General features: G+C 39.1%; 3 protein-coding genes across 4 annotated transcripts; 1 reads left to right on the top strand and 2 right to left on the bottom strand.

Moving 5' to 3' along the window:
- Nucleotides 1–32,937: 32,937 nt before the first annotated feature.
- On the bottom strand, nt 32,938–386,254 carry DCHS2 (dachsous cadherin-related 2). Its single transcript, XM_043972284.1, has 20 exons — nt 384,125–386,254; nt 220,173–220,364; nt 184,244–184,475; nt 128,394–128,630; nt 126,709–127,725; nt 122,883–123,070; nt 120,360–120,459; nt 115,780–115,937; nt 113,819–114,659; nt 110,212–110,451; nt 95,660–95,794; nt 95,111–95,320; nt 90,912–91,769; nt 65,937–66,050; nt 56,292–56,503; nt 53,520–53,671; nt 47,614–47,744; nt 45,782–46,068; nt 44,522–44,660; nt 32,938–39,452 (listed from the first exon to the last, which is right to left on the bottom strand). Exons 1-20 carry the CDS (start codon nt 386,252–386,254, stop codon nt 36,826–36,828), a joined length of 10,200 nt encoding a protein of 3,399 aa, XP_043828219.1. The 3' UTR covers nt 32,938–36,825.
- An 85,275-nt stretch (nt 386,255–471,529) lies between these two features.
- PLRG1 (pleiotropic regulator 1) lies at nt 471,530–505,245 on the bottom strand. Of its 2 annotated transcripts, none has more exons than XM_043972510.1 (15): nt 505,125–505,245; nt 493,748–493,854; nt 490,395–490,537; nt 489,625–489,678; nt 485,805–485,898; nt 482,543–482,633; nt 479,914–480,015; nt 478,717–478,809; nt 477,775–477,924; nt 477,569–477,670; nt 477,250–477,352; nt 476,245–476,353; nt 473,302–473,441; nt 472,363–472,556; nt 471,530–471,742 (listed from the first exon to the last, which is right to left on the bottom strand). In XM_043972510.1, the coding sequence occupies exons 1-15, from the start codon at nt 505,131–505,133 to the stop codon at nt 471,683–471,685; spliced, it is 1,551 nt and encodes a 516-aa protein (XP_043828445.1). In that variant the 5' UTR covers nt 505,134–505,245; the 3' UTR covers nt 471,530–471,682. The 2 variants fall into 2 exon arrangements, with proteins under 2 accessions (XP_043828445.1, XP_043828447.1); XM_043972512.1 differs by lacking the exon at nt 505,125–505,245 and adding an exon at nt 504,579–504,702.
- A 10,011-nt stretch (nt 505,246–515,256) lies between these two features.
- Nucleotides 515,257–529,809, top strand: FGB (fibrinogen beta chain). The gene is made up of 9 exons (XM_043969873.1): nt 515,257–515,402; nt 515,676–515,705; nt 519,804–519,998; nt 522,690–522,873; nt 524,552–524,779; nt 525,709–525,822; nt 526,987–527,112; nt 527,425–527,710; nt 529,146–529,809. The coding sequence occupies exons 1-9, from the start codon at nt 515,301–515,303 to the stop codon at nt 529,375–529,377; spliced, it is 1,497 nt and encodes a 498-aa protein (XP_043825808.1). The 5' UTR covers nt 515,257–515,300; the 3' UTR covers nt 529,378–529,809.
- Nucleotides 529,810–541,213: the final 11,404 nt, after the last annotated feature.

Here is a 541,213-nt window from a genome sequence, read left to right on the forward strand (position 1 = left end):
TTGCCAGGAGAGAACCCTGGCCATGTGTTACACGATGGTATTTCAATGGACTTGTTTCATTTTCAGTCAAATCTAGACTCAAAGGTAAACAACTTAAGCAAATAATAAGCAATTGAAGTTGACCGTTTTTTAATGGAGACAATGACCATAAAAAATCAAGATGAATGCATTGCTTCAATTCCATGGACAAGAGGAATTAAAAACAGGCCACTGTCATTCGGCTTTAATTTGGCGAATAAAATGTTTTCATTGTCTCAAAAACCAGTTTATTTTCAATAACACTCAAGCCATATTTTTCTTGGTCTGTGTGAATCTCTGGAAAAGCTGTACCAACAGTGTTGGCTGAGGTAAAACACAATTCACTTAGCCATTTACTGAGCTCTGGGGTGGTGAAATGAGAGCCTTCTGGAGATGAATTGGTATTGGCTATTGAAAATATACAGTGACTCTCCTCAAAGCGGCAGAATTCACCCACCATGTTTGTTTGCTAAGACAAGTCCCTGGCGAATGATAGCATGGAAATGGGTAAGATCCTTCACATCGGATCTGTTATTCAGCTCCTGTTTAGAACTACACATTTCCCAGACCAGTTTGCAGCAGCTTAGAAGTACCATGCTTTGTGACCATAGAGACTTAAACTTCCCTCCAACTTCCATTCTGAGGTGAAAGATGGTAACAAGTTTGAAAAGGCTACTGCAGTAGACATTAGCTTTTTCTGTTCATTCATACAATTCTTCCATACACCGAAAGCTGAAGTGGGAATATTGTATGGCCCTTTGGTGATATTCTTTCTCCATTATTTATTTTTTTCAAAGGGCTGTAACAGCAGATTCCCATAAATGGTGTTAAACGTAAGGGATCCTGAAAAGTAAAACCTGCGCCCACACTATCAACAAAAGGGAACATTGCATAGCTATTTTTAAATGGCACATGGGTGGAAAATAGCCATACATGGAAATGTGAATATGAAATAGATTAATAAAATATTAACGTTGGCTAGAAGAAGACTTGGAGCTTGCCTAGTCCAATCCTCTCTATGGATGGGTAAACAAAGGGCCATAATAATGAATAAAAAAGAATAATACTCAAATTCAACCACATAAAATATATCTATATGCATTATGAAATATTGGAAGGGGAGTTTGGATGGTGAGATGCCAGTATTGCTGGAGTGAATTGAGCAAGGTAGTCAAACTTTGTAAGTTTTCTCATTTGTAAAATGGAGATAATAATAATTGGGCAGCCCAAGACTCCACAGAATGAGAAAACCAGGGGTCTAGCTATTCAGATAAATAGGGATATGTTCCCAGGGTAAATAGAAATGACAGACTCAGATGTATTATTGACACTAACTATATTATTGTTATCAGTGACTACTATATTGTTAGTGATAATGTTATGGGAGTATTATGGGCCCCGGTTTCCCCAGAAGTTGTCTGTGGAGGTCAAGGAACTTTTTCCTTGAAACCCCAGGAGATTTCCCCTGAGATCAAGTAGGCCTCTCCTTGAGCTCAACCAAAAGACATACAGACCCAAAGAGATAAGCAGCATGGAATCTAACTGAGCAAGTTCGAGGACTACCACCCTGCATTTCAGTCTTCCTCACCACCACGATGAGGTAATCCTGTTACTCGTGACTGCACCAGGAGAGGACAAAGAAACCACCCACCAGCAGACTGGTTGGACCCACCAGGATGGAGTTAATGTCCATCACCAGATTACCCATGAGGCATCATCAAACTACCCCAACCCACCACCAGACTACTTCCAACCCATCACCCAATAAGGGACATTTTACCCATGCCAATTTAGCCCTATAAAAGGGCACTCCCCAAGCTAGTGGGGGGGAAGTGTTTTTAAACCTTCCTCCTGACCAGTTTCTCTGGTACCCCAATAAACCTGTTCTTTTATTCCTAAATAGGACTTGCGTGAGAGTGTAATTCTTTTCAGAGGAATAGTAAGGACCCACATGTTTTCTTCCCATATCAGTAACATTACAGACAGTTTTATATTTATTCATTATGTTATTAATCATTAGGGAAAAGCACAAAAATAGTTAAGAAATGAACCTTGACCTTCCAGAACTAAGAGTATTAAAACATACACAAACATAAAATTACTAAAGTACAGAAGCAGAAGACATGTACAAACTGCTTTGTGACTTCTTAGGAAGGAAAGATGGTTTCTAATGAGGGAGATCAGGCAAGGCTTTGTGAATGAATTCCTGTTTGAAATGGGACTTAAAGAATAGGCAGAGTCTCAATATGCACTCATGTCAGTGGTTCTAAATGTAAATTGTATATAGGTTCATTAATAAAGAAGGATATAATAAAAACCTAAGCCCAGGCTTCACACTGTCATACTATTCATGTAAGCTGGGTGCAGAAAAGTCCAGAGATTTTAGCAGCAATGGCATTGTTCCATGAATCCACACTATCGCAGCTCTGCTCAGACCAAACCCTTCTTGACTGAGAATTCAAAAACAAGCATTCATTAACTGCCCGTTATCAGCCTATAGAAAGGCTTTACAAAGTAGTCTTTTCCCTCAAAAAGCGTGAATTTTATTTGGGGAGGAATCAACATAAATGTGGATAAACAAATACAAAAAAATGTACATAAAGTAAATACAAAATAATGGGTAGGGTACTAGCCAATAGAGAATATTGAAAGGGCTGTGCAAAGTCATCAGCCTCACTCTCTCCTCCAGAGTCATAAGAGCCCAGTGGCAAGATATAGGTCAAGAGGACAGGCAATATCCTCACAGTTAGTTCCTGACTTGAGATTTGAAGGAGACTAGGAATACTAAGATGTGGAGAAAAGGCTCATCCTGAGCCATACAAAAGTGTCTTCTTTTCAACTCATCTTTCTCCGAAATTCTCTCCTCCCTCCCTCCAATTCAGTAACTCACTTCAAGTCCTCCAAAGCTCTTCAGTAATAAGGAAGGATACAATTTGAGGAAGGTTATCCAGAGCAGAAGGAGCAGTAGATTTGGATGCCTTTGTATCTCAGTGTTGTCATTTATAAAACAGAGTAATGACATGTTCCCTTCTTCACAGACTTAGGAGTATTATATAAAACAATATTTGTGAAAGCATTCTGAATGATATAAAGCACAACACAAACACAATATTTGAAGATCAGACAAAGTCAAGTCAGTGGGAGAAAAACAGCAAGAATGAAATTTCCCCCCTTCTATTACCTGAGAGTGTACTCTGAATCTCAAATCTTTTAAGGGCTTACACTATATGCATCAGCTGAAGCATAATAAATTCTACTCCAACCCTCCATTTTAACTGTGTGTATCCCTCATTTTAATTATTTTTTTTTTGGTAAATAAAACATTGTTGGATCTGATTTTTAATCAATTCTGCTATCCATTTCCATTTTATGGGTGAGTTCATCCCATTCACATTAAAAGTTATAATTGCTATTTGAGAATTTCCCTCCATTTTATTTTTACTCACCATTTTCCTCTCCAGCCTCTCTTTTCACCTTATCTTTATCTTTTTTGTTTTCAGCCTTACCTTATCTCCCCCCCTTACCCTTTTATTCCTTATTTCACCTTCCCCTCTTAAAGTCCTTCCCTTATCTATTTACCCAATATGATCTAAGTTTGAATCCTGGCTCTATCATTTCCTGACTCTGTGATAGTGAGCAAGTCTCCTTACCTTTCTGGATCTCAGTTTCCTCCTCTGTAAAAGAAGAGGCCTGGATTAGATGATTCCCAAGGTCCCTAGCATGAGAAGAGAGTGTTCACCTTTGGAAGTTCCCTATATCAGTGCAACCACAGGTACAGTTCCTATCTCTATATGAGGGCAAACTTTGGGAACACAGCAAAGTGAAAGTCATGTCTCATAGTACTAGCTCAGAAGAGATCATCAACATAGCAATGGACTTGTTTAGGGACTGAGAGTGAATAAAGAAAAGGAAAGAACATCAAAAGCCTCCTTCATAGAGCATCTTTCCATTCTGGCTAGTGGAAGAATTAAGAATCATATAAATAAGTGTTGTATTTTGTCAAAAGTTAAAAAAAAGAATCAAGAGGAGGGGGCAATTAGGTGGCGCAGTGGATAAAGTATCAGTCTTGGATTCAGGAGGACCTGAGTTCAAATCTGGCCTCAGACACTTGAACCTTACTAGCTGTGTGACCCTGGGCAAATTACTTAACTCTCATTGCCATGCAAAACAAAGAAAGAGAAAAAGAATCAAGAGGAAATGAGGGACATATGTATCCTATATGAAGGTAATTAATAATATTGTTAATTGATTAATTGGTTGTTGTTTGTCTTTCATTCTCCAAGAGGACCATGACATCAGGGTAATGTCATGACTTGCAGTAAATTGGATTTAAGTGAAAGGTCACCAACATCACTTTGTCCTCTGGAGCCATCTGGGTCCAGTGGCAAGATATACATCAGGACAACTGGAGATGGACTTGGATGTTTAAGGCCATTGGGGTTAAGTGACTTGCCCAGGGTGGCCACTTGGAGAAATATAAGTGAGCATGTAAAGAGAGAGGGAAAAGTACTGAGACTATGGATTTGAGAAGGGCTTAAACTTTTTCTACTCGTGACCCCTTTTCACTCAAGAAATTTTTCCGTGACCCAGGTGTGTAGGTATATAAAATAGGTATACATATGAAACATTTACTGCCAAATTTTTTCGCAACTCCCACATTCAGTTATGCAACCCCATATGGAGTTGTGGCCCACAGTTTAAGAAACTTTGGATTTGAGTGAATGAGTTTTAGCAAGAAGCTCATAATTAAGACAAAAAAGAAAAAAAAAACAACAAATCAGATTCGGCTAAGCAGAATAAAGAAGGTCAGTAAAATGATGTACTGGACCAAATCCTTGATCTGAGTTCTAATTCTGGCTATAAAACTATGATGCTGGGCAAGTCAATTAACCTCTCAAAGCCTCAGGTTCCTTATTTATAAAATGAGGGAATTGCATTGGATGCCCTGTAAATTCCATTCCACCATTAGCCCGATAGTCCTAGGAGGAAAGATCCAACTAACAAGCATATGTTAAGCATCAGTTATGTACTAGGTACTGAGGATGCAGAGACCAAAAGGAAAACTTTCCTTGACAGAGAACTTGCATTGTGCTGGGAGGAATAGAACATAGAAACAGATAAGGATGAAGGAGGCAGCCCTGGCAACAAAGAGGATTAGAAAAGACTTCTTAGAAACAATAGTAAAAATTAAATTAATTAATTAAGTAAATAGTACAGAAGCTGAGCCCTGAAGAAAACTCGGAATCCTAAGAGGTGGCAGTAAAGATGCATTCCAAGAATGGGGGACGGGGGGGGGGGGTGGTCCAGGGCACAGGTGGAAAGTTATAGAGTCCCTGGTTCAAGAAATTGCAAATGGGCTAGTCTGACTGGAAAGTAGAGTAGATGATGGGGAGTTACATCAAGCTAAGTCAACAAATATTTATTAAATACCTACTATGTGCCAGGCATTATACTAAGTGCTGGAAAGATCTGTTGGAGCCATATGGTAAAGAGCTTTGAATGCCAAACAGAGGAGTTCAGCAGGAGGAGGGAACCATTAAATACTCTTGAGCCAGGAATTGGCATGGTTCAGAAAGATGATTTTATAATTCTGTGGATGATAGATTAGAGAGGGGAGAGAGTGGAAGCTGGAAGTCCAATGAGTGGCTGTCTAATCAGTCAATCAACTGACAAGTGCCTGCTATGTGCTGGGCACTGTGCGAAGTACTAGGGATGGAACAAATAAAGTGAGATAGTTTCTACCTTCAAGAAGCAACTAGGGGGATGCTATGTGCCCATTCACAAGTTCATATAGGATGTATTTTTTAAAGTACAGTGGAGGGTTTGGGGGGGGCTTATTTTTGTTTTTGTTTTGAGACTAGGTTGAACTTTATTGTCAGAAGAACCACTTGGGTAGGAACAGAAGGGATGAGAGTTAAACTCAAGTAGCTAAGGCCCCAGCAAGCCAAAGGGCCCCTCCCCCTTCTGTAGAGCTCTGATAAACTACCCTGAAAGCCCAGAAGCCAGGCTTTGGCTACCATTTGCCTTTTCATCAGTGGCAGTTTCTCAGAGGGCCCTAAGCCTAAGAGGAAGGATATCCAGGCCTGCTCAGATGACCCTACAGCCCACCTCCAAATGCCTTATAAAGGAGAAGGAAAAGACAGTCCAGGTTCCCTTGCACATCTTGCTTAGGCTAGTCCCTGAATGCATAAACCCCCTCCCCACCTTGGGAGTACTCCTACTGGCCTAGGCAACTGTTCTCTCACAGAGAACCTGAAAAACAAGGAAAACTCTCTTGAAAGAGGCAGTCCTTGAGCTGAGCCTTAAAGGGACCTTGGGTTCCAAGAGGTGGATGCAGATGAAGTGGAATAACACTGAAGGTAAGGGGAACAGCTTACACTATATACTGTGTAATCAACCAGGAAAGATAGACTGGGGACAGATTGTGAAGGCCTTTAAATGTCAAGCATAGGAATTCTTATTGTTTTTTAAAGGCCATTGGGTGGGTGGGTGGGGGAAGCACTGAAGCTTTTTGAACAGAGGAGTCACACAGCCAGTCTTTTGCTTTAAGAATATGAACTTTGAGGGGCAGCTAGGTGGCGCAGTAGATAAAGCACAGGCCTTGGATTCAGGAGGACTTGAGTTCAAATCCAGCCTCGTACACTTGACACTAGCTGTGTGACCCTGGGCAAGTCACTTAACCCTCATTGCCCCACAAAACACAAAACAAAAAAACAAAAACCAAAACAAAACAAAAGAATATGAACTTTGCAGCAGTGGGGAGGATACATTGGAGAAGGGAGAGACTGGAGGCAGAGATACAAATTAGGAGGGTATAGCAATACTCCAGATGAGAAGGGATGAGGGCCTGAACCAGGTGGTAGATATGTTAATAAAGACAAGGCTATGGGGAGTGGTTGATGAGGAGGAAGAAGAATCGCTAAGACTTGGCAACTCTTTCAGATATGGAAGTAATGGAAAGTAAAGAGTGGAGAGGCAGGAAGTCAAGAAGAAGAAATAGTGGTGCCCTCAATAGTTAAAAACAACAATGGGGGGCTGCTAGATGGCCCAGTGGATAGAGCACCAGTTCAGGAGGACCTGAGTTCAAATCTGACCTCAGACACTTGACACTTACTAGCTGTGTGACCCTGGGCAAGTCACTTAACCCTCATTGCCCCCCCCCCCCCACACACACACAAAAAAGAAATAAAAAAACAACAATGGTCAAATCAGAAAAAAGCTTCTCACTAAGCAAAGTGAGGGAAAATACACAAAAAAGAAATCACTCCAGAGCAAGGAGAAGAGGGGCCTTGGCAAAACCTCAAGTTGAATGATAGAGACAAGGAAAACTACATACAGAAAGAGGAAAAAGAAAGAGACAGAACAGATGGGGGAAGTAAATAGAGCCAGAAACACATGAAAAAAAGATTAGCAAACATGCCTGTTTTATTTAAGTCTTAATAAAAGCATGAGACTCTGAGAACAGTACCGTATTATTTACTGACTCAAGGCATGCTTGCTTTATAGTTTTCATCTCTGCCGGAGGCTTAAACATTTCTATTTTCCTGGATGACAACCTCTTGTCACTGCCATTTCACCTAATTCTCAAAGAGTTGTTGTTGTTAATGATCACGTTGTTAGATCTTGACGCGTTTTTGTTCCTGTGGAACCGCACTAAACACAGCTCATTCATAAGTTAAGAGGGTAGGCGGAATTGGAATTTTAGATTCTGGAGGTGAGATGTATCACTTATTTACCTAGGTATCCTCAGGCAAATCCCTTTCTGGGATGAGTTTCTTCATCTGTAAAATGGAGATAATGATCATGCCTGTTGTACAAGAGCCAAATGAGATGATGAATGTGAAACAAGTTCTAGAGACCCCAGAGATTGGTCTTACAAGTCAGCTCTTAGCATTTTTGTCATTTTGGTGTCTCACTTGTGTCTCCATTTTTTTTTTTTTTGTTCTGATGAAATGTGATCTGTATGGCAAGTCTTGGATCAGAGATTTAATGATGCCATGCACTTTTTATATACAGAAAAGTTTACAATGTGCTTTGCACACATTACTTCATGTGACCATCACAATAAACCTGTGAAGTAGGTGCTATTACCATCCTCATTTTGCCAATGGGGAAACTGAGGCTTAAGGAGTTTCAATGACTTGCCCAAGGTCTCCTGGCTACTAAGCCGCTGTGGCAGGATATGAAACCCCACACCCACCACTTGATCTGCTATGAAATGCTGCCTCTCATAAAGACCAGTGATATAAATTTAAAACCAACATGCAGTTAGAATTTGAGACCACTGAATAAGGTGACCATACAGGTCTACTATGACACCAGTAGTTTGATGGAGACAGCCATGATCCTCTCCATCTCTCTACCTCCCTCTTCCATTATAATATTCCTCCTTGGCCAGAGGAGAGCCTCTAGTCCCTGGCCATTTTGACATTCCACTTTTTAAAGACAGTTGCCGAGGTTCTTGACCCTCCCCTTGAACCCCCTCTCTGGGATTCTGTGATTGTCCATATGTATTCTTTGGAAAGAGTCCCTGTGAACTTCTCCTGGGCTGCACTCTGATATCGCATTTCCTCTCTTTCCTCCCTCTAGGAGTCATTGCTCCAGAAGATCACCATCCCCAGGACTCCCCACCATCTGCTCCTGTCAGATCCCCTTATTGCAGATTTATGAAATCTCCACTGAGACGACCCTCTTGGAAAGGAATCGACTATCCTAACGTTGGGAGAATGTGGGTGCAATCTAGTACTGAGGCTGATGGATGGACAGATGGCCTTCTGGAGTGCTTCCAAGACCCAAAGGACAAGTGCAGAAGATGGTCATCCCCTACTTAAGAACATTGTTTCCATGGAAAGAGTAGGCAAATCGCTCAGCCAAAGCTCACGCTGGCCTCAAAATAAGAACTGCTACAGATGGCAGGGTTTACCCAGTGCGGAAGTCACTCCTACATTGCAAGTAGGAAACTTTGAGAAGGCAAAGGAAATTGTATCCAAATGCTGGAGAAAACTCAGTGGCTGGCTTAATGCTGCTCCAAACACTAACCTTTTGACACTGGGGCTGTGTGCATGGGAAGGCACGGTCTCTGACCTCCAAGAGTTCACCCTCTGGAAGACACAAGCCATGCGCATGTGTCTGGAAAAGTTGTTTTGGCAACTTCTTTAAAACACGTTTAATCATATGTTGTTTCCCCTCCCTCTTTCCTCCTAAGCATCAGTTGAGATCAGCCCAAATGCCATCATCTGGTTAAAAAAAAATCAGCTCTGTTATGGGCCTGGGACACATCCTGAGAATCTCCTCCCTACAGTGGGAATCTCCTGCTGTTGATTTGTGGCTGACTCTTCCCACAGGCAGGCAGGGGGTGAGAGGACGACCTGCTGGCTTCCACATGGGACCCAGGCACCACTCCCACCACTGGAAACTGGCCAGTAGAGCCCTGGGGTGGCCCCTATTGCTGTAGGCCCCAGGAGCTACAGAGCAGCTGCCCATCCAGACAGAATCAGGACACTCAATGCTTTCTGCCCCCCTCTGTTTATAGGCTGTCACCTCCGTCTCTGTTTCCATCTCTCTCTCTCTTACCCTGCCCTAAATGAAAACACAGCCAGAGACCTCGGGAAGGGAAGGGAAGGGAAGGGAAGGGAAGGGAAGGGAAGGGAAGGGAAGGGAAGGGAAGGGAAGGGAAGGGAAGGGAAGGGAAGGGAAGGGAAGGGAAGGGAAGGGAAGGGAAGGGAAGGGAAGGGAAGGGAAGGGAAGGGAAGGGAAGGGAAGGGAAGGGAAGGGAAGGGAAGGGAAGGGAAGGGAAGGGAAGGGAAGGGAAGGGAAGGGAAGGGAAGGGAAGGGAAGGGAAGGGAAGGGAAGGGAAGGGAAGGGAAGGGAAGGGAAGGGAAGGGAAGGGAAGGGAAGGGAAGGGAAGGGAAGGGAAGGGAAGGGAAGGGAAGGGAAGGGAAGGGAAGGGAAGGGAAGGGAAGGGAAGGGAAGGGAAGGGAAGGGAAGGGAAGGGAAGGGAAGGGAAGGGAAGGGAAGGGAAGGGAAGGGAAGGGAAGGGAAGGGAAGGGAAGGGAAGGGAAGGGAAGGGAAGGGAAGGGAAGGGAAGGGAAGGGAAGGGAAGGGAAGGGAAGGGAAGGGAAGGGAAGGGAAGGGAAGGGAAGGGAAGGGAAGGGAAGGGAAGGGAAGGGAAGGGAAGGGAAGGGAAGGGAAGGGAAGGGAAGGGAAGGGAAGGGAAGGGAAGGGAAGGGAAGGGAAGGGAGGGGAAGGGAAGGGAAGGGAAGGGAAGGGAAGGGAAGGGAAGGGAAGGGAAGGGAAGGGGAAAAAAGTCCAAGGCCCTGTACTAGGTCCTGGAGATGGGAAGACAGCCATGAACAACAACCTTGTTCTTAGGGGACCTATAGATTCAGAATCTGATGAGAGGAAATGACATGTTCACAAATCATCATAATATAAAGGAATTTGTGATGAGCACAGAGGGGAGGTCCAGGCAAATTGTAATGTCCCATGAGATATTTCAGGAGAGAGAGAGATCATTTTCAGATGTGGGGACCTGGAGAAGCCTCAGGGGAAAGGTGTCACTGGAGTGGAGCTTTAGAGGAAGGTGGGAGGGGCTGGGAGGGGGTTTCTGTTCCAGGAATGGGGGATGATAGTGCAAAAGGCCAGGAAACACAAAAGAACAAGATGAGGACAAAGGACTGTATGAGAAAGGGAGTCCTGTGAGATGAGTCTGGCAAGGTTGGCTGGAACCATCCATTAGAATGGCAAGGTGTGAAGAAGACCTAGAATGGGCTAGGGACAGAAGTAAAAAGGAGAGAGTAGATGCAAAATATATTGGCAAGGCAGAACTTTGCAAATAATTGGATATGGGAAATGAGTAAGAAGGAAGAATTAAAGAAGACAATCCGTTATGGGGACAGCTAGGTGTCAGAGTGGAGAGAGTACTAGGTCTAGAGTCAGGAAGACTCATCTTCCTGAGTACAAATCCAGCCTCAGACACTTAATATCTGTGTGACCCTGGGCAAGTCACTTAACCCTGTTTGTCTCAGTTTCTCCATCTGTCAAATGAGCTGGAGAAGGAAATGGCAAACCACTCCAGTATCTCTGCCAAGAAAACCCTGGATAGAGTCACAAATAATTCTACTCTCGACTGAAAAACAACTAAACACCAATTATTGAGTTGGGGGTGACTGGGAGTATGATAGATTAGCAGAATCAGAAAAGTTAGAGGGAAAATTAAGTTTAATGGGGAAGATAATGAATTCTGACTTGGACATACTGAATTTGAACTTCGAATAGGTGAAAATATTCATCAGGTGGGTGGAAACATGGCATGGGGACTCCATGGATAGGTTTGGGAAGGAGATTCAGATTTTGGGAGCATTTTATTTAGAAGTGACCACTGAAGTCATGGGTTTTAAGGAGATCATTGAAAGCGAGATCATATATAAAGGAGAAGATAGAGTTAAGGAGGGAGCCTTGGGAGACATTCACATTTAAGGGGAGGGAGAAAGAAGTAGTAGGAAATAATGCAAGAGACAAAGGAATATTCAGAGAGGTAGGAGGGAAACCTCAAAACTTCGGTGTCACAAGTCAAGGAAAGAGAGAATAGGAAGAAAGAGGATATCAGTTACTAATAACAATAGTGCACAATAAATGGTGCTAGTTTATAAAGTACTTTCTTCACAATGACACCATGAGGTATAGACAGTCAACAAACATTTATTAAACTCCTGCTGTTTGTCAGGCACCATGGTATGGCTCAAGTATATAAAGACAAAAATGAAAGTCTTTGTCCTCAAGGAACTTTCATAACTGAATTTAAATAGCAACATGCAGGATGGCCGAGGGGTCAAGGATGATGTGGACACACCAGGGGCCCAAGACCAGATGATATGAGGCCCTTATTGATCTCAGAGAACGCAATGTCAGCAGAGTGGCAGGGAAGGAAGCCAGGGCACAAAGGTTGGCAGAGTGAGCAGGTGATGAATAAATAAAAGGCATCAAACTTAGGTGACTCTTTCTAGAAGGTTTGCAATGAAAGGGAAGGGAGATAAATGACAGTAGTAATCTAGGAGAATTTGGGAAATAAATCATTACCAAGAATATTCTTCTATGAGTTTCTCCGTGAGAACTAGGAACATTTCTTATTCTTTCTCTCTTTTTAAATTCTCTGAGACTACCTAGCTCAGTCCATTATCATTGGAAACAGCTCACAAAACAGTGACAGGTCACAGCCACATAGCATTGTACGGTTTATAAATATCTATTGAATTTATTCCTAAGAATCAAAGGATGACCATTTTTCCTTGTTTTCAATTGTGTCTGACTCTCCGTGAGCCCATTTAGGGTTTTCTTGGCAGAGATACTAGAGTGCCTTGCTTTTTTTTCTCCAGCTCATTTTACAGATGAGGAAACTGAGATAAATAGGGTTAAGTGACTTACCTGAGGTCACACAGCTATTACATGTCCGAGACCAGATTTGAACACAGGAAGATGATTCTTCCTGACTCTACTGGCATTGTATCCATGGCATCTTGTAGCTGCTACCTGGATGACCATAAGCTAATAATAATAATAACAGTGATAATGATGGCGGCTTACATCTATATGTCACTTTCTCTCTACCAGGCAATCTGGGAAGCACTTGACAATTATTATCTCATTTGATCCTCACAACAAGCAATTATTATTATCCCCATTTCACAACTGCAGAAGCTGAGGCAGGCCAGGGTCATAAAGCTAAGTAAGAGTTCTGAGGCTAGATTTGAACTTAGGTCTTCCTGACTCCAGGTTCAGCACTCTATTCACTATCCCATCTGGCTGCCTATGATAAAGAACCTGTGATTTTTAATACGTGGGACCTCCCAGCATGGGAGTTCCTTCACAGACAAAGATCCTCTTCACAGTTACAGATCACAACCCAGGTGTAATTTACTGTTATAAAGCTGCATTTGAGATGGAGAGAAGTAAGTGATTCGTCTATGGTCACTCAGCTAATGTCCTGACTCCCAGCCCAGCACTCTGTCAACATCCCAGCTGGCTCTCTCTGCTGTCTATAGGTGTAAGAAAATGATGTGCCACACTCAGTATGTGCATACCGGAAGGAGAACTTCTATTTCTTCTCCTTCATCGGTGGCAGATTTCTGAGATGCTCTTTTTCAGGAGTTTGCCTCCTCCTTTGACCATGAATGATGAGGGGATCAGGTGAATCTCTGGGGAGAGAGACTAGAACTGGAAGGCCCAAGAACAAGGCTCCCTCCTCTCTTCCAGCTCTGCTACTGACAAATTGCTTCTGCATGGGCATGCCACTGACTTCCTGTAATTTCATTTCTCCATTTCTAAAATGGGAAGAACCATTCATCCCTTTCTCTATTTCTCCACAGAGATGCTGTAAAGACAAATGAGAGATGGAAATTTCTGGCAAATAAGAATCACTCAATAAAAAGTGTGCCTGAAAAATTGGCAGTCTGGCATCTTAGTGCATTCATGGCTCTGGTTGGGATCCATGCTCAAACATCCTATTTGCCGTTGCCCATCTGGGGATCATAAATCAAATGACTCGTGGCGTTTTTATCATGCAACATGCATGCATGCCGTCCAGGGTATTTTTTTTTAAAGGCTGGCAGACATTTTAATGAAAATGATAGTCCTTATTTACAGAGCCTGGAGGTGTTTTAGAAGAGGGTGACAGAAAACAAGGCCCATTTGAAGTCACTGTTCCTTCGATGATGTACCATTGGCATCTCCTTTCACATGACACTGCGCCATGTGCTCACGGAAATACACTAGATAAACACATGCATGATCATGACATAAAATTGACCCAATCAAGGCACCACCTAATACACCTGCTGAAATGCTGACATGATGCCAAAGGCATGCACCTCTGTCAATGATCCTTCACACTCTAGGGGGAGGCTCCAGGGCAGATCACTTTCACCTGGGAGTACAGACTGGCACCAAGCCAAAAGATACAGGCGAATGAGTCAGTGATATTATTGAAAAGCAGTCAGAGGACCCTTTTCCTCTGGGCTAGCCCATGCCTCCTGGTTGTCCTGTTGGTATTTCCAATTCAACATGTCCCAAATGGAACTCAGTGATTGACTCAGAAAATGCTTTTTGTCCAATTTAACTCCCTGTCTGAGAAAGGCATGTAGCATACTGCAAAGAGACCTAGCCTGAAAGCCAAACGGACCTGGGTTCGAGTGCTACCTTTGACAAACGCTGACTATGTAACACTGTCCCCTTATTATTCCCATCCCATAATTAATTTAACCTCATAGTACTCATGCTTTAGGCAACTCTCCAAGACTATGAGTGAGAGAGAAGGTGCTAACCTGAGTTGGTAGAAAGATTTTCCTTACCTGGGAGATCTCCATAGCAATCAAATCACAGGTTCAGTCCTTATCCTATCCAAGGCAAAGCCTATTGGAATATGGGGGTGGGGAATAAGGGAATAAGCATTTATTAAGCACCTTCTATGTGCCAGACACTGTGATAAATGCTTAACAAATATTATTTTATTTTATCCTCACAACAACCTTGCAAGATAGATGCTATTATTATCCCCATTTTTACCATTAAGAAAACTGAGGGAGAGAGAGGTTAGGTGACTTGTCCAGGGTCTAATAGCTAGTAAAGTATATGAGGTCAGACTTGAACTTAGGTCTTCCCCACTCAAGACACAGAGCTTTCTTTGCCATGCTACTTAGTTGCCGATAGGAGAATAGACAACAGAAACAAGGAGAAACTTTGGAAACTTGTGAGGAAAGTATTATGTAAAACTTAAAGCACCATTTAACTGTGAGATTTTGTGAGCCCCAGTGGACAGAAATGCCAAGGAATGTCTCAAGTTCCCTGTGGTTCCCAGATGCTCAACAACCTTTTATCCTTCACCTCCTGTTTCTGTGGTCTGATGCTGACCCACTATTGATTCTGTGGCACCAAGCTGCTTCATTATTACAGATCTGTGCACTTCAGCATTTACTATCCCCAAACATTTCCATTTACAGATGCCTGGGTGGCCCCCCCGGAATGAACTTACAGGGAATATGGACAGAAGTCACACAGGCTGGGCAGACACAGAGGGCATATGTTCTGAATTGCTGAAGGAAATGCTCACATTGAAAAGATCATAGATTCATTTCAGAATCTGAGTTAATCCAAAACTCACGGTAGTGGAAGGAGCTTGTGATTCTGAACAATGTGGCCGGTCTCTGGCTGTTCTACAAAGGGAGCCATCAGGAATTGGATTCGGTTGCCTTTTCCTGCTTCAGTCACTTTTCTCAGCCTCTCCAGCCCTATAATCGAACCAGGAACCTGCTTCTATCTAGGGTCACTTGCTAAAATCATGTCATGAGAATTCACAGAAGCACCCAGGCAATCCCTACCCCTCTGATAACCAGCTTGCTTGTCCCTTGCTGCTCCTCCATCCTCTAAAACCTTTGGTGCATTGTCCTCTGCTACACTCACCCTCCCCAGGCAGCCAAACCTTGGCCACTCCCTTCTTATCTCCCATCCCCTTAGTCAAGGCAGGAAGAGTAGGATGAGGTGATGGTGCTATAGATATTTAGCAGGAAATGGCAACACTGGGCTCTCCAACTGCTATAAATATTCATTACTACTACTTTCACAGGTTCATGGAGCAGAACCAAGTAAGTCTGAGAACATTAGTACAAAAAATACCTGCAAAGAAAAGATAGCAGCTGGTGTTTTTTCTACCTATGAGTCTGTTTCAACTTGAGTTTACTCAGTCTCTATTTCCTGACTTACTTATAAAGCTACCCTACTATTCAGAAATCCAGAAGCCTTCAGTGAATTCTAAACTGAAGCAGGAAAGGGAGGAAGCCTATCTGATCTATTTTGTATATCAATAGTTTTCTGGTGTTGCTATATGACTGTGGATCATGCAACTCAAAGTCTCCAGAGAAATTAAATTAACTTCATCATCGAAAAGTCAATGGAGAGGTTCTAGCGGCTATGAGTAGACTTTAACATGTCACAGACAAGAGGCAGTATGGTGCATTTGAAAGAATATTTAATTTGGAGTCAGAGGACCTAGCTCAGACATTTAATGCATGACCTTGGGCAAGTCACCCAACATCTCTGGGTCTCAGTTTCTCCATCTGTAAAATGAGAGGGTTGGATTCACTAACCTTTAATAGTCTCTTCTACCTCTAAACCTCTGACCTTATGAGGAATTATGAAGGAAAAGTGGCATAAAAGATACCATTGAGAAAAGTATGAGTGAAAAACAAGATGGACTGGTCAAATGGTAAGATGGGAGACTAAATAGCTGGTGGGCAGACTATGTACCCTACTGGAAGACTTGAAGTAAATCAAGATGAAATAAGAAAATAAAGTAATAAGGGAAGAAGATATAAGGAAGGGACCCACCCTGTTGAGTGTATTCCCCGATGTGAACGTATGGGGGACATGGACAAAAGCTGTACAGGATGGGTAGGGATAGATAGTTTGCCATCTGAATTGCTGGAAGGAATACTCACATAGATAAGATCACACATCCATTTCAGATTCTTAGTTAAGCCAAAACTAAAAGAGAACAGAAGGAATCACTAATGTCATTAGAAAACTGGAAATTAAAACCATCATGGATTGAAATTTTCATGTGCTATGATCATACACCCAGAAGTCTTCTTTTCAACTCAATGAGCATTTATTAAGTAGATACCATGTGTCAGGTAAGTGCTAGGGCTACAAAGAAAAAGGTGAAGTGGTTTCTACTCTCAAGGAACTGATATTCAACAAGAATCTTTCTTCTTACTGGTCAGTGCCCTTAGCCTCTTCTTTATTAAAGCCCCTCATCTCCTTGGTACATTAACTCCCACCCACTAATTGTTGCCTCTACACTTAATCTCTACCCCCTCCTGATAGCACCATCTGCTTCTTTTTTGTGTCTGGGAGTCTGGGCAACATCCTGCTCTTCATGATGAATATTCCTTCCTCCTCCCCCTCCCACCACAGTTTTCTCGGTCTTCAAAAAGAAGATCCTGCCGAGGCAATGTATTAGGCCTAGTGATGCCAACAAATTACAGGTTGGGAAGGAAGCTAATGAGCCCGACTGCATGTAGGAGCAGACACATGGCATGTGTTCAGAGGGCTTGGCTCAAGCAAGCACTGTTGGCCCTTTTTTCTGAGCTCAAAGCTTACAGAAATGATTTTGAAAAGCAGAAGAAATGGAGAGCAGATGGTTTGGGGGATTAGTAATAGGCTAGGACATCTTTCATCTGCAGGGCACTAGTTCAAATCCATCCAGAGCTGGCATCAGTCGGTGACTGCAGCAGAGCGGTCAGTCCGTGTGAAATGAGTTTCTGTGGTATCAGGCAACGTCTGAGGTCAGAAGAGACCACATCATAAAGAATCACTACCATTGCCCCGATGGAAGCTGAATATAGAAGACAGTAAGCTGCTTGCTGGTCTCCCCCATGATAAATTTGTTCTTAATCATTGGAGTCTGTGGGTAGTGCTTATGAAGACTGAATTCACAATTTCAGGCATTCCGTGCTGGGAAAAAGGAAATTAATCAGGAAACTCAACTATGGCTATGGAAACATGGAGAGGAGAATGGGGCCAAGAGACCCAGGAATTGTATGAAGTTCCTTCAGCTACTTCACTATCACCATGGCCATAGGCAAGTGCTAATCAACAGCATTCCCCTGCGTCAGTCTTTCCAATAAGAGATACTGATATACATACACAAATATATTTATATATATTACATATGTATGTAAATACATAATGTATAAATATAAATAATATATTTATACACTGATATACATATACAAATATATATGTATATAAATATATTATAGAAATATAAATAATATATTTATACACTGATATACATATATAAATATATTTATATGTATATGACTATATTATATATTAATATATGTATGTAAATATACCATATATAAATGTAAATATATTTATACACTGATATACCTATATAAATATATTTGTATGTGTGTATTAATATATATTTATATTTATATAGGTATATCAGTGTGTCTCATCAGAAAGATTGAAGCAGGGGAATGCTGTTGATTAGCACTTGCCTACGGACAGCCAATGTGGGTGACTGCCATTAGCACCATTTTGGGGGGGGGGCGAGGCAATGAGAGTTAAGTGATTTGCCCAGGGTCACACAGGTAGTAAGTGTCAAGTGTTTGAGATCAGATTTGAACTCAGGACCTCCTGAATTCAGTGCTTGTGCTTTATCCACTGCGCCACCTAGCTGCCCCCCATATTAGCACCATTTGTGAGCACACTGTGTATGTGATACATATTTATATATAGTAAAGTAATATTGTGTATGTGATATATATATACACACATACATATATGTATATATGTATATGTGTGTGTGTGTGTGTGTATACATAAATCACATACACAATCTTTACTTTACCAAAGCTTTGCTTAGGCTGCAGCCTCTATGACCAGTGGTTACAGAAGCTGCAGCAGGGCAGTCCACTTAGATGGGAAGTGTAATTGTCCAGTGTTGGAAAGAAGAGAAGGGATTTGTCCAAGGTCACACAGATAATACAAAGCAGAACTGGGATTCCAGCCCAGGTCTGCTGACTCTAAAATCAGGGCAGTTCCTGTGTGAAAAGAGAACTGAATTTTGTGTCAAGACCAGGATTAACATTCTAGCTCCGAAATTTGCTGGCTTCATGACCTTGGGCAAGTCATTTATGCTTTGGGGGCCTCGTTTCTTTCATCTATAAAATGGGAAAACTGATGTCTGAGATCCCCATTATCTATAATCCTATGATCAGCAACTTGCCTAAGGTCACACGGGTAAGGGGCAGAGATAAAATTGACTATTTACTATGAAACTCTTCACATTCCTTTTTTCCTTCAGTGTTCCCCAGAGTTACTGAATGCAAGCTTTCAAAGTAACTCTGACCCCATCTTGTCAAGCTATCCCCCTGCTCACAGCATCTGGTAGACTAAAGAATGGGATAGTAGGAAAGCTCCAATCTCTGTGTTCTTTTTGTCTGTGAACCTGCGTGTTATTTGTATGACTTTGGAGGTCCCAGCAAATGGAAAAAGCTTTGAGTATAGACCCAGTAACTAACTATACATCTGACATCTTGACTATCAACCTAGCTGAGTTCAGAGAGATTCACCACTATACTGGTTCCAGGACTAGCCACAGTCACTCTTGACAACCATCAGTCACAGAGGGGTTGGTTTCTGTGGCTGTGTAATTAGTACCCACACTGACGATGTCACAGAACCTTTAGATATTGAAGCAAGATGTAAGACCCCAACTGGTATATTCTACAGAAGGTATATTCTACAGAAAGGCCTACTCAAAGCAGGCCCCACTTATTCGAGAGGGAACCCTGAAGGAGACAGCTAGGAGCCAGTCAATAGAGCCCTGGGCCTGGAGTCAGGAAAACCTGAGATCAAGTCTGATCTTGGATGCTTGCAAACTGAGTAACCCTGGGCAATAGGAGTTCCTTGAAAGTACTGATTATCCCTACATATTGTTTTAGCACTTGACACATAGTCAGTGCCAGAAGACTGTAAGCTTCTTGAGGGCAGGGACAATATTTGGTTTTGTCTTTGTGTAGCCCTACCACCTAGCTCTGTTCCTTGTATGTTGTTAGCAGCTAGGGGGCACAAATCTGTCCTCAGGCACTCACTAGCTATGTAACCCAGGGCAATTCACTTAACTCTGTCTCCTTTACTCATCTATAAAATGAAGATAATAATAGCACCTCCCTCCAAAGGTTGTTGTGAAGATCAAATGAGATAATATTTGTAAAGTATTTTGCAAACATTAAAGCACTTGATAAATGTGACAGATTTGAACTTAAATCATTAATAGCCCAACTCTATATTAAAAAGGCAGAATAAAGGCAGCATTGGTTATCTGAGTTAACTTCTAACTGAGAAATCAATTGATTGACATGTTTTTATTAATCACCTACTATGTGCCAAGTACTGTACTAAATTCTGGGAAAAAATTTTTTTAATGAAAACAATCCCTATTCCCTTGCAGTTTACATTCTAATGGAGGAGAAGGCAAGAAAGACATACGGGTAGATATAGATATATAGACACATACATATGTGTATACAGAAAAAAAATAGAAGGGAGGGGACAGCTAGGTGGTACAGTGGATATAGCACCAGCCCTGGATTCAGGAGGACCTGAGTTCAAATCTGGCCTCAGACACTTAACACTTACTACTAGCTGAGTAGTGACCCTGGACAAGTCACTTGACCCTAATTGCCTCACACCAAAAAAAAAAAAAAAAAAAGAAGGGAGTTAAATCTAAGATGGTTGGTGAGGGAGGGCACTAGCAGTTGTGTGTGGGGAAAGGAGAAGACATCAATCTCTTCTCTAACTATGACAGATCTGGCTTCCTCTTAAGACCTCTAATGCAGGAGACTGACTACCTCCTTTGAACAACCCACTCCCTTTTTGGACAGTTCTGATCTTTAGAAAGCTTTTTCTTCCATCAAGCCTCAAACAGGCTTTGGGAATGACTGCTGAAGTGTGCATAAAATAAAAAAGGACTGAAATTTCCAGAAAGACCTAGGAAAGCTTTAGTGCCACGGAGAAGTCTGGTGCTGCTAGGATACTGAATTACTACTGTCAAACAGACCCCCTTGTGCCCAATTTGTAGTACCTTGGAGAGAGTTCCCTCTAACTCCCTTTCACATCTAGAGGGGCATTAGAAAAAATGCTGGTTCAGGAACCATTTCAAACTACCTTAAATATTGATTACTACCTACTCCTACCTAGAAGGCACATCGTTTTGGGCTTTAGTTTTCTCATTTGAAAAAAATGAAGGGGGTGGCCTGGATGCCTTCTGAGGTGCCTTACATGTAACTCCAAATCCGTGGTCCTGTGAACATATAAATGAAAGCATGTGGGATGGAGAAGTCAAGGGCTCTGTTTCATACAAACACAATTAGGGGTATGATCAAAACCACACTTGGAATGTTCCCCCTCCCCAATCTTACTAAGTACTTTCTGGGGTCATTGACCAATTGGAGCATGCCATATCACACTCATCAGAGAACCAAGGGTTCCTTTTGCTCAGTAGAAACCTGTGCATTTTTTTTTGACAATTTTCAGTTTCTGTGGTTTACCCCAGAGAAAAACTCAAGATATTGTACTGTTATACAATTACAGTTAGCCCACTGTAATCTGAAAGAAAAATAAAAATCAGTGGTCGGAGATGTCGATTAAAGTTTTCTTTAGACTTAAAAAAACGTCCATGGTACTTGTTGAATACTTAAGAATTCTTGCTCATTGTCCATAAAAGGGTAAAACTCCAACTTGGAAGACAGACAAGGATATGGTTTGCCTGAGTTACAATTGATGTTGGCTCTAGAATAAAGTCAAGTGCCAGGGAAAGTGAAATATACCTATGTAGCATTAAGGATCTTATTTTGCTTCCCCATGCTATTCAACTGGCCATCACTGTGGGTGCGGCTTAAAAGTGATCTAGAAAAGCAATGTGCAATAATGCAAGTAGTCATTAATCTGTTCCTTCCCTTTGACCTAGTGATCCCATTCTTGGGCACATGCACCAAGGAGGGCAATGGCAAAAAGAAAACTCGTGGATATGCCAAATATTTTGGTGCATACTTTTTGTGGTAGATAAATAAAACCAGAAAGTGGGCACCCATTGGGGAGGGGACTGGCTGAACAAATTATGTCACATAAATGTATTATGTATTATGATATAAGAAACGATCAGTAGGAGAAATTCAGAGAAACTGGGAAAGACATGAATTGAGGGAGAACAGATTAAGCAGAAACATGATGACTACAATAATACAAATTAAAAGATACTAAAAGTTAATTAAACTCATAATAATGATAGTAGCCAATCTTGGTCAGGGAGGAATGAATGACCACTTTCAAAGACCCACCAACCCATGTCCCTAACCTGTAAGCACCTTGGAGAGAGATCTTACACCATTTCTCACCTGCTAGGGCACTGGAATAACAGAGTGCTGGTCAAATAAGGGTGGAATTTATAGGATCATGGAAATGACTGTGGAAATGCATGTGTTACAATAGTATCAATAACAAAAACCCCTTGAGAACAGGGACTGTTTCATTTTGGTATCTCTATAGTATAGCACAGAGTTTGATGCTTAGTAGGGGCTTGATCAACATTGGTTGATTGAAAAATATTTAATTTTTAAAAAGCCTTACATTGAAGGGGGAGCTGCTTATCACTTGTTCAGTAGTTTGGCAAGGGGCAAACATGTATTCATTTATTTATATGTTTTAAAATTTAAAAGTCCAACTTTAAAATTTAAGTCATTTTAATTTCATAAAATGAAGCCCATGGACCCACGCTTTAAGCAGTTATCAATAAAGACTCTCAACAGAAACTCTCTGTTGAGAATCTTCAGACCAGAAATGAGGAAGTGATGACAAAATTGAGTAAAATTGGAAGAAAAACCCCAAAGCCTTGCATGATATGGAAGCTGCAAAAGCTAATGTGATCTTGGGCATCATGTCCAGACATTAGGAGATGATGGTGCTGTTCTCTGCCCTGGTCAAACTACTTCTGGAATACTGTGTTTAGCTCTGGGCGCCACACTTTAGAAAGACTATTAACAAGCTGGAGAATATTAAAAGAAGGGTAACTAGTATAGTGAAAGGCCTTGAGTCTGTGACAAATCAAGATCAGTTTAAGGAATTGGGGATAAGTCTAGGGAAGAATAGACTAAAGGAAGCTACGATAGTACTTGAAATATTTGGAGAATCAGAAAGTGGAAGAGACATCATACTCCTTCTGTCTTACCTCTGGCAGAAGAACCAGATTTAACAGGTAAAAACTTAGTGTAACCTCTATTTCAAAACATTCACAGATAGTTACCATAGCTTTAGGGAATATTGAGAAAAGTAGTTTGTGTTGGAAGTTTGGAAGTCATTTGAAATACGTCTGTTTTTTAGAGTGCTTCTCCATATGGAGTCAGGGAGAAAGAAAAATTCCGTTTTAAATATGATGAATCTGTAGAGAAGACACAAAGAAGGTGATGTGAAACTTCTTCCTCAACAAGTGACATATTATAAAGAAATATTGTAGGGGGCAGTTAGGTGGCACAGTAGATGAAGCACCAGTCTTGGATTAAGGAGGACCTGAGTTCAAATCCAGCCTCTGACACTCTACACTTACTAGCTGTGTGACCCTGGGCAAGTCACTTACCCTCATTGCCCTGCAATAACTAACTAACTAAACAAACAGACAAACAGATAGATAAATTAATAAACAAACAAAGAAGCAAATAAGTAAATATTGTAAAGAGAATTTTATGAAGAGTCTATAAAAACTGGCAAATAGAATTAATTTTGGAAAGACTATGTCCTACAATTACTGAAGACAAAAAAAAAAAACCCAACCACTCTAGCTTATTTAATGAAATTAACTATTTAATTGAAGAGAAATATGAAGAAAAGTCTGAGATTTTAATCAGTATTTAGAGTAATAGAAAAATGTAAACTTTCCCACTTAAGAAAATATGAGTCATTTATTAATAAATTAAGGATTTGAGATAACTGGTGGTGACATTTATCATACATGCGGTCCCAAAAGTCATAGTGGAGTTGTAAGTTTCAATAGCTTCAGAAATATAAATGCTACAAACTTACAGGAAACATCATTTGAAACATGATGACTTAAATTTATTAAATACCTATTTAGTTTTGTTTTCCTCTATTTAATATGTTTAGTACACTCATTTAGCTTTAATACAATTTTAACTTTAACAAAATGGAGCCACCATCATTTATTGCATATATGACACTTTGTCAGACTAGCAGATTGTTAGTGGAAGTCCTCTTCCTTGACCACCTTAGTTACTTGATTTGTCTCCATTAGACTCTTTCTTACGGGGGTCACATCAAATTGGTTGTATGTGTATAAAAATCTAATTCTCTGGAAGATCTTAAGGCTAGGATTACAAGTGTAATCCTTTCAGTCACTGAACAGTAGTTAATGAAAGTTTTTACAAAATTCTACAATTGACTAGAGTGGAGGATAACATGAGATAGTGGTCATATGGAATTTTAACAAGAAACATGTCAACATTTTAAAATGCTAAATTATTAAGCTTTCAAATATTTTTTGCAAACATGTAGAATTTATACTTCTGAAGTTATTGAGCTACAAATGGCAGTAAGACTTTTATTGTAACCTGTATAGTATATCTTGATGCTTATTAATTCCATTTGACAATAAATTGCATATATTCAGTAATTTTAATATTTATTTAAATATAGAAAAATAAGAGTAATTACCTTTTGGAAAATATAGTTAATCCACTGGGGTGGAGGCTCAAGTTTAGCAGTTAATGAAAAAGAGATTATAAGATCGTTAATTAGAAATAAACTTTACAACATGCTGCTAGACTTCTTTATAATTTGGAAGGATAAAAGTAAAATAAGAATGAGTCTAGTAATAGATCAAGAAGGTGACCTGTAGAGGACCATGGTCAGATCTACATTCATTTTAAATTTTTTCTACATTGGAAAAAGAAGCATTTAGGTTTGATGTCAGGAGAGGGAAAAAATAAAACCACTTCCTAACAATTTGGATCTGCAGAGATATCTAAAAATGGAATAGGCAGCCTTGGAGGTAGGATATGCCCTTTTCCCTGGAAGTTTTCAATCAGCTGGATGACCAATGGTTAGGTTGTTGTAAGAAGGAATTCTTTTCTAGTTAGGGCCAGACTTGATGGGTGTTGAGATTCTTTCCAATTCAGAAATCCTGGGATTCAGAAATCATTCATATACAGAAGCTTGACTATAGTGCCTTGCATACAGTAAGCACTTAATAAATGCTTGTTGAATTGAATTAAAAATTCAATCTTTGTTGCTTTTATGATTTATAAGCCTTAGTTTATAATAGGAGGAAAATCACTTCTTCTGTATAAGCTAAAAGGAGGCTCTGAATGACAGATTAGAAAAGACAGAAAAGGAAATGAAGAAACTAGAAAATATAAAATCAGAAGGCCAAGAGAAGATCCAGTTTCTGAAATAATAATCATGGCTCTAACCTTCTTCCTAATATACAACCAGACTTTCCCTTCCATAGACAAAAAATAAAGTTCAGCCCTATGGAGGAGGCCAGTCACTCTGGCAGATTAATGGCACTTCCAATGAGATACATGAGAGATTAGTTTAAGAAGTTAACAGACCATGACAAACAAACTCATCCAAAGAAATTAATCAGTTTTTATTTAATGGAACATGAGTCTCTTGCCTATTTTAACTGAATACTTTATTCTAGTACAGGAAGAATGATTTTTGAAAAAATAGAAAGGGGGCAGCTAGGTGGCACAGTGGATAAAGCACTGGCCCTGGATTCAGGAGGATGTGAGTTCAAATCTGTCCTCAGACACTTGACACTTACTAGCTGTGTTACCCTGGACAACTCACTTAACCCTTATTGTCCTGCCAAAAAACCAACCAAACAAACAAAATAATAGAAGGCACAATTTAGTATGGCACCAGAAAAGAAAACGATCATTCATTCAAATGATATTATGATTATAAAGTGCTTAGTGCCATGCTCGATATATAGTAGGCATTTTATAGATGTTTATTCCCTTTCGTTTTCCTCCCCTCCCCTTTCTTTCCTTCATTCCTTAACACCTATAAAATGCCTACTATGTGCTATGCACGGTGTTAGGTGATGGAAAGAGTGGTGTATTTGGAGTCAGAGAACTTGACTTCAAATGTTAGCTCTGTTACTTACTATGTGAGACTCAGACATGCCAAGTAACCTTTCTGAGTCTCAGTTTCCTCATCTATAAAATAAAGGGGCAGAACTGGACAGCCCCCAAGGACTCTTCCAAAGCTAGATTTATGATCTCATGACAAAAAACAAAACAGAGCCTGCTTCAAGAAACTTAGATTAGATTGGGAGGAAACAATGCACATAAAGTTAAGTAAACAGACATTGTACCATATAGCTCCACAGCAATTTCAGTGAAGGAAGGGATTTGGCACCTGGGGGAAATAGGTTAGGCCTCCTGAAGGAAATGGTACTTAAATAGAGCCTTGAAAAAGGATAGGCATTCTAAGAGGCAAAAGTGAGGAAAGAGAATTCCAGGTATGGTGGCAGCCTATATAGGCAAAGGCATGGAGATGGGATATGGGAAGAAGCCATAATTAAAGCCGATATAGTCTGTAAAATTACCTGGGCAGGAGCCCAGGCTTCAGAATGTCTTGAGTGACATATATGTGGTCCTATTTCACTATTAGACAATATCATCAGGCTCTATCCACATTAGAAGAGAGACCTTTAATGGCTAAGAGTAGACTACAGACCTGTAGTTAGAGGTAGAACAGGCAAAAAGAGAGGACGCTTGGCTTGTTGCTGAAGTATGGCCTCTGTTTGGAGTGTTTGTACCAAAATAGTGAGACGACCCTGGATATAAGGCTGGATCCTCAGCTTAGTGTATTCAGAAACCTATTCCTCAATTCTGTGGGTATGCTAATAAGTCTTTGACTTGCCCATAACAAACAAGACCTGTGATCTTGTTGATGTTGGCTCTTCCACCACTGGTATAAATTGCAATTCATCTGAGTGTGAATCTTGTTCACGTCTTCCCATACATCTTCCAAAAAGGATCTACCCAATATACTGCAGACTTTTCTGAGTGTTTTACCATTCATGGTTACTGACCCAGACCTTGGGTTATCCCCCCGTCAGTTCTTATGCCCATCTCCTTTTCTGGTCCCACATGTCCTTCATGTCTTGTGTGCCGTGTGTGTGTGTGTGTGTGTGTGTGTGTGTGTGTGTGCACAAGTTACCGTTGGGAGTACAAGACATCATGAAGGGTGCATCAGTTGGAAAAACTGCAGCTCTTTGGAGATTTTGGCATTCCATGATGCATAGCTGTAAAGCACCACAGGGAGAATATTGCTGTCTAGACAAGGAGTTGTTTGTGTCAGAGCATGTCATGAAGTCACTGAAAGTACTACACATTTTTTATATACACTCTGACTTGCTTCCTCTTGTTGACTTCTGAATCACCTTCTTGTTCCTTAGTGTCCAACTAATTTGTGGTGATGGACCATGGTGGCAACCCATCTAACCGCATGACAGAGTCTGTGCAAGATATGCTGTAGCTACCCTCATATAGCACTTCAGTTCCAATATGCACTGATTACAACCCATACCCAGAATGCTTTCATCTTAACCTTAAATATGTAGGTGATGTCATTTCTATTAAAAGAGCCACCTTTCTCATAGCACTTAAATGATGAAGATGCTTGAATTTTTGTGGGTAGAAAGAGAATCACACTGATCTCTAGCTCACCCACCACTGCCTTGCTACTCAACCAGAGCCCTTCAAGTACATGTTTTATATTGTCTTTTGAGCCCAATGTCAGAATTGTTGACAGCCTTGTAGGTAAATAACCACTTAGTCTTAACCTGGGGCAACCTAGCTTTCGAAGGTTTTTAAAGTTTCTAATGAGAACCACCCACTGTGTTCTCCTGAATGAGATCATGTGTGTGACATTAACCAATGACAAACTTTAAGAAACGTATTTTTAAGTGAAATTTTATGTTTTAAGTAAATACTAAGTAAATGCCACACACATCTTTAGGTGATGATGAGATATGAAGAATAATTTCTTTTTAAATTTTTTTGTGTGTGTTTTGTTTTGTTTTGTTTTGCAGGGCAATGAGGGTTAAATGTCTTGTCCAGAGTCACACAGCTACTAAGTGTCTAAAGCCAGATTTGAACTCGGGTCCTCCTGAATCCAGGGCTGGTGCTTTATCTACTACAACACCTAGCTGCTCCCATGAAGGATAATTTCTAACAAAATCCAGAGAAACATGATGGTTTTCCTTTTCCATCTCATTCACATATAAATCTGAGTCTTAACTTTCACTTGATATGAAGGCTCTGATATTAAAAGTCCTAGATGCCATGTACCTATTCCTATGTATATACGTATGTCTGAATGGATGTAGGATATCAATATGTCTAATAATATGCATCAATGTTACCTAGCCGCTAAGTATCTAGAGTATCCCAAAATACTTAAAGCTAAGAATAAACTAATGAGGAATTGTGTGGTGTCAGCAACATTGAGTCCAACCTAAATACTATATTCTGTCTTTTCTGATCATTCTCAGATTTATGAAGGTTCATTGGAATACTCTGATTGTGAATGTGTCAACTTTTTCCAAGAAGTCTTTAGGCATCAAAGCCCAGCCTGGCATCATATCCAACTATTGTCTGCTTCAGCGGTCAGCCAAATTTTATATAAACTCAAGTACCAGAGTTCCAATTCTTGAATTTTCAGATTAAATAATAGTTAGAGATCACAACATGTGCCTGATAATTAGTAAAGGGGGTGGGGGGAGAGACAAAGCTATCCACACTGGTGCTGCAGATTGGAATTACTGAGCACAGGCAGCCTGTGAGACAGAGTTTACCAAGATGTAATCCTTTTCCAGGGGATTTTAGGGTCAAGGGCATCATATTTTCATGAAATCATGTATATTGTAGGATCATAGATTTAATGCAGAAAGGCATCTCAGAAGTTCAACTCCATCTTACGGGTGAGGAAACTGAGGCCTAAAGATGAAATAACTTATGTGCCCAAAGTCACAATGTAGCCAAGTCAGGATTCGGACCAAGGTACTCTATCTCTCAATCCAACATTCTTTCCATTTCGTCACTCTAGATATTCAGAGTGGATCAGGAAACTGATTAAAGCTAATGGGGAAATGGGAAGAAGATTCTAAGAGTTGGATTCATCAAAGTATATTTGGACTATCTTTCATAGACTTCAATGTCTGTCATTTTCAAGCACCTACATTTTAGTGACAATTAATTTAATTTAACTAATGTTCATGACATCAGAATATCAAGTGAACTAGAAAGGTATACCTAGTTTCCCTAGAATGCCTTAAAGTCTTAATTTATAATTCTTCTGCTCCTTCAGTCTTGGGTTGCTTTTGAAAGATGCTTATGGGGGCGACTAGGTGACGCAGTGGATAGAGCACCAGCCCTGGGGTCAGGAGTTCCTGAGTTCAAATCCAGCCTCAGACACTTAAGACTTACTAGCTGTGTGACCCTGGACAAGTCACTTAACCCCAAGTGCCTCACAAAAAAAAAAGAAAGAAAGAAAGAAAGAAAGAAAGAAGGAAGGAAGGAAGGAAGGAAGGAAGGAAGGAAGGAAGGAAGGAAGGAAGGAAGGAAGGAAGGAAGGAAGGAAGGAAGGAAGGAAGGAAGGAAGGAAGGAAGGAAGGAAGGAAGGAAGAAAGAAGAGAAGGAAGGAAGGAAGGAAGGAAGGAAGGAAGGAAGGAAGGAAGGAAGGAAGGAAGGAAGGAAGGAAGGAAGGAAGGAAGGAAGGAAGGAAGGAAAGAAAGAAAGAAAGAAAGAAAGAAAGAAAGAAAGAAAGAAAGAAAGAAAGAAAGAAAGAAAGAAAGAAAGAAAGAAAGAAGAAAGAAAAAAGAAAGAAAGAAAGGTGCTTATGGTCAAATTAGGATAATAAGACATGTAAACAAATAAGCATGATCTAAATATAATGTGAGAAAGGCAAAGGAGAGATGCAGACAAAATGCTCCAGGAAACCTTGAGGGAGAAAGGGTAATTTTGACATAGTAGCCAAGGGGAGGTTGGAAAAAAAGGGGCGGCAGAGCCTGAAAGGGACACTTTCACTGGGGAACTGGGAGGAAGAAATTGAGCCAGTGGAGATCAACAAGCACATAGCTGGTATTTAATCAATATCAGTGGAATTAAACTGAGAAGCAGCAGCCAGACAGGAAGGAAGAGTATCAGGAAAGGGAAGCCAAGAAAGGAAAAAATATCAAGAAAAATAGGGTAGCCAATGGGGCAAATATCACATGGAAAAGTCAAGGATGATGACTGAGGTCTTTGGATTTAGAAATTAAGGCCATAGCGGCAGCTAGGTGGTGCAGTGGATAGACCCTGGATTCAGGAGGACCTGAGTTCAAATCTGGCCTCAGACACTTAACACTTACTAGCTGTGTGACCCTGGGCAAGTCACTTAACCCCAATTGCCTCACCAAAAAAAAAAAAAAAGAAAGAAAGAAAGAAAGAAATTAAGGCCATAGCTGACCTTGAAAAAGGCAGATTCATTACCTTGGTGTATTTGCATTGAATTTTTTTTTTCTCAATGGTGTCCCTGCTATATATTCTGCACAACTCTAAAGGATGAAACTAGGGAAATTGCCTCCCTATAGAGAGACAGATTTTGCTCACCAAAAGGAAGACCTTTCTATAACTTAAAGTTGCCCCCAAATGGAACGGGCTACCTCCTTAGAAAATAGATTCTCTATCACTAGAAATGTTTTAGGTAAAACATGGAAGACTACTTGTTGGGGCAACTGTGAATGGGATTCCTGCCTTACCTAATCAGGTATTGTTGGTCCATGGGGTGGGAATTGGACTTGGTGACTCCTAAGGTCCCTTCCAACTTTTATTTTTAATATTTTATAATTGGCTAAATAGATCTGAGAATTGCTACCCTTTTTATTTCTCTTGCCTTCTGTATCACACACATGCACTCCCAAGAATACCCAGCCCTCGGATTTATTCTTGTATTCATCCTAAAATTCCTTAGCCTTGTACAGTAAGGTTGAGTCCCGGCTCTCACTCTGAAGGCTTACTATCTGATGTACATCCAGGGCCATCTCTAGTTGTCCTGATCTATATTTTGCCACTCAACCCAGATGCCTCCAAAGGAGAGAGTGAAGCTGATAACTTTGCACAGCCCTGCCTCACTTAAATCCAATTCACTGCAAGTCGTGATATCACCTAACTGATGTCATGGTTTTCTTTCAGAACAAAGTACAAACAACAACTATCTAATGACAAAAACCCCACTTAATTATACAACCAAAATAGCCCTAACTCATCAAAGAGATGGTCATGTATATCTGCTCCTAGTTTAGCAACACCCCACTTCCTGACCTATCCCTGTTAATCACTTCTCAATTTGTATTTAGCAACTGCATTAGGTAAAATGAGAGAAGTTCAGGGCAATAGGAAGTCTGAAATAGACACATATTGATCTGATGTCAAAAAGGTGTTATGTCTGTCATTACTCCCTCCCGTCCCAAACATTTTAGCCCAAATCCTTTCAAGATCATGCTCTATACGTAGTCCTAATAGACAAATCCCATTTAACTCACAGGTAATCAATACAATTCATGTCACTACTAAGACATGAATTCAAATGAGTATTTATTGAAAGCCAATAATGTTCAAGGTACTTCAAAATATGTATATGTATGTATGAACATATATACACATATATACATATGCGTATATACTTGTAAAATTGGATGTATACAAAATTAGACATATCTATATTTATATATTGCAAATCACGTCTGTATTTGCATACACTCACATGCGTGCCTGTATTACATACAGCCCATATTATATCATACCTACTTTGAGGTACTTTCGTTGATCACATCTCATTTTCTGTATTTAAATTGACTGGATAGAGTTGTCTGGGCAACCTGAACACTGAGGTGGGTGTCTGACCTTTGGCACCTCAATTAAGCTCTCTAAGCCTCAATTTTTTTTTATCTGCAAAATGGGGATGGCCATATACTATTTACCACAAAGCCTAAAGCACTATAGAAGTGAGAAAAATGGAAGTAACTAGGGAACTGGATATATGGAGACTCTCTTATTGAATCTAAAAATTGAACCTGAAGGGAGATGCTGGTTCAGCAAAGGTCCATTAATAGCATTTTAAGGTTTTCTCCCTCCTTTCCACAAGTTTTTTTTTCCCCCCTCTGGGTTAACCTGGATGTTTGCAGCTTCCATCCTTTGACAGATCCTTGCATTTCCCCAGTGGGTCCTTTCTTTTCTACTTCTTCAGCTCTTGAAGTGGATGGGCAAACATTCAGGGATGACCACACCAAGTAGCCATGGGGTGGGGATGGGGAGCTGGTTGCATATAAAAAGGTTTAGCAATCAAATGGTTCTCAGCCTTCTCATTGTTTTTTTAAAAAGTGCTCCATTTTGAATCTCCTTAAACAGACTGGTTTAAACTTTCGCACTCATCCAAAACATTTAGGTAGATTTTTTACATTTGGCTAGGAAGGACTGCCCATGCAACCATACCAGTTTGTGCCCGTGTGGGGGTTAGGAGTGAGTTAGTGAGTAGTAAGAAAGTGAGTAAAAAGATGGGGATAAGATTTTTGTGGGTATTATGTCTCCTTTTTACTTCACGTAAAGGTATGTGTAATAATAGCAAGGGGGAAAAAGTCATGAAAAAGACTTGTGCTTGAATGGAAACAAGAAATCTTAAAATTAGCAATTGATACTTCACCAATAGAGATGGCCCTGGAATGCACAGTAAATGAGGTCTTAAAACTAAGGGGAATCATTCTTAGGAACACTCCTGTCTTCAACTAAAGATTGATTAGAGATTAAAAATGTAAATGTATGTGTAGGTAGCCAGTGGTTTATGGTAAATTTTAAAATATTTTTAATAACCGCTGAATGATCAAATCCCTAAAGGTAAGGAGCTTGACTTTTCTTCTTCTTCTTTCTTTGCCCAGGAATCTGCTTGGATGCCAGGTTGCCGATGACTGCTAGGATATGGAATTTTGATATCCATTTGGTCCTGATTTACACCAGGATTTCTCAAGCTGCCAACAAGCAAGTCCAGAACTTCAGGCAGCCAAAATTCCACCAGAGACAACTGTCTTTTATTTTATAGCTTATGAATTTGGGGCTTAATATGATTTTCCACTAACAAGTTCTGTACCCCCTCCAAAGTGCTAAAACCGGTGTGCAGATCGGCAAAGTAACCCAGAACAGATGAGGCAAGTTAATATTAAACTTGAAGGAAAACTGTACAAATTATATTGTTTACTTAGGAAAAGAAAAGGACCCAAGTTGAAAAGGCTGACACATGATTTATTGCAGACACTTAACTCACATATTCACATTTTTAACCTCAACCACACTTGAAACAGCAGCATGTTGGCCAGTGTGGCTCTTGGTATTTGATAGGACATTAGTAAAGCGATCAATTCAAAAAACAATCCCCACTGGGACTTGGTAACAAGTGACTCAAAACAATGAGCATGTTAAGCTCTTACAAAATATCTAGGAAAAAATGCAGACTCATATCCAGCATGAGTAATAAATTGCAAAAAGACACGCTTAGATGAGCAAGCATACTATTTGTGGAAGAGTAAGGGAGAACAACGGTATACAGACATGAGGAAAGAAATGTTGGTGCTATCTGCATGACAGAGCAAACGATGCCTTCCTTGTAGCTACAAGCAGAGTATAAGGCCAAAGAGAACTTTCATAATAATGAATTTAGACACAAACACTTTCCTCCTCTCTTTTGGTATGTTCCATTGAAACTTTGAAAGGAATCAAGGGGAGATTAGATATTGTAAATTTGCCAAGGGATATGGTAGAAGCTCCTTCCCTAGAGATGTTTAATGCTTCCATATGTCAGGGATGCTTGAAATGCAGTCCTGCCTTAAGCAGAGCCTGACTGCACCTTGGATCAGAGTTAGGACTATTATAACAAGAGTAAGTCTAGTCCAGATGTACTTATCCTCTTTTGTGTCATGGGCCCCTTAGGCAGGCTAGTGAAACCTAGGGACCAACTCTCTCAAGATTTTTTTTTTTAAATTCATAATTAAGAGATGCTAAATTTCAGTCAGAGATCAGTGAAAGTAAAGATACAATTCTTCCCCATTCAATTTCATAAATCCCCCTGAAATATGTCCATAGACCTCAGATTAAGAGCCCCATTTTCTCTGACCTGTAGGCATTTATTTTGTGGTTCCATCAAAGAACCCGTACCATAGTGAAAATTCAAGACACTCAATTCATCCTTTAGATGAAATATTGGGTCAATCATGATGGGTGTCCACAGATCTTTTAATAATGACTCATTCTGTTAACTGAATTTGCTAATACCTGCATGGAATATTTAGTGTTGCTCAAAATGTATACAATCCACTGTCTGTTTCACCTGCAAATCATTGTGTTATTAGTAGTGCTTTCTAGTAAACAGAAGTATCTCTTGGATAGTACTAACTACGAAGAGGCAGTATGTCATGGTGTGATGGGTACCATACTTGGAGTTGGGTGAGGCTTAGATTCGAAGCCTACCTCTGCCCCTTACTAGCTGTCTGATTATGAACATCACTTTTACCTGAGTTCATTTCCTTATCTATAAAATGGGGACAAAAATACTTGTAGCACCTACCTCACAGGGTTGTTGTGAAGACTGTATTATACCATTTTGTAAAGAAGGAAAATGGACACAGTACAGTTAGCTATTTTAGCGTGTTAGTGGAACAAAGATCAAAACTCGGGGTGTATTCAGTTTCTGTATGTAGCCTTGCCTACTGAGTCCTGTTCCCATGAATGTCAATGAAGGAATAAGACACAGTTGTTATTGTTTGGTCACTCAGTCATGTCCAACTCTTCATGAACCCATGACAACACACAGACACCTGAAGGATTCCATGGGTAAGCTTTGAAGGGAGTCACCTCATGTGTCCTGTAAATTTTATTTTACGATTCTGTAAACTACTGCCATGATGTCCTGAAGACTTCCATCATTGGATCAGCATGATTAAGAGAAGGATTCTTATGCCAAAGGCAACCACCCCAGAGAAGTAGTGAGGTAGGGAGGTGATGTTCTTAGAAGAATGCTTATTTCTGGCAGTGAACGGACACAGGAACTCTAGGTGGCAACAGGGAAAAGAGTGCTAGACAAGGAACCAGGAATTGTGGGGTTTAGTTTTAGCTCTAGAAGGAAATAGTGCTCTTGACTTTGGGTATGTGATTTCCCTTTTAAGGGCTGAACTGTAACTAGGTGGAGGGGACTGAGACTTTGCTCCAGGGCACTTGCAGTATTGGTATCACTTTAGCAAGCAGAAAGAACTGATCTTAGCATCTAGTTATCATGAAGAATCCATTCAAATAGGAGGCTGTAAAATATCCTGCCTTCTCCCCCATGGAAGCCACACCCCAGCTTCAGTACTCTTATTTCCTCTTAGGTTCAGTACAGCCTTGCATCTTCCTCCAATGCTTGATTTCCCAGCACTCATTTGGAGTGTTCCAAGGTATTTTGACTCTTCCTGACAGGGTGCTGTCTTAGAATTTCTCCCATCAGGGGCACCTAAGTGGCACAGTGAATAAAGCACCAGCCTTGGATGCAGGAGGACCTGAGTTCCAATCAGGAACAGACACTTAACACTTACTAGCTGTGCCACCCTGGGAAAGTCACTTCATTGCCCCGAAAAAAAAAAGGGAAAAAAAATTTCTCCCATCACAGAACCTGGTGTCCAAAGGTCTTTGGTCTCTGCCATCCTTGTCTAAATTTGCTTCAGTAAGTTCATTTGAGGAGAGTGTTTGTGTTGTTGCACTGGAATTGTTGCATAAAGCTCTCCTTGGGTCTCCATTTCCACATCTGTAAAATGAGGGCATTGAATTAAGTGATCTCAAAGACTTTCCCCTTCAACTCTAAGGAATTCTAAGTTCTCTTCTTGATCCTGTGAAACAGTATTGAAAACAAGATAATCAAAGGGCAACATATGCCAGTAATCCAACACCATCTGCTATGCCTACAATCCATCTATACAAAGCCCAAGTACTGATTGCACCGCTGAGCAAATGGTAATTAGATTATACCATGAGAGGACAGAAAGTATGCTTTTGTAGCTCATTTTAAACTTTTAGTAGAAAAAATTTATACAAAAATCTTAATTTTAAAAAATACCATTAAATCATTCTAACTAGGAAATTATATGAATAGCTAATTCCATCACTCTAGCTTGTTTTATCTACATAAATTTGTCACTGTTAACACAGTGCATAAATTATTTGTTCTCTGTTTACCACAAGTAACTGCAGTGTCTAGAAGAAAAATAAAATGAGTTTCCATAAATTAATCTTCAAAGTTTCACATCTATACATGTGTCCTGTCATAAAGAAGAAGCAAGAAAAGAAAAAAAACAAACAAGATAAAAGAAAATGTACTCTGATCTCTTTGGAAAGAAGTCCAAGGAAGTTTATCACATGAGAGGTTTAACCCAGTGGTTTAGGCTAGTATCACCCTTGGGCCCATACCAAGAATGGACATGCTTGGTTCGTTTAATCAGAGAAAAGCAACTGGGAAACACTCTTCTTTTTTGGCATTGACTGATGGCTACTTCCATTCTTTTTTTCTCATTCATCTCCCTAGAGATGATGGTGCCTTTCACTTCTACAGTCATGATTAGGCTCTACAAATGGAGTAAGATGGCATGAAGGGTCGAAAAGGAAGGGAAATCCAGAAGTGGGTCTTTAGGTGTCAATTATCTTGATGTGAAATGTATTGTCAGAGAGCCACTGGAAGTCTATTTACCCAAACTACTTGATCTCTACTGTCACGCCAAGCAACGGCAACTCTGCTATGCTCTTGCCTTGTGTATTTTGAAGATAGACCACTTACTAAGAATGCTTTAAAATTATTTGCAGGTCACTCTTGTCTATTAGGCCATTTCACCTTCTGAACTCATTTCTATACAGACTGCAAAGTACAAGAGTAGTAGTGGCAGGTGAAGACAAGGGTTAGGCATTGGGCAGTTTCTCAGTAAGTCTGGGAGTGAGTATATAGGAGAAAATAGGGAGCTATAAAACTCAGATTGAAATGGATCATATTCTCTCAGCTATGAAAAGAATCACCCCTGAGGAGTTTGGTTCCAAATGCTTTTTGTTTTTGTTTTTGTTTTTAGTATACTCCTTCTTGCCTAAAAGTATCCTGGGGCTCAATGCCAAGGTTTCACAGCCTGACTTCTTCTTCTGCCCTGGGCCCATGGGCTGTCCTGACTAGGCATGTTCCTAACAACCCAGCATCTGGCAACAGGGGAGACATAGCAGGAGACTGCATGGTCAGCAGGGAGAGAGAAGGAGAAAAACTGGGCGTCATGGCTGCTGGTGGATAGTGAAGATGCTGGTGAAGGGGAGAACGTGGGTATTTCTTGAATGCTTTCCCTGGTGGCAGACTCGGCATTCGTGGTGGCACTGCCTTGATGCCAGGCTGTGCTACCGATGTGATTAAAGGTGGTGGGAAAACAAAAGATTTCTTCCCCTGTGGTAATCCAGGCACCTGCAAATGTTCATCTTTCAGCTTTGCAATATCATTGAAGACAGAAGAAAGAGGCTGAAATTGGGGCTCCCAGTTGAGGAGGTAATCCCAGTCATAGCTGCTTCTTGGATCCTTAGTGGGAGCTTCTAAGGTTGTAAGAGAGCCATACCTTGAGTCCTGATCATTTGACATAAAGATATAATCTCTCCCACTGTCTTCCATGAGGGTTTTCTCTTTCATTCCCATCTTGTGAAGTGGCTGGGATAGCACCTTGTTTTGAGCATAGATGGCATCACACCTTTCTCCTACACCCTCAAAGGTGAAACTGCTCTCTAAGGTTTCTGTGGTTATCACTACATCTGTTTCCCCAGACAGGCAAGAGAGCTGGTCTGAGTCTCTGGGTACTCCAGAATCTGGCACCCGAGACCCTCGGTCACTCAGAACAGAGCCAGAACCCTTCCGGCATGGGTGTTCATTGATCCTCTTGATCTCCTCATCCTCAGCGGTATCTCCTTCCACTGAGCAGTGGCCACTCGAGTCTGAATGTCTACATGGATTCACCATATCTTTTTTCTCTCTCATATCTACTAAATTCAACCACTCAGACACGGAGCCCATCGGAAGAATGCTGTTGCCCCCATCCTGAGCTTTCTGGGAGTCCTTGAGGATGCTGGGATCACTAGCCAGGCTCAGATTACTAGGTGAGGATGAGGATACCTTTTTTTCTCCACAGGAGTTCACTGTGTCTTTTCTTTTATATCTTACAATCAGGGCAACAAGGCTGATGACCAAGAGCAAAAATATGATGATGGAGGCTGTGAGGCTGATTGAAAGGCTGTTAGCAGATAGTATGTAGTGATCTCCTTGAGGGAAAGAGGACATATTTACAAAGATGGTACAGGAAGAAGACTTAGAGTCCATCTTGGGACTGTGTGCTATGACCTTCATTTCAACAATGCCATCTTTCATAATGTTGCTTCCCTTAAAGGGAGGTTCTCCAATCCAATAGATATCTCCATTGGTTTTATTAATGGAAAAGAATGTTGATGAAGTTGCAAGGGTATAAAGCACAAGTCCATCAACTCCAGCATCAGCATCGGATGCTTCTACTTTGCCAATAACCTGTCTTGTGTGATGAATCTCTGGAAGACTAAAGCAATACTGGCCTTGTGTGAAAATAGGGTCATATTCATCAATTCCTTCAACATCCACTTGGACCATCAGAGTGGCTTTGGCTTCACCTTTATCTTCTGCCTGAACAATGAAGCAGTGTTTAGTTTCAGTTTCATAGTCTAGGATTTGCTTGGCATAGATATCCCCTGTTAATGGGTCAATAAAGAACAGGTCATGATCACGAGAGATTCCATGATTCATCAGACAGGATGACGGAATGGAATATGTCAGCTGCCCATAAGGACCAGCGTCAAAATCCAAGGCATGCACTGTACACATAATAGAAAAATTAGGCAGATTTTCAGGGACAACACAGTTCAAACTTGAGAAAACAAACAGTGGGGCATGGTCATTGTCATCCAGGACACTGATAGACACCACTGAAAAGGCAAAATTATTTGTTCCTCTATTTGAGGCTTGGACAGTTAAAGTGAACATCAATGTGTCCTCGTAATCCAAGGGTTTAATCAAATCTATTACTCCAGTTTCCCCGTCTACTTGGAAATGTCCTTTCTCATTTCCTGAGATGATAGTGTAGGTGACTTCAGAATTGGCTCCAGTGTCATGGTCTTTTGCTGAGACCACAATAATCTCACTACCAACAGGTAGACTTTCCTTGACATGGGCATGGTATTCTGGAGAGCTGAATATTGGTGCATTATCATTGGCATCCAGCACATCTATTAATATGGTGGCTGTAGAATTCAATGGGGGGTGACCATGATCAGAAGCTAGAATGATAAGTTCATGAGAGGCCATAGTTTCTCTGTCTAGAGGGTGACTCAGCACAAGTTGACCAATGTGCTTGTAAGGGGATCCTGAGGGAATTACATGAGTTTCCACATGGAAAGTGTTCTGCAAATTACCACTGATGAGAGAATACTCAACATGTGTGTTTTCATGGGTCCAGTCATGGTCAATAGCTGACAATGTGAGCAGGGTGGTCCCAATGACTGTATCTTCACTAACAGTGATGTTATAGTACTCAGTGCTGAAATGAGGGGCATGGTTGTTCACATCTTGAATTTCTATTTCCACCAAAGTAATGGCTGTCAAACTAGGGATTCCACCATCTTTAGCTTCCACAAGAAGTTGAATTGTTGATGTTTTGTTCAGAAGCATCACAGGTTTGACCGTAAATATAGAGCCTGAAAAATAAGAACCATTGCCATGATTTCTATGAGTTTAGATTTATTCATTCGATGCAAATATTTACTGAGAAAGAATTATATGTACAGAACCATGCTAGATACTATTTTATTTACCATTAACCACTTGTAAAAGCATAGGACTAATTGTGGCTCAATTCTTATTAGATTTTTTTAAAGCATATAAGTTAGATTCATTATATGTGCACATTTGCATGTAAAAGTCTGATTATATATGTATGTATATATACACACATTTGTATGTATATATACACACATTTGTGTATATGTGTATGTCTGTTTGTATATATGTATATAGGCATGCATCTATGTATATTGACAGCTAGGTGGCACAACGGATAGAATGCTAGGCATGCAGTCAGGAAGACTCATTTTCCTTAGTTCAAATTTGGCCTCAGACACTTACTAGTTGTGTGACCCCCAAAAGTCACTTAACCCGGTTTGCCTCAGTTCCCTCATCTACAAAAATGAGCTAGAGAAAGAAATGGCAGACTACTCTGGTGTTTTGCCAAGAAAACCCCAAATGGAATCACAAAGAGAAAGACACGATTGAAATGACTGATCAACATTTGGTATGTATGTTTGTATATATGTATATGTACGTGTGTGTGTGTGTGTATGTTTCTCTAGCATAAAATGGGTTTGTACAGAAATGCTACTTTCATGAGGGGCAATATGGCATAATAATGTCAAACTAGTAGTTAGACCTGGGTTTGAATTCTGCCTCAGGTACCACATGGGTCATTATGGGCAAATTATTTAACTTCCCAGTGCCTCAAAGCCTTCTTATGAAAGAAGGAATAACAACATTCTTAAACCTGTGGTAAGGAGAATGCTTTGTAAGCCTTAAAGTGCTATATACATGTAGGCAGCTTTGGCTGTGGTTATTCTATTTTGTTTAGCTAGTTCCTTCACCCAGCTGGCTAGAATTCATTGAAGTACTTCATGAGAAATCTAGGGCATGGGAGTGGGGTGGGGGTGGTCAGTGATATGGAGACTGAAGAACTGTTTAGCTATGTGATTGACCTTAAGTAAACTATTTCATTTTTCTGGTTCTCAGAACCCTTATTCTATTAAAAGCAAAGGGTTGAGGGGGCAGCTAGGTGGCACAGTGGGTAAAGCTCTGGTCCTGGATTCAGGAAGACCTGAGTTCAAATCCTGCCTCAGACAGTTGACACTTACTAGCTGTGTGACCTGGGCAAGTCACTTATCCCTCATTGCCCCACCAAAAAAAAAAAAAAAAGACTACTTGGGGCAGCTAAGTGGCTCAGTGGATAAAGCACCTGACCTGGATTCAGGAGGACATGAGTTCTAATCTGGTCTCAGACACTTGACATTTAGTAGCTGCTTGACCCTCATTGCCCCGCAAAATTTTTTTTAAAAAAGCAAGGGGTTGGAACTAATGGAGTCTAAGGTCCCTTCTGGCTGTGAAATAATTTTGTTCTGTGATCTGCTTCTGGATCCTCTGGCATGTTATACAAGCTAGTGAATGGAAGGAAATTCTATGGATAATACTCCTATGCACTTAGGATCATATAGTCATTGATATGGAAATAGCAGGGACCTCAGAGTTCACCCAGTCTGACCCTTTAATTTTACAGATGAGCAAACTGAAGCCCAGGGAGAAAAAGTGACTTGTTCCAAGGGTACCCAGGTATTAAGCACCAGAGTCCAAATTGGAACCCACATCTTCTGACCCTAGGGCCACAGGACACTTTCCTACCACTGTACCTACCACCAAGGGTAAAAACTTTTCATATTTTTAATAGTTAATTTAAAGCCAAAATTATGGGCACAGGCTAGTTTTGGGGGAGCTAAAAGTCATCTTGCATAGCTTGGAAAAGGTCTCAGGTCATGCCTGCATATAAAACATGCCAACATGGAAATACTTTGTAAAGACTACAGGAATAGGAACTGTAATGTAAGAAAATGATGCTAACTTTTGAGGAGGGACAAGATGAAAGGAGATAGAGAACAGAGTAAATGTCATGGGGAGGGAATAGGAGGCAGGGAAATACAGTTAGCAATAGTAACTGTGAGGGGCAGCTAGGTGGTGCAGTGGATAAAGCACTGGCCCTGGATTCAGGAGTACTTGAGTTCAAATCTGGCCTTAGACACTTACTAGCTGTGTGACCCTGGACAAGTCACTTAACCCCCATTGCCCTGCTAAAATAAAAAAAAAATAGTAACTGTGAAAAACTTTTGAAGCAAGTTTTTCTGACAAAGGCCTCATTTCTCAAATACAAAGAGGATTGAGTCAAATTTATGAAAAGACTCATTCCACAATTGATAAATGATCAAAAGATATGAGAATTTTCAGATGAAATAATCAAAGCTATCTATGTCTGTATGAAAAAAGGTCGAATTCATTATTGATTAGAAAGATGCAAGTCAAAACAATTTTGGGATACTACCTCATACCTATTAGATTGGATAATAGGAAAGCAGAAGAAAATGACAAATGTAGGTGATGTGGGGAAAAGGAGATGTTAATGCATTATTGGTGGAGTTGGAAATTGATCCAAATGTTCTGTAGAGCAATTTGGAACTATGGCCAAAGGGCTATAAAACCATGCATACTCTTTGACCTAATAATACCACTACTAGGTCACTATCCAAAAAGAGATAAAAAACAAAAAGTCAAAGGACCTATATTTACAAAAAATATTTATGGCTGCACTTTTCTGGTATAAAGAATTTGAAATTGAGGAGATGCCCATCAATTGGGGAACAAATTGTGGGATGAGATTATGCTATAAGAAGTGATGCGCAGGATGCTCTCAGAAAAACATGGAAATACTTACATGAGCTGATGCAAAGTGAAATGTACTGTGTACAAAGTAACAGCAATATGGTAAGATGAGAAGCTGTGAATGACTTTATTATTCTCAGAGACACAATGATTCAAGACAACTTTGAAGGACTTATGAAAAATGTGATCCATCTCCAGAGAAAGAACTAATGGTGTCTGAATACAGATTGAAGCATATTTTCTTTTTAGTTTCTCTTTCTTAAGTTTTTTTTGTCTGTTTTCTTTCATGACCTGACTAACATGGAAATGTTTTGCCTGACTACATATATATAATTTATATTTAATTGTTTGAGTTCTTAAGCGGGGCAGGGAGGAAGGAAAGGAATTTGGAACACAACGTTTTAAAAGTGGACATTAAAATTGGTTTTTTTACATGTAATTAGGGGAAATATAAAATTCTAAAGAAGTGGGGGGAAAAAGAAAATGATGCTGAAAAGAATTCTTTAAATTTCCTAAAACAACTCGCTTCTGAGTAGATATGAAAATTCATTCATATGATTATTTTTGCATCATTAAAATATGTTTTCTGTATCTCACTATGGATAGAAATAGGTAATAAATGACATAGTCACACGAAGTCACTTATATGAATCATACAGAAACATGGAAATGTATTTAGGTTAAAAAATGAAATGGTCATTATACGAGAGTTTCATTAATAATGAAATCAAATTTAAATAGTTTTAAAGTATTTGGCTTTTTACAAACAGGGTCCATTCAATTGTATCTGTATGTAAATTTGTATAGTACACCTGTCTTTGGTGCCAAAAATTGCAAAGTTCAACGTGGACCCAAAGATTTGATATAAGGACCAAGAAAATAGAGTATAACTTTCTCCATCAAATAGGAATAAAAGATTCAGTGCTCATCAGGTGACTGAGGAAAAGGAAGGGAAGGGAAGGGAAGGGAAGGGAAGGGAAGGGAAGGGAAGGGAAGGGAAGGGAAGGGAAGGGAAGGGAAGGGAAGGGAAGGGAAGGGAAGGGAAGGGAAGGGAAGGGAAGGGAAGGGAAGGGAAGGGAAGGGAAGGGAAGGGAAGGGAAGGGAAGGGAAGGGAAGGGAAGGGAAGGGAAGGGAAGGGAAGGGAAGATCTGACATGTTTCTATGCCTAAAAATGGCTTCTTCCTCTTTCCTCCCCTCACCCACAAGACCTAGGATGGTTTCTGGAAATGCCATCTGCCAAGCACACCAATGCTCAGGCTGTATGCTGTCTTTTGTGATTTTTCCTTTTCAAGTTATCATTTATATTTATTTTAACAATATTTCCTTTACAGAAAGGTTTGGGGGCAGGCCATATTGCAGGATTTTCCCTGGGTCATTTATTCCACCCCCATCACCCAAAGGGATGGTTTTGTTGGAGAAAATTGTATATTACAAAACTCAGTTTCAAGTATCTACACATAATTTTCACTGTTTAACCATCTAGATGAAGTTTTAAGTATGTCAGTTATCAATCAATAACTACAAATCTTCCCATGACCACAAAGGCATGTGTAATACAGCAATAATATGTAAGAACCTTAGTAGGAAGCACATAAGCCAGAATACCAAATGTTACTAAAGATTTCTGCTTTTTCCTCTTCTTTCATTTTTTTAATGATTTAAAAGTAAAATTTTTGGAAGGTTCATCTTTGGAAGAGACATCTAAGGCTTGATAATTTATCCCCTTCGTTGTATGGATGAAAAAAACAAGGTGCAGCGAGGGCAGTGACTTACCTGAAGTCACACAGGTAATAGATGTCAGAGGCAGGATTTGAACCCAACTCTTCAGACCCTGAGCCAGTGTTCTTTCAATTGAATCACATTGAGGATGCTACAATTGACTACTTTGTACCTGGCTTGAAAGAAAAGAAAGTCTCTAGGAACATTCGTGCTTCAGCTTTAAAACAATCTCTTTGATTGCAGAGGTTCACTAGGGCTTAGGTTTGCCCCAACATCTTAAGATGTTTGCTATAATTGTGCTCAGCTTTATAAGCAAACAGAATGTTCCTGTCTTGGATACCATGAGCCTTTGTGCACTTATGATCCAGTCACCAATCCTTTATGTCTTTCCAGGTATGGCTAAGGTGTAAGAGAGGAAAGACAGCACTAGATCTGGAGCCCTGGACTTCCAGATTAACAGGAATTTTGTGGCTTTACTGCAGTGAATGTCAGCCAAGCCACATTTGGAAGAGAGGTTTTCCATTTCCCATTCTGTGATAGAAAATGATTAATTTTGCAGGCTCCGAAAACAACTCACCATTCTGGGGGTCAATTGAAAATCCTTCAGCAGAAGAAAGGATTTTGTAGGAAATCCTCCCATAGGTTCCTGTGTCCTGATCTGTGGCTGACACGGTCAAGATGGAGGATCCTACAGGTGTCATTTCAGGCAATGTGACCTGTATCCAAAAGAGAAACAGACATTAAGAGGATATAATTTGCTTATGGGCTAAAGATATTTTCCTGGGCAAATGATAACTGTGGTGTTTTTATGAAGGAAATACAGTTCTTTCTTTAGAAATGCTGCTTCTGATTTCCTTAAGCTGAAATAACTTTGCTGAGTTGAGATGTTAAAAGATAAAAGCAGAAAAGGTCTAGGATTCAGGGTGAATTTTGTTCTATTAACTCCATCTTCTTGAGATTTCATTTTGACCTGTTTTCTTTCCAAAACAGCTCCATGGGTTAAATTCAATCTCTGCCTCTGTCTCTGTATGTCTCTCTGTCTCTCTCTGTCTCTGTCTATCTCTCTCTCTTTCTTTCTCTCTCTCTCTCTTTCTGTCTCTCTTCTCTCTGTGTCGCTCTCTTTCTCTGTCTTTGTCTCTCTCTGTCTGTCTCTCCCCCACACACATAAAACAATAAAACGTCTCAGAGTATAACTACAGAAGTTAAGCTTTCTTTCCATGTTGTCTTTATACTTGCACTGTGAATTTATGATATGGAAGAGTCCTGGGGGTCATTTTGAAGTGGTAACATTGTTGTCTGCCATTGTCCCTAGTCCTGAAATTGTTTGAAAAATCAAACGTGACTATGTTGTTCATCCAGTAGATTATGCTCATAATTAGTTGCTTCTGCAATAAAAAAATTTAGAACATTCACAAAATATGCTGAGAAAAGAAAAGATTCTCTTCACTCCAGCATTTTTAAGGATGCAAAGCCTGAATGAATAGCAGATGACACGACTGTCCTCAATTTATAATTGAAGTGAAGCAAAAAACCTGTTAGTATCCTGGCAAATGTTAGGCATTTTACTAAAAAACGTGTTGTATCAAAAATAATCTCTCACAACGCTGGGAGAGCCCTAGACATGTGCAAGCAGGTTGGTGTAGACATTGCATGAGAAGGACATTGAATGGAATATTCAATTCCAGCTGTAGTCACATTAACCACACCTCCTATCATATAGAATACAAAACATTCAGAAGAGTGGCACCTAAGCCATCCCTCAACAATAGAGGCCTTGGACTGCTCCTGATGTTCCTGAGTTTGGGCCATGGTATCCATAGAACTGTAACCTCGTTACCTGATAGAAATCTTGGGAAAAGAGTGGGGGGTTGTCGTTGACATCCATAACATAGACCACAAGCACTGCTTCAGTGTGGTGCACAGAGTCCGAAATCTCAACCAGTAGTTCATATTCATGTTCGCCTTCAAAATCCAATGGCTTTGTCAGCATCACATCTCCAGTGTTGTGGTCAATAGCAAATCTGCTTCCAGGGTTACCCCCCTTAGTGAAACTGAAGACAAGAGCGGGACCTGAATCTCCATCACGAGCAGCCACTCGAGTCACAACAGAACCAAGTGAAGTACCTGTAATGGTGACAACTGTGGTCAGCAATCATTGAAATCCACCCACTCATATGATCAGAAATACACCTTTATCTTGACCCTTTCCTGGCATACTTTCTGGTGTCCAGTTTCACGTGAACAGAAAAAAAGATTGTAAAGTGTAAACTAAAAGACAATCTTGTCCTTCTGGCTCTGAGAATTGGAAATAGAAGTTTTCATTAGGTCTACATTTTAAAATACCCTAGGGACCCAAGATTCATAAGACATCCCAGCTCAAGAGGGCCCAAAACACTTGCCGTGTACCAGTTAGGACACAGGGTTCTTATATCAAAATTCTGAATTCCTTAGATGAGATTCTCTATGCTCTAAAGTAGTCCTATATAACAAAAGGCTTTAATGACGCCAGTGGACTGAGTTCCATGAACACCAATGGCAAGCTACCCTCTCCTTTCTTGGAGATATCTCTAATATATCACCTTGTGGATAGGGAGGGGTCTTCTTTACATTAATTGTTTGAAAATTATACTGTAGGGGCAGCTAGGTGGCACAATGGATAGAGCACTGGCCCTGGATTCAGGAAGACCTGAGTTCAAATCCAGCCTCAGACACTTAGCACTAACTAGCTGTGTGACCCTGGGCAAGTCACTTAACCCCAATTGCCTCACCAAAACAAAAAAAATTTAAAAAACAAGAAAATTATACTGTAGCAGGCTCCCCCTTTCCCTCTTCTTAGGGATGCTCTAGGAAAGGGCTGGGGGAAATGCCAATCATGTTGGCACTTCTGTTGCAGGGTCTGATAGATTTTTGCCTTGGGAAGAGGTTGCATACATTGACATGATGGGCATAGGGCATAGATGTAAGACCCAAATCACCTACAAGGAGAACTAGTACATATTCATTAATACATCCATATATAAGATATATACATATATACACATGTACACATATATAAATGTATGTGCATAATTACTTAATATATATTTATGAAAAATTCTCAGTCTTTACCATCAAAATAGCATTATTGTCTAGCAACTGCTCTCGGGCTATCTTGGGAGAAAACAGTTGACAAAATGGTCCTGGAGGCTATTTGCCCTCCCACTTCCTTGGCCTTTGTGTAACTGACCTTTTGTATTGACCCATGTTCCCAGAGGGCTCAACTCAGACAGAAAATTATATCCCACTAGTAGCAGAAATACTTAATCTGGGATTTTAAAATTTTAAATATATATATATATATATACATATACATATTTGTGTGTGTCCATATCTGTATAGAGTTTCATTTCAATATAATTGTCTTCTTTTTAATTATATTTCAGGCACTTAAAACATTATATTCAAAAACATTATTCTGATAAAGAGTCCACAGGATTCATTACACTGCCAAAGAGTTCTATAACCTAATTAGATCTTTGGATATATGATCAGCCAAATATGGCTCTCTACCACTAACTGAACTTTAACTGATCTTGGTGAGGGTAACCCAATAAAAACAAGGACCTTCATTTTAGGCTCTTCAATTAACAGGAATCAAAACCACCATCTTATGATTAGTGATTCACTTACTTTCTGGAACTTCCACTCGTTCAGAGGGGAGAAAGGCCGGGATATTATCGTTGAGGTCTACCACTTGGATGTTGACTATAGCTGTAGCAGAAAGCCTGGGCATCCCTTTATCGGCAGCTTGTACAACCAAACTAGTTTGAGAAAGAAATTGCGATGAAGAAAAACAACATTAATATTAAATATCCAAAAGAAAATGAAAAATGAGCTGACAAGCTACTTATTTTTCCCCCTGGTGCTACTGTTTCCAAATCACATTTTTTTAAAAAAAGAAATATATATTTTGACACAAGAATGAGAGACTGGAATTTATTTTTTTTTTGACAGGTTTGGATAATCGAGTCCAACAAGCCCCAAGAGGTTAAAATGTGTTTATGTGAAAACAAATGAATAACTTCTGGGAAATAGTCTGTAGAATTTATTCTTCTCCCAGAGAATGCTCAGTATACTGACTGGATAAAGAGATGCCTCCAAGAATGTTTTTCATGCCTTCTCCAACACATCAGGTTAAAAACATGACCTAGAAAGTGCTTGAGATATTCATCTCACTGTCAAAAATATAATTTTTTGAGCAGAACCAGAACAGTATACAAAGTAACAGCAATATTGTACAATGATCAGCTATGAATGACTTAGCTCTTCTCAGTAATATAATGATGTAAGACAATTCCAAAGACTCATGATGAAAAATGCTCTCCACCTCCAGAGAAAGAATAGGTCGAGTCTGAATGAAGATTGAAGCATATTATTTTTCACTTTATTTTTTCATGTTTCTTTTTTTGGCCTGTGTTTTCTTTTACAACATAAATAATATGGGAAATACATTTCATGAATGCACATGTATAACCTATATCAGATTGCTTACTATCTCAGGGAGGGGGAAAAGGAAAGAGGGAGGAAGAGAATTTGGAACTCAAATTTTTAAAAAGGATGAATGTTAAAAATTGGTTTTACATGTAAATGGGAGAAAATAAAATATTCACAAAAAATTTTTTTAATGACTTCAAAAGAATTGTTTTGCTTTGAGATTTTTTTCTGATTCAAACCCAAAACAATTTAAAAAGTGAAATTCAAAAGATAAGACCATCAATGGAACCTAATATTTTCATAGCATTTAAGAGTTTTCAAACTACTTCCGTATAACTCACCTCAATGAATCCTCACAGTAATGCTGGGAGGTGGGAAGAGTTGGTGTAATTATCATTCTCATTTTACAAATGAGGAAACTGAGGCTTGGAGAGGTGTTTGAAATCCAATATCCAACAACTGCTAAGTGGCAGAGTTAGAATGAGAATTCAAGTCTTCCTACCTTTTGTCCTGTGCTCCTTTTTACTATCCCATGCTGTTATACTTAGATGCAATTAAATGTGTACTATTGGACTTCAAAGGTTTAGCTAGCAAGGATCAGAGTCCTTGGTCTTAAAGAATTACAATTTAGCAAGAAAGACAAGAGGAATGGGAGGCACCATGCTGAACTTGTAAATCTGAATACCAGGACCCCAGAGTCAAGGCCTGGCTCTATTGTTTATTGCCTGAGGAAATTTCTTTTGGGGAAATTGGTTAATGTCTCTGGGCCTCAGTTTCCTTATCTATAAAATGAGGTTAGATCAGATGATCTCTGAAGTTCCTTCAAGCTATAGTTATTTTTTTTTCCTAGCTATAGTTCTAAGATTTCTTGGGCCCATGGAATTCACAAGACATTTACAAAGAAATGATAGAAAAATGCCTGGTAGGGCAAAAGGCTTGGAAAGGCTTCACTCCCAATGAATAACCTCACGGCCAATGAAAACAACACTGGCAAATGGCATGGCTCTAGAAGCGAAGGGCAAACATTTTGAGGGGACATTCATTCAACAGTTGAGGTCATTAGAGGTGCTAAGTCAACTCAGAGATTAACCCAAGAAGACTTCGTTCTAGAAATGGGCATTAGGCTCCCCTTGCTGCCAAAACTGCTTTTAGCAAAACAGGTACTGTCCAGTTGTCACACCTACTTCTCCTGATCCCTTTCCATCATTAAATGCCACATGATATTTTTTTCCTTCCACATCATAGACTTCTAAATGAAACAACAAAGAGATATTTGTAATTTTCTCCATATTTTAATTCTATGTTTGAGTATCAACGTATTGGTGATCTAAGCCCTGGGTACTCCTGCCATTCACTAAAAACCCAGGCTGCCTACTGGATGTTCACAGGTTAGGGTCTTTCAGTAGAGAACAGAATAAAATTGCAGAATTCTGCTCAACTGGGGCACAGGAATAATTCCACATAGAAGGGTTTGTTTTGTCTACAATGAACATCAGTAAGGTACATATGGAAATATTTTACTAAAAATAATCACCTTCTAATGTTTCTCTGAAGAAAAAGAATCTTACGCTGGTATCTTAGCCAAGACATCAAAGTGGATGTTCTGTCAGCCCTTCCCCTATAACCAGCCCTATTTTCAGGATCTTACAATGTTTTTGGGGGGGTTGAGGGTGGGAGAGTACATACAATGTCTATGTCAGGTGAAAAAAAGTAGAAATCTTTGATATAGAGAAATATATATTATTTAGTTTTGAAGTAAGAGGACAAGTTCAGGGTGACTCAGAGTCTCAGGGGATGCGTGAAAATTATGGCTGCAACTCTGTCGACAGACTGTACGACTTCTGAGAGGCATCAAGTCATTAATGATACTTTCTTGGCAGCCTCTGGGAAATGAGTTGGTTGTCTTCCATCCCATTGGTCATATACACAAGAAGAACCACTGCCATGATTGTGGCTTCAGCAGAGGCTACAAATGAAACTGCCTGACTTTAGAGGGGCCCCTTTCCACTTAGGTTCAGTCTTATTGTTTGACCAATGCTGGGAAAAGCTTCTCTCCATGTCAAGTCAACACCCAAAATCAGAACTGAAACTGGACAAGGTCTCAATTATCTTTGCCATAATTCCCCACCTCACCCCCCAAATCCACCGTTAGGTTGCGATGGGGGAATTGTCAAAATCCTCTCCTTACAGGAGAAAATAATCTAGCTCTAGTTTTACTTTAATATAAACCAAGACCAGAGATGATTAATAAAAGAAGGATTATTCTGACTGCACTAAGAAATGCAGGGGCAGCTAAGTGGCACAGTGGATAAAGCACTGGCCTGGATTCAGGAGGACCTGAGTTCAAATCCAGGCTCAGATACTTAACACTTACTAGCTGTGTGATCCTGGGCAAGTCACTTAACCCTCATTGCCCCACAACACACACACACACACACACACACACACACACACACACACACACACACACACACACCGAAATACAGTAATTTCTGGCTGAGTCAGAAACATACTCCTTAGACACATCATAGTAATAACATGCCTCACTGAGTAACCTACAACTAATGTTGTATCTATACAAAAATACTCAAGAGTCTGTGAGCTCAATGATGTGGATATTTCCATTAATGAAACAGATCCCAATCCCTACTCACCTGCCCATCCTGGGTGGCTCTTGGTCATGTCCTCCCATAAGATTGAGGATGTCAACCCAAAATGTTGGGAACATTTTTCACCTTGGTATGTCATAAGACTACCAAGAAAACACATGGATTGGCCATCAGCCGTCCTTCAATCTCATCGTGTGACCCATTTATTTTCTTTTTTGGTGCTACATTTCTTTAAAGACATTTTTTTTAACTTGGCTTCTTTCATGTAGTTGGTCCCATGTTGAAGACTGCTACCATGCACCCTGAACCAATTCTTTGCCCTCCTAGTGATACTAATTTTCAATTTTTCAGAAAGATTCATGTTCCATGATTTGACTATAATATTCATTAATGAAATACATAATTAACATGGTTTTGCCTTCTAATATTTAGGAGAGCTTTGGGGGAATGTCTTTAATGGCTTAGTTTTCTTTTTTTATGAAAGTTGTCTGGGAAAATTTAGATTGATACTTCCTTTTCTTCTTAATAAATTTCCCTATAATAGGAAGATCAAAAAGTCATCCGTGGATCATTCTTTTTATGCTAGCTATTAGTCAATAACTTGAAATAAGGAGTTGAGTTACAAAAGTTGAGTTTTTCTATTCATCTCCTTTTCTTTGCTCCCCTAAATGGAGGTCTCTACCAATGATCATGTTATACTACTAATGCCTTATTAATATCTTGAGGCACTTGTTATTTTAAAATGCAGTATATTACTCACATCAATCCTTAGTATAGCATCCTCTCCTGTAAGATTTTTGATGCCTCAAAATTCTGTTACAAAATGAAGGCACCATTTCCTTTGACCTCCATTAATTTGGTTTATGTTTTGTTTTGTTTTGTTGTCAGGGCAATGAGGGTTAAGTGACTTGCCCAGGGTCACATAGCCAGTAAGCGTGTCAAGTTTCTGAGGCTGGATTTGAACTCGGGTCCTCCTGAACCCAAGGCCAGTGCTTTATCCACTGCACCACCAAGCTGCCCCGACCTCCATTAATTTGGGATCCATTGATCCCATCCCAGGGTTTGCCAACATTCTTGCTTCATCCAAAATTAGAAAGCCCTTCCCCAATTCCTTTAGGATAAGTCCTCCTTTCTGGTTAGTTATTTTGCTGGCTTAAGCAAAGATTTCTCTTACATAATAGGCCTTGAATGACCCTCTGATCTCAGGGATGGATCAATAATGTTTCACTAGAAACAAGAAGATGACCTAAATGTTAGGACAGAAGTCACCAAGGGAATTCAGATGGCCTGGGGCATTGTCCAAAATCAACAGTGCCTTGAGTTTAAAAATGTTATTTCTACACTTCTCTACAGATGGGAAAATATAGTTTGAAAAATCAGTCCTTAAAAATGATGCAGTAACCCAAGCTTGGAGATTATATTTCTAAATCACTGGAATTCTGCTCCTCACATAGCCCTTATGTGCCCTAATGTTTTACAAATGAGAACCCAGCATAGGTTTTAATTAGAAAACATTGGCAGCATTGGATATTGGCCATGGCGTTCATCTATCCTTCCCCGGTTTAAATTCAGGAACTGATTTCCCCTTCTTGGCAGTGCAAATCTTAGGGAACATTTTTTCTTCTTGTTTCCAAAAGAGTCCCCTGTTGTCAACATTAAAAATATGCCTGGTACATAACTCTCCCCAAGACCCCACATCCATCCTCAATGATTTCAGTTAATTTATTAGGAAAAAACCCACTAGCTGCCTCCACATCACTTGCTTCTTTAACCTGCACGCTACAGTCTATCTTTCCAGATTTATTATACATTATTCCCTTTGGCGAACTCTATCATCTTGCCCAAATGGCTTAGAACATTCCAGCTCCTAACTCTGTCCTTGAACAAGCTGTTCTCCATGTATAGAATATACTCCCCCATGATGTCTGCCTAGAAAGATCCACTTCCTTTTAATGACTGATTCAAGTGCTATTTCCTCTAGGAGACTTTCCTGATCCCCTAGATGCCCCTCTCCATTTTGTAAATATACTGTATTCACTTAAAGGTATATATGTTATTTCTTCCAGATGATTGTAAGCTTCTGCAGGGCAGGAACTATTTCATTTTTGTTGTCATGTCCCTAGTGTCTATCAAGGAGCTAGACACAAGTAGCTGCTAAAAATGTTTGTCAGTTAGTCGATTGATTGGGAGATATAAAGCAAGTTTTCCTCTAACTAGGAAAATTCTCTCAGGGAAACAATTCCCCACCTTCAACCCCTCAGAGCTATATATCATGAGATATCTAAAAGGAATGAGGAAAAAAACAATGGTTCAGGTTCAAAATGGAAATGTTTCCTGAAGAATTAATACGTCAATATGGGCAATCAAAGAAGGGGAAAAATGCCTTTCAACCATTAAATGAATATGATAAAAGACAAGCTCCAATCCTAAGCAACAGGAAGTTCAGAAACAAGGGCAAAGTCCACACCAAAGTGTTCCAAATCCTAGACAAACCTGTAGGAATTGGTGAGTTCATAGTCCAGAACTGTATTTGTTGTTATCATACCACTCACTGCATCAATCTGAAATGCTTCATCCTGGTTGCCTGAGAGGATTGAATACTCAACTTGGCCATTCAATTCACTGTCAAGGTCAGTGGCAAAAACCTATGGGAATACAAATCTTTGATTAGTCTGTATGTGCTTCCATGTAACAAAGCATCTATGAGTTCATTGATGTGAGTATTCCCATAACCTTTCCTGTGTGACTCTATACATGTCACGACAATTACAACCAAGTTGCTTAGCATTGAGGTTTAATTTCATACAAATTTTAGTGACAGATGAGGAAATTCTGTGGGTAATTTTATCAAAGACCCCAGGAAGACATGAAGCCTTCTCAGAAAATGGTATACGTGCTGACCCAGAATTTTGGACAATGGAGAAACATAAATGTTAATTTTTTTTAAAAAGTAAAGTCTAACTTGCTTGAATATGCTTCTGTTCCTGAACTGAAGATTCGAATGGAACAGTGGCCAAACTAATACGTAGCTCTAGAAAAGAAATCAATAACAGGGTAGAATCATAGAAGGTTAGAGCTAGAAGGGACTTCAAAGGTTTCATAATTTAACTGCCTCCTTTTTGAGGTGAAGAAACTCAGAGGACAGTAAGGTTGACTTGAAGGTAGAAAACCTTGACCTGAGTACCAGGTTAGCTGATGATGTGAATCCTGGCAGTTCTATTTATCTTTCTAGCCTCAGTTCCCTGACCTTGGAGTTAGACTCAATCATCTTTAAGTAGCTTTCCAACAATATTATTCTTAGGGGATAGGCTCGCTTTCATTCTAGAGACTTACCAGAGGTGGCATGGTAGGTAAGTGAAGAAGCTAAGAGTAGAGCACAGGTCTTTTGCCTCCTATGAAGATGCTCTTTTCCTTAAGTTCAACTACTTTCTTGATAAGCACATGAAGCCTTAAAATAGTAGAACACATATTTTTCTTCTCATATATATTTTCTTCTTAACCTTTTTTCCTTGGGTAAATTAGTAAAAGTATTGCTAGTACAATAAGCAAGGTGATGATAGGTTTTTATTCATTATGGAAGTTTAAAGTGATCTCTAAGGAAGTGGACAAAACCCAAAGAAATTGTGGGGTGTATATTTTAGAGAAATGTGATTCTCAAGAAGCAGTCATTTCTTGATTTCTTCATGCTGGGTTGTAAATAAACACAATGGGCTTGCATCATTCTCCACAGGCATTTAACATCTAGACTTAATAGAATCTCAAACATGGAAAACTAATGATTTTTGTGGATATGAGAACCAACAATGCTTGACAACTTTCTTCATTTTTAAGATTTGGGTCCTATAAAAAGCAAAAAAGAATCTAATAACATGGTAGTTTGATTTTCCACATTTGGATTTCATAATACGGTCTTGGACTGGGTGGCAACCAGATTTACAAAATGGAAAAAAAAATTGGCTATAATGTGAAAAATGAGCTTTACAAAGTGTGTTGAAAAACCTCACAGTGAGGTAGGAATAGAGGGTATAAATATTTGTTCCAAAGCACCTTTATTATGTAAAGGATACAGAATATACAATAAAATAGGAGAATGACAAGACCACAGATTCTCCTGGGATTGCAAACTCCTAGTGAGGAAGCTCCCTCTATCAATGCAGGTTGTTCTATTTCAATGTGCCTGTTGAAACCTCAGTTTCCTTATCTCTAAAATGTTTAGGCTAGGCTTGATTATCTTGAAAGGCTCTTCTAGAGCCTATGAAACCTCCTCCAAAATAACATAGCTGGAAGTAATGGAATGTAGATTTTCCACCCAGACAGCTCCAGGATTATACCAGCATACTGTACTAGCATAAGAAGGTGAGTTCTCCACAGTAATGGAGTGGGAAGGAACTCCTACTGGGAATGGAAGAGGAAGACTTCTTTTTCTTTGATATTCTGTTGGGGAAGAGGGCAATGTGAAATATATGGTGCCAAAAGGGGAGAATTGTGGTAATTACTCTTTTAAATTTTCCCTATAGTCTTATTTTTCCTGGTGAGCATAATTTCCTTTCATCCTTAAGCTTTGCTAAAGAACTATGCTACCTCTGTCAGTTTCTACCTTTGTGATTTTGGGAAAATCCCTTAATCTCCCCAGACCTCAGTTTTTTTCCTTTATAAAATAAGTGAATTAGATTAAATGTTCTCTGAGTTTTCTTCTAGTTATAGTTCTATGATTGATTGTGATTTGCACACATACCAGAACAATGAAAGTTTCATTTCAAAAAGCTCTTTGCATCATGGAAACATTGCAACTTGTGTTCTCTCTGGAGGTCTTTCTAGGCAGCTCCATATTGGCTTGAGACAACATTCATGCAATAAGAATCTGATGAGTATGCTGGTGTAACCCCAGATGGGAGTCATCCCACCCTAGGGATGTCTGGGTGGCCAATCTAGACTTCCAGGCATGTTATTTTGGAGACAGTTTCATAGGATGCAGATCAAGAAGAGCTCGCCAAGACAATCAAGCCTAACCTAAACATTTTAGAGTGAAGAAACTGGTTTCAACCAACATGCTGAAGATCACATGAACATGAAAGTTACCAGAGCCAGGATTTGAACTCGATTCCCTTACTCCAAATTCAGTACCCTTGCCACTGTAATGCACTAACGTCCTTTCAAACTTGTAAAGATGCTTGAAGATTTTCAGTATTACAGAGTTTCATTTGATGAATATGGGTCATAGGTATTTTAATAGGAAAAAAAGTTTATACAATCATATTGTGTTACCTGCATGACTTGTGTATTGAAGGGTTGTTCTTCTGATACTGAAGCTCGGTAAGTGCTTGACTGAAAAACTGGTACATTATCATTCACATCTTGTACTAAGACTGCCAGTTTGCAATGGGTTGTATGCCAGCTACTTTTAGCCAAAACTATGAGGTTAATTTCATTTATGACCTCAAAATCAAGAAAAATAGGCTCCTTCACAGTGAGTTCACCTGTAAGAAACAAAAGTATGCTATGATTGTACACCGATCTAGTATGGAAATTATAGGAAAGAGGCACTTTTTATGTCATTTTATACATTCACAATGTAATTTTAAAACTGGAGATATACCTGAATGGGAGATTAAATAATAATAATCACATTTGTCCAGTTTTTCAGGACTTACAACGTCCTTCCTAAAAATCTTGACAGCTATCCCCTCCAGCTCTTGGCCAAATGTCACCAAGCCAGGCTAGCTGTAACAACAGCAAGGCACCCTCAGAGAGAGTGAGGAGGCAACATGTGACACTTGTGGCTGAAATCCTCCATATTTGTTGTTTTCTCCATTAAAATGGGAGCTTCTCAAGAGCAAGGACTCTCTTACTTTTCTTTTTGCATCTCCAGTATTTAACACAGTGCTTTACACATGGTAAATGCTTAATGGGGGCAGCTAGATTGCTCAGTAGAAAGAGCACAAGCCTTTGACTCAGGAAGACCTGAGCTCAAATCCACCCTTAGACACTTACTAGCTATGTAACCTTGAGTAAGTCACTTAACCTCTGTTTGCCTTTTTCTATTCGAGAAGGAAATGTCACTCCAATATCTTTACCAAGAAAACCCCATAGACAATCTGGTCCACGTGGTCTCAAAGAGTTGGACATGATTGAACAACAACAAAAAATACTTAATAAATGTTTCTTTTCTCTTCCATTTTCCCTTCCTCTGTCTCTCTTTTCCTTAATCTTATCTTTATTTATTTCATGACAGAATAGAATAAGCGAAAGGAATTAAAGATAGGGGGAATGTGATCTTTGTATTCAAATATCTGCAGGATTATCTCTTAGAACTTGTTCCATTTTGCAGCAGGGGGCAGAACTTGGAGCAATGGGTGAAAATTGCACAATTTTGGCTCAATGTTGTGAAAACCTTCCTAATAGTGAGAGCTACCCACAAGTGGTATGGCTTGCCTTGGGACACAATGGGTTCCTCTTCACTGGGGGGTGGGGTGGGAGTGGGAAACTATAGGCCAAGACTGGACAACTACTTGTTGGAATGATGAAAAAGACATTCTCATGCAGGCGTGGGTCAGACAATAATGGCCTCTTACATCCCAACTCTGGAAAACCATACAGAATCACAGGAGGGTAGCTCCTATGCACATGTCAGTCTCCTTGAGGGAAGTTGCATGAGTCAGTGAACTGACAGAGAAAGACTTCAAAAGGCAAAACCTTGCCCCCCTCCATTAAGGTATTCTAAATCCTGCCTTTCTACTTAAATATGTCTCTTTTCCTTTTCCCTTCTCAGGTACAGCGAAATCGGGGGTGACATCCATCCATCCATGTCTTTGAGACATAGAGGGTAATGAAATGACACATTTATAACTGGAAGGAACCTCAGGAGTCAACTAATTCAAGCCCCTCATTTTACAGTTGAGGAAAATGATACCAAGAGAAGTTCAGTGACTTGCCCCAAATCAGTCACCATTTGCACCCAGATCCTCCTGTATTTTCTTCTACTCCATCTTGCCTTATTATGGGTTCATGGGATACAATGTGTAGATGGGGTGTGGTGACAAAGAAACTCAAGTCAGCAATCTACTTGGAAATTGTGATAGGAAGCTGGCTGCTCCAGCTCTGATTCCTCTAAAACTCCACTTCCCTGGGGAACCCATCCACCCCTGGATTCAATTCAATTCCAAAAGCATGTATTAAGCTCCTTCTATATGTCAGGCAATGTGTTCAGTACAAGTGGTAGAAAGACAAAACCTAAAACAAAAGTCCTATCCTCAAGGAACTTGCTTTCTTTTAAAAATTAGATTTTAGTGCAACCTTTTGTTTTCACAACACCTAGCTTTCCACCTCATTCCTTCCAGAGATCCTTCTTAGAACAAAGACAATTTTGAAAGAAAAAAAATGAGAAAATAAATTCAGCAAGACCAGTCAATAGGTTGGGAAAAAAGTGCCATTATATGCAATCAATGATCCACACCCATTGATAGCTAACATTCTAATGAAATAAAGTATCAAGGTAAGAAAATATCAAAGCTAGAAAACATTTGCTGGGACATCTAGGGAATAGCATGCCTACTTAGATAGAGTTTCTTTGTTCCACTTTTGAAACAGAGAATGTTTTTAGGATTTCATCATTTATACCCTGGCCTTGAGTGCTCAAAATGCTATTTTCATTTTTTTTCTTATCATTAACCCTTATTTTTTGCATTTTCATCCAAATCCGCTGCTTTTTTAGAACCAAAATCCAATCATTTCCCCTAAGCAACCACAGTCAATTGTTACTAATGTCCCTGACGGAAAATTTGGAGCAGACCTCACATGTGGCAGCAGTAGAATCTCTAAGATCTCTGGTGATGGGTTGGTGATGAAAGCAAGTGGTCTTCAATACATTGTGAAGCCCACATGGCTGAGGGGTGCACAGGGAGCTCCCCCAGCTCAGAGGAGCTTGAGTGGGAGGCGGGTCCGAGATGGAAGGCACCCAGCCTAGCCTTTGTTTCCATCCACAATAGAGCCCTTGACATGGTATCATACCCTGTTACTGTTTATGGAGGAAAAATAATAATAGAAATGTAATATAAAATTGTTGCAGTGTCACTTTGTAGAAAATGTGCCAATGACAGGGCAGATCAAAGGGCATTTTTGAAAATAAAAGGCTTTTGCTAGGGCTTTGATAATTGGAATTTTGCACTTGGAGTCACTCCGCGGTTTTAATGCTTTCCTTGTTCTGCTTTATTTTTGGTGTAACAAGTGGCATATGCCGTGAAAGGTTTGCAAATCGAGATAGGCAGTCTGTGAAAGCTTTCTAGGCTGTGACATTCACTAGGCTGACATTCTCTCCTTCGATGGCCCTAAAAAATTTCTCAGGGACTTCAAAGGGGAGTTGTAGTCAGTGAGTTAAAAGCAGGATCAGGCTTTGCATTACACCAGCAAAAAATACTGTTGTTATTTATCCTGTGTTCTCAGAGGACCATGACATTGGGGTGATGTCATGACTTGCACTAAATCAGATTTCAGCGAGGGAGAGTTGTGCAGCGTCACTCTCTCCTCCAGAGCCATCTGGGTCCAGTGCTAAGATCAGGACAACTGGAGATGGCCTTGGATATTTAAGGCAACCGGGGTTAAGTGACTTGCCCAGGATCACACAGCTAGTAAGTGTCTGAGATAAGACTTGAACTCAGATTCTCCTGACTCCAGGGCCAGTGCTCTATCCACTGCACCACCTAGCTGTCCCCTCTTCCCCCCAGGAAAAATAGGGTTCAATCAGAAGACCAAACTCTCTATTTCTCCAGGAGGGAAGAAGACATCATTTGCCACAGCTGCTGAGTAGTGTTGATATACAAGAACTGGTTCACTGCTATGTGTTTTACTGCAAGTAAATTGAATGTAACTGATATCTTTCTCTTAAAATACACATAGAAATACATACATACACAGGGAACTATTCCAGTGTTAGTTTTGTTTTTCTTTTTAAAAATGTGATTAAACAAATATAGCAATACATATAGAAATGCAGATGCATGCATACATTATGTAATATTGTATGCATGTATACAGTAAAAAAATAACAAATTGTGTTCCTATGGTATGTATGTAATATATGTGCATGTGTGTATACATGCAGATATTTATTTAGTACAGAACTGTAATCTCTTCAGTGCTGGAAACTCAGCATAGAAATTTCTCCCACTGATGCCCATCAGCAAAACATCTCTGGGTTGTAACTTCAGAAAGTTGTTTGGGGCCCTGAGAAGTAAAGTGCTTTGCCCACGGTCACTCAGCTAATATGCGTCAAAGATGAGACATGGCCACACTATGCCATTACGCAACTTATTTGATGCACATATGTGTATTGTGTGTGTCATCTGTAGATATAGTTGTACAAGCATGTTGTTATACATATGTACCATTTTCAGTGAGGGCAAAACTAGTAAGACATGGTAAAAGAATGAAACCTCCATGGAGGAGTCACCAGCAGAACAGAGCTCCCCTAAATCAGTTTCACATAGCACTGGGCTAGATTGCACATCTCTCAAATCGGTATGTCCATGGACACAACTCACTTGAGAAATATTTCTATTATTCAATAAGTCCCTTCCCCTAAGATGACATCTTTGCAACACTGGCCATTTATGTTTCATGTTAATATACCAAATAATATGATTAATTTTACCATCTGTTATTCACATGAACATTCAAACAACTCTCAGAGCCTCAAACATAATCCCTGCTGCTTTAGTTTGTGAGTCATAGATTCTCTGAAGCAACAGTGAAGCATGAAAAGTTTGGAAACAGAATTAAGCCCTGCAATGATGGCTAGGGAACAGTAGGTCAAATTTGGCTCAATAAGGATAGAAAAGAGTATGTTCTTCATATACATACACACATATATTCATGACTTCTTACACTGATGACATAGAAAATGTTTTTCTTTTTTTAAATCACATCCCTTTCTTAAAATGAAAGGCTAAAACTGAAGAGATGTCAATGCTGCTAACTTAGTATTGCCACTTACATAGTACATTACATTTGGCAGGACTGTTGAAAATTTGTTTGAGGGGTACATCTAGAGAAGGGATTGGCAAGCCATGATCCGTGTGCCAATGAGATGTACAAAATGATTTTCATAACATGGTCCAAGTTGTAGTGAGATGTTTGGGGAGGAATGGAATGCAAAATGGCAAACTATACCTTAGGGATCATCTCTCTTAGGGATTCCCTTTCTATTCCCCTTTTCTGTCCTCCTTCAGGCACTCTGATCTATATTCCATTCCTACCAAGTCATGCTATGGTGTCAGCTGATAATGAAGGTGTTTTGCAATTAGGGAAACACTTGAAGACTGACATTCCTGTTTCTGTGATCAGGCCCATATAGCTGGGCTGAGATTCTGAAAGAACAGGGAAAAAGCCAACCCAACAAAGAGAAAGGCCTAGATCTGGAGACCTCCCTTAAGCATGTCTCATGTGGAGGCATGATGTCTTCTGCTATCCATTGAATGGTCAGAAGAAATCAATAACAACTCAACTCTCTGTAACTGAAGTAGCCAGTGAGCCAGTCAACAGGCATTCATTAAGTACTTACTATATCCTGGGAACTGTGCTAAGAACTATGGACACAAAGAAAGGCAAAAATGGTCCTTGCCTTCAGAGAGAGAAGGAGAGAGACAGACAGACAGAGAGAGAGACAGAGAGAGACAGAGAGAGAGACAGAGAGACAGAGAGATACAGAGACAGAGAAAGAAACAGAGACACAGAGACAGAGAGAGATTATTTCTCTTATAATCTTTGTATTTTCTTGTATTCATATAAACACAGATGCATATACTTGACTGACCTTTCTGTAATGTCCCTGACATATGAGGTACCTCATTTCTACTTTATGACCCTTCCTTTGCCACATTACTCAGACACCTCACTTCCTTTGAGATCACTCTACCCATTTCACCCTATTTAGATCCTACTTGCTCTTATCGACTGTCCCCAGGTCATTCTCTTACCTTTCTCCAGGAGTTTACTAACTCATTCATATTCTTCCTTCTCTACCCCAACCCTTCTCCCCTATACTTGTGAACCTCCTTATATATTAGTGTCCCTGACACCATGGCATCCTAACTCATTAGCATCCTAAACTACTGTGACCTAAATCTTTATTTCCCATCAGTAGCTCACAAGGATGGTCATAACTCACTATCACCCCAACTGTGCTCCCTCCCTGACTAATCTGGAACTTTAGAATTCTTCTCTGATCATGACTTTCTATCTTTCCATCTCTCCTTGTACTTCCTAAAACTATTATTGATTTCCTTTTTTGTTTGTTTGTTTTCAATATTTATAATTTTATTTTCCCAAATTACATGTAAAATATGAATTTTGACATCAATTTTTAAAATCTCTGTGTTTCAAATTCTTTTCCTCCCTCCCTCCCCACTCCCCCTCCAAGAACTCAAGCAATTCAGTATAAGCTATACATAAGCAGTCATGCAAAACATTTCTCCATTAGCCAGGTTGTAAAAGAAAATAGACAAAAACAAAACTTCAGATAAATGAACTAACAAAAATTATGCTTCAATCTGTATTCAGTTCTCTCTCTGTAGACGGATTGCATTTTTCATAAGACCTTCAGAGTTGTCATTGCTAAAAAGAACCAAGTCATTCACAACATATCATCTTACAATATTGCTATTATTTTGTATATAGTACACTTTGCATCAGCTCATGTAGGTCTTTCCAGGTTTTTCTGATAGCATCTTGCTCATCTTTTTTGTAGTAAACTACATTGATATAGTACTTTTTTTTTGGTGAGGTTAAATGGGTGGGGTTAAGTGGCTTGCCCAGGGTCACACAGCTAGTGCCAATTGTCTGAGGCCGGATTTGAACTCAGTTCCTCCTGAATCCAGGGCTGGTGCTCTATCCACAGCACCACCTAGCTGCCCTATATAGTACTTGAAAGAGAGATTGCCTTACAATAAACCCATGAGGTTGATTATTGCAACAACAGTAATAGATAATATTTATATAGTACCTTATACCTGAAAAAAAAATTTCTTCAGCAAAGTACCATATGTCTTGTCATCAACATCAATCAATCCTCCTCATCATCAATCAATTCTCATCTTCATCAATCAGTCCTCATCATCAATACTCATCTTCATCCAATCATCATCAATCAATCATTATCATTATCATCATCTTACATTACTCTTGCCTCTGCTTCAAAATTTTTTTCAGTTACTATTGTTAATTGTTTTCCTCCATCCTATTCCCTTCCCATGATATTTACTCTATTTTCTATCTTCTTTCACCCTATCCCTCCTCAAATATGTTTTGCTTCTGACTACCCCCTCCCCCACTCTGCCCTCCCTTCTTTCCCACTATTATTGATTTTCCTTTTTGTGGGGCAATGAGGGTTAAGTGACTTGCCCAAGGTCACAGAGCTAGTAAGTGTTAAGTGTCTGAGGCTGGATTTGAACTCAGGTCCTCCTGAATCCAGGGCCAGTGCTTTATCTACTGTGCCACCTAGCTGCCCCCACTATTATTGATTTTCACTGCAATCTCCAATCCCTCTGGCTCTCCAATTTCCCCTATCCAGTTCAACTAGACTATAGCTAGGTGGTCCAGTGGGTAACAGTACTGGACTTGGCATTATGAAGACCTGAGTTCAAATTCTACCTAAGCTGTGTGAGCCTGGGGAAATCACTTAACTTCTCTCAGACTCAGTTGCTTCATCTGTTAAAATGAGATAAATAATGACTCCTCTTTCTTTTTTTTTGTGGGGCAATGAGGGCTAAGTGACTTGCCCAGGGTCACACAGCTAGTAAGTGTCAAGTGTCTGAGGCTGGATTTGAACTCAGGTCCTCCTGAATCAAGAGCCGGTGCTCTATCCACTGCTCCACCTAGCTGCCCCTCGAATGGCTCCTATTTCACAGAGTTGGATTTTGCAAACAGTAAAAATCTACATAAATTATTGTTATTATTATTATCCACAACCCCTAAATCCCTTCTCCACTTGTTCTGCCACTGTTTATGTCTTGTCAAATCTCTACAGCTGAGTTACCCTGAATTGGGTCTCAAAGGTCCAGAAATGGCAGTGTAGTAAGATCTGGAGCATGTGCAGGGAACCTCTGATGAGTGGTCTATATGTGAAGACACTAAAGATCCTCCTTTATACCTCCATAAAGTCTTTCATAGCCATTGACTTTTCTTTACTCAAGGACAACTGCCCAAGTTTAGGTCTTCATCATCCTTCATCTGTAATAGCTTCACAATAGTCCTCCTTGTTACTGGTCTTTTCCCTCTTCAATCCATTCTCCATACAATTCACAAAACAATCATCCTAAAGTATAGGTCTGACCAGACCCTTCCCTTTCTAAAAAATCATTGATAATTCCACATTGTCTCTAGGATAAAATACAAATGCTCCAGCAAAACATTCAAAAGCCCTGGGACATGGTACCAGTTAATTTTCTAGATATATTTCTTGTTACTACTCTTCATGCTTTTGATATTTCAGCTAAACTGGAATTCTAGTGATCTCTGAATTACTTTTGCAACTCCCTTCTCTATATTTTGGCCTCAGCTAACCCCCTTACCTGGAGCAAATACTTTTCTCATTTCAACCCCTCAAAATCCCTGGCTACTTTCAAGGTTCACCTGTTATCATCTCCTACAAAGAGACTCTCTGGGTCTTTTCATTTTTACTCTTCTCCTTCCTCAATGCAATTTGTTAGTTCTTAACTATGTACATGTTAAAGGCTCCTGGTACTATGTGAGCACTTTACTGTTTCTGCATTCCAAGTGTCTAGCACATAATAGATACTTTTTATCAAATTCCATTGAATCATTAAAGTTGTCACTAGCTCACAATGGGGTTGGTGGATAAAACAGTCAGTACCAATGCCTTTCCTTTCCTCCTGATCGTGTGTGTGTTTCTCTCTCTTGGCTCTCAAGAATCTGGACAGGTAGAATTCAAGGCTTGGGAGGGCTTTTAGCTGAAATGTTCCTGATACCATCTCTGATGATGGGCCAGTGTAATGGAGTAAATAAATGATGACTTTGCAGGCAAATTTGAAAAGTTTGCTGGCCTCTGAGACAGACTCCAAAACTCATTTTACTCAGCCTGGTCCCCTACAAACTGGAATGAAATTGAGGGGGGAGGAGAGAATTCCCTAAGTCAAAGTGCTCACATGTGCATATAATCTAGATTAAATAAGACAGTTGTATGTCAATAGAGTAATTATTAAAAGCATTCTCCTTGAGGTTTGAGAATGAAGCAGTAGATACAGATCTACTACATAGTTGTTAGTCATCAAAAGTATGTTTCCAATAATCAATTGGTATTCATTTAAAACACAATAATGGTCTCATTAAAGCTAAATTAAATGCATACTGTATTTGGGAATAATTTCTTTACCACCACACAGTCCTTTTTTGTTGCATTGTTGACATTCAGTGGCGAATTAGAAAAATCTCAAGAAAACTCCCCATGGCTATACATATGTACTTATTTTTAATTCAACCTGGATACCACTGAGTTTTCCAGTACATCTCCAAGTCTTCACAAAGGATGAGTAACTATAATTAGAAGCTAATATATTTAGAGTTTTTTAAAAGGTAGGATAGATCTTTCCTTACGTAAAAGCATAGGGAACACACTTGTGGAGAAGAATATGGTTGGTTTACCTCAGTGATAAAATATGATTATTTCAAATCATCCTTTGTTAATTACTGAAACCTATTTTACTCACTTGGAGGGTCCAAGTCACCAGATAATAATTATGGTTGCTAAGAATTTGTAACTGAAATAGCACAAAGGCAGGTGGGATGCATCTATGATTACAAATGACAAGTTCTACCCATTTTTATCCTTGGTCTTTGAAGTAATTCTCAATGTTTTTAGATGGGAAAAAATGAGTATAGTTTAAAATGCAAAAGGTTTACCTGTTTTAGAGTTTAAGGAAAATACTCCATTTTCATTTCCACTCAAAATCCAATATTTTATGTCTTTCTCATTGGGCTCCGGAGTGAAGGCTTCTACAGTCACAATGGAAGTTCCTGCAACAATTGGATACATAATATTTCAGAAAGGGAATATTTCAAGGAGAAAAGCAATGAACATATAAGAATTTATTTAGTCCCTACCATGTTCCAACCTACATTAGGTATTTGGGGAGGTGAGGGTGGCAAAAGGGGGAACACTAAAAAAAACCTTTTCAATGATTTAAATGATCAGTGTAACACGTGCAGGAGACCATAAGGGAAATATGTTTCAGGAACAGAGAATATCTGATGGGAAATAGGCAGAAATAAACTCAGTTAAGTAAGCAGAGGTCAATTTATAGAGAACTTTGGCAACCAATTTGGATTTGATAAGGCAAAAATGGGAAACTATTATAGGTTCATGAGCAGAAGAGTGACATAAGGGAGGGATGAGTGCGTGAGTAGCATATATTGAAGTAGAGAGGGATTAGAAGCAAGAGGATTAGTTTGAGGGTGCTACAGGAATCCAGGTGTTAGGTGGTAAGAGCCTAGATTATGGTGATGGTAGATTAGAATACAATATAGGCATTTTAAAAGGAAATAACTATAAGATGAAGACAGTAGATAGATGGGCTAACTTTCTTTCCTTTGTAACCCTTTAACATTTGGGGCTTACCACTCATGACACTTCACATATTTAGTCTTATCTTGTATAAAGGGTTACTCAAGGATGTCTTGCTATACCTTTGGGATTCCTTGTATATCTGTGAGAGTGCCATATATCTCTTATTAGACTTTTATAAACATAAAAGAGAGGCTTAGCTCATGAAAATATTTTTCCAGAAGTAGCAGCCATGAGATGGCAATATATAGATAGAGCAGAGCAATTAGACTACTGGATTTGGAGTCAATAAGAATAGGATTTATAATATGCTTTAAGGTTTGTAAAACACTATGTATATTAAATTAGGTATCTATAATAGACAATTACACACATATATAATATATAATTAGATATATACATATACACATGCACATATACATATGCATATTTAGATGCTTGTATATACAAGCAGGAGTATACTGTCAGTATGTCTTAAGAGCCAAGACTTGAAAGCAGCTATCTCTGACCCTGGTGGTATGCTCTTCATCCCCTGAACCACACTTCCTTTAATTAACAGGAAATAGCTATCATTTGCATAGGGCTCTAAGTTTTACAAAAGTAACTTACATACATTATTTCATCTGATCCTTGCATTATAAGCCTTTACACATCACACAAAAATACCAAGATAATGCGCTTTCTAGAACTTTCCAGAACTTGGTAATTTATTGGATTGTATAATAGTTCAACTTCCTAACCTCTGTAAGAAAAACAAAGTTTTTTTTTTCTTCTACTGCATTTCCCAAACAATTCCCAGCTTTGAATTTTTAAAAAATTTAAATAAAGAAAAATAAGTGAGCATTTCTGCTGACCTCCCTTTCCTGTTATCCCCTGTTCCCCCAATAGTTTAACAACATGCTACTGGAGAAGTCAAGGCAGACAGAACTGCTGCCATTTTTATCCAGCCCTCCTGAACCTTTAGATATTGGCATCCTTAGAGCTGAGGAAAGGAACACTCAGTGCTGTAACATGCCCTTACTTACTAGGACCTAGTAGATGGGGTGGAGAACAGAGGGGACCTCCCACCAGTTAAAAGTTATATGTTGTCATGGTATCTTTAACACAGATCTCACCAAACATATAAAAGTGGAGCAAACAGACCAGGAAGGTATTTCCTTCCAGAGGCTCGGCAATGCTTAATAGCACTCCCAGAAATATTCAGAGATGGCTGGCTATAAATATAAGAGGGAACAAGGATGCAACACTGCTGGGAAAATAATAATTTCAAAGAAATCTCTACACAGAGAGGCATGGAACAGAAAGAACGCATTGTGGAGAAAAGAGCAAGAAAAATGTGAAACGGAATCCATTAAACTCTTAAGAAACTTCATGTTTAACATAAACTGTGACAAAGTTTAAAAAACATTTATCAAGATTTCCAAATGGCTGTTCATTTCAAGCCAGTGATGAAGTCATTTAGCACACATGGTAATTGATTTTAACCAATCATGATGGAATCAAGTTACTGCCCAACCTGACCCTTTCCAAATTGCATTTTGAGCTGATCCTTATTTTATTACATGACAGGAGACAGGCTACTAATATGAAATATGAAATGGGCCTTCACAGTAGTATACCATGCTCCACCTTCAGCACACAATCAGACATCCATGCTTCCTGATGCAATTTGTTTTTCAAACACAGGAAATTTTACTTCATCTGCTTTGTCACCGACTCTTAAACACGGCAGCAGGCCGAGAAAATGCCATATAGGCAATTCAAACCATCCCACCAACTGAATAACTTTTTCTGTACAAAGTATGGCAACAGCTTACATTTATGTAAGAAAAGAAAGATGAATAATAATGATGAAATCATAGACAAAAGAAGTAATTTAAAAATTGCTCTAAATCACTAATAATTAGAGAAAATACAAATGGAAGTAACTGAGTTCCCACCTCATACCTATCAGATTGGCATAGATGACCAAAAGAAAGGATAATGATAAATGCCAGAGAGACCATAGGAAAATAAGTACATTGATGCACTTGTGGTGGAGCTGTGAATTGGTCCAAAACTATTTTCCAAAAGTCACAAAATTATGCATAACCTTTTAACCCAGCTATATCATTGTTGTTGAATCATTTTCAGTCATGTCTAACTCTTCATGACCTCATTTGGGGTTTTCTTGGCAAAGTTACTGGAGGAATTTTCCAATTCCTTCTCCAGCTCATTTTACAGATGAGGAAACTGAGGTAAATAGGGTTAAGTGACTTACCCAGTTTCACACAGCCAGTACATGTCTGAGAGCTAAATTGGAACTCAGGAAGATGAATTTTCTTGGCCCCAGGCCCAGCACTCTATCTACTGCACCACCTAAAATAATACTATTGTTCCAGCTATAGAATTACTAGGCCTATAATTCAAATATATCAAAGAAAGTGAAAAAGGATCCATATCTAAGAAAAAAATTATAACAAAGGTATAAAAGGTTTCTTTTTGTGGAAACAATGGAACGGAAATTACAGGAATACTTGTCTACTCAGGAATGATTGAACAAATGATGGTAAGTCAATATAATGGAATATTAATGAGCTGTAAGAAATGACAAAATGGACAGTTTCAAACAAACTTGGCAAGACAGGAGTAAATAAAAAATGAGCAGCACAATAGATACAGATTATATTCTATACAGGTATATTTATGGAATATGTATAGAAAAATGTTCCATTCTATTTAGTTTTTGTTAAGTTTAAATTTTTTTAAAGAAAAAAATGGAATCACAGATTTATAGACTTTTAAACCGGGAAGAAACTTTCAGTCATCTAACCCAACCCCCTCATTTTATAAATGGGGAACCAGAAAATTAGAGTGGCTAAATGACTTTACCCAGGTTCCATAACTAGTAAATGAGGAGAGCCTGAACCTGTTTTCTGATTAAAAAATAATGAATGTTTCTAAATTTAAAAGTTTATTTTTAATAATTCCTTGAGGTTGATATTGCAAATATTCCTATTTTCACTTTTATAAATGAGGAAATGGAAACTTAGGTAAAGTGACTCACCTACAATCACACACCTTGGCAATGTCTCCACTGGGACTAGAGTGTATGACCTCTGACTCCCTGCCCAGCCCTCCTTCTGCCGGAAAGCGGGGGGAGCAATCTAATATTTCTCCCTCACATAAGGAAGGATCACATTTAGGAGAAACAAACAAATACTCACTGAGCATTTTTCTTCACAATTTCAAATTAGAGTTCGAAAGAAAAGATTTGGCTAATTATGAATATTCTAAATTAGAAGATGCCCCAAACCAAGAAATAAGGGAGTCATGTTTCTTGTGATGAATACCACGATAACTAAAGACATGGAAAATAAGAACCCCGCAGAAAAGTTAAAAGAAAAGGGATTTTTTTATATCCACCTCCCAAATAATAATAATAATAAACCCCAACAACAACTGATTTTAATTATGTCCATTAGATACATGGGAATTATAAAGAAGATGAAAAGAAGATCCCTAGCTCTACTGAGGACAGAATAGGAAACATCTTAAATTGAAGATAGAAAGATCTGTTATTTTCATATAGAAAAGATTGGCACAATGTTGAAATGGGTAAATCAAGAATAGATTCTAATTTCTGTAAGGGCAGAGCCTGAAATCTTAGCTAAATTTTGTATCTCCTCAGATAATGAGGAGTCCTGTACTTGAATTAGGTGCAAAATGCTCTCTTGACAATTTTTGTGGAATGTCTATTTTGGTTCTCAAATTTATTTTGCTCATAGAACAGTATTTTTTTTTCATGTGAGGAATCCCTTTAAATAAGCATCAAAAAAATGATTTGGAGGCAAAAAGTCCTCCAAACTCATTGCCCAAGCCTGGGGATGTGTCTACCTCTCCTTCCCCTGTCTCATCCCTCTCACTTCTTCCTTTTCTTCATTAGGACTAACATTGAAGAAAGTGGTCTTATGACCCAACACTACATTTAATTTGCATAATGCTAACTAGTCAGTTCTACTGTAGGAATTCAACTTTTCCATTTCTGGGATTGTGCAGGTTTCATTTGTAAATATATTTCGTTAATGGAGTTTATTGTATTTAATTTCCTTGCATGAATGTTTTTTTCCTCTGTTTTACCAAAAGAAAGGAAGAAATAAATTTGAGGACTTACAACCATCTGCAACAGCAGTGAAAATATCGGCAGAAAACCACAGCTATGCTACTATCAAATAATATTACATGTTTGTGAAAATCAATAGTCATGGAAAGAGTTCGGTATAGTAATTGTAAACAGTCATGGAACTCAGTGCTATGCGTGTGTAAATGATTCTTCAGTCACTTACAACCTTCCTTTTTTGTTCCCCCTAAATTACCCTGACACTTCCTTCTTGAGGACTGACTATAGAGAAACTTTGATTTTCAACATTTTGTTGACTGAAGAGTCCTCATTTCTCACCCTTTCCGTCCCTCTTCAAGCCTTACACTCTTAATATATTTCAAATTTTTTTTAAGGAGAAACATTCTTTCTTCCCTCCCACCTTTCCATAATTCAAAAATCCTTGAACATATGTTGCTGTAATTTTCCACCAAAAAAAAAAATACTCCTGGAATGAGACAATGCATGGAAAATATATGCTCAAAAGGAATAATTTTCCAAAACTTACAAACAAATGAAAACCATGCTACAATGAAAGTGATATAGGCAATCGTGAACATGGCATCACTTGCTGATAGGAAGACCTAATAGAGGAAGCTTCACAAACTGCAGTGGATGGAGTAGCAGATTAGAAGGCAGGAGACCTGGCTTCAACAAGTCTTGTGGCTGATATGTAATAGTATCTGCTAAGAGAATCAGACTTGAATAGTGATCGTGAGCAAATGACTTACCCTGTGTGAGACTCAGTTTCCTCCCTTATAAAATACTTGCCTCCTATGATGATTACAAGTACTCTGTAAACTTCATTCCCCTAGACAAAAGTAAACTATTATTATTTTTCAGCTCTAGTGGCCTAGGACAGTGGTTTACAAAGTGTGATAACATGATAGCGCACATGGGGTGTGAAAAGGAAATAATATTCCTCTTTATGTTTAATTTTATCTAAAAAAAGTAAAATTATGTTTCAATAATATTTAGCATAGACACTGAAACCAGCTCCCTCATTAAGTCTGTATATTAGATGGTCATTCATCGCAAAAGGTATCTTCAGGGGTGAGCAAGTGGTTGGGGAAACACAGGCACAGTGTTAAGTACCTGCTTTACAAATATTATCTCATTTGATCCTCACAAAAACCCTGCGAGGTAGGTGCCATTATCCCCATTCTACAGTTGAGGAACTGGAGGTAAACAAAAGTTAAATGAGTCCCAAGTAGCCTGGAGGATTGATAGGATTTTATCTCTTATTTTGTGCATTTGTTTGATTGTGTGAGAAAATAATTAATAAAGAATTTCTCAGAGAAACCCAGAAGTGATAGTGTTAGCTGCTCTCTTCCCCTCACCAGAAACCAGACATACTGGGATGAGCCTTCAGCTTAACAAAAAGGAATGCAGATTGATCCTTCTGATTGGCTAAGGGAAGAGGCACTCATTGATGGTTGGAATTTGATCTCTATACCACCCCCCAAGTAATGCAATCAATGGAGCTGAATGATCCTAACCAATGTGTGGTGACCCCCCTCTACTGAAAAGAGAATAAAATCCCTGGGCACACCAGGGTTGTTCTCTTGTCTCCTGGCTCTTGGCTCTCTTCTTCCTGGGACTCTCTTTTACTCTCCACAATGGATTATTTAGGTCTTTAAGCCTGTGATTAGAGGGGAAGTCAGGGAGACACATGGTCAATACTTTATTAATATGTTACATTAATAAATAATAAATGCTTACTGACAAAAACTGGTGCAATGGTCATTAATTTATAAGTAGCAATGTTATAGAAAACCCAGCCTAGTCCCCAATAATTTAATTAACACATTTTTCTGTGGAAAGTTATTCAATTTATTTTAAACATGTAATGGTAAATAATTAAATTTCACCTTCTAGGAAGCTCTAAAAAAAGAACAGTAGTACATAAATATCATATAGTATATAATGTATATTGTAATGGCTTATTTATAATCATATTTAATTTACATAATTGCAGTTATAATAACTGTATAGTAGAATATACTTTATTTATGTGTATGTGTATATACATTTATATAGGCAACTCAGTGGCATGACGGATGAAGTATGCCAGCCTTGGAGTTAGGAGGACCTGATATCAAATTCAACCTCAGACATTTAATATCTGGGCAAGTCACTTAATCCTGTTGGTCTCAGTGTCCTCATCTGTAAAATGAGCTGGAGAAGGAAATGGCAAATCACTTCAGTATCTTTGCCAAGAAAACCCAAAATGGGGTCACAAAGAGTTGGACATGACTAATCATCTATCTGTCTATCTATCTATCTATCTATCTATCTATCTATCTATCTATCTATCTATCTATGTCTGTCTATTTATCTATCTACCACTGATCTATATATCTATCTGTCTGTCTGTCTATCTATCTGTTTATCTATCCCCACACATTATATATACACACACATACATATTGGGAGACAGGTTCGAAATCAAACGTAATCAAAAAGTTTTGAGATTTTTAGTTTAGCTTATATACATTTAAAGAGTAAACATGAAACCACAATATTAGATTTAATATTTAACAGTTTAATATTAGATTCACTTTCTGTTTATAATAGAACTATCTAGAAAAAAAGCTTCTTGAAGGCAGGGAATATTTCTTTTTTTCTTTATATCCCCATTCCATTAGAATCATACTGTGGAAAGTCAACTGAATCTGAATTAAGACTATCTGTTTCTGATGCTTGTGTTCTATATAATCTTGGCAAAATGACTTGATCTCCTTAAGCTTTAAACATCTCATCTGTAAGATGAGGGAACTGGACTGCATGGTCTTTAAAGTCCCATCTCTAAGTCCTACAATCCTATGGTAGGCATTGTTTTAAATGTAAAAATTCAGAGTATTCTAATATTTCGCTACAAATCTGTGTTAGCCTTGCTACTCACCATCTAAACTATATTCTCTTTTCAGTGAACTTCCGAGGAGGTCTGGAAGAATTTGGTTGTATGTCATTTCAAGGATTCTAACTTGGGTTTTTAAACACACACACACACAACATGAAATTTGGCTCATTACTTTCCAGTGTAAAGGACATATTTCTTTTATATTTTGTTGCGCCTTTATTCTACTCTGGTTAATATGTTGTTTACACCATAAGAAACATACACCAAAGTGAAAGGTATATACATCTTACACATAGACCATATAATTTCACACCCAGTGAAAGGTGTGAAATCATAAGGCTCACAGTATCATGGATTTAGAACCAAAGGGCATTTAGTCTGTCTAGTCCATCCTTTTTCCCCCCACCATGAGGAAATAGTCCTATAAAGACAAAATAACTTTCCTAAGGTCACACAGGCAATAAAAATCAGATGCAGAATTTGAACCAAGGACTTCTGAATTCAGATTAAGTATTCTTTACATGGCATCACCAGTCTGGCTAGGAATAATAAGACAGAAGAAGAAAAGGAGAGGAGAAGAAAGCAAAGGAAAGAAAGAAAGAGAGGGGGGGAGGAAGGGAGGGAGGGAGGGAGGGAAGGAAGGAAGGAAGGAAGGAAGGAAGGAAGGAAGGAAGGAAGGAAGGAAGGAAGGAAGGAAGGAAGGAAGGAAGGAAGGAAGGAAGGAAGGAAGGAAGGGAGGGAGGGAGGGAGGGAGGGAGGGAGGGAGGGAGGGAGGGAGGGAGGGAGGGAGGGAGGGAGGGAGGGAGGGAGGGAAGGAAGGAAGGAAGGAAGGAAGGAAGGAAGGAAGGAAGGAAGGAAGGAAGGAAGGAAGGAAGGAAGGAAGGAAGGAAGGAAGGAAGGAAGGAAGGAAGGAAGGAAGGAAGGAAGGAAGGAAGGAGGGAGGGAAGGAAAGGAAAGGAAGAGAAAAGGACATACAGTGCTACAACATATCTGACAAGTTGTCCTTCTGCTTCTGACTGAAGACCTCCAAAAACTGGGAACCCAATACCCCTTGAGGGAGCTCATTTCATTTTTGGACAGATCTAATTATTAGGAAATTTTTGCTGATATCAACTCTGAAGACTTTTTTCAACTTTCATATATTGCTCTGAGTTGTGTCCCCCGGGGCCAAACACCAGATTATTCATTTCTCCACACAAAAGACCTTCAGATAAAGTATTGGCCTCCTTGTCCACCCTTGTCCTCCCTTTTCCAGGATAAACATTCGCAGTTCCTTCAGCATGGCCTCAAGGCTCTTTTTCTTTCTAAGCAATATACTTTCTTCCCCTGTGAGCTCATCCACTGCCATAGCTTAAGCAATTTTCTCAAAATAAGTCTCTCCAAATTGTATTTTTCATTTCACCTGTGCTCTCAGCATCCCTTTCAGATTACCTGCTGGACATCTCTACCTGGATACCTAACTGAAACCTCAAACTTCAGTAGCTTCAAAATGTAAACTCCTCAAAGGCAAGGGCTGTCTTTGCTTCTATATTGTTGCCCCCTGTGCTTAGCCCATAGAAAGAACTAAACAAATGCCTTTTTCATTCATTTCATTCCTTATCTCAACAATGTACATGTTTCCCTCCATCAGGGCAGATCCAAAGTCGTATGTCTTTTCAGTCTACGTACCCCTTGTCCATACTCCACTGTAAATCTCCCCATGATCAACCCAACAGGACTAATATCTTCCTCTAGGTCTTTTTACATTTCCTGGGTAACAGTGCAATATTCAGTCTTTCCATCTATTATCTCTTGGTCTACTTACATGACTAACCCATCTCCTGACCTATATTACATCACCTTATTTCAAGGCGAGTCATTATTTAAAATATACTACAGTCTATTAGAACCCTTCATTTGTCTATTACCCCACTGGGTCACCCTCAACTTTGATTCTTTTTTTTTTTGCGGGGCAATGAGGATTAAGTGACTTGCCCAGGGTCACACAGCTAGTAACTGTCAAGTGTCTGAGGCTAGGTTTGAACTCAGGTCCTCCTGAATCCAGGACCAGTGCTTTATCCACAGCACCACCTAGATGCTCCCTCAACTTTGATTCTTCATGGAATTTCATGGAATCAGCCCATCTTCTATAAAGAGGATCATGTGGAGAACCTCATTATTTATAGGGTCTCTCTTCCATTTTGAGCCAATGTAGGACAATCTTCATGACAGTAATTAATAATTTTGGTGACCAAAGTCTTCCTTGTTTTATGATATTAATAAGTTTGTCCTATAAGCACAATTATAAGGGATATTGTATCATCTTAATATGCATGAAAGGCTCCTTGTACTCTAAGGATGAATTTTGCTGGACTGAGTCAAATACATTTGTCTTTCTTTAATGAATAAATAATAAATGCAGAAGAATTGAGTGTGTACTAGGCATTTTGTACAGATAGGTAACTTAAGGTAGTCTAGTATAAAAAAGTATTTGCAGAATCTGCCTGTTTCCTTCTCATGTTACATTAAGGATTCTCTCAGTATATGTGGAGACAATTCTCATAATTATTTTTGGAATGATGGCAATATAAGCATAGGTGTCAGTAATTGTTAATGCTCTCCTTATCTTTTTTCTTGGCTAGTAGTTTTCTGAGTTAGGTGTATGTGCGTTCAAATCACATATTACTCCCCCCTGCCTTTTCTTACTAGCTATGTAACCAAAGTTTTTTCATCTATAAAATGGGAACAGTAATACCTGTAGTACTTACCTTTTTGTGAAGAATCAAATAAGAAAATATGGGATCTTTGTAAACATTAATATACTCTATAAATGTGAACTCATTATTATTAACATGATCATTTTCATAAGTGATATCTTTCTTATCTTTTTCAAAAGAATTCAGATAAAAATATTCTGGGGGCACATTGCTATGCCGCTATTATTGTTTTATAGAAAGTAAAGTTTAAGGTGTCCTATCAGACAGGTGGATAACAGAACTACTTTTTGTAACCATATAAACATTGAAAGGAACATGAGAGTCATCAACACTAACTCTAAAATTGACTGTCATCCAACCCATTTATCCTTAGGAATTTAATTAGGACGATTATACATCATGCTATGATGTATAGTCATACATAGTCAGGAATGAATGAATGAGTGAGTGAGTGAGTGAGTGAGTGAGTGAATGAATGAAGCATCTACTATGCAAGAAGCCCTGTGCTAAGCACTGGGGATGTAAATTAAGCAGGATATCCCTCCTTTCAGAGAGCTCACACTCTAACAAATGAGAAAAGTGCTCAGCACAGTAGCTGGCCTATAATAGGTGTTTTTATTATATTATTATATATTTATGATATTATTATAAACATTTATTAATGTTTATTTCCCAATGTCATTCCCAATGATAAAATCAAATCCCTTTCTGATGTTGAACCATTTGACAATGCCAAGGACTTTGTGATAAGAACTTTCTTTTCTTGGGTGCTCAACATATGTGGGTCTAACTCCTGCAGGAAAAGTTGCCAGGCTGAAACTCCTCAGGGGTTACTTCCCAGGATGACAGCTGTGAGAACTGGGCTTGGGTTCACAGTCCTAGGCTGTCTCCATAAGAGTATAAAGGGAGATGGTGGTCTAGGTGGAAGTAGTGGTGCTGGTTTGGACTGCTTGGTTCATACTGCTTCCCACTTCCCCCTCAGTATGTCCTGCTTCTGGGGCAGCTAGGTGGCACAGTGAATAAAGCACCGGCTATGGATTCAGGAGGACCTGAGTTCAAATCCGACCTCAGACACAATACTTACTAGCTGTGTGACCCTGGGCAAGTCACTTAACTTTCATTGCCCTGCAAAAAACAAAAAGTATGTCCTGCTTCTTCAGCTAGGCTGGCTTGCCTTCCCTGTGTGTGGTAGTTGGTGGGGATAATAAATTCTTTCTCTTGAACATCACCATTCCCAGATGACAGCTGTGAAGGTTGAACCAGCTATAGGACTAGTGGTCTTTGGGGTCGGGGGGTTGTTGTATTGCCACTCCTAAGTTTCCTGTGTTTAGTATTGATGGACAGAAATTGTGGATGGTGGTGATAAGGAAGGTGGGCCTCTTCTCCACAAGTGATTTTTCTCCTCAATTATGTCTGGAAGTAATTCCAGTGGCCTGGGGAACATTGCTATTCCCAAGGCTCTTGGATTCGGGGTTCCAGATTGTCTCTATCAGGATCCAAGGAGGAGATGGCACTCATGGTGGTGGTGGTGGTAGTGTGACCCATCTGGCACTCACTGCTTCCTGTCTCTCCCCCAGTATGCCTCACTGCCTCAGACACATACTAGCTGTATAACCACGAAGTAAGTCATTTATTTTTTCAGCTACTCTCTAGGACTGTAAATTATAGAAGGGTAAACAATTTGCATCAATAAGGGGGTTTCTGTGGAATTTCTAGTGTTCCCTACATCAATAAAATCATAGGTCTAGACCTACACTCCATCTCTCTCTCTTTCTCAAATCTGGCCAAATAAGAAAGGGTTTGTTTTATTTTAGGGTATTTAACATATCTGTGTGTGTGTGTGTGTGTGTGTGTGTACCTTCATAAATATATACATGTATATACATAATATAGAGTCCATATATTATATCAAACAAAATTTTATTATATGTCTGACTGATGATAAAAGATGTCAACAGAGATTATAATATAGTCTGCCTTAAGAAGAGAAGAGAGGATGGATTTGGGGCATATACCAAATTGAAAAATGATAGCCCTAAGGTATGCTGGGAAGCAAGAGAAAATATTGACATATGGATAAGTGAGAATCTACTATACTTCCTGTAATATTAAACAAGAAGACAAATTAGGGTTATACTCTCCCAGACCTAAAAAGGAAACTCAAAGTCATCTGATCTAGTAACTCCATATCGTGGACAAAGATCGGTAAACACTACGGTATGTTGCCTAAAGTATTTCACAGTGAGAAGACTCAGAAAAGAATTATTTTGGCTACAAGGTTCAATTCCTTTCCACCATACCGATATGTGGCTCTTAAAAAAGAATTAAATATTATCCCTATGGGGAAAGAAAGACAATGAAAGGGTTGAAAACTTTCATCTTGTAAAAATCTCAATGCTAAAATACTCTTTCTAAGTCAAAGTAAAGAATATGTTGGCAATTGCCAAGGTACTGTATCATATATATTTTGGTCATTTGGACTCAACAGAAACATTATTTACTGGGCTAATGAAAAGACATATCAGATGCCAACAATTTGGTGAGGACATTTGTCTCCTTTTCTGGGAGTTTGCTGTCCTAAACACTGAGCTGGTGAGTACCCATAACTAAGAATTTTAATTCAAATAGAGTCGTAATTCTAAATTACATTGCATGGGTCTTGAGCTAATATTTGGCCTTCTAACACAGGAATGTGATTAACTAAAGACTGTGCTCCAGCCAAAGACTATTAAATTTTCAGTGGATAAGCCACTGATATTTCAGGATCTATAGTTATAAGGAAATGGACATATTGGAAACTATGTTCATTCATTCATTTCTTATATTTGGAATCAAGATTATTCCATTTGAGTGAGCAAGAGATTATCTAATTATGTTAAGGTACATATTAGGCCTTCCCCATTGACAAACTGGGTTCAATGACTGTGTTTTGAATTAACAAAAGCCCTTCACTGTATCACAGCAAACTTTATTTTCAGGTATCTTTAAATAACTATGTTCTGCCAGAATAAAATGGTGCAGAGAGGACAAAGATGACTACTACTACTCTATGATATGCTTTGAAACACCCTAGAGAACAAGGGTGATGGAAATGACCAAAGGTTATATGGTTAACCCATTTAACAAAAGTTATACGTATTTGTCTGAAAATGGTCCCAAATAATCCCCCCCCTCCAATTTTAATATCTATTTCATTTATTTTACTGAACAGATTTTACTGATTAGAGTGCCCTCATGTGTCTCCACACTGTAATACAATTTTGGACAATGGGGTGGAAGTGGAGAGACTAGGGGATTGGTATCCAGGAGACCTGGAATCTGGAACACCTGGCTTCTAATGCCATCTGTGCTAAATTGGACACGTCACTTAACATCTCTGTCTTTCAATCTCCTCAACTGTGAAAAGAGAGAAGTGGGTTAGATTACCTCTAAGGCCCTCTCTGTAAGACCTAACTCTAAATAGCTCTGGTTTATATAGTCTTTCAAAGGACAAAGATAGATCAAATGTTCATGGACATTTTGAGGGATATTTAAGGACACAACTCAGACCGTAAGCTAAAGAGCAGTTGTTGACCTATATTAAAAGAGGAAACTTTTTCACTAAGAGTTCCCTATTCTGTCCAAAAAATGATCAGACGAAATCGATGATCAAGGTAACTTGTAAAGACATATTTTGTAGCCTTTCACTTGTTCCGAGGGCAGCATGTAAAGGGACACCTGTAGACCCCCATGGTTTGTTCGACCCTCTGGTTGACCTTTTTTACCCTCAACATTCAGTAGTCTATAGGAAAAGCAAAGTAACTAGATTGAAAAAAAAAAAGGAATCAACAAAAGTTGGTTTGGTATGTATGTTATATAACAGACAAAGTCATGGACAATAAAATGGTTGGTCATTAACACCTAAGTGTACTATAAAGATATAGATCTTGTGCTGGAAGGAACCTCAGAAGACATTAAGTCCCATTCTTTCCATTTTACAAATGAGGAAACTGAGGTCTAGAGAGGTCACATGACTTTCCAAGGTCACATTGGTAATTAAGTATCAGAGACAAAATTTTAATGCAAGTCCTCTAACTTTAGAGCCAGTGATCTTTCCACTGTACTTGGTTAAGTTTCCCCTCCATATGAAATGGATACTAGGCCATCACTCATATATCTCACGCTGATTTACAATCCTCGTAACTCGATTGACTGTCTTTTCCTGGAGTTGATTGTCTCTATAAACAAATTACTGTTCCAGACCTCAGTTTAAAGAGGAGTTTTAAGGCAGAAATGCTATTGTTCCTTCATTTTAACACTTAATTTTGTCTCTAACACCTTGGGGGGGGGGAGGACATTTGAAGTTAAGTTCCTTAAAGCCTTGATACTCTGCATAATGTTAATAGGGTTTTCATGGGAAAATGCCAATATTCATAATATTTCCTTTTGACATTGATATTTTTATCTCATCAATATGGGTTCTCTTTCTAATTTTTCCCATCAAAACCAAGCCATGCCTACCCATGCTGGGTAATTCTTCTCCATGTTCTCCCACCAATACTCCCCAGGGAGCTCCTACCTAGGAACCTTTTTTCTAGATCTCTAAACATTATGCGGATACCATACAATGGTAAATGGGTATACAAGGAGACTTGTAGACAGACCATCAGTTATACTTCACTCCCACTATATGACAGGCCCACTTATACTTGTGACAATTTGTGACACTTCAGTACAAAAACAGACTTAAATTTCTCTATTTTCTCCAATATTTCCCTGACTCTCCTTATCCCCAGGGTACTCCATGACTCACAGGTTTCCCACATCAGAATTTATATGTTTTATCTACTTATTTCAAATCCAAAAGTGTTCTATGGGCAAATTACTTTCAGTAACACTGATGTAAGGTGTGAGATTTAACACATAAATGGATGAAAACATTGCTATGCAAAATGTTTCATCAATGGATCCAACTATTTTCTTGTTGTTCAGTCATGGTTTTTTTCAATTGTGTCCAACTCTTCATGACCCCATTTGGGGTTTTCTTGGCAGAGGCACTGGAGTAATTTGCCATTTCCTTCTCCATCTCATTTTACAGATGAGGAAACTGAGGCAAATGAGGTTGAGTAACTTGCACAGAGTCACACAACTAGTAAGTGTCTGAGGCCAGATTTGAAATCAGGGATATGAGTCTTCCTGTCCAGGCCCAGGGCTCTATCTACTGTACTACCTAGCGATCCTAACTGCTTTCTAGTAAAGCTATATTAAGCAATTCTTAACTTTTGGGGGCTTTTGCTAGTTCTCTGATTCCTTTACTTCTGTGACTCTATGATCTCACTGATATGGAGACCCCTGCCCCTTCCAGTACGGAAGACAACTCATCTATACCTTCTCCATTTCTGAGATTTTTGTTCCTTTACTTCTCCATGTCCTCTATAAAGTCCCTATCCATTTCACTGGAGGCTTTTCTCATGGATATTAATTTAACACATTCACTGACCATCTTGGTCAAGAAGGAACCCATCTCCTTTTCTGTCCATCTGTGTCCTTAAAAGTGACCTTTAGGGGCAGCTAGGTGGCACAGTGGATTGAGCACCGGCCCTGGAGTCAGGAGACCTGAGTTCAAATCCGGCCTCAGACACTTAATACTTACTAGCTGTGTGACCCTGGGCAAGTCACTTAACCCCAATTGCCTCACTAAAAAAAAAATTAAAAAAAAAAAAGTGACCTTTAGCCTACCTGCTGCATATCATTACGAACCATTTTTGTGCATATGGTGCTGTCCTTGTCCCTTGGAGAACCTTCTCAGATTATAGCATTTGATTATTTGTAGTCATAAAGAATTATCAAGGGAATATTTGTATTAAAAAGGTCTGCTTTTGTGGTAGGGAGGAATTTGGGTTTGGGGTCATCAAAGGTGCTGAGGAATTTCCCCAATCTAGTCTGTCCTCCTTCTATACAATGGTAAGATAAGCCCATTGTTCATTTGAACTTCCTGCCCCAAATATATATGGATAATGGACTGACTCAATGGACTTTCTATCCAACTACATGTCATAATCTTGGCAATAAGCATTCTTCATCTACTCTGGGTTTTTTTCTTATGTGGACCAGAAGACTGATCTTACTTGGAGAGGCCATGGATTGCACAGAGGAGTCTCTGTAATATTCTGGAACAAGTACAGTGTAATATATAACCCTCCTTTTCCTGGAAGATAACTTTAGATCTAGAATTTATACCTTGGCACTTCCCTCTACCTCCTGGGGGCCTTCCCTCTGAACGTCCATTTAAGGAGAGTACCCAGACCAGCCATCTCTTCATTTCTCAGCAGGCTTTTCCATCATGCCCTTAGTAAGGTATCATCTCTGCACCCCTTCCACCCCTTTTCACTTTTCTTTTATGTGTTTTCTTCCCCATTAAGATATAAGCTTCATGAAGGCAGGGCCCATCTTTCTTTTAATTTGCATTTGTATACCCAACACTTATTATAGTACCTGGGACTTAATATGCAATTAATAAATGTTTATTGATTGACTTACCAAAAACAAGAACATCTGGAACTCTGGTGTCAAACATAAATAGAAACATTTGTGCCACAAATGTGAAAATCATAAATCCATATTATTTATGTTGCATTGCATTTTTATTTATTCTGTTAAACATTTCCCAATTACATCTTAATCTGCTTTGGGAGCTATACTTAGGAGTTTTGCAGGCAGCCCGTGGAATACTTTTGGATTTGAAATGAATTGATAGAACGTATAAATTCTGATGTGGGAACCCTCTGAGTCATGGAGTGCCCTGAGAGTAAAGGACAGGTGGTGAAATATTAGTGAAAATAGAGAAAATGAAGCCTATTTTTGTAATGAAAAAATATTATAAATAGAGGTAAGCCTGTGATATAGTGAGAGCAAAGGATAACTGATGGCCAGTCCACAAGTTTCATTGCTTTCCATATGGTGCAGCCTGAGAATTTGATACCAAACAGAATTTCACTTTTATGAAAACTCTCTCCTCTCATTTGGATTCTGCACAAAACATTCTTCAGAACAGTGGCTAGCACACATCTCCCTGTTTTATGCTTGACTTGGTGCTGGTAATCACTGACTCATTAAGCATAGTTATCTCGAGGGTATCAATTAATCTTTTATAATGTGAGAGGCAGCATGGCATAGTCATTAAGTATACTGTACTTGGAAACAAGATGACCTTGATCCAAATTCTGCCTTAGACATTTATAAGTTTTGTGATGCCTGACCAAGTCACTCAGTCTCGCTCGGTGCCTTGGTTTCTCTATCTGTAAAGTAGAAATAATGATATTTTATTTCTTACATTATGGGATTGTTATATAAAATGAGATAATGTATGTTTAAAAGTGTTTCCAAACCTTAAAGGACTATGAAAATATCATTACCATCATTATTATTATCATCTTGACATGCACATAGGACATAAGTAGTTAGAACAAAAAACTTTTAATGCTATGTTTTGGCCTACTTAACCAAATGCTTGTGAATGGATGGGTATGTAATCAATAAACAATAAACCCAAGATTATGTATTCTCTAAAGCTCTCAGTCAACTATGCAGCATGGAAGATGTGGTCTATTGTAAAGAGTAATTCACAAAAGTCTGCCTTTTTAATAATGATTTTGATGATGCTTATTAAGCCCCTTAAGATTTGTAAAGCTCTCTACATATGCTAATTCATTTGATTCTTATAACATCCCTATAAGGTAGGTACTATTATTATTCCAATTTTATGTATGAGGAAACTGTGGTGAAGTGATTTGCCCAGGATCACCCAGCTAGGTTGTGTCTGAGGCAGAATTTGAACTCTTCCTGACTCCAAGTCCTACCGTCCATCCATTGGTTTATACAAAGCTTATTCTCCTTAATCTTATCAAATTGATAGAGTAAGCTTATGGAACAATTGGTACCAATGTTCTCTTGGTTGCTTGTCTATTTTTTTTTGGTTACACTAGCATCTATGGAAAACTTTTTTTAAAAAAATTATCTTGCAACTTCCTGGGCTTGAAAGCTACCTTCAAAAAAGAAACAAACCAACAAAATGGGAGGCAATGTGGTAGGAGGCTGGCTCTGAAGTCAGGAAGCCTTGGGTCCAAGACCTATCTCCATTATATACGAGTGGCATGGGCCCAGCCAAGCATCTCAACTTTCCAATGCCCCAGGCAGGCTCTCAGACTCTGAGTTACTGATCAGTCAGTGGCTGCTCTGCTTTGGTGAAGGGAGTTTCCATACTGTGAGTTCTCTATACCCATGAAATCACAGGTCAAGTCTAACTTCTTGGGGGCAGCTATGTGGCACAGTGGATAAAGCACTGGCCCTGGATTCAGGAGGACCTGAGTTCAAATCCAGCCTCAAACACTTGACACTTACTGGTCATGTGACCCTGGGCAAGTCACTTAATCCTCACTGCGCCCCCCCACATACACACAAACACACACACACATACAAAGACTAACTCTCCACCCCCCAAAACAACACAGTTTCCTGAGATTTTTTAAATTGGATCAGCTCTGGCAAGACGTTCCCTTCACTATATTTACTTAGGTCCCGTTCCCTTGATAATTTTATCTTCTTGAATATACTTAACTTAAAGCACATTGATTCCTAAAGCATTTAGGAATGGTGATGGATCCAACCTCAAGGGTTATAAATGCATGTAGATCACTATGGATGTGAAATAGAAGATCTGCACACATTTCATACTTTTTTGTGATTTTTTTCCCCAAAAGGTAGAAGTCAAAAAGCAGTTCAGGTAAGAGAAAAGAATTCTGGGAAATCACATTCATCCAGAAAGTCAGCTGGGATATCACTGTTCCTAAGTGATTTGAAAAGTATGATATGAATTTTGAGCGACCCCCAACAAACCGAGGCCCCTAGTCAGGATAATGACTTTTTAAAAAATGGCAGCCAACATTTTAAAACTACAAGTGTTTTTGAGATCTATCATGCTGGTAGTAAAAAGTTCTGGCATATACTGAAGGTCAATGCTATATCCAGAAATGATCAACAGTTCTCCAGCTTTTTGGAACTAAAAAAATTTTTCAAGGAAAAAAAGAAGTCTGATAAAAATTATGTGATAAGATCTGGCAGCTAATTCTGGTTTCATGTGCCAACCACAGCTTTGGCCAGTTTGCGATGTCAGTCAATATTTTATGAAGCTTACCACTCCCTCTTTCACTGGGCTCTAGGAAATACTGTCAACCCAGATGCAGGTTAGTTATATCCCATCAAATTCAATAGCCTTCTTAACGATCACTCTTCTTCATTTCTCATTTTTCTCTTTCCTCTATAATTTGCAGCTTTTAGCCAATTTTTACCTCTCAACTTAGACTTTAATGCCCTTTGCATATGTCATATTTATGCTTCAAGGAAACATTCCAGGCCACTGCTTTGTATGCCTTGTAATATATACCTACATTCACATTTATGGATGCCATATGCTTGTATCACTTCCAGAACTATTTCAAAGTTTCCTTACGTGTAAAATTTAATAAAAAGGATTTGGGGAGTGTTTTATTCCTTTGGGGGTAAAAGGAAAAAAAGAGAAATATCAAACTGAATGGAATTAAGTAGATCTGAAAATAAGTGGACTGGGGGGGGTCAGTACTCATTGGGGTCAAAGGTCAAAAGCAGCAGATAGCAGCAATGAGAGCTTTTGCTTCAATTATCCATCAACTTCCCTGCCTTAATCTTAGACTGAAGGGACCACCTCCAGAGGCAAGAAGGTAATTTGGTCTTAACTGTCTTCTATCCTTAACATTTCATCTGCAACCAAATTGCTCTTAACTGTACTGATTAATCCCAACTGTGATAGCTAGAAGAGGATGGTGAGTGGGGAGAACAGGCAGACTACAGATTGGTTGTGATATTGCCTGAGTGATAGAAAATCAGGTGAAATCAAACATGGCAGTAATGATACTCTTGTAATGATCTACTGTTAGGGGTTCTGACTTGTCATATATAGGTGAGTCATAGATACCTAATAGCAATGCTATACACTTAAGAGTAATGAGAGCAAGAACTTATTTTGTCCACAGAATTGGAGTCAGAAGGGAATTTAGCAACTAGCTATACTCACCTATTCTTGAAAAAGTACTGCCACTACAATATATCCAATAAGCTGCTCCCCAATCTCTGTTTGAAGATAACCAATGGGGAAACAGACACAGCTTCTGTAGAAAGACTATGAATTTGCTGAGATTGAAGAGTGGAACAAAAAAGATTACAACCACATGAACTCAACCAATAAATAATATGTATTAAAGCATCATAAAATCTGTTATTCAGATTTGGATGGAGGGATGGAGGGGGATCAACTGCTTGCCACCAGAAATTATAGAAAGGTTGTCCTTAAGGAGCTCAGGTGGAATGGACTATTGATCAATATAGATTATTCAGCAAAGTGATTTAAAAAAAAAACACCTGTATGACATATCCCTTCAGGTTGCAAAAAATGTAGAATCCACAGGATACCTTTAAGGACATGGTAAATTTGTTAGGATTACACAGCAGAAGCCAGTTACCCTTCATAAACTAGCAGGCGGTAAATCTCCATACTACATGCAAGCCCTAAAATGTCTTTAAGAATTCAGCAAAAAAGTTGTATTGAAAATGGAGCCACATTAGAGACACACCACATCTTCCCTTATATGACACTGACTTGTGAAATTTAAAAATGTTATTTATAGATATCACATACTGAGTACTCACAATCCCCAGATTAAATGGAATAAAAAACTTTCAAAGAACAGACACCTGGCAGAAAAAAATTAAAAACATGTGGGAACAGGACAAGGTACATGTGAGGATTCCTGTTGTTCTGCCTGCTACTGGAATTGTCAGAAAGATGGTTTCAGTGAGTCTACAAAAGGTGACCTTACCTACCTCCCAATCCTTTTTTTGTTGTTCAATCATTTCAGTCATGTCTGATTATTTGTGACCCCATTTGGGGTTCTCTTGGCAGAGATACTGTGGTTTGCCAATTCCTTCTCCAGATCATTTTATAGATGAGGAAGTAAGGCAAACAGGGTCAAGTGACTTGCCCAGGGTCACACAGCTAGTAAGTGCCTGAGGACAAATTTGATCTCGGGAAGAATAGTCTTCCTAATTTTAGGCCCAGCACTCTATCCATTTCATTGCCTACCTGTCTTCTCAATCCACTTACTTGGCCACAAAAAGCAGTCATTTTATCTACCTGCACAAGAGTCTTCAGAATATTCAACTTAAAAGAATATTGTGGGGGGCGGCTAGGTGGTGCAGTGGATAAAGCACCAGCCCTGGATTCAGGAGTACCTGAGTTCAAATTTGGCCTCAGACACTTGATACTTACTAGTTGTGTGACCCTGGGCAAGTCACTTAATCCCCATTGCCCCGCAAAAAAAAAAATATTAGGGGGCAGCCAGGTAGCACAGTAGATAAAGTGATGGCCCTTGATTCAGGAGGACCTGAGTTCAAATCCAACCTCAGACACTTGACACTCACTAGCTGTGTGACCCTGGGCAAGTCATTTAACCCTCATTGCCCTGCAAAAAACAAACGATTTAAAAAAAGAATATTAGGACAGTGACTTGTTCTCACACTGTGTCTATCTGAACCCTATCAAAAAAAAAAGACAAGAAAAATGTTTTAATTGCATCTATAGATGAGGAGCTCATATCCCAAAGCTTTCACTCAATTACAAAAATCAATTATTTTATCTACCTGAGCAACGGCATATGAGATATCAAACATAGTAACAGTAGTAAAATAGTAACTTGTCTTAGGATCATTTCTACCCAAACTCCATCAGACATCAAGATGAGAAAGATGAAAAAATGATAATAGCAACATCAATAATCAGAGGATTGAGAACAAAATTCCTGGATGAGGTAAAGTCAGGAAGAGCTGGCTTCCAATACTGCTTCTGCCACACACTGACCATGGGATTCTGGACAAGTCTCTTGGTGCCCCAAATTTTGTGAAGTGACAAGATCTTATACCCTCAACCAAATTCTCATAAGGCTGCCATCATCAACTCCCCAGGAAGATATCTTGTATAAGTATCTGGAACCTTGTGGGATAGGATGTGTGTGTGTATACACATTCATATTTATATATACACATATATGTATATATATGCACACATATCCACATACATATATGTATATATGTGTATGTATATTTAAACACACATATACATATACATCCACATAAATGTGTGTCTTGTTACATTGTATTACTAGCCCTTAACACAGTCCCTAGCACATAGCACTTAAATTCTTGCTTGCTTGCTTGCTCAATTGACTAATAACTAAAGAGAAAGCCTCTAGTGAAAAAAGATACAAATTATTTAATTTCATGCTTTCCCAATATGTCATACAAGTTGATAAGGATGGAACATGCCAGAGACATCAGTGTTACTAAGAGAACTTAAAGTCTATCTGAGCTTAGTACTTGAAGAGTAGGCCCTGAAAAGTATCAGCCTTTGATGATATCCAGACATCCAGTGAACTATTAGCCAGAAATCTACAGATGCTAAGGTTTCCGAGAAACACAAATGCCAGTACAAAAAACATCAGAAAATATCAGAAGCAGAAGATAAGTGTGTGATTCCAAGCAGAAAAAAAAATTTGGAACACGAAGACTCAAAATTAGGCTTTACAAGCAATATTCAATTCAACTAAAGAAACATTTACGCAAAAGGCATTGTACTAGCTTTTGTTGTTGTTGCTGCTGTTTGTCCTTCGTTCTTGAAGAGGACATTGGGGAGGTGACGTTATGACTTGCAGTGAACTGGATTTAAGTGAGGGAGGGCTCTGCAAAGTCACCAGCCTCACTCCCATCCTGAGCCATCTGGATCCAGTTCATCAGGAGGACTGGAAATGGCCCTGGATGCAGTGGAAGACCTGAGTCTTTTAAGCTAAGGTTTTTCACAGTCCTCAGTTTGTCTGAGGCAACACCCATTCAGTGATTAAGGCTAGATAAGAAAGGAAGCAAAGAAAGACCTCTTTTATATAATAAAAAATAGATTAAAGGGGTTTGGGGGAGAGCAGCTAGGGGTTTCTGACCAAAAGAGATACAATTGCTATTTAGGCCACTGATCCATTAAGAAGCCAATCAATGAGGGCCTGAGTTATTTAAGTTTAAGGAGTGGTCCTTAGAAGACATCTTACAGGTAAACCTCAAGAAATCTTGTGAGATTTCTGCAGATAAATTTGTATTACTTTGGGCAAAGTGCCTGCAGGTAAGGCTATGCTACCCTATACTGAAAGAGGGAAAGAATAGGAAGGAAGGAAGGAAGGAAGGAAGGAAGGAAGGAAGGAAGGAAGGAAGGAAGGAAGGAAGGAAGGAAGGAAGGAAGGAAGGAAGGAAGGAAGGAAGGAAGGAAGGAAGGAAGGAAGGAAGGAAGGAAGGAAGGAAGGAAGGAAGGAAGGAAGGAAGGAAGGAAGGAAAAAAAGCTGCATTGCCCAACTGGAGCTGGCCAGTTGGGTCCACAGTAGGATAGCTGTTACTAGTGGAATCTAGGTGGTACAGTGGATACAATAACAGCCCTGGAGTCAGGAGGACCTGAGTTCAAATCCAACCTTAGATACTTAATATATATGTTATCTTGGCCTAGTCATTTAACTCTGATTGCCTCAAGGAAAGAAAAAAAAACTAGCTTTTAGAGATGCAAGATTACCTAAAGAATGGAAGCCTTAGAGCTGAGTAGAGCCAGGCAGGAAAGCTTGCTGAAGACACCTGGTCTTATCTTTGATATGAAAACAGGGCAGCAGGGTTTTGTTTGATTTTGAAGGGGGGGTGGACTGGGGTCTTGATATGTATTTCATTTGTGCAGGGAACTCCTGGGGAGGAAAATCCCTTTTTTATCAATAATTATCTTTAACTGTTTAGCAACTTGAAAGTCTTAGAGAGTAACTTGGGGAGGGGGGACTAAGAGGTGAAATGACTTACCCAGGGACACATGACAGTATGTGTCAGAGCATATACTTAAACCCACATCTTTCTGACTCTGAGGAAAGCTCTCTATCCACTCTACCACATGGCAGTCCTGAAGCAAGGCAATGTTTTTCTTTTTTAAAAAGTATATTTTATTTCCCCCCCCAATTACATGTTAAAACAATTTTTAAACATTTTTTAAAAATTTTGATTCCAAATTCTATTCCTCTCTCCTTCCTTCCCCACCCCCCTCCCCAAGATGGTAAGCAAGCTGATATAGTTTATACATGTAGGGCAATGTATTTTCAACATTATCACGGTGGTAAAAAGTGTTAGTGGCAATGCTTTGAGGCATACATTGATTCCTGTCTTGCAGGTTCTGAGATTCAAGAAACAGCTGGAAGTTAAAGGTGCCCTAGATTTGTGTGAGTTTCTACAGCTAACTTGACATTTTATATTTCTATTTTTAATTTATTTCAACCTAGGTTTCTTTTTCTATATAAAAATGGGAAAAATGGCTGACATTTTGCTTTATGCTTTGCTGGAAATAAACTCACAGAACAAGCCCCAGTGTAAATGAAAGTAAGAACTGATCAATGAATCCACAAGATTGACCCACTTTTGCAACAAATGCATTTAAGCAGCTTGTCAATAAATGTAGAGCACATAAAAAATAGGACCAAACACTCACCAGTTTCACAGTTTTCAGTTACAGTTGATGTATATAATTGCTGACTAAAGGAAAATCTTTCATCTTTTTCCTGCATGTGGATGACCAAAAGACCAACAGCTGTCCTGGTGGGGATCCCCTGATCCATAGCCTTTACCTGCAGCCAGACAGGGAAGTGTTCAGAGGACAGCTGTGTTTGAAGTCGAACCTCTCCCGAGTGTTCATCAATATGAAACATAGACTGGGTCTCAGCAAAATGAAAAACCACAACTCCATTGAGCCCCAGGTCTGAGTCATAGCTAATTAGTGTGGCAATGGTCTGGTTCACAGACATTTGTGAAGAGACAAAGACGTCCAAAGGGTTCTGTCCAAAAACAGGACTGTTGTCATTGACATCATCGACATTCACTGTCACATCAACTATGGTTCTCCTTGGACTTTGGACATTACAGTCACTGGCCACAGCCCTAAACACATACTGGGACCTTGTCTCCCGGTCAAGGCCTTGGGTGAGTCTCAATGTACCTGTCATTCTGTCAATGGTAAAGAGACCCAGAGCATCATTGGTTAGGAAGTATTCAACCTGCCCATTTAGGCCACTGTCTTCATCCACAGCAGAGAGCTCTAGGATTACGGAACCCACTTCGAGGTCTTCTTTCACACAGGCTTGGTAGTGGGATGTAGGGAAGGTAGGGCTGTGGTCATTCTCATCCAAGACAGTCACTTTTAACTCTGTTATGGAGCTTCTACTTGGGTTACCCAAATCATACCCCTCAATAATGAGGGTGAAATTACTGATGTGCTCCTTGTCTAAGCTACAAGTTGTGGAGAGCTCTCCGGAAGTTGTATCAATAGTGAACTGCTGCTCATTGTTTCCTCCTATAAAAGCAAAAGGAATGAAAAGGTGAGAGTATACCAAATGACAAATATCTTAAGAGAAGATGGCTTTCCTAGCCTGCCAATCAAAAGAAAAAATAGTCATTAATAATCCACTTGCTTACAAAATGATTTATGGTCACTTAATTTTAAATACCACAGTCTAGTGCTTTCGTAGACTTTTTCCCCATTCGTAATGAAAATCTGAGCAATAGGGAGTAGAGATAGTATGCACCCAAAATTATAGAACTATTATTTCAACAAATGAACATCATAGGAAATGTCTAGTTTCCACATTGGTAAACTTTATTTTAACTTCACTACTGCAATAAATGATACTTTGTCCTCCTTGGTAGGAAATGAAGAACGAAAAGAAGTAAATAATGCTTACCTTGTTTTCGAATTTGACTAATACCATGGGGACAAGTCAGGGAAAAAAGGAGGCAGAACTTTCATCTTGGTCTGGATTTCTGATAAATGGGTGGAGAGAATTCTTGATATGGAAAACTTCTCTGATATACATTAGCAATCCATCTGCATTTATTATAGTCTTAGAGAGTAGCATGGGGCCCTGGGAGATTCAGTGGCCTTGCTTAATGTCAAACAGATTTGAATGCAGCTTAGCCCATCTCCATGGCTAGCCTTTTACTGACCAGACCACAAGGTAGGACACCAAGGCATAATGTTTTGGGATAAGTTAAAAAAGAGTAAATTTGCTTATTGGATAAGAAAAGGTATTTAACTGGCCTGCTATCCACATTCTGGAATGGTAGGGACTGGGAAGAACCATCAAGTTGGAGGGCATGGAACACAAATTCAAGAGACATATTGGAGTTAGTGAGCTGGAGTGGCACCAGTTAAAATAGTAGTAGATGAGGGTAGAAGATAATTAAGAGAATACAGAATTTGTGGGGAGAAGATACCTTATTTCAAAGATATCTGTTTTATCGTGCTATAAGAATGATGAGCAGGCAGATTTCAGAAAAACCTGGAAAGACTTACATGAACTGATGCAAAGCAAGGTAAGCAGAACAAGGACATTGTACAAAATAATAGTAACATTGTATGACAAATGACTTAGCTATTCCCAGCAATACAATGATCCCAGACAATTTCAAGGTTCTCATGAGGAAAAATGGCTATTCATATGCAGAGAAAGGACTGATTGAGTCTGAATGCAAATCAAAACATACTATTTTCACTTTTTTTGCATTATTTTTTTCTTTCGGTGTGTTTCTTTTCTTTTACAGCATCATTAATATGGAAATGTTTTATATGATTGCACATATGTTAACTATATCAAATTGCTTGCCATATTAGAGAGGGAGGAGGTGAGGGAGGGAGAAAATTTGGAACTCAAAAATTTTAAATAAATATTAAAATTTATATTTAATTAGAAAAAATAAACTACTATATTAAAAAGAAAGAAAGCAGGGACTATTTTTGCTTTTCTCTGCATTCCCAGCTCTTAGAGTAGTATCTAGCATATGGTAAGCACTAAATAAATGCTTGTTAACTGACAAATTTTAGAAATCAGACCTTTATCAGAAATATTGGCTGTAAAGATTATTTCCCAGTTTTCTGCTTTCCTTCTAATCTTGGTTACATTCGTTTTGTTCATACAAAAACTGTTTTAATTTAATACAATCAAAATGATCCATTTTTCATTTCATAATGTTGTCTATCTTTGGTCATAAATTCTTAGAGATGAAATCTTTTTTAAGATCATCTCCCCTAATTGGTATCCTTATTATCCATTATCAAGCAATATGAGATACCTCCTGGCCAAAGTAAGAGGTATGTCACAAAAGAGGTCATGGGAATCACTGATTTGGAGTAGCAAAGGATCTTAGACAGTTAAATAAACAAACCCTTCACTTTACAAATGAGGATGTTAATTGGCTAGCCCAGGGTCACACCAGTTAGCAAGAGGATTAGTTAGAATTTGAACTCAGGCCCTTTAATTCCAAATTCACCAATCCTTCCACTGAACCAAGAGCATAACAAATGTCACTAATTCCATTAGTGCTGTGTAGATTATATTGTTTTGGCATGTTACTCCAGTGACTGTGTAACATAATAATAAAGAAGACAATTAGGACTTGAAGCTATCAGCAAAAGCTGTAATTAAAAAGAACAAAGGAGAGGGATATTCAAATGCAAGAAGGCAGAACTCCTAATTCTACCCCTAACTAGCTATACAAGCTTCTCTGGATCTCAACTTTTTGTTTCATCTGGAAAAAGAAGTGCCTAGTCTATCTTTTTATCTCTAAGGTCCCCAACATCTCTAATACTGAATGAAAAATCTATGTAAGTCTATGAATGTTTATTAGTTGAGTTGAAATTTTTTAAAAGAAAATGGGTGGTTTTTATTACAAAGAACTTGGCTTGGTCACAGAATTTCTAGCGGGCAGGTAATTATTAATTACAGGTACTCCTCCCATTAGTTATTCTCAAACTCAGCTTTAGATTTTGTCATTATAACACCCTCGTAACACTTTTATGTCCCACCCAAAAGGGGATACTATAAATAGTATTTTCTAGATGCTGAGTATCTACTCTTTATTCCACACGTTTTGCTGGATAATTGAGAGCAGAACTACAATGAAAAGAAAAGTATTAACAAACTCACAAATGTTACCTCTTGCTAACTTCACATTAACTCAATCAAGGGCCCTTATCTCAGTCCCAAAGCCAGCACAATGAATAAAGCACTAAGCCAAAAGATCAGAGTCTTCTGGCCTCAGACACTTGTAGATATTAAGTGTGACCCTGGGTCACTTCTCTGTGCCTTTGTTTTCTCAATCAAATGGGATAATAATTATATAAAGTTCTTTAAGCACAAGAACCAACACATAGTAGGTACTATATAAATGTTATTCTCTTCCTCCCCAAAGGCCAAAATTATTTTACAAGTAGCAATTCCTTAAGAGCATAGCATGTGGGTAATGATTGTGTAAGTCTGTGCAGAACATTGGTGTAGTACATTGGTTGCCAATTCTAGGAATCCACACCTTCTGAGGAAGACCTGAACCAATGAAGCCTTAGTCAAAATAATAAAACAACAGAATACAGAAAAGACAAACTTGGAAAAACAACTATCCTATCCGTATTTTGGTTCAAGGCCGATTAGTCAAAAGTCCTGGGAAAGTTGGAGACCAATTTCAAAGTAGGAAGGGGTGGGGGGGAAATGCTAACACCAAAAGAGCTTAAACTGGACAGTGATGGTTCCATTTTGTGACAAATTTATATGGACATTATCCTACAGACTCCATAAGAGATCATCATAAGTCACTGGGACTAGGTCCATCTTGGGGGACATTCTGCAGAAGTCTATCACTTACCAATTATGCGATACCGCACGGCTCCATTGTTGTCAGTATCCATGTCCACAGCTAACACAGTATAGATGACCTCAGGCTCTTGGTTCTCTGGAACTTGGATTTCAGGGTTGTGGATAATAAACTTGGGAGCATGGTCATTTTCATCTTTCACACTGCAAATAACAGTCGTGGTGCTGGATAATGGAGGGATTCCCTGGTCTTTCACCAGTACTGATAGGAGATAGAAAAAGGGAAGTTTCACATTAGTGAGCTACCGGTTTTAACTGAGACCTACCCTGTGCCCTTGACAAATTATTAGGGGAAAGAGAAATGAGAAGCTTCGCAAAGCTTGTTGGGATTTATTGATGAAACTATCTAAACTTGACTGGCTTTTGTAAAAACAGCTGATGGTGAACCAAAGGGCATGGAAGGTATACTGAGTCCTTCAACAACAGTCTTAAGAAGAAATTGGTGACACCCATAATAACGCTGGAGGAGGGGGTAAATAACAAGACTATTGAATTAAACACACATGCCTAACTGAATATTTCAGGAATTTGGATGTGTTACCTCTAAGGGTGAAGAACTCCTGGGTCTCTCTGTCCAGTGCAGCTGCTGTTACCACCTCTCCAGTGCTGGAATCGATCTTAAAAAGTCCAGATATGGTGGTTGGCATGATTTCAAATTGCAGTTGGGAGTTGATTCCTTAAAAAATAATTTTGTTTGGTTGGTTTCAGGAAGAAAAAGAAGAAAGAAAACCACATAAGTTATCTCTTTGGAATTCATTATTCCACTTTCCCATCCTTTTCCCCATGAACATTTCTTAGAAGACAGATGTTGAAGAGAAAACAAACAAGAATTCTAGGCAACTTTTAAATAAGGTGAGAAAACTGTTAGTGTAGATCTTTGCCAAAGAAAAGACTCATGGGATGAAATATTTGGTTTTTCAAAAGCCTCTTGAGATTTTCCCACAGTGAATGTTTAAGATTTTTTCCCTCTCATAAAAAGTGTCTTATGAGTTTGCACTCTACAGTGTATTCCTAATTACTCCATGGAACACCCCTGATTGTGATTTAATGAGACAATAGGAACCTTGCTGGGGAGGCTGTGATTCTCCATGCTGTTCCTGAACTTGGGTGCATGTGCTAAGTAACAACACCCTGTGTCCTTTCAAGAATCAGGAGGTTTGCACATGGCACCACTAATATGTGTTTGTGTGTGTGTGTGTGTTTGTGCATACACACGATGTGCTTAGCCTTCTACCTCCTGTGTAGGGTAAGAAATCTGGTTCCACAGTCTTACCCATTACTGATCCAAAATAATTTTTCCCATATTTTTTGGTGGTTTCAGTACTCCCTTGAGAGGCGTATAACATCATTTCCATCACTGGTTATAGAGTAAGATCATTCACACCATTAACTTTAATGAATTTAATCCTACATCATACACAAAGGGTAGCAGGCATTCATCTCATACCATTGCATGAGTTTTATTTGCAGCTCGCACACGTTCCATTCAATCACTTTTCTGTGTTCCCCTCTTAACAAACAATCAGCCTTTAAGTGTGACCCAAGACTCAGGCCATGCACCTGGAACTGATGTTAGACCTTAATCAAAGGCTGGAAGAACTTGGGGGGAGGGGAAGGGGTGGACCTTCCCAATAAAATTTTAATTGCAAATCTCCACCTCATCTGTGGTAAATCATCTTTATATAATACATCATATTTTAAAATAAGGCTTGAACCTACTATGGTCAAACATATAGAGCAATTGTCTTGGAGTTGGAAAGTATGGGTTCTAATCCCAGCTTTTTCATTTCATAGGCTCAGGCTTTTAAAGAAAACACAGAAATATGTCATATATAATATGCATACATACATATATACATATAACATATATTGTTCCTACCTTAGAAAGACATTATGAATAATAAAAGAAGTAATAATAGTGAATTGCATTTCTATAACTGTGTTTAAAATTGCATTGTATATCATTTGATTTTCAAAACAACTGTGAAGTAAATAATATAAGAATGAGAGGCAGTATAATGTAGAAGAAAAGGAGCTTATATTTTAGAGTCAGAACACCTGGGTTCAAGTTTCACTCTGATATTGACTTAATTATGTTACCCTGAGTAAGTCACTTAGCATATATTTAGAACTGAATGGGTCTTTAGGCTTAATATAACCTCCTTATTTTGCAGAAGGAAATGTCAGTCAGTCAATAAACATTTATTAAGCACTTACTTTGTGTTAGGCACAGCTCTAAGCACTGGGCATACAAATACATAAATGAAAAACAATGCTTGCCCTCAGGAAGCTTAAGGAGATAAAACACAAAAGGAAGGTGGAAAAGAAGGAGTTGGGGAGAACATACCCAACTCAAGATAGAGAGGTCCATTAGTTGAGCAGGAAATGAGGAGATGGTTGGTCTGGGCACTCTCCTTAAAATGCAGCTTTGGGAAGAACCTCTTTGCTCTGCCCTCCAATCACATGTGAATTAGTCATTTATTTCACTGTTATTCCCATTTTATAGGTAAGAAAAATAAGGTTCAATTGAGTAACTTGCCCAACATACATAATTAGTAGGTGGAAGAGAATGGCCTCAAACTAGGGTTTTCTGACTCTAAAACCACTTTACTATAGGGTATCTCCAGCCCTCTTGACTTTTATCTTGCCACTAGACTTTGATGACTCTGGAAGAGAGAGTTAGGCTGATGGACATTGTGCAACTCTGCCTCACTTAAATCCAATTTACACACTAGTCAAGACATCGCCCCCTGATGTCACTGGTCATATTCAGAAATGAAGGACAAACAACTTCAGAGCATTTATACTGCCCTACACACCGTGCTGTGATTATCTCAAAAGAAAGATACCATAGAAATACAAAGTGGGATCACTGATACAAACTCTAGTAACATCATCCACCTGTTGTAGTATTGGGGGTGCTGCTGCTACTTCTGGACAAAGCAGAAGTATTGAGAGTTGGCATTTACACAGCACATATCCCGCTTTACAAAGTGCTTCACACAAATGACCTCACTTGTTTCTCACAAGAATTCTGTGAGGCAGATACCCTGGAGAAATCAGAACTGAAAGAGTCTGTGACAAATGCACAATTTCACAGCTACTGACCAAGCTGAGGCTTGAGCCTAGGTTTTCTTAATTTAATTTTGAATTTTTTTTGGGGGGGGGTGCAATGAGGGTTAAGTGACTTGCCTAGGGTCATGTGTCTGAGTTTGGATTTGAACTCAGGTCCTCCTAAATTCAGGACCAGTGCTTTATCCACTGTGCCACCTAGTTGCCCCTTGCCTAGGTTTTCTTAACACCAAGACTCTCGTTTTTTTCCTTGACATTGGTAAGAAATAATTTAACCACATATAAGATTTCCTAAGGGAAGAAAATGTTTTCCATTTCACCATTTGACATAATTATTACTTTTGGGGTGGGGGAGGAAAAAGGTGGTACTAGACCTGTTAATTCATATAAGAAAAGGTTTTTTTGTGTTGTTTTCCACTGTTTTTATTTACTTATATATTTTTAAATATTTCCGAATTACATTACATTTCAATCTGATTCTGGTGGAGGTCCACGTTTGACACCCTATTAAAAACTCTTTAGCATTGCAAATCATATCTTTTGTTTTTATATCACCGTAATTTCTCATTCTACTTTCCCTCCCACACATGTACACATAAATGCCCGAGTAATCCCTTATAACAAAGAATCAAAAAGAGAGGAAAAAACAGTTCATAGGAACTGACAAATTCAGCCAAATATAAACCAGGTCTGGCATTATATACATAACAGTTTTTAATAGACTCAGATACTCATTCTTTCCTATTCTGTTTTTATCTCCACTTTTCTATAACATGTTTACCCTAGAAAAGCCTTTTTTTAAATAGCAAGGAATAGAAAATAGATTCCAAGATGTTAACTTTAAAAAATACGTAAGACAGACAAACTTCACATCCTCATCAACACTTCAGACTTCTGCTCTTTCAGGATTTCCAAGTCAGTCACTCAACCTCCAAACCATACATACATCACAAAGCTATAAAATACGGTTCTCTCTTCCACATCTCAGCGGGGAGGAGAGTGGGTTAGGGGCATGGTGCCCCCGCAATCCAGGAAATCCATGTAAAAATCTTCAGCCCTCCCTTCATACCAGAGAAGTCTGAATTTTTTTCTTTATCTTTTATGGGGTGTTTATAGTACTAAAAGATAAAATATGTTGATATTATACAGTACTATACATATATTTTGTGCATATCTGAGTTTCTAATTTTTTTCTGTCATCTGTGGCTTCCACAAAACTCCCCCCAAATTCCCATTTAATTTCTTATGCTGACCCACAATATATCAAATCCTTGATGGGGAAAGTTGCGATGTGGAAGGGATAACTGTATATTTCTCACCCATCTTCTCTTCCTAAATAATCTCTTCTCTGTGTGTGTGGTTTTTTTTTACACTTTTCTCTTTGTTCTCCTACCTCTTTGAATGTCCCTTCTTAGTCTCTTTGGATGGTTCATCATCTATGTCACAGTTAATAATAGGTGGATGTACCCCAACACTCTGTCCTGGGCTATTTTCCTCCACACTCTTATTTGGTGATCTATTCAGCTCCCATGGAACCAATTATCACCCCTAATGTAAAAGACTCCCACATCTATCTATGTCAGCCTGACTATCTATCTATCTATCTATCTATCTATCTATCTATCTATCTATCTATCTATCTATCTATCTGTCTGTCTGTCTGTCTGTCTGTCTGTCTGTTTGTCTATCATCTATCCAGTTTCATTCCCAAATGTCTGGTATTGCCAAATCCCTTTGAAGACCTCAAACTTGACATGTAGAAAACTGAACTCACTATCTTTCCCACTCATCCAGACACCACGCCTAACCCTCTTCCAAACTTCTCTCAGGATTGCTACTATGGTGTGATACTTGCCTCTCACTTTCATTTGGCCCATACATCCAGGTAGTTGCCAAGCCTTGTCATCTCTACAACCCCTTTTGGATATATCCCATCCACGACTTTAACAAAACCAGCACTTTTTTTCAGGCCCTTATTAGTTGTAGCTCGGAATATTGCAATGCCTTCCTACCTAGTCCCCCTGCCTCAAGCTTCTCCTCACTCCAATGCATCCTTCAGATAACTGCCAAAGTAATTTCCCTAATGTCTAAGTCTGATTGTGTCATTTCCCTACTCAAGAAGCTCCAGGAATGTCCTATTATCTCTGTAATCAAATATAAACTACTCTGTATGGCACTTAAAGATCTTCACAACTCTGTCCCTCTTATTTTTCTAGAACTCTTACACATTATTCCTCTTCATGCACCAGATTGGCTTTTCTTATTGTTCCTTCCCCAAACCCTGCCCTGCCAAAGACATTCTCAATCTTCCATACTCACACCTTTGTATCAGCCGTCTCCCATCCATGCAATACATTCCCTCCTAACCTCCACTCCCCTTGGAATTCTTGATTTCTTTCAAGACTACACAAAACCTTTCCTGATTCTACCCCTGTTAGTGATCTCACTCCCCAAACTGCCATGTATGTCTGTCGTGTATTCTGTTAGAAGGTTTTATTTGAAGATTTTTCCTTACCCCTCTAGAATATCTGGTTACTGAAGGCAAGGATAGTTCCACTCTTTTTTTTGGGGGGGGGGGGCGGTATATCTTCAGTACTTAGAACAGCACCTGAAAGTAGGTGCTTAATCAACTGATTTGGGGCAGTTAGGTGGCAAAATGGATAGAGCACTGGCCCTGGAGGCAGAAGGACCTGAGTTCAAATTTCACCTCAGAAACTTACTAGCTGTGTGACCCTGGGCAAGTCACTTTACCCCAATTGCCTTAAACATTCAGGGTCATCCCCAGTCGTCCTGGTGTATATCTTCCACTGGACCCAGATGGCTCTGGAGGAGGGAGTGAGGTTGGTGACCTTGAACAGCCCTCCTCACTTAAATCCAATTCACTAGAAAGTCATGACATCACCCTGATGTCATGGTCCTCTTAGAGAAGGAAGGACAGACAACAACAATCAACTTATCAATTGACTGAAAAATCTGAACTGATGAATAAATCCAGTTTGAGAAACCTGTACACACCTCCCTTGGTGGGGACTTTTCAATTGAACGTTAATATTCCACTTTAGCAAAGGTCTTTTTGTTTATTTTTAGTTTGTTTTAAAATTCCTAGTTATCCTTTTTAGTTTTACTTGGTGTTTTTTGTTTGTTTGTTTTATCCCCAGCTCTGCCATTTTCATCATGTTAAACAAAAATTCTCTTTTCTAGAATGGAGACACATTGGCAGACACAATTTGAAGCCCCAACAGCCTTTCTTCCACTCCACCCCGCCCTACCCCCAGCCCCATCACTGCTATCATCTCCTTCCAAAAGCATCACATTGTTCTTCATAGACCAGTACTCCCCCTCCCTCCTTTGAGGGAGGCAGAATCATCTTCTAAGTTCTCATTGCTTTTTCTTAGGACCATAAAAATAGTAGCCATTAGAAAGACCACACATCCTGTTGGTGGGAGCCCTGTATAATTACTGCCTGGGAACCTGGCACCAGAAATGGTTTGATCAGTGTGGGATTGTATTTCTAATTTCTAACTTCCAAAATACTCTGCATGTTCACTCTCTTTTTTGTTCTTTATTTGGATTCCACAGTTTCTTCAAATTATTCCTTCCTTCCCAATGCAAATATCAAGAATTGTCACTGGTACAGGTTCCACTTGGTCCTCTTAACTTATCCCCCCACACACACACACACACACTTACAACTTTCCAAATCTCATGAGAACTGCCATTTTTGTTTCCTTGACTATTGCTTTAGTTTCTCCAGGCACACTCTTTATTGACTTTTAAAATATATGGTCCCTTTGGATAGTACTAGTCCAATGTCTTCTGCATTTGCTTGTTCACAAGGGCTCAGTTTGCATTTCACTGCACCCATTTTCATCACTTCGTGGAGGTTTTCCCCCACCCCTAGAGGGGTATGATATACCAATGACATACCACACATAGAATCATAGAGCATGGGAGATATTTGGAATCTAAAAAGATCACTTAAGTCTGACCCCTGAATTTACAAATGAGGAATCTGAGGCTTAGAAGAGTAAAATGCCTTGCATGAGGTCATACAGAGTGATTAGCAGAGTAAAGAAGGGACTACATCATCAACATCTTCACTCTCCAGTCATTTTGATTCATTTTTCCTTCTTCCCAATGACTCCATGTCAACAATCTCCCATTCCAGCAATTTTATGGAATGTCATATTTTCATATGATCTTGGAGAGAATATCATGGTTTGTACAACCAAGAGATTCCTTTGATCTAATAAGCTATTAGTGCTTCTTACTACCTCAGAACAGTAGCACTGCAAAAAGAGTGTCTGGGTTCAAATCCTGCCTTTGGTACTTATTTCTTGTGTACCTTTGGGCAAATCATTTGGCCTCTTAAGGCTCTGTTCCATCACATATAAAAAGAGAGAGTTGTATTAGATGGCTGATGTCCTTGCAGCTCTAGAATAATTGACCCTATGATCTTCTTGGACAATCCATGATTCATCTTAAGTTAAACAAATGTCATCAGATGTGGCCAAGAGCAAGTTACATTTACTATTCTATTAGCCTGACCAATTAAGAAACTCATTTCCCATGAGGTGGACCAAGTCTTTGAATTTCTTTGAGATATTGGGCCAATGATGCAATGTGTCTGCATGAAAATAGTCATTTTAAGGGGGGAAAGGAAATAGAAACCAGGTCAAATAATGGAGGACCATCCATCCCAAGTTATGGAGTCAACTAGGAGCAGATTTACACTATAAGGAAGATTAAGGGACATTAGGATTCAATGAAAATTGTAATCCTTTGTCAATGAAATGTACATGAGATTGTTTCTCTATTTGTTTGCTAACTGTTGTAATCCCAATTAAATATTTTGCCTTTATAATGTGTGTCCTTTGGCTGGTCTCCTAACAAAGATACATCCTGATTTTCAAAGTTCTCTGATGATCTTGATTGTGCACTCAAGCCAAATGAGGACCAATTATTATCTGAAATATTCTACATTAAGCCCAGAAGTCTGTGTAATTCCTGAGTTGAACCACCCACTGGCTTCACTAAGATTCAGCTATTTTCCACACTTTAATAGCACACATTTGTGTGGAGTAAACTCTGTCTTTTCTCTTCTCACTGGGCTTTGAAGCAAAGCTTTTACAAAATTCTTGTCATTGCTATTTGATGTTAGCAACTTCCAGTATTTAATAGCTTCTCTTGTTTTCTTTTGCTTTCTCAAGCTTTACTCATCCTCTCCCATGCCATTGAAAATGCAGCCCAAGATTAGATGGGGCACATCTCAGAAGACTTGTAGAACTCTGCAGTGTGGCCATCAGCCTTAGGCCATTCTCTTTTTTCATGGTTTGGTCATAATTCTTGAGCCACATGGTTTGCCGCTAAATCCTTTGTTTCTTCCTGCTTTAAACTGGTACTCTGGCATTGGCCCATATCCTCACGTCTCTGACTTTTCCTGGCTCTTCAAACAGTGCTTTGCAAACTTTAAAATGATGTATAAATGTGAGTTATTATTATTCTAGAAAGAACCCCTCCATTCCTTATGGCTTTTCACGAGGTGGGATCTTAAGCTGTCTTTTTTTTTCTCCTTAGGGCTATAGTCATGCTCTTGTTTCTTCTTTCTCCACAAACACTTCAATTGTCTGTTAGAAAAAGTTTGTCTACTTGGCTCACTATTTTTTCCCTTCCTACTTTGCCCTTGACTGAGCACACTTCCCTCCCTGATTGATCTTTGATTTTCTTTATTTAATAATCCAATTTCTTGGGGCAGCTAGGTGGTACAGTGGATAGAGCACCGGCCCTGGATTCAGGAGGACCTGAGTTCAAATCCAGCTTCAGACACTTTACACACTTACTAGCCGTGTGACTCTGGGCAATTGACTCAACTCCAATTGCCTCACCAAAAGCCAAAAGCCAAAAAAAAAAATAATCCAATTTCTTCACTAGAGATTTTTCTTCTTATATTTCAGTGAATTTGTGATCACATTAATTTGAGCATTCCCTCCAGTTACTACCCCTCCAAACCCATTCATTCTGTGATACTCTTACCTATGCCTTCCTATAAATCTGACATAGGAGGTCAACCCAACCTGCACCAGCAATGGTTCTTCTAGGAGTGTCTTTCTATCTAGCCCCATTCCTTTTTCCCTCCCTCCCTCCCTCCCTCCCTCCTTCCCTCCCTCCCCTGGCTCACTTTATCTTTCCTGGTCTGGGAGTTCAGTGACCATTCAAAGGCCCACTCCCACTAATGAACAAAGCACAGGAGAACTGACCTGCTCTCTTTCTTACCTGAAACAGCCTTATAGTTCCCTAACCCCCAGGGCTCACCATATTGGTCATGGACTTAGTGTGGACACCCAATTGGCTTAGCACCCTGCAATTCAGAATTCTTTCATTCAAGAGATCCATCTGCCACAGCCTTCATGGTAGCAGAGATCACAGGCTTATGCCACCACGGCCCAATTCTAAGCCTCTTAATATTTAATTAGCACCAGTACAACTCATAGGCTTTACTCTTATTATCTGCCTATCTCTATTTTTGGTCATGCATCATCACATTCATAACTTTTATGCTACTACTTGTATAAAATTCATGATTTTAAATACTTTTTTTCCTACTTATACTCATTACACATTGCTTCATTGACCTTGAGGTGACTTATAATTGATTATCCAGAAATTATTATATTAAAAAATATGAAAATCATCAGAAAAATATAGTTTTCAAACAGTGGATTTTTCTTTCAAGGAGAAACTTAGGGTCAGTGAAAGTGCTGTACAATTTCTTCAATGAAATTTAACATCTTTCCTCATCATTAAATCTAGACAAAACTTAATGTCCGTGTTTTTGTTGTTTAGTCATTTTCAGTTGTATCTGATTCTTCATGATCCCATTTGGGGTTTTCTTGGCAAAGATACTGGAGTGGTTTGCCAATTCCTTCTCCAGCTCATGACACAGATGAGGAAACTGAGGCAAATAGGGTTAAGTGACTTGCCCAGGGTAACACACCTAGTACATGTCTGATCCAAACTGAGGAAGTTCAAGATTCAGGACTATGGCTCTATCCACTCTGCCACCTAACTGCCCCTAGAGTCATAACTCATGTTTAAATAGTTGTTTTTCCTTCTACTTACTACCTGCGTCACCTTGGGCAAGTCACAGCCTCTCTAGTCCTCAGGTCCCTCATCTGTAAAACGAGGAATTTGGACCCCATGACCTCCAAGATCCCTTCCACATCTAAATTTATGGTCCTCTGATCCTAATGAGAATAAAGACAAAGGAACAGGAAAATGCAACCCATGTACAGAGCCTAGGAGACCAGTATGTTTGTAATATAGAAAACACAAAACGTGGTAGCATAAAATAAGGCTAGAAATCAGTGATGGTACCAGATGATGAGGGTTGGGGGGGAGGGGGCTTAAATACCAGGGGAAAAGGGAGTCTGAACTTCACTTAGTAGGCAAAAGGGATCCGCTAATAGGTTTTTAATAGAGGTCTAACTTAACTATTTTTTACTTTTCTCCTTCTAAAAAGAATTTTCTCATTCTCCATAAATATCTTCTGTCAAGTTGTCCAGCTTTTGAGAAACTAATTTTGACCATTGTCATTGCATGATCAAGAAGATGGTATTTCTCACTTTACCTATCCCAGTCTCTATTCTCCCTCACACATCAATCTTGTCCCTGGGCTACTTTGATTTCCTAAATATATTCCAGATTGCTAGCATGTATGTCTAAATAAACCATTATTTGATTTTTTTTATTCTCATAAGCCATTTCTAAATATTTGGCTTTATCAATTACCTTTTGGCTATTTCTACTCTTATCTCTCCTTATTGAAACTCAGTCAAGTTTCTCTTTTCCTTGTCCTCCATATAACACTACCCTGTTAATAGTGACATAGGTTCCCCTCTTATATAGTTTTTTATTCCTTTTACATTTCTTGAGAAGGAAGTGGTACTCCATATTGCTAAACTTGACCTTTCCCCTCTTCATAATTCATATCCATCTAGGACTCATTTATGGTCCCCATCAAATACTAGTTGCTTGACCTATAGACAGTGCAAGAAAATCTGCTTTCATTCTTGGAAATAGACATGGCTTGGATTTACCAGGCGTTGTGAAAGCTTGTTTGAGTTTAAGAAACAAAAGATTGTCTGGGTGAAGAGATCTGCCTTGATCACCTCTATTTAGTGTATAATATCTAGAAATCTTTGCCTCAGTAACAGAGAAAAAAAAAAAAGCTTTTGATATAGCTGATCTAGTAACGCAGATTAGCATCTGTGTTACTTTAAAAATGATCCTTGAGGGGCAGCTAGGTGACGCAGTGGATAGAGCACCGGCCCTGGAGTCAGGAGTACCTGAGTTCAAATCTGGCCTCAGACACTTAACACTTACTAGCTCTGTGACTCTGGGCAAGTCACTTAACCCCAATTGCCTCACTTAAAAAAAAAAATGACCCTTGAGTCTACAGAGGCATAACAGAAATGTCATATGACAAAAGAGGTATTCACTGAAACGATAAGCTTGCTGTGCTATAGTTGGACGTAGTATATTCCTGGCTACTTCACAGGGCTGATATGTGTGAGAATCAAATTATATAAATAGTATAGAAAGTACTTTGTGGGCCTTAGCACACTGCAAATATGCTCAAAGGGCACTTTCAGGATAGGCATATGAACAGTGCAAGAAGATTCTAATTGTGTACTTGATTTAAAACCACAAAAAAAATTAATAGGAAAAATAGAAGAGACTTTTGAAAGACCTTTTCCTCATCCTAATTTTCTTAGTGGAATAACCATTAAGGAGCTGTGTAGGTGTGTGTATAAGGAATATTGACTTTTCTTCCCCTGATACATTCTCTAGGGATTTTTCCTGAAGCCAAATATAGACCCTATACAAGGAAGAGAACTTGGATCCAGAAATATTACCTGAATAAATTGAGAATAAACTTCCATTCTCTATTTCAACACACTTGTATGATATTCAAACCGTGAAAGTATCATTTCAATTTAACACTGTTTTATCACATGAAAGGTACACAGGTACCATCCATCCTGACTTGTTGGGAATCTTTCCCATAGCAAGGTAACTATAAAGCTGCAAAGGATATTTTTTTTGACCTATGCCCCCAAAAAACTGTTGGTAGATTCCAAACTTGGTGCTGATATCTTCATTTACAACCTACTATAGTGTCTTCTTTTTTTTAATTCAAGAAGAAACTTCTGTTGAAACAGTTCTGTTACTCCATAAGCCTTCATTGCTCCAAATTCAATAAGTTCTGAGTACAAAACATACTGCTATAGTGTTCTATTAAAAATATCATGGTATTGTTCAATACTATAAAATATATTTTTTTCAAGATGAGGAGGAAGAGAAAGAAACAGGAGGAATAGGAGGAGGAAAAAGAAGAGAAAAAGAAAGCAGAAGAGGAAGAAAAAAGAGGGAGAGGGAGGGAAGGGAGGGGGGAAAGGAGAAGGAGGAAGAGGAGGAGGAGGAGAAGGAGGAGGAGAAGAAGAAGATGATGAAGAAAAATAAGGCAATTCTAGAATCATGAAGTAAAGGGACCATTGGACAAAACTATTATTATCATATATAATCATAACCTTCAAAGAACTATTCCTGAAAATTGCTCTTTTTCAAATATGATGGAAATAAGATATTTCCAGTCTGGTCCAGCCAACAGAAGAATTTTATATAGACTGTTTGCAGGGATGGGGGCATGAAATGTTTGTATAAAAACGGGCAGTTTATGGTGTTTTATTTTTGCGTATTAGTACTGTGTTCAAATACAACTCTACATGGATTTTACATTGCCCATTATATAAAGTTCACCTTACAGAACGCTAATACTTAGTTTCTGTGTTACCTTTCATCTAAGAATGTGGTAAGACAATCACTGGTTATCATAATAAAGCAATAGCTCTTCCCTGATAACTGGAGTAAGAAAAACTCTTTGATCATGCTGCCCCACTCTGGTCAAAAGTGAGAAGTGCAGAGGAGAAATACCAGTTTTAATCACCATTGTAAAAACATTTTTAAATGATGCTGACTTGAACTATCTGCAAAGTTGTAAGGATTCGATGCAATGCAATATAGAATCTATGCCACATTTATGTATAGCACTAAAATGACTTCCTACAAGCTCTACATCCCAAATGTGTTTATCACATCCAATAGAAACATGAAAAGTATGTTTTCAAATAAAGTAGGAAAGAATTAAGGGGGGGAAACCTTACCCATTTGTCTAGAACACACGAATGATATAGCAGAATCACCTAAGAGATTTTAAACTTAGATCATGTGGATTAGGTCAAAAAAATTGATTAAACATGTGTGTGTGTTTTTTTTTTAATTTAGAAGTTAAACAAATTCATTATACGTTACTGCTGGAATATTTCCAGTGTTCTTTCATCTTGATTATACAACATTGTGTTATATAGGTATACAATGTATTTCGTTATATATAACAACTGGAAAGAAAGGGACTGGGGGCAGCGAGGTGGCCCAGTGGATAGAGCACCAGCCCTGGATTCAGGAGAACCTGAGTTCAAATCCAGCTTCAGACACTTGACACTTACTAGCTGTGTGACCCTAAGGAAGGCACTTAATCCTCATTGCCCCACCCAAAAAAAATTAAAAGGAAAGAAAGGGACTGGGGTTGTTTATACTATATTTTACTAACATTCACAAGTGAAGCATATACTCAATGACAAAAACTGCATATTCTGCTGTTCTGATTACTATTATAGCATCTAGATCATAGTTATATCTCAAATAATGAGAAACTCTTATAGAAGTCTAATTCATGAAAGATGAAAGCAGTTTTATTGATAAGCATTGGGCAAGGGGGATGATTCCAATTTCTTTCCATTTAGAGTGTGAGTTCCTATCAAAGATATTTTCCTGGGCATAGCAGATAAGAGCTGGGTAAATAGAATCCTATTTGTCTCTTTGACACTGTTTCTTTAACTATTAAATTTTAAATGTAAAGAGGAGACAGATTGTGTATACTTCTCATGGTATTTATCAAAATTTAATATGGAAGTTCCTATCATGTGCTGGGTACTCCAAGAAAATGAACAGCCAGGTAAAAGCAGTGGTGTCTTATGCGTACATCTTTCTATGAAGAGTTAAAGAAGAATATCCACTAAGTTTTATCCCCCTGAAGTCTAGGTATTTTGAGAACTACACTTTCTAACCTCTTTGCATATATATGCACAGAATGGAGCAGTGGATAAAGCACCAGCCCTGGATTCAGGAGGACCTGCATTCAAATCTGTCCTCAGGTACCTGACACTTAATAGCTTGTGACCGTGGGCAAGTCACTTAACCCTCATTGCCCTGCCAAAAAACAAACAAACAAAAAACCAACAACAACAAAAGAAGTGGTGAACCATTCCAGTAAGGAGTCAGACATGAGGAAAATGACTGACCAACAAGAAATGTATCCCTTGAATTAGAATGTTCTCCCTCCTCTCATTTCTTCCTATTTAAGGGGGGGGGGAAACCTCATTTATACCTTTTAGGTGCCACTTCCTCTAAGAAGCAGCTCCCCATATGAAAGTGTTCTTTGCTTACTTAAGTTTCCCAGAAAACCCAAGTGTGGATTTGTCATTATTTTTGTTTTGTTCACATGATGCTCTACCTCATACTAAGCTTCTCTGCAAACATATTCTATTAGACTTAAAGCTTCTTGAAAGTACAGACTATGACCCTTTTTTATCTTTGTATCACTTAAATCACACAAGTGCTTTGCATGCCTAGGCATTTAATAATTCTTTAAATGAATGATAAAAGAAAATCAAGAATGCTAGAGACAAGTGCTTCTATGTTTCTTGGCCCTTGTCTAACTTTAAATTTAAGCCAAGTACCATTTTCTGAGCATTCCTAAGTTACATGTTTACCTCTGCAGAGAATGAACAAACAGTGTCTTTTAGAAAGCCATTCTCAGATGGTTAAGCCTTTTTCTGTAGAAACAATATGCTGTTCTATAATCTAGGTCAAACAGCTAAGTATAAAGAGAATGAAAGGTACCTGAATCTCTGTCCACAGCTTCCACTTTTGTAACATATTGCCCTGGACCTTGGTTTTCTGCAACTGTAGCTTCATAGAGATGTTGCTTAAATTCTGGTGCCTCATCATTTACGTCAAGGACATAAATTGTCAAGGTCTGCGTTGTGGAGAGTGCCGGCAGGCCAGCATCCAGTGACAGGAGGGTCAGTACATGAAAGGTTTGAGTTTCATAGTCCAAAGGATAAATAGTTGTTAACAAGCCTAGGTGGAGAAAGTTAAGCAATAAAAATGTCATCAATATCCCCAAAGGGGCAGGCAGTTTTCACAATTCATCTATCTCACTGGGACATTTTGATGAAAATTCGTTCAGGTTCTGCAATTGTGAAGGAAGGGTGAGGGGATCTCAAACTCATTCGACATTTTGATAAATGTTCGTGACTGAAGCCTAGAAATGAAGAAAGAATAAGAAGATCCAGTTCAATGTGAAATTAAAGAAAAAAAATACACCTTCAAGAATCTATCTAATGCAGAGGGTTTTCATCTTTTTTGTGTGATGGATGAATCATTTTTATCAGTCTAGTAAAGCCCTTCTCAGAATAACTTTTTAAAATTTAATAATTGGAACAAACACTAAATATTATTTACAGAGTAGTAAAAATAGAGACACATTATTTTTCCTGTCCAAGTTCACCAACCCCACCCCCCAAAATTGATCCATAGACTCCTTGGCGTTAGCTCCAGGTAAAGAACCCTAGCTCTAGTCTCTGTCCCTACCTATAGACAGGGCTATAATGAAATCATCCCAGAGATCTTGTGTAGTCTTCAAAGACCTCCAGGGCATTAGCAGTCTAAATCAGTATCTCAGATGGTACCCAGGATGACCACAGGTCAAATTTATATCCCGCCTAAATAAGCTGGTCATTGAGAATGTAAGCCTGGCTCTGGTCTTCTGAAATTCTCAGCACTGCATTATAGAATTATGTTCTCTTTGTACTGCCTATCTGTTAACTGCCTCTTTTACTGATAGTAAAAAGCAAAGACTTTATGAGGAAGACAATAAACTTCATGAATAAAACATGCTTGAGCATCCAGCCCACTGCTGTTCTCTAACTACCCATATGCTGAACGTGTGATGAAGATTTGCACTGGGACAAGGGCTCCCTGGTTCCCAGGATCAAATGTTCCTTTAGGGATGGGATTTTCTTCCATAAACAATTCAGCCCTCTAAGACGGTTTATTCCAAATAATTAAGGAGGAGGTTTTCTGGTTTAGGCTTCTACAAACCCACCTTTAAATTCCTCTTGAGCACTTTCCCCACTTTATAGCCTGGAACCATTGAAAAACCCTTTGGCTAGAAGTCTGATTATGAGAAATAGGAACCTTGAGAGAGAGATAAACCTTTCACACACGAATGTACTTGGCAATTATCATTTTATGTACCAGAAAAATGCCTAAGCAATTGAAAAAGCATCACCACAGTCGAATATCCATGACACCTTTTTCTGGGACACTTATCTGTCTAAATTTATCCATCTTTCTCTCATTGACAACATTGAATAGACTGGACTTAGTCATCCCAGGAGACAGTGGCAGGCCCAGTTCCAGAGGAAGTCAGGAGCCTACATTTGCCACATTTCTCTATCAGCTGAATGTTTAGGTCAGATCCACATGCCCTCAGAAGAGAACCAGATGTGTAGGATTAGTAAACACACAGAGGCAGAATATAATGAGGGAGAGATTGTGATTTCCAAATGCTAGCCATCTATTTCCACTTCAATCGGTGCACTCATCCACAGGAGCATCAAATAGGTACCGGCCTTGTTATGTCTGGGGCAGTATTTCCAGGACTCAAGCAAAAGCACCTCCCTTTCTAGGATATGAATGATACACCAATTCAATTGCTTTCCGTTTTATTTGGAAACTAAGTTATTGTGAGCTTCCCCATCACATGAAGCTTCTTACCAAAAGAACTCAAAGCATTTGGCAGGTAGTGTACTGCGACCATGTTCCAAGTAAAGAGGAAAAAGTGAGTTTGAGAGTGGAATGGAACACCATTTCTGCCATATTTCTTTTACAGTTAAGGCAAACGGATGCTTTTTGCCACAACAAAGCAATGCAAATCTACTCAGTGTGAATCTTGTGTAGACCTATTTACTTACATGCTGGCTTTGCCCTAAGAAAATAACCTCCCTGAGGGCAGGGACCTCATTTTTGCCTTTCTTTGTATCACCAGTGCTAAATGTAGTCAATGGTAAATGCTGGATAGATGCTTATGGATTGGCTGACTGACAAGTAGATGTGAACAGTAATGTTTTCATACCCAGATCAATCCCCGGATCATTTATGTGGGATTGATGTCAAGACTAGGTCTTCTCACAGTCAGCATAAGTTTGGAGAGGCTCACCAGCAGGCTGGCCACAGGCTGATCAATCATTTTTTTTTTTAAAGGCAATGGGGGTTAAGTGACTTGCCCAGGGTCACACAGCTAGTAAGTGTCAAGTGTCTGAGGCCGGATTTGAACTCAGGTACTCCTGAATCCAGGGCCGGTGCTTTAACCACTGCGCCATCTAGCTGCCCCTGATCAATCATTTTAACCACTGCGGTTCTCAAATACCATCTCCTAATCTGAGCTGGCCAAGGCAGTATTCACACCAATGAAATTCTGGATGCTAGGAGCACCAAAGTACCTTCACATGGCCTTGAAGTAAAATTTCTAGATTAATGTCTCAGTGGACTATTGGTGATTCAAGTTCATAGCTTAACCATATTAAAATCACCATCTCCACCTCTGGAGATATAAACAAAAAGCAGAGGAGGGAGTCAACTATTTGAAAATACTTAGCTTTATATCAGGGATTGTTACCCTGGAGTCCATGAACTGTATTTTTAAAATATGTTTTTATAACTATGTCAATGTAATTGCTTTGCTTTTTATTCGTTTAAAAACATTTCAAGAAGGGGTTCATAGGCTTTACCAGATTATCAGGAGGGTTCATGACATCAAAAAGAACCCCCTTTTTGCTTGCTTGTTCTCTGTCTCTGTCATCTTTTCTCTCTCTGTCTCTCCCTCCCTATGTCTGCAGCTCTCTGTCTGTCTCTCTGTGTCTTTCTCCCTATGTATCTCTCTTCTTTTCTCTTCTTTGTATTCTCTTTTTTCTCTGTGTATGTCTGTCTTTCTGTGCCTCTCTTTTTTCTCTTCTTTCTGTTCTTTTTTCTCTCTTTATGTATGTCTCTCTCTCTTTCCCTCCCCCACTCCATATCTCTATTTTGTCTCTGTCTCTCCCTTTCTCTCTGTGTGTCTCTGTCTCTGCATTTGTCTATCTCTCCCTCTGTCTTTTTATCTCTGTCTGTCTCTCTGTGTGTCTATCTCCCCCTGGTTGCCCCCCATATATTAGCCAGCCTATGATTTGGAAACCAAAAGTGGTCACTAGTACTCTTCCACAAAAGCTGAAAACCAAAGTCAAGCACTAAGGAGAATGACATCCAAACAATAATGCTATCTTTCCAAATTGTAGCTCTCACATCTTGAGAACTATAATTCCATAAGAAAACATTAAAGACCTTGAAACATATGAGTTTACTTGGTTAAACATAAATTAAGATTAAAGTTAACATATTCCGCCCATACCTGATTTCTCATCCAACATAAAGGTTTTGTTTTCATTTCCTGAGAGAATGTGATATGTGATTCTTCCATTCCTTCCTTCATCAGGGTCCTTAGCAACAATATGATGCACAAGAGAACCTATTTCTTCATCTTCTGCAATATAGGCAATGGGAGAGGACACAAAACTAGGACTGTGGTCGTTGATGTCTAAAATGACCACCTTGGCTGTCATGGTTCCCAATCTCCGGTCTGTTACATTCACAGCCTGGTCTGATGCTGTCACTGTCAAGACAAGGGACTGAATGGTCTCTCTATCCAGTGGGGAGGCAGTGACCAGTGTCCCATATGAGGGGTGGATGAGGAAGGGATTTTCACCAGGACTGTTCATTTCAATGAAATACTGGACTTTGCTGTTTAGAAAACTGCCATCTCCATCTTTGGCATTAAATGTGTAGACCAAGGTACCTACGGAAACGTTCTCCTCTATGCTGATCACTATGAAATCATCTTGGAAAGAAGGAGAATGGTCATTCTGATCTTCCACATCAATGCTAAGGAAGATGGTGCTGTTCACAGGAGGACTGTGGCTGTTATCTTTCGCAGTCACCCTGAGAAGATAGTGAGAGGTCATTTCGTAGTCAAGTTCCCTGGAGAGAAATAAATCCCCTGTTGAGCTGTCAATCTGAAAGTGGCTATCCTTGTCCTCTGCAACTATACTTAGTTGTAGCTTTCCATCATGTTGCTGAAGATAGTCAGGGGACTTTACCAAGCTCATTACTTTTGCAGGCTTAGAGTTTTCTGGTATGACCAAATGCTGAATATAACGGGAAACGGAAGGCCTCTCTTTGGAGAGTGGAATCACCTGAAACGAAAATATAGGAGTTGGGTTTTTTTCATTGTTTTTGTTTTGTTGTTTTGATTTGTTTTTCACTGTTCTATTTCAACACTAATTTGGGGGGGGGGGATTCATCCTTCTTGTGTACTCCTCAGAGAAAGTCAGCTCTTTTTATATTACATCTGGGCAGACAGCAAAGAATGCATAATACATAGGAGGTGAAGCCACTGCAGAACTTACTTACACAGTTTGGTTTGTTCCAACATCTGAAATGGGAATTTAGTGAAGTCATTCAAGGCTTAAACTATGCTAGAGTCTCATGATTTCTTCACTGAGAATGTGGGATGACTAGTGCCTTCTTTAAAGTTACCCAAAATTATCCTTAATCCTAGGGACCAATATATATGACAACATCTGTGTATATTTTAAGTATCATGTGTTTTTGTTTGTCTGAAACGAGAGACTTGAGGAATGATGATAGACGAGTGTTTCCTAACCCACACATCCCTAATCAATAATGAATTGGATTTGGAAACTGAGCTCTCAGGGACTTATTCTCCTTTCACATTTGTATTAATGGTAATTACGTGCATGCTCAAAAAGAATCTATTTATTCATACCCCACTTATTTACTGCTTTTTGTTGATTTTATTTATTTTTCCCTTTTTTTCCCTCTAAGGAGACTACCCACAGCTCATTTACTCACCATGATTAAAGTAAAATCCAAAATTGCAAGTACTAGAGTGACTTCTGTGAAACTTTTTTTAAAAAGCAATGGAATTTATTATGCAGGCTCCGTTTGTGTGCAATTCATCTTTCATAGGTCCTTGGAGTGGGAAGTACACTTTTAGAGGTAACCCTGGAGACATTTTTGTCCAAAAACAGCTGGGAAGAATTCTCAGACCATACAATGCACAACAAACCTTTTTACAAAGATTTTCCAACACAGTTAATTCTGACAAAATATCGCCTACCTAATTCATCCAATTGCTACCAGTATGAAGCTGCACCGTTCAAGTGCAATGAATGAAATTCTCCCTTCAAAGAACACAAATAATTGCCGCACGTTCATTCCACTCACTGGGATGAGGAGCAATGAGACCCAAGATCTATGAGCTCCACAATTGCAGTCATGAGAGAACCCTACCTGAATGTGAATAACTGCATGTCCTTGAAGAGAAGGCATCCCTTGGTCACTTGCCACTACAGTCATCCTGTAATGTGGCCTATGGTTATACAAGAGTGGGGTCGTTGTTCTTATTTCTCCACTGTTGGCATCAATTTTAAAGTGCTCTGAACTGTCTTCTGAATGGAAACAGAATCAAGAGCCTAATGTTAATTTACAAGTGCAAAAGAAGAAATCCATTTGCTCAAATGCATGTCTCTTTTCTAAAATTAACAAACTTTAAATGCTATACCTATATAAATAGAAAAAGAATATTTCAAATAGAGGCAAAAAATATAGTAAAAATGCAGTTAAAAACATCGTACTTGAAATTTGGCATTTCCAACAAGCCAAACAGCTCTGAGAAAGATTAGTATTATAGATGACTGTTGGAAACACAAACCCCATTACTAGTACTTTTCTTCATATTTTTCTTCTATTTATGATGCTTTTGTCAATGACTTAAGATAATTATTGTAGACACCGTTATGAATATTTTGTAGATTGTGTCATATGTAATATATATCCATCCATCCACTTATTCTTCTATCTATCCATCCATCCATCTATCTTTTCGCTTGAACTTTTCCATAGAGGATTTCAGCACAGAGTACAAGTAGAAGAGGAATTCCCAATAAATAGAGAGATCCTCTAGATGCTCTTGTTTGTAAATGGGATTGTGCTGGTTGCATTAAATCCTAGACTACTCCAGAGAATCTTCAATGAGATTTATAATCACTTAATAATTCAGTCTGTTTGCAGAGGAACTAGATAATAGAAAAGAATAGCTATTGTCTGGACTGATATGCATTTGGATAGCCACCCATAGATAGGGTTGGTCTTTGAGGGCATTTATTTCTACAGACACTACTGATTGAGAAAGGAACTAGGTCCAGAATTAAATAGGAGGGGCAGCATGCTCTGAAATGCCTTTGCGAAATTGGACAGGGATTTTACTGACCACAAATTTCTCTTTGAAACAAAGAATTATCTTTTTTTATGTAGATATTGGGATACTGGGAGGAAGTAGAGAAGCATAAATAAGAGGGGTTTCTAAGACTGTGATAATGGCATCTAGGAACCCAAAAGTCCTGGCATGTTCCTGAAATGCCAAAGATTAAGAAGAAACTATGTCTGAGAGCAGAGAGATAAACTGGAACACCAAGACCCCAGCAGATGGAATCTTTAATCTGCACTAAATGCTATATCCAACCTTATTCTAGTTACAAGGCAAGAAAGAGAGATAGTGAGATCTTCTCCCATGGGTTTCTCTTCTGCTGAGATTTGGGGATTAAGTTTCACTCATTTGGAAGTAAGTAGTGAGATATACATAGGATTATAAAATCGTGGATGTTTTCCTATTGTTTTGTAAATCTTTCTCAATGAAATATTTTACTATTTTAATATATGAATTTAGATAACCTTTAGAAGTTCCCAAGAAACTGGGTGAGGGCTTAAGCCATATGAGATAAATTATAATGATCCAAATTCCCACTTTGAACCCCAATCAGAGTGTATCTAGAGTTAAGTGGAAAATGGGTTACAGAAGCACTTTAAAATTAGATAATGTAGCAGAAATTCCATTACACTAACTATAATCCTACTGGATCTTTTCATAAAAATAAACATTTTTTTCTGCTTCTGAAAAGCACAGCTGTACCAAGAACCAAATATTTCTTAACATGCATCAATCATTGGGAGGCTAAGAGTATAAGTAGGCTTAATCCACTAATTGTTCTAGAGATTTGTAACTTAAATGATCTCTTATTACTCCCTCCTAGAAGTCAAACACCCAAAACCAAAATACAACATATCCCATAGAAGCATGGTAGCAACTGCAGTCAATTCCGTGAAAGCATTACAAGAGTCTCATTCCTTCCCTTTCAGGGTGAGAAGTAATTCTATTTTATGATAGTTTACTTTTCATTATTTCCTTGCCAATGGCAGGTAAATAATCACAAGTATAAACTGAATGGCCCATGAATGTGAGCTACAGCTAAGAAAAAATAATAGCCAGTGAGAAAACTTAGAATAAATGTGCTATTGGACATATTGGTTATGTTCTCTTACACAATCTCCCTTCAATCACACTATAAGCTGTCCAAGTCAGTCATAATGGTTTTAAAAATATTAAACATGGCGGGGTAAGGGGGGCAGCTAGGTGGCAAAGTGGATGAAGCACTGGCCCTGGATTCAGGAGAACCTGAGTTCAAATCTGGCCTCAGACACTTGACACTAGCTGTGTGACCCTAGGCAAGTCACTTAACCCTCATTACCCCGTGCAAAAAAAATAAAATAAAATAAAAATAAAAGCAATGCTCTTGTGTTTTATTAAACAAACAAAAAACACCTAACTAAATAAATAAAATATTAAGCATGAAAATTGTTAACTTCATCAATCCTCTGAAATAAAAAGGCAGAGAATAAAAAGCAAATGAAATGGTCTTTGGATTCAAATACTACTCCCTACCTCTCCTTTCACTCCCACCTGTCTCCAGCAAAGCCTCACTATTTTTTTAAGCAAATTAAGGTTTATTGCTAACATTTAATACTAAGAACCCAAGAACTTTGTCAATAAATTGCTTTAAAAAGTGATTACTTGTTTGCATATATAAATAGAATATGTTTTTGGGAAAATACAAAAAGAAAATTTCTATATTCTATTTAACCCCTGAATCACAAGTAAGACAGTTGAGAACTAAAATTAGAATTAAAAAAAATTAATCAGCAAGCATTTATTAACCACTCAGGCACTGTCTTAACCTAAGTGCTAAGAATATAGATAAAACAGGGGCAGCTAGGTGGCCCAGTGGATAAAGCACTGGCCTTGGACTCAGGAGGACCTGAGTTCAAATCTAGCTTCAGACACTTGACACTTACTAGCTGTGTGACCCTGGGCAAGTCACTTAACCCTCATTGCCCCACCAAAAAACAAAAACAAACAAAAAAAAACCCCCAAAAGAATACAGAAAAAAAGGCAAAAAACTTGGTCCCTGTATTCAGAGCTTGTGTTATAAAAAAGGCAAAATGTAACAACTATGTTTATTTTATGTGTATATAAGATATATATATATATATATATATATATATATATATATATATATATAGTATAAACGGAAGGGAACATTGGAGAAATGGCCATGACATACATACTCATTAAATAATATGGTATACTACTATTTTCTGGAGAACTATTTTTTTAAAGAAAGGTATGACATAGGAACTTAAATCTATATTTGATTTTAAATCTTTTGATTTGTAGGGGCTTTTTCCCTGTGTTTTGGCCACAGGTTATATGTGTCCACATAGATCTGTTTAGATATGGCTCACAAGGAGGCATGAACAGATATATCTAGAGTCTCCTTCCCTACTTTTATTCAAGAGAAACTTCAATTCCTCTCAGGAAGGGAGGCAGGAAGTTGGGGCCAGAGGCTCACCATTCTGTTCTCCTCTGAGAAAAGCTACCAGGATAGAATTATATCTGCTTCCTTAAATATTATTTGTCAAAGAAAAATAATTTTAAGGTTCAAGTTGAGCTCCTGTTCACTATCCTTTAGTGAGGAAGATGTAACTCAAGCAATATATCCAAAGTTGGACCTCCTTCCCAACAAAAGGTAGTTCCTCAATATTTAACAAATAGCAAACAAATCCATTTAAATAAGTCAATAGCAAAAAGAGATCAAATAAATTCTACAGATGAGAATATATACTAAATGAGAAACAGAGAGAATGAGCTCTCCCATTAAAGTAAGAATGCTCAGTTTAACCAAGACAGAGTCCAAGATGTCATCCAAAGAGAGATTTCTCAAAGGCTCTAAGTATACCAAGCTGGAAATGGGGCCATGATCAAGATGCTTGCTATTCTATGAGTTGGCTTCTTCGCAGGGTCTATCTTTCCCTTTAGGGACCTGAAGAGAATCTGAAACCAAGCCTCTTCTCTCTTAAACCCAGAAGCCAGAAGACCAAGATCCTTCTTCTCTGCCCTTTACACAAATACAGAGCATTGAGTGAGAGTATTATGAAAATGAACTTTGAGCCATTAGCTGCATATCATCTATCACATATGCATGAATATTTATATCTATATCTATATAATGAATGATTTTTCCTTTATGGTGTTATGTATTTTATTTTATGCATTTAAAAACATCATTCTAAGAAGTGGTCCATAGGTCTCACCAGTTTGCCCAATGGGTCCATGACACAAAAATGGCTAAGGACTCCACTTCTAAAATCACATTCATCACAGTGAGGTAGTCAACTTTTGAGGCATTTGGGAGACACAATGGACTGAGAGAATAGCAACCAAGATGGAATAGCTGGAGAGATTGCTCATATGATTTCAAATGTCCCCTCCCCTCCCCTCCTGTCCCCTCCCTTTCCCTCCCCTCCACTTTCTTCCCCTTCCCTCCCCTTCCCTTCCTTCCTCTCATCTCTCCTTCTTCCTTATCTTTCCCTTCTCCTCCATCTCTAGTATAACATACAAACTACACAATCTGTCAGCCTTCAAGTATTGCTAAAGATTTTACGTAATTTCTCCAAAGCAATCATAAAAATCTTACCTGAAGATAGTGAATATAAAACTTCTCCATTGTTTCCTGAATCAAGATCCTTTGCAAATACAGTGGTAACCAACATATCTGCAGTCTGACCTTCCAGGACCTGGAAATAAAAGCAAATGGCTTACAAGTGTATGTTTTATAATTAAAAATAAAATGTATTGGGGGCAGCTAGGTGGAGCAGTGGATAAAGCACTGGCCCTGGATTCAGGAGTACCTGAGTTCAAATCCGGCCTCAGACACTTAACACTTACTAGCTGTGTGACCCTGGGCAAGTCACTTAACCCCAATTGCCTCACCAAAAAAAAAAATGTATTAAAGAGCCTTTAAATGAGAGAATCTCATCTGTTAAACTCTTCTCATTTATTTTTTAAATCGACACGAAATTCAGTTTTACTCTCTATAAAGCTATCTGGGTAGAGGCCATGGAAATATGCCAAATTGCATTTTTTAAAGAGCTACATTTAAAGACAAACCAACTACCCTACTGGGTATTTGAAAGGTTATAGTAACTCTTTAAAAGAAGGAAATCAAGGAAATTGAAAACACTGAGATTCTGGATTTCCTTTGGGGGCTCTAGCACCTTTTCATTATAGATGCTCTTACTACTAAGCTCTTTTTGTCAAGTCACTGATGAAAAAGTGGCAAAAAGGTTTGCCCATAAAGGTTATATACACAATGGTTGTCATGGACAATCACAATGGAAGAAAATACAAAACCTTACTGCAAGAGAAAAGTATATGCCTCCTCAAACATGGGTAGCTTGCCTTGAATCTCCTGGCTATGTAGATAGATTTCATGTTTCCACATTTCTATAGTTCATACACAAATCTGGACAATATTTCAATGACCCATAGGGCACAAAGACAATGACTTCTAGGGTATTTTTGTGGTCCCTACCCTGGAGAGCTGAATCAGAGATATAACTTCCTTAACAAATTTAAGCATTTAGTGTGAGGAGGTCAGGATTCATCCAGGTAAAGTAAGTACATACAATGATGTGGATACTGACCCATCAAAGTGTGAAAATAATAGATTTTGGGGGCTATTCAATAAGTTTCTAAAATAATAGAATGACTAATAAGGTCATTTTTTAGAGTATTATGTTACGGGGGCAGCTAGGTGGCACAGTGGATAGAGCACTGGCCCTGGATTCAGGAGGACCTGAGTTCAAATCCAGCCTCAGACACTTGACACTTACTAGCTGTGTGACCCTGGGCAAGTCATTTAACCCCAACTGCCTCACCAAAATAAATAAATAAATAAATAAATAAATAAATAAATAAATAAATAAATAAATAAATAAATAAATAAATAAATAAATAAATAGACTATTACGTTAATAAGATTTGTTAGCATGAGATGAGTTATGGGAGGTCTAGTTAGCTTTGACTAGTTAGGTGTAGGGCTCTTGAAAATAAATGCCATTGGGTGGGGGCAAGGTGAGACTGGAGGGGTAGCGTGGGAATAAGGAGAGAGAAGTACTAGATTAATAGGCATAGAGAGATGGGCACAAAGCTTCCAAATCTCCAAATAAAGCAGTTCAAGCTTTATGCCTTACTACTGAATGGTCAGTAAGGTGAAATTTCTTTTTTTTTAATTCAATTGATTATTTATTTATTTCATTCTATTCTTTTAAAATTTAAAATTCCAAACTTTCTCCCTCCTTCCCCCACTCCCTGAGAAAGCAAGCAATGTGGCATCAATTATACATGTGAAATAATGCAAAATATATTTCCATATTAGCCATATTTCCAAAAAAGCAAAACATAAATAAAGTGAGAAAATTATACTTCAGTTTGCATTTGGAATTCATCAGTTCTCTCTCTGGAGGTAGATAGCATTTTTTTTCATTATAAGTTATGGTGATCTTTCTAATTGAAGGTCAATACTCTATGATTATAAGAACAACTGCCTTTAATAGCCTCTAAATGGTAAAATATTTATATATATATACATATAGACACATATATACATATATATACATGTGTATGTGTGTGTATATATATATATATATACAATTGGAATTAATTTTGCTAAAAAATTGCAAATGATTTATATGGTATGATAATATTTTATATAATTTCACATGTATAACCTATATCTGACTGCTTACTGCTCCGGGGGGGGGGGGGAGGGAAAGAAGGAAGAAAGGATAGAATTTGGAACTCAAAACTTTAAAGAAAAATGTTTATTATCCAAAACAAAATTGCAAAGTTCTGACCCAATGGTTCCTTGTTGTTGAACTCTTCATGGAAATAGTATTTGGAAAAATTCACATTTTTTACCACAAGATGGTGCTCAAAACAAATGATGCATAATCTATGTGACTAATGGAATCACAGGAAGCTCTAGAGCTGTAAGAGACCTTCGATAGTATCCTCTAAATGCAATTCCAGCATTTTATAGCTGAGAAAACAAGTCTGAGAGGCATGGAAGTGAGAGCTCCCCAAGGTCAACCAGGTACTAAGGAGAGTTCCTTCTACTACACCAGAGATTCAGTTAAAATTACTTTGCTCCACGCACCTTAATCTTGAGCTCTTTTCCAGGGAGAAATTGGGGGAAAAAAGGTTTATTATCATTGAGGTCTGTAATGGAGATATAAGTTATCATAGTGGCATTTCGTGGTGGGGAACCATGATCAGTCACTAGAACTATCAACTGGTGATGTACTTGCTGCTCCCGGTCTAGCGCCATCCAATTTATGATTTCACCTAAAAGATACAGGATAAAATAAAACAGATCAAGACAATCAATATCAAAATCTTTATATTAAATATCAAAACACAAAAAATCCTAGAGAAACAACTACTATCTCTAAAATACTATATAAAATAATTAATATTATATAGCACTTACTATGTGCCAGGTAATAAGCTAAGTACTTTACAAATATCCTGTTTTTATCTTCACAACAATCCTGGGAGGTAGGTACTATTATTATCTCCATTTCACAGATGAAGAAACTGGTTAAGTGACATGCCCAGAACAACATTGCTACTAAGTATCTGAGGATGGATTCAAATTCAGGTCCTCCTGACTCCAAGGCCAGCACCCTATCCACTGAATGACCTAGCTAACACATTAATAAATGTTTGTAGGCTATTGACTATATGATGGTTTTCTTGCTGTTTTATTTTATTTATTTTCTTGCCATTTTAAGATGCTCTGCCCCAATTTAATAATCTGACAATACACAATGTTGGCTTAGCTGAATACAGACTCACCACCAACAAAACCTTGATACTTCATTCCTTGGCCATGGTGCCCCAACACGCTGATCTCTTTAATGGATATTTTAAGGTAAATTACTTTTCAGAAATTTTACAATAATGGGATGGTTTTAAGGGCCATTCTTTTATCTCCCATATATTGCAGTATTTTTAAGTACCACTAGGGGTGGGGAAGAACTTACTTGTAGCACCCTAAGTAGTGTTTTATCTTTAGCCCACTTATTAATGTTATTCATCACTTCACAAAATGTGTTGCATCCTTTAGTGGTCATCTTAGTGACAAACAGAAAATACTTCATATGCAGCACTTTCTGAATTCTTGCAATTGTCCCAAAGCCATGGCTTCTGTAGGATTATCCTCATGTTTCAAAGGCCAAGATTTGGGTATAAAAAGGTCAAGTACCTTGACCCAGAGTCAATAAGAGTCAATAATAGGCAGAATCTGAGGAAAGTATTTTGATCCTCTGTCCCTAGCTCCACCTAAGTTGTAAATTTTAGGAAAATACTCACATATAAGAATATTGTTATGAAGGCAATATTTACTCTAGCCCTTGATATTCTCTAGTATTTAATAATAATAATAGTATTCTCTAGTATTATTATTACATTAGCAAGTAATAATATAGAGGCAGTGTAGTGTGGTGGATAGAAAGTTTGCCTCAGGGTCAGAAAAATCTGGGTTCAAATTATATTTTTAGTGTGAATTGACTATATGATGCTAGGCAGCCTTCAAAGACTACAGAAACTTCAGGGCAGGGAAATGCCAGTGTACATTGATAAAGGGAATTTCCTTGTGGAGTTGCCTACCCCAATAAAATCACAGATCCAGACTTATTCACCCCTCTACATATAACAATAATATCTAGTTATAGTAACCCTTTGTAGGGCCAGAAGATTGGGAGTTATAATTTTATTTGTGTAATCATTTCCTGCTTTGGAAATTTCCTCAATCAATATTCCTACTCACCAAATGTAAACAGGCAAATCATCCATAACTTAATATCTTACAGGGGTGTCTGGGGCACCAAGAGGGTTAGTAACCTGCCCACAGTCACATAGGAAGCATGTCTCAGAGTCAGAATTTGAACCTGTATCTTCTTCACTCTAAGGTTGGTCCTCTATACAACTATATCATACTACCTATCGATACTAAATAATAATATCACACAGTAGCTATTATGTAAGTAATGTAAGTTTATAACTCTATAGTTTTCAAAGAACTTTTACATACTCTTTTTTGGGGGGGGGAGCAAAAAGTGACTTGCCCAGGGTCATACAGCTAGTAAGTGTCAAGTGTCTGAGGATGGATTTGAACTCAGGTCCTCCTGAATCCTGGGCCGCCAGTGCTTTATCCACTGTGCCACCTAGCTACCCTGCCTGGGAAATAGTAAGTGCTATATAAATGTTTGCTATTGTTGTTGTTGCTGTTGCTGTTCTTCTTATTATTCTCCTATCATTCACCAAACTCATCATTTTCATTCATTCCCTTTTTATTTTCTCCCATTCACAGGCTTCATGCTTCTACTCCACAGGTGGGTCACAAACCTAGAAACTCCCAAGCTCCTGGCCCCTGCTCCCAAGCCAGCAAAAGTGCTTCTCCTTCACAGTTTTGTTCCTGTTCTTCAATTCATCCATACTTCTGGCCTCTGCACCAACTCACTCATGCTAGTTCTCAGTCTACACTGCTTTCTTCATTACAGCCTAGGACTTGTTTCTACCTCTGTGCACTTGGAGAAGTCCAGCACCAGGGATATGTTCCAATACATCTACAAAAGAATAGAACCTAACATGGCAGACACAGGCTGCCGTGTGCCCTTGCTCAACCTCCCTTTAAAAGCAATTTCCTTTTATTGTCTTTGTCAAACTAAACTAAATTAAGTTTTATTGGCATACTCTCAAAACATTGGGGATCGAGGACCTTTTTCCTGGATGTGGGAGGGAAAGTAGTTAACAGAGGTAATGCTACCTGGTGTGTTTTTATCTTTAAAAAAGATTGAGAGAAACAAAAGGTCTAGAATTTTGTCCTGCTATCTGACAGTTATACAATGTAAGTCAACTTAATTTCCTGGCATCAAGATTCATGGTGCTAGGTGCTGAAAGGGACCTTAGAAATGCAATCCTTATAGAGAATTCACAAACTTTGTACATAATAATTCATTATTTGCAGGATGAAATGTGTATGTGATTTCATGGGTTGTCATATGTGTTTTATTTGGCAAATTATGAACAAATAACTTTAAATAATAAGATCAATGAATCCTGGAAGGTAAGGGGAGGGACCTCAGAGGATGAGAAATGTGTGTCTCCTCATCCCTATGCCCACAGACCATCACGTTAGGGTTTATGAATGTGTGTGTTTTCTTACAAGGGCATAAATAGAGATATCCATCCCTAGGATTATTTTGACATCTGGTCAGTGGATTTATTTCCTAAAGCTTGACACTGATGAGGATCATGTGTGGTGGATAAGGATTTTGACATTTTGCAAAAGATTTACTGAAAGAAGAATACCAAATAGCAGGGAGGAAGGGTTGGGAGTGCAGACTAGAAACTAAAAACCCTTGAATAAGTCACTTAACCACCCTTAGTTTCTGTTTCCTTATGGATAGAGTGGGTTGAACAAGATAACCTTTCTAAGGTCCCTTCTAGCCCTACCTACAATCTGAGAACTTGTACATGGGGCCTCACCAGATTGGTTTCTATCTGTGCCTCTAATTCAGGTGGAAAATGTTATCAACACAATCAAATGCTGTCTACATAAACTGGAAAGCCTGTGTGAATAATAGTGTTGTAATCTTTGACTGTGAAGTACAATTGAGTGTTCCCAGTTTAGATGGTATGATTGCTAAAGTGCCATTCAATTCTGCCTTCTTAAATTCACACAATAGGGGAACAATATGTGTTGTTCCCCAGGCCCCTGCTATAATCATATATGCATATATGAAGCTCTACCTGATCGATCAAGTGATCAAAAGGCATCATTCAACACTTTCCATATACCCAGCATCACATAAGGAAATAGGACTACAAATAAAAATAGTGAAACAATTCTTACTCATAAGGAACTTGCCAACATTTTTTAATGCTAAGAGAAAAGGAGCAAGACAACAGAATCCTACCTGTGTTGGGATTTATCTTGAAGAATTTTCCATCAGACAAAAGGAAATATGATAACTGTCCATTTTTTCCTGAGTCTTTGTCAGTCGCTATAATTGTTCCTATTACCCCTTGGGGTGTAGGGTTCTCTTCAACTTGCAAAAAAAGGACATCATGCAAAAAGGCTGGACAATTGTCATTTTCATCCAGAACATGAACCGTTACAGCTGTACTCACATTTTGCCTCAACCTGTCCTCCAGGCTCCAGGCAAATACTTTGAAATTGTATATTTGGGTTGTTTCATAGTTCAACTGCCTCCGCAAAGAAATCCAACCTGTAGAAGCATCAATGCCAAATGCGACAGATTCTGTGGTGGGTTCCAGTGAGTATGCAATATCGGATGTCTTGTGATGTGACTCTAGTGAGAAGGCCCAGACTTGAAGTATCTGAGTTGTTGGTGGAAGGAATTCACTTATTTCTATCTGATAAACTAAATGTTCAAAAGCCAAGGGAGGCTTCAAGTCTGGTTTTTCAACAGTCACTGTCAACCTCAACAGTGATGTTAAGGGGGGAACTCCTAGGTCCTTAGCCCTGATGTACAGAGTCCAACCCTGTTGTATTTCTTGCCCAAGGATCCCACTGAGGTATATGACACCAGTGTCTGAATCAATGGTGAAGATGCTTGACCACTGATTTTCGATGGTATATTGGACAAATCCATTCTGGCCACTGTCTTTGTCTTCTGCATGAGCAATATATAAGGCTGTGCCAGGAAGCGTACTCTGTAATAGCCTCACCTCATCTGAAGCCATGCGAAAAATGGGAGGGTTATCATTGACATCAATCACAGTAATGTTGACTTGGGTGCTACCATAGACAGGAGAGCTGCCCAGCTGTGACTGGATGGTGAGGATAACTATAGGCTGTGTCTCATGATCCAGCTGCTTCCGGGTACGAATGACACCAAACTTAGGGTCAATAGTGAAACTACCATAGGAATCCCCAGAAGAAATTCTGTAAGACACTGTCTCCAAGGAATCTGAGGGGAAGAAAAGGGGGGGAGAGCAAAGCAATCAACATAAGTCATCAAATTAAAGCTATACTTATGATAAGCAGAAAGATTCGGCTGCTATTCTAAATGACATCTGTGAAGAATAGAACGCAATCTGTTACTCCTTCCTAAAGTCTTAATATTTTCTTGCTTATGGCCTTGGAGTCTCGCCACAACATGTCCTGTTTACCATATAAAACTGAACACAGTTGGGTCATTCTGGGAATGTTTGGTTTTTCCCTCAAACATATGATGAATAGTCAAAGACCAAACCAGTGTTCTCTTTTTTAATCTTTCATTTTTCTTGCATTAGATAAAAGGGATGAATATTCAGAAGATCACTAGTTCTTTCTAGTCACGAAAACCCCAAACAATTTCGTTTATATATTTCTCTTCTTCTACTTACAGATGGATAAAAATGTTCATTTTCTATGAGTAAAAAAAAAAAAACCAACAACAGGAAGGAATGAAATAAATTAAAAGAAAATGGAAGCTTAGTTCCTCATTTTTTATTCCTCTTTTGAGAAAATGCATTCTGTAACGGAGGGAAACATGGGAAGAAAGCAAAAACTGTCTCATAGCTTTAAGATGCAGTACCAAACAGAAAACCTCTAAGCACAAGAACTCTAAATGCAACAGGAGAAGTGACCACTTACTTAAAGGTTCTCTTGCTTTCACAGTTCCGACAGGACTACCTTCAGGCACATCTTCATGAATGGAGAAGGCATATTTGGACCTTTCAAAAATGGCAGGTGCTAGAGCAGTCTGGAGGATGTGGATGGTGACATCCGCATTAATTACAGATGTAAGCCCACCACCATCTCGGGCAGACACAGTCAAAAACACACTGGTAGACTCCAAGTGACTAAGAGTTGATATTAAATAAATAATTCCTGAGGGAAAGGAAAACGAAAATCAATGAATAAAAACCTTGAACAATGATTATAATTGGTATCTGAAAAGTACCAAAGAGGAATCTGGGATTCTTTGTAATGTAATCACCAGGTGAGAAAGACAGCCCTTGAGGGAGCAGGGGAGGGTGTCTAGAAAGTAGGTCTCTTTGGAGGTGCTGTAACTCTCTCAAGGAAAACAAAACATTCTGTTGAAGTCTAACCTGTGCTACCTACTGACTATAGGGTCAATAGAAAAGACAATTCAGGTGTGCTCTAGGCAAGATGCCTCAAACATAGCCTGCAGAGCTAAATGTGGCCCACAGCAGTCCCAAGTGTGTCCCTAGAGAGATTAAAATGTAGTTCCTATCTAATTTTAATGTGTTGATGATTAATAAAAATATACATATAAGTATACATGTGTGTATATATCTGTATATACATATATATGTACATGCATGTTTGCTACATCAGTATGTGGCTTGTAGGGATCCTTATGTATGCTTTAGTGCCCTCCATTTCTATTTGACATCTTTTCTCTGAACAGTGCTGGATTGTGGGTAAACATGATGAATAGCACAATAAGCAAAAGGACTTTATGGTGGTTTTGTCCCTTTGCCCATTAGGCTGACCCAATCTAGTGGTGTTGCAAACAATACTTCTTAGGCATCAGGATCTAGGTCCGGCTACACAGAAGCACTCTACCACTATACCCCAAAGTTCCAGATCATGTTTACCCTGCAAAACAGAACCTGTGTGTGTATTATATATTATTATTAAATATATATGTATATATACATAAACTTAATAACTGTATTACCTTGGGCACTACCTAGACTGCCTAGTCATCAGTTTCCTCAACTATAAAATGAGTAGTTTGGCCCTGACATACCCTGGAGGACCTTTCAGATTGAGCTCTAGGCTCTTGTGAGACTCTGCTCACAAAGTGTACCACTGGAGGAAGTACCAGCATCAATGACTTCACAAATCTATTGGAGTAACAGTTTCAGTGTGATACAGAAAGCGCCATTTGTGAGAGATCCCTCTCTCCCGCTGGTCCCTTCTCCCACCTGCTTTCTCCCTCCCCTCTGACCACTCAAATCCTACTAATCCTTGAAGGTTCAACTCAAGCCCCAACTCCTTAATGAAGCCTTCCCTACCCACCCCACCCCACATTAGGCTCTCAACCTAAAGGTGACCCAGGCAGGCACATTATTGTTCTGGGCTTATTTCATATTTTACTTTTAACTCCCCCAACTAAACGGTAGGTTCTTTAAAGGCAGGAATCCTGCCATAATGATTTTTCTGTCCCATGGCATACTGTCCATCTGCCAGGCCCACCCTTGTTCCCCCTACCCTGTCCACACCAAGTGCTTAATGTGTCTACATTGGTCCTGAAGCAATGACTTGTCCAGTAGCACAGAACAGAATCTGGGATGGGGTGGAGGTATTTCTTTTATCTTTTGCTGTTGCCTATTTCTTGGAAATCCTTGAGGGCAAAAATATAATTTCTTTTATATCAGTCAAAATACATTAAATTAGTGTGATTGCTATGTTTAATTAGAAGCATTTTGAACTGAGGGGGATAAAGGATCAGAGATTTTGTGCTGGAAGGGACCTTTAATGTTATCAAGTTCCATGTCCCCATTTGACAGATAAGAAAACCAAGTCTTGGAGAAGTCAAGCAACTTGGCCCAAGGTTAGACAGCTAGTAAGTATCTAAGGTGGAATTTTAACCCAATTCTACTTGACTTTAAGTCCAGTACTCTAGCCATGACACCATTGTTTCTTATACTATACAAAAATATGACTTCTTCCATCAATAATCTCATTGCCAGTGGGGAAAATCAGATACATATATGCAGGACAAAGTGGGGGAGAGATATTTCTGAAGAGTGCTACTGCTACCCAGCAATGGCGCCCATGAGGGAACACTATCCCCAGATCCATGGGCAGGCTAGTTGCTTGAAAATGCACCAAGATGCATGCTCCAATCCCAGATCCCCCAAACCACTTGGTACTCAAACTTTGCAGAGAGTTTTAGACAATATTGCACTGATAGGAGACTGTCCCACGTCCTATGAGGCAAGGCAGTGAGGTAGTTACATCAGAGTTTCTAAACATGTGTCTGTGGGTGACATGCATCCCATGACACTCCCAAGTGCCTCCTGCACCAGATAAGAAAATGCAGTTCCTAGCTCATTCTAATGTGTTGGTATACTAATAAAAAAAAAGACAGACATAAATATGTGTGGTTTTCTAAGTTAATATGTGGCCCAAAGGGAACCTTATGTGCAGCTTGGTGGTTGCCATTTCTATTTGAGTTTTTTACCACGAGTCTAGAACACTGAAATAGGGGTATTCTCTGAGTTGCCTAATAAAATGAGGAATGAAGGGCAGGGACCCAGGAAACTTAACTCTAGCTGTGACTCAGAATCAGTCATTAAATATTTGCCAGTATACCACTGCCTAGGGACCACAGACCCTGAGTTCTGTGGATAGATTTCAGGGGATCTGTGAATTTGGATGGGAAAATATGGCATGGTACATTATGGATACTTTTCAACAAATATCTGTTTATGAAGGTAACTATACTACCCTCTCATTGATTTCTTCTAAAAAGCTCTCCCCCCACCAGAAATATTATGGAATATACTGAAGATCCATTTGCTAAAGCCATAGGCCTCAAATGAAGAAGGAAATAGTGGTTTTTAGAAACCTACAACCCCTTTCTTAAAATGTTAAAGGTATTCAGGGGCACAAAGTGGACAGGGGAACAAAGCACAGCGCAGCACAGCAGGCCTCCTTACCTTCAGCTGTGTAGGAAGCAAGACCGCATACCAGCCAAAGAAGGTTTAGATTAGGCCTTTTGATTTTCAGCCTTAAAAGTAATTGCAAGAGACACCTCTCTAAAAATAGAATTCATGCTATGTTTAAAAGCTTTCAGTAATGAATATCAATGAAGAGTTCAACAATAAGCTAGCAAAGCTCCTTAGGGATCCTAGTTCTAGCACAAGAACTTGCAAAGTTGGGATTAACAAGTATTCTCAACTGACTACATGGTGGGGTGTGTGGGGGGGGAGCTAAAATAGGGAAGGGATAGCAGGAAGAGCAGTAGATCCAAAGGCAGAGGACTCAGGTTCAAATCCTGTCTCTCCAGTTTCCTTTTGGGACTCAGTTTCCTCATCTTAAAAAATGAGTGCAAAAACTAAATGATTTCTAAGCTTCTTCCTAGCTCAAACTCTATGAACTGAACTCTATCCATAGATATGTGGAAGAAATATTAAATAAATAAATGAAAGAATAAATGAACAAATTCAAAAAATGAACAAACACAAAAAGAAACAATGGTAGATAAACTCTTCGAACCATTTGGAAGACACCATGAATAACAGTAATGCTTTAAAATAGCCTTAGGAAAATGAATCATTGGTAAAATTTGGCCCCAAAAAAGCCTCAATCAAATAAATATCTGGATTAACCTGGACTATCAGTTAAAAACAGTGCAAGGTTTTGGTCAAAGCCTGCTCATAGTCACCACCTTCCAAAAAGTTCATCTTTCTAATCAAGATGTTTTACCAGTAAAGGTTCAAGTTTTCCATGATTTGGCAAGAGGGAGAAAACCCACAAGAAAGAGCCAAGGCTGGCTGGCTATGTTCCACTTCTCACACCACTCCAGGGTGATGGTTCCCATTAGCAAGAGGAAAGTTAGCAGGTAGGACATGTTAGTTTGAAAACTCCAAGGAGGACTCGTGCAGGAAAGAGAGCCCTTGCTTGCCAAAAGGAAAGTGCTTTGATAGTGGGGAGGGGGAAGTTTTTCAAATTTTTCTCAAGCAGCATAGCATATAAAGAACTTGACAACACCGGGCACATCCCTCCCTTCTCTGTCTTTCACTAGGTGTTGCTTGAAAAGGCCATATGTGTTACCAGATAGACCCAGCTCTCCTTTCACAAAAGAGCTCAGAAGCTGAAGCCAAGCTTCTGACAGCCCCCAAACCAAGGGCAGACATCCTTACTATGTAAGCTCCCCAGCCAAAAAAAGGACTCCATAAAGAGAGGCAGGTCAATTTGGAGTAGACAAAAACCTTGTTAAGCATGTCCACCAAAATCTAGCCAAACTTTTTTTATAGGGTTCGAAACTCCCACTGACCGACTTGCAGTGTGGCCCCCCTAGCTGGTCACTCTTACCTCTCATTATCTGTACTCTTTCATCTGTGAAATGTGAGGGAGGGGGGAGAGGTTAGACCTCAGGGGTCTGGGGTATTCATTAAGGTTTGTAATGTGTTCAATTCTGGCACAGGGAACTGTTGTTTCTGGATGACTATTCTCTCACCAGATCAATTTGCCACCAAACTCCACACAAGTTAATCATTATTACTAAGGAAAGGACTTCATTTGCAAATTCTCTTTTCTTTGTCATGGAATGGCTTTGTTCCACTAGTGGCAAGCAGAAGAGGGCTGGAAAATGCCTAAGATCAACAAAGCCTTTTTTGTGTGTCTGGCACAAGGCTTGGAAAAACCTGAAATATCTAATTAAAGACTTTTGTTTCAGTAGGTGGAGGACGATCAACCCTATTGTATTTCAAAAGAGAAGCTAGACTTTTACTGATGTTTAGTCTCTGGAAATATACTGTACTTTACATTTTGTATTAAGTTGACAGATTTAAATGGGAATATGTTTCAAAGAAAAGGGCAAGGTGGGCTGGGAGATGAATAAGGCAAATTAAAAAAATGAGGCATACAGTTAGTGGAAGGCATGAGGCTGAGCTGATAGTAGAGGAGACAGCATGGTGCAGTGGAAAGAAAAGAGCTGGGTTTAAACCCAGGATGAGATATTTCCTCCAGGCATGACTTCAGGAAAGTCACATAAGCTCCCTGGGCCTCAGTTTCTTCATCTGTAAGATGAGGAGGTTGGACTCCATGGCCTCTGAGGTACCTTCCTGTTCCCATTGGGGTAGGTACTATTATCACCCCCATTTTAAAGATAGGCAAACAGAGGCTGAGAACAGTTAAAGGGCTTGTCCAGGATCGCATAGTATATGAGGTGGGATTTAAACTTGGGGATTTAAATGTGACTCCAAACTCATTCCAATTCCTGCCAAAGAAAAGCAACTAGAGGCTAATTTGGGGGGGGGGAAGTGGGGAATCATGAGAGGGAGTGGTGGTTCTCTGCTGAGTGATACAAGGGAAAATAGTTATTTCTATAATGGTTTTGTTTGTTTGGGGGTTTTTGTTTGTTTTTGTTGTTGTTGTTTTTGTCGGGGCAATGAGGGTTAAATGAGTTGCCCAGGGTCACACAGCTAGTAAGTGTCAACTGTCTGAGGCTGAATTTGAACTTGGGTCCTCCTGAATCTAGGGCTGGTGCTTTATCCACTGAGCTACCTAGCTGCCCCCCCCCATAGTGTTTTAAGGTTAACAAAGTACGTTCCTCATAACAACCCTGATGTAATTGGAAATATTATTACCCTCATTTTTTAAAGAACCTGGGTAGTGAAAATACGCCCAAAGCCATACATCTTACTGGAGGGAGTGGCAAGATTCAAACAGATTTCCTGTTTCCAACTTTCTTTTAACTCTTTAAGAGTCCTTAAGGTCTTCCAGGCAAAATGGACAGATGGTGATGATGATGGTGGTGGTGGTGGTGACGACGATGATGATGGTATGGGGCAATTTCTTAACAACTTTGACTACAATTAGTTCAACAGTCAGAGAAGTTGAATCATGAAAAAAAATGACAATCACTCTAAACCATTAACATAGATGAGTTGATATGGCTGATTTCTATCTATTTTTCACATCGTAGAGGGAAAGTTCCTAAGGATAATTTCTAATGAGCAGATCTAATGATATCAAGTGTTTTAAACTCTGGAGAGGATCTCCCTAAGGGTACATAGATAATCCAAGGGGGCAGGAAGTTAGGATGAGAATAAGGGGCAACTAGCACTGAGGAAAGTACCTTATTGGCAAATAAAGATGCTTAGGGAGTATGTATGTATGCATGTGTATGTATATGTACATATATATATATATATATATATATATAGTGTATATATGTATGTGTAGGATGGATGTATGCATCGATATAGATCTTTATCTATCTATACACATACATGCATGCATGCATACATGAATACATATATACATACTGCTCCCTGTGCATCTTTATGTGATGTTTTATAAGATGCTTAGGGAGTATGTATATATGTGAATATATAATATGTGTATAGGATGTATGTATATAGATAGATGTAGATTAGATTCCTAATTCATATCTGATGTAGCTCTCTATCTACACATACATACATATTCCCTAAGCATCTTTATGTACACATATATGTACGTGTGTATTTGTGCATGTGCATGTATGTATATACACACATGTTATATGTGGCTATATAGAAATCTATGCGTATGTGTACATACATTATATATGCATGTTACATGTGTATGTCCATGTATTCAAGGCCTCATCAACCATCTTGTGGATCCCAGAGACCTACCTATTCACGAATGATCGATCTTTCTCAAATGGATTGCAATACCACTATTTGTCCTGAAATGATCAATGATAGCCATTATATTGCAATAAAAATGTTTGGCAGTGCTTGAGGCAGGTGGCTAAGGCAATCCAAAATTCTCTCTTGTGACCTTATATGAAGGTCACTTATTTCAGTGTTTGAAAGCCACCTTGGCTAGGTAGATTGCTCCAGATCACAGGACCATGTTTGCCTACAGTCTGAGGCCCTCCCATGAGCCAGTTGGAGTAGGAACCTGGTGCCTGACTGCACCAAAGGCAGGTGTCACCCAAAGACTAATGGATCCAGAGTCAGAGAATCTACGTTAAGATCCTTGTTTCTGTCATTTACTACCCATGCAATCACGGGCAATTTCCTTCTACTCCCTGAGCCTCAGTTTCCTTATCTGTAAAGTGAGAGGATTGGACTAGATGACCTTTAAGGACCTTTTCAGCTTTAAATCAATAATAACATGATCTTCTATATAGCCAATGCATCTCTGTTGCACAGTAGGCTATGCGGACCTCATTTTTTGTGGAGAGGGTCAGGGAAGATGTTGAGGGGGAGAAATAGAGACAAACCCTATCTCTTTCAGTCTTTTCCCTAAGGCCAGCTGTATAATTGGAAAAATTGGAGAATGAGACAGTCCTGTTCTTAAGCCTAAATTCAACAATAAGCATATATTTCCTTTGAACTGACTGTAGTTGAAATCCAGTGGTAATTTCTTTCTAGTAAAATACCTAGAAGCAAATAAGTCCTCTACCTATAACTGGAATGTTAAGCACGTCAGTGTCACTCTAAGACATTCAGCAAGAAACTGCCTTGAGATGACCACTCTTTCTAGACAAGATGTCTCCCACTTTAGAGACAAATTTCCCAAGCTTTTTTAAAAGCTCCCCTACTCTCCCATGGACTCTTCAACTGTCCATCTTATACCAGTTCCCTCTTCTTGACTTCAGCCTTGTGGAATTTAAGACACTGTATTAAGAATATAAAATTTCCATGGCTTTGGGCTTAAAAAGATTCAAACAAACAGCTCAGATGCCAGGGTCTACATTTGGCTTTCTTTCCAGCTCTCAACTCCATGCTCACTCCAAATTTAAAAAAAAGGCTTTTTGCTTGCTACAAACACTGATGTCAACAAAAACATAAAAAAGAATGACATGCTGGAGTATAATGGAAAGTGTACTGGATTTGGATTAAGAGGACCTGGGTTCAAATCACAGCTTTACCTTTGACTGCATGGGTGACATTGGCCAAACCCCCTGATTTCTCTCTAAAATGAGATGGTTAGACTTCACTAGATGATGATCAAAGGTCCTTTCCAGACATAAATCTATGATCCTATGGAAAAGAACTGCCCTTAAAATTGCCAGACCTTGAATTCAAGTGTGAGCTCTGTTGCCTCCTACTTGTGTGATTCTGGGATGTCAGTTTACTCACTTGTAAAATAATGGCATTAAAATTATTGATCAAAGCTCTAAGAATCTATTACAATTCTGTGAATTATGTATAAATCCCAGTGAATGAAATTTTTCTCTTTTTCTGCACCTTGCCACCATTTTCTATACTCTTCATTTGCCATATTTTGATTTTTATCCCCCAATGCAAATTATATTGAAAATCTATATTCTCTGAGGTACGTAAATCATATTTCTTGATTCGTAGCAATCAATTTTCTAAAGCCTGTTAGAGGGGGTATTTTGTTCCTGAGAAACAAATGTTCCCCAATGGCCAAAATGAAAAGTAAACAGAGGTATTAAAAGCATCTTTTTAATATTTTCCAAATTATACTTAGCACATATGACTTCATCCATTAATACTCATGATCTATGTGTATAGGCACATAGAGGAAAATGAATTGTTCTCTGAAAAGGAAAAGACATAAATTACCATAAGCTTTACTAATCAAAACATGAAGCTCTTAATTTTTCTTATATATAGCTATTGGCTCAACAGTTTGCTATGTACTTTTTAGTTCATATAAAGAGAGTGGTTAGAACAAATAAATATCCATGAATGAAATATACCGACTGGCCTATATTTAGCATTGATCTTTCAGATGAAGTCATGGCCCAAAGCCAAGGGCACACTTCTGCTCTGTGTACTCTGTGCCGGTTTACAGAGAGGACTTGACCTCAGTCTCAGACAGTAGGCAGATGGCAAAGGCTGGGTGTGCATTCTTAACCCCAAGTTTGCTTTCCATCCATCTGGCTGCCATACTTATCATTTTAAACCCTGCAGGTCAGTCCTCTACCCCATAAATTCTTGACCAGGTGGATGTGTTTTATATTCTGACTGGATCTACTGAGGATACCCATTGGTGGTATCTGTCATGTGAGACACCTGAAACTATAGAATAGAGGAATGTTTTAGTCTTTGACGTGGGATCATGGGCTGCTTTTGGAACTAGAAACAAGAATACATTTTAAAAGTAGGTACGAGAGACTGGCAATGTCATTCATATGACTTTAACAGTGCTGTGGGTAATGAATCTCATTTTCTATTTTTGTCTTATTTAAAACAAAATGAAGATTTAGGTTTGTTATTTTATCAATAATCATAGGGCACCTATCTTATTGAGACTAATTTCTCATGCTTATTATGTAACCATAACAACACGTTGGAATATATGTCATGTAGAGCAGGAGCTCAGTAACCCCTGTCAGGGTGGGGGGAAAGAGAGAAGGAAAGAGATTCTCCGTGGAGACCATAATCCGCCTTGGCCTTTTTACCTTTTATAAATAGACCCCTGGCCAGGTCTGAATGTAATCATAATCAAAATAAGTACTTACTCAGCACCTTCCCCTCAAGGCTTTCAAATCATGTTGTGCCCATTAACTCATTAATCCCCAGAAACTGTCTTTATGAAATTAGCAGGGGGTGAATGGTTTAAAAAAATGCTCTTAGATGAAGGAACTGAAATTCAAAGATTAATTTTATCTAATGATAAGAATTAGCATCTGAGGGAGAAATGGACTCTACAGTGATACAAGTGTGTTCTTTATCATACCATAAAATATAGGGAATATTGCTTATCCGGATACTTTTTTAAGAGTTAAAGGACCATATTTCGCAAACTCTGGTGGTGGGGAGGAGAGGGAAGGAGGTTGAGAAGAGAGAGATAATTTACCTTAAGGTAAAGGAGGAGGTAGAGGCAGAAAGAGGGCATTGGCCCTTGAATCATGGATATTTGGTAAAGAGATGGGGTTAAGGTTGAAAATCACTACAAATTTCCTTTGTCTCCTTAGGACAATAATTCAACTCAACAATGATTAAGAGTTTACTAGGGGGGCAGCTAGGTGGCACAGTGGATAAAGCACTGGCCCTGGATTCAGAAGGACCTGAGTTCAAAGCCAGCCTCAGACACTTGACACCTACTAGCTGTGTGACCTTGGGCAAGTCACTTATCCCCACTACCCCGCCAAAAAACAAACAAAAAAAAGAGTTTACTAGGTGTAAGGCACTGTGCTCAGCATTACAAATATAAGGACAAAAATGAAATGTACACTCCATTGGAGGTGAGGGTATGATAAATAAGTACATTTAAACACTTAAGTAAATACAAAGTAATTTCAAAAAGGAGAGAGTGCTAATAACTGAGGGTGGGGATGGAGATCAGGAAAGATTTCATGAGAGGAAGGAGCACCTTCCAATTGGGTAAAAGTATGGAGTGATGGAATATGGTGTACAGAGAATGCCCAACAGACCACTTTGACTTGACTGGAAAAGATATGAAGAGGAGGACTATTGAAAGCAAAGAGAATAATGGTCTTGTCTTCTAGCCACACACTTCTCCCCTGATACTTATCGATTGCAATGGGGTTGTGGGGGAAGGTGATTGGGGGATGGATGGTCATCATGTTGACTGCTAGTCTTCAATCAACTAATCAAGTGCAGGTGGTTAGAGACCCTATAATCTTCAGTAGGCTAGGGACAGGGAGGACATATTTCAAAATAAGAGGGGAAGTATTTAAGTTTCAAGTACTGTCAAGAGAGAGTACATTACAGAGGTTGACTTTTAGAATACTGTAATTTAGGGAATTAGGGGACACCCTGTGAAGTTCAGACTATCAATGAAGTTATCAGATATAGTTTACCTTGTGCCTGTTCCAGAAGAAATTGTAACTAAGTTCAAGGGAATCTTGGATAAATTCACAAAAGAGAAAACCATGTCTTCTTATAAAGAAAAACAAGGACTGTTATGGGTACATGCCTCTTTCTTCTGAGATTGACATTATGGAGGGAAACTATGACCTTATTACAGAATGACCTGAGGCACCTACCATCCTGGAGAGAAGGTATTGATATGAATGAATCATTGGTCTGCACCATTCTAAGATTTCATGCATAATTAAATAACCTGGAATGTCACTGGTGCTATCATTCCATTCACTATAGCTGTTTTATACAGACCTTCCCCAAAGAATAATTCCAACATATATGTATACATGCATGCCCATGTTTGTACATACATATGTGTGTGCACATGTGTCTATGTGTGCATGTTTGTGTGTATGTATATGTGTATATATATAATATATACATACACTGTACTTTTCAGTGTGAACTATTCTCTTAAGATTACATTTCTTTCCTGTCTTTTAAAGAAGCAAACACCATATGGAAAATATCTAAGATATGTAAAATGTATGCCAGGTTAAACCAGGAAGTCTGGTTCTGCTAGAATATAATCAAAATCATTCCTTTAAAAGCCTGACACTGGCAACACATAAATTAGCATATTGAATCAGACAACTGACTGATAGCCGGAGTTTCTGAGGCAAGCAGGGGGAAACCAGCCAGATTCACCCAATGGATTATGTAGCAGTGAATGGTGGAAGCCAGCTTGTTCAAACTCTATAAATGCTGACATTGTGCCCAGAGTGCATCATGGTGATTAGAGTACCCATCTTATACTGACTGACCAATGTCCACAATGCAATGGAAAGCATGATTGGGTAGAGTTAGTCTAGCATTTTCATGATGATTCCAATCATGAGCTCAGGTTGAGGCATATTGTTTTGGATGCTCTGGTCTGCCTCTCCTAACCATTTCTTCATTGCCATTGTCACTGCCCAAGTTCAGGTCTTCATGACCTCTCCCCTGGTCTATCACAGCAGCATGCTTCTCTCTGGTATCTGTCCCTTGCTCTTTCCCCCAAGTCTATTCTTCACACTGATACCAAATTAATCTCACTAAGGAACAATTTTCATGTTACTAGCCTTTTCGAGACTCCTCCCCTCCCCCCACCCCAACTGCTTCTTATTGCCTATAAATCAAGTTAATTTCCTCATCAGCAAAATTAGTTGGTAGGATCATTAGATAATCCCTGAGGTCCCTTCTGGCTTGAAAATAATATAAATCTATGGCTCCTGAACATGGCACAAGAAGTCTTCCTCAAGTTGGGTTGCCCTATCTGATCTCCCCCGATTCTACATTGCTGAACCTCGTGGACCACTTGTGATTTCCTAAATATTTCCTATCTCAGTGTTATGTACATCATCTCTCTGCCTGGAGTGTCATAGGATCATATGGATGAATTTAGAACTAGAATGGACTTTTAAGGTCAAGTCTGACTTCCTCATTTCACAAATGAAGAAACTGAGGCTCGGGGAGGGTTAGTGATTTGCCCTGAAAGGCTCACACAGTTGATGACAAGAGAGGGGGGAGGGAGTAATATCTTTCCCCAACAATCTTTGCCTTCTGAAATGTTACACATCTTTCAGAACCAAAGAGAAATGCCACCTCTTTCTCTCAGTCAATTAGTCCATATACTTTTATTAACCACCTACTTATGTTAAGTGTTAGAGCTACAAAGACAGGCAAAAGGCAATCATTGCTCTCAAGGAGTTGACAGCCTAACAACGGAGACAACATGAAAAACGACATTCAAACAAGATATATTCAAGATAAATTGGAAATAATTAACCAAGGGAAGGTACTAGTAGTAAGAGGTAACAGGAAAGGCTTTCTGTAGAAGCTGGAATTTTCACTGGGACTTGGAGAAAGCCAGGGAAGTCAAGAGGTGGAGATGAGGTGGGTGGGGAAAATGCTAGGCATGATGGACAGCCAGAGCAAATGCTCGGAGTCAGGAAATGAGGTGTTTTGTTTGAGAAATGGCAAGGTGATTAAGGTCACTGGATCTCAGAGCAGATGAAAGAGATTAAGGTGAAAAAAGATTGGAAAGGCTAGGGAGGCAGGTTGTGGAGGGCTTTCAAAGCTCAACAAAGGGTTTTATGTTTGATCTTGGAGTGACAAGGAGCTACTGGAATATAGAGTAGGGAGAGGTCAGACCTACACTTTAAGGAGATCCCTGTGACAGCTGAATAAAGGATGGGTTGGAATGGAGAGAAGCTTGAGGCAACCTGACCAGCTAGCTGATTATTGAAATAATCCCAGGTAGAGGTCATGAGGGCCTGCATCAGGGAGGAGAGAAGATATGCTAGAGATATGTCAACTCTTCCTACTTTCCCTGAGCCAGAAGTGACCTCTCCCTGCTTTGGACTCTCAGAGAATGACAATACAACTTATTATCACTTTATACACTGAATTACAATGATCTCTGCATGGATACTATTTCTCCCTGTGGACTTGTAGCTCCAAAGGGCTAAACCCATAACTTACTCATCTTTCTATTCTTCCACAGCAACAAGCACAACATTTTACATCATTAGCCAACAAAACCCCAAATGCCCTATGAATGAAAGAAAATGGGCTTAAACTTCATTAGTTATTGATTTGATATACTCAACCAATACTTGACTGAATGCCAACTCTGTTCAAGATACTGTAAGGGAGAATAAACCTGCTCCCTGCCCTGAAGAAGCTCACGGAAGAAATAAGACTTATTTACCAACAACTAACATACAACATAAATTTATGAAAGGGCAGTAAGAGAGTAGCATGATGATTCAGAAGAGGGACAAGTCACTCCCAATTAGGGGTGTGGATCACAGGGTTTAGAGTAAGAAAGCACTTCAGAGATCTCCTGATCCAACCCCTTTATTTTACAAATAAGGAAGCTGAGGCCAAGAGGTGGTATGACTTGGTCAAAGTCACAAAGCAGAGACAGAAATCCCAACATAAAGAATTTCAGTTAGAAAAATAGTAAAACTTCTGACAAGCAATACTATTCTATATAAGAATGCGTTTCTAAGAAAGAATATATAGTTTATGTCTTTAGATATTTGAAAATACAAAATATTGTATATTCACCTTCTAGGAATGATTTAAGTAGAACTCTGTAGCAAAACTACAAAATCTCCCTCTCCTTCAAGTCCTGAACAGAAAGGAGTTGACTTTTTCGTAGATCTTTCATGAAGTAGCCCCAGGATAATTTAAATAATTCACTCTGATGCCCCAAGGAAATATGGGATAAGAGGAAGAGAATAATGGAAAGAGAGAATTCATTCCTTTGATTTCAAAGATCCAACAGAGAGGGTATTGAAGCAAGCAGAAGACACCCTACTAGGTGTAAGAAAGGAAACAATTACTTACCATGACCCAAAATTGAAGGTTGAAAATATGAGGACCCAGAGATAACTTTTTTTCTAAGTCATGCTGACTCTATAGGTTTTGGGGGGAAAGATTGTTCACTGCACAGTCTGACTCACAATAGAATCAGATGTTAATCTTATCTCTGTTTGGTAATTTGTCAATTTAATTATTTTATGTTTTGAGCCTTGTAAGCCTAAGTGTTTCTAAGTGCCTACACTTGGTAGGCAGGGCTACGTGAGGGTGCCAGGCCAAAGAAAGGAGAATCTTCCTTCAAAGTGTATCCAGATCTTTTCTATCACAACACAATGCTGGTGGACTTGAAATCAGGAAGACATGAGTTCCAATCCTGCCTCAAACATTTACTACCTGTGTGACCCTGAGAAAGTCACTTACATTCTCTTGGCCTCAGTTTCCTTCTCTGAAAAACAAGGAGTATAACAGCAGGTACCTCACAGGTTTGTTGTGAGGATCAAATGACAGATATTTGTAAAGCAAGTTGTCAGCTTTGAAGGGCTCTATAAATGGTATCTATATCACTTATGTCTTCTACATCACAACTTTCCTCATGGTGGTTTTGCTATGTTGTAGGTTGGCATAAGAAATTAAGTGGGAATTTGGGGGTGTTTTGCAGAAGCCAAGATGACATGCAAAAGCCAGCAGATGACACAAAAAAAGTTTAGAAACTCAGAAATGCACAAAATATATGTATAGTATTGTATAATATCAAGAAAAAAGAGAAGGAAATACCTGAAGCCAGAAGACTTTTTCTGATATGAAGGGAGGGATTTTTCAGATCACAGTGGGGCTGAGCCCCTAAGTCCCTCAGTATGGAAGTGATGACTGCATTATTATAGAAGGGGCACTTTTTTAGGGTGGTATGATGGAATAAAATGAATTTTAAAGGTTTCTTTGATTCTATTTCACCAATGCAAATTTCTCTTAGCCCGCTTCAAGGCTTAAATCAAGTGCCATTTTCTCCATGAAACTTTCCGGGTCTTTACAGCAAAAAAGTGATGTCTTCCCTCCTCAAATTTCTGAAGAGTTTTGCAGCCATTTCCTTTGAGTCAAACAAATCTTACTTCATAATTATATGCTTGTATGTCTGAATTTTACCCCCATTCACCTCCTAGAAGAGTAATTTTTTTTATTAGTAACAAATATTTATTTCATTTTCCAGTTACATGTAAGGGTAGTTTTCAATATTCATTCCCATAAGATTTAGAGTTCCAAATTTTTCTCCCTCCCTCCCTCCCTCCCTTTCCTCCCCCCTCCATAAGATCGAAATCAGGTTATATATGTACAATTCACAAGTGTTCTTTTTATCAGTTCTTTCTATAGTGGTGCATAGTAAGCTTCCTCATTAGTTCCTTTGGATTGTCTTGGCTCATTGCACTGCTGAGAGTAGTCAAGTTATTCACAATTGCCCAGTGAACAATACTACTGTCACTACGCACAATGTCTTCCCAGTTCTGTTCATTAGTCTTTCCAGGTTTTTCTGGGATCATCCTGTTTGTCATTTCCTGTAGCACAAGACCATTCCACTACGATCATATAGCACAGCTGTTTCCATCATTACTCAATTGATGGACATTCCCTCGATTCTCAATTCTTGGCCTCCACCAAGAGTTGCTATAAACATTTTTGTACAATTTTTCCCCTTTTTTCTGTTTTTCATGATTACTATTGTTAACTGTTTTCCTTCCATCCTATTCCCATCCCCATGATTATTCCATTATCCATCTTCTTTCATCCCATCACTCTTAAAAAGGGATTTGCTTCTGTCTGTCTCCTCCCCGACTCGGCCCTTCTTTCTCTTGCCCCACTCTCTTTATCCCCTTCCCCTCCTACTTTCCTGCAGGGTTAGAGAGATTACTCCACCCAATTGAGTGTGTACATTATTCCCTCCTTGAGCCAATTCTAATGAGATTGAGGTCTTTTGAGCCAATTCTGATGAGTGTTAGGCTCATTTACTACCCAGATTAAACAGATTACTCCACCCAGTTGGGTGTGTCTGTTATTCCCTCCTTGAGGTGGCTCTGATGAGTTTAAGATTTTTGAGCCTTTTCTGATGAGTGTAAAATTCATTTACTGCCCTGCTCCTCTCCCATCTCTTCCCCCACTCTATAAGACTTTTCCTGTTACTTTCATGTAGGATTTCATTTCTGCCCTTCCCCCTCCCCCAGTGAATTCCCTTCACCCCTCAATTTAACCCTAAAGATGTCATCACCTAGCTAAGTGACACAGTGGACAAAGCATCCCCCCTGGACCCAGGGGGATCCCAGCCAAAACCTGGCCTCAGATGCAGGACAGTCGCCCATTGTTTGACCCCAGGTATGTCCCCCAGATGCAAGTTTTTATGGTTCTCTAGGGTCTTGTATTTGAAAGTCAAATTTGCCATTCAGTTCAGGTCTTTACATCACAAATATCTGAAAGTCTTCTTTTTCATTAAAGTCCTATTTTTTCCTCTGAAAGATAATGATGAGTTTTTCTGGGTAGGTGATTCTTGGTTGTAATCCCATTTCCTTTGCCCTTTGGAATATCATATTCCATGCCCTCCGGTCCTTTAATTTAGAAGCTGCTAGATCTGTGCTATCCTGACTGGGGCTCCACAGTACTTGAATTCTTTCTTTTTGGCAGCTTGCAATATTTTCTCCTTGACCTGAGAGCTCTGGAATTTGGCTATATTATTCCTAGGAGTTTTCCTTTTGGGACCTCTTTCTGGAGGTGATCAGGGAGCTCTTTCAATTTCTATTTTAGCTTCTTCTTCTAGAGTTTCAGGGCAATTTTCCCTGAGAATATCTTGGAAAATGGTGTCTAAGCTCTTTCCTTCATTATGGTTTTCAGGTAGACCAATAATTTTCAAATTATCTCTCCTGGACCTATTTTCCAGGTCAGCAGTTTTTCCCAGAAGATATTTCACATTGCTCTCTATTTTTCTATTCATTTGGATTTGCTTTATTGTGTCTTGGTTTCTCATAAAGTCACTGGCTTCCAATTTGTTCAATTCTAATTCTTAGGCAATTATTTTATCAGAGAGCTTCTGTACTTCCTTTTCCATTTGGCCAATTTGACTTTTCAAGCTGTTGACTTTTTTCTCATATCTTTCCTGCATCACCCTCATTTCTATTTCCATTTTTTCCTCTACCTCTCTAACTTTATCTTCAAAGTCCTTTTTGAGCACCTCTATGGCCTGAGACCAATTCGTATTTTTCTTGGAAGCTTTAGATATAGGGGCCCTGATGTTGACATCTTTCTCTGAGGGTGCCCGTTGGTCTTCCTTGTTACTGAAGAAACTTTCTATGGTCCTCACCTTTCTCTGTCTGCTCATCTTGCCTTTCTTTTACTTGACTTTTAGCTCCTTAAAGTGGGGCACTGTTTCCAGGCTGCAGTATCCCAAGCTTAAGAAGTCCCAGGTGGTATGATTTAAGGAGAATCAGGTTCTTCACTTGCCCGACCTATTCCCTGGTCCTTAGATGGCCCCAGACTAACTTGCTAATCAACCAGCTTTGTGTGTTGTAGTTGTTAGCTCTGATGAGTCTGTGCCCCTCCCCCACCTGGCCCACTGCTACTCTACTCGCCTAGCTCCTGGTTCTCAGCAGGGGTGTAAAATCCAACTTCTGCCTTTGCACCAGCATAGACCCCTGTATTCTCCCCTTGCCCAGGGCTCAGCCCACTCACCAGACTGTGAGCTTAGTTCCAGACAACATTGGTGCTTCAGCTGATTCAGAGGCTCTGGGGGTCTCTTTCTCTGGTGAGGCCTCTCACCAGAGTCTCTGGGACTGGATCTGTGTCAGGGTGACTGTGGGGTTGGGCTCAACTCCTATATTAGTACAGCAGCTCCCTCCTTCTGTCCTTCCAAGCTGTTCTTCGTTAGAAGATGATTTCAGCACATTCTTCTGTGAGTTTTGCTGTTCCAGGCATTTTCCTATGGCATTATTTGGATGTTTTTTGGAGTGATCGTGTCATGAGTTCAGGAGCTCACTGCCTTTCCTCTGCCATCTTGGCTCCGCCTCTCCAAGAGTAATCTTCTTGAGGATGGCCATTGTACTGTTTTTCATCTTTCTATTCCCAGCAACTCCCAGTATGGTTTCAGCACTTAATAAATGTCAGTTGAATTGCACTGTATTACCTACTTTCTCTAAATAGCTCAGTACCAGTTAATTTCCTAGTGAGTTCTGAGAAAAGAAAAAAAAATAAAGTTTCCACATCCTTAAAAGGCAGTGTATACTCAAGGCTCTGGATGGAGGGAGAGCTAAACTATAGCACATCATGGATTTTCTCCTTTCTTTTGCCCACACCCCTCACTCTGACACGGCCTTCAGAATCTCTTTCAACTCTAGGCCATCCTCTTTCCATTCAAGGCAGGATTTTGGGGTCGCTAGCAAGAAACCCATTCTTGAATCTCATTTTTCATAGAAAGACCAGTCAATAAGGAGCGACATTTCTGACTAAAGCTCTGAAATCCAGTTGTGTTTTTTTTGTTTTGTTTTGTTGTGGGGTTTTTTTGTTTGTTTATTTTTATTTATTTATTTATTTTTGCGGGGCAATGAGGGTTAAGTGACTTGTCCAGGGTCACACAGCTAGTAAGTGTCAAGTGTTTGAGGCCAGATTTGAACTCAGGTCCTCCTGAATCCAGGGTTTGTGCTTTATCCATTGCTCCACCTTACTGCCCTCAATCTAGTTGTTTTTTAAAGAAATTAATGCAAACACCAAGTTTCATTAACTACAAATAATATACCAAAACAGTATAAAGTTTATATGTATATGCAGGCATGGACATTTACATATATGTATACTTATATACATACAGACTTAGTAACAGAACATGTAAAATTATTTTAAATATGATATTTATTTTCTTCATATTCAGGAAAGAGCAAGTCATCTAACTTCACCATGCTCTGAATAACTCTCTAGTATTTTAAATTGCAGAGAGGGATCTTCCTGATTTGCCAGTTCATTTGACCAATGAAATCACAGGCCCAGGCCCTATCCCTGTTTAGTAGGTTTATAGTTCTTATCTTACTTCATAATTTCTGCCATAGACGAGGAAATTCCTTCTTGGATCATGAAATTCAGACTGTTTTTGGCAGGGAAAAAATTTCCATACATATCTTTGATAAGTCTTGCACTCATCTGACTTTCTAAGAAATTAATCCAAGGAGGTTCTAAAATATATTGTTTTCTTTCTATATAGCAGACACAAGGATTGGAGATCAAATTGTTGGCTGCTGCTACCCTACTTATGAACTAGTAGTTAACCTTGAACTCTAGCATGCCTAGATAGGTAAGCATTCCTGCCTATAAAATGCACTAGACCTTCTCCAACTTCTCTTAATTCCAATGCCCTTTCTCTCTAAATTACTTCCTGTTTTATCCTGTATTTAGCTTGCTTTGTATATGTGTTTGCATCTTGTCTCCATTAAACTGTAAGCTCCTTGAAATCAGGAACTGTCTTTTGACTCTTTTTGTATTTAGCACGGTGTCTGGCAATAGTGGGTGCTTAATAAATGCTTATTAATTGATTGATTGGTTGAATAAGTCACTATTTACCCTGAATTTCTTTGGCTTTGACTATATGCCGGATTGTTTCACTATATTAAATAACCTCTATCTTTTAATTTCTACCATAGACAAACAGAAATAAATTTCTTTCTTTTCTTGCCATAGGTGTTCCATTTTGTCAAGCTACCACTACAGCATTTCCAATGGTGTTGAAGAACTTGGAGTCTAGTTCTACCTCTGCCCCTGACTAACCATGGTGCTGGACAAAATGCATGTGACTATATAATAAATAGACTTTTTATTCTGTTGCTTTGTAATAAATAGACTAGGACATACATATCCATGTAATTATATGAAATATTCTTGCTGGGAAACAGATTATTTTTTATTGACCTGATCTAAGATCTTTTTGGTGAGTGTGTTGGAGTGAGGGTGGGAGAGCCAGTTCCCAGTATGGGAACTTTCTCCATTGAGAAAAACTCATTGGTAAATTATAATATTAGAACTATGCCAAAAGGGCTATGCATACCTTTTGACCCAGCAATATCACTACTAAGTCTGTATCCCAAAGAGATCATAAAAAAGGGAAAAGGATTCACACGTACAAAATATTTCTAGCTGCTCTTTTTGGGGTGGCAAGGAACTGGAAATTGAGGGGATGCCCATCAATTGGGGAATGACTGAACAAGTTGTGGTATATGAATGTAATGGAATACTATTGTGCCGTAAGAAACGATGAGCAGGGTTTCAGAGAAACCTGAAAGGATTCACATGAACTGATGCTGAGTGAGATGAGCAGAACCAGAGGAACATTGTACACAGTATCAACAACATTGTGTGTTGATCAATTGTGATAGACTTCACTCTTCTCAGCAACACAATGGTCCAAGATACTTCCAAAGGACTTATAATGGAAAATACTCTCCAAGTCCAGAAAAAAAAAAAAAACTGTGGCATCTAGATGCAGATTGAACCATACTATTTCTATTTGTTTCTTGTTTTTCTTTTTTGAGGTTTTTCCCTTTTGCTCCGATTCTTCTTGCAAAACATGACCAATGCAGAAATATATTTAATGTGATTGTACATATATAACCTATATCAGATTGCTAGCTGTCTTGGGAAGGGAGAGGAGGGAGGGAGAAAAATTTTACATGAGAAATCTTATAAAAACAAATGTTGAAAACTATCTCTCCATGTAACTGGAAAATAATAAAATACTTTTATGGAAAAAATTATAATATTTAAAACATTGAGGGGCTGAGAGGTTGGATGACTTGACCTAAAGCCAGTCGAGGTCAAAGGCAGGAATTGAACCCTGGTCCTTCTGACCCCAAACACTATGCTACCCACTCTGCTCCTCTTAAAAGACCGTGTACATATTCCAAGAACGCTTTCATTGATCCAAAAAATCTCTAAGTTTCAAACTGGAGCGCTTTTCCTGTGAACCTGGCCTATCATAAGCGGGAAGAAGACCGGCTATAATAGAAGCGAATTCTGAACAATGGGAGACAGTGTTGAGGAGGCGGCATCCGGGAAGAGCTGCATCCAAACACTTGTGTGATCTAAGTAAATTATGTGAAGTCCCTGAGCCTTCATCCTCTCAGGGACAAAGAAAGGAATGGATTAGATGGCTTCTCCGATCCCTTCCAACTCAAAATCTATGACCCTCTGATGGAAGAGGGAAACAGAAAGTATTCCCAAGTGATCTCTATCTCTGAGCCCCTGCTGTAGGACTCTCTGGGTTAACTCAGAGAGGATCTCTGTCACTTACCCAGACCTGAGTCCTCAGTCTCTATGGTGGTGTTGTGCAATTGTTTTAGTCATGTCTGACTCTTCAGGACTCCTGTTGGGGTTTTCTTGGGAAAGATACTGGAGAGGTTTGCCATTTCCTTCTCCAGCTCATTTTATATATGGGAAAACTGAGGCAAACAGGGTTAAGTGACTTGCCCAGGGTCACACAGCTAGGAAGTGTCTGAAGCTACATTTGAACTCAGGTCTTCCTGACTCCAGGTTTGGTGCTTTAACCATTGTGCCACATCGATGCTCCTTAGTCTTTATACTGAAGGATATATACTGAAATAGGTAAGTGAATACTCAAGAAGGCAAGTTGTAGGAAGCATACAAGAATACACAGACTTCAAGCCTTAATTCTGCCCTGTTGTGTCTTTCTTCTAGGGATGACAAACCATGGAAGCCTCTCTCTGGTTTGGTATTTCCCCTTCTCCTTTATGGACATTGTATATTTCTGGCCTGCTCTAGGTCCTTGATGTTAAAGTGAAGGCACTAAAGTCAAGGACTCCCTGAATGATAGTTCCTCTAAAAAATAGAAAGTTTTTTATTAGGGAAAATAGTGAAATTTGAGGGGTTTTTTTGTTTTGTTTTGGACCAGACCTATGATTTCACTGGCATAGGGAACTCCCAATGAACAAACATCTCATACCAGTGCAAATTAGCATTTACTCTGCAATTTATAATCTTACTGATTTGCGAGGGGGTGGGAGTTACCATGGAGTTAAGTGGCTGGTCCAAGGTCATAGCACCTATATGACAGTCAGAACCTGAATCCAGGTCTTGGTCTTCTTGATTCTGAGCCTAGCATGCTATCTGGTATGCTGTGTGACTTCTTGGTTCAAAAATTATGATTAGAAATTTGGCTTCTAAATCGCCACTGACAGTTTCTTGGCTTTGAGAACCTGAGATCATTAGCAGAAATAGCTGACATCTATATATTGCTTTAAGGTTTTCAAAGAACTTTACCTATGTTAACTCCCTGCAACACAGGTTCTATCATCAAGGTCAAGATTACAGAGATAAGGAGACAGGATTTGAATTCAGATTCTCTTGATTTCAAGTCTTTTGCTCTATCCACTTATAGAAATATTTTGAATTGACTGGGCCTGATTTGGGGGGGACTAATATGTGGAGGACTAATCTGTAGACTTTTGACTGTTTGGCTATCTGACCGCTATTAACTTAGCATGGGCCATTTATAAAGTTCCACCACACTGCTCCCAAATTGATAAGCAAAATATTAAGAATCCTCTTAACCAAATAATCAAAGCAGAGTTTATTTATGAGATACTATTGAAAATTAAGAATACAGGGAAGGGGCAACTAGGTAGCACAGTGGATAGAGCACTGGCCCTAGAGTCAGGAGGACCTCAGTTCAAATCTGGCCTCAGAAGCTTGACACTTACTAGCTGTGTGACCCTGGGCAAGTCACTTAACCCCAACTGCCTCGCCAAAAAAAAAAAAAAAATAGAATACAGGGAAATAAAATGTACAACCTGACTGCTTTACAGCACTTCTCTTTGCACTAAGTCTCTTTGGAACTTCTTGAATACAATAGGGCCTTAGCCGCCACTTGCCTTAGGGCACTCAGGTCCTTTATTCTAAGTCTGAGCCCCTTTCACTTTGTAAATCCCCTTGCTTCTAACTTTCCTCTCCTTACTGCTACTGCTGAACCCCTGTGTTTCTCTCTCACCGACCTTCTGTCTGTCTGCTCTGTCAGTCTGCCCTTCGGCCTCTCTTTTCTCTGCTCCTAGTCCTTCTCATCTTCTCCTGCAGTCTGCCGAGCTCCAACCTTTCTAATCTCGTCAGCTGCACCTTGACCCCTTGACCTCTTCTCCGCCTCCTCTCCTCTGTCCAAACTCTGAGTCTTGTCGGCCGGCCTCCAGTCCTCCTGTCAGCCCCTGTACCTTGTCAGCCCCCCCTGAGTCTAACCCCCAGGTCTATATATACCTTTTCTTCTCTCCACTCAAATCTCGGGGCTTCTTGCACCCACACACCAAGCTAATCTGATAGCCAGGGCTGCAGCTGGTATGTGTGTGTGTGTGTGTGGGGGGGGGGGGGGGGGGTTGCACTCCAGCTTCACCTGCTTCAGCACAGGCTATGCCAGAGCCCAGCATCTCTCAGATACCTCCACTCAGGTCGGAGGGAACTGGGGGCTCTTTCCCCCCAGCTGTCTGACCTGGCCTCTTGTACAGCCCACGGGGGGTTTTTTGACTCAGCTGAAGCTGAGGAAGAGGGGCACCAGCACCTCCCACACAGAAGAGACCCTGAGGGCCTAAGGCTTTCTAATCTCAGCCTAAAGGTAGGGTCCCCAAATCAAAATAAATTTCCACATACTGCACCACTTACCTACCTAGTAGTAGTACCACTGGTAGTTGTGTTAGTAACAATGATTATAATTAGGATTATTATTCACATTTATATTGCATATTTGGTTTACAAAGCATTTGACTTGCAAAATCTAATGGGGGGTAGGGGGGACAATAATGATCCAGTTACAACTTCAGGGAATGTAGGTAAATAAGGTGTTCAAAGTGTCATTGTCTTCTGGGATTGAATATGGGTGAATGAGCCTGAGAAGTCAAGCTGGGATAAGGAGGGGAAGAGAAGAGGAGAAAGAAGGCAGGGCAATAGCAATAACTCCATGGTACCCCACCCCCCTTCCCAGGCAAGTCAATAAGAATATAAATTGGAGAGTAAGTACTGCTCTGTATTGGTGGGAGATGTTTGCTCACTGGGAGCTCCCTGTGCCAGTGAAATCAGGTCTGTGCCAAAACAAAACAAAAACTTCTTCACTCTTTTCCCTCGTAAACAACTGCCATTCATTCATTCATTCATTCATTCATTCATTCATTCATTCATTCATTCATTCGTCGTTCATTCATTCATTTGATTGTTTATTTTAAGGAATCATTCAAGCATTCCTTGACTTTAGTCTCTTAACTTTGACTTCAAGGACCTAGAGCAGGCAGGAAATACATAAGGTTCCTAAAGGAGAAAAAGAAATATCAAACCAGAAAAAGGCTTCCATAGTTTGTCATTCATAAAAGAAAGGTATGGCAGGCTAGAAAGAAAGATCCTCTGGTTGTACAGTCCAGTTGGGTGCAGATATTCAGCTGATGTCATTGCACATCATCATTCCTCCATCTACCCCCAACTGCCCTTATTTCTGCTCTAAGTCTGGCCAAACTTTCAACTGGAACTGAGAAAGGAACTACCCTAGTTGTATTGTATGTATGTATGTATGTATGTATGTATATGTGTGTGTGTATGTATGTATGTATATGTGTATGTATGTGTATATGCATGCATACACACATATGTCTAGTGGTAACAGGATACATCTATATCTACATCTACATCTACACCTACACATATATGTACATGTACATCCATATACACATCCATACACATCCATTCACACATGCATGCATATACACATATATAAATTGTGTCTATCTATCTAAAAATTAAATTTTGATCAGTAGAAGGGTACCCTTGACCAAGGAGGAAGGACCTCCAGAGGTAGTTAGCACCCATTCTCTAGATCCTTTCCTAAAAATGAGCAAGCAAAGAACCAGGAATGTGGAAGTAAAAAAAAATGGGTAATTTTCCCAATATAGCCTGGGTCTTTGCATAATCTGGCAATATACAATAAATATGCATATTGTTATTATCATAAAATAAAATGTAATATTATAACATAAAATGCAGTATAATAATGGAAACATAAAAATAGTATTATAAAAATGATCAGAGATAGCTTTACCTATTTCCATCATTGGTGAAAATAACCCCAACTGCCTCACAAAAAAAAAAAAAAATACATCAGAATTACGTGTGTGTGCGCGCGCACACGCGCGCGTGTGTGTGGAGAGAGAGAGAGAGAGAGAGAGAGCTAAATCTAGATTTTTCTAGATCTATCTATCTACAAAGCACTGCAATAAACATTTATTAAGTACCTACTTTGTTTCAGGCATTACATTGAATGCTGAGGATACAAATAAAAACAGAAATTCAGTCCCTTCCCCTCAAAAAACTTTTAGTCTAACATGGGAAGACAGCAAATAGAAGCTAAAATGTGTAGGGATGGGAAGAAGGAAGATAGAGGGGGCATGATGATGGTGATCTGATGAGTGGAGCTGATGGGAGTTTAATTTTATTCTTTTTTTTTTTTTTTGCAGGATAATGAGGGTTAAGTGACTTGCCCAGGGTCACAAAGCTAGTAAGTGTCAAGTGCCTGAGGCCAGATTTGAACTCAGGTCCTCCTGAATCCAGTGCTGGTGCTTTATCCACTGCACCACTTAGCTGCCCCTATTTCATTATTTATATTATCATTTTACATAATATATGAATATGATATGTCACTATTATTTGTAAAAACTATGGTCGGTCAATGTAATAAAATATAGGCATTCCATTGAAAGTGATTAAAAATGAGAAACAAGGAATCGGGGGTGGGAGACAGACAAAGTAACACAAGTGATGGAAGCAGAACCAAAGAAATACTATATATACTAAGTATGGCTATATGAACTGAAAAATGTATATGCAAATTCAGACATAAGTAAGATGAAAATAGAAGAAACGATAGAAAATAACTAATAAGCTGTTATGGGTATATTGTAAGTAGAAATTGTTAAGTAGAAATATTTCAAGTATATGTTCATTTCATTTTCTTATTTCAAGTTAACTGCATAACAAATTATAAATCCATATAAAGAATATAAATAAATGGTAACTAGGCTCTTGTACAGCTGTATGGAGATAGACATTGAAATCACCACCTTAGGTCAATCAGTATCCAAGGACCAAGTAGTCTGTTCTACCATCCCCAAAGCTGCCCTGATTGGTTAAGCAGAGTATTAAGGCAGACAGTCAGGTCGGTTCATAGCTCACTTAGATTATTTAGCTCTTCCTAGGTAGCAGCAAATATCCTTTAGCATGGAGGGCAAGAGCTTGGGTCTGTTTGAGTAGTTTAGTTTCTCCCTTGTTTGTAACCACAAGTAATCTCTAGACCCAGGGTATATGCCTACATGAGGGTTCATGAGGGACCTTAGCCCTAATCACAGCTGTCATGTTATAGCTCAAAGTTCCTCCCCCACCTTTCCTCCCATGTGCTCCTTAAGCAACTGATGACCATAGTAAATATCTATGTTTTATAGTCTTAGTACTCATCTCCTATTATCAAGCCTGGTGTGTTCTGGTGCTATAGTAAAGAAATTATTGTGCTGTGGATTTCAAAAAAACCTGGAAAGACTTACATGAATTGATGCTGAATGAAATGAGCAGAACAAAGATAGCATTGTACACAGTATCAGCATTTTGTGATGATCAACTGTGATAGACTTGGCTCTTCTCAAAAATGTGATGATCCAAGACAATACCAAAAGACTTATGGTAGAAAATGCTCTCCACATGCAGAAAAAGAACTATGGAGTCTTAATGCAGACTGAAGCATACTACTTTAACTTTTGTTGTTGCTTTCTTGTTTATTTTTTCTCGTATTTTTTCTTTCCTTTTGTTTGGATTAATGTGGAAATATGTTCAACATGATTGTAATGTATAACCTATATCAAATTTCTTACTGGCTTCCTGAGTGGGGAGGAAAGGGTGGGTGGGAGAAAAATTTGGAACTCAAAAAATATCTTTACATGTAATGGAGGAAAATTAAAATAAATTAATTTCTTAAAGAAGGAAATTATCCTGCTTACCCTATGGCAAATACCTAAATGATGGACTAAGACTAGGATACATATTGGATCATCAATAAGCATTTTTAAACCTACTACATGCCAGTGCTAGGTACTAGGGCTATAGAGATTTTTTTAAATGAAACAATTCCTGTGAAAATAACAGAAGGCTATCCCACTGCTCTAGTTAGGGAGCCCTAGATAGTACAGGCAAAAGCAAGTATGCAATAAGAGTAAACAGGGGAATACCCTCCTGACCTCCCAAGCCCCAGTCATCTCTGGCTAGAGAGAACACTGCTTGGAGCACACTTGGAGTTGGATCCCATCAGGTGCCACATGTGCTGTCCTTGCAGCTGGGCCCCTTCAAGAGACATATCTTCCGTGGCCCTTTCCCATTGTTAAAAGACATCTAGAACCGGAAGTTTCAGGTTGGATTTGATGGGCCGCTTTTCCCCATCTACCCCACCCCACCACCTCCACCCTTGGGGAGGGGGCTGAGTCAAAGATGAGTCAGAAAAGACTGGCCATTGAGCCAAGAAGAATCATCTCAGCAGATTTGTGTATGAAGTAAATGCTTGATAAATGTTTGTTCATTTATTATATCGTTCATTTAAAGTATTAAATAAATGTTAAGAAAAATTTCCTCTTAAAAATGAGACCGCCACCCTGATGGTGGCTTCAAAGGTCTTTCTTGGCTTAGTAAAGGTGTCAAGCCCAGTGGGATATTTGGACTTTGTCTCTCTGCTCTTCCTTATACCCCACCTTTCTTTTATATCCTCTTCCTAGGGTTAATCAGAGGCTTGACCAGCATAGGGCCAATGGGATATCCCACGGCAGTCAAAGCCCCCTGGGCTGCATCCACCATGGTAGTTCCTCCATTAGTTCATCTTCTCCCCCACCCAACGTGGTTGCAGCTCCCATTGGCCACCACTTCCTTAGCACCAAGTCACTGACTGTTTTTCACTAGTTACAGCTCTGTGCTCAGTGACAGTGGAAAAATAGAGAAGAACAGAAAAAGCATGTGAAAAATGGCAGCCTGGGTGACAGTAATCAAAATTTAATTAGAAAGTTGTCTAAATTCTAAAATATACCTCAAGAATGTGTCAAACTACCTATTACTAAACACACTCATCTCTTTCTCAATTATTTTTAGATACCTGGTTTTAGGCCTATGGCAGGAATTCTTAACCAAGGATCTATGGAATATTTTTTATATTCAAAATCTTTTGACTTTAAAAAAATGTAATTGTTTTCCTTTACAAATTGATGCATTTTCTCTTATGCATTTAAAAGCATTATTGTGGGAAGGGTCCATAGGCATAAACACCCAGGCCAAAGGGGACATGGCACACAAGAAAGGTCAAGAACCCCTCTCCTACTAGAAATTCCCATGGTTATCTGTGGAGATGAAACAGGGCACTACCAGGCATAGCTCCCCAAAAGAAGGCTCTCTCACTCAGGTTCTCCCAAGGGCCCCCGACTTTTCCCCACTTTATCTTCTCCAGCCTCACTCTGTCAGCAGCAGTAAAGCACACTCAGAGTGCATTCAAGTACATAATCAATCTTTACTACAGTGTGAGGGAACCTTAGCATACAAACTACACACAGTTGAAATAAATCACAAGTTCAGATTTGGAGGTTCCTCGGTTAGTTTAGCACAGGTTGAAAGCACTAAGCAGTTTTGTCCTTGTTATTCTTCTTTCTTCTGGTCTTCTACCTGTCTCCAACCTTGGGGGGATAGGACGGATTGGGAGCATGGTGGGTAGGAGTCAAAGACAAGTGTCTTTTTTATTGGCCAAGTTTACTCTTAAACCCAGATTTGGGCAGAGTTCTCTCTATCAAACTGTGTCCTTATTAATTGACCAAAAATGTATAAAGTGCCTACTGTGTGCCAGACATTGTGATGGTCCTTGGGCAAAGTAGACCAAAATTAAATAATCACAAAACTTTACATTCTCTTGCAGAAGAGGTGCACATATAACTATATATAACTAAATATATATGTATATATATGTATACACACACACATATATATAAAAACACATATAACTATATATAAAATTAAAACATATACAAAGTAACTCAAGGAAACATTTGTGGGGAAAGCAAAGGTTTTACTGAGGAGGTGTGTCCATTGGAGGGGGGTATTAGGAAAGGTCTCCTGTAGGAGGTGCCAGCTGAGCTCAGAGACAGAGACAGAGAAGCAGAGAGGTAGACACAGAGACAGACAGACAGACAGAAAGAGACAGAGAGACACAGAGAGAGACAGAGACACAGAAAGAGACAAAGACAGAGACACAGAGATACAGAGTGAGAGACAGAGAGTGAGAGACAGAGACACAGAAAAAGACAGAAAAAGACAGAGGGACACAGAGAGAGAGAGATTACAGTAACCTAAGTATTCAAGTCATATCCCTTGCCTCTGCATGGCAGAAACCTCTGAGTCTCCTTTCCTTTGGCTCTGGACACAGTTCTCAAATTGCATTCTTTGAGCAGAGTCCATCTTGATCATTACATTTCTTTGTTACCTTCCTCTTTCAATTCCCACTGAACCCCAGCTCCCCTCTCCCAGCCCCAAGTTTCCTCTCCACCTTCATGATCCATCATATTTCCATCTCAGGGAGGCACCTAGACCCACTCTTTGTTCATGAACAGCATTTGCATAAAGCAATAGCACCGCTTAATTTTAATTGCATTGCAGTTCCTTTAATTGCATTGCAACCCCCTTTTTGCTTCTCTCAAGTGGATCATCCTCAAAATCTGCCATATCCTGTAGAGAGGAGGTGTTTGTTTGCTTATTCACTTATTTGTAACATTTATTTCTTTGCTAATTTCATTTATTAGATGATTAATGTATATGCCAGCAACACACTGAGGCAAGAATTTACTCAATGGACCTTAGTGAGCCCTCTCCCCTACATAATTTAAATATCTCTGAATGAGTTATTTATTTTACTCATTACTATTAGACACTTACAGAGCTAATTAGTGTGTAGTTTCTAAGACATATTACAAATAACCTAAAGAAAAATTCAAGGATACATGGAAGACTTAAGTAGGATCATGCTACCAAGTACATTTTTTATACTCAACAAATGGTTTAAAAGACATCATTGAGGATACGTATGATCAGAAAGGAAGAAAGGTTGGTCCTTTACTAAGAATATAATATATTTTGGTACCCCTTGATTTTTTAAAGCAAAAGGGTCTTTAGTATGTTGGATGGATCCATTATGATAGATTCATGTATAGACACAGATATTCACACAGGAAGAAAAGGCATAGAGGGGTGTCTCTCTCCATCACTGAATGGGGATTATTGTACATAGATGAGATTCCAATTCCAAAAGAATACAAAAGTATTCATCTCAATATTGTTGTGCTTCTGTGGCTTCAATATGATATAAGAAGATCTCATTTCACCAGAGGCAATGCTATGTGATCTATGCAATAGAATAAGCAAATGATTTGGGGTCAGAAGACTTGGTTTGGGGACCTAGCTTAGAGACTTGACCATGGGCAAATCTTTCAATCTCTTTTATTCTATTTCCTAATCTATAAAATAAGAATGATCAATGTCACACACCACCCAGGATTGTGGTTAGGAAAGTACTTTGTAAATTATAAAGCCCTATTTGTAAACTATGAATTGTCTTGTTTCTCTTCTCCCTCTTTACAACCCCACCCCCAACATATACTCTCAAGCCTAAAGCTGACCTGACAGCAGGACTAGATGGAACTTGATCTCACTGATATCATCATGGAGAGGCAGTGTGGCATAACAGATTGAATACAGTTGTCCCTTCCATATCACAGGGGTTAGGGGCACTGCACCCCTATAATCTGGAAAATTCACATGAAATTTTTTGGCCTTCTCTTTGTAGGAAAGAAATTTGAATTATTATGGTATTAAAAGGTGAAATATGTTGCTATTATACAATAATATTCATCTATTTTATGCATTTCTGAATTTCTAAACCTTTTCTGTGTTGTCTGCTGGCTTTTGCATGTCATCTGTGGCTTCCACAAACCTCCCCCAAAATTCCCATTTAATTTCTTATACTAACCCCTGAGATATCAAAACTGCAATGGGGAAAGTCGAGATGTGGAAGAGATAACTGTATAGGACTTGGAATCAGAAAGACCTGGCTCAGATCTCCCTCTCTCATTAGCTATGTGACAATTGGCATGTCACTTGCATTCTCTGTGACTGTTTCCTTAGGCCAGTGGGGTACAAGAGCAGCCAGATCATATGCTCCAGTAGAGACAAATACCCCCCAGATGCTGTGGTGACAATAGCAAGGGAGAACCCTATTGTCTCTAAGCTTCCATGACTTCCAGTTTCTTGGACACCAGACACTGGATCTTCTCACTTTGGGTAACAAACTCGCTGTTCATCATAGCTGCTGACTTTCCTAGAAAGCTCAAACACTTCCCACACCAAGACAAGCTGGTCTCAATCAGCACCCCCTAATAAGGAGCAATCTGCTGATTTCATGGTGCTCTTAAATAACCTTGAAGAATTATAATCAACTCCACCCCACCCTGGACCCTCCAAGGGCTTTCTGGCCCCTACAGCTGTGGAGAGAACTTAACTCAAATTGACAGCAGAAGCCCTTGCCTGTCCTGCCTTCTCACCAGCCTTCAACTTTGAGATCTGACGATTTCCCTTTAGCCATTGTTATTACTGGATACATGTCTTTATTCTGGCAAAATTCAGCAGGGTGAATAGAGTATCTAGCCAGTAATGAAGTCCTGAGTTCAGGTTATGGCCATTGCTCAGACGTTACTAGAGTGAACCTGGGTAAGACCCCCAAATGGGGTCATGAAGAAACAGACTAAAATGACCAAACAACAACCACCAACTTGCCTTTACACTACAGTAGGCACTGAAGATTCAAAGACCAACATAGAACAGTACCTGTCCTAATGAAATTACCAGTCAGAGTGGAAGCTCTCAGAGGGCAGGACATATTTCTCTTTTTTTGTTGTTGTTTTGGCATACCCAGCGACCAGAAAATGGCACAGGGTAGGCATTTAAATAAAATGTTTGTCAAATTTAATTGAATTCCCATAAGGATAAGAGAACATTTGGATGTTTTGGTGAAAGAAATGTGAGATGACTCAAATGGAAATCCTACCAATGATCTTTTCTTTCTTTCTTTTTTTTGTGGGGCAATGAGGGTTAAATGAGTTGCCCAGGGTCACACAGCTAGTAAGTGTCAAGTGCCTGAGGCTGGATTTGAACTCAGGTTCTCTGGAATCCAGGGCTGGTGCTTTATCCACTGCTCCACCTAGCTGCCCCCAACCAATAACCCCTGAAGGGAAAGAGAAGCAAGCATCTTTCTCACCCTTGAGGATGGACTGAAGTAGATGGAAATTAAACATCTACCTCATAAAATCCCAACTACTTTTAGAAATGCTTCAGAACCACTTCCTCATTCATTCAGACTGTTCTTGCTTCTCTACATTGGAAACTGCCCTATATTCAATCCTTTAATCTAGACTATGATAGGACCTCAAAACCATAAATGAGAAAGACCGACAACTGGCATGCTCAACTTTTCTATGGGCAGATTTGCATAGTGGATAGAGAACTGAGCTTGAAGTCAAGGAGCTGTGGCTTCAAGTCCCACCCACTGATACATAATAGCTATGTGACCCTGGGTGAGTCATTTAACTTCTCTCTGCTCTAGGCAGCTCCCTGACTTCAAGCTCAGCTCTCTATCCACTACAATGATAGGGGGAGTTCCCTAACCTAAGATTTTCCTCTACTAAGAAAATCATAGGCCCAGTCCCTATCTCTAACCCTGTCTGTAGATTACAAACTTATCCCCCTGATCCTGTATTTGATAAAGCACATAATCTATCTATGGATTTCACTCCCTCTTGGCAATCTGAGCTGTCCTAGTGAGGAAAGGCTTGACTACCTATGCCTGCAACTGGGAAAATACCAAATACCATTGTACAAAATTTAAATGAGCTAAGAGCTATTGTCTTGGCAAGATCCTGGATCTAGAAGCAACCAGGTATTCAAATATTCCATCGAATGAGATGGACTTTCCCATGCCTTTCTCCTTTTGTAAAAGAACTAGGCAGCTGATTCTCAGGTACCATGCATCACTCCACCAGCCATCACATCTGACCAGCATCAGCATCATTTGCAGATAATCCAGCAAGACTGCAAGCTGCCATCACCAGATTCGCTGTGCTCTGTAATACTGATGTCCCCTCCTGGCTGCAAGCCAATGGCAGAAGCAGCTCTGCTCACAGGGAAAATATGCATCTTTCCATCTTGGTACCAGGCCAACAATTTCATTCCTGACAAGGGTGGGAAACCGTATCTGCGCCTTACTCCTTCACTGCTATGGCCAATGATGCTTAGCCTACACAACCCCATTCAGATCTTCATGTTAGATGTGTACTTTAGGACCAGAAGAAGACAAATACAGCCAGTCCCTAACTCCCAAATGGGCCTGGTTCCAAAAATTCATTTGTAAGTCAGTTGTTTGGAACTCAGAATGCATTTTTCCATGGAAACAATGTTATAAACGGTTGTTAGGTTTCCAGGCCAACCCACAAATGCCTATTTAACCCATAATGCTACTGAAATGTACATTTGCAATGAAAAATAACAGAGAACTGCTGTAGCCATGCTAGTACTTGGAACAGAAAAAAAAAGTTAAATTGAATTTTTAAGGTTCTCTATTCATATTTTAAGATGTATGAGTTAAGTATATAATGTTTATGTATGTTAAGTGTTGATCAATGGTGCTTGGAGAAATAGAAATGTACTCCTCAGGGACTCCCCCTTTCTCCCTTATTGTTGGAGGTCTGGAATCTTCACCAAGTCTCTGGCTGTTCAAGACCACCCTGCCTGACCAATTTTTTTAAGTGGTCTCCTGATGAGAGGGAGTTGCCTCATTTAACTCCACACTTTCCCATGATAGTAAGGAAAGGAGGACAAACCTGGCATCAAGTGGTCCATACAAAGATCCTGGGAAGGCATGGAGTGGGCACAAATTGGAAATCCATCACAGGCAGTTAGGAAGAAAAGAGGTTTTTAGAGAAAGAGGAAAAGCTACAACACATATGTGAATGAGGGTCACTGGAAGGAGGGAGGGAGGAGGCAGGGGGGCAAAGGCCTGCCTCCCTAATTAGCTAATATCTTTCCAGATAGACATAGGTACAAGGAATCCCCAAACATGGTGTCTAAGAGACTAGAGTCAGAGGAAGCAATATTTTACGGACAGGAGCACAAACAAGCAGGTCACGGTCATCTTTCCACACCTGTATTCAGATGTGGGATAATGGTGGTGGAAGACTACGACGATGATAAGGACAGTGACTGGATCAGTGATTTCATTGGTATAGTGAACTCTGTTAAGGAAAATCCCTCTACCAATGCATGCTGGCACCTTCACTACAACTTAGAGAATTGCCTAGAAACATTAGGAGTGAAGTAAATTGCCTTTAGAAGTTAAGTGACAACCAGTAGTGTCAAAAGTAGGACTGGAACCCAGGTTTTCCTGTGTGTAAGGTCAGATCTGTCTCCTATGCCACACTGCCTCTCTGGAGGAGGAAGAGGAAGAAGCAGAGAGGAGGAAGAGGAGGAGGTGAAGAAGGAAGAGAAGGACAATTCATACTTTCATCTATTTTCATATTTCATAATGATAATCACATTAACATATACATTCTCATCAATAATCTTTAAAGTTGTGGAATACAGGCAATATAAACCCTAACTAAGGAGACAGCAGAGGCGGCAAGGAGCCTGGAAATCTACAAGGAATCATTAAGTCAGGGCAGAGCATGCACATATCTTGAGAATAAAATGATCCAAGTTTCTGGGAAGCCGATTGAGTTTGGGCAAGATATTACTTTTCCAATAGTCTGAATTATAGTTCCCTAATATGTGGCTTGTTCCCCACTTCTGACAAACCCTTCCACTCAACACCTTAGATACTGGCACCCCAAAGTGTCTCTGGTACCACCTAGACTAGATTCTGCATGATACATTCTTGCGTCCTACCTACAAATCCACTGGTAAGAACATCGTTTTCCAAAATTTTCCCAGAACGTGCTGCAAGCCTAGAACACCAAGATAGGTTATTATTTTTTTGTTTTACATATATATGATGAAACTGAGACTCAGACTAAAGTAGTGTCAGAGTCAAAATTATAACCTGGATCTCTTGATAGCAAAGTCTAGTGGTTTATATTTATTTGTAACTCTCCATTTTCCATCAGCAGCTCTGATGGGCCTTTCAACTCCATGGAACATGGTGCCTCATCCAGGATAAACTGATCACCTGAAATCTCATCACTGTGTAGAATCACCCAGTTTTTGATATGCAAAACCTTCTTCAACTCCCTCAGTTGCCTCTCCCCTATGATTGGAGGGATGGAGGCCAGAGCAATAAACTCCTTCCAAAGCCTTCCTTTATAGGGGGCTCAGAACTTTCCAGGTAACTAACTCTTCATTTTCCATCAGTGGCTCTGCCTGCTGGGAATATCACAGCCTCCTGACCCCCAGTTTTCAGCTTCCTTTTGTTTTGTCTTCCTTCATTACACATAACTTACGGAGGACAAGAACTGTCTTTCTTTACTTTGTTTGTACCCTAGGCGCTTAGCACAGTGCTGGGCATAAAGTAGGTGCTTAATAAATATTTATTGAATTATTTGCTGAACTGCTCTCCTCAAAAACCTCATTGCCATTAATTACCTTACAATGCATTGTGAAGCAAAAAGTTTAAGAGCAGCATAGAAAATGCTTTTTAAAAAAAATAAATGCTTATAGAGTACAATGCTTGAAGTTGGAGTCTAGTCAATTGCCATGTGCTCATTTTACTTTTGGTCTAAGACCATGTATGTCTACGGTATAATAATTTACATGGACCCAAAGTGTTAGGTTTAGGGAGTGGGGTGCATTCTTCAATTCCATTTTAGAGGCTGCTGGCAGAATAACCACAAATGCTCCCCCTGGAATCACTCAACTCTGCCCTGTCTACTGAGGTCATTGTGACACTGACCACTCTCATTTACCTAGATGTCATTGGGTCCGTTTGGAGCAGTTCAAATACCAGCTCTATTGTTTTATTTATTGTTAACTTGTTTCAGTTGCGTCTGACTCCTCATGGCCCCATTTGGGATTTTCTTGGCAAAGATGCTAAAGTGAGGGGGCAGCTAGGTGGCACAGTAGATAAAGCATCAGGCTTGGATTCAGGAGGACCTGAGTTCGAATGTGGCCTCAGACACTTTACATTAATAGCTGTGTGACCCTGGGCAAGTCACTTAACCCACATTGCCCTGCCAAAAAAAAATTTCTTAAAAAGATACTAGAGTGGGGCAGCTAGATGACGCAGTGGATAGAGCACCGGCCCTGGAGTCAGGAGTACCTGAGTTCAAATCCGGCCTCAGACACTTAACACTTACTAGCTGTGTGACCCTGGGCAAGTCACTTAACCCCAATTGCCTCACTAAAAAAAAAAAAAAAAAGATACTAGAGTGGTTTGTTGTTTCCTTCTCCAGCTCATTTTACAAATGAGAAAACTGGGGCAAACAGGGTTAAATGACTTGCCCAGAGTCACATAGCTAGTAAGTGTGTGAGTCTAGATTTGAACTTGGGTCTTCCTGATTCCAGGCCCAACACTAGCCATTTAGCTGCCCCCTACTGCTTAACAGGACCTTACAGTTCTTCCATTGTTGACCAACTTAATATTTCTGGGTCACAGTTTCCTCATCTGCAAAAGGAGTGGGGAAGGCTCGAATGGCCTCCAAGTTCCATCCCTAAATCCATGATCCCATAAGCTAGTCAGTATAGGGGTATATTCTGAGATGGGGAAGGGGAAAGAAAGAGAAACAGTAGGGACTAGAGGTGGATAAGACAGTAACTCAGGGGCTGATGCAGACTAAGGGGAGGGTGAGAAGGGAAGGATCTTTTAGCATTATTGCATAGAAATAGAAATTTTCAGTGCCAGAATATTGTGCCTTCTGTGGCATTAGATATTTGATGATCCTGACTGTCATTGTTACAATGAAAACAGAAAATGATTTTTTTTTCTTTTTATCAAATGCAGGGGAGTGTCAAGGAGTAGAAGGGAATTATTAGATGTATTTCAAAATTCCCAAAATGCACCTCAGGCCACTCTCTTCCTTCTATCCAGTCCTGAGTTCAGGTCCTTCATTCCCCAATCCCAGATACATGTACAGATGGAGTAACTACAGCTAGGTGACACTGTGGAGAAAGCACTATGCTTGGAGTCAAGAAGATCTGGTTTCAAATCCTGTCTTGCTTTGCTATGTGACCCTGGGAAGGTCAGTTAACATCTGACCGCCTCAGTTTCTTCAACTGTAAAATGGAGATAATAGCATAATAGCATTTACTTCATAGGGTTGTTATAAAGATCAAATGAGAAGGGGGCAGCTAGGTGGCGCAGTGGATAGAGCACCGGCTCTGGATTCAGGAGGACCTGAATTCAAATCTAACTTCAGAAACTTGACACTTCCTAGCTGTATGATCCTGGGCAAATCACTTAACCCTTACTGCCCTAGAAAAAAAAACAATTAAAAAAAAGATCAAATGAGATAATATATCAAATGACATAGTATATTGCGTTTGGCATATGCTTTAAAATGATAAATATATGTGTGTATGTATACATACATACATATATGTGTATATGTGTGTGTGTGTATATATATATATACACACACACACACACACACACACACATACACAGATACATATGCCTCAGTTTCTCATCTGGAAAATGAGCTAGAAAAGGAAATGGAAACCACTCTAGTATCTTTGCCAAGAAAACTCTAACTGGGATCACAAAGAGTCAAACATGACTGAAAAATAACTGAACAACAACAAATAACACATACATACATCTGTGTTTATGTATGTGTATACAGACATTAGTTATTATTAGTCTGACCATGCAACCATATTCACACCATATTCTGGATAACAGGTATTCTTAACCCATTTGAAGTATTAGGCTGGTTCTCCTATTATAGGAGAAGACAAATAGTATAGCTGGTTTCCAGACACACATTTGACAAAAAAAAGAGGTATAACCTAGATCAGTATCCCCAGTGAATAAATATCTCCCCTTTTGACTTATGCCTCATCTAACTCTTGGCCCCATGAATTAAATTTTACCACTACTGAATCACATTGGGAAGAAGTAATGTGATGGGATTTCTCAAAGTATTAAAGTTTGATGGGGACCTCATAGGTCATTTAGTCCAACCTCCTCATTCTATATAGGAGGACACTGAGGCCAGAGAGGTCTCAATTGGGACTTGCCAAGGTTACATAGGCACTAAATAGCAAAGCCTAAGTCTTCTCATTCCAAGCCAACATGTTTTTCATCTTGTAACTTTTCCACTATACCTACAAAGAAGTCATTTACCTCTCTGGGTACTGGAAATCAATGGGAAAATGACCAGGAGAAAGAGAATGGGCTGAAATGTACCTGGGGAATTATGCAGTCATGGAGTTGTTGGTCTTGTGTGCCATGATCTCCTGTGCCAATGACTTACTTATCTGGCTTCAAAGTCAGTTATAAGCCCTAGCAGTGGAGACCATGTAGCAGCTAACAAATCCCTTTGAATGAACACTCCTCAATCAGCCAAGTCAAACAACACTCTTTGTAATATTTGCATATGAACAGCCCCTAGTAAAACTGACTTTCCTGGAGCATAAAACAATAAGCTCTTGATTCCCTAAACAGTTATAGGGACCAGGACATATAAAATGAAATTAATGGAGTAGCCTGGTTTCAAACAAATGTTGTCATGTATATTTCATACAGTAAGTAGCTGCTTCTTTTTCCTACTGAAACGTTAACTTATTTATGCTGCATTCTAAGATTGCTGAAAGTGCAGCAGTTACATATAGATAGGTGGCATTTTCCATTTAATTTACAAATGAAGTACAGTAACAAATTACCATTAACCATCAGAAATAGGACCTTCTTTCATTGGGAGAAAAAAAAAAGATGTTCAGATTAATTTGAAAAGACATTGATTCGTTTATGTTTACCTCATCATGTACTCTGAGTTACATATTATGGATGGCGATGTGTGATAATATTTACCTATGCTATTCATCTTGTCTTTTTTCCTATTAGTTTAGAGACAGGAAGCTGCTGTGATAAAGTCCTTTTAAAACTGATTCAGCTAAAATAACAACCTAAAGGCAAAGACTTGTTCTGAGTTACAACAGCATGACACCTGAAATAGGAAAAGAGATATTGTTAGGTACATCTATTAATTAAGTAACAGTGCTTTTCAGTGGCAGGCATGTTCTGGCTGTTAATGACCATCTGGAGAAGATGAGGCGCCCTTGAACCAGTTGGTAATTTACAACCAGGAAATGCCCTAGCTGTAGGTCATCACTGACGCCATATGGGCCATGGAATGTTGAAAAGAAGCGGGGGAAAAAATCTCAGTGTAAATGAAAAAAAAAGTTCTACATGAGGATTATTATTAAAGCTGAGCATGCTAGATGGGGCCAGAGAATCTGCCTTTTCTGTCACATAGGGAGAAAAAGAACTTCAACAAATCAGTAGGAATTCTCCCTTTGTAACATCTCTAGTATACACTTCCTTCTTTCCTCTGACACTGCCACCATTCAGCACCTCACACCTGGATGGCTGCAACAGCCTGCTGGTGGGTCTCCTTGCTATAAGTCTCTCCCCACTCCCATTCATCTTCCACACAGCTGTCACAGTGATTCTCTCCAAGCTTGAGTCCAGCCACTAACCTCCTTATTCAATAGATCCCAGTGGTTTTCTAATACCTCCAGGATCAAATATAAAATCTTGTCATTGACACTTAAAACTCTTCAACCTGGCCCCTCCCTAAATGTTCAGTGTTTGTGTATTCCATTGCCCTTCAAGCACTCTGTGATCCATGGATCAAACACTCTGTGATCCATCCATACTGGCTACCTTGCACTGGCTATTCCATAATCCCTTGCCTTTCTCCAAGATTCAACTTAAATGCTACTTTCTGCAAGATCTTTTTCCTGGTTCCAATACAACTTTTCCAAGCTGCTAGAGCCTTCCCCTTTACGATTACTTGCCATATATCATGTATGTACCTATTAATTTATGTGCTGTGTTCCCCATTAGAATGTAAGGTCCTTGAGGGCAGGAATCATGTGTTTGCCTTTCTTTATATCTCCAGAATTTAACATAGCACCTGGCCCAAAATAAGTGCTTACTAAATACTTGCTAATTGATTGGTTGATGAATCATTAAGTTTATGATAAAGTTAATTTCATTTGTAATTTTTTAAAAGTCTCATGCCTTTCTCTTCCAGGAAGGTGAATCGATTGTTATCTCAGTATTGTTGTATTAAGTTATCTAATCTCCTTCTTTAAATGGAGAGCAATGTATTACCTACTTTAATGCTAATTATAGTCAATATGGCATTTTAGGTGTGAAAACCACTTCACACGCGGGATTTCACTAGTTCCTTCTAACAATTCTTTTTTTTGGGGGGGGCAGGGCAATGAGGGTTAAATGACTTGCCCAAGGTCACATAGCTAGTGTTAAGTGTCTGAAGTCAGATTTGAACTCAGGTCCTTCTGAATCCAGAACTGGTGCTTTCTCCACTGTGCCACCTAGCTGCCCTTTCCAACAATTCTAAGAGGCAAATACTATGGATATTATAATCAGCCTTACTTTATAATTGAGAAGTTAGCAATCAAAGATAAGATTCAAACCTAGGCTTCTACTGGCTCCAAGTCCAGCATTCTCTCCACTATACCCAGCTAAGCACAGACAGAACTTATATGGGATCCAGTGATTAACGAACTCCAAAGAGACTCAGAAAGATAGCTTTATGCGTTATTGACTCATTTGAATCCAGCATTCACTATAGATTAATGAAGTTGATTAAATCTTTGGAAAACTATTTTGAAAATTATTTGAAAAGAACACTGATTATTCAATTTATAAATTATGCAAGGAGAATAGATTGGCATAAGAGACATTCTGGAGAATTTTTCCCATTCTGTATGTTAGTACAGAGGCAACCTGTTACTAACTGAAATTCTACAATAAAATGAGGCCAAGAGTAGAAAGAGCACTTGGAAAAATCTTAATCCTGTTACCAACTAGATGTAGGACTTTGGGCAAATGAATAAACCTCTCTGTCTCTTAGTTTCTTTACCCATCAACTGGGAATAATAATGAGGATTTTCACACATACACACACATGTAAAAAGGTTTTGAAAAGTGCAAAGCTGCCATATTAACATAAGATATCATTGAGTCGTGGAGAGATCTGTGACTGTTGTCACTGGGAATTCTCTCTACTCCTCTATATCTTACATTCTTTTCAGAACTCCTCCCCCTATAACTTATAGGCCAGTGGCCCTAAAGGATCAAGGAGATTAAATAACTTGCTTATGGCAGGACATGGACCCAGATCTCCTTGACTCCAAAGGTTGCCCCTCTATCATACACTACATCATGCTGTCTTTCATGTTAATATAATGTAAGGATGGGGTAACTGATTTACTCAGGGCCACCTCATTTAAAGTGATGAGATATCTAATCAATCACTCTAATTCTTAGACCTTAGTTTAAATGTCAAAAAAAAGTCCATCCAAATGTAGTAATGTTGAGCAAAAGTCATATTGAGATAGGTCAGGGAGACCTGGCTGAGTCCTAGAGCCCACCTATCAATTAACAAGCTAAAGAACCAGTCGTGGGGCAGCTGGGTGGCACAGTGGATAGAGCATTGGCCCTGGAGTCAGGAGGACCTGAGTTCAAATCCGGCCTCAGACACTTGACATGTACTAGCTGTGTGATCCTGGGCAAGTCACTTAACCCCAATTGCCTCACAAAAAAAAAAAAAAAGAAGCAGAGTCATTCCAAAAGTTGGGACAAAAATGACATTCTGCTCAACATAGTAAGAAGGAATTGCTTGGGGTGGAAGGAAAGGTCACAGCTCTGGCTTTATCCTGGGTCTCCCCCTACCCCCACCTATGAGAGGACTTTGTAAGTTTCAAAGGGTCCAGGCAGTGGATTTAGGGCTTCATAGCTTCCTGCATGTATTCTGGTCCCATCTCCAGATCAACTGGTGGCAGTGACTGCATCAGGATAGATGGACCCCAAATCACAATGCTTAAGGGGAACTTCTTGAGTACCCCATGAATGGGAGGGAAAGACTTTTAGCCACTAGGGACTATGATATCCCCTTCTGCTGCATGTACTTTCTTTTTTTCTTTTTTTTTCTTTTTTTTTAGTGAGGCAATTGGGGTTAAGTGACTTGCCCAAGGTCACACAGCTAGTTAAGTGTTAAGTGTCTGAGGCCGGACCTGAACCCAAGTACTGCTGACTCCAGGGCCGGTGCTCCATCCGCTTCGCCACCTAGCTGCCCCTGCATGTACTTTCTAAGCTTGAGTCCACTTTTTATTGGACTCCAAATTCATTTGTGAGAGAGTGGGTCACAGACTTTGGGGCATGGGGGAAGGGATATTTTATACCAAGTGTGTTTATAGTACTACTTTACCAAATACTCCTTTGTAAAAACCTACTTAAGCCTATCTGAGGATATGAAAGCACACTAATGGGGACTGGAGCCAATGGCAGTAGAGAAGACAACCCCTGGCTCCCCACCAGGGAACCCTAGAACACTGAAAAGGAGAGGTAGCCAAGTTTTGGGGACCCAATTCATCAGTGATTGGAGTTGGAATAAGGATCCTTAGCTCTTATATGGGAGATAATGATATAATATTATCATTTTTATTCTACTTAAACATCCTTATCTCAAAGGCATACTGAAAGGGCAACTGATATCTTCTATACCATATGCTTGATTTATACAACAAGTGCAATTCAAATTAAACAGTTTGGTTTTTTATTTTTCAATTTATAGTCCCTGACTTGCAGGAAAAGGCATGTCTTAATTTATTCAACAGCAGAACTTTCTAAATATAGGCTAGGATGGCAAAAGTCATGTATATCTTTGGGAGAGACATATTCTTGGTGTAAAATAAGGGCATCAAACCATCATTACTACTAAATGTACTTTAAAAATTAAGTGGTAATATATCCTGTGTCATGGATATAAAAAAGGCTAAGCCATCTCATCCTCCCCTCTACCAAAAAAGAAAAGATTAAAAAGGTGCTACTGAGCCTCTCCGCATTATTTCTGCCTGTCTGGTGTCACGCTGTTAGCAGTATGCATCTTCTCTGGTTTAATTACCTATCATTCTGTGTCTATAAATACTCGGTACCTCTAATTGGAGATGTGGTATCCATTATGATGTGAATAAACACAGAACAGACAATAGGCCTGCCAACACGAACTCTTCCTTTGTTTTTTTTGCGTTGGCTAGCCACGCTAGGGATGTTTTTCTGCTATCACAGATGCTGCTGCTAGAAAAAGAAGAAAGCCAAAGGAATTTCTTGTGGAAGGAGCTGGGGATGGTGGGGTGACAATCAGACCCAAATGTCAAAACTTGTGGTGAAGCTGTCCCCTTAAAAGAGTCTGTATTGGAAGCAAATAAAGACTGTAATAGTCAAGGAAGTTTTGTCAAATTGAACAGGACAGTCTCAAAAGTTAAAGAATGGTCCTTTTGAAACTACTAAAGAGAATGTTACAATGAAGAGTTTAAAATGACATCTAGCCTATAATGGTATTAGTAGTACTTTAAAAAATAGAGCTAATAATAAATATGCCTCTCATGTTTCCTCTTTTTAAAACTCTAAATAGTGTGGTTTGCCTTGTGCCCACATCAAAGGAACCCAACTAACTGAGGAAAAAGAAAAATGAAGGCCCAATTCAACATCTCCCTCTCCTGGTGCCTAAACACATTTTCCAACAATTTTCTTGGAACCAACAACAAACTTAGAAAACCAGAAACAGAAACAGGAAAATAAACCCACCAGAGCAAAGCAACCACCCCAGGGCCCCGCCCCCTCTAGCCTCTTCTGTCCCAGGCTTCATCTGAACATGCACACAATGAGTCAAAGAACTGGTTTTTTTTTTTGTTTGTTTTGTTTTGTTTTTTCCAAGGAACCAATTGCTTGAATCTTGGTCATAGTACAAACAAGCAGGGGCAAAAGATCCCCAGCCTCCAGAGGGCTGGGTTTGCTAGCTCCGTTGGAAATAGTAGCTTGCTTCAAAGAGGACTAAGATAAATAAATACAGCACTCTGGGAGAGAACTATGGACTAACCTGGGAGAAAACACTGCCTATATTTTCATATTTACTTAGCTGTATTACGTTTTCTCCAAAAAGATGCAAGTTCCTTGGGAGCCAAGCCTGTTTGACTTTGGTCTTTGTATTGCCAGCACATATCATAGTCCCCCCAGCATACAGCAGGCGCTTAATAAATGCTTATTGGATTTAATTTAGTGATGGCTCAGAAATTCTTAGTGTCTAGGATCTATCTTCTGCCCCCTCTACCTGCCCAATCAAACTTTATATGTAGGTGTTACTGTAGTCTTACAGTCTGAAGCCCAGAGGCAAAATCAATGAAAATGTGTTCATATGTCCCCACATGAACACGCATATAGACATATGCATATAAATATCTGCAAATGTATACATGTTGGTAATACACACATATATATATACACACAAATGCATATGTACATATGTGAATAGCAGCAAACTTGGGGGATGTTTCCCCAGTTCAGGATGGCCCCAAATAACTCATTCTGTGGAAGAATTGGTGAAGAGACCCCCTCTGAGCCCCCTCCCCATTCTCTGCATCTGCCCAGCAGGGCTTCTTCTCTTAACCTCAGGACCAGAAAGACGTCAATGTACCTTTAGGTGCTCTCTACAGCGAGGGGCAAATAGAAGCTACTCACAATTACATAACACTTTATAGGACACAGAGCACTTTTTTTCCCATAAAAGCCCTGTGAGATAAGTAGGGTGTTATCCTCATTTTTACAAATAAAAAAACTGAGGTTCAGGGGCAGCTAGGTGGTGCAGTGGATAAAGCACCGTCCCTGGATTCAGGAGGACCTGAGTTCAAATCTGGCCTCAGACACTTAACACTTACTAGCTGTGTGACCCTGGGCAATTCACTTAACCCCGATTGCCAAGAAAGAAAGAAAGAAAGAAAGAAAGAAAGAAAGAAAGAAAGAAAGAAAGAAAGAAAGAAGAAAGAAAGAAAGAAAGAAAGAAAGAAAGAAAGAAAGAAAGAAAGAAGAAAGAAAGAAAGAAAGAAAGAAAGAAAGAAAGAAAGAAAGAAAGAAAGAAAGAAAGAAAGAAAGAAAGAAAGAAAGAAAGAAAGAAAGAAAGAAAGAAAGAAAGAAAGAAAGAAAGAAAGAAAGAAAGAAAGAAAGGAAGAAAGGAAGAAAGGAAGGAAGGAAGGAAGGAAGGAAGGAAGGAAGGAAGGAAGGAAGGAAGGAAGGAAGGAAGGAAGGAAGGAAGGAAGGAAGGAAGGAAGGAAGAAAGAAAGAAAGAAAGAAAGAAAGAAAGAAAGAAAGAAAGAAAGAAAGAAAGAAAGAAAGAAAGAAAGAAAGAAAGAAAGAAAGAAAAGTTCTGAGAGCTTTTGACTTGCCTGGGAATACATAGCTAGTAAGTGGCAGAACCAAGATTATAAGACAGGTATTATATCCTGGCTCCAGCCCTTTCTCCAGTATGTCATGCTGTGTCCTTAGTCTTTACCTTCACTTCCCTCCTGGGACCTTGGAGGGTTGGGATTGTTAACAGGGACACAAAAATGTCACGGGACTACTCTCCATCAACTTCCAGAGAATTGTTCCATATGAGTGAGTTCAGTACTGAGAAGGAGGGTGGTACATGTGCTTCTGGTTTATGCAGTTGGCATTATATGCTACTAGTGGAGAATGGCAGAGGAAGGAATTATGGTATTCTGTCTAAATTCAGACCATATGGCCATCTGCCAAGGTGATGGATCTGGAGAGCAAGAGCAAAGTCCAGAATTTTCCCCACATGCAAATCTGCTTCGTTAGAATCCAGAAGCGATGCCTGGAGCCTTTGTCTTAAGATAGTTGATCCCCAGTGTCTCCCCTTATGCCACACACAGAGGAGAACAGGACAAAAAACACAACACTGGGACCAGACCAAGGCTTGTTTCTACCTCCCCAGATGACTGTAGCAAAGATTCCAAGTGGGATGAAGCTTTTCCTGATGCCTTCACTTGCTAGTGTATAACTATCTAGTTATTTTGTATTTGTTTTCTTTGTAGTTAACATTCTATAGTAATTGAAGATTTACAAAACATTTCCACATATTTGAGTCTCACAACAATTCTGTTTTTATTATCCCCATTTCACAGAAGAGGAAACTGAGAGAAGTTAAGTGATTTGCTCAGTCTCACACCCACTAAGTATCTAAGGTAAGATTCCAACCAAAGTCTTTCGGACACTAAGACCAGTGATTTATCAACAACTCCCCCAGCTACCTCCATGAAAGCATTGTGTAGTGTAGAGAGCACTGATCATAAAGCCAAGAAGACATGGGTTCAAATCCCACTTCTAACACATACTGGCCATATGATATGGGGTAAGTCAAGCCTTTCATTGTTCTTCCAGTGGTGTCAAACTCAAAGAGAAACAGATCCTTGAAAGCTGCTCGTTGACTTAGAAAATCACAAATTAACATTATCATTGTTGTATTATATTTTTATTTAGTTTGTTAAACATTTCTCAGTTACATGTTCTTTTTTTCTTTTGTTTTCTTTGTGTGTGTGTGGGGGGCAATTGGGGTTAAGTGACTTGCCCAGGATCACACAGCTAGTAAGTATCAAGTGTCTGAGGTCAGATTTGAACTCAGGTCCTCCAGACTCCAGGGCCGGTGCTCTATCCACTGCACCACTTAGCTACCCCTGAACTTCAGTTTCTTTATTTGTAAAAATGAGGATAACACCCTACTTATCTCACAGGGCTTTTGTGGGGGGAAAAAGTACCCCTCAAAGTTACATGTTAATCTGGCTCCAGTGGCCCTCTGAAGTTTAACACTTACATTGTAGGCTACTCTCAAAGACTGTCAATTGTATAAACCTCAAGTTTCACTGGTGAAGGGAGTTTCCTCATTGGGAAGTTCCTTATAGCAATGAAATCACAGTTCCTCTCCCCATTTCCTTTACATTTTATATATGTACTTGTGTTCTCCCCAGTAGAATGTAAGCCCCTTCAGGATCAAGATCGACTCTATCTTTCACACCTAATAGTATCTGTCACCTGGTAGGCTTTTAATAAATGCCCATTGATTGGGTGAGGAGCTGGGGAAACTGGCAGTAATGTTGGAAATGAAAGCACCAGCAAGCTTCAATTTTCCCTTAGATTCTATTTACCTCAATGAGCCAAGGATACTTAGTCCACTGGGCTGCAGTTTAATACCAATCTAATCAATTAGACCAATAGTCACTATTAGAGGAAAAAAAAGTACACTGGAGAAACAGAATGGAATACCCCTGATTGGCAACAGTAGGTGAATCATTTAATTTATACCAGCTTTAAGAAGAGTTTTCATCAAGATAACTAATCAGTTATTAAATTGAGAAGCTACTCTCATTTTACAAGTTACTCAAATACCAGGAGGATAGCATCAATAACCAAGGTTATTGGTTTTGACCTTAGAGGTCTGTGTTTAAATTCTGACTCTGTTATTTACCTGTGTGACCCTGGGCAAGTCATGTAACTGCTCAGCCTCAGTTTCCTCCTCTGTAAATGAAAGGGCTGTACTAGACAACTTCTAAGGTCCTTTCCAACTCTATCCTCACATAACTACTATAATGTAAATGGAAGCAATTCTAAAAGGCAGCTGAACTGAAATTAAAGGCAATGACTCACTTTTCCCTGGTTGTGAGAGAGGCAAGAACTGCTGTGAGCTATCAGATGGAGAAACCCCTTCCCCACTAGGCTGCCATATGGCCAGGAACTCAGGGTGGTACCTCTATTTTTTTCTGCCTATGTTGTATTTAACTTTTCTGATCTTGGGTGAATGTATATGCCTTAATGGAAGTACCCGAATCACCATTAAAATTTATCACAGCCATCCCAGGTCTTATTGACAATTTAGTGAGTTAGTCAGGCAATAAATACTTCTTGTACACCTATATGTGTCAGGTCCTGTGCTAAGCACTGGGAATACAAAGAAAGACAAAAGGCAGTGCCTGCCCTTGAGGAGTTTATAATCCTATGGGGGAAGACAACACATAAAAAGAAGTTGAAAAGGCAGGGGGTGGAGGAAGGGTACCCAGATGATGAAGACCTTACTGGGCACCCTCATTAAATGGAGGACCTGGGAGGAACTCTCTGATGCCCATCCTCCACCCTCTCAAAAAAATAGGAAAGAAGGGGTCCCAAGGCAAGGGGGAACTGAAGAGGAGTGAGTTTGAGAGCTGACTACAATGGTCATCCCAGAGCCAGTGAAAGCAGCTGCTAGTTGGATTAAGGAGCCAACCCTGATGATTGAGGGAGCAATTCATCCACCAGCTATGCTCCACCAAGAAGTGAACTTGATAAAGATCCCAAGGGAAGAAGACAAAGACCCCTAAACTGGGAAGTCCTCACCCAGAGAGATTAGGAAGAGACTTCTTTGGTTTGGGTTTTGGGTTGTTTTAATAACCACTTTAAGTATGAACCCACTATTCCCAGGGTCCAAGGTTTACAGAGGAGAGAATGTTAGTGAGATGTTACTATACTACAATACTTGCTATACTTTTCCAGTGAATATCCCCTTGTAAAAGCTAATTAAAAGAAAAGAAAACAATAATGGCAATGACCAATATTGGTTCCCAAGGACATAGGGAAACCCACTACCTCCTACTGGTAGGGAGGTGAGGAACATAGGTGTTAAATGAGGCATACACTGCTAGATGGGGTCACTGTGTAGGTTCACTTTGCTTAATTGTTTTTCTTTGTTATAAAGGAGGGTTCGGTATATCAGGAATTGTATGTGGTATTTAAAAAATAAGGACACCAATGGAAGTTTCCAATAAAATAAAATAAATTGTCCAAGCATTCTGTATGTGCCTGGCCTTAATTATCTTGAAAATAAGTACAACAATATATCCATTTCTTAATTACTCATGGTAACGGCAGAAAAAAACTCTGAGTACGAGAAACTCAGAGATAACTGAGGAACCCAATTTTCTGCAATGTCTTTATCTGCTCTCCTACTAAATCCTTCAGTAATTCTGCAAAATAGACTGATTTGAGTTTCACCTTCTCCTTCCCACTTTCCAATATGACAAAAAAAATTAATAATCATTGCTAAGAGAATAAAGGGGATAAGATAAACCACCAACCAGATGGTCTATTCCTAAATATCAGAAACTGAGTATTCTGATTTATCTTCTGAAGAAACAGTCAAAATATTTATATTAGTAATTAGAAATATGAACTTTCACTAATGTCAGTTGCTTAATGTAACAAACAGGCAGATTGCACCCTACAATAGCTTCTTTTCACATGAATATTCACCCCAGCTGGGGAAGGCTGGGACTCTGCTGCCATTGCAATTTCACTCCCTTCCTCCTTTTCCTACTGTAAGCCCTGTTCTGCCACCACTGGACACCTCTTCCCTACTCTTTGCCAGAAGGCCCTCTCACCCTGCCTTGTCCAGGAGTAGGATCGCTAAGTTTTGGGTTGCAGCCAGTAGCAGAGGGAAAAGAGAAGAAATAGTAGAAGAAAAGTTCTCAGTTCCAACACATTCCCTCCCATTAGTTCCTTCTTGTTACTACAATCCGGGAACCAGGGAGGTTGGGCTATAGGAGTGATGTAGCTATCAGAATAGCAGCAATTCTTTCCTTCTGAGGTTGCCTCATAACAGCATCTAAAAGTGGAGAAGCTTTCTGGGCTGGTGTTCCCCACTTGGCCTTTATATTGTAGCTGTAGGGCTGGTTATGTTGGAAGGAGAGAAAGAAGAAAGCTAGGTGAGACCTCTTTTCATAGCTGAGCACAGTAGAGAGTCTGGTTACCTGAGTGATTTTCTCTGTGTGTGTGTGTCTTCTTGAAGCAAAGGGATATTGGCTATAGTATAAGAAGTAATTGTTAAGAGAAAGGGGGAAGAGCAGCTAGGTGGCACATTAGATAGAGCACCAGCCCTGGATTCAGGAGGAACTGAGTTCAAATTCAGCCTCAGACACTTGACACTTACTAGCTGTGTGATCTTGGACAAGTCGCTTAACCCTCCTTGCCCTGAAAAAAAAGAAAAGAAAACAAAGAAAAAGAAAAAAGAAAAGCAAAGAAGAGATAGGAATTCACAAGGCAAAAGCACAGTGAGAGGACTTTCCAGGCAATAGTAATTGGTATGTAAGCAAAAGCATGGAAGGAAGCAAGAGCACAATATATAGAAGGGTAGAAAGTAGCATCATTTGACTAGAGCATAGAGTACATGGAGAAAAGTAGGATGGCAAAAAGTGGCAGGCATTTGTTATATAGGGCCTTGGATGCCAGGTCAAAAAAAAGTTTTAACTTTACTCAGGGAGCAAGAGAAAAATGTCAAGATCTTTCTGTAAATAACAGCTGTGATCAAATCAGTACCTAAGGAAGATTAGTCTGACATCAAAATAAAGGACAGATTAGAGAGGGAAGGAGAAGAGCCTAGAAGATGTATTGGATGCCCATTGCAAAATTCTGGGGAGAAAATAATGAGGGTCTGCACTAGGATGATGGTGTTGGGAATAAAAAAGAGACAGATGTCCCCAAAAATGATTCTAGAGACATGGTAACTGATCATACATGGGTAGCAAGGGAGAGACGAGCCCAAGATAGTGGTATCAAAGCAAAAAGAGTGAAGTCAGAAGAATGGGGTGATGGAAATAGGAAAGAGAATTATTTAAGTATTGGATATGTGGGTCTTGAGGTGTCAGTGGGACATTCAGGTAGAATTTCACATATTCTGCCTCCTAACTGTACATTTGCCATAGTCAAATCCATGCTTGGGATCCACTTCCTTTCCACTGTCACCTCTCAGAAACCTAATCTTCTGCTAAGGCTCATCTTGAATGTGGTTTCCTCATTGAAGCCTCCCATTTCTCCCATTCTTGGTGTTCTCAGCTCCTTCACCTTCTGCTACACTTATTGGTGTCCATTATGGCATGCTCCAAGTGGAATGTAAGATCCTTGAGGCAGGAACTATTTTTGGTTTTGCTTTTGTATTCCCTTCACCTAGCATGATACTCAGCACATAGTAAGAGCTTAATAAATGTTTGATCCAATTTTGGTCTAGACCAAAGATCAAGAGTAGAAAAACACATTTAAGAGTCACCCTTCTGCCCTGAGGCAATAGTTAAGTTGTGGGACTAAATGATATTGCAAAGGAGTGTTTATAGAGGTTAGAGAAGATCCTCTTCTGCAGAATCTACTATGCCTCCTTTGCTGACTCCACTCAAGGAATAAGGGGAAGGAGCAACTACAGGAGATATGGTAGGATCCAGGTGAGAGGCAGAGAGTGAACCAAGAGAGTGGAATATTTCATCCCCAGCACCTAGCACAAATGCCTGTTGCTTGGGCAGTTAAGGGAACCACTGTAGCCAAATGTAAAAGAGCTAGTGAAGAAGACAGTGACGATTCACAGGAGAGAGAGGATGACTGCTAGAGCAAGGCCTAGGGAGAGAGGGAGAGCAGTTCAAATAGGCCAATTGGTACTTGTTCAGAAATTATAGTCTTAGAGAGCTGCCTATGATACAGAAAAGTGACTCACCCAGAATCCTGCAGTCAGTCTATATCAGAGATGGGAGGGACTTGAACCCAGGTTTTTCTGACTCAAGCTAGCTGTCTATTCGCTCTTCCACAGCTGCCTCTCATTTTTTTTCTCCCAAATCTAAGACTCAGAGAAGTCAGGCAACTTTTGGATGATCATATGGCCCAGGAAGTGGCCAGAGCAAGACAGACTGCTAGTCTAGTGCTTAACAGAATGCCTGGCACAGAAAAGGAGCTTAATAATGTTTATTGACTATTCTTCCCATTCTACCAAATTATGTCTCTGTTGTGTTTATTAACTTCCAATAACCAACTTACAAACAAACTGTTAGCATATAACCAGTCCAAATTTGGGGAATTGCCTGTGTACTAGATTCTTTTCTCTACCCTCAAAAAAAAAATCAATAACTATTCATGATGTTGTTTGATACTCTATAACTAAAGGTTATACTAAAGTATTACCAGACTTCATGAATTACTCATGAGCCCTGATTAAGTACAACCAGATTCCAAGTGTTGTAAGGTTGGGAATAGTGTCTTCAACCCAAATGCTCCCACATCAAAAAATGCCAGCAATAATGACCTCAGGGCTACTTCCATTACGAATCGGAGTCTTGCTTTTATAAAAAGACTAGGATACTTCCATAAGATAATGACCGCATCAAGTGTTCCCAGCGATTAAGCTGAGGCATTTACCTCATACTGAATGCCAGAACTAGAAGCGTGTGGCTAACCATGCACTATTGGACCAAGCCAGGGCCCTTTCTATAAGAGTCCAGTGCATCCCATTCATCTCCAATGTCCAACAGAGGGAGCCGAGGGAAGCATCTCTGATGTTGTTCAGAAACCTTCAGCTAAATGCTTTTAGAGATTGTGCTCCCTGATTATTGATTGACCTATATTTTTTTGGCAACTACCATGCCCTAGAGGGTCTGATTTGACAGGGAGTTAAGGTCCATGGTTAAAGTAAATTATGAAAAAGCCAAGATAAGCAGTCTGACTTCCTAAAAAGATTAGTTTCTTCTGTTCTTTGGAATGTTTCAGGGGCTACGTCACTGGCATTGTTTTTGAGCAAGGAAAGATTTGCCTTCAGATGACAGCCAGAGTAAACATCTAATCCCCTGGACAGTCCCACACAAGACACTGAGATTGCTAAACCATGTGAAGTAAACTACATAGGTTAAAAAAAAAAAGAGACAGGTTAATTCCAGCCCCCTGGGACTTTCTGAGAAGATGGGGTATGAATGACAAGCAGGAAGGTTGAGAAAGCACAAACCTGAGGCATGACCAGTTTACCTGCCTCACAGTCCTATTCATCTAAAACGAGCACAGTATTCTTTGCTATTTGCCCTCTGTGGGAGCAGGAGGCTGCCATGAGCGGGCCAACAGCTGCTGTTACTCTACCTTGAGACATGGCTCCCAAACAGATGTTTTTTAGCAAAGCAATAGCTAAAGAGTCACGGGATTCCACAGTTCCTAGTCATTATAAGCACGCATCCCACCCTTTGCAAAGGTCAAACTTTCAAAAGGAATTGAGAGAAAAGGCAAATTTTACTTCTTTTTATTAGACTTTTTACTCCTGCTAAACATATCTTAATACTATACACTTTGATACTTTGGTATGTCATTGTTCTAGATCTTAGAGGTCATCTAATATAATCTCCTCACTTAGAAGGAAAATGGAGGAAACTGAGGTCCAGAGATAAATGACTTGGCCAGAGTGGGGTTAGGGGAATAGTAGTCTTTCTAACTCACTATAGGATCATAGGGCTACAAGGGATGCCAAAAGGTCTAATAGGACTCCCTAGTTTTTTTTGTTTTTTTTTAGTGAGGCAATTGGGGTTAAGTGACTTGCCCAGGGTCACACCGCTAATAAGTGTTAAGTGTCTGAGGTCAAATTTGAACTCAGGTCCTCCTGACTCCAGGGCCGGTGCTCTATCCACTGCACCGCCTAGCTGCCCCTGGACTCCCTAATTTTATAGATGAGGACATAGACTGTGAGAAAATCCAGAAGAGATTCAGACATCAGTTTGTCCTTTCTTCCCCTCACCCCAGAAAGTTTAGGTCCTGCCTGGGATGAGCCCAGGAGAACAAAGGAAAGGCAGATTGATTCTTTTGTTTAGCTGGGGAAGAAACACAGCTAGACACAGGAATTTACCCTCTTGTATACTCTTTAGACCACTCTCAGGTCATGTCAATCAATGGAACTGAAGGATGCTGTAACCAATTATCTTAGATCAATGTATAGTGACCCACCTCTATCTAAGGGGGATAATAAAACCCCTGACCACCCCAGGCTCAGCCTCTTTTGCTCTCTTCTTGCTCTCTCAGCTCTCTCTCCTGCCTTCCTGGACCCACTCCCTTGGTTCAGAATGCTGCTGACTTGCATTCTTCCTCTTAGGACTTGAGACAACGAGCTGTCTGTCTCTCTGAGAGACAAAATGGGTCTGGCGCTTTTCTCCTGCCTGTGCTGTCATGCAGTCAATTCTTGACTGGTAGATATGATATTAATTAATAATAATAACTGCCAAAATGGGTCAATAGCCATTAATATAAATAGTAGCAATTTATAAAACACAGTTAAGCACAAATAATTTTTTTTTGTTTTTTAGTTTTGTTTTTGGTAGGGCAATGAGGGTTAAGTGACTTGTCCAGGGTCACACAGCTAGTAAGTGTCAAGTGTCTGAGGCCAGATTTGAACTCAGGTCCTCCTGAATCCAAGGTCGGTGCTTTATCCACTGCACCACCTAGCTGCCTGCCCCCCCCCACCCTGCCAATATTTGTAAAAAGCTTACTTAGCACAGGACCTGGCTTCTAGAAGATGTTATAAAAATGCTTATTCCCTCATCCCATCCCTTCTTTCCACTCATCCATGGCATCCCCCCACCCCAGTGCAGAGCACAGTCAATTCCCATCTTCTTGTCAATATAATCCATGTTCATGTCCTTTCCTTCTTTTGTTTCCTTTTAATTTATTGTTGCATTTTGTTTTCATTCCATAATCATTTCCCCTTGAGTTTCCTTTCTACCCCACCCACCCCCGCACTGTCCTCTAAGCCCCTCCTTTGTAACAGAACATTTAAGCAAAGTCAACCCACACAGCAATCCCCTCTGACAGGTATACCGCTCTCCACTTTTGCCCCTCCTGCTTCTCCATTCCATGTCCTTTCGTGAATCTCCCAGAGAGATTCTATTCGCAATTCTAGCGGCCTTTCCCTGGGTCAATTAATATATTATCATGTAAGTAGTGGCGAAGGTAAATACTTGGAGCTTCAATATTTCCCCATTTTCTAAGTTATTTAAAATCTTTCCACTAGTGAAAAACAGAGGTAATGTTTTACAGAAACCAATGATTCTTTAAAAGGAGAGATTCCTTTGGGATAAAAGTCATCCTATACCTGGTGTCCTTTAGAATAACAACTTTTTTTTTTTAAACTGGAAAAGACCTTAGAGATCATCTAATTTATTGCCTTCATTTTACATACAAGCAAAATGAGATTCAGACTAAAGCGACCCATGTGTGATTTCATAGCTAGTTAGGGATCCAGTTCTTCTGAGGCTGGCCCAGTGTTCTTTTCATTAATATTATTTATTAATACCTGAAATGGATGCTTCCAAGTATGGAATGTTAATAATAAGCAAGACAACCTTCCCAGAGAGGGTATTTTAATACACTATAGACTGCATGAAAAATAATGGTGGCATACTTCATTTAGAGGTTATCTACTGGCAAAATAGCTTTTTGGCCCATCTTTCCTGAGCATTAATTACATGTCACCCAATTCTTTATATCAAGATATCATTTGCTATAAGAAATAGCTCCTTCTTTTGCAAACAATCCAATCTAATTTTCTGGTTGTTGCACTTTTACTCTTACACAGAAGGCATAGTTTTCAGAGGAAGACTGTCCTGAGACTGACTCCAGGCCTGCCCAAACTTCTCACGTACCTGTGGCAGAGTCAACTGTGAAGAGAGAGGAGAAGTCTCCTGGCATGAGCTCATAGGCCACCACTCCATATATTCCAGCATCCCTGTCAGTAGCAACGACATTGAGAATCTCCGTGCCTGGCTGTGTGTGGCCACTGATGCTTGTCACGTAGGAGGCCGGGTTAAAAACAGGTTGATTATCATTCACATCCTTCAGTTCCACTCGAACAAAAGCTTGGGCACTTAGTCCACCCTGTAGGATAAATGAGAAACTATTAAAAACACAGCTCTACTAAATGATGGATGGCAGGATAACTAGCAAACTGAAACCAGAATGGAATTCTTAAATAACAACAAAATCCAAGTTTCAGGACTTCTAACCTCAAGATACCAGTTCTGAGTAACACTGTTTAATACTTTTGCTAGTCAATAAAATACTAAGCAGATTATCCACATAATATTTCCTCAAAAGGTATTCTGTCTTAAGAGTGCAGATATTTAAGTGATCCTGTTCCATTGCCTAATGACCTCTCCTCGCAGTTATGCATGCCTTTTTCTTTAAGATTACCTTGAATTTAGTCTGAATGTATTTTGTATGTAGCTATTCATATTCAGGCTGTCTCCTCTTTTTTTAACTTTTTTTTTGGGGGGAGGGGACAGGGCAATGAGGGTTAAGTGACTTGTCTAGAGTCACACAGATAGTAAGTATCAAGTGTCTGAGGTCGGATTTGAACTCAGGTTCTCCTGAATCCAGGACCAGTGCTTTATCCACTGTGCCACCTAGCTGCCCCCATCTCCTTTTTTAGAATGTGAGCTTTTTGCGGGGAGGAATTGTTTTCTTTTCTTTCTTTCTTTCTTTCTTTCTTTCTTTCTTTCTTTCTTTCTTTCTTTCTTTCTTTCTTTCTTCCTTCCTTCCTTCCCTCCTTCCTTCCTTCCTTCCTTCCTTCCTTCCTTCCTTCCTTCCTTTCTTTCTTTCTTTCTTTCTTTCTTTCTTTCTTTCTTTCTTTCTTTCTTTCTTTCTTTCTTTCTTTCTTTCTTTCTTTCTTTCTTTTTTTAAAATCACTTGGCATTAGGGGGCGGCTAGGTGGCGCAGTAGATAAAGCACCGGCCCTGGATTCAGGAGTACCTGAGTTCAAATCTGGCCTCAGACACTTACTAGCTGTGTGACCCTGGGCAAGTCACTTAACCCCCATTGCCCCGCAAAAAATAAATAAATAAATAAATAAAATCACTTGGCATATAGTAAGGACTTAACAACTGTTTGCTGAATGATTGAAGCGCATTTGGTACTTTTGTTAGCAAGAGTATTATAACTAAATAAGTTAGTGTTGGAGAAACCTGGAAAGTTTGTCTTTTTGCTCTCACATCTCCTTTTTGGGTAGGCCCTTCTCTCTGACTTCAGCTCTTTCTTTCTCTCTCTCTCTCTCTCTCTCTCTCTCTCTCTCTCTCTCTCTCTCTCTCTCTCTCTCTCACTTACTTTCTCTTTTTCTCCTCCCAATGGCACTAATAGATATTGTTGTTGTACTTTGTCCTTCATCAGGTGTAGGATCTGAATCCAGATTTTTCTGCACTAAATTCAGTGCCCTGTTTACTATATCTCTCCAATTTTAATTGTCCAGGATCTTCTATTGTAATATTCAGTTCCCTCCACCACCACCTGGTCAGACCTATTCTGCATATATTATTATTCAAGCACCAAATATTGCTCTCTTCTCTCCCCTCATCAAAATTCAATCATTCCAAGTCTCATTCCCTCAGGGTCTAAATGCCTTCCTGCTAATAGGATAAATTATTTCAAGATAGGGTGTTAATGATTGCTAAGAGCTTAATGTTAGGGTCCTGATTGATTAGCCATCCTTGGCAATATCATAATCACTATCTGACACCAAGTGACCTTCTAGCTGTTTGAATGAGGGGTGGGGAGGGGGGGAGAGGGAGACTAGCTCACTGCTTCCCCGCTCAGCTCCAATCCAAACAAAATGGGGCCCTAATGAGACATGTGAAGGGATTAAGCCAGTAGCTTTTTGCTATTATCAAGGAAAGATCCCTTTGTTTCAAAACTATCTGATTCCATAAAAGGGGTGTAAGGGAGGAGGAAAGGGAGAAATTAGTCTCGCTCTGGTACAGAGCTGCGAATGACAAAAATGTAATGTTGCCTTTAACCTTCAAGGAGGAGCTAAGGAGAAAAGGTAGAGACTCTAGGTCCAGAATCTAGACCCAATAAGTGGATGGAACTTAAATACAAACCAGGCTTCTGAGGTCTTGTTCTCTTCATTTTTTTTCTCCTCTCTCTCTGTAAGCAGAGCAGAAAGTGACAGCAAGTGCTCTTTTGAGCAGAGAAGAACCAAAACACGACTTTCCCAGTGGTTCAGGAGCTGAAGCTCTTGTATGAACTGCTACAATAGAAAGAGCAGTATCCTTGGAGTCAGAGGACCCGAATTCAAATCCTGACTTTGTCACTTACTGTATGTGTGACTGTGGCAAATCACTTGGTCTCCCTGAGCCTCAGTGTTCTTGTTTGTAAAGTAGGGGGCGGCTAGGTGGCGCAGTGGATAAAGCACCGGCCTTGGATTCAGGAGTACCTGAGTTCAAATCCGGCCTCAGACACTTGACTTACTAGCTGTGTGACCCTGGGCAAGTCACTTAACCCCCATTGCCCAGCAAAAAAAAAAAAAAAAAGTTGTAAAGTAATGGAGTTGAACTAGATGACTTCTGAATTCCCTTCTAGTTCTAGACCTATGATTGTAAGATAGACTGCCTGGACCTAGGACAGGTAATATAACTGTATTCTATTTACAGGAATGTATGTATGCCTTTATGATTACTATTAATTATTATATTCTCAAATGAGAATTTGTGATGGATTTCTTTCTTCCATGTGTATGACTAATCTAACTAGATCTTTCCCCAAAGCCTATGTATTTGCTAATAGTAAATATCTCTCCTCATCTCTCACTTGAGAAAATTTATTTTAATGGGGTTATTTCTGCTCATCAAGCATCATATATTGTCCAATACCATGAAGGATCCTTAGTTAAAAAGATGGCACTAGCCTTTAACAGCTTTAATGGAAAGCTGCCGACATCAAATTTTAAAGAGAGACTTGCTCTTAACAGTTCTGGAGAAATGCAGGTAGTAGCTACGCACTTCAAACATGTGACTTGATGCATTAGCCCCAAAGAATAAATCTATGAAGGAACTTCAGGAATTGTCATAAGCTAGTGCCCAAATTATTTTTAAGGACAGAAGATTCCCCTAATGCTCTGTTCCAAGTCCCCTCACTCTGTCACTTGGTCATCTTATCAGCTCTCTTTCAACTATCCTATTTAGGAATTTGAGTTGATATATGTGTGTGTGTATATATATATATACATATATACATATCCAACTTTAGTGCCTCAGTCTTCTGAGCTTTAATTATTCATTTCCAACTACCTCTTAGACATCCTGAACTGGATGCCCCATAGGCATCTCAATCTCAACATGTTCAAAATTATTTGTCTTTCCTCCTAAACTTTTCTCCCTTCCAAAAGTCTGTATTACTGTTGAGGGCACCACCATCTTCCTAGTTCCCTACACTTACAACCTTGGCATCACCCTTGACTCCTGACTTTTACTCTCACCACATATGCAATCAGTTGCAAAATCTTGTTTCTACCTCCACAACACCTCTCATAAATATCCCCTTCTCTCTACTTATATAGTCACAAACCTGTTTCAGACCCTTGGTACTTTGCTTTGATCTTGGTAGGTTACAGCAGTCAGCCTGAACTACAACAATTGCCTTCTCACTGGACTCCCTGCTTCAAGTATCTCTCCATTCAGGTCTACCTTCCTGTTAGTCGCTCTCACTTGATCCATCCATTCCCACTAGGCTTCTTCCTAGGTCTCTCCACCCTTTTGTGGCTAAACTCCTTGAATTTATAATCAACATTTCTATCTACAATAGGTACCTCCAACTCCATTTCTCTCACTTTCTTAACTTTTCTGAAGTTTGGCTTCTGATCTCAGCAGCCCTCAGCTGCTCTCTTCAAAGTTTCTTAAGATCTCTTAACTGCCAGGTCTAATGACCTTTTCTCAATTCTCCTCTTTCTTGGTCTCTTGACCAGACCTTGATGCTACAAATTACCATCTTCTCCTTGATACCCTCATCTCTCTAGGTTTGAGGGACACTGCTCTCTCCTGGTTCTCCTCCTCCCTATCTGATTTCTTCTCTGTCTCCTTTGCTAGATCTTCATCCATGTCGTGCCTGCCAACCATGAGGGTTCCTCCAATGCTCTGTCCTTCTTTTCTCCATTTGTATTCTTTCAATTGGTGATATCATCATTCCCCATTATTTCAATTATCATTCGAACAACGTGTGCAGTTCTACCATCTCTCCCAACCTCCAGTCTCACATCTCTAACTGCCTATTAGATGCCTCAAATTGGATGTCCTGCAGACATCATAAACTCATCACGCCACAAACCGAACTCATTATCTTTACCCCCAAACCTTCCTGCTTCCTAACTTTTCTATTCCTGTCAAGGGCACCACCATCCCACAGTCACTCAGGCTCATAGTCTCGGTGCCATCCTCGACCCCTCACTCTGTCTCTTACCTCCCATATCCAATCAGTTGTCAAGTCCTGCTGGATCTACCTACATAACAGTTGTTCATGTTCCTTACTCTCCTCTGATGCCACAACCACCCTATGCATGAAACCATTGCAATAGCTTTCTCATTGGTTTCCCAAGCTTCTTCTCATTCCAGTCCATCAGCCAGTCAGCCATCAAATTGATCTTCCTAAAGCATAGGCCAGAAGCAGGTGGCACAATGGATAGAATGATGGGCCTAGACTCAAGGAGTCTTATCCTCCTGAGTTCAAATCTGACCTCAGACACTTACTAGCTGTGTGACCCTGGGCAAGTCACTTAACCTCTGACTGCCTCAGTTTCCTCATCTGTAAAATGAGCTGGAGAAGGAAATGGCAAACCACTCGAGTACCCTTGCCAAGAAAACCTTAAATAGGGTTTGGAAGAGTCAGTCACAACTGAACGATAACTGAATGACAACTGAATGACAACAAAACATAGGTCTGACCATGTCACCCCTTTATTCGATAAAACTCCAGTGGCTCCCCAGGGATTACCACAGTTCCTGGCACAGAGGAGGTACTTAATATATGCCAGTTAACTGTTTAGCATTTAAAACTCTTTAAATCTGGCTCTTTCCCTTCAACCTTTTACATTTGACTCCCCTCCACACACTTTCCTGTCTGGTTACAATGGCCTACATGAGGTCCTCCAACATAGCCATCCCCTCGATGCTTTTGTACCAGCTGTTCCTCATCCCTGGAAGGTTCTCCCTAGACTCTGCCTCTTCCCTTCCCCGACTTCCCTCAAAACTCTGAAGCAGTCAGAAGTTAAGTGACTTGTCTAGGGTCACACAGCTAGTAAGTGTCTAAGGCTGGATTTGAGCTCAGGAAGATAAGACTTCCTTACTCCAGGCCTGGTACTCCAGGTACTGGTATTCACTGGGCCACCTAGCTATTCTGCAAGATACCTTACCTGTTTCCCAACCCTCCAGGTTGCTAATGCCTTACTCTCTTAGATGACCTTTGATGTACTCTGTAAATAATGTATATGTACCTACTTACTTACATGTCTCCCCCTCTAGAATTTGAGCTCTTTGAAGGCAGGGACTTCATTTTGTAATTCACCGTGTGCCCAGCTTTTAGCACAGTCCCTGGCACCTAGTAAGCACTTAATAATGCTTGCTGACAGACTGATGGGAGGCCATTCGCTCCCATCACACAGAATAATGAATTGCCTACCAAGCCTAAAAGTAGGGCTGATTCTAGTCTTTCAGACCTTTGGGGGATGTTTAATACATTTCTGCTTTTCTTCAGTAAATATTCCCTCTGGTGGCCTGGAAAACTCAATGAGGCTTCTTAAAACACCAAGCTTGTCTCTCAGAAAGCTATGGATGAACCTCCTTTCTACACCATGTGGCCCTCCTCCTTAATTACCTTCCCTGCCCCCCAAATGAAGAGAAACAACTAGAAGCAATTGCGCAAGCATAGATGGTGGCATCAGCTGCCTTCAAAGGTGCGGAGGAAGGTCAGCAGGAAGGAGCCACGCTGTCAGAAGGTGGCGTCTTGTCTTGTCCCCTTCCCCATTCCTGGGCCCCCACGAGCGCACTCACAGATTTTATTTTCCCCTCCTCTTAGGTACAGTCTGTGGCTACATTAAAGCACAGCTTTCCATTTCTAGCTAATGCTTGTTGGCACTTGGCTTTGATCTTGCTAGGCTCCAACAGCCAGGATTTTTAAACTGAGCCATTCTTCTTCCTAATTTTTTTAAACCTAAGGGAGTAGGGAGAGGAGGAGGGAATAATAACCTTGGCAGGAAGAGAAAAGAAGGTGATTGGCATGTTTGTATGTATAAGATATATGTGGGGAGGGGGGAGGGGGGAGGGGGAGGCACAGTGCAGATGAACAGATGTCTGACTCTAGTAGGGTTGGGAGGAGAATGACTCTTGCCCTGGGGGTGCTCAGTGTATCACAGTTTGAGAAAGGTTGCTAAATACTCCTCTGGAAACAGCCAAGATATTCGGCTTCCCTGAGCAATGAAGTTCAAGGGCAAAGCTTATTATGAAGTGTGGAATCTCAGATGGAAGTGGCTGATGGGGTGATGGCTGCAGCTGTGGCTGTCAGCATTCCCAGCAATCAATCCCCTTTTCTCCTGTTCGGGAAGATCAGGAATGCAGTAGAGGCAGGGGCGTTATCTCCACCGCTGCATTCCAAAGGGGTGTCAATGGAGTGGGGTGGATGGAAAAAAGGGAAACCTCGATCTCATGCCATTTTGGAAAGTTAAATCTTTAATCTCTAAGATTAAAAGCTGTTACCTCCACCCAAAGTTCCTTTTCTTCCCACTGAATTCTCTCCTTCTTGTCTGCTCTCTTATCCATATACTTTCTTCTTTTTCTCCTTCAAGAAGGTGAATGGAAAGGATGGTCAAATTCATGGATAAAGTGGAGGAAGGCAGATAAGAGGAGCCGGAAAGATGATACCTTAAGTGAAGAAAGGCTAGTATTTGTCCATAGCACCTGTTGATGCCAAATACTTTGATTTCTTGGCTAAATGAACCTCCTGTTACACACACACACAACCCAAGTACCTGTGTACAAAGCCTCGTGATAGGTGGTGGAGAAGATACAAAGTTTAGGTAAGACACAGGTCCTGCCCTTACAGAACTTGCAATCTAGTAGGGAACTATGATATATAAACAAATATCTATGATAAAAAAAATGTCACACCTGTGGCATCCTCTTCTCACAGGTAGGAGCCCCATAAAAGCTACCTTAGGTTCAACTCTACGTGCTCACATCCACTTAACACCATTGTTCACCAGTCCATGCCAGTATTAACTTTTAAGCATAACTTTGGGCATTTAGGGAAAAAAAAACTTTTAAGACAAAAAGTTGAACAGCACATACTATATGGCTCATTAATAGCCAAGACATTCTGTGGATCGACAAGTATCTCCTGGACAGTTGCCCTTGGGGCCAGGCACTAGGGAGAATTAAAAGGAATTAGTAATAGAAAGAAAAAGCTTTATGGAAACATGGTGTTCATCTTCAAATATTTGAGGGGTTGTTATGTGGAACAGAAAGCTGATTTACTCTGCAGGTTTCAAGAAGAGTAATGTTTGAAAAGTAAAAAAAAAAGGTTAGGGGGCAGATTAAGGCTCAAAGAAAGAGGGGAGAAGGGGGAGAGACAGAGAGAGAGAGACAGAGAGAGAGACAGAGACAGAGACAGAGACAGAGAGAGACAGAGAGAGAGACAGAGAGAGAGACAGAGAGACAGAGAGACAGAGAGACAGAAAGACAGAGACAGAGAGACAGAGAGACAGAGATTTTGTGAAGGTAGAAACAGATTTAATGGAGAACTCACTACAACAGTACTTGATGCGTAGAAAGTGCTTAATAAACACTGTATCTAAATGCTTTATCTACCAAACTCATAAAGTAGCACATCCAATTTTCAGGAAAAATTAGTTCAAAACAAAAGATTTAGGGTACAGAAGAAACACACACACACACTATAGATAGATATAGATATTAGACATAGACATAGATACACATATGCATACATACATTAAATATGTGTATATATGTTTGTATATTTGTGTGCGTGCATATATGTATATGTGTGTATACATGCATATATATATATATACATACATATCAGGAAGACTTATCTTCATGAGTTTAAATGCTGTCCCAAATACTTATTAGCTATGTGAATCGTGACAACTTAACCCTGTTTGCCTCAGTTTCCTCATCTGTAAAATGAGCTGTAGAAGGCAATGGCACACCGTTCCATTATCTTTGCCAAGAAAACCCCAGAATGGGGTCATAGAGAGTCAGAAATGACTGAAATGACTGAACAATAACAAAAACTAATGTCTTTGGAGCAAATTCCATACAAGGCAAAAAGTTTACCTCCTTTAAAGCAAATGAGTTTGTCGGGGTATGGTTGTGGGAAGCACATGCACATACACTGAGCCACTGAGGAAATTTATTTTTCCACACTGGATATTTGTTATAAGAAATGTGCTTTTTTTTTCTTTTTCCAGTGAGATTGAAGAGAAGAAGAAGAAAAAAATTAATTTCTGCCATTTTTAAGAGAGGAGAGGTAATATGTATCCATTTGTAATGTGAAAACAAAACACATCAAAATAACTTTTAAAAACCAAATTCATTTAATGTAATAGCATATTGAGAAAAGGAGCAATGAAACATTCTCCCCCAACAACTCGGAGCATGTCCTCGTACACATACATATCACCTTTGGAAAGAATGGACACACACAGGGATCCTGCAAGGGGAAACTCACATATGTAGAGAACATATTTGGTGGGGACATATATGTGAAGGGACGTTTCACACCTCTGATACTGTAGGGCAGTGGGGCCACTAAACCATGCATTAGATCCCTTCAGGCCATATATTGCATGAGAAAGCCACGGATTTTTGTTTAATGTTTGACAATTATTTTTTTTGGGATGGGGCAATAAGGGTTAAATGACTTGTCCAGGGTCACACAGCTAGTCTCAAGTATCTGAGGCCAGATTTGAACTCAGGTCCTCCTGACTCGAGGGCTGGTGCTTTATCCACTGCACCACCTAGCTGCCCCCCACAATTATATTTTAATCTAGTTCTAGGTGCATTGTGGGCTACCTGCAGCCCATGGTGTCATGCTATCAATATCTTCTGGTGAGGTCATTATGCATTCTTTCTGAGTCTGCTCCCCGTTGAACACTGCTCCCTGTTGGATCAGGACTTGGGCATGAACTGTGTCTACCCTTTCCCGGTGTGTGTCTCCTCTTTGCTACTATTGTCCTCATATTCTCTCCAGGGCTTCTCTGCCCTCCAGGAATCCTTTCTTCAGCTAATCTTGTGGTCTCTGCTAGGAAATGCTTCCTACTATTACCTCCCAGGCTTCTTATCTTTGGGGCCATGAACCAACCATCTCAGCTGTAGTCCAATAGGGGATCACGACTGCTAAATTTCTCCTTAATGAGATCTGGTCAATATGCCAAGTCCTGTGACCTACTGGGCACTTACTTTTGAAATTAAGAGGATGACATTGGGGACCTTTTAGAAAGCTTTTTCAATAGAGTAGCCAGGTCAAGGAATTAGATTTCAAAGAGTAGAGATAAGAATGATAGGTAAAGTCAAGTCGACAGGCATTTATTAAGTACTGTATTTTACTACTATATATTCTATCACTACTATATTCTAGTGCTGAGTGCTGGGGATAATAATGAAAGGCAAAAATAGTTCCTGTCTTCAAGGAGATTACAATCTAATTCAAGGAGACAACCCGCACACAAGGCAGAATAAGGCGCAAGAAGATTGGAAAGATAGGAAGGGGACAAGCTTGGCTTTAAAAGCCAGAGAATTTTATAGTTGATCCTACAGGCAAAAGAGCCATTGGAGTTTTTTGGTTTTTTTAATAAGAGAGTGACAGAGTAAACAGAATGATAGATCCAAAATGCATTACTTTGGGAATTTAGGGGAAATAACCAAACTTTTAAGAAAAAAAATTGAACACTGTAATATATGGCTCATTAATAGCCAAAACGTTCTGTGGATGGACAAGTATCTCCTGGACAGTTGCCCTTGGGCCCAGGCACTAGGGAGAATTAAAAGGAATTAGTAATAGAAAGAAAAAGCTTTATGGAAACATGGTATTCTTTTTCAAATATTTGAAGGGTTGCTATGTGGAACAGGAAGCTGATTTACTCTGCAGGTTTCAGGAAGAATAATGTTTGAAAAGTGAAAAAGGTGGGAGGGGAATAGATTAGGGCTCAAAGAAAGAAGAATTTTTCCTGAAAATTGGATGTGCTACTTTACAAGTTTGGTAGATCAAGCATTTAGATAGATAAAGTGTTTATTAAGCACTTTCTATGCATCAGGAAATGTTGTAGTGAGTTTCCTGTTAAATTTGTTTCTACTGTCACAAAATCTCTCTTTCTCTCTCTCTCTCTCTCTCTCTCTCTCTCTCTCTCTCTCTCTCTCTCTCTCTCTCTCTCTTCATCTCTCTGTCTCTCTCTTCTCTCTCCTTCCCTCCTTCCTTTCCTCCCTCTGTGTATATACAGATATAGATATCAATCTATATCTATCTTTTTACATGGATGGATAGTAGGTAGATAATAGATGAATAGATAGAGGGATGAATAGATAGTAGATACATACATACATAGATAGATGGATAGATAGATAGTAGATAGATAGATAGATAGATAGATAGATAGATAGATAGACAGACAGATAGATAGTAGATAGACAGATAGTAGATAGATAGACAGACAGACAGATAGATAGTAGATAGACAGATAGTAGATAGATAGACAGACAGATAGATAGATAGACAGACAGACAGACAGATAGATAGATACAGGGCAGCTAGGGAGCCCCTGGAGTTTATTGAAAAGGGGAGTGACAAGATCAGATTGTGCTTCGACCAAATCTCTTTGATAGCTATGTGGAGAATGGATCTGAATAGAAAGTGATTGGAGGCAAGGAGACCAATTAGAAAGCTATGGCGGGGCAGCTAGGTGGCGCAATGGATAGAGCACCGATCCTGGAGTCAGGAGGACCTGAGTTCAAATCCGGCCTCAGATACTTAACACTTACTAGCTGTGTGACCCTGGGCAAGTCACTTAACCCCAATTGCCAACAAAAACAAAAACAAACAAAAAAAAGAAAGCTATGGCATTAGTGCAGGCGAGAGGTGATGAGGGCTTGTTGTACAAGAGTGGTGTCTATCAGAGCAGAGAGGTGGTCTATGTGAGAGGTGTTGTTCCTTCCAACTCTTAAGATTCAAGGAAAAATAGAGTTCCAATATCACTTTAAACAAATTTATTGGCAGAAAATGATTGTTAACTTTTAAGGAAGCACTGTTTGGGCCAGTTGATTTTTCTTAATATTGTTCAGTTATTTCATGACCCCATTTGGGGTTCTCTTGGCAAAGATACTGGAGTGGTCTGCCATTTCCTTCTCCAGCTCATTTTACAGATGAGGAAACTGAGGCAAACAGGGTTAAGTGACTTGCCCAGGGTCACACAGCTAGGAAGTACCTGAAGCCAGGTTTGAATTCTGGAAGAGAAGTCCAGGCTTAGCTTTCCATCTACTGTGCCACCTAGCTAAAAATACCCCATACCTTAATATCTTAGCAATGCTCCCACAGCAATGCAATTCAAGCATTACTTAATTACAATACTAATTTGCATTTATATAGTGCCTCTTACCCAAGGAGTTCCAGGGCTTTATAAACATTAACTTCTTAATTCGCCAAGTTTCCCTTATAGGTACTATTAGTCCTGTTTTCTAACGGAAATGTTGGGGGGTGGGGTTAGTGACTTGCCTCAGGTCCTAGGCTGGGCCTGTTAAAAGACAAGCATCTTTGTAATTAACAAGGACTGCAAACTGTTCAATGTGCCTTTCTTACAGGCTCACAAATGAAAGCCATTTGCAAGTGACAAACAAAATATATTATATTAGCTCTATTGAATCTGACAGAGGCAAATGGAGACCTTGAGAAATGCTGCTCAGTGGTCATTGCTCTATGGTGCTGAGCCAAGGAGGAAAAGAAAGCCTCATTACATCTGCACGGTGCTTTGGTTTTCAAATGCCTGGCACATAAGCCATCACAGCTGATCCTTGCAGCAAAGCCCTGAGCTAGGTGGGGTAGGTATTCTCATTCCCATTTTGAATAGGAAATACAGACACATAAAGGTTAAGTTACTACCCACCTTTGCCCAGCTCATAAGTGGGGGAGATGTAACTAGAAGCCAGGTCTTCCTGACACCTAGCTTATTGCCTATCCGTCAATGTGTAGCTCAATGTGGACAGAAATTGTGCATAAACAATGGAACCAATTTATTAAAGAACTGTGAATCTTAATCCCAAACCACAATACTCTGAATTTTAAAAATTTCTTTTTGAGACAGCTGGGGTGGGCAATCAAGAAAATGATTTACAAATGAGGCAGCTGGTTAGTACAGAGGATAATTGCTTGAATCTGACATAAGGAGGAACTGAGTTCAAATCACAGTAGAGACACTGAGTAGCAGGTCATAACCATGGGGCAAGTCATTTCACTCCTTTTTGTCTCAGCTTTTTCATCTATATAGTCCAAGGTTGTGATAAAGATAAAATTAGATAGTCTTTGTGAAGCATTTTGCAAACCTTAAAAAGCCAAATAAATCCTAGCTATTATTATTCATAACCCCTATAGTCATACAAAAGTCATATAAAAGGTAGCTGAACTTACATTAACTGTGTGTGACAAATAATCTCAGTCCTAGAGAACATATACTGAAATGGATCATGGGAAGAGGACTATAAGTGGAGAATAGGGAATACATTGTCAGGTATGGTTGACTTTTTGGTCATTTTTTTCTTGTTTTCCTGTCCAAAAAAAAAAAAAAAGAATTTAACAGGTTTGCTGGGTTGGTAATCTCAATATATTGAAAATTATTATTTTTCTAAAGAAATAAACCCAAAATGGAGGGGGGCAGTGAAAGGGGGTGATTTTAGGGCAGCAGGAGAAAACAGGGTCTTAGAAAGGGTCTCTAGAAGATGGGAGCCAAGCGCAGCAAGAGCTGTAGGCCAACACGAGAGACAAACATTCACCATTTCAGAATTTTTTTTTTTTTTTTTGGTGAGGCAATTGGGGTTAAGTGACTTGCCCAGGGTCACAGAGCTAGTAAGTGTTAAGTGTCTGAGGCCAGAATTGAACTCAGGTCTTCCTGAATCCAGGGCCGGTGCTCTATCCACTGCACCACCTAGCCGCCTCTACCACCATTTCAGAATTTTGCTAAGGGCTGGCTATTTCCTCCAACCAGGCAGTCTGTAAGCCATCTATGCAGCTCTTTCCCGGATTCTCTACTAAATTCATCACAAGAGAAGGAATTCTTCTTCCTTCTACCCCAGGACATGGCTACCTGTTCCCAGGACCCAGAACTCAGATCACTATTTTATTACATCTTTATTCTAGATTAAGGAGGTTTATGGACCGGCCTGGGAGCCAAATCAGCCCTATGAGAATTGATTCTATAGGGAAAAAAATGCTCTGGGCTTCCCAAATAACAACAAAACAATTTAGAAACTTTTAAGAAGACAACTTATTTTCAGTCAAGAGCTGCCTGCACAAACTTTGTTGGCAGAGACCAAAAGACAATTCCATCCTTTTTATTTTTCTTTGCCACTGAAGTCCTAACCTTAAGTCACTTCACAGAACAACAGAAAGGAAATGAGGCCAAGTTATTGAGCTAGGGGATTCTTTAATACTTAATAAATTGTCTCTGAGTTGAGGTCGTAGGTGGGTGATTCTCTTGGTTTTCAAAAGAATTCTATTTGTCTAAAATTTTGAAGCTAACGGTGTAGTTCTTAAATCTTTCTTTTAGAAATGTTGGAATACTGGTGTTCTCTTCCCTCAGAGGAGAAGAAAACCATAGGGGGGTGGGTAAACCTCTCTCATCTTCTTTAGAGCAATCATACTATCCACTTTGAGTGTTCTTAGATTACTCAGGAGGGCCTGTCAGGGTTTCTGTTGGAAGCTGCTCCTTTTGGGGATTGAGAGGAAAAATTTCACTGAGAAAATCTAAAGTGAAACATGATATGCAACTTCACTGCCTGGGAACCCAATTTAATTTTTATATATAAAACATGAAATCTCTGAGGGCTGTTATTAAGTTTGAACACAATACAACCCAAGAAGGAGCAATTAATGGAACTCTGATGATTCCAAGTGATTCCTGTTAGGTATGTTTTTTTGTTTATGTTGAAGGCAAGAGAGGAATCAACAAAATACAAATCTAAATTAAGGTCTAATTAATAAAAGGAAAGGAAATGATGCCTAGCTATATGATGGCCAAATTCCCATTTATTTCATGGGAATGACATGAAGACAGACTAAAAAGAACAACTCTTTCCCTTAACCATAATGGAAAAGACAAGACACTCAGCACTCACATTTTCTTGGTTCCTTGCTTATCTCTTTAATAGCACTTCTTCTGGTTAGATTTTTTTCCTCCAAGTCAACATATAACTATTATCTACTATTATGTGCAATGCCTTGAGCTATGTGATATTCCCACTGGAGTGAAATCTATAAGGATGTATATATACATATATATGTATATGCATGAATACATATATATTTTTAAAGGAAGTTTTATTGATGCCCTTTGTTTTCACATTATAATTATTCAGTCATCTAGGGGTATAACCACTCCCTGAGCACCCCAAATAACTGATCTTTAGATAGTACTTTACATACCTTCTTACTTGATTCTCCCAGAAATCATTTGAGGAGTATGTAGAGCAAGAATTATTTATCCATATTTTACAGCTGAGGAAACTGAGGCCTGACCTATCCATTATCACAGGACTTATAAATTCCTGAGGTGGTATTTCCATCCATGTCTTTCTGATTTCAATTCCAGTACTCTATCCACTATACCACATTGACTCTTTGGACTTAATATAGGGGAATCTCCTCGTCTTTAAAATGAGCTTCTCTATTTTCCTTTCCAGCTCTGAACCCTCAGTTTAGCTTACATAGCTGAACTTTGCAAGTTTCATAAATCACCAGAAAGCTGATAGGCAGCTTTGTTGTTGTTGTTGAGTTGTTGTTGAGTTGTTTACAGTCATGTCTAATTCTTCATGATCCTATTTGGGGTGTTCTTAGGAGAGATACTGGAGTGCTTTTTCCATTTCTTTCTCCAGCTCTTTTTACAGATAAGGAGACTGAGACAAACAGGATTAAGTGACTTGCCCAGGGTCACACAGGTAGTAAGTGTCTGAGAATACATTTGAACTCCTGAAGATGCATCTTCCTGACTCCAGGCCCTGCACTCAATCCACTGCACCACCTAGCTGGCCACTTTTAGGCAGCTGCTATCTTCCATATCTGGAATGTACTTCCTTCTCCTCTCCACTTCTGTAGAATCTGTGGCTTCCTTCATGTTTCAATTTCCCATGCTGTCTCTTATGGAAAGCCTTTCCTGATACCTCTAGTTGCTAAGTAGTCTGTCGATCCTTAAATTATATCGTATTTACATACTTGTGTTGATGTTGGATTCTACCTTCCTTCCCCACTTCACCCCACCCCCAACAGTATTCTGTGAGGCCAGGGACTCATTTTCATCTTGACTTTTAATCTTCAGCATCCAGTACAGTGCCTTGCATACAAAAAGTGCTTAATAAATGCTTGTTGAATTGAATTTCATTATGCATTCGAGAACCCATAATTTAATAAATTCTCCTAGTTTTGAATAACTGGGCCACAGTATTCCAGTTTACTACTGAGGAAGAAGAGTGGATTTCACAAAATCTCTCCAATGATGTTGGCCTAGTGACTGACTCAACTGGGCTGCTGTTCTACACTTTCACACTAGGATGGGTGCCCATAAGACTGAATATGCATGAGTTTATTTCACCTTTTTTTCTGTCTTTTCTAAGAAAACTCGAAAAGATAAGAGGTCTTAGTCTATAAAACACCAGACTTTTACTCAGGTTCTGAGTTTCAGACCTGTTTGAGCAAGTGTTGCTTTGAGTGTGGGGCAGTAAAAAGAAGATGGAGTCAAAAGATCTGTGTTTGAATTTCATCTCTGCCTCATCCTCATTCCCCCTCTCCATATGATCTTGGGAAACAACTCTAGAAGTCATTCTCCATACCTATAAAATGAGGGGTTGGAATAGATTATCTCTCAGACCCTGTCCAGCTCTAACACTCTGGGATTATGTGATAAGTTATCTGTTCCTTTTAAAGAAAAAAAATACATTCATCAAAATCAATATGAAGCAAATGACTTAGTAGAATTGGTAGAAGTGCTTTTAGCCTATAGAAAGAAAGCCCAAGAAGATTACTGTTCAAAAATATTCAGTTTATATGAAGTTTTTCTGCATAAATATTGGGGAAATCATAAGGAAAGGGGAAGGGGAAAGGAGATTGGATTAGGGAGTCAGGAGACTTTTTTCCTAGTCTCCTTTCTGATGCTAACATTGGGAGTTGTTTAATTTCTCTAGGCCTCAGTTCTTCACCTATAAAATGATGGATTTCAATTTTATGGTCTTGAGGGTCTTTTCTGGTTCTGAAATATTGTGATTTTACATAATATGTAGAGACTTTTTTTTTAATGGGGCAATGAGGGTTAAGTGACTTGCCCAGGGTCACACAGCTAATAAGAATCAAGTGTCTGAGTCCAGATTTGAACTCAGGTCCTCCTGAATCCAGGGCCAGTGCTTTATCCACTGTGCCACCTAGCTGCCCTGATTTTATATAATATGAATCCTGGAATTTCAGGAAAGGAAGGACATTCAAAGATCACCTGATTCATCCTCTTCTCAAGTCAAGAATCTTACATACAACAACCCCAGCCACCTATCATCTAGTCTCTGGTGGAAGACTTCTAGTGAGAAGGAGATTGCTATCCCCATTCCATGGTCAGACAACTCTGATTGTCCAGTTTTTCTTTTTTTGGGGGGGGGGTGTTGGTCCAGTTTTTCTTTCACTTATAATGAGTCAATTTTGATCTCTCTGCAACTTCTACCCATTAATTCTTCACTCACAGATCTACACAAAATTATGTCCAATCCCTCTTTAGCACGACAATTCTTCAGACCAGGGAAGAGAGTTATTGTTTCACCCTTATCTGTTCTTTTATCTAGGCTAACCTTTTCCTGGACTTCCTTCAACTCATATTTCCAGGCCTCTTACCATATTCTTCATCCCCCCTCTGGATGTGTTTCAGTTTATCAGTTTGTTTGTTTCTAAAATAGGACATCCAGAAAAAGACACAATATTCTAGTATTATCTGACCAGGTCGGAGTAAAGTAAAATGATCACCAATATGACTTCTTTCTGTTAATGTAGCCTAAAAGAGTATTAAATCTTTTGGTCGTCATGTCCAACTGACAACTATTATGGAGCTTAGTTCATGAAAATCCTTATCTTGTTTTCAAATTACCTTTTTACTGGATATGTCTCTCGCCCCCCCCCCCCATTTTGGACTTGCACAATTGATTTTTTTGAACCCAAATGCAGTATTGTCCCTATTAAATTTAATTTTGTTAGCTTCAACTCACTGTTCCAGTCTGTCTGGGTCATTTTGTGTTCTTATTACTCACAAATTATTAACGATCTCTCCAAGTTCCAAATTGTACACATTTAATAAATATGTCATCCATGTTTTTATCTAAGTTACCAGTCACAATGTTGACCCAAGCATGGCCAAGGACAGTGCTCTGGCCTACTCCAGACAGAAGTCAGCCTCCAAGTTAACACTGATCAATTGATGAACACTCTTCAGGCCAAGTTAGTCAACTAATTCCAGGTCTACCTAACAAACACAATTTCTCCATCTTGTCTGCAAGAGTATCATGAGTCATTTTGCCAAAAGCCTTCGAGATGTTCTAGCTTCCACAGTATTTCTCTGATCTAGTAGTCTAAAAAAGGAAGCAAGGTGAATCTTGTTCTTAATGAGCCTATGTTGCCTCTTAGTGATTATCTCTTCTCCTTAAGTTGTTCAAGCAAAATTCTTTTAATTATCCATTGTAGAATACTGCAAAGAATTGAAGTCAAGCTCACTGAATATAGCTTAAGGTATCTCTCCTCTTGTTCTTTTTGAAAATCAGTACATTTACCTTTCTCCAAAATCAACATCACCTCACCTATTTAACTTCCTATTTGTGATTCTTTTCAGATTAGGGACAGTTCAGTAATCACATGTCAATCTTACAGTACATTCAAAAAGATGAGTTGAACCAGCCAGGGACAATGAGATGTTCTTCCCACTTATCTTGGGTCATTATTTTCTTTTAACAATTTCTGTTGCATCTTTTCTTCACCAAGAAGTATTCTCCTTTCCTTTGTTGACATTTTGTTCCCAATATGGCTCTAAAGCCCTTTTTGTTGTTTTAACATTTGCCAAAAACACAACCTTATCTCTGGTTTTAGTCTTCCCAATAGTTATTTTATTGGATCTTCCCTCTCTTTCCTATTCATTTTAGCTACTTAATATCCTTCATATATCTCCCACAAATACTTTAAAATCTGAGTTCTTCGATAAGTTTCCTATGTAGGCACATCAATCTCTTAAGAAACCAGATTTCATTTTCTTTGTCTTCAGAATTGCATTGCCAGAATTTCATCGTTAAGAGCCTCCTATTCCACTTGATCCATTTCATCAATGTCTTTGGTCATAGGATCCTGCCTATTCTATATTCCTAAAATTTAAGGTAGATAATGTTCCCTTCCTTTTCTATCACAAACGTCAAGATGATCGTGGACTTCCAAGGTTTCCATAGGCAACTAGGTGGGTGCAGTGGATAGAGCTTTGGACCAGAAGTCAGGAAGATTTGAGTTCAAATTTGGCTTTAGACATTTACTATCTGTGTGACCATGGGTAAGCCACTTAATCTCTGTTTGCCTCAGTTTCCTCAACTGAATAAGGATAATAATAGCATCTCCTGGCACACAATAGGTACTATATAAATGCTTATTCCTTCCCTCCCATCATTTCTATTTCACACAATATTTCCTCCTTATTGGTCAGAATCTGATACAAGATAATAGAATCAGAAATATTTCCTCTGAATGAGAAAATATTTGTAAAGCACTAAGAAAAGTGTTTAGAACATAGTACGTGATTAAAGAAGGCGTCCTTCCTTCCTTCTTTCCTCCCTTCCTTTCTCCCTTCCTTCCTTCTTTCTTTCCTTTCTTCCCCCCTTCCTTCCTTCCTTTCTTCCTCCCTTCCTTCCTTCCTTTCTTCCTTTTGTCCTTCTTTCCTTTCTTCCATTCATCTTATGAAAGGAGAAATTCACAGGAAACCAAGAAAGAATTTATCAACTTCTCCACTTTCAGTAGAGAAAGGCCACCATCAGATGCCTGAAAATGTACATTTCCATTGTCATAAATACATAGTATCTCTGTTCCAATTTTGTGGTCTGATGGACAATTATCTCTTTCTTCCTTAGGACTCGCTGGTCTATAATATATTCCTATCCTCAACATTACCTCTCTTTCTCCCTCCTTTCTGACATTTAATGGATAGAGTGACATACTTAGAGGCAGGAAAACCTGAGTTTGAATTCTGCTTCCAAGTTATTAGTTGTGGAATTCTAGGTGAATCATCTACCATCTCTCAGCCTCAGTTTCCTCATCAGCAAAATAATAATAACAAAAGTACCTACCTCACAGGGGTGTTGTGAGGATCAACTCAAATGAGTCAATATATGGAAAGCACTTTGCAAATCTAAAAGTGCTATATGAAAGTTAGCTTTTTTATTACCCCAACGTTCTCCATCAATGTTTCCTTCCCCTAATTGGATTCATAGGTTATCAATTTTCACAAATGGGGATATCTTTTTTGGTATACAATAGTGCCCCCTTCTCATCTCCTTTTGAACCAGACAGACCCTTCCAGGATCATATTCTAATCAGGAATTGCCTCCCAAATTCCAACAAAACCTTGGAGTACCAGGTCTAGAGTCTGGAAGATATAAGTTCAAATCCAGCCTTAGACACTAGCTGTGTGAACTTATGTGAATCATTTAACTTCTGTCTGCCTTAGCTTCAACTATAAAATAGGAATAATTATAATAGCACCTTCCTGGTGGGTTGTTGTGAGGATCAAATAAGCTTTTATTTGTAGAGCATTTAGCATCGCACCCAGCACAATTGGAGGTGCTTAATGAATACTTATTCCATTCTATCACAATTCTTTGATGAAATCCTTTAATTCTGCTCTTTGGAGTCCCTTGTTGGTTTTTACCCCTGTTCAAACACACAATGTGTCTCTCCTTTGCCCTCTGAGTGATACTAATTTTTAGGTTTTTGGAGGCAGTGGTGTTCCATGTCACTTTCCCATATAGCAACACTGGCAAAATGGAGTATGAAAATATGGACTTTTGTTTTTATGGGAACCTTGGGATCCATAAAAGAACTTTGCAGTTTCCCGAAAGTTATCCAGCCTGCGCTCCTCATCCTTTACAATTCTGGGCCCATCTCATCATCCATCTGTTTAATCCAGTTTAAAGAAAGCTTGGCAGGCTATCTAACTAAGCAGTCATCCCAAATATATTCTCAGAATTCTAAAATCTCAGAGTTGGAAAAGGCTGGAGAGGATATGAAATCCAACCTATCAATGAATATGAACAGCCTCTATAATATGCCAGACAATTCCTCATTCATCCATTGCTAGAAGACCTTTAGTCAGGGGAACTCAATACCTCCTAAATATCTCTAAGCATTTGAACTTCTTCCCCACTTAAGTCTTCCTCCCTGCAACTTCTATACCATAAATGAATTGTCCTCATTCAATCCTGAGGGCTCATTGGAATAACTTTAATAAAGACTTTCACTTGGTTTTTAAAAAATCAACTTCATAAGTACGGGATGGGAGAGACATAGCTAGTCTAGTTTATTTGAATAGTTTATTTGAAAAATATTTCTTTATTCTTCCCAACCTCCACAGACAAGCTTGATCCATAGACAAGAATATTTTACATACTAAACTAGAAAACAAAATTGTATTCTCTAGGACCATCTCCTTAGCTGAATATGCACTTATTATATCATGATTTTTATTTGAAAGTCCTTACCTTTGGGGGAGCTAGGTGGCACAGTGGATAGAGCACCGGCCCTGGATTCAGGAGGACCTGAGTTCAAATCCGGCCTCAGACACTTAACACTTACTAGCTGTGTGACCCTGGGCAAGTCACTTAACCCCCATTGCCTTACTAAAAAAAAAAAAAAAAGCAAACAAGAGTAAGGTATGTCATCTATCCCAGAACTATGCAAGACAGCCATAAGCCACGAGCAAAGGAAGACAGAGGGATCTCATAGCTAGGTTTACCAAAAAGAAAGTCAACCTGAACTCGGATGAACAGACCAGAAGCCCAAAGAAGCACTTTGACTCAGGAAGCTTCAGTGAGGATGAAGATCACACCAGCAAGCTCCAACTTGGCAAGTCTCAAGGGGAAGAAAAGACCACAGTAGCACCCAGATCAAGAGACATTTCTCTTGTTTGCCTAGGATAATTTGTTAAAAGGGAGTTAGTTTTTAAAAATTATTTTTGGGAGGTAGGTAATTCCTGGGAAGAGGGGGAAGAGGGATAATAATGCTCTCGAAAAATAAAAAAGAAAAGAAAAAGAAAATGAAGATTTTTTCAATTAAATAGAAAAGAAAGAGGTACAGAAGGGAACCCAGATAAGTGGAGATAACTTTAAGAAACAACATGCTAGGGGGCAGCTAGGTGGCTCAGTGGATAAAGCACCAGCCCTGGATTCAGTAGGACCTGACTTCAAATCTGACCTCAAACACTTGACAATAACTTTGTGACCCTGGGAAAGTCACTTAACCCTCATTGCCCCACAAAAAGAAACAAACAAACAAACGAACGAACATGCTAACTTTATTATATATATATATATATATATATATATATATATATATATATATATAATTTGTATCTGCATATATATGTATACATATACATTCCTACAAATATTTATATGGACATGCATGTTTTTAAATCAAATTATATTATGTGATGCATGGTTTCATATAAAATACTCCCTTTCTGTTTTTCTATTCTACATATATTGAAATGTTTGTTTATGGGCATTCATTAATTCCCTCCCCCGCCCAAAAATCTGAAAACATTTTTAAAAAATAAAGGAAAAAAGATAAATAATTTCTTCCTATTAACAACTGATCAAGGGACAGCTAGGTGGCACAGTGGATAAAGCACCGGCCTTGGATTCAGGAGGACCTGAGTTCAAATCTAACCTCTAACACTTGACACTTACTAGCTTTGTGACCTTGGGCAAGTCATGCAACCCTCATTGCCCTGAAAAATAAACATACAAACAAATGAATAGATAGATAGATAGATAGATAGATAGATAGATAGATAGATAGATAGATAGATAGATAGATAGATAGATAGATAAGTGAATAAATAAAATGTTTTTAAAAACCAATTAATCAATTGTTTGGGGGGGGAGTATAACTTAGAAGGAGGCTTGATTGGCTGTCCCTTGCATCAGAACAAAGTGCATCATTTTTTAAATAATCAAAAACTTTAAAATACAGTGCTCAAAAACGATCAACAAGTACTGCGAGCTATATCACCTTGTGAATGAAGAATTCAAGGCAAAAAAGCAATCCTTCCATCTTTATGGAAGAAATGCTTCAGGGGGACAAGTTTTCCAAACATAATGAACTTAATTTTCACCCTACCACCATCTCTCTCCTTTAATATGTTTCCTTTAAAGTAAGCAGGGGGTCTATGCACAGAAGACTCATGTAGAGGATAAAATGAGACTACGTGTATTTAATACCAGAGAGTCAATGTGAAAAGCAAAGGCATATTCATATTAAATGTAATTAGTATGTTTTTCCCGGCATCTATGTAATTAGGCTTTCACCTACTGCTGACTTTCTTTATGGTTTCAGGGACCATTGCTTATTTGCATGAAGAAAAAGGATCTATGTTACAAATGCATCCATAAAAACGCCAGAGCAGATTGGTTCACATGGTGTGATGCTCTAAACCTGACTTAATAAGAAAAAAAGATTCTTTCATGCCTTCCAAATTTCATTCTTAATTGAGTTTATTAGGCATGTCTTAAAGGTGCATTCTATAATTGCATACTATTAGGTTCAAAATTACATATGTCCAAGTGTCTGTTTCTATGTGAATTAGCTGCTTTAGTTGATCCTTGGGGAAAAATTTTTATATGCTGTATTAACATTTGTAATGTTATATTTCAAGGTCATCTAATTATCTTTTCAAAGTTCATCTTATTTAACATTTTTCTGGCAACTGAGTTACTATCATTTTCCTTTTATCTCTTGTGTCCCTTCTTCAGAACATTATGGGGCTTCTGAACTTCAGTTGAGTATTTAGGAGCCATGGCTAGGCTTCTCTTAGTATCTATAGACTAGCAATTACAATCTTAGATTGGATATGAAATCTCCCAGAACTAGTGAACTGAGAAAAAAGCTGAAGAGTCAGCCCTCTCTCAATCAATAGCTCCAAGCCCAAATAATGCTTCTCTGCAACCAGTGGGGAGGCCAGATGGGGAAAGAGAACCAGTAGATTTGAGTTCAAATCCTTTTTCTTCCACTTACCACCATTTGTGTGACTTTGAGCAAATTACCTAGAAACTTTGGACTTAAGTTCCGTCATCTGTAAGATGAGGAGATTAGACTAGATGGCTATATAGTTCTTTCCAGCTTGAAATCTATAATTCTAATTCTACAACAAAAAACCTCAATTGAATTAGTGTCCCTTAGTGTCCCAAAACCTACGTAATTGTCATTCATCTTTATGTCTGATATTTCAAGCTCAAAGCCCATAACAACAACAACAAAAACTCTACATAACACATGCATCCCACAGTCACAAAAACACTTATACATATGTCATGAAAGGCATAATAGGAATGGAATAAAATTGAATTATTTTGCATAATGGTGCTGAAGGTTCCATAAATTCCCTCTTATAAAATAATTTAGATTATAGTTACAGAATAAAACTAATTAAGGCTAGATATTGTATTTCTAGTATCTTTGATGGGGTGGGGGGGTCAGGGAAATAGGGAATAGATTTTTAAATGAGAAAAAACACTTTAATAGAAGCCCCAAAAAACCTATAAAAACCATGATTTCATTCATCTACTATTTGGTGTGCTGAACAGCTTGTGGAAGAATTGTGCAAAGTGATTTCTTGCCTATACTTGCAACAGATTCTGTCTGTCAATAAACCAATTTCTACTTGTGAAATATGCTGTATGACCTGTGCTATATTGTGGCTTCCTCTTTTCGTGTGCTTTGGTGAAAACCATTGCCACCATCACCACCTTTATGAAAATCATTGCATTTTACTCTGTTACTACTGAGTCTCTCGTGGGTGTGTGTGTGTGTGTGTGTGTGTGAGAGAGAGAGAGAGAGAGAGAGAGAGAGAGAGAGAGAGAGAGAGAGAGAGAGAGAGAGAGAGAGAGAGATGTGTAGCTAGTTTCTTATTCTTACAGGCTTATGGGCTTTGAGCTAGAAATATCAAATGTTGATTTTTACCTTATTCCTTGTTTTGACTCCATGGCAATCACTCTAGAATCATTCTACTCTTCTGCTGCCACTGTTTATGCAGAAGCTGAAGACATGCTCAAAAATCACAAAATGGGATCAAGGGACCGGACTGAGGAGAAACCACTGGTATTCAAGATGTTTTCCAAAATATATCACTACAGGTCACCTGTTACCTCTAAACCTGCTTCTCTTCTTTTAGTTTACTTTCATTAGCTTCTTTCATTCCCCCAAATCCGCCTCTCCTTACTGCTTGTATTGATTCATTACTATTATCTCTTCTCATTTCTTGCTCATATTATGTGAATTCCATCATCACTCAAGTCCTTAATAACAAAATGTGTTAACTCAGCAGTGTGGCAGGAAAGCTGTCTCAGCCCTGAGCTTCCTAGGCACAGGTTCAAGGCACAAGTCAGTTCCTAGAGCATCTCTGCCCACCTTTTTCTCTCTCATGAGTTCTATACTAAATCTGAATCAAAATTCCTTTGACAAGAGGAAGACTTTCTCCTTAAAGATCAAAAACAGGAGTCTTCTTTGGAGGAGTTGATACAGTCTCTGCTGGAATGAAGAGAAATTTGCAGATGGTGGTTCATGATATGTGAAATCTGTACTACTGAGCTAAACCAATTACAGCATGTCGATAATTCTCTCTGCCATAGATCTGTAATTGACAAGGAATAGTACTTTACACAATAGAGAAACACCTACTAGATTTCCATTCAATCATCAGCATAGATTTATAGCTGAAATGGACCTTAAAGGGCATGTAATCCAAACCTCACATTTTATAGATAAGGAAACTGAGGCCCAGGGAGGTTAACTCACTTGTCTGAGGCCACATGGCTAGTATGTAACAGAACTGAGATTTATCAAGTTCCACTGATATTAAGTCCTGTGCTCTTTCTATAATTCTGTTCCCTTAAAAAGCATCCAGAAAACTAGTTTAATGGACATATTTTGTTGTTGAGTCGTTTCAGTTGTGCTTGATTCTCTGTGGCCCCATTTGGGGTTTTCTTGGCAAAGATACTGGAGTGGTTTGCCATTTCCTTCTCCAGCTCATTTTACAGATGAGGACAATGAGGCAAACAGGGTTAAGTGACTTGCTTAGGGTCACACAGCTATTAAGTGTCTGAGGCCGGATTTGAATGCAGGTCTTCCTGATTTCATGCCTGACGCTCTATCCACTGCATCACTTAACCGCATAGGTGGACATATATCTCATATTAATGAGTTGAAAACATGAATCATACTTGCTATTGTAAAAGGACTTTTATATTCAGAAAAGGTCTATCATTGCTGCTTACAATTCACTATTCACTCCCAACTTGTCAGGTAAAACTTTCAGATCCTCAGGATCTTTTAAGCATCTAAGTTTAAAGAAACCCCCCAAAGCAGTTTTCCATTCTATGTAAAATGCTATTGTTAACAGAAAGGCAAATATAACTGAAAAGACCAATGTATGACCCAAAGTTCTTTTGCTCATAGAACTCATCTTCCTCCTTCACTAGGGAAGGGCTACAAATAACCAAATGAGCTTGAGAAAGATAACTTCTGATGCTTGACATCCTAATAAACTAAAGGACAGGAAAACCAAATCTAAGAGTCTTTTACAAGGGAAGATACAAGTGTAAAGAATTAATTGTTGTTTGAGGTTTTTATGACCCCATCTTTTGGCTAGAATTAAAAAAAAAAAAAAAACCTCGGCACCCGCACTGGCCTCTGGGGCTTCGCAAACAGCACGGTGCTCCACCCACTGGTTGTAGCCATCGCCATGGTGCTGGCACCTCACGTGATCACCACTCACTGACACCTACATGGGCCTGGCAAAATTATAATGATGGGAAGCCCAGTGAGGGCGGTCATGTGACTGTCAGAGCGGCCAGCCAATTGGCTGGGGGCTGTGTGTGGTTAGCCTGGGGTCTGATGGGAAGAAGGGAGGTTTGTGGGGGGGGGTTTAATTCTAGCCAAAAGATGGGGTCATAAAATCCTCAAATAACAATTAATTCTTTACACAAGGGATGCCTGGAGCTTGATTACCTTCATTGGGAAGTTATAGGCTATCATTGCTATGACCCATGTCTGCAGTATTTTCCTAAGAATATGAAGTAGTATTTCTGTCCAATCTGTTATATAGCTCTCCTGAACCTGCCAGAGATATCCAAAGCCAAAAGCAGGAATTTTTGTGCCTAAGGCAGCATAAATGATTCTCAGGGTAAATGACAGGAAACATAGGCTCAGGTCAAATAAAAGGGCTGTATCCTGACCCCTGTGAACAGAGGTAACTGCTGGAGAAACTTCTTTTGGTGGAGAGAAGGCTAGAGTAGAGAAAATTTCAATTGGGGTATAGCCCTGGGGAGAAGAAATAGATCATCTGCTAGCTTCCTATTTTCATTAATTATTCTTGCTAATTGGGTATTAAGTTCTTTTGTACTATGCTGCTAATGAACTTTAGGGTTTCCTAAACTGAGTGTCCTGGTACAAAGGTCCAGTCATTGCGCCCTAGTAACAGCTCCATATAGCTCTTAAGTAGATTCATCTGACTCACTTAAAGTATTAATATTGCTACAAAAAAAAAATCAGCAGTTGATGAGTTCTGGGATCCTCAGCTCAACTAGGTGGGCAGACCCTCAGCTTCGTACGGATGATCACAGAAAATCTCAGTGGCTGCCATGCATCAAGTTTAGGTGCCCTTGACAAAAAAGCAGGGTGAGCTGAAGAAAGCCCATCTTTCAGTTATTACTGAAAAGCATGCTGCTGTTAAGTTTCCTCCCCCTTATCTCCTTAGTTAATTGATGCTGCAGCAAAACCTGAGACCTTTTTTATATAAGAATTGGCTGCTACATCTAAGCACATTCTAATCACATTTTGTTTCTTGGAAACCAACAGAAAAACAGAAAATGGCAAGGCTGGAAGGGGTTCCAAAGGTTTTCTCAGCCCTGCTTTTTGCCTTGTTTTCTCTCTTCCATAAAGTCCACAGCTTCGTCAGAGTAACAGTAGCCCAGGCTTATGTTGTAGTGTTTTATAGTTTACAAACCACGTTCCTCACAAAGCCCCTGTGAAGGGAGTAGTGTGAGTATTACTTTCCCCATTTTATAGGGAAAGGTTATTTGGAGACATTGCGTGTCTTAGCCAAGATCACAAAGCTAATAAGTCCCATGGAAACATACACCAAAGCCTTCTGATTTAAATCCAATGCTCTTTCCATTAATCAATCAATCAACAAGTAGTTATTGAGTGTTTACTATGTGTTAGGCACTGCACTGGGCATCAGGTCGAAAAGTCCAAAGAATGAAGCAATCGCTACTCAAAAAGCTTACATTCTAAAAGGGGAGATGACATGTACATTGAAATATGTATACAGCACAAATATAAAGTGAATAAATACAAATGTATACAAAAATAAATGTAAGGTAGTTTGGGAGAGGGGACACAAGAAGTTGCAGGTTCAGGAAAGGTTTCATGGAGAACATAGAGCCTGTGTCAGTCACTTGGTCACGAGTCAGTCAACACGCATATATTAAGCACCTAGTATGTGCCAGGCACTCTGCTAAGAGCTGGGAATACAAAGAAAGTCATCAATCAGTCCCTGATCTCAAGAAGCTCATGGTATCAAGAGGAAGGCAATGTGCAAACAGATATGTACAAGCCAGATATAGACAGAATAAATTGGGGATGATCTCAGAGGAAAGGCACTAGCGTTAAAGAGACTTGGTAACTTTAGCTGTGACTTGAAGGCAGGGAAGGCATGAGGCAGAGATGAAGAGGGAGAGAGTTCTTGGCATGGAGGACCACCAGTGAAAATGCCTCAGTTGGGAGGTGGTATCTTATAGAAGAAGAAGGAGGCCAGTGTTCATAGATTGCTGGGTACGTGGAGGGGAGCAAGGTACAAGAAAACTGGAAAGATAGAAAGGGCTCATGTTATGAAGGGTTTCGAAAGCCAAACAATGGATTTGACATTTGATCCTGGAGGTGCTCAGGAGTTGGAGACCCTGGAATTTATTGAATGGGGAAAGACAGGGATTAACATGGTCTCACTTTTGCTTTGGGAAGATCAGTTTGTCATCTGATGGACTGGAGAGATTTGAAGCAGACAGACTCATCGTTAGGCTGTCGTGGTAGTCCAGGTGTGAGGTGACAAGAGTCCCCAGTGAGGGTTGTGGCAGTGTCATGGGAAGGAAGGGGGCATATACGAGAGATGTTTTGAATGTAAAAGCAACAGAAATGACGACTGATTGTACATGGAAGATGAGAGAGAGAGAGAGATTGAGGAGTTGAATATGTCACCTAAGTCATGAATGTGAGTAACTGAGATCTGGAAAATGATACAGAAGCTAGGAGGAGAGGAGGGCTGAGGAAGAAAGACAATGAGGTGAAGCCTGAGTTGCACCTTAAAGGGAGAGGGACTCAGTAAGGCAGAGGTAAGGAGTTAATGTATTGCAGACACATAGGACAGCCAGTGTAAGGACGCAGAGGTGGGAGATGACCTGTTCTGTGTGAGAAACAGAGAGAAGGTCAGTTTGGATGGGTTCTAGAGTACAAGAAGGAAGGAAACCATAAAGGCTGGGACTTGACTTTTGGGGATTTAAAAACTAGTATATAGTTCATCCTAACAGTATAATAGGAAGCCACTCAGAGTGACTGGGTAGAAAAGTCATATGATCAGATCTGTGTTTCAGGAAAATTATTGCAGTGGCAACAGTAGGGAAGACGAACTGGAATGGGCAGAGACTTGAGGCAGGGAGGCCAATTAGGAGGCTGTGGCTATAATCCAGGAAAGAGGTGAAGAAGGCTTAAATCAATATGGCAGTTGTGTGATTGGAGAGAAGGGGTCAGATGGGAGAGATGTTGTGGAGGTAGGAACATCTAGATTTGGCAACGGATTAGATCTATGGGGTGAGAGTTCAAGATGATGCCAAGGTTATAAATCTTGGGGACTGAAAAGATGGTCGTGTTTTTGAAATAAATAAGGAAGTTTGGGAAAGGAGAAGGTTTAAGCAAAAGATAATGAGCTCAGTTTGGGACATGTAGAGTTTAAGATGTCTATGGTACACCTAGTTAGAAATAATCATTAGGAAATTGGAGACTAAGTTCAGCCAAGAGACAGGTTGGTTCTATAGATCTGGGAACCATGTGCATACAAAACCCAAGGCAGTAAGAGTACTCTAGAAGGAGAAGAGAGGGTCTAGGACAGAACCTTAGTAAATATACACAGTTAGGGGCCATGATATGATGCTGTTTATTATTCTACTTTTTAATATTATGATATTATGATATTAAAAGCATATGGTTAGCAAAAACAGAGAAAGAAAATTATAGACCAATTTCATTAATGAATATGGATGCAAACATCCTAAATAAAATACCAGCTGGGAGACTACAATGATATATCACAAAGATTATGCAGTGAAATGAGCAGAACCAAGAGAACATTGTATGGAGTAACAGCAGTATTGTTCTAAGGACAACTTTGAAAGACTAAGTCATTTTGAGTATTATAAATACTCAAACTACAAAGGACCTATGAAGGAAGTTGCTAACCACAGCCAAAGAAAAAACTGAAAGTAGAAGTATGCATAGTATGGCTTTACATATGTGTATCTGTACATACATATGTATGTATATATGCATATATATGCATGTGTGTGTCTAATGGTAGAAAGTGCACAGTGGAGAACAAAAGAAAACTTAGAAGTGTTACAGGGTTAGGAATATTAAAGTTTAACCTGGCCAACTGACACGGGTCTTCTCCTTGAGACACATCTTGAAGGAAGAGAGATAAACCCATGAGACTGCTGTCTGAGTGGCATGAGAGGGACAGAGATGACTAAAGAGATGGGAGCCGCCTCTCACCCAACTTTCCCCAGTCACCACCAGTGAGGGACGGTCCTCCCTTAGGTGATCACCCCCAATAATGGAACTTTCCATAGTCAGATGATCACCCATTGGTCCTTCCACCACTGGTCCTATATAAAAATATTTGTCTCCTGCTCAATGAGATAGTTATCTCAGAGTCCAACGTCTCTGTGCTACATTATCTCCCCTTGGGACTTATTTCAAGGTTTTCCTTTCTTTAGCACCCAAATAAAATATTATTTTATTTTAATTGGATTTGTGTGCAAGAGGGAGTAATTCTTTAAAGAGGAATTCATATGAAACCCCCAAAACCCCAACTCCAAACCCCTCACCAATTTTCCCCACAACAGAAGGAAGCACAGAAAAGCAGGGCAGCTTTGAAAAATGATATGTAGTATTTGTTACATAGTTTCTCCAAAAAAAGTAAACAGTATAAAATGGAAATTTATGGTTTTATATTGAATCCTCTTTTTATGCTGTGCTATGCACATAGAAATGTTTTGATTTTTTGTTTTGTTTTGTTTTGTTTGGGGGATGTTTTTGTCTTTTTGTACTTAACTTCAAAATGATTTTTTTTAAAAAAAAAAGAGTTTTAAAGGTATATGGTTGTTATGTCCAACTGGAACATCTCCTCTCGTTTAATCGGTCTTTTCTTCATTATTGTCATTCTATTTAATAAAATTGTTGTCGATTTCAAAAAAAAAATCTGTCTTTTCTTCAATCACCCATAAATGTAGAGAACAACTGATAACATCCTTCTCATGAAAACCCTTTCCACATACTTGAAGGGGGAATTAATCCTCCCCCCTTTATTTTCTATCTTCTCAGTAAAATCATTCAGCTTCCTTTTCTTGTAAGAAAAAAAAAGTTTTGTAGGACTCCCTGCTCAATGTCTTTGTTTATTGTTGTTTTCCTTCTCAGAACTCTTTCCATTTTCCCCATGTTTTTTAACTGGAAAAAAATCAGACTACACTATTCTACTATGTGTCAGGGTTCCCTGACCTGTATTGCTCATGGCCTTTTCTGCAAATCCCACAGTATATAATCAATAATGTGAGTACCCCACCCACCCACACACAAAGGCGATGTGTTGATAATTCATTCAGTTTGCTACATAACCATGCCCAAGTTTCCCCTTACCTAAGGCTTTTGTTTGCTAAAACTATGCCTGGCTGCTTCCTTCCCATTCTGTAATTGTGGTGGTTGTATTGTTGCTCTGTCCTATCTATGACACCTTGCACCTACCTTTAATTGAATTACATTCTGCTTTTGTAAGCTCCAGCCTTCATTTTCCAAGGTCATTAAAAAAAGGAGTTTTTTTCTTCTGCCTTCCACGGCAGAACCTATTTGGCTGATTTACCATTATCTGGATATTTGATAAACATATTCAATTTGTCTGGCCAGGTCATCAATAAAGGTATTGACTAGAACTGGTCCAGGGACAAGTTCTATTTGCTCACGGGACACCACTAGATGGATGCCCTTCCTGGTCCACAATACTACATTTCTTACCCTTGACAGGCATAGTCTTTCTTTCCCACTGTGGTCAGATGAGTCTGCCTAGGTCACTGTCGTCATCATGCCTCCATCTCCCCTCTATTCCTACCACCTCCAAAACCTAGAGAGGCTTCCTCCCACTCAACATAATGAAGCTGAACTCAAGGCCCTTCAACAACTGTTGACTCATCCAGGGTCAAACACCTCATAAGTGTCTGAGATCATATTTGAACTGAGGTCTTCCTGAATTCAGAGTGGGTATTCTATCTACAGCACCACCTAGCTGCTACTTCATTATGAAAGAATTTGTGGTTCAGTCATTTCAGTCATGTCTGACTCTTTGTGATCTCATTTGGGGTTTTCTTGGCAAAGATATTGGAGTGGTTTGCCATTTCCTTCTCCAGCTCATTTTGCAAATGAGGAAACTGAGGCAAGAAGGGTGAAATGATTTGCCCAAGGTCACACAACCAGTAAATGTTTGAGAATGGATTTTAACTCAGGACTTCCTGACTTCAGGCCCAGGACACTCTATCCACTATTTTACCAACTGCTTCTGAAGTAACTGCAGAGTACAAACTATGTCAGTTCAGGAATATCCTAAGTACAACGAAGATCACTCAGTTATGCACAGGTTTAAAGCACTAAACAATTCTTCCCAGATGTATCTTGTACACAACCATTCCTCTTTTAGTTCCTGCTAGGCCCCTTTTCCAGCTCATAGCCTTGGTCTAATTGATCTAGCTCATTCATCCCAGTTCTACCCTTAAGTGCCAGGTCCAGCAGTCTCTGAAGGAATATGGCCTTTTCTTATTTGGGTACCAGGTATACACTCTTTCTATCTTCCAGTCCAAAGAACATTGACTTCACAGCCACCTCTCTCCCCATTTCAGTAAGTCTTCCACCAATTTCTTCCTGCTCAAGGAATTCTGGTCAGTCATAATCTCTTTTTTTTTCCTCCTCTGACACAATTGCTCTCATCATTAAGATATTTGGTTCTTCCAACTTTATCCCTTTTGAGGTTATCACAGAAGGCCTTTTCTTTCTCCTCCACTTAACAGCTGCCATCTTGGATCCCTGTCTCCATCCTTAGTCCTGACTTTTGTCTACCACTCTCCTTGAAGGCCCGATGCCCCACCTTCCACTCATATTGATATTCCTTCCTTTTTTCATTCTAGACCCTTTGGTGCATCTCCTCCTCTGTCCAGATGTAACATCATCTTCTTTTATAATATCTATTTTCAGGGATTCATAAAACATCCTAAAAGCTGGCTCCTCCTTTCTCCATCTTGCCCAGGAAGTCTTCAAGTTATTTTAGTAAATTTTAAAAATAATAATGAAGATCCCTATATTTAATATTTTAAAACAGACATTTATGACCCATTGTCTGAAGGGTTGTCACTAAGCTCATGAATCTCATTTTTTGAAGGGAATGAGTCAGAAGTGGAAGAAAATTTTGATGACAGAATGGTATTTGCAACAACTGTCCACCAAAATAATCTTTTTACTCCAGTTAAACAAAATTGATGGTCAGCTTCCCTATTAATTCTGATCTATTCTGACCTCAGCCTTTCATTCATGTCATCATATGCTGAACTTTCTTCCCCTTTCTCAATCCATTCTCATCACTTTCTTCAAGTCCTAGCTTATACTGTATCATCTTTTTCTTCACAAACCCACTATGATCACCCCTCTACTTCACATGTCTTTGAGAAAGAGACACACAGAGAGAGGAGACAGAGCGACAAAAATAGAAGGGGGGAGAGGGGCAGAGAGAGAAAAGAGAAACAGACAGACAGAGACAGAGAGATTGTTGCTTCAGAGAGACCAAGAGATCCCAGGATTAACTAGTCTTCCTCCTTTGTGGGAGAACCTGTGTTTGTCAGTGAATTATTTATGTAAGAGAAAGTTCTGGGTAGAAAGGGTAGCAAGAGTTGAGATCCTGCATTTCAAAGACAAGAAAGAGCTCTTCTGGTATAAAGCTGAGAAAGGAAATTGAAACTTCTCTCCCCATCTATTCCCTCACAGTTTGGAGAAACAAAGTCAAGCCCTGGAGGAATTAACCCTATAATTAATTACCAGAATTCCTGACATTCCCTCTCCCCCTGCCCCTAGCCACAGACTGAACCTCCCCAAATTCCTTTAACCCACTACATCTTGGTCAGGACAATAGCCCCATTTAATTGTCCTCCCTGGATATCCCTTCACCAGCTGCTCCTGCCCCCACTATTTTTAGTACAGAAACCATAATAAATAAATTTGTCATTGCTCTTGGAAACTAGATGTGTCAACCTATTTACCAGCCCTATAAATTTTGAAAGCAAAAGATCCCTCCCTGGCCCCTACTATCCAAATGTGTGGTCTCCCCCTATCACTGTGTAAGCTACTTGAGGGTCAGGCACGGTCTTTCATTTCTATTTGTCTCCCAGCACTTAGCCTAGTGTTTGGCCCATAATAGTCATTTAGTAAGTACTTTTTATTCCTTTGTTCGTACATAGACACAATTTCTTTTTCTTTTTTTTAGCATTTTATTTTCCCCCAATTACATGTAAAACCAATTTTAACATCCATTTTTAAAACTTTGTATTCCAAATTCTCTTCCTTCCTCTCTCCCCACTGCCCCTTTGAGAAGGCAAGCAATGCGATATGTTATACATGGATAGACACAATTTTTACCACAGTATCTTGCACTTATTTCGTAGATTCTGAGAATCATAGATTTTGGTCTGGAAGGGATCTGAAAGGTCACCAAATCCAACTAAATGTAGAAATGAAATAGCGGAGACTCAGGGAGGGAGACAGAGGATAGCTAGATGAGTCTGGATAGAATGCTGGATCTGGAGTCAGGAAAACCTGAGTTCAAATCCAGCCTGGATCACTAGCTATGTGACCCTACTCAAGTCACTTAACCTCTGTTTGCCTTAATCCACTGGAGAAGGGAAAGGGAAAGGGAAACCATTCCAGTATCTTTGCCAAGAAAACCCCATGGACAATATTGGCATGCTGGGGTTCACATGGTCACAAAGAGTAAGATATGACTGAATATTATTATTATAAAAACTATTTTGACCCTGAATTTCTGAAAGAGTCTTGGAGACACCCAGAGTTTGAGGACCACACTTTGAGGACCATTGACTGAGGGAGAGCTTAGATTTGAACTCGGGTCCTCAGTTTCCAATCTAGTGTTCTTTTCATGATGCTTAGTGATTTTTTCCCCAACATATGCATTTCTTTTTTTCCTCAAGTGGATAATAAGTTCCTCAAGGGCAAGTAAAATAATTCTGTTAGCTCCTTCCAAACATCAAAGCATACAGTGCTGTGCTTGCAGTAAATTCCAATAAATGCTTCCTGAAAGAAAGAATAACTACTATTGGGCACAATCCTCAAGATACTTCTTCCCCTACCTAATAGCAAGGAAGCACAGCAAGGTCAGCCTGCTTCAAGTTGTCATGTGTCATTCATTTCATAAATAAATATTTCATAATTTTTAAGAATCGAAGCTAATTCTATAAATATTTGCTTGAACATTTATGCATACCTTTATTAACTCTTCCATTTCAAGGTTAATGATTGTCCCCCACCCAAATCTGCAAAGACATTTTATTTTATATTATCCATACTTTAACCCAGTCTTTTATGCTCAAATGCCAAGACTACAAATTAAGAGTGGAAATGGGCCAAGTACTTACTGAATTCATTTTGTTCTGCCCAGACAATCAATCTGAATAATGCATAGGGGCAAGTATCCCTATTCACCTGATTTACTCAGATTAGCTGGTGAATTGGGGTCCAGACAGCCAATCACAAAATCCTTCCTAATCTCATGACAGGAATTTCTGTTGCCTTAGATTCCATTGCATAGCATCTCATGGAAATTTTATTTCTGCACAGAATCACAAGAATCATGAAAAGCACATTTCTAGGACATCCAACCCCTCCAGTAAGACTTACCCCATCCTGAGCTTTCACTAACAAATCGTAGGTGGCTGGATCTCGTTCCCTGTCGATATCTCGAGACACACAGATGTGGCCAGAATGTGGGTCAATCTGGAATTCTTGAGATTTTTCAGAGCTGTGGAATCCATCATAAAGAAAATATTCGATGTGGCCATACTGGCCTGTGTCAGCATCTGATGCCTTTACCTGCAAGAGAAACCAGAAACTGAAGGGCGGGGCGACCAAATGTTACTCCCTTGGCTAATGGTAGACTTATCTGCCTGGTTGTCAAAAGGAAGAGTTTAGTTTCTGCAATCCCTCCAAATGACAATGTTTCAATGCCTTTTATTATTCCAAGAGGAACTAGGTGAGTGCTGGCAAATAATATTTAAGAACTTGACACTGCTGCACAGTAAAAACAAAAGGGCTGGAGAACAGAAGTCTGTCTAGGTCAGAAAGTACTTCATATACTTGACAAATTCAAGAAACATTTTTTCTTTTTCTTTTTTTTCTTTTTTTCTTCCTTCCTTCTTTCCTTCCTTCCTTTCTTTTTTTTTTTTGCAGGGTAATGAGAGTTAAGTGAATTACTCAGGGTCACACAGCTAGTAAGTATTAAGTGTCTAAGGCTGGATTTGAACTCAGGTCTTCCTGAATCCAGGTCCAGTGCTTTATCCACTGTGCCACCTAGCTGCCCTAAAGAAACTTTATAAAGCACCAGGGGGGTTCCAAGATATAGGGATGTGGGTGTTAAAGGAGAGATGTTTGTCCTTCATTCTCAAAGAGGACTGTGACATCGGGATACCATGACATTGGGATGATGTCATGAATTGCAGTGAATTGGATTTAAGTGAGGGAGTGCTGTGCAAGGTCACCAACCTCACTGTCTCCTCTAGAGCCATCTGGATCTAATAGCAAGATATACATCAGACGGACTGGAGATGATCCCAAATGTTTAAGGCAGTTGGGGTTAAGTGCCTTGCCCAGGGTTACATGGCTAGTAAGTGTCTGAGGTGAGATTTGAACTCAAGCCCTCCCCACTTCAGGGCCAGTGCTCTATCCACTGCACCATCTAGCTGCCCCCAAAGTAGAAATAAGGAAGACACAGGCCCTCTCCATAAGTCATTCATAATCTAGTTGTAATGATAAAGAATGTACACAAAGTAGAATAAATAGGTGAAAGAATGAAAGAAGAAGCATTTAAGTGCTTCCTATATTTTTATATCCCTGGCACGTAACACCCTGCTTGGCACATTAATTCGTGCTTAATAGTTCATTTACTGACTGACGGCTGAGGGGGGTGCTGCCTGCTGGAGATACAAAACAAAAGCATACAGTCCCTGCCCTCCGATGCTTCCACTCTTAAAGGGGAGAAAACACATGCAAAGTAGAGATAGTTATTTAGTTTGGAAAGTCACAGAAGAATAGCATAGTTTAGAGGCAAGAAAGATTATTTCCATATGAAATCATAAAAAGCTTTTGTTGAATGGGTGGCATCTACAATGAGCCTTGAAGGATGCACAGAATATCAAAAGGTAAAGGCAGTAGCGGGACATTCCAACATTCCAGAACTAAGGAGAGGCGGGATAGATCCAGGAAAAAGGCACTGCATATGTTTAGGGAATGGCAGAGAAGTAGCCAAGTTGGGCTAGAGCCCAGGACACATAAAACGAAGCAGCGTGAGATTACTATGGAAAGGTAGTTTGGAATCAGGTTGTAGAAGGCATTAAAAGCTGGGCCAAGAAATTTGGACTTTATTCAATAATCAATGGGGAGCTATCAAAGGCTTTGAAGAGTGGAGAGAGAATAATAATGGCTTATCTCTCTCTGTGTAGTGCTTTAAAGTCTCTATAATGCTTTAAGGCTTACAAAGCACTTTATAAGTGTGTATACATATGAGACATATATTTCATTTATACTTATAACATTATAAGATAATAACTTCTACTTTATAGCACTTTAAAGTTTATAAAGGATTTTATAAGTATTATTTCATTTGATCCTCTCAGCTATTCTAAGAGGTATGTGCTATTATTATTCCCAATTTAAAGATGAAAAACTGAGATTCAGAGACCTTAGTAACTTACCCACAGCCAGCACATGCCTGAGGTTGGATGTGAATCCAGCTCTACTTAGCTCCAAGGCAAGTACTCTATCCACTGCACTATACTGCCTATTTGTATAAGATACCTATTACAATTGTTGTTGTTATCCCCCATGTATAAGAAACTGATTCACAAATGGGTTAAGTGACTTTTAATAAGATAATTATTGAAATTATTATTATTGTTATTAACAGTATTATTACCTCCATCTATAAGAAACTGACTCTCAAACAGGCTAAGTAATTTGCTTATTATTCCAGTAAGGGTCAGCTGTGGAATTCAAACTTAGGTCTCTCATCTGACAATTTAACCATGTGCTTCCCATTTCATACTGTACTTGTCTACAACTCAATCTCCAGCCTCCTTTGGAAAGAGGAGTAGTACCTTCCATGAAATGGTAAACATTCTCATGCCTCTTCAGACTTTACACAACCTAGTGATTCTGAACCCCTGTAGGGTATCATCCAAACCCCACTGCCCACTCCCCACCACCCAATTTCTTATTCCCATCCCCCTCAACCCTTTCATCCCAAAGTTCCTGCCAAATACTACCCAATCCTACTGTGCCCCACTGGAATGCCTTATCCAGAAGCAACAAATTTCCCTTCATGCTAAATCTTTTCATCTCCCACTCTTCACATCTACTTAACTATTACTGAAACCTGACTCCCCTCCCCTCACCACCAATGACTCAGATCTCATAACCACCCCTTCTAGAAATAGCCATATTTTCACTCATTCCTCCTTGGATCACTGGTCAAAGTAAGGAGTTAAAATAGTCCTTACTCTTCATTGCCACTTCCAGGTTTTCCTACTTCCATCACTCAGTAGCCTCTCTTCCTTTGAGCTTGGTACAATCCATATCTTGCACCCAATCAAAATCCTGGTAACTGGTGTCTACACACAAAGATGCTCATACCCTTGATTTTGCCATCAACCCACAAATGTACCATCTTTATGTTCAAGAATTCTGAAATCCCCTTATGTGATCATACTTTAGTGGTTTTCCACCTCTCACTCTGCCTTTCCTTACCCAACCCAGCATCATGGCCTCCAATCCCTTCACCCTCAGTTCTCTCCCAGGTCATCAACCTTGCAGTAACCACTCTCTCTTCTTTTCTCCATCTTGACCCCTTGGTGAACCATTTCAACTCTATACTGTCATCCTCTCTTGAAATCCTAATCCCTTTATCATTTCAAAATTTTGCTCTCTCCTTTCACTTTCTTTTTAACTTTTTACAATTCAGCTTCTAACCTTATCTTTCCACTGAAATTACTTTCTCCAAAGTTACCAATAATCTCTTAATTGCCAAATCCAAAGATCTTTTCTCAATTTTCATTCTCCTTATCCTCTCTGTAGTCTTTGACACTTCCAGTTATGGTCTCCTCCTTGTTACTTTCTCCTCCCTAAATTTTCTGGAACATGACTTTCTCCTGTTTCTTCTCTACCTATCTGACCACTCCTTCTACATCTCCTTTTCTGGATCCTCATCTAGATCATGCCCTTTAACTGGACTTTTCCTGCAGAATTCTATCTCTTCTCCTTGTACACTATATCACTTGATGATTCTATCATCTCCCATTGATTTAATTACCGTCTCTTTGCTGACTTATGAGTCATCCTGGATTCCTCACTGTCTTCCCCCAACCTCCCCATATTTAGGATGTTGAATTCACCTTTCTAAGGTCCCATCCCCTTCGGATCTGTGATCCTTTGATCTCTCCCCTCTGTCACATGATGTGATTAAAGATATACATAAGCCCATTGACCTGGTGGTAACATGTAAGATAACACAAAAGTTACAAAGTTCAAGATTTTGAATGAGGAACAGGCAAGTCATCCAGTTTGACTAGAGTGGAAAGTACACAAAGTAAAGTGGTATGAGCTACAGTGGAAAGGGCAGGATATAGTTAGATTCAGCAGGGATGGGGCTTGTATGCCAGACTTACTAATACACATTTTATTTGATAGATGCAAGGATACCATGGAAGTATTTTGACTAGAGGGGTGGCATGTATAAAGAAAGCTCAGCTTGCTTTGTGAAATATTAATTGGAAAGGGGGAAGATCAGAGTAGGAATACAAGCAAGGAGACGACTTCTATAGTCCAGTCAAGTGATATTAGATGATAGTGGCAAAAGTGGTGGTGGAATGAAGGAGAAGAGAGATTTGGAAAAGCACATGAATAAGTCGTATTTGGCAAAATTGAGAGATGGAGAGGTGAGGGCATAGAACAACTGAAAAGAAAAATGATTGCACTACATATCTCACAGAGTCCTCACAAGGAAAGCAGCTGGTATACTTTAAAGTACTCCATAATTGTGACTTATTATTTTTAAGGTGCTGCAAATCTAAAAGAAACCATTGACTTCAATCCCATGGTGATGCAATCTTTTAATAGTCTTTGATGACTAATCTTGTTAAAGGATTTTCCTAAGTGCATGACATTCTTAACCCTCTCCAAGAACACTAGGATATTACTAAGGCATCATTTTGTTATTTTATAAACCATGATGCTTTCTCCTCTCCATCAGGTTCCAAGGGTCTCAGACACAAGGATACCTAAAAAAGCTCTACCTTGATGAATCTATGATTCTAAAGGATCTTTGTTTGGTCCCATGCTACTTCACATTTTATTACTGACATGGATAAGAGGCTAGGTCAGGAAATGAGCATGAAAACAATTTTGATGAACCACTTCACACTTAACAAACTGTCAGAGATTGTAAAAGGATGGGAAAAGTCAATGTTGGAGGGCTCGTGGTAACACTGGCGCACCATCACTGCTGAGAGAGCCGAGAATCAGTCTGATATTTCTAGAAAACAACTTGAAATAATGTGAAAAGTTACTAAAACTGTTAATATACTTTGATGCAATCGATAAACCTACCACTGAGTTTACACCAAGAAGAAGTCAATGATAGAAATAAAGGTGATAAATAGACCGAAATATTATACCAAAAAGCTGGAATCAAATTATGTGCCTGATCATTAGAGAATGGCTGAGCAAATTCTGGAATATAAATATAATAGAATATGATCACACTGTAAAGAACAATACTAGATAAAGAATAAAAAATGGGAAGATATATTTGAACTAATGAAGAACAATATAAAGTAGAAACAAAAGAAAATATACACCATAACTAAAATAATGTAAGTGAACATAATAATAAAAGGTAATAAATTTCAAACCAAACATAATGGATGATATCACCTTTCAGTTGCTAAAAACATATATATTCCCTTACTGCTGATGAATGGTAATCTACAAAAATGGGAAGGTAAATATATCAATGGGTATAATAGACAGCTTTGTTTAACTCCTTTTTAAAAAAAGGGGGGGAAAGTTAGAAGGGGAATATTCATTGAAAAGTGACATGAGGGGCAGCTAGGTGGCGCAGTGGATAGAGCACCGGGCCTGGATTCAGGAGGATCTGAGTTCAAATCCGACTTCAGACACTTGACACTTACTAGCTGTGTGACCCTGGGCAAGTCACTTAACTCCAATTGCCTCACCAAAAAAAAAGAAGAGAAAAGAAAAGAAAAGAAAAGTGACATGAGACAAAAATTTGTCAATAAAAATGAGTAGGATAGGGTGAAGGGCAGAGAAGAGTTAAGAGTGACTGCAATGTTATGAACCTGGAAGACTAGAAATGGTAGTACCCTCAACACAAATAGGCAAGGAGAAAAAATGGTATCGTAGACATGATTATCTAAATTATAGATGCCATACTATTGGGTGGAAAACTTGTATTGGACCCTGGAAACAGACTGTACAAGAATCTTAAGCCCTTGGAACAATCAGTTTAATCTAATAGGATGAAATTTGGGTCAGCTAGGTGGCACAGTAGTTAGAGTGCTGGCCCTGGATTCGGAAGGACCTGAGTTCATATCTAGTCTCAGACACTTACTAGTTGTGTGACCCTGGGCAAGTCATTTAACCCTGTTTGCCTCTGAGAAGGAGAAGGAAATGGCAAACCACTCTAGTATCTTTTCCAAGAAAACCCCAAATGTTGTCACAAAGAGTGAAAAACAACTATTTGACAAAAAAACAAAAACCTTTGGCTGCCAAATATCAACTTTATAGGAACAAGATGGTGGACATATGCCTAGGAAACTATTTATGAAATTAAGATCTGGGGGTTTTAGTGGACTGCAAGTTTAATGTGTCATGAGCTAAAGGTATTTAGACCTTAGACAAAGTCTAAAGTCAATGGGGCCTAAGCATAGCCACCAGAGGAGGGTAATGATAACCATCCTTCACAGTTCAGGGTATACCATTTTATTAAGGAAATTAACAAAGATGAATTTATCCAGAATTACCAAGATTACAAGAATTCTTAGATATCAAGTCATACAAAGATGAGTGGATGGAATTGGGAGTGTTTTCCTTGGAATCTCGAAGACTTATAAACATGAGTTTTGTCTTCAGGTATTTGAAAAGTTGTTGTGTGGATTAGTCTGAATGGTAGAATCATATAACACCTTCAATTAAGTCAGATTATCATTTTTAATTGTTAATCTGAAAGGAAGAAACCATATTTGTACATTCTTAAATTTTGATGTATTTTAGCTCTGCACAATCAAGAAAATTGTCATGTCACAATGAATATTTCAATGTGGAAATATTTTATTATTGATTTGCCAAAAGCTTACATCATTAATTTTGATAAACCATAGTTATACTCATCTTGTTTCACATTTGTGCTGCAGACCTGGAAAAATTTGTCAGGGAACATACAGGAAGATTCACATTATTGACACTATGCATCTGAAATTTGGAAATTTTGACAAATTGGGGGGAAAAGTCAGATGACATTTTGTGATAGCCCTAGATATAGATTGTTGTTGTTCAGTCATCTTCGGCCATGTCCAATTCTTCATGACCTTATTTGGGGTTTTCTTGGCACAAATACTGGAGCAGTTTGAAATTTCTTTCCCCAACTCATTTTCTAGATGAGGAAAGTGAGGCATAGAGGTTAAAGTGACTCACCCAGGGTCTCAAAGCCAGTAAATGTCTGAGGCTGTATTTGAACTCAGGAAGATGAGTCTTCCTGACTCCAGGTCTGTCACTCTATCTACTTTGCCACCTAGTTGGCCTTTAGATATAGATATTATAGATTAACTGGGCTATTATCCCAAGGACTATTGGGTAATTGGTTAATTACTTAATACTATTGTAAACATGATTCCACTGACATTTGTTTAAACTAAGCTCTTTATTGTCCTAAGAGATAATATGTTTGAATTCTACAAGTATATGTGAATTGTACACATTCTGCATCCCATGCATTGCCCTACGTTGTTGTTGTTGTTTTTTTGGGTTTTGGTTGTTTGGGTTTTTTTAACTGAAGAACACTTCTCAGACACGCTTTTTTTTTGCTCATAAGTAATTGTCCTTCACCAAACTTTAATGTGCCCCAAATTTGTGTTTGTTAATAGAGGAATACTCTCCACCAAAACAAATCACAAACTCCTACACAATGTAGATGACAGTCTTTAAGACTGACTGTGGGAAAATGAAAACCCCAAAAGACTCATCAACCTGTACTTACCCTGAGGATCAGCCTCTGAAACTCAGTCAGGTTCTCAGAAATCAGTCATCAGATTATCACAGTTGGGAAACTTAGAGGTCATCTAATCAAACCCCAAAATAAGAAACTGAGGTCCAGAGAGGCAAGTGACCTCCAAGACCACACAGGTAGTAAGTAGAAGAGCTGAGATTGGAACTGATGTTTGCTTCCCAGCTCTCTCCACACCATCCTTCCTGCTCCCAGGCTATCATCCTCATCCCCCCTCTCACCAGAATTTCGATCTCTGTTCCTGGGAAGATCGACTCTCATAAATGAGTTTTCCTTTTATCTTTCCTGGAAGCAGGACTTGATGCCAACTCCCAGGTATATCCACATTGTGCCACCCTGGGTGCTTTCTAGCTACCCTATATGTCTTGTCTTCCACTATTCAAATGTAAGCTCCTTGAGGGCAGTGACTGCTTTATTTGTTTGGGCTTATATCTCCAGTGTTTTTGGCATGGTGACTAGCAGATAGTAAACACTTGATAAATGCTCATTTAATCCATCCATCCATCCATCCATCCATCCATCCATCCATCCATCCATCCATCCATCCATCCCTCCCTCCCTCCCTTCATCTATCTCAAATTCCAAATCCAGCACTCATTTCACTGCACCATTTCTGGGCTACACTTAAAATCTTTATAAATTTCATGCTGCTCTAGTTGTTGTTGTTGTTGGTGGTGTTTGTCCTTTGTGTTTGAAGAGGGCCAAAATTACATTACAATACCAAGTTCAATGTATAGCATGCCTGGTTGTGGCTGATCGGGCCGATAAGAGCTTAGAAGGTTATACCACATGTCTGGCACAAATAGTCCACATGACCATTTGGGAAGGAGATGTCTCTAAATTTGCCAATCTCACATTTCTTTTGTGCTACTACAATCGTTTTGCTTGTAGGACATAGTGCCTTCTTTGATGCTGGCACTTCATGCTGCACAACCCAATGCTGGATTTCATCTAGCACTAGTAAAACCTTCCAGAATGGGGGGTTTCATTCTCTGCTTCCCATGCTGCTCCCATATTCTATGCTAAGCATGAGTCTACAAGCATTTATTAAACATTTATGATGTTTAATATAAGCCTTGGGGATTTGACCAAAGTAAAACACACAAAAGCAATTCCTGCCCTGAAGGAGCTTACCTTCTTTTTTGTGAGGCAATTGGGGCTGAGTGACTTGCCCAGGGTCACACAACTAGTAAGTGTCAAGTTTCTGACGCCAGATTTGAACTCATATCCTAGTGACTCCAGGGCCGGTGCTCTATCCAGTATGTCACCTAACTGTCCTGCTTACCTTCTAATAGAGTAGAACTTCAGTGGAACTCACCACATAACAAATGAGTCCCAAACCTAATAAATGACTTTGTAATGCTGGATAATTTATGTGTAGGACACAGATAAAAATCATAAAGGAAGATGAGACATGGTGAGGAGGGAATTTGAAATCTACACCCCATAGAGAACACCTATATAGATGAGGCAATGGAGTAATTGAAGCACTCAGGTGATACCAGCTGATATTTATATGGTGCTTCCTATGTGCCAGGCACTGTGCTAAGAACTTTACAATTATTATACCATTTAATCCACACAATAACTCTGGGAGATAGGTGCTTTTATGATTCCCATTTTATAGATGAGGACACTGAGGCAAAGGTCAAACAACTTGCCCAGGGTCACACAGCTAGTAAGTGTGTAAGGTCAGATTTGAACATGGGTATTCCTGACTCTAGCCCCCCACTTCTATTCTCTACACCATCTATTACCATTTAGTTGCCCAAATTTTGGCCTTTTATTTGACATACTCGTCCAAATTGATATCCGATTTATGTAGTTCAAACACTGAATATTGTAGAAGTCTTGCCCGTGTGAAGAAAAATTGGTTTTGCTTCTATCCCGGTTAGCAGTGTACTAGAGTTGGCTCCTCCCAGCTGGAGAGAGTTGATTGTTAAATTTTTAGTGTAAACAATTGAAATTACAGATACTACAAATCAGGGCTTCAATGATTGTTTTGTTGATGCCACGGAGAATATTTTTCTTGGCCAGGTGCTGTATGAAAACAGGTTGGCTGGATCTGGCCTTAGGATTTGACCCTTGAGCTAATCCTTTTGGTCTAGACTTATGAAAATGATGGAGAAAATATAAATAACGCAGATTAAACTTAAAAGTATGTCTTTTTTTCAGAGAACTCCTTGTTAAACATTTACCAGCACACCCCTGATCCCAGGCCTGGGCCTCTTAAAGATAGTCAAAATTAGACTGACTAATAAAAAGGGTCATATAAACAGTCTAATCCTGCTTTTGAGACATCAATCAGTCAAAAACAACATTTTTTTTTTCCAAAAAAAGGAGTGGGCTAGAGAGAAGCCCATATTATTTCAATTTAAACCTTTAGCAATACCCAGATTCTCATTACATATAACATCCAGCTAAGTAATGAATGGATTAAACCCTTCAAAAATATATCTAAGTTTTCAAATATCATTACATTTTTATCTGCTCTTCATTTTTTATAGGCCTGGTTTCTCTTGGTAGGTATTCTTAGAAACAGCTATTTGAATAATATTAGGACATGTACAACTTCTACCAATTAAAATTTTAGTGAGGTCATTTTCTTTTCTAGTAGCCATGTTATTTTTACTAAAGCTGAAAATGTCTGAGAATAAATTTATTTTTGTCCTATGCTGCTATTTGCTTGCTTATTTTAAGGACAAATCTTATATTTACAACAAGGGATTGCCATAGTCCAATGACTTTAATGAAAGGGTGGAAAGTAAGCATTTTAATTTCAGGGTAAGATAAAATAGCAAGAAAAAAAGAGATATGATGGAGGAGGAGACTTGATTAAAAGAGAACTATCTCCAAACTACAAGCATTAGTAGTTTTGTGTGGTAAACTAAATTTTTTTAAAAGAATTTGCTTTATTTCCATCTGAACATTTCACCCATTATAATTCCTGTATATTTTTATAAATATCCACAACTATAGATAAATGTAGGGTAGTTAGATACCTTACCTGTCTAATGGGCTTTAAAGGAAGAAAATGGGAGGTAGTGAATGTGTTAGCAGTAGGGGGAGTGGAGGATGGGAATCAAAATTAAATAAGAAATGCATCAGTAAACAAATGTGAAATATTCATCATCCTAAAGATTTGTTGTTGTTCAGTCACTTCAGTCATGTCTGATCCATTTGGGGTTTTCTTGGCAAACACACTGGATTTGCCATTTCTTTCTCCAATTCATTTTACATATAAGGAAACTGAGGCAAATAGGGTTAAGTGACTTGACCAGGGTCACATAGCTATTAAGTGACTAAGGGTGGATTTGACTTCAAGAAAATGAGTCTTACTGACTGGAAGGCAGGCACTCTATCCACTGAGTCACCTATATGCCCAACAATTTTCTTTACATTTATTAATTTGGAACACAGCTCAATAAATACTAACAGAGAGATAGAGACTGGACCAACCAGTGATTTCATTGGTAGATCAACTTCTGAGTAAGGAAATTTCCTGTACCAGCATCTTCTCTACAACTTAGAGTCTCGGGTAACCACCATTAAGGTAGAGCCAGATGGGGCAGTCATTGGACTGATCATTTCCATAACTTCCAATACCTTAGCCCTTCCTATTTCCTACCCCAAGGTAGGATTGCACATTCTCTTTGCCAGCTCTCATTTACATGCAGTAAGTAGCCCTTTTTTTGAGATAGATTGTGTGCTAGGTCATATTTGACTATACATCCAGGGGTTAGCAACAGGCAGCCCACAAAGGGAAAATTTACAAATAATCAAACCTACCCTATCACTTTTCTGAGCCTCATTTTCATCATCTGTAAAATGAGGGGTTTGAGTTGACTGGCCTCTGAAATCCCTTCCAATTCTGTATCTATGATCCTATAATACTAGTATCAAAACAACTGTCCTTGGTTATAATGCAAATCTTATGATTATTTCCATAATTTTGAAAACAGAATAGAAAGGCCATAATTTTAACATTTTCTTTTTTGACATGGTCATCATTTTTCATATTAATCATTATATTTTGCTTCAATACAGAGAGACTTCCAGGAGTTACTAATGTTTGTAGGCTATTTGCTTCTATAAAAACACTACTGTGTTTTTATGCTTCTTGGGTGTCGTTTCTATTGTTTTCCTGCCTCTTCCTTTATCTCCTATGTCCAATATACACACAAGTATTTTACACACAGTAAATGAGGTGCTGAGGGTGGCTTTTTCCTATGAATCAAAACACTGGTGTTGGGACATCCATTTTTTAATGAGAAATCTTTTTCCCACTTTTGGGTCCCATAAGCTCTTTCACAGGTATGACAGAGAGAATAAGAAAAGACTAAGAAAGCTCCACCAAGAATTGGCCTGAGGACAGAATGACACCATTAAGCAAGCCCTTTCCAACTGTTGTGCTTAAAACATTGTGCAGCTTGCAATACACAGCCTGCTTCACAAGCTCCTTTCCCAGAGGCATGCATATGTGCGGGTCAGCTAGGTGGAGCAGTGGATAGAGCACCAGCCCTGGATTCAGGAGGACCTGAGTTCAAATTTGCCCTCAGACACTTATCACTTATTAGCTGTGTGACCCTGGGCAAGTCACTTAACCCTCATTGCCCTGCCCCACTCCCCCCCCCAAAAAAAAACCCCATAAAGTAAGGTGCTCTAAGGTAGGGATGGTATTTGATTTTGAATTTTTATCATTAATAAAGGAATGAATACTTTTTTCAATTTACTTCTTTAAAACAAGTTACAAAGAATAAAATAATTAAAGTACACATAACAAGTCCTGAAGAAGAGTTGTTCTCTTATGAATTTAATTATTCACTCTCTGAGGATTAGATGTAAAGCCAATATCCTCTACTTAGATGTGAAGCTGCTAATGTTCCAAGGCCTTAAACTGAATAGCTAAGTGTCCCTTACTGTGAGTTTGTTTTGGCAACAGAGAGGCTGGCTCCTAAACTGGCCACCAAGGAGTTTGGGTTCTTCAATGTAGACAATTCATTCAGAAAGATTTTCCAGAAGCCTGCAACTTAGAAAGTGGTAGCAGCTTGGGCTCTGCAGCTGCATGTTCACACCACAGGATTTCTACCTCAGAGTGAAATACTCCAGGGAGTTTGAATAACTTTCAAATTGCTGCGTTTTGATCTGTTATCCTGGGAAGATGTGTTGCTTACAAGGGCAATACCATTCATCTGTCTAAGAAACTAAAAGTTTTTCCATTTAATCATTGCATCGCCATACCCATATTGTGGACAGACAGAACAAGACACAAATAGGTTTGCAATTTATCTAAAGGCATCCAGGAGTCAGTGGTCAAGCTTGGAATGAATGCCTGGTCTTAGTCTGAGAGGACTAGAATAGTTTGCATTTGGCACAATGACTTTCAGTAAATCCGTCCTCAACAAATGTTTTTCTTTTGATTCCCCCACCCTGTACATTTTAAAACTTTTATGGTTTGCTTCCTAGTTGTCTTAAATACAGTGGGGGGAGGAGCCCTCCATTAATTTGCAAAGGCAGTACACCAAAGTTTACTTTGATGTGTTTTATGAAGAACATATTTGTGAGAATGGATTTATGGTACAAACAAAATTGTAGAGAAAATCAGCAAAATATTTAAATGTTCAATTTTTTTCTGAAATACTTTAGAACCAGTCCGCAAGGCATACAGTAATTACAAATCATTCTTACCTATTTTTGAAAGACTCCACCCTAAGGACTTTTTTTTTACCCAGGTTTGAGAATGATCCTTGACTTTTCCCTCTCCCATATCCAATCACATGCCTGGGCTTACTCATTTTACCTTTACAACAGCTCTCACATCTCTCAACTTGACTCTATTCACTCAGCCAACACCCTAGTTCAAAGCATCATTGCCTTTTGGATGGAACTACTGGAAAAGTCTAATTGATGTTCCAGCCTCAAATCTCTCCCTTCCCCAACCCATCCTCCACTTAAATGCCAACTTGGTTATTACCAAAGCATAGGATGGACCATGTCACTCCCCTGCTCAAGATACTTCATTGACTCCTTTAAGAAGAAATAGCTTTGGGGGCAGCTAGGTGGCACAGTGGATAGAGCACCGGCCCTGGATTCAGGAGGACCTGAGTTCAAATCCAGCCTCAGACACTTGACACTTACTAGCTGTGTGACCCTGGGCAAGTCACTTAACCCCAATTGCTTCACTAAAAAAAACAAAAAAGAAGAAGAAATAGCCTTTAAGAAGCAATAGAGGGGCAGCTAGGTGGCGCAGTGGATAGAGCACCTGCCCTGGATTCAGAAGGACCTGAGTTCAAATCTGACCTCAGACACTTAACACTTACTAGCTGCATGACCTTGGGCAAGTCACTTAATCCCCATTGCCCTGCCAAAAAAAAAAAAAAAAAAAGAAGCAATAGAAACTCTTTTGCTGAACATTTAAAGTGCTTTCACCATCTAAATGCAATGACCTTTTCCATATTCTTTTTCATATTACTCTCCCTTTTATTATTTAAATTTCAAGCAAACTGACCTGCTGACTATCTCCCAACACAACATTGCCTCTTCTCTTCCTCTCTGCCGAGGTTTCCCTCTCTTCTTGGAATGATTTCCCTCCTAACTACCACCCCTACCTTGGAATCCCTACTTCTGTTTAAGGATTAGCTCAAGGGTCACCTTTTCTAGCCGTCCTTTCCTGATCCCCTTCCCCCTCATTGTGAACGAACATCCCTTGGAATTTACTCTGTGTATGTGTGTGGAGAGAGACAGAGACAGAGACAGAGAGACAAAGAGAGAGTGGGGAGGAAGGTGAGGGGGAGAGAAAGGGAAGAAGGAAGAGAGAAAGAGTCAGTGAAAAGGGGAGGAGGGAGGGAGGGAAGGGGAGAGAGAGACAGAGAGAGACAGAGACAGAGAGACAGAGACAGAGGCAGAGAGAGAGAGACAGAGAGAGACACAGAGAGAAACAGAGAGACAGAGATAGAGGGACAGAGAGAGAGACAGAGAAAGACAGAGACAGAGAGACAGAGAGAGAGAGACAGAGAGAGCGCTATAGACAGGTATCATTTGCTTCACTTTGTACCTGTTGTTGCCTTGATGGAATGTAAACTTATGGGCAAGGACTACGTTCATGTTTTCGTTCTTGTCATTTAAGTGCTCAGCACAGTGCTTGCTGAATTGAATTATGCCAAATTTGTGACAGCTAAGCCTACCTCAGTTTGTCTTGACATTGGAAATAAATAGCTATCTCTGGTGAATTCATAATCATAGCACTCCTACAGTGCTTTAAGGTTTGCAATGCCCCATAGCATATCTCATTTGATCCTCACAACCCCTGAGGAAGGTGCTATAGCTATTCCTGTTTCATAGATGAGGAGACAAAGAGATTAAATGACTTCCTCTCAGGGTCAAATACCTAACAAATGTCTGAGGCCGGATTTTAGCTGAGGTCTGTGGTGACTTTGAGTCTAGACTTCCCACCTATTCACTGGCCAGCTACAGCTAACCCCTCTTCTGCCATTCTTGCTATACTCCCCATTCCCATATGCATTAGTCCTGGTTTTTTGTCTGCATGCCATCTTTTTCTAATGGACTATAAGCTCTGTTGGGTCAAGGACTAGTCTATGGTCTTAAACATAAAAGGCACTTGATAAATATTTTCTGAATAATTTTTTAAATTATACAATAACCAGGACTCACCAACAGAGCCTGGTTTCCACTCCAACTAGTCTCAACTAGCAAAATTGTTTGTTGTTGCTTTTTCAGTTGAACAAGCATTTATTAAATGTTAATTCTGTGAGACGAACTAAGGATAAAAAGACAAAATGAAAAATAGCTCCCACTCTTGTCAAGGGAGTCACATTTGAGTGAGGGGTTCAACATGTAAACAGACAATTTACAAAAGGAAACTTTTCACAGAATTTTATTACATCATCTTTCTCCATGGGCACTTTTAGAGCAATCAGGAGATTAGGCGGTGAAGCTGCTACCTATCATTATTTCATGTTGCCACATCACTCTCCTACTCAAAAGACCCCACTGGTTTCCCTCTTACCTTTAGGAAGCAAAAGAAACTCCTTAATTTAGCTTTTAAAGTTATTCACAAGCTGGCTCCATTCTAGCTTTCCAGACTCATTGTATATCACATATACACATTCTCCGTGATTCAGTCCAACTGGCTTTCTCTAGGTTCCTCACACATGGCACCTCTATGCCTTTAAATGGACTGTACTCCATGCCGGGAATGCATTCTTTCCTCATCTCCAACTCAATCCCTCCCTCCCTCCCTTTAAGGCACAGTTCCTGACCCACCAGTCTTAATTACTGGACCATCACCCCCACATGCCCACCAATTGCTAAGGCCTTCCCTCATAAATTGCTGTGTATTTTTTAATTTACTTGTATGTTGTGTATTGTATTTTGTATTTACTTGTATTTTCTCTATATGCTTATTATTAATATCTATTATTATTATTATTATTTTGGTCAGGCAATTGTGGTTAAGTGACTTCCCCAGGGTCACACAGCTAGTAAGTGTCAAGTGTCTGAGGCCGGATTTTAACTCAGGTCCTCCTGAATCCAGGGCTGGTGCTCTATCTACTGCACCACATAGCTGTCCCTGTCTATCTATCTATCTAGCTATCCTTGGGGTTTTTTTTCCCCCTCTCACATTCCCCTCCCCCATGGAAATATAAACTTCTCAAGAATATTAGGGATTTTTTCATTCTCTGTGTTTGTATGCCCTATCCCTAGCATAGTAATGCATTTATAAGAAAAAGATTTAAGAGTTGCAAATAACTTTACATATTATCTCATTTACTAATTGATTTAGTTAATTGATTTAGAGAGGCAGCATGAGGTTTTGGGAAGTAGCTAGGTGGCTCAGTGGATAGAGCACTGGGCTGGGAGTCAGGAAAATTCCCAGAGTTCAAAATCTGGCCTCAGACACTTACTAGCTATGTGACCTTGGGCAAATCACTTCACTGTGTTTGCCTCAGTTTCTTCATCTGTAAAAATAAGACGGAGAAGGAAATGGCAAACCACTCCAGCATCTTTGCCAAGAAAACCCCAAATGGGGTCACAAAGAATCTGACTTGGCTGAACATGCAGTCGTGGAATGCTGAACTTGGAGTTTAGAAGATCTGGGTTCAAAACCTGACTGAGACCTGATCTATGTGACCAGAGGGAAAATATTTAACCTCTTGGAGCCTCAATTTCCCAACCTATAAAATGAAGGGTTGGACTCCTTGGCTTCCAAGGTTCCTCCCAGAACTAAATCCAGGCCCTATGATCCCATGATCGATTGATTTCACCTCTAGACATAATGCCTTATTTAAAATGATGAATTAAAATAATCTAATATCAAGACACTGCTGACCCCGCTTTTTACAAGTGAAGCACCATTAAAAATATTGCAAGATATTCTCGACTACCAGAATCCAATAAGTTATCTGTGCCACGACCTCTGTGCTGGGCGCTGACGTTGGGGTGAGGGAAGAGCTTTAGTTGGAAGCACTGGATCATCAAGGCACTCATCTCTCTGTAATGGGCATTTGCACTGGCCGACTCCCATGCTTGGAATGATTTTCCTTATCTCTACCTCCTGGCCTCCCTGACCTTCTCCAAGCCCCAGCTAAAATATCACTTCTACCAGAAGCCTTTCCCAATCCCTCTTAATTCTAGTGCCTGCCCTCTGTTTATTATTTCCTATTCTGCCTGTTTATAGCTTGTCTATACATATGCATTTCATAGAGTCTCCACTCTTAGTTTGTGAGTTCCTCAAGGGCAGGGCCTGCCTTTTATTTTCTTTGTATCCTCAGTGCTTAGCACATAGTAGGCACTTAATAAATGCTTACTGACCTACAGCTGAGACTGAGGACAATTCATGGAGGCAACAGATCTGCCCCAGTGTCCACCCAATGGGCTCAGACATACATCTAAGGGCACTGCGCCCAGTGCAGAGAAATCAGTCAGCATTTCTGGGCACCCGCTTAAAACCCACCAGAAACCTCAAAGGGTTGCTAGGAATTCACCTGAGAGGAAAGGAATGAATGCCCTTCAATCTTCACCATCACAGCTACATCAGTTCTATCTACCAGAAATAGTTCTACCCAGGGCCTATTTTCCTCTCTCTATTGCAGCAGAATGGTAGTGGCCACTTTCAATAACCAAAGAGCCTCCCCCTCCCAGTCTGCCTTAAGCCTTGCCCCTGCCTGATTTGGTTTCACAAGCAGGCATTAGCCCTGATAAATGACTCTCTCCTTTTACCTTGATCTGAGTGTTTTATAGGCTAGTGATGAGCTTGGGCCACAAATACTTTTTTATTCTGGGGCAATGAAGGTTAAGTGATTTGCCCAGGGTCACACAGCTAGTGTCAAGTGTCTGAGGTCAGATTTGAAATCAGGTCCTCCTGAATCCAGGGCCGGTGCTTTATCCACTGTGCCACCTAGTTGACCCAACAAATACTTTTGAAAGGCCATCTCTAAACCTCAGGTTCTTAACCTTTATTTTAGGTATTAGACCCTTAATAAAGTTAATGCCTTACTTAAAATCATATGTCAGGAGCAGCTAGATGGCGCAGTGGTTAAAGCACCAGCCCTGGATTCAGGAGGACCTGAGTTCAAATCCAGCTTCAGACACTTGACACTTACTAGCTGTATGACCCTGGGCAAGTCACTTAACCCCCATTGCCTAAAAAAAAAAAAAAAAATCATATGTCAAAGTTACTTAATATAAAGATGCTGGTGATCATGTTTTTTACAATGATTACCATTAACCCCCAAAGGGATCTACTGATAGATTTCAGGGGTTCCACAAACTTCTTTTTGTTGTTCGGTTGTTTTTCAGTCATGTTCAACCCTCCATGACCCCATTTGGGGTTTTCTTCACAAAAAGTACTAGAATGGTTTACCATTTCCTTCTCCAGTGCATTTTACAGATGAGGAAATTGAGTTAAGTGACTTACCCAGAGTCACACAGCTAATAAGTGTCTAAGGCCAAATTTGAAATCAGTTCTCCCTGATTCCTGACCCAGGGCACTCTATCCACTGTGCCACTTAGTTGCCCACAAATAGATGTGGGGAAATGATAACTTTACTTGAATATAATTGGTTTTCTGTGTAATCTCATGGATTTTATATTATACATTTTAAAACATGATTCTGGGGAGGGGGCCAAAGGCTACCCAAGGGGCTCAGGATACACAAACAAGTTCAGAACTCTTGCTTTCTCTAAAGTAAAGTAAACTGTGGTTTGCGACCCTGTATGTGGTCTCATAACCGAATGAAGGGGTTGCAAAAAAATTTACAACAGTAAAAGGTTAGGCATACCTATCTCATATACCTATATACCCTGGGCAATGTAAAAATGTCTCAGGCGGAAAGCTGTTGTGAGTGGAAAAAGTTTAAGAAGCCCTGCTTTAAAGATACTAAGTGGAACAGATGCTGGACCAAATTCTGGAGAGAATAAATGAGCATCATAAAATGGAGGTTCTAAGAATTTCATTACACTTCATTGGCTCATTACAGAGAGTCAGAGGCCAAGAAAATGAGATGGTGAGATAGGATTTGCAGAAAGCAAAGAAGCAGGCAAGAGACTGTGAGCAGGCTATTACAGATGATAAGAAACATAATTTAGTGTAAAGAAACTGGAGGGGTAATAGTGAAAGAGGACATATGAAGCTTAAGAAATAGCCAAGAAAACAGGAAGAGAGGATTATAAAATCATGAGGCATATGGGATAATTAACTAGATGTTACACTAAGCTGTTAAAAAAAAATGACACCAGGCTACCCTGGAGGGAGTAAGAGAGAGCCACTGTCTTGCCTGAGGAAGGAAATAGGACATTACAACTTGGACAGGTTGATATTTCAAGTGAAATGGGGAAACCAGCATAAAGAGGGAATTATAATAGTCAAAGGAAATAAAGGTAGAATCACAAATAATTTTACAAACTGGTGTGATCAAACTCCAGTTTTAAGGAAGTCAAAGGAAGCAGAGTTAGCTAACCAAGAAGGCAGGACAATTGGCTGCAGTCTCTCCTGCCTCAGAGCTGCAGAAATTAAATTAAGGGTCGATATTAACATCATAAGGTCACAGACTTGAAACCAAAGAGACCTGAGAAGGTTAGTTAGTCCAGTTTCTATCAAGAAGTTCAATGCCTTGCTGACAGTCCCAGCTACATTAGTGGCAGAACCGAGTTTGACACCTGGTCCCATGAAGAGTTAAGAAGCCTTATTTCCAACTGCATTTTAGTATGATTGCAAAATGGAAGAAAGAAAAGTCTTGGGTGGGGGTAGGGGGTTGGGATATTTAGGCTGAAGGAAAGGAAATCTAGATGGTTACAGAAATCAGAAAGGATGAAATATGCATACTTGGTAGTGAGCACCAGAGATGAGTTAGCTAAGGCAAAGAAGTAACAGAAAATTGTTTCAAAAAGAATCATGGGGTCAGCTAGGTGGCACAGTGGATAAAGCACTGGCCATGGATTCAGGAGGACCTGAGTTCAAATCAAACCTCAGACACTTGACACGTACTAGCTGTGTGACCCGGGGCAAGTCACTTAACCCCCATTGCCCCACAAAAAAAAAATCATTGAATGTCATAATTTCAGAGTTAGATGTCCAAGTTATATCTGAGCAAGAAATCCCCCTTCGACATACTTGGTAAGATGTCATACAGCCTTCGCTTCAAAAGCCTGAATGAAGAAGACCCCACCACCTCCAAAGGGAGCCCATAAGGATTGCTCCAACTGTTAAAAAGTTTTCTTTTTCAAGTCTAAATTTAGCTCTTTCTAACTTCTACCACCACTGTTGATTTTGTCCTCTAGGGCCAAATGGGATGAGTGTAACACATCTTCCAAGGGACAACCCTTCAATTTCTTGAAGACAGCTATCATGTCGCTCTGTTTCTTCAAATGGTTTTCATATGGCAAAGACCTGCAGCCTTTTGCCATCCTGAGTGCCCTTCATCTGAGTTCCCCACCTTATCAGTGTACTTTCTAAAACATAGGACCAGTACTAAACATGGAACTACACATGGGATCTGACCAGAGCAGGGTACAGTAACTGGAAACTGTGCCACTCTTAATGAATCCCATCACATTAGGTTTTCTGTTTTTGTTTTTGGCTGCTGTATCATATTGTTAAAGCATATGGAATTTGCAATCCACCCAAATCCCAACTTTTCTCAAACTGCTGTTGGGAGATACATCCCTCCTGTTACCCTTTTGAAGTTAACTTTCTGAACTCGTGTCAGATTTTCCATGTATCTATCCATATTAAATTTCATCTTCTTGGATTTGACCAAGTGTTCTTCCCTATCAGAAGAGGGAGGAGAAGGAGGAAGAGAAGGAGGAGGAGGAGGAGGAGGAAGAGGAGGAGGAGAAAGAAGAGAAGAAGAAGGAAGAGGAAAAACAGCAATTATATGATTCTTTAAAGGTCTGCAAATCACTTTACATGTTACTTCATTTGCTCATCACAAAATTAAGCATTATTGTTATTCTCATTTTGCAGATGATAAAATTGAGGTAGATGTTAAGTGACTTGCCCAAGGTCACACAGCTAGGGTGTGTCTGAGCCTGGATCTGAACACCATTCATTTTGATTCCAAATCCAGCATTCCATCCATTGAAACATTTAGCTGTCTCTATTTGGGGGGGTATCCTGAATGCCATTTAATGTGTTATCCACCCCTCCCAGTTTTGTATATTGTCCATCAGTTTGATAAAACTGCCATCTATTCTTTTATATAAGTCACTGAAAAGGAAAAAAAAACCAGTAAACAGCAAACAGCCAATCACAAATCCTAAGACTCTCCCTTGGAGACCACTTAACTAACATCAAACTACTGATGACTGTTTGTTTCCATCCAACAGTACAAACCAACAACCCTAAATCCTCCCATCTCTACTGTCATTTAGCTTGCATCTCAACATCTTTTCCACCAGAACTGTGTAAAGGATTTTATGAAGTGCTTTCTGAAATAAGTAAGTGCTATCTATTTAATTTTCTTGACTAGTTTAGTAGCCATAGAAGGAAACAGACCAGATAGAAGAGATCTAGACAATCGAAGGGATTTGTAAAAAAAAAAAAAAAAAAAAGCAATATACCCAGGAAGAGCCGAAATCCAAAAGGAGTTATCGAAGAAGTTAATATAGAGCATAAGAGAGAACCTTTTTTTTTTTTTTTTGCAGGGCAATGATGGTTAAGTGACTTGCCCAGGGTCACACAGCTAGTAAGTGTCAAGTGTCTGAGGCCAGATTTGAAGTCAGGTCCTCCTGAATCCAGGGCTGGTGCTTTATCCACTGGCTACCCCCGAGGGAACCTTTTTCTAAGGCAACACAATGAATTCTATTGATATTCTATCAACGTCTGAAAATTAGAGAAAAAGCATGGCATAACACTGAGAGTTCTGGGCTAAGTAGGACATGGTTTCAAATCCTTCCTTTGAAACTTACTGCCTGTGAGCATGTGAACATCTCTCTGAACCTCAGTCTCTTCATCAGTAAAATGAGTGGTTTGGATTAGGTGGCTTCCAAGGGCCCCTCCAACTCTAAAGCTTTGATATTTTGATTTAGACACAGATGGCTTTAACTATTGAAAAAGCATTGATTAATTTTTTTAATTATTGATCAATTTTGTTTCACTTCTGAGACTGAAAAGTAAATTAATGTTCTCTAAGTTACAGCATTGCTTGGATATAAAAATGCATCTTAACCCTGGGTCTCTCCCTGCTGAGTCTCTTTCAGATTTTCTGTGTTTCACTTTGAAGTCCCTGGACTGCCTTTTACCTTGTCCCCAGTCCTTAGCACAGTGCCTGGTACCTACTAGGCATGCAGTAAATGTTTGTTGAGTGACTGACTGAAGTAAGTGAAGGATACATCAAAGGACAGAAGGAGATTCCTTGGTGGAATTAGCTGGGAACTTCCTTCCACAAGACAAGGAGGCAGGAACCTTAGCAAATAAGAGCTTCATGTCACTCTTCTCTCCCCCTTATACTCACTTCCAGGATCCATAGGGAATATGGGATAGAAGGGAGCTCTGAGGGATCCTCTTCTTTACTAAGGTATGTAGTGTCTCTGAACTTCCTGAAGGCTCTCAAAAGACAGATGGCTCTTGGGAAGGGAGAGTGTGTGGTCCTCTGGAGAGGACCAATGATGTCACTTGTAATGTCTTGGCTTGCCCACGAATTGGATTTAAGTGTGGCAGACCTGCTCAGAGGCATCAGCCTCACTCTCTCTCCCCAAGTCATCGAAGTCCAGTGGCAGGACAAAAGTCAAGATGACTGGCGATGGCCCAAGATGCATTGGATAACTTGCATGTATTCAATGTCTGCCCAAGCTCTAAGCTCTGCTCCACAGCGCCTGATAAAGCTGCCTTCTTAAACATTGGAAGAAATGGTTCTTATTCCCCCATTCTACAGGGGAAAATCTTCACATGCTTGGGGTAGACATCCCCCAACTCACCAATGACCTCAGTCATTCTCAACCTAGTTTAGCCCATTTGCCAATATGGTTCACCAGAGTTTAATTGCTGCACATGCTATAGCTTCTTGGAGCCACAGGTGAGATTTGCATGAAGGTAGACAGCAAAGGTGGATGATCAGCCCTGAAAAGGGCTTGGCAAGGCCTCACACCAGAGGTGCTAGTCCTCCTGAACACCCCAAAGGCCGGGAGGGGTTAATGGGAGGGCTGTACAGGAGCTAGAAAAGGACCGGCACTAAGCAAACTTTCAAAATAAATATTGTCTTTGACCTGCTAAGCATGCCCTCTGCTTTTCTGCACTTTTATTTTTCCCTGGCTCCCCCTCTCTCCTTAACCCCCAACATTCCTATATGAATGCCTTTGACCGCTTAGCTCCTTTCTGGAAGTGAGACATTCTCCAATATTGCTTCTTCCAAGCCCTCTATTCCCCCCCATCCCTTCCCAAGCAAAACTCACATTTCATCAGTGCCACTGTTCTCAGCCAAGAATTAGCAGGAAAGCTAATTACATGGAGTCCCTTCAAGCCCCTCCCCTGCCTGAGAGAAAGGGGCAGACAAGGTTGTGCTTGCTGGCTGGCCATCAGCCTTCCGTTTTGATGTTCTGAGCTTCTCTCCCAGACCTTATTCATCTAACGCCTAGGCTTTGGCTCCTACCATGCAGGAGGGGAAGCTGCTCTTCACTGAGCCAAGCTTTACCATCATCAATCATCCTCATCATAAAAAACCAGCAGAAACAGCTGACATTTACAGAGAGCTTTAAAGTTTGCAAAGCACAACTCATCTGAGCCACGCAATAACCCTGTGAGGTGGGAACTATAGGCATTTTTATTGTCCCCATTTTAAAGATGAGGAAGATGAGACGTTAAATGACCTGTGCACGGTCAACACAGCAAATTTATGTTGGAGGCAGACTTTAAACCCAAGACTTCCTGGCTCGAAAGTGCAGCATTGTGTCAACAGGGCACCATGATCTCAGTGTTTGCCCTGCCCCAGATCCTAATATCTCTGGTAAATCTGTCAGCTGGGGAAGTCAACTCGGGAAAACTTTATGCACCCCCGGGGTAGAAAAGCATAGACCATTGATGCTTGCTTGTATCTAGGGTGTTCAGAAAATGCCCAAAGTCATTTTTTGAGCTGCTCCTTTTTTTCTGTCTTCTGAGTTATCCTGGCAAAGTGATCTCTGATCCCGATCCCTGCCACAGGGAGGGCGCGATTACCTCTTACTTCCAAATAATGGATAGGATGAAGAGTTGTTGCCGTTAGTGTTTTGAATGTACCAAGGAGGAAAAATTAACATCAAACTTTTCTTTAGAACTAAGTTAAATCCAATTATTATTGTGTCGTCATTAAACATTTTCTGACCCCTTACAATCTCACCCTCCCACCCAATGCCCAAAGGATATAAACCATAAATGATTATAAATTCTAGGGCTGTGTTGGAAGGTGGGGGGCAGTTGTGTGTTTAGTTTTTAAAGAGATTAATGTTTAAGCACCTTCTTCTCCACTGGGAAAAACACCATCATAAATCCAGGCTCTGTTTTGGCTTTTATCTTTTATTTTTACAGCAACTGTATATGTTTTGAAAAGCAAAACAGATAACCTTAATTTATGAGCAATAGTCTTCCCGGAGGAGACAGAAGGAGTAGGAAGGATTCATTCAGGAATCCGTGCTCAGAATCCAAGAGGGAAGGGGTGTTTTTGAAGGATCCTGGTAAAACGAGGTCTGAGGATAGGAGAGCTGCCTGGGCCAGGCACCAGAGAGCAAGGTCAAGAGCAGAGAATTCTAACCTGTGCTCTACCTCTGAGTAACCCTGGAGGAAGCTCACAAAATTCAATGATGTGCTGCACGTTCAACATCTATTAAAGGAACTTTAGTCATGTAATCAGCAAATGTTGGAGCTTAGAAATTGGATTAGGAATTCCATGCCATGGACAGTCTTAAGGTGATAAACAGGAACTGTACAGACACTATGGGGGGGGGGAGTGGATTATGTGGTCATGAAGACTACATAATTATAAATTGACTGTAAAATGTATAGTTTCATACCTTTTCCCAATCGGTATCACATTACAGCTGCGCTGTTTTAAACATGCAGCTGTGTGCGTGTGGGTATGAAGGGATAAAATGGTCTTGGTACAAAAACCATGACTTGGATACATCCGGCTCTCCCGCCATTTTGATGAAGATCCCAGGCACGCAGCTGCTCTAATTCCAGAACTTGGAATGTTTTGTCAAGGCATGATTTGGTCTGGGAAAGGAGAAGGAGCCTATGTTTCAACACACGTTATCATCGAGACTAGAAAAAATATGGCCAAAGCTAATAATTATGGAGAAAACAAACAAGTAAAATTGATCTGATGGGAGTTGTATTTTATGACATCAGAAATGTCTCTAGTGTAGTTGTCTTAGTTGACATCTCATGTTATTGTAGAGGTTCTGAATGACTCCCATATACAAGATTTCTGTGCTTAATAGACTATCTTTATGTCAGCTATAGACACAGTCCAACTAACCTGGTTAATTGGTTCCACAAGAAAAGCGTTAGGCAAAAGAACATTATAGAGGGCAGTTGGTTCCATAGAAACAGAATTATAAATGGGAAATGTATTCCTGGGCAGACTAAATTCAGAGTATAGAGGCTTAAATTAGATCTTTATAGGAGCCAGAAATTTTATCTGCCAAACATGTTAATACCAACCTTCTCTTCCATTCCACCCTCCCCCCTTTCACTCCAGAAAACTGGGGTATTTCCACATTTCTATGTATTTCTTCTTATGTATGTATTTCCAAAGTTAGCCAGAAGGGGTCTAATTTTTCTGGTCATGGCAGCCAACAAAATGGACTAAAGTAACAAACAGGGCCCTCGCTGCTTTGAACATTTCATATTTTCTCAGTGATGGTATCAAGATGGCAACACAGTTCTTTATTTTAATCTTAAAAGTATTTTATTATTTTCTAGTCACACGTAGAGATAGTTTTCAACATTTGTTTTTATAAGATTTGTAGTTTCCAATTTTCTCCCTCCGTCCCCTCCCTCCCTCCTCCCCAAAACAATAAGCAATCTGATATAGGTTATATATGTACAATCACATCAAACATATTTCTGCATTAGTCATGTTGTGAAAGAAGAATCAGAGCAAAAGGGAAAAACCTCAAAAACCTAAAACAAACAAAAAAAAATAGAAATAGTATGGTTCAATCTGCATCTAGATGCCACAGGTTTTTTTGTGTGTTTTTTTTTCTGGATGTGGAGAGCATTTTCCATCATGAGTCCTTTGGAACTATCTTGGATCATTGTATTGCTGAGAAGAGTCAAGTCTATCACAGTTGATCAACACGCAATGTTTTTGATACTGTGTATAATGTTTTCCTGGTTCTGCTCATCTCACTCAGCATCAGTTCATATGAGTCCTTCCAGGTTTCTCTGAAATCCACCTGCTCATCATTTCTTACAGCACAATAGTATTCCATTACATTCATATACCACAACTATTCCAGCCATTCCCCAATTGATGGGCATCCCCCCAATTTCCAATTCCTTGCCACCACAAAAAGAGCAGCTATATATATTTTTGTACATGTGGGGCCTTTTCCCTTTTTTTGTGATCTCTTTGGAGGAAAGACCTAATAGTAGTATTGCTGGGTCAAATGGTATGCACAGCTTTATAACTCTTTGGGCATAGTTCCAAATTGCTCTCCAGAATGGTTGGATCAGTTCACAGCTCCACCAGCAACGCATTGGTGTTCCAATTCTTCCACAGCTCCAACATTTATTATTTTCCTTTTTTGTCATATTAGCCAATCTGAGAGGTGTGAGGTGGTACCTCATAGTTGTTTTAATTTGCATTTCTCTGATCCATAGTGATTTAGAGCATTTTTTCATATGGCAATAGATAGCTTTGATTTCTTCATCAGAAAACTGCCTATTCATATCCTTTGACCATTTCTCAGTTGGAGAATGACTTAGATTCTTATAAATTTGATTTAGTTCCCAATATATTTGAGAAATGAGGCCTTTATCAGAAATACTGGCTATAAAAATTGTTTCCCAGCTTTCTGCCTCCCTTCTAATTTTGGATGCATTACTTCTGTTTGTACAAAAGCTTTTTAATTTAATGTAATCAAAATCATTCATTTTGCATTTCATAATGTTCTCTATTTCTTGTTTGGTCACAAACTGTTCCCATTTCCATAAATCTGAGAGGTAAACTATTCCTTCCTCTCTTAGGGCAACACTGTTCTTATCCCATCCACAAGCATTCATTTAAGTCTCAGGAGTCTTATTGTGTACTCTGTCCAGGGACCAGCAATAGGGTTTGGCATTAAGAAAGAAGCAAAAGGCTAGTGATTTACTCAGAAATCTTACTTTTATATATCATGAAAACTTTTTTTCAAGAAAAGGGCAAGAAGGTAGAGATATGTCAATCATTGAATACCATCATTTACAAAGTAATTTGACCATATATTAGAAAGTAAACACATAGCTACAGACATTAGTTCGTTCAAAACCAGCAGATACAATCACATAATCAACTAAAGCAAAGGCAAGTATATTAGAAGAAATAAGAAAGATAGGGGCAGCTAGGTGGCACAGTGGATAGAGCACTGGCTTTGGAGTTAGAAGAACCTGAATTCAATTCTGGCCTCAGACACTTAATACTTACTAACTGTGTGACCCTGGGCAAGTCACTTAAACCCCAAATGCCTCACACAAAAAAAGAAAGAAAGAAGAAAGATAAAAAGACAGGAGATGCAATAGCAGTAGCTTCAACCTGACCTGCTTAAACAAAATGCAAAAAATAGAATGGTTCAGTAGAAAGAATACACACTTGGGAGTCAGAAGATATAGCTTCCAGTCTCCACTTTGCCACTTACCGTATGACATTTAGTAAATTACTTAACTGTACAGGGCTCCAGTTACCCTCCTCTTTAAAAGGAGGGAGTTGGACTACATGGTATAGCTTTGACAGATAGGTGGTACGGTAGAGAGAGTGCTGAAGAGACTTGAGTTCAAATCCAATTTCAAATGCTTACTAGCTGTGTGATGCTGGGCAAGTCACTTAACCATGTTTGCCTCAATTTCCTCATCTGTAAAACGAACTGGAGAAAAAAAAAGGCAAACTGTTCCAGTATATTTGTCAAAGAAAGCCCCAAATGGGGTAAGAAAAAGTTGGATACAAATGAAATAACGGACCCCTGACAAATCTTGCCAAAAACACAAAACAAGTGCTTAAGAAGATGCCAACGATGCCCATGCCTACTTTCTTGTCTCTTTAAAATTTGTATGAGAATGGTCTAGGTACTTGTTGAAAGTATCCTTGATAAAAATATAAGATGGAAGCAGGAAGTTTTTCATAGGTGATTTTCTATAGCAAACCACATTTTTATGCATCTGAGAGGTACAGAAAATCTAATATTCCACTTTCATAAAGCAATATGCAAGATTATTTTTGTGGAACAAAATCTAAGTTTCAAACAACTAACACACAAGTATTTAGAACATAATCCACTTAAAAGTTGGAGACTACATTTATCCTTACCTTTCTTAAATTCCTACTGTATAACTATCTACATCCTCAAAATCCTATATTATAATCTGGTGATTTGCTTTTGAGTTTCCTTTGTGTCTGCACTATTATTACATTGTAAATGTGTATATGTTTTGTGATAATTTCGTCTTCCAGGATAATCTACTGGAGCAGGGCTGCCGAGTTGCACTAGATTAAAGGAGAGATGTACCATACAAAGGGATGGCTCAGCATAATAATGGCCATATCTCTTCTGATTTCCATTTTTCACCTACAAATAAAGCAATGCCATATATCATAGAGTCACATGTCAATATTTTTAAAAGAGAGATCGTTCACTACAGCTGCTTTCTCCCATTCTTCCCTATGTTACCAAGACACAAGCAAACAGGCTTCCCAGGATATTCTGGAAGCAACACATCCTTTTTCTTTTATTTTTTGTCATCAGAGGACTCTTAAGAAAAATTCATGCAAATAATTTTTAAGTAGTTCATTTTGAAGAGGGTGGGGACCAACTGATAAACTGCTTTTTCTGCCTCAAAAATTCTGAGTCCATGAATTTTCCTGCAGAAGACTTATGAAGACAACAATACCTAAGCAGAGATTTATCTGGCTGTAAAACTCAATGTCTGGACACCCCTAATGTACTTCATGCACTATGGTTTATGAAGGGAAATATAATAAGTCACACAATTGATTAATGAAATCTTCGGGCTAAACACGTAAACTGAAATTCGACACAGAAAGATATTCAGTGATAAAGCATTTTTGTAATAAATCGAAAGTTTCACAGTGACAGAATTTTTAGTGACTGGCACATTCTATATATGTGTCCAGGAATTCACAACACAATGAGGTGGTACGGGGTAGAGGTGGGGGCGAGGGAGAATATTCTTGAGCTAAATGACATAGTCCTTACAATGCAGTTTACTTACTTTTATAAGCTTTCAATGGTGTTTATTTCTGGAGGTTCAGACCTCAAACTTCTAATTAAAATTCTAAAAATACTAAGCAGGCACACTTACTTTGTGACCACCTTCTTAAAATAACTTAAGAAATAATGGACCAAGATATCAAACTAAAATACCAGATGATTTTTTTAAATTTATGAATATGAAAAGTTGAAAACAGAAATTTCTGTCCCCCTGTTTTCTGTGTTCCAGAGTCCTCTAACATGCAAATCAAATTTATTAATCCCCTAAGGGAGAAGATTGAGAATTACTTTGCAAGGAAATGGGCAGAAAGTCAAATAAGATAGAGAACTTTAGTATCCCTGGGATTCTCTGGAGATCCCAGACTTCTTCAATGCACGGTTAATCATGCAGAGAGAAGCAAGGTCGGCAAAACTTAGAGAACCTCCATTCAAATGTCAAGCCTCTCTCTCTCTCTCTCTCTCTCTCTCTCTCTCTCTCTCTCTCTCTCTCTCTCTCTCAAAAATAAAATTAAAAAAAAAGATTAGAGAAGTTTGGAGGCTGAATAGCAGAGCTACAATAGGGTTCTGGCGACCAAGATGTCAGGGTGCTCCAGGTGCAATTCTTTACAGGCCTCAGTCCTGAATCATGTTTTACATCTATTATCGTCCCCCATCCAATAGTGAGGGGTAGAAATGCAGTGCCTCAGAGGAGAAATCAGAGGTTAAGGAGATGATGTCTCATCATCCGTGTTTCCACTAGCCCAGGACTGTTGTTGCCAACATTCTAGAGTATGTGAAATGTCAAGAGATGGAACTTTGGGGGGGGGGGATCCCAGTAGTTTACCCCTGGCCCTGGATGACAGTTCTATAAACTCACAACTTATTTTCCCCATCCCAAACTCTGCTCTTTCTTCTACAATTTCTGTCAATGACAGATTGACCAGAGCTTCCAAACTGGTATTATCTTCCCTCTTCCTCACCTCCCACATTGTCAGTTGTTAGGTCCTATCTGTCATTAACCCTTCTCAGTGTCTCTAGTGAGTGGGGACCCTAGAGTCAGGAAGACCCAGACTCAAGTCCTTTCTTTGACACACACTGACTGTGTGGCCCTGAGCAGAGTACTTAAGCTCTTGGCGCTCTAGTTAATGCCCTTAAATTATAAAGTCATTTGGTTTGCTGAGTCAATGAGCATTTATTAAGTGCTTACTATGTTCCAGGAATTTTGTGTAAGTTGGAGAAAGGAAAAAAAATCCCTTCCCTCCAAGGGCAAATATACTAGAAGACACAACATGTAAATAATTAGGTCCATAAAAGATACTATATATGAGGAAAGTTAAAAGTAGGTGTACATCTCCATTGGTAAAAGAAGTTCAGTTTTTAAAAGTTCTCTATATCAATAAAATCACAATTCTGGATATATGTATAAAGTATATGTGTGTATATATAAATATATGTGTGTATACCTACATACATATGCACACATACACATATACATATGCACACATATATACATGTATATATCTCTCCTTTTTATTCCCAGTGCCACTATCAACAGGCCTTCTTTGACAGACATATATATCATTATGAGAATGGGAAAAATATATATGCACACAAACACACACTGTATATGTGTATATGTATATATATAATGTATATTTATATATACATGTATATATGTGTGTATGCATACACTGTATATAATACATATATAAGTATGTTTCATTTCTATTCCCATCTTCCTGGTCCCATTGCCACTATTCAATAACAGACACTCTTTACCAATCCTATATATTATTATAATATTGTCCCCTAATAGGTTTCTCTGCCTCCACACTTCCCCTCCTCCAATCCATCCTTCAGGTCACTGTCATGTTAATCTTCTTTATTCATAGTTCTTATCATGTCTTATCATGTTCACAATTTTTCAGTGATCCCCTGTTTGCTTTTGAATAAAGGCTAAGTTCCTTTATCTGTCATTCCTTTACTCCCTTATGTCCCTGCCTTCAGTCTTGCCTAAGGCTCTTCTCTATGTTCTACATCCTGGACCATTTGGTGCCCTCTAGACACATCTTTTTGGTGCAGTGGATAGAATGCCAGGCCTGGAGTCAGGAATACTTAGCTTCATAAGTTCAAATCCAGCCTCAGGCACTTACCAGCTGTGTGTCCTTAAGCAAGTCATATAACCCTTTTTGCCTCAGTTTCCTCATCTGTAAAATGAGCTAGAGAAGGACATGGCAAACAACTTCAATATCTTTACCAAGAAAACCCCAAATGGGGTCACAAAGAGTAGGACACAACACATAGATATAATTCTCAACTGCCTTTGTTTATATTCTTCTCTATTTTTTTGGAATTTTATTCCCCCCCACGTACATATTCCCTTATAGTTCCTGTTTACTTAAATCCTTCCCCTTTATTAAGATCTGAAGCCCTCCCTGTTTCCCCCTCATCCCCCACCCTTGCCCAGTTAGAAATTATCTTCTCCTTAATCCTAGTACATCGCTTTGTTTCTGAATTTATCATGGTCAGTTCTTCTGTTATAGTTGTTTGGGTATGGGGGTCAAATTCCTCTCCAAGAATGTCAGCTTTGTGAAAGGGAGATCCGGTCTTCCTTATGCTTGTCATTCTCCCAGCACCTCACACAACACATGTACTCTGTCCACAGCAAGTACCTAGTAAACGTTTGTTGAACTGAATTGAATTCATAAGAAGTCTATTTCTTGAAAAGGAATGTGCCTGATAAACAGTATTCTAGCTCTTTAGTACAGAATGTCCTTGGTCTTTAAAATGTCATTACTGACAATGTTGTATGTGTGTGATTATAGCATGCATTTTCTGCATTGTTTCAGTAATTAACTTATTACAGTAGTGGAAATGTTTTAATTTGGGACTGAGTCAATTATTATTTTCTATTTGTGAGGACATAACACAGAAGCTAATCAAGTCTAAATTATAAACTGAAGCATTTCAAAAGCATAAGCAAACTTCCTTTTGAATGTAGAATAGATATATGACTGTTAGAGAGAGCAGCTGGAAGGGGGGAGTCAGCCCAGAGCTTATTAAAGTGTCCTTGGTAGAGAAAAGCAGACAAGGGAGCCGAGGAAGGAAGAGGTAGATAAGAGGAGGGAGAATGGGGAAAGGCAGACTCTAGAGACAGAGAGTGAATGAATTAAGCACTGTGGAAAAGAGATAGCTGGCAAGAAAGGAGAGGAAAGGGAACATGTGCAGAAATACTAAGGAAGAAAGGTGATCCAAATGCCAAGGTAGCCTGGGAAAAGACAGGAAACCATAAGATGATAGGGGATATGAGAAAAGTGAATAGGTAAATATAGTCAGCAGAATGATACCTATGGGAAGAAATATACATATATGTCTTTACATACATCACGTTAACAAACACATACACACACACACAAAGTACTATCTATTTAAATGAAATTCAATTCGAATCAACCACTGTTTGCTAAATGCTTGCTGTGGCTATTAAGAACTATGATAGATATAAAACAAATTAAGTAGTTCTTTGTCCTCAAAGAGATAACAGTGTAGTTAGGAAGAAAACATACATACAAGCACTTTTTAAATTTTGGTTTTTATATCATCTATATTTTCCAATGTATCCCTCCCTATTGCCTTCTCAGAGAACCATACCCTACACATAAATAATAGAAAGGGGAAAACTAACCACAGTTCAGAAAGAGTCCACTGTATGCACCTTTTCATACCCATACTCTCTCACCTTTACAAAGAAATAAAGGCAGGGAGCGAAGTGGCGCAGTGGATAAAAGCACCGGCCCTGGATTCAGGAGGACCTGAGTTCAAATCCCTCCTCAGACACTTGACACTGACTAGCTGTGTGACCCTGGGCAAGTCACTTAACCCTCATTGATCTCAAAAAAAAAATACAAACACAAAAACAAAACCAAAGAAATAAAGGGAGGTGCCAAAAACCAATCTTTGAAAAGATAAATACTAGACAGGTTGAGGAAGAATGAGGGGAAAGGGTACTGTCTAGCCCTTCTTCAACTATCTGGATATCTGCTGACAACCTACAGTAAGTCTCAACTGGCTAAACACTGGGTGATCCCAGCTCTTAGAAAGTACGGGTAACAAGTAGAAGTGCTTCTATGGGTCTTATTCTTTCTAACTTAGCAGGAGGATCTAAGTAATGAATTAGAGGTGATAACTCTGGGGTAAGGTGATCAAGTCACATTCAAATTTATAAAAGCCACAGCAGAAAAGTTTCAGCACAGAGCGCTGCATAATCTCAAGCTTATGAAAGAAAGGTTCAAAAATAACTTAAGAAAAATTATAGATATGCCTCCACGATCTAAGATTCTAAAATGTAAGATAATTCAAAAGGAAATGCAGTTCTCAAAAAAAAATTATCGCCAGATAATCATGAATGATTCAATGATACAGATAAAGCTACGTTCCCCCAAAAGGCTGACAAACATGTTGAAGAGGGAATTTTAGCTCAAAATATGAGAGGAAATATAAAGAAAACAACTAGATGCAAGTTTCTAAAATAACTGACACAGCTGGATAGGGAGCTCTCTAATGATCTTTGATTTTAAAAGAACATATACAAAAGATTTCCATAAAAAAGGTCCAAGACAAAAGAGTATCACAAGCCAGTAAGAAAAGTGTCAAAAAGGCAAACCCCCCAAATAAGTTAGGAACAAACAAAATTATTTGAGAGGAAACACTTTTATAGCAAAGAAAAGAAAAAAATAGGCCTACTACTTAAAGGGAAATGTATAAAGTTGAAATATGACAGAGAAAAGGGAACTACTTAATTAGAAAGTTGTTTCTGGAATATCAAACAATGATACAAATATGGATACAGCTCCCCTCAAAAGATTGACAAACTTCTTCAATATGGAATTACAGCCCAAAATAAGAGGAAGTAGAGAGGAACTAGAAACTCTAAATGAGCTTGTCTGTACAATTATAAACCAAAATTAATAGAGTAACTTGCAGATTCAATCTCTAAATTAGTGTGTTCTTTGAGCAATCATGGGAAATGTGAGAAAAGCTAAAGACTTTAGATAGGTAAATGGCCTGTTGTGCAGAAAGGGAAAGAAAGGAGGATCTGGAAAAGCATGCACTGGTGAGCTATCCATCCCTAGAAAAGTTCTAGATTATCAAATGAATAGTTTGTGATCACTTAAGAAATGCTGTGGTGGGGCAGCTAGATGGCGATAGAGCACCGGCCCTGCAGTCAGGAGTACCTGAGTTCAAATCCAGCCTCAGACACTTAACACTTACTAGCTGTGTGACCCTGGGCAAGTCACTTAACCCCAATTGCCTCACTAAAAAAAAATGCTGTGGTGATCATTAGGAATTAACATGGGTTCACTAGGAACAAGTGATCTCAAAGCAGTTTAATTTTCTTTCTGGACATGATTATTAGACTAGTTAGTTTATAGGGAAGTACTAACAGTACACTTTAAGTGAATTTCAGCCTGACATATAAGAAAATTTCTCAATGATAAAAGAAGATAATCTCTTCTGATATGTAAAAAAGTATAAGCTAGATCACGACTTCTTAAATGTATGCCACTTGTGACCCCTTTTCACCTGTAATGATTGGAATGACGCCACCTGCTGGAGACTTACTGTAGAAAAGCTCCACCCATGAAGTGAAGGTCTTTGAGGGCAAGACCATGGGTCTTTTCTTTGGCGTCAGGAAGTGACGTTTGCTGGTGGGAGGAAGAAGGGGGAGCCGGGCGCTCTGCCTCTCTCTCTTTCCTGAGGACTCTGGTGGAGAAGGGAGCTAGAAATGTGCTCTCCCTTTAATAGATAGATGAATATAGGACTTTCTCTCTCTCTTTACCAAATTCTTATTCTCCTTAATAAATGCTTCAAAGCCTAACTCTTGCTAAAGCTTATAATTTATTGGTGACCACTCGTTAGATATTTTAGACAGACTAGCTAGAATTTTAGCCTTAACACACCCAAGAAATTTTTACACAACCCCAGGTATATAGGTATGTAAAATAAGTCTAAATTACCTTTTACTGTTGACAAATTTTTAAGACCCACATATTCAGTTATGTGACTTTGTATGGGGTTGCAACCCACAGTTTAAGAAGCTGAAAGCTAGAGAATGATGTGTTTAGGGGAAATGAATAAAGGATTGAATGATGATCCCCATCAATTCACCGACTAAGGCTTACCTGAGAGGTCTTTAGTGTCCTGTCACAGAGCTGTGTCCTCGGTCCTGTTTCATTCAATAATTTCAATAATGATTTATTTGAAAACATAGATGCAATGCTATCAATTCTTCATATACCACAAAAAGTATGAGGGTTGGCTAAATCTTAAAGGGACAGAATTGAATCACAAAATATATCACACAGACTGAGACCTTGGTTCAAAGGATAATACACTGAAATTTGAAAGAGATAACTGAAAAGTTAGGTTCCAATAAATCAAGTGTGCAAGTGTATAGCCTAGAAGACATGAGTTTATATTTTAACAGTGGCTTAATTAGAAGTTAAATATGGAATACTTAAATATGGAAGACAACCAACCTTTCAAATGTTAGTTGACTTTAAGCTCAATATGAGTAAATAACATTATATGGTAGCCACAAAAAATTATACCAATGAACTATAATGAAAAAATATATATACATATATATACACATACACACATATACATGTGTATATATAAAATGCCTGGAATCACTTGTCAGACTACATCTGCAGTATTGTATTCAACTATATAAGGTATATTTCAAAAGGGACATCAGCTATCTAGGGAACAAATAGATGTAGGCAATCAGGGACTCAAAACTAAATTATAAGGGGAATGATTAAATGAACCGAAGAAAAGACAAGGGAAGATTGACTATATTCAAACACATGGAAGAGGTCCTTCACTTATTCTCAAGAAGGCAGAACTAGGACCAACAGAACCAGGTATAATGTACAAGGAGGAAAAACTTCAGCTCAATATAAAGACTTTCTAACAACCAGGTTTGTCCCAGGATGAAACAATTTGTCTCATTGGGTACTGAACTTCTTGTCACTGAAAGTGTTCCATTGGAGGCTGGATAACCACTGCTAGGGAGGTTTATAGATAGGAAATTAATGGACCTCTTGGGGAGGGGATGTTGAATTACTTGACCTCATAGGTCCCTTTCAATTCTGAGATTCTGTAAGTCTATAAAATTTCTTTTTATTTTATTTTTGTTTTTTCTATTTTATTTTTTATTTATGGAACAAAACATTTCTATAACACATTATAAAGATGGTAGCACATGAAACTGCAAATCTATTACTTATTTGTTATTCCTTTTAAATACATAATAAAGTTATCATGTAAATTTCTTTTTTCCCTCCCTCACCTCCCCCCACCCTAGAAATGACTACCATTAGACACAAATACGTGTGTGTATATACATATTTATATGTTCAAATTATTCTATAAATATTTCTATTAATCAGTTCTTTCTCTGGATGCAGATATCTTTCTTCATATGTCCTTTACAGTTAAATTGGGTATTTATAATTCTATAAAATTTTTAAAAGAGGAGCTTCCAGGAGCAGCACGTGGTTGTTAAATGGGAGGTACAGATAGCCAAGGCTCTAGAAATTCAACAGAAAGAAAGATTCCTTTGGGCACTGAGGGTCAGAAGACAGTTCATGAAGGAGATGAGAAATCGATTGAGTTTTGAAGACTGGGTAGAATTTTGGTAGATAAAAAGGCCAAACACACTCCACACAAAAACATTGAGGCTGGGATATTTAGGAAGCATTTAGATGGGGGAGGGGTGTAAGGGGAAGGCAATGCATAAACACATTTTGCCAAAGTCGAGTATTAATATCAAAGAAGAATATTTAATGTAGCCAGAAAGATCAACTGGGGCCAGATAGTAGATGCCTTTGAATGCCAAGCGGAAGAGTTGAGAACTTTATCCTGTGGATAGTGGGAGCCACTGAAGATTTTATTAACAGCAAGCAGAGTGACGTGATTGAAGCAGTACATTTGGAAGACCAATCTGGGAAACGTTATCTTGAATGCATTTGGTAAATCATTGTTCTCCCATATGTAGGATATTTGGCATGATTTTATTGAGCAGCTGATTTTCCCCCTTCTTTCCTATCCTTGTTCCTTTTTTCATAAATCAAACCAGAAGTTGTAACTAAGGTTACTATACAATATCTTCAACAGGAAACCCATGTGTGGTTTTGAAATACTTCAATTTATGATATCAGCTCAATTAGTTGAAATGTTACATCACTCCAAATACAAAATCCCTGACTTACTCCCTTCACAGTACTCACCTTTCCCCTCTTCTCAGCAGCCTATGATATGACTGTCTACCTTCTTTGAATTCTTTAATATCTCAAAACATTTTTTAATCTCTCTCTTTCATAAGTCCCTCTTTCCCTTGAATTTTAATTATTATTGTTCCCAAAAAGATTTAATCTTCAGGTCTCAGTTTTTCTTCTTTTCACTTGAACTAAAGGAAGTATTTTCTTATTCAAAAGGGCACCCTTTAGAACAGAATATCAGAATATCTAACTGCACCTCCATCAATGGACTTAATGAGGTTACCTCCCAAGGTAGTGAGGTATGGGAGGACATGGAGAAAAAAGAGGTGAACTGTAGGGAGAACAAATGAAATGGATAATTGAAAAATTGGCATTTTTTGAACTTCTAAAACAGGAGCTCTCAGTCTGGGATGTATAAACTTTAAAAGTATGAATTTTGATAATTCCATTTCAAAATATTTTGTTTTCTTTGTAATTTTCTGTACCCTATTTTATGCATTTAAGAACATTATTCTGGGGAGCCTCTAGGATGGCGCAGTGGATAAAGCACCAGCCCCGAATTCAAGAGGACCTGAATTCAAATCCGGCCTCAGACACTTGGCACTTACTAGCTGTGTGACCCTGGGCAAGTCACTCAACCCTCATTGCCCCACCAAAAAAAAACCACAACGCTATTCTGAAAAGGAGTCCATCAGATTCACTGACAAAAAGGTCTATGATGCAAGGAACATTAAGAATCCACCTTTTAAGGTTACCAACTCCTCTCCTAGAACTGGTGAGTGAACTATTCCACACCTGTAATAATTTACAAGCTATCTTTTTAATTCAAATGACTCCCAATGTTTAATTGTGAAAGGAATTATTGCTAAGTGAATTGCAACAAACAGGCTCAGCTCTTTCCCTTTTACCTTTTTTTTTTTTAAGGGAGGTAATGAGAGTTAAGTGACTCACCCAGGGTCACACAGCTAATAAGTGTCAAGTGTCTGAGACTGGATTTGAACTCAGGTCCTCCTGAATCCAGGGCCAGTGCTCTATCCACTGCGCCACCTAGCTGCGCCCAGGCTCAGCTCTTAAGAGACATAGAATCCTTCAACAACAAAGGAAAACAACCTCTTACTTGTACTGTCTAAGAACTCCTCACTAGTGGGGAATTGTAGACTGAGAATTCCTGGCTGCCAGGAAAGCCACTTCTGACTGAAGGAGTGAAAGTCGAGATTCCCAAACTAGGCTCTGGGCTGTCGTACCACACATTGGGGCTCCTCTGATCCCTTCATGACGTTAGACCTGAGATCCCCCTAATTCCTTTTCTGTAAACTAGAGGTCAGAAGTACACAACATTCATTTGGTGACAGATTCGAAGGTGCTAAAAGTTTCCAGATTTATCAACTGGGTTTTTATTTCTCTTTCCCCTGCTGTCTTAGGGACGGAGTCCTGTTTGTCTACTTTAAACCACAAGGTCACTGAATGGGGATCATATCTAATTATGCTTTTATCACAGGAGCACCAAAAGCTCCCCAAAATGTTAAATAATAAAAATAAACAGTTTGGAAATGCAAAAAGCCAACAGCCTCTAGATAACGAGTGAGGTCTCACTGTTGGGTAGTTGAGACCCAGAACAAAAAAAAACCTGTCCTTACCATAAAGAGGACACAGCTTGTTCTTTATGGCATATGCTTCAGGAGGGGAAATTAATTGCTCATAATAAGTAAAAATATTGATTCTGAGTTTCACTGAAATTGCTAGATGAGACAACCTAATCTGATAGCTTCTTGAGGAAATCTGAAAACGCAAATGGAGGATCACTAGGCCTGAAAGCAATTTCCCCTTGTCGATTTGGTTGGACTTGTAAAAGCAGCACCAAACCTAGCAGAGCTAATGAAAATTCAGCTTCCACCTCCCTCAATCTATTCCCCGATCCTGCTCAAAACCAGAGGTGGCAGAAGACCTGAAAATGAAAACCTTGCAGCCAATGAGGGGGAAAAAGCCTACTGGGCACAAATCTGTCCATTGTTAAAGCATGTTTTATGGAGGTGCCATCTTTTAACTACTCTGAATTATAAGAGGTTAAGACACCATAAATAAAAAGCTTTTAGTGATGATTTTCGGTTGTAGGCTTTCCCATCTCTTGGCACTAAAATGATCCTTGATGTCAAATGTTTTCTGAATCGGGAGTTAGCTTTGAGGATGGAGCTGGTCAGTAACATGCAATTTCAAGGACAGGAAGGGGAGCTGATGACAAAGGAAACCATCCATCCTGGCTTTCCCCCCTAACTTTCACTCTATGTGACATCCTGGTGAGAGGACAGTGGGACAGGGCAGCAAGGGGAATCTCAGGGAATCCCCATAGGGTTCTCGTAGCTTCAATGGCCTAGAGACCCTGATGGCACCCCATTAGTAGGCTGGGGATTCCACACTTTTATTAGAAGGTTATAAAAGAACACATAACGATAGGAAATCCTAATCGTTTCCCCATTTCTCAGAGAAAAGTTCATTGGAAGTTTGTGTTGCCTGGGCTGGATTCAGGCCATGAGATCATAGAGTAGAAAAGGACCTTAGAGGTCATCTAGTTCAGGGCTTCTTAAACTTTTTCCACTAGCAACCCCTTTTCCCCCAAGATTTTTTTTCCCAAGCCTAGGTATATAGATATATAAAATAGGTAGACATAACCTTTTACTGTTACCAAATTTTTCTCGACTCCTTCATGGGGTCATAACCCACAGTTTAAGAAGATGGATCTAGTCCAATCTCATCATTTTCCCCATGAGGAAACTGAGTCCCAAAGAGGTGAAATGATTTGCTCCAAGTCACATAGGTAGCAAATGTCAAAGTGAGATTAGAACCTAGTCCTCAAAATCTACTGCTCTTTCCATTCTTTCCAACCTCTCAAAGACTTCCACTTCAACATGGCCAGGACTTCTGAAACAGCACATTTGTCTCTACATCCCACCTAGTGTGGTGTGGAATCATGCCAAAACATCATCCCACAGACCTTACTCAGTAAACCAGACGGTCTAACTCCAGAAACACACTCCAGATACCTTGGCAAGCAGGAGACCCTAGTTGGGTACATTCCACATAGAGTCGAGATATTTCATCATTTTCTGTTAATTAATGAATTATTCACCGTGTGAGATTAAAGGCAACATTTTGAAGTTGGAGAAAGATGATTTTAGGAACAAGTTCTCCCGAAATCTAGGTTATAGGATTCTAACAAAGCTACAGAGAGGAAATTTTAAATAACATAATCCCTCTTGTTTATTGTGCCTTGACTAGCTTATGCGAGAATTCACATTCAGAGTGTCATCTCATTTGACAACCAGCGATTCCCTCCAACATGAATGTCATGATGGGGCCTGTACTATTTTTAATCAGTACATTTAATAAGACTATCACTCAAAAGTAATAAAGGGCTATAAGCTATTCTTGACAAAAGCATTCACATAAGCATAATTGGGAAGTCATGCTTGTAATTATACCAAGTGAGAAAAGAAAGCAGTAGTTCCCTTTGCCTAGTGACTGATGCAAAATATGAATATAACCAGTGTCCTTGAATGTCAGGATATTATGGGATGATAACATCAACAACATTCAAAGAAAAAACAAATTGTTAGGTCCTGGTTAGTGTGGAAAATGAAGTAAAGTGGTAGAATTATTTTAATTCAGGCTATTTGAAGCTATAATTGTATGTAAAATATGGTCATTTGTTCTAGTTCAATAAAATATGCAATGAATTTTTTAAAAATAAGTTTTATCTGTTTATTAATGGAATATAACAGCAAAGAATAAGAAAAATGCATTCCTGGTTCATTTATTACAGTGGAGTATCTATGCAAAGCAAAATTTTAAAATTATTGAATATCATACCTAAAGAAAAACCTACACTGACAAAATGGTGAAAACATCATTATTATCATTTGAAATAAGCAACATAAATTCAAATGGCTTCTCCTTTTTTAAACCACACATACATTAGTAAGTATAGAGTTTTATCCATATGTCTACAAATTTACACACTCATGTTCTCACACAATTAATCAAGTGTATTGGTTGACCATCCTATGGTATTACTTCAAATCAGTAGTCCTTTAAATGAGATATCATCGTCTGTGCCACATGTTTTAACAGCCGGGCTAAAATGGTGGACAGCTATGTGGCTCCACAGTGTGCAGGGTGCCATGTCTGGAGTCAGGAAGAATCACCTTCCTTAGTTCAAATCTGGCCTCAGACACTTATTGGCTGTGTGACTTAATCCTCTTTGTATCAGTTTCCTCATCTGTAAAATGAGCTGGAGAAGGAAGTGGCAAACTGCTCCAATATCTCTGCCAAGAAAACCCCAAATGGGGTCACCAAGAGTCGGACATGACTGAAACAAACTGAACACCAGGCTAAAAGAACTTAAAAAGTAGTTTTCAAAAATACCTTTAGTGACCCATAATTTCTTATTTGAACACCAAATTACTGGAAGCAATGGCTTCTGAGAGAGGTGGGATTTCATGATAGATAAATAAGCTGTGTAACCCTAAGCAAGTCACACAAAAAAAATTGTTGATCAGTGTGTCCATGTTCTTTGACTCTGTTCTTCAGTCAGTTGCTTCATCTGCACTGGCCACCTTTCTGGTAATTTTAACATGCAATGAACTTTATTTAAGCGATCAAACCAATAAACACTTGCAGTAAAGTTTCTTCATTATCCACTTCATTTCCTTTTTCTTTCACTGACTTAAATAAACTTAAAGCTTTTGTTTAAATGGCTGTTCTGCTAAGAGAAATGCATTTTTGATTGCAAGCTTCAATCTATAGAATTATTCTTCATTTCTATCATCATGATTCTTGTCATTTGTAAACTGCAAAAATCTGATGTAACTTTGCCTATTCCTTTATTTCACCTGCATATTTCATAATACTTTGCATTAAAGATTCAGACATTCCAATGTCTTATCCTATTAGTTACTAGGACCAATTCCATCCCATTCAATTACATAAAATCATTGTTCTAATATATTAACAAGCCTCCTTTTTTTTTTGCACTAGTAGTTTTTCCATCTAAAGAATTCTTCCTTTTGTCCACTTTGCTAAGGGCACTTTTTAAAATAAATTAACACAATTGTTGGTAATTTGATATAAAGCAGCACACTGCAGCCACAGTTAATGACAGGCAAGTAGAGACTAATAGCATATCAGTGTATTAAAATCCTCAACTAGCTCACATTCATCTCGTTGAGTACTGGCTCACCTTAAATTTAGCTTCTTGTTTTATAATTCACACTAAATCTAATTTCAAATTATTTGAACTCATGAATTGAGATTTAGCTATAACAGCATTTAACTCAGGATCATCCAGAAAACAATCAAGGAACCAGGTATGAACAAATGAAAAGAATAGAGTAAAATATTTGTACTTTGTAGAAAAAGACTCTGAAGTATGGGACAAATCCAAGACTTTCAGACACAATCTCAGAACTACTGTCAGTAATCTAGATGTAAAGAGGAAGTTTCAGAAGATAGAAGATCAAATGCAAACAAATGTCATAATTTTTTTTTTTGGTGAGGCAATTGGGGTTAAGTGACTTGCCCAGGGTCACATAGCTAGTAAGTGTTAAGTGTCTGAGGCCGGATTTGAACTCAGGTACTCCTGACTCCAGGGCCGGTGCTCTATCCACTGCACCACCTAGCTGCCCCCCATAATTTTTTTTAAAACGGAAAGGGCGGGTTCCCCAAACTAGTAATTATATCAATGATAACCAGCAAAATTCCAGAAAACATTTTTTTTTGTAGGGCAATGAGGTTTAAGTGACTTGCCCAGGGTCACACAGCTAGTAAGTGTCAAGTGTCTGAGGCCAGATTTGAACTCAAGTCTTCCTGAATCCAGGGCTGGTGCTTTATCCACTGTGCCACCTAGCTGCCCCAAGAAAACATTTTTAAAGAGCTAGTTTATGAGCATTTAGAAAAGAAAGCAGTGATCACTAAGCGCCTGTATGGGTTTTAGAAGAACAAGTCATGCCAAACTAACTTCATTTCCTTTAATAATAAGATTAATAGTTTGATAGACATTGGATGAAAGCTGTAAGCAAAGTTTATTTTTATTTCAAAACAACATTTCATAAAGCCTCTCGTTATTTCCTTGTGAACAAATGATATGGTGATATGTTAGCTGAGTAGTACTATTGTATGGCTTCACAGTTGATTGAATAACCCTAACCAAAGGATGTTCTAAAGGATCGCTTTCCTCCTAAACTCCCTTATCATTCACAGCTGGGGTACTTAATACTCCCTCCCTTCGATAGGTTTAATACCAACCCAGAGGTGGACACCAATCCTATCCATTAATGGAGGGAATCTAAGTAGGTTGTACTCCTGTGGCTGAATCTCTGACTTTCATTCCATTTGGATCAGAGGACCTGAATGTTAATTGCAGCTATCATTTACTAACTGCGGACTTGGTCACATCAATTCTCAGGGTTTCCGTTTCTCAATCATTAAATAAGAGAGTTGAAGTAGGTGGTCTCTAATGCCCCTTCCAGTTCTAAGTTCTGTGTATCCAAAATACTTGTAACAAAGGCGCTTCCTTATCTTTAAATTGTCTAGTAAATGATACCCACCTCATCTCCCAATTACTCTAAGAAAATGGATTTTTCTGAACCTCAGCCTCAAGTTAAGTCAAATCAACTAGCATTTGTTAAGTGCTTACAATGTGCTAGGCACTGTACTTAGCACTGGGGTTACAAAGGAAGGCAAAAAAGTTTGCTGCCCTCAAGGAGTTAACAATATAAGGGAGGAGAAAGCAGATAAGCCTTTCTGTACAAACATGATATATGCAGGATAGATAGATTGGAGATAATCTTAGAGGAAAGGCATTAATATTAAGGGAAACTGGGAATGGCTCCTTGCAGAGGGCAGGATTCTGAGACTTAAAGGAAGCCAAGGTAAGAGGCTGAGATGAGTAGAAATAGCATTCTAGGTTTGGGAGAAGCCAGTTAAAATTCAGGGAGTCAGGAGAACATAAAGGAAGCCAATATCATAGACTGCAGAATATGCAGAAGGTAGTAAAGGAAATGGACACTGGAAGGGTAGAAGGTGATCAGACTATGAAGGGCTTTAAAAGCCAAATAAAGGATTTTACATTTGACCTATGGAATTGATAGGGAGCCACTGGAGTTTAATGAAATGGAGGAAGGGATTAAGCCTTTGTTTTTGAAAGATCACTTTACTCTATGAGATACTGACACCTAATTCGTGGCCAGGCTGAAACTTTTCTATAGCTCCAACAACTGCCTGTCACCTGGACCTCTGTCAGCTGCCTTCTCTGGCTGTGTAGATCTTAAATTTGGGTTGGACTTTGTAGTAATTATTCTTGCAACTTTACGTCCTCCTGGTCTCATCCCTCCATAAAAAATCTGCCAATTTGGTACCTACCTTATGACTTGTACCCTAACATACCTTAGGGGAACAGACTCTTAACATTACTCCCATATTCAGAATACCAGCCTCCCCCAATCTGCCACGTGTACCCAGACTTCCATTCTTCCCTCTTTTATCCACAATTTGGACATAAGTTTGGTAATCACCTCTAGCTAGCCTGAAGATAAATCTGCTGTGGAGCAGGGTTGTGTATTCCATGGGCTTTGTTTGTCTCAGAATTCTGGCTACTGCTGCTTCTGCTGCTATTACGACTCGTACTATTACTACTGCCACTACACTACTGCCACTACTACTACTACCACCACTATCACTACCACTGCCGTTGTCACCACCACCACCACCACTAATAATAATAATAAACAATAAAAATAGCTAACATTTATATAGTACCTACTACATCCTGAGTTCTGTACTAAACACTTTACAATTATTATCCCATTTGATCCTTGAAACAACCCTAGGAGGTTGGTGTTATTATTATTCCCATTTTACAGATGAAGAAACTGAGGAAAACAGAAGTTAAGTGACTTGCCCAGGGTCACATAGCTAGCAAGTTTAGTCTTCTTGATGTCAAACTCAAAGCTCTGCCACCTGGCTGAAAATAGAAAGACAGAAGATATATACTGGGTGACATAATGGCAAGAATGTTAGACTTATGTAACCCAAGCCCCCAAACCCATTGGTATGGGTCTCTTTCCTCGAAGGTGGTGATCAGTGCCTCATTCTGTGGGACAGGAGTGAAGTTGGCAAGAGTGGGAGATATGAGAGATCCAGTCTCTTCAAGCATTTTCTGCCACCTAGCTTTGACACAAAAGATGTGTGATAACAACTCTTCAAGTTCCTGAGGGAGGTAAAAACTCTGGGAAGGTGACATGAAAGGAGCAGGCAGCCACTAATATGTCCCTACTCCCAACTTGCTACTGGAGAGACTTGGAGGAATTTCTCTTTGGGGTAAGATTTGGTTCTCTCTTGGTAGAATTGAATTACCTTTCTCCCTTTGGGAGAACTCCTTCACTCTACATTGTTTGTTATATTTTCTCATATGTATACTTTCTTGGATTTCTGTTCTGTAATCAACTTGGATAAATGGATTTCTTTGATATTTGCTATGTGCATTCATTGTGGAATGGGTATTTGATGGGAAAAAAGTAAATCCTTGGATATAAAGCTTGGAGTTTTCCTTTCCCCAGTAAGGAACAGTGATCTCAGAAGGTTAGCTTCACTGATATTGCTTGAACAAAGACTGAAGAATGATATTTTTCACTTTCTTTCATTTTTTTTCCTTTTATTTGAGTCTTCTTACATGGAAATGTTTTACATAATTGCACATGCATAACCCATATCTGATTGCTTGCTGCCTTCGGAAAGGGGGGAGGGGGGAAGAAAGAAGAGAGGGATAGAATTTGGAAGTCAAAACTTTAAATTAAAATGTTTATTAATTTTTTTTTAAAGATAGATTTAGCTTGTACTGAAAAATTACATCCTGTAGACTAATAACATTTAAGGGAATAGATAGATATGTCTAACTTAGTATTTCTTTCTCTGAAGAAAGTAGAATTGTTGGCCTCTTTCCAACCTCCTACTTCTCTTCCTGGCAGGAGTTAAAGACTCCTTTGGAGAAGGGTGGGGTTAAGAGATAGAGATGTTTATATTTGCCTCTCTAAAAGTCATATATGGCACCATATGATATATACTTGGAATAAGGAAAACCTGAGTTCAGATTGTCTCAGATATCTACTAGCTCACAAAATTAATATAAATAGTGTCACACAGGTGTAAAGTATACTAAACCAGTTAGAGACTGCATTAACAGAACTGGGGTATCCAAATTATGGGAAACAATAATATCACTTTTCTCTACAATGGTTATAACTCTTCAAAAATCTGAATAACTATCATGCAATTATTCCCAAAGAACTTTTGCAAATCCTCGATATCCAAAAGAAAATTCCCAAAATTCATGTCTATCATGGTATGATTTGATTAATAAAACAACAACCACACAGTTAAGATAACCACATGATTAAACGACCATTCACTTATCCTTTCACATGTGATCTCTTTCGACCTAGATAATATCTTCAACCTTCCAGATTATTCTGGGTTTATAGAAACCTTAATATTAGGAAATGCAGAAAGAATAACTCTAGAGCAAGTTGTTTATATTAAGAGACAAAATAGAGACCACTGGACATGGGGAATGTGAAACTTTTCAATAAATTTGTCTTTATCCTCTAAAGAACATCTGAGACAAGTTTTACTGAACATAATGTTTCCTACGAAAAGCAAAAGTTTATTAATGATTGCCATTGAGCTGTTCCACAAACTACAAACTCCTTCCCTTCCATCTCCTTTTGGAATGTTGCTTTTTATAGTGCAAGAAAGCTAAGAACTATTGAGCTCCACTGGGCAGAAAGGCCCTTTACTTATGTTAATACAGTGACCAAATAGGGTTATAGGATCATAGATTTGGAACTGGAAGGGACCTTAGAGTTCTTCTAGGCCAAACCTATAGATTCTTTCAATTTCTATTTTGCTCTCTCTCTCTCTCTCTTTCTTTCTTTCTTTCTTTCTTTTTTTTTTTTTTTGCTTTTTTTGCACAGGGCAATAAGGGTTAAGTGACTTGCCCAAGGTCACACAGCTAGTAAGTGTCAAGTGTCTCAGGCTGGATTTGAACTCAGGTCCTCCTGAATCCAGGGCTGGTGCCTTATCCACTGTGCCACCTAGCTGCCCCTTGCCCTCTGTTCCTAAGATATCTAAGAAACTTTTCTTTATAATTTCTTGAAATATAATATATAAACTCTTTTTTGTCCATGGCTTTTAGGAAGGCCAATAATTCTTGAATTTTCTCTTCTCAATCTATTTTCCAGGTCAGTTGTTTTTCCTATATAAAACTATTTCATATTTTCTTCCACTTTCTCAATCTTTTAACTTTGTTTTACTGTTCCTTGACGTCTCAAGAAGTCATTAGCTTTGGTGGTGGGAGGCGGAGCAAAGATGTTGGAAAGAAGCCAGCAAGTTTCCTGAGCTCCCCTGAGGTTCCCTCAAAAAGAACATTAAATCAAGCTTCTAAACAGATTCTGAAACTACAGAACCTACAAAAAGATAGAGAGACACAATCTTCCAACTTGAGAAAATTTAGAACACTTCAGGAAAGGTCGGTCTTACTTGGGCAAAAGGGAAGCACAGCTCAGCAAGGAGGGGGTCCGGGAAAGTCAGCAGGAAGCTCCTGGCTGCAGCAGAGCAGCTGAGGCCTCTTGATTCTGGCTCATCAAGCTGGTGATGCAGCAGGCCAGTTGTGAGATTCACCAGCACAAGCTGGAGGGCCACCCACTGGACAGGTGTTTCTGGGATCAGTGCCTGGAGCAAGTACAGGGAGCAAGCCCAGGGCAGTGAGGAATCCACAAGCCATAGAGGCCTCAGAGTAGAAAGCCAGTGACACAGACCCTACGCCCCAGCACAAGAAGCTTGAAACAGTGACCCTTGTCAGTGATCCTTGTGCCCCAGTAGCAGAGCTCAACTTTAAAAAAAATAAGTTACAAAATTAGTAAGAAACATAAAAGGGCTCTTATCATTGAGAGCTTCTGTGTCAACAGGGAAGAGCTAAACACAAAATCAGATGAGGACTATACTCTCAAAGTGCCTACATATGAAGCCTCAAGAGGGAAGATGAATTGGTCTCAAGGCCAAAAAGCCTTCTTGGAAGAGCTCAAAAAGGATTTTTTTAATCCATTGAGAGAAATGGGGAGAGAAATGAAAGCAACACAAGAAAATCAACAGCTTAGAAAAAGAAGCACAAAGATCGATGGAAGAAAACAACTCCTTAAAAAATTCATTTGACCAAATGGAAAGGAGGTGCAAAAGATTACTGAAGAAAATAATGCCTTAAAAATTTGAATTGGACAGATGGAAGCTAATGACTCCATGAGACACCAGGAATCAGTCAAACAGAATCAAATCAATGAAAAAATAGAAGAAAATGTGAAATACCTCATTGGAAAGACAACTGGCCTGGAAAATAGATCCAGGAGAGACAATTTGAGAATTATTGAACAACCTGACAGCCATGATCAGAAAAAGAGTCTAGACACCACATTCCAGGAAATTATCAAGGAGAACTGCCCTGATATTATAGAATCAGAGGATAAAATCATCATTGAAAGAATACATCAATCACCTCCTGAAAGAGAACACAAAAGGAAAACTCCAAGGAATATTGTAGCCAAATTCCAGAATTATCAGATGAAGGAGAAAATACTCTAAGCAGCCAGAAAGAAACAATTTAAATATCATGAAACCATGGTCAGGATTGCACAGGACCTGGCAGCTTTAACATTAAAGGATCACAAAGCTTGGAATATGATATTCTGGAAAGCAAAGTAGCTTGGATTGCAATCAAGAATCAACTACCCAGCAAAACTAATCATTCTATTTCAGGGGAAGAGATGGACATTCAATAAAATAGGGGACTTTCAAGGTTTCCTGATGAAAAGACCAGAACTAAATAGAAATTTTCATTTTAACATACAAGACTCAAGAGAAGTTTAAAAAGGTAAACGGGGAAGGGGGGAAACATTATTCAATAAGATTAAACTGTTTATAGCCCTACATGGGAAGATAATACTTAAAATGTATCACTATTTCTCTATTTAGGCAGACAGAAGGAGTATACATAGAGGGTATAAATATAAATTGTCTTTGATGTGATGGTATAAAGAAAATTAAGGGGTGAAAAAAGAAGTATATGGGGAGAAGAAGAAAGGGGGTTAATTATATCACATAAAGAGGTACAAAAAACCTATTACAACAGAGAGAAAGAAGGAATGGGTGAGCATTGTTTCAACCTTCTCATCAGATTTGGTTCAAAGAAGAAATAACATATATGCTCTTTTGGACAAAGAAATCTAGCTCATTATTTTAGTCAGTTAAAGGGTAAGGGGAAAGGGGGCACTGATAGAAGGGGAAGAAGTGGGGGAGAAAAGGGTAAAGAAAAGAGAGGGGGGCTGCTAAAAGGGAAGGGCAGGTTGGGGGAGGCAGGGGTCAGAAGCAAAACGCTGGTGAGTAGGGGATAGGGAGAAAGAAGGGGAAAAAATACAAAGGGAGTAAATAGGATAGAGGGAAAATAGACAGTTAGTAATAATAACTGTGATTGTGAATTGCATCAACTCTGCCATAAAATGGAAGTAAATAGCAGAGTGGATTAAAAAACAGAATCCTACAAGATGCTGTTTACAAGAAACACATTTGAAGCAGAGAGATACACACAGAGTAAAGGTAAAAGGTTGGAACAGAATATATTATGCTTCAGCTAAAGTAAAAAAAAGCAGGGGTAGCAATCCTTATCTCAGAAAAAGCAAAAGTAGATCTAATTAAAAGAGATAAGGAAGGAAACTACATCATGCTAAAAGGTATGATAGATAATGAAGATTATAATATCAATACTAAATGTGTATGCACCAAGTGGTATAGCATCCAAATTCTTAGGGGAAAAGTTAAATAAGTTATAAGAGGAAATAGACAGCAAAACTATACTAGTGGGGGATCTGAACCTTCCCCTCTCAGAATTATATAAATCTAGCCAGAAAATAAATAAGAAAGAAGTTAAAGAGTTGAATAGAATGTTAGAAAAGTTAGATATGATAGATGTCTGGAGAAATTGAATGGGAATAGAAAGGAATATACCTTTTTCTCAGCAGTACATGGCACATATTCAAAAGTTGACCATGTATTAGGGCACAAAAACCTCATAGTCAAATGTAGAAAGGCAGAAATACTAAATGCTTCCTTCTCAGATCATGATGCAATAAAAATTAAATGTAGTAAAGAGCCATGGAAAGGTAGACTGAAAAATAATTGGAAACTAAATAATCTCATTCTATAGAATGAATGGGTCAAACAACAAATCATAGAAACAATCAATAACTTTATCCAAGAGAATGGCAATAATAAGACAACATATCAAAACCTATGGGATGCAGCCAAAGCAGTACATAGGGGAAGTTTTATATCTCTAATTGCTTACATGAATAAAAAAGAGAAAGAGGAGATCAATGAATTGGACATGCAACTAAAAAACTGGAAAAAGAACAAATTAAAAATCCCCAAATAAATACTAAATTAGAAATCCTGAAAATCAAAGGAGAAATTAATAAAACTGAAAGCAAGAAAACTATAGAATTAATCAATAAAACTAAGAGCCAGTTTTATGAACAAAAATTAATAAAATAGATAAACCTTTGGGTAATTTGATTAAAAAACAGAAAGAAGAAAATCAAATTACCAGTGTCAAAAATGAAAGGGGTGATTTCACCACCAATGAAATGGAAATTAAAGCAACAATTAGGCACTATTTTGTCCAACTGTATGCCAAAAAAATTGACAATCTAAATTAAATGGATGAATATTTACAAAGATACAAATTGTGCAGGTTAACTGAAGATGAAATAAAATTCTTAATAAGACCATATTAGAAAAAGAAATCAAAGAAGCTATTAATGAACTCCCTAAGAAAAATCTCCAGGGCCAGATAGATTTACAAGTGAATTCTACCAAACATTTAAAGAAAAATTAATTCCAATATTATACAAATTATTTGGGAAAATAGGTGAAAAAGGAGTTCTACCAAATTCCTTTTATGACACAAATATGGTGTGGATACCAAAACTAGGCAGAGCCAAAACAGAGAAAGAAAATTATAGACCAATTTCCCTAATGAATATTGATGCTAAAATCTTAAATAAGATATTAGCAAGGAGATTACAGCAAGTGATCACCAAGATAATACACTATGACCAGGTGGGATTTATACCAGGAATTCAGGGCTGGTTCAACATTAGGAAAACTATCAACATAATCAACTACATCAATAAGAAAACTAACCAAATTCATACAATTATCTAATAGATGCAGAGAAAGCTTTTGACAAAATACAGCACCCATTCCTAATAAAAACACTAGAGAGTATAGGAATAGGTGGAGCTTTCCTCAAAATAATAAGCAGTATCTACCTAAAACCATCAGCAAACATTATATGTAATGGGGATAAGTTAGAGGCTTTCTCAATAAGATAAGGGGTGAAACAAGGATGTCCATTATCACCTCTATTTATTAATATTGTACTAGAAACGTTTGCTTTAGCAAGAAGAGGAAAAAAAGAATTAAAGGAATTAGAACAGGCAAAGAGGAAACAAAACTATCACTCTTTGAAGATTATATGATGGTATACTTAGAGAATCAACTCAAAAATTACTTGAAACAATTAACAACTTTAGCAAAGTAGCAGGATATAAAATAAATCCACATAAATCATCAGCATTTCTATACATGACCAACAAAGTCCAGCAGCAAGAGATAGAAAGAGAAATTCCATCTAAAGTAACAGTAGACAATATAAAATACTTGGGAGTCTACTTGCCAAGACAAACCCAGGAACTATATGAACACAATTACATAAAACTTTTCACACAAATAAAATCAGATGTAAATAATTGGGAAAATATCAATTGTTCATGGATAGCTGAGCTACTATAATAAAAATGACAATTCTACCTAATTTAATTTACTTATTCAGTGCCATACCAATCAGAACACCTAAAAATTATTTTATAGAGCTAGAAAAAAATAATAACAAAATTCATCCAAAAGAACAAAAGGTCAAGAATATCAAGGGAAGTATAGGAAAAAATGCACAGGAAGGTGGGGTAGCTGTAGCAAATCTGTAACTTTACTATAAAGCAGCAGTCATCAAAACTATTTGGTACTGGCTAAGAAATAGAGTGGTAGATCAATGGAATAGATTAGGTACAGGAGACATAGTAGTAAATGACTTTAGCAATGTACTATTTGATAAACCCAAAAACTCCTGCTTCTGGGATAGGAATTCAGTATTTGACAAAAACTGCTGGGAAAACTGGAAGATAGTATGGCAGAAATTAGGCATAGACCAACATCTTACACCTTATACTAAAATAAGGTCAAAATGGATACATGATTTAGACATAAGAGGTGATACCATAGGTAAATTATGAAAGGAAGGAATAGTTTACCTCTCAAATTTATGGAAAGGAGAACAGTTTATGACCAAACAAGAGATAGAGTATATTATAAAATGCAAAATGGATGATTTTGATTATATTAAATTAAAAGGTTTTTGTACAAATAGAAGCAATGCATCCAAAATTAGAAGGGAGGCAGAAAGCTGGGAAACAATTTTTATAGCCAGTATTTCTGATAAAGGCCTCATTTCTCAAATATATCAGGAACTAAATCAAATTTATAAGAATCCAAGTCATTCTCCAATTGAGAAATGGTCATAGGATATGAACAGGCAGTTTTCTGATGAAGAAATCAACGCTTTCTATTGCCATATGAAAAATGCTCTAAATTACTATTGATTAGAGAAATGCAAATTAAAACAACTATGAGGTACCACCTCACACCTCTCAGATTAGCTAATATGACAAAAAAGGAAAATAATAAATGTTGGAGAAGCTGTGGAAAAATTGGAAAACTAATGCATTGTTGGTGGAGCTGTGAACTGATGCAACCATTCTGGAGAGCAATTTGGAACTATGCCCAAAGGGCTATAAAGCTGTGCATACTCTTTGACCCAGCAATACCACTGTTAGGTCTTTTCCCCAAAGAGATCATAAAAAAGGGAAAAGGCCCCACTTGTACAAAAATATTTACAGCTGCTCTTTTTGTGGTGGCAAGGAATTGGAAATTGAGGGGATGCCCATCAATTGGGGAATGGCTGGAGTAATGTAATGGTATACTATTTTGCTGTAAGAAACGATGAGCAGGTAGATTTCAGAGAAACCTGGAAGGACTTACATGAATTGATGCTGAGTGGAACCAGGAGAACATTATACACAGTATCAACAACATTGTGTGTTGATCAACTGTGATAGACTTGACTCTTCTCAACAATACAATGATCCAAGATAGTTCCAAAGGACTCCTGATGGAAAATGCTCTCAAATCCAGAAAAAAAGAACTGTGGCATCTAGATGCAGATTGAACCATACTATTTCTATTTTTTTTGTTTTTTGTTTTTTTGAGGTTTTTCCCTTTTGCTCTGATTCTTCTTTCACAACATGACTAATGCAGAAATATGTTTAATGTTATTGTACATATATAACCTATATCAGATTGCTTGCTGTCTTGGGGAGCAGGGAGGGAGGGGGGAGGGAGAAAAATTTTAAATTAGAAATCTTATAAAAATAAATGTTATAGGGCAGCTAGGTGGAGGAGTGGATAGAGCACTGGCCCTGGATTCAGGAGGAACTGAGTTCAAATTCAGCTTCAGACACTTAACAATTACTAGCTGTGTGACCCTAGGCAAGTCATTTAACCCCAATTGCCTCACCAAAAAAATGCTGAAAAATATCTCTACCTGTAACTAAAAAACAATAAAATACTTTTATGATAACAAAGAAGTCATTATCTTCCACTTAGCCAATTCTAATTTTTAAGGAGTCATTTTCTTCAGGGAGGTTTTGTACCTTTTTTTAACCATTTGGCCAATTCTGACTTTAAAGAGTTATTTCCTTCAGTATCTTTTGCATTTCTTTAACCAAGCTGCTAACTCTATTTTCATAATTTTCTTGCATTACTCTTATTTTTCTTCTACCACTCTGATTTTTTTTTTAAATTTGCTTTTTTGTCACTTTCTTTAGTTATTTTAGCAATTCTTGTTGAGCTTGTGTCTACTCTGTATTTTTCGTTGAGGCTTTACTTATAGATGTTTTCAAGCTATTGTTTTCTTTGGAGTTTGTGTCTTAGCTTCCCTGTCACTAGAGAAGATTTTTATGATCAGGTTCATTTTTTCTTATTTGTTCATTTTTACAGTCTATTTCTAGACTTTGTATTGTATTATATAGTTGTTTGGATATTTATCTGTTTAAACTGGCCTCTCACCTCTGGGAGTGGGGGTAGGGGGATATAGCTTACCTGAAATTTTGTTTTTTATGTCCTTCTGCTGTTTTTACAGATCAGTCTTGGGGCCTGTAAATTGTTGGTGATTCCGGTATAGTGTGATCTGGGGAGAGGTCCAGTTATTGCCCTCCTGATCAGTACTCTGGTCATTACTCAGAGAGAGCCCATGTTCACAATCATGAATTGCAAACACTGCTCTCTGCCAGGAAATGCAACCTGAAACTGGTTAATGGGTAACAGAGCTGCCAAATGGCAGTTCTGGTCCAAAAGTCGGCTGGAATCTTTCTGCCCAGATGTTCAGCCACCTCACTGTCCCTGGACACTGGTCTGCACCTTGCAATAGCCTGGTGCTACTTTCCTAGTCCAGTGTCTGCAGACATCTCTGTCTATCTCTCTCTAAGCTGCCCTGGGCTAGAAAAATGACCCACTTTGACTTTTTCTTGATTTTGCCATTCAATATTCAGTTTGGTGTAGCTTTTAGATTGTTGCAGAAGAGGTTTTGATGGAGCTGAGGTAAAGTTACTAAGCTCTCACTCTACTATTTTTGCTCCCTGAAAGGAACTAATTCAGAAGAAGGGACAACATGGATGGAAGAGTTTTCTAGGTTAAGAAAGCTGTGGGATGGTGGAGACAGAAGTCTGAAGAGACAGGAATGAAGACTGATGAGGAATGAAGGAGTTGGCTTCTGAAAATATTGAAATTGTATGTTTTTCTATTCCTTCTCATGGTGAGGCTGCATTGTTGTCCTACTTATTAGTATCTTGTGGTTGGTTTTAAGGTTCAAGTAGCCAGAAGAAGAGAAGAGTGACATAACAGAATCATAGATTTAGTCCTAAAATGGACTTTAAACAACCCATTTTATGGATTAGGAAATTGTGAGCACTTGCCCAAGTTCACACAGCTGGTAAATGCTAGAGGTAGTACTCAAAAACCAGGTCTTCTTGACTCCAAGCACATAGTTAAGCACAAAGTCAGCACATAGAGATCAGCCATTGTAAGGAAAGGTCATTTAGATGGAGCAGAATGGGAAGACAGTGGGTTCTGAGTAAAAAGGCCAACCATGATCAGCAGTATAAATATCAGTCATACCAGAAGCAAAGAAATAAACAATGTACTCTAAAATAACAGACCAGGATCAACATCTAAAGGAACAGAGAAATTGGAAGGAATCAATAGGAAACATTCCCCCAAAAGAGAGTGGAGATAGAACTCTAGGGTTCAACACAGATCAGAGGGAGCTATCAGATGGGAGCTAAACAGGATTATGAATTCAAAAAGAGAGGGTAGTTACTGTCTGCCCTGGTCTTAAACATTGTGTGTGTGTGGGTGTGTGTGGTGTATGTGTGTTTGTATAGGGGGGTAGGAAATCAACTGACATGTGCTGGGAACTAGAGTACGGTCAAAAAGGAGGTCTGGGAAAGGTTTATCTTTCTTCCACTACAGTTAACCATAATAAAGAGGATGGGTTTATTTTCCATCTAAAGTCAGACTAGTTCTAGTAATCTTAGCATCTCAGCCAAGATGATAGCCACCTGAAACCATGGCATCTCTTACAACCCTTTCTTTTTTTTCTTTTTTTTTTTTTGCGGGGCAATGGGGGTTAAGTGACTTGCCCAGGGTCACACAGCTAGTAAGTGTCAAGTGTCTGAGGCTGGATTTGAACTCAGGTATTCCTGAATCCAGGGCCAGTGCTCTATCCACTATGCCACCTAGCTGCCCCTTACAACCCTTTCTTAACAGGACTCTTCTCCCATGACCACCACCCCCATAACAAAGGGTTAGGAAGAAGGGTGGGCAGACTCCTTGTACTACACTGCCACATGCAGGGGACTTTATCACCACTGCCTAGCAATGATCACTCTTCTTCCAAGGTCCATGGAATGTAACACCCTTTCCTCCAACCTTGTTGTTGGCTTTAAGGTCATTCCCCCAGTATTAAGTACCTGCCTTACTCTTGCCATTATCTTTGGGGCCTTCCATACTCATGCTGATGCCCCCTTAACCCCAATTGCTTCACCAAAAAACAAAAAAAATGTAAGAGGAAACAGAAAGACCAACAACTTAAAGTGGGGGGGGGTCTTCTGCCACATCCTTTATTTATTTTACTGCTATCTCTCATTAATAGTCACAAACGACATAAACCAAAACCTGAATATTTAGTCCCAGCAAGGTGGTTACAATAAGAAAATAGTACACCCCACCCCCATTTGTGCTTTCACGTTTCTCTAGCAAGCACAGGGATAAAAGGGAATTATGGTCAGGGCTCATTAGCACTAACCACGAACTAATTAGCCAGCATGACCCACCATCAAAAAGAACATGGGGAGCTATTTCTCATTAGATTATAGAAGCTTATGGAGACAAAGGAAAGTTGGCAGATAGGAGATCATTATTTTACATTATGGGGAGGCAGTAGAGGGACTTCTCAGTCTTAGTATGTGGTTAATATTCCCACATACCAAGTGCTATTGTCACTAGTATCAAAATCCCTTGTTCTTGCCTCTCCTAAAGGAGACACCCAACAACTGTGAACCCTAGGGCCATTGATAATGCTAAAGTAGCAATAGCTAAGCACCTAACTTACTAGGAGAGAGAATCACAGAATGAGAGTTGGAAGTGACCGTGGAAACCATCTAATACAATTTTCTTTTATAGATGAGAAAACAGAGGGTCAGAGAAGTTAAGTGACTTGCCTAATGTCACACAGGTTGTAAGTGGGTTGTTGTTTGTCCTTCATTGTTGCAGAGGACCACTGAATTGGATTTAAGCAAAAGAGGTCTGCTTAAATTCACCAACCTCACTCTCTCCTCCAGAGCCATCTGGGTCCAGTGGCAAGATATATATCAAGATGACTAGAGATGGCCCCAGATGTTTAAAGCAATTGGTGTTAAGTGACTTTCTCAGGGTCACACAGCTAGTAAGTGTCTGAGATGAGATTTGAACTCAGGTCCTCCCAACTTCAGGGTCAGTGCTCTATCCACTGTGCCACCTAGATGCCCCAGAAGCATTATTTGAACCCACAACCTCTGATCCCAATCCAATGTTGCTTCTGTACTGCTTTGTTGCCTCCTAAGTTAGGGACCATTTCACAGTAAAGGAAACTCGTATCTTCCAGAAATGTGTCCCCTCTATATCCTGAAGAAATTAAAATAGGACTTAGGGGCTTAGAAGAGAATGATGTTGGATATTTCTCTGGTTCTTTTTGCTATACCTTCAAATCCATTTTTAAGAGGGGTTTCTATTTCTAGTTACAGTCACTTATTTAATTTCCCCACTGCTTTCTCTTCCCCAGTGACAAGACATGAACTGACAGGAAATCTCTCCTTCTACACCTAACCCAGGTTCCATCCGTCTCTGTCCGTGACTTGGGCTTCAGAGCCTGCAGATGCATGGTACACAGATGTTTAGCAACAGCGTTTCATTAAGGGCATAAAACAAACAAAACTGGGGGAATCTGGCCCTGGTTAAAACCTCACAGATGGGAATCACGGCAGCTAAAATTTCACAACACAGAGATCAAATTTCAACCACACAAAAGAACAATACCGAGCATGAAGTTGATCACCAGGGACCAAACAGGCCATTGACTTGTTCTTTTCATGCTAGCTGGGGTCCGCCAAGCTTGATCAAGACTGAATTTTGACAGTTTTGTGTTTGGGGCTAGTACGTTCTACTGCCACATTCTAGGTTAAATTTCTTACCTAAAGAATCCGTTTTCACTCCTGGTCCTACACCAACATTTAATAAGTATTAAATCAGATTCTCCCCAATGCCCAAATTAACTCCCCATGACAACCCAACCCTTTATAAGCACCACAAAGCCCAGGGGCCAATTTTTATACTTTACATTTGACCACCCATGATGAGCACACAAGAGTCACCAAATAAATATCCACTGATTGGCTGATGCCAACTACTTCTGGTACGAAAGTACCATTTAGGCATGATAGTAATGGTACCCTTATGGTCTGAAAGAGACAGCTGGTCTAGTGAGAAGCAATGTGATCTTAGACGAATCAAGGGCATTTTGGAGCTAGAAAGGACCTTAGGAATCATAGCTCAACACCCTCAGTTTAGACATGAAGAAACTGAGGACCTGAGAGGTTAAATTGTTCTAGGTCGTACATATAGTCTTAGAGCCAGAGCTAGGGCCCAGGTCTCCTGTGCACTTTTCATGATATCAACCTAACTACAGAAACTCTACTCCAGTTTTGCCATTAGCTGGCATTTAGACTTGAATCAATCACTTTACCATTAAACCTGGCATCTGCAAAAATGGAGAAAAATCAAACTACTTATATTCTTGTGTATAGAAAACTAGCTAAGAGATAGACTTTTAATTATTTCTCCAGAACTGATGATACATTTGTACCAATGTAGCTAAACACTACTCCCCATGACCAATGGCACATGTATTGGGCATGGTTGGCCATATCTGGGATGGCAGCCCTTGTTATGGAAGAGAACTAAACAAATTGGGTCCAAAGGGGTTCTACCTTTAACACTGCCATACACTAATTAACAACAACAAAAGCAAACAAATCATTTCACAAAAGTACCATATGATTGCAATGGGTTTTTTTTTTTTGACCTAAAAATGCCAAAGTCCCACTCTTCCCCTTTCGCTAATTCCCTACTTACTAAAATATTCATTAGAATCACAGGATCTGTGAGATCTTGCTTCCTTGCCCGGACTAAGATTCTCTTCTCCACAACAACCATCACCAACAAATGACCCCCACTGGACAAGGCTTCCATCTGAAGATGTCCAGCGATGAACAAAGAATGGGAGACAAAACAGCCTTTCCCTCTTTCGAACAGGTCAAACTTCTAGGAAGTCTTCTTTATATTAAAATGAATGAAATCGAGTGAGCCTCTTGACATTTCCTACCAAGTGTTTCTGTCTCTGGCCTCTGGGCCTAATTGGACAAGGCTAATCCCTCTTTCACAGGATGGACCCTCAGAAAGATGGAGACAAATCATGTCCTCACCCCCTCTCCACACACCCAGGCTAAGACTTCTACTTCCCAAGCTGAACACCCTGGTTCCTTCAACTGAAAATATCATAATCATTAAGTATCCACCATAAGCCAAAGTGTCTTTTTAAAAAATCAATTCAATTTTTTATTTTTTTTTTTATTTTTTTTTTAGTGAGGCAATTGGGGTTGTGATTTGCCCAGGATCACACAGCTGGTAAGTGTTAAGTGTCCAAGGCTGGATTTGAGCTCAGGTATTCCTGACTCCAGGGCCAGTGGATAGAGATCCACTGTGCCCAATCAATTCAATTTGACACAATTTTATTCAAGACCTACCTAGTCATTGTTCTAGGCACACCAAGGGAACACAGAGACCAAAATAAAACAATTTCTGCTCTCAAGGAGCTCACATTCTACTCAGATAGCATGTAAAGTACTTCTAAAGTACCTACATATATGAAGTAATTTGGGGGGAGGGGGGAACTGAGGGGATCAATAAAGGCCTTATGTAGGGGCAGCTAGGTGCCACAGTAGATAAAGCACTGGCCCTATATTCAGTTGGACCTGAGTTCAAATCTGGCCTCAGACACTTACTGGCTGTGTGACCCTGGGCAAGTCACTTAACCCTCATTTCCCTACCAAAAAAAAAAAAAAGCCTTATGTAAAATGTAGTTGTTGGGCTGAGCACTGAAGGGAACAGTGAATTCCAAGAGGCATAAGTGGGGAAGGAAAGCATTCCAGGCACGGCAGACAACTCATGCAAAGCTATGGAACCAAGAGATGGAAAATGTCTAAAAGATAGTCACGACTCCTCTTAGGGAAGGCCTGGCCACATGTGACATGTTCATAAACACCATGTAGAAGAGATAGAATGCAGGCTCTCCTCCTTTCAGTTGTTTCCACTGATCTGGAGAAGAAGACTTGGCTCAAGCACCATCCATAATGCTGCTCTGTTCTTGACAGGCATATTATTAGACTGAACTAGCACAGTTTAAAATATAAAGTACCTTCTTGGTGCAGTAATATTTAGTTAAGACAGAACCTCTTTTCATCACTGAAATGCTAAAGCCCTGGGGGCCCATTCTCCTACATATATGGGGACATTTTAGCAGTCACAATCTGATAACTAAAACCTACTAATGCACTTTTAAAAATTGTAACAGAGACCTCTGCACATTACACATTTAATATTTCCTAAAACATCTCATTACCTCGTCTGCCTGGGTCCAAGCCCATTTTGTTCTTTCTTTTTGTTCCTATTTTTTTTAAATGGGACTGCGTTCTAATCATTTTTAAAAGTGGCTGCACTTCACATGTTTCAAAATGTGTAAATGAGCCTTGAGTGTCAAAAGGTCCCAGAGATTCTGTCTGACAAATGCTTTCCAAAGCGGAAACAGCAGGAGAGAGGTAGGGGTTTTGAGATGGAGAATTCTTGGAGATGAAAGAAGGGAATTGGATCCCAAATAATGTTATTGCAGGGAAATGATATGTCAGTAGGAGTAATTGCTGAGCTGAGTGAATGGAAAGGGGTAAATGAACCCGAAATGGCATTTCTAAGGGAGGAAAAAAAAGTTGGCATATGAACTGAAGTGAGCCACCTGAAATGGCAAAGTAGGAAACAAAAACCAATAGATGATTTCATCCAAGGCTTAGAAGATGCGGAAGAAAAGTGGGATGAGGGAGAGATGGGTTTTGATAAAGGATTAAAGGTTAGAGAGAAGACAAGCATGCAAGAGCTGGAAAATATAAGCCAGCAGACCCTATTATTGAGAACAGGCATCCAACTAAAATATATTTTCTTTTTAATTAGAAGCACTTCATTTCCATCAAACAGCATCATAAAGCATGCTGGGCATAAGGATTTACTAGTAGATGGCACAGATGTACACCATCACCAGGTAATTAAAACAAGAGCAGTTTATCAGAAACCTCTTCTCAAACGAATCAGCTGGTCCCATGTGATTAAGTAGTCAATTCACTCCTGATTTTTCTGATGGGAAATGGAGAGGTAATCTTTGCTTCATCTCCATATTATTTACAATGCAAAATTCTTTGGAGAAAACTGTCTGTGCACAGAGCTCTTTCTACAACTGATTTTCTAGGACTAGGCAGTCCTTGGATTACATATAAATTCCAGTGTCCCGCCAACTGTATCTATAGGAAGACAGCTGTGGTCATATAAAAGAAATACATATTAAAGCAAGTGCCAAAGGAAATGTAAAGCTGGTGCTAAATGTGGTAATCATATCCATAGCAGGGTAAGGAGATTCCAACTCAGTAGTTTCTTTTAGGAATATATACACACATACATCATACATACATGCATGCATATGCATGTATGTGTAATTAACATATACTACAGATTATCAACAGGTATACCTTGACAGCTGCTCAAATAACAGGATCTCTGTGTGCTGGGGGATCTCAGCCAAGTAACAGATTATAGCAATTATTCCAAGGACTGTACTACAGGATGCAATGAAAATTATCAATGCAGTAAAGAGGGTTGTTATCAAAAAACATCTGATAGTCATAGCTCCATTAAAGGGCAACATTTTCTCCAGAGCTCCAGTGCGATCTGATTAAAGGGGTGGAGGGGGAAAAGGATCTCACAGTCAATCTTAGAAGTGCTAATGCTTTGAAATCGTAGAATTGGAGCTCCCATGTCCCTCAAGTGACATTTTGGGGATTGCCGTCCTATTTTTGTGATTTCCAAACTGAGCAATAACTTGCATTCCTTCTTGATACAGTAGTTTAATCTACCGGGATCAACTGTTTCCAAATGTTGCTGATAATTTGTCTCAGGAACACAAATTCACTGCAGAATATAGAAACCAAATGTCAATTAATAAGTGCCTTTAATCACAGAAATCAGAGCTTGGAAGTCGACATGCTAGTGAGCTAATTTGGGGGATGGAGAGTTGGGACACTTAGCAGGAAATGAATTTTCATTTCGTCAAGTTTCTACATTGGATTTCTGGATCACTGGGCTCCACTTAGCTAAAACTAAATAAATTGTTTTGAGGTAACTTGCAAAGATATAGTGTTTAAATGAAGCATGATTAATTTTCAAATAGGGTCTTAAGAGAATAGAGCTAGAACTATTTCTTGGCACTCATTCTCAATTCTACCCCAACCCACCCCCCACACTTTTGCTAGGTCTGCTTAATTACCTCAAGTGTCAGAGCAAATATCATACCATCAATCCCTCAAAACATACACACACACATACACACACACACACACACACACACACACACACACACGCCAGTCCTTGGCCCCAGGGCAGAAAATATTTAAGAAGCACCTTTCTCAGAAGTCCTTTGCCTTATTATGAAGCCCATTCTTGATGATGTCTCTCTTTGTTACCCAGACCCCTTGCCTGATTTCTGACCCCTTGTCGTCCAGATGCTTTGTCTAAGTCCTCAAGTCCCTAACCCTTGATGCATCATCTTCCCAGGCTCTTGACTTAGACTATCTGTTCCTGCAGTACTCACCACCTCCTCACCTCCTTAGCTCACCTCCCACACTCTAGGCCTTCACTTTCTGAACACGGTCTATTTGACATCCTTAGTCTGTCTTAGCTAAACTCCCTGGACTTGACCACTTGACTATATATATGTTGCCAAATTTCCTAGGCCTCTTCTGCTATAGTTTGACTCCCAAGTCCTGGCTGTTCCTGGCCCACATATTTTGTTGTTAATCAAATCTTACCATTAAAGGAAGAGACTGAATTCTTAGTATCTTATTGCCTCATGCAAATATTTACTCATCTGTCTTATTATCTTTCAGTTATTTCATAGTGGCACAAGGTGAAGAATAAAGTGAGAGAATGGTGAGTGTGGAACTACGAACTTCTCAAGTTCAAGGAACCAATTAAGGAAAAGTTCATCCATTCTACCATCAGGCTAACTTTATTTATTGAGTTCATGTGCTCAACATTTTTAAAATATCAAAAAAATCATTTGCACTAAATATAAGCCCTTTTAAATCATTCACACTTAAGATCTTTTTATGTTCAGTTTCATACTTACCACTTATCATAACATGAATTGATAATCTTCAATAACAATATCACTGTCTGCCTGCCTTATGTCATTTGGAAGGCAATTATTTCAGAGCTTTTTAATTATTATAACTGTAATAAAATGAGAGACAGTTGGGGCAGAGTGGAGAGTGAACTTGCCTAAGAGAGGAGACTGGACTGAGTCCCATCTCTGACTTATTATGCTGTCTCTGTGAGCCTGGGTAAGTCACCTAACCTCTCAACATGCTTCAGCAATTCTCAGACTACAAGTTGCAGAACACACATCCATTTACATCAGTGAAAGACTTTCCTTATTGGAAGCTCCACGTATAGAAGAAATTACAGTAAAAACAAAACAAACCAAAAAAACCCCATAGATTAAGAATTTTCTGAGTATGCTCAAAAATCTATTTTCACACATGGAAGAATACCAAGTCAGAAAGTCCTGCTCTTCAACAAGTCATCAGCAAGAACTTGCTGAGTACCTGTGTGAACTGAACTATTCCAGGAATCACATGAAATGCTTCATATACCTTTGTTTGGGAGATTCTTTTGAGTTGGACAGGTGATGAATGATGTAGCTTTTGGATTCCCATCTGTCACTGATGGCTTGAAGCTACAATCTTAGTATTGTAAGAGACTTTGGAAACCATGTAGATCAAGTCATACCTGAAAAGCAACCCCTTCTAAATCATCACCACCAAGTGGTCACAGAGACTCTGTTGAAAGCTCTCCAGTGAGAGAGCTAATTGTGTCTCAAGGCAGACTTTTCCACCTTTGGTCAAGTTTTTAATATATTGAAATTACATCTTCCTCTCAGCACTTTCCAGCTATGGCTCATACTTCTGCCCTCTGGGACAAAAGAAGACAACATCTTAAGCTTTGAATTTAGATTTTTTTTATTAATTCCTTGGTAAAGTTGCTCGGTCCCCAAAACCAAAACCAGAATGAATGAGTGGAAACCATAAAGAAGCAAATTTAGGCTTGATATCAGGGATAATTCCCTAACAAGGAGAAGCATATGTAAGTGTAATGAACTGTTTTCTTTTTTTTTGGGGGGGGGGGGAGGCAATTGGTGTTAAGTGACTTGCCCAGGGTCACACAGCTAGTTAAGTGTTAAGTGTTTGAGGTCAGATTTGAACTCAGGTCCTCCTGACTCCAGGGCTGTTGCTCTATCCACTGCACCACCTAGCTGCCCCTAATGAACTGTTTTCAAGAGGTAATGGATTCCTACTCAGATGAGGTCTTTGGGCAGAGTCTGGAAGACCAGTTTTCAGATATGTTGTCATAGGGATTCTTTTAGTTGTGGGTTGAACCATATGACTATTAAATTCCATATACTTGAAGACAGCTATTGATGTCCCTCTAAGTCTCCTCCAGGTTAAATGGTCTCAGTTCCATCAACTGATCCTCCTACAGCATTTTTTGTGTGTTTTTTTTTTTTTTGATCCTTCTCCATTCAGGTGATTTCAAATCGGTAACACTCCTCTTCATTTGCATAATTCAATGCTGACTTTAATATAATATATAAAATAATATGAAAAACTCTTATTTTAACCTCACATCCATACACTTGAAGTATCCATATCATTTCCCATGAGCACTTTATCTGAAATTCAACTGGGGTCTATCGCTGTAAGACTCGGCCTTCTATCAGGTCACTTTCTATACTTGTAAAACTTCTGGAATTACCTTAAAAAAAACTTTCAGAAAATATATTCATTGTCATCTCTTTATGTGACTGGGTTAATAACTCAAAATAGGACTAGAAAGTTAATCTAATGAGAAGGAAGATCAAATAAATGTAAATAGGAATGGAGCAAGGGATTTTTTAGTATTGAAAATATAAGAAGAGGAAAAAATAAAACCTTATAATTAATGATATCTAAAATACTGAAGAGGTGAAGTCCTCTAGACAAGTGAAAAGAGTTAATGTGAGTGGTTTTAGAAGCCGATTTTAAGGCTTATACTTTTTTATTTTAATGAATTCAAGAAAGGGAAGAATCCATCATTTTATTTATTAAAAATGAAGCTTGTTCTTAAAAGATCAAATTAGACTATCCTTAGAATAATTTTTTCACTAAAAATGAAAATGGGAAGGAAAAGTGGGTGGGGGGAGTATAAAGAAAAAATAGAGAGAAAGCAACAACTGCTTACTGGGAATTAGGTGAGGGGAGCCAAATAAGGGAGAACAAGCTCACTGTAAATTTGGTAAGTGGGCGCATCTGAGAGAGAGAAGATAAACTAACCAACTGCTGAGAGAATGACAAGACACAAATAACATGACTCTATAATCAGAGTGATGTAAAATGACACCACTGGGAGAAGAAGCCAAAACACAATACACTAGTGTTCATATATCTCCTCAATTTAAAAACCTCAAGGCTCCCTTTGCAAAGGTTTGGCTTTCTATTACTCCACAGGGCATAGAATTCAATCATTCTACAATCAATCTACTATATCTGGGACATTGTGAAATATAAACACCTTGGTCACAAACCTGGCACATCTATGGTTCGTTAACAATAAGTACAAGTAAGAAAAAATAACTTGCATCCAAATATATTTCAACTTAATTCAAACCTAGATTAATAGTCCCAAATCCAAGACCAAGAACCCAAAAATAAATGGAATACAGAGTTCCTTGGGCAAGTTTCTAGCCATTAACCTATATGAACTTAAGAGAGATGACAATTCAGTACATCAAAAGATTTGTGGGGGCAGCTAAGCTAGATGGCACAGTGGATAAAGCACCATCCCTGGAATCAGGAGGACCTGAGTTCAAATCTGGCCTCAGACACTTGATGCTTACTAGCTGTGTGACCCTGGACTGGTCACTTAACCCTCATTGCCCTGAAAAAAATTAAATGAAATAAAAGACTTGTGATTTTATTAATGGAGATACTATACTCCTTCTACAGATTCCAATAGTTCAATGCTTTAGAAAGGTGGGGCCAAACTCAAATAACAACACTAAACCAAATAATAAAACTAAACCAAACATAAGGATCTTTGTGGACCACATATTAAGTTAGAAAACAGTTTATTTTTAATTAATATATCAACACATTAAAAACAGTTAGGAACTACATTTTAATCTGATTTGGCCATACTCATAAGTGTTGTGGGCTACATACAACCCCAGTGCTATGTGTTTGGTACCTCTGTCTTAGTAAACAGTCTTTATGAGTGGCAGCAGTCAAGAAAAGTAATTATCTAGTTGCCAACATTCTGTTGATAAAAGCCTTTGCAATCTTAGTTGGACTGGTCTTCAAGCGACAAAAACAAAGCTTATCACCAGGCAATACTAGTCATTTTAGCACTTGACAAAATGTGCCAGAGTTTGCACTCATTCCACTGGAATAGCCTTAAAGAGCCTTGGACCGCCACATTACAGAGAAGAATTACAGTAGAACTAAAGTAAGAGAGAGAGAGAGAGAGAGAGAGAGAGAGAGAGAGAGAGAGAGAGAGAGAGAGAGAGAGAGAGAGAGAGAGATCTTGCTACACACAAGTTCTTGTGTCATATAGTAAAGAGAAAACTAAGAATGGAAGATTCCTAACCATTCATACACTATTCATGTTCCTACATAATCTAATAGCATCAAGTGTAGGTATAAATACAAGAGGACTTTATACATAGGAAAGTTCAGTGCTGAGCACAGTGCCTGGAACACAGCAGGTCCTTCAATTTGACTTAACTTGAAATGAGTCATCTTAAGTGATTATCTCAATACCTGAGGTCTGTTCCTTGTAAGCAACAGGTGTGGATTTTTTTTAACTTAACCACTTTAAATAGTTCTAAAATTATACTGCATACATTCTTGCATACTTATACAGCATATGCTCTCTTTGTTCAGATCTGTGACTCCAGTGGTGTATGGAACTCAAGGTAAAAATGAAAGAATGCTACACACTTTATCTTGGCCACAATGCCAAGAATCATGGCATGGTGGAAAGTTCTAAAAAAAAAAAAAATCAGAAGACAGTTCTGTATTCAAATCTTGCCTCTGTTATTTCTATCTCTGTGGCCTTGGGCAATCAGTTACTTTCTCTGAGTTTCTGTTTCCCCATCTGTAAAGTGAAAAGGATGAAATAGATCTATCATTCTTAACCATTTGGTGTGTACAAAGACCTAGAAAGCACCTCAAACCTGGGGCAACTCCTGGTAGACTCATATATGAATGGGGTTCCAAGTAGCAAAAATACAATAGTGATGCTTTCTAGGCTTGGTGAAGTGTGTAATGCCATCCATGAAATAGACCTAGACTGTTATCTTTTCAGTTCTTATGTCTGCTTCTCTAAAAAGATTTAATAGTAATAAGGGTTTTTTCCTGACTTCTCCTACACTAGCAGGCTATGTATGCGTCTTAGTGCTGACAGTGTACCAGTACTTTAAAAATAAGTAGACTAAGAGATCTGCAGGACTAAACGCTGTGACCTTGGGCAAGTCAGAGCTTCCCCAGGTCTCAGTTTTCTACTTTATAACATGAGATGAGAGGTTGGACTAGATGACCTACGTGGTCTAACCCCCTCTGAATGAATATATGATGCTCTGATCAATTAAATGAACTCTAGTACAGTAGACTTTGTGAACTCTATGGTGGCCAATCACAAGCTTTGGTGCTTATGGTCTGGCTTTCCCTGGAGTTTCTGCTAAGTGAGGCCTCCCCCCTAGGGCTACAAAGTTCCAACCAAATTTAAAAGAAAAATCAAAGATATCTTTAGGATTCTTGGCTTACTCAACAGGGATGAGTATAAAACATCTTCTCCAGAAACATGTAACAAGCTGTTAAGGATACCAGTAAAACCTTGAAATCAGAAGGATGCACGAGATCTTGAAAGGCTGTCTGGCTGGAAGAAGCAACCATCTCAAAGAGATGAAAACCTACCCCCATGCAAAATGCCTCCAAAGGTCTTGACCCAGCCCTTGGTAAGTCAGTCCAGCATTTAAAAATTGGGAATATTCTCGTCTCCTGAAAACTTCTCACCCCCTGTTGCCAAAACATGGAATAAATGGTGAAGGAAGAGACGCCAAGAAGCCAGCTGGCTCTCCAGTTTCCTTTGTTCAAAATTCACTTTCCCTGTGAAGTATTTCTGGCTTAGCTCCCCTTAACTCTAGTCACTCCAGTCACAAAGGTAAACCTCCTTCTTTATCTTTTCCATTTCTCTGGTTTCTTATCTCTGTGAGTTCTTAGTTCATTATATGTACACAATGCCTCAGGAGCTGGGGGTGCCATTCATTCTCAGCTTCCCTTTGCCATTTAACAAAAGGATATATAGGCTTCCCTCTCCCCATCCTCTTACTCCTGATGTATTTTAAGAAAGGTTTTCTTTTTTCCTATTTGAAAAACGGATCATGTACTATGCTTCCACTTTTCTGACATGATTCTTTAAAGCATCTGCTGATTCTTTTTTGTTTCTTTTAGTCTTCTAAATCTGCTATTTTATCCACTATCTGTGGTATTTCCATCTATTTGGCTTTAGATGCTCACCAGTTTTTGTTTAACAAATTAGTTTCTTTTTTCTTCTTCCATTTTTTAAAAACCTGGGAATGATCTTCTGGGAATTCATCTAATCATCGTAGAGATCCATTTATGTCGGTCCCTAAGGAACTGCCATAGCTCCAGAAGACTTTGGCATGCATATGCCTTTTCTTTCCCTTGGAGCTGTCCAACTAGCCAGCCCCTGTGCTCACCAATGACTTGCCTCTCAGGAATTCACTATAATGGAGTTTGTTGGTTCTAGTGCTTCTTTCATTTGGATTCCTAATGTCTATCAGTTTTCAGAGTCTATAATCAAAATACTCAGGTTTATAGAACAACAGCAGTAGTTGCTCAGCAACATGAGCAACTCAGAATTTCAGATACCCTGTTTGTGGTGGGAAAGTCATGAAGTGAAAACAGTTGTGGTCCTCAGAGCACCTCAATCAGGAAATTCCAGGGCTTCCAAGAGCATTTGGGGAATTTGGCATGTGGAGTTGGGGAGGGAGATATGCCAGTAGTCCAGTCAGTATACATGGGGCCCAAACCCCACAACGGGGTCACAAAAGATAAGAACTTTGATATTTTAAAGAATAACCCATCTCCCCTCCATGAGCCTGAAGTGGAATCTACTTCCTTAATCCCCTGCCATCACCAGGGTCTGACTCAACTATGCAATTAAGGAATACAGACAGCTCAGAAAATACCAATTTTGACTAGAACATATTTTCTTTGACGACTGACCTTGAAGACTACTTCCCCCACAGAGGAATCCAGTGTGGTTTAGTAAAGCCAGGGGCAGAGCTAACTAGGTAGCTTTTAGCTGGTCACAGTTAAAAATCCTTAATATTCAGAGATATTCCTTAATTGAGCTGCTCCATAAGTACTCATTGAGCAAGGACTCTGAAAGTCCTTAATTAAATTACTCCTGCCTTCTTTCCTGTGTGACAAGTTGTGAATCTCAAACCCCTAACTTGAGTCCTGCCTAGCCCTTCCAAATTCAATGATGAGAATGGCCTTCCTTAGCCCTATTGCCCTTCCAGGACAGGGTGTCTGTACTGCAAGGTTTATGAGAGAGAGAGAGAGAGAGAGAGAGAGAGAGAGAGAGAGAGAGAGAGAGAGAGAGGGAGAGGGAGAGGGAGAGGGAGAGGGAGAGGGAGAGGGAGAGGGAGAGGGAGAGGGAGAGGGAGAGGGAGAGGGAGAGGGAGAGGGAGAGGGAGAGGGAGAGGGAGAGGGAGAGGGAGAGGGAGAGGGAGAGGGAGAGGGAGAGGGAGAGGGAGAGGGAGAGGGAGAGGGAGAGGGAGAGGGAGAGGGAGAGGGAGAGGGAGAGGGAGAGGGAGAGGGAGAGGGAGAGGGAGAGGGAGAGAAGCATTTGTATGAGTGTATTTTTTTCATTTATTGACATTTGTAAATTTTGTAAATAAAATGGCCCCATCAATGTGGTTGATGCTATAGGATTATAAAAATGCAATATCAAAAATCTCCAAAAATCAGGGATTATTCCAAACACATATCAATGATTTTAGTGCAGAATACTCATGTGTCTAGTGAACCAACCACCCATTCCCCCTGCCTCAACTTTCTTCTTTCTCCCTCCTCTTCTATCCCCTCTCTCTCCTTCCTCTCCTCTCTCCCCTGTCTCTTCTCTCTCCTTTGTCCCCTTTCTCCTCTCTCCTCTCTTCTCACTCTTTCCAGGAATTTTCCTCATTACTTCCCTTTAGACACTCTATGCTCCAGCCAAATTTGTGTACTTAGTATTCCCAGAATTCAACATTTTGTCTCCCATCACTATACATTTGCACGGTCTGTCCCTCATTGCTGAAGTGCACTCTCTTCTCACTTGTAGCTTTCCAAATCCCTAGTTTCCTTCAATACTCTACTTCCTAAAGGAAGCCTTTCCTGATCCACATAGTTGTTCATACATTTCTATCCATCTCAAACCAAATATGCTCACCCACTTTTGTGCAATGTTCCTCCCCGTGGTGGAATGAAAGTTCCTTGAGAACAGAAGATACATTTTTACTTGTTTTTGTGTCATCCCGCCCCCTGCATCTAAGCACTTAATTAGAGTGTACAGCAGAGTTGAGCCTAGAAACAACACACAACTGTTCTCTCATGAGCTTTTTTTTTTTTTTGGGCAGGACAATGAGGGTTAAGTGACTTGCCCAGGGTCACACAGCTAGTAAGTGTCAAGTGTCTCAGGTCAGATTTGAACTCAGGTCCTCCTGAATCCAGGATTGGTGCTTTACCCACTGTGCCACCTAGCTGCCCCCCTCTCATGCGTTCTTACACACAGAAATCCCCAGTGCAATGCTTAAGCCTGACTACACTGGCAACCTGTTAACATTTATAGTGACTGAGACGGTCACAGCTATAACTTGATCTTGTTAATTATTTCACAATTGGGACAGTGTAGCTGCCTCATTTATAGAAAATCTCATCATCAACTGTGATCCTTTACTTTGGGGGGGGGTGTCTCAATAAGCCACAACACCTGCCTAAGTAAATTTCCAGTTGTAGTCAGCTAATAGTAGCTTAGGAAACCACAAGTTTCTGTACCTTTAATCATGAAAAGCAATGAGGACTGGTTTTTTTTCCCACAAGGTCCATCCTGCATCTGAGAAAGAATATGTCATTTGTTTGTATCCATTGTAAATAGCATCTGAGGTAGAAAGTAAAGAAAGGCACATTTGTCTAGAGTGACTGAAACAAATAATGCAACTCCATTTCTACCTCAATTGGGCATGGAGGTGGGGGTGCAGAATTATCAAGTCATGGCATACCTATAAATTATAGAATATGAGTCAAATAGATTTTAGGAGGAGTCTACTCTACAATTCTCTTTAAAGTCACTGCACAGCGATAGACTTTTTCCTTTAGTGTTCTTACAGGTCCTTCTTTTAAAAATTCATCAGTCTCAACATTTTTCACCAGTTCTTCCCATAAAGCAATGTCACAGTAATGATTTGGTTCATGGACCACACAACTAAAATTGTGATTGTCATTAAGGGGCAAATACATCATGATGTTTAGTCTAAGTTATAGTAAGAAAATCATACTAGTTTCTAAGTTGTTGTTGCTGTTTCCCCCCAAAGGACTATCCTTCAAATCATTCCTAGGCAGAGGGAGTGAGAGGGTTACAAAGCATGCAGGGGTAGGGTGAGGAAAGGATTAAAAACATGGTGGTGGTAAGGAAGAAGGGTTAAAGCAGAGCTGTTAGATGTTCCAGTTACCATCTTTCTACAACTCCTGAACAGCAACTTTCCCCCTAAAGAATTCTCATCAAATTCTAAAGAAATTCAGACTCAATTATATCTATTGTGTAAACTATACTATGTCTTGAACTTGATAAATGATTCATTTTCCCCAAAGAGGCTCATGGATGTGTAGTTAAGGTTGGACACACAAAGAAAAGATTACTGATTGGCATTCTCCTGCTCTCCTTCCCACCCACTACCATTCATCTACAAGTCTCCTAGGTTATTTATAAATCATCCACCCCCAATGAAAGGCTTCCAAAGAAAATATAAATGTTTATGTGTATAAAAGTTCTTACTTTATTTTTGCAAGTATTTTACATTATGGTGCCACCTTCAGTGAACAAGAAAAAGGAAGGGGGCAAAAGAAGCTAACCAAGAGACCACCCCAGACTGTTCCAAATTCTAGGCCATGTATATTATACTTTACCTGGTATTCTCCTATCTATTATAATGCTATATGTCTTCCCCAGGTTCTAGTCAAATAAATTTTCACAACCAGTTCTCCATTATTGATCAAGATACAGACCTGAATAGTAATTCTACTTCTCACTTCCCCTACCTTCTGAAGAATGAAATTATCACTAAGGTAAGTCAAGTCACTGTTGGCTGCTTTGCCTTCAAATGAGAGAAAACTCCAGCATCTGTGGATACCTAAAATGCTCCAGCATAGCTTACCTGTAGAATCCATCATCTAATTCCTCTTTATAATTGTGGAGTCTATAATCTTCAATCCCATAAGTGTCAGTGTGCCATATCTTCCTTCTCCTCCCATTGATCATTACCCAAACACTGGCCCTTTCCCTTTCCCCTACCATTTGCAGTCTTCCCCTACACTGTGGTCTTTTTTCTTGATGCAAAAGAGTACTCACTGACCCCTTTGATCAAATATGTTCTTTTAGAGGAACATTTACCATTCCAATTCTATATTAAGTCACAGGTCATGTCCTATCAAGTCTAAGATTAAATTTACATCCTACCATTATGCTCCTATTCATGTTGCTATTATATATACTTCAGATGCCTGAATATAGACTTCTGAGAGCATAAATATTATCACAATCCCCCTCTTCCTGGATATCATCTCCTGTAAATTACTGGGCATCTCTACTACATTTCTTCTTCCTGTATTGTACCTGATATTCTCTGTGACATCTGACTTAACTGGCTGCAAATGGGTAGTTTTGTAAGCATGGTAACTAGGAGAAAACAAGTGACCAGCAGAGATGGTTTGTAATTCAAACACTATTCCGGGGGCAGCTCAGTGGATAGAGCACCGGCCCTGGAGTCAGGAGTACCTGAGTTCAAATCCGGCCTCAGACACTTAACACTTACTAGCTGTGTGACCCTGGGCAAGGCACTTAACCCCAATTGCCTCACTAAAAAAAAAAATAATAAAAATTAAAAAAAACCACTATTCCAATATGCTTTAACTAAGATACTAAAAAAAAAAAAGGAGAAAGGAGGGAATTTACTCTTGCCTCTGGGTGAAAGATTGGACCCGACCATTATGCCTTTGTACAGAAATGATATCTCAATCAAAGAGAGAAAATTACCGCAGTGAAACTTCAGTATCGGTGATCCAGGGCCTTCCTTTTGGTTCCCTGGGTTTGCTAGTGCACTGGCCTGCTGGAAAGGTGGGTAGGGGTGGGCACTTGTGGGCAAAATTGTATCTCCTTTCCTTATTAATATATTCATAAAATAGGACAATGCTTGGTACCTACTTCAGAACTGGGGATCAATTCACAAGTCACTAAAGATGGAAATTCAGCTATATCTTACTTAGTCTGTGCATCTGTGAGAACAAGCTGAGACTTTACCTTATTCCTCTAAGGACTTGTATGAAAGAGCCCCAGATGTTATAAATTTTATCCTTTCTCTACTCTAGTTTTAGTTTAAAGCCCTTCTGATCAGATATGCAAGTCTATAGGCATCTGTGTGTGAATATATATATATAAATAATATGCAGACATGTTATATATGTGTGTATGTGTACATATATATATATATACATATATATGCATATATATACGCCTCTGTATTTTTCTTTGCCCTCATTAAATGTACTCCATCCCTGGCCAATACTGTCAGGTTTTTGTGTCTTAATCTCTGGTCCAGAAATCCAAACCCTGTTCTACAACATTAGATTCCTAGCCAGCTGTTCATTTTCCGAACCCTACTTTTGTCTTCTAAAGCTCCTACCTTCAATCAGCAGCAGTCATGAAAGCACCATCTGTTCTCCCAAAGTCTTCAGTTTCTTACCAAGGACTTCATAATCCCTAGAAGAATTCTCTAGGTTTCTTCTAGTGGCATCATCTGTGTCCATTGTGACTCACCAGAAGTGGGTATTAATCATCAGGTTTGACAAGCATCAGTAGGATCTTGGTCACAAGATATAGGTTACAGGGAAGGAAGATCATTTCTAAATTCATGTCATATGTCACAGCCCTAAGCAAAGAATCCACATCTCATTTCTTCTTCTTGTAGCTTTCACTATATGTCCTCGCCCCATTGGCATCTGTGGACTCTCATCTCTCATTAGACAAAGAAGAGGAAGTCCCTTCCTTTTCCCAGGCTCTAGTTCCATTCTTCATAGGAATAGCTTCAAACCCATAATTCAATTCCAGAGATTCAATTGTCCTTGTTTCCCTTCTCACTCTGTGTCATAATCTCCTACTTTCCAAACTCCTGACACAGGCTTGGATTATCCTTTGCCTCTTCATTTACTTTTCTTTCTTTGTTTATTGTAAGCTAAGTGTTATGGTGGATATAGTATTGGATTTGGAGTCAGGAAGACCTGAGTTCAAATCCTGACTCAGGTATTTACTAGTTGTGTAGCCTGGGAAAGTCACTTATTCACTCTCAGCCTCAGGTTCCTCAATTGTAAAGTGGGGGGAAATAACAGCATCTACATCACAGGGTTATTTAAAAGATCAAATTAGATAATATGTAAAGTGCTTTGTAAACCTTGATGCTAGTTATTTTTATTAGCAATTTTCTTTTCTTCTTGAAGTATTTCTTCTCTTATTTTAAAGAATGCTTCATTCTCCCAAATCAGCAGAACAGTAGAAAAAGAATTCCTTTCTTGCCCTTTCACCACATCCTCTTACAAAAAGACAAATGTGAATTTCACACATTAACTCTGGAAGAACTATAAATATCGTGCGTTCTCTGCCTTTGCTATTCACATTTACTGAAACTGGAATTCTCAGTTATCTGGAATGTTTGTTCAATTCACTCTGTTTAAAAAAAAACACAAGTTGCTTCCAAGAAGGGAAGTTGTCTGTAGAAACAAGTCTTTCCATTGTTTCTTATGAGTGCCCTTTGATCTGTAATGAGGAGATTACTTCTTACAAACCAAAATATTACATAAGCATATTCCAGGGTTATCAACAGAGAGGCATCCTGAGTAATCCAAATCCACAGCCTTATTATCTTTTCCTTGTTTAATCTGTCTTCTCACTGGCAGATCTTGACTCTTCAGTGCACCACTAGCTTCTGATCTCCTTCTGAAATTTCTCTGCAGCTGCAGTACAAGGACTAGGCCATGCTATAAGCACCACAGTCCTATAGGTTCTGCCTCTCATTGCCTTTATCTACAGCTCACCAGGTATCCTCAGAATAGGAGAGAAACTGTCTTCATTACAACTCTTGTTAGCAATTTCTGCCTCCCTGCCCTCACTGATCAACTTCCTGGACTATTTCATTGGGATAACAATATTAATAATAATATTCAAGGCCTTATATCACCTGTCCTTTTGTATTTAATTTTCTCTTCCACTATCCCTAAACCCCAAACCTCCACTAGAGTCAGACCCACAGCCTCTTGAAGAAGCATTACTTATTTCCAACTCTGTGTCTTAGCTTGGATCATCTAAGCCCCTCATCTGAAATGTGATTCCCCATTCTTTCCATCTGCCTATCATTCCGGGACCAACTTACCTGCTACTTGTTTCATGAAGCCTTACCTGATTATGACAAATGGCAGTGATATTGCTATTTCCCTTTTTCTGAGCTCATATGATCATAGCGCTTATAACTAGTTGAAGTATAGATGGCAAAGGTGAGATTTGACCACAGGTCTTTTAATTCTAAATTTAGCAATTTTTCTATTTCTTGTTATTTAGTTGTTCAGTTGTGTCCAACTCTACATGACCCCATGGATACCATGCGGTTTTCTTGACAAAGATACTGGAGTGGTTTGCCCTTTCTTTCTCCAGTTTATCCCCATTTTAGGGGTTAAGTGATTTACCCAGGGTCACACAGCTAGTAAGTGTCTAAGGTCACATTTGAACTCCAGTCTTCTTGACTATAAGCCCAGTGCTCTAATTACTATACCACCTAGACGCCTCAAAATTTTTGAGGGGCTGAAACTATGTATTGTTGGCATTCATGTCTGACTCTTTGTGACCCCATTTGGGGTTTTCTTAGCAAAGATACTGGAGTGGTTTGCCATTTCCTTCTCCAGTTCACTTGAGGAAACTAAGGCAAACAGGGTTAAGTGACTTGCCCAGGGCCATACAGAAAGCAAGTAGAAAAGGCTAGATTCAAATCCATGTCCTCTGCTTTAGAACTTGTGGTCTTCTGCTGCCTCACAGAAAGTTAGCCCTCACTTGCTGAACCCACCTAATTTCCCTTTGGGTTCTGACAATTGCACTCTGAATTAAAAATAAGAATACTTTTTTTAAAACCCACCCAACCCAAATAGTTATGCAACACCAAAAATTATACACAAATATTACAAAGTTGTAGTCAAAAAAAGGAATTTTGTAATTCTAAACTTTGATGTAATGAAAAGATGCCCTGAAGAGTTTTTCCTTGTGTGTTTTTTTCCTTCCATCTCCCTGACTTACAGGGTGTTTTGCCTTCTTTGTCCCATCTGACAATCCATTTCTCCTACGCAAAACAGATAGCATCAATAAAGTGCCTTGTGGAAAAAAAAAAGAAAAATTTCTTAAGGAATAATTTACATGACATTTTTGGAGGCTGTTTTTTAAAATTCTGTCATGGTTCTGAACTAGAAATATTTTATCAACTGATCAATACAACCTTGGGAGTTAATCCGCGGCTGCCTGCTCCACGGCTTAGCTCTGCGAGGCCAAATAGCCCCCTGAAGACCTTGAAGTCCTGATGAAAAGAAGGGATTGCAATCCTACAGCATGAGACATAAATTATGGTCTTGGGTTCTACTTCTGGCATCTCCATCAATAGTGTGGTCTTAGAGGAACAATTTAACTGTCTGAAAATTAGACTAACCAGAAAGACTAGACTCCTCTGTCCATTCCTTGAGGCCAGGTGAGGACTGCCAAACCTCAGACATCAAGCAAAGACTTGTGAGGATAGAAGAAAATAGGTTAATTTACTATGGTTCCTGTTTTGTACCATCACAAAAGTACATCTAATAAACAAACATTTATCAAACACTGACTAATAATAATAATAGCTAACATTTATATGGTGCTTACTATGTCTTGGACCCTTTACAATTATTATCTCATCTGATCCTCAACAACAACCTTGGGAGGTAGGAGCTATTATTATCCTCATTTCATAGATGAGGAAACTGAGGCAAACAGAGGTTAAGTGACTTGCCTAGGGTCACACAACTAGTGAGTTTCTAAGATCGGATTTTAACTCAAGGATTCTCGATCCCAATCAGAGTGCTCTGTCCAACTGTGCCAATTACATGCAGGGCATAGCACTAGGTACTAGGGATACACAAAGATAAAATGGCATATTGTTCCCTCCCCTCAAGAAGCTTACATCCTTACAGAATATATGTGTGCATATGCATATCACAAGCTGTTTCTAACTGAGGAGATAAGGCTTCCTAGTCTCAAGGAAATTATTTTAAAACAGTATCTTTATGTTGGATTTTTTCCCTATAGAAACATTATTTTTATGGATTGATTCTCCTTTGTTATGCTAAATTAGCAATTTCATTTCCTTCACATTAGTGAAATTAGTTTAGGACTAAAAGTTGCTGGGCAATTATGCCAATCAGGATTGCCAAGCATAATACTTTAATTAAATTTTTTTGTTTTAAATAGTTTTGCTATATATTATCATTATTATAATTATCATTAGGGCCTAAAAGGGGTTAATGATTGGGCAGGGGCACCATTTCTCTTGGGCATACATTTACATAAAATGAAACAAATTGACAGAAATTTGTGAATGAGCACAATAGCATCTTTTCTCAGGAGGGGAAAAACTCCTCTGCATGGACTGTAGTGGCTTATAGCTTCCCGAATTCTTGAGACAAGAACAATGTACACACATACATTTGATTTTCCTCTTTATACATTGTTACTATTGCTTTATACAGGTATAGATGATACTTTAACATGTCAGTACCTCAAGTACAGCATGGACTGGGCATTAAGTGATCTAAAGATTGATCCTAACATCACCCTTAACTAGCTATCTAATGTTGACCAGCTCCCTTCACTTCCCCTGGCCTCAGTCTTCTGGTCTGTAAAATAAGAGGATCAGACTTACTGATCTATGAGTTCCAGCTTTGATACTATTTGACTCTATGGCATAATTCAAGGAACATTTATTAAGCACTCACTGTGTATGAGGTATTCTAAACGTTGTTTGATAAATATCTAATTTGATTTATCTTTGACAGAATAAAGCCCCTCTAAATAAAAGAGGAAAAAAATGATTCATCAAAATGTTCATCAAACTATAGTAATGGAATTGCTAGCAAGGAAGGACTTGAAATATGTAAGTGGCATTCAATGGTTGTGTTATTTATTTAGAACTCCTTGTGAATGGAAATCATAAATTCCAATGAATTCCATGAAGCCCTATTATAAAAAGGATACAATATTATATTATAGCATTACATTATACTAAAAAAAATTTAAAGAAGTGAAAGATAGGTTAATCTGCCCATTGCCAATATCTTTTTAGTAGGGTAGAAAAAATGAAAGTCAAGCATCGGAGGATTTAGAGCAAGAAGAAATCATAGAGATTATACCACTGCTTTCATTTTAGAGATAAGGAAACAGATTGCAAGGGGTGAGATGGGATCACACACAGCTAGGTAGCAAAAGAGTTGGTATTAGAAGCCACGTCTCCTGACCTCTAGTCCAGTTTGGTTCTATTACACTCGATTGGAGGCATGGACATGGAAGTAGTATGTAATCAAGGACACAAATACCAAAGGCAAGTTCAAGGATGAAGAAAACATTGATGACACCCTGCCATCGGCTGGCTGTTGACAAGAAGAACATATTAGAAGCTTTGTTGAATGAATGGAGAACCAGATAATCAACAATTCCATTGAATTCAGATTTGATTCCTGTTTCCCCAGGTGGTCTCTTTGTTATTAATCACCTTACTCTCTTTCCTAAGAGCTAGTCTGCAACATGATGCAAAATGCTATAGAAATGCCTTGCAACAACAATAGATAAAAATGATTCTCTTTCAGATGAGAACAAAGATGAAAGGAAAATGTAATAGCCAGATTACTTTGGCAAATGGGAAAACATTTCACATTCCATCACGAACTTCTACAACCTAAAAACAGCCTCCAACACACAAAGGCAGACAACGTGAAAAATAAACCTTCAAAAGTTGCATTTATAAACCCAGTCACTTGACATTGATAGGTGAGCTAGCGGTACCTTGCAATGCTTTGTGCAAAATAAGTATTCAATAAATATTTGTTGAATGAACAAATGAATGAAAAATAGCAAGTGAGTGGAAGTTTTACAGATAAGAGTGGAAATGGCTCCTAGGGAGGCTTATCACATTGTGACAGACTAGTGATTTCCCAGGAGAATATGACACTATTCCGGGCTCCCTGAGACAAGATCATCTTACCACCAGAAACTTCCTGTCAGCTGTTGGACTACTTGGTAAGACTTTGTCTCAGTTTTGACACTGGTTTTTGCTTTCAAATTACAAAAAAGTTAATATTGAGAGACATCAAAGAGGCCATTCTCTAGGTTTGTTTTTTTTCTGATTGGCCAGGCACTGAACAACACACCTTTCACTGTATGATAGATACTACCAACTGTTCCTTTTTCAGTATGGTTTTGATCTAAGAAGGAGAATACTGGAATCCATAGTGTTGTCAATAATATATAACTCTTTCTATTTTATGAAATGCAATACAATAATTTTAGTTATTTCCAAAAAAATTGTGAGATGCTCACTAATGAAGAGAGTTTTTCATCAACAACTGAGGGAAAATGGTGATTAATCATTTTAGACTATTCTAATTAAGCTCGAGGGAAAACTAGACAATAACAGTATTATTTTACCCACTGTGCAATAATTTTAATGATTTTCCACATAACTGAAATTTAATGTTTTCTTATTCTTAAAAGATCCATAGTCTATTGATCCACATGCCACAAAAATCCATTTATCCAGGGTCCAGCCAAAGAAATCATTTCAACTAGAGGGACAAAATCAAAAGTCCAACCATGACTCCTACCAATCACAGGTGCCATTTTCCGCAACCACTGAATTGCATTCAAAATTGATGGCTCTACCAGTATCAAAAATGAAAGGGGGGGCAGCTAGATGGCACAATGGATAGAGCACCGGCCCTGGAGTCAGGAGTACCTGAGTTCATATCTGGCCTCAGACACTTAACACTCACTAGCTGTGTGACCCTGGGCAAGTCGCTTAACCCCAATTGCCTCACTAAAAAAAAATGAAAGGGTTGATCTTACCACCAATGAAGTGGAAATTAAAACAATAATTAGGAACTATTTTGCCCAACTGTATGCCAATAAATTAGAAGGGATGCAGAAAGCTGGGTAATAGTTTTTATGGCCAGTACTTCTGATAAAGGCCTCATTTCTCAAATATATTGGGACCTAAATCAAATTTATAAGAATCCAAGTTATTCCCCAATTGAGAAATAGTCAAAGGATATGAACAGGCAGTTTTCTGATGAAGAAATCAAAGCTATCTATTGCCATATGAAAAAATGCTCTAAATCACTATTTATTAGAGAGATGCAAATTAAAACAACTCTGAGGTACCACCTGACACCTATCAGATTGGCTAATATAATAAAAAAAAGAAAATAATAAATGTTGGAGAAGCTGTGGGAAAATTGGAACACTAATGCATTGTTGGTGGAGCTGTGAACTGATCCAACCATTCTGGAGAACAATTTGGAATTATGCCCAAAGAGCTATAAAGCCATGCATACCCTTTGACCCAGCAATACCACTTTTGGGTCTTTTTCCCAAAGAGATCATAAAAAAGGGAAAAGGATCCACATGTACAAAAATATTTATAGCTGCTCTTTTTGTGGTGGCAAGGAATTGGAAATTGAGGGAATGTCCATCAATTGGGGAACGGTTGAATAAGTTGTGGTATATGAATGTAATGGAATACTGTTGTGTTGTAAGAAACAATGAGCAGGGGGCAGCTAGGTGGCGCAGTAGATAAAGCACTGGCCTTGGATTCAGGAGGACCTGAGTTCAAATCCAGCCTCAGACACTTCACACTTACTAGCTGCGTGACCCTGGGCAAGTCACTTAACCCTTATTTCCCTGCCCAGAAAGAAAGGAAGAAACAAACAAACAAACAAACAAACAAACAATGAGCAGGGGGGAGTTCAGGGAAACCTGGAAGGACTTGCATGAATTGATGATGAGTGAGATGAGCAGAACCAGAAGAACATTATACACAGTATTATCAACATTGTGTGTTGATCAATTGTGATAGACTTGATCCTTCTCAACAATACAATGGTACAAGAAAGTTCCAAAGGACTCATGATGGAAAAGGCTCTCCAAATCCAGAAAAAAAAGGAACTGTGGAGTATGATGCTGATTTGACCATACTATTTCTTTTGGTTTTGGTGCTGTTGTTTTTCTGTTTTTCCTTTTTTGCTCTGATTCTTCTCTTATAAGACGACTAATGCAGAAATATGTTTAATGTTATTGTGTATATATAACCTATATCAGATTACCTGCTGTCTAGAGGAGGGGAGGAGGGGGGGAGGGAGAAAAATGTGAAATTGGAAATATTATCTAAACAAATGTTGAAAACTATTTCTACATGTAAATGGAAAATAATAAAATACTTTTATTAAAACATTGATAGCTCTCTTGATGACCATTAAATTATTATTATAAGTTCTATCACTGATTTTTTAAAAATGCAAAAATGAGTATTTCTTTTTTTGTCTGCAGTGGCTTTATACTAGTAATGATGCTTGACATATATTGTAAGTGCTTTAAAATGTTCTTTCTATCCATAACAATAGGTGATATTTATTTATGTACCACTTAAAAGTCTTCAAAGTTTGTAATATCCATTATCTCAGGTTCTCACAGTAATCCTACAAAGTGGGTACCATTAGAATGTGAGCCTCTTGAAGGCAGGGACCATGTATTCCAAACACTTAACACAATTATTGACACGTAATAGGTACGTCATAAACGTTTGTTGATTGACATCATTAGCCCAATTTAACAGATGAGGAAAATAATTCTGAAAGAGTTTAAGTGGCCTGCCTAAGATGACATGGCTAAGACAGGATGTGAATCTAGATCTTCATAATTTTGAATCTAGCACTCTATCCTCTACACCAGAGGAGTCAAACATGGAGTTACAACATTCCTGAAAACAGATTAAAATATAATTGGGGAAGGGGAAGCTAGATGGTGCAGTGGATAGAGCATCAGCCCTGGATTCAGAAGGACCTGAGTTCAAATCCAGCCTCAGACACTTAACACTTACTAGCTGCATGACCCTGGGCAAGTCACTTAACCCTCATTGCCCTGCCCCCAAAAAAATGTTATTGAGGAATAATTAACAAAATAAATAAAAATATAATACTACGTAATGATATTAATATGTGCTTTTCTAAGTCAAACTGCAGTCCATTGGGATTATTGTGTACCATTTCTATTTGAGCTTGATGCCACTGCCCTATACCGTTCCGTCTCCTGATGATGCTAGCCACAGGCAACAGTGTGCATTAGATTGAATTTGTCTTTGGCTCCTTTCCCCTTTTGTCTCTCCTATGCCTGCCAGGAGGCTGCTGTTGCAATATTCCACCCAGGGTTTCTCTTTTGAGCTGAAACTTTTCCCCCTTGTTAAAATATACATATTTCTTTTCATGTTAGGAAGCAATCTAATAAATTAATTTGCACTAAGGTTTAAAAGGCTTAACATGTTATAACACGCTACTGTCCAACAATAGTAGCATTTTAACAGGGAGTAACCCTTAACCCAAAACAATGACTGGTAAAATTTTAGGTGCCAGGGCCTGGGTGTAGGACAAAGGATCCTGTCCAGTATTGTGCAAATCACCTAACCATAATCATAGCAACAACCACCCTACATACTTGGGTAGCACTTCAGTGCTTCAAGGGATACACATTAATCTGTCCCAGGAACCACTTCTTCAGAACAACTTGGTGGGGGGGGGGGGTGGAGGCAGCTAGGTGGTACAGTGGATAAAGCACTGGTCCTGGATTCAGGAGGACCCGAGTTCAAATCCGGCCTCAGTCACTTGAAACTTACTAGCTATGTAACCCTGGGCAAGTCACTTAACCCTCATTGCCCTGCAAAAAAACAAAACAAAACAAAAAGCATAGAGTCAGGAAAGCTCAGGAAGTATGCTTGGGACAAAATATAGGTATTCCTAAAGGCTAGGAAGAAAGATAGTATTGAACTATGGAAGGCTTGGAATGCTTGGTATATGAATCTAAAATGTATTGAGTATGTAATAGGTAGCCACTGAAGATTTTGGAAGAGAAGGAAGAAATGGACTGTTTTCATGCATGAGAAACATTATTCTGGAGTCATATGTAGGATGAATTGGAGGGAACAAAACAGGGGAGACAGGAAAATCAATTAAGAAGCCAATGCATTAGTAGGGGGTGGGGCAGCAGCAGAACCTATACTAGTGTAAGTGGAGTCTCAAGCATGCACAAAGTACAGACCCTCATTATAGTAGGGTGACAATAGTAGAAACAGAAAGAAGAAAGCTAAGGAGATTTTGGTGGTAGATGTGATGGCACCTAGTAACTGGTTCGATCTGGAATGAGTTGGGGGTATTAATCTACCCTGTTTTGGAATTCTCCCCCTGAGTTTAAACTGTGCTGGTGATTGAGTCTCAAATTCACACAGCCCACTATATCTAGCCCAGATTGGACCAACTGCACATCGCAACTAGTTGTCCACCATGAGCATCTTCTTGCTATCTTCCATATATACTTGACCCTTTGGCATCCAGGCAAAAGAACCCCAGTTCTGCCAATTAAAATGGAATTAGCATCTATTTTCCTGTTGAACCACAATTTCCTGTTTGGTGTCGAAATGGTAATTTGCTAATGTTCATATGCAAATATTACTCAATTCTGCCCAACAATTGACAGGCCCCATGGTAGAGTGGAAAGGATACTGACTCTGGTGTCAGAGGGCCTGAGTTCAAATCTGGCCTCAGACACTTGACACTTACTAGCTGTGTGACCCTGGGCAAGTCACTTAACCACAAATTGCCTTAAAAAAAAAAGAAAAAATTAATAAGCATTTAGAAGCAACAGGGACTGGAATCCTCAGGTGAGGAAACACCTCAGTACCTTCTCTTCTCCTTCTAGCCATAGAGAGTTGCATAGAACACTGGGACATGAAATGATTTGCCCAGGATCAAAGAGCCAATATATGTCAGAGAGGAAACTTGAAGCCAAGTCTCCTGGTTTCAAGGTCAGCTTTCTATGAATGACAACACACTGCCTTTAGTATGTAATGCTGTCTATATTGACACTATGTCTACACATGAAGCTACAATACCTGCATTAAACAGCACTTGGGCAAACGGAGGAATTTGTGCAGGATGTATAAGTTTAATTGGCATTGTTCACATTTTCTCCACTGCTTTTTTAGGTCCAGACAATGAACAAAACAATAAACCAAACCCTGATTTATAGTGTACCAATTTCTGATATTTAAATGCACACACTGAAAATTTAACAATCAGCTCAGGATCCAGTCTAAGCTGGCTGCAAGACACCCCTGAATATGCTTCCAACTGACATATGTAAAGACAAACTAGAGATAAGCAGAAACTCTGAATCCGGTTCAAGCTGGGTGGTGACAAGCAGCCGCTAATACCCTTTAACAGTTGGCATTTGAAGCCTATAAATCCGAAAGTCTGCTGGGCTTCTGAGGATTCCGTTCTGAAGCTTCTGTTCTGAAGCTTTTTTTTTCTTTTGTTTGAGCCTCATGAAATAGCAGTTCTCCCTTCTAAAGGTTTAAAACTAAAGTGAAATAGTGATTCTAATGCTTTACCAACCATCTGTTAAACTCCCTTACTCAAGCTATTTGATACAGGACCAGGCCACCCCCAGTGAACAACTGGATCGAGGCCATTGTAATGATGATGATTTTTTAAATGAGAAATTTGGGGGAAGTAGTGATTGCCTGGGCAGAGAAGCATGGAAGAGGCAAGGGATAGCTTTGACAGATAATGCCTTCTCCTTAATCACACAATAGGAGGAAGAGCAGAGGCACAGCCAACAGAAAGAAATGAGGAATTCCAGGGCAGACATAGCAGCAGAAAGAAGTCATCTGGAAGAGAGGATTCATTGCAGTTGGGATGGGAACTTGAAGGTCTCCTGCAGCTCTAACAACTCACAGCTCTAAGTAGTAGCTAAAACCTAGTGCTAGCAGGGAGCAGAAGGTTTCTCATTAGATAGTTGTGGCATCAACAGTGGGACTGACCCACAAATACTAATTGTCATCTCCTCCTGAAATGAGAAATAAAACTTCTCTTCTGATATGTAGGTTGAAGTATCCAACCCCCAATCCTAGATCCTCAGAATAAAGAGAAAGTTGCTGGAGGGTGATTTGACAATTTATTAATTGTGAAATAGGTCTTTGGAGTTAAGCACCACAGCACTGATATACTAGTACAGCAACATAGTCCAGTAGGAAACACACAGAATTTGGAGAAGCAGATCCTGAGTTCTTACCTTGGGCCTAATAGTTACTACATGTATGACTACAGTTTCTTCCTCTATAAAATGAGGCATTAGGCACAAAATGGCATCTACGGTCCCCTTCATGTTCTAAATCCTGTGATCCCACTTAATTTATTTTAAATAATGATGATGAGGGAAAACTAGGTGGCGCAGTGTATAAAGCACCGGCCCTGGATTCAGGAGGACCTGAGTTCAAATCTGGCCTCAGACACTTGACACTTACTAGCTGTGTGACCCTGGGCCAGTCACAATTGCCTCACCAAAAAAATGAATAAATAAACAAACAAATTATGATAGTTTTCATAGCTCACATTCATTTAGTGCTTTTCAAGTTCACAAAGCACTTGACAAACCTTATCTCATTTAATCCCTCTATAGCATATATATAACATTCATCCTTGTACATATCATCCCTACCAGATTATAAACTTTTAAAAGTAATGACCTTGCTTTATTTACCCTATCCCCTCCAACACTTACCAGAGCGCCTTAATTAATATCTAATGAATGAATGAAGAGATGTTTTGGGTATTTGTTAAAATTCCATCTCCTTTTGGAATATAAAGTGTTGTAGGATAAAACCTGTCACCTGTTTATGAGAAGTTCTTAATAAATATTTTAAATAAACGAATGGCAAGATGTCTTAGGTACTTGTTAGAATTCCATCTTCTTTAAAATATAATAGGGGTAGGGGCAGCTAGGTGGTGCAGTGGATAAAGCACCAGCCCTGGATTCAAGAGTACCTGAGTTCAAATCCGGCCTCAGACACTTGACACTTACTAGCTGTGTGACCCTGGGCAATTCACTTAACCCCCACTGTCCTGCAAAAAAAAAAAATGTATATATATATATATATATATATATATATATATATATATATATAAATAATAGGGGTTCTAAGATACCTTTTTATGAGAAGCTAATTTTTTTTTAATTTCTCTAATGCTTTACAATCATGCAACAGTATACTTACCATGTACAAGGCACAGTGTCTTTCCCCAAGTTCTGGGACTTGAGGGATAAAAATGGCAAGACACAATAGTCCCCATTACCTCGTAGCTTACATCCTACTGGGATGATATAGTCAGGGGTATACTGGGACAAGCTTAAAACTGATTCTTAAATTTTCACTGTTGGCATTTATTTACATCTCAGAAAATCCACCTTCACTGCAAATCAGCCCTTAATTCATTGTTTTGTTGGTTGTCTAGACTTGAGAAAGTGTTAATGCAGATTAAATTTTAAAGTACATGTACATACATTTTCCCCTCCAGAGATCCTGGTTGTTAAACATTTACAAGCACACACCTGGATACAAACAACACGGACATAAATAAGCAAACGCAAGACAAAGTAAAGAACACCACCATAAAAACTAGGGGGATCAAGAAAGGCTTCTGGAGATACCAGAGGTGAATCTTGATTCCGAGCAGATAATGAGGAAGTATACTTGAGGCATGTTGGAGGGAAGAGGGACATAGAATGCTAACTTCAGGAATAGCTAGTAGTCCAGTTTTTACTGATTCAGAAGTGACTTCCATGTTGTTTAACCCTTCCTCACTTCTAGCTGGACTTGACTTTATTTCAATGGTAGCTCTAAAACTTTAGATACCTTTACCCAGTATAATCTTCCTGTAAAATTATTTCCTCTGTAAAGTAACTGCAATAAGTAAAAAATATGTAAAACATTAAAATGATATCTTAATTTTGGGCATGCCTAATTTTTTTTAATATTTTTTTTCCTAATCCTGAATTTGAACACTGAACATTACTAGAAATTAGACTTAATATACTAACCCTAATAATTGGTGTCACATAGCAGTGGTGTCACATTCCATTTTCAATGAAATCTAATTTAGCAAACATTTATGAAAATCCTACTATGTGCAAGACATTATGTGAAACATTGAGAATATTCCAACATTCCAGAAGACTTAAGATTTCATTAATATGGATGTCCCTGGGGGCAGCTAGATGGCTCAGTGGTTAAAGCACCGGCCCTGAATTCAGGAGTACCTGAGTTCAAATCCGGCCTCAGATACTTGACACTTACTAGCTGTGTGACCCTGGGCAAGTCACTTAACCCCCATTGCCTGCAAAAAAAACAAAAAAAAAAGATGGATGTCCCTTCCACAAGCCATCCAGGCTTGCCCATCCTGCATTACCATTGTCCATATATTCTTTTTTTTTTTTTTTTTAGTGAGGCAATTGGGGTTAAGTGACTTGCCCAGGGTCACACAGCTAGTAAGTGTTAAGTGTCTGAGGCCGGATTTGAACTCAGGTACTCCTGACTCCAGGGCCGGTGCTCTATCCACTGCACCACCTAGCTGCCCCCATATATTCTTATAAATCTATAGCAGAAAGTTCATTCAACATTGTGGCAGCCTTCTTCTAGGCCTCTTAAGCATTACATGGACAGCAAAGAATTACACACTAATTATTCCTCTTTGACTGACCCCCTTTATTTTCCCTATTCATATATATCACTGATAGCACCTTTCACATAGTTTCTACTACATAATTCCTTGTTTGCCATATGTTGCATCCTGCAGTTTGGGTATATAAAATTTAAATGATTTTGCACCCAAAAAAATCTAATTTAACGCACAAGTAACTGGGAAATAATCTTTGCAATAAAGTTCTTCATAAAGGTCTCATTTCCAAAATATAAAAGGAACTGATTCAAATTTTTAAGACTAAAAGCTGGGGGCAGCTAGCTGGCACAGTGGATAGAGCACCAGCCCTGGATTCAGGAGTACCTGAGTTCAAATCCGGCCTCAGACACTTAACACTTACTAGCTGTGTGACCCTGGGCAAGTCACTTAACCCCCATTGCCCCACAAAAAAAAGACTAAAAGCCATTTCTCAACAGCTAAATGATCAAAGGATACAAATAGGCAGTTTTCAGAAGAAAAATTTCAAGCTATCAATAACCATATTTTTCAAAATTCTCAAAATTGCTAATAATTAGAGAAAGGAAAGTTAAACCAACTTTGAGGTTTTACTTTTGAAAGGCTTTAGAGATCTGATCAATTCAAACTAAAAACCTGACAGAATGGAGATTACATGCCACTCAGCTGACAGAGGTGAAAAACTTAAATGTGGAAATGTAAAGACAGGCAGATATTTTTGGATACACCTAATGTGGGACTTTGTTTTGCCAAGCTATACACTTATGTGTTAAGAGATTTACTTTTCTGAAGGGGCAGCTAGGTGGTGCATGGCACATCGGTTGATAGTTATATTCCCTTGATTGCTGCTTTTTGGAGTAATAATACATCTTGACATTTTTCCACACCCTAGATTCTTTTACATTCCTCAAGAATCAGTCCTTCAATATCCTCCAAGATGTCGCCTCACTTCTGGAGGTATAGTTGTGTACTTGGCATAGTTTAGCTGCTTTTTCCATCTTTATTTTCTTCAGTGTGATTTTTCTTCAGTCATTTCCATATCCTCCAGCAGAACATCTGGGACTGAGATGTTAACATCTAAATGTGGCAGCTCCATCATCCTTGATGGTAAAAAATGAGTCTGCTATTAAAAAAAAAAAAAAACCTTTACAATTTCCCCTTACTTTTTAATCTCTTTTTTGTCCTTATTACACCCTCATTCTTAAACCCCCTCAGGAGAACTTTGCTTAGTTGGGTCTCTCATCAAATTGTCTTTAAATTTATTTTTCCCTCCATTGTTTCTCCCTGTTCTAAGAGGTTTTATGCTCCATAATGTTCCGCCATCCATCTCTGTGAGATTTTTAAACCACATGTATTTTCTAAACTGTTATGGCCCTTGAGTATTCCATGGCTTTGTTAGGCAAGGAGATCATGTGTGTTTGCTGGCAGGAGAAGTTTCTAGGCTGTTTTGGTTTCCTTGTTAATACAATTAATTTACATCAGTTAAACTTTAGAAAACAATTAAAATCAGTGCTGCTGTCTGTTCCCTGATTCATTGAACATGTTTCTCCATTAATAGCTTGCTTAAATATATCAGATAATTCAGTATCTTACCTTTTTCACATTCAAAATTCTTCCTTCTCCTTTTGTATTCATTTTGATCCTTGTTCTAACAAGACAATAGTTTGTAGGAAGATAAATGATTCAGGAATGACTCCCAATATAAATTATTTTTCCTATCTGTTACGCTATAAACTATTTCAGTTTTCCCTGAATTATTTAGTGGTTGCCATATGGAGTAGGAAACTTTTCCTGCCCCACTCCCAAGCTGCTGGTGCCTTCCCCTTCAAAGTTATTCTGAATCTACTTTCTGTGTCTTGTATTTACCTACATAATTTACATGCTGTCTACCCTCCCTCCCCCCACTTTAGAATGTAAGCTCCTTGAGAGCAGGAAGTAGTTCATTAATGTCTTTGTATTCCAGCACCTAGAACATAATACAGTAGCTGCCTAACAAATGTGTGTTGCTTGATTGATTGATGAGCACACCAATAGAAAATAATATAAAGTCTCATAACATGGGTTTCTTGATGCTTTTGGACCCACAATAAAATCAATGCCACTAATTCCTTTATTCCTCCAAGAGGCACCTTTAAACCAGGGCTTCTTAAACGTTTTCTACTCACAACCCTTTTTCACCCAAGAAATTTTTATGAGACCCTGCATATATAGGTATATAAAATAGGTATTCACGACCTTTTATTGTTGCCAAATTTTTCACAACCCCAACATTCAGGGGGTCATGACCCACAGTTTAAGAAGCTTGCTTTAAACCACTATATTTAACAGTTCTCTGGGGTGAAATGCATGCACAACACACTTTTAAGCTTAATTTGCCTTATTAATATTTTCTCTATCCCCTTCTTGTCTATAAGTCAACAACAAAAAAGGGCTGATTTATTGCATTTGCCAATTTCCAAAGTATAAATAGTCACACTGAAAATTTAAGAATCTGCCCTCAAACATCCAGTACATTCCTGTTTTAAACCAACCTTCCACTTAGCTGCAACTTATTTATTGTCATCTAGTTTCATTTATAGCAAGCGTTGAGAATGATACAGTTCTATTCCTCTACAAGTATATGATGTTGCTGGACAAGGATCTCACATTTAGGTTACCAACAGCTAATCAGTAAATCAATCAATAATCTCTTCCTAAGAATCTATGTAAAGCCCTGGGAATATAAAGACAAAAGGGAAACAACCCCTATTCTCAAGGAGTTTACATTTTATCAATAGAAAGAAGTTAATGTTTATAGCCTATCTGAAAACAATGAGATACTTAGCACCCTCTGGCTAAATCCAGTGTGATAGAAGCAATATCCTAACTCCTCCCTCCAAGCAAGTTAGGGTAGTTTAGTCCTTAAAGGGTATTGAGACTTTCCTTGAGTCTTAATAGGCTCAAAGGACTAAAGACTCAGATTCTCGGAGTCTTTTCTTAATTACCTCAATACAAAGCTGCCCTTGAGACTCAGGCAGGCAACCCAGGAAATGGAGCTTCACTAAGTTGAATCAACTTGAAGTGTATACAATGCCTATTCTTCTTAAATATCCTTCTCCTTCTTTGGTAATTATATTTCCCTTTTTATTAATTGTTGAATAACTTACAAGTGTCTCGTTTTGTTCCAATATTGAGTACCCAGATGGTGGAGGAAAGACAGTAAGCGCTCAGAACTCCTGGCACAATCACTCCAAAAAACTCCAAATAATGCCATAAAACAATTCCTAGAGGAGCAGAGCTCACAAGGATGAGCTGAGACCTTTTTCCAGCCAAAGACAGCTTAGAAATTCAGCATGAGGGGTCTGCTGTACCATGTGAGAGTGGAGCCCAACTCCATCTCCATGCTGAGAGAGACACAGCCCCAGACCATGCCAGAGAATGAGACTTCCTGAGCCTCTGAATTGGCTGCAGCTGTGACTAACTCAATTCAGTCTTGTGCAAAGGTCGAGTGGTTGACCACGAGGAAATTACAGGGGTCTCTGCTGGCATTGAGGTGGAACTCTGATGTTTTTCTGGGCTCATATACAGGACACAGTCTTGGGTGGTGGTCCCTGGGGGAGAAGGGGCACAGGCACACCCACACTTGCAACCAAAATGAACTACATTTGTTTACTGGTTAAAGAGCAAGCAGCCTGCGGTTACTTACAGACCAGAACACAGGCCAGGTGAGTTGAGAACATGTGTTTCCTTAAATCTTACCACCTGTGACCACCTAAAACTTGGGATAGTGTGTCCTTGAGGTAGCGCCCCACTTTAAAAAGGAATTGTACCACCTTGGACCCCCTGAAAATAATTGCCAAAGAATTAGGATTGAACAAATGGAAGCTAGTGACTTTATGAGAAACCAAGACACAATAAGGCAAATCCAAATGAATAAAAGATAGAGGGCAATGTGAAATATCTTCTTGGAAAAACAGCTGACCTGGAAAATAGATCCAGGAGAGATAATTTGAAAATGATTGGACTATCTGAAAACCATAATCAAAATAAGAGCTTAGATATCATCTTCCAAGAGATTGTATGGGAAAATTGCCCTGATATTCTAGAAACAGAAGGTAAAAATGAAATTGAAAGAATCCACAGATCACCTTCTGAAAGAGATCCCAAAACGAAAACTTCCAGGAATATAATAGCCAAATTTCAGAGCTCCCAGGTCAAGGAGAAAATATTTCAAGCAGCCAGAAACAATTCAAGTACTGTGTCAGGATAACACAAGATCTGTCAGCTTCTATATTAAATGATCGGAGGGCATGGAATATGATATTCTGGAGGGGAAAGGAATTGGGATTACAAACAAGAATCATCCACCAAGAAAAACTGTGTATAATCTTTCAGGGGAAAATGGGGCTTCAATGAAAAAGAGGACTTTCGGGCATTCATGATGGAAAGACCTGAACTGAATAGAACTGAATAGAAAATTTGACTTCCAATATTGAGTACCTAAACAGCCAAGTACCTGGTCAGACTCAGGACCAACAAAGAACATGTGGTTCTTGGAGGAGTAAGATTGAGAGTCTCAGGATTGAGTAAGATTGAGAATCTCAGGATTAGAGTCATTTTATGTTTTTCTCTGTTTCATAAGTCACCATAACCAAAGAATTCACCATCAAATAGCCAACTTACTGGTGATACTCACCTAGGCTGGTCCTCAGCAAATAAGTACATTTTGTTGCCAGAACCAAACCACAGGCCTTTCCAGCTTGACAGAGCTCCCCAGAGCTTTTGTTTAATTGGTGTAGCCACAATGGGAAATATCAAAGTAGGATTTTGTGGAAGGATTTGGGATGATTTTTTTTCAAAATGAGGAAACTCCCTCTACCATTAAAATCAACACCTATTGTATAACTTATAGTTCTAGACAGTTGCTTGGGTCACTGAGAATTTAAGTGACTTGACCAGGGGCACTTAGTATGGGTTAGAGGCAGGGCCTGAATCCAAGTCTTCCCACCTCAAGTCCAATTGCTCTACTCATTATACCACAGGGCTTCTCTTGGCTTGCAACAACCCAAAGGAAAAAGCCCATGCCTTTCTTTTATTGTAGAATTGTGACAGTGTGTGTTATCTGGTACCACTAGGCTTATAACAAAATGGACTGATCAGGAAAGTAGTACCAAAATGTGGCCTATCATGTTACATCAATATTTGTTACTGTAGAAAAGAACCTTCACAAACACTGCACCAAAAGCTTGCCAACACTGGGTGCTTTTGTTCTAGAAGATAATGTTGGAATTCTGCCCACATTACTACAAATGCATCTGCAAGCTCCTAGCAATAAGGGTCAGACAAAGTCTGCTTTTTAAAAGCTATCTCTCTAGGTAAATATGTGTGTATGTTGGGAAGGAGGGGTAGTTTTCCTTCAAGGAATATTCATGCTTATTTTTAAATTGTTTTAGTAAAATTTTTGCTTTGGAAATATTTGTATTTAAATGAACTCATTTCAAGACATAAAATATGATCATTTTTCTGTCACTCCCTCTAAATGCCCATCAGCATTCTTTGTTTTCCCATTCAGTTTCATTTATTTTCCTTTTATATGGTCATAGTTCATGAGTACTTCTTTTTCTTTCACTTTTTTTCACTTTGCATAATTCTCTAAAGGTCTTTTAAGATTTTTCTTTGTATTCCTCATTATTTCTCCATCCTAATTGCATTATATATTCCATTACATTATTATGCCACTATTTATTTAACCATCACCCCCCTTTCCCAATTGTTGGCCACTTTGGTTCCTTCCAATTTTTTAAAATTACATATTATGCTTCTATTTAATTCTCTCAATGGTAGCTTTTCAAAATTTGTTTTTGATAAGAATGAGGATATATTCTAACAATTACGCATGTTTCTTTTGTCCTCAGGTAGATGTAGAAATAATTTTCTGGATAAGACTAATGATTTTATGGAAATCATAGCAGCCTTCACTCCCTTTCCAACAAAAGCAGTCCAGTGGCACAGCTGTATATTGCACGTAGAGTTCAGACTACAAGGGGAAATAGTCTGTGCTTGAAGCCAGTGAAAAGTGAGAAAAGAAAGAGACCTAACAAAAAAGAAGAGGGTGGTGAAGGGCAGAGGGTTTGGAGAAAACAGAATTGGGAAACTAACATTTTCAGTTTGGCATTTTTCTTTAACCCAGTTTCAAACATATTAATCGGTGAAAACTACAAATGAAATCTGCCAGTTTTTTCCCGTCTTCTACATCTGAAAAAAAAAATAGCAATTTCATCACGATCTAGTTACTTTGTTCCTTTGTTCAGTGAATTTAAGTCCCACAGCAAGTTTCTATGGACAAATTAGAAAACAGCTGTTCTACTTCCCATTTTTTTCTCCAAGCCCTAAATTTACAGTGAGTTTTCTTTTTAATAATAATAACAATATATTATTTACAACAAAAAGTATTTTTATTCCTTTTCCCATTGTAAAACTTGTCATCTTTGTTTTAAAACGCAAGACTCACAAATAATTTGGAAGACTCCAATCTAGTACAAACTCCAGAAAATCCACTAATTCAACTTTATGATAAAATGCTGGCTTGTGACTTTCCAGAGCTCCCCATGGTACATCTGGACATTTGTATTTGGACACTTGCTCTGCCGTCCATGTAATACCCAAGAAGCCTGTGCAGCTGGCCCTTCATGTTTGCTGATACTGTAGACCCCTCAGAGACCTGATAGTCCAAATGAACTAAAATAAATCCTATCCCTGTTTTTTCAAACCTTGATAAAACAGATCGTTCACTGGCCATAAAGTTTCATTTAAGGGGTGACTGTCCACCTAATACCACATGGTGAGGATACAATTTCCTCATTCTGTGACAACCAATCCACACTCACCATACAGATACACATGTGGAAAAGCAAGTTCCTACAGGATGAGGAAAATGTTCCCACACGATCCAAGCGGTGGAATCAAACTATCCCCCCCCAAACAGCGAAAGGCAACTCAACAACAAAAGATATCATCAAGATAAATTACTTCCTGCATTACAAAAAAAAAAAGAAAAGAAAAGAAAAGAAAGAAAGAAAGAAATTTGACAATGAGGTTTTTTTTTTAAGAGAATCAAAACAGTCTCTTTGCAGTTATCCTAAGCGAGGATAGAATTACAAAGGCTTATGACTCCTCATGCTTGAGGGAATAAGCTGGGGTCAGGAAGGAGTTTCCTCCAATGATATAGCATTGCACAATTAGATTTGTTATGGGGGTTTCCTGTCTTCCTCTGAAGTATTTCTCACTGTCAGATACAGGATACTGGCCTCCATGAGCCCCTAGTCTATGCTGGTGTGGGAATTCCTTTCTTTCCCCCCTACAAACTGATATTGAGGTTAGCTGAAGGGTAACAGAGACCTTTCAAATAACTTCGCTTACACAATAGTTGACATAGTAAGGCAAATTTCTATTTGAGAAACTTGTGCGTGTACCATCATGGTATGAGTAGAAAATGGGCTAGATTTAGAAACAAAAGACTTAGATTCAAACCCTAGCATTGCCATTGAAAACTTGTGTGACCTTGGGTTAGTCATTGTATTCCTCAGGCTCAGTTTATTCATCTGACAAATGGAAAGAGTAGGACTCATTGACCTCTAAAGAGTTCTGTCCAGCTCTTAGCCCATGATCTTATGAGAGGGCACCTTGGTTATAGAGCTCTGAAAGGCGGGATCGCACTAGACTGGGTGACTGTGTGGCTGGTTTCTGAGCAGCTCTCCAGAAGTAATTGTTGTCTTCTGATCAGCATAATAAGTTCAACTGTTGGGTCACAGGAGTTTTCAGAAGCAGGGAGCTATTTCTCCCTTCCTAATTGACATAAGGGAGGAAGACACAGATAGTAGGATGTCTCTGGGTTCTTTCAAATACCCAAAGGAAAGAAAATGATTGGGAGAAACTTTAAAAAAAAAAAAAAGGGACATGTATCTCTGGGGAAATGGAAATAAAGTCAGCTGCAGAGGAAACGAGGAAAGTCATACTCAATCCCACAGACAAATTAGAGTATCTCAGCTACAGTTTCCTCATCAATAAACTGAGGTTAATTATATTGACCTAATTTGTAGAAGCCTCCTGTGGCTAAATTAGAAATGCTAAGGGAGTGGGGAAAGACTAACTGCTATATAAATGCTAAGTGATACCATGAAGACCTCGGTTTTATAGTAGACCAACCTCCTGGTGACTTATTTATTCAACTCGATTATTTATCGTCCATGACCTTAGGCCACTGGAATTCATCACCAAGGAAGTAAATGTGATGTCACAAATATGAGGGCTTCATCACTGAATCACTCGAGGGTCAGTGAAAAAGCTGCGCACAAAAGAAGCAAACAGTGTTTTCACAGGAAACTCTCAGCCATCAAACATACCTAGAAGGATGATGGTTAGTAACCAAATAATTTGTATTCCTGAGAAAATAATAAAAAAAAAATAACAACAACAATAATACATTTAAAAAGAGGCATTCCTAATGCCTTAGTTCTTCTGCTATGATGCTTTCTTCCTTCCCCATATATTTCTTTTTTCCCCTTCTGTCTGGGAATGTGACAGAAACAGCCTATTGAATGTCTTGGGGGCCCTGTTACAAAATGACCCCCAAAAAGGAGGTTTGGGGTGATCTAATGAAAAGAGGAAAATAAGCTGCCAAACACTGAAAAATACATCGTTGCAGAATGAAGCTTTTCATGATTCATTATGATGGCATGAGGAAATGTTCTTAAGTCGTGGGCATCAAAGAGCAGATGATGACAAAAACCTAAAGCTTTTCTTCTTTTATTTTTTCAAACATTTATATCATTAAAACCACACATCTTAGGAAGGGTTTGGTCATTTTACTTTGTTCTTTAGCAAAATAATCTCGGCCTCAACTTTTTTCTCTGCTGATAGTCTATGACTATTGAGTTGGTGAATATTAAAATATGTAAAAGTAACATTAAACATTACATTTAGAGGCTCTTTTGCTGCAGTTAGAACCCTCTTCAATTTAGCCTATGCTGGCAGTTTTCGCAGCTTATAAACCAATTAATCTCTTGTTATAATCCAAGCTGAGTGGTATAAGCCTGATTGGAAGCTTTATAAAAGGGGGGAGAGCTAAATCAAAGACTTTGTTAGGAAGCAGTTGACATGCAAGACAAAAATCTCTGTGATCGGTTTAGAGAGAACTACAGCTGAACGGAACTGATACGGGATAGCCCAGGAACAAGTATCCAAATATATCTGAAATTTACTTTAATGTGTCAATGGAGCTTTCTCATTGGACTCAAAAGACCTGAGTTTTAATGACCAACTCTGTGATTTGTGTGGCTTTGGGCAAATCTCTTTACCTGTCCCCGATTCCATTTCCTCATCTGTAAAATAAAAGAGTCGGAGGAGATCATTCCACAGGTCCTTTCCAGCTCTGAATCCTATGAGCCAACATGGGCACTCCCTTCACTGGAACAAATCTAATGATCAGAGCTGTCCAAAAGGAAAATGGGCCACTTAGGATATAGCAGGCTCCCCAGTCAGTAGGGGTCTACGAGTACTAGCTGGATGATTACTTCTCGAGGATGCTGTAGAGAGAGGATACACAAATTTGATGAGCTAAAAAAGACCACAGAGGCCATCTGCTCTAACTCATACCCGAACAGGAATGCCCTCTACAACCTACTCAACAAGTGCTTACCCAGCCTGGTCTAGAAAACATTCAATGAAGGGCAATTGCCAGTTTAAGGTATCAGACAAAAAGTTCAACTGCTGGGCCACTACCTTCCAAAGAAGCCCATTTCACTTTTGAATAGCTCTAGTTTTTTAGGAAGTTTTCCTCTTAATAAAGTCTAAACCTGCCTCATAATCTCCACCCATTGCTTCCTCCTCCGACTTCTGGAGCCAAATAGAACAAGTCTAGTTTCTCTTCCATGTGGCAGCCCTTCAGAATCTTGAAGATGGTAATCACTTCCCTGAGTCCCTTCTTCTCCCAGCCAAAACCTCATCATAAAAGATCTACTAATTCAGAGGTTATAAATATTCATGGACTGTGCAACACATCAGATTACACCAAAAGTAACCTTTAACATATAAAATGGGCCTTCACGTTTTGCAAAGCACACTCCTCACAACCCAAGGAGCCAGGGGATAGCTTACAGAATTTTATTTCATCTCTATCTTGACTTTTTAAAAGACCCACACACATTCAACCATTCATAAATATTTCCACAAGAGACTCTGACTCAGATAGGGTTAGACTAGACCTCCAACTCTACTCATGAGTTAAACTTGGCCAACTCTTACTGATATCATTAAAAAAATTGACTAACAGGGAATAAGATTAAAGATGTAGAGCTGAAAGGTACCTCAGAAATCATTTGGTCTAATCCCCTCATTATACAGAGCCCCAGAGAGATGAGGTAACTTGCCCATAGTTAAGTAACATAGATAAGTAATTGAGCTGGGATTAGAACCCAGATGCTCTGTCTCCAAATCCCGTGTTCTCTTCAATTGCACGATGAGATCTCTCAGGTCCTTTCAAGCTGATCCAATCTCTTATTCTATTTTTATGATGTAAATTATAAAAGCTATAAAAATCTCATCCCCAAAGAAGCGGTGATGCTAAATTCTCTGACTTCCCCACACCCTAAACAAGGTTATGCTGGTGATGGATGGTTGTTGTAACATACCTGCTTTTCAGGTCTAAGTTTCCTTCTGAGAACATGGAAGTGTTGGGGAGAAGGGTTCAGAAAATAAACCACATACTAATGTGCATGCTTGCATTGTGCTTTCATGCACCTGGCCTTCCCTGCCAGCCAGACCAGATTCGGTGCCCAGCCAAAGCTAGCCAGATGAGCACTTATCTCCAGCAGTCATTGTCTCATCCCTCTCCCTTCTTTCTCATTACAACCCACCCAATAGAATCCTCTCAGAATGAATTGACACACTCATGCTGTTGTCTTCTCTCTCACCCATCTACTTACCAGCTCTTAAGCATTCAACACAAACACTTGTTCTCTATCCACACTCCTCCCTTTCCTTCACAGCCTTTCCAAACACTTCACAGCCAACATGAGCTCTAAAGCTAAACTATTAACTACTTATCCACCTCCCTCTCCCATCACCTTGACTTTAGACATACAACTGTGTCTCCCTACTCGGCATCAGATGTGTAGCCACGTACAGCAGCATGCCCATTTTGTATCATCTGACAAATTTCCAGTCACTCTCACCCATTCTTACCCTGAGGTATTTCTCCATAAGTTTACATTTGTATAACAATGGTGTCAAACTCAAATAGAAAGGAGGAAGGGGAGGAGCTAAACCTTAGGTCCCTGTGTATCTAGTAACTCAGACAATCATACATTAATATTATGTTTTATTATATTTTTATTTACATGATTAAATATTTCCCAACTACATTTTATGTTTTTTGTTTGTTTGTCTTTTTGAGTTTTTTTATGGGGCAATGGGGGTTAAGTGACTTGCCCAGGATCACATAGCTAGTAAGTCTCAAGTATCTGAGGCCAGATTTGAACTCTGGTACTCCTGAATTAAGCGCCAGTACTTTATCCACTGAGCCACCTAGCCGCCCCCTCCCAACTACATTTTAACCTGGTTTAGGCCACGGTCAAGAGTATTGCAAGCCCATAATGATGCATTTGACACCTCTCTTGCAGACCATTTCCAATCGTCATTGTAACTTGAAAATTTTTAAGTTATTTTTAAAATAGCTCACATCCATTTTCCAATCATTTATACCTCAATACATGGTCCCTCTGCCTCCAGGATAACCTGTTGACCACACCACCCAGGTGAAACCATGAGGTACAGTGACTTTGCTGAAATGTGTCCCTTTTCCTTTCCCCTCTGCCTCTCTTGCAAACTGTCTGCTACCATAAAAGTTGCTATTCTTTATTCTCATTTTACAGATATGCAAGCACTGTTCGATTATAGCAACCACCAAAGAAATGAATCAAAATTATAATGCAAGGCCATTCTCTTCCCCTACCTAGTTCTCCACAGGAGAATACTCTTTAAAATAGACCAAGACAGAACAGCGGAGTAGAAAGAGCACAAGCCTGGGAATGAGGAGACCTGGGTTCTGGTCCCAGATCTGCTATTAATTCACTGCTCAACCTCAGGCAAAAATACTTCTGCTCTGTGGGTCTCTGTTTCTTCATCTGTAAAATGAGGAAGTTGGGCAGGAAGATCCCTACGGTCCTTCCCTTCTCTAATCTTCTAGGATTTTGAGACTGCATGACTAACATGCAAAATTTATACAGGTGTTTATAAAGTAGTCAAAACCTCGCTGCTGCTACCCCCATTAAAGAAATGACAATATCATGCCTTCATATTTACTGGCACATACTGCATTCAGATCACACAGATAAAAAAAGAGAGAGAGTTGTTCTTGGGCAGAGATTCTCATAGGCATATAATCAGGAAGATTGATATATTTAGTCACAAGAAAGAGTAATTCTTCACCTTAATTTTTTAAAAATAAATGTGCTCAGTAAAATAAAGTAATAGATACATAAGGATACAAGTTCCCCAACTCTAGAGAATTATTAAATGCCTCAGTAAAATATATATTTATCCTCATAAATCTACCTGACAAAAAGCTCTGCAAAAAAGTAATAAAGACTGTATAGTTTATTGCAAGTGGATTTTTCCAAACACCTGCTGTGAACAGAGGTTTAGAAAATAGTATGACAGCTCTGTGTGTGTGTGTTTAAGAGTAAAGAGCCATAAAAATAGGGAAATATTTATTTTAGTTCACATGAAGCTGATATATTCTAAGTATTCCTGGATTAGAAAATTTAGGATTATTTTGAGATTAATCCGTCCCTGTTTATATTCTTACATTTTAGAGTCATGGCAGGCTTGGCTCTGCATGCTACCACCTTTTCTAGGATGATTTTAATCCTTCTAAAAATGAGCAGTCAAAAGGAGATGATCAGCATGGGATGGTAGAACACCAAACATTAGCCGTGCATCTGGCACTCAAAAACGTGTTGAAGTTAATAAAGGAATGTAAATCACACTATGATCAAAGAGCTCTAAACCTGGCATCAGAGAACCTGAGGTTTAAATCCCATTGCTGACACTGAATACCTGTGTCACTGACCCTCCCAGGGCTTCAGTTTCCTCGTTTTTAGAATGACGACATTGAATTGGATGGCACCTGACCTTCCTGCTCTCAAGCAATGATGATCCTCATTGGGCATCTAGTGAGCAGTGACTTACCACTATTTTAATGACATGGTGCTCTTGCATAAATATACACAGACACATATGACAGTTCAAGATTTTTAAGTCATTATAAAAATGATTTTGATTCTAACTGGCCCAAGCAAAAATCAGCTCTGTGATTTTTCGAAGGAGAACAAGGATTGGGTGCTATAATATGAAGAAAAATTGAGGGTGTCTAAGGTATTAAGGAAGTCTGTGATAATACCGCTTATTGATTTTAATAAGGATCAGAGATTTCAAGCTGTCAGAGATTATAGAGGTCATCTGGTCCAAGCACCCATTTTACCTATGAGGAAACTGTGGTCCAAACTGGTCCAAAGGCAAACAGTTTGTAAGTGGAACAGCCGGGATTTAACTTGGCTTATTGTTACTCTTAATATCTGAGTTCCTCCTCCTCTTCCCTTCCTCCCTCCCTCTCTCTCTCTCTCTCTCTCTCTCTCTCTCTCTCTCTCTCTCTCTCTCTCTCTCTCTCTCTCTCTCTCTCTCTCTCAAATCTTAGAAGGGGCAGGGGGAGAATCAGGGTACTCTGGAAACCATTTGGCCATAAAACATCTACCTTGGCTGCCCTTTGACATGAAAATGTAGGAAAGGAGTGAAATTGCTATGAAAGTAAGTTGAGGCTATTGGAATTACTGTTTTTCAGCTACCTAAGGGCACGAGGGGTGACCTGGAGAGAGGACCATGCTTGGGAAATGAGAACATGATGCAGAACACTGCATACACTATGGTGTGCCCCAAATGGAACCCAGTTAACAAACCCTTCGATTTCATACAACTTTCTGAGAATACAATTACTGTGTAAAGCAGGTGAGACTTCCAAAGTTCAGACTGACTCCCATTACCCTAACAAGAGTATTACTATCATCATTTGCTATCAGACATTCTATCGATAATGCTGAACCTCTTTTGCCATCTCAGTTCTCTTCCTACTTACTCCCTCCCTCTCCTTCTTTCCATGAGAATTAATCCTTCTTCTGTTTCTTTGCAATGTGAGCAATGATCACATAACTGCTGGGACCCCCTTCCCCCAAAAAAGCTCAGAATAAGTAGAATCTGCAAAGAATAACCCTTTGGAAGGGGAGAGGAGATCTCTAAGGTGGCTGTCATTGCAAGTGTCATTCCTGACACAATCCCCATCTCTACACTACCAAAATCATCATACGGTTCAGAAGTGAGGGCCAGGTGCCAACAGCCTCATTAAACATTACAACTCAAGTGCCACCAGCTTCTAGACAGAAGCACACAAATCTTTCACAGACAGATCTTTTCACTTCTCTCCAAACACTAAGCATACTTACTCATACCTCTGAGATTCTGTTCCCAGTGTAGCCGCCCCTCCCCTCCCTCTTCTCCCACCTCACACACACCTATCCCCATGTGGAAGATTCCTCCCTCCCAATCCATTCAAATCCCACCCATCATTCAAGTCCCTACTCCTCAAGAAGCTTTCCCTAAAGACTCTATCCCACACTGCAAATAATAATAGCTGACATTTCTTTCGTATTTTAAAGCCTACAGAGCCCGTTACAGAGATTATTTCATTTCAGCCTCAAAACATCCCCTGTTCTACAGGTCTATTTTACAGCTGAGGAAATAGGGGAAGTTAAGTGACTCAACTATGGATACATAGAAAACGGCAGAGGCAGTATTTTAACCAAGTCAGGTCTTCCTGATGCTAACTCTATTTTTTTAAATTTGTGATATATGATTAAATTTCATATATACATCAAACATAGATATAATATACATATACACACATATGTGACACATATAATGTATTTTTCTATATTATTACATTTAGATATACCTAGATATATTCTAGTACATATAACTTAGTATTTTAAATCCTTCCTCTTCCTTTTTTTAAAATAAACAGTTTTCTTTTCTTTTTTAATACAGGTAAATAACTGTTTTAGAAATAATGTATACATATCAATTTATATAAATAATATATATGACAAATTTGTTTAAATATAATTACTACATAAGACCTAAATAACTCATATATGTACAACATATATATTTCCAACTCTATTTTCATTGCCCTTGTGTTCCAGCAAAATTATTGCTATATAGATACAGATAGTATTGCTATATAGATATAGATAGTAATATTAGCTTGCATTTGTATTACATTACAAAGTTTACAAAATTATTTTCTCACTAAAGCCTTATAAAGAAGGCAGTGATATCAATGGCTGTTTTTCAAAATTGAATTCCAGAAGACTTGTCAAGGTCATGAATTTTATGATTATTAAGGAGCTGGAATTTGAACCTGGATTTCCTAATGGCCAACCCCATTAGGCCCCTCATCTCTAAGCCCTATAGCGCTCACTATCAGGATCACTTCCTCACTATTTACTTATGATTCCCTGAGCAAGATCATTTCTCTTGCAGTATTATGTGATCTTTATATTGACAGTTAACTTTTTGAATGGGCAAATGTCTTGTCTTTCCAACTTTATATAAGCTCCTCAAACAACTGTAGAATTGGCATCAGATGATACAGGTTTGAATCCAGTGCCTTCCACTCACTACGAGTTTGGGCAAATAATGTTACTTTCCTGGGTCTCATTTCTTGATACATAAGGAGGGTATTAGACTAGATAATCCTTGACTCCAGATTTATGATTCCATGATGCCTGGTAGCTTGTTATTTGATTTTTTAAAATTATTTATTTACAATTTTATTTTTATGCTTCTTATTTTAACTAATCATTTTTGCTGAGTATGTACTAAGAGGCAGCAGGACATGATAGTAGGGCTCTCAGACTTGAAGTTCTCAAGACCCCTTTACACACTAAAAATTATTGAGGTCCTCAAAGAGTTTTTATTTGTAGGATTTATGTCAATCCATACTTGCTATATTAGAAATTAAAATTTCATTGTTATTATGAAAATAGTTTTGACCCCATAAACTCCCTGAAAGGGTTTGTGGGACCAATAGGGGCCCCGAGACCATGCTTTAAGAACCACATTTTAAGGATAGAGAGCTGACCTCAGAGCCAGGAAAGCCTGTGTTAGAATTCCTTCTTTGGCTGTGTGACCCTGGGCAAGTCACTTAACCTCTAAGTTTTCTAAGCAACTCTCCCAAATTCTATACTGCAAAGAAGTGTTATGTATCTCCCAAACACATAGCAGAGTAGGGTAGATATATTGGGTACTTAGTATACGTTTTTTTGTTTTGTGGGGTTTTTTTTGTTTTTTGTTTTGTTTTTTGTGGGGCAATGGGGTTAAGTGACTTGCCCAGGGTCACACAGCTGGTAAGTGTCAAGCGTCTGAGGCCAGATTTGAACTCAGGTACTCCTGAATCCAGGACCGGTGCTTTATCCACTGCGCCACCTAGCCGCCCCAGTATATGTTTAATGGATTAATATGTAGGAAACCATAAATTTAGCAACTTATTTCCATTCTACCCCCTCCTATAAGCCTAAAAGGACTTGACAGATTGGAGTGAATAAAGGCAACAATATATAATGTATAAGGAGACTTGTGCAGAGAAACCCCTGGACCAATTTGATGAGTTACTCAGTCACAACTTGATGGTATTACAGAGTGAGGTCCTTTGTCTTGAGGCATTTGAGAGTAGATTCCCCATGAAGCAGGTAGGCGTGCTAAGAGGAGCTTTGTTGAGAAGACACAGAGAAGACCTCTGATTGGACCCCAGGGACTGGGCCTGCCTCTAGTATGATTGGCCACTGAAAACAGAACAATGAATAGACTCTTCCCCAGAAAGCCACCCCTCTGCTGTGTGCTATAAAAATAAAATTTCCAGCTGCTATTACCCACATTTGGGAAAACTTAGACACAACTAAACCATTTAAGTTTTCCTGGATTAATCCAGGTAGAGGCTGTGCCAAGGAGATCAGGGCTCCAGGATTATTATGTGAAAAAAAACCCTAGACTTGGAGTCAGAAAGGAGCTTGGGTCCAAATCTGCCTCCTAAACTTGCTGGCTGTATGGGGCAGCTTACCTCATTTCCAGGAGCCTCAATTTTCTTTGTAAAATGCTAACTCTCAAAGTTGTTGTGAAGATCAAATGGCACAATGGGTGCAAAACCCACTGTAAATTGTAAACCTTAAAGCACTATTTACATGTTGGCTATTATGAGTATTGTGTCCTGCTTTTGTCAATGTGGTAGGGATTTTCTTTTGGGGGGAGGGGGTGTTTGTTTTGTTTTATTTTTAGTAAACTCCCATAGGGCTGGAACTAAGTGTAATCTGCGGTGTCTAGCACCTACAACCTGAAAGTCTGGCTGAAAGAAATCAAGTTATTGCCCCCCCCCCAAAATAAGCAACTGAGCTATATCTAAGGGTGAACATGATAAGGACATCCTTATATCTGGTCATCCTGAAACAAACCCATTGAAGTAAGGAATCCATTACATGAAATGGCAGGTGAGATGGCATTAGACACACAAGCAGACCCATTTCTCTTCTGATTTTAGAATAAGGAGCCATAATAGTGAATTATAGAGTGTAGGAGCTAGAAGGAGCTATAGAAACCCATAAAGTTCAACATCCTCATTTTACAAGCATGTTAGATGGCTCTACCAAGGTTATCCAGTGAGCACATGACTGAACTGGAATTACCACCCTATATACTCTTGACTCCTCCTTCACTGTCCTTTGCATCACCTCTTCCTGGTCCATTCAGCCACTTATTAGATGCTTTGAACTTTCAAGGAGAAATATTTGATGAATATAAAGTGTCATCATATACTGCCACGATCCTGGATACAAAAACCCTGCCATGGTTGCCAGAATCAATTCCCTCATCCCTAATAAGTTCTCAGTATAACCTGAAGTGAATGTCTGAAAATTTCCCAAAGTAGTGATCTAGACAGAAAGTGCTTGGTGGTGATAACGCAAAGACACATACTTTGGGAGCTAACCAATGTGAAAATAGTCTAACAAAAAACGGGGTAATCTTCCTAGAAAAACTAGAGGGCATGTAAAAACTCTAGTTCAAGTTTTTAATTATTCATTCATTCACTTAGCACTTATTAAAAACCTACCATATGATTTAAAAACAAATTAAAATGGTCCCTTTCCTCAAAGAACTTACACTCTACTGGGGCGGGGGGAGGGCAGGGGTAACAACATGTATGCAACTAAATACAAACACGTATACAAATAATTATAGTATATGCTCAAAACAGATACATGGCAGTTTTTTCAGGGGGAATATAGTTAAGGGCTGTGCCTTTTGACAACATTAACAAGTAAGGAGACCTCTTGTACGATTCTGCCCTTGAGCTGTGTCTTCAAGGGAGTTAGGGATTATGAGAAGCAGAGGGGAGGAAGGTATTTGAGGCATGGGGGACAAGACTAAGCAAGGGGGCAAGTGATGGAAGGTTAGGTGTGAAGAACTGTGAGTAGGCAAGTTTAGCTGGAAAAGAACAATGCCAGAGGAAGAATGTAATGAGCCTGGGAAGATGGGTTAGAAATGGATTAGGTAGGGAGCAGCTAGGTGGTACAGGGGATAAAGCACTGGCCCTGGATTCAGGAGGACCTGAGTTCAAATCTGGCCAAAGACACTTGACACTCACTAGCTGTGTGACCCTGGGAAAGTCACTCAATCATCATTTCCCCACACACACAAAAAAAGAATTTCCATTTGGTAGCTGTATGGAAGATTAATTACAAGGGAAAGATAATAAATGCAAGAAAACCAATTAGGAAGCAAAAAAACAGAGGAAAGAGGGGCAGCTAGGTGGCGCATTAGATAGAGCAGCGGCCCTGGAGTCAAGAGTACCTGAGTTCAAATCTGACCTCAGACACTTAACACTTACTAGCTGTGTGACTCTGGGCAAGTCACTTAACCCCAATTGTCTCACTAAAAATTAAAAACAAAAAAAACAGGAAAGGGCGTAAGGACCTGAACTAGAGCATGTAAGTGGAGTAAAGAAAACAAAGACAAGAAATGTGGATGTAGAGTTGGCAAGTCAAGGCAAAGGACAGGATCTTGGGGAGAGAGCAAGAAGAGAGTGGGTGCAGAGGTGAGGAGTCAGCTGTGGTGTGGTATAAAGGGCAACTGATGACTCGGAATGACCCTGAAACTAAATCACAGTGTACCAGCATTGGAAAACTGAAATATAGGGCCCAGAAAGAAAAGATCAAATCAAAGAGGAGAAAATCATGAAGTAAACACACGAACACACGCACGCACGCACACACACACAGAGTTCAACTAATCCCAGGACTTCAATCATTATTTCTGCCCACCTCTATCACTTAATCAGTGCAGTCAGAGCATTTAAGAATGAGCCCTGTCAATCCCCCCCCCTTAGGGGCCTCACCTTAGTGACCCCATCCCAAGACTCAAATAGGGCACAATGCATTATTGGTTGAGGTCCATTGCCTGAGGCTCGGCGGGTTTACATGAAAAGCAGTTACCACCTAGAATGCTTGAACTTTTGATCTGGAAAATGTATGTTCTCTCTACCTCCATGTTCTCTCACTGTACATTCAGAAAGCTTCCCAGGATCTAGCTATTAAACAGTGTTTCTAACCATACTTTTGTGGAAAATGTAGGCCATGGAATCATAAAAATATATAAACCTTGACCTTACATTTCAGGGTAGTGAAATATGTTATAGACTTCAAGGGACAAGCTCTGTTTGCTGGTCTTCTTCAGTTTTACATCTAAATTTAAGCTGCTAAGCATCACAATGCATGACTTTGTCCTGCTGTGTGCTTTAAACAGGACAGAAAATGAGAGAAAAAGAGAAAATGAGAACAATATGAAATGGTGAAATGATATGTGTTAATTCAGAGCAGGTGATATTTTTGGTCAATGAATACAGTAATATTCTAATATACAAAAATGAATTGCATTGATCTTATCAGTGCCCTAAATGTTAAGGCCCTGTATGGTGAGAAGAAAAGAGGATGTTGTATCCTTCTCCTTTGTCCCCTTTAAGACTGTTACCATCTGGTAGAGGCAATTAGGTTCTGAAGTGACTGCATTTATCATTTAGAGAAGAGAGAAAGCCTGGAAATTTTTACCATATTGTCCAAGGAAAAGATGGGAAGGGGAAGTCTGTCTGAAGATTTTCCATGAGAAGAAGATTTTCACATACTTGCTCAATTTCCACAGCTTCCCAGAAAATGTCTCCCTCAGGTCGGCAGCTGAGGATATCCGATGCCCTGCCCTTGATGTTAAACTAATCAAATGGAAGAGAAGCAGGTCATGCTTTTAACACTGAGAGGAACGAAAGGGACAGAAGCCACCTGGCAGAAACACACTCCCCCAAAACAAACACGAGGTGCTTCCATCTTCTCTTTAATACAGGCAACAAACTTGACCATCCAGAACTCTCCATTGCCTCAATTTCTCTTTTTCTCAAGTTACAATAGCTACACTGGACTTCTCTCTCGGATGAAAGAAAATCGGAACACTTCGGGATCTTTAGTCACTTCAAAAATACAGGAAAGAACAGGTTTTGATGCTGTCTCTGTAGTCACCTTGCCAACAGGGTGGGCCTGACTCCCTCGATACTCTCTACTACTTTTGGGTGAAATATGAAGCTTTTCTCAGGGATTTCTAGTAATCTCAAGGAACTAATTCACACCAATTTCTGCCACTTCTGAGAGTGCTGAAAAAAAGTTAAAAGAATAGGACTCAGCTTCAATCTCCTAAAAATGGTGGCTCTGCCTTCTTCCACCCATCAAGGAACTGTTAGACTTGGTGCTGAGCTACGAAAATGGTTGTTCTGGTACATTTGTAATCCTTTCTTTCTCTTGCCTTTGTTTGAGAGATAAACATCTTTAACTTTGCTATAGAGAACATTGTGTCTTAAATACTCAATCATAATTCTGTCCTAGGATGGCCATGTTATATGTATAATTATACCAAAGATCTAGTGTATAGAGGAAAACAAGAGATAGAGAAACATATAATTCAGACATGTGTGTACACGTAGACATAAACATACACACTTCCAACCAAAAGTGATTTGGGAGGCTAAGAAAAAATAGGGTAGAGATTCTCAGCAGCCTGAAGCAATGATACAGTGCAAAGAGAACTCTATTTGGAGTCAGAAGTCCTGTGATCATATCCCATTGTGATCTTTGACAAATCATGTTATTGCTCCAGGTCCCAATTTCCTCATCTGTAAAAGAAAGGGGTTGGACTAGACAGATACATTAGGGCAGCTAATTGGTGCAGTGGGTAGAATGCTGGAGCTAATGTCAGGAAGACCCGAGTTCAAATCTCTCGAATACTTGCTAACATTGTGATCTTGGATAAATCATTAAAAAGTTGTCAGCCTCAGTTTCTTCATCTATAAAATGAAGATAGTAAGAGCATCTCTGCCCCCCCCCTCCCCGGAGTAAAAAGAAATGAGATAATATTTGTAAAGTGCTTTGCAAACCTTAAAAAAGCTATGCATGGTTAAAAAGCCTGATTTTTCTCTAAGTTGAGCTTTATAGGATGTTATAGTTTAGCAATAATTCAAGGCCCTTTATAGAAACCTAGGCATACCCTGTACCTTAAAATAGCTGGTCAACTCAGAGAAAGAGAAGCAGCATTGAATAGCAGCTAGAGAGATGATCCTGGAATCAGGAAGAACAAGGTTCATTCAGTACCTGCCTTTGACAAACATTTAGTGTATGATCCTGGGCAAGTCACTTAAATTTCATGCTCTAGACAACTATGACCCTGCTGCTTATTTGCATGGGTGAAAGGATTTTCCATACCAAGAGTTCCCTAGAAAGATTAAATCACAGGTTGAGACCCTCTCCTACCATTTCCTCAAAAAAGAGAATGCAAGAAAGTTCTCTGGTTCATTTTTTTTAAATCACGGGACACACAAAGGTTACATTAAAAATAGACACTTAAAAGGCTGAAATTTCAGAATCTTGCATAATCAACAAATGTAAAAAAAAAAAAGTTCAATACTAGAGTTGGTCAAGAGGATTTTTTAGCCTGAGGGAGAGTTCACAAACAGCTGCAGTAGAAATGGCAAGATTAATTAACCCAGGCAATCCCCACCTTACAGACAGGTTGTGTTCTAAAGCTACATCTGTAAATCAGCTGTTTGGAACTCAGAGTACATTGTCCCAGAGAAACATTCCCCTATTCATGATAAGTTCTCAGGCCAGTCCCTGGAAGAATACTAAATCATAATATAGCTGAATTGTAGCACTAAATGAATAGTAATTATTATTATTATTAAATTACATAGAATAATCCAACCTAAGATGGAAAGAGTCCAGCAGCCGCAGCTATACTAGGGTCATGGTTTTCTCCTTCCCTGGCCTCCCCCATTTGTCAGGTAGCAGGAAACAAGCTTGCACATGTGTGCACAACACACACACACACATACCTCCTCCCACCACCAGGTCTAAGACATCATAGTAACTTCCGTAGCCTAGAACAGGGGAACAAGGACTGGGGATAAGGTGGAAATGAGAGAGAGAAATACTCTGGAACAATTTTTGTACCAACTATCTTCCTAGATGCCCCTCCCCATTTTTAAAGCACCAAGGATTTGTTCGCATATTGGTTTTTTTCCTTTTTAAACATCTATGGCTTCTATTCAAGATTCCTCTCCCTCTTGGCTTGCTAATAGTTTCTCCCCTATTCTTCTATGCCCGAAGTAGGCAGGGTGTGAAATTTTCTAAGTGTTTTCACAAATAATCATAATGGATAAACTTAGGAGGAAGAAAAGGCTCCCCCTTATACACTGGACATTCTTTTGCAGTTGGACTCTGAAAAGAAAGATAAACCTATTCAAAGGAGCCAAGGATGGGTCCTTGTACAAAGGACTAACTTAAGATTCATCTGAGTTGAGAGGAAAACTAGATTTAAGCTATTCTGTCATTCCCTGAGTAGGGCTAGAGCAGGGGTTGTGGGGCACAATGCAGGAAAGCGAGGGACAAAGAAGAAGAACTTTTGTCGGGGACTCGGTCCAAGAAACCATCACTGATTCTGCAGCAGTTTGGGGCAAGGAAGGGTAGGGAGATGACTATAGCAATGATGAAGCCACACTGTTGTATAGGCATAGTAGTATCCCACCTCTGCCATCATTCCATGGCCTGTGTATGGCTTGAATTAACTAATAAAAAGAATAATAAAGCAATTAACATTGATTTAATGCTAATCTTCCCTTGCAGTTTTGCAATTGTAGGATGGGCAATGGCAGATTTCTGAAATATCCAAACAAAAACCCAGATACTCTTTTTTTTTTAGGTGAGACAATTGGGGTTAAATGACTTGCCCAGGGTCACACAGCTGGTAAGTATTAAGTGTCTGAGGCCAGATTTGAACTCAGGTACTCCTGACTCCAGGACCGGTGCTCTATCCACTACACCACCTAGCTGCCCCCAAACCCAGATACTCTTAATGAAACTCAGGACAGCTATGCAAAAAAATGAACACTTCATCATGAAGGAGGAAGAGGATTGAAAGATGTTCCCAAAGAGCATGATAAACAGGTTTAAAAAACTTACAGAAATACTTTTGGGACCAAAGACATCACTTTGCAGAGCAATAACAACAAATAACAATAACAATAGGTACAGCCATTGTATTGGGGTTTTAACTGCAGATGAAAGCTATGAAACAACTAAGATCCAACAGTGAAATCAAAAGGCCCTCTATGGACAACATCCACCTGAACTCAATCAGCGATGTCAACAAAGACGTGGCTGACAAATGGCAACACATGAGAATCCCTTTACAGAAATAAAGGTTTGTGATAGCCATTTGGTACCATAACTAACAGGAGATGTATGATTAAGGAACCTGGATCAATACAGATTATATAAAGAAACCTGCTCTCTGATATATGATTTCATGTTGAAAAAGTTCAGCATCTATTGAACACCTAGCAAGAAATGACCTGGTAGCCAGAATCATACATGAGACATTCACTGCTTTTCATATGTAGCTCTCCCCTTGGAAGCTAGAGATCTGACACCTAGAGAGAACACAGCACTTCTATCTCAGGCATCTTCCTATTTTCACTGGTTCTAGGAGAGTAATGAAGTTCTCTTTCCACTAGGAGAAAGAGAAGGAAGGAAGGGAGGGAGGGAGGGAGGGAAGGAGGGAGAAAGGGAGGAGGAAGGAAGGAAGGGAGGAAGGGAGGGAGGAAGGGAGGGAGGGAGGAAGGAAGGAAGGAAGGAAGGAAGGAAGGAAGGAAGGAAGGAAGGAAGGAAGGAAGGAAGGAAGGAAGGAAGGAAGGAAGGAAGGAAGGAAGGAAGGAAGGAAGGAAGGAAGGAAGGAAGGAAGGAAGGAAGGAAGGAAGGAAGGAAGGAAGGAAGGAAAAAATGGGGGGGGAAAATCACCTATTAAGCACCTACTATGTGCCAGGCATTGTGCTAAGTGCTTTAAAATTTTATTTCATTTGATCTTCCCAACAACCTTGGGAGGTAAATTCTGTTATTATCCCCATTTTAGAGTTGAGGACACTGAGGCAGGCAGAAGTTAAGGGACTTGTGCAGGGTCACATAGCTGCTAAAAGTAGAATCTTTGACCTTGAAGATGAGGAAGAACAGCAGTGATTCATGAATAGCTGAGGGCCAGAGGGACCCTAGTCACTGTCTTCCTGCTTAATTTTTCAGTACACAGTTGAGCTGTGGCTGAGAGGCCCATGGCAATGATAAAACATGACAATGCAAGGAAAAGATCATTCAGAACCCAAAAAGCAGTCCACAGGTGTCTGGTGAGATAGCTTCAGATTCCCCTCAAATAAGAGTGAAAACCACTGTTGCCTATACCTGCTTTCACCTATTCCCTGCTTTTTACCTATTTCAACATAGAAAGGGGCTAGGGAAGAGAAAGCCCTCGCAGCTGCAGCCTGAAGAATTAAGCATTAGATCTGTTATCTCTTTAATAATTTTCTTATATTAGAGATTTTCTATGCATTTGAAATGATCTTAAAACTAGATAGCTATCTAAGCCATATGAGTTATATTTGCTTGACTGTATTTGGGGAGATTAAGAATGAAGAGAGGAAGTCCAGAGGGGAAACAAGCTATTGAGGATCTGTAAATGTAATTTAGATTCTGTAGTACAAGCTGGGGCAGGAGGGGAGGGGTGGAGAGAGAGCAGAGGCACAGTGTGAAGGGGAATGGATGTTGAGATCCATTCATTTAATGGCCATGAAAAATTATCTGCAAAAATTCCTTAGGACCAGAAAGTCTTGGCACATACAATTCACTAAAACCAAGGAAATAGTTAATTGAGTGAGGTGGCAACGATTTCCCCTTTTCTCTAGAAAACTGAGAAAGATTGCATTTGGCTCCTCTTCCCTAAGGGAGGAATCAAAATAGTGTGGGTACAGCTTGAAGTACATACTGTGGCTATGATCTCACTTGATAATGGAGTTGTCACCAAGATGCCTTCAGTGAGCCTATGGAAAATGAGCTTAATCCTCGATTGTTGTTCAGTTGTTCGATCATGTCCAATTCTTCGTGACCCCATGGACGATATTATCCATGGGGTTTTCTTGGCAAAGATACTGTACTGCAAAAGATACTTACTGGAGCAAAGATATTTATACCTCAGTACTTTTTATTCAGTTCCCCAAAGTAGTCATTTTATTTACCAGTGCAATGGTCCAGAGATTGTTACACAGAAGAGAAGCAGGATAATGACCAATCTCAGGACCATTTTTATCTAATATCTTTTGAAGTACTATGAAAAAAAGATAATTTTAATGACTGAGATGTATTTAGAACTTTAAAGTTTATAAAACACTTCACACATCTCATTTGAGTCTTACAACAAATCTCCCCGGTTGGTACTTCGGGTATTTTAATAATCAGTAAATTGAGGGTCAGAGACATTAAGTGAGGTGCTCATGATCATAATAAATTGCAGAGAAAGGATTTGAACCCACATCTTCCTGATGCCAAGTCCAGCCCTCTTTCAAATATACTAAGTTGGCTAAAGCTTCTGAAAGGGTTTTGATGTATTAATTTCATTCAGATATTTGCATGATTTCACAATGACCAGCTGAGGATTCCTTATTACCTCCTGCACAATTTTCAAAATGCATTTGGCCATGGAACACTTCTAGAGTTAAAAAATATTTATGGAACCCATAAACTCTGACCCAGGAAGAGGGAACAGAATGAGACTGGGCGTATTCACTGCCCTTGAGAGAAAGGGGTTGGTAAAATTTTGGAGAAAAATAAAATTTATATTGAAAATTGCCACATGTTGATAAGCATTTTCATACACAACCACATGTTTTCGAGGGCAAAATATTGTTAACACTCTCATTTTCTCAGAGAACCACTAGTCAGATTGTATAGAACAAATAGAATCCACCAAATGGTTTGGCAAACACTAACCTTACAGATCAAGCCAATCTCTTAATCTGGTACAAGTCCATTTTTCCAACCTGATTCCCCAAAATAGACCTTATCACCCATCAAGTCCAGTCATCTCCGTATCCTAAGAACACGGTATACTCATTTCACAGTGAATTCTACTATCAGCTCTGCTTCTCATTAACTATATGGACTTGGATGGGTTATTTCTCTCTGGGACTCAATTTTCCTTAGGTAAGAGGGTTGGACTAGATGACCTCTAAGATTCCATACAGGTCTAAACCCTAAGCAGCCTTAAATATGTCTGGGGTTGTAAGGAGGAGAAAAGGCATCTATTTGTTTCCTATTGTGATGATGGTACTGAACTAGCTCCAAGATCATAGACAAGGTCATAGCGCACAGAAGTAAAGCTTGCTGAGTCCACAATAGCCCACTGTATAAGTTACTCATAGTAATAAGAAGTCACACAAATCAAGCTTTAAAAAATAGATGAGTCCTCATTTATCTAACTTATTCTTATCTCTTCCACAGTCTTTGCACATCCTCTTTTGTGCCTGTCTCTGCAATCCCTAGGATACTCTATAGCCTTTGTGTCAGATGCCCTTCTCTTCTGTGATAGCATGCAAGCTCTTTGAGGGGAGACAGCACTTTGGGGTTTTTTTGTTGGTGGTGGTAGTTTTGTCACTGTATCCCCAACATTTAGCATTATACCTGGAATATACAAGAGACTTAATTTTTTTAATTATTTTTATTTCTTTCAATTATAATGAATCTATTTTCTTTCCCTCCCTTTTCCCCCACCCTAATGGAAGAAAAGGAAAACTAAACTCTTGTAACAAATATACATAATCAAGCAAAACATGTTAGGTATTTAGGGCAGATAGGTGGCACAGTAGATAGAGCCCTGGTCCTGAAGTTGAGAGGACCTGAGTTCAAATCTGGTCTCAAACACTTACTAGCTGTATGACCCTGGGCAAGTCACTTAACCCCAATTGCCTTAAAAATCATCCAGGGCCATCTCCAGTCATACTGATATATTTCTTGCCACTGGACCCAGTTGGCTCTGGAGGAGAGAGTGAGGCTGATGACTTTGTACAGCTCTCCCTCGCTTTAAAGAAAAAACGATTCACTGAAAGTCACTGAAAGTCAAAACATCACCCCAATGTCATGGTCCTCTTTGAGAATGAAAGACAAACAACAATTATGTATTTAATAAATGCTTGTTGATTGACTGATTGATTTTTTCTCCCAAAATGTCTTACTCCTTATAACAATCTTTGTGTCACTTTCTTCCATCAGCCTAGTTTATATGTAAGCACTTCTCTGTCTTTCATTTTTCCTGCCTCCTACCCAGGCCCCTTGATCCTTCAACATGCTCTTCTCTTCCCCTTCTCCCACTATTTATAATTTCCGTCTCAAGATGTAGCCCACTGCCTCATTGTGGCATGGAAGTTCCTCTGATTTTCAAAGTCTGCCAACAAACTGAAGCTCTAATCAATCCTTCCGAGCTAGAAAGACTTATTTAGCACAAAGGCCTGGGAATGGTCTCTGTGTCCTCCACCCAAGAAGCAGCCTCATTAGACTAAGCTAGAGGAGCCACATCTTCAGGTTGGTAGGATGATCAGTTTGGGGACACAGCCATTCTCAAAGGCTACTAAACTGAGGAGGAGTGCATAACTCTACAAAATCATGTATCCTTGACACATTGAAATAAGAAGCCCTAACCCCCACCCAACCTGCCAGATGGCCCTGCTCTATTACCTCACCACTCACTTTCCCTCCACTACTCACCTGCTTTGTCTCAAGTTCTGGTCCACTTTGTTCCCAATTTGTAAAATTCATAAAAATACAAATTTCTTTGTTTATGATTCCAGATTGATTTCACATTACTCTCCTTCACCCACCCTACATTCCAATCAGATATACTTGCTCTTCAATTTGGAACTATGCCCAAAGGGCTATAAAACTGTGTATACCCTTTGATCCAGCAATACCATTGCTTGGTCTATATCCCAAAGCCATTTTAAAAAGGAAAAAGGACCTATTTGTACAAAACTATTTACAGCAGCTCTTTTTGTGGTGACTAAAAACTGGAAATCAAAGGGAACCCATCAACTGCTAAACAAGTTGTGGTATATTATTGTGATGGAATATTATTATGCTATAAGAAATGACAAGGAGGATGATTTCAGAAAAACCTGGAAAGATTTACATGAACTGATGCAAAGTTAAGTGAACAGAGCCAAGAGAACATTATGTACAGTAACAATATTGTTTGTTGAAAAACTGTGAATGACAGCTATTCTCAGCAATACGATCATCCAAGACAATCCCAAAGGACCAAGCATACTATCTGCCTCCAGAGAAAGAATTGATATTGTTTGAATACAGACTGAAGCTTGCTATTTGTCACTTTATTTCTTTCATTCTTTCTTTTATTCAAACCTTCTTGTACAAAATGACTAATAATAAAACTAATAATGTTTAACATGATTGTACATGTATAACCTATATTGGATTGTTTACTTTCTTAGGGATGGGGAAAGGGAGGGAAACAGGAAGGGACTGAATTTGGAAGTCAAAACTTTTTTTAAATGTTAAAAATTGCTTTAACATGTAGTTGGGAAAAATTATATATATAATTTATTTGTTTATATGTGTATATATATATATAAAGATATACTTACTCTTTCCAATACACAATATTCATCTTCCTTTGTGCTTTCATAAAGGCTACCCACACTACAAAATAAACCCTCAAAATCAACTGAATTTCTACATAATAATAAAAAATTTCAAGAGGAAATAATATAACTGGAAATCTCATTCCAAATAACTACAAAATGCATAAATTATCAGGGGACCAATCTCCTGAAGGACACAAAAGACTTATATAAATTCAATTACAAAGTTCTTAAAGAACAAGGAAACTAGCTGGAGGAATGTTCAGTGTTCATGATTGGGCTGTACTAATATAATAAAAATGACAATACTACCAAAGTTAATTTATATTTTGAATGCTATGCCAATCTAATTACAAAAGGGATACTTCATATAACTTGATAAAATAATAACAAAATTCATTTGAAAAAACAAAGGCCTGGAATGCCACCCACCTCCTGCCTGTGGTTTGGGACACTAAGCCATCTTCAAGGCACTGCTCAAATGTGAGGTCCTAAAAGAGATTGTTCCTGCCTTCCTTCTCTTATTAGTACTTCCATCACCCAAACGACTTTGTATCATGTATATATTTTCTATTCGCTTCTCTTATATATCTCTTTTATATATGTAATATATGGATATGTACATGTAAAATATAAGTACATATTTTATGTATATATTTTTCTATTTGCTTACATTGTCTTTCCCCACTTCCCCTCCTTCCCCCCACCCCCGGAGAATGTGAGTAACCCTGTTGCCTAACACAGTACCTGGAATATACTGCGTGCTTAGTGATGTTAATTGAAATGAGTAGTAATCAATCCTGGTTCAGGCAGGTTCGTTGTCTGCATACATTTAGAATCTCACTACATTTAGAATATATCCCTACTGAACATTTTCCAGCCAGACAAAACGTAGACAAGAAAAAAAATTTTTTTTGAAAGAAACAGCAGGATACCATCTATTTTCTCCAGATCTGAAAGAAACTCAACTACTGCCAAATCCCAGTAAACTACTCTCTAACTCAGGCCCAAGGGAAAAATGAGAATGAGAAGGACTGGTCCAGTTGAAAGCTGGTTGCATTACATCACAACTCTACATGCTGGCCAGTTCAGAAGTATATTCTTAAAAATGCAAACATTCATTGCCAGTCTTAAGAAAAACCCATGAGCCAGACTGCCTATACCCAAAGTGTTTATTAATCAAGTAATTCCCAGAGGGAACAATGAGAATTAGTGCCAGAGCTATAGAGGGCTAAGACTTTTTATTTTATTAACATGAGAAATATAGGTAGTATACACTGTACCTCTTGAAAAGAAAGCAATTCAGCCCAGAGATGCAGTTTAATACCTAACTGGACTTTATTATAATTCCTTTTTGATTACAGCTTCCTTTATTGGGCTTTAATAGTGTTTTGGTTACTATAAGCCCCAGGAAAGCTTAACTAGCTCTCATTCCCAGCTCACACATGTGTTATGCGTTGTGCACACCAACTTTGACAAAGTGTGTAGCATAGAATGAAAAGTTTTCTAAGTACTTAGGGCAATGCCTTTGGGGGCTAGCACACTAGTGAATAGGTTAAAACAAGAATAAACCCCTGGAACATTGAGGGGAGTTTAAACCAAACCCATCTGGGCTAGTGAAATAAAGAAGGGAGTGTAGCTAAATATGTGGAGATAATGCTTAGGCATTCCCTTGAATATTCTGCATAGCATATAGCATTAGATAATTTTTATATTCTCTACATTTTTGTTGTCGATTTCAGGGTTCTTGTGGGCATGGAGCCTATGACTGTGCTGTGATGGTTAGAAACATTTGTGACAGTGAAGCAGTCAGACTTCACAAAATAATGGAGAGAGACAGACAGAGAGACAGAGACAAAGACAAAGACAGAGATTAGACCAGAGCTGTTACCCTGTTATTTCATTTCTGCTCTGCTCTCTATTAGATAGTTTACTGGGATATGGAGAATGTAAGTGACTTGTGGGATGACCAAAAATGTGTCAAAGACAAGCCTTAAGTCCAGGTTTTTCTGACTACAAGGCCAACTTTCTAGCTATTACCCTACAGTAACTGTCTAGGACTTAGTAGGTGCTTAACAACTGTTTGCTGAATTAATAATCATTTTTTTCTTGATTCTACCTTTATTCAAAACATTTCTGATAAGATATATATCCTTGCTCTAATACATCAAAACTATCCCAAATCCCACTTTGGCCACTTCCTGACTATGTAGCCATGGACAAATCACTTCTACTCCCTCTGAACTCAATTCTTCATCTATAAAATAAAAGAATTAAACTATATGGCATCTGAGATCCCTTTCATTCCATCCAGAGTGTACACAAAATGTTTTCCTTGAAAAAGTAGTGCCCAAATTGATTTTTTGTAACAAATCACATTTTAAATGCACAAGGGGAGATTACATTTTTAAATGAATGCTGAGGAAAATCCTTTTACAAAACAAATGTTCACCCTCTAATTCTTATAAAAATCCAGATTTGCACGGGAGATATGAGGTTAGGTAAGAGTAAGGCTTATCCATCGACGCCCTACAGAGCCTCACAGCACCTTGTTCCCTATGTAGCTGTGCATTTATAGTCTAATGAACACCGGTGCAGATGTGACTAAGAAAGCATGAACAAAGTGTGAAAACATTCTGTCTCTTTGTGAAGTGAATTATGTGTCCAGATATAAATACAAATGTGTCTGTCTCATTACAGCATTTGGCAATCATTCCCTCCAAGGAAAGCCTTAGTTGTCTGGTAATTTATGCCATACCTAGGGTTTTCATTGATCAGCTGTTTAATAAAAAAAGGCTTATTTCAAATGGGTAGCACTACATTTTAGCATTCTTGTTTTTTTTTTAATGTACACTTCATAAGCAGTAACTTAAATTTTTTTATTCTGAATAGAATTTTATTTTCCAAAATATATGTAAAAACAAAATTTTAACATCAATTTTTAAAAAACTTTGTGTTCCAACTTCTCTTCCCCCCCCATTCCTGTCCCCCACCCACAAGAACTCAATCAATTCAAAATAAGTTATACATGAGTAACTTCAAATTTTTAACTGCTTCATTATTCATTTAGACATAAATCGTACACAAATGCAATTTATGTTAATGGTGGATTAGATTTTCAAAAAAAAATTAAGTATTCCAATTATTGCACAGAGGAAGATTATAATACAAAATACTTAGAGGCTCTTCTAGGATTTTATTGCAACTCTGAAATAAAACTCCTAAGTGCAACTTCTCCATACCAGTCTTTTTCTAACATTGGTGATTTTCCATGTTAACTTTTTTGCTGCCTCTGAAAATTCAGATCGGATGATTAGATATGGCTCACTCACTCACTTGTCCGGTATTACTTGAGTTTCTTTGCTATATGGCCACGCTCAGATAAAAACAAAATAGGCCTTAAGCCCAACTCTATATCTCCATGGAAGGTGATTGTCACAGCCTGTGAATAGGGCTGACACTATTTTACCAATGGGCATACAACTAATTCTGTTTAAAGAACAATTCTCAATCCATTCGTTGTTTCATTAATTCAATCCTAAATAACAGATGTTTGGTGGTGTCACATTTTAAGTTTTAATATATCTGATACTAATAGTACCAAAATTATTATGGACTACTATGAACTTTAGCTACCATATATGCCTACATAAATCATTAAATTAAGCCAGGACCCCCTGCTTGAATTATACATTGTGCATCTAAGAATGGAAATGCTTCACACAATTATATCTGAAGACAACACAGATTGAAAGAAGTCATGTAATATCAGAGATGAAAGGTAAATCAGAGATCATCTACTTCCATATGCCCTAAAAAGTAATTATTCACTCTATAAAATGGATGTCAGGTGGACTTCTCAAATGAGAGGGTGCTAACTACCGCTTGTAGAAATATATTCCAGTTCTTTATAACCCTAATTGTTGTAACGTTTTCCCTGATATGAAGCCAAGGTATACTTCTCTACCACTTGCCATCCCACATCCCCCTCCCCAACCTTTGCTCCTTGCTCTGTCCTCTGGAAACAGGTAGAAGTCTAATGCTTCTTACTTCCACATCACGAATCTTCAAATATTTGAAGATAGCCAACAGGTCCAAGGTGATGGTGGGGGGAGATGGTAGGGAAGAAAGGGAAAGAAGAAGAAATGGAGAGAATGGTTGGGGAGGATAGGGCAGGACAAAGGACAGGGGAAAGGACCGAGGGAAAGGATGGGGCAGGACAAGGCCAGGGACAAGGCCAGGAGAAGGGAAGGGGAAGGAAAGATAGGAAAGGAAAGGGAAGAGGGGGAAGGGGAGAGGAAAAGGAAGGAAAAAGGAGGGGAAGGGGCAGTACCTATTGTTCTAGTACACCACTGTCAATGTTGACTTTTAATTAAGAAATTCTTACAAAATGGATTTATCTTAAGACATTTTAATTTAAATACTAAAGCTGTGACATAATATCTCAATTACAAATTTCTTGAAAGTGCTCAGCATTATCAGCATTTGAGATGGGAAAAAATAGTTTTTCTTCCAATATGCTGATAGAAATGGAAGTATTGGTTAAAAGTAATTTTTTGACATTTATAACCGTTAACATTTCAAAAAGGTCTGTATTTTCATTCGTGTGGGTGCTCCCTTCATCCCTACAACCCCAGCTCCTCCTTGTCTTTTTCAGTACCATGAGCCAGCCGCTATAGTCAAAAACATTTAAAGGCTTGGTGGCCAAACATCTGGGAACCAAGCTCTTTGAACTTTGCTAGTTCGGATAATAGGCACCGTCCAGTTGCACGAGGGGACTTGAAGTCTTTCCTGCTCAGGAGACCCTGCTGGAGCATTCTATCTGCCCCACCTTCAAGAACCTAGAGCCATCTCCATTCGAGGATGGAGCATAGTGATGAGACTTTCATAGAAGACATTCATAGGCCTACAGATTTAGAGCCAGATGGGATAGCGATCATCCAGTCTACCCTTCATTTTCCAGATGAGGAAACCGAGGCCCAGGGAGGATAAATGACTTTCCTAAGGTGATACAGGTGGGACATGAAAGAGGCAGACCTTGAACCCACAAATCCTATGACTCCGGGTCTTGTGTTCTTTCTAACTAGGCAATGAAAACAAACAATTAAAAAATCTACAGCATTAGCACATATACCTAACCTGGTCTATCATCCCCCTTGTTTATTGGCCGGCCTGGTTGTCCAGTCTGGCTTAGCCCAGTAATAAGTCCACATGGTGACAACCATCTCATTTAAGCCTAAGAACATGGCAGGGAATTTGTTTCCGGGATGCTTTATTATTCCAAAGCTCAGGGAAAACAAAAGGAGCATGATGATCTCTTTCTTGCTGTCACCGATTTATTTAGAATGTTAGAGCTGCAAGGGCCCCTCACTACAGAGCTATCGTCATTGTCAAGAGGATAAAATACAGAGAAAGGAAAAAGCTGGGGAGCTTTTGTTGTTGTTGTTAACTAAGGATTATTTACACATGTGTGACCTCACTGACAAGCGGCCAGAAAGCTGCTTTGTGGTTTGATGTCCTAAAGCTATGCTGTAATGTTAATTAATAACTCCTTGCATTCCAAACCACCTTATTTGCTCAAAGCCTTACTTTAAATAGCAAATAGGCTTTGCTAGGTTTAACAGAAGAGGTCACATAATGGCCTAAAGAGCATTGGCTTAGAGCAAGGAGGAAGCTCATAGGGATCCAATACAACCCCTTAGTTTTACAGAGGAGGAAACTGAGAGCCTAGGACATAAAGTGATATTCCCAAGGTCCCAAGGAAAGGGGGGGATTCAAACCCACATTCTCCAACTACAAATCCAGTTCTATTAGAGGAAGCCTTAACAATCCTGATAATATGAAAAATGATTCCATTTTTAAGCACTGTCACTGCAGTATTGTTGAAATGTGCCTGAGGGCAGCTAGGTGGTGCAGTGGATAAAGCACCCACCCTGGACCTGAGTTAAAATCCAGCCTCAGACACTTGACACTTACTAGCTGTGTGACCTTGGGCAAGTCACTTAACCTTCATTGCCCCGCAAATAAAAAAGAAAGAAAAAAAAGGAAAAAAAAAGAAATGTGCCATGGGAAGAGCCTGGATTTGCAATCACAGGTCAACACGGTGAAATGGAAAGAGCAATAGATTTAGAGTCGGAAAAGCCGGGTTCGAATCTTGACTCTATCACTTACTACTTGTATAGGCTAGCATTGGACCCATCTCTTCACGTCTATGTGCCTCTGTTTCCACGTCTATAAAACAAAGGACTCAGATAAGATGATGACAAACATTCCTTCCACTTCTAAATTCACAATTCTATGAAATTACATACTTGAACATTTAAAGTACAAGTGAATTTCGCTTTCATATTTCATCTGCGGCATTTTTTTCTGGAACAAAAGAATTTATAAAAATCCCCATGCACAATTCTGACTCCCTTGGTTATTTAGAGGTTGGAAATGGTCCTCTGATAACCCAAACCATCCAAATGCTGACACCAAATAATGGCATATCCACCTATGAGGGTGACCACCTAGACGGGCACACTTCTACATATTCGAGTGTTTTGGAAACACGGGAGGATATGTGACTCTTTAATTGGTCCTTCAGTTTATTACTGAATGGTCATCATCATCTCTGATTAAGCAGCAGCTGCTATAAACCACTCCAGTTAATAAGGTTAGAAACCTGTCTCTATTTTACATGTGACCTTGAAGATAGAGATAAGAAAGCACCGTTTGATCAAAAGTGGGAAGGAAGCTTTACAAACCAGTTGCCCTCGTCTTCTGATCTGAAAAGGGGGAGATGAGGAACACATTTACTGAGCATAATGTACTTCAGACCTGGGCTTGAGTAAATAACCCATCTGAGTCTTAACAGATGCAAAGAGCAGAGGGCCATCTTTGGAAGAATCCTTCAACACATCTGGTAGCATGCAGAGTCATTCAGACGCAGAGTGGGGCAAGTCTGAGACAGACACTATGGCGTTGTGGCATTTTTAATGTGTAATTTTAAACTATGCCAGTGTTTCCTGAAGGCAGATGGCAATAGTAATGCACCCAGTTCATAAATACATAAATAAACCTATATTATAGGCTAAGGGATAGAAACCACTTGTTGGTTCTTTGTCCACAGACACCACAGGACAGATTTTTGGGGTTTGTGTTTTTTTAAGAAAATCCTTATTTGATGATAATGATACGTCTCTATAGAACAGCTGGAGCATCCCAGAGAGCCAGGTTATTTGTCAGGCTTTGGGGCCAATCAAACAGCTGTCATTACCTAGACCTGAAATCTGTGCCAGCAATGGCCTTAGGATGGCTACTGTCCAGGAAAAGCCTACTGAGGCATCATGATTTTTTAAATACAGCATCCTTAAAATCTGCAACTGGTCTGCTATTTTGACATAGGTTGGAAACTCCCAGGTGAAGCTGACCCAAATTCAGTCAGTAAAGTGTAAGTCTGAGCAGAGCTTTTGGCTTTTAATTAATACTGTAAAAGGTTAGGGCTTATGGTTTTTAATTAAAGTGTCTGAAGTAGAGTCCATTTTATGTCATTTATTTTTTAATGAAAAGGGAACATTGACAGCAAAATAGTAGCAGCATAAAAGCCCCCTAGCTCAAGAAGCCCAAATGGATGGTGATTACTAAGGCTTCAAAGATCCTTTCAAGGAAAAAGAAAAAAAAAATTGTGCTATACTGCAAAAGGCCGCTACCCAGGATTAATGTGGAATTGATATAGAATACTATAGAAGAAACTTTGCGTAGTCTTATTAGGTAATAAAATTATATTTTAAATAATACTGGCCCAATTACACATGTGGCATAATAAATTCTTCCATTGAGATAGTCCACTGCAGAGGAAAGAATCCTGGGTTCTCCTCTGAGGTAAGGGGATAACAAGCTATGTTACTATAGGCAGGTCAAACTCACACATCTAGGCTACGGTTTTCTCATCACTAAAGAAGACAGTTAGCTTATGATCCAAAAGACCTCTTCAAGCTCTAAAATCCTGATTCCATCTGCCAAGCACAATTTGGTGCTCTGGAAATGCACTTTCTATGATCATATTAAAACACTCCTTTGATGTGGAATAAATATTTACTGACTTGTCAGTCTCAAGATAAAATCTAAGCCAGACCACTGAGTGGCACCTGCCCTTTCTGTAACCAAATAGATCCATTTCTGAGAGGAAATAATGTGTAGTGGACAAGCTTGGACCCAGGAGAGACTTGGGTTGAAGTAGGACTCTGAAACTTACCAACAGAATTAAGCCATATTGGGTTACATTTGACAAATAGGGGCAGCTAGTTGGCACAGTGGATAAAGCACCAGCCCTGGATTCAGGACTACCTGAGTTCAAATCTGGCCTCAGACACTTGACACTTACTAGCTGTGTGACCCTGGGCAAATCACTTAATCCCCAGTTGCCTCACTAAAAATAAATAAATAAATAAATAAAAAATAAAAATTTGACAAATGTATTGTACCTGTGTCAGGTTTTAATATGGCTTGGCAAAGTAATATCTCCTTTTTAAAAAATTATTGATGTTATAGCGCTCTCATTTCTTCCAATGGGTTTCAGAGAAAAATTATCTTAGTCCAAAAGCCACCTTATTCTTTTATACCAGATACTCTGTGGACTATCGCACTGGTGAAGAGAATAGCTTCTTTTTGTTGAATAAAAGTACTAGAATTCATCATAATCCTTAGGATTATGATCACTTTGTTCTTCTCATCTTTATGCTCAATAGAGTTCAAATAGAAAAGATTCTAGGGGGAAGCACTGTCCTGCTTTATTGTTGTATTATGCAAGCGGATGGAAGAAGTGATTATTTTTTTGGTAATTGAATGAAAGGGCTGGCACACGAGCCATCTTTTCTAGATTCACTGAAATCATCTTTAGGAATACTACTGTTATAGAGAAGATGATAAAGCTAATATATCCTTCTTCCTGTCTTTACATGGTTTTGATTTCTTTGTACAGATCTCCACACTTTGGAAGCTTTCCATTCCTTGTATAGTTTAGAGATTTTGAGTGTTTAGTACTATGAAGTTTATTAGAGATTACTCTTAAATCTTTATGGATTAGGGTTATGTCCAATCAATTGTAGACAACAGTTTTGTCTGTAATGATAAATATAATAATAGCAATTTAATTATTCTACTCTACCTCATATTTCTCCCCTAATTGTCTTTCATTTCTTTTCTCAGACTTCTTTTTCTTTCTCTGGGTCTCCACATTCCATAGGCACTATTTATTTATGTTAGCAATATTAGTTTCTTACTTATCCTAGTGAAATGCCTAACAATAACTTTCAGATATATCAGTCATGTAATTGGAAAAAATCCATGAGTCTTTAATAATACTTAACAGAGATGATGTACTGAGAAAGAACACAGTATCAGCTTTGGATATTTTCACTAGTCAAAAGGTGTGTTAAAATGTCGGCCAAGAGTCTTTTCCCACATGTAAGCAAAACTCTTAAAGAAAAAAAATAAATTTGAACATGCCACAAATAGTCTATTTTTTTCCAAAAGAATATTTGTAGAGAAATTGTCTTTTCAATGGATATGAAAATAAAACTGAAATGTAGTTTCTCCAATTCAACAATTTATGTGATTCATCAGATACTACCAGTAAGAGTCACTATTAAGTTTCTGATATTAGAAAACATATTTTTATAATTTCTAAAAGTAGGTCACATTTGCATTTCATTTCTCTGAAGTATAATGAATTGTTCTCTTACTCCCAGTGGATCTATGTAGTCATGTCAGCATTATAGCGTGTTAAGAAGACTGGACTCAGAGACAAGACACTCCCATTTGACTCCCTGCCCTGATACTGGCTTATGATCTTTCAACACGGTATTCACTTTTTTTTAGCCAGTATCCTAATCTATAAAGTGGAAATAATACTTGAACTACCTACCTCACACCATTGTTTTTAGGAAAGTGCTCTCTAAATTTCAAGGTGGGCTATGTTAAATGTGATGGAGCTAGAGCGAAACAAAATGGTAAACGGAATCCAAAGAGCCAAGTTCATGTGCCAACTCTCCCATTTACAAGTTGTGACCCTGGGCACATCACTTAATGTGTCTGAACATTTTTCCTCATCATGGGAGATAAAGAAGAAGAGGGAAGTCTTTTCCCAGGTCTAACATTCTATGATCCTTTGAGCTACCTGGGGGAGGGCTCCAATTCAGCAAGAACCTTTGGGAAATTTGAAAGGCAAACTGGCAGAAAAGAAGGTCATACGAATCACTAACATGAATATATCACAATAAACTTTAAATGGAAATGACATCTAAATATAAAGGACCACATAAAATGAGTTAGAGGACATTAGGAGGAGGCTCCTTACACAACTGTTGTTTGCCCTTCATTTCAGAGAGGACCAATACCATCATGGGGTGTGGTCTTGAAATGGATTTAAGGGAGGCAGAGTTGTGTAAAGTCATCAGCCTCACTTTCTCTTCCAGAGTCACTGAAGTCCAGTACCAAGATAAAATCAGGATGACTGGCTATGGCTCAGGATGCAGTGAATAATTTTATACAAATACTATATGGTTAAAGGAAAAATTCAAAGCCAAACAAGTAATAAAGGTTATAACAAAGATGAAATAGAATACTCAGATTAAATAACACTTTAAAAGCTTTTACATAAACAAAATCAATTTGGTAGAATAAGAGAAGCTAACAACTGAGAAAAACATTTGAATCATGAATCTCTCATAAAAATGGACACCCTGACAGTGGTATATTAGTAAGTGTTTAACAACTAACTCTCCTTTTAAAGGAAAAAAAAAAACATGCCTGACACATTTGGTGGGGGGGAGAGGAATGGGACAATGAGGGTTAAGCGACTTGCCCAGGGTCACACAGCTAGTAAGTGTCAAGTGTCTGAGGCTGGATCTGAACTCAAGGCCTCCTGAATCCAGGGCCGGTGCTTCAACCACTGTACCACCTAGCTGCCTCCACTGACACGTTTTAAAATTTAATCTGCAGGGGGCAGCTAGGTGGTACAGTGGTTGAAGCACCGGCCCTGGATTCAGGAGGCCCTGAGTTCAGATCCAGCCTCAGACACTTGACACTTACTAGCTGTGTGACCCTGGGCAAGTCGCTTAACCCTCATTGCCCGCCCCCCCCCCAATTAATCTGCATTATTAACATTTTCTCCATCACTTTCTTAAGACTAGATAATAACAAAACAATAAATTATGCTCTGATTTGTAGCATTTGCCAATTTCTGAGGTGGAAATGTTTACTTGGACATTTCAATAATCAGTTCTCAAGAGCTGGTTTGAGCTGGCTTCAGCACATGCAATATCCATAATGTATAAAACTAACTGAATTGTAATATGTAAATGTAATAGAATATTATTACACATGAGAAATGATGAACATGAGTTATTCAGAGAATATGGAAAGGCATGTAGGAACCGATGCAGTATAAAGAAAGCAAAAGCCAGAGAATAATACATGCATTGACCAAGTAATGGAAATGATGGCAATGCTAGACAATTAAATTAAAATTAAATGCAATTGTCAGTGTTTATCCTAGATAATTTATGATACAACATATCTCATTTCTCTTGAGAGAGAAGTAGGTGAGTTCAGATGTATAACATTCATGGTGAATATATCAATTGTGCTTGCCTCTGTCCTGGTTGCCATTATAGAAAGAATGGAGGATGCTACTCCAAGTGGAAACAGGGAAGATTTATTAAGAAGTTATTACAACATATGACGGTATCAATTAAATATTTTTTAAAGAAATGCATACATGTAATACAATTTGATTATTATAGGAAAAAACATAAAAACAGAAAAAGGCAGCTAAATTCTTGATATTCCAGAGCCAGATGGGAAAGCTGTAAAGTTTGACCCTCTGAAAATGTCAATTATGTATTACTTTAGCTGACATTTTAAAAATACTGTAATAGTAAAAGACCCATTACATTAACAATCAAAATTCTTTTTTTATTTAATTCATCATTTCCCATCTCCTGAATTTGTTGTGTGTGAAGCTCAGATGTGGCAAGTTCAATCCCTTTATTCTTTAAGACAACATATTATTAGGAATATTGATAAATGTTATGATACAATCTCCTGAAAAATTCAAAGGGAACGTAAATAGACCTATAAATCTGACTCTACATTCTCCTAAGACAATAAAGTTCTCCCATATTCTTACTAAACTCATTTCATTCACATATCATTTAGGCCAAGAGAATCACCTTCGTTTCCAGGTCTCAAATGTATCCTGTCTATAACTTACGAGCTCATGACTGTGTTTGCAAGTTGTCTTCCCCATTTGACTATAAGCTCCTCAAAGGCAGGGACTGTCTTTTGCTTTTCTTTGTATCCCTAGAGTTTAACATAGAGCCTGGCTCATAGCAAACATTTACTAAATGTTCACTGACTGACTTAGCAAGAATGAAATGTGGCCATCCAACACACTAAGATTAATAAGTAGTCCTACTAAGATTAATATAATTTGGCATAAAGATAAACATTTGTAGCTATCAAAAATCATAAGGAATCAAAGTTACTAACCTGTTGAAGAGAAAATAACCTCAAAGAGACTTAGAAAATGTATAGCTTTCAGATGATTCAAGGGAAAAGGTCACTAAAATCTCATTTCAGTGGCAAAATTTTAGCTGACAACAAAGGAAACACTAGTGTCTTCCTCCTCCCCACCCCCTTGTATCTACTTTGCATGTATTTTTGTTATCATATCCCCAAGGCTGAGCAGGTGGTTAATAATTAATTGTTTGTTGATTAATTGAATTACAACCACTCCCCCAAAATGTTCTAGCAGAAGTTCCATTTCTTATACCACAATAATCACTGATATTTGCATAGCACTTTGGAAAATACTAAGTACTTTCCATGCATTATCTGGTTCGAGACCCACAACAGCTTTCTGAGGCAGGAACTGTCAAATGTACATTTGCCTAAAAGACTTTTTTATGGAGAACTTTCAAGGTCTCTCTGAAGAATTTTGGGATCGATTGTGAAACATGGGAAACATTGGCACAGTACCACCCAGCATGGCATGCCTGCATCAAAGAAGATGCAGTGCTCTATGAGCAAAGCACAATTGCAGTAGCTCAAAAGAAATGTGAAATGTGCAAGGTTAAAGAAATCTTCGCTCCAAATGTTAATATAGTCTATTTGTACCGGACCTGTGGTAGATTGTTTCAAGCTCATAGTGGTCTGATCACCCACAACAGAACACATTGTACTTTGATCCCAACATAGTGATGTCATTTTGGTCCTATTCAAGAATGAAGGATAACAACCACCATTGCAGGTATAATTACCCACATTTTTTCCTTTAAGAAATAGAGGATCAGAGACAATGGGTAACTTGGTCACATAGCTATTAAGTGTCAGAGAAAGGATTCAAACCCAGGTCTCTTCTAACTCCAAGTCTAGTATTCTTTCCACTATACAAGCTACCCCCCTTGCACTGCTAGTCCATAATTCCTGATATGGAGTATACCATAGGGGAGTATACTCTATATACCATATATGTTTATGAGTATTCCATAAGGGAAGGTCAATTCCTTAAAACAAATACTTTTCTTTTATACTAGAGTAATAGTTAAAAAAAGAAAGCTTGGCAACTTCTAACATTCTCTATTTGTGATTTTATTGGTGAAGGGTAATCCCAGTAGGGAAACTCCCCCTTGCCAATGCAATTTAAAGTCTCACAATGAACAAACAAAACTAATGTAACCAAAATTATAAAAATGCAAGCCATTCCCCAATTAATAAATTGTCAAAGAATATGAACAGGAAGTTTTCAGATAAAGAAACCAAAGCAATCTATAGTCATATGAAAAAATGGTTTAGATCACTATTGATCAGAGAAATGCAAATTAAACCAACTCTGAGCTATCACCTCACACTACCAGAGTGATAAATCTAACAAAAAAAAAAAAGAAAATGTTGGATGTTGGAAGGAATGTGGGAAAATTTGGATGCTAATCCACTGTTGGTAGAGTTGTAAATGGATTCAACCATTCTGGAGAGTAATTTGGAACTATGCCCAAAGAGCTATAAAACTGTGCATACCCTTTGATCCAGCAGTACCACTGCTAGGTTTAAATCCCAAAGACATCCCCCAAAAGAAAAAAAAGATCTACTTGTACAAAAATATTTATAGCAGCTCTTTTTGTGGTGGCTAAGCATTGGAAATCAAAGGAATGTCCATCAATTGGGGAATGGCTAAACAAGCTGTGATCTATGATGATGATGGAACATTATTGTAGTATAAGAAATGACAAGCACTGTCCTAGGTGCTGGAGATAGGGATAGGACCAACCCTGTTATTTAATTGGTATGGGAAGCTCTCAACAACAAAAAAAAATTCCTTCAGTCATTGTATATGGGCAACACTGTGACTTAGAGTCTTAGAGAATTGTCTAGAGAACTGAGGGATTCACTGAATTTTGAAGGTTCACACAACAGTAGAAGGAGAATTGAACTAAGATCTTCCTGGCTTCAAGGCTAGCTCTCAATCTACCATACCATGAGAAGTGCAAAATACTGTAGGTGCTCAAGGAACTTAAGTATGAGAGAGAGAGAGAGAGAGAGAGAGAGAGAGAGAGAGAGAGAGAGAGATATTATGGATGATGGATGAAATAATGTTTAAATGAGATGTATGAAGGTAAGTACAAGTGAAACAAATCCATTATATTGTCATGGGAAAACAACATAGTTTTTCTGAAGTCCATGCCAATATTTCTTTCTAAAGATAGAAGAGGGGGCAGCTAGATGGTGCAGTGGATAGAGCACCGGCCCTGGAGTCAGGAGTACCTGAGTTCAAATCCGGCCTCAGACACTTAACTAGCTGTGTGACCCTGGGCAAGTCACTTAACCCCAATTGCCTCACTAAAAAAATTTTTTTAAAAAGATAGAAGAGAATGTTTAATATTCAAAACTGAGAGACCCATAGGAGCAAATTCAACCATCTGAGTTTCTTTTCATTTGTTTTTGAAGGATTATCACTTGTTGATTTAAATCTCTCTGTCATGATAGCAAATGTTAGTTTGTGAAAACATGGATTTGGCCAAGGTAAGATTCAAATATATGGAAATTCTAGTACATTATCATTTTGTGAATGGCTCTGATAGCTCTAATGAAAACAGGTGCAGTAACTTTGAACCAAGAAATTATTACCATGGATGAGTGCTAGTTAAATAGGACACTAATGAATGAATCTGTTAACTATTCTTCCCTGCTGAGGATATTGGCTTCCATGCAATCTTTAACCAATACAGACAACACATGGCTTAAGAAAATTATAAAGGGAAAAAATGTTCAGAGTACTGAATCTTTATATGAACTGCAAAATAAAAGAAGAAAAATACCCCTATTTCTTCAAGGGGAAAAATAAACACTTCAATGCATGAGTTTATGATTAAAACAACAGAACAATCAACTTCTGAATACAAAAATAGTTTCCCACACGAACGATATGACTTGGGTACTCAATTTTCACTTAGTAAAGTGGAATGCATTTGCAGGAATGATCATATAATAGTAAAAAAACAGGCTTAGGTCTTTTTGAATTCAGGGTTCCATTCAACTCCTATGTACACATGGAAAAACTGAATATAATTAACTTACCATGTTCAAAAAAACCCTCACTCGCTCCCTTTGTTTAATTTGTTAAAATGCTCAAATCAAAAAATAGCACAGTTCCCTTAAAGACAATATAAGGCTCATCTGCATTCTGAATCATGCAAGATTTGTCTATTTTTTTTAAAAGGCAGCGCAAACAGTTTTTGATTTTTTGTCCAATATTAATTTATAAACTGCCCTTCCTGTCACCTCTTTCCCTGTGTGAGACACAGATAGAGTCAATGGAAGTACTGCAGACACAAGCATGACAATCCAATCCTATGCACAAAAAAATGAAAGAAAAAACACCATATGAAAGTCTCCTAAGGTTAGCTTGGGAGACAAAGCATCTGCCAATGCTGAGGGCTGGCACATTTGTTTATCCTTTACCAAACAGAACTGCTTTTGTATTATTTTTAACAGTTTGGTGCTTAAAATAATCTCTACTTCAAACGAAGACTAAACAGTACATAAGCTTAAGGGGACTCTGTTCTGTGCCTCATAATTTGGTTCATGTAGAAAAGACATTCGTAAGAACTAGTCACATCTAATATTTATGTAAACAATCATTTCCTCTGGGTTGCCAAATCTGGAAGGCAAGGGGGTGTATACAATCCTGTCTCTTGCTATTCCTTTCCATGCAAATTTCCTGACTAGACAACTGTTGAGAATCAAAAAGTATTTTAAAGAAAAACAATTTAACTTCAAAAAATACACCCACAGCAAAAGCCGGATCTATGAGGGCAAGGTAAATGGGGAATTGAAATCAGTTTCTGAAAAAATTCAGGATGAGGATTATGTTGCTGAAAAATAAAACTTAGCTCGGCGACCTATATTTTTCAAAGTGGCCAATGCCTATATTTGCTGAATTCACCAACTGACTCCTGAAGCTCTTTATTTTCCTTTGTTTTCAGTGTGATCATTTTGCACAATATAGGGAGTGATTTGAATTTAATCCGTCCCTAGTAATGTACAGTTGGCCACTGGAAAAGCAGACTGTATCTTCCCATATAAAGATGAATTCTCTCCTAAAGTGCTTCAAAGGGTTCATCACAGGCCTTATAAGGGACCATACTAGTATGTTCAATTTGTAAATGAGATATCTGAGGTATACAGAGGTAATGACACAGACACTGAACTGGAAAAATACTAAAGCTGAAAGTCGCTATCCTGACCAACTATTCAGCACAAACTAAGATTATGCAGAACCACATCATCATCATCATCACCACCACCACAATCACCACTATCACCATCACCATCATCAAGGTCATCTAGGGGGGCAGCTAGGTGACACAGTGGATAAAGCACCAGCCCTGGATTCAGGAGGACCCGAGTTCAAATCCGACCTCAGACACTTGACACTTACTAGCTGTGTGACCCTGGGCAAGTCACTTAATCCCCATTGCCCAGCCCCCCCCCCCAAAAAAAAAAGAATGGATGATTGAGAACAGTAAAAGTTGTTCTTGGTGAAAAAAAGAAGCTATCTAAATACATCAGAATTCATGCTTCAAAAATAATTTAAAACTATTCTATTAATTTTGAAATGAGAATTCTTCAAAATAGTAGGTACTTAAAAGATGGTCAATAATAGCAACAACAGTTTTTCTTCCGATGGTCCCTCCTCTCAGCTTGGTATAGACCGATAGATTTGGAGTCTGGAGGATCTGGGTTTGACTTCTATCACTTTCATTTACTAGCTGGTGTGACTTGACTGTAGGCAAGTTGCTGAATTAACCTCTCTCAGGCTCATTTCCCTCCTCTGTAAAGTACCTAGCCCCACCCCTCCCCAGGATTATTGTGAGGCTCAAATGAGACAATGTAAGTAAAGGATTTTGCACATTTTAAAGCACTCTATATATGCCAGCTATTGGTAATCGATCTTTCACTCAAGTGTAATAAATGTATTGGTTCCATTAAAAATGTTTCTTTCTTTTGAAGTGGCTGACCTAACATTTCTCTTCTCTGCCCTCTCCTACCTCTTCAGTTTATTCAAAACTAAACATTAAGCTTACCCATTTCAAACCAACTGCAATGCCAACAGGAAAGCAAAGATGCTGGGAAATGACTCTTTTTACCCCCTTGAGCCATTTTGCTAACAGACTATCAAAACCTTTCACATTTTCTTATTGCCTCATAAGTTATTTTTTACAGCCTTAAATAATTTCTCTCACATTGCTGCCAGGATGGGAATAGGACAACAAGCATCCCAATCCTTGCATGTAGACACAAGAGGAAAAAATTAAACAAATGAGTGGTCAGGGTTGAGAGAACTGGGACAGATGTTTTGAATGACAGGGAAGCAAAATGCATGGCAGAAAAGGCAGGACCTACTTCTATTTGTCAGTTTTATACAAAGGTTTCAATTATCCAGCTAAATGAATTCTACTTTCTATACCCCCCAAGCATACTGGCTCCCTTCTCTGGAGGTACCCCAAGCTAAACAGTACTCTGGAAGTGTGACCTCACTAGTGGAAAATACAATGGTTCTACAGAATAAATGGGACCCAGAGTTAAACAGGGCTTTAGAGATCACCTAGTCCTCATTCTGGTCACTTTACATCTAATAATGCAGCCTAATTTTTTCTAACTACAATATCTGATAGCCTCACACATTCAGCTTGCTCTTCACTACTTAAACCTCTTTTTACCTAAACAGCAGTTATGAAATTCAACAAACATTAATTAGGCACCTAGTATGAATAAGGCTCAGCACAGTCCCTGACATATAGTGGTCACTTAATAAATGCTCTTGGACTTGACTTAAATAGGCTGGGGATACAAAGACAAAAACAAAACAATCTCTTCCCTCAAGGAACTTACCTACCAACTGGGGCCAAGAGGTAACCATAGGGAAGAAATACACAAATTACCCAAGGGTAATTTAAGATAGCTAATGGGTAGATGCATTCTCCCAAGCAATCTGACCATTTGATAACTTCCTAATGTGGAAGTGCGGCTTCTCTGTGGAAAGTTGTTGTGTACTTCCTACAAAAGATACTTGTCCTCAAGGGATAATTTATAGTAAATATGGATGAACTCTTTTGTTATTGCATTTTTTTTCTTTTCTCTTGTCTTAAAAGAAACCTGTATATGTACCATTTAGTGCTTTTAATTTTTTTTTTTAGAATCAGGACTCTGTGTTCTTGTGTTGTAACCTGAAAAGAAATTTCTATTTGGAAAGTTTTATTCTTCCCTTCTTTCCCCCTCCCCCTCCCCCAGCAGCTTTGACTATTCATAACACAAACTGTGCCATCTATTTCCTATTGAATAAATCCGTTTCAGAAAAAACACAATAAATTAATTATTCTTGAAGACTAGATGCTAAGATAAATTGTTTCTCATCCGACATTCAATAAGGCTAATTATGAGGGATGGAAGAATGATAACCCTTATGGAAAAGAGATAGATGCTTTGTGGTAGGAAGTTGGAAGAGGACTTAATGTCAGCCCCTTCCAAAACCCCCTCCCCAAAAAAAAGCTTTCAAAGTATCACATTAGAGCTGGAAGCGACCTTTGAGATTATTATGAAACTGCATGATTCTATGGACAACAGAACTGAGATCACAAAGTTCACAGAGCAAAGTGTATTCAACTCCTTGCAACTTGGGCTAAGGCAAGGAGGAATCCACTAGAACCCAAATCTTATAGTCTTCATAGACTAACAGCCTGTTTGTTACACCTAGAAAAGGTCCTTGAGAAAACCACGTCCAACTCCCTGATTTAATAGAGGAGAAAACAACTCATGCTTACATCCCAGCAAGGACTAGACCCCAGTTCAGACTACCTAGAGTGCTCTTTTAGGCAGGTTGTTGAAACCAGTTGTTCTTTAAGGACAGGGCAGGGCACAGGACTAGAGGAACACAATGGGGTCAGACCTTCCAGAGCAGCTGTCAGATCCTGGTCTTATGACCCAGGACTATCACCTAAGCCTGTGGGGCTGGGCAGAGGGAACCCTTTGGTCTTTCTGGGTATATCCTAGCCCTCAACACACTCACTCCCAATTAAGAAAGTTTAAGTCACGTGAGAGGACAAGACTTAATAAGAAAATTCCCAGAGATGGAGAAGGCAAAGGTCTTTCCAGAAGAGACAGCTTTTCCAGCAGAGACTCAAGGATGTGGAGGTGGGATCTCTCCCCTGCCTTGCTCAGCTTAAGTGTCCCCACCCCTTACCCTCCCAGGGCAGACCCCACTGAAAAGCAGCAGAGAGCTCCTAGACCCCTGAAAGCACGTTACCCTCCTGGCAACCAGGCATGCATAGGGGATTGGGTCCTTGAAGTGTTTCCCCTTTCCCCTCGTACAAAGGTTGATCATTCTTTCAACCAGAACCTCCAGCCCAACTCTCAGACCCCGGGAGTTCAGGAAAGTCTGAGAAGCAGAGGATGGAAAACCTGAGGGAATGATGAAGTCCCTCAAAATGTCCTCTCCAAGGGAGGTATCTTCTCGTATTGATGGAAGCGGACCATCTTTCTTCCTCCTTCCTGCTACCACATTAATTCTGCTCCCCCTTCCTCATCTCCTTCATGCCATACTTGAAGGCTGTCTCCTCTTTTTGCAGGCCAATACTGAATGGGAAAGAGAGGTACCCTTCCCACGCTGACACTGGTGTCAAAGCTGTCCCATCTCACTAGGCTGTAAAATGTCCTGTGAGGAAACCCTTGAGCCATCATCCCTATCAGTGTTAAGGGAAGAGGCTCACTCGAATTTCCTTTATCACCACTAGGCTGGGCCAAGGCTTCAGTCCCATCAGCCTCTCAGGGGTGAACTGCTCCCTCAGCAGGCACTTTCTCCCTCCATTCTTCCCCCTCTGATTATCCTCAGCTCTACCTCAACCCAAATACCACTCTCTCTTCCCACTTTCAACCCCGTTCCAATCACCATGGCTATCGAGCCCCATCTTGACCCTCATTCATCACTTTTAAAATCTCACAAGTTTCTAGGCCTTGAGCAATTTGTACAGTAGAACAAAATCTCAGGTTACAGCACCCTAGTTATAGTTCTGGAGAGGTGCATACACAGTGAAGTCAATTCTGAATATATATAGCGAATAGATAAGAATTTCAAGAGGATCATGAAAAGTCTCATGTAGGAAGAAGTGGCAAGGAGAAAGATAGGAGGTTGGACCATATCTCTACCATCTTGTATTATCTAGTTAAGTGTGTGTGTTTGTTAATCCTAAATGCAAGAGTTAACATCAATCAACAAGCATTTATTAGCCTACGACATGCTAGACACTGTGAAACGTGCTAGGGATACAAAGGGAAATAGCAATCACCTTCCTCAATGAGTTTACATTCTATCAGGAGGAAAAAAAAAACATTTAAATCACTTATTTTATTGTTGGTAATTTGAGCCCAGTAAACTATTTTTAAATAGTGTGTATGTAGGGGCAGCTAAGTGGTGCAGTGGATAAAGCACTGGCCCTGGATTCAGGAGGACCTGAGTTCAAATCCAGCATCAGATGCTTGACACTTACTAGCTATGTGACCCTGGGCAAGTCACTTAACCCTCACTGCCCTGCAAAAAAAAAATAGTGCATATGTGTGTTGGTGGGGGGGTGGGGATATTAGTAATCAGGAGAACCTGATCAAGTGAAACCCCCAAATCTACTTGATGGAATTATTGGGCATCAGGATTTTAGTGGAAGAGCTTGCATATAAAAAGGTCATATTAACTTTTAGAAATGGAAGGGACCCCTTAGTCCAATCCCCTTACTTTGTAGGTGAAGAAGGCCCCAAGAGAGAGGTGATTGGCAGAGGGTCACATAGCCAGGAAATGGTAAAAGTGAGATTTGAACCTAAATCTTCTGACTGTACTTCCACTGTTTTCTCCCCTAACATCTTGAGCTACAAAAGCTCCCAAACCTAACAGTTCTCTATTTCCATCTTGGCCACTGGGGCTCTGTGTATTTGTTTAACCTTAAAGAAAAAAGAAAAAAGTTATTTCCTCATAGGAAGGACCGTTTCCATAAAGACTATCTATTCTTTCCTTATTGCCAAAGGGTAAAAATACATATTTCATTACCTTAATACTGTGACTTTAATCACCAAAGATACTTTCCTCATTGTGTCTACAGGGACCCAACTGAACTACACCAACCTTCTCTTTTGTATAAAAGCTCTACTATACATATCAGCCTGAAATTTGACATTAAACAGTTTGTTTTGGCTTCAATTTTAAGAAAATAGATTGCTTTGATTTATATCAGAAATAAACATTAGAAATCATTATGAACCAAATTTTTTTTTCCTTTTTTTTTTTGCATATGGCACTTAAGCAAGGGCTATTTACAACATCTGCAAACACGCCAAAGCTCTAGAGGTTTATTTCATAGAGAAGATTGTTTTGCAGATGTGGAAAAACTGGAAACATCAATGGTAAGAATTCTTGATCTAGCCAATGGTATCACAAATCAAGAGCAGGAAAAGCTGCTTTCCTGTGCTCCCAGGCCTATTGTGCATCAGAGCCTAATGTTGAAATTGAACTACACATTCAAGAGGAAATGCTTTGCAAACGGAACATGGCAGATGTGAGACTCATTCAGAAAAGGTAGTAGGAGACAGCACATACTTATTTTCTTGAAATGTGTCTGATTTGACGAGCTCTTCATCTTTAGAGGTAAGTTTAGCCTAAGTGGAAAACTTGCCTTCTGACAATAAGAGTTACTCTTGAAGTATCTCCTCAACTTTCCTGTAAATGAGGAATTCCCTGTGGTGGCCAGGGTTGGAAATTACTGTTTAAACCCAAGGGTGCCCAGGAAGAAAAAAAATACACTGAATTTACTACAAAAGCAGCTTTGGAGTTTTATTATGTGAGCTGAGAATATTAAGTATAATCAGTAAACCTGCACTGAAAACTCCCAAAGATATCTACTTCCCTTCTTTTTCCTTTTCCCTATTTTCCTCCTTTCCTTTATTCTTCTTTTCTTCCTCCTTTCCTTCCTTTTTCCCTCCCTTCTTTATTCCTTCTATCCACTCTATTCACTGTGCAACACTGTCTCTCTGATCCTTGTTTGTACATTCAAAGTAACTGGAAAAGTGAAGAACTTATATATGGATTTAAGAAACTACCTCAGTGGGAGAATTGCAAAAGAAAAGATCAGTTTTCAATGCCTGAAATGCTCTGCCTCGTCACCACCACAATATGTACTAGGATGCTTTCATCATTGCTAACCTTCCCCCCACACACACACAATCCTCTACTGAAAGTTCTCTTCCCTTCATCTAAACTCATAGCACTCTATGTTCCTCTTAGGTTTTGATCACATTCCAATTTTATTATATTTCCTCTATGTATGTATCATTACCTCTGCTAGATTATAAGTTCCTTTAAGGCAGATACTGGTTTTCTTGCATCCCTTGGTTTTCCTTGTATCTCTTCCTGTACCTAGCACAGTTCATTATACAAGGTAGGTATATAAGAAATATTTATTGAATGTCTGATAAATTGATCCCTAACCAGCTCTGCCATCTTTTGGATTTCAAGCTCCTGGGAGACTCATCATTGGGAAATCTTATCATCCTGCAAGATCCAATCAGCCTTGGTACTCACACTTCATCACTACCTTCTGCCCCTCTGATGGGAGAATGGAGCCATAAATTCCAAAACTTCCATTTAAGAAGGGGGATTGGGCAAGCCATCTCTTTATTTCCCATCTGGTTATTCATTCTTTTTGGACTTCTTTTGACTTCCCCATCATGCACTAATACCAGGTCTTCACACACACACACACACACACACACACACATTTTCATTTTCTTATTCTGTGTTATCTTCCCCTCCTTAGACTGTAAGCTCCTTGAGGACATACTTTCTTTTTCATAGTTAGCACAGTACCTGACATGTATAGGCACTTAAGAAATCTTCATTGACTGATTGGATCAGGGCAGACAGAAACCTACAGTCCTAACTCTGAAGTCACAGTCTTCTCTCCAGTACAGACTATTCTATTAGCTATGTGTTTTCACTCTACCCCTGGCCCAACAAACAGACCATAACATCAATCTTCCATATGTCTTTCTTTTTTCTCTTCTCTTCTTTTCTTTTCCTTTAAAAAAAACTAGGTCTGCCTATCTCAGTCAGGCTGGAAGTGCAGGGGCTTCTCTCAAGGTCAATCCCACCCTGACCCTTGGCAGCTTTTATCTTCTACCTTTCTGCCCTGGTCCAGTTCAGCCTTCTGAAGGCAATTTTATGGTTCCCTACTTAATGGCTTACCATAGTGATGCCAAATGGAGTATGGATGTCCAGTCTGTTTAGCCAACTGTAGCTCAGAACTCTAGACATCAAAAGATCCACCAACTCCATCTAGGCCTCCCTGGTAGGAGGGATTGAAGCATGTACCACCTCACCTGGCTTCCCTTATTTCTTTCTTTTCTTTTTTTCTTTTTTTTTTTTTTTTGGTGAGGCAATTGGGTTTAAGTGACTTGCCCAAGGTCACACGGCTAGTAAGTGTCAAGTGTCTGAGGCCAGATTTGAACTCAGGTCCTCCTGACTCCAGGGCCAGTGCTCTATCCACTGTACCACCTAGCTGCCCCCCCCTTATTTCTTTCAGGAGTAACATTATTTCCCTTGTTCTCAGCCTTGGAATCTGGCCCTCATCTTTGACTTCTACTTCTCTCCCTTCCCACCCACATCTTGTCAATTCCATAAATATTTATTGATTATTTCCCATGTATCCAAGATACTTTTACAGGCTCAGTCTTCAAGTCTCACTGGTTTTGCATGATATCCTCCTCACCCTCACTCCCTACCACCTGGATAATTTCCAAACATCTTAGCTTGGCCTACAAAGCTTCTTTATAATCCATCTCCTACCTACTGCTCTAACCTTATCTCCTGTTCCTTTCTACATGAAACCTCTATTCATATCTGAGACGTCGTATACGTTCTAACTTCCATGCCTTTGTTCCTGCCCCTTCTCTTCGTCGCCTCTTATCTAATGCTTACCTTTCCTTTGAGACTGAACAGGTCCTACCCTCCTTCACAATGCCTTCTACAACTATTTTAGCCCTCAGTTATTTTCTCTTTTGAAATTTTATAGACTTATTGGCTATAGTGTTCATCAATCCTCCCCTCTATCCATCTGCCTATAAACAGATGTCCTGTGTCATAAATCAAATTATAGGTCCTTTGAAGACAAGGGACTTGAGTGGTAGGAGCAACATCTACTTTATATAGGCTAAGCTAGTTTTGCAATCAGTCAGTTAAGTATTTATTACATGCTTACTGTAACAGGCATTGGTGATACAAATACCAAAAAAAAAAAAAAAAAGAAAGAAAGAAACAATCCTTTGCAACATCTACAAAGGTCCCTGTCATGTAAGCAAGGTCAGTCATTCCCTAAAAGGCAATGAAACCATCCTAAAGACTTATTTTATGGAGGAGACTAAGGCTTGAATCATTAATTTAGCTTCTCATAAGCCTAAGACATAAAATATTTAGAGTTGGGGCTGCTCAAGCTTGACAGAACTGATGGACTTCCCACTACCATGGATGGCAGCACACCTGGGAAATGTGCAGGTATGGAAAAATGAGCCCAAGTGAATCCACACTTTATCTTTGCTGAATAGCCTTTCCATCCTATCATTAACAAATGTTATATAGCCAAGGGGGCAGTTAGGTGGCACAGTGGATAAAGCACCGGCCCTGGATTCAGGAGGACTTGAGTTCAAAACCAACCTCAGACACTTGACACTTAACTAGCTGTGTGACCTTGGACAAGTCACTTAACCCTCACTGCCCCACCAAAAAAAAATGTTATATGGCCAAGAAGAGTCTTGCTTCATTCCAATCCTGAGTGTCCTGAAGCAGGCCTGGCCCAGAACATCTCATGATGTATCCTTGTATCTTTGATCTCCTTCTTATATCCTCTATTCCTAGCACATGCTAGGTACTCAATAACTACTTGTTCATGATGGAGATAAACTAAGGCTACACCTGTAGGAGAAGAGAGAATGAGGTGCATTCAAGGCAATACTTTGAGGGGAAAAGCAACATTTAAAGATATTTTGTAGAGTTCTGTTCAAGATATAACTAAGGAGGAAATATAGGATTAGAGGCATACTTGGAAATAATCTGCACATTGTTATGTAATATATAATATAATAATATCACACAATGGAGCAAGTGACGCAAATTTATACTTCCTATGTGTCCCAGACCAAAGGTTATAATTATAACACCAATCTGATTCTTCCATATTTTGAAAGGCAAGTTTAGGCACTGTCTAAAATAGGCTGTGACTTTGCATTTTTCCAATACTTTGCCCCATGCAATATGTCAAAATCAATCCTACTCATCCTTCAAAGTACAGAATTCCATTTATTCATTAAGTGTTTTCAATATCTATTTATCAATAATACCCAAATGTCTGTTTAGTTCATTTCAAAAGGAAATTTCTTAATGAAAATTTTAACAGAAGTGTTTATAGTATGATCCTCAGTGGATTTCAAATTAAATCCTTTTGGCTGTGAGGGACATAACCTGCCACCATTAAAAACATAAGTTTTTCCTTAAAAAAAAAAAAGAAAACCCCATCCCTTTTCTAAGCATTAATTTAGTCATTTAAGAAATTAGTTAAAATTAATTTCTTAAATGCTGAGTAAATTATGCCAGTAAATACTTTCTTATGCTACAGGTAATTAAGAAAATAAACACCAAACTTTAGCTCTTGGTCCATCAAGAGATATTGGTGTTTAATATTAAATAAAATAAATTTATTCTTAAAGTTCAGTCCTTCAAGAAAAATAATTTATATAAATCTACTAAGCATGATTGACAGTGCCCATCATGGCTGCTTGCTCATGGATATGATTTTTAGGAGCACAATAATTCACAGTCAGAAAAGCACTATGAATTTCTTAGAAAATATATGCACAGCATAAATTTAGTCTGCATTGTACAGATAGAATATATCTCACATATGCAAAGAAACATATTGAAAAAACATGTGTTACAATGAAATCAGGAAGGGATGAAAGCTCCTTTTAAAAAAAAAAATCTTTGGCAAAGTACAAAGAAAGCTTGAAGAGTTCAACAAGTAAAAAAATAATCACTCACACATTCCAGGGCTAATCAGGCTTGGGGGAAAATGAATATTCTCAGCCATACGGCTACCAAGAAAGACTAGGTGGGAATCCTGTAAAGGCCACCAAGCTGAAGTTCTCCAGCAGTATGTTCAAAAATGATTTCAATGACTTGTGAAAGAAGACCAGAAAAATTGCTTCCACCTGTCCACCTCCTATTTGAAAGGAGTCTGTATATCACTGTACCTTCTAATGGCAAAAACTCAGGGACAGTTGGGACATTTCCATCCAATGACAGTTGAATTTTTCTCATATTCATTAATTCACTCAGAAAGAAGGAAAGTATACTAATAGATGGCAGAGGGACGGGACATGATAGAAGTTTGTGATAATGCTGTCTTCAGGGCTGATACAAGGGATCCACCTTAGGTGTCATGGAACATGAGTTTAAGTGTCATCTAGGAGAGTCAGCTGACACTTCCAGGCTTAAATCTGTTTTGGACAGATTCCAAGATGGCCCCATGAGACAGAGAAGAGTTTCATAACAAGGTTCTAGAGTTGAAATACTTCAAGTAAAAATGAGGTCATAAGAACTTACTTGTACTTATGGGAAATTGCCTGTAAAACTAATTTCTGTATAATAAATCCCCCCTTCTATTTTCATTATAAAATGGGTTGAGAATTTCTCTTAAGGGAAGGAAAAAACTGATCGACTCTTTTAATCACATTTAAGAAAGTAACAAGACTTTTTTTTAATCCTGTAATTAATGGACAAATCAATATTTTTCTGTTAAACTACAATTAATAAAGCAATACCGGGAAGTAGTCATAAATTTAGAATGCCCAGCACTGGAGTTATGTTTATACTTGGTATGACAGCTTAAAAGGTCTTAGAAAATAACAGCTAATTAATTGAATAACATGCACTACACTGAACAGTCATCCAGCTTCTGTCCAAACCTCCGCCCCAATATTTAAAGGCAGAATAACTAGCCGCTCCTTTTACTTGTTTAGACTCCATCTCCTAAAACTTTGTGGAAACCAGTGACTTTCACACATGAACAAATGTAACCGGGTCTGCTCTCTGTTCCATTAGCTCACACCTCACACCCCCACATCCGCCTTGGCAACTTTACCTTGCATTTGCTCACCCGCACTTCCCATGTCTGGAATGCAGACTCCACTCCACAAACTCTTTACCTGCTTAAATGTTGCTCATCTCTTCAGACCCAGCTGAAATGTTATTTTTTATAAAAACTTCTCAGCTCCCCCTAGCCAGACATCATCTCAATTTTCCCAGATCTCTCCCTTCACTTTGTGTCATTATGCCTTGCTAATGTACTTGTATTCTCCACTGTAGAGAGAACTGGAAGAACCCTTGGAGATCACCCATTTAAACGCTCTCACTTTACAAATGAGAGAAAAGAAGCCCAGAGGGGTAAGAGATGAAGTGACCTGTGCAATGTGACACCAGGAAAAAGTAAGAAAAAAACATGTAAAGTCAGCTCCTCTGACTCCAAATCAATCACTTTCTACTTCATGGGGCTTTCAAATTTCTATAAGAGTTAGTTGCCTATATATCCTATCTTTCTTACTGTATTAATAATTTCATTGTAGGGAGCAGCTATGTGGCTCAGTGGATAAAGTACCAGCTCTGGATTCAGGAGGACCTGAGTTCAAATCCGGCCTCAGACACTTGAACTTACTAGCTGTGTGACCCTGGGCAAGTCACTTAACCCTCATTGCCCTGCAAAAAAGAAAAAAGCAAACAAACAAATAACTTCACTGTGGGCAGGGATCATGTTTCATTCACCTTTATATTGCGTGCCTTGAAGTCAAAGGTAATAAAGAACTATCTGTTAAATTGAATTGAACCTAGACTAACACATGATAAATAAAGCAAAGGCAACAGGGACCCTACAAAGGAATAAATGGGAAAGCAAATTAATGGCAATAAACAGTGATACATGAAATGGTAACAGTGTAACCTTTTGAAAATACAACCAAATATATCTGAAAATTCTGTCAAGTGAGTCTTTGAATTTGTTCTTGTTGTTCAGTCATGTCCAATTCTTCATGACCCAATTTGGGGTTTTCTTGGCAGAGGTACTAGAGTGATTTGCCATTTGCTCCCCTAGCTCAGTTTACAGGGGAGGAAACTGAGGCAAATATAGTTAAGTGACTTGCCCAGGATCACAAAGCTAGTAAGTGTCTTAGGCTGGATTTGAACCCAGGAAAATGAGTCTTCCCGACTCCAGAGCTAGAATTCTATCCATTGCACAACCCAGTCTTTGGATAATATATATTGAACAATGACAAGACAAGTCTACAGCTATAATCATCGTGTGACATTTATTTGAAGTTCCCTCAGCAATGAATAAATAATGTAACTCATAATTATATACATGGTTGTTACTAAACAGTAAAATTATAATAAAAGATACTACACTAGAAAGAGATTCCTACATGAGACCTCAGAAAATTGTTTCAAATCAAAATATCTTGAGAATATATTATATAAGTGAAGAAATGCAAATTATTTTGTATACTTTGGTAATTGCAGCATATCTGGTAAAGGCAACTTAATCCACATGTCTACACATTTAAAAAAGATTACTTTCTAATACAGTAAAACCTATTAATAATGGGCACTAATGTATTTCAGGGTGCCTTTTTTTCCAGTAGCTGAGTTTGCAATTAAAATGAAAAAGGAAGAAGGAAGATAATATTAGAAAATGTGCCTATTTCTACCTGCCTTCAAACCTTCTTGAGCCTTATTCTCATCTCATATGGTTAGGCAGCTTGAACACTAGAAGCTTTGATGTTTAATTCAGCCAGAAGTGTCAGGTATCATCCATCTAAATCAATATTTCATAGAGGATCCTATTAATCCACCTTATTAGCAACTAAAAAGTATATTTACTCAATAGAAACAGTAACTCTAGGAGAGAGTAACATTTTTGGTCATCCCCCATAGCTATTATATTTTTTATACCTAGCAATAATGCAACCTAAGGATTAGAAATAACAATCTATCATTATATGTCAATGAGAATATTAGCATGTGCATAAGACAACGTACAAAAATTATGAAAAATCTAAACTTGACATCAAATTGAGAACCACTGCAAGCTATGACTCCAGCTAGAACTTTTATCAAACCAATTAAATGTTTCATGCCCATTTGGCCAACTCTCCACATACACATTACTATCTGGCATCACATGATAACAATTAAGACCACACATCATGTTGTAATGTTGATACAATTCCTTTAATTCTTCCAAGAAAGTGATGCATGACTACAAAGCAGGATTATGAGAACCACTGGGTGACTTTCAAAATGTTAATGGAAAAACAAAAAGGCAAAAATGACAACAAAAGAATTAAAAATAGGAAAGATGTTCCTACAAAGAGTCACACATAGAGGCCCTTTGATAAAAATCAACAGCACATTTCCACTGCAGAACAAAGGCAATTAATGTGGAGGTAAGAGTAATTATAGTAAATGAGCAATGTCTGAGAAAGGATCTGAACTGAAAGGCAAAAGCTACTTACTAACTTGCATTACTAATTCTTTACATAGTAGAATATTTTGTACATTCCCTAAAAATATCTAGAATTAAATATATTTTAGCAGTACTGGAATGGTATCATGGAATCAGAGCTGGAAAGAACCTCCGCAATTGTGTGGCCTCGCCACCTTGTTTTTCACATGAAGAAACTGAGAGCCAGACAAGAAGTGACTTGCCCAGGATGATATAGGGTAGTGGTTAATATCAAAAGCAGGATTCAAACCCAGGCATTCTGACTCGAAATCCAATTCATTTTCCACTATACCAAATAAATAATTGCAAATAAAAATGAGATTACAGGCTACTTAGAATATTGAATTTTTTTATAGGTGAGAGAAAATACATCTAACCGAAATCAGAAATTAGATGGGAAAATGGAAGCAAACATAAAAGAAACTGGGAACATTATCAGCTATGTCATTAGCCCATGTTGCTATGTGCTAATAAGTTAGAGAACACATGGAAATGGATAAATATTGATAAAGATATCAAATACTGAGTAGTAAATGAGGTAGGAGGAAAGACAAATTGTTGCCAACTCGGGGACTTCACAAAGGTAATACCATTTGAACTAGAGCAAGGACAGGCAGGATTCCAAAAAGTGGAAGATTGAGCAAGGGTATTATTTCAGGTAGTGGTGCAATGAAAGGCATAGAGGTAAAGAAAGTAATAAACATTTACAATGGGATAGTCAGTAATGCAGCTTGACCAGTGTGCTGTGTACAAAGAATCAAGTAACATGACAATGCTAGAATGGTAGGGAGGTTCCAGACTGGGGGGCTTGAATACCAGGCTTAGGAATCTGGACTTTATTCAGTATGCATTAAGGAACTTTTCAGAGGTTTAGAACATAGGAAAAAATTTCAATATCTTGGTAGGTTCTAGAGCTGAAAGGGTCTTTGAAGTTCCTCTAATTTTACAGATGAATAAACTGAATCCCAAGTATACTAACCGATAATAAGATCTGTATTAAGATGGTGGCAGAGGGGGCAGTTAGGTGGCACAGTGGATAGAGCACCAGCCCTGGAGTCAGGAGGATCTGAGTTCAAATCCAGCCTCAGACACCTGACACTAACTAGCTGTGTGACCCTGGGCAAGTCACTTAACCCCAATTGCCTCACCAAAAAAAAAAAAAAAGATGGTGGCAGAGGGACTAAAAGGGAGAAAATAGATTACAAATATATCTTGGATGTGGAATTGACAGACTTTGGCAAGTGAATGTCTGTAGAAGGGGAGGATATATCAAGAGGCAAAGATCAAATCACCAAGATTTCAAGTACAATTGACTAGGAAATGGATAATACCAACAATAAAAGGAAAACAAAATGAGGAATCAGTTGAGGGAGAAAGTTTATCTATGTTTGGGATATGATAAGTGTGAATTGGCACTAGGACATTCAGAGAGAAATGCCCATTAAGACAGTTAGAAATGTAAGCCTGTAGCTCAGGAGATATGTTAGTGTTGGAGAATCATCCATTCACCAATATTGCCATGCCACTTCCCTGTTGAAAAATTCTTCAGTGGCTCCCTCTTGCCAGGATGAGTAGGCAGAGAAAACAGAAGACCATCGAAAACTTCTTTGGGGGAAGGATAGACCACAATACAACCTCAGAAGAAGAAGATAATAACAGGGTCAAAGCTCTAGCATCCAAAGCTTCCAAGAAAAATCTGAACTGGTCTCAGGCCATGGAAGCTCTCAAAAGGGACTTTGAAGAGAAAGTAGGAGAGATAGAAAGATGTAGAGAAAGAGAGGAAAGAATGGAAAGAGAAATGAGAGTGATGCAGGAGAGTCATGAGAAAAAAGTCAACAGTTTGAAAAGCCAAATGGAAAAAGAGATTTAAAAACTGTATGATGAAAATAATTGCCTAAGGATTAGGATTGAACAAATGGAAGCTAGTGAGCTTATGAGAAACCAAGACTCAGTAAAGCAAATCCAATTGAATGAAAAAATAGAGGACAATGTGAAATATCTCCTTGGAAAAACGGCTAACCTGGAAAATAAATCTAGGAGAGATAATTTGAAAATCACTGGACTACCTGAAAAACATGACCAAAACGAGCTTAGACACCATCCTCCAAGAGATTGTGAGGGGAAATTGTCCTGATATTCTAGAAGCAGAAGCTAAAATAGAAATTGAAAGAATCCACTGATCACCTCCTGAAAGAGATACCAAAAGGAAAACCTCCAGGAATATTATAGCCAAATTCCAGAATTCTTAGGTCAAGGAGAAAACATTGCAAGCAGCTAGAAAAAAAGGAATTCAAATACTGTGGAACTCCAATAAGGATAAAGCAAGATCTGGCAGCTTCTGCATTAAAGGACCGGAGGGCATGGAATATGGTATTCCAGAGGGCAAAGGAACTGGGACTACAGCCAAAAATCATGTACCCAGCAAAATGAAGCATAATCTTTTAGAGGCAAAAATGGAATTTCAATAAGAAAGAGGACTTTCAGGCATTTGCTATGAAAAGACCTGAATTGAATAGAAAATTTGACTTTCAAATACAAGACCCTGGAGAAGCATAAAAAGGTAAACAGGAAAAAGACTTCACGAGGGATATTAAAAGATCAAACTGTTTATATTCCTACATGGGAAGGTAATACTTCAAACTCATAAGAACTATCTCAGTAAGGAATTCAGAGAGGACACAGGTCTGAACTGAATATGAAGGGATGATATCTGTAAAGCATTTATGTTTTGTTCTTTGTGGGGCAGACAGATGGGGTATCTTATATCTGGGGCCAGATTTGGGCTTGGGGCCTCCTGGGTCCAGAGCTGGTGCATTGTCCACTGTGCCACCTAACTAACCCATGATGACATCTTAAAATAGAGTTGAGGTATAGGAGAAATAGACTGGGGGAGGGGGAAGGGGAGAGATGGTCTGGGGAGAGGTAGTTCACATGAAGGAAACAAGAAAAAAGCTTATGGAGGGGAGGGGAAGAGGGGGAAGGAGTTGGGGAGTGAGTGAACCTTAATATCATCAGAATTGGCTCAAAGAAGGACTAACATACCTACTCAAGTAGGTATAGTAATATATTTTTGCCCTGAGGGAGGGGAAGGAAATGGGGGGGGGAGGGAAGAGGGGAAGAAGGGAAGGGCAGATTGGGAGAGAGAGCAGTAAAAAGCAAAACACTTTCAAGGAAGGTGAAAATGTGCTGTATTACTGCATAAGTATGACATATTGAATTGCTTGATTTCATAGGGAGGGCTGAAGAGGGAGGGAGGAAAAAAATTTAGAACACAGAATTAGCTCAAAGACCTTGATCTCATCAGAGTGGGCTCATGGAAGGAATAACATTCACACCCAATTGGGAGGAGTATTCTATTTAACCCTACAGGAAAGTAGGAGGGGAAGAGGATAAAGAAGGAAGGGTGGAAAAAGGGGAGGGCAGAGCAGGGAAGGGGACAGTCAGAAGTAAAACACTTTTGAGGAGGAATGGGTTAAAAGAGGATAAAAAATAGAGTAAATGTCATGGGAAGGGAATAGGATGAAGGGAAATAGATAAGATGATTGATTATAATGGCAAAACGTATGGTACCTACCTTGCTGGGCTATTATGAAAAAAATTCTCTGTCAAGTTTAAGGTACTATATACAGGTTATGATGAACAGGATACTATCAGGAAAAAACTGGAAAGACCTACATGAACTGAAGCAGAGTGAAATGTACTGGATAGAGCACCATCCCTGGATTCAGGAGTACCTGAGTTCAAATCCGACCTCAGATACTTAACACTTACTAGCTGTGTGACCCTGGGCAAATCACTTAACCCCAGTTGCCTCACCAAAAAAGCAAAAACAAAAAAAAATAAAATAAAATAACCACAATAATGTAAGCTGATCTGCTGAGAAGCATGTGGTTATTTTCAGCAAGACAATGATCCAATATAACCCTGAAGGACTTATGAAAATGGCAACCCACCTACAGAGAAAGAACTGATAGTATCTGAAAAGAGATGGAAACACATTTTTTTCCATTTTTTCTCCTCTTTGATAATTCCTCAATCTGAAGTTTTGAGTTTTTTTGACTGTTTTCTCTCACAACCTAGCTAATGTGGGAATGTTTTCCATGACTACTCATGTATAACTGAAACGCTTGAGTTCTAGTGGGTGGGGGGTGGGAATGGAGGAGGAAGAGAAGTTGGAACACAAAGTTTTTAAAAATTGATGTTAAGAGGGGCAGCTAGGTGGCACAATGGATAAAGCACCGGCCCTGGATTCAGGAGTTCCTGAGTTCAAATCCGTCCTCAGACACTTGACACTTACTGGCTGTGTGACCCTGGGCAAGTCACTTAACCCCCATTGCCCCGCAAAAAAAAAAAATCCATCAGAAAAAAAAATTTTTTAATTGATGTTAAAATTTGGTTTTGCATATATTTTGGAAAATAAAATTCTATTAAAAAAAAGATAAAGTACAAAATCCTTGCCTTGACCTCTAAGGCGCTCCATAATCAGGTTCCAACCCACCTTTTTCCAGTTTTACTTCATAAACTCCCCTTCATTTACCAAACTAGCTGTTTCCTAAGCTTATTCATCAGTCTCCTGCCTCAGTGAATTTAGAAAAGCTGTTGCTCACACCTAGAGGGCACTCCCTCCCCATTTCCACCTATTGAAATCCTTCTCTTCCCCAATCCATGTGCCTCCTATTCCACAAAGGCTCATTTCTCTAAATTCCCTTAGCAGAAAGTCTGCTCTCCCCCTTCAAATTCTGTACTAACATTTTGTAACTTTTACTCTTATCACATCCCACACTGTGTATTACATAGATGTGTATGACACATCCTTCTAGCATTTGACTGTAAGCTTATAAACCCTTTCATGGTAAAGTCTGTGTCATTTTTCCATCTTTGAATCCCCAGTATATTCCTTGTAATTAGTAGGCGTTTAATAATTCTTTAATTAATGCTGTTATACAAGTGATGGTTATAGACATGAGATTGTGGTGTGTGTGGGTGTGTAGGGGGGGAGTGGGGAGCGCGAAAGATAAAACCTTGAAAAATACCTATCTTAAGAAGTTAGGAAGAAGAGCCTGTGAAGAAGACAAAGGCATAATCGGAGAGATAATAGGTGAACCAAAAGCATGGAGACAAGACCAAAAAAGAAAGTCTGAAGGAGAAGTCTTTAACAGTGGCAACTGATGCAGAGGGATCAAGAAGGATGAAGAATGAGATTGTTGGCTAAGGATGTGATTAATGGCCTTTGAGGATGCAATTCCTATAGCATAGTAGAGAAAGAAATCAGACCACGAGGGATTGAGTGAGTGGATGGGAAAGAAGTGCAAACACTTCTTTAGGATGTTTTTTCAAATAGTTAAGCAATGTGGGGCAGCTAGGTAGCACAGTGGATAGAGCTCCAACCCTGGAGTCAGGAGCACCTGAGTTCAAATCCTGCCTCAGACACTTGACATTTACTAGCTATATGACCCTGGGCAAGTCACTTAACCCCAATTGCTCACCCCCCCCCAAAAAAAAACTAGTTAAGTAATGAAATAGAGAAAGAGTTGGAACAAGTAGCTTGATTGGTCAAGGAAAAAGGTCGAGATTATCTGGTTTTGTTTTTAGGACAGTGGAAGAAGCATGAGCACGTTTGGAGGTAGCTTAGGAAGGAGCCAGTGGAAAAAGAGAAACTGTGTATAAGTATATATTTACCTCCAGAGAAAGAATTGATGAACTCTGAGAGCAAAATGAAGTGTGTGTGTGTATATATATATATATATATATATATATATATATATATATGTATATATTTGCAACCTGGCTTCTACAGAAATATATTTTTGCTTGATTTCACCTGTATAATTAATATTATATTACTTACCTTCTCAATGGGTGGGGGAGAGGGGAGAGGGAGAGATAGAATTTGGAACTTGGCATTCTTTTAAATTAATGTAAAAAATAAATAATACTTTTAAAAGAAGATAAGCTTACATCTCAATATTGTTTTTGTCTTAAGAAGCAGTTATTTTATCTGCTTGTACAATACTCTCCAGTACATTAAATATAAATGAAACATTGTAGGGTAGGGACTTGTCCCAGGACTATGTTTATATGAACTCCTTTGAAAAAAAGAAATCATGATGATGAATGTGATGATGGAGATAGTTGGTACTTTATCAAGTTTTAAAGGTTCCAAAGGGCTTTACTTGCATTACCTCATTTGAAGCTCATAAAAGAGAATGTTAACGTATATTACTTACACAGAATCAGATTTCTACATGGTGAATTTCCTTTAAGGAGCTCCAAAGTTAATTCATGGATGAGAGGGAAGGATTTTTATATTCATCAAGATTGGAGAAACTGTTAGTGGTGAGTACTTCCTGCCCGATGTTAATGGGCTCCACCTGAGTCAGAAGGCCACATCAAAAACAGTATGAGACATAGCATGGTGCACAGGAAAGGGGACTGGATCCGGAGTCAGGGGCCCTCAGTTGGAAGCTGCTCCTGCCTCTCGGTGCATCATTGGTCAAGGCACTTTATCTCAATAGGTCTGTTTTCTCATTTATAAAATCAAGGAGGGGAAGGTAGGTGGTACAGTGAATAGAGCACCTGCCCTGGATTCAGGAGGACCTGAGTTCAAATCTAGCCTCAAACACTTGACACTTTACAAGCTGTGTGACCCTGGGCAAGTCACTTAACCCTCATTGCCCCACAAATATTTTTTTAATCAAGGGGTTGAACTCGATGACTTCTAGTAACAGAAGTATATAAATTAAAAATTGATAATTCTAGGGGCAGCTAGGTGGCGCAGTGGATAAAGCACCAGCCCTGGATTCAGGAGGACCTGAGTTCAAATCTGGCCTCAGACACTTGACACTTACTAGCTGTGTGACCCTGGGCAAGTCACTTAACCCCCATTGCCCTGCAAAAAAAAAACCCAAAAAACAAAAACAAAAAAAAATTGATAATTCTGAAAGAGTTTAAGACATAGTCTCCCAAAATTCCCAGGGAAATAACTTGGCTGCTAAGACTAGAATGGAAGGCTTATAAGCAATCAGACGCAGGGTCTCAATCCTATAAGCAGTGTGATGATCAGACAGAATAGCATTATACATGCAGGACCACACCAGATAAATTGCAATAATAACAAAATCTTAGCCCACTGGTGAAGTATTCCAGAGTCTTTGTGGAAAGAAATTCCACGACAAAATTATGAAAACGTAATAGAAGAGCTATACTACACATCATTTGGTCAAGGTAATAAGGCTGACCTTGAAATGTTAAACAAGACTGAGAACGCTGAAAAATGAAGCCAAGCAGTCATAAGAGGAGGCTTCAGTTATCCATGCATATTGGCAGAAATTTTCAAATGGATAAAATATAGAGGCAAGGTTTGGGGGGTTGGTAAATGACTGCTTCCTAGGCCGTTTTATAGTTCTTGAGAAAAACAAATTCCTAGACTTGTTTCTGAATGGTTCTGAGTAGTATGCAAGAGGTAGCTTAGGGATTATCCACAGCTTAAATTCCAGGTGAAAGTAGCAACAAGAACAAAATTAAGGATACCACAATTTAATCTATCAAGAAATGCAATTCAGCATAGACAATGGAACTCTGACTAAAAGGAACATCTCTTGGGAGCGGCTAGGTGGCACAGTGGATAAAGCACCGGCCCTGGATTCAGGAGTACCTGAGTTCAAATCCGGCCTCAGACACTTGATGCTTACTAGCTGTGTGACCCTGGGCAAGTCACTTAACCCCCATTGCCCCGCAAAAAAAAAAAAAAGGAACATCTCTTGAAATCATCTTTCTCTTTTCCCATAACCACCACATATAGACCTTCATTGCCACTCATATGGACTACTACAAGAGATTCCTGATATGTTCTCCTCTTTCCTTCCTCCAACCCATTTCTTCAAGTCACTGTCAAAATAATTATACTGTCAAATAATTATCTGGTCATGTTATTTATTGCCTATGAATCAAAATTCAAATTATTTCACCTGGCATTCAAAGCCCTTCACCACTTAACATCTCTCTCCTTTCTAGTCTTATTTCACATCACTTTCCCCACCCTATCCTAAACTCTCTCCAAACTGGATTACTCCACTCCTAGGACACTATGCTATCCTCTGTCCATTCCTTTGCTGACACTGTTTCACATTCCTGGAGGGTTCCCCTTCCCTCTTTGCCTGCTGAATACCTACCTATTCATTAAAGTTCAGCTCAAGTGACTTACTCACTGTTCTTCCTATACCACATTCCACCTCCGATCTCCAGACCTTTGCAAAGGCTGTCCCCCATGCCACATTCTCCTCACCTTTACCTCTTGGTATCCTCTTAATATCCCTCAAGGTTCAGCTCAAGTACTACCTCCTGCAAGAGACTTTTTCAGAAACTGACCAATAGCAAGTCATTGGTTCCTTTCTCTCCCCTATAACTGTATTTTTTTTTACCTTACGTATATTTCATGTTCATTAATTGTGTATATATAGCAAACGTACACAATACCTTTGTGTACTTCTCCTTCCCCACCTCCACAACCAGAATAATATTAGTTCCTCCAGGGAAGGGACTATTTCCTTTAAACCTTTTTAGTCTTCACCTAACACAGTTCCTATGCCACCTCTTTCATGAAGGCAATAACCTTTCCTCTCAGACCTCACAGGGTACACCCTTTTGACAAGAATTCTGCCTTGATCTCTGGTAGGGCCCAGTAACACAAGTTGGTGGAGCTGAGGAAGGGTGCTTAATGCTCTTCTATTTAGATTGAGCACATCTAACTTTGTCTTGAAGATGAAGGGGATTAAGAAAAGATAGGCATCACAATGACAAATGGTTAATTCAGCTCATCTTTTTGACAGGCATCTTATCGTATGAAAATGATCTGAATACTAAGTTACCAGGGACATCAGAAAACAATCCTCAGTGTTACAAAGGCAAAGTTTCCACATCAAATCCACTCCTTTCAGGTAACATGTCAAACTGACTGTCCCTTTGTATCATCTTTCCAATGGAATGGAACAATTTGGGACAGCTAGGTGGCACAGTGGATAAAGCACCTGCCCTGGATTCAGGAGGACCTGAGTTCAAATCCGACCTCAGACACTTGACACTTACTAGCTGTGTGATCCTGGGCAAGTCACTTAACCCTCACTGCCCCACAAAAAAATTCATACAATTATTTCAAGGTGTGGATTCCTGAATCTCAGACTAGACAAAACAGCAATGAAGAATAAGGACACTTTTCTGAACTGCTTAGAGAAGAATTATTAAATGTGGCTATATACATGTAAAGTGAATCACAAAACTATTTTATGAAGGAAGACACCATTTTCACTCAGAACTATAATATAAAGAACCTCAGAGGCTATTTATTCCAACTTCCCTTCTACAGATGAGGCCTTGAAAGGTTGAATAAGTTGGCCAAGGTCAAACAGGTAGGAAATGAAAGAGGTGGGATCTGAAACCATAACTCCTTACTCGGAATTCACTGTTGTCTCTCCTGTATGACACAGTAAAGAGGGAACCAGAAGTTCCTAGATTAAGGGAAATTAGATGGGTCAGTACTAGAATTTGGGAACTGTTAGTTAGAGAGTAGAATTTAGGAAATTTGGAGTCACCTAATTTTGGATTCAGCATTATTTCTATTGGCATTTTTAATTAATTGCCTTCCCCTAGGGTATTATTTCTAAATTTGTATGCCCTCTTTTCCATTATGAAAATCCTAGAAAATTCATTTCCATAACCTAGAGTCCATTGAGGAAGGGTAAAAGGGAAATGGGTGACAGAAACTGGTACCGTGAGACAGTGGCAGAAGAATAATTAGGGTAATTAAGTTTGAGGCATCTCAAATCTCTGAACCCCTGGAGCCAATGGACCAGACGTTCAGGAGATGCTTTGAGTTGGTGTTCATGTATCAGTGATGATTTAGGATATGGTGAAAGGAAAAAGCTTTAGGGACAAAGGTCTGGACCAGTCTGAGAACTGGAACCCTGGGAAGTTGCAAGGTTCAGCTGGAAGAAGGAAGGCAATGTTCAAGATGCAGACTAAGTCCCAGGGCTACAGTCTCTGCTACCTACAGTATGGCAAACACCCATTCCCTGGGAGAGAAAGTACCTTAGGTGTACAGGTTCAGCCCTGGATCATATTCACTTGAATTCTCACTTTTCTAACTGCTTTCTTTATGTAGGTATGGACCAAATCCTTCTTCCCTTCATCTAGGCAGAGACAATGGGTAGAGTTTTCTAAAGGAGCTTTACTAAGAAACCAAGGGAAAACTAAAGGAAAACAGAATATAAAAGCACAAACTGGGTGAGCAACTGACATGATCAGGGACCACTAAAAGCTTAGCCTGAGGAAACTTCCATCGTGTCACAGACGAGTTGGGTTGTCTCAGCTAAGGGACACCTCACTGCCTGCGTCCATTCCTCTTCCTCTGCTTCTCAATGCTATCTGAAGGATTCCAAAGATTCTTCCCCTGGGCCAGCCTTCATTGACCATGAAGAGGCCTTGAAGGCCTTTCTTCTTTGGAATTCTGTGACTGCTGACCCAGGAAGGCCTGCTCTATTTCTCTCTGTCCTGATTTATCTGTCCAAATAGTCCTACTGCTTAAGCTGGTTTCACTCACAGGTGAGGCTCTTATCACTTCACACCTTGTTCTCATCAGCTAACAAGGCTGACCTCAACCTTAAGTCAAATGGCCCTACAGAGGTACAACCATCTATCCTCTTGAGGTTGCCTTAGACACAACTATACAGGCCAGGCTTTAGCAGAGACTGGCTGGTTCTATTAAAACCCATGTCCTCTAGGGGACTTCCTACTAAGTCTGATTTTTGAATGGTATTTCTTATTTTCCATGTTTCAGAAGAGACACAATAATACATATTCTCTGAGCCCAGAACACCAGCTTTACTCATTCCCCACAGGGTAGTAGGTTTTTTGTTTTGTTTGGTTTTGGTTTGGTTTTGGGGGCTTGACAATGGGGGTTAAGTGACTTGCCCAGGGTCACACAGCTAGTAAGTGTCAAGTATCTGAGGCTGGATTTGAACTCAGGTCCTCCTGAATCCAGGGCCAGTGCTTTATCCACTGTGCCACCTAGCTGCCCCAGGGTAGGATTTTAAAAGATATCACTCAGATCAAAGCAAAAAAAGGACACATTAGTACAAAAATAATCATATATGCTTTTTTGTGGTGCCAAAAAACTGGAAACTAAGGGGGTACCCAGCAATTAGGGAACAAGTAAATAAAATATATGAACATGATAGGATACTATGGTTATAATGACAAAAGCAGAAGGTTTATAGAAATCTGGGAAGACATTATGAACTGATACTATGTGAATTGAGCAGAACCAGGAGAAAAATGTATACAAAAATGCCATTGCAAAAATGAACATTTGGGGGGGGTGGGGCAATGAGGATTAAGTGACCTGCCCAGGGTCACAGAGCTAGTGTCAAGTGTCTGAGGCAGAATTTGAACTCAGGTCCTCCTGAATCCAGGACCAGTGCTTTATTCACTTCACCACCTAGCTGCCCCTAAAGACTATGCTTTTTTTTTTTAATGAACAATTTTAAAAGGCAAAAGGACTATCATCAATACTAATGACCAACCATGATTCTAGAACAGGGCTTCTTAAATCTTTTCCTCTCGAGACCCCTTTCTACCTGAGAAATTTTTTCATGACCCTGAGTATATAGGTATATAAAATAGGTATACATAGCCTTTCTTCTGTTGCCAATTTTTTGAGAATGGCCACATTTAGTTACTCAAGTCCATATGGAGACATAACCCACAGTTTAAGAAACCTTGTTGTAGAGGACCAGTGATGCAGAATGGTAGCCACTTCCTAACAGAGAAGAAAGAGACATAAATGCAAAATAAGAGATACATTTTTTTGTACATGGACAACATGGATTTTTTTTACTTGATTATGCATATTTGTTATAAAGGTTTGGGTTTTCTTTTTTTCCCCATTTGCATGGGGGAAGGTGGGAGGGAAAGAAAATTAATGCTTGTTATCAAAAATGAAATTTGCTTTTTAAAAAAGACGTTACTTGCTCCTGGAGAGTAGTCTTCAATAATTCAATACTGAACTTATTTTGGTGGAGGGGGGGAGACATTGGGACTCTCAATCTATGATTTTATCACTATGAGGAATGCTTTGCAGGCTTTCATCTGTAATTCAGAATCATAGTAATTTGCCTGGGGCACTGAGTTAAGTCCCTTCTCCAGTCCCACAACTGGTAGGTGTAGGAGGTGAGACATAGTCCCAGGTCTCATGCTATCTCTACTTACAAAATTTAATTTAAACAGCTAATTTGAAGCACAAGATTCACCTCCTGACATAGAGGTAATAGACTCAGGTTTAGAATTGGACATCTACTTTTTGGACAAAGCAATTTGTTTTGCATGTCTATGCTTATTTGTCACAAGGGTTTTGTTTTTTACCTGGGGGAAAACCTTTAGAAAGAAGAGAAAGAAAATCAAGTTTTGTCATCGAAAAATATTAATTTTCAAAACAAAATAAAAACAAGGTAAGTATATTGACATACTCTTCCTGTAATAAAAGGAAACTCGTTCCATGACACTTTTTCACCAAAAAAACAAAACCCACAAAAAATTTTTTGGGTTTTTTTGGTTTTTTACAGGGCAATGAGGATTAAGTGACTTTCCCAGGGTCACACAGCTAGTAAGTGTCAAGTGTCTGAGGCCAGATTTGAACTCAGGTCCTCCTGAATCCAGGGCTGGTGCTTTATCCACTGCACCACCTAGCTGCCCCAAAACCCACAAAAATTTGAAAATTACTCATACAACCACAGAATCCTAAAGTTGAAAGAAACTCCAGGTGTGATCTGGTTCTACCTCTACTAACCTACAAGAATTTACTGAGTCTCTCCTAGGTGCCTAGCACTTGGCTAGGAAAGAAAAAGGGTCAGTACTACCAAGAGTGAGCTACAAAGAGTCCTTTCTTTAACTTTTTGCTAGTCCCTTGTATTTTTAGATCACTCCCTAATTCTCTTTTTTTTTTTTTTTAGTGAGGCAATTGGGGTTAAGTGACTTGCCCAGGGTCACCCAGCTAGTAAGTGTTAAGTGTCTGAGGCCGGATTTGAACTCAGGTACTCCTGACTCCAGGGCCGGTGCTCTATCCACTGTGCCACCTAGCTGCCCCCACTCTCTAATTCTCAAAGAACTCAGACAGCCATTGGTTTAGCTACTCTGTGAGGGAAGCAGGGCAGACATCTGTGTGCCCATTTTACACATGAAGAAACAGATTAAGAAAGGTAACATGGCTAGGAGTGGGATGGCGTCTCCCCCTACCTGCTGCTGTAGTATCACACTGCCTTGCATTGCATGCCTCAAAGGAGAGAAAGGTGGAGGCACCTGTAAAGGTTGTGGGAGATGCTTCCCTTTATGGTGATGAAGATTGAATGGAGTCAGGGCTCCAGAAACCACAGTTTAAGGAACACTGACTTCAAGCAAACTATACCATGTAATTTGATGGGCACATGACTGGGCTCACCCAGCAAGTAGGGACTCCCAAGTTTCCTTGTGTACTGAGCTTCCTGAGTTCAAATCCAGACTCAGACACTTCCAAGCTATGTGACCCTGGACAAGTCATTTAACCCTGTTTGCCTCAGTTCCTCATCTGTAATATGAGCTAGAAAAGGAAATAGCAAACCACTCCAGTATCATTGCCAAGAAAATTCCAAATAAAGTCACAAAGAGTCAGGCATGACTGAAACGACTCAACAACAACAATATCCTGAGGTGATTAATACATATCTAAAAAAAAAATTCACACAAAGAATTATGGTCACCTGTTACCAATTATAAGCCTTAGATTTGCAGTGAAGACCTGTATTCAAATCCTAGCTCTGATACTCCCATGACTTTACACAAGTAATTTCATCTCCCTAGGCTTCTATTTTCTCATGGTCCATTTGGGTTAGAAGAGGCCTTAAATGCTATTTAGTTCAACATCCCACACCCTAAGTCCAACCTTCAATGGTCATAACTTCATCTTTAAAAGTCACCTCTGGAAACCGTGTCTCCTTGAAATAGGTGGCTTTGATATGGGGAAGAATAAAGAGAATGAAGAATATTGCCGTACTTACAAATTGTTTTAAAAGAATAAAGGCAATTGCACATTCACAGAACTGGCCATTCAATCACTTCTCAAAATACATTGACACTTCATTCCTCTGTAGGTCCCTTTGCTGCAGCTTCTAACTGTCCAGAACACAGATGGGAAACAAACAAACAAAAATATGCAAAAGGGGGGGGGTCTCTGAATTTTCAAAATAGCTCATACCTTATTTACTTTTATTCTGCACCTATTTCTAATGATCCCATTGATCTGAGCAGGTTTTCCTGCTTAGTCCAAATTAGAAGCAGCGAGAAGGGGTGTGTACAGCTGGAAATGACAGCTGTCATCATGCTGACAACTTGAATTTGAGAGAGAAAAGGAAAAAATAACTATAAAAAGCAAATAGGAGAATTTTTAAAAGCACAGCAGTAGTGTATAGCCCTACATGCCCTAAGGGCATTTCAACAGAACAAATGATGCTCCTAATGATGGGCCTGAATCATCAAGAAAAGTTTGAATTAGTTCCAATACTTCTTGTCTTAAGAAGACAGGGAAGTGTGAAATACTCTTCAGAAAGTGATTCACCCAAATACATTTTTTTATAATTGAAGCATCAGTTATCTAGAAAATACGCATGTCACACTTAATTCCCCAACAGTGCCCAAATAAATGAGGCACTACTGTGTGTCCCAGTTATCACTTGGACTCAGCAAGTTTTCTTTTGTCTTGTTTTCTCAAACTAGCTTGTGTGACTAGACACAGAAAAAAAAAGGAAACAAAAAACCCTTCCATCCTGGAAGGCATTTTAGAGTTTATCTAATTCAACCTCATTTTGTAAATAGGAGAACTGAAGCCCAAATTAAGTGAAGTGACTTGGCCAAGGTCACAGAGATCTAGAGAACTGAACACAGCTTTTCTGATTCCTGACCCACTGCTCTTTTGCCCAATACTAAGCCCAAGTCTGTGGTTTTTGCAAATTGAGAAAACTCAGAAGCCAGAGAGTTTCACTGATTTCCCTCCAGTCAAAGAGGAAAGACAGGAGAAACTTAGGTCTTCTTTTGGTTTTTAGATCATTCAAGTTTTTACTATACTACTAAGGATCGCTTTCCCTTCCAGGCTTTGAAAACCGCCCTGGCCCTTCCCGCCACCGGTCTCCAGATGACCCCTGCCCTCACCTGCAAAAAGCAGTGCCCGGAGGGGGCATGTTCAGCTACGCTGGCATTATACACCTGCCGCTGGAAGACGGGCTCGCTATCATTTACATCCTCCACGGTCACGCTCACCCAGCAGGTGGAGGAGAGCGGGGGCTGGCCGAGGTCCTGGGCCACCACCTGCAGCTCCACGGCCTCCTGAACCTCCCGGTCCAAAGCACGGGTAGTGCTTATCACTCCGCTCTCTGGGTCCACAGCAAAGGCCAGAGGATGGCACCTGGCTCCACGAGCTGCGTCTTCTGGGTTGCAGTCGTTCGGGGGCTGGACCTGGGTTAGGACATAGCGCACCCTGGCCTGGTCAGTGCCCGGCTCATCTCCGTCTGAGGCGCTGAGACGGAGCACTGCAGTGCCGGGCGCCGCGGCCTCAGACACCGAGGCGTAATAGCGCTCCTGACTGAAATGGGGTACCTGGTCGTTGACGTCGGTGACCCGAAGCAAGAGGGCCTCCTGGGTGCTAAGGGGCGGGGAACCCGAGTCCGTGGCCACCAGCAGCAGCTCGTAGTGGCTGCGGCTCTCCCGGTCTAGGGGCCCCTCCACACAGAGGAAGAACACATCCCGGGGGCCTCCTGGCCGCAGGGCGAAGGAGCCCACGCCGCCCTCCAAAGAGAGTGTGATGCCCGCGCTGCCCCCTTCACTGCCCGCTCCTACCTCGGCAGCTTCCTCCCCCTCGGGGTCCCCATCGAGGTCGGACACGGAGACTCGGGCTACGTAATCCCCGCGCCTGGCACCCTCTGACACCTGAGCTCCGCCGCCTTCGGTCAGAAAGAGCAAGTGGATGGAGGGCCGGTTGTCGTTCACGTCCAGCACTGCAATGGATACCAGAGCGCTGGCGGCCTCGGGTTCGGCGCCTCCGTCCCGAGCTTCCACAACCAGCTGGTGCCGGGACTGGGACTCCCTGTCCAGCGGCCGGCGTACTCGCACCAAGCCACTCAGCTCCTCCACGGAGAAGTAAGCGCCCTCGCTGTCGACCCCGCCCGCGGAAGGCTGCCGGGTGCGGAGGCTGTAGCGCACTTCTCCGTTGGGCCCCAAGTCGAGGTCTGTGGCGTGCACCCGGCAGACCGCGGTGCCCGGCGGGGCGTCTTCGCGCACCGCCACCCGGTATTCACTCTGGTTAAAGACCGGCGGGTTGTCGTTCTCGTCCAGGACGCGTACCTCCACTTGCAGGCGGCCAGTGCGCCGGGGGCTGCCCCCGTCCCATGCCTCGATCGTCAGCTCGTGAGCAGCGGCGGCCTCGCGGTCCAGACGCCGCACCAGCACGAGGTCCAGAGGCTCCAGTGGTGAAGACGAGGAAGACGAGGAGGAGCCCGAAGAGGAAGGCTGCTGCCCCGGGCCTCCGTAGCGCAACTGGAAGAAGCGTCCCTCCGGGTTCTGCGTGAGTTCGGGAGGCTGCAACAGGGTGTAACCCTGGATGCTGAACAGCCCCGCGTCCGGGTCCCGGGCCCCGGGCAGGCGGAATGCTGTGCCGGGGGGGCTGAGCTCCGAGATGTCTAGCTGCAGGGAGTCGCTTGGAAAGCGGGGCGAGTGGTCGTTCACGTCGTTCACGGTAATCTCCACCTGCACCACGGCGCCCAGAAGCGTGGCCGCCACGAAACTGTAGCGGTCCCGCCGCTCGCGGTCCAGGCTGCGCGCGGTGCGGATGATGCCTGTGTCGGTGTCCACGTGAAAGTCGTCGAGCAGCGGGGAGTCGCCCGAGTCCTCAGACAGGAAGAAGCCGTCTCCCACCCCCTGCTGCTCACCGGGCAGCCCGGCAAGGATATCCCCAACCAGAGTATCCGGAGGGAGCCCTTCGTCCACCGCTAAGCTGAGGTTGTACACCTGGGCGGACGAGCCGGAGGCGGTCCACAGCCACATGTGGAGGAAGAGCCCCAGCAGGTAGCGCTGCCCGGCAGCCAGAGTGCACAGCTGTCCGCCGCTGCAGCCGCGTCTCTGCTTCTGGCTTCCTCTCTCCGCGGGGAGCCGGAGCTGCGCCCCAGCCAGAGCATCCCATTGCAATCCTCGGCACGTCTCCCTTCTCCTGGGGAACATCAGGCGTTGCCCAGCCGGGATTTCCTGCTGCTGCAGAGCCTTGCACCTCCTTCTCCCAGGGGGGTTCATTTCTTCCCCCTCTGCTCACCTCAGTTCATCAGCTCTTTGGAAAACTGCTGTTTGTCTTCCTTCGTAGCTATAGGAAGAGCCAAGTGCCTCTACAGGGAGCCTCCTTCAGGAACCGGTGTCTCAGCCAAGGAGGAAAGAGTTTGTTTAGCAAATAGACAAACGGCAGTTCTGAGTTCTCGAGGTTGCACTTTGCAACTGGCAAAGTCTTTCTCTGCCTAGAACATAGGCAAGACTAGAAAGCTGCCGCTTCTGCTGCTGCTGCCTCTGCCTTCCTCTCCGGCTTCATCCCCTGGATTTCCTTAGATCGGTCTCATCTCGGTTTCTCCCTCTGCCGTTATTCCTTTTACATCTGTTCCTTGTTCTGCTCGGCTGGTTGTTTCCCCCTGGTAAAGTCAGGTGCATTATTTCTTTTGCCAGAAAAGGAGGAAATCATTTTAGCCGCGCGCACACGCGGGGAGGGAGAGGAGGAGGAGAAAGAGGAGGAGAAAGAGGGAGGGAGGGAGAAAGTTGGTGCGGTGAATAACAAGTGTGTGAGTGAAGGGGTTGGTGGGCGGGGAGGGACAGCTCCCTAGTCGTGGCTGCGGCCGCTTCTGCTGCTCGTGCTCGCAGAGCTGCGTCTCTCCTCCGCAGCAAGGAGAGAGAAGAGCGCCGCGCCCCCTTCTCTGCCGCCTACCCCTCCTCACCATGTGACATCGCTCAGACAAGGGCAAACTCCAACCCAGAGAGCTGCGGCACTGCCGCAGGGCACGATTCCCGGGCTGTGGCTGGCCGCGAGACCCGGCTAGTGGCAAAGTGCTAGGCTTGGATCCGGGAAGGGAAGAGAGAGATTGGACAGGGGATAGATCGGGTTAGGGCCGGGGCAGACAGCCTCGCGTGCAAAGCAGTGATTTAGATCCGTAGGGAGCAGCGTTCTCCCCTAGAGAAGACAGGGCGCTTAGCTCCGGAAGAGGGGAGGAGGTTGGGGCGCTAATCATTTTGGATAGCCAAACTTGTGTTCTGCATTTGGTGAGATAGACTTGTCCCCAGCGGAAGGACAGATGGAGTCAAAGGAATAGCAGCACAGCTGGTGCGAGGATTATTATAAAGAAGGGTGGGGGGAGGGCAGGGCGGTCCTCCTAGGAAAAGCCTCCAAGAAAACCCGAGAAGTCTGTGAAACACATGGGTGTAAACCACGGTTTATTATGCCGCGCTACTACTCAGCAATGTGTGAGTTTCTTGCTGAGCAGCCCCCACTCACTCTACCACCAGGAATGTCAAAGGAGGAAGTCTGTGAGCCCTTGTTATTAATTCATGGCAAGACCAGCTACAAGATTGCTAAGGTGTTGATTTAGGAAGATATATGGCATCTGGAGCTCCTCAAAATATAAACAAGCTCGAGAGCATCCCCTCCCCACTGAGGCAGCAGCTAGGGCCCCTCTCTGAGACTAAAGTTTTCCTGCAGACAATAACACCCCCCACACGCACACACACACAGACACACACTACATTCTGAGAATCTTAACTGAGCCTGAGCTGAAGGAGAAATGGGAGCATTGCTCTGTCCCTTCAGTCATCCACAGAGCGAGGATAGACAAATGAATCAATCAAACAATAAACAAGCATTAATCACTTACCATGTGCTGGGGCTGAGCTAAGAGCTGGAGGGGGGGGGGGGAACAAAGAAAAAACTGAAACAGTCCCTACCCTCGATAAGCTTACATTCTAAAAAAGGTAGACAAGATATTTAAATCAGAACATACAAGATGAAAAGTAGATGAAATGTAACTGGTAGTATGTGAAATGGAAATGGAACTAGTGGTTGAAAAGACCAGTAAAGGCCTCTTGGAGGCTTTCGAGCTGAGTCTTAAAGGGAATCTCCGAATCAGGGATTTGGAAAGGAGAGGATTTTCAGTCATGAGGAATAGCCGGTGCGGAAGCACAGTGGGGAAATGGAATGTGCCCTTCTAGGAATAGCAACTAGACAGCCTGGATCAGGCTAAGAAGCCTTGGAAAGGTAAAAAGGGGCCAGGTTGTGAAGAACTGTAAATACCAAACAAATGACTTATTTGATCTGAGAGTTAATAGGAAAGCACTGAAGTGCACTCTAGTAAAATCACTTTGGCAAGTTAGTGAATGGTTTGGATGGTAAGAGACTTGAGGAAGACCAATGAAAAGGTTATTAAAATAAGCAAAGACCGAAGGCTGTTTGAGTGGAGAGAAAGGTATATATTAGAGAGAGAAATTACAAGAGATGGTAATTGATTAGCCGAGAGGGGGGAAGATGGCACTGACATTTCAAGCCTGGCTAACTGAAAAGAAGATAGTGCACTCAAAATTAATAGGGATGCTCAGAGAGGGAGAGGACTTGGATGGAAGATAATGAATTCTGCTTTGGCCATGTTGAGCTTGACACATAGGACATCAAATCCAACAAAGAGTTGGTGTTGCAGGACTAAAGCTCAGACAGACCAGGGAAGGATAAATAGATCTGTGATTCATCTGCATAGATAGTCATTGGAAACAATGGGAGCTGATGAGATCACCAAGCAAGAGACTATAGAGAGAAAAGAAAAGAGGCCTCATGAGAGAACTGTGGACAAATGTCCTAGAATAGGGATGCCACACAAAGGCTGAAAATCTTTCATGGAATGAATGATTGATTATCCATCTCTATGAAATGATTCCTATACATGTGAATGAGAGGAAGAGAGGGAATCACTTCCTAGGGCCATTTCCCTTTATTCAGCCCAGAAAAATGAAATGTCTAACAGAAATAATACAACCTGTGGAACCTACAGGTATCCCCAAACTTGTTTTGTGTGTAAAGCTTGCACCAGCAGAATGTAGAAATGGTGAATATATAGGAAGCTATGTAATTGTGAGTGATCATCCTGATTTAATGGTACAGAATACTGAACACTGAGACAGAAGTCCTTGGAATTGAAGTCACTTCTCAGATTTGTTAGCTGTATAACATTGGGGACGCAGTTTTTTCCATCTGAGACTTAGTTTCTTCATCTGTAAAAGGGAACCAATACTATTTACCCTTGAGCTTGAGCCGGGTTAAGGGATAAAGAGCTGTTTTGGGTTCAAGCCTCACATCTCTAAGAATATTCCTTGGTAGAGTTCCTCACCAGATGTCCCCTATGCCTATGAAATCACAAGTCTGGTCTAAATATAACACATATATCTGTATGGGTTAAAATTATAAAAACATATATGCATGTGTATATATAAATATATGTATGTGTTTATATATACATATGCATCTTATCTCAAAAAAATGTTGTTGTGAGAAAGCTGATGTGGAAATGTGAACTGTTTTCATCTCGTTGTTTTAGACACTGGAATCTTGCCATCAGGAACACACATTTAAATCAAGCAAAATTTCACAGCACAACAAATTATATTCAGTGAGGTTGTTTTTGTCTCTCTTTTATTTTCTGATGTGGCTTTCCTATAGAATAATGTTGGTCGGGTGGCTGAGGCAGCCTGATACTGTAGTAGCAGCTTCCTAGCCTTTGAGAATGAAAACTTTTTTTAACATTAAAAACCCATTTTGTCAACCTCCATATGGTAAATATACAATGTACTATCCATTGATTAAGAAAGCATACCAGAGCAACTAGGTGGCGCAGTGGATAAAGCACCAGCCCTGAATTCAGGAGTTCCTGAGTTCAAATCCAGCCTCAGACACTTAACACTTACTAGCTGTATGACCCTGGGCAAGTCACTTAACCCCCATTGCCCCGAAAAAACAAACAAACAAAAAACAACAAAAAAGGAAAGCATACCATACCATAAAGCTAGTCTAACTTCAATGAGAGTTTTAAATAATCGTCATTAATCACAATGTCTACACACATGTGAAAAATAGTGACACATAAACGTATAAGACATTTAGTTGATCTACAGAAGGTATATTTGCTTATTATGAGTCTCTGTGTATATTTTGTAGGAATTCAGTGAAGATCTAAACAACATCGCTTGGCTCACATATAGATTCACAGCCCCCTTGTAGTAACTCTCATATCCCTCAGGGGTCTTTCATCCACAGTTTAACAAGTTAGAGTTTGCTGGGATCTTAACCTAAGGTCCATTTATGTGTATACGTTTCATGAATACTTTTTATGTATGTGTGTATGTATATATGTGTATGTATAAGTGTATATATGTGTGTATATATCATAGTCTTTATATGTGTATATATATGTATCTATTTGATAACTGTATTTCAATATAATTGGTTCCCTTTGTACATTATATCGTGCATTTTAAAACATTATTCTGAGGCGTTCATAGGCTTCATCAGACTGTCATAGGGTTCCATCACATACACACACACACATACAAACACACATATACAGGTTGAGAACTCCTGCTTAGTGAAAGGCTCGTGGAAGTGGTCATCAGGCCATCCAGGTTATAGTCTGTTACCAAAATAACCATGTGACCTTAAGAGGCACTTGCCCTCTCTGAGGGACAAACAGTTTAAGTGACTAGCCCAAGGTCACACAGATAAAAAGAATCTGGTTTGATCTCAGGTCTTCCTGACTCCAGACACAGCATTCTAAGTCCATACATAATAACAATGAAATCCCTTTTCAGCTCTAATGTTCAGAGGCTACTAGGTGGCCTGGTCCTTGGAGTCAGGAAGACCTGAGTTTGAATCCTGCCTCAGATACTTATGATCTTATGAGAGTCACTTAACTATTGTGTATCAGTTCATCTGTAAAATGGGGATAATAATAGCACCTACTTCACTGGGTTGTTGTGAGGATCAAATGAGTTAACATGTAAAGTGTTTCACAAACCTTAAAGCCCTGAAATGCTAGCAAATTTTTTTCTCATCCATTAGTAACTTTAACTATATAAAGATGAAAACTCAGATACAGAGGGGAAGGTCCTAAAATACATTCACTCTAAGCTTCTTATTTTTAGAGATAAAGAATCTCAAGCCCAGAGAGGTGGTGACTTGTCCACAGTCACCACTCTCAACCAACCAGCTTGAAGGACCTGCCCTTTGGGGAAGGGATAGAGGAACTAGAAAGTGGACGCTCCCTCATAGAAGAACTCTCTTTTTGGAGAGGAGAAACGTGGGCTGCTAGGAAAGGAAATTGCTTTCTTTCTCTCAGGCTATACCAAATTAGATCTGAGCTAGGATTTCCATGCTATAAGGAATCTGTTCTCAATCTCTCTCTCTCTCTCTCTCTCTCTCTCTCTCTCTCTCTCTCTCTCTCTCTCTCTCTCTCTCTCTTCACTAACTTATAATATATATTTTAATAAATCTTTAAAAACCTAAACTCTTGCTGAATTTATCAGTGATTTTACCCAGCTTCCCCCCAAGACTGGGGGGGGGAGATTAGAACCCACAATTTAGATTTTAAACAGCACACTCTACAGACTTATTCATCTTACCTTGCCCAAACCAGGCATTCATATCACTTTTCATCTGTTTCTAGACCATTCTGCCTTTATTTCAGATGTCCTCCTCACCTCCCTCCCGTCACAACCCTATGGACTCTGCCCCTGGATCCTTAGCTTTGTTAGGTGATTTTTTTCCAGCCTATTTTTCCTGGAACACAGCCTCCATATCACTTTCTAACTATTTCCAAAACATTGCACCATATCCATAATCTACTTCTTTTCTAGTGCCCCTAAAGTATCACCTTCCCTCCCTTTAGAACATAAGTCTCTTGAGGACAGGTCTTGCTTATATTTCTATCCCTAGCAGTTAACATAGTGTCTGGCATATAGCAGGTATTTAATGGTTTATCATTCAACCATTCTCTCAGTGACTTCAGCTGCCATTGGATCATCTCTATGGAGACAACTCTCAGATCTATCTACCCAGCTCCAACCTTTCTACAGACAACATCACCAGCTGCCTGGTGGACAATTCCAGTTAAATGTTTTATTGTCATCTCAAATTTAAGATGTCCAAAAAAGAACTCAAAATCATCATTGATGCTTCTTCACCTCCCATATCCAATCAGTGCCCATGTCTGACAAAACCTCTCTATCTTGCAACCAGTCATCTTCTTCCTCTTCCCCCCACTCAAAACACCATCACTCTCTTCAGGTACTAATCATCTATAACCTGAACTATTGCAATTGGTCTCCCTGCCTCAGGTCTCTCAAATCCACCCTCCCTGGTTCTGCAAAAGTGTCTCAAGGCACAAATAGGACCATGATGTGTCCCTGCTCAGAAAGCTGTGGTGGTTCCCTATTTCCTGAAAGCTAAAATGCACCCCCCCTACTTATCCATTAAAGTCATTCACAATCTGCTTACAATCTTCCTTTCTAGATTTATGATACTTTATTACAATCTACTCACTGTGGTCCAACCAAACTAGGCTACCACTGTTCTTCACACCCATCACTCCACCTCCCATCTGTCTGCCTTTGCACAAGTCAACTACCATGCACTACTTCCTCACTTCCACTTATCAGAATCTCTATGTTCCTTCAAAACTCAGCTCTAGTCCCACCATCTACATAAGGCCCTTTCTGATTCCCTCTCCCCTCCTAAATTACGTTGGATGCATTGTGTATGTAGTTTATTTTATTTAACTGTTTACATGTTGTCTCTTCCTGAGAAACCCTTTAAGGGAAGCACCTATCATGCTTCTCTTTTTATATCCCTAACACACAACCCACTGCCTGGCATGTATAGATGTTTAATAAATGCTCACTTATTGAGAGATTCATCTAGTCTAACCCCTATACTGAAATCAGGCCCCTTTCTACAATGAGACAAATATTGTCCCAGTTTTGTTTGAACATGTCCAGCAAAGACTACCTTATCAAGTTTTCCCCTCTCCCAAGCTTTTCTTTTATTTCCCAGGTTACATATCCCCAGGTCTTTCGGTCTCCATATGACATGTATTCATATTCCTTGACCATCTTAGGTGCTTTGAGATGCTTCTCCAGGCTTCCTGACTCCAATGATATTTTATTAAATCATGCTGCCATCTACCCTTTAGCCTGCATGGATGGTGGTGTTTGATCACATCAAGAAGATCTTCCTAATTTTAACCTAGATTCTGCCTGGTTTCTGAAATCCTCAGAAATTTATTTTGTAGCATTTATTGTTATTAAGTACTTACTTGAGCCTAACAGTATGCGAGAGAATAGATATAGTGTTCACTGTGAGCTAACTACTTCCTCTGCTGTGTTCTTTGCAATAAATGGTTCTGTTTAGAAACAATGGAAAACAGTCCCTTCTGGCAACCATTTTCCTATTAGTACCAAAGCTTTACAATTCCAGCCTTTACAATTCAAGGTCTCTGGCCCTTTTATTCGGGCCCTCACCAGTTTGCCCAAACAATATTATGGAAGGGGAACTTGAGTTTAGGAGAATAGAAGAAATGATCGATTGTTCTCATGTGTGGAGAAGGTGCTAGAGCAGGGTAAGCAGCCTTACAAAAGCAGAGTGCCAAAGTTGGAATCTTGGTGTATTTGGTTGGGGTGGATTATATGTCAAGGTATTGAACACCCACAAATCTCAGCTTTATGGAAACAGTTGCATTCATTCTCACATTGTGGGAAGGGAATGTTGAGCAAATAATCCTGTGATAGAAAGAGAATGCTTCACGAATAAAGAAAAAATGGGAAAGCCCCCCAAAAAATCCCTCACCCCAAAACTCTTCATTTCATTTTGTTACAATGCCTGAAAAAAAATGAGCGATTTTAAATTCAATCAACTGGAATACTCTTTTATCATTCAAATATTCTAACACAAACATTAATACCAAAAGGCATCCCTCAATCATAAGTGTCCAAAGGACATGAAGGAGCAATTCTCAGAAGAAGAATCACAAACTATTAACACCTATCTGAAAGGTTTCTGAATCACTAATAACAGGAAAAATGCAAATCCAACAACCCTGAAGTTTCACTTCACCCCTAACAAATTGTCAAAGATGACAAAAAATGGAAGGGTTGTGGAAAGAAAGATACAATAATACCCTGTTAGTGGAGCTATGAATTCATTCAACCTTTCTGGAAAGCAATTTGAAATTATTTTTAGAAAATCAGATATTCCCTCATACCTTTTGATCCAGAGGTGGTACTACTAATCATATTCCATAAGAAAGTCAAAAAGAAAAAAGTCCCAGGAACATTAGGAGGCTTATTAAGAGAAGAGGAGGAGGGAAAAGTCATTTTAGAGCATGGGACACTTGAAAAAGGACTCATCTAGGTGAGATGCAAAAAAATAGAGGTCCTTAGCCCATCCACAAACAGGATGAGGATTCTTGGTACTTGAGGGCTATGCAGAAGGGGCCTACAAGTTAAGGGAGTGGGGCAGCTAGGTGGCACAGTGGATAAAGCACCGGCCCTGGATTCAGGAGGACCTGAGTTCAAATTGGGCCTCAGACACTTGACACTTACTAGCTGTGTGACCCTGGGCAAGTCACTTAACCCCAATTGCCTTACCAAAAAAACAAAACAAGTTAAGGGAGCAATGAAGAAAACTATTTCTAACCTACCACAAAGAACCAATGTTCCACTGGGAGTTTTGGAAGCCCTTAGGGAAGACTCCTCTCCAAAAGCAGGAAACCTGGTCTTAAGCCAGGTAGAGATAGGATAAAATAGAAGGGACTAGGCCATGTGCCCCCAAAAGTCCCCAACATACCTAATGAATTCTGATAATTTCCAATGTTCAATCTGGTCTCAGAAAACAAATGGGCACATTTCTATCCTCTTAGTACAGTGGAAAGGTAGGGGACTGTGGACATGGAACACAGCATTCGCTATCATGAGAACATTAGAAATAATTAAGTCCAAGCCCCTAGTTTTATTCATCAGGAAGCCGAGACCCAGGAAGGTTAAACAATTTGTTCAAAGCTACAAAGGTCACCAAGGATGGAGTTGGGATCAGCACATCCAAATCCAGTGTTCTTTCCATTGTTCCAAGATGCCTCTCAGGCGTGACAGCCTCTTCAGTTGGTTTTGATAAACTGTTTTTTCTTTGTTATAAGGGAGAACCGAATGAAGGGGCAAGGATATAATAGTAAACGACTCTGATGTTTAAAAACAAATGAAAGGCATCCATAAAACTAATAAAACTTGAAAAGAAAGAAAATCAGACCACATGTTTTCATTGCTTCTGTGAGTTGTCTTTTTTGAAACAATTTGAGCAAATCAGTCTGTGGAGGTCTGTAGACTGGGAAGCTGTTTTGCTGTTTCACCTCCACATCAGTTAATATTTACGGCATTTCTACAAAGGATTTTATGTCCTCAGAATCATAAAATCCAAATCCCAGACCTAAAAGGGATTTCAAAAAGTAATCAAGTCCAGCTCCCTTCCTAGAGGCCTTAACCATCTAAGACAGGTGGCCGGCTTTCCCTAACCTCCTCCTCCCTTTATTTATTTAATAACTGAGGACTATAGAAGAGCCACAGCACGACTCTCCCCAGAGAGTCTCCCCACCCCAATTGGGGGAAGTATCTGGGAAGAGTTTATGGCGAGGCCTGTATGAGTTATGTGATGCGGAAGCACAGGTGGATTGCAATCTGTACCAGTGTAGGGAATGTTCACCTCAGTTAGATCATGGAACCATTGAAATATAAGGATCAGCATCCCACAGCTACTTGTTCTTTTTTCCACCAGCAAAACTACTCTACTTTTTATAGGAGTTGACCTCCTTGCTATAATCGATCATTGTGGAGATGAGAAATGGCCCATGCCCTTTATTTATGTATTTATTTATTTGTTTCTTTATTTATTTTTGCTGAGGCAATTGGGGTTAAGTGACTTTCCCAGGGTCACACAGCCAGTAAGTGTCAAGTATCTGAGGCCAGACTTGAACCCAGGTCCTCCTGAATCCAGGGCCGGTGCTTTATCTACTGCGCCACCTAGCTGCCTGGCACATGCCCTCTAAAACAACAACAATAATAATGACCACGCAGATACAGCGGAAGTTCATCATATAAGTCAATTTTGAAGAACTAGGTGTCATCATATTTCCAGAAAACAACCCCCTACAGTAAAAGATAGGGTGAAGCCACCAAACCTATACTACAGCTTTTGTTTTATTGTAAGATAGCAAGAATATTCTCCACAATCAATACATTGTCACAAATTTATTGTGTTCCAAGTATTGTGCTGGGTACTGGAGATACAGAGACAAAACCCAATTGGACCCTGTCTTTCAAAATGCTTATTTTCATTGTTTGACCTCAGTTTTCAAAGAGAACCACTGACATCAGGGAGCAATGTCGTGATTCAAGCATGAATTGGCTTTCAGTGAGTCAGTGTTGCCCAAAGTCATCAGCCTCGTGCTCTTTTCCAGAGTTATTGAAGTCCAGTGGCGAGACAAAAGTCACGACAACTGTCCTTGTGGATGACTTTGGCATCTTCAATGTTTGACCAGCTTCTAAGTGTTCCATTCAACTGCTTCAGCCGCCTTCATGGCCATTGGAACAAATTGTTGTCATTTGTCCATTCCACTGGGGAAAGTCTTCACATGCTTGGGTAGACATCCCCCTAATTCACCAATGGGTTTAGGACCTGTCAGTTACCTCAACCTGGTTTAACCCTCCTGCCAAGATGGTTTTACCAGGGTGTGTCCAGTGTGCATGCTACAACTTCTTGGAGCCACAGGTGAGAGTTGGATGACAGGTAGACAGTGAAAGTGGATGAACAACCCTGAAAAGGGCTCAGCGAGTCCTCACACCAGAGATACTAGTCCTCCCTGAACACCTCATAAAGCCTTCAACGTGCTTACTTTCTATTTGAACCATTATCTCCTAACTGTTCACCCTTTCACTTGCCTGCCCACCGCCCTCTCATTTAGGAGCAATTGCAAACCAGAAAGACTTCAGCCATAGGTATCAAAGGGTGCCACAGATGAAACAGACCTTAGAGATATCCGGTCAAACTCTCCTACCTTACAGAGGAGGCAAATGAGATTTTGAAATGGAAAGTTGTTCTCTCAAGGTGATACAACTTGTAAGTCCTAAAATTTGGACTCAAACCTAAGTCTCTTGATTCCAAGACTTCTTTCCACCAGGATGAGAAGGTAGTATGGTATAGCAGAGTGAGCACTGATGCCAGCATGAAAAGAACTGAATTCAAATCTAAATTCTCACTCTTTATAGTTCTGTGACTTTAAATGGTCACTTTACCTTGCCATGTCTCACTCTGCTCATCTAAAAAAATGAGGACAGTAATATTTTCTGTACCTACAATAGTTTTTTATTAAGAAAGTGCTTTTAAGACATTAATGTGCTATTTTAACATGGGTTATTATTATTATTATAGTTATTATTATTATTATCGTTATTATTATTATTAAATTATTAGGTACCACTGCAGGGTGGGCAAAAAAGTCTTCACTAATGGAATTTTCTGGGCATCCAAGTGGATAGATCACCAGGCCTGGAGTCAGGAATACCTAAGTTCAAATACAGCATCAGACATTTACTAGCTGTGTGACCTTGGGAAAGTCAGTCAACCCCATTTGCCTCAGTTTCCTCATCTATAAAATGAGCTGGAGAAGGAAATGGCAAGCCACTCCAATATCTTTGCCAAAAAAACAAAAACAAAAAAGGGGTCATGAAGACTTGTACATGACTGGAAAATGACTTAACAACAATGGGTCCCTCTGACTCTATCTTTGGAAAACAAATATTTCAGTCACTGTATGGTTGTCTTGAAGTTCCTTAAATCCTTTGCTTTAAAGTCAAAACAAAAACAAAAACAAAACAAAACAAAACAAAAACAGTGTGATAATAGGGCACAGAATTTGAAGCCAAAGAACCTCTGTTGAACTCTTTGCTTTGCTACTTATTACATGTATAACCTCAAGCAATTTATCTGGACTTCAGTTTTCTCATATTTAAAAGAAGAAATTTGGATTAAATGACCTGCATTATACCTTCAGGGCTAAATGTTCTGATAGCATTCCTGAATATCTTGGCATCCTTGTCATTGGTCATATTTTTGAACCATTTAATCATTTTTTTTACTTCTCTGAATTTGTCCAAATTTGTCCCAATTTTTCCACATACCTTCTAAGATACAGAGACCAAAATAGTAATAATTGATATTATATGGTACTTTCCTATGACTTGTATATGTTAGAGGCAGGATGTAAATCCCATGTATTCCTAAATCTATCTAGCCTTGTAGCCTTATAGATGTCTTCCAAGTGCAACATTGTATGCACTACTACATGTTGTCTCTAACTGCAGTATAGCAGGAAAATTTCACTTTGAAACTAGTGAAGCAGCTAGATGGAACAATTTGCAAGAATACTGGGCATGGATTCAGGAATGCCCAAGTTCAAATTTGGCCTTAGATGCTTACTAGCTGTGTCATGCTGGTCAAGTCACCTAACCACTGTCTGCCTCAGGTTCCTCAACTGCAAAATGTGGATAATTTACCTCACAAGGTTGTTGTGAGGATGAAATGAGATAATATTTGTAAGCATTTGGTACAGTGCCTGTCATATAGTGGGTACATAATAAATGCTTGTTTCCTTCTCTCTATCCTAGTGAAATTCAACTGTGCTTATCAAGTGTAGTCCAGCTCTATTACCATGGAATTACTCAAAACAGGTAGGGACAGCTTCATTTCTCTGGAGATGATAGCTCCATGGAGGTAATTATTTGATTGTCGCCATCATTAAACAGTATTTCATAATAACATAATATTTGAGCATTATGAAAACTTTATGGGGAAGCAAGACTGGTAGAAGAAAGAAGAGCATTTAGTCTCATCTTAATATTTTCAAAGCATAATTGCTTCTTTTGTAAAGGAAAATGGAGCTGCATGTTTTCCAGGATAAAGCAAAAATTCATTGAAATATACATGTAAGTTATGATAATTCCAGGCAAGAGAAAGAGAAGGAAATACCCAGGATCCTGCCAATCCCACAAATATTCAGTGAGAAAAACACCTGGATTCTCCCCAAGCCACAGCTGTTCAGTTGGAAAATGCCTGGATCCTATTGAATCAAGGCATAGTCAGGGAAAACAGCCACATCCTGCCTCATTTGTCTACTCCGTGCGATGTGCACACATGAATCCTATTTGATCAAGACACAGTTATTTTGGAAATAAATAGATCCTGCTGGATCCAAGCACAGCTCATGATTAGCACACACAGATGGGGATGGACTGTATACAGATACAATCTATGAGAAAACACTTGAATACACAGACATTTCATAAGGAAACATGTGCCATGGGTTTTTTTTGGCTACGTCAATATTCAGGTTATTTTTTTTAATAGAACATCTGTTGATCTGGCAACAAATGTTCCCTGATTAAATTTGTCTGGATTAGGCAGGACTTGGGTGTTTCCTCTTTAACTGTTTTTGTCCAACAGTGCAAATGTATAAAAAATTAATTTTCAAAACTGAACTTCCAAGTTATAAGTTTTACCCTATGTTTCCAACATTACACAATCATGATTACAATGAAATCAGGTAATCATACATGAATAAGAGAGAAACTACTTATCCATATTATTACAATTTAGACTTCCCAAATTTCGATCTTTTTTCTGAAACTGTAAACTTTTTATATTGCCAATTGAATAAATACATATACATATTTCTTAGTGTATTCGGGTTTTTTTGAAATTTCCAGAAAGTTTTCATAAATAGCCCTAAAGTATTTGATAAAACTAGCCCTGAGAAGTAGACAGAGTCCCCCTGGTTTATTGATGTGCTGATCCCTTATAGCAATTGACAAAGTTTTCCAGATCATAGATCTATGGCTGGAAGAGAACTCAAGGACCATGTAGTCTGACCAGTCATTTTACAGATGATAAAAATTAAGTGACTTGCCCAATGTCACACAAGTAGTGTCAGAGGCAATATCTGGAATCAGTTTCTCTGAATCCTGACCCAGGACTCTTTCCACTATACCACTGAATTAATCATTAGAGTCCTACTGCAATGCCTCATATCATGGCATGGAGGTTGTTCTAGGGTCCATAAAGGAATTAATTAATTAATTGAAATAATTATTAAGTGCTTACTATGTTAAAAGTATTATACTAAGCACAGGAGTTATGAGTGGAAAAGAAAATGTTTCTTGTTTCAAGGAGCTCATATTCTAATGGGGAGGGAGAAATACAACACAAGGAGTTTCAGCTGTAATTGAGATCGAAAAGCCCAGTAGTTCTTAGTGTACAGAAAATATATGCACACACATTTGTATAAAGGTACATATACATATATGTGTATATATACATATATTAATAAAATTTCTACCGATAAAATCATATTCCACTTTGACATTATGCTACAGAACACTCTACCATGCTGGAAAAACTTCACATATGGTCCTAGAAAAAGACTGTTTACTCCCTGAGGATAAGCCTAGGTTTGTATTTGAAGATGTGATGAAATCTTTAGCTGTGGTAGTCCTTGTAACAAAGAAACTCTGAAGGAGAGAACTTATTTATTTTAAGTTGTTTAGACATTGATCATCATTTTTCCTCCCTCAACTAGATCCAATGACAAGACTATATAACTATTTGGAGGACTAACCTACCTAATTGCAGGAAGGCTCATAATGAGGTTAGCTACAGATTGATTCAAGTTGACCACAGCATCTCTTAAGTATTATATACTTGAAGGAGCTGCTATCTGCATCAGTTGAGGGGGTATCTGTATCCCCTTAAAAATAATGGATTTTAAAGTATCATAGTATATTTGATGGCTAAGGGGATAACCTTCCCACCATTAGCTCAGAGACATTTTCTTCCACCAGAAAACTTTTCTTAGAAGGTAAAATTTTCATGTATAACCATTTCTGAAGAAGTGGTAATAGAAAGTATTCAATATATTCATGTATTCTACAGTTTTCTGCCTGGCTACAATTCTCTCCCAATTACTTAGTTTATTCAGTGGTAGGAAGAAAAAAAGCAGAAAATCAAAATAACTGACTAATATTTATATGCACTTTAAAATTTGCAAAGTACTTCACATATATCATCTCATTTGAAATTCTGCAGTCTCTTGGTTCTGACAAGCAGTATTTAATTATTTCACCATTATTCTAATTTTAACTATGGTCAGCAACTCCACAGTCCCTTCTGACTACTAACAACTGTAGCAAGTGTCTTGGGGGGTAGGAATTAGCAATAAAAGCTATTTAGTGTCTGTGGCAAATGTAGGGAGGTCTGTTCCCCACACTGTCCTGGATCCTCACTGCCGCCTTGGAGTGGGGAGGTCTTTGTTCTAATATTAAAAATGTCTGCAATACAAGGTAAAAAATAATCATTTTAACAAAAATTCATTAGGTGTCCACATGCCAAAGTGAAATTGTACTTGTCTTCAAAAAACTTACATTCAGTTTAGAGGAAATAACATAAATGGATAACTAAATGCAAAATATATGTAAAATAACTGTGAAAGAACCGGAGAGCTACACTAACCACTGGGGGAATCAGAAGACACATGTTGAGGATGGTAGCACTTGATCTAAACCTCAAAGAGAATGAAGAGTTCCAAGGCACTGAAGAGAGGAGAGGGAGCATTCCAGGTATCATGGGGAAGGGAGATAGAATGTCACACACAGAAGAATAAATATGACAGGTTTTTTTTTAAGTGAGGCAATTGGGGTTAAGTGACTTGCCCAGGATCACACAGCCAGTAAGTGTGTGTTAAGTGTCTGAGGCCGGATTTGAACTCAGGTCCTCCTGACTCCAGGGCCGGTGCTCTATCCACTGTGTCACCTAGCTGCCCCTTTTTTGTTTTTTGTTTGTTTTTTTAAGTGAATATGACAGTTTGAATGAAACATAGACTGTAGAGTAGGGAGTATTATGGAATCAGCCTGGAAAAGCAAGATAAGATCCTAAGTGGATCCTAAGCAGGAAAGTTTATGTTTAATCCTACATGTAATAGCAAGTTCTTGATCAGGGCAATAACACAGCCAGACCTGAATTTTAGGAATATCGATTTGCAGCCATGTGATCCTGAATGCGGGGAGACCAATAAAGAGACTATTTTAATAGTTCAAGTGCGATTTGGGATGATTAACTTCATTATGTTTATTTGTTCATTTGAGATAGATCTTGGTCTTGTCCTTTAAAAAATGAGAGCAGTGGGGCAGCTAGATGGCGCAGTGGATAGAGCACTGGCCTTGGAGTCAGGAGTACCTGAGTTCAAATCCAGCCTCAGACACTTAACAGTTACTAGCTGTGTGACCCTGGGCAAGTCACTTAACCCCAATTGCCTCACTAAAAAAAACAAACAAAAACAAAAAAATGAGAGCAGAAATAAGACAAACTGAAATCAAGAATGAAAAGAGGAGAATAGGAAGCTTGCTCCTATATGAAGCTCCTATAGGGAGCCACATAGTCTCAGAAGAGGAGCAACAAAATCCACTTCATGGACAACAAGGGGGTTTACACTCTGTATAAAACATCATCCGCAATTCCAAGACACAATCCTAATCAAGGGGCAGCAGTGAGGACCTGGGACAATGCCCAAGCACGTAATGCCCCTCTTACCATTCCATAAATAACTGTTAAAACCACATTTTTCAGTAACTTACTTTCAAAAGTACTTCCTATAGGCACAGAAATAGGTTCTTTTCTCTACGTTTATCATAGTTTTCCTGCCTACCTTTCTCTCTCTCCTATTTTCTTCCCCATCCCCCATGTCCAAGTTCCTTATTTCTCTCGATGCTGTATTTTCAGGCTATCATTGGCAGACTCTCAGTCTCTGTTGTCAGGCTGTTTCATCTTCAGTTCCTCCCATTTTTTCCCCTTTGGCTACATTCACTGTCCTTTCTCCTTCTAAGCCCACCATTATCACAGGAACTTGTAAACCTTAAATGTGATCACCACAGGAGGGAAAACAGACAGAAGAAATGATATAAAGGTTCAACCAACCAAGCACCTGAAGGAGTGGAGCCAGAGACATTATATGTTAAATGCTGAGCAGCAACTACCAGAAGCCTGATGTGCAGCCATCAGAAATGTGACAGCTCAATCTGAGTAAAGACATTGTGGCATGAAGCAAGAAAAGGCAGGGATGCACACAGCTGCATAAAAAAAAAAAAAAGACAGCTGCTAATCAGCAGCCTGGCAAACTGCATCCACATGCGCTCCATGCAGAGGACTATAATAAGTAGCACGCCCATTCTTTCACAATGAGACTAATGTCATCGTCAAAAACAAAGGACAGGAGATGAAGAGATCCCATTACTCCTACTTCTGAACCTTCATCATTCTTTTTACTCTATGGTGCAATTGCCAATTCATTCCTTTTCCTGCTCTTCTTCTCTGTAGCGAGTATCCACTTTTCCAGCACTGCTCTATCCTCTTTGAACATCTGAATAACTATTGGAGAAGAGGAAGAAACTGTCACTCCATTACTCCTGCTTCCAGCCAGCATTAAAATACAATTCAAATCTCAGGAGTCCAGTTTCAGCTGGAAACTTGAAGCCTACAATAGTTGGGTGTATTCATCATTTCCAGCAAAGAAATTTCTGACCATTCCAGGATCTGGTATTTTGTCCTCTGACTTAAATTCTCTATCAGAAGTTGTGTCTTTCAGCAAATATTCCTATATATGTATTTCTACACACGCATAACTAGAGTGAAAAAACAGATGTCATCTGAATGCTAAATAAAATGAATGAGCACTCTGAAAATGAAAAAAGCCTAAATTACAGTTATTTTACAACAATAAATCACTGCTATTCAATTTTCTATTAGATTTCTGTTACTGTTCAGCCAAGTCTGTTTTAGGTAAACCTGAGGTGACCTATCTAGTTTATGTACTGTCATAGAGAGAAGATACTTCTGGGACACGGGGAAAGATAAGCAATTACGTGTTTGGAAAGTTGGCTTAGCGTTTTTCTTGGGTGGGACTTAGAGGGAAGAATGCAATTGAGAGTGGAAGCATGACAATGTTATGAGAGTAAATCAACTCTGAGTGTGTTGAAAACAAGCATGAAATATAGTAAACAGGACTCATTGTTAGGAAAATATTGGAAAACTGACTTACATAACAAAGGAATTGGCTCACTTAAAAACAAGGACTGATTCCTTGAAATTTGGTCCTCATTTGTTCATTTTATGGATACCTTCCTGATATTGACGGATCCAGTCATTCAACAGATATTAAGCATCCTCCTCCAAGGATCAGTACCATGCAAGGTACTAGGAATACAAAGACAAGAATGAAACAGTCTTTGTCCCCAAGAAGTTTGTGTTTAGGCTGGGGGAAGAGAAAGATCAACATGTACATATGTGAACAAATGCATAAATCTACAAAGTAAATACAAGGCAATATAGTTAACTCTTTCAGCATGTAGTGTTAGGTGCATTCTTGTTAGCACTCATAAATAAAATAAGATGATTAGGCTGGACAACAGTTTAGGTGACTTCCAGTTTCTCTGATCCTATGAATCCTTAACATCCTTCACAAGAAAACTTCATTATTTTTTAAACATGACGTTCTCCTTGCTCCACCTATCTACAATTAACGCAGCTGTGGACTGTGAGGAACTTGGAAACTTTCCCTACAGCAAGCATGCTCAGGGAACAAAATCCCCCTCTGAGATCCTTCTGGTTCTTCCCTCCTCCTACTTCTCAGTAAGTTCTGAAACAATAACAGGCCATTGCAATATGTGGACGACTGAAAACGTCATTCTGCCCCTTCTGTATGGGTTACTGGTATCTAGGGGGTTGTCATTTGGTGTGATCTAGAATCAAGTTTCTTCTGCTGGGTTTAAGCATTCTGGGAATCCTTCATTTGGTTTGTGACACCATCCCACACTGAATTTAATGCTCACATGCACCAAGACTGATTCTTGTCAGGGTCCTACAATGCCAGAGAAAATAAAAACAAAGAATCATCACTACCAAGTCCATTGGTTTCCCCTGTGCTTAATATCCAAGGAAACTCTTAACCTAGGCGTCACATGAAACTTATCCCAAGAGCACTCACTCATACAAAAACTCAGACACATAAGAAAAACCCACATAGATAGCCAGATTCCCTGGAGCGACGCTGTTCTGCCAGAGATTTTCTCACATTTTCTCACTCTTTCCAACACAATTATCTCTGCAATCCTGGTATAATAATGCCAGTTTAGAAACACCAGCCCAGAAGCCTTGACTCTCCCTACTTTTATCAGAGGCCTACAGGCAGCCTCAGAAAAGAATAGATTTGATGCCCTCATTAACGTTATTGGCAATATCTGCTACCTTCCTGCTCCAAGAAATCAACTGCTTATGACTCAGATTTGCAGATGACACAAAGCGAGAGATGTTCCCTAAAATGGTGTCAGCATACAAAGAGATCATGAGTGGTGAGGACTTTGAGCCAAATCTAATAAAGTTAAATGTAATGTAAAGTCTTACACTTGGGTTTTAAAAATCAACTTAATTAAGTACAAGATTGGGTGAGGGGCATAAGTGGACAATAGTTCTTCTGAATGAGATGAGAGACTTAGTGGACCACAACTTCAATGAATCAACAGTGTTATGTGGCAACCCAAACACACACACAAAATACAATCTTAGGCTTCTCTAAAAAAAGCTTGGTTTCCAAGATCATTATATGCTATAGTGGGGGAAAGGGGAAGGGAACAGGCATTTATTAAGCACCCATTATGTGACAGGAACCATGCTAAGCATTTTACAAATATCTCATTTGATCCTGACTGAAATTCTGGGAGTAGGTGTTACTAAGTCCTTTTTTTTTTTTGCTAGGCAATGGGGGTTAAGTGACTTGCCCAGGGTCACTCAGCTAGTAAGTGTCAAGTGTCTGAGGCCAGATTTGAACTCAGGTACCCCTGAATCCAGGGCCGGTGCTTTATCCACTGCACCACCTAGCCGCCCCCACTAAGTCCTTTTCACAGTTAAGGAAACTGAGGCAGAGGTTAAGTAACTTACCTGGGGTCACACAGCTATTAAGTATGTGAGGATAGATTTTAATTCAGCTTTGCCTGACTCCAGGTCCAGAGCTCTATTGAGTTGACCATCTATTGGCCTATGGAGTGGAGGGGCCACTTTTCTCTGTCCTAGTCAGCCAGTATCTAAAGTAGTATGTTCAGTTCTGGGCACTTAATTATAGAAAATATTTCTATAAGCTGGAAAACATTCAGAAGAGATCAACAAGGACCTTGAAATCATGCCATACAAGGACTGGTTGAAGGAACTGTAGATGTATATCCTAGAGAAATTAGTCTTGGGAGAATATCCAAGCTCTCATCAAGAGTTGATTTATGAGAGAAAGACTGGACATGTTCTGCCTGGCCTTAGGAGACAAGGGTAGTAGTGATGGGGAGAAACTCAATGTGAGGAAAAACTAGAGCTTTAACTAGGAATTATTGCCCCCCAGGCAATGTTCACAAATGATGCCTCCCATTGAGGGTGGTGTGGAATGGCCCCCCAAGGACAGATGACAGACTCTGGGATACTGCCCTCAGGCTGCTGCTATGGAGTTTATTCCAGTAGCACTAAACTTGGAGAAGAGAGCACCAATCTTGCTGATTAAAGAGTTGTTCTTGACTACTAGGTGCTAAATTCTATTGTTTCTTCAGTCCTGAAACTCTGAAAGTATTATCATCAAAGTTCTCACCACCACCACCCTTGTTACAGCATTGGGAAAAAACTTACTAATAATCAGAGCAATGGGCTGCCTCAGGAAGTAGGGTGTTCCCTCTAACATATACTTATGACACACGATTGCAATGGAATATTCCTGTGCTAGAAGAAATGATGAGCTCAGTGATTTTAGAAAAACTTGAAAAGATTTGAGTGACATAATAGAGTGAAATGAGCAGAACCAAGAGAACATTTTATATAATAACAGCAATAATGTTTTAAGAATAGGGGGCAGCTAGGTGGTGCAGTAGATAAAGTGCCAGCCTGGATTCAGGAGGACCTGAGTTCAAATCCAGGCTCAGACACTTGACACTTACTAGCTGTGTGACCCTGGGCAAGTCACTTAACCCTCATTGCCCTGAAATAGATAGATAGATAGATAGATAGATAGATAGATAGATAGATAGATAGATAGATAGATAGATAGATAGATAGATAGATAGATAGATAGATAGACAGACAGATAGACAGATAGATGAATAAATAAATAAATGTCTAAAGAAACAAATAAATAAGTGAATGAATGAATGAATAAATAGATAAATGAATGAATGAATGAATAAACCAATACCTAAATTAACTATAAAGGATGTGGGAAGAAAGATGCTACCTGAATCCAGAGAAAGAACTGATAAATAGAAGTATGTATAGAACAATTTTCCATATCTATATTTACTTGTGTCTAATGGTAGCCATCTCTACGATACTGTGGAGGGGAGGGAAGAAAAAAAGAAATGTACATGATAGTTTTGTTGTATATTTGAAAGGAATAGCAAGTTGTGCATAGTAGATTTGCAGTTTCATGTACAATCATTATAGAAATGCTTATTTTAGTCCATAAATTAAAAAGAAAATTAAAAAAATAACTAGAAATGGTCAAGCAAAGGCTAGATGACCTCTTATCAGTATTTTATACAGAAGATTCCTGCTGAAGTACAAGTTGGACTAGGCAGTCTCTCAGGTCCCTTCTAGCTCTAAAATTCAGTCATTCAAATTGTGGGAACTGTACATTAGGAAGCTAATCACATTGTTACATTCATGTCCCTTCTTCCTCCACCTACAACTGTTCTCTACTGCTCAGCCTACAGAATGGATTTCTCAGCTTCTAATCTGTAAAATGGGGCAATAATATCAAAGTATCATGAAGAATAACTAACAAACCAGGAAGTCTGCCAATATAAAAGCTATATAAATGCTAAATAAGAGCAGTCAATCATTGGTTTGCTGTGAGTTGACACAGAGTCCCATTCCCTATTTCCTGGAGTAGTCTGTCTTATTGCCAAGCAAAGCCCATTTGGTTAACTTGTCAGAGATCTATAACAGACTGCAGTGATATCATCAGTCTCAGTCCCTGTTGGGGACTCAAGCAGGTGGTACTGAGAGCAGAGGGTTGACACGCTGAGACATATCACCCAAATATGCTGAACCACCAAGCCAGCTAATTTTCCTGCTATTCTTAGCGAGGCAATTATTTTAAACTGCCATAATTCAAAAGTGACTTTATTCTTGCCACTAAAATATAGCAAGTCAGTAACCTATAAAGAAGATGCACGCCCCTGGATGCTTTGACAAGAAGAATGAAACCCAAGTCTTAGGGCCTCATTTAGAGTCATTGAATTCTGGGCATGTCCAATCTATTTAAAGATTCGGTATTCCAAGGATTTGCAACACATACAGCTAATTAATATTTTGCCACTGTTCCCTAAATAATGATCAGCTAATATCAGCTTGAAAGGTCTATTGGGTTAAAAAAAAAACTTTATATTTCTCTTTGGTGTCCTTAAGTTTTGCTCGGCATATTGGATAGGATATCTTACTGGGAATAAAGAAGACCCAGGTTCAAATTCTGCCACAGATATTTATCAGTCAGGAAATTATGAGCAAGACAATTAACCTCTCTGAGCTTTACTTCCCTCATCTTTAAAATGAGAATAATAATATCTGACAGGGTTCTCACGAGGCTCAGATGAAGTCAACATAGGGTGGTGGAAAGAATTATGGATTTAAAAACAGAGGACCTGGGTTCAAATTCTGATTCTTCCACTTAAGACATGTACGATCATAGGCAGGTCTCCCAACCTTTCTTAGATCAGCTTCTTCATCTGTCAAATGGAAGGCATGGGACTAAATGAGTTCTAATATTCTTTTGACCTTGAAATCTTTTGTCCTGTTAAGGTAATGCAAAGTACTGCACATCATTTATGTGCTTTATAAATGTCCGTTGTCATTAACGATGAGTAATTTCATTTCTTCCTTATCCATGACCCTTTCCAATCTTCTTTGCTCTCACCACCAATTCTGCCCTCACCCTGCACAGTTAACAGCAGATGACCTAGCCTACTCTTTCTTTTTTTTTTTTTTTTTTTTTGCAGGGCAATGGGGGTTAAGTGACTTGCCCAGGGTCACAAAGCTAGTAAGTGTTAAGTGTCTGAGGCCGGATCTGAATGCAGGTCCTTCTGAATCCAGGGCCAGTGCTTTATCCACTGCACCACCTAGCCGCCCCTTAGCCTACTCTTTTATAGAGCAGAATGTCTTTGTTTTTACTTGAACACTCTCCCTGCAATCCTCCATACTTCTTAACTAAGGCTCATTATTCTCTCTCCCCTTCTTTCTGATTTCAAAGAAGAGATATTTTAACTGTTCCCAAGACAAGTATCCTTAATTCCGTTTTCTCTCCCCCTCCTCAGGTACTTTTCTTTAGTACTCAGAACCTCTCTCTCATGCATTTATATATCCATACCTAATCTTTCCCCTAAACTTCAATCCCATATCATCAATTTCATACTCGACATTCCATACTGCCTTACCAGAAGGCATTTTGAACTCAATATACCCCAAAGAGACTTTGTTCTCTTTCCTCACAAATTCCCCTTCTTCTTGTCTGTTGAGGGCACCACCAACCATTCAATAATCTAGGTTCACCAACTTGGAGTCAGCCTCTCCTCCCTTCCCCCATCTACTTTGCAGTCAGAAGGAATTCTTGGTCAAATATTAGTTGGACTAGATGGCCTCTGAGCACCCTTAAAATCAATCAACACATATTTACGGATAATGTACAAGTGAAACAATATGAAACAAAAATTAAACAACTCCTGCCCTCTAGGAGTTTAGGGTGTAATCACAGGAAATGGCATGTACATATAAAACATGATTTTGTTGGGGGAAAGCACTTACAGCTAGGGGAAATAGAAAAGACCTTCTTGCAAAAGGTAGTTCTTGAGTTCAGCATTTTTTTGGAGGCAATGGTGGCTAAGAGACTTGCTCAGGGTCACACAACTAGTGAGTGTCTGAGGCTGGATCTGACCTCAGGTCCTCCTGATTCCAGGACTCTATCCACCTCCCTGCCTTGAGCTAAGTATTAAAGGAAGTTAGAAATTCTAACAGGAAGAAGTGAAAAGAGAATACATTCCAAGCATAGGGAACAGCCAATGAAAAGACATGGAGGGGCAGGTAGGTGGCACAGTGGATAGAGCACCGGCCCTGAATTCAGGAGGACCTGAGTTCAAATCTGGCCTCAGACCCTTGACACTTACTAGCTGTGTGATCCTGGGCAAGTCACTTAACCCCAATTGCCTCACAAAAAAAAAAAGACATGGAGATGAAAGATGTAGTAGTATCATGGGTAAGGAACTACAAGAAGCTCTTGTTTAAAGACCTCTAATGAGGGAAAAGGGAATTTTAAAACTTAGGATCAAGGATGTACTTTAAAGATCATTGAGTCCAGCTAGGTGGTGCAGTGGATAAAGCACTGGCCCTGGATTCAGGAGGCCTGAGTTCAAATCCAGCCTCAGATACTTGGCACTTACTAGCTGTGTGACCCTGGGCAAGTCACTTAACTGTCATTGCTCTGCAAAAAAAAAAAAGAAAAAGAAAAAAAAAAAGAAAGAAAGAAAGATCATTGAGTCCAATCTTCATATTCTATAGCTGAGAAAAGAGACTGCCAAAGGTTAAACAATTTGCTCAAGGTCATACAAATAGTAACTGGCAGACTCAGGACTCAAATACAGTTCTTTTTCCAATATACCTTTTCTAATATAGAGAGTTGGACCTTACAGGAGTTTAGAGTGGAAAAGAGGAAGAGTAAATATATGGAGATGGGAAGAAGAACATGTTTATGAGACTTCCCTGGCTGCAGCACAAAGCACACCTGAGAGATCAGTAGAGGATCAAGTTGGATAGGCAGAGTAGGACCCAGTAACAGAGCTTCATAAAAGCCCATCTGAGAGGTATGGAAGCTGGCGGTCAGGATTTTCCAAACTGTTCTATAGAAGCCTAGTTCTCTACAGGATGAAAATAGAACTCCCATGAGAAAGTGTTTGATGCTACCAATATTTTGCCCTCTAACATGTTAAATACATGATTATTTATCCAAATGCTTATTCCGTGTGGCGATTTGTTCAGTTTGAAAAAATGGTTTCATTTACTTGGTTCTGCGCCCACATTTCATTAATTCCCTCTTTCTCCTCCCAGAGTCATTCCAGTTTTCTCCCCAGACAAACATTTCTAGGATCCATCCATACATTCCAACTCTAAATATGATCCATGACTGAATTCATGTGGGGAATGCTAACATAGGCAATAGGGAGTCATAAAATGGCCCTGAACCTATCACACAAATAGAGTTATGGAAATAGAATTAAACACATAATATTACACTCATACAGTCCTAGTGGATATGGATGGATATCAGCAGCTAAATGCTTAAAGCCTTGGCAAATCTCTACCTTCCAATTAAGACCATTCCATTTTGGGACAACTATTCAATCTTTAACTCTCTATTAGTCATTCTCCAACTGTCCACAAATGTACTCAGGACAGGGAAGACAAGGGAAGGGAAGACAATGGTGCAGTATTGATGGTGCTCCAGCCCGTAAGAAACAGTTAGGGCCTGATCTTCTCTCCACTGTCTTCCTTGAATGCGGGCATCATATCTTATCTAATTTTGTATCTCCCCAACATCAGTAGAACAAGTGCTTGATGAGTATCTTTTTGTCATAGTAGGGTTTTTTAAGCCTTCTGGAAAATAAGGTGTAACAAAATCAACTTAAGTGTGAGAAAAGTTTGTGAGTTAGGACTTTTTGAAAAATAAGGTTGCTCTAGTTGATATCATGAATCACCATAGATCAGAATTCAAATTCCACATGGTGGGGGGGGGGGTGCAGCTAGGTGGTATAGTGGATAAGGCACCAGCCCTAGATTCAGGAGTACCTGAGTTCAAATCCAGCCTCAGACACTTGACACTTACTAGCTGTGTGACCCTGGGCAAGTCACTTAACCTTCATTGCCCCCTCAAAAATAAAATAAAATAAAAATCCACCTCAGACATTTTATAGCTGTTTGACCTAGCCACATAGTCACAGTAGTTGCCTCATTTTCAGCAGTTGGGTAGCACTATAGTGCACAGAGAGCTGGCCCTGAAGTCAAGAGGAACTGAGTTCAAATTTGGCCTCAAACATTTATTAGCTGTGTGACGGTGGGCAAGTCATTTAACCCTGTTTGCCTCTGCTCTCCACTGAGAGAGCTCCTGCTGCAACCGAGGAGGGAAAACAGCTGATCTTTGTTTAGAACCTCAAAGTCTACACAGCACTTTCATTCCCAGCAATGCCACAATGGGCAAATATCACCACTCTCATTTTAAAGATATAGAAACTGAGGCTTACAAAGGTTTCTTTAGAGATTTTCCCAATAGCGTGAGGGAAGGATCCTAGCGAAGAAATGCCAAGCCAGTAACGACCAGAAGTATTCATCGGTTTGAGTTCATTGCTAAACAATCACAAAATTGTAGATGTAGAGTCGGAAGGGAGCTTAGTGCAAAAAGTGCCCCAGGTAAAACTACTGAGACAGGAGGCTAAAGGGGGGCTGCCAATTTTCCAGACAGAGTCCAGGTTACCGGAGTATTCAACTGGCTGGTAAAGGGTTTGTTCATGAGCTTGCAAGTTGTGACTTTGTGATTCAGTCAGCTCACTCCGGGATGTTTGCTTTTGGAATTTCCTGGGCGCATACAAAGCTGGCTTGTTAACAGCAGCTGGTGCTAACCCCAGGGAAATTAGGGCAGCTTGAGGGCAGAGGGAGCCTGGGAACCAGGGGAGGGGCTCACAGGAGGGGAAGTGGGTGAATGACAAGGGAAAGCTTTGCTCATACCAAAATGTTACCTAGCACTGGCCCCACCCCCTGGAGAGAGAGAGAAGAAGAAGAAGCCCATGCTCTTCCCAGAACCTCGAACATGATTATAGGATTTAAAATTAGAGATAAGCTATGCTTTGTACGCCCTATACATTGGTATATCAAGCAACAATTAGAAAATGTTGATTATATTTTTGTTGTTCTATCAATATATTGCTGGAGATAAATCTCAGTTTTTAAGACAACCTTTTTTTGCTATTGTTGTTAGGTTTACAAATACACTAAAATTGATCCTACTCCTATCTTGGTTTCTTCTTGAAAGAATAAAGCTTGGACAGTCATCTGGTCCATTAGTGTCAAACTCAAAGAGAAACAGGGGCCGCTAAACTGTACATAATGGTCCCTGCAAGTCACATACTGACTTAGTTTAAAATGTAATGTTGGGAACAGCCAGGTGGTGCAGTGGATAAAGCACCGGCCCTGGATTCAGGAGGACCTGAGTTCAAATCCAGGCTCAGACACTTGACACTTACTAGCTGTGTGACCCTGGGCAAGTCACTTAACCCCCACTGCCCCGCAAAAAAAAAAAAAAGTAATGTTATCTATATTTTATTGTATTTTTATTTGTTTTGTCAAATAGTTTCCAATTACATTTTAATCTCATTCTGGCCACACTAGGGAGTGCTAAGTGTTTGATCTAGTCCAACAACACCTCAAAGGAAACTGAAGATGAACATTTGTAAATTAAAAATCAATCAATACATACTTATTAAATTACCTACTGTGTGTCAGGGCAGCTAGGTAGCACAGTGGACCTGGAGTCAGGAAGACTCATTTTCCTGAGTTAAAATCCAGCTACATACACTTACCAGTTGTGTGACTCTGGGCAAGTCATTTCACCCTATTTGCCTCAGTTTCTTCATCTGTAAAATGAGCTGGAAAAGGAAATGGCAAGCTACTCCAGTATCTTTGCCAAGAAAACTTCAAATAGAGCCACAGAGCAACGTCCAGAACAGAGCTAGGAGGACAAAAAAGAAAAAACAAACCCACAAACTTACAACTGAAATATTAGAATCAATTCATTTACAAATGAGGTGTTGTCTGTGCTCAGATCTAACAGCCAAGTAAGGGAATTGTCTGCTGGCACCTAGGGAAGAGAAAAGCCAATGAGAATCCAGAAGGGCTTTTGACATCAATTTGGCCCGATGCCTACAAGTCATTCTGAGAGGACTTTCAACTGGCTGAATCTTAAAAATTTAAAGGGAATTTAGGGGCCATGTAGTCAAATCAAAATAAAATGATTATATTCTACTCAAGTCTAGGGATAAAACCAAGGCTAAAAGGAGTGATTATAGTATGCACACACACACACACACATATGATTAGTGATTTACAACTGTTAAAGATATATAAGAAAGGTATGGAACTATACCTTGATATGTCCTTTCTTTTTAAAATTTGCTCTTCAAAAATTTCACTCTTTATGTGTGTGTTTTTTTTTCATTAAAAGATTCTTTTGGAGAGGAGAGGAGAAAGAATAATTGAAGGCATGAGCATTCACGTCTCTCTCAGTTAACCTTGCCTATGGGAAGCCCAGCAATTAGCCAATGAGGTTATAATATAACCAGGGTGCTCAATTGATAGCACCATACCCTAATTGCCAATAAAATACAGAAGTGGAAATTAATGACCTCTAGTGAGCTAAGCCTACAGCCCTACACATAAAAAAATACTAAAAACACTTCCACAGGATAGAAGAAAAATGTCTAATTATAATTTTATACAGATCAATATAGTACTGGATCCTAAATCTCAGTTCCTCTTTAGTTCAACAAAGGTTTATTTTTGTTGTTGTTATTTTTATACTGTTTGCCACTCTAATAAAGGACATCCCTGATCCTATCTTGGTTTCTTCTTGAAAACCTAAAAGAAACAGAAATAAAAGCCTACCATGTAAATCTTTGCTTCTGTTTTTTACATTTAATTTTCATCTTGCACCATTTGATTATGTCATCTCATCTATCTTGCCAGCAACTGAGCTATTATAATAGGCCCTTTTCTTTAGGCTAAGGTGCATTTTTTGAGTAGGGTCATATGTCACCTACAAATTAGAAATGGAATGCTTTTGCTTCCTAGTTACACTTGGCTGTTTTCATAATTCCAGAGAGTGTTGTCTTCTCAACTTTCTGTTTCTATTCATTCCATCAGCATAGAGGTGATAGTTGAAGATATGACAGAAGATGAGCTCATGGAGCAAACAAGTAGAGGTAAATAAGAGCAGAAATAAGAAATAATGAACAAGACTTGGGGGACTCCTATAGTTGAGAGTGGAGAAGAAAATAAAGAGAGAATAGAATAAAGCAAAGCTAGCAAAAAAAAATGATACAGAAAGATGAGATCAAGAGATCAGAAAAGATAGTATTGTGTCACAGAAGTGAAGAGTTTTAAGGGTGCATGGTCAACTAGGTTAAATCCTGTAGACCAGAGGTTCTTAAACTTTTTAGAGTCCTGAACCCCTTTTATAATCTGGTAAAGTCTATCAATTCTTTCTTAAAATAATGCTACTAAATTCATACAATAAAACATGAAGTATTACAATGGAAAGCAATTATATTGACATAAAGATGTAATTTTTTCCTATTCAGCTTCATGGACCCGCTAAAATCTATTCACAGACCTCTTAGGGGGTCTGTGGAAACTAGGGCAAGAACCCTGAATGTGGATAAATGAAGAATGAAAACAAAAAAAATCCTTTGCATAAGCACTAAGACGTATTTAAATCATCTGTTTGTTTTAGAAATAAGATTATTTTCCTTTCCAAGCTCTTAAAATGTGAAAATGATGTTTCTGATGAAGGACATTTCAAGCACTTAAATATTAATTCTGTGGCCCTTCTCCTTATAAAGGTCAACCCCCCAATATATTCCCTTGGTTCCATCATTTCCTGCCTTCTCCAGAACCGTGTCTATCTCTGTCTCTGTGCCTCCGTCTGTCTGTTTCAGCTCTGTCTTAATCTCTCTCTTTTGCTCTCTTCTTCCTCTCTTTTCTCTCCCTCCCTCATCCTTCTCTTTCCCTCTACTGGTTCCTTCCCTGTTCTCTATAGATATGTCCATCTCTCCTATCCTTAAAAAAATCCCTCACTATTCTCCACCATCCTTTCAATCATCCTGTCTCTCTTCCTGTCTCTCTCTTCCCTTTTCAACAGAACTCCTAAAAAACACTGCATTTATCTTCTCACTCCTCGCCTCTTTGAAATCTGGTTTCTGACTTCATCACTCACCTGAAACCGTGCTCTCCAAAGTTGCTAACTATCTCTCAATTGTCAGCCAACTGCTGCCTCACATACAATGACTAAAACAATGTCAGCAAAGACAACACCATGGCCAATAATATGTGGGTCAAATACAAAGACAACTTGGTTCCAAATTACTAAAGTTAAAGCATGTGTTTTACCTTCTTTGTAATAAAAAATAAACTGCAAAAATGGAGAGTTACATATACTGTCAATCATAGTACCTATTTTAGGCAGTTTTGCTTAGCTCTTCTTTGTTGGAAAATACTATTGGGAGTGGGAGGGTGAAGGTTGTTTATTGGGAAGTGATTGATGTGACCAAACTAAAAAGATCAATTAAATCATTTTTTTAAAAAAATCAAAATTTCCCTCTAGCTCAAAACCCCCAGGATTTTATGATACAGATAGTTGAGGAGGTTAATTTCCAAAGCAATATATATCTCTATGGATTCTACACATCCCCCCCACCCCTTCCAATCAAGTTCGTTGCCATTATTTTCTGGAGAGTGCTATTTCACATACCGTGTTCCCAGCTCTATGTGCTTTTTCTAACAGAATAGTTGTGAGGATCAAATAAAATAAGGTATACACTGTGCTTTTGTTGTTGTTCACTCATGTCTGACTCTTCATAACCCCCTGGGCCATAGCACACCAGGCCCTTCTATCCTCCACTGTCCCCCAAAGTCTGTCCAATGTCACATTCATTGTTTCTATTACTCTATCTATCTCATCCTCTGCCATCCTTTTTTGCCTTCAATCTTTCCCAGGGTCTTTTCTAAAGAGTCCCATCTTCTTATTATATAGACAAAATATTTCATCTTCAGTTTCAGTATTTGACCTTCCAGTGAATAATCTGAATTAATTAATTTAAATATTGACTGATTTGATCTCCTTGCTTTCCGAGGGACTCTCAAAAATCTTCTCCAACACCACAATTTGAAAGTATTGATTTTACAGCATTCAGCTTTTATCATGCCCATTTTTGCATACAGTTTTCCCTTGATATCTCCAATTTTCTTGGAGAGCTCTCTTCTCTTTCTCATTCTATTGTTTTCTTCTATTTTTTTGCATTGCTCATTTAAGAACACCTTCTTATGATATAGAGAAATATAAAATGTAACATAGATCATTTTGATTATATAAAATGTAAAAGTCTTTGCACAAACAAAACTAATGTAGCTAAGATTATAAGGGAAGCAGAAAACTGGGAATTTTTGAAACAAGTATCTCTGATAAAGGCCTCATTTCTCAAATATATAAAGAACTGAGTCAAATTTATAAAAGTACAAGCCATTCTTCAGTTGATAAATGGTCAAAGGATATGAACACACAGTTTTCAGACAAAGAAATCAAAGCTATCTATAGTCATATGAAAAAATGCTCTAGATCACTATTGATGAGAGAAATGCAAATTAAAAGAATCATGAGGCATCACCTTATACCTATCAGAGTGGCAAATGTAACAAAAATGGAAAATATTGGATGTTGGAGGGTATGTGGGAAAATCTGGATGCTAATTCACTGTTGGTGGAGTTGTGAAAAGATCCAACCATTCTGGAGAGCAATTTGGGAACTATGCCCAAAGAGCTATATAACTATGCATACACTTTGATCCAGAAATACCACTGCTAGGTTTTTATCCCAAAGACATTCCAAAAAAGAGAAAAGGACGTATTTGTACAAAAATATTTATAGCAGCTCTTTTTGTGGTGGTTAAGAATTGGAAATAAAAGGAATGCCCATCAATTGGGGAATAGCTAAACCAGCTGTGGTATATCATAGTGATGGAATATTATTGTTCTATAAGAAATAACAAGCAGGATGATTTCAGAAAGGCCTGGAAAGACTTATATGAACTGACTTATAGTGAAGTGAGCAGAACCAAGAGAACATTGGGCACAGAGGCAGCAATATCATTTGACAAAGAACTGTGAATGACTAAAGTATTCTCAGCAATACAGTGATCAAAGACAATCCCAAAGGACTAATGATGAAGCATACTATCCCCCTCCAAAGAAAGAACTGCTATTGATTGAACACAGACTGAAGCATGTGGTTTTTCACTTTCTTTCATTTTTTTTCTTTTATTCAAGTTTTCTTATACAAAGTGACTAATATGGTAATGTTATACATAATTACATATGTATAATTCACATCTGACTGCTTATGACCTCAGGGAGGGGAGAAGAGGGGCAGGGAAGGAGGGATAAAATTTGGAACACAAAACGTTGAATAAAAAATGTTTACTATTCAAAAAAAAGGAAAGAAAACGTTCTTATCTTTCCTTGCTATTTTCCAGAATGCTACATTCAGTTGTTTATATCATTCCCTTTCTCCTTTACCTTTCGCTTTCCTTCTTTTCTCAGTTATTTGCAAAGCCTTATCAGACTTGCTTTCTTGCTCTTCTTTTTCTTTGGAGTGTTTTTTTTTGTTTTTGTTTTTGCTTCTGCCTCCTGACCAATATTGCAAACCTCTGTCTATAGTTCTTCAGGCACTCTACCAGAACTAATCCTTTAAATCTCTTCATCACCTCCACTTCATATTCATAAGGGATGTTATTTAGGTCGTACCTATATGGTCTGATGGCTTTCTCTACTTTCTTCAATTTAAGTCTGAACTTTGCAATAAGAAGCTCATGATCTGAGCCACAGTCATTTCCATGTCTTATTTTAACTGATTGTACAGAGCTTCCCCACTTTTGGTTGCAAAGTATATAGTCAATCTGATTTCAATATTGACCACCTGGTGATGTCTATGTGTAGAGTCACCTTTTGGGTTGTTGAAAAAGAGTGTTCGCTATGACTAGCAAGTTGCCTTGACAAGATTCTATTAGTCTCTGCTCTGCTTCATTTTGTACTCCAAGGCCAAACTTGCCTGTTATTCCATTTATCTTTTTTTTTTAGTGAGGCAATTGGGGTTAAGTGACTTGTCCAGGGTCACACAGCTAGTAAGTGTTAAGTGTCTGAGGCTGGATTTGAACTCAGGTACTCCTGACTCCAGGGCCAGTGCTCTATCTACTGAGCCACCTAGCTGCCCCAATTATCTTTTGATTTTCTACTTTAGCATTCCAATTCCCTATGAGGAATATGACATCTTTGGAAGGGGAGATGTTATTTCTAATAGCTGTTGTAGGTCTTCATAGAACTTATCAACTTTGGACTCTTTGGCATCATTTTGGAGAACAAATGGATATTACTGTGATCCTGAACAATTTATCTTAGATTTGAAAAAATATAATTCTGTCATTTTTTATATTATAACCCAGTACTGCTTTTTTCATCCTTTTATTGACGATGAGGGCTACTCCATTTCTTCTACTGGATTCTTGCCCACACTTGAATTAAATTCACCCATTTCCATCCATTTAAGTTCACTGATATCCAAGATGTCAATCAATGTTTAAGCTTACCTTGGTCCATAGATCCCAGGTTCCTATGCAATACTGACCTTTACAGGTGAGACTTTCCTTTTGTCACCAGACACATCCACAGCCGAGTCTCCTTCACCTTTGGCCTAGCTGTGCCATCAGTACTGGAGCTACTTGTAGTTATCCTCCATTCTTCCCCAGTTGCATGTTGGACAACTCCTAACCTGAGGGGCTCATCTTCTGGTGTTATATCTTCAATACTGCCTATAGGGTTTTCTTGGCAAAGATACTGGAATGCTTTGCCATTTCCTTCTTCATTGCATCACCTTTTGTCAAAATGTTCCACTGTGACTTGTCCACCTTGGGTAACCTTGTAAGCCCAGTGATCCAGGAGGGGATATGATGTGTTTTACCAAACCTTAAAGAACAATATAAGTATCAGTTGTCATCATCATCACTACCACCATCACCACCACCACCATCATCAATTCTTCCATTGTATTTCTACTGGAAACAAGGAAAAGCTTAGAATCGAGCCTCAGAAGGGCTCTGAGACACTGCCATCTGGTGGTGATGCAAAGAACACAAAAAAAGTACCTCAAGTTTTCCAGAATTCAAAAATAATATTTCATAAATTTGTATGGCATGTAAAGCACTGTGCTAGATGTTGGGCATGGGAAAGCATGCAGTCCCTTCCCTCAAGTACCTCCATCTCTAATGGAGGTAAAAAAGCAACAGGATTTGTTAACCACTCAGATATTTAGAACTTTACGGGCCATTACAGGTCATCTAGTCCAACTCTCCTTGTTTTTGTTTTCTTTCTTTTTTTTTTTTTTTTGGTGAGGCAATTGGGGCTAAGTGACTTGCCCAGGATCACACAGCTAGTAAGTGTCAAGTGTCTGAGACTGGATTTGAACTCAGGTCCTCCTGCCTCCAGGGCCAGTGCTTTATCCATTGTGCCACCTAGCTGCCCCCCAACTCTCCTTGTTTTAAAGCGTGATTCTTTTGGTTCTGTCCTGTCTCCTTTCTCCATACAAAGATACGGGAATCACTGTGTTAATTATCCATCAAAAGAGTAAAATTAGCTGAGTGCAGTATCTGAATTAGCTGCCAAAGGGCACTTATACTTCAGATACTCTCAGATAATTCAGTCCATCTTTGGCACTGCCTAAATGACCAAAGAAATTACACTTGCCAATGGGCTATAGTATCTAGATCTGCCACTAATGGGCATTCAGGCCTGAAAACACCTGGCTTATTCCAAATGTGCCATTATAGGGAGATAGAGCCAAGATGGCAGAGCAGAGGCTGTAACCCAACTGAACTCTTCCAACATTCTCCTCCAAACAATTTAATATAATACCTCAAACTGAATCCTTTACTAGCAGAGCCAAAAAAAGGTCACAGTGAGACATTTTTCCAGCATAAGACAATTTAAGAGACCAGAAGGAAAGATCTGTGACACTATCATGGAGGCTGGCTTGTAACACAGTATCAGCAGCACCAGCTGTAGGCCTTGGAAGAGGCTTCAGCAGCAACAGTAACTTCAGAAGATCTCAGCCCAGAGATAGTAAGAGGGTTAGGCAACTAGTGAGGAAGAGATTAGAGGGGACTAGCTCTGGGCACAGGACTCTATTGCATTGCCTATATAGAGTTCCAGCTTGCAGTTCCAAGGCAGAGAGGAATACTAGTGCTTGTGACTACAGAGCAGTAAAAGTCATGATCCCAGTTCCACAGTCATGAAGCACCAAAAATGTACAGATCTTCAATAATACCTCTGAATACAGGCACATGAAAAAGCCTGGAATTTGAGACACCCCTTAGTACACAGAGCCCAACTTTAATATAAAGTACAAAATCAAGAGATAGGCTAGAAAAAAATGAGTAAACAACAATAAAAGAACATGACCATAAAAAGCTTCTATGGTGACAGAGAACACAAAGAGACAAACTTAAAGGGAGACAACAACATGAAAACAGTTACAACCAAAGCCACAAAGAAAAATACTAATTGGACACAAGCCCCCCCCCCAAAAAAAATGTCCAGGAAGAGTTAAAGAGAGAGATAAGAATAATAGAGGAAAAAAATGGAAAAGAAATGAGTGATACAATAAAATTATGAAATGTGAATTACAGCTTGGTAAAAGAGGCACAAAAAATGAAAAAACTTTTAAAAACAGAATTGGGCTAATGGTTTTAAAAAGGCACAAAATTCACTGAAGAAAACTTTTTTAAAAGCAAAATAGGTCAATGAAAAAGGAGGTACAAAAACTAACTGAAGAAAATAATTCCTTAAATATTAGAATTGGACAAGTGGAAATTAATGATTCAAGGAAACCAAGAAACAATAAAACAAAGTTTAAAAATGAAAAAATATTGAAGAAAATGTGAAATATCTCATCAGAAACACTTCTGACCTAGAAAATAGATTTATTAGAGATAATTTAAGGATTACTGGATCACCTGAAAACCATGATTAAAAAAAGAGCCTAGACATCATAATTCAAGAAATTATAACTTGGGGAAACTGCCCCAATATCTTAGATTCAAAGGATAACATAGAAATTGAAAAATCCATTGATTACCTCCTAAAAGTGATCCCAAAATGAAAACTCCTGTAATAATATAGCCAAATTACAGAGCTCCCAGACCAAGGAAAAAATGCAAGCATACAGAAAGAAATAGTTCAAATATCATGGAGCCACAGTCAGAATCACACAAGATTTAGCAAGTCCTACATTAAAGTGGAGGACTTGGAATATAATATTCCAGAAGGCAAGGGAGCTAGAATTATACCAAGAATAACCTACCCAGCAAAATCAAGTATAATCCTTCCAGGGGAAAATGGATATTTAATGAAATAAAAGATTTTCAGCAATCATGACTACAGATAGCTTTGATTTCTTCATCTAAAAATTGACTTTTTATATCTCTTAACCATTTATCAATTGGGGAATGGCTTTTATTTTTTAAAAATCAATTTGACTCAGTTCCCTATATGTTTGATAAATGAAGTCTTTCTCAGAGAAACTTGCTGATTTTTTTTTTTACTCCATTGTCTATGGCACCTTTCTGCAAAATATAGCTTCTCTGATTACTTCTTTTAATTGAGTTTATTTTTGCTTTTGCTTTTTCTAAGATCATAATTACTACCCCTGATTTTTTCATTTCAGCTGAAGCATAATAGTTTCTGCTCCAGCCCCTTATTTTAATTCTTTGTGTGTGTCTCTGTTACAAATGTGTCTCTTCTATACAGCATATTTTTTGGATTTTTGGATTCTGGCTTCTAATTCATTCTTTTATCTGTTTCCATATTATGGGTAAGTTCATTTCATTTACATTCACAGTTATGATTGCTATGCATTTCTCCCCATCCTATTTTCTTCTGTTTATCCTTTGTTTTCTCTTTGTACCCTGTCCCTCCTTAAAAATCTCTTTTGCTTCTGACCACAGTGTCATTTAATCCACTTCTCCCCCCACACCCTCACCTTTTTTCTTATCCCCTTCCCCTTCTGCTTCCTTATGGGGTAAGTTTGATTTCTATACTCAGCAGAGTGTGTGTGTGTGTGTGTGTGTGTGTGTGTGTGTGTGTGTTTAATATATATACTGCACTTTGGGAACCAATTTAGTTGAAAGCAAGGCTCAGGCATTGTCCAGTAGCAGCCTCATTTCCTTCCACTGTAAAAGCTCTTCCTTGCCCACCTATTTTATGTGAGATAAATTTTCCCCTTTCTACCTCTCCGCCCTTCTCCCAGTATGTTCCTTTTTCTTACCTTTCATTTATTTTTTGAGATCATCTCAACATAATCAACTCTCACCCATGCCTTCTGTTCATGTAGATTCTTCATAACTACTCTAATAATGAAAAAGTTCTTGAGTTAGATGTATTAAACATGAAATCACATAGGAATATAAACAGGTTAACACTATTCAATCCCATATGATTTCATGAAAGAGAAATCATAATCTGTAAGATAAAATCAGATATTACTCAAAAATTAAAATGGGAAAACTATGTTATTCATAGCGCCCATCTCATAAGGGGTGGTCCGGTCTCTTAGAGCACTTCCTAATCTGCTCACATTCAGATAATTAAGCATAATATTTAAGCAGGACCACTAAGTGATACAGTGGATAGAGCACTGAGCCTGGAGTCAGGAAGACCTTAATTCAAATCTATTCTCACATACTTATTAGCTATGTTTCCTGGGCAAGACACTTAACCATTGTCTGCCTTGGTTTCCCCAACCTAAAATGGGAATAAGAGCACCTATTTCCCAGGGCTTTTGTGAGGATCAAATGAGATAACAATCGTGAAGCACTTAGCATAGTACTTACCACATAGTAAGTATCATATAAATGTTAACTACTTGTTATTATCACAAATTTTAGTAAAGTAGAATTAGATTCAAAAAATATATATTACCTCTCCTCATCCTACCTGCACCTCCCTCCTAGAATCTTCTGTACAAATGAAATTTCCTAATCCTTGCACATCTGAAGTTCAGAAAGAGAAGTGGGGGGAAGCTTTCACTCACCCATCTCAGGTTCATGGGTTACAAAGAAGTGGAGAGGAGAGAATCCCTCCACATTGCTCATCAGAAATAGGAATTCCAGTAGCATCATCTTCAATGGTTCTAAGTAACACTGGTCCTTGGTGTAGCATCTGATTCAGCACTTCCCCATTGTCTCCTCTTTGGGTTCTGTTTTTGTTTCCTTTCTGGTCATCATGCTCCAGAATTTCCAGTTACATAGGAGAAGAGAAGAAGCAAGAGAACATAAGTTACAAATGTTGTTCTATAATTCTGTCTAGTTGCTTCTGTTTCTGACGCCAATGATAAATGAGATAATATTAGTAAAGCACCTAGCATCATGCTTGGCACATAGTAGGCTCTTTTGGGGGGGGTGAGGAAATTGGGGTTAAGTGACTTGCCCAGGGTCACACAGCTAGTAAGTGTCAAGTGTCTGAGACCAGATTTGAGCTCAGGTCCTCCTGACTCCAGGGCCAGTGCTCTATCCTCTGCACCATCTAGCTGCCCCCATAGTAGGCCCTTAAAATTATTTTCTCCCTTCCTCCTTCATTTTTTCCTTTGTTCTTTCCTTCCCTCCCCTCCTCCTTCTATCCTTCCTTCTTTCCTTCCTTCCTTTCAGACCATCATTATAATTCCAGCCAAGTGGGAAAGGGTTAATCATTTCTTCTGCTCTGAGGTAATTAGGAATTCTCTGGCCAGTCCTTCTCTCTGTATATCACATCCTAGAGGCCAGATGATTTTCACAGAGATCAAAAATTTTTTAGAGATAAGTAGAAATAACAGCCACAAACAAATAAGGAAACCTAAGCCTAACTGTCAGTGGTTTCACAGCTAGTTTGTGATAGAATCTAGCCTAGAACCCAAGTCTGAAGACTTGGCTACTATTTCAAGTTCATCCATAAACTCATAATATGCAAGTAATGAGACATATAGACAGACAGAGAACTCAGTACCAGAAAGTCCCATAAGTATTTTTTTTTAATTAAGAACAAAGGGTATTCAATCACCCCTGTTGGCCTGTCAGCTGAACTAGGATCATAGAATGCCCTTCATACCTTGAGGAGACCATAGAGCTGACATTTATCTGGTACCAAAGCATGTATTGTCTCATTTTTGACCCTCACACAGGTAGGCACTCCAGGTATCGGAATCTCTTTTATGGAAGTTCATGGGGGTTAAGTAATTTGTTTAAGGTCATTGAGGTTCTTGAAACCCCTGAAATAGAAGCCAATGCCCCATAGAAAGCTATGCTATTGGGGGCAGCTAGATGGCGCAGTGGATAGAGCACCAGCCCTGGAGTCAGGAGTATCTGAGTTCAAATCCAGCCTCAGACACTTAACACACACTTACTATCTGTGTGACCCTGGGCAAGTCACTTAACCCCAATTGCCTCACTTAAAAAAAAAAAAAAGCTATGCTATTGCTGATGACTCTGCTACTAGAAAAAATCGGGGGCTAAGGAAAGCTTGGGACTTGTGTCCACACAGGGGATCTCTTTCCACAGCCAAGTCCCCAGCCTAGAGGAACTGATTAGGGAAAACAAAATGAATCAGAATTATTGATGTCATTTTTGTACCATGGGAAATGAAATGGAAACTCTCTGGGCCTTGGCATCATGGTTTAGTGAAAAGTACATTTTGGTTTCACATCAAAGAAACAAGGTTCAAATCCTAGCCCTGTCAGTTACTATGTGACCTTGAACATATCACTTCATCTTTCTGGCCCTCAGTTTCTTCATCTGTCAAATGAAAGGGTTGGACTAAATGTCCTCTAATTTCTCTTCCATTTAAATCTATGATCCAAAGCCCCGGGCACTGGTACTTCCTTTGTCACCTACTAATATATATTTTTGAGGGTTTGGGGTTTTGTTTTGTTTTTGGTGAGGCAATTGCGGTTAAGTGACTTGCCCAGGGTCATACAGCTAGTAAGTGTCAAATGTCTGAGGCCAGATTTGAACTCAGGTACTCCTGACTCCAGGGCCGGTGCTCTATCCACTGCGCCACCTAGATGCCCCACCTCCTAACATATATTATGGGGGTGAGGGAGGTACATTGGAATAAGAGGGTATCTAAGAAATTTTAGTCTGTTTTGTGTGCTTAGTTAAAACTAACTCTTTGTTTCCCTTAGTGGGCTAGATCAGGACTTCCTAAACTATTTCCACTTTCCACCCCTTTCACCTGAGAAATTTTCACATGACCCTGGGTATATATGAAGATAAAATAGGTATACATAGCCTTTTACTGTTGCCAAATTTTTCATGATCCCCATATTCAGTTAAGTGACCCCATATGGGACCTCAACCCACAGTTTAAGAAGCTTTGGGCTAGAAGGCTAACCAAGGGATTAGCATTTAGGGAAGCTTCCGAAGTTTTGCTCCACCTTTGGAGAAGGTTTCTTTAGCTCCATCTTACAATTCAAGGACTGCCCAATGTTGTGGTTATCATTCATCTTTAGTTCTCAAAGAGGACTAATGACATCAGAAGGGTGATGTCTTCACTTGCAGTGAATTGGATTTAAGTGAGGCAGGGCTGTTCAAAGACATCAGCCTCACTCTCTCCTCCAGGGTCATCTGAGTCCAGATCGGGATGATTGTAGATGACTCCAGATGAAGTAGGAGATCTTGGCCTTTTTAAACTAAGGTCTTTCCCTGGTCTCAGTTTGTCTGAGACAACACCCATTCAGTGATTTAAGGCTAGGTAAGAAATGAGGCAAAAGATGGCCTAGTTTACCTACTCAAAAATTTTTAAAAATCAGGTGGAGGGGGGAAGGTGTGAGGGGAGAGACAAAGACCTTCAGGGTATCCATCCAGAACAGAAACAATTTCTATTTATGGTTGCTCTGAGCCATCAAAACCCAAACAGTGACCAAGTGAAACTTGAGCTGGGACCTATTATTGACCAATCAGTCAGAGCCAGAGTGATTTGGGTTTAAGGCATGGTCAAGTAGCTCTATTTGAATCCTGATGGGCTTTTCCAAAGTCTGGTTTTTCAGAGCTCTATTTCAAGAAATGAAAAATGAAACTCCATAGGGCAGATGTAATTCTCTAGTGAATCTTAATTTGTTTAACTTATAGGAGTTGCAATTCAGTACAGGTTTGTTTTGTTTTTACTTTTTGGTATTCACAGAGAAAAAAATATCAAAAGAAGTGTGTGATCAGGTAGCAGACACATTGAACAGAGACATTTGCTCAGTTGTCATTCTTCATGGCACCCCCAACGAAGCATTACTTCAAAGACTTAGACCCTAAAGGAAATTTAATCGTGGCATGTTTTCTAAGTAGGATACATTAATCTCTGTTTTAGGGTAAATAAAAAGCTATATGGTATACATAAATAAACTCCACAAAAGAAGTGACATCAAAGATCTCATCAAGGAGAGCTACATGGTGAATAAGAAATAGGCTGATCATAGAATGAGGACAGACAGACAGCCCAGGTGCCTTGTGATACCCCAAAGATGCAAAAAGATTCAGGAGAAGAACACCAGCACATTGAGTGGTTCTTCCATGGAAAATTTTTGAAAAGATATATAGGGAAAAGAGTTTGTGAGTTATGTGAGTGAAGGGAAGACCCACACCAATGAGATCACAGTTCTATGAAAATTGGTCGATCAATTGTTTCTGCTACCTGATAAAGAACATCAAGCAGATTGACTGAGTAAAAGAATTCAACACGATGTTGTATGAGCCAGTCTCCACAGAGTCCTCCCCCTCCCACCAATGTACTCATTTCTAAAAGTTCTGTATTCCTAGTAATTTCTCCACTAATGGGGAACTAATTACCACTCAAGTCAACCTATTTTTTCTTGTCCTACTCTAGTTTTAAAGATGAAAGATAATGATTTGTGTGTGATTTTTTTTAATATTATGAAAATTATAATTCTTGCTGTGGGTGGGGAGAGAAAAAAGGGAGGAAGATGGTTTAGATCTGTGATTTCATTGGTGTACGGAACTCTGGGATGGAAACTCCTCCCACCAATGCAGATCGCCAACTCATTATCTTCAGCACATAGTCTGCATTGTCAGAAGCCCTGAGAGGTTGAGTGACTTGTCCATTGTCACCTTGGGAGCAAGGTGTCAGAGGCAGGAACTAACACAGACTTTCTTTACTCAGATGTTAGCCCTCTGTCTCTTTGTATTTATTGTGTACTTGATTATCCAAAAAAGAGCTGCTCTTTGGAATTCCTTATTTGTGAAGTGAGTACAGAAGTACTGTCCAAGTCCGAAAAGAGAGAAACAGAACTACAATTAATGAGGATCAAACTGAGCTTTGCCAGAAGACTCTGGAGTGGAGGTGTATGGGACACACACACACACACACACACTCTCTCTCTCTCTCTCTCTCTCTCTCTCTCTCTCTCTCTCTCTCTCTCTCTCTCTCTCTCTCTCTCCTTTTAGCACTTGATGTGCCTGAGACTTACCTTATAGCTCTCTACCAGGCTTGTAGTGGCTAGGCAGGGCTGCAATCCTATTCCAGGCCACCACCCCCAGGACTTGTATTGCCTTGGTACCCCTTTCCTGGGGCCCTCCTTCCCTACAACCACTTCAAGAGTACAAAAGAGATTTTTTGGGGGAGTAGCTGCTCCCTCTCTTGGCACAACTACCCTTAGGGCCACACTGTTCTCTGCACCTCTAACAAGTTCTGCACAGCCCCTCTACCCCATCATTACCACCATAACCAAAAGAGAGAGAGAGGGGGAGAGGGAAAGAGGGAGAGAGGGGGAATTTGCCCCAAGTGCAATATATCTGGGTTACAGCTACGCAGAGCAGTGGTGGTGAAAGTAGGTGAATTTACTTGCCCAGTGACACACAATAAACTACTTTCTGAATGATATTAAATCAAGTGCATTGCAAAGGGGAGGGGTGTGAGTAGGTTTAAAAGAAAATTCAAACATATTAATTCACAGATTCTTTTGAAACTGCTTTGGATCAGAAGCTCCTTCTAACTCAATCTTCCCCTCCCTGTTCCTCTGCCATAGTCCTTGCCCTACCAAATATCACTGGTTACTTTAAAAGAGAGAGGAGAGGGGCAGCTAGGTGGCACAGTGGATAGAGCACTGGCCCTGGAGGCAGGAGTACCTGAGTTCAAATCCGACCTCAGACACTTAACACTTACTAGCTGTGTGACCCTGGGCTAGTCACTTAACCCCAATTGCCTCACTTAAAAACAAAAAAATAAAAAAAGAGAGAGAGAGAAGAGAAAAAGGAGAGAGAGACAGACAGAGAGAAGAGAGAAAGGAGGAAGAGAGACAGAGAGTAAATGGATTGAAATATGCTTTTGTTTTGCTTGTTTTAAAATACCTTCACAGAGCTGAATTTCAGTCTGCAATCAAATAGTAGCCACTGTGGACTCTTGTGAACTAAGACCCTTTGAGAAATTCTCTCTGTCTATCTGTCTAAAGTTCATTTGCATCCTGTACTATATGGCTTTCCTGGAATCACACACATTTAAAAAAAAATCAAATCAATAAGAGTAAATGCTTGGTAAAGAATTTGTTTTCCACATAGTCAATAACTAATTATAAGTTAATGCCCTATGTATGAATCAATATTGGAAAGCTAGTCTAAGTAGGTTCATCAAGGAGAGTATGGGAAGGTTCTAAGAATGCTACTTTAGTTAGATTCTCTTTTTCTTCTCCTCTCCTCTCCCTTCCTCTCCTTTCACCTTTCCTCCTCTCCTCTCCTCTCCTCTCCTCTCCTTTTCTCTTCCCTCTTCTTCTCTCCTCCCTCCTCCTCTCCTCTCTCCTCCTCTCCTCTCTTCTCCTGTCTGCTCTTCTCCTCTCCTTTTTTTATCCTCTCTCCCTCTCTCATACCATCACTGTAATAAATGTAGCCAGGGAGAAGAAGCCAGCATCCCCAGGATGTAGAGCTCAAAGGAACAGATAGTGAATGACTACTTGGGTCTGAAGGTCACGGGGTGGATTAGGCCATCTCCGGGACACTGTACAGACTGCCTGCAAGTGTTCTGCTTGGTTCAGCCTTGAGCTTTAGCTCACACCCGCAGTGAAACACAAAGACAGGCATTGCCAGGATGAGATCATGACACGTAGAGATTCCTTCTGTATTCCCTCTGGCTCATAAGCTTGGAACAATTTGACATTTTCTCTGCAGCCTGATTTTCCCCTCCTCCTCTTCATCAAGAGCCCTTTCCTATTATTTTTTCAAAGATGTGAGAGAGACTCTAAGTTCCAGAGAACTTCCTCTCCCGAGGGGAGTGAGAATTTGGCTGCCACCACCTTGATGGCGAATGCCAAAAGGAATGTTTAATTTGCGTTCTCCCTTCTTTCCTTCCCTCCCATCTTACCCTTCCCCGCTCCAACCTTTTCCTTTTTTCACTCACACTTCATCTCCCAAAAGAAGCTTCCCCAGTTGCTGTACAAGGTTCTCCAATGTCTCACATCACAATGACTGTGGGCACTGCAGGGGAAGCTGGCATGGGCTCCCATTATTAATAAAGCTATCCTACTTTGAGGGAACCAGTGACCAAATAAACGGTGATGATAGTATTTAATATTGAGTGAGCACCAGTAATGTGCTGAGCCATGCACAAAACATAAATGAGATGTGCTCCGTACCCAGTAGATTTAAAATCCAAATCGAAGAACAGACAAAATAAACAAGTGGAAGACTGGCAAATGGCAAGCATTTGAGCACTGTGGGGCTGGGTTAGTTAGCAAGACCCTGAACAGACAGTGGGGGCTTAGAAACCTAGATTACCTTCAAGAGAGATCTGGAGGAGCCAAAGTACCCTTATGGGTTTCCTATCTTGAATACTAAAACGTTCATCTGAAATGTTCATTTCCTCCAGCAATTTCAGGCCCTCACCATCCAGATTAATGAGCCAGCAGATGCCACAGCTGAGGCTGATACTGGGGACTCAAGGCAAGGGCAGCATAGGAGAGGTCTGGACCTCTAAGCAAAAAGAGATTTGGCCACTAAACAGTGACATGGGGCAGATTCCCTTGTGATTAATCCATGGTGAATTTTCAGAATTCAAACAGGGAGCATAAATCTCTAAATATTTTTCAAATGAAGCTGGACAGACTGGCTCTAGGGGCCTGCAACACACCCGCAAACGGATGGAGTGGACAGCTCATCATGTCTTTGCGGTCTCTAATTTCCATGATTCTATCCTGCATGAAAGCTTTACCATCTCCCACATCTGTGATGAGATGTTCCAGCCAATCAGCAGCCTCAGAGATACCTCTGACCTGTCTCTGCTCTGGGCAGTCAATTTAGGCGTTGTCCTCAACCTCAGCATTTTTACTTCCTGCCTGCTTGTGGGAAAATGTTTCCTGAAAGGGTTTCTTTATGCAGATGCAAAGGAGGGGTTATCTGGATTCTGTGAAATGGGTTTGGCAAATCCAGTGGTCTGCTTGGCTGCTGTCCTCGACGTTAATAAAGTATTATAGCATAAGTCAGGGATCTTTTCCCTTCTCTCACAGAGCACTTGCACACGATTCAATATCATTTGATTTTCTTGGAGTGTCCAAAGTGTACTAATTTTCCTTGCAAGATATTATTTGTATAAAAGCATATATGTAAGGAGGATACTTGAACCAGGGGAGAACCCTGGAGCGGATACAGAATAGATTGTACAGGACCAAGATGGCATCCAACACATGTTGAAATTGTGAGATCTGGGGTCTGTGTTTTCAGAGGAAAGGGTTACTGACTATCACTGCTTACCAGAAGAGCATCAGCCCCAACAGTGCTTGGTATTTGACATTCAAAGTCATTTATAAACTGGCCCTTCCTGCCTTTCTATTCTTCTTACTCCTTCCTCTTCTATATTGATCTTATGACATCAGCCTCTTTTAATGTTCCTTGAACAAAAGGTACAAATCTCTCAATTCTGGATATTCTCACTTATTTTCCCCTTTTGCCCAGGCCTGGAATTCTCCCTCTTCCACTCCACCTCCTGGCTCCCCTGGATTACTTCAAGTCCCAGCTAAAATCTTACCTTTTACAAGACTTTCCCAATCTCCCTTAATGCTATTGCCTTCCCTCTGTGGACTATCTCCAATTTATCCTATATTTAGCTTGTTTATATATAGTTGTTTGCATGTTGTCTCCCCCATTAGACTGTGAACTCCTTGAAAACTAAAACTGGGTTTTGCCTTTCTTTGTATCCCCAGAACTTAGGACAGTACTTGGTAAGTGTCTAATAAATTCTTATTAACTAAGTTATAGACAAGTTTTTAGAGAAAGAATGCATGACTTTCTTATCTCTAGGAGATATGAAAAACAAAATCCAGGTTCAGAGAAAATAGAATTAGATGGGACAGCAAAGCTCATCTAATCCAGTCCCCTAATTTTATTTTTATTTGCAGGCTTTGAAATTTTATTTTCAATTGCTAAGCATTTCTATTTTTACTTTTCATGTCTTCCCTCTGAATGAAAAAAAGAAGAAAAACAAAAGTCCTATAACAAACACATGATAATCAAGTAAAACATTTCTCCATTGGCCATGACTGAAAGAAAAAAAAAAGTATGTCTTATTCTGCATCTTGAGTCCATCACGTCTCTGTCAGCAGGCTGGTACCATATTTTATCGTCAGTCCTCTGGCATCGTGCTTAGCCATTTTTTCTTCAGCTGCTACCCACGAGTCCCAATTTTAGTTCTGGCTTGGGCTGGAGAGATTGTCCATGTTTGCACGTTCTGTTTCCACCTTTGAAGTTTACTCTTATACTTTGCTGTGCCTTATAATTTCTCAAAGGAGTATACAATGAAGCAAAATACAAGCTAAACTTTTTTTTTTTTTTTTTTTTTAGTGAGGCAATTGGGGTTAAGTGACTTGCCCAGGGTCACACAGCTAGTAAGTGTTAAGTGTCTGAGGCCGGATTTGAACTCAGGTACTCCTGACTCCAGGGCTGGTGCTCTATCCACTGCGCCACCTAGCTGCCCCTAAACTTTTATTTTTTAAAATGTTTTAATGAGGGGGAAATATCCATCTAAGAATGGGACATTAATTTCCCCCAAGACTTAACTAAACAGAAAATATTTAGGAAATGTGAATTACAAGAAACTCTCATTTGAGACTCCATCTCTCTAGTGAGTGTCCTTTTTTCTTATTTCTTTTATCAGTTGGCAGCAGTAGTGTTTTGTCTCTTTATGTTGTGGAGTTTGAAGCGTACTTTATTTGGAGTCAAAGGACCTGGGTTCAAATCTTTCTTTGCTCTGTGACCTTGGGCAAATTACTTCTCATTTTCCTCATCCATTGAATGAGGTTCCTTCCAGTTCTGTAGCCCATTATTTATCATGACGTTGACCCATAATGAATTAAGCCCGAGTTGTCAGTGATGAAGGTAGTCATTTTGGTCAATAGTATTGACTGCAAGATATTGTCCATTACCAAAAAGACTTGCTGGTAAGGCCCTCATAATAGGGGAGATGACTCAAATGCCATCTTTACCCCATTTTTCCCCCTCCTTCTCCAGGATCAATTCCTGACAAAGGAACAGTGTGTAGGAAGAACAATCTGAACTTCAGAGGACTGACAGGGGAGCTCACCGCTTTCCTCTCAGTAGAGATGTGGTAGACTATAGAAGCAGAAGAAAGGATACATGGTCAGACACAGCCATTATGTTGACTTGATCGGCTCATCCATATTTCTTTGCCACAAAAGAGGATTCGATGAAGCTAGGAGGGACTACTGGGAGACCGACGATGCTGAAAAAAAAAGTATGGCTAAAGCATTTATTTTTAAATAAATAATAAATTTATATTATACATAATATAAAAGATATAAATATAAAAAGATATAATATCAACATAAAACACTCCAATCTTCAAGGAGGTAAATATGAAAGAAAACTACAAGATCAAAATATTATAGTACTTCAAAGAACTATGATGTTTATGTCCTTGTCATCCAGTTTTGTCTAACTCGTCATGACCCTGTGGACCTAACGGTCCATGAGATTTTCGTAGCAAAGATACTACAGTGGTCTGATCTTCTCTTCTCAAGTGGATTGAGGCAGACAGAAGTTAAGTGACTTGCCCAGGGTCACACAATTAGTAAGTGTTTGAGGCTGAATTTGACCTGAGGTCTTCCTGACTCCAGGCCTAGTACTCTGTCCACTGAGCCTCCTTATTAGAGGTGAGGTTAAAACTGAAGCAGATTGGGAATCCCTGTACAACTTGGTAAATTATCTCAATGAGTGGCTGTGTCAAAAAAAACAGATTACCTTGTGACTAGTCAGGTGACGAATCTCTCCAAACTTGGCTAGATTGATCCCTGGGAGACTTACACATAATCTTTCAACAGTATTGTGGTTGTTCAGTCGTTCAATTGTGTCCAGCTCTTTGTGACCCCATAAACCATAGCTCATAAGGCCCTTCTATCCTCCACTAATTCCCAAAGTCTGTCCAAGTTCATGTTCATTGTCTCCATGACACTATCTATCCATCTCATCCTCTGCCATCCCCTTTTCCTTTTGCCTTCAATTTTCCCCAACAATGGGGGTCTTTTCCATTACATGGCCAAAGTATTTAAGCTGGGGGCAACTGGGTGGCACAGTGGATAAAGCACTGGCCCTGGATTCAGGAGGACCTGAGTTCAAATCTGGCTTCAGACACTTGACATTTACTAGCCGTGTGACCCTGAGCAAGTCACTTAACCCTCATTTCCCCGCCCCCCCAAAAAAATTTTAAGCTTGAGCTTTGGTATTTGGCCTTACACTGAATAGCCTGTATTAATTTCTTTAAGTATTTGTACTTCTTTGTCCAAAGGACTCTCCAAAGTCTTCTCCAGTGCCACAATTCAAAAGCGTTGATTCTGTAGTGCTCAAGTGTTTTCATAGTTCAGCTCTCACAGCCATAAATTGCTACTGGAAAAACCATAGATTTGGCTATATGGACCTGTCCCCAAAGTCTTTCCACTTTGGTTAGACCTTTCAGTGTCTGCTTTCCCCTGGAAAACTTTCAGGGTCTCTTCCCTGTCAACAGTCAGTAAATGAGTATTTGTTGTGAAGCCCTTACTCCATGCCAGGCACAGTGCTAATTGTTGGGGATATAAAGAAATGCCCTGGGGGACGGCTAGGTGGCACAGTGGATAAAGCACCAGCCCTGGAGTCAGGAGGACCTGAGTTCAAATCCAGCCTCAGACACTTGACACTTACTAGCTGTGTGACCCTGGGCAAGTCACTTAACCCCAATTGCCCCCCACACACACACACACAAAATGCCTTTGAAGGCAGTCTCTACCCTCAAAGAGTCCACATTCCAATGGGGGAGGCAACAATGAATAGCTAGCTACATTCAAGATATCTATACAGAGTAGATGGAAGGTAATTTGGAAGGAGGAGGCATTAGAAGCTTGTGGGAAGAGGAGAGGACTTTAGTGGAGAGAGACAAAGATGAGACTGAGAAACCAGCCGAGTTGCCTGGTCTGTTTTAATTCTTTGTCATTCATTTCCAGGGATAGAATTCCAGCATCAGCGTAAAAGACTTTTTTTTTCCCAAACTCATTGACAAAGTAGCAGGAGGCCAGGAGAAAGAAATAGTTATTTCCCTCTCGAGATGCTTTCAGACGACCACATGATGGGTGATCTCAGGTGAAACACGAGTTTTACTGCATCATATTCTGGAATTCAGAATGCTGCCATCCTTGTGACTGGTTTGCTCTTTCAAACTTGAACCTGGAAAAGAAGCCATCAGCTCCTCAGTTATGTGAAAGTACTTAGCTTCTCTTTGTGTTTTTCTTCATAGAATCTCAGAGATGGAAAGGGAATTAGGGGCCAAGTAATCCAAGCTAGACCTGAGGGAATAACCCCTACAAACTTCCCAAGAAATGGTCACCCAGCCTCCACTTGTAGTCCATTGATTAAGGAGAGCTGACCATCCCCAGAGACAACCAGTCTTATATTTGGATGTGTTGTAATTGTTAAGAAGTCTTTCCTAATACCAAATCTCACTAAAAGACTCTGTAACTTTCATAGATTGTTTCTAGGGCTAAATTCTCACGTCCTTCCTAAGGCTTTTTTTTCTCTGGACTAAACCTTCCTTGCTTCAGTCAATCCTTGAAGGGCATGCTTTTCAGACCCTTCACCATCCCGGGTACTCTCATCTAGGTGAACCCCAGTTTGTCAGTGTCTTTTCTAAAATATGGCTGCCAGTATTGAATACAATACCCCAAGTATGGTCTGACTAAAGCAGAGAATAATGGGACTTATACTTCTCTCCTTTTGGGCATCATGCATCTATGAATGCAGCTTAAAATTTTGCTTCTCACCACTATTGGTTTTCTAATTTTAGGGAATTTAAATACAAAAATAGAAAATGGGAATGATACTGAAATAATTTACTAGGTTTTCTCCCCCACACTACACTTACCTCTAAATTGGGCTGTATAAAATTTTCTTCCCAAGGAATTGATGCCAAGCAAATCTTCCAGGCTCATGTACTACCTGCCCTAAGATTGGTCATCCAGGCAACAGGTCATTCCCTATATTTGCCACCAGATGGGAAGACAAGTGTCCCAAGATAGCATCCCAGAGAGTCCTTTTCACACACATTCCCCCACCAAGGGATGGGTATGAGGTATGTGACTGGGTAGATGACATTCTTTGTAGACCATCAATCAATAGTTAATCAATAAGCATTTATTATGTGCCTACTATTTGACAGGTACTGTGCTAAATACTAGAGACACAAAGAAAGGCAAAAACACAGGCAGCTAATGGAAGGACAGCATGTAAAAAATTATACATACAATACATACACAGGGTAAGTGGAATGTAATCTGAGAAGGAAGATGATGGCAGTATGCATGTGTCTGTGGTGGACTTGGCTGGCAAGGAGGGAAGACCTGGAAAACCCCCTTGCAAATGGTGGGATTTGGGTTAAGTCTTGAAGGAAGGCAGAGGAGGGAAAACATTCCAGGCATGGGAACCAGCCAGTACAAATGCATAGATACAGGGCGAATGTATTATAGTAGTAACAGCCAGTTGGGGCAGTAGGTGATGCAATGGATAGAGTGCTGGAGCTGGAGAGAGGAAGACCTCAGTTCAAATGTGGCCTCAGACACCTACTAATATGTGACCCGGGGCAAGTTACTTAAACCTGTTTGCCTCAATTTCCTTATCTGTAAAATGAGCTGGAGAAGGAAATGAAAAACCAGTTCAGTATCTTTGCCAAGAAAATCCAAAATAGGATCACAAAGAATCAGATACAACTGAAATGACTGAACAACAATAAGACAAGTAGCCAGTAGGCCAGGCTATCTAAATCATAGCATGCATGGAGGGAAGACAATAACAATGATACCAGCATTTATATAGCATTTTAAGATTTGCAAAATGCTTTACAAATATTAACTCATTTGACCCTCACAACAACCCTATGAGGTAAGTGATATGATTATTTCCATTTTGCACATGAGGTAACTGAGATGAATAGAAGGTAAGTAACTTGTCCAGGGTCTCACAGATAGTATGTTATCTGGAACTGGAACTGAACTCAGATATTCAGGACTCCAAGTCTAGCCTTCTATCCACTATACTACCTTTTGCCTTAAGATATAAGGTATACTACTCTTTGTTGTTGTTGAGTCATTTTTCAGTCATGTCTGACTCTGTGACCCAAATTGGCAAACATATTGGAGTGGTTTGCCATTTCCTTCTCCAGCTCATTCTACATATGAGGGAACTGAGGCAAACAGGGTTAAGTGACACACAGCTAGTAAGTGTCTGAGGCTGGATTTGAACTCAGGAAGATGTCTTCCTGACTCTAAGTCCAGCACTCTATCCACTGTACCACCTAGCTGCCCCCTTTACCTCTAATAAAGTGTAAGATGACTATCAAGGCAATGTAATGGGAACTGGCATAGATGCAGACACCTGTGATGGTGTCTCCTCATGTAGAGGAGTCAAGATGATGAGTAAATGGAGGTGTGTTGGAGAGACATTGGCATACAGGTACATATTCTGTAACTGGTTCTGCTCTGCTAACTACACAGTGAATGGCAAGCTCTTTGACCAGCTAGAACTAGGAATGCTTTCCCAAAAAAAGCACTAGCCAAGTAGAGCTTTGCTCCAGTCATTTCCTCTTTGACTCATAGGGAAAGATGAGTCTTGTGTTAGACATGTGAATTTTGAGATGGGACATCCAATAGAAAATATTCAAGAGGCAATTGGGAATGTAGGGAGAGCGATTGGGGCTGGAGATAAAATCTGGGAATCATCTACACAGAAATGAGAGTTAAATCCATTAGAGCTGAGGAAGTCACAAGAGGAGATAGTATGGGAAAAGAAGAGGGCTCCAGATGGAGCCCTGAGAGATGCCCACTGTTTGAGTAAAGACTCATCCAACTGAGGAGCATGAGGTTTGATTGATCAAGTAAGAGGGGAAACAAGAGAATGCAGTGTCACAAAGCATGGAGAGGAGACAATATCCAGGAGACAGCTCAGGGGAGTGGAAAGAAGAATGGATTTGAAGCACAAAGGCCCACCTTTGAATCTGGGCTGGGCTATTATTTCCTGATGTGACCTTGGGTGGTCATTTACTCTTTCTTTATAGCCTTCAGTTTCCTCATCTGTAAAATAAGAGAGTTGGATCAAATGAAATCTCCACTTCCAATTATATGTTCCTCTAATTTATTCTTGAGGTTCCTGTCTGGAGGGGCAGGAAGATGGATCACATGCCCTCTCACAGTTTCCTTGAGACTTCTGGTTTTACAATAATGTCCAAATCACTAGGCAGTTTCTCCTGATGTCCTCTCTGCACTCCCCCCTCACCCTCAATGTGTTGTCCTCACCTTCTTGAAAATATGAATTGCTCTAAAATTGTGTATCTTTCCAGGCAAATTAGTTTAGGGTAAGAATGAGATTTATTTGTTTTTTTCTCTTTTGAAGGCATCAACAAGGTTTATTTCATGACTTTGAGCCCTCGTTCCTCCCCAGAAACTTAGTAGCTCTGTGACCCTGGGCAAGTTATTCAGGGCCTCGATTTGATACTTGGTAATATATGAGGTATGGGGTAAGTAGGTGGCACAGTGGATAGAGTGCTGGGCCTGGAGTCAGGAAGACTTGAGTTCAAATGTGGCATCAGACACATACTAGCTGTGTGACCCTGGATGAATCACTTAACCCTGTTTGCCTCAGTTTCCTCATCTGTAAAATTAGCTAGAGAAGGAAGTGGCAAACTACTCAAATATCTCTGCCAAGAAAACTCCAAATGGGGCCACAAGAAGTCATACACAACTGAACAACAAAAAATATCAGGTTAGACTTCTAAGGTCCTTTCCATCTTTAAATCTTTGATCCCAAGCACAGAGAAATCAAGCATCATCAATCCTACAGATATTTGTTCTGGAAAATACAAAATCTCCTAATATATTTTTCTACTTCATATCTTTACATGATATCGAGAAAAAACTATGTGAACCATTGATATTTCTGTCCACTTGACTGTCTCTATAGGAGATTCCTCAGCGAATCAGAGAATGTTGGAGCAGGAAAGGGTCAAAAAGCTAATCTAGTCCAATTTTCCCATTATACAGATATTAGACCTGCAGCCCAGAGAGCTGAAATTGATGTAGGAGGGAACAAAGGGTTAACAGAAAAACCTAAGAGCCAAGCTCTAATTCAGATACGAGCCCTTAAAGGGATTCAGACCCCAGTTAATGGATAACTTACAAGTCAGGATGCTAGGTTCTCATACCCACAGTCATCAGTACCCATAAGAGAAACAGAGGGAGCTAGGCCATGAAGAACCTTAGACTAAATGACAGGCTATAGAAATTTTGACTAGGAGTAAATGATAAATGAAGATGTTTTGAAACTAGCCATGGGAACCAGAAAGAGACATGCGCAGAAAAGGCCAAATTTGTCCCCAGATTCACCTTATGACGTGTAAACCCCCAAAACACACCTCCACAGAAAAAGGTACCCACCTCAGGGGTTGGCTTAGGACCCCAGGAACTCCAAATTAGGATAAACCCTCCCCTGTACCTCCCTAAAGTAGAGATTATTCTAATGAGACTGATAATCAATTATCCACACTATAAATATAACTGTCTTTTCTTTCCTAATTCAAGAGATACCTTTCCATTTTTCTGGTTCTCTCCCTGTGATCACTCACAGTATTGCAATAAAACTTGGGAAACTGAGTCACTGAGTCTTGTAATTCTTTTGGGACAACTCACCATCAATTTGACCCTAATTCCAGCCCACATCAAAATGAGTTATTCAAAGTTTCTAAGTCAAGGACAATTCAATTTAACAAGGCTACTAGCTCTAGTGTCAGAGGTATGCATTCAAATCTCAATCTACCACTTACTCCTTTTGTGAGCCCTTCATCCTGTTTCCTCATATAAAATTAGAGGCTAGACTCAATGGACTCTGAGCTATAGCTCTATGATTATGCAAGTCCTGGTGCTAGGCACCAAAGATAAAGAGGCAAAAATGAAACAATTCATGCCACAGGGGGCTTACATTCTTGCAACATATACAAGGATAAGAATAGAAAAAGTAATGCAAAATAATTTCAAGAGAGAGCTCCAAAAATTGTGGAGATCAGGAAAGGTCTTGCAAAAGACATGGGACCCGAGCTGTGTTTTGAGGGAGGCTAGAGATTCTATTTGGTAGCTAAGTGGATAGAGTGACCAGATCTGGAGTCAGGGAGACTCTCATCTTCCTGAGTTCAAATCCAGCCTCAAACTCTTGCTAACTATGTAATGCTGGGCAAGTCACTTACTCCCATTTGCCTCAGTGTCCTCATCTGTAAAAGGAGCTTGAGGAGGAAATGGGAAACCACTCCAGTATCTTTGCCAAGAAAACCCTAAATGGGGTCAGGAAGACTTGAACAGAACTGAAAAATGATGGGACAAAAAAAGATATTCCATAGTTTTCTACATATACTTAGGAGCTAAGACTGGCTCCTAATTCCAATTGACTTCCAATGCTATGTCTCTTTCTTTAGTCTGTTCCACCTTCCTGTGGGCTCCTGTGGGCTTTTTTTGGAGAGTAAAGTAATGTCAAGTGTCTGAGTTTAGATTTGAATTCAGGCCCTCCTGACTCGAGGGCCAGTGCGCTATCCAGCTGCCCCCTTTCTGTGAGGCTTCTAATCATTACTAAACAGAAAATGGTTTGGAGAATTTGAACAAAATTTCTGAAAAAAGGGTAAGTTAAAGGGGTGTGTTAAAGTGGACTTCAATCTGATTGTTAAATTTTCCATATGAGCATTTACATTTCAGAAATCAGCAAACTCCACAAGTCAGAGCTTGGCTTATTGTTTTGCTAATTATCTAGACTTAACAAGTGATAGAGAAAATGTTAATAATGTAGATTAAGCTGAAAATTGTGTCATACATTATTACTCCTCAACTCCCAACACCCATCCACAGAAAGCCAATTTTTCAATGTTTACCAGCACATTATTGTTAAATTCTCACAATTGCAAGAGGCAACCCAACATAGTGAACTGGGACTTGGAATCAAGAAGATCTGAGTTCAAATCCTGTATCAGATATTTATTAACTATGTGACCCTGGGCAGATCATTTAAACTCTTCAAGGCTCCCTCAATTTTCTTTCCTGTAGTAATAATAATAATAATAATAATAGCTAACATTTATATAGCACTTCCTATCCTAGGCACTCATTAAGTGCTTTGCAGTTCTTATCTTATTTGATCCTCTCAACAACTCTGGGAGATAATATTATTATCCCCCCTTTACAGATGAAGAAACTGAGGCAAACAGAGGTTAAGTGACTTGCCCAGAGTCATACAGCTAGTAAATGTCTGAGGCTGGATTTGAACTCAAATCTTCCTGATTCCAGGCCTGGTGCTCTAACCACTGTGCCATCTACCTGCCCTGTACACACACACACACACACACACACACACACACACACACACACACCAAAAACAAAAAAAAAACAATAATATCTATTTTAAAGGGCTGTTGTGAAGCTCAAATTATGTCATGTATACAAAGCACTTTGTGATACTTAAAATGTAATAGAAATGCAAGCTATTACTATGCTGAGCAACTTCTAACTGAACTCCAGAGAGAAGAGACTGGCTATAGATTCTGCTACTTAATGCTTCTTCTCCCATCTCTCTTCCCTCTTCCAAAATTAAGATGTGAGTCCTTTTACCAACTTATACGTGTGTGTGTGTGTGTGTGTGTGTGTGTGTATAATTTCTTATTATTTGGGAAATACTTGGTAGTTAACTGATGTCTGACTCATCATTTACTAGGAACAACATGAAAGGGCAATTTAATGAAGGAGGAAAGAGGAAGAATTTAATTTATAATATATTGGAAAAAAAAACTAAAGAATTGCTGGAAGATCAGCATTCCAAGATATCTTCTGGAAGATTGTTTTTTTCTCCTTCTCACCCTTAAGTACAAACTGTAGGGAAGGAGTATTGTAAGGCAGGTAACCAACTGAGGTTGAATTTTAAAAGAACCGCATGTAAGAATGGTTTCAGGAATGGTTAAATTCCAAAATGAGCTGATGCTGAAGATGAAGGCAGAAGCAACAAAACAGGCATTTATAGCTAGGCTACAGGCCAGAGAAGGATTAGAGAAGGGCTAGGGTGGATGAGATAGTGATAACAGATAATGAAAAGAATTGGGATCCACTAAAGTACAGCTAAGTCCCAATTAGTAGGAATAATGCATTTGAATTTGCACTATTTGAATTTAAGATTAGATAAATTATAGTCATTGGTTCTAGTCCAATGGAAATATGAAGTACAAATTCAAATAATGTGACCACTTCACAGGATTCCATTTTGGCACTAATGCAGACTTAGCTGTATTATTTTACAAATGCATCCTCTGCCAAAGAGACTGGTCTCTGACCTGAGAAGGATAGAATCAAAAAGGGTTAAAAGGGAGTCAAAATTCATAATAAGTGAGGAGCTGATAAGGACTACCCTCAATATCTTCAGTGCACCAGGCTTGGATAATTTACATTCCAGGCTGCTGAAAGAACTGGCAAATTTGATTGCTGAGGGACTGGAGGTGATTGTGGAAAAAAGAAAATAAGCTGCAGGACAGGAAGAAAGCAAATATTTCAATTCTCAGAAAGTGGGAGGGCCCATGAACTTGACTTTGATTGTTGGAAAACATTTAGGACACATTGTTAAAGGGAAGGTTTGTGAGCATTTAGGAAGGGAAACGGTGGTTATTAAGAGCCAGATTGGCTTTATAAAGAACAAGACTTGCCAGACCAATTTCATTCCCTGTCCCCCTTTTTTATAGGGTTTCCAGGCTATTGAATCAAGGGGACACTATAGATATAATATACCTAGATTGAAGTGATACATTTGACAAATTCTTCTGCTGCTGCTATCCTTTTAGGAGAGATGGAGAGATGTGGATGAGCTGGTCATATAATTAGGTGAATTTGAAACTCGTTCAATGATTAGACTCAAAAATGTCTACTTGGGCAAAAATCAGGCATGGAGTCCCTGGACTTCTGTGCTTGGCTCTGTTATGAATGACTTAGATCAAGGTGTAGATAGCATGCTTAACAAGTTTAATAGAAGGAGGAAGAAAAGACAATGGATTTCAAAGTCAAGATCCTGACTGGCAGTTATAGTTAATACATTGCATGTCAGAGTTGGGATCTAAAAAAATCCAAAGTCTAAAAGAATAGGCCCAATCCAAGATGACATTTTAGGGATGAATGTAAAATCCAATAGCTGGCTTAAAAAAAATCAATTTCACAAGTGTTGATGAAGAGGGAATGGCTAGAACAAGGCTGTGTAAAAAATAACCTGGAATTTTTAGTGGACAGAAAGCTCAGTGGATTCAAAAGTAACTGATGTTTATTTAATATTTTATCCCCACTCCACAGATGAGGAAACTGAATCTCAGAGAAGTCACATGAATCCTCAATGTTCAAACAGCTATCAAGTGACAAAAGAAAGATTCTCTGTGATTCCATCAACAATTCTTTTTGCACTAATGCTCTTTCTATAGAATAAACACAGAAGCCTACAAAGGCAAGGTAGTTGAAAGCTACATTAATAGGAAGACTGCATTCCAGAAAAGGGAGGCAATAACCCCACTTCATGCTGTCGTGTACTCAGACCACATCTGAAATATTGCATTGGTTGTGGGTTCCACCATTTATGAAGAACATTCATCAACAGCAGCATATTCACAGGAAAGCAGCCAGGATGAGAAATAGCCTTGAGATCAAACTACATAATGCCTTGAAGGAAATGGGTGTTTAGCTTGAAGAAGAGAAGATTTCTATCTCTCTGTCTTCAAGAATTTGGAGAGCTATCGCATGAAAGAGATTCGACTTTGAATGGCCCAGGAACAGAACTAGGAACAAAGAATAAAAAGTTGAGGAAAGGAAGATTTCGGCTTATAAGGAAAATCTTCCTTGTGCAAAGGACTGAAGGGAGAGGAGTGTATGGTATATTCAGGAGGGCTAGCACTTCTGATGGGAAGGTTCGTTGAGCGCTTTTCAGGACCCGCTTTTCATCCAATTCTCACCTGTGACTCTAAGAAGTCATAATAGATGCAGCAGCCACACTTTGGTAAAACTGTCTTGGCAGATGGATTAAATCATGGTGAGGGATGGGGCAGCTAGGTGGTGCAGTGGATAGAGCACCGGCCCTGGAGTCAGGAGTACCTGAGTTCAAATCCGGCCTCAGACACTTAACACTTACTAGCTGTGTGACCCTGGGCAAGTCACTTAACCCCAATTGCCTCACTAAAAAAAAAAAAAATCATAGTGAGGGTAACCAACAGTTGAGTTAGGGGGATGTCTACCCCAGGCATGTGAAAACAACCCTTGGAGAAATGGGTGGATAAGAATATTTTTTCCCAATGGCTATGAAGACAGCTTAAGCAGGTGCTGTCGAGCACAGAGAGCTTGGTCATCCTGGGTCATTGCCAGTCTCCTGACTTCTGCCTTTCCAATGGACTTCAATGACTCTGTAAGAGAGAGGCTAACAATTTTGTGCAACTCTGCCTCACTTAAATCCGATTCACGAGTGAGTCAAGACATCATCCTGTGATGTCATTGGTCCTCTTCAAAACAAAGGACAAAAAACACATGAAGACATATCTCTTATCAACTTGATGAGCTTATAGGGAGGTGAACCTTTGGGATTGTTGAGTGTATTTCCCCAGGAAGGGATGTGAGCCTACAGGCACTTCACTGGGAGAATCAAGAACATTTCCTGATTAAGTGTTAGTGACTGGGGCTGCTCCCAAGATGGTCAGTTTCCACTGTCGTGAGACAGAATGTACAATTAGTCAACCCTTTCTTCTGGCTTATAAAAGGGAGCTGGTAGACTTCTTTTCCTATTTTTTTTTCCTGGAGTGATCATGAAAACAACAAAGCTAGGAGTAGATTTGTTTCCTTTTGGATGGGGGGAGAGGGGCAATATGAGTCCTGTCCTATCCTCTAAAGATGAATAATGACTGCCTTGGGGCAGAGGCACATCAAAAGGTAGCTATGCTCTTGCCTACTTGACATGAGAGGAGAGGTCCCATCCCCAGCCTTGGAAAAGAAGTAAAATAACCTCCCAACCTATAAATCAGCAGTCCTGGGGAAAAGAATCATGTGGCCAAATGGTGAGAGTCCCTGAACCTAGACTCCTGGGTAGAGGAGAGAGATATTCTGAGTGGTGTCAACCTTGAGCATTTCATCTTTAGCAGCCCCGACTTCAAGAATTTCATAATCCAGCCTCCTATTAGAGAAACTTGACTTCCTTAGTTTTCCTGAACAGCCAAGCTTCTTGAGTAGAAGAGTATGGTATACCTGCTCCCAAAGCTAAAGGAACAGAAAGAAACTAAACATTATATAAGGAAGCAAGGGAATTGGATTTTGCCATCTCCAAAAATGAGTTTTCTGGTCTAACCATTCAGGAGAAAAAATTGGAAACTATGCCTAAAGGACTATAAAACTGTGCACATTCTTTGACCCAGCAATACCACTACTGGGCTGTATCCCAAAGTGATTGTAAAAAAGGGAAAAGGACCCACATGTACAAAAATAATTATAGCTGCTCTTTTTGTGGTGGCAAAGAATTGGAAATTGAGGGGATGCCCATTAACTGAGATGGCTGAACAAGTTGTAGTATATAATTGTGATGTAATAAATACTATTATGCTATAAGAAAATATGAGCTAAATGGTTTTAGAAAAACCTGAGAAGACATATGAACTGACGCAAAGTAAAGTGAAAAAAAGAGATCATTGTACACAGAGACAGAGATATTGTAAGAATGATCAATTATGAAAGACTTAGCTATAAAACAGTTTCAAAGGACCCACCATGAAAAATGCTATCCATCTCCAGAGAAAGAACTTATAAACTCTGAGTGTAGATTGAAGCATACTTTTTAAAGTTTTTAAAATTTTTTCTTGTTTGTATGTGATTTCTTCTGCAATATGGCCAGTATAGAAATATGTTCTGCATGACTTTACATGTATAATTGATATCATATTGCTTGCCTTCTCAATGAAAGTAGGAAGTGTTGGAGGGAGAGAGAGAATTTGGAACTCAAATTTGTAAAAAATGAATGTAAGTGACCTTGGGCAAGTCACTTAACCTTCACTGCCCCACACAAAAAAAACCAAAAACAAAACAAAATTAACATTAATTTTTTCTATTTAATGGGGAAATATTTAGTGAAATTAAACATACATATATGTATATATATATATATATATATTTGTGTGTATACATATATAAAAGGAAGAAAAATACTATCCAGCTCCAGAGAAAGAACTGTTGGACTCTGATTACAGACTGAAGCATACATTTTAAAATTTCATTTTTCTCATTTTTGTTTTATTTTTTGCAACATAGATAATATGGAAATATTATTTGCATGAATTCATATGTATAATTGATAGCATATTGCTTGCCTTCTTGATAGGTGGAGGGGGAGGGAGGGAGAGAATTTAAGACTCTTTTTTTTTAATGGATGTCAAAAGTAAAAGATAAAATAGAAAATTGTCAATAAAAAATGAGTTATCCAAATGGTGTGAATACGACAGAACCCCACTTATCTAGCAGCCCTAAGCTTCTTTTTCTCCTACGGGGAGTACAACTCTATAGTGCTATGAATCTGAGAAATGGGTCAAAAGGATTCATCAAAGTGTTAGGGGTTTGCCCTACTGACAAAACCCATTTTGTTTTCTTTTCAAGGGAGCTCCAAAAACCAGTATAGTGCTATGAAATGAGGGAACTGCAGGCACCCTTGTGAAAAGAGACACTTGTTGAAAAGGAAGGAAAATCATATGAAATGTTCATGATCTAATAAGTCCTTTTACATTTTTTCTACAAGAGCTATTAGGATCGGGCTGGACACACATGGAGTGTTTTTTAGGAAACATTAAGCAACAACAATATCAATAATAATTAGCAACCAACTCAAGCATATCCTGTACGGTTCAAACAACTGGTTATCCCACACTGTCCCTCCTTCCTCCCCAACCCACTTAAAAACTCTTCTGTCTTGGGTCCAACTAAGGTGTGCCAGGATCACTATGCCACCTGGTGGCCAACTCTGGGAACTATCAAATCCAAACTAAATGATTCTCTACCAGTAAACTGGATGCATGATGGTACTCTCTCCACCTTTTTAAAAATTACTTAACCGCCAGTTAATTCTACCTCAGGCGATCACTTTCCCACAAGTACACACATGTCCTCTTCTACCCTCTTTTCTTCTCATTTTAATTCCTCCCTTTCCCTTTTGTCTCTTCTCTTTTCCCCTTCCTTGTTTACTTTCCCTTGCATCCATCCCCTATCTCCACTCCCTATCCTACCCTCTTCACTTTCCCTTTCCCCTCTTTTTTTCTATTCTCTCCTCTATTCTCACCCTTTCTTTCCCTCCTCTCTCCTCTCCCATCTCCTCTCCTCTTTTCTCTTTACCCTTCTGTCCAGCTCCTTTTCTTTACAGCAGTCAAGATCAATCTCTTTCTCATTCAACTTTGTTCTCTTATTTTAATTATGATTATTGCAATAACCTTGTTTTATCCTATTTGTCATTGTACAGTAATTTGTGTTACTTACCATAATATGTAAATGATCTCCGGCTTCACTAACTTGGGTACTCTATTTCCCAAAGCACATCCGTGCCCTCCCTGGTAGGCAGTCATGAGCTATTCTGGCTGAAATAATTCATCATCTGGCCACCTATTCTATAGTGATGAGACTTCCTATACTTAAGGAAATTGATCTTTGAAGGACAGACACGCAGTCCACCTTTGGATAAAGTCTTTCCAACCTGGCAGGATCTGCTGGAGCTTGTGATGAACCAAAAATAATAATAAAATAAGCCATTACTTTCTCTCTTATATTCATGTTTGCCATCCCACAAGGAGACAATAGAGCAGTACATTCTGGAATAAATGGGTTTTATGGATCGATCTGAGAACCTAACCACCATTTACAATGTTGGGATTCAGAATATAGATACATGTCTCTCTAGGAACAAACAGCTTTCTTACAAACTAACTTTGGGAACTCAGCCCATTTGTCAATTGGAAACTGTCTGTAATGTAATACTTTACATTTGTATAGGGCTTTGTACTTTGAAAAGCTCTCTCATATCCATTATCTGATCTAATCTTCACAACAAGCCTATGTTTCAGCTGAGAGACTCTGCCCTTTTGTTGCTGCTGCCATAAACAGTTTCCCTTTGTGGGGGGAGGTTCAAGAATACACAAAGGATCTGTGATTTCTTGGCTGGAGGTGGAAATGATCTCCTGGGTAATTCCAAACCCAACCCTCTATCTATCCTGTAGGCAACACTGCCCCTCTTACCCTGGTAGAAACATTCAAAAACATTAGCCAACTGGGCACTAAACAACGTATGTAGGTACATGGGAGTTGGAACTGAAGGGAACCTTGGGGACTGCTTCATCCAGCCCCCTCCTTTTATAGGTTAGGAAACAGGCACAGAGGGAAGAAGTAAATTGTCCAAAGTCATATGATGAAGCCAAGAGACTGGGGTGCCGTGAGGCTGCAGAGGCTAGAGAGATGCATTTGAAAATCCTCTCACCATTCTTCACCATGGGAGGGACAGCTGGAAAGGAAAGTGGCTGTTGTCAATCGCATGATGTATATGTGTCATTAAGGGGTCGGGAGGTGGTCTAGGTGTGGAATGCTACTATCCCAGGCGAGACAGTGGCAGAGGCTGTCTTAGGTGCACATCTTTTTCAGAGCCGGTCATTGCATTCTGTGGAAAAAAGGAAATGTGAGGGGGGGGGGGGAATGGATCAGGTGAGATTTTTTTGTGGGAAAATGTTATTTCACTGTAGTTAGTAATCTTTCATATAGTGGAGGTGTCCTTCAGGATAATAATCACTCTGACTCATCTTGTTGTTACCAGTAAGAGGAAGGATAGGGTCTAGCCTGAATGACACTTACTGGCACAGCACCGTCACTCTGTTTTGTTGGCCCCAGAGATGGTTTTATCCAGAGAGAAGAGGTTTCCCTCAAACTCATGTTCATCCTCCTCTTCTCCAGGGGAGCACTAAAATAAACCATCAGAGCCTTTTCTCATTCTCACCAATAGCAGAGCAAAAGACAATACAACAGCAGATCTCCAGTTCCCTTAGCAAGGAGTGATCTTTGAAAGAGAAAAACACTTTCTTCTCTGGGGCCCAAGGAAAGAGAGGTAAGATGTCCCCAGCACTGGGGAGATGAGGAGAGGAAGATGAAGGACTTTGAAGAATGATACACTCAGGAAATTGGAAGTCTAAGTGCAAAAGCCATGCAGGTGCTAAGTGGAAGAAGCTGGATTCAAAAACAAAAACAAAGCCCTGGATCTCTAACTTCGGATTCATTCTTCTTGTCACTGTATCATGTTGCATCCACTATTAGCATCACAGATGCAGCTGAACTTTCTCCATTCCAACTCTGAGTGGGTTTTTCCCTAGTCTGCCATTAAAAGGCAGAGGGCTATAGAACTCCACCCAGAGGAGATGCTTAAGCAGAATGTTAAAAAGTTCTTCAGCCAGTTCACTGAGTCACTCTTGGGACTGGCCTATTCCTTAAATATAGGTCAAAATCTGTATAAGGGACATCTCTTTATTCGTCTACATTCCCACAATGCCTTAGAAGACAGTCCCTGTCTTCCCTTTTCTTTGTTGCATCCCTAGCATTTAGCACAGTCAAAAACATCCAGGTACAGCTGGATTCAGTTGAATTCATTGTTGCTGATGATGATAATGGTGATGATGGCAATGATGGTGACGACAATAATGATGGTTTGGTGTTGTTATTGTTGTTGTTGTTGTTGTTGTTGTTGTTGCCAAGTGTTTATCTAAAAAGCCCATACTGGATGCTTCATTTATAGTTACTGTTCTGTTGCCAAAGACCAAGGAGAAATGAGGCATATGAGCTATTCCTTGTGTGTGGACAACAATATTTATATGCCATCCCTCAAGAAATACTTAAAGAGAGTCAGAAAGGACTCCAGAAGCTGCTACAGACAGTCAGGTCGTGGAGTCTAAGGACCTCTATTTGAATCTAGGCTTGTCACCTGTATAACCATGGGCAAGTTATTTTATCTCTCAGGACATCCGTTTCCTCACCTGTAAAATGTGGGGTTGGACTCAGTCTTTAAGATTCTTTCCAGAGTTAAATCTAAGAGTCTTATCTAAAATTAAGCAATAGTCCTACTCATTCCTTCCACTATCTTCTAATCATTAAAATTGCCAGGAAAGGGGCAGCTAGGTGGTGCAATGGAAAAGCACTGGCCCTGGATTCAGGAGGACCTGAGTTCAAATCTGACCTCAGACACTTGACACTTACTAGCTGTGTGACCCAGGGCAAGTCACTTAACCCTCATTGCCCCGCAAAATAAGTAAATAATTAAATTAAATTAAATTGCCAGGGGAAAAGATTAATTCAACTCAAAAAAAGCACCTACTTCATGTAAAGTACTGGGAAGAGAAAGATAAAGAAAATGCTGGTCCCTCACTTCAACCAGCTTACATTCTTCTAAGGAGGAATATGACATGTATGCAGGTGATTATTTTATGAGGTTTATTGTGACAGAGGCAAAGTAGATATCTAAACAAAAGGCTCTCGGGCAGTTTGAAGAGACAGAGAACACTTTCAGCTACATCTTTATTATGGAAAATTTTTCTTTAAAATATTATTTAATAGAATTCCATCTATAGGCAGAGACCAATTTTAATAAGGTTGAAGGAATATAAGACTATGTTGTACTAAAACATCATTAAAATGGAAGCCACTTGATACAATGTGCAGAAAGATATCCATGCGTATGTCTCATAAAGGAAATATTTGGTTTACAACAGGGGTCCTTTACCTTGTTTGTATCATAGACATCTTTGGGAGTCTGGTGAAGCCTATACACTCCTCAGAATAATGGTGTTAAGTGCATAAAACAAAATTTTTAAAAGGTTTAGTTGCATAAATATAAAAGGTTTAGTTAGAAATAGATATCAAAATATTTGGGGGAAAAATAAAGTTCACTGACCCCAAGTGAAGAACCCCTGGTCTACATTGTTTTTCCAAATAAGTTAGGGGAGATGGAATGTGGTCAAAAATATTTTTTTTCATTCCAAAGTGGCACTTGAAAGAATACAGGTATACACAGAGAGACCAGCTTAAGATAACCTCACCTATTTTCTATTTGAGGAGGTAAGTAGTGCTCCTTGATCATTGATTCAAGGGTAGGGAAAGGCTGTGAAACTGATATAAGCTATGGGGCAAGACCAGAATGATCACACATGCCTCTCTAGTTTACAAAGAAAAGTGTCAACAAAATTCCCTCTATTATTTTGTGAACTACTCAGTTGTTCTCTTTGGTTGTATACGGTATTTCACAAAGCTACAGATTGTACTTCAGAATTTATCTTGACCCTGAGCTGTCTGATTCTCTCTCCTTTTAGATTTCACTAGTGCATGTGACAACAGATGGGAAGGGCTCTTTACCAACCAGCTCCCATTTTGTAAATCCTTCCAAAGTTACCAACACATTTTTTTAAACATACAATTTTATTATGAATATTTAACACTGTACAATCCACACCTCCATAAAGTCTTACTTTGATGTCTCATTGTAGCATGAAGGTGACTCTGGCTTCTTGAAGGTGTTAGCAGGAAAGTATGCATTCTGAGCAGTTCTGGATGAGTTCTGAAAGCTCTGAACATGGTCCCATAAGAAAACAAACAATTTCTGCTTTCCAGGCAAAGAAACGAGGAAGGAAATAAGCATTTATCAAGTGCCTACTATGTGTTAAGTGCTTTACAAATACTTTCTCTCATTGGAGTCTCACAATAATGCTGGAAGGTGGGTGCTATTATTATCCTCATTTTATAGATGAGGAAATTGAGGCCTACAGAGGTTGAGTGATTTATCCAAGGTCACACAATGTCAAGGCCAAATTCAAACTCATGCATTCTAGACTCCAGTATCTATTGAGCCACCTAGCTGCCTCCAACTAGCTAAGTACAGAGAGCATCATCATTCATAGACTGGACAATTGGTGATGGAATCTTTCACCAGGGTGGCCCATGAAACACACACACACAAAAAAAATACCAAATAACCTTCACGCAGGTACCTTCCATTTCTCCATAACACTGGTATAGTGGTAGAAAAGGGGACAGAAGGGAATGATATATATTCTCACATGATAGGCAAGGATCTTCATCATTAGAGAAAATACCTACATGGATAAGATCATAGATCCATTGGGGGCTGGCCTATATAATCTACAATTCATCAAATATTTATCAAGTATTTACTAGAGAGATATAGGATGTTAGAGGTAAATTGGACCCCAGAGATTATCAGGTTCAAGGGCTCTTAATGTGGGGTCAACTGATTCCTAAGCAGTCTGTGAATATGATTTCAGGGGAAGTGTGAACTTATATGGGGAAAAAAGCTTTATTTCAAAATTACTTTGTAATCTTATATATTGTATTTTATGCATTAAAATATTATTCTGAGCAAGGGTCCATAGGATTCAACAGACTAACTAAGGGGTCAATGACACAAAAAAGGCAAGAATCCTCAGAATGTGACCCTTTCATTTTCAAATGAGGAAAGTGAGACTGTTTGAGGGAGGCATTCCAATGCAGTATCCCAATACAGAGCTTGTGCATAGATATCTTACCCAAAGGACACCATATTCATTGCTGTCGCTTAATTGACCGCTCAATGGGCAAGGTCTCATGAATTCATCTGTTCATAAAATTATTAGCATGGATGCCAGGACATGGAAATGACCTTGCTATAGAAAATTGGATATTATAATGGTATTCATTAAAATGAGCTTCTACCTGCATGTATGTATATACACACATGCACATAAAATGTATTCGCTGAAAAAGAATGCAAGAATTTCAAGTCCCCACATCCCCAAACTTCATTCCATTGCTTTTTTTTTTTAATATAGCAAAGAAAGAATGGATAATTCAGTTCTCAGATTGCAAATTTCCTAGCCAGGTGTTCTTTGCCCAGTCATTTAAAACTACATTTTAATCACTATTTAATATTAACAGCCTGCTCGCCAGAGTCTTCTGCTTGCAGATTGTGTGCTCAGGTCATGCTATTTCATGCTTGGCTTCTCCACACACCTGGGAGAAATTTCTGTTTTGATTTGCATTCAGGGCTTTAAAAATTCATCACTTCAGCAGGAAACCATTTATCTTCCCTACAAGCACAACTAAATACTATTCTATCACTCAGAGACATCAGAGTAAAGCTTCCCATCCACATTCAGCACACCCCAGAAAACCAAAATTAGCAAACAGTGGCTGTACTTCCAAAGTCACATCTGGTCATTATTTCCATAGGATTGAGTTGCTTTGACAGGTTCTTCTAAGACAAAAGAAATCAACAACTTGGAAATTGATCCTCCTTTTTTTTTTTACTTTAAATTCAGGTCTAGTTTTGGAATTTAAAATCATCCTTCTATCTATGCATAGACTCAAGAAAAATTCAATAACACTCAGTGAATATAGATTGTCAGAGCAGATAAAAGAAGCTTATTTTTCTAACGGTCAAAGATGGGATCTTGGCAGCAAAGAATTCCAGGGGCATCCAGTGCTGGCGACCAACAAGTGAGACCAACCCTAGGAAGCTGAAATCAAGGCTTTTTTTTCATGGCTTCCTTGAAAATTCCCTCCCAGAAATAGATAAATTCCACTGCCAGGGTGGTTGCTAGGATACTTTCAAATTATGGTAGCAAAAGTTCTTTTCAAGTAGTAACAATTTTTTCTTTAAAGGGTTTAGCAGGATTTTCATTATTTTTCAAGCATTTTTTAAAACACGATACTGTGTTCTATAAGCTTTCACCTAAGCACATGAAATAGAAAAATAGCCCTCTTAGTGGGGAAAAAATGTGTTTATAAAAGGCTTTGCTTAAAAAGAAATTCTATTGTAGGAAAAGAATTGAACTCCTTTCAGCATTTTGTTAAAAGCGAATGGTGGGCTTGTTCAAGAAGCCTAGACTCTGGTACCTAAAGATAAGGCATCTATGTCAATATCTCATTGATAATGTATTCCTCCCACGGCTGCAAACCATATCTCATCCCTGGCTTCTCATCCAATGCAATTCTTCCCTGTATTCTACCTTCAAACCTTCATATGTAACCTGCCAGAGGCCTTTCTCTTACCCTTTTTTACATTCCATCAATCAAGGTTATCTGTTTGTTCTTGCATTATTGGCCCACCTCCTTTTCCTATCATACATTTGCACAGTAATAGCATACATCATCACGTAATATTTGCAGGGTTGCTGGTAAATGTTTAACAACTAGTTCTCTGAGGGAAAAATATTTGCAACATACATTCTAAATTTAATTGGCATCATTAACATTTTCTCCATCACTTTTTAAAGTCAAGACAATTGACAAAACAGGTCAAACTCTGAATTGCAGCATTTGCTGATTTCCAAGGGTCAGTGTTCATGCTTAAAATGTAACAATTGTCTCTCAAGAATTGGTTAGAGGGGCAGCTAGGTAGCGTAGTGGATAAAGCACCAGCCCTGGATTCAGGAGGACCTGAGTTCAAATCCAGCCTCAGACACTTGACACTTACTAGCTGTGTGACCCTGGGCAAGTCACTTAACCCTGAAGAAAAAAAAAAAAGAACTGGTTAGAGCAGACTCCAGCATACCCCCACCCTTATGCCATTGCTTGGTCATAAGTCCTCACTGGAAACACACTGAAGCCTACTGCCACCATGTCTCTTCATTGATCATGGCATCCCCTCAAACTCTGATCAATCATATAGTGTCACTTGGGGAAAAAAATTTATTTATATATATATATATATATATATATATATATATATATATACACACACACACACACACACACATCTATATACATATATATTAAAGTATAGGAATAGAGGAAGAGAGCAGGAGAATAGGTTTAAATGACCCCAAGATGTTCCCCAGAATTTTTTTTAATCAGTCTTTTAAAGGCAAGATAAAACAAGGCTTAAAATTACAGAAAAGGACCAATAGCCAAAATGAAATTCTCTTATTTTATCACATTGCCTAGTTTCTCTCCCCTGAGGCTGAAAGCAGTTGACTTCCTGCTTTGTTGTTGTTGTTGTTGGGTTTTTTTGTTTTTTGTTTTTTGGGGGGTTTGGGGGTTTTTGTTTGTTTGTTTTTGCAGGGCAATGGGGATTAAATGACTTGCCCACGGTCACACAGTTAGTAAGTGTCAAGTGTCTGAGGCCGGATTTGAACTCAGGTACTACTGACCCCAGGGCCGGTGCTTTATCCACTGTGTCACCTAGCTGCCCCCTTCCTGCTTTTTTTTAAACTTCCTTTCCAGACAATATAGGTTGAAATAATGTAATCATCTTTTTTTATTAAACTATTTTGGAGAAATTATTGTTTTATTTCATAAATTAAAAAGAAAAGAAAAAGAAAAAATGTACAAGTACCAACCCTAGAATATCAATGCTTAATGGTGCAATCCTTGAATTTGTGTATGTGTGGGTGTGGGTGTGTGTTTGAAGAGAAATGATTGTCCACTTGATTTTCATGAAGATTTTGGAGCACAGTTCTAAAACCCAAAGAGACTTCACAAACCATCTAATTCAACTACCTTGTAGTAACCATTTCTCTGTCTCAACTTCTTTCTCCCTACCCACAAAGTGAAAAGACCCCCAACCTTCCTCCTTTCCCTAATCTGTAGAGATTAGCTTTACAAAACTGTGCCCTGGACCAGATTGATCTGGTTCCCTGGTGAAGCTTCTTGGTCACTTAAAGGCATAAAAAGTCCCAGATAAGGACTGTCAGGGCCCCTCAAGAGGATTTCTGAAGACCATGTGATTCATGATGTCTTTCACCATACCCTGCCCTGGTGACCAAATTCATTTCCATACAGAGGTCATGGAGGGCCAAGTTCCAAGAAGATGGACCACTGTATCCTTGGTGCATATGCTTCCTGGGTTAGGGCAAAGTATTTATATTCACTGTTCAATGCCTTTCAAGTGCTTCATTTCATCCCAACATTGAACTTTAAATAAGAGAATGCTGGCAATAGAGCCTCCAACACCCTTAATTTTTGTAGAAGAAGAAATAGGCTCATGAAAGGTGACTCACGCAGTCACATGGAAAAAAAACATCATAAGCAGGATTTGAACTCACCAGACTCCAGAGAACTCTCTTTCCAGTGTATTATTATTTAATGGGAATAAAACAGAAATCTTCCTGATAAAGTCTCTTATGAGTTTTTTTTCCCCCTTGGGCCTCATGAAGAGGGGGTATGGCAATGGCTACTACCTTCTCGGTCAACCATTGTTGGATTCCCCAAGTGGAGAACCCTTGCCCTGGAATCTAGAAGTGCTAATATGGAACCTGATGTAGGGCTCCTCCCACCTAGTTCTGGATTGGAAAAATCATCCAAAACTTCACCAGATCCAGAATCTCATCAGAGTGAGCATGTGGCCTGCTGGTATAGATGGCAAATGGTCCCTGTGTTTTCATCCTGCTTGATCTGAGTTCACATCTTCCCATAAATCCCTCATAAAAGAATCTAGCCTATGTGCTATATACCTTCCCCTAGCTGGGTCTTTTAATACTGGATGGATATCATTATACTGTAAGACAGCTAAGTGGTACAAAGGGTAGAGTTCTAGTCTTAAGCACTTAATTGTGTGACCCTGAGCAAGGCACTTAACTGCAAAATATATGTTATAATATCACCTCCCTTATAGGGTTGTTGTGATACAGTGCTTGGCACATAGTAGGAACTTAATAAATAATTGTTCCCTTTCCCTTCCCGCCTTTACACTCAGACTACTCATTGGCTATCACTTGTTTTCTCTTTTATAGTTAAAACATTTTTTAAGTAATAAGCATTTATTGTCTCTCCTTCCTCCCCCACCTCACATCAACAACAATAAAAGGTAAAAGAATCATTGTTACAAATACACATAGTCAAGCAAAGCAAATTCCCATGTTAGTGATTTCCAAAAACACACGTCTTATTTTGCATTTTGAGTCCATTATCTGCCTGGAGATGAGTAGTTTACTTTGTCTTTTGTCCTTTGGAATTGTGGTTCATCATTGTATAGATTAGAGATCTCAAGTCTTTCAAAATTGTTTTTCTTTATAATTGTTATTATATAAATTGCTCTCTTGGTTCTATTCATCTCACTCTGCATTAGCTCATACAGGTCTTCTGATTTCTCTCTGAAGCAGTCCACATCATCATTTATTTAGGTGCAATAATATTCCATTATATCACCATATCATAATTTGTTCAGTCATTCCCTATTGAGGGGTATTCCCTTAGTTTATGGTTTTTTGCTATGACAAAAAAGGGATGCTATGAATATTTTTATACTTATGAATCCTTTTCGTCTTTCTTTGATCTCTTATAGACTTAGTAGGGGCATTTCTGGGTCAAAGGGTATGCACAATTTACTCATTTAGGGAGCAAAGTCCCAAATAACTTTACAGAATGGATGGCTGAACCAATTAACAGCCCTATCAGCAATGCATTAGTATTAATACCAAACAAACTTTTGTCATTTTCCAAACTCTTTTTTTTGACAGCTTCTTCCAGTCTGATGAGTATGGGGTGGAACCTTAAAGATGCTTTCATTTGCATTTCTCTAATTATTAGTGATTTGGAATATTATTTCATATGGCTATAGATAGCTTGGGCTTCTTTCTTTGAAAACTGCATGTTTATAGCCTTTGACCATGAATGGCTCTTATACTTATAAACTTAACTCCATTCCATATATATCCTGGATCTGAGACCTTTATCAGAGAAACTGATGTAAAGAATTTTCTCAGTTGCCTGTTTCCCTTCCTTGTAACTGAATTAATTTGTGTAAAACTTTTCAATTTTATGTAATCAAAATAATCCATTTTTCTCCTGTTTTTCTCCTCTTTTCTCTTATTTGGTCAGGATCTATTCTCCTATTCAGATTGGAAAGGTAATTTCTCCCATCCTCTTCTAATTAGTCTATTATTTCACTTTTTATGCAGAAGTCATGTAACCATTTGGGACTTATCTTGGCATGTTGTATAAGGTGTTGGTCTCTGCCTAATATCTGCCAAACTACTTTCCAGTTTTACCAACAGTTTTTGCTATCTTTTTTCCCCTCAGTAGATGGAGTCTTTATATCTATCCCTCACTCTTACTGCAGGACCAGCCTATCATCTTTTATAATCATATATATAACAGATGCTTTTGTTCACACCGCTTCTTGCATGCAAGTCATATCCTACAGCCCACTTGTACCTACCAAACTTTCCATTAACCTTGGTGTCACCTGCCACGTTGAATCCTCTGATTTCCTGGTATTTGCTGCCACATAATATCGTGGAAAGAACAGTGATGATAAAATAAAATGGGCTTTTGAAGAAAAAAAAGACAGAAACTGAACAGAATGCATAGTACAACCAGCTTTTCACTTTTCTTTTTAATCCACTCTTCGGGATAAGGAACCTTATTTTGCTCGTGACTATTCCCCACCCTTTTCTCTTACCAACACCCTCCCCTCCCTACTTGTTTCTCTGTTTTGCTTGATGTGTTTCTACATCAAACTGTGTGTATTCAACCCACCTTTGTGTATTTCAGATATGAGTCAAGTTCACCTATTGGAGGCTCAACCTGCCTTTTCCTTCATGTTTAAATATTCTTCTTACATGCCCCAATTATGAGGAATTGCAAGCTCCACTTTAGATAGGAGAGAGATTTTATATGGATGAGTGTGTTAGTGTAAAGGACATGTTCCTCTCCCAGATGCTCTTTTTTGTTGTTGTTGTTGGGTAATGAGGGTTAAGTGACTTGCCCAGGGTCACACAGCTAGTAAGTGTCAAGTGTCTGAGGCTGGATTTGAACTCAAATCCTCCTGAATCCAGGGCCGGTGCTTTATCCACTGTGCCACCTAGGTGCCCCCCAGATGCTCTTTTGATTAGGGTGCTCAGACCCTTTTGCCCTGCCATTTGGATCATCTGGGCTTCTGAACTGACCTTCACCTCCAGGTTTAGGCCCTCCTAGATCTTTGAGTTTCTGAACACGGGATCTTTGAGAACCTTCCATGGAATCTCTGCACACAGTGCTATAAACCCAGAGTCCTTGTGTATCTGGACTGTCCTGGTCTGAGCACAGCCATGCCACACTGGCCACTCCCTCCCCTAATGGCTTCCAAGATCCCCATTATAGATTACCAATCACTCTAGTGTATTATGATACCCATGGGGCTTTCTAGTCATGTCTTCTGATCTTGCTGTCTCAGAGCACTAAACCAAGCAGGCTACACGTGTCTCTGGGCCCATCTCTGGTTACACCAGCAGGCTGCCGGCTTGTCTGCTTACACCAGCACCAGCTTTCTTTTCTGGCTGTCTCTTTTCCTATCACTGGTGAGTTTTGGGTTGAGTTTTTGTGCATTTATGGAGTAGCAGAAGTCATTTCGTGTAAGTTCACATTGGATTTCTTGATCGTTATTCTGTCTGGTGCGAGCTTCATTTTTTCACTGGAGCAGGTACCTGGGAGTCTGCCTCTGTTCAGGAAGCTCTGTTGGCCTGGAATTCTCAATTTAAATATAAATATTTAAGCTAAGCAAGTTCACTTGATTGCATAGTGTTTGTATGTTAAGTTTTTAATAAAACATTTTTTCAATGGAATAGATAAATAAAAGATGGACTTTTGCATTAGTGAGCACCCTGGGGTTATTAAAAGCCATGTCAGATTCAGCCCAATCCCTGATGCATTTCTATTGACTCACATGTAAAATGGCAACATGAATGCTGAGATCCAAAGGGATGTTATATGGATAGACCATGAAGCATCAGTTGTTTCCCCAGAATAGCCAGGAGCAGTTAAAATGCCATAGTGAAGAGAAAACTGGATTTGGAGTCAGGAAGACCTGGTTTTAAGTTTGAATCTTGCTCCAAAATCTAGCTGTGTGACTAGCAAGTTCATCTAACCCCTCCCAGCCTCATTTTCCTTATAGATTAAGTGGAGGAGGGGAGTTAGGTTCAATTGCCTCCAAGGTCCCTCCACACTCTAAATCTGTGATTCTGTTCCTTTTGTGCCTCCTTTGATGCAGCAAAACAGAGAAGAGACCCAAGAGTCCGGATAATTTGTTAAAAAAAAAAAAAGAAAAGAAGTAGATTATTTTTGGCCATGGTTAGCTTGTGCAATGGAAGCCTGGCTTATAAATGCAAAGCTAAGTACTAGTTGGCACTGTTCTCTGCCTTTCAATTAGCTGGCAGATGGTTCTTAGGCACCAGAAACCTCCAAGTCAGAGGTGCCACGCCATGCATCTTCCCCGTCTCCCCTGGTTGCTTACTTTTTCAAGCCGAACCACACACGTAGAACTAAACAAAACTCCCAAACAAACCAGCACACTGGAAATTATTACTTCCAAAGTTGCCAGGAGCCATACAATAATTTTGGAAGAAGGAAAAGTAACCTAAGAATATTGCTAATTGCCTGACCTCGTTTTCAAAGAGACACTTGCTAATAACGATCCTCAGCATCTGATAGCAGTCCCATAAATGATACACAAAGAAAAAAAACGCCTTTTAATGAGGCTTTTTCTTCCCATTTTTTTCAAGGGAACACAGATGCATGAAGGCCCCATCATGATTATCTCTGAATGTAGAACATCAATGCCCAACATTCACAGCTGCTGGAGATAGTAACAATCTGTGCAAATGAAATGACTGGGCCCTATTGTGCACTTGTTATACTGCATTAGCCACATATCTCATTGGCAGCAAAATGCTGAAAACATGACCAAGCCCTTCACTTGTTCAGATGAAATGAGAATGGATGGTCGATCAGCTTCATGTCCTTTTGCCATGAGCCACAAGTGTAGACTGGCACTCAACAATTGGATTCCTACCTCCCTATTCAGCCTTAATGCACATCACATTCTTTCACATCTTCTGCATATCAGCCAAAGTGGATGAGTTTATGTTCTATGATCTCTTCCTGAGCTCTCTTATTATGATGTATTTAAAGAATTGTAGTATGTCAGAGCAGCTAGGTAGCATGGAGGATAGAGCACCAGGCCCGGAGTCAAATCTGACCTCAGACATTTATTAGCTGTGTGACCCTGGGCAAGTCACTTAACCCTGCTTGCCTCAGTTTCCTCATCTATAAAGTGATCTGGAGAAGGAAATGGCAAACCACTCTAGCATCTTTGCCAAGAAAACCCCAAAAGGGGTCACAAAGAATTGCACATGACAGAATGACTAAACAACAACAAATATCTCAGAATTAAGAGGGATCTCAGAGGTTGGTTCAACTCATGCTGCCCCTATGCTAAAGTAAGCAGATTTTTATAGGATTTTCCTTTTAATTTTTGCACGTAAGCTTTAGCCCCTGTCCTGAAAAAGAAATCCATCTGAAGCATTAACATAGTCTAGTCTTCTTTTCTCTTTTATAACTCCAGTCATTCAGTGAAAAAAAGCAATGGTTTGAGAAAGCCTAAATATCACGAATCTTAAGATTTAGGGAGATTGAAAGATGAGAGAGGCCATCTAGACCACAGTAAAAGGTGATTTAAAATATAACATTTTGAATATTTTTTTAAAATAAATAATGTATTGCCTTTGAAAGTTTAGGTAAAAGAAAACCTTGAAAAGCACGAAGGAAGAAGGAACTTAACCTTAATCCCATCTTTTCATCCTTGGTGCCTTATCCATTGCTCTTAGACAGTGAACAAGTTATACATCCCCTACCTTACATCCCCAGACCTGAGGAGGAACACACACTTCTTGGCAGACCTGTATCTAGCCTAGGGTGAAGGATTTTGGTTTTTGTTTTTTACTCTAAGGTGTTGACATTTGGTTGGCAGGGGAAGGTGCTTCCTGCCACACCAACCAGCATCTTTGCACATCATTTCATAGTCTTCTGCTGGACCATATTGACATATAGCATGAGGAGCCTTGGCATTCCTGCCAAACTGCCACCCTGAGGATCCTCTCATTGTGGTGCCCCTCCCTTGGGGCCCACCTTCCTTTACGATCTCTCCATCCCAGAATGACTGTATCCAGAGTTGAGCTGTCTTCTGGGTTCCTGTTACTTGTCTCTCTTTTCCAAACAGAATTTTCCCTAACCAAAAAAATTCCTAGTTATGAATCTTCTTCTTGGTATTATTTTTAACATAGATGAAGCATTTTGTGAATATATATTTGTCTGTGTATATATACATATATGTACACACACATACATATATATATACATACATATATATATACATATATATAAATGTGAGTATGCATGGACTTTTTTGTTCTAAGGGTTTCCTTGTGTGCAGATGTGGCAGAACACCTGTCCAGCTCATTTTAGCAAACAGTTGCATTTTTTTTTTCAGGCTGGCATAGAATATGATGCTCACTCCCTCCCTCATATTAAATGTGACAGAAAAAGACACACTGTGCATATTAATGATTAAGTATGCGTTAGTAGAGTGTTAGGCAAAGAAATTCTAATCAAAGGTATTTGGAATGAGTAAAAAATATTTAAGCGTAAGAAATGGTTGGTTTTAGTTTTTAGTATGTCTTAAATCTGCAGATTTTTTTCCCTTTAAAATAAACGTCTGGCAAAAACAAAACAAAAGAAAAAATCATCAGTTCTTTCTATTATGCTTTTAATTACTTGAATTTTTTAATAAGGAAAGTCCTTTAAAGTATTTCATTATGCTCACCAGAAATGGCATTTGATAGTCAGAACAGAAAAGACTTAATTACATATAAGAGAGTCGCCTAGATTTCAGAAGCAGACTGTGTTCTGATCGTGTAACCACGGCAAGGTCAGTGGATTGTCACAAGGCATATTGCAATCTACATCCATAGAGAAGAGATTAGAATCCAATCTAAGATGTTATTACAATCAATCCTTGGCAGCACTTTCCAGCAATGTGGAAGTTATATCTACGTGCTCCATTTTCCTGATGCTTCTCTTGATCATAAGTATTTGCTTGAAACTATGTGATCACAATAATTCTGTAATTTAACAAATCATTGATCTGATGATACTAAAGGACCACAAGTTGCTAGAAAATGTGTAGGTTAAATTTGGAAATCTGAAGTGAACATTTTTATAATTTCATAAACATTTTAAAAATAAAATCAACATTAACTATATGAGATAAAATAAATATTAGTTTTGAATAAAGTTCATTGAGGCCTCTCATGCACTGCTAGATGAACCTTGTGCTGTTGAGGATTAAGAAAATTGTTGTTGCTGTTGAGTAGTTTTCAGTCGTGTCTAGCTCTTCATGACCCCATTTGGGATTTTCTTGGCAAAGATACTGGAGTGCTTTGCTATTTCCTCTAGCTACATATGAGGAAACTGAGGCCAATAGGGTTGACTTGCCTAGGGTCACACAGCTAATAAGTGCCTGAGGTTAGATTTGAACTCAGGAAGATGAGTCTTCCTGACTTCAGGTCCACCACTCTTATTTACTGTGCCTCCTGGCTAGAAAATTAGATTACAATATTCCTGTTACACTCCACTGTGGTCTTAGTCAGGAGTGTATTCCATTGTGTCAGATCACCATCCATCCAGACCTTCTCATTCTGTGTAATTTTTCATATCCTCTAAGAAAACCTCTACGGGATCTCTACTCACTATGATGGGGAGTGGAGGCTGGAGGATACCTTTATGTCTTGCCCTTAGCTCATGGGTCATATACCCTTACCTTGTTTTACAGTCATAGATACATTTTTTCAAAGAAAAAGAATAAAATACACTGCTCAGAAGTCAGTACTTGTGTCTAACAGGAGCTGAAAACTTTGCCTCATTTCCATTGCTCAGAGGCCTTCTGCCATGATGACCCTTACCAAACTAGCCCCTCTACTTGTCCAAAAGATCTCATTCCATCCCCTCTCCTTCAAAAGATTGCCATTCTGTCATCCTCACTATTTCACTCATTTTCAATCTCTCGCCGTCCATTGGCTCTTTCCCTGCTGCCTACAATCATGCCTGTGTCTCCTCTATTTTGAAAAAATAACCCTCATTTGATCCTTCCAACCTCACTCTCATCTTATATCTCTTCTGTCCTTTTGTAGCTTTTGACACTATTGATAAGCTCTCTCCTCGAGACTCTCTCTCTCTCTCTCTCTCTCTCTCTCCCTCCTGGTTTTTCTCCTACCTCTTGAACCACTCTTTCTGTCACCTTTGCTGGATCCTCCTCCAGATCACACCCTTTAGCCATAGGTGTCCCTCGAGGTTCTATTCTGGGCCCTCTTCCTCCATACCACTTCACTGGGGGATCTCATCAGCTCCCATGGATTTCATTAGCATGTCTATGCTGACAGTTCTCCAATCTATCCTGCCCTGATCTCTCCACTGACCTCCAGTCTCACATCTCCAACTCTTTTCAGCCATCTTGAACCATGTGTCCAGGAGGTATCAAACTCACTATGTCCATTACAGAACTCAATTATCCTTCCCCCTGAATCCTACTCCCGTCCTATCTTCCCTATCACTGTAGAGGGCAACATTATCCTTCTAGTCCCTCAGGTTCACAACCTAGGTGTTATCCTGGACTCTTCACTCTCTCTCACCCTCCATATTCAATCTGTTGTGGAGACCTGTTGATTTCAGCTTTGCAGCATCTCTTGAATATGCTTCCTTCTCTCCTCTGACACTGCCCCCCTTCTAGTGTAGGCCCTCATCACCTCACACCTGGATTACTGCACTAGCTGCTGGTGGGTCTGCCTGCCTCAAGTCTTTCCCCTCGCCGATCCATCCTCCATTCAGCTACTAAGATGATTTTCATAAAGCACGGTTCCAATCAAGTCACCCGACTACTTAATAAATGCCAGTGCTTTCAGGAGCAAGCACATAATGCCAATTCTATTTGGCATTCAAAGACCTTCATAACCTATCCCCTTCCCAGTCTTCTCCAACCTTACTCCCTAACAGGTACTCTTCTATCCAGTGACACGGGCCTCCTGGCTCTTCCATGAACAAAACACTCCCATCTCTTAGCTCCAGGCATTTTCTCTGGCTATCCTTCAAGCCTGGAACACTCTCCCTCCTCCACTCTTACTGACATTCCCGACTTCTTTTAAGCCCCAATTAAAATTTCACCTCCAGGAAGTTCTCCCTAATCCCCCTTATAATTCCAGTACCTTTCCTCTGTTAATTATTTCCTACTTATCCTGCATATAGTTTGTTTTATCCATCTTTTCAAGCTGTTTCCACCATTAGATTGTTAAAGTTCTTTAAGCACAAGGCCTGTCCTTTGCTTCTTTTTGTATACTCAGTGCTTAGCACAGTGCATAGCACATAGTAGGCATTTAATGATTGTTTATTAACTTTTTTTTTTTTTTTTGCGGGGCAATGGGGGTTAAGTGACTTGCCCAGAGTCACACAGCTAGTATGTGTCAAGTGTCTGAGGCCAGATTTGAACTCAGGTACTCCTAAATCCAGGGCTGGTGCTTTATCCACTGCCCCACCTAGATGCCCCTATTAACTTTTTAAAAATAATAAATTATTATAGTTTTGAGTTCCAAATTTTATCCCTCCCTCCTGTCTCCCTGAGACGATAAGCAATATTAAGTTTTAAAGAGATTACATTAGAGTTCTCCCAACCAAAACAATAGGGAGATATCCAACTAGTCTATACTGTTACTCAATTTTCTTTAACACTCATTCAATCAACAAATATTTTATTGGGTGCCTATGACATGCAAGACACTGTGATAAATACTATTCTTGCAGAGAGTGGTGAAGATGAAGTCATGAAGATCAGGGACGTAATAAACGGCTTCTTATTTCTAGATTTCTAAGCTCACTTTCAGCTCTAAGTCCTGTATCCCTAGAAACCGACTCACTTCTTCAGATAAGTCATGGGGGAAGGGTCTGCTCTAGTTCAGACAGTTCCTTGGGAGATGGGATGCCATTGGTTCCATGATCTCACTTTCATATTGGTGAAACATCATAGGACCCAAGAATTTTAGACCTAGGACAGACCTTAAAATGAACTTAAATCCAAGCCTCTCATGAGGAATCTAAGTTTGAGAGAGGTAATATGATGGCTTAAGGTCACAGAGCTAGTGACGGAGCTGGGATAAGCAGCCAGGTCTCATCCATACTATGCTTTTTTTCTAGGTGTATTTCCTCTCAACCTCAAGCCCAATGGAATGCATCCCTCAAAGAGAAGCATCTAGTCATAACGTTGGTGTCATTATACATGATGAGCAACCTAATCATTTATAGAATTGTGGGACTTGAAAGGTGGAAGGCACATCATCTTAAAAAAATAATTGAGTTCAATCTCTACTTAACAGGTGAAAAAACAGGCTCTCAATACTTCAAAAATTTGCCTAACACTGCACAGTGAGAGACAGTAATAGAATGCAAGTCTCCTGGTTTTGCTTCCCACTACATCATACTGCCTTTCATTTTTCTGCCTTTTTTATTGCCGAAAATCACTCCATAAATACACTGAAATGAAAAAATTGTGAACTCCAGGGAATCATCCATCTTCTTTGGTTGAACTGAAATTTTGTTGCATAAAATACTGCAAAATAAGAAACTTGGAAATAAGTTACAAGTGTACTTCTTTGGGTATATGTTATGAGGCCTTGACTCATAAGTTTCTAGCATTAGCAACCAAGGGACAAAGTTATGAAAGATAAACCAACAAGTGACTTGTGTTAGACCTTGGGCACACACAAGCCAGAAAGGGGGGATGGGCATGAGAACACATCCGCAGTGCAAAAACAACTGTATGAAGAATCCTTTCCCAACTGGCACTCCAAGAAACTTGGGGACTTTTAAAATAGAGGACTCTTGGCACTAGGGTCTTTGGCTTCATGCTGTTTAACTTTTTTTCATCAATAACTTGGATAAAAAACATGCTTAGCAAATTTTCAGATGACATAAAGCTGGTAAGGATAATAATTAACATATTGATTAACAGTCAGGATCCTAAGAAAGCTCAACAGGCTGTATAAAATTGGACCAAATCATATAAAATGAAATTTAATAGTGGTAAACATCCAAAAAAAGCAATTGTTCACAAATAGAAATTAGAGTGTGGCTAGCAGTTCATCCGAAAACAGATTTGAGAGTTTAGTAGTTTCATAGGCAGCATGGGCGGGGTGGGTGTCATGCTGGATATGGAGAACTGGGTTCAAATCCCACCCCTGACACCAGTTCTGTGACTATGAACAAAGTCACAAAAATTCCTAGCCTCAGTTTTCTTCTAACAGAACACTGGAGTACTTACCTCACAGGGTTGTTGGGGTTTTTTTAATCAATCAAATAAGATGCTTTGTGTCAAGTGCTTTGCAAACCTTATAGGGATGTGCACATGTCAGTTGTGCATTGAAAATGTGTACAATGACAGATATACAAATGTAGTACATGCATTAACAGTTAATGTGATTTTAGGGTAAAAGGGATAGCATCCAGAAAAAGAGAGGAGATAATTCCAATGTACTCTAAGATAATCAGGCTATAACTAGAGCCCTGTGTACAGTTTGGGGTATCACATTTTAGGAAGGACACTGATAAACATGAGTGCATCCTGAAAGAGTGATCAAGCTGATGAAGAGGCTTAAGACTTGTCATATAAGTACTGGTTGAAGGAACTGAGGGGTGACTACCCTTGCAGAAGCATCCATGTGGCAATAGGAACAAGCCTTAGCAAAGGTCCCCAGTGTAAGGCTGAACCAGTTTAAAACACAATTGGGAAGTGTTTTAACAAAATAAAAATGCAACCTAGATAATGCTCATTTGTGGTTTTCTAAATCAACATGCAGCCAGCAGGGATGTTTCTATTGGAATTCATGGGAGATGATCAAACTTGTACTGTTTCATCTGTAGCCAGGCTTCTGACCTCATCATTCAACTTGAAACAGCTCTCTCCAAAGTTACAAATGACCTCCCAATCACCCAATCTATTGGGTTTTCCCCAATAACCATCCTTGATCCTCTGCAGCCCCTGACATTGTCAGCCACTCTCCTCCTTGATGCTGTCCTTTCTCTAGGTTTTTGACATTGCTCTCTCCTGGTTCACCTCCTCCCAGACTGCTCCTCCATCTCCTTGACAGGATGTTCATCCAGATCACATCTGCTAATAATCTTGGGTGCCTCTCAAGGATTTATCCCAGGCCTCATCTCGTCTCCCTTTTTACTACCTCACTCAACCCCATCAGTTCTAATGGATTCAATGATCAGTTCCATGCTGAAGATTTTCAGGTCCACTCCTCCGGCTCCAACTACTCTCCTGACCTCAGTTTCCCATGTCCAACTTCCTATTACACAGTTCAAACTGGACATCCCATAGACATCTTCAACTCAACGTATCCAAACTCAAACTTATTTTCATCCCCTACTTCCACATTTATTACCTGGATTCCTTGGTTTCAACTTCCAGCTAAAATCTCACCTTCTATTGGAAGCTTTATCTCATTCCCCTTAATGTCACTGGCTTCCCTCTGCTATTAACTCCAATTTATCCTGTTCTGTTCCATTCCACATGGCTGTTTTCAGGTTATTTTCCTAAATTACACTGTGAGAGCTCTTTGAGAGCAGGGACTGCTTATCTGCCTTCCAGCATTTAGCACAAAGCCTGACACATAGCAAATACTTAGTAATACTTAATACTTGTTGACAACTTGAATCTCAAGAAGAGCAACAGTGAAAATTGCAAAGGTAGATTTGCCTTTTAGAAAGAATTCTCAATTAGTTATCAAAAAGTGAAAGGAAATGTCCCCTCAACTAGGGGGTCATCAAGTGATGGTTGGATGGCCACTTATCAAGGATGGTATAAAGTACATCCTTGGTTTGGTATGTATTGAATGGTCTTATTGAATTCAGTCATTGTGGAAGCAGACTTCCCTCCCTGCCCTATCTCCTCTTTAGAAGCATTAAAAAAAAATTTTTTTTAATTATTCCAGTTTAAAAATATTTCACTTTCAAGAAATTGTTAATGGATATGAACAAAATCTAGAGTCCCAGAAAATGGATAAAGGGTGGTTACCAGCTTCAGACTGGAAATTCCTCAATCTAGTTAGGGTAATTCCTTATCCCCATGTCTAGAACAGATTGGGGTAACAAGTAATGAGTAAACTAAAAAAAGTATTGTCTTTCAATTAATGGAAATGTATTTTGAGTTTACCTCTGACCACATGAAAGGAGAATCTTAAACAGAATGGCCAAAGAGGACTTGTTTTCAGGAAAACTATTTTCTCCAAGGGTGTACGAAAAGTTGACTATTCTTCTATTTGATGAAACAAAATAACTGAACATTATCCTAAGCTTTGGCTCACTGTGCTATTTTTTTTAATCGTCCAGAAAGGCCATTAATTTTACCTCAAAAATGGCTTGTCTGAGAGACTTTCAGAGCCACAAGGCACCTGTTCTGTAATATTCTAAAGCAGAAATGCTTCAGTCAGAATATGACAAAGCAGTAACTTCTTCATGAGCTGCTCTGGCCAAAAAATATCACCACCTGGTGGCCAGTAATAGGTTTCTCAGAGTAGCAATAGCACAGGGAATAGCCTAAGTATAAACACACAAATAGATCCACTCAAGAATGTCGTTGCTATTTGCATGTTACCTCTGTTCAACTCTTATAAATTTTCTTTTTTTACATCTCCACCAGGTTTTCTAAGTGTGTCTAGCACTGCAAATATAATCATAGGATCACAGATTTGGAGCTAAGACCTCAGAGGCTATCTACTCCAACCAACCCCCTAATTTTATTTCAGACAAGCAAATTTAGGCCCCAAGAGCCCACTTTTCTTGCTCAAAACAAACACGGCCAACAAGAAACAGAGGCAGGACTAAAACCCAAAACTTGTCTTCAAATACGTTTTTTCATTGCACTGCACTTCTTTCCTTATTTTGAGGAACAATTTTACATGGCCAAAATTTGTTTACTTCTTAACAATTTACAATTTTCTCCATTCTATGAATATTGTGAAAGCATTATGAGAATTATGTGCACTTTCTGATCTTTTGCATGACTACATTAAAATGGGTGGAATTTCTATTTCTGAGCAAAATATGATTAAGATAGAAATATCAGTGAAACTGCATTAATTTCTTAGAGCTTTGATTATGAAAGTAGGGGTCATAGTATAACAAAATTATGATTTTAGTAGCCAAAATAAAAATTCTTAGAATCATGATGTCCCATGTGTTTTGTAGAAAATTAGTGAGCTTTTGTTTGTTCTCAAAGTTGCATGGGATCACTGGCTTACTGTTGTTCTAAAATAAGAAAAGCCAGTTTAGCTCCCAATTCCTAGGTAGTATGTGTTACAACTGACATCTTTGTTAATAAGCTTGAAACCAAAGATTTTGAAAGCATTAAATGTAAATACATTCTACTGGGCTAAATATAAGTTGTATTCTTCCCCTAAGTCTATGAAACTGAGTAAAAGTCTATTATCAGTGTTATTTTTCAGCACACAATTTTTCTTTTCTAAGTAACTGCTTTTGTTTTGGTTTTGTTTAGTTTTGTGTTGGGGGGGAGGGGAGGCATGAAGGGAACATATTCAACTTTCAACTGGAATGTTTCAGAAAAAGATGATAACAATCAGTCAACAATGAAAATGAAACAAGGAGTTGTTGTGCCATCACTGGTACTGACAAGCCAATAACACATGGAATTTAAATGAAGGCTGATATTTCAGACTTGAAATACTTTAGTCCTACAATCCTTTCCAAATTTATAACTGAAAAAAATCAACAAAAGGGCTGTAGATTTAGAATAAAAGAAGCATATTTTCTTGTCCTTGAAAAACATCCTAAACAACCTTTATGAAAAACCTAGTAATTTGTTCTGTGAATTAAAAATGGGTCTTTCAAAGAAGCTGAAAAAAAACCAGTATTTTGAGAATATAAATGTTCAATGAACCACCTGCACATTTGCCCTTTTAGTGAACTATGTATGTATAACATCTGCATTTTAGTTTCCTGGGACCAGATAAAAAGAAGAACCAAAGCCTAAGAAAAAAAGGGAGTTTATTGTAAAACATGATGAAGCAGTAATGACTTCTGCTGAGTTTCTGTTTTAAGTCCTATACAGAGCACAATGTGACTAAATGCATTTATAAAAGCCAAAATAAAACAATGGGCCAATTATGTACATGTTGCCACTTTAAAATCTTTTTCTCTTGATAATTTCTGGTTTCCAGCTGACTGGATGAGTTTCTTCCGTCTGAAAAAGTAAAAAGAGGTTAAAAAAAAGAAAGAAAGAAAAATTAGATTAAAATTTGACTATGGAAATAATGTAGTAAAGATGTAATTTGCTGACTGAAGTAAAGTCTTTGTTTCAACTAAACCATTTTGCATTTCAAATTGGTCTTTCAACTTTATAAGGAACTAATGATGTTTTTAAAGGATAAACTGATGATATCTAATTTTAATCCTAACTCTACCAATTGTTTATCATAAGACTATAGTTCATAGAACTATGCAAAACACTAGGGAATCAAATGTAAGACGCCATTAAGTTTTCAAATGGACATCATATCTTATGATAGCACTGATCTCTACAGTTCAAAGATAACATTGCTAATTTTTGGTAGTAGCCAATCTGTTTACATGAAGAACTCTGCCAAGATTTTCCACCAATAACCAGTCAGGAAAATGACCAAATAATTGGTTCAAATTAAATCAGTACCAGAAATATCTAAGCAGAAGCTATTCAAAATGATGGTCACTTTTATATTGTGAGCATTTTTCCATTTTGTCATTACCAAAATTTTGAAATTGGAAAACATAATTGATATTACATGATTTTGTGATTTAAGCATAAATGATCATTTAAAAACATACCGCTGAATCATCTTCTCTGTATACTTTAATGGTTTTATCAGCTTCTGCAGTCAATAATCGACTTTCAGACTGGTCAAATGCACATGCAAATATTCCTGATTCACTGTCCAAAGATCCAGGCTGCACAGCTGCATGTACTCTTTGGAAATTATACCCAGTTCTCCAGTCCCAGAGATGCATAGTGCCATTATCCGCTTGTAGCCAAAAAGAAAAGCGATATTTAAGTACAAATTATGATGATGTCTTAAGGCAGTTATGCGAATAGAAAAGCATGTGTCTGAAAAAATTAATCTCTTTTACTTTTTATTCATGCCCAGTTCAAAACTCCTTAAATCATTCTCAATGGCCATGGACCAACTAATCATCTTGCTCCACAAATATTCAGTCCAGTGTCCTACATCTTAAAATTATCCAGATTCTCTACAGAGTCCCTGGGGCAAACAATCTTGGAACTAAACCACTGAAATGTGTCTGTTGATGAAACAAGTGACTAATCCATTTTCATTAGGAGTATATATGAAATTTTCTTGAAAGGCAACACTATCAGGCATGAAAGAAATCCTTCCTTGTATTTAAACTATAATACATAAACTATAGGATGGGTCTGTAAAAGGCTTTGCATATGGGCCTTCAAGACCCTGTAGGGGGCCTGCTATACAAGACCTGTCTCCTTATGTTTAGAGAATTATTAGAGCATATCAAACAAGAGGCCATTTGGTGATTAATTATTTTGGCTATTGCAATCCATGAAAATATCTACTGAGATGTGCAACATTCGTAATGTAGGTTGGTAGAGTACATACCCTACCAATGAAATCACAAGTCTTTTGAAGCACTAAGGTGTTTACTTTGTAATAGCTCACTAAAATAATAAATGATACTACAACCATAATAAGAGCCTCATAGATACAGAAAATATAAAGAAAAGTCTTATTTTACCTCCAGATACCAGCACTCCATCTGAATTCACAGCCAGTGTATTAATTATCGCATTATGACCAGAAAGGTTCTGAATGAAGTTTCCGTCAGGGAATTTCCACTGTTTAATATTATCTGGAGACCCAGATGCAAATGTGTAACTGGGGAAAAAAAATAAGGCAGGTAAGAAAGAAAGGAAAACTGTCAAGACACTGAAATGATATTTAAAGCAAATGTGACAAATAATTTATGTTGTAAATTAATTTTTTTTCAGGGCAATTGGGGTTAAGTGACTTGCCCAGGGTCACACAGCTAGTAAGTGTTAAGTGTCTGAGGCTGGATTTGAACTCAGGTCCTCCTGAATCCAGGGCCAGTGCTCTATCCACTGCACCATCTAGCTGCCCCTGTAAATTAATTTTTAGTCCTGAGAGTTTATAGTTTTCCTTCCCTACTAACTGAAGAAACCATCTATCACACCAAAGCAATAGATGGCACAAATATTTAGATTTGTACAACTTGCAGGGGAGTTTTCAGTTTTGTTTGCTTGTATTTTTTGGAGGGGGAGAGGGGGAGGAGTGGGGAACAAAAATGTCAGAGACTGTGAAGCTAAGAGCATCTTTGGTGAAAATACTACTGGCTGTGATGCTGTGTTTTTCCTCTTCAAGAAGTTTTCTTAAAAGAAAGAAAGAACTGTGGAGTATAGATGCTGATTGAACCATATTATTTCTTTTGTTTTGGGTGCTGTTGTTTTTTTTTTTTTCTATTTTGAGGTTTTGCATCACTGCTCTGATTCTTTCTCTTGTAACAGGATTAATGCAGAAATAGGATTAATGTTATTATGTGTATATATATGTGTGTGTATATATATATCTATATGTATATGTATAGATATATATAGATATAACCTATATCAGATTACCTGCTGTCTAGGGGAGGGGGGAGGGAGGGGAGGGAGGGAGGGAGAAAAATCTGAAATTGTAAAGCATGTATAAACAAAAGTTGAGAACTATCTTTACATGTAACGGAAAAAATAAAATATCTCAAAAAAAAAAAAAAAAAAAAAAAAAAAAAAAGAAGTTTTCTTTATATCCTCAATGGCCATTCAAAGTATAGCTACTACTACTGTTTCCCCATGTTTATTTTCTCTCCCCTTAAGTTATGAGGCTGTCAAAAACAAGATCTCTATCTGCTATGGTTATAAGTAGCATTCAGTACTGAGTACAGTGTCACACATGCAATGCCAATGCCAATAAATTCTGTAACTTTTTAAAAAAATAGTATAAAAACGAAACCTAAAATATAGAAACAAGTTTCATAAATACATAATAAAAATATTTTTTGGCTACAAAGCCTTAAGAGGTCAAATCTCTGTGGCATTCAATGACCAAAGAAGTGAAAGCAGTCTTACTTTATTTAGTGCATAAAGATCAACTTTAGAAAATAAAATCTTAGGGGCAGCTAGATGGCACAGTGGATAAAGCACTGGCCCTGGATTCATGAGTACCTGAGTTCAAATCCAGCCTCAGACACTTGACACTTACTAGCTGTGTGACCCTGGGCAAGTCACTTAACCCTCATTGCCCCACTTAAAAAAAAGAAAAGAAAAGAAAATTAGTCCTTTCTGAAGCTTAAGAAGCCTGAAAATATCCACTGTCCAAGAAAATACTGCTAGAAATGAAAATAAGGAATGAAGTCCTTCACTCCACAATTAGCATTTAAATGGCTGATACTAGTTCTTTTCTCGAGAGCCGATTTTAACGGGAAGAGAGTGCTGAGCACCTGAAATGTGGGAATGGGGAAAAGGTAAAGTGATGGCAGACTGAGATGGGTAAGGAAAGACAAATGTCACTTACTTCACAATTTTGCTTAGGACCAGCCCTGGTAAAAATCTCACCACCTAATGTAATCACAATAAACCAACACTGCCAATGAGTACCAATTACCTTCACTAACAACCAACAATACTGTAGTATATAAACTTTATATGGTTTTGAATATAGTTCAAGAGCTAACTGTAGAGATCTAAGATAGCGGGAACAATAGCAATATAATTTTCTTTATTCTTTCCTATAATTGACTGGCTCCAATCTTAGGGGTAAGAAATTATTTAAATTTCTAAGAAAATTTATTTCTGAGCCTTCCTTTTGAAGCTATCTATAAATCACAGTTTTGAAATATATTAAGAGAATTATTTCATTTTACTTAAAAATATTTCTAACTTTGGGTTGGGTAGCATTAGATGAATATGATAGTTTCTCTTAGGCTATAAATCAGCTCTTGATTCCCCATCCCCCCACCCCCGCCCCCAATGAAGTATGACAGTTATACTGATGATTCAAAACAGTTGCTAATTTCACCAAACACTATATAATAGAAATAAAAATTAAATGTATCCTATAATTATTTTTTACAATTTTAAACTGTTTTACAGAATTTACACTTAGCAGAATTTTTTAATTCTGGTAATCGTACTCTATAATGTACCAGTATGCATCAGCTTCTGTCAAAATAAAAGTCACTAATTCTGAATTAAGTACATAATATTAAAATGAACACTGTGAAATTAACTCCTTTTTTGAGATGTAGAATTTAACTGTAATCAGCTTTATAATTCATTCTTTACAACCAAAGGGATAAAGAACAAAAACTGAAAATGAAAGACTTTCCACTCTACAAATGGAATAATATTAAAAGTGATAGTGAATGAAAAGTCTAGGGTGAATGCCAAGAGCAAACTCCTGTGGATCTTCTCAAATATAGAACCTTTTTTAAAAAAAGAGTCTAATGGGTGCGGCTAGATGGCGCAGTGGATAAAGCACCGGCCCTGGATTCAGGAGTACCTGAGTTCAAATCCAGCCTCAGACACTTACTAGCTGTGTGACCCTGGGCAAGTCACTTAACCTCCATTGCCCCGCCAAAAAAAAAAAAAAAAAAAAAAAAAAAGAGAGAGTCTAATAAACTTACTGTCTTGGATGCAAAACCACTGCTCTAACTGATTTTTTGTGATTTGTTAGCGTGACACGTGTTTTTCCTGCCACTAAGTCCCATAATCGTATGGTTGTATCATGGCTTCCTACAATTAAAAGGAAAACAGAAGTTAAATATATGAATAGTAAATACCATCACATCAAGTATCCTACAGACACATGCAAGCAAAAACAGACTTAACTGATCATGTTACCTCATTTCTGTCTCCTCTTGGATCATTTAAGATGAACTTCCCTACTGATTCTAGTAGTGACTCTAGCCCAAGATGATCTGTACCACTCTCTCTCAAACACTGAATTCTTAAAATCTAACTTAATAGAACACAAAAATGCAAAAGCATTTTTTGGAATTCTATTTTGTAACAGTTACAACTAAGAGCCACACAGTACAATTTCTTACATGAAGGATATGATTTACATATATTCATAACATATTCATAAACATGAAATATGCATTGCTCTTTACATCTTCCACTTATACAGGAAAACACAAAGTTATGGAAATTTAAAATGATGTCAATTTGGCTGATTCCTTAAGAATCTGAAGATGAATAAGATGCAAGGATGGCATAAACAAAGGCATCACAATGCAAAAGGAGACTGACTGCCTTTCTACCAGCCATACATCAATAACCTAGGCCTAAAGCTTAATCTGTAACAGAGAAAACACACATTATCAACATAAGATAGGAACCCTATCAATAACAGACTGCTGATTTTGGAGTTAAAAACGGAACCATTACGAAGGATGTTTCCAAAAATCAATTCCTTACAATAAGATGAAAAGAAATGTATTCATCTTAGTTTCTACTATCATCTGATTTTAAGTCTGAAAACAACTTGAACAGCACAACAGTGTTGTGATGGTCAGTTAAAAACAAATTACAAATCAGGATTCAGTCAAAAGAAAATGTTTCATTCACATATGAATAACCATTTAAAATGTAATGAAGATTGTCAGTTTAGGAAATATGTACTAGACCTGTAATGATCTGTGGTTCTGCAGCTTGACACTTTACTGTAGCCACTGCATTTGTATGCCCTGCCAATGTGTGTACACTGGCTTTTGTCCTTACGTCCCATATCTACAAAGATACAAAAATCATTAAAACATGGAATAAAGGTTCCCACTTTTTAGTTCTTATAGTGTGATTATGTAACAGAATCTTGAGATTAAATAATCAGGACAATAGCTTTCTAATACTCCACTAGGCAATACACAAATATTTACAAGTAGTAACTTTCACATAGTACTACATGTAATCTATTTACAGATAAACATATAACACTGTCCTTCTTACCCGTGCAGTTGAATCTCTACTACAAGTCACAAGCACATCAATTGTTGGGTGCAAATCTAAACCATACACTGCACTTAAATGTCCGTGATAATGTCTGATAACCTAAACAAAAAATAGAAACACTGTATCATATTACAATATTTAAGAGTCCTTTAGCAAAACTGAGAAGATGTAAAGATGTTTTAAGACCTCAAGCTGAAATTTACCTTATTGTATTCAAGATCCCAGCACTTCACCTGTTTATCTTCTCCACAGGAGAACAGGTATGGACTCCTTGCACTTACTATCACTCCTCGTACAGTACTGATATGTCCAGTCAATGATAGCTTTAATTTGCCACTAGCCAGATCCCAGATCTACATTCAAAGGGGGGGAAAATCCAAAAACTAATATTCAGAAGGTCGTAAAAGTTTTCACCAAAATCTTATGAATTCTAGGAACCCAAATAAGACTAGGCAATGGTAAAACAGCAAATAAACATTCTATGTATTTTTTAAGACAAAAGATTAAATCTCAAAGGAATTAAATACTTAGCATCAAAGACTCCAGAAGTAAGACCAACAAACCCACTAATGCTCAAGAAATTATTAACATAATAAAATGATATATTAAGATAATAACCAAGAATAAAAAAATATATCCTAGCCCATAAAACTGGCATAGACACCATGAATAACAGTTGTCCAATCACTATATATGTTGACTTCCACTAATACTCATCTTCTTTCTCTCCCTCCCGGCTTGTTACCTCACCAAGTTACAAACAGAAAAGAATGAAAGAAACAGTGCTTTAATAATTCCCTTTACCAGGCTATTTAGGCAAATCCTCTGTAGGCACAAAATAAAAATCAAACTGAGGGCATCTATTAAGACCAAGACTAGCCAAGATGAGAAGGAAATCAATGGGAATTAGGAGGGCACAGAGTATTTAGTGTATAGATAGGCTACTGGTCAAATGCTAGTATTTATTCATATACACTCACATAAACTGGTAGGCATTCTATACTGTGGCAGAAAACAAAATTCTCTCCATACATGAATATAGTTAAGTTGGAAGGAACCTTCTTTTTAGCAAATACAATTTAATTTAGGAAAACACAAGGAAACACCAAAGTTGAAAAGGTTCAGGTTTTTTAATTGCTGTTTACCTTTATAGTCCTATCAGCAGAACCAGTAACGAACCACTGATTCCCAGGCTCTACTGCAATACATCGGACCCAGCCTAGATGTCCACTGATTACCTTTAAAACAAAATAAAGTATACATAATTAAGACAAAATTCCATGTTTATTCAACTTTAGCCAGCCTCATGACTTTCTATAAGGCTTGCTTCTGGAATGTGTATAATCTATTATCTGAAAATGTGGCTTACTTTCTGTCTTATGAATTTATTATTAGCAAAGAATAACTGTCTTTAAATCTCCATAGTTTATAACTACCATTCACTAACCCCTATTTGTCCTGATTTCATAGCTAGTAAAACTTTTACATTAGACAAAAAAGTAAAAGAAAATTATCGTGTTAAAAAAAAAAATCAAACAACTTTTCCCCAAACTTTCGTTTGTTTGATTTTTTTAAATAGAGAAAACTTTTCTTCCTAGGCTTTATTCACAAGTGGTAAATAACCATTTATCACAAAATTTGGAATTAAAACGTCTACAGGGAAATGTTTCAATGGCTAAGCTGATGGTCAAAGTGTCTTTTTAAAAGTTAAGTTACATTCTATTAGGCAGTATGTGGATTTTAAAAAATTTATCAAGAAAGCTTCGTGCTATGACCATCTACTTTTAAGTAAGAGAATTTGTTGCTGCTATTGCTGTTTTCAGTCATTTAAGTTGTATCTGACTCTTTGTGACCCCATTTGAAGTGGTGGTTTGTATTTCCTTCTCTACTCATTTTACAAATGAAGACATAGAAGCAGAGTTAAGTGACCTGTCCAGGGTTACAAAGCTAGTAAGTGTCTGAGGCCAGATTTGAACTCAAGTCTTCCTGAATCCAGGCCCAGCACTGTATCCACTGCACCACCTGACTGTCCTGGTAAGAGAATTTAAGCTCATTGTTGTTTTTGTTTTTTGTTTTTTGCAGGGCAATGAGGGTTAAGTGACTTGCCCAGGGTCACACAGCTAGTAAGTGTCAAGTGTCTGAGGCTGGATTTGAACTCAGGTCCTCCTGAATCCAGGGCCAGTGCTTTATCCACTGCACCACCTAGCTGCCTCCCTAAGCTCATTGTTAGTGAAAAACTGGTAATGTAAAGAAAAATATTAACTTTACAAAACCACCTAGTAAAGGATAATTAGATAAATTATGTATTGCTTACACAGGATAATAACAGCTTTTAAACTCACTCTGTATAGTTTCCACGGCGGATGCCACTGTGGTTTAGGCATTGTAGGTGCCTTTTTGGCCATCATTGCAGCATTCTTGGTGCCACCAGCTTCCATCATAGCCTAGACATTGAACACAAGATTTATACTATTAGCACCTCATACTTCAGAAGTTTTACATTATCTTTGTTAAAGATGGTCACAGGAAGATTGGACTGACAGGCAGGAAACTTGGGATCTATTCCACGCCCCCATGTCTCCTCCCTATATATAACCTTTGCCAAATTATTTCTTCTATCTGAACCTCAATTTCCTCATCTATTCCTTGGATTAGGTGATCTATAATCCTTTCTAATTTTAACACTCCATGAAATGAAAAATGAGATGGGATGATTTCCAAAAGATACTTTTAAGTAAGTGAGTGGAGTTCACTACCATCAGCAGATGACTTTTCCTAGAATAAGTAGTAGAAGATCAAAGCTTAAAATTTAAATCAGGTTTTCTGTGCAATCAGGAAAATAATCAGCAGTGTTAATATCACAGAACAATGTGTTAAGACATTTTACTTAATGAAATCATATGCCAACAAATTCTTTTTTCCAACCATCTATATAATTCTAATACAATCCTAAAAATTAATTTCAGTTTTGCTATTCCAGATTGTATTTTTAAAGTTAATAACTAAAACTGTCTTTAGTAAATCCAAGGAAACCTCACGATCAAATTTTTAAAACTAAAATTATACAACCAAAATCAATGTTTCCAGAACTTAGATTCATACAATAATCATACTGACATAATGTAATGATAAGTATATAGCATAAAGCTTAATACCAAAATTTCTTTTATCATGTAATTCAAAATTTAAATGCCTGCTTTTCAAATGTGAGCATCTGTTATTACTATCTGAAACTCTCATATCTTCAGAAGGAAAAAACAAAAGATTAAACAGAAAAACCTGGAAATTCCTAGGATAAGGAAGGAGCTACAATGTTATAGGCCTAATCTATGGTAGCTGAATTCCTTGCCACGAGAAAAAAAATAGATTATGATAAGTAAATCAAAGTCATCCTTGAAGAAGATGTCAGTTAGGAGAGAATAATCTAATCTGCGGATGTACATACACTCATACAACTCACCAATATATTTTTTAAAAATCTGTTTCATGGGTTGCCATGGCCAAGAAATTAAAACAGGAGCTAACTTCCTGACAGTATGCTTCTCTGTACTTAGGCTCATCTTTACGTAGCAGAAAATTCTATGGCCTAGACTATAACACATATATACACAGAGTGTGTGTATATAAGTACCAAAAATGTACATAAGATAATAGCTATGATGCAAATGAATATATACAATGCTAATATACCTTAATAAACTTTTTATAGTGTAGATTTTTCTAATATTATGGTTTGAACACATCAAAATGACTTATGAAATTTGCCTCCCTCTTTTCCATAACCATTAATATACTTTTAAAGATACCTAAATAAAAAGCAGAAAAGAGCATAGAGTAGTGAATAAAGAGGCAGCTTTGGGAAGACTTGAGCTCAGGTTATGCCTTTCTAACTTGATGGCTGGGAGACACTGGCAAAATAATTTTAACTTCTCACTACTCCCAGGCAACTCTTTAAGTATATAAATTACAGAATACATTCCAATCTAGATGAGTAAAGGGAGTTTTTAGAATCCAGAATTCCTAATATGTTTATCTTCACTTGATAACTAGAAATTTTCCAAGTTCACAAAAAACAGGAATTTGAGTACTGGAATACACTGGCAACTAATTCGAACTGGTATTTATTTTAACATTACCAAAAGAAATTTCATAAGATCATAGATTTCAAGGCGGAAGTTTATCTTACGCTTACTCAAGGTCACTCAGGTACATTCAAACCTAGATCTTCAGAATCTAAATCCAGTATTTTGTCCACTACAGATTCCTCTGTTCAACTTTTCTACTTCTTAGTTATCATAAATACTATTTGGAATCAACAAGAAATGAAACGGCAGAGGACTATTATTGTTGCAATAACAGAAAATCACAGCTAGAAAGATACTCAGATATCACACTTAGCTAATCACCTCTCATTTTATATGTTAAAAATTAACTAGGGAAAAAAGTTTAATGTAGTACCATGAAAGACAAATGTATAATACCATGTCATACTACATTCAATGCCAGATACATATTTTAGGAAGGACAGGAATAAACTGGAAAACACCCTAAAGAAAATCAGGACAGTGAAAGGACTAAAGACAATGTCATATGAAGAGGTTTAACTTAGAGAAAAGACAATTATAGATTGACAGCAATCTGTTAACATCTGAAGAACTGTCCAAAGGGCAGAATTAAAAATAATGAATAAAAGGCAGAGAGAGCAAGATTTTGGCTGGAAATAAGGGTAAACCTTACAATAGGGAGAGCTGTCCAAAAGCAGAAGAATGAGCCACTTCAGAAGGTGGTTTCCCTTCACCATCTCTCAATCGTCAAAGAGAGGCTAAAAGACAATTTGTTAAGAAATGTTGTAGAGGGGATTCCTGGACTGGAACTGGCTAAACTTTATGGAATCTATAGTCTCTTCAAACTCTGAAATTATACGATTCTGTAAATGACTTACCCAGGAATCTATGCAATAGGAAAACTTACCATAGCTAATCCAGGTGGCTGTGAACGTTCAGGAAGTCCAGCATGTCGGTAAATATCACCTACACCAGCTGAAGTACGGTTTGCATCTATCCTGAAGAGAAAAAAACATTTTAAACATTAAATTTACTTGATTTCTAAATAAGTATGTCATTTAAAAATATTATTTTGGGAAGTACACCATTACTGTTACTTCTTTTCCTGAGAAAGAAGATCACAGAATTTAAGGCTAGAATGAAGTGTTCTAGTCTAACCTGTCATTTCACACATTAAGAAAACTGATGCCTAGAGAAGTTAAATGGCTTATACAAGGATTACAGGGGGTAGAACTGGGACTTGGAAGCTAGAAACCCAAATCCAGTCCTCTGTCCAATGTAGTATTCTGACACATTCTTAACAACACTAGCAGCATCTTGGCAGTTAAGAGTCTTTAAGAAAATAAATATTGCACACTTGTATAATCAGCTATAAGAGCTTAAAAAAAAAACCCCACAGCCAATTTTCCAGATAATGTATAAAACAAACTTTTTTCTAAGCTCAGGTCATCACAAATAAACCTAGTTTTTCAATTTTCATCAACACAATCCCTCAAAGTTGTCTGCTAATAGTATTTATTATCTTGCTGAGTCCCAGGTACCTTACTTTTGCCCTTAAATACAACAATACAGGGGCAGCTAGATGGCACAGTGGATAGAGCACCAGCCCTGGAGTCAGGAGGACCTGAGTTCAAATCCGGATTCAGACACTTAACACTTACTGGCTGTGTGACCCTGGGCAAGTCACTTAACCCAACTGCCTCACCAAAAAACAACAACAATACAGCCTGCAACCCAGAAAGTTTAAAAAAAAATTTTTTTTAATTATCTAAGAAATTTCCTAAAATTAGGAAAAGGACTGCTTACCTACAGTTTTTATTTTCCATCCATCTATGAAGACAATTTCCAGCAAAATTCAGTACCTTACACATCAGTGCCATGATCAATCACATCCATAAAAAGACACTTACCAAATTCTAACATAGTAAATGACTACTAGATTAGCTACCATTTTTGTTTATATCACTTTTCCTCTACATTAGCATAGGAGGATGAACACTGTTATTAGAACAGAAGAGACAGGATAAGAGAAAACTCTCAGATAAAAACATTACTATAATGAACACTTTATAAATACATTACTATACTTAAATTCCCTGTAAACTGAATAAGATAATCTATAAACATCTTTTCAAATAGAATTAATTTTTAAAAGAAGTTGAGATAGCTTATTAGATTGGTTATGGAGGAAGAGGAGTAGAAACAAGAGAGAAAAATTAACATAGCAAAGAATTTTCAAGCAGGTGCATAATTTGTAGTAGATGAAGTACAATAAAGCACATCATTTATCGTATGACTCAATATGTAACCCAGTGAACAACAGGAACTGAAGACATAAGGATAAGGACAGGGTCTGGAATTGTGATTTTATTGATTTTTACGGGAACTCCCAAATGAAGGAACTCTCTTTTTCTTCTCTACATATAGTCTTCCAGAGTTTCCTAAGACACTGAGAGACTAAGTGACTTGTCCAGTCATCACAAAGCCAATATGTATCAGAGGCAGAACTTGAACCCAGGTCTTCCTGGCTTCAAGGATAGGTCATTATTAACTATGCCATGCCGTCCATTGTCTAAGATAAAGGCATACTGTGCTCAAATTACTACACTAGGTACTATAGGGCTGGGCTTCTTCAACTCTTTCCACTCACAACCCCCCCACCCCTGCCAAGAAATGTTTACACGACCCCAGGTATATAGCTATATAAAATAGGTTTACTATTTTTTACTGTTGTACGATTTTTCATGACCCCCCCCCCCAGGGGCCAAATTTAATATGGGGAGAGTTAATTGGGTGGCTCGCCATAATACTGGGGTTCAGAAAATAATGAAGAACCTCTAGGTTCAAAGTTTCCTCCCCTCTGAACTGCCTTTTTTAGTTATTTTTCCCAGGCCAATAAGAAAGGGGATCAACAGCCTCTTTTCCACAAACAAATCAGGTTTTATTAATGGGAATAAAATACACAGCAAAGGTGAAATTAATTAAGCCAATAACAAGGGAATAGGGAAAGAGGAAAATGGATAATCTCCCTGGCTCTAGCAAAGGCCGACACAATCCTCAAACGTGCTTCCAGCTCAGCTAATTCAAAGAGTTAGATTCATTTTTATTAACTCACCACCTGGGGTCCATAGTTTCAATAGGAAATAACTGTGAGGCCTCTCAGCAGTCTCCTCCCGGAAGCTCATGACAGGAAAAAAGACCCCAACTTCCTGTTTAGGGTCCCTTTTTCTACTTTTTTCTCCCTCCCCCAAAGGGGAGGTCCTTCAAATTGTGTGGCTGAGACTGGTCCCCTGTTGATGACGCTGTCCATAGCCTCTAAAGGACACTCCTTCTCAGGGTTGGCGAAATTTAAACTAGGTTTAACAGGGCTGGCCAGGTGTGGCTAAACATCTAACCATTCTCATTCTCAACCAAATCAAACACTACTAAATCAATCAGGTGGCACCCCTGGGCATCTGCCAAATTCCATTTTTTTACCACAACCCCATTGAGTGTGGCTCACAGTTTAAGAAGCTTTTCTATAGGAGCATTCCCCAGCTTCAGTGAGTTAAATTCCTAGGCAAGACCCTATAGCAAGGCAACTTTCCTTTGCAGAGCAGGACACCCATCACAGAAGGGAATATAATCCTCTTTCCTTTGGAAACTGGGTAATAGGAAATTCCTTCATGTAAACTAGGATGGCTGCAGGATTCACTCTTGCTCTCTTAGTTCATTACAACAGAAGAATGGTCCCACTAAGCTAAAATAATCTACAACATAACTCACTCATGGATCTCAGTTTCAGAATATATATAACCAAGTACAAAAACATAAAGTTTTGAGTAACTATGGAAGTGAAAATATTAAACATCGGGGGCATGGTGTTACTTTGGAAATACTTCACAAGGATGTGACCCTTATGCCACCCTAAGCAAGGACAATAATAACTCAGTAGGTGAAATTGATCTTCAAAAGTCACAGTTGCTAAAAAAAAAAAAATTCATTGCCCTAAGGCATCTCAGTGATTCTAGACATGGCTTGGCTAGATTTCAGACAATTGATATGGTTCATCACCATCAACAGAATATATTTTTAAAAGACATGAAGAAATGTGAACAATGGGACATTAAAAAATTCTTAACATTTATTTTGTAGTTAACAAAGAGTAAAAAAATACACTCTCTTCATACCTGGCTTGTGAAGGAGGTAGAGCCACAGCTAAAGACTGTGCAGCAGATTCACTTGGCATTCTTTGAATCTTAGTATCTGCAGTCAAAGCCACACCTTTAATAGGAAAAGTTTAAAAGTTTAATTAAAAATAAAATAATAATCATTTTGCTAATGCCTCTAAATTATTAATATTGATAATAAGTAGCTTGTCAAAGAAACAAGAAAGTTCATTACAGAAGAACTTATAAGATCTACAAAATTTTAAAACAAAATAAACAATCTTAAGGTAAACTGTTTTCCCTGGGTATAGATTTTAAACTATACACACCAACAAAAATAAGTATTAAGACAAAAACAGCACTTCAGCCTTTGAAAGCTTCTATTGCAGTACAAAGCAAGATTTAGAGTAACTTATGAGAAAAATGCTAATTACTCCCTTCCAATACCATTTACGTAACCCATGCCCAGGACCCTGTCATGGTCATTTCTCATATGCTTAACTAACATTTCTTTGTGACATCTATGTCTATTCTATAACCCCAGCTCTCTATCAAACTCTAGTCTGCATCACCAACTACCTATTGTATATCTCCAAGAGAATGATGCCCTGGAGGCTTTTCAAAATCAACATGTCCAAAACAAAACCTGTTATCTTTTCCTCAAAGATCTCCTTCTACCTTTCTTATTTCTGTGAAGGAGCTCTAGATTGGAACCACTGTTCCAGTCATCCAGGTTTGTAAATTCAGCATTATCTGACTCTTCACGCTACCTCTTCTCACATTTTCAATCAGTTACTAATGCTAAGTCCTGTCAATTCTACCTCCACATCATCTCTCATATCTGTCCTCCTCACTCTAGTTTAGGCTCTCATCTCTTCTAGGCTAAACTGTTTCAATAACCTCCAAATTAGTCTTCCTTTATCCAACCTCTCTCCTCTCCTACTCCTCTTTCAAAGAGCTGACAAAATGACAAATGATATTCTGACCACATCACTTCACTGCTTAAGAAACTCCTCTTGTGCCTTGGATAAAATACGCACTCCTGTTTGGCTTTTAAAAGCCTTTCACAATTTGGCTCGTCTACTTCTCCAGACTTACTAAGCACATTATTCTCTTTCATGCACTTTATGTTCTAGCCAAACAGGTCAACTTGTCCTTTCCCACATAGAACATTGATTGCACTGAATGTCTCTGTCTCTCTGCTTGGGTTATTCCATTTATACCTGTAGTGCTGACCCTCTTTCACCTCAACTATGCAGAATCCCTACCATCTGTCAAAGCTAAGTTCAAGTGCCACCTTATATAGAGCAAGCCCATCTAGATCCCCTTAGTGTCTTCCCATCAGAAACAAATTTGTATTTATTAGGCACCTAATTTTGTATCTAATTTTCTACATGCTATTTCCTCTCAACAGAAGAGAAGCTTCTTCAGAGCAGAGATTAGATTTTCTTTTTGTCTTTGTAGCCTCAATATGTAGCAACACAGTAGGTGCTTACGAATGAAGCAAAAAGAGTCAAATATATTCTTCACACAACAAGCCTATTCCCTAAGAAATTACTTTTATTATGAGAAAAGTTCTAAAAGCAACAATATGTGCCATAACACCTAAATACCACAGCTAATGAAAGTTTTCATTTTACCTCTTCATATTCTAAATTTTAACCATTAACAAGCCATTAAAAATTTACTAGTTTTTTTCCAACCACCAGAGTACTTTTCCCTGCCCCCTCAAAATATAATTTTCCAATTCATTCAACCAATTCAAATACTATCTGAGCAAGAGATTAAAAAGGTACAAGGAAAAATTCTTGTTATACATAAGTGACAATATCTTTGGAGAGAAAATAGGTACAAACATGAAACTGTAAGTAATAAAGGAATATATATATATATATATTCCTTTATTATATATATTATATATCATATATATATTATTATATATCACACACACACATATATATATATATGATTAAGTGCCAAAATAAATGAGACAAAGGCCAAATGAACCCAGAGATCTGAAAAATCAGCATGACCTAGAGTAGGTGTGGGGGAATCCAGGGATTATGTAGGATTTATGATTTTAAGAAGTAGAGATGGAAGGGACCTATGAGATCTGCTAGTGCAACCCTCATTTTACAGCTGAGGAAACAGATTCAAGTAAATTAAATGACTTGACCAACTTTACACAATGTGGCAAAGTCAACATCTGAATCCAAAACTCTTTCTAATACAGCACTTCGGATCTTATAGAACAGGTAGGATTTAGGCAGAGGGAGAAGTAATATGAGCAAAAGTTTTAAATTAGGCAAAGGCATTCATAGGAGACTCAACAGGTTGCAGGAGAAGACACACAGTGGAAAGCAATGGAAGAATGGGCTGGGTAAAGAGCCCAAGACTGGTGAAAGTAGCTTTTGAATGTTAGCCTGAGAAGGGTGGAAAGTGTCCCCAAACTGTAGAACCCTAGTGCTCCATAAAATTAGAAGAGCTGCTTCTGAGAAAATTGATGCTACCCATATTGTGTCCTCTACAATATTAAATATGAAATTAAATAATCATCACATATATTAATTTTTAAAATATGAGAATTGGCTTATCTTCCTATTTTCTGCCACTAACACCAACACCCCTGGCTAGGAGCCAGCATCCTTCCCTTCTCTTACTCCAGTGTACCAACTAGCATTTCAGAACAGCCAGTAAAGGAAGATTTTTTCCTTTCCTCAAATCAACCCCCACTGCCCAGTTAGCATCAGGTACATGACACCCACTACTATTAGCTAGATGAAATCCCTACATTCCTACCTCCACTTATCTTAGAGTTCTACTACCTTCTGGCCTTTGTCCCATTTCCTTTTGGTTGGGAACTATTTAACCTGCCACTGGTCCCCAAAGTCTTCAAGACCTTCACATCTGCTCTGATATTTCCCCTACCAGAACCTAAGATGACCTGCTTTTTCTATTTGTCATTAACTGAATGTGAACACAAGTCCTCCCTTATGTGTTGACTCCCACAATGGGGATGTGAACTCCTAGAAAGACGTCTCAATTTTCTATTTGTATCCCAAGCACTTAGCACAGTGCTTTTCATACAGTAAGTATTTAATAAGTGCTTTTCCATTCCAGTTCATCAACTTCTTTTAATATTTTTATACTTGATCCCACATCTCTCACCAAACTGATATTTATGGGTTCTATTAATATATTTCAATAACAAAAGTATCTGATGGCCAAATTGACCCGGAAAATGTTCCTGTGCTGACACTGACCCAATCATGCAAACACTTATATGACAATAACATTTCAATACTTCAAAGAATTTGTGTTCTTATTGATAGTGGCACTTAACAAAACAATGTAGACTGCAATCCATTCATGGTCACACAATCCTATGCAACTCTTGTCCACAACCAGATGTTATTAAAATAGGGTGATTTCACTGGAATGGGTAACTCTCACGGGAGGAAATTCCCTTTACCAGAACTGATCAGCATCTTTTCTATAACTTAAGAGTTTTAGAGTTAGCTAGAAAAACTAAGGGGTGAAGTGATTTTCCCAGGGACACAGAGCCTGCATGTGGTAGGTGTGAGAACTGAACACATGTCTTTTTAGCACTAAGGGAAACTTTCTATAAAAAAATAACCTATAGGGGCAGCTAGGTGGCGCAGTGGGTAGTGTACCAGCCCTGGATTCAGGAGGGCCTGAGTTCAAATCCACCTCAGACACCTGACACTTAACACTTACTAGCTGTGTGACCCTGGGTAAGTCACTTAACCCCAATTGCCCTGCAAAAAAAAACCAAACAATTTAAAAAACCAAACCTATAAATATTTAATTATTTACTCACCAGGTCCTGGTGGATACGGATGTGTACCAGTCACTAAATATTCAAGTTCTTGTCCTAAAAGGAAAAGGTATTTGTCATTAAAGAAATTAATACCAATACATCTTTCATGCATCTTCTAGGGACTGGGTTCCCATTATCTTTTCAGTTTACTAGCTAGTTAACATTCTGCCCCAGGAGGAAAAGATACTGGAAACTTTTCTTTATTGGCTGGGGGGGGGGGGGGGGGGGGGGAAGAATGAGGGATGAGGGAGGCAACAGCCACATATGTAAGTGCCATGTTCTGCTGTTTATATGCACATTTATTACACAAAACTGGAGACTTACAAAAATACTGTTCAAAGGAACAACACATTAGCCCCTTTACCAAGCAATGGAGGGCTCCCATGGTATTTTGGTGGTGTTCTCTTGATTCATATGCTAGTAGTCTTACTATATTCTTCCCATCTACAGTCAAGTTGGCTTCCTCAAAGTCTACACGCACTCTACCCACCCTGCTTTGAGAAGTCATCTTTCTATCTTACTGCACCATCTCTTACCTTAGAGAAAGAAATGAATTATTCACAAAGAATTCCACTCTCTTTACCTTCCCTGTGGGAAGCAAGATTTCTACTACACTGCCACTAAAATTGTTGAGTACCACCACTTGTCTCTAATGGCTACATCCAGGAAGAAGCTAACCAGACTAAGTTTCACATTTATTTTTTATTCACAGGCTTCATTAAATCAACTCTCGCAAACAGCATAAAAACTTTTATAAATGATACACTAACCTTGATTGGCAGGATACTGTTTATGCCCATATGCATCCACTGCATTCTGAGAGCCTTTCTCTCTAAGATTTTCTTTCACAATAGGCATGTGCAACACAGGACCATATTCTGTATGAAGTTTGACAGCCATCTTTAGCTTGTGACTTTAAAAAAACAAAAAACAAAATATGACATTTATTTTCAGTTATTTTATCAAAAATATTGAGTAACTCAAATGTTTCCCTTTTATCAACTACCTGGTAACAACATCTTATCCTGACATTATTTATCCAAGTTGTTAAATATTTTAATGAATCAGATTTGTAATCTTTGTATACTTATTCTGCTTTTTTCATATAATTTCTAGGTTCCGCCACTAAACTCCTATTGTGAAGTTTCATCACAGTGTAAAGGTGAATCTATTTCTCCTATGACTATACTAGTAGAGTGTAAGCCCTGGCAAGTCTAAGCTGATCTGTGACTAATCGAATAGCTGAAATCTAAGAAGCAGTCTATCAAAGTTGAGAGAAGCTCATCATCAGGCTGCAGGGTAATATACATTTTTCAGCTAAAAAAATTCATAAAGCCTCTCTAAGGCAAAAGAGAACCTGAAATCTGCTTTCGTGGAGACTGGATATTTATTCCAATAAAATTATAAATCTTTGAAATATTGCAGTATTTTCAATTTGTTAACATATTCCATATATTTTAAGAATGGCTTTCTGGAAATTCATCTCATCAGCCTAGCTGCTTTCCTAGACTCCACAACTTCCAGAAACTCATCATATGAAATCAAATCTGAAACTCTCACCTTCTCAGACCATCTCCCTCTCCAGGTACAGCACTTCATCATGCCCCCAAGTCAGGTAACCTGCCCCACCCCCAACCCTGCTGGCACATAGAAGGTGCTTAATGTTTATTGACTTTGACTTTTAATAGCTTTATAATTTATTGCTATATTCTTGATCATTTTGACGAGTTATAAGGAAGGGACTTACTACATTTTCCCATTAATGATTTTAAATATTTTATCAGTTATGCCTACTATATACTTTTCCCTCAAGTATGACTAAGTTAAAATAACTAGCTATCTACTTAATATTTAAAATTTACTCTAGGGGCAGCTAGGTGGCACAGTGGATAGAGCACCAGCCCTAGAGTCAGGAGTACGTGAGTTCAAATCTGGCCTCAGACACTTAACACTAGCTGTGTGACCCTGGGCAAGTCACTTAACCCCAATTGCCTCATTTTTAAAAAAAAATTACTCTACTCAGCAATTTTAAGATGTCTTAGAAGTGATACACCTTTTAAGTCAAAAAGTTTTAAAAGTCCAATTCTAGAGCATATATTTCTGCTCACAATTCATTACAAAATAAGGCATATCACTCTTTCCCTTCACTAAGTTTTTGGCAAGAGCTAAATACATGTTATATCCACTCATTTCTTAGTCAACTGCAATTTGGCTTCTATATATGTATTACCTTACCAAAACTAGTTTCTTCAAGATCAGAGATTAATTGCTAAATCCAATGTCTTCTTCATAACCCTCATCCTCTCTGATCTTTCTGTAGCATATGACACAGGTGATGCCTCTTCCCCTTCTTTCCAGTCACCTCACAACCACTCTAGCTCGTCTTCACCATTTTTTGCCTACACTATTTTAATAGCCTCCTCATTGTTCTCCCCACTTCCAATCTCTCATCTTGCTAATTCATTTGTTACAAAGCTGCCAAGGCTTCTATGAAACTGGCCTCTCTTGATCTACCTGCTTCTCTTTATTCTCATTTGCTGGTCCATCCTCCTTCTTCAACTCTCTGAATGTAGGTATTTCCCCAATCAGGTTTCTCTTCTTGAGACTCTTTTCCTCTTTTTTCTCTGAATCTCATCTACTCCCTTGGCTTATATCTATTACATATTACATCTATGCAATTATCTCCTGACACTAGAAATCTAGTCCAAGTCTCTCTTCAGTTTTAGTTTTACTATTCCAAATACCTAGAGGATATGTCCTCTTGGGTATCTCAAACTTATCATGTCCAAAGTTTTAGTCATCATCTTTCTCTCTAAATCCACTCCTTGATCCAAACAACCTTCTTTTCACAGAATATCTATTTTCCCAGTCACCAATGTCTGTCACCCATGCTTAGTCATTATTGATTCTTCCCTCTCCCAAACCTACATTCAATTAGTTGCCAACTCCTGGTGATTCTACCTTCACAATTATCTCTTGCTTCTGCCCTCTCTCCATTATCACTGTAATCACCTTAGTTTTAACCTTCATCACTCCCCTCCCAGTCTATTTTTAGAGACTAAGTGACCTGGTCTCTATTTAATTCATATTTCACATACCTTCAAAAAAATCTTTCTATTAATGCTGAAATATGACCCTGTTATTCTCTTGCTTATAAAACCTTCAGTGACTCCTTAGTGTACTTTATCTATAATCTAGTTCAAATCTGCCTTTCCAATGTTAATTTTATATCACTCTCTTTCATGCTCTCCATTCCAGATCAGACAATTAGCTATTCACTGATCCTCTCAATTCCAAGCATGCACAGAGCCAATTCCCCCAGTAAGTACTGTGAAGATAAATTAGAAAAAAAGAGATGAGGTGGAAAGAATAATCAGCTTATTACAACAGGCCTGGAATATACTTCATCATAACTGTTGAAATATTTCTTTTCTATCTACAGAATCACTATTATATGCACACAACCTACAACTGAATAGTAAAAAGAAAAATTCAAAAGCCGAGAATAGAAACTCAGAATGCAATAATTTGGAATGACACAAAGGAAGTCCAGGGAGAGCTATGGGGGGAAAAAAACCTGACTCCTTCCAGAGGTCTGATATTAACTAAGAATGGAAGATAAGGTGAAATGGATTAGAGTAACTTTTGCTCAGCAGAATTCTGAAAGCAATAGGAAGTTGAAAGGATATACATAAAATATAATAAGATGGGGGCAGCTAGGTGGCACAGTGGATAAAGCACCGGCCCTGAATTCAGGAGTTCCTGAGTTCAAATCCGGCCTCAGACACTTGACACTTACTAGCTGTGTGACCCTGGGCAAGTCACTTAACCCCCATTGCCCCGCAAAAAAAAAATAAATAAATAATATAATATAATAAGATGAAAGAATCTGACTATGTTTATGAGATTCTTACAATTTATGATATGACACAAGTGTATTCTTTTCTCTAATCTTATAAGGAAGATAAAGTATTAGATCAGCTTAAGTTTTGCCATACAAAACCTAGTCTTTTCTAGATATCCAATAAATGTCAATACACTTAGCCAAGTGATATTGTTCCCTTTTCAATAAGAAACGGTATAAGTTTAAATATTCTATTAATAGAAAGAAAGTTATAGTTACCTCTCTTCATCTAACTGTACTGGTTTTGCATTATCAGCCACAAACATGTCATGGGTCCTCTTCAATGATCTGAACACAAGCGTGTGCACAGAATGTTTCTGTACCTCCTAAAAAGAAAAATTTTAATTATACGTTATACAACACATTACAAATAGGAGAAGGTAAAATGAAAGACTAAAATGTGACATTTCAAAATATCGGAGTAGATACTCCTTTCCTTCAGAAAGGAAGAATAATTCCTCCCACCCTGGCAATCTAACACTATTTTTGTACTTAATTCAGATTAACTATGAAGAAAATGGGAAGGTCTCTAGAATCTACCCCTAATCTGTCTTAACTCTGACTTACCCCCTATATTTCTTATTACCAAGAGGTGAATTAAGTGTACATTATACTCATGCTTATCTGTTCCATATTTATATGGTCTGTGACCATTCCAGTTGGTCAAAAAGAAGTACTTAATAAGGCCAAAATCATGGGCTCAACTCCTTCACACAAATACTAGCTTCAAATTCTGCCGTAATGACAAAATATACTACTATCCAAACCAGCTGTTATAAAAATGTATGGCATATTTATCACAAGGAGGTAAGGTAAATGTTGAGGTATTGATCAATAGGCACAGACACAACATTATTAGAAAAACAATAAAGCACACAGATCATTAACATGATATAAGTATGGTATACAGTTCATTGGTATTTACACAGAAGTAATACAACTGTCAGTGATCTACCCTCCTGTAAAGTTAAAGTTATATCTTTCTTAGACAAATAAACTTAGGAAACAAAAAAGAATAGGAATAAGAATTAGGAATAATTATATTTGCACATGCCAAAGAAAGTTTCCGTTTTTTGGTTTGTTTTTTAAAAACACCCTTGACTATAGTAACATTTCAATTAATTAATAATCCCAATTATTGGGAAGACAGCTGAGAACCTGAAAGATAAAAAAAACTACTGAGCAACTAAAACAGATGTCATAATCAATGCACAAAAATTCCACACATTTTACTCATGGAAAAACCATCCTTTATACACACACCCCTCAAAGGCTCTTACTCAGAGCTCATTTTTACTAAACACAAATTCTTACTAGTGTATGATATGATTATGGATTTGAGTCAGATTAAACTCTGAGGATGGGGTCTGGAAGGTACCCAGACCTGCCCCAGTATAGTTTGTTAGAAGTTTATTGCTTGTCAAAATTCTCACTGTCTCCTTTAAGTTTTATTGCCAATTAACAGTATTTTTACTTCTGCTCAGTCTCCCCACTTGTCAGCTACATATTAGTTTTGTCTGCAATCTATCATGTGTCAGAACCCCAGTCAGTGGGTCAGGGAGTTTGCCCACCAATTCAATACTCGGGACTCAAGAAGAAAGGATGGGACTAGGCACAGAATGCAGCCATTGAGTTGAGACCAGATGTTAAGTAACATTGTCTCTTTTTCTCAGAGCAGAATCCCCTTGGCCTTGGGGTCCCAACAATGGATTATTCTTTTCTTCCCAACATAGCCGAAGATAAATTTTAACCCTGTCATCCTTATCTTTAGAGACAGGGGCCTGGAGAGGGGAGTCAGTGGGAACTGTGAGATGTGAAACATCTGACTCTCACTCCCCTGTTTCCTTTTCCTTTGGTTTGATCTTGTTCCCCCTCCCCTTTTCCCCCTTGTCCCTGGAACACGTATGCATGTCTCCATACGCACCCTGGGTGAGACAGGATTGGATGTTAGATTGTGAGCTCATCCACCCTAGGTGTATGTGGGGACAGTCCTTTTCAAGATTACTATAAAAACCTAGAGGATTGGGCATATCTTTGCAAGACTTCAATGTGTAATTGGGTTTTGCCCGTCCTCATGAGGATGTAATAAATCTGTCTCTGCTTGACTTGGTGGTCTCCTCGAGTTATTTGGGTAAACTGAGGCAGTTTGCTCCATACAGATGGGGGCGCGTCCGGGATCTCTTTGGGGATCTTTGGAGACTCCCAGGAGCCTGTCCTTCTGAACAAGGACGTCCCTGCTGAGTTCAGCAGGTTCAGGGGTCTGGCTCTTGGTGAGGCTTCTCAGCATCCATGCCCGGAAAGAGAGAGACTTAAAAGCCAACCAGACACAGGGATGCCGGCTAAAGTAATGAGGAGTATCCGGATTGGTTCGGTCACAACGTGTGCACAGACCCAGACTGGTGAGTAACTGGGTGACCATTCAGGGGGATTTCTAGGAAGAAATCGGGGAACCCCTAGTTATCATCCTAAGGTCTGTTGAAGTTTTGCAGGGTTGAACAGGTCACTAGGACTGAATAGACACCCTGATACGAGATACAGAATTAACCTTAGGGTGCCCTCTAGGTCCTATTGAGTTTGCGGGGTTGAAAAGGTCTGGGGACGCCCAACCAACAATAGACACCCCGAACAAAATATAGGAACGCCCCTAGGGGGGGTTTAGTACCTGTTGTTTGCAGGATTGAAAAACCGGCTAGATGGTAGAGACCTTTTAAAGGTGGAGGTCCATGCTGAGCCAGGGTTGAATAGACATCCTGAGCAAAAACAGGAGCCCGGTGAGTTCAGGGTTAAAAAGTCCAGACCAGGCTAGGATCTTGAACAAAATACGGGTAGAACATCTAGAGTAGGGCAAGTTTAAAGAGCCAGAGGAGGCTGGAAAAAATCCTGGATTAGATAATTGGAAGGAGACCTTTTCAATTGAAATTAAAAGTAGAGGTCCAGGAGTAAAAATTCCATCAAAATAACTGTATTGACAAAAGAAGAAGAAAGGGAAATTGATCCCTGCAGTCTGGGTTAGAGAAGGGACTGAGAAGGGGATTGTAGAATTGTAAATTACTCAGAATTTGAATTGAGCCATTGAAATGTGATCTGTCTGCAGCCCTAGGTAAAAGGCTGCTGACCACAAAGGAGAAAGAGTGAGTGTGAAGTTTGTTCTTAGGGAACACCTAAAGTTTGTAATAGGCAGATTAAAGAAGAGAATCCCCTGGGTCTATCTTAAAATAGATAAATGGGGTTATTTGGTGAGATATTGGCTAAGCTGCCACTTTGCTAGTTTCAGATGGTTTAAGTATGTTGAGAAGGTACGAGGAAGTTTGATTAAGTGAGGAGGAATGAATGGTTAGGAAGTTGTTTGCTAGCCTACATGGTCTGCCCTGTCTGCATTGACTGTGACCAGGGGTATGAGAGTGAATAGTTAGGATTTTTGAGAGAGAGAAAGAGAGGAAAGTAGAAGGAAAGAGAGAGAGAGAGAGAAAGAAGAAAGAAAAGAAAGCCACCCCTTCCCCTTTTTCTGCTGTGGGGGAGGAGAGAGCATAAGTCTGTGCTTGGAATTTAGAAGGAAAAGTTTTGTTTAATTGAAGAAGCTACCCTTAAAAAAAAAAAAACAACTTGCTAGGTTAAGGAAGTGGGGGAGGAGCAGGGGGAATCTTGCTGCTCTGGCATTGTCTTTCAGACTGAATTGGAGGACTAAATGTGGCATTAAAATATTCCTTTAAACTAGCAAAAGAAAAGTTTGTGTAATTAGGGAATCAAGAAGGGTAATTGAATTTGATTGGGCTATCTATTTAAGAAACTTTGGGAATCATACAAACTATATACTGCCACTTTAAAAATTTTCTTTTGTAATGGAACTGTTTAAGGAGAAACAAAAACAGGAAAATAGGAAGTGTTTAGATTAAGTGATTATGGGATGAATTAATACTAATATGAAATTATCAATGAGGTTCTATACGATATCGTTCAGAAAATAAATTGGGGTTTAATTGAATTAATTCTGATTTAACTCTAAGTGAAATATATACTGTTCTATTTGTGTAACTTTAAGCTGACTACCTCAAGGTGATTTGTAATATGGAAAGGAAAAGTGCCCAATAGTTTAATAGTTTATTGTATTGGAGATATGGTCAGATTTGGACTCTCTAAATTACTTTGGGTTATGAATTTAATTGAATGTGATAATGGTTTTCTGTGAAGTGGGCATAGTAAGAATATTCTTAGCTGTATATTAAGGCTTTAAGATCCAACAGATCCTCAGTAAAGTATAGTGATTTGCTTTTTTTTTCTAAAAGTTAGAAGCTTGATGGGATCTCTTTGTGAAATGTAATTTGGTATTAGAGGGGGATGGGACTTGAAATCCTTAGTGCAGTCTCTTACCTTGAAGGACAGGAAGAAACGAAATCTAGAGATAAAGAAAAAAAAAACTGGCAAAAGAAACTGCTGGATTACTTCAAGTTGTATTGTGATCTGGTATACTGTAGTTTGAAAGAACAACTACAACTACAACAAGAGATAATGAGAGGATTTAAAAAGGGGCCTAGTAAAATTTGTTATTATGATTGGAACGGGTTATTTGAATATTTCCTCTTTGGTTTGGAAGAAGCTGAAATTCCTCCCCACTGCAAACACTTTAGATGAGAGAGAAGGGGAGCAGAGATAAAGTTAAGCTAATTTGTTGCAATGGTGATTTGATATTGATAACAATCATGTTCAAACTTACTGTGATTTGTGAAATTGTGTTAATTAATGGAAAAAGCTTTTCTGGAATCCTGAATATCTGAATATTTGAGTTTTATTCTTAAGGTTTGGTATATATTTCTATTATGAGAATGGACAAAGTGGAAGTTTGTTATTGCAACATTGAATTAATTGGTTATTGAATTAATACAAGAACATCTAAATAATTTGTAAGTTATGAGAAAGATCTTGCTGTTTTGATCTGGATTTATTGGTGCTAAGTAATAGTTAAATTGGTGCCTGAACTTGTCATGTATGACATGTTAGTGAACAATAAGTAACTTATGAGCTATCTTGTATCATCTTAATAGGGAATCTGAAGTTTACTTATGTTTTTATTTAATTGGAATTAGAACATGTGTAGAAACACATGCAAACTAGTTGTCACTTTAAAGATGTTCCCATTGTTTAGAGGAATTCTGAGGACAGTATCTTATGTTTAACATCTAAACCCATTTTACCATGTGCTATTGTGTGGGGCATTTTCTAGTTTGTTCCCAGTATGCAATTTGGGATTGCTTACACTTATTTCAACCATTGCTTGTTATTGAGCATCTCAAAGCAGATTCATTTGTGTAGTGCTAACCTATGGATGAAAAGAGAAACCTATTTAAGTACAAGTATAGTTAATACTTGCTGTCTAGGATATGCGATCCTTGAGAAATGAATTCACTTTTAGTGCTGATTGTTGGGACTTGCTATTTAAGATGTTATGGGACTATTAATCATTATTGCTCTGAGTTTGACTCCAGTTATTACTATCAAGGAATGGTGAGCCATATGATTCATGATACCAGCAACCCTATAGGGGTTTTACATGTGTGCACTGCAGGTGGAGTTCTCTTGGGAAAGGATGGGAGACCGACTGTTTGGCAAAGGCTGAGGTAGGTGTCTCCTGACTCGGTTTCCCCGAATATTACATATGGAATGCAAACTTTCCCACCTGGCTGATTTTAGGTCTGGCATATTGCATTGGTTGTCCACAAAACTTCTACTGGGAGTTGGGAAAGTACCTTTCCCCCAGAGCTTTGTTCTTTTTCTTTTGTGGCAAGTTCCTATAATCATGTCACTTGATAAGCACGAACACAATATTGTCTCTTCATCCCTAGATTAATACTGTAACATCTGGGTGAGATGCAGGTTTAAGATTTAAGCTATTTGCCTTAGAAATTCTAGTCCCTTTCAGAATCTGAACAACTAGAATGTATAAGCATTTAGCCTTGTCATCTGTCTGTTATTAGTTATGCATGTTAGAAATTGAACCAGAGACATCTCAAGTCTGTTTCAAGAAAACAGAGAAGAGTAAAATATAGAATGTTTTGTTATATAAGTTTATTGTGTAATGTAGAAATAATATCTGTCTATAGAGCATGTCCTGTAATACAAACATGGTTTATTATGGACAACTTATTTGACATGCACTGTTTTGAAATTAATTGGTTAAATGTCATCCTAAGTCTTTTATTAGAATTGAAGTTAACTTGGTAACTCTTATGTAAGTTCATTTGTGGTCATCTTCTTACAAAGGTATTTTGTAACCTAAGTTTTATGTGAGGATTACATCTTAAACAATTGAGTGAAAACTTTTGGAGAAATAAAGTGAAATGGATATAGATGTAATTTGGAAAAATTTAAGGGTTCTGCCATCAGTGGCATTTTGAAACATTTAGATTATATGGCTTGCATGTAGCAAGATAGTGGTAACCCTTTGACTTGTTAATAATGTCTGTCAGATACAGAACTAGGTAATGCTTTGAACAGCACGGGGCATTCATGACACCTTTCACTGGATGAAGGACATTTGTGAACAGCTTTTCGCTCCTGATGCAGGATCTGGGGGTTCCTGGATTCACTCTTTTGGTTTGCCCCTTTTCCCTATTGTTGTCTTTTAAAATTTTTTGTCTTTGTCTCTTTAACCTCTTGATAGTTTGTTTTATCTAGGCTCAAGGCTTTCAATTTTATGTTAGCAATTCCAGACTATATACCCCCTTCATCATCTGGACCAGGCCTGCAAGGATTTCTGCACCTTCCACTGTCAGCTCTACACACATATTCAGCTGGAAGCAGTTACAGAAGAAGAGATCTTCGCCCTCTTTTTCCTTAGCTATTGGAAGGAGGGGTGGGGAAATGTAGTGGTAGCCTGGTGGGCCTGAGTCTAGTTGGGGATACTCAGGCCTAGAAGAGGTCAATTAGAGATTACTCTTTCCTTGGATAAAGTTGGGAAACAGTTGTATTTGCTATTTAAATTTGCTTTGTAAAAGGTTCTAATAGGGGTACCTGAGGTCAAAGATGAAAATTGCTAAGTGAATGGACACTGGGAGCACATCACTGAAATTATAAAGAGGTTTTTAAATCATATTTGTTGTTATAATATTGGTAGTTATTGACATGTATATGGTATATTGGGATAATTAATTAGACCCCAATTTACCTCCTGAAAGATGCCTATGGGACAGGATTAGGTATTCATTTGTAATTTTGGAGTTCTCCTTATACTTGTCCCTGTTTAGTCCCTTGCTTTATAGGTTTGATACAACGTGCAGTTCAACAGATGCAGCTGATGGTGACTCAGCAGTTCACTGAGAAAAGATTAAAGACCCTGATTCTGAAACTTCACGAAGGAGAGACTGGTGATGAGTTGGACTTGGACTGATGGGCTGAAATCCTGCATGGCTGAAGGGCTCAATGACAGTGACTCAAATCCAGAATATGCTCTCTGAGCATAAAAGAAAAACGGAGGATTGTATGATATGATTATGGATTTGAGTCAGATTAAACTCTGAGGATGGGGTCTGGAAGGTACCCAGACCTGCCCCAGTATAGTTTGTTAGAAGTTTATTGCTTGTCAAAATTCTCACTGTCTCCTTTAAGTTTTATTGCCAATTAACAGTATTTTTACTTCTGCTCAGTCTCCCCACTTGTCAGCTACATATTAGTTTTGTCTGCAATCTATCATGTGTCAGAACCCCAGTCAGTGGGTCAGGGAGTTTGCCCACCAATTCAATACTCGGGACTCAAGAAGAAAGGATGGGACTAGGCACAGAATGCAGCCATTGAGTTGAGACCAGATGTTAAGTAACATTGTCTCTTTTTCTCAGAGCAGAATCCCCTTGGCCTTGGGGTCCCAACAATGGATTATTCTTTTCTTCCCAACATAGCCGAAGATAAATTTTAACCCTGTCATCCTTATCTTTAGAGACAGGGGCCTGGAGAGGGGAGTCAGTGGGAACTGTGAGATGTGAAACATCTGACTCTCACTCCCCTGTTTCCTTTTCCTTTGGTTTGACCTTGTTCCCCCTCCCCTTTTCCCCCTTGTCCCTGGAACACGTATGCATGTCTCCATACGCACCCTGGGTGAGACAGGATTGGATGTTAGATTGTGAGCTCATCCACCCTAGGTGTATGTGGGGACAGTCCTTTTCAAGATTACTATAAAAACCTAGAGGATTGGGCATATCTTTGCAAGACTTCAATGTGTAATTGGGTTTTGCCCGTCCTCATGAGGATGTAATAAATCTGTCTCTGCTTGACTTGGTGGTCTCCTCGAGTTATTTGGGTAAACTGAGGCAGTTTGCTCCATACACTAGTCTTATCTGTTTTCCTAGCTTTTTGAAGACTGGAAACAACAAATCAAGAAAGGGAAGGAGAGAAGACATATATATCGAGAGCACCAAGAAGGTAACACCTGACAATGAGGGGAAAGCATCCTTTTGGAAGGCAGCCTGGAGCAAGGCAAAGTGCAATGAATTTGAAGGGAGAGGACCTGAATCCAAATTGAACTTATTATTAACTAGACTCTAAGGTCTAATACAGTTCTAAACCTGTGATCCAACAAATAAACAGAAACACTTTAAATCAAATACACAATGTGATAACTGGTAACGATCCAGATAACTGTCTGGGGCCATTCTGGAGCTTGTCCTACATAATTCAAGAGGTCCTGATGCAGTCCAATATACTGCAATACGATATAATAAATGATTTTCATGATTACCTCAAGTCAGCAAGAAAAAAGTTAAATTACGTTGGTGGCATAATAAAGTTTCAGTTTAAAGAGTAAGGGTAATGCACAATACATTTCAGAAAGATTTATATCTGAAATACTTAAGTGCAAAGAGTACATTAATGTTTAAAAAGGTAAATGTTCATTACCTGGAAAATAGCTGGGGGGAGGAAGGAGACAGGCATTAATGTATAAATTAGTTACATATTTGGCATTTCTAAAAATAATATTTAATTTTCCCCAATTACTTGTAAAGACAAAAACAATTAACATTCATTATGGTTTGGAGGGGAGAACTGTTTGTTTTTTTAAGTTTTGAGCTCCAAATTCTATTCCTCCTTCCTCCCTGAGACAGTAAGCAATTCCATAAAGGTTTTACATGTAATGATTGGCATTTATTAAAAGGTATTTAAATACAGAGGTAATAAAAGGATACTATGGCATGGTGCTGTAATGTTGCTTCAGCGTATATAGCTTCCTATAGTCCGATGAAACTCTATCAATTGAACATTTAAAGTGTAACATTTATTACTCTACCCTACCAACAAACTGGAGATAAGCTAAGGAAATGAGGAAAAGACATTGATGGGATGAGAATTTTCTAAGTTGCCTGCAGGTATTGGCATTAGAGAGGAAGCTAAGTTGACAGTAGTAGACTTAGAGTCAGTAAGACCAGAGTTCCAATGATGATGCCTCAGACTCTTACTAGCTGTGCAACTCTGGTTTAGTCACTTAACCTCTCTGTCTCAGTTTCCTCAATGGTAAAATAAGTATAAATAAGCCTCAAAGTCCTGATCCATGTCTCTCTCTTTCTCTTTCTCCCCTCCCCTCCCCTTCTCTCTCTCTCTCTCTCTCTCTCTCTCTCTCTCTCTCTCTCTGAATCCACGTCTTTTTCACCAGCGTCCTACTATGAGTAGCAAAGAGATATAGGAACCTCTGAACAATGTTCTGAATTGTTCATATCACTACTTTCTTCCAATATCTGATAGCCTAAAGGTGACAGCAATTTAATGCTTGTTAAACTGAACTGGTATATAGCTCTGCTTACAATCTCTGCAGTTAGTTTTCTTAGAATTTACATTTATTCCAAATCAGTTTCATAAATGCTGTAAAATATATAAATTTTGTCTCAGTCTAATTTCAGGGGAAAAAAAGAGTCAGCAGCTAACAAATTCCTTGAAAATTTTATCTTGTTACGTATTTATAAAAATACAAACTTGGTAGTCAACGACAAACATTATCCCAACTGTTATTATATATATTTACAAAAATACAGACTTGGTAGTCAGTGAAAAATATATACAAAATGGGAAGGCAATAATTTTACACTGCAAAGTTAATGTGGAATTGAGTGATGATGGAACAACCTAAAGAAGTGTTACTGGTAGAGGCTGAGCCCAAAATTTCTAATGAATAACTTGTAATTATGTTAGTTTTCCTCTTGCTTTAAAAGATTCACTCTGAAAATACTGTAAATAACAGTATCACATTTATTGTGTTATTACAGATGATCACATGCAGTGGAAAAAAGTTTTGCACGATGGAACTGTAGATGTAGAGGGTATCAAATATAACTTTAAAAAAGTTTTAAAAGGGCTTGCAATAACATTCTAAATAAAAATTACTGAAGTCACTGTGTGGATAGCCACATGAAATATGATTTATAGATATTCCAGGGATTAAAATTTAATCATATACCTAAGAACCACAGCAATTGACACCAAATGGTACAGAACTGATTGTACTTCACAAATATGGGATAAATTGTAGAATTATTAAACTCTAAGGACCGCTTTCTGAAAATCGATTCCAAGCGTGATTGGGGAAAAAGTAAAAAAAAAAAATCTCGCGTGAGGGCTCATTGGCAGGCCCTATAAATTGAATGCCTCCTCTCATTCATATTTTCACCAGAACAGTGACTCCATACAACACAAATCAAACAACGCGGTATCAGGCTAGCATCCCTAGGACTACAGATCAAACTGTGCAAGGAGCAGGAAAGGTCTCTTCCCTCAAAGGCGGCCTCTCTAGCTAGGCAGGAGCTCTGCACTGCGGTTTTCAGGAAGGGACCCGGTCTCCTGGATCAGGGAAGCCAGTCCGGCTCGTTTGCAGCTGCCAGTTATGCATTTACCTTACTCACTAAGCAGGTGCTAGTTATGCACCTATCCTATGGACGGCGGGGGTTTGCAGCTACTTCACACTGAAGCTCCGTAAACAAAAGTGGCAGAGAGAGGGCGATGCAATGGCCTTTCCTACAAAAGGGGGACCCGGGCCAAGCGAACCTCCCGTGGCAGCACGCCTCTCCCTGACGCCACTCACCATGCCCACCGGCAGATCAACGAAGGGGCAGAGAGCTCGGAGGAGAGGCGGCGGCCTCCGGGCAGGGGCGGGGCGGGTCTGGCAGGGGTTACAAGCAAAGCCCCGCCGGTCCGCGATCACGGAGGGAAGGCAGCATCTTCCCGGGAGTCCGGATGCGGTGGGTACCGCCGATTACCCGAGAGATCCCGGGTCGCAGCGCCGCCTCGCTCCCGTCCGACGGAGGGAGCTCGGGGCTCGAAGCACCCAACAGAAGCCACGCCCCGGGAGGGACAGAGCCCCGCGGGCCCAGGCCCGGCGCTCCGGGAGAGGGTCTCGCGGAGCCGCGCATGCCCACTCTTCTAGCACCGCTGCCTCCCCTCCTCCTTCGCCGGTGGGAGCATGGGGGGCGGGCCTGGGTCACGGCCTCCTCTCACTTTCGGATCTAACCGCCGCTCCCGGCGCAGGCACCAGCGGCAGACAAACGACTCGCCGAAGCACCAGCGGCCGGGCGGTACCCTCGCGCGCCCAGAGGCTAGCCGCTCTCCCTCACACGCGCCCGTCACTCACCTCCACCATGACGCCGACCACGTCGCCCTCCCCGCGGACGGAGAAAGGAGGTACTGTAATCTAGGTAGAGCTCCCGCCGCCACAGCTGCGCAGCCACTTCCGGTTTCTGGAGGCGCCGGCGCCGGATGTGACGTAGAGCGCATGCGCGTTGAGTGCGATGTGGTTTCTTTCAGCTGCGCTTGTGCAGTATGAGAAATGGCAATGGAGGATCAAACCCTTCCCAAGTTGTCAACTATCTGGAAGCGGGAGGAAGCCGCAGAATTAGTAGTGGCTCCAGCTAAGGGACTGTGTATTGTCTTTAGAGACCATAGAGTGTCCTGGATCTGGACCATCTCTCCCCTTCCCCTCCCCCAGTATATTCCTCCTACATCTCAACCCTATTTTAAGGATGTCATCATGGGTTAGTTAGGTGGCACAGTGGACAATGCACCAGCCCTGGACCCAAGAGGCCCCAAACCCATATCTGGCCCCAGACATAAGACACTCCACCCTGTCTGCCCCACAAAGAACAAAACATAAATGCTTTACAGATATCATCCCTTCGTATTCAGTTCAGACCTGTGTCCTCTCTGAATTCCTTACTGAGATAGTTCTTATGAGTTTGAAGTATTATCTTCCCATGTAGGAATATAAACAGTTTGATCTTTTAATATCCCTCGTGAAGTCTTTTTCCTGTTTACCTTTTTATGCTTCTCCAGGGTCTTGTATTTGAAAGTCAAATTTTCTATTCAGTTCAGGTCTTTTCATAGCAAATGCCTGAAAGTCCTTTCTCATTGAAATTCCATTTTTGCCTCTGAACGATTATGCTTAGTTTTGCTGGGTACATGATTTTTGGCTGTAGTCCCAGTTCCTTTGCCCTCTGGAATATCATATTCCATGCCCTTTGGTCCTTTAATGTAGAAGCTGCCAGATCTTGCTTTATCCTTATTGGAGCTCCACAGTATTTGAATTCCTTTTTTCTAGCTGCTTGCAATATTTTCTCCTTGACCTGGGAGTTGTGGAATTTGGCTATAATATTCCTGGAGATTTTCCTTTTGGGATCTCTTTCAGGAGGTGATTGGTGAATTCTTTCAATTTCTATTTTACCTTCTGCTTCTAGAATATCAGGGCAATTTTCCCTCACAATCTCTTAGAGGATGGTGTCTAAGCTCTTGTTTTGGTCATGGTTTTCAGGTAGTCCAATGATTTTCAAATTATCTCTCCTAGATTTATTTTCCAGGTCAGCTGTTTTTCCAAGGAGATATTTCACATTGCCCTCTATTTTCTCATTCAATTGGATTTGCTTTACTGTGTCTTGGTTTCTCATAAGGTCACTAGCTTCCATTTGTTCAATCCTAATTCTTAGGCAATTATTTTCATCAGACAGTTTTTTAATCACCTTTTCCATTTGGCTTTTCAAACTGTTGACTTTTTTCTCATGACTCTCCTGCATCGCTCTCATTTCTCTTTCCATTCTTTCCTCTATTTCTCTACATCTTTCTATCTCTCCTACTTTCTCTTCAAAATCCATTTTGAGAGCTTCCATGGCCTGAGACCAGTTCAGATTTTTCTTGGAAGCTTTGGATGCTGGAGCTTTGACCCTGTTATTATCTTCTTCTTCTGAGGTTGTATTGTGGTCTACCTTTCCCCCAAAGAAGTTTTTGATGGTTTTCTGTTTTCTCTGCCTGCTCATCCTGGCTTACTATTTCTTGGCTTTTAACTCCTTCTTAAAGTGTGGTGCTGCTTCCAGGACACACTGTTCAAGCTACAGCATGACCCAGGGGCGTGATTAGCAATTTTGTTTTGATAATATGCTACATATACCCCTTGGATAGAAAGAGAAAATAGATGAGGAATTTAGGAAAACGACCAAAACCTTGACAGCTAATCAGTATTATTTCTTAAGCACTTACTGTGTCCCAGGCACTGTACTAAGTACTGAGGATACCAAAAAAAGTGGGGAGAACATTCCAGGCATGAGGAGCAGCTAATGCTAAGAGCAGGGAGATAAGATGTAAAGGGCTAATATTCTAGCTATACTATCTAAAATATCTAATGAGTGGTCGCCAATGAATTATAAGCTTTAGCAAGAGTTAGACTTTTAAGCATTTATAAAGGAGAATAAGAATTTGGTGAAGAGAAAGAGAAAGGCCTAGATTCATCTATCTATTAAAGGGAGAGCGCATTTCTCTCTCCCTTCTCCACTGGTATCCTTAGGAAAAGAGAGACAGAGCATCAGCTTCGCCCCCCTCTTCCTCCCACAAGCAAAAGCCACTTCCTGACACCAAAGAAAAGCAGCATGGCCTTGCCCTCAGAGGCTTTATCCTCATGGTGGAGCTTTCCTACAGTAACTCTCCAGCAGATGGCATCTATCTGATCGTTACATCAGATTGGAAAGAGGTATCCAGTGAAAGTCCTGAGAGGTCAGTGCTTGGTCCTATGGTATTAATGATTTGGATAAAGGCAGAAATGACATACTTTTTAAATTGGTACTCTGGGAGGAATAGCTTAGACATTGAATGACATACTTAAAATTCAGAAAGGTCTTGGTAGTCTAGAACATTGGGTTAAATATAATGAAAATAAATTTAACAGAGATAGACATAAATCTTCCACAGGTTCAAAAAGTCAACTTCATAAGCATTAGGGAGGCAGGGTTAGTAATTTATCTGTAAAAGAGATAGGAGTTTTAGTAGATTGCAAACTCAATAGAAATAAAAAGTATGAGATAGTAGCCAGCAAAGTGAATGGGATCTTAGGCTGAACTAAACAAGGTAGGATACCCAAGAATAAGTAATTGACAGTCTTGCTCTGCTATATGCTATTCATAGCATTTCTGGAGTATTACATACAGTCTTGGATGACCCATTTCAGGAAGGCCGTTAATAAGATGGAGAGTGTCCAGAGGGCAGCCAAAAATGGTGAAGTGCTTTGAATTCATGCCATGTGAGAATCTGTTGAACAGAGTATGTTTGGCCTACAGAAGAGGAAATTTGAGTGGGACAAGATAGTCTTCTTCAATTATTTGAAGGACTTTCCTTATAGAAGAGTGATTAGACTTGTTCAGCTTGGCTGTAGAGGGAAAAGCTAGTAGTGGTGATGGAGGTTTCTTTTTTTTTTTTTTTTTTTTTTTTTGCTTTTTTTGCAGGGCAATTGGGGTTAGGTGACTTGCTCAGGGTCACACAGCTAGTAAGTGTTAAGTGTCTGAGGCCGGATTTGAACTCAGGTACTCCTGAATCCAGGGCCATTGCTCTATCCACTGCACCACCTAGCTGCCCTGATGGAGGTTTCAAAAAGACAAATTTGGGCTTTAAAAACAAACAAAAAACAAAAAGAACCTTCCTAACAATTAGCACTACTAAAAAGTGAAACGGGTTGCCTTCTAACATCATGGATTCTTCCTTCCTGCATCTTTATGCAAAGAGTGAAAAACTGCCCTTGGGCTATTTTGTAGAAGGAATTCTTGATCCCCAGGCACTGCCCAGAGTGGCTGGCCTAGGCTGTCCCAGATCTGATATTCTGGCCTCCCGAACCACTTTTTCTGTAGTTATGGTCATCTGTTCCCGACTTTGATCAGTAGGTGTCGCTGTAACTATTCACAAATTCAGAATTTCCCCTTAATGCTAGTATGACCAATGCTTTATTAAAATAAATGTCTTGGATCATTGTGTTGTTACTGTGTACAATGTTCTCTTGGTTCTGATCATTTCACTCAGCATCAATTCATGTAAGTTTCCAGGTTTTTCTTAAATAGGCCTCTAGCTTTTTTTTTCCTTTCACTCATATTACTTCATGTGGTTTGTATTCCACTCCAATTGTGCCATTATCTGTTTCCCCCCATTGATTATTTTTAGTGTTGCTTTCTTTTTGTTCCAAAATTATTTTGCTCCTCAATCCAGTGGAATACTTTGAAATTCATGTTATTAGATGAGGTGGAGGAACCTTGCAGAATGAGCCCTGGACTAGGAATTAGGCACCTTGGGTTCCAAACCCACTTTGGCCACTTAGTAGCTAAGTAACTTTGACCCTTTGGTCTCAGACTCTTCACTTGTCAATTAAAGAGTTAGCCTATATGACCTCTAAGGTTCTAGCAGCTTAATAATTCTGCAAATAATAAAATGATACTATTTAACATTTTCCCCAGCTCTTACATTCCATTTGATGCTCTTTTAAATAAGAAAATATAAATATTTTCGGTCAAAATGTCACAGGATGAAATGATAGTAAGCTGCATTGAGAAAAGGATATTCAATGAATAATTGAAGGCCTTTTGTTTTCTGAGGGTAGATCACTGTCACAATCTAATGTATGTAATAGTTTTCTCATTTAATATGATTTTTCCAGGTGTTTAATGGAAAGTCATTTCAGTTCTGGCATAATTCATAGCTAATCCTTCTAAGATCACTAGCTTTGTTGAAGTATGAAAAATGACTCCTTAGTATTTTAACAGTCACTAATAGGGATCTTCACCTTAGCTGGATTATTAGGGGAGGTTATTTATAACCTTCCCTATATATTTTTTTAAATTATATTAAAAGGCTATTTTCAGAAAAAAGTATTTCCAGATAAATTCTGTACATTAAAAAAGTATTGTTTCAGGGAAGCTAGGTGGTGCAGTGGATAGAGCAATGGCCCTGGATTCAGAAGTACCTGAGTTCAAATCCGGCCTCAGACACTTGACACTTACTAGCTGTGTGACCCTGGGCAAGTCACTTAACCCCCATTGCCCCGCAAAAAAAAAAGAAAAGAAAAGAAAAGAAAAAAAAGTATTGTTTCAAAAATGCTGAACACTGTTTTTTTTTCTAGTGAGGCAATTGGGGTTAAGTGACTTGCCCAGGGTCACACAGCTAGTAAGTGTCAAGTGTCTGAGGCCGGATTTGAACTCAGGTTCTCCTAAATCCAGGACCGGTGCTCTATCCACTGCGCCACCTAGCTGTCCCAACACTATTTTTTTAAAGCAAAAAATTAAGCTCTAGCAATCAAGGTAACTTTAGCTGACATTGATATTTAGGGTGAAATATTTTTGCTATATTTTATGTTCCTTCTAAAAATAAAACTTCCATTTATTTGAAGTACCCATTGTATATTTAGTCAACAAGCATTTATACAGAGCTTACCATGTGTATGTATGATACTAATAACTGAAGATGAAAAGAAAGACAGAAACAGTCTCTTTCCTCAAGGAGCTATTCTAGTAGTGGAAACAATAAATAAACCACGAAGTATATACGGGATACATACAGAGCCCATAGAAGGTGATCATAGAAGAGCAGATGCTTGTACTTGAATGGGCAGACCAGGAAGGGCTTTGTGTAGAAGGCAGGATAGGAGCTGAGTCTTGAAGGAAGACAGAAGGGCATTCCAGTCATTCAACAAGGAATTTTTAAGCTCCTGCTGCTATGTGCCTGACACTGCTTAGCATCAGGGAGGCAAGAAAGGCAAGAAAAGAATGTTGTATACAGTAACATCAATATTGTTAGAAGAACAACTTTGAGGGACTAAGTCATCTTAACTATTATAAATGCCCACATTAACTACAAAGGGCATATTAAGGAAGATGTTACGTGTATCCAGAGAAAGAACTGATAAATAGATGCATCTTTAGAATGATTTTACATATCTAAATCTATGTGGGTTTAATGGTAGCCATATCTTGAGGGGGGTGGTACATGAGGAGGGAAGAAAAAAGTGACTTAATAACTTTATTATATATTAAAAGGATTAGCAAGTTGTACATAATAGATTTGCAGTTTCATGTACAATTATCTTTTTCTATTCTACTGTTATGGAAATGCTTGCTTTATATCTTAAGTTCAGAATAAAATAAACTTAAAAAAAAAAAAAGCAAAAGGCAGCCTCAGCTCTCATGGAGCTCACAGTCTAAAAGGGGAGACAACGTGAAAAGAACTATATAAAAATACAATATGTACTGGATAAATGTAGATTATAAAAAAGGGGGGTGGGGACAGCCAACACAAAGGCGGGGGAACAGGAGAGTGTCTTATGTGAAGAATAGCAAATGAACTTGTGTAGTAGGTTGGGGGAGGTGGCAGGGGTAGGTAGTATGGAGGGGTGTAAAAGGTAGGAAGATTAGAAAGGAAGAAAGGAGCCAGTTCATGTAGAAGCTTAAATATCGATCAGAGTTTCTATTTGATCCTGGAGGCAATGGGAAGTCACTAGACTTGGGGTGGGGGAGGGGCACCTCGGGCATGACATTGTCAAACCCGCCTTTAGGAAAATCACTTTGGCAGTTGAGTGAAAAATAGTTTGCACTGGGGAGAGACTTAAGGCAGGCAAGACAACTTGGAAGGCCATTGCAGTAGTGCAAACAAGATAAGGATGTACTAGCTCCCCATACTAGGTGGGTGGCTGTGCTGATGGAGAGAAGAAAACTGATAAAAAAAAATATGAAGGTGGAAGCACCAAAATTTGGGAGGTGATTGTATATGTGGGAGAATGAAAAGTAAAGAGTCAAGACTGACCTCAGATTTGGGATCCTGGATGACTGGGAGAATGTGCCATCCACCTTAATATGGAAATTGGGAAGATTAGGATAAATGCCATTGAAAATGCTGTAAACGTAAAATTGAATTCTTCTATTTTTTTGGTTCAGAACTTTACTGTTAGTACCATCTCTGTAGTATGCAGTATGTTACAAGCTGATAGCTGTCAGTTCCTCTTGCCAATATACAGTTTCTACTTCAGGTGAAGGGTAAGCGGCTGGATTATATGAAATATAGGGCATGATTTTCCCCTCTTATTTAGGAGGAAGCACAAAAAAGACTGTCTTACTTTTTTCTTTGCCTTTTTATCAGTTCATCTCTTTTACACCTAGTTGGATGAGAAATGTTCTGACAAGTGTGAACTAAAAGGGAGATCTTCAGAGAAATCTGGGAAAACTTGTGTGTAACTCTCGCAGAGTGAAGTGAGCAGAACTAGGAAGACAACTTAGACAATAACAAGATAAAGACAAACAACTGAAAGATGTATGGACTGTGATCCATGCAATGGCCATGATCAGGATAGATGATGAAACATGCTACCCACTGCCTGACAGAAAGACAAAGCGCGCCCAAAGTGGAGAATGAGACTTGTATCTTTTTGGACATGGCCAATATGGAAATTTGTTTTGGTTCACTATATGTATCAGTTGTAATGATGTTTCTCTTTCCTTTTTTTTTTTTTTCAAAGTGGGTATAAGGAAGTAGGAAAGAAAGATCTTTGGTAATTAAACAAAATTAAACCACTTGTGTGCATATGTTTGCATGTATATGTATTTATATGCACATGTGTGCGTAATATAGTTTATAATATAGTGCCTATGTACACATACATACACTCATAAACATAGATACAGACATACACAGGTACTTACACTTTAACATGTGTACGTATACATTCACATTTATATATCCATATGTATACATGTGCTGTATACATATGCACTGTCCATCACTTGCAGGGCTACTCTGTCACTGTAGTAACTGATAAAGAAAACGTTTAGTGACACACTTCCCTCTTTGAAAGAGAGGAAAACAGAACATCACAGACTGTTATAATCATCCATATTCCAGAGCCTCCACCATAGCCCTTGCAGTAGCCAACCCTTCCCCTAAGAGGCTTTGACTTCAGGAATTCTTGCTCCTCCCACGGAGATTATCCCCCTGGGCAGATTTATCTTTGTTTTCTTTGTCACTGATTTACCGCCCTTGACTTGTGTAATGGTGTGGGCTAATGCATACACTGCACTATTGCCCTGTTGATCAGAAGCACAGCAAAGCAAACAATACTCCCATTTCTCCCTAATAGAACATCCTTTTTAGTTAACTATTTCTGTATATGTAATTTCAGTGCTCCACTTCTGTTTGAAAACAAAATAAGTTGTGTTATCTTTTTGCTACCATGTTAAACATTTTGGGATGTAATTACAACAGACAATTCAATTGGGTTAAAACCAGTTCAGTAGACAAAACATCGATCACCAGATGACAGGAACCTGAAGCAAGAAACATTCATATAGCTGACACATCAGTACCCAAACTTGCTCCAAATACATATATGGGATTAGTCTGAACGATTTCCAAGACCCTTTCTAAATAAATCCTAGTATCCCATACTCCTTCCTTCTCCCTAATATCCTTATGCTGTGATCATCCACATTCACTCACATGCTTATTTGTAAAAAGTCTGAGAGGAAGCATGGACTAAAAAATGAAACACTTATCTGAGCTTCTGTAACCCCAAGGTTCTCTTGTCAAGTGTGGTTATATTTTTTGGTATCTCCAAGCTGCATTTACCCTTTGTATCCTGTTTTTCCTTCTTTACAATGTGGCTAAAACATGCAAGAAACTATATTTCAGAGTTGAAAAGAATTTGAATACCCTAGGGAAAAAACAGTGAAATGAAAAATTGTTGGAAATTGAATGATGTTCTCCATTCCTATCTGGTAGATAAGAAATCAGGGTTCATACAACAGACTAAACTACATAATTAATTCTGTGGAAATAATTACCACAGAAGCATAACTGATCCCAATGTAAATTCTTTAAAATGTAACAATAATCAGACAACATTATGAAAAAGATAACTTCATTTTAGTCTTTACCCCAACTTCTTGTATCAATAAGAATCTGTATTTTATATTCAACTAATACAGTTCATTTTATTATGTATGTCCTATTCTTTTTAACTAATGTTCACTGAAACAAAAAAAAGTCAGTTTTGAAATTCTGTAAAGTAAATTTTTTCCTAATGGGCCTCTTTCATAGTATTGTGTCTATGTAGAGCTCATCATCCTATTTTACTTCTAGGTTTTAGGGTTATTTTATTTTTTATTGATTTCCATATGAGGTTATAACAATAGCCAGCATTTAATATACTGCTTTAAGGTTTGAAAAGTACTTTATATACATTATTTCCTTGAGCCTTACAATAAACTTGTGAGGCACGGGTTATTGTAACCATTTTAGAGATGAGAATACTGAATCTTAGAAAAGGTTAATGACTTGCCCAGCTTTGCACAATGTCTGAGGCAGAATTTGAACCCAGGTCTCCCAAACTCCAAGTGCAGAGCTCTATTCATTGGGCCACCTAGCTGCCTGTTCATTCAGATTGTATTTATTAAAATAACAACAAAGATGTGGCTGATTGAAAATTCTAAAGGTAACGATCATTTTTTAGTGTGTGAAAACACTGATAAGCTTTATGTACAAAAACTCATGATGATGTGAGCTAAAAAAAAGGTGAATATTAGATGACTCTCAATGCAAACATCTTTTCTAGATGTATTGTATCATATTTCCCATCCATTTGTTTACTGTCATCAATATCTTGAATTGTTTATTGTAATCAATATTTTGAATTAGTTCAATCAATTGACATCTAGCTATTTTCATCATGATACATTTTTATTAAACTTTGAGCTTTTGTATTGAACATTTTCATCTGCTTTAAGGAAGGACAAAATAAGAAATTTCTCAAGAAATACAGAACTTTTTCCCATAACATTTGCTGATGAATATGAAGAACTGTGTAGAAGATTTTTAGCTGCAAAAGGAAAAAAGCATCGTATTTGTGATGGCCAAAATTGTATGTTCTAGTCCTTACCTGTATTGTTTAACCTATTCCTTCTTTCTAGCGTGGGTTTAGTCATTCATAAAATTAGGGGGGAAGGAGTGAACTGTGAACCCTAAAATTCCATCTAGTTCTATTATTCACTATGGATATTTCAAACTTAAGTGGCAGCCCCTGAAAAATATACATTTATGGAATATGAATAATGAGTTTAAAATTTAAATCACTACCTTGTGTATAGCTCAAATGTTTATGAGTTGATTTTGTATATTTTCTACACTTGGGGAGAATATTCGGAAATTTTTTTATTAGCAAATCCAAATTATGGTAACTGGAAAGTGGTACACATTTTTTCCAAGAAACTCTTCATTTCCCTTAATCTTTCCAAACTGGAGGATTTGCAAGAGCTTTTGTGGGGCATCTAAATTAGGCCATCAGGGGGAAAGGGTCGGATGACAAGAAAATAAGGCTTGCTGGGAAGATGTTGCTCAAGTGTTTAAAATGATTCAGCCAGCAAGATTAAATATTAACTGGAGACTCTGACTACTTCTAAAATCAGTTCTACCAAACTGCCTAGCATATATATAGGACTGAAGATCTCACTCTCAGATCCATTCGCAAAGGATGGTTACGTGGGTATTTTCAAAATCTTCTGCCATGAAACGTCTTTTGCTGCTCCTGCTCTGCATTTCCGTAGTTAAATGCGAGTCAGACTATGATGAAGAGGTAGTTATTGTAAAAATATTCACGATATTTATATTAATGGAATTAATATAAGTTCCGATGAACTGTACATAATGTTATATAATTATATATGCATGCTTATTTTTATGAGAACTAAAATTAATTCATTAGTAAATTTTATAAATGAAATAGAAATAATTTCATGAACAACTTTATTTCTAAAGTTTTCATGAAAAATGTGATTTATATAAAAGAAAGGTCTTATTCTTCCTGTTTTATTATTTCTTCCTGACTTTTCATCTCTCTTTTCTTTAGGGAGATGACAGAGATGACAGGCCACATAAGGTAAGATATGCTTTTGTCGTTTACTTGTTCTATTGTATGTTAAGACTTTAGGATGTTATTGATAAGAAAAATTTATGAAAATGTATGGAATAGAAACCAGAAAACTTGAGTACAAGAAACAGACAAAATGTGAGCAATGAGTCTATAAAGTTCACCTGTCAATGAAGAAATACAGTATTTAGCAACAGAAAGAAAAGGGTAGTTGTGATAATCCATAGTAATTTAAGAAAATAGACTCATATTAGAAAATGAATGCTATAATCCCCATTAGTATAAAAGCAAATAGCTTAGTCTAATTCATCTATTTATAAAAATATATTTCATTTAAGTATTATATTTTAAGTCATTTGATCAGTCAAAATTCAGGAATAGGTTAGAGGGAATTTATAAAGCCAAAATAACATTTTTGGCAAAACCTCTTGAGATAAATTCAAAAGCCAGTTTTATTATCCTTATTTCAGAGATGAGGATAATCAGCAGTAGGGATAGGAAAGTGACCTCTTTAAGATTCTTTAATGAGTTAGCATTAGGACCTGAAGGAGAACCCAGCATTTTTATGTGTCATCCTATTAAAAAGGCACTTTTGTGGGCAGCTAGGTGGTACAGTAGATAAAGCACTCACCCTGTATTCAGGAGGATGTGAGTTCAAATCCGGCCTCAGATACTTGACACTTATAGCTGTGTGACCTTGGGCAAGTCACTTAACCCTCATTGCCCTGCAAAAAAAAAAAAAAGGCACTTTTTCTAGTTAATTTGATTCATGGAATCGACTGATCTGGAGGTCAGGCTTCCATGATTTTTTTTTTACTTGAATTATTTAGATAGTTATATTCATTGGTTAAATTAATTGATGCTATAATTGTGAAATCTATACTTTATTTTGCACTTTGCCACTGAGGCCTCAATCTCACTAGCCCATATTAGTGTTACTTTAACTTAAATAAAAGCATAAAATTATTCTAATTCAAAGTCTTTCTAGCGAAAACTGGTAAGATGAATCTCACCACATTCCTCTGAACAGGGCAATATGAGTTCTATAAGATGCTTCAGTACTGGGGCAGCTAGGTGGTGCAGTGGATAAAGTACTGGCCCTGGATTCAGGAAGACATGAGTTCAGATCCAGCCTCAGACACTTGATACTACCCTGCAAAAAACAAAAACCAGAAGATGCTTAAGTACTTCGACAGTACAAACAGACTATGCCCTATTTTTTTTCCATGCAGTGCCTCCTACGATTTGTTGTATAAATTAAGTACTTAAAATACATGTAGAATAAAGGCACGAATGACATTACAGAACTGATTGATTATTCAGTGGCTTCTGTGGTCAAAATACAATGAGTTCTGGGGCAGCTAGGTGGCGCAGTGGATAAAGCACTGGCCCTGGATTCAGGAATACCTGAGTTCAAATCCGGCCTTGGACACTTGACACTTACTAGCTGTGTGACCCTGGGCAAGTCACTTAACCCCCATTGCCCTGCAAAAAAAAAAAAAATACAATGAGTTCAATTGATGCACCTTATTACACTTAATGAAGCTTTTGTGGAATGATATAGTTATCAAGAGATACAGGTCTGAGCTAACGTTTGAAGACTCCTATTTTTTTCTTCTTTCTTGTTACTGTGAGAAGCAATTACCTTTCAAAGTTAGCAAATACTTTCAAGTACAGTATAAATTCAGAGTTGGCTTAAACAAGAAAAATCATTGTCTTTCCTCCAAATAAAGTCACTAAGGCAGCAGATCAGGGCTGTCACAGAATAGCTTAGGAAAAACATTTTGATGGTAGACCATAACACTCAAGAATCGAGAAAACTGATGATCATAGGAGCTAGTGTTAGCTATATTTAGTGAACTATTTCTCTTCAAATATTTAGTTATCCCACATTATATTCCACATCCATATGTTAATAAGTTGGTCCTTGATAAAGTTGGCCCTAATTTTAAATATATTACACACATCTGAAAGTGTAGCGATCATGTATGGTTACTTAGTAAATAAAATGGGCTAAATGGCATTGTTGACAGAACAGAGTCCTCACCACTTACTAGGGGATTTCTAGTATTTTAGATTTAAATAATTGGTCTTATTGTACCTAGAAATACTTTCTATTTGACTATTTATAGAGGTAGCTGATGTGTGGGACTTTGTTTGCCTAGTATATTTTGCCTAAGAGTTACCTCATTTCCAATAACAACATACCCAGTTGGTCTGTGTCAACTTGAGCTGAACTCTTAATTTTTCTAGGCCTGCATCCTCAATTTCAAGAGAAGGAAGTTCAATTTAACAGATACTTATTAAGCATCAACTAAGTGTAAGGGGCTGGTAATACAAAGAAATAATATAGACCTTAATAGGAGGGAAACCCTTTTATACAAGTTAATTATGGTACAAAGGAGAGTCCTATCTGTGCAAAGGAAAAATCCCGATGAAGTCCTCTAAGAAGTTTGAAGAGAAGGGGATAACTTTCACTTAGAATTGTTAGTAAAAGGATTCTTGGAGGAGGGGAGCATCTGAGTCATCTAGGAAGGAAGGAAGGAAAGAACAAGCTTCAACAAAAAGTGATAACTGGACGAGGGCTGGGGGAGAGAAAGGAAGCCTTATTTCATCTTTTTTTCCAATTAACAACAATTTATTTTCTCTCCCTCAAGGGGAATCTTTTCCAGGGCTGGGTTATGACATAAGCAAAAGCATAGAAAAATGGGCAGAGGCCCAGAGGGTAAAATGAGAATGCAAAACAAAGAATTTCACTTTGGTTGCAGTTCAAACTACAGGATAGGAAATAGTATGAGGTAAGGTGCAGGAGAGAGGTTGGAACCAGATCATGGAAAGCCTTCAGTGTCAACATCAGAACTTTACATTTTAGACAGTAAATGATTAAAGTCACTGAAGGTCTTGGGGTGCCACGACATGGTCAGAGTAATGCTTTGGGAAGATTACTTAGTCAGTGGTGTGACAATGGTCTGGAACCATGAAAACCCTAGGGGAGGCTCTTACAGTAATCTCATGGAGAAAAGATCAGAGCCTGAAACAGGGAGTCATTGCAGAGAAAGAGAAAGCTGTGAACAGTATTACAGAAGCAGAATCATCAAAGGACGGTGACCGATTGAATGTGTGCAATGAGGATCTGAATCTCAGTAACTGAAAGGACATTAATACTTTGAACAGAAATAGAAAAGTTAGAGGGAAGCACAAACTTGAGAGAAAAGATGGGTTCAAGGGGCAGCTAGGTGGCGCAGTGGATAGAGCACCAGCCCTGGATTCAGGAGGACCTGAGTTCAAATCCGGCCTCAGACACCTAACACTTACTAGCTGTGTGACCCTGGGCAAGTCACTTAACCCCAATTGCCTTACCAAAAAAAAAAAAGAAAGAAAAGATGGGTTCAGCTTTGAAGATGTTGGATTTGTAGACCTGGTGCAAAATCCAAATGAAGTTATCTAATACCTAGTTGTAAACATAGGACCAAAATGCAAAATGTTTGGTAGGGTTGGAAAAATAGATTGTTTGAAGTCATGAGTATAGAAGTGATTTTTGAAATAATAGGAATGGATAAATTCAACAGAGAAAGGGGCCAAGAACAGAACTTTGGAAAACATTCATATTTAAGGGGTAAGAAGAAATGGAGCCAGCAAAAAGAGACAAAGAGCAATCAAAGGAGTAGGAGAACGAACCATGAGCACAGCATCACAGAAGCCAAAGGAAAAGAGGAAGGAGTGGTTATTAATGTCAAGTGGCACAAAGAGGTCAAGGAGGATGAGGACAGGGTAAAGGTCACTGGATTTAGCATTAAGGAAATTAGTAGTGACCTTGAAAAGAACTGTTTCAGGACAGTGATGGAGACAGAAGTCAGGCTGCAAAGGATTGAATAGCAATTAGGTAGAGAGTAAGTAGAAGCAGTGTAAACTGCTCTTTCTCAAAATTGGATAGTGAAGTAATGGGGGGAGAGACAAAAGGGGTCCCTGATATACAAAAAAGTCAAGAACTGCTAGACCAGATAGATCTTGAAGAGTTCTTTGCAGCTTTAAAATATTATGACTCTACGACTATGGATCTTTCCCCCCCCCCCCCCCCCCCCCCCCCCCCCCCCGTGTTTCCTGAAGCCTGCAGTGGATGCTCGGAGTCATCGACCAGTAGATAAGAGAAGGGAATCAGCTCCATCTCTGAGACCAGCTCCACCTCCCATCAGTGGGGGAGGGTACAGAGCTCGTCCCTCACAACCTCAGTCTATTCAGCAGAAGAAATTGGAAAGAAAGGCCCCTGATGCCGGAGGCTGCCTCCACGCTGATGCAGATATGGTAAGCGGTCAAAACCATTGGTAAAATTGGGCGTGGCCAGTGAGAAGAAGCAGTGGTGGGCAAGGGGCTCAGTGCTAATGAATTATATCAACGGCCCTCATTACATTAAGGATTTTGCTTCATTGCTTTCTGTTTTATTATCAAATGCTAGAAATGTTCCTGCTTCTGCTTCTGCATTTTTATAGGAATCCCAACTGAGTGATACAACACAACAGGAGCCCAGAAATTCAGTCCTAAAGATTTCCTGGTTTTGTCACATTTAAGCGAAATGCTGAGTTTGCTATTTGATTGGAAAAGGAGAATTAGTAAGAGGAGGAGAAGAGAGTTTCAGTGAAATATTTTTCTAGAATACACAGGAAAGAGCAGGAGAGCAGTTTTATTGCCATCGGGTTAAGTTTCATACACACTGAAGAAAACGATGCACTATATGAGTGTGCGGTTTCATATATAGTCCTGTTCTTTGTGTATTGAAATGTTCATTTGTTTAGTTCATAATAAAAAGAACAAAATTTAAATAGCAAGTTGAAAATAATCTATGGTTTCTCTCTGCCCCCCCCATGGTATATTAAGGGTCTTTACCCTTTTAACCTGGTGGTTAATACCTGTGCAAATTTATTGTCAAGATTTATATGATATGGGGGGCAGCTAGGTGGTGCAGTGGATAAAGCACTGGCCCTGGATTCAGGAGTACCTGAGTTTAAATCTGGCCTCAGACCCTTGACATTTACTAGCTGTGTGACCCTGGGCAAGTCACTTAACCCCCATGGCCCCGCCAAAAAATATATATATTTATATGATATGAAAATAGCTTTGTTCTTGATTTTATAGATAGGTGTGTCATAGGAGGATCAGTTGAAGAAGCTGAACTAGAGATGGAGAGCCTGGGGAAAAGAAAACTAAAAGGGCCATGTACTTGAGAGCAATCACGCGGTAGAAGGACTGGCCCTGGAGGACAAGCCTCAGAGCAATAGGTGGAAGTGGAAGACGTGGATTGAGGTTTAAAGTGATAAAACTAAAAAAAAAAACTTAAAAAAATAACTAATAACCAACCAACCAAACAAACAAATAAATAAATAAAGTGACACAACTTCTACCAATTGGAGTTCTTCAAGCTTAGAGTAGGCTTCCTTCCTTGGGAGGTAGTAGGTTCTCTCTCTTGAGGTCTTCAGAAGAGCATTGGGCAGCTACTTCTTGTGGATACAGCAGAGGGGACTCCCATGTAGCTACTATTTTGACTAGATAACTCCCGGATCCTTTAAAACTGGGACTGATCCTATGAAGCTGTCAGAGTTTCTTTTATTATTTTTTTAATAAAAGTATTTTATTATTTTCCAATTACATGTAGAGATAGTTTTCAACATTTGTTTATATAAGATTTCCAATTTCAAAATTTTCTCCCTCCCTCCACTCCCTCCCCCGCCCCTTCCCTAGACAGCAGGTAATCTGATATAGGTTTTATATATATAATAACATTAAACATATTTCTGCATTAGTCATGCTATAAAAGAAGAATCAGAGCAAAAAGGAAAAACCTCAAAAAAGAAAAACAACAGGGCAGCTAGGTGGTGCAGTGGATAGAGCACACTGGATTCAGGAGGACCTGAGTTCAAATCCAGCCTCAGACACTTAACACTTACTAGCTGTGTGACCCTGGGCAAGTCACTTAACCCCAATTACCTCACTAAAAAAAAAAAAAAAGAAAGAAAAAAAAGAAAAACAACAGCACCAAAACCAAAAGAAATAGTATGGTCCAATCAGCATCCATATTCCACAGTTCCTTTTTTTTTTTTTCCTGGATTTGGAGAGCCTTTTCCATCATGAGTCCTTTGGAACTTTCTTGTACTGTTGGATTGGTGAGAAGAATCTAGTCTATCACAGTTGATCAACACATAATGTTGATGATACTGTGCACAATGTTCTTCTGGTTCTGTTCATCTCACTCATCGTCAGTTCATGCAAGTCCTTCCAGGTTTCTCTGAAATCCTCCTGCTCATCATTTCTTGCAGCACAATAGAATTCCATTACATTCATCTACCACAACTTGTTCAGCCATTCCCCAATTGAGTCTGCTTTATTATTGAGGGGAAGGATGGAGCATTCCAATGTGTTTATTTTATATTTTAAAGAGTCAGACTTAGAACTAGCAGTCATATTTTTAAGCCAGCGTAACCTGCTGGCACTATCTATATGTGAAAGCAGCCAGGTAAATGTAGGGACAGTGGCCTCTTTGGCTCCATGGTCTCATCCAACAATTATATCGATTCCTTAGTAAGCAGAAGATCAAAAATGTACATCTCTACTATTCATATTTAAGAAAGCTTACAATAAGCAAATTCTAAAGATTTCTTCTTTATGTAAGACTAACTTCCTGACTTGCAAATCCATAAGGTAAAAAAGCTATCATTTCCTTTAGAGAGTGCCTAAAATGAGCTTTGATGATAAGACAGTTTTTATTTCTGGTGTTTCCTAACAATCCGCTCCTTGGAGACCAACAAAAATGATAATATTTTCATATTGCACCTACATGAGGTCAATATTGTGTCTGATCTTTTTATTCTTTTAACTAAACATTAAATTAACAGCTACCATGCCAGAGAGATCCATACTGTTTTGATAGAAGGCCCTGTCTCAAACGCCTCATCTAAATGCAGCAAGGGGATTACTACTACCCATCCTTTTCTTTGCTTTTAGGGAGTGTTGTGTCCAACAGGATGTGTGCTGCAAGACACGTTAGTGAAACAGGAGAGAACTGTGAAAGCCAATGTTGAAGACCTGGGAGCTGAAGTGGACTCCTTTGCTCAGAGGACTTCTAGCAACTTCCAGCACATGGGGATCCTCAAGGATGTGTGGGCAAAAAGACAGAAGCAAATAATAGGTAGCTATAATTTCTCTTCTGCCTTACACTAACAAATGAAAGTTGGGGGACAGTCGTGGTTGGACATGTTTATGGGTGGGAGAACTTGGAGGCAAATCCCAGTTCTACCGCTCTGTGACTTTGGGCGTATCACTTCATCTCTCTGGGCCTCAGTTTCCTCAACTGCCAAATCAGGGGACCGGACTAGATGATCATGAAGGTGTGGGGGGAAAACACCCCTCAGAAAATGGGAACAGCTTCTGCTAAACCTGTTGGTACTATGCCTATTCTTCTTTCTCACTTTCTTGCTGCTAGCAGTCTCCCTCAACCCTGAGGGAAGTCATCCCCTAGGCTTCTCACGTTCAATATCTGCAAACATTTGCTTCCTTTAATTCACCTGAGACAAGATCACACTTCAAAGGCTTTACTCAGTAATGAAGGAAAAGATAAAAATGCTATCCAATGAAGGATTTTGATATAGGAGGGGGAAAATCCCTCCTTTATTTTAATCTTCTCTGATTTTTGTCTGCTATATTCCTGTCGTCTCTGAACCTGTATCCTGGCAATAACCTAACCCTTCATATGTGCTTTATTCTTCTCTTAAGTAAATGAAATTCGGATCCCTCATATGTAATGTCTCAGTCTGCCTAAACTTGGACTAGTCCGTTGGGCATTAATGACTGAGACATTTTAAAGCCATAGATCTCACCCTTAAAGTGATTCTTATACAAGAGCTGAAAGGGACCTTAAAGGTCATCTAATCCTACCCTCTTATTTTACAGACGGGAAAATTGAAGCTCTGAGAGGTTAAGAGAGTGACTTACCCAAGGCCATATAGCTAATAATTGGCAGAACCATGATTCTGACTTGGGCCCCGTGACTCCAAGTCCAAGGTTCTTTTCCTGTACCATAATGCATCCCTACCTATCCTTAGGAACCAATTGTCCTGAAGCCAGTGTAGCCTCTGATTCCTCCCACTCTATCTCCATTTCTGTTGGTCGGTAGTTCTGGGTCATTTTGCAGAACTGGACAGGGTTATATGCATTGTGTCCAGTTAATATTATCTCCTTCTCAGATCTACCCACTTATGTTCTCAGGTGATATTTAAATTGGTCCCCATCTAAAACTTTAGCTCACAGTTTGTTTGAGACCAGCAGTGGTATTTTCTGGGAAGAATTTTTCTCTTATTCCCTGCTACCTTTATTCCCCAATCCATCTGCTTTTCATTTTAACTCAGAAGACGGTACATATAGCTTCTTAGAAGGGGAAATATATCAAGCTTTTCAGTCTTCAGGAGGTTGAAAATCAAAGGTAGAAAATATGGATTCTGCATTTTCTACAGTTCCTGACAAAAGACAAACTTCAGTTAATTCTAATGGATGGTCATTTTTATTGAGACTTGGTACTAATGGCCGTATTATAATAGTTCATTATTACATGGATTCAGATAATATCGCTTCTCACCCCCCACACCCCCATTCAACACAAGACCATGTATATTAAAGGCCTGATTGGCAGGTTAAGTTTATGGGTAGCTTTTAGTCATCTCTCTTCATACCCATCTTTTACAAGATTTCAGTGTAGTCAGCATGTAACCCAGTGTCTGACACATGGTACATACTTAAGGAAGTGCTGGTGAACTTGAATTTAAACAAAGGGAAAACAATGACCTTTGCTATACATTTTATTTTTTTAACAGACAATGAAAATGCAGTAAATGGGTTTTCATCTGAACTGGAAAAGCATCAAATCTACATCCAGGAGACGGTGAACACTCATATCCCAAACAACCTCCGAGTGCTTCGGTCGAGTCTAGAAAGCCTAAGAAGCAAAATACAGAAATTGGAAAGTGATGTTTCAGTTCAAATGGACTACTGTCGCAACCCATGCACTGTCAGCTGTAGCATCCCAGTGGTTTCAGGCAAAGGTATATAAATAAGCATCATCAGACCGTAGGACCTACCCTGCTCCATTTTTCCAGCATGGGCTAGTTTGTTCTCACAAAGCCTGGTGTTCCTCCTCTCCTGAGGACTCACCATACTGGCTCCAGACTTCATGAAGATACCAGATTGGTTTTAGTCCTATTACAGCTCAAAACTCCCAAACTCAAGTAATCAACTAGTCTCAGCCACCCCTTAGTAATGACTACAGGCTTGTGACAGCATGTCTAGCTTATATATTGTTCTTAAATAAAGATAGTAGAAGTATCTTGATTACCAGTATTATAGGCAAGTTTATCTAATTACTTAATTACAATATCAAAAACCAGGGAGACAGACACACTGTTGATTTTTTGATTTTTTGCAACAATCCACTTGCAAATACACACTTTTTTTTTTTTTTTTTTGCCGGGCAGTGGGGGTTAAGTGACTTGCCTGGGGTCAAACAGCTAGTAAGTATCAAGTGTCTGAGGCCGGATTTCAACTCAGGTACTCCTGAATCCAGGGCCAGCACTTCAACCACTGTGCCATCTAGCTGCCCCCAAATACACACTTTTTAAATAATAACCACTTGTTCTTTTAGATGTATCATCCATATGAACAAAAAATAATTATAGCATTATAGATTTAGAGGTAAAAGATATCTTAGAAGCCACCTAGTCAGCTTTCTTCATTTTATAAATTAGGGAACTAAGCCTCAGGGAGGTTAAATGAGTTACCCAAAGAAATTTATTTTTTCTTTTTTATATAGTTATCAGTAATGATTTTTAAGTTAAGCTACTGTGAAGTCAAGCCATAGTTTTCTTTCCTAATTTTTCACATTGTATATAATAATCTCTAGGTAAGATATAAAAGTTATACATTTTCTTAAGATAGCTAAATTCCTTGCATAACTTGTGTCATTATATGTTTTCAGAGTGCGAAGAAATTATTAGGAAAGGAGGTGATACATCTGAAATGTATCTCATTCAGCCTGACGGTTTTGTCAAACCATATAGAGTTTATTGTGATATGAAGACAGAAAATGGAGGTAAGTACATAGTTCTGTGAAAGTTTTTTTGAAGTAATCATGGAGTAAAATGCATTTATGTTAACAATGTGATGTTAATGTTTATAAGACGTAGGTCTAAGTATTGTAGAAGTTTTAACAATTTTAAGCTCTTGTCAAGTTGTAGATAGGGTTAAATAATTATGATATTGGAAACTATCCAGTTTCAAAGTATCATTAAGTACAACTTTGGTATGACAGGATGATCACTAGGATGGGATAGTTAACTTTTACCAAAGACCCTGAAACTTGTTTTTCTTTAAACATTACTGTAAGACTGACTTTTGGGGCAGCTAGGTGGCGCAGTGGATAGAGCACTGGCCCTGGAGTCAGGACTACCTGAGTTCAAATTCGGCCTCTGACACTTAACACTTACTAGCTGTGTGACCCTGGACAAGTCACTTAACCCCAATTGCCTCACCAAAAAGAAACAAACAAAAAAGACTGACTTTTAATATTTACTCGATTTATTATGCTCAAAGGATCTGAAATTTCCTCAAAGTGATTCTAACCATATAGAATGACAGCTCATCTACCTATGACTCAGTAAATAAATCCAAGGGACCCTCAAACATTAAATGATTTGCCTGGGTTATGTAACTAGATGCAGAGTTTGAATTTAGAATTTCTTAACTTCAAGCCTAGGATTCTGCCCACTATTCCATGTTTTCCCAACTATTATTATGTCAGAAATAAGCTGAGTCCTACATAATTATGTTCTTATGTCTATCGTTCTATCCCAGAATTTTATAATCTACTACTTTGAATCTATTTTTAAAGCAATCTTTAAAATATTTCAGTTTTGCTTATATTATGATTTTCTTATAAAGAGAAAGACTTTTGCCAAAACTTTAAGTTTCTTTTAAAACTTCATTTTACACCAATTTCCCCGAAGATGTACAATGCCCTTGAATTTTTTTGTGCCCTTGAATACAATTATATGTTTGCTATTTTACAAGGATCAGAGCTTGGTTTTTAAGGATGTATTTCATTTTATTTTAAGTATTAACTTTTAAGTTATTTTCAATAACTTTTGAGCACCTACTCTTGATGGGTTTTATGTATCAATCATAAAAGGATACAAACTGTGAAGAAAATTATGTTAATTCTTAATTAACATAATCTTGGTTTCTTTCTCATCACAAGGATGGACAGTAATCCAGAACCGTCAAGATGGTAGTGTTGACTTTGGCAGAAAATGGGATGCATACAAAAATGGATTTGGAAATATTGCAACCAATGAAGATGAAAATAAATACTGTGGGTTACCAGGTAAAATTTTTATCAAAAATCAAAGAACTTTTTTCTTAACATTTCTTTTTTTTTCGTTTTAAAGAATGTGCTTGTCAACATTTTTACTACTCATCAATCCACTATCAGATATTACTTAAATATAATTGTCTCTCTATCATTATATTGGCCTTTCAGAAACCATCCTAATCATCGGGCATTTACTGTGAGTTTGTCAGTATTGGATAAATTAAATTTTCATGGGAGAAAGAAAATTACAATCAGCTGGAACAGAAATATTGGTAGTTTTCAAATATTTTAATATTAATGGGGTTTTTGTATTTTAACTTTTAGGTGAATATTGGCTTGGAAATGATAAAATTAGCCAGCTTACCAAAATGGGACCCACTGAACTTCTGATTGAAATGGAAGACTGGAAAGGTGATAAGGTGAAGGCTCATTATGGAGGATTCACAGTACAGAATGAAGGCAACAAATACCAGATCTCTCTTAGTAAATACAAAGGAACTGCTGGCAATGCCCTGATGGATGGAGCATCCCAGCTGGTGGGAGAGAACAGGACCATGACCATTCACAACGGCATGTTCTTCAGCACCTATGACAGAGATAATGATGGGTGGTATGTCTACATTCATTCTTCCTTTGAAACACAGCACTCACCATGTCACTGAATCACTAACAGTGAACACACATGTTCTGGCTAGAGATGGTCCCTTGTATGTTCACATCACTCATGCTTCAGAAGGAATCCTATTGGTAATCAAATGTTTAGAACAATTCCAATATCTCTGGTAGTCCAATACAGGCATTCAGCCTATCATTCGCTTTTCCAGTAGCCTAAATAATTCTGCAATTTATTGTTCCTTTAAAGAATGATGAGGTTGCTACTCCCTTCCTGACCTTGTAATATTAGGTTCATCAGTGCAATTCTCTCCCATCTTATTACAGAACAAGAAAGACCTCTGGTTCCTCATTGTAGGAACTGGAGAAAAGAAAAACTCCCCTACATGCCTAAATAGAGCAACCTTTCTGGAGCATCACTGTGTCCATGAATTACTCTATACCCCGAAGGCAGACATAGCTGGGAAGAAGAGAACAGAACTAAGTAAATGCCATGTGTAGACAATAATTCTTCAGGTTTCATGGGTGGCTCCTTTCCTTGTGTTGCTGGTCAGGAAGTCAGATGTGATGGAAGAGGGAGAATCAACAACAGAATCTTGCTCATCATTACCGTACTCTTTGTAGAATATTTTAAACTTCAGCTTAGGAGAAGCTATTTGAGGTTGCCGGCAGAGCCATAACTAGGATGATGTGAGCTTTACCCCAGAGCATGGACATTTCTAGGGGATGGACAGCATCTACAAACCTTGTGTCCAAAATAATTCATCTTAGCACATAGCAAGAATAATTCATTAAAACAAGAAGTCAATTTCTCCCTGTCTGGTTGGCTCTATTGCTACTCCAGCAGTGGCCTCACCGTGCCCTTGGGTCTTTCACCCAGAGGACCTCATGTGCAGCTCTCCTGCCCCTCTCCCAATAAATTTGTTTTAAAAAGTTGGCTTCAGGGCACACTGTGCTTTTACTCAGGCTGTGCTTCATGAAGTTTGCTCCATCCAAGTCCAGCATTATGCTCCATGTGGCTTTGGTTGCTGTAAATCTTGTTCCCTCTCTCTCCTCAGGAGCAAAAAATAGTACATTCTACACAGTCACCAAACCTGAAGTGTTCATCTTTGAGATTCCAGGTCATCGAGATGACCACAGTCTAGTGGCCTAAAAAAGAATTTGCAGAACAATACCAAAAAATCAAATGCTGCTTTGTCTTTACTAAAAATAAATCAAAGCAAAAAACCAGGGAGAGGAAGGGGAAAACTCCTGGAATTATGCATCTCAAAATGAAAATAATTTTTCACATAGACTTTCTGACACATCAACAGTTTTCTTTCGGACTTAGCAAATGAACACAGAATTCTCCTTCCTCCATATGATTTCTGCTTAATGTGTGGCATTGATAGAATTCATGTATTACAATTAACTCCTAATATTTCTCCTTTCAGGTTAACTTCAGATTCAAGTAAACAGTGTTCCAAGGAAGATGGCGGCGGTTGGTGGTATAACAGATGCCACTCAGCTAATCCAAATGGCAGATACTATTGGGGTGGCCATTACAGCTGGGATATGGCAAAACATGGCACAGATGATGGAGTCGTATGGATGAATTGGAAGGGGTCATGGTATTCATTGAAGGGGATGTCTATGAAGATCAGACCATTCTTTCCACAACAATAGTTTCAAAAACCAATAGATTTCTTTTTTTTAGTCTTCCCACATGGGACAAATTTTTTTATACATTATTATCAGAGTTTTCCTTCACATATTGGAAGCAAACCTCCCACAGATTATAGATATAACATAAATTGGAAAAGCTATTTAGGATAAAAGCCATTAAATACTATATAACCTTCTTTGATACTTTTGATTTGTATTTTTTGTCAAGAAACTACTAAAAGGAAAATTGGAGAAACAGAGTCATTTATAAATTTCAATTTTACCTGGTCATGAAAAACATTAAAATAAGTGGAGAAATGTTATGTAGTTGTGAAAAATCTGAGGCAAACTTAAAGCTGATGTTAAAAACTCTTCTTTAAAAATTATATTTATTTATGCAAAGTTCTGTGAAAGTTTTCCAAAGATATGTTCATTAAACACTTTATACTGCAATAAGTAAATGCTTTCTTATTTCTTAGCACATAGAATCATAGATTTCCAACTGAAGTGCTCTCAGAGGTCATCTGGCCCAACACTCTCCTTTTGCAGATGAGTAAACTGAGACCCATTGAGGTCAAATGTATTGGCCCAGGTCACACAGCTAACAATCGACAGAATCACATTTCCAGCCTAGGTCCTTTGAAATCCAGTGTGCTTTCCAGTGTACCACACTGCTGCCGCTCTGAGCTTAATGACTCCGGTTTTATTTAAGAAAGGAGGATTCAAAACTTGAAATACTTAGTCTAAACATTAAACATTTGAAAATCAGAAATTACTATTTTCTACTACATTGCCAGGGGCAGGGGGAAGGGGGGGGTGGAAATGGGGGGGGCAGTTTTAGGTCATCAGGGCAACCTAGAACTTTGCTGGGCTTGTGTTTTGGAGGTAGTCCAGTTGAGGTTAACCTTAGACAAAACTGTTAAACAAAATTTTTTTCCTTCTCTTTACCAGCCTTGCTTTCAGCATTTCTCTCTTACTGCTCTACCTCTTATCCCCACCCACTCATTACCCTAGGTGGTACCTCCCTTACCTAGCACCTAGATTTTAGCACTATTAGGCTCACTCTTCTAACCCTCGATGCCACTGAAATTTGTTCTACATATCCTTGGAGCCAAAGTACGGGGCACAAAAGCAACTGACCAGCTACATGGCCAAGAACACCATGGTCATTGAACTAGGCACTGATTACTACTCCAAATAGTCCAGATTTACAAACCAAACACGAACTGAGCCCACAATCCAAAGTTCAGGACTTTATCAGTTACCCTTACATCATCAGTTGGTCCCGGTGGGCCCAACTATGCTAATCAGCACATAAAAGCAACAGAAACTGAAATCCAACCCAACCAGGGATCATTATCACATACCCCTTTAAAAGACAAGAGAATTGAGGGTGAGAGAGATTAAGTAGTTTGACAATGGCATACAGCAGTCAAAATCAAAGCTAATGTGATCTCAGAACCACATATAAAGAAAGAATCATGTTCTACATTGGATAACACATTCTAGTAAGCACATTGACAAGCTGGACAGTGTTAAGAGTAACCAGGATAATAAAGGGACCTCATGATCATACTATATGAGAATTCCTTGAAATAACTGGAGATGGGGGCAGCTAGGTGGCACAGTGGATAAAGCACCGGCTCTGGAGTCAGAAGTACCTGAGCTCAAATCTGGCCTCTGACACTTAACACTTACTAGCTGTGTGACCCTGGGGAAGTCACTTAACCCCAATTGCCTCAAAAAAAAAAAAAAGGAAAGAAAGAAAGAAATAACTGGAGATGTCTTACTAGCCTGGAAAAGATTTAAGGGGAACATGATAGCTATCTTCCAATATTCAAAGGGTTTGCATGTTGAAGAAGGAACAGACCTACTTCTGGGTCCTAGAAGACAGAATTAGGAGCAGGGCTGGAAGATGTAATAAGATTTAAGCTTTATATAAGAAACACTTCCAACAATTAGAAATATCCCATACTAGAAATGGGCTACTGGCTGCCTCAGGAGATATTTGTCATCCCAGCTCATTGGAAGTCATTGGGTCTTCAGTGAAAGAATGGATTACCACTTGTAGACATGTTGAAGAAAAGATTCATTTCAGATATAGATTGGACTAGAAAATCTCTAGGATCATTTTTAATTCACACATTCTATGATCTTGTGACTTGCCCAGGTTCACAAAACTATTGAATGGAATTAGAATCTAGCTCTTCTCTGTCCAAGTCTAGTGCTCCTTCTACTATGCCAAACTACTACTCTTTACCTATGATATTGTAGACGTCATTAACATTTCTAGATTCACCCATCTCAACAGAAGGTCCCTAGCCCTTACTCCTAGCTGCATTAGGACAATTGAATTCCATTCACCTCTTCCCTTTTGGGAGGAGGAATCCCAGTGCTCCCTGCATATAGTCAGAACTTCCAGTTCAGTCTTTTTTTAGTCTCAAAACAAAAATACTCAAAACCCTTTCAGCTTAATAGAACATTTAAAAAACCTTTATGCTTAAAAAAGGCATTGGAATAAAACCTTAATAGAAGAATAATTTTAAAATGATAATGAAAATAATAACAGATTCTATCTACTTTATTACTTGGTGTATGGCTCAAATGGGATGATAGTGCTTTATAAGTATGGAATAATATTTTTATTCTTAGGGTGATACTAATTTGGAAATTTTCTTTAGCAAATTTTAAGACTGATTTGAAACTGTACTGTAGAACTGGTTTAACTAACTGTTGGTTAAATCACTATGCTAAATGGCCTCATGGGTATGGTTTGAAGGTGGGCAAGTTAGCTTTGCCCTTTACCAAAGATTGCCCCCCAACCTCAACCTTAACTGGTATATCCATTCTGTTGGTCCTGAGGAAAACAATTTAATTCCAACAGTACTGGAATAATAATTGAGAACATGTGGGGTAGTCATTAATGTCATCTTCATGTGAGAGTCATTACTTTCCTAGGAAAAATAACCTAGTTGTTTCCCTCAGGTTCCAACATGGTGCCAGTACCACCAACATTGCAAACTTAATCCACAGATGGGACAATAATTTTCCCAGAAAGGAAAACAAATTGTGTTCTATAGAAGCAGAGATCAATCTTAACCCTGGCCAACTGTTTCACAAAGGGATGATGTCCTTGGATATGAGGGCCTGAGCAAATGAATTCAGATATCTCAGTGGGGTTAGAAAAACAATTCCCTGACCCTGACTTCATGGAGGTCAACAAACTTCCTTATCTCCCTATTTGAAGGACAACTGATGGATGCAACAGTTTACTTGAGGTTTTATTATAAGAGGCCTTTGGTGGGTGTTTCTTTGTAGCTAACTCTGAAGCTCAGGGAGAGCTAGTCTGAAAAAAGATCTACAAAATGTGAAACAAAATTGCGGAGTATTTTTGAAGGAAATTTCTAAAGGTTGCCTTATAAGACCAACATATAGTGAGCACTTTAAAGTTTACACAGTGCTTTGACTTGTCTTATTTGATCCTCCCAACAACCCATGTAAGATGAAAGGTCTACTTATCTCCATTTTGTGGATGAGAAGCTGGAAGGCGAGGATAGGTCATTTAATTGCTCAGTTAGCAAAGTGTCTCAGGCAGTATTCGAACAGACCTTTCTACCTCCAAGATCAGTGTTCTATTTGTTATGCCTCTTAACAATCAGATATTTTATCTCAGCAAAAGTTGTCTAATTTTATTGTTCTAAAATTTCCAACAATCCCACTATCTACCCTCATCAAATTTCAATAATTTAGCAAATTTCCTCTTAGGTTGATGTTATAATTCATTAGGTTAGGTTGACTTACAACTCAGAATTCTTCAAAATAATTTGGGTGCCATCCAAGAAATACACTCCTGGAACACCCCTGCTATGCCTTTATTGTTGAAAAGACCTTGAATAAACTATTTCTGTTTGGCAAACATTGATCAAATGAAACTTATCTGTTTTATAGAAACAGGATTTAGATCTATGAGGTGATGTTTCTTTTAAAGTGTTTTATGGTCTGTGAATGTAAGAAAACCCTCAACCATACTTAATGATAGAATGTTAGAAATGGGAAGGATTGTCTAGAAATGGAATAGAGATAATCTAGATTTCTCACAAGACCCAGAGAGTTCAAATGGCTTTTCTAAAAACATACAGAAAGTCAGCAGTTGACACAAGATTAGAATCCAGTTTTCTTGACTATGTTTTAACTATAGAAGACCACACCAGAAATAAAACCAAAAACTGCCATGCAAAATCCACTAGTTCAAAATATGACATAAGACTTTATAAATTATAAAATGCCCTCAAATGAAGGGAAATATAATAAGTGTCTTGCTGAGCATGGTAAGAAATAATGTTTAGTAGGAATATAATCCAAAGAAAATCTAATGAATGTAAAACTTCTAAATTAAGGTCACGGTTCCCAGGAACTATGCAAAGGATTAAAATGGGAGATAGAATGTTGTGGGAAGAACAAGAAAACTAGTTTGGCTGCAGTACTGAAGGTGTGAAAGGGACTAAGGTATAGAAGGAGAATAATCTATTATTATTCATTCCATTTTTCCTGTGTTCTTACTAAACTGAATGCTTTTTTAATAGCACTTTATTTTTTTCCAATTACATGTAACAACAATTTTAAAGATTCATTTAGAAATTTTTGCTTTTCAAATTTTCTCCTTCCCTTCCCTCCCTCATTCCTAAGACAATAAGCAATTTGATATAGGTTATACATGTACAATTATGCAAAACGTATTTCAATATTAACCATGTTGTGAAAGAAGAAACAGACCAAAATAAAAAATGAAATAAAGAAAGTGAAAATAGTATGCTTCAATCTGCATTCAGACACCATAAGTTCTTTCTCTGGATAGGGTATAGTTTTCCATCATGAGTTCTTTGGAATTGTCTTGGATCAGTATATTGCTGAGAAGAACTGTCAATTCATAGTTGATCACTGCACAATGTTGCTGATACCAGGTACAATGTTCTCCTTAGCAAAAGTTTTATAGCTAAGTTTTATAGCTCTTTGGGCATAGTTCAAAATTGCTTTCCAGAATAGTTGGATCAGGGGCAGCTAGGTGGCACAGTGGATAAAGCACAGGCCCTGGATTCAGGAGGACCTGAGTTCAAGTCCATTCTCAAACACTTGACACTTACTAGTTGTGTGACCCTGGGCAAGTCACTTAACCCCCATTGCCCCGCAAAAAAAAAAAATTTTAATAAAATAAACAGAATGGTTGGATCAGTCCATAACTCCACCAACAGTGCATTTGTATCCCAATTTTCCCACATCCTCTCCAATATTTATCATTTTCATTTTTGTCAAATTAGCTAATATGATAGGTATGAGGTGGTATCTCCAAAGTTTTAATTTGCATTTTTCCAATCAATAATGATTTAGAGCATTTTAAAAATATAACTATAAATAGCTTTGATTTCTTCACCTGAAAACTGCCTGTTAAATACCCGTTGACTTATCAATTGGGGAGTGAATTGTATTCTTATGAATTTGACTCAGTTCTCTATATATTTGAGAAATGAGGCTTTTATCAGAGATACTTCTATAAAATTATTTCCCAGCTTTTTACTTTCCTTCTAATATTGGTTGCATTGGTTTTGTTTCTGCAAGAACTTTTAAATTTAATATAATCAAAATTGTCCATTTTATATTTCATAATGCTTTCTATCTCTTATTTAGTCATAAATTCTTCTCTTCTTTCTGGATCTGACAGGTAAACTATTCCTTCCTAATTTGCTAATGGTATCACCTTTTATGTCTAAATCATGTACCCATTTTGACCTTATTTTGGTATACAGTGTAAGATGTTGTCTTATACTTAGTTTCTGCCATACTGTTTTCCAGTTTTCCCAGCAGTTTTTGTCATATAGTGAGTTCTTGTCCCAAAAGCTTGGGTGTTTGAGTTTATCAAACACTAGATTACTGTAGTCATTTACTATTGTGTCTTGTGTTCCTCATCTATTTCACTGATTCACCACATTATTTCTTAATAAGTACCAGATAGTTTTCATGATTACCATTTTATAAAACAGTTTGAAATCTGGTACAGCTGTGCCACCTTCCTTAACCCTTGTTTTCATTAATTTCCTTGATATACTTGACCTTTTGTTTTTCCAGATGAATTTTGTTGTTATTTTTTCTATCTCTATAAAACATTTTTTGGTAGTTTGAGATGGCATTGAATAAGTAAATGGATTTAGGTAGAATTGTTATTTTTATTATATTGGCTCAGCTTACCCACGAGTAATTTATATTTTTCCAGTTGTTTAGATATGACTTTATTTGCATGAAAAGTGTGTTGTAATTTTATTCATGTAGTTTCTGCATTTGTCTTGCCAGGTAGATTCCTCAGTATTTTATATATTTTATTGTCTACTGTTATTTTAAGTGGAATTTCTTTTTCTATTTCTTTCTGTTGGGTTTTGTTGGTAATGTATAGAAATGCTGATGATTTATAAGGTTTTATTTTGTATCCTGCAACTTTGTTAACATTGTTTATTATTTCAAGTAGTTTATTGGTTGATTCTCTAGAATTCCTTAAGTATGCCATCATATCATCTGTAAAGAGTGATAGTTTTGTTTCCTCATTGCCTATTCTAATTCCTTCAATTTCCTTTTCTTCTCTTATTGCTCTAGCTGATTGAAATAGAAATAATAAATAAATAAAACAATAAAAAATAGAAATCTATTACAAGATTAAAAATAGTGGTGATAATGGACATCCTTACTTTATGCTGATCTTATTGAGAAAGCTTTTACTTTATCTCCACTATAGATAATGCTTGTTGATGGTTTTAGATAGATACTACTTATCATTTTAAGGAAAATTCCATTTATTCCTATGCTCTCTAGTGTTCTTAATAGGAATGGCTGCTGTATTTTGTCAAAAGCCTTTTCTGACCTGGAAGGACTTACATGAACTGATGCTGACTGAGAGGAGAACATTGTACACAGTAACAGCAACGATGTGTGATGAACAATGGTGATAGACTTGGCTCTTCTCAGCAGTGCAATAATACAAAACAGTTTCAAAGAACTCATGATAAAAAATGTTCTCAACATCCAGAAAAAAGAACTGTGGATTATGAATGCAGATTGAACCACACTGTTTCTACTTTTGGACTGTTTTTTCCCTTCTTTTTTGAGGTTTTTCCCTTGTGCTCTGATTCTTCCTTCACAAGATGACTAATGTAGAAATGTGATTGTACATCTATAACCTATATCAGACTGCTTCCCATCTTGGGGAGAAGGGAGGGAAGGGAGGATGGGAGAAAAAATTGGAACTAAGAATCCTATGAGGGGCAGCTAGGTGGCGCAGTGGATAGAGCACTGGCCCTGGAGTCAGGAGTACCTGAGTTCAAATCTGGCCTCAGACACTTAACACTTACTAGCTGTGTGACCCTGGGCAAGTCACTTAACCCCAATTGCCTCACTAAAAAAAGAAAATCCTATGAAAACAAATGTTGAAAATTATCCTTACATGTAACTGGAAAATAATAAAATACTTTTTCAAAAAAAGTCTTTTCTGTATCTATTGAGATAATATTATTTCAGTTGGTGTTCTTAGTGATTTGGTCAATTATTCTCATAACCTTCCTAACACTGAACCAGCCTTGCATTCCTGATATAAAAAAAAATTGGTAGAATTCCTTCACCTAGTTTTCCAAATAGTTTATATAATTTATATATTTGTTTGTATAATTAACTGTTCTTTAGGTGTTTGGTAGAATTCACTTGTGAACTGTTCTGGCCCTAGGGATTTTTTTTTTCTTAGGGAGTTCATTGATGGTTTGTTCGATTTCTTTTTCTAATATGCGGTTAAGTTTTTTTTTTCCTCTTCCATTAATCTGGACAATTTATATTTTTGTAAATATTCATCAATTTCACTTAGATTATCAGATTTATTGGCACGTAACTGAGCAAAATATTTCCTACTAATTGCTTTAATTTCCTCTTCATTGGTGGTGAATTCACCCTTTTCGTTTTTGATACTGGTAATTTGGTTTTCTTTTTAAAAAAAAAACACAAAATAACCAGGGAATCTAGGTGGTACAATGGCTAGAGCACCAGCTCTGGAGTCAGGAGGACCTGAGTTCAAATCCAGCCTCAAACATTTGACACTTACTAGCTGTGTGACCCTAGGCAAGTCACTTAACCCCAATTGCCTCACACACACACACACACACACACACACACACACACACACACACACACAAAACCCCACCAAAAACCCAAATAAATTTAATTGGGTTTTTCAAAAAAAAAACTAGCAAATGGTTTTATTTATTAGCTCAATAGTTTTCTTGCTTTCAGTTTTACTAATCCCACCTTGGGTTTTCAGGATTTCCAATTTGGTGCTTAATTGGGGATTTTTAATTTGTTCTTTTTCTAGCCTTTTTAGTTGCATGCCCAATTCATTGATCTGTTCCTTCTCTATTTTATTGATTTGAGTTTAGAGGTATAAAGGCTGAATTCTTTTGAGTTATTATCTACCTTAATGGAGTGATATTCCTATGTCTCCAAAATATCTGTTCATTTCCTTTTTCGTGGTTCAAAAACAAAGCTCCCTAAAATAAAAGATTATTAATTTTGTTACAAATTTTTGTTATTAGAAATGACTAGTGTGGTGTAAAGACCCTTGCTAGTTGCTAGAAAAAGGAAGTCATATTTCTGCTGGGGGAAAAGTTGCCTTTTCATTGTGGGAAAAAAAAAGATAAATTACCCCCACACACACACACACATACACACAAAACAATCCTCCAAAACTTCCCATAAATGCAAATTACTAAAATGTCCATATGTTTCGACCAAGAGATTCCATTTCTAAGGATATCTTCCAAAGAGATGAATGGCAAAAAGAAAAGCCCCACATAAACAGCATCATTTTTCTGTAGTAACAAAGAACTGGAAACAAAATAGATGCCTATCAATTTGAGAATGGCTTCATGAAAACAGAGAGAAGCATGGGTACACTTATATTGGCTGATGCAAAGTAAAGTAGGCAGAACTGGGAAAACAAAATACAAAATGATTACAACAATGTAAATGGAAACGATGCTAACAAAACAGTCTAAGTAAATGCTATGAAATTCTAATGACAAAACTTGGTCCCAAAGAAGAGATCTCAAGAGGCGCCTCTCTCCTTTCTATGCAGGGGTGGGGACTAAGGGCGTGGAATACCACAAATAATGAGCAATGCTTTTTTATATGTTACTTCCAAAGGATTGGTGGTTGTTATTTTTCATCTTTTTTATTCCATTTTAAGGTATGACTAAGCCATTCCTTGGGATGCAGAGGAGAGGGCTATATTTAAGAATGATCACAATTATATCTTGCTTTAAGGTTTGCAAAGCTCTTTACAAATATTATTTCATTTAATCTTCACAGTAACCTAGGAGGAAGGTGCTATTATTATCTAGCCACATTTTACAGATGCAGAAACTGAGGCAGACGTAGGTTAAGTGACTTGTCCAGCACTGAACAGATAGAAAATGTCTGTGGCTGGATGTAAATCTGCAAACTCAGATTGGGGTAATATGGATTGGAGCAGACATGAAGAGACAGCCAGTGGTGGGAGCTTAAGTAAAGGTGGAGGTCTTCAGATCAGCAAACAAATTTCTGAAGGAGATAAAGCATTTGTACTGAGCATTTGTACTCCAGGTACAACCTTTCATCCACTGCTAGTTTCCTCATAAGAGAAGTGATGAAAACCAAAGCATATCAACAAAAAATTTGTCTTAAAAAGAGCAATAAGGGGCAGTTAGGTGGTGCAGTGGATAAAGCACTGGCCCTGGATTCAGGAGGAGCTGAGTTCAAATTTGACCTCAGACGCTTGACACTTACTAGCTGTGTGATGCTGGGCAAGTCACTTAACCCTTATTGCCCTGCTGGCACAGTGAATAGAGCACTGGGCTTAGAAGCAGGAAGACTCATCTTCATGAGTTAAATCCTTCCTTGGACACGTAGTAGCTATGTGACCCCTGGGCAAGTCACTTGACCCTGTTTGCCTCATTTTCCTCACTTGTAAAATGAGCTGGAGAAGGAAATGGCAAATGACACCAGTATCTTTGCCAAAAAAGCCCTAAAATGGGGTCACTGAAACAACTGAACAACAATAACAAATGTTTAAAAGATTTAAAAAATCATTTTGAATGTTTTTCCACATTAGAAAAGAACTCGAATTTTATGACTAAGTTATTAGATTTGGAATGCATTGTGGAGAAGGCTGGGCAAGGCACTTCTGTGGAATATTGACAAGACAGTCCCACACTTCAATAATGGTTCAGGAATAGGCCTGCCTGAAGAGAGGGTGGTAAATTAAATGTTCTTTTGCCTTCTCTGACACCACCCCCAGCATCACTCCCCACCCCCACCCCAAAGTGACCTCCTCAAATACCTGGCAGCACTTTGCCTGACTGGACATCTCTTTTTCATTTAGGTCATAGTTATCTGTGTCCTCCTTCTTGCCACCCCTATAAGAGTACAGGCTCCTTCAGGTAGAGCCTGTGTCATATCTCTTTGAATTTCCAGCATCTAACACAGGGCCTGCCAAACAGTGGATTGGAATTTCTCTATTTCCCCAATTTGGGGGTGGAGGAGAAGCTGAGAGAAGTATACTTCCTCAGCCTGCTGCCTCCCTTCCCTTCTGATTTCTCCACAAGGATTTCCTATTGTCCAACACAACCACTCGTTACCCTCTATTTCCCTACCCTTCCCCCCATTCTCAGGTGTTGCCTAGATCTACTACAGCCTCACATTTTTTCTGGGTTCCAGTGAGACCATGCTGTCTGTATCAGGGCAAACTGCTCCCTGTGTAAACACACACACACACACACCACTATCACCATCACCACAACAACTGAATTTACCAGACTCTGAGATTGCTGTTACAGCTCTTCCCATAGCATAGGAAGTCAAGAGACAAAGACCAACCCTGAGGGACACTTCTGCCAAGGTCCTTAGGAGATCCAGACAGTAAGAAGGGGGCTATTGTATTCGGAGTCTTCTATGTGGTGATGAGTGTTTGTTGAGAGGGATGCACAGGAGACTGGATGAGGCTCGGAGGAACAGGTTGGGGAAGGCAGCTGCCTTTGGTTATTCTGGGGTGCCTGTTGGCTTGAGGTTGTAACTCATGCTGCATCAGAGCTCTTGTACAATATTCATCAGAATTTGGGAAATAGTTGCTGATAAAAACTGTGGTCATTTGGAACCTAGAGCTACCTCTTTGAATTCTCCCAGCTGAATTCACTCTTGACTCCCCATCTCTACCAAATATGTGCAATCTGACTTATCACTGAATAGTTACTTGCATGCCCTGGATAGTCAGATTTTCTGGCATTAAATGGGTACATTTATTTTCTATGTCATATTTTAAAAGATGTCACATGGCATAATGGATAGAACTAGCCTTCAAGACAGAAAGACCTGAGTTCAAGCCTTACCTCTGATACATACCGGATCTATGACCATGATCGGTTCTAGGAAAAATCCTAGGGTTACTAGAGAATGTGTTCACCTGTACTCAGAGGAGATTCCCTATATAATGGCGTCACTCAGTTGTTTCAATTGTGTCTGACTCTTTGTGACCCCGTATGAGGTTTTCTTAGCAAAGATACTGTAATGGTTTGCCATTTCCTTCTCCAGCTCCTTTTACAAATGGGGAAAACAGGTTTAAGTGACTTTCCTAGGGTCATATAGTTGATGGGTGTTTGAGGCCAGATTTGAACTCAGGAAGATGGGTCTCCCTGACTCCAAACCCAGAACTCTATCCATTGTGCCACCTAGCTGCCCTCACCATATAATAGCAGGCATCTATATAGTTCTTGAAGGTTTGCCAAGTGCTTTACATATCATT

The sequence above is a fragment of the Dromiciops gliroides genome, chromosome 6 (genome assembly GCF_019393635.1).
Source record: "Dromiciops gliroides isolate mDroGli1 chromosome 6, mDroGli1.pri, whole genome shotgun sequence".
Classification (NCBI taxonomy): Eukaryota; Metazoa; Chordata; class Mammalia; order Microbiotheria; family Microbiotheriidae; genus Dromiciops; species Dromiciops gliroides.

What these genes read in the sequence shown, in the direction of transcription:
- DCHS2 (XM_043972284.1), bottom strand. Translation starts at nt 386,254, where the DNA reads ATGAACCCCCCTGGGAGAAGGAGGTGCAAGGCTCTGCAGCAGCAGGAA. An exon ending in CCGGGCACTGCTTTTTGCAG is followed by an intron (nt 220,365 to 384,124) that starts GTGAGGGCAGGG and finishes TTTCTCTTGCAG; the next exon opens with GTAAAGGCATCAGATGCTGA. An exon ending in GAAAGCAAGAGAACCTTTAA is followed by an intron (nt 127,726 to 128,393) that starts GTAAGTGGTCAC and finishes TCTTCCCCTCAG; the next exon opens with ATTCCTTGGAGACAGTGTCT.
- PLRG1 (XM_043972510.1), bottom strand. An exon ending in GGGATCTTGAATACAATAAG is followed by an intron (nt 477,671 to 477,774) that starts GTAAATTTCAGC and finishes TTTTTTGTTTAG; the next exon opens with GTTATCAGACATTATCACGG. An exon ending in GTGGTTTTGCATCCAAGACA is followed by an intron (nt 473,442 to 476,244) that starts GTAAGTTTATTA and finishes TTTTTTCCCCAG; the next exon opens with TTACACATTTGCATCTGGGT.
- FGB (XM_043969873.1), top strand. Translation starts at nt 515,301, where the DNA reads ATGGTTACGTGGGTATTTTCAAAATCTTCTGCCATGAAACGTCTTTTG. An exon ending in CCCAGTGGTTTCAGGCAAAG is followed by an intron (nt 524,780 to 525,708) that starts GTATATAAATAA and finishes ATATGTTTTCAG; the next exon opens with AGTGCGAAGAAATTATTAGG. An exon ending in TAAATACTGTGGGTTACCAG is followed by an intron (nt 527,113 to 527,424) that starts GTAAAATTTTTA and finishes TTTAACTTTTAG; the next exon opens with GTGAATATTGGCTTGGAAAT.